General features: G+C 43.6%; 1 protein-coding gene across 6 annotated transcripts; it reads right to left on the bottom strand.

Moving 5' to 3' along the window:
* Window positions 1-82,552: 82,552 nt before the first annotated feature.
* Window positions 82,553-322,451, bottom strand: FSTL4 (follistatin like 4). Of its 6 annotated transcripts, XM_074916216.1 has the most exons (17): window positions 322,355-322,451; window positions 317,230-317,365; window positions 303,767-303,800; window positions 247,711-247,959; window positions 193,863-194,053; window positions 193,708-193,710; window positions 190,145-190,265; window positions 125,433-125,599; window positions 112,410-112,530; window positions 104,690-104,851; window positions 103,518-103,652; window positions 102,036-102,062; window positions 96,777-96,895; window positions 93,165-93,314; window positions 92,472-92,579; window positions 89,125-89,234; window positions 82,553-86,034 (listed from the first exon to the last, which is right to left on the bottom strand). In XM_074916216.1, exons 2-17 carry the CDS (start codon window positions 317,356-317,358, stop codon window positions 85,332-85,334), a joined length of 2,529 nt encoding a protein of 842 aa, XP_074772317.1. In that variant the 5' UTR covers window positions 317,359-317,365; window positions 322,355-322,451; the 3' UTR covers window positions 82,553-85,331. The 6 variants fall into 6 exon arrangements, with proteins under 6 accessions (XP_074772317.1, XP_074772311.1, XP_074772313.1 ...); XM_074916210.1 differs by lacking the exon at window positions 193,708-193,710; XM_074916212.1 differs by lacking the exons at window positions 193,708-193,710; window positions 322,355-322,451 and adding an exon at window positions 322,137-322,263.
* Between the last annotated feature and the right edge of the window lie 141,668 nt (window positions 322,452-464,119).

The following is a 464,119-nucleotide window of genomic DNA, read 5'->3' as shown; positions in this document are numbered from 1 at the left end:
GGGGATGCAGCTGCCCAGATCAGATGAGCCCTGAGCTTCATCTCAGTCACCATCTTCTTCCCCCCTGGTGGGGCTTTTCAGTTTCCTTCTCGGAGATCTTCGATTTTAGGCAGTTTCTGGGAGACTGTTAGGGCTTTAAAATCTATTTTAAACTTCTGAATATGACCGTTCTTAAAATAGGAAAATTAAAAAGCTGCCACAAGAGGACAGCATTGCCTGTGTTTTTACCAGCACCTTGGCATAATCGGCTGCGCAGGGGCTGTGCTGGTGCAGGTTGGTCCCTGCGATGCTCACCCAGCACCCCGGGGTGACAGCGGGGACATTTCTGGGTTTTTTCCCCTCTCTGGCTGCCCCCAGCCCCTCGACGGGGGATCGCCGCTCTCAAAGCCACGAGGTGCGGGAGGACGCGGGGTCTCAGCACGTCACTTCGCATTTAGGACTTTGCAGAGCTGTCCAGTGCGTGTTCCACATTTCCTTCTCACTTGGCTGGATCTTCTGGTTTCATCCATAATATTTATCCCACGCCCTTTTCTCTACTTGACTCTGTCTGTCTCCAGGCCCCTGTGCAAGGCGGGAGGTTGTGAAGCTTTTTCTGTACAGCAGAAACATCAGCAGAGGGGTAGGACGAGCTGTGAAGGCAGCAGGTAGCACTCGGGTTTTGCTGGGAAGCGTAGTGTCGTTACGGCCGTACTGCAGAGAGCAATTTGTTTTGTAAAATCAAATTAAGAAGAAGCAGTTTCATTAGCGAGGATTCCTGCTTCATGAGTTATTTTTATTTCAGGTTTTTGTCGTTTTGTTTTGGTTTTCTTTTTTTTCTTTCCACTTTTAGTGGCTTTAAAAGCCATTTGGCACAGGTCAATTTGTTGCTGTTTATCTGAAATGACTTTAACCAGGTGGAAGCGGGCACCCTCACCCCTGATGCGTTTTCAGCCTTTTCCCAGGTCTGACGCTGTCCTGCTTGCACCTTGGAGGGAGGATTTACAAAACCTGGGCTGTGGGCAGAGCGTGGCCAACCCCTTATTGCAACAGGTTTCAGTCCAAAAACCCCTGTTGGACGTGCTGGGCTCAGCACGAGGGAAGCCAGACCTGGCGTTGGGGGTGGCTGCGAGCGACCACCCGTCCGAACGGAGCGTCAGCCCCCGGCTGCCCCGAGCAGCTCTCGGGATCCGCGGGCTGGGCTCTGCAGCCCTGACCTTCGCCCTGAGCTGCTGGGGAGATCTCCTTCCCCTGCCACGGCCTGGGAACCCAGCACACAACACACAACGTGCTGCACTCTCCCCATCCGCTCCTTCCCACTCCCAAGCCTTTGGATCAGACCTGTGGTTGTCAGTGCGGTGGGTAGCTCCTCGCACTGAGCCAGGAGGGGATGAGAGCAGCCCCAGGGAGAAGGACTTGGGGGTGCTGGTGGGTGGAAAAGTGCCTGTGAGCCAGCGCTGACAGCCCAGAAAGGCCCCGTGTGCTGGGCTGCACCCAGAGCAGGGTGGGCACAGGGCCAGGGGGGGATTCTCCCCCTCTGCTCCGCTCTGTGAGACCCCCCTGCAGGGCTGGGTCCAGCTCTGGGGCACCAACAGCAGAAGGACACGGACCTGCTGGAGCGGGGCCAGAGGAGGCCACGGAGATGCTCGAGCACCCCTGTGAGGACAGGCTGGGAGAGTTGGGGGGTTCAGCTGGAGGAGAGAAGGCTCCGGGGAGACCTTAGAGCAGCCCCCCAGGGCTGAAAGGGGCTGCGGGAAAGGGGGGAGGGACTCGTCATCGGGAGTGTGGGGATAGGATGAGGGGTCATGGTTTTAAAATGACAGAGTGGAGATTCAGATCAGATTTAAGGCAGAAATTCTCCCCTGTGAGGGGGGTGAGGCCCTGGCACAGGCTGCCCAGAGCAGCTGTGGCTGTCCCCTCCCTGGAAGGGTTCAAGGCCAGGTTGGACGGGGCTTTGGGCAACCTGGGCTGGTGGAAGGTGGCCCTGCCCGGGGCAGGGGGTGGCACTGGGTGATCTTTAAGTTTCCTTTCCAACCCAAACTGTCCTGTGATTCTGTGATTAACAGAGCTTCATATTCAGTGTGCTCGAGCTCTCCAGGTCACCTGAAATAGCAGTCAGTGCATCAAATAGCTGCCGACCTAAACTTGAGTTTCAATCACGGAGGGCATTCAACCAATGCATTTTCTAATTTTCCGCTGGAAAGCAAGTATCAACCAGATTTTATTGGGAAGAATTAGTAACTGCTTGCTCAACTGCAGTAATGCCGTGTATTATGGCCTCAAAGAAAAGTCAAGAATTGTCCCTCCAAAGTAAATATGAAGAGAGAGATTAATCCTCTCCTGGAGCACAAAAGGCTGCTGATCTAGCAGATGCTGCCTGCTAGAAAACTCCTTTCTGTTTGCCTCAAGGGAGAAGCGAGGAGCCTGGCTGGAGCGGGGCTGGCAGCCCGAGCTGTGCCCCCACGCGGGGGGGTCGTGGCAGGCAGGGTCACTCAGATGCCTTCAGCTATTCGTCACTTATTAAAAGGGTAAAATGTGCCAGAGAGCCCATCTTTGAGCACCAGGAGTGCTGAAACCTGCCTCTGCACTGCTCCTTCCTCTTGTGGTTTGTCCCAGAATTTGCAGTATTTTTAACTTTCCTGAAGATCCAGGTCCTGGAGGCACGTGATGATATGAACCGATGACATTTTTTGGGGGTGTGTAAAGCAGGTCTTGTTGCTATGAAGAAAACCTTGAAAATGCAAACTATAAAAAGCATTCTTAAAAAAAAAAAAAAAAAAAAAAGTAGGAAGGACCCATATTTATTTAGCCTCCCCCCTGGCTCTCGCTGCTTCTGGGCTGCTGACTCCCAGTTCTGGCTTCCCACAGCCCTGTTGACCTAAAAGCGTGATGGTTTTCCCTGGGCTATTGCCTTAAAACTTCTGTTTTTCTGGGCAAGCCAACACTCCTGGAAACGCAGGAAGTTATTTGTACAAGATGAATGTTAAATGGTCTCCACAAACATTTCCATTCGTTCCTCTGTATTCATCAGAGGAGGAGAGTAATTACCAGTGTGACAATGCTGCAAGTCAATCTTGGCTTGGGAGAGATGAAGACAAATGGTAATAACTGAATTTCAAATGTAGATGTAGTTGCGTTTAACACTTATGAGCAGCAATAAAGATGAAGGTTGTAATTGTATCTGCAATCTCAAACCTCACAACATAATTTTATATACTCAAACATCTGTTTTAGGATCATAGCTGAGAGTGTCAGATAATTGGTTGGGTTTTTTTTTTAGACCTATCAGTTAGGCACCATCAAGTTTATTATAAATTCAAACTCATTTATTAGTAAACATGACTTGTGTTGAACACCACCACGGTGCAGTAGTCCTGGGGATGGTAAGTGTGTTTGCAGGATGCTGATGCACGGCAAAACTCCCGGCTCCCCGCAGCACTGACCCTCCGGAGAAGGTGCTGGTGCTTTACCTGTCCTCTGGGAATTCCGGTTAAGGAGCGGTGGGGAATCCTGCTGCAAGCCTGGGGAAAACTCTTCTGGGATAGCAGAGGTTGGTGGAGACCTTCATGACCTGGAGACCTGGCGGCCGGTCACAAGTGGTGACCTCAGGGCTCGGTGTTGGGACCATTTCTGTCCAACCTCTTTATTGATGATCTCCATAAGGTCATAGAGTGTGTCATCAGTAAATTAAGTGGAATGTCGATCTGCATGAGGACAGGGAGGTTCTACAGAGAGACCTGGATAGGTTGGATCGGTGGCCAACGTCAACAGGACGAGCTTCAACCAGGGCAAGTGCCAGGTCCTGCCCTTGGGCCACAACACCCCCCCGCATGGCTACAGGCTCGGGGAGGGGCGGCTGGAGCTGTCTGGAGGAGAAGGATCTGGGGGTTCTCAGTGACAAGCAGCTGACCAGGAGCCAGCGTGTGCCCGGGGGCCAAGAAAGCCAACGGCCTCCTGGCTTGGATTAGAAATAGTGTGACCAGCAGGAGCAGGGAGGTGACAGACCCCCTGTGCTCTGCACTGGTGAGGCCACACCTGGAGGGTTGTGTCCAGGTTTGGGCACCTCAATCCCAGAGAGATCTTGAGGGGCTGGAGCGAGGGCAGAGGAGGGCAACGAGGCTGGGGAAGGGCTGGAGAATCAATCCTGTGAGGAGGCAGGGCAGGAGCTGGGAGTGTTCAGTGTGAGGAGGAGGAGGCTGAGGGGAGCCCTCATCCCTCTCTGCAGCTCCTGACAGGACATTGCAGAGAGGCTGGGGCTGGGCTCTGCTCCCAGGGGATCAGGGACAGGACAAGAGGGAACGGCTGGAAACTGCCCCAGGGGAGGGTCAGGCTGGGCAGGAGGAGAAAATGTTTCCCAGCAAGAGTGGTCAGAGAGTGGAACAGGCTGCCCAGGGAGGGGGCAGTCCCCATCCCTGGGGGGGTTTCAGGGCCGTTGGGATGAGCTGTGGGGGGATGTGGGGTAGGGGTAGGGAGTTGGGCTGAGGGTTGGGCTCGATGACCCCGAGGGGTTTTTCCAACCTGAAGGACTCTGGGATTCTATGGCCTGCTTGCCCAGGATTATGAGCATGACTTGTCTCCGCCTCGCTGGATCATGCTTTTGGGAACACACAGCACTGATGCAACAGCGTGGTGCCTCCTTGGCTTTCTCTCATTTTATTTTCTGTGCGAGTAGTAAAGCTGATGGAGAGGAAGGTCTCGTGCTGGGCCAAGCCCAGGAGGTGCTGTGCAGGCACCTATCCCAGCCCTGGCACTCCAGGATGCTCCTACAAGCAACGGAGGTTTTTGGGGAGGAGCAGCAGCACCCCGTGATTAGCCCCCCCGGCCCCCTGTGAGTGCTGGGCAGGTTGTTTTGTCTGTGCAATTTCCCAGCCGTTGCACGGTGGGATGCAGAAAGCTCTTCTTGCTTCTGCAGCTTCGTGCCGGGCAGCGGCACCTGGGTAGAATTTCGTGCTCTCTGCAAGGGCTTTTCACCTGCAGCCTGGTCCTTCCCCTCGCCCCGGGGGCTGCGGCATCCGCCCCTGAGCTCGGCTCAGCCGGAGGCACCGCGCCGATGCTGTGACGCCGCATCTCTGGCTGAGCATCCACGGTGCCTCGGAGACACACCTCGGCCTTTGCCATCAGAGGGGAGTAATTAAATTTAATAGAAGTCACCCTCGATGTTATAGCAGTAGTAATTAAATGTAATTGGAGATGTGACTTCTAAACAAGGCCGTATTTTTTTTCCAGCGGTACATTTGACGTCAGGAAGAACAAACAAATAACCAAGGACACGCAGGAGCAGTGTGTGGAGCGAAGTCGTTACTTTACCCCGTCTCCATCACATGGGAAACGTGCCTCTGCCTCAGCTTAATTAAATGATGGTACCGGCCAGTAACAGGTGGGAGAAATCCGCTGGTGTTAGAGTACCTTGTGTATCAAAAAAATAATAGCAGCAGCAGAAGTTAAGAAGGTTCTTGGATTTGGGCTGCCCTTTCTCTGGAGGAGGCTGTTCCTGCGCAGGCCTCCCCGCAGAGGGATGAAGAAGGCGGCACTTTGTCGACTGACTTTGTTGTAAAACCTTTGCTGCTTTGAAGAGCCCTTAGTGACTGAAGCACATATTAAAAATAATTGTCAGCCTGCTATGGAGTTTAAAACTAAAAACCTGGCCTTTAGTGATGGCGTGTTTTGCCAAATCCTTGTCAATTACCTAATTAAAAAGAATAAATATGGTGTAAATAAAGCTCTCCTCCTCAAGCCCAGGGAAAATATGCGCTAAAAAAAATCAGCAACTGCTGCTTCCATTACCTGTGCCCTCTCGTGCCCTGTGGAAATGTCACTCGGGGCCAGAGAGAGCCCCGGCAGCGGGGACGGGCACCCACTCGCTATCCAGTGCCCTCGGCTGTTGGAACTGGTGAATGTCACCATGGAAGGTGAGACCTGGACCCTCACGGGGAATTAAACAGGCAGCACAGCCCTGGCCTTCAAAACCAGGAGCTGCGGAGTGTGTTTTACGTGCAGCATTTATTATTACACGGGAATAAAGGAGCCCAACCTGCGGTCTGGCACGGCGCGGATCCGTGGCGGACAGCACTGCTGGGGCAGATCTGCCACTAACCAGCTGCGGCGGAGGCTGGGAGGACTGAGAAATGCTCTGGTTTAGTTTTTTAATCTGAATTATTTTCCCACAGATGGCTAACCTGGCGGTTTAAGAAGTTCAGCCCTGTGCTCTGTGCGCCGGTGTTTGATACCCGGGGTGTGTGTAGATGGGTAACGCAGAAGGGACGGACTTATGGGCATCGTTAAATGTTTCAGCTACTCTTAAGCAAAAAAAGTGACTGTGGGGGGCAGACCCGTGGTGTGTGTTAACCCAGGTCTAACTGTGGTGCTGCCGCCGACTTTGGGTTTGGGTTGGCTCCGCTTTGTGCGGCAGCCGGGTACCGGGCAGGGGCGGCCCCTCCATCCCCACCGGTGCCTCTGGCAGGCAGGACCATGGGGGGGTGAGTATCGATACCGCACCAGATTTTTGCAGTGGGCAAATGATGTGTGGTCAGCCTGAATTCTTCAGATCGATAATTCGGTGACAGGCAGCTCGAGCGCTTGGAAATAGCATTAAGCCCGACTAGCTGTTCGGCTTATTGCAGAGGATCGAAGAAACACCAGAGCCTGAATTGCTGAGCTCTATCACCGTGTCAGTCCTGGACGTGTGACTATTAAGTGCTGGGGGAGAACGAGGCCAGATGTGTACGTGGCCTCTTTGACACGGGAAGAGGAAATGCCGAACTCTTGGACTTGCCAAGCACTTGGGAATGGGCGCGGGAGCAGGGTCCCTTCACGGTCCTTCCTCAAACAGCGAGGGGAGGGATGCAAAACCATTTCTAACAACATTAGGATAATTCTAATAATCTTTTTTGTCATCAGTTTGCATCTTCCTGAAGAAAAGCAGCTTCTCCTGGATGCTTCGTGGGTAGGTTTTCTCCAGATACATTTTGGGTTAAGCAGCGGTGAGTAAAGTGCAAATATGTCAGAATTTTTCCCGATTTAGCTCTGCTTCGGAAGGGACAGGGAAGAACAGCTGAATTGCACCAGTTTCTGGCGAGACCGTAATGTGCTTAGCTAAGTTGTCAGGGAGAATTAGCGCAGTTTGACATCATGAAGCACTATCCTTAAATCCTGTTTCTGCTTCTCACAAAAATCAAGTGTTTCTGTGACAAAGGAAAATCTGTTTTGACACACTTCAGGGGTTTGGGTTGTATTATCCGGCCTTGATTTTGTTGTCTCAATTTCAGACATTAGTCAGGGAGGATGATAAGACAATAATAAACGGCACAGAGAGAGGAGAAAGCCCTCCTGTTGCCGTGTTTTGGTGGGGATTTTGGAATTAGGAGCAAGAATACTAGACTGAGAGTGCTTTGGTGTCAAACCTGGCCAACCTCTGGGGAGGCACGAGGCTGATTTTTAAGGCTCAGGTGTTGGAGAAATTTCCCAAGGCAACAAGTATCTTGTGTTTCTCCATGGTGTTCGAGTGAGTGCGGGCTCCCAAAGGCAGAGGCAAATCAAGGTAGAGGCCTCTCAGGTCTTCGGGACATGCAGTGCATTTCCAAAAGGTACTTGGCCTTGGCAGCTGCCTGTGTTTGATTTCTGTGGTTTCTGCATCCCCTGTCGTTGCTTTTCTGCATCCTAAGCCATCTGAGAGACTGAGTCATGCCTAAAGATGGGGACTGAGCTTCCTAAAGCTACCTAGATGTATTACTCTATTCTTAAAATTTCTATCTGTAAGCAGGAATTTTTTTATTTTTTTTTAAAGGACGAACAGAGCATAACGCAGGACCCTGGTCGCTGCAGCAGCCCGGCAATGAGGGTTGTGTGCAGCATCATCTGCTGCCTGCGAAGAGCCTTCCTGAGCTGAAGAGACAGAGCTGCAGCGAACTGGTCTCAGGCTAAAATGATATTGCTGTTCACTCCCTGCTGCTGGTTGTCAGTGGTCATACGGGTGAGAGCTGTAAATGTGAGATCTGAAAGTGGTGGAGGACCTCAGCAGCTATTAAGAGTTTCTTTTCTATTCCTAGAGAAATAAGCCCTGGATAGAGAATGAAATCCCTTTACATTGCAATATCTTCTGTGAGCTGCAGGGAATTTGCTTGCCTTATGGACAGGATCCACAGTAAGCTCCTTTTCCACTTAGGCTGATGATATTTGCCATGCATCAGAACAATATTTGATCGCTATCTGGGTTGGGTTTTTTTTTTCATCCCCCAGAAGACACACCTCTTCCTTACATTCATGTTCATGAAATTCAAATGCACAGAGTCGAGCAAAAAGATCCTGTTGCACAAAGTTTGTGTAGAGCTTACAGGGGAGTTGTTTATGATTTTATTCCAGATCATGCATTTAATTCAGCGTAGCTGGTTTATAATGCTGCCTCTTCTAAAAGGTATTTAAAAAAAAAACCCAAAAAACGTCTCGGACATGTGCCAGCGAGCGAATAGTGCAATACCTGCAATGGTTAAATTATCAAGGCAGCTTGGGTTTCCTCTCTTCCCTTTTACATTTCAGTTTTTCTGATTTTGTTCTTTTAAAAGCCACCGGCAGTTCTGAAGCTTCAACTTGTTGTCTTTAGGAAGAAACTGCTTAGGGAGGAATTTTAATATTGTTTTCTCTAATTGCTGGAAAGTGAAGGTTAAGCAAGATAATCAGGCATTGGGTAGAGCTGGCAGATGACAGTCATTACAGATAAAAAGGTCTGGTGTCAGTTATGATACGGTTTAGCATTGTAGCAGTAGTAAAACAGGCACAATGTCATTAGAGTCTTTATAGGACAAACATTTCAGAAGCTGGCTCTATATCCCAGTGATGTCTGTGCAAACACCCCTGCTCACTTTTAAAGCTTGAATAAAATCCGAGAAGATTGCTAAGCTAGTCGTAATGTCTCCAAGGTCAGAGGAAGCTCCTTGTATGATCTTGTCTGTGTAAAAGGAAAAATAAAACACTCCACCAAAAAGCCAAACTAACCCTGATGCCTAAAGAAACAACGTAATAAAATCCTGCATATAAAGGGAATGTTTGGATAGATAAATTGTGAAGGAACTTGCCTTTCTTTACCCATGGCAGACGAACATCTCGACGGAGCTCAGCAGTTGAAATGACTCTATTAAATCCATGTTGACTTTTGTCCTTCAATTCTTTTGTCTTTAAGCTGTATCTGTATGTATAACTATATCATTCAATACATATTTATTAGTTTGGGTTCTTGTGGCCTTTTAATAGATGTCATCTGCCTTTGAACAGCGATTTTCCTTGGTGACGGCTCTCCATCACCGCCGTTAGCAGCCTTTGCTGACTAATCAAGATGTAGCTTTGTCCCGTTCTCGTGGCTGGCGGGTATTTCTGCAGCTCTGTAAGGTTTTGTCATTCATTTGGATGCTTTGCCAGTGTGTTGTGCACCTGCACAATGTCAAATACATATTGCCCACAGCAGCATTTAATAGACTTCCTGATGTCAATATAAAGTCAATAACTCAGGATCTTAATTGCAGGACATGTCTGGATGCTGGCTCACCTACAATATTTTTCTGTGTCAAATAACTCCTGATCTTTGGAACAAAACTAGAATATTGTTTTCTCCGTGACCCTAGGAAACAAAAATAACATTTGTGAAATGCAGTGCTATAGAGTAATGTTCATTTGCCTGGAGAAAGAGCTCCAAAGCGTGTCCTTTTCTCAGTACAATAAACATTTACCAAATTGTTTCAATAAGTCAGTTTTACAGAATAAAAAGGAAAGTATTTGAAGATTCTCATTTGTGAGACCAGAAAGGAAAAGCTGATGTAGAGGCAAAAATACTGATTAAAAGCTGCCCTTGTCCTTATGAGATGAATGCAAAATATCTCAATATGGTGTGCTGAGCTTGGGGAGTGTAACCTTTTCATGGAGTTGATTATTGAGCTACTACTACCCTTAATCAGTCAGCAATTGAATGGAGAGCTGAGGCTCAAATTCTCTCCCCTGATTGTCGGAGCCCTGCACTGGAATTAATCCTGGCAAATTGTCAAACTGGGCCTGAAAATCAGCAGCTTTAAATCCTCCAGAACTGGTTCCTTCACAGAGGGAGCGAGGGGCGGGAGCGGCTCTGCAGGGACCCACGCAGGGGCTGAACGGCCAAATGCTCTTTTGTTGGCTAAAGACTCAGTTGCTGCTGTTGTCAGAAAGGTGACAGAGCATCTGGCTGGATTGATGAAGAGATATATGAGAGAAAGAGAGAGGGAAAAACTTTGGGCTATGTTTAGTATAAGTTTTTTTTGCTGAAAATGCTTGTGTCACAGGTGTTAGTCTTTCCACGTTGGTCAAGCACTGATGGTATTTGCCTTTTTGCTTTACAGCTGGAATCTCAGTGAAGTCAGATCCCCGGGACTCGGTGTGATATCCTGTTGTTGAAGTGATTTTCAAGCACCTGAACACGTGTATGTGTAAGGTGTACGTATGGGTGCAGCGGGGCACGGCAGGGAGAAGGAAGAGCAGAGCCCTGACCTCCAGGATAAACGTTCTGTCCTTTGTGTATGTACTGAATCCCCAAATTATGTGGTTTTAGGAAAGGTAAGACTTTCTGAGACAGCAATAGCCAGACCTAAATCCAGCTGTTGAGGTGGCAAGTGGTTCCGGGCATCTCGACAGGCAGGCAGGAGCCTGGCACAGTCGGTTACTCCAAAAGATGGCACTATTTTTCTATTTCACTAAAGCAAATTCCCTCTCCAAACCAGACTCATTCACTATTGAGCCTCTCTCAAAAACATTATTTTTCCAAGGTTTTACATACAGTAAAGTCCATTACTGTGAAGGCCAAATTGCTGCCAAAAAAGCCTTCAGCTAAAAAATATATATCTATAAACTAATAACACATCATTCTGATGAAAAATAACATGCAGGGAAGGAGTTTTTCTCAATTATTAATGGCCAGTGTTTGTTATACTGTTGTGTTTAGTCCAAGAAGCCTTGATGGAGAGAGGCAGCTTTTCAACATGAATGGCTCTTCAACTGGAATTTTATAAATTTTACAAAGAAAAGCCCTGGAATATTTAAAACTCCTGCTGATATTAAAGAAGGGAAGCTGCACGCTGGGAGAGTGGGATCAGAGGTGGGTGCTGCCGTCGCCAGGGATTAGAAGACAAAGCACAGGGTGTGTTTGGGGGGCTCCCTGGGTGGAAGCATCCCCAGTGTAGCCGTCTGAGCCCATAATATGAAGAAATTCAGGTATTAGCTAAGACAGACACGCTATCTGGCTGGAGGGAGAAGGCTCCCGACACTCTGGTCTCTGTAAGAGGTTTCTTCCTTTCAGCAAAGGGGCAGGTGCCTTCCCCGGAGCTGGGCACCGGCCCCATGGCACCTCACCTCTGGTTAGCCAGCTCCGACCCTGATGAATTTTTTAGGGTTAGGATAGGATTTAAACACTTGATCACAGCGTGTTACAGTTGTCTTTGATGCTGCACTTTGGCTGCCCTTTTCCTTCCCATAGAAAAAGTCAAGACGTGGTGTCTGTCTGGAGTGGGGCCCCCCTTGAGTGTCTGGGGGGGGGTGTGTGAATCCCCAGAAAGGAGATCCCTTTTGGTGGCCATTTAAAAAATGAGATGTAAAATACTCTTTTTGTTTATTTTTTTTTAATCCCCCGGAATGCCATTGACTGGAATATTGCATTTTCTCTCTGCATGTCACTGGCTCTGACCCTGCCCAGAAGCCCCCTCCCACTGCCGGAGGGGTCAGCAGTTGCCCTCCCCACCGGCTGGAGACCTTTGGAGACCAGCAACAAGTTTCTAAAGGCTTCATGTTTCCCCATCCCTGTGCATCCTCTCACCCTTCTCGCTCATGGCTTAGTATTTCAGACCAAGCCTAGGGCTGCGCACAGAAAACTCTGCACTTCAGGTGTTTGTGCGCCGGTGGAGCACTGAGCTAGTCCGGTTGTGCGGGGTTTTTTGGAGAAGCTGTGACACACCGTGGGTTTCCTCCAGACTAGCTGGGCTCACAGGGCTGTGAAATCCCCCTCTGCCCCAGCAGCTGGCTGGGAAAACCCACGGCAATATTTCTGTCCAGTACAATGTCCCTATAACTGCCCGTGGCAACCTGAGAAATGAAAATTTAAAGCTGAAGGGAGCAGAGACACCAGGTTGGGTGATCTAAAGACCCTCCTATTCCCTGGTGAGCTCACTTAGCCTGATTGCTTAATTGGAGGTGATAATGCAGCATTTTTTTGATCTGGCGATGTCTATATTGCAGCTTATGAAATGGGCTGAAAAGCTCAAGAATAGCTGAACAGCAGATGAAAGACCCCAGCGAAGATGACAGGATGAGAACAAAGTTGATTTCATTAAGAAAATGTAGGAATAAAGGAACAGAGCTTTTCAGACCAGCCTCGTTAGAAACCTTGGCAAATTAGTGACATTATGGTTTATTAAATATCATTATACCAGGGACAAAACCCCCTCCTGCTTACAACAATGACAAAAAGTAAAAGCTAAAAGAAACTGTTTTCTCATTCAAATGCTGCCATTGAATGTAACTCTGAGGTCTCTTGGTTTCAGCTTTTAAAAAATGAGGCCATATACCTAAACATAAATCTGGAATTAAACTGTCTGTGTTTAGCACCCAAATTTGAACATTTCAGCCAAAGATCTTGGGTGGTCTAATACCTTTAGAGAAACATGGCCAACGACTCTTTCCGAGAGTCCATTTGTGGGGAAGAGGCTCATACACAGACTTTTCCTTTTTTTTTTTTTTTTTTTTCTGAAAGCTAATTTGCAGTGGTACATGTGCAAGTGAATACATACTGATTTTATTAATGAAAATTAAGCATGTACAAATTTGCCTCGGTGGAGACTGCAGGGTAGGGAAAGGGAAGGTTAATCACACTTAGCATTTCTATAGTTTTTGTGCTCAGGATTCTCCACACATAGCTGCGGCGTGCCAGACCCCTGATTGGGATGCAGCGCTCCTCGCTGCCCGTCTTCTGTCTCTAGACTGTGGCACACATTGCGAGGAGGATAAAAGAGAAATAAAGATCTCTCGGCCAGCTGATTGTAATGCAAACTCAGAGCCATTTGGCACAGGCCCTGGGTTTAGGCACAGACCTGTTGTCAACAATTAGAGAAGGCAGAAGGGCTCTGGGCTGTGGATGTTTCCAAGGATCACAAGGCTGGTCTTGGGCATGGAGAGCCGGGGACAAACCTGGCGTCAGTAAAGGAGATGCTGCTGGGTCTGTTCGCAGGGTCTGGGCTAAGCAGAAACTGGCATCCTCAAGGGTGAAATCTAAATGAGATTGGGAGGGGGGAAAGGCCAGTTTTCTTAGGACAAGTCTGCACTGCACTCTGAGTGCAAAGCGGGTGCCCTGGACTAACGGGGGCCGTGTCCCACTGGTGGGGGTAGCACAGCACCAGCCAGCACCCGTGTGCTGGCCTGACCCACCGGTTCAATGCACAGCCTCACGGCTTCCTAAGCTGAATTTGTATTCCTAACGCAAGTGAGGCATTTCATTATTTTAAGCTGATTTTGACTGACAATGCCCCACTGATGGAGTCGGAAGGCCGTGGAGGGCTTAGGGCTTGTTGCTACACAGACTCCAACCCAAGCCAGTAATGGGAGCATTGTTATAGTTACACACAAGTACATAATTCCTGCCAAAGACTTGGACAGCCTTTTCTGAGAGTTGGCTGAACGTGCAGGGGGATTTTCAGGTCTTGTGCCCCACCGGAGTCACTTTTTGTACTAACTGGTGCATGAGAGGGGGCCTGGGCTGGGCCGTGGCCGGCTGGCAGGCGGGGTGAGATGGCAGGTCAAGGATGATGGAAAGGAAAGCCAATGCCCTGGTCCATCTCGACTTGTTAAAAGCTATCTGTGTGTCTGTGGATGAAGTCAAATGAGTCCCAGGCTTTGGTCAAGAGGTCAACACGCTGTCAGCCCACAGAACCACTGATGAGATCCCTGTGAAGATGATGACCCATGTATGCAGCGTGCATCTTCAAGGGTTTCTATTTTGCAGTGGTAGTGGCCTCTCAGAGCAGCTCCTGTAGAGATGATAAAGCTCGAGGACGCTACTGGACACGTGCCACTTTGTCCCCACGGTGTGCAGCTGAAGGAGCAGCTCTAACGCACGGACCTGCTGAACGCGCGCGAGCAGGCATTGGACTATCTGTGCTGGAACAGGATGGAGATGTCAGCTGTGCTGCTGGCTCTTACAAAGAGGCATTACAAATTAATTCTTACAGAAGCTGACAAAAATAGCCTAGTTCCCATTCATTTCAAATCCCGTGAGGTGCCTATCTTCATTTTTAGGCACCTAAATATTTCTGTAGATCTCCCTCTTGGTGCTTCGTGAGCTTGGGAGTGATCTGGCACATCAAACTTCAGATAAAACAGATGTTTCTGATCTGAGCCGCTTCTAAAATGAGAATCAGAACTTCTCAGGCCTGTGATGAAGTCAGAATTGCTCATGCCAGTGAGAAAGCAATTTCTAGAGATTTGCAGATGTTTATTTGTTTTTAAAGCGAATTTTGAAGGGTTTCTGTTGTAGTTGTTTTTTCATTTATTCTAAAGTGAGAAGTAGGAGAGATTTCTATCAACAGTAACACATAAAGCATATTGGGAATTGTTTAGGTCAAATAATTTTGCCCTTTTGTAAAACGATGCTTTAGGAATATTATCACATACATTGGTTATATTAGCAATCTGTTTATCCAGGTAACTGAGAGGCAACTGTAGCCTGACGGTTTCTCAGGAAGACAAAGACAGAGTGTAGAGTGTTTATACGATCCTGCATATAAATGACTTATTTATTTTGATAAGATTTTTCTGAAATCCAAAAGAGAGATTGGACATACAGCTGTAAAATACTTATCAGCATGAAATAGTGGCCACTTTCTGTGCCTCGTGCTGCGTAGTTGGCAATACCCATCGGATGGGTGGCTTTGGTAGACAGATAACCTGTAGCAGAGTGGTACTGTGGCCAAATCCTGGTACCCCTCGACTTTGGGTCTGGGGTATGAGGATGCTCGAGGGGGAGGTGGGCTCTCGGGTGGCACAACCATGGCCCAGCATCGTTAGGAATAGTAAATTATGCCTTGATTTTCACCAGCACTGGAGAGGGGGGGCTTCTGCTCCACACCCCCCTGTTTTTGGGGCTCCATGCTATGCAGCAGTTAGCAAAAGCAGAGCAGGCAGGGGCTCATCCAACGCCTTTCTGCAAGAGGAGGTTTGGACAGATCTAAGGAATGAGCCTGCTAGCATGCAGAAAGGAAGAAAACGTGCTGGGAGAGAGGGCGGTGGTGGGAGAGCTGTGGTGGCCCTGCCCAGGCACCCAGCAGGCTCCCGGGCAGCCCCGGCATTGGGGTGCAAGGGCAGCCTTGCAGTGCTTGGCCACCTCTTTATTTCTGGGTTTGGTTGGTTTGTTTTTTTTTTTCCCCTTGTCTGGGTCACTGCTGCAGTTGCTGTGCCCTTGAGGGGGGATGTGAGCTCGGTGAAGTCTGCGGGACCGTAAATCCAGGTCGCTCTCGCCTGGGCATCTCCGCTCCGGTGAATGCCACAGCCACGCCGGGAGAGCTCTTCCCTTAATTGCCTGTGAGTACTTTGGGTGTTGCTTGAAGCAATGCATAACGGGTTATTAGGTTGGTCTTACTTAAGAAAAAAAAAAAAAAAAAAGAGAAAGAAGAAAAAAAATAATCTCCCTGGGAATGAAAAATTGCTTAGAATACGCTGTCAAAACAGCAATGCTACAATGCCACTTCTGCAATTACAGGGATCGTGCATGTATGAGTGATGAGATTTTTACATATATGAGGAATGAGAAAAAGGTCTTTTAAAATACACTTTAGTTTTACTTCATAATTATGTGGATCCAGGATGATGCATCATAGAGATATCACCATGCTGAAGGATGAAATCGTTTGAACATTTATTTTTATCCAGAAGCGGTGCCATGAGCAATACTTCAGAATATTCTGAATTGACTAGAATTATATTAGTCATATCTTTATTATAAAGATGGTAATTTATTCAGATGATTTAGAAGTTTTTGATTTTCATCTCTGGAGAGCTGAAGGGTCAAAACATAATTAAGAGTAGCACATGGCCTTGCTGAAAATCCAGGCTGTGTAGGTACTAATAGTGCTAATATGTTTTAGTAATCTGCTGAAAGGTGTTTTATGGAACGGAGGATTTGTACACCTGGAAAAAGTGATGACGAAATAAGTGATGGTATGGAGGAATTAAGGAATGAAACGATGGTAGTAAATAAATACGCATTATTTGAAAAGTTCTCCTGGGAGACTGAGCCACAATTTGGCATCACAGCGGGGACACTGTCGCCTTCAGCAGCCTTGTCCGAAGAAGTTGATCACAGCTTTTGCCTTTACTTATCCATAAAGGGAAGGTGAAATGTCCCACGCGGGGATTTTTAAGAGTTACTGTTTGCAAAGAACTTCGAATTCTTTGCCTGAAAGGTACTGAACAGCATAAACACTACCATTATTCTGCATGCCACTGTGTAAAAGCTGCAAATTGCCTTTTGTCTGGAGTGTAACAGGCTGCAGTTACCATTCACACCCGCTGACTGCTGAGACTGAACCTGAAGACCACTGTCCAGAATAAAAATAATTAATCCCAGAGAAGAGCTATTCCGGGTAAACCTGAATTTCTTGCATTGTATGCGATGGCATGAAGCCTTGATAGTCTTTAAGGTTATTTTCTGTTGTTACTCCAAGGAGCAGGCTTGAAAAATCTCAGCTATTCGACAGCGAGTGTTTGGGCTCTTTCCAGCAGCCGGTACAGTCGGTCCTGGGTCGTGTAATCAGGAGCCGACACACCACGTGCAGAATGGCAACGCCACGTGCATGTTAAATCTCTGGTTTTCTTTTCACGTACCACGTTTTGGTGGTTCAGTGTGTCTGGGGTAAGCACAGCACGTTTGGGCTCTCACTAAAAGACACCGATTTATTTTTTTAATTTTTATCTTGCACAAGTACTACAGGGTGTTAAAACATTTCAGGCTAATGAGAGATGGGTATGCAGAGGAGAATCACGGCACTGCCTTTTCAGTTATTAACAGGGAATCTCATATTTTTGAGAAATAAGCTGTAAGCACTTATGGTGGGTTTGGGAAATTCATCTTGTTGGGCATGCTGAAGGATGCAGAGCATCTCTCTCCAGATACAGCCTCCTCCCCTCTCCTCGTGGTCCCTTCTGGAGGTGCTCTCCTGCAGATGCTGATTTTAGACCAGCTTCCCGAGAGTACAGTCTTTTTTCCCCTCTTACCTACCAACTCCTTAGCTCTTCTCTGCGGACTTCTTTGCTCGTCTGACCACACCAGCTGCCCGGTTGGGGATGGAGGACAACCCACCCCCCCTGACAGCCAGCACAGGGTGATGGTGCCTCTCCCCTGGCCCCAGCAGCGCCTGGCACCGGGCACAGCAGAGCTGGGCAGCCCCATCCTTCACCCCAACCCTCCTGCCCCCATTTTCTCCAGTGGTACCTATGCCAAAACCAGTAGGCACTGATGAAAATCCTCCTGCTGTTTGCCTCCATGAACCTTGGGAGCGGGGCAGTAGGTGCTCACGTTGGCTCTCCTCTTCTGGGCTCCGCCGACACAAACATGTGAAGACAAGGGCATCTCAAAAGCACAAATTGCAAACTGACAGTATTGGATTGCTTGGTAACCATTTGCTTAGGGCAATTACCACTAATTATTTAACAGAATTGGAAAAGCAGAAAAATAATCTATAAAGGGTACTAGGGACACATTACTGTGTGATAATGGGATTTTACAAGATAGACAAAAAATACCCAGCTCTGAATGTGTCTGTGTAGATGTACAAAAAGAAATATGCTTTTTTGCTACTTGTGATATTTCATGAAAAAAAAAAAAACTTAATACTGAACTGCATTGTATAGAGCATAAGACTAGGTTTCGCCTGATATTTATTTATGGGGTAAGCTCTCCTTGATAATTTAGAAAGTACATAAAGTGCATCTAATTTTATTCCCCCAGATACATACACGAGGTTCTGTCTAAGCTAAAATTAGCTGTGTTTTTTTGTCTAGACCATCTGTAGATGTAATTTTATCTTGCAGAATACATGCACACCCAATCATAACGTGTAATGACTTGAGCCTCTCGTCCCCTCCGAGGGGGCAGGAAGGAGAAACGTTCCCATCCCAGAGCTGTGGAACGGATTTTCCCTCCCTCTTGGGCAGGGCCTCTGCCAAATGACCCGGCCTGAAGTCAGGCTTATGGAGGACTGTGACTTTATTTTACTGTCCCTGCGCTTTTCATCTGTAAAAGGAGTGTAATGAAAGCCGTTTAGATCACACGGATTATTAAATTAAAAGTGGGTTTTGGACTGTCAGCTGAAAGAAAGTCCAAGTATTGAGTAGCGTTATTTCTGGGCTCTACTTAATTTCTGTAATTAATTAAGATGGCAGCTTTATTTGGGATGGCATTCGATCATACAAAGCTGGGAGAACAGAAACGGGTTTGCTGGCCAGAATGGAGCTGTGGCACACTGTGTGGCTCTGCCCCGGCCCCCAGGAGCCCCAGGGGAGCGGCTGCTGGCCGGGCTGAGCTGTGATCCCCTTCGTGTCCCTGCTGGGGCTGCGACCGGGGGATTCTTGGGGGGTGCTGGAGCTGGGGGGGTCACAGCCGGACTCCCATTCCCGCTCCCAGAGCTGGGGACCATCTCCCACTGCCCCCTTCCTCTCACCCGTGGATGTTGAGAGAATCACTTTGTGCTTTTTGACAGCTTTTTGCTGCCCAGCTGATGCCACTGCAGTGCCAGGCAAAGCGTTAACCTGGTATTTTGCCATTAGAGCAAGCCGTGGATTACTGATCACAGGCATGTTTTTTTGGAGTGTCATTCTAGCTATGGAGGCACTAAAAAGGTTGATTTTGCTTCTTTTCCTTTCAAAGAATGCCATATTCTAGCTGCTACCAGTTTGCTATTAGCACCAAAACGGTATTTATGCATTTCAATAAACAAACAATTGCTTGGATTTGATTTAGACTTGATTAATTCCTGAGTCTTCTTTCATGTTTTGCGACTTTAATTTCTTTAGTTGCTGGTACTAAAATAGCAATCTCTGGGCTGTAATGTGGCCTTGGAAGTGCTGTGTGAGTTTACTAAAAATCCGGCCTGTTGGATATTTGTACTTGGGAGGGGATCTGAACAAGCAGGAGGATCTAGAAAGGACCATATTTATTATTATTAATTATAGTAATAATAATGAGATGTAATGTTTTCTGCTGAAAGGTGTCTAATTACCTCCACAAGTTTGCTAACAAGCATTAATTACAGCTTTTTATTTTGTTATTTGTTATAATTAGAATTCTCATTCTAACAGTTCTCATTTGTTGGAGTCCATTAGGAGAACAAGAAAAATCTCCCGCTTTAGCCCGGTTGGCAGTGAGTGGAACCAAGCCAGAGGACTGTAATGTGCAAAGGAAACCGATCCTTCAGGGAGCTCTTTGATTTCTGCCAAGGTAGAGAGTCCTGTCGGATGAGGTGTCTGCCGGCAGCGCTCCCCTTTGCAGCAGCCGCTCTGCATGATGCTGGCTGAGCCTTGTTTACTGAGGGCTGCTTTTAATGCAGTTATAGATCGCGACTCCTGTGCCATCAGTGCTGTAAAAACCCCTCTCTAATAATGATAATAACATTACATTTCCTTACCTACAAGTTTGCCATCCAAACGGATCTCCATTGCATTGATTCGACATCTTAATTCTCCCATGCAGTTTATTCTAGGGAATTGCTCACGGATAACAAGATCACCTTTAGTTGCATTTAAGTCACAATATTGCCCCGCTTATCATCTGTGTCTTGTGCTCTGGATGCTGCCGTGGTCTGTGTCCTGGTGCCAGAGCTCAGCTTAAGCTGCAGGGCAGAGCTGGGCTGGAGCAGGACGGTGGCACCGCTGCTGCTGGTGGGGAAAGCAAAGGAAAAAGGAGCAGTGCAATGAGTTGGCCTTAGCAAGTGGTACCTCTTCTGTGACTAGTAGCTAAGTCAGATTGTTGGCTTGACTGAGAAATCCTTGATAGAGGGATTTAACAATGTGGATTTGATTTCTTTTTAAAATCCTGTAATTGGAGATTTAATTCAATCAGTTGATGTTATCAGGTATTTCCTAGGGTAGCGCTGTCAGATGCTATTGCGAGCCAGCATGTTGTCAAAATGCTGCTACTTGCTTCAGAAAGTTATGCAAAACAACCGTGTTACCAAAAATAAGAAAACTGAAATGTTAAAAGACTGGGATTGGACTCAGCTCCCTGAGAATGAGACTCTCACATGCTTTTTATAACCTCCTGCTTCACTATCTTCCTATTGACTCACATCATTATGCAACTGCCATAAATTGCAATAAAATCAATTAAAGTGCTATCAAGTCTCGTAAAAATATGTACCCATTAGTTTGCTGCTGAGACTGTATTTCTGCTCTACTTGCTTATGGCCGAGGCCGAGGAGGAGCACAGAGCGTGAGGGGGGGATGTGGGGTATCATCTTCCCGTAGTGCGAGAGCCCGCGTGGCCAATGTCCTGCTCGCATCCCTTGAGCTGGGCATCCCTCAGCTGGGATGGGGTTTTGTGGAGGAGGCCTGGCAGTCCGGGGCAAGGAGGGCAGCCCTGATTTCCAGCCCTGCTCCAAAATCCACCCATCTAACCACGAAACTGCACCCCGAGGAAAGGACCCGAAACACCCGTTACCAGCCGTAACCGGATAGAAAATGTAGGCTGAGAAGTAAGTCTTCAATATTAGTGTTTCCTGGAGAATGCCTGACTATGCTTAAGGGTTTGTTCTGATCCCTTTCCTCTAGTAGCTTTGCCATGGGGCTCCCTGATTAATTCATTAGGCTCTTAGATTTTGTTTTTTTCTTCCAGCCTGGCTAAAGCAAACTCTACCCACAAGAAAAGAGAGCTCCACAGAGCTGAGTCTGGGTTCTGCATCGTTTCAGGGAGCCGAAAAACTTCACTGCCAGCCTGGGAAAGCTAACACCTTTTCCTGCAAACCGCAAGGTCTACATCGCAACAGTATAAAAATGATGCAGCAAATCACTGCAGCGCTCTGCAGTGCAGAACTGGTGCCATTTTTCTGTGCAAATTAGATTTTCATGGACCTAGCTGGTACCTGATATCAAAGAGATCCCTTGGCTAACTCTTATATTCAGTATTGCTGGGGGAAAAAAAAAAAAAAGAAAAAGAAAAAGAGAGTCTGGTTTTGCCCTAACGTTTTGAAAATATAAAGATCATGGTACATTAGGAGATCCCACCCAAAAAAAAGGGAAAAAAATCAGATGAAGGCAGGTTTATGTAAAATCTGTGTCTGCCCCTAACCTGAGAACTGAGTAATGTCGTTCTCAGAGTGGTACGTCGAAGGAATTTTCCTTGAACAGAGTTTAATGTAAAATGGGTATCTGCATTGTTGGATACTTTGGATTTAACAAGACCTTAATGTGAATGTCCGAGGCCTGACCCGTCTGAAGGGTAGTTTAGGAGAAAGTGCAATTGCACTATAAATAATTCACTTCGGTGCCTTGGCTACCATTCACTGTAGCCCTTTTAATACCCCATAAACTCAAATGTACCATGCTATTTCTCTCCATTTCAAACTGCTCTCCCAGGGACAGCAAATGGAACAGCACCATCAGACCATATGCTGTGGAGACCAGAGAGCGGATGAAATTGCAGCGGTACCGACACGTGCTTGATTTTCCTGGCTGTAAAGTTCACGTGATGAAATACAGCTCGCTCCTTTGTCTCTGTGTAATGGGCATTGAGAAAGTTTTAATGTCACAACTCCTACGTGGGGTGCAATGTCGTCTGGACTGAGCAAGAAGAGTTTTCCCTGGGTGTTTTGGTGAGCGAAGAGCATGTGGGTGCTTGTCCTGACTCAGCAGCTACTGAAATGGGGAGAAAAAGAGCCAGTCCTGCGTGATGGGCAACTGTCCTTGGCCAGATAATTTATGCATGATTATTTCTGAAGTGCTGGTCTCACAGATCTGGCAGAATTTTGTGGGAATGGTAAGTGCTGAGGGATTCAGACAACACATTGCCAGTACCCTCACCTGTCCCTAATAGTCCTGGTGACAAAACTCTGGGGACGTTAATTAAACCCAGCGCAGCAAGCGTCAACAAAAGAGAGGGGAGAGGTCAAGCTCCAAGCCAGTGTTTGCACAAGCATTCTTTGCCCGTCTACATTTGGATTTGGTTAAAAATCAAAGTGGGGTTCACCACAGCTCCTCTCTGCAGACCCCCAGGGTTCTCACTGCAGCCTGGATTCTCCTTTCCCTCCCTCCCTCCCTCCCTCCCTCCCTCCCTCCCTCCCTCCCTCCCTCCACAAGGCTTAGTGGACATATTTTGGGCTTAAGCCAGTATAAGTGAGAGGACTATCATCTGGCTCATGGGCACCTTGAATTTACTGATAAGGAATCCCAAATGAGTTTTTCCCAATTTATGAAAGTTAGAGTACCTCTAGGGCTTTTGCCCCAGCTGGCAGGAGCCCTGGAATCCCCACTCTGCCTTGTACAAGCCTCCATTAAGCAGTGCAAAATTGGTCCATTTATAATTCATTTTAGGGTCTAAATCTCAGGATGATGTTGAAATGACTAGAGTTTCCTGGAAGGCAGCCAGGATTTGTCCTGCCCTTTTCTTGTTCCTCCGGAAGAAATGTATTTTCAGCACAAAAACTCAATTAGGACAGCAAAAGTAAGCTAGAGCCAGGGGGAAGGAACGCTGCTCCTGGGCCACGACCTCTTTTCGAGTGCTTCGGCAGACAAGAGGTTGGGCTTGGGCTCTGGTGTAGAGGAGAAGTCTTGGAGGATGAATTTGTTACCAGGTCCCAACTCCTTTCTAGTCTACCCTGGTATTCCTACTCCAATTGTACAGCGGCTTCCCTTCTTTTAGTGTTTAATTAGTTCTTGTTTTCCCAGTTTCTCAAGTTCTTAATTATTGATAAAATGAGGTGCGAGAACATGGCTCCACACATATTGTCTGCCGACAAATTCCAGGTGAAGCTGAAGAGCAATTTCCCATCTCAAGGAGTTTCCAAATATACCAGTGACTTAATTTCTTGGGTTTGGAATATTTTTAGTTTAAAGTTTCCCACTGCAGGCTTTTTTTCATCAGCTGAATTTCTAACCAGCCTGCAGGCTCTGCCCCCCAAACCCTGAAAATCACATATTACACCCCCGAGCCCCCTCCTCCCTCCACTGCAGCACTTGCATTTAGTGCAATTCTCTCTGGAGTTATTAATTTGCCTTGGTTATTACTGAATAAAACATCTCTTCTCTTCATCACCAGCTCCTTTTCCTTTGTTCTGCCAATAATGGCAATCCAATGTTTGTAATGTAATTGCAACTTCCGTGACCTGCGAAGTGAAAAAGGCGAGACGGCAGCACCGCTGAGTGAAACTAAGAGGATGAATTGGGCACTTAGAAGGGAAAATGCATCTGTTTACAGACAGCCAGGTAATCGGAAAGGATGGTAATGAAAAAGTTGGGATTTTAATAGTCTTGCAGAGGGGGGAGTGTGGAAAAGCAAGTCTCTGTGCTGTGCTCTGGGGCTGGGCTGCAGGTTCAGGCTCGGTTCCACCGAGGAGCTGGTCCCTGGCAGCCCTCTGGCCAGTGGCGTGTCCAAGGCCACCACAGAGGTGACTGTCACCTCTGAGCGGTTGGCTCCATTGGTGCCTACACCAGATTATTTAGCTAATCTTCAGAGACTGATGCTCTTCAAATGAAAGCAGATCGTGGGATGGCTAGGCGTTCTGGACTTCTGAATTCTGCAAAACACTCTGTCCTGCTTCTAAAACAGTATCACTTTTTATCACTTTGGTTGCTTTATTGTAGCTTTCCTTTAAGTTTTGGGGTCAAACAAGCCCCACATGTCCCCTGACCCAGCGTGCTCTCCTCCACTTCTGTGTCAGAAGCTGTGAATGTCACATCCCTTCGTTGCAAAGCGATAAATCACCGCTGCCTTCTGACCGTGGGGATGGTGGAAGGCACAATTAATATCCTGTCATTGCTGGCTGGCAGCGGGTTCTTGGCATGTTGAAGGAAACGAGCTTTGTAATGGCTTAATACCCCCTTGCTCATAAGCTTAACATTAACCACATGCTTAATAAATTTGTTTTCTCGAAGGGGGGCTTGGAGCGAGTGACTGAGAGCTGGACTTTTCTAGGCTCTGTGCCTTCACCGACTCATTCTGTGATGCTGTGGAAAGTCATTTAAATGTCTCCAGTATGTAAGTTTACCCAACTGTAAAATTGGGTATAATAAGGCTTGCTTACTTTACAGCTAAGGTTTAATTCAGTAATGTTTGTTGTGTGGTGACAGACCTCGTCTAGCAGGTATAATGGGAAAGGTGTTATAAATGGGCAGCATGGAGGACTGTCCATTAGCAAAGCCATTGTTATAAGAAAAATCTCGCTGGAATGGAATACAGAAATCAAACAGCAGCTGACAGAATCAGATAATTATCTTTCCTGTAAAACGTAACCTTCCAGGTAATGAGATGAAGGTGTTAGGAAGGGAGTCTGTGTAACAGAAGGACAAAGTGTTGCTAACTGCCTGGGCTAAGCTCTGCAGAGCTGGGGGGGAGCCTTGTGTGCCAAGTACAACAACCCCGTCCCACCGCCTGCCCCTTCCCTCTCTGCGTTTATTCCTGTCCCTGTGGTGGGGAGATCTTGCAGGGCAGAGCAGAAACGGAGCGCTGGGTTGGGAAACCCTGCTGCTGTGTGCTCATCTAGACCACAAAAAATGCCAATAAGAGCAATACACTTATTTTAACTTAGCTGCCCTCAGGCTGCTTTGTTACGCTGAACAGCCCCGTTGAGCAGAGCGTGTATTTTGTTTTAAGTGCACACATTTATCACCTTCGTGGGTGATTTATAATACAAAACACACTCAAAGAATATGGGACATGGTTTGTCCTGCCATAAAGCGTTTTGTTTGTGTTTCGTTTTTGACTGCGGTGCGAGTCGCGGGGGTATTTGCGGGCAATGGTGTTTCACTGAAGGTTCTTGATTTTTATTAAACTCCTCTGTATTACGTTAAAGACTGGAGGACACCCAGGTTGGGCCCCATCTGCATCGGCACGTGGAAAAACTCATTGCCTCAAGGTGCCGAGAGTCCAAGAAGCGGTTGATGAGGGGGTACATTGCTCCGAATATAGGTGAGAGCAAAGACACACCACGTGTGGACAGTGTGCGCTGGGTGAGATTTGGCTGTGCCATTCCCAAACAGAATAACCTTATGGTCTCATTGCTGATTTCCAGCATGAACAAATAAATGCACTGGGAGTGGTCGGGGTAGCTGGTGACCAGCCATCCTTCTTTATCTGCGTCACTAAGGTGGAATAATTTATCTAACTGATGAGGAAGCCAACATAAAAACCTAATTTTGATTGCACCTGGGATGATGTGGAGAAAATGCTGCACAAGACACTGCTCCTGCGGAAGAAACAGTTTTCTCTTTAACCAAAGATGTCCCATCTCTAATTTGGCCAACAATTACTTTGTGCTATGGCGACCCTGCCCTAAGCATTTTATTTGTTTGCCTGGTTTCCCAGACAAAAATGCTTTGGTCCAACTGAATATTTTATATTTGTGAACCATGTGATGTTTGGATGACTTGGGGTGAGTCATAGTAACATCCAGAAACTGTGAGTGTTTAAATCACAAATATCCGCTCAATCGGGCGGTCTGGAGGAGGCGCTCCCAGGGAAAACCATCCTTCTGCTTCTCCTTTCCAAGGAATTCAATGGCTGCTTGCACTTACTGTGTATTATAGTCCTTCTTTTGAGTGTTAGATTTCGTGCTTCTACTACATAGCTCTTGTTTTCAGTGTTAGGAAAACGTGGCCCACTTCTCAAAAGTGAAGGGCTTCCAAGGGTTTCAATTAAATCTGACTTTTTAAAGAGTCTCTTCTGCTAAGGGTCACATCCTACACTTGGCTTCCTCAGCCCTCACCACTGGAGAGTTTTGCTGGGAAAGAACTGCCACTCTGACTGATAGTTTATTTCACCCTTAAAAGTGTCTCCTCCATATATTAATCTTTTCGTTGCATGTTAATACAAGCCACTGACTGCCTGCTGGGCTGGAGGGGGAAGGCTCCCCGTGCCCTGTTTTGTGCAGTGCTGTGATGGGGACGGGGAAGAGTCTCCTGAAAGCGGCTGGTGGGGGACAAGCCCTACAGCTCCTGTGTAAGTGACCTTCAGCCAAACCTCCCTCTGACGCACCCGGCCGGGTAGGAAAAAAGATGGTAAATGGATAAGAAAATGACAGACTAAATAAGCAGACCGAAATAACAAGTTTAAATTCAGCCGGGGCTCAGATTTCAGTCCGTGAGCACAATGCATTTCATTGGATAAAGGGCAAGGTACAGGACGGGTCTCTTTTCTTTTCACAAGCGTGGCACGGTGGATGTGGTCGTTAGTCTGCAGCCCCTCTGAGCATGAGAGCAGGGCTGGGGGAGCAGAGATGCTCCTGTTGGTAAAACAGAGCCAGCCCTCTTAGCTGGACCGTGGCTACAGGGACCAGCTCCTGGCACTCCTGGGGATGCCATGACGTGCCGCCAACGAGGAGCAAGACGGGCAGGGAGCAAGCGGGGATGCCCAGCTGCGCCGGCACCGTGGTGCCCGGCCAGTGCCATTCCCACGAGAGGGATTAAAATCAAAGATAATTCAAACGTTATGAACCTCGGGAATGGGCTGAATCACGTTACCCGTGAAGGGCACAGCCCCGGAGCTCTGGCCAACGCTTCCTTACGCCGTTTCTCCCAACACATTACTTCTGTTTAAGGGGGTGGCTGCTTCCCATGGTTTCTCCCTCTTTATTTATTTTGAGCATTGCTTAATGGTTATCGTACAGTCCTACTGGCCTTCTGCTTTTACTCTTCCTCTCCCAGGCTCCCCGTGCTGCTCACACATTTCCCGGGAGCGCAGCGGAGCCTTCGCCCAGAGCAGCCACCGCCGCCAGCCCGCCGGGTTCCTCCTCCCAGCCTGGTGGGGACCAGCGATGCCCGTGAACAGGTTGTCAGAGGTGAAACCCAAACTTTTATGCACTCTCTGTAAGTGTTAATGAACCTTGTAAAGCAAATGCTCACTGAAGGATATCAAGCCCCAGCTGTTCTCCCCGGGGAAGATAACCTGGCAGAAATTGCATGCTGTTTGCTGAAAGGTTCTTTAGTTTCTGGAGCTGGTGCAGATGTACAGGAGATGGTTGCAAAGGGAGATGCTTGCAAAGAGATCGCTACCCTTGGAGAACGAGGCTCCTTCCAACGTGGTGGTGTTTCCTTTTAGAATTTCCCCCCCCCCCCCTCTTCTTTTACCTTTTAAACCACCGTGCCTGGTGACTGCCCCTAATCCCTCTGTAGTATTTTCAGAAAGGGAACACAGTTTTATCCTGAGCCCCCACCGGAGGGGTGTACTCCCCCCAGTCAGAATTGTGAGTTGGTTTGTGGGTCTTTACTGAGGCAGAATCAAGTCTCCAGGCGTGAATCTCAGATGCAGTTCTGGAGAAACTGAGAATTTTTTTCTCTCCCTTGATTTACTAGTGCTGACATAAACACTGTAGCTGACATTTCTTAAGTCATCACCGAGAGCCCTTGGAGCTGAGCTGAGCTGAAGGGCAAGGATAATATCCACTGCAGCAGAAGATGCATTCACCCACTACGAGGTGCAGATGGCAAGTCCTAGGACAAAGGCAAAACCAAAGAGAGAGGAATGGGATTGAAATTAAAAGGAAAAACCTCTTGTTTTGGGAATTGATCGCTGAAATGCGAAGGCTAAGCAGTTTCTCCGAGTTAGTTATTAATAATCTACAAGTGACATTAAAATTCACATTGCCAGCCTGACTGCTTGCAGCTGTCTTGATGAGTATCTGTTGCATAAGTTAGGACAGACGACTTGATTTGGAATTGTGCTATAGGCAAGAGGTAGGGCTGTGCTCTTACAAGCCGCCCATTATTTTCACCCTTCAAATGAATAATTTTCATGATTCACTGTAATACTTAAGACAATAGGAAGCAGTCCGTTCTCAGCGGAAAAAAAATGTTACAGCTTTATATAACAATTTTTGGCATTACAAGAGATCTACTATCATCGGTTACTTATTCATAGTTATGAATTGCCGTTGTTGTCATTTTTACATTGGATATTGCTATAAAAAGAGAAGATACGACATTTCTTTACGTTTCTGTTTTGTTTTAGTAAATTGCAAGTCGTGATTTAAGTTTCCGCATTCAGGTTTATTTCTGTTTCCCAGTGGGATAATATAATCAACAATACCTACCATCGCTTTCATTTTTAGGAGAGGATGGATGAACCAGATCTCCTGTAGGTCCTGTATGAAGTTAAATGAAATACGTATTTTGATTGTTCTTTTTTTCTTTAGCAGCAAATGAATATTATTTAGTACCAGAACCAAAAATGAGAAATCCCAAAGGTGAGTTACTTACTGTTCATATTCTCAGTCAATAAATTAATGAATGTGCTTTAAGTGAGGTGAATTCTAACCTTTCTCCTGCAGATGAAGTGCTCCTGGACTAGTTAAGAGACTGAAAAGGGCACCTAGCTCCTTCATCTTATGGAATCTTATGTAATAACTGACTGGGGATCACAGAATGGGCTTTAACACATCTTGAATGCATTTGATAGCCCATATGTTTAAAATTTGCTCATGTAGCCATATGTTGAAAACTTCCCCAAATGCTACTTTTTCTTATTTTTGGGCTGTTTCGAAATTCTAAGGAAATGACAGTCTAATGGTGCGACCCCAGCTACTCCAGACTGTGCCAAACATATTGTAGCCAGTTACTCCGTGGTGACCCTGAACACATGGAAAGCGCAGGAGCGAACACGCATAGCAGAGCGAAGCTTGGCAAGTGACTGCAGGGAGGAAAAGGAGGAAAAATATTTGGGCAGTGCTGTGACTATTCTCTTTTAAGTGAATCAAGGCTTCCTGCTTCTTTTCCTGTTATCACCAGTTTCCTCACGTTTTCTCAGCCGCTCCCTTTTCTGGGTATTCAGAGGGGTTAAGCTTAGCCTAGTGAGTCTGGCTTTGCTTGCCCACCTCTCTGGTCAGTGGAGACAGAGGTTCTTGAAGAGGGGGATTCACGCTGGCCATTCAGAGGTTGGCTGAAGAGATTGGGTTATGGGGCTAATGGTGGCCTGAATGACTACCTGCCTTAATTTTCTTGCCTTTCACTCTGCTCAAACCTTTGGTTGTATCAATGGCCTTGCAAGAAAGCAGCGATATCACGGTGTGAGAGTAGCCTGCAAACATCGCTGTGCTTTCTTTCCACTATTTCAAGGATGTGAGAAGTGGCAGTGGTGCAATTTGGTATGAAACAGTGACCCACAAAAGGGGTTTTTTTGGTCATTTTATGGTAACAGCTCCATATCAAGCCACGACTATGTAAAAAAAGCCTTACGTCACTGATACACCAGCTGATGCAGTGTAGCTCCAACTCCCAGTGCCATCAGCTCCGGGCAATGGGAATTGCTCAACGTCTTAAAATAGTTGCTTGGGCAGTTCCTGTCATGCCCAAAGCTGTTGTCACCTCAAGGTCTTCTTGCTGGCATGTTGGCTCCTGCTTCCCCCCGCCGTGTGGTTCATCAGTGGAGAGATGCATTGCTGTTTCTGCAGGCAGCTAACTCCTCATCAATCACCGCTCAGCACCAGCAGAAATAGAGTGGAGTGGGAGCCTCTGCACTTCCCGCTGCTTTCTGGGTGAGTGGAATAGAGAAAATTTTGCCACAACCACAGCAGAACGGCGTGTCAGCTGTGTGCGTGCAGATTAATTCACTTTGTTGATTTTTTTTTTTTTTCAAACTTTTAGGTTTCGATAACGACTTTTAGCAAATCCTCATCCAAATTTGTGCTCAACTCAAAAAGCAGAAAGGGCTTTTTTTTTTTTTTTTTCTTTTTTTCACTATATAGCTACTTTTCTCCTGTGAAATCATGTCCTCGTTACTTTAAAATCATAAATCTTGAGTTTAATGATTAAATGAAGGAAAATGACAAGCTGTCTCTAAAGCAGGCACATACTTTGTATTAGCCTATTCTGAAGTTAGAATGAAGCCTTGTAGGAGGATTCATAGTTTCCATTTTCATCACTGCTAAACCCCTCAGCCCACCTCAGAGCAGGCGGGGGCCTGACTCTGCACCACCAGGAACCTCCCTAGAGCAGCCCTGAGACCAGCTCTGTGGTGTTTTACTTTCCTGCAGAGTAGTGCACACGTTTTTCATTCTCTGTCACTAACATGCTTGGAACAACCTGAAAACTTCACATGCTGAGTTCATTTGCCCCAAGCATTGGAAAGGTTCCTTTCCCCGTCCCTTTGAAGAAGTGAAACCAAGATCTGTTTCCCTTTATCACTAGTTTTTCTTCCTTTTTTTTTTATTTTTTTTTGTTTCTCCAAATTGCCTCACGCTATCAGAGAAATGTGTTTGTGCTATCAGGATAACACAGTGTTGGGTATTAGACTCTGTTTGCAAATGTCCTGAAAAGCCTTTTTACCCAAAATAACATCTTTTAAGAAGTGAACAGTGAAACAGGTTATAACGCAGAACTGTAGCCCATCCAACCAAAGAGGTTCCTTTCTCCTTTCTTGGTAATAATTGTGCAAGAATTTTCATTCTGGAAGAGGAAAATCCTGCCAGAAGGACATTATAATTGATAACCAAACTGTAATCTCTCTGTGCAAAGTGTTGCAGATCATCAGCACACAACCCCCTTCATATTCACACCACTATAATTTAATATTTTCTCCTTTAGGGCTTGCTCATGTCCTTGCATGTATTAAGTCTCTTTCTGTAGAAATGAGTAGATTATGGACCTCTTTTAAGGTTATCACCTTCCTTTTGAACAAGGGAGGTTTGATGTGAAGCTCATGAATTATCAGTGGTCGCTTCCAAAGTGGCTTTTACGGAAGACAGTTGGATAAATAGGCAGTAGGAGCTCCCTCCCACACCTCCATGTATTCGTGATGGGTATCAGGAGAGATGTTTAAAGCTGAATGAATGCTGCAAAATGGAAAGCATGTGTTTTCTTCACCGTGTTTTGCTCAAGAGCACAGTATGCACTCACGCCGGCTGGGAAGAGCCATTTTCCTGATCTCTTTGTGCAAGTATTGAGCAACTTGCACTGGAACCGACAGGCGGCAGTCCAGAAATGCACGAAGGAAATAATTTACTGACCTCAAATATATTAGACTATGGAACACGGCAATATAAAATGTCTAATTCCCTCTACCAGCACTGAGTCCTTAGTCTAAATGCTGAGTGGGAAGGCCATGGTGTAGGATTCAGACGGAGGACTCAAACCTGATAGAGGGATTCGTCGCCTGATATGGCAAAGAGAAACCACCAGTGTTATTGGAGTTAACATTAACAAAAACTTTCTGGAGGGAGATTAAAAGCTCATGATTCTGAATTTAATCCAGCATTTCCCCAGGGTCGGGGCAAGCAAACACGTGTCCTGGCAGAGCCTCCTCGCCGGCTGCTGCAGCCCCGGGGTCACTGCGGGAGGACGAGCTGCCTTTGGGCTGGGATGCAGGAGCTGTGGGAAGGGGTGCTGAACCAGTCTGCTGTTGCTGGAGGTTGGAGAAGACTTTTCTGGGAGAGAAGAGTATCGCACATGTACCTTTTTATGCCTTGCTCTGGAATGTATGACAGTGGCTGCTCTCGGCGCTGGACTTCTGATAAATGACTGGCCTGTTTCGGTGGTGCTCTGCTTTTCCCAGCTGTGCTGGTGACAGCCCAGATCCAAAGCCCACAGAAATGTCATCTCCCTCCCAATCCTTCCCGCAGCCTCGCGGGTCGGGCTGACACACCGGACCCTGCTCGCCTCCTCCCTGGCCGCCTGCACCGCTCAGCGTCAGCGCAGGTGGGACAGGAGGGACTGCCTGCTGCTCCGTGTGAATTCCAGGGGAGTTCCATCCATGTTTGCGTGCAAATGCAAGGTAGGAACTGCAGGTAGGATCCTGAGGTCCATGGGAGATGAACAGAGACAAAGCTCCTTCACTTAAAAATTAAAATTTCGTTATTTCATCTAGCTTTAAAGTATTTAAAGCAGGATAAAAATAAGACAGGACTTCAACACCAGGCATATTCCAAATCACATAACAAGATCTTTATTTCCTGAATGTAGTTAAAGACATAGCACCTAGCAGGCTAATCGCTTTGGTTTAAGTGAGACATCACCTGCAGGTTTAATACAGCCATCAGCAAAGGGTTGAGTGTGCTCTGCTCCGTGTGCCCTCTGCACTGACACGGGCGAGCAAATTCTCTGTTTGTTTTTGCGTCTGTCTGACAAAGGCAGGCTGAAGGTAATTTTTCAGAAGTGATTTAGAGCTACCACAGCCTAGTTAGCATACTGACTTGACACGTCAAGGCCTCCAATGTGTTAAATGTTTTGTGTTTTTTCTGCCAGAAACAGAGTTAATGTCAAAATACATTTTTTGATGCTTAGGCACGTTCCAAACATTCACCAGCAGCTGACTGATACATCTGAACAAACAGAGGAAATTCATTTATAGACCCGTTAGCAGAAATGTTTGGAAAAACATGTTTTATCTGCTATTTCCTATAGCTGCTCTGCACGCTCTCTGCTGCACTGCTCTGTCCTGGCCACCCCCCGCGGCACCCCGGGGCTGCCTGGCCAGACCGTGACTGCCCAATTCTGACAAAATTGAAAAGAAATCAGATTTTAAATTTGAATCATTATTTATAATAGCCTCCAGCAATCCTGGGAGGCTTTGGGGGCTGTTCTGGCGATGGAGCCTTCAGAAAGCCCGGAATCAAATTATCTCCCATTTAACTCCATTAACATTAGTCAAACTATGTGAAGGAGAGTTTTTATTGTTGGTTTAGATTTCTACGCCATTCAGAAGTCTCTAGGAAAAAAAAAATTTTTGTCAGCCCCTGCTGCAGGGGAATGTGTGTCATTTGAAGATCTGTCCCATGCGGAAGCTCTGCCCAGCGATGGAGCCGGTCCCCTGGAGGGTCAGGGCTCAGCACATCCAACAGCCCGAAAACCCTGCCCCTAAAACCAGTGCCGCTCGCCTTCCTGAGAGCTGGCTCTAGGTTTGCAGGTGCCTTTGGAAATCAGGGCCCTGACCATCAGGGCCAAGCAAAGGGGACTTGGGTGGGCTGAGAGCTGCAGGTGAGGCAGGGACCCTCCTTCCTCCTGGCTCTTGGGATGGATGAGCAGCTGCAGGCTGGGCAGCTCAGCACATGTTAATTTGGTTGGGAATTGTTTTAAGGGTGCTCTGCTGACCCAGAGGCACTTTTTTTCTCAGTCTCAGGTCTGAGGGAAAACCCTCTCCCCTCTTGGGAGAGGTTGTGCTGGGCATTATATAACAGAATAAATACATATATTGGTGTGCGGCTCCTGAGCAACACTCTTGGCCCCATGCAGAGTTTGAGTTGAGAACATCCCCTGCGGTCAGTAGCTTTGATTTTCCACTGTGGAGAGGCACCGCAAGGCAGCGGGAGCTCAGTCAGACCCAGAAGATATTTTGGAGCATTTTCCCACCACGGGGGCACCTCGCGTGGGGGAGAGCTCTGCAGGTACCCCCTGCTCATGTGCCATGAGGTTTATTTGGGCTCCTGGGAGATCCCCCATCAGGCACTTCCCTGCTTCATCCCTGGAAAAGCTGGAGTAAAGTCCTTTAATATCTCTGGCTCAGTTTACTCAGCCACAGGACGTCTCTAATAGCACTTCGAGGAGGTTAACATGCAACATCAGGAGTAACTTCTGCACCGCTCTGTGACGAGAGGTGCCATGCAAGTGCCAAGTATTTTTATTATAAAGCACTTAATAATAAAGTGTGCCTCTCAGAGGAAAATCCGCGAGTAACTCTTTGCAGTGGAGAGGGCACTCGGTTTTGTATTGCAATCATTGCTCAGTGAACACCCCGGAGAAATGTTTGAAATGAGTGTGATATCTTCCTGGGAGATCAGTGTACATCCAGAGGGATTTTGCTCAGAAACCTATGAAGCTTCTGTTCCCATAGCTTTTGACGGCTTATAGCCTTCTCTATTTCTGTCATAATCCTTCGTTAGGTTTTGTCAAACTCTTCCAATTGCTATAGCAACTCTAATGAAATCTTGCTCCCTAAATAGCCACGTCAATTTTATCAAGCCAGAATCTGCCCTTTACAGCTAATTTGCTACCTTTTGACTGTACTTTTTTTTTTTTTCTTTTCCTCTGACTAGAGAGTTTGCTGTGAGAAGGAGCCCAAAATTATTAACCCAAATATTTTTTTCTTTTCCCCTTTTCAGCTTAAACCGAAGGGTTTCTTTTAAAATCTTGTGTGTATTCAACTAACGTGTGCAGGAAATATAAACCCACTGGAGATACAAGCCGAAGCCTGCCCCTTGTTCCCTCGGATCCTCTCGCCAGCTGACCCGTGCATTTAGAGCAAGACAATGAAAGTTCATCGTTGTTACAAAACAGCACGTGTAAGATTTCTTTCAAACGCCCTATAAATCCAGGGAGAGGGTGTGGTGTGTATTTTATGATAAAATTTCTGCCGTTTCATTGCTGATCTGATCCGTCTGGAATTCAAGCCCCTGACAAGGCAGCCCGTGTTACATCCACAGTACCCCGAAGCACTCACTCTCCCCTTTCACATGGAAATCCAAACCTGCCTTTTGCAGTGCCTTTGTTGGCATGAGAGCAGGTCTGTAATTGAATAGTAAATGTCTCTTTCGCCACTTCCCTTCTGGAATAATGTCTTCTGTGCAAGCAGGAAATTTTCTTCCAGCTGCTGCCAGTGATTGAGCTCTTTAGGCTGCTTATTTTAAAAATAATTTGTTTAACTTTCTGAGTTGGGAGGAATAAAATGAAAATAGAAGGTGGGGTGACACGCTCTGCCCGGAGTTTTGCTGTGACCAAACAGCGCCATTAGATATTTCTCAACTGGACAGAGATGAAATTATTCTTTTTGGCTGGACAAAGGTTTTTTTTGCTTTATGAATGACTGAAGTCAAACCTATAACTGACAGCGCTCTAATCATAAAAACACCATATTTCACAAGTTTCGAACAGAAAGTAGGAAAATGTAGAATGAGTTCAGCAGCTGAAATAGTCTGCCTGATGTGTATTAAGGTACTTTGAAAGGGTATTGTGAAACCTCCATTATATCTTCCTACATTTTACATGAACTGAGGCCTTCCTCTTGTCTAGCTTGTATATATTTCTCCACAAAAGGAAATGAAAAAGCTTTTTCCTTGCTTTGGAGAAAAATGGTTAAACCCCCCCTCCCCGAGGTAGTGCCTATGTCCCGAAATCAGAGAATTGCCTAATAAGCACAATTCTATGGAGTCTGGGATAAATTAATATTTTCCTTTTTCATTTTGCTTGCAGATTCTCAGCAATTCCAGCACCTGAATTTCATTATTGATGGGATTTTTAAAGATATTCCAGGCGTGAGAAGGAGGTAGATTCCCACATTTTGCTAATACTCAGTGCAAGTTTCATACTTAATGTTTTTCTCTGTCATTTCACGTGCTGTGCCGTACTCCTGCAAGTCTTGCCCTGACACCTTTGTGTCATTGTGTTCATCGTGTTTCCTCTGAGCCCACGCTGGGAGATGACCCTCAGCGCGATGGTTTGGAAAGGACCAGTAACGGCAGAACTTGCAAACGGGATCCAAGCTTCTTGGGATGATGCTGCGTGAGTTAACTGCTAAAAAGGGAGCAGAGCTCTTGCAACCCTCAGTTTGCCCCACCGTTTGCAACGTATTTTGTTTCTTCACCTGCCCAGAGGGTGGCATAACCCAAATGTTTCTGCCACCCTCGGTGGAGTCTCATCCTGTGCTCCCAAAGAGCCATGAGGAGTTTGGGAGGAAGGAGCAACACACGCTTTGTAATTGTAAAGGCCAATGAGAAAGCAGCAGAGATGTTTCTGTGCTGGACTCGATAACAGAACCACTGCTGGGTCTGAGAAGGGAGGGGGTGTGGGGACCCAGCTGGAAATGGGGAGTCTCTTGCATGACTGCAAGGAAAAACCCCAAACTGATAACCTTGATAAAGCTTGTGTGGAGCTGTTTCCAATTTCTGACACTGTCCGATGAGATTTCCATCACCTGCCCACATATCCCGTGTTTAAGCAACACACCCGTTCTTCCTGCAGACCAGGGTTTGTGTCTCTTTGGGGTCACACCATGGAAACACCGTACAAAGTCTCACTTCATTGGAAGCGGCGCATTTGTAGGAAGATGACGCAGGTAAGCTGTACGTGTTTTGTGGAAATCAACAGTTTCAGGATTGCTGGAAACATTCTTATTTCACCTTGCAGTCTGGTAGCATCAAATGAAACGGGAAGGCTGGAGCCAGCCGTGCTGAGATCTCTTTGAGAGACAGTGGCTGCAGAGAGAGAGGTCTGCAAGACAAAGTCGGGAAGACAGTGTCTGAAATCAAAGCACGGTCTGATTAAAGTGGGAATATCATGATGCCGGGGGAATTTAAGTATAGTAGACGACAGAAAGCCAGAAAAGATCTCCAGAAACAATGTACAGATTCAAATGGCGATACTTTAGTGGCTGGAAAAAATGATCTGTGATAAAAGAAGAGAGGCTGATTCCCACCTTAGCCCCATTGCGACAATTATTGGCTTGGTTAAACCAAACTCTGAAATTCTCAGAAAGACACGCTGTCCTGAATTCTTTTTCCTATACTCATGTGCTCAATTAAATGTCTGTTCACTAAATACTTTATAATAATCTCATGTCACCTCAGAGTCTTACAGGAATATGCTGGCACTTAGGAACTTTGCTTCCCTGCGCTACAGAATTTTGATTCCTTTTATAAGTTGCCTGAGCTCATTATACATTTAATAAGCTGCTGCGGCCAGCCGCATCGTCTCAATTCTCTGCAGTTAGCAAATGCTGCTTTGCTTTAGCTTCTGCTAATCATGACAACCATCCTACTCACATTACTTAAATCGCTAATCCCATGAAATAACTTAGTGTCACTCTCTAGAGCAGATAAAAAAACCCCAAACTCTCATCTAAAATGTAATGTCAATCACAGAGAAGAGTTATACATTAAATGTTAGTTACAGGGAAAGAAAAAAACCCCAAACCTCTCAATTTTGTTTATAAAAATCTCTTCAGTTGTGAGTTTTTACAAAATGGTGTCTAATTTAATACATTCACTAAGTTAAATTGCCATTTACCTCTAACTCTTGTGTTACACACAGTAATTAAAGCTTCCTCATCCCTTGCCCACTTCAGCTGGAGAGACACAGCATTTCTTGATCCATGAGCGAGAAAACAATAACTTCTTCCTCCCAGTATTCTGGGAAAGGTACTATAGAGGATAACTTCTTCCTCCCAGTATTCTTTCTGCGAAAGGTACTACAGAGGAGTCGAGACATCTCCAGTATTGAAGATAACTTAAAAATAAATGTTTTGCTAGCTGAAAGAATTCCCTTGATATTCCCTTTGCCAAATCCCATTTGCATTTCTAGTTTTATTTACCTAGAAATTTTTTCACATCTGTTCTGGGAAATCAAGTGTTCATATTCTGGAAATTGTATTTCTGGAAATAATTTCTGAAATGAGGAACATCTCGCCAGGAAAGAGGGTTGTCCCCCGCGCACCCTCTTTCTCCCCGTGACTCCTTCGGGATGTAAAAGCTGTCTGAGGGCAGCGTTTCAAGGAACTTGTGTTTAGCTTCTTTTTTCTTCTTAAATAGCAGCAGCTGAGCACAGATGTTTGGAATGGCAACAATTATGAACCCAATTAACCCAGTTAATGGCACCACAGCCCTTTGTGAAGTGACAGATTATTGCAAGCAGACATGGTACAGCCACTCACCCCTGTCGTGTGCCCTTGTGTCACTGAGAAAATGAGCGGAGGTAGGAGCCACCAAGGGATTAGCTATTATAATGTTGTTAATTAAGCACCGGTAAGAAGTTTGCGAGAAAAATAGAACTAATCTTCTTCATCTATTTTGTCTATGCCATGTTTGGCACTGTGCTATTAGATGGCGTAAAAATAATGTGAGTCCAGCATCTGGGTAGCAACTTTAGGAGATGTGGATGTGAAGCAAGGTGAGAGATTCAGGAGGTGCAATCCTGCCACGGGGTATTCACTGAAAAGAGTGAGTGAGGAAAATTTGATCGAATAATTCCGGAATTTGACTGGGGTCACCCATTCCTGCATCTCTGTGGCAGCGGGCGGCGGGCATCTTCGGCCAGGAAGGCCAGCTGGAGCAGGCAGGAGCTCTAACCTGTCCGTGCTGCGCAACTTGGGGCATGTGAATCTGCAGGATTACAAATACAAGCTGGTACTGCAAAACTCTGAATGGTTTCTCAGCGCCGCAACGACTGCACAAAGCAGGCGAATGCAAAGAGCTGTTTTTTTTAGGTAGATCTTTCTGCCACCCCTTCTATCTCTTCTTAACAACAGCAGCAGTTTATGTTTGCCACTGGTGCATCCCACGTTGCTTTACACAAGTGGTTCATATAGTTTTCCCCAAATTAATCAGCTCAGGACTCCTGCCACTCTATTCACTAGTTCAATTTCTCCCTTGAATTAAACTTTTTTTTTTTTTTTGGTGCTCTATCACAAAACCCATTTTGCGGAGGGCTAAACCAAGCAGCAGAGTGCTGTGGGAAACGGCACAGCCGGGGAGCAAAGCTACTGTTGCCAAAAGAAATGCTGAATCCGTGTTTCAGAGGAGATCTTTAAGAAAAATACAGATAACATCCTGCAGTGTGTTATCCATTCAGATTAAATTGAGTGTAATCCCTACCCCTATCACTACACCACTGCATTTAAAAGGAGGGATTTATTTCCCCTTCTGTTATCCTGCCTTTCTTTTTTCCTCTTGCACTCCGTGCTACTTAGGAGTTCAGAAATAAATAGTTTAGCATGAAACTTCTGCACTCTCCGTCATCTCTGGGAAATTTCTGGACTAATGTTCATTTATTTCAAGGCTCTCTTCCTCCCCTCTGCTATTACGATTCAGGACTTCAGGGATCCATTTCATAGGCAGGCTTTAAAGGTTACTCCCTTTAGTACCTTAATACCTCTTACTCTAAGGTTATTCTGCCATTTTTTTCCCTTAGAAGTCTTCAATTTTTATTTTAAATGACAAATGTCTCTTCCAACCCTTTTGAAGAGAGTTCCTCATTTTGCACTGCTTTTCCAGCTCTTTGTCTTAGCACATCCCCTTTTTGATTGCAACTAACTGCAGCAATTCTTACGAATTATTTAGGCGCGCTGGTAATATACAGCTGACAACGAAGCGGCGGCCATGGACGTGTAGGTGTCTCTGCATCGTCATCTGGCTTCAAGAACAAGTCTAGGCTTGACCCCATGCTTGGTATTTTGAATTAATTTTTGAGAATAACTGGGAAATTGAGCCTTGCCAGCACAATAAAGTTCATTATGTAGATTCCAACCCAGAGTAGGCAGCATCGTTTGGATTTTGAGTTGACAGGCTTCTCCGATTCTCCACCTTTAGGACAGCACGACTCACCTCCTGCTGAGCTGAGATCTCTTTATCACTTATCACCATGAAAAGGGCAGAATGTAATAAATTTCATATTTAAATTCATGATTTGTTGCTTAGTTACATATGTCATGAAGGAAAAGCAATAATGCTACATGATTTATGTAACTAACTGACAGTCCAAATTTTAAGGCTTGAACATTGAATATTCATACCATGTTTATGCAAGCTATTATCTACAGGGGAGAAATGTCAAGAATAAATTCAGCATCTTCTCTTGAACGTTTTTAAGACAAATAAATGAAACTTGACAAATAAATTATTGGGTGGTGTGAATACTTGGCTGAGTTTTACAATTCCATCTGTAAGTATGGTTGTGCACAGGGTAACTCTTCTTTTCGGCATGAAATTTCATCACCGCCATGATGGACAAATTCTGCTCTCTAAGTTCTGCTGTAACTCCCTGTGTATTCGAGTAAAGGTCTGTACAGGCACGGGCTGTGCTTCAGGAAGGGAAAGAATTAACTCTTGGAGTGTAATGTCTTTGGGGAGCAGTGGAAATGCATTTCCCCTTGTCTGCACCCTGTAGAAAACACCCGTAGGACAAAAGGAGAGCTTTTTTTCCAGAAGAGCGTGTACTTGGGAATCTGAAAAAGAAATGCCTTTGCCATGACAAAGGTACAGCAGCGTTTAAAAAGTGCTGCCTACTGAAATAAGGAGATTCGCAGGGTAAAGAATAGATGTATTTCCTCATCACTTTGGATGAAAAGGTACTAAAGTTTTCATTTTCAATTGAATGGGATAGATTCCTCTTTTTAAGAAATAATCTATAAATTTAAAAGATTTATAAATTCCTCTAAAATGCATATTTTCCCCTAATAGGCCAGGCTCTCTGTTCTGGGTAGCAATCAGATAGAAGGTGAGCTGCTCTTTTGTGTTCACTGAGGTACACATATGCCTGTGTACACAGCCCGAGGCTCTGATTCAGCATCTAATGACGTTAATGGGAACATTCCAATAGAGTCTGTATCAGGCCTTGAAACACTAAATATAGTCTATAGAACTTTGGGCGATCTCCCATTTCTTTTTATTAATTTCAAGCTTGTTCTGTCCTGCGTGTTAGGAAGGGATTTACGCTAATCTGACAAGTACTGAGTGATCCGGTTTAAATTGCTGGCTACTGCTGCGATGTCTGGAAGGAAGACAAACCATGTCAGCTTTGCGATGTGATGGAACTAAAAGACTGGAATTTAAGCAAAGTCCCAACACTTTTGTGTTGCTTCTTGTAAGTCTACAAAGAAAACTACCCTGTTGTCTGCGTACGTATGTGGAAAGAGTGCAAAAGCCTTCCTTTCTCAGCTCTGCCTCTCTGAGATGTGCCACTGAAGAGAATTACTTTATTTAGATTATTGCAGGATGCTGCCTCGAGTGTTTTGGGGCATGAGCTGGAGTATGTTTTTCCTGTCAGATTTCATTCAAACTAAGAGTCCTGCATCAAAACACAGAATACGGATGGATAAATCAATGGCATTTAGGGAATTGTACGTGGCCTTGGACAGACAGAGCCTCCAAACCCTGTGGGAGTGGCTCTGTGCACTCATCCGGAGTTCACAGGGAGGCCTGAAGTCAAGCAGCGTAAGGGTTTTTCAGAAGAGTTAAGAGTCATTTGACCATAATAATTGGACCTCATATTGACTTGGTGATGAACAGGACTCTGTCACGGGAATGTAAACAATCCGGGAGTTGATCTGAACAGATGAGCTCCACCATGGCTCAGCAACAAGGAAATATACTTCACCTGTCAAAATATACCTTTGTACAATGTATGAGCTGAGAGCGTTTAGTCCGAGGGAAGAGCAACTTGTTACAGCAGCAGTGATCTGCCCTCTGAGAGCCAAAGGAGCTGGGACTGGTCTGCACTGCTCAGTCAAGCGTGATCCTTGAGCATGATCCATAGCTGGGCTGGAAGGGAACTGGGGGAAGGAGATGGGCTCCTCCAGCTGGCCTGGTGGGAGGGAGGGAAGGGAAGGAGGGCTGCCTCTCACCGGCAGCGGGTAGGGAGGACAAACACCTTTTGGGCATTATAAACCCGTGGTAGAAAGAGATGTTTGACAAAGAAAGTCTGTCCCAAGGGACCCGTTCACTCCTTGTCCATCTGAGGGACATCACTTCAGGCTTCACATCTGTGAGGTTTCATTACGTGCAACAGATTTCAGCGAGCCAGCCTCAAGCTTACAGTGAAGACACGTTTACCCGAAATATCCAATCCATCCCTAAATCAGCTGAAGAAAATGTCATACGGAAGAGTGTTCTGGGCACTGTCTTTCAAATTTGTTGAGCCGCTCCAGAGCACCCTTTTCTGTCCTCTCCCAAAATAATTGCTCATGACACAAAATACTCATTAATTCTTCCTGTTGCATAGCTGTCTGAGTACTCTGGACACAACCGGCTGCTTGGTGCCAATGTGCTGGTTGGGAAAGGATATTACTGTCTTTAGGGAACATTTAAAGTCATGCTGAATATTTCTTTTTCAGCTGGAAGAGGAAGACCAGGCTGCATTCGCTATACTTTTGTGAAATGCTGTTACCTATTTGTTACGGGAAAGTTCAGTCAGTCATGGGAGGTGGAAACTGGCCTTTCCCTGTGGGGCATTCCTTAGGCACCTCAATAAGTGTTTTCATTGTGCGAACACAAAAACTGAGGCCCAGCTCCATAAAGGAAATTTGCCAACACAAGGGGCCAAGAATGCTCCTTCACCTCCTGTGCTGGAGGTAATGTTCAGCTCTGTCTTCTCAACGTTCAATTCCATCTACTTCGAGCTGTCTCAGGGGCACTGTAAACTTATGGGAAAGAACTGATGTGCCTGCCTGTAGAAATGATGTACTCTGGATCCCAAGAAACTTGGGCTGAGTCAGTGTGTTAGCTGCAGCACTTGCTTGTTGAGACAACAGAAATCCCTTTAAAAGCCGAATTTTTGGAGCAGAAGCAAAGTAGAAATACTTCAGGGAGGAAAATCAGAGAAAAGGTCCTTTTATTTCACCAGTGTCCTGCCATACTAAAGGTACACCTGAGGAGGAATTGATATTTAAAGCACATTTTTGCATTGCCAATAAAGACTTTCCACCTAGGGAAGAAGTCTAACCATCTGCCTCCCCGGTGCACAACAGAAAACAGAAGACAAAGCATTTTAGTGTGCAGGTTCTGGAAGGCAGATTTTCAATAGCCATTGATGCATCCCAAATGAGAGGTTCAAATGGGGACTGGTAATGGATTTAGTACATAATTAAAAGGTTTCTTCTGTGACCTGTTGTCATTCCAGTAGAGAATTGTTCACTTTCACATGTTAGATGGCTAAAATGGCTCTTGCTCCACTATTCCAGTAACCATAAACATATTCAACAGAACTCATTTCATTAGACTTTTCTCAATAAGATCTCACCCATCACAAGAGTCTCTGTGATCAAGGTAGTTAAATGTCTCAATTCAGACCATTAATCTCAAGTCCCTTTAAGGTGACTTGGATTCTATACAATAAGTGTCTCCAAAAAGTAACTCTTACTCGATTTTTATATTGTGGATGTAGAAGGGCAAGGTGGACTGACGGCCTGAACACAGAGTTATAATAAATGGTGAGTTTTCAAGGCCAGTTTGTATGTTGGTTTTTCTTGGCCCATGTGTTTTCATTTGGGTGTTTGCACTGTAGGAATGCAGCGTAGCGTTACGTTTTATGGAGAATCTATGGAGGTATTCTACAGCATAACCTACAGACTCCGTCTGTGAGCAACTTCGGCTTGTAGCTTCAGCGTCCTCAGAAGCTGTGAATTATTATCATTTTTATTACGCTTGCAGGGTCGCTACTCTTTGTGCCAGTCGACCTTCTTGTTAAGAAAAAAAAAAAGTTTCCTACGTCTCACCAGCTCTGTTTTCCATCCCTGATGCCGTATTGTTTCATTCTCTTTGGGCTCGTAACGAACGTCCGTTCCTTTGTCTCACTCTTCCCCTTTGCTGCTATCCCTGTTTCAGTTCTTGATTACCAGTGACTAAATTTGTGAAGTATATTTAAATGCTTAAACCTTTTTTAAGCACCTGACTGACTTTTTTTTTTTTTTTTTTTTTTTTCCCTACTGTGATTAGGGTATAGGCCTAAGTGATTAATCTGTCTTCTTGAATAATGACAAAAACGTTGCATCAGCATGAGAGGATCTAACCTTTGAAAAATTCCCCCAGGAGCATCCGTTTCTGCTGGGGATTTCACTGCCAGTCAGAGCAGTTAATAAAAAAGGGAAAGCCAATAACACTGCCAGAAGTTTTTGCCATATAAAAGTCAGAGAATCAGTCAGAGGCTGTCAAATGTAATGTATGACATAATTAATATGAAGAATTTCAGATCAAAATGGGGCTTACTGTCCCAGCGACTGGGTCATGTGGAAGTGGCTGAGGAAACGGGGAGTCTTCAGGTGGAACATCGAGAGGAGAGCGCTTGGGCAGACTTTGCAAAGTCATTAATCTTAGCATTTCAGGAGGACGGGAAAATGGAAGAGAGCAGAGGAGATATTCCAGCCGTAGTGTTGGGCACCCCTGGGCTGTGTTTCAGCCCTTGGTCTCTGAGCTCTTCGAGATGTGGGAAGTCTTTCCTAACTGGTGGGGGCAATGAGGGGTGTGGACGCCTGGACAATGCCGAGGAATGCGGTAGGAACCCACCCAACTGCCCACCAAGCCCTCCTGGCGGGTTGCAGTGACGAGGCACCAGCACTATGCCAGGAAATCTTCTCAGACTTGCCCCAGTGCTTTTTCTCCTCTTTTTAAAATGTCACGCTCTGAAAACATCAGTTCAAACCATGCAAGAATTCACAGTGCTTGGGAAGAAATAATTATGCAGTCATCATGTTTTCATGAAACCATAGACTATTTATTTGTTTAAATATTTGTCTCATTTGTTTCATGTAAATGATCACAACTCTGATTATCTAAACACACTATGTAAATTCAACTTGCATCTAGTGGGACGATGAGCTCGTACAGCTGGTTGGAAACCAGGCAGCTTAGAGAAATATTCATAAGGCATCCTGAGCCCAAAGATGGCTTGGTAACCTACGGAAGCTTTTTAGCAGCTTCTGTTGAGTGCACAATTTGTTTGACAAATCCCATCTTCCTTACTGTCTGTGAATTACCCACAAAAAAAAAAAAAAAAAAAAAAAAAAAAAGTTGCTGGTTTTAAGCATTAGTTAGTTTTAAATAATTCCTCAAAGCTGCATAGAGTTTCTCATGGATATTTCATTACAAGATACTTGGAGTGCAGAAGGGCCGTGCTGGGCTCCTGGTAAACCCTGTTTCCTTCACTGACCATAACCCTTGGGAACAAACTTCTGCTGCATATATTTGGCTTCAGACATTTCTTTGCATGAACGTTCAGCCTGAAATGTTGTTTCTTTGAGTGTATCTGTCAATAAATGGCTTTGCTAGAAAAATGACAGATAATAAATGCTACAAGAGTGCAGGTGGTGCAGACGTTCATCAGGGATGTTGCACACCTGTGTTTTGAAATCAAGAGAGTTTCCCAAGTTTCTCGAGGATACCTGTGGTGATACCTGGTACCCTGGGCACCCCAGGCACGCCGTGGACATGGCACCATCACCCTGGCCCCACCGCAGGATGGCAGCTGGGTGGAGAGTTTCTATACGGAGCCACGAGACCTCACAGGGACTGAGGGTTGTGGAGGACAAGTGCAAAACTTGGTCATATTTTTGCTTATATAAGCTCGGCACCGGGTTTGAGTAATCATTTCAAAGCAAAATTGATTCTCATCCTGCTGTGTTAGTGGTTTGGTTTTATATTTATTTAATCTAATTTCCTTACACCAAGGGCACCTAAAGCCTTACAACAAAAGGCTGGTTCAGGTAACGTTTGCTGCTTCGTTGTGCTTTTGCGAGGAGCAGTATTTCTGCACCACTGCAGAGGAGGGAAGGGCAGTTAACAAAGACACCAACAACATAAATCTCCATTCCTTATTACCTCTAATAGGTTTTTTTTTGGTCAGCAATACTGGTAGGTATTAAGTTGTAGTTGGCCATCAGTTCTTCTGATGGACCGGGTTTTTTTCCTATAATCATCTCACTGCCCCAGCAGCATTAACTGGTGAATGTTGACTTTATTCTCCCTCACTATGTGTAGGCAGGAAGGTCTGTGACAAAATATCTGGCTGGAAAGGCTCTTTGGTACTAAGACATGGTTTCAGCCCATGGACACTGTGCTCCCCCTCTCTTTTCCACTCCTTGCCCAAATCTCCCCGTCCTCAGCAGATCTGCTCTCCCTCTTGTCACCTGGGTGTCTCTGCCCACTCCCTAGGACTGAGCTATGAAATAAGGGAAGATTTCTCTTTCCAAGCAAACTGAGATGAAGCCTTCTCCTCTAGAGCCCAGGAAATAGTCACGTTAATTCTTGCCATTTTATGTAGATAATCTGCAGGCAACACAAGGGTACTGCTATGGGCTGCACGTCTGTCTTGGGTCATCTTCCTTAACCCTCTCATTGCAAGGGATCCTTTGTAAGATAAACAGGAAAACTCCCTTCTCCTGTCGGAAGGTTTCCCAGCTCTCTAATTGATAAAGTTTTTCCCTCATTACCTATCATGAGCTGTTCATCAGCTCCTGCCTGAACGGCAAAGTGATCTTGAAATGTCTCAGCGACTTGCAGGCAGCACGCCCCTGTATCAGGGGAAATCAGGGAGTATTTACTTGCTCTGATACTTTTCCCTCATAATGTAATTGTGGAGCTTTTTCAAAGAGAATTTAAAATACTTGTTGACACGGCAGGGAAGATCTACTCTGCTTCTCCTCTTGGTGGTGTTTGGTGTCTTTAGGGACTGCTGTATTTCTCAAGAGTCTAAACTTTCAAGTAGTGTGACTTTAAAGTTCTTTGTGCTAATAATATTTGTCTTGTAATGCTGTATTAAAAAAGGTAAGGGCGAAACGTCATGCATCTGGGAAAGGTTGTACCTGAAAGATTGGTTTTGCTATGCAGCTGAAACGCTTACTGTTCTTTATGGTGTAAGGACATATATCTAAATTTTGAAGTGGCATACGGCATTAGATTTCCTCAAGATAAAAATTGCACAGTGCGTTTTTTGTGATGTTTTTATTTCAGTAGCATTAGAGCATCAAAATACTACCACCTCCTGATAATCTGATAGAAGATATCCGACTTGCTTTGAGTGAGAAAATATTGAGTGCATAAAAATGTTCTTATTTTCAGTAAATCCTGCCAATGATGGAGACACCAATTTGGTTACTTTAAACTTGCCTTTCACCTTTTGATTACAGAAAGGCTTTGACAAAAGACCTGCAAGGACTGATGCAATATGCTTCAAAGGACCGACTCACAGTATTTTCAATTAAAACCAGAAGGGATCAAGGCAGTGTACTTCAAAGTGTGCTGCAACCTATGGTACCTGTATTATCTTTTCCAACAAAAACATATGATGAGTATGATCCATATTTCAGACATCCTCATTCGGGGGAAAAATGTAAAACCTAATTACTGAGAACGTTTTTAAAAAACCCCACATTTTTGCACCTTGCCCAGTTTAAAAGTGCGGGTTTTTTTGCTTCAGTTTCTGCTGTTTCATGTTGTATTTTACATCACCCGTTGGTCTCAGCTCCATCCAAAGGGTGATCGCTCTCCACATGAGGTGATTCTCACGGTGTGAGTCTGGGCTCTCCAAGATCTCCATCTCAGCCTCTGGCTCCAGGACTGGTTTGGCATCAAAATTATCTGGATGATGTATGGGCATGTTGGGTCTGCTCAGAACTGTATACCAGTGCTGGTAGGGGAGAAATGAAACTGTACCAGGATCTCAGCATCATGCAGAGAACCACCACTACATATTCTCTGCGAAAAAATAAAAGATCATCTGGAGCCCATGGGCTGGGATCGGGTTAAAATAAGTATATTTTGTCAGCTCACAGGCTGCCAAGTGTAGCTAAAGAGCCGTGGAGATCCCTGTCTGAAAGCTGTGCCCCCTCTCACTGCTCTGGGGGGTTTATAACAAAGCTTTTTCCCAGTAATGACTAAGCAGCAACAGCACGTCCAGCTGGCGCGTGAATCCCAAACAGGGAGCACTGTCTTGTCTGATCACATCTTCCTCAGTGATGCCCGGGGTGAGATGTCAGACTGTACGCATCCGCCCTCTGACTGGTAAGAGCTGTGGTTAAAAAGGGGGAGTTCAAAACAGGGGTTGCTTGGACTTTAAGTAAACATCTGAAAATATCACAGTCTACTGTTGTGTACATAGAAGATAATGCTCAGAAAGAACACAGATGTCTTTTTTTTTTTTTTTTTAAATTTATTAATTGCTGTTTTTCGAGGCTTTCCAGAAACCAGGACCAAGCAGCCTGATGTGGCACAATTGAGGATTTTGCAGCTGATTGTGCTCTATCTACCACAAGGAATGGAGAGAAGGTGTTTTCACTCCTAAAGCAAAATATCCCATGGGGGGAAACGTGCCCTCTGAGCAGAGTGCTGCGGTCTGGATCCGTGCTGTTACAGTCACGGCACTACCCGCGGCTGCAACAGGTCATCAGCATCCTCTGTTTGTCAGAAGAGGAGACAAATTGCAGGATTTTTTCAAATCCTTCCAATATATATGTGAGCGTGAATGACACTGCCTTTATCTCACTGGGTGTTAAAAGCGTTACCTTTTTTTGTAGCTTTTTTGTTTTCAGCTGTATCTCTTCATTTGAGCAGGGAAATATTTCCCATACACTGTTATGCAGAGATAAACCCTCTGTTCTCAGTCGTGCGGGGGTCTTGGAGGTGCTGGTGTTGCTGGGAGTTTTCTTTTCCCTTGAAATATGCAATTTCTATTTTTCTCTGACGACGTGCCCATTTTAAAATCTGAATTAACATATGCTGTGCAGGCAATGAGCTGAGGAGAGAATAGACTGGAAGCTCCAGCTTGGAGGCAACGCTTCAAATTCTGGGAAGAGAGAAGAAACAACACCCATACCAGTGGGACCAGTGGGACCCCTGACCCAGTGTGGTTTGGGGAAGGGGAGCGATGCTGGGGCTGGCACGAGTGGGCAGGGGACAGGCGTGAGCAGCCCTCACCGCTGGCAGCCCCAATGCACGGGCTTGGTTATGAGCTGGCCGGGTGGTCACCCCCCCATGACAACATGGCAGGGTTAAAAGCGGGAGCAAAATTAACACCACGTCAAAATATCAGGCAGAAAATTAATCAAGGAAGGAAACTATCTGGATTGATTACACCGAGCATAAATTCCACCTAGCTGACATTACTGAAACCAGATGAGGAGATGGGTATGACTGGAATGTTAAAGTCAATTTTTTATGATTTATTTAGCAAGTTCTGAACGGGCCAAAGGGGAGGGGGAGTGACACTGTCAAAGATGTCAGTCTTTGTTGGGGCTAGTGACAGCTCCGAGCAAGTGACCTTCTGGGACTAGGGGTTAAAGTACGAGCAGATAAAGTACAGCTTTGGGTACTTATTATAGTTGCTGCAGACCCCAGATCGTGCCCTCGGAACAAGAAGAAGCACTCAGCTTCCCAAACTCCTGTAGCACAACCTCACCCCTCCCTGACAATCATATAAATCATGTGATATAAATATCAATTATGCCTGTAAAAGTTAGCTGGGAGTCTGCTAGTTTCAGAACTCTTGAACCCCAAGAAAATGATGTATCGAGATGCCATTTTAACAGCCCTGGGGAATTTGATCACCAATTTTCAGCACTGGCTGAATATACATTCGTGGGGCTTTGCCGTTTCAAATCCGTTTCTCGTGTGTTCCCTGAGCACAAAGCCACGTGTGTGCGTGTGTCTCCAGTGCACACGTGTGCACACACACGGAGGGCATCGGCAGGGCCAGGCTCAAGAAACCGCTGAACCAAATCAATGAAAAGGAGTTTAAACAGTTCCAATTATCATTCGCATTCCTTTGATTTAAAAGCCATTAGTGGATACCAGGGAAGTAACAATTAGGTGTTGAGAGACTGAAGGCCAGGTTAATTTAAAAAGAAACAGGTTGATTTTCCAGCAAAAGACAGCAACAGAACGTCATTTAATTCAATACCGACATTTCATTTCATTAGAGGTATATTTGCTATGGTACATATCTTCGATTATACCTATAAAAGTGACATTGAGGGCATTTTGCTGTTAACGCTGTAAGGGAGGATGAAGTGAAAAATACAACTCAGGAGTATCCGCTTGGAATTGTCTTATAAATCTGAAATTTTAGATTTACAGATTCCAGGAAGGTTAGCGAGGCGTATGGGTGCAAGGGATGCCCGCAATTGCACCTGACGGAGACAAACACTTGGGAAAGGTTTCAAGCTGTGTGTTTTGGTTTTATTTAAATTATCAGAAGGTCAGGTGGGGAGAATACAAACACCTGGGTCTGTGTGTCCTCTGACACACCTAGGTCCGGACACTCTGAGATATTGTGTAAAGAAGAGAAATCTTGGCTCTGCTCTGAACGTTCCTCCGTGCTACGGGCAGTGGTAGCGGGTGTGCAAGTCCTGCTGGAATAGTAGTGAAATAGCTGTAGGAATGGTTTCACGGGGTAGAGAAACGCTTGGCAAAGGATGCGAAATGCTGCTTTCTGTGCTGCTGGAGGAGATCCCTGGTCTCCATGCACGTTGCTTGCTCACCCCCAGCACAGACACTGCTGGGTCTCGGGCAGGGTCTGGGCTTTGGGGCCGGTTGGTGGATGGTGCTGCAGGTCCTGGAGGTACCATCTGGCCACGGTTCGACTGGAGGCACCGCGCAAAGCAGCTAGAAAAGGGGAAGAGGTCAGTTATTTTGACTGCAGAGGGTCTCAGCTTGGGGTTATTTCTGCACAGGCAGAACCAGATCTGAAGGGGAAAAGATGCTGCAGGGCCAATGGCAAAAGGATGGTGCTGAGCCTTATAGTTTCCTACAGGTTTTGAGCTTTGTTTCCTACAGGTTTGGGGCTTTTTTTTTTTGTTTGTTTTTTTTTTTCCCTTCGCAATAACAATATCTTCATCTCCTGAAAGATGTTTCTGTTTCAGTGATTGCAGCAAGCAGGGTGCTGCGGCAGTCACCGCTCTGGCAGCATTACCTGCGGGTTATTGTTTCGCCCTGAATGGGTTTGTGTTGCTCTGCTCGCCTGGCCCCACGGCTTAATTGAATTTCTTGTCATGTCTGTATCTGCTGCCAATAGACAGATGAAGATCACTTATTCCTCGAAGTGGGCTATTGTGTGGGAAAAACTAAACGCAGCAGCCACAGCCTGGGGAAGTGCTATGGGAAAGGAGAAAAAGGAAGAGGCTGAAGATGAGAACAAATCCAGGAGCATAGAGAGTCTTCTGGTAAAGTGTTCCTGGTAATACTGGTTTGCTGGAAATAGTCTGCAAAAGCAGCGTGGCCGGAGCTGGTGAGGAGTGAGGTTCCCAGCTGCTTTGGCCCGTCACCTGGGCTGGGTAAGCCCTTGGTTTCTCAGCATCTTTTCTGACTTTGGCAGCTTCTGTGTCCAAGAAAAATGTCTTAAGAATGCTCTGTCCCTCCCACCGCTGAAAGCTGCTCTGCTCTTTAGTAGAGATTTAGTAGAGATCCCTCTGCATCGCTCTGCAGGGAGGGAGCCTGTGGGGTGAGCAGGACGTGCAGGATCAGGGCTTGAAACTGGCTCTTCCCCTCCCAGGAGAAAGGCTGATGGTATCAGCTACTTCAAGGGTAGTTTCATGCCAGAAAAAAATGAAAGAGTTGTCAAATCAGAACGCAACCAAAGGTGATGAGTTCATAATTTGTTGCGATGTGTATGTATATATATAAAGTTATATATATATATATATAAAGCATATATAGATAACTACAGACATACAGACAAGCTTTGGTGGTGGTGTCACTGCTGTGGTTTTCTGGCCAGTCCCGCTCCCCCAGCTCCCACTGGTCCCTGGGCAGGCTGGGGGGTGTCCGCAGCCCTCGTGTTCAGCTCAGCCCTTCTTGTCACCCTCAGTCCCCTGGGGCCCAGCAATGGGAAATGTTCTTGTTTGCTGAAAATTGCATATTCGTGTGACGTTTAAGTCGTTTGTTCTTATTGTCTTTATTTTCATTAATGAGAATACACATAAGGGCCCATGCACAATTACTTGCCGTGCTGAATCAAATGTGAAATGGTAACTTGGGAAGATAAAAGGCTTTCTAATGCTTTATCAGTTTCTCAAGCTAGCTATTCCTGTTTCTATCTTAAGCTTTAAATATTTGCATTAAGATCCAGATTGCAAGTAACTGGTCTCAGAATAGCATATGAAACAGGAATTTTAAATGGAAATGTGGAATGGAAAATGTGGCATTCTGGAGCTGGGCTTATCTGAGTGTGCAGCAAAGATGTGGCAGTCTGCTAAAGCAGCTCCTACCGCTCAAAAGGACATTCAGCAGGGCAAACCAGGCGCTTTTTTCCCCGACTTGAAAATGCAGGCTGCCTTGCTGCCATCTTTCTTCCATAATGCATTTTAATCAAGTCACAGGATGGATAATTTGCAGTCAGTCCAAGCCAGGAGTCTATAATCTCGTCCAGAATTACTTTATAAATAGAAACAATTTAATATGTTTGTATAAATTTATGTCCACTATGTGGTTTGGATTTAATATGAAATGTGTTTTCCATGCACCTGGATGGGAAGTGCATAGATGAAAGCTGTGGGAATGATTCAATTTGTATTTTCCTCGTTGTGTGGGGTGTGTTCATCACGCTGATTGCTGTTTCGCAGGCAAGCCAATTAACGAAGTGCTTTCTCTCACATTCTCCATAGCAAAATCACATTAGTTAAAACAGCTCGCACACAAGTGGTGTCGTACCATAGACAATGAGGAAATAATTAAAGAACCAGCCATTCTGATTGAAATGTGTCACTGTGAAAGAGGAGCCAAAGCTGTAGCGGTCTCTACCCTCCGTTTCCATCTGCTGGGTGTGTGCAGGAAGGGGTGAGCGCCGGAATTCTTGGTCCCCAGCCCCAAGTATGTCGGGGCTAATGGTGTGACACCCTGTAACCCCAAAGCACTGACACCGCCACGGAGCTCAGGTGAGATGGGAACTGAAGCTGAGTGTGTTTGAGAACTTCATCAGAACAGCAAAGGCGAGGCGTGGGATTGCTTACAGCAAACGTTGTTAGATCTGCCCGTTTGCCCAGGAGCTCCTTACACCGACCGAGAGAGGATGCTCTGAGGGGCAGGACAGGACCATGCTGCTGAGCGCTCTGGCTTGCATTTGCCATCGTAAAGCCTTTCCTTTTGCCTGTGTGATGTGCATGTTTATGAGACAAGCTGCGAAGCTTTGTACACATCCATATTTCCAGTCCCTCCTGAATGCCCTGGGGGCATTTTCCTGCAGCCCTGCCAAGGATGACCAGTTTGCTCCCATATATCAGCACTTCTGATGGATGCAGACATGCAAAACCAGACCTGACATAAAGTGCATCTGCCCAGGAGCTGAGGAGCGCGAGCAGTGGTACCTGCTGTCACACAGCATCCTCCACTGCAGCCTCTTGGAGTAATGGAAATTTATGAGGGCTCTGGAAAGCATAAAACAGAACTGATGAGCTAAAGGTCAAAATTAGGGCTGGGGATAAAGGATAGAAAAATCATGGTAAATAAAAGAACTGCTGACAGCAACGGGAAATGAATAATTTCGTACAGCAGCTATTGCTTAAAGCTCTTGCAAAGGACTCGGGGAATTACTCACTTCATGCTAATTCAAAGTTACCGTCCCAAGCCCTGGCAACCGCTGATAAGAGTAAGATTAGCACGACTCGCTTCTACGTGAATGCGTTCAAAAGAGACACAGAACAGCAAAGAGAAGTAGGACACGGGCTCGGGCGACTGCTGTCCTCTGCCTTGAAGGCAGAACGGTGCCGGGGGTCAGCGGTTTGGTTTTACAGCCTGATGCAGGCTGAGCAGGGATGGGGCACAGCCACTGGCAGCCGCGGGAGAACGTCACTCACGAAATTTTCAGAAAACCAATTTCTAGGCCATAATGACAAACCAACCTGTTTTATTTCCACTAAGTGTTTTGCTTCTTTAAAAGAGCTGCTAATTGCTGCTGTGATTAGTTCGTGCTCTATACTTTTGAGAGCAAACAGTAAATCTAAGGGAATTAGGGGTAAATTTGTTTTGAAGTTAGCCATAAGGCATTTTCTGCAGGTCCCTTGATTAGTTTTTTCATGGTTTAAGTGTCGCCTGGTTGGGAACTTTTGTGCTGGTTTGGGTAGCGCAGTTCTCTGGAGGAAATTACCAATGTGTCATTACAAACAACTCCACGTTATCCCAGAAAATAATTAAGGTTAGGTTTTATTTACCTGATTTGTTTATTAAATTTTGGAAAGTTTTCCACCAAAAAGATTGTAGTTAGGATACACTATTCATTGGGTAGGTAACTGTGGCATATATACACGTGTGTGTGTGTTTATACACACATCTATATACACGTACACACACACATATATGGCAGTTATTGTGAAGGGAGTACATAACAAATACCTTTTTTTTTTTTTTTCTATTATGCATTTTTTAACAACACAACTCAGATTGCTACTTGCATTACAGGACTTCATCCTACACTCTGGTTCACACAATGTATTAGTACCGACTTTAGTAAAATAGGTATTGTGCTTCCAAAGACAGAGGCTGTCAGAACATTTTCAAATTAAACATGCAGGAAGCCCGGTATAAAAGGCAGGGCTCTGTGCAGAGCTGCTCTTTCCCTTTCTTTTTGTGTTTACATACATATTTATATAATACAAGTAAAGAATGAAAAATCCCGTAGTATGTAGGCAAAGCTGCATTTTTCTTTAAAGCAAATATAGTAAGTAGGAAGCTGTATTCAGACTAAAAGTGAGAAGGAACATTTCATCTGAAATACTATAGAAGTCTGAGGAAATTTTTTTGATGTTATGTCACCCTCTCTCTATTTAATCAAGGATATATGAAATGGAGCAGGATTGGGGGCAGAACTTTTGTCTCATGTCTTCTTCTCGGCTCTCACCATCCTTGTTCATTCAGCAACCTATTTTTTACTTCATTTTCCCAGAGCAATCAAAGACAGAACACAGATTAGAGCCTTGAGAGCAACTTTAAATGCAGCTGAAACTTGCACTTGGGTAACTAGACTCAGAGTAAAAGTGTGGTAATTGAGGGGATATTGCTTGAAGTTTAACTAGTCATCTGTGAAAAATACCACTCTACAGATGATAAATCAAGATTATTACCACGGTTTATTTTTAATTTAGTTGTTGGCCTTTCAAGAGGACTTCACTATGTAAAACTGGAAGTTAGGAGGTTGTGCTTGATTGAGAGCGTGGGGTTTTGAACGGTGTTCTATCACACGTGAGTTATTACGGAGAAAAGTTTTTAAAACATATCTGAGGTACACTGTTTTTTCTTCTTCTAACCGAGAATCTATATTCACGGCTAGACCCTTTCACTACTAGACTGATCTACATTTACCTTCATTTGCCGTGACACTTTGCTAAGGGTTCTATAATGATAACGAAACTGCAGATACTTTCAAAGATAGCATTAATTCCTTGTTCAGTTTAAAAAAAAAAAAAAAAAGAAAGCAAATAAACCAGAGGTGCAGCTCTCCATAGCGTGGGGCAGCCCTGGCTTTGGTTCTTCCTTGGGGACATACTGTGGTGCTCTCTCCAGAGCCCCCACAAACTGCCTGCGCCCAGGGTTGATGAGTTTTCTTGTTTAGAAAATTACTATTGCAAGTTCCTAACCTTTGGGTTTTTAACTCACTTCTGTTTATTATGTTCATAACTATCAGACCAACTATATTTGCATTTTGGTCTAGGAATAAAATCTATACATTTATTTTCATTAAGAGCATTGTATTGTTCTTGTCCGAAACAATGCAGCGAAACATCACAATTACTCCAAGTGATCATCGCGAGTGTAGCCAATAATTAGTGACTGATTTGGGGGAAAAAAAAAAAAAAATCCACTAGGGAAGCATGATAATTACCTACATATTTCTTCAGGTCAGACAGCCATGTTACATCAAATGCTAGATTTATTATTCCATTTAAATAATTTTGAAATAATTAAGAATTGTGTTGTGCATCTGACTGAGCAGATCCCAAGTACAAAATCATACATCTAAATTACGAAACAAATGAAGCATTACCAGCAAATCGGAGGAGTGGAATACTTTTCTCACTTCTGAGGCAAAAAGGAGTGAATATATATATTCTCCATCACCATAGTTCAAAATGATGACCATTTTGTTTCCGTTTGTTTTCCTGTGTCTGAAAAAAAAAATAAAAATCTCACTATCTCTGCAGTGTTGGCTAGCTGCACCTCTAGACACACTCAGAGGTAATAACTGTGCCAGATATGGCCTTGACTGACTGCAGCACTGCGGGAGGTTTAGTTTATCCATATCAATATATATAATTTAATATTATTATCAGAGCAAGGCTGGATACCTATCGAGGGAGAGCTGGAGAAGGTGTTTAGTCTCATACAGACAGCACATCCTACCAGAGAGCCCCCAGTCTCTCGTGTGTCCCTTCCACTTAGGAATTCTTAGGAATAAAGTGTTATGGATCTTATTTCTGTATTTCCGAGGGATGAGCAAAAGATGTCTGTGTTGTTAAACTCAACAGAACAACATTTTGGCAAAAAAAAAAAAAAAAAAAATATTTCTAGACAACCCAAACCAGTCTGTTGGCTCACTGCTTTAATTTGACATCAGTATAATGGCAATAATTTGGAATGTGTCCCATATTTTCTTCTGTAATTTCCCATTCCTCCTCAACATACAGTGAATCATCAGAAGATGTTTCAATAAAATATGGGGTGGTTTGTTGTTTTTTTTTGTTTTGTTTTGTTTTATATCCAGTGAGCTGGAAGCACTGAATTTTTTTCTGCATTGCGTTCAGCGGAGCTGGTATCAGTAATGTTTGCAGCAGAGAGCACGTATAGGGCTTAGGATGTTTTATTATTTAATTGCTGTTCAATGATGGTTAAAATAATTGCAATGGAAGAATTAGGGATTTGGAAGTAAAAATATTGCTTCTGGAATGAAAGACGTGTTGAGATGAATGAGGTTACTTAAAACCTGGTAATTTTGCACAGAATTTGGTAATTCCTCTAAGGATCGAAAGTTATTAAAATTACTGCTTGTAACCTGAGTGTGTTGACAAGTATCATCAGTTGTGCTCCAGTGCACATCACGGCTTCTTCCTTGGGTGCACACACAGATTTAACACTGAAGATATTTCCATGGAGCGTGGGGAAAGGAGGTTCCTGCAGCCCCAGGGCCTCGGCTGTCAGGATGCAGAGTAGTGCTGGTTTTTCCTCCTTTCAATGAAAACCTTCATAATGTCATAAGATGCCTTGGTAATGACAGGAGATTCAAATGGTGCTCCAAGAATTGCCATGCTTTCCAGAGGAGGATGCTGAGAGCCAGGCTGACCCTAGGGACAGCAGGGAGGTTTATTGTTATTTACAGGCGTGGAGGTGGTACCATTCCCCCCGATCCTGGCTCCAAACACCCGGCAGAACAGCTCTGACTGACAGACAACAGGCCGATGGGCTGATTTCCCAGCTCTGTCACTGGAGGGATTCTTACCTTCGTGCTTATTCACTGGTCTGAAGGCCAAATCTCTTCCCTCTCCTGTCGCTGGCTGTAACTGGGCTTCCAGCTTGGCACCAAACACCAAAATCCCGTATGGTTAATTTTTTGCAGCCTCTTGTCGCCGTTTTAGGAATCGTGCTGCAAGGACTACATGAAAAAAGAAAACAATGTTCCCTATTCCAGCAAGGTCAGTGGTGCTGCACAGAGTTTATAATCTCTGTAAACGGTATTTGCATTTAGCAGCACCATTAAACAGCCCTTTTTGGGAGGTTTGGAGTGAACAGGGCACTTCAGAAAAGCAAGAAGTCATTCTGTTGCTTGGTGAAGTTCAACTGTATTAGGATGGCCGACTTTTATTTATTTTTTTGCGCTGCTTACCCTTATCAGATGCTCATAAAAGGATCCGTGTACTGCTGGGATATAACGTGATGTGGGTGCAAAGAGCAGCATGTCCTGGATAAATAATGCAAACCTCTGCCACGGGATTCCCGCTCCCCAGGGCAGAGCAAGTTTATTCCCCAAACACCAACAGCAGTTAGTGGTTGAGTCAAGGGAGCAAAGTGCTGAGACGGGGCCGTTTTCCCTGGCATTGCGAATGAGCATCAGCTCTTCTGGAGTCATCGTGCAAGGGGCTGTGAGGATCGGGAATAAAGCATTATAGGATGGAGCTGTAACGTGGCTTTTGAAATCACTTTTATCCATTTGAAGGCTTCAGGGGATCATTTCTAATGGCAAACAGCCCTGTTTAAGGGAGAGCCTGCCCCCAGGCATCACGCAGGCAGTTCCCATGTCTGTAAGGTTCAGTAACCACCACAATGCCCATCAAGTGCCAACCTCAAATACCAGTATCGGGGCAGCATTGAAAAGGAGGTTTGGTTCCAAGTGTTTCGGGCAGTGCTGGATGTCCCCATGGGTCCATCACCCTGAAACATCACACGGTGGGTTGGACACGAGAAGCTGATGGCCCTGATGGGGCAAATGCCCGGCAGTCTCTCTGGGGGGTGTGTAATGCCATCATAAATCCTCCCCAATATGTGATTCAGGAAAGAATAAACATATAAAACGAATGAAGCTGTGTGTGTCAGACAGCGACGGGTGCTGTTTGCTACGCCAAGTAGGGCAGTAGTCAGGGGATAAATCCTCTGCATCAGGCTGTGCTAATGTTACCTGCAATAATATAAAACGTGAGAGAAAAAATGTGTTTTCTTTACATTAGGCTAAAAAGCACCTTCCTGTCTGATCTGTGTTCTCGGTCCAGGCTTTCCCAGAGACCTATTGGCATCCAGTGCCCTGTTCTCCAGAAGCACCTGGGGTGAAAATGCCTCCAGCCAAGTGAAGTCTTCAACATCAAAGCTTTTAATGCTCAGAAGGACAGAAATAATTTTTTGCTTGAATTTTGATTTCTAAAATACTCAAGGGGGGTGGGACAGCAACCAGATGAAACAATTTATTTCAAAAAATCATGTATAACGTATATCTATCCATGGCTTTTAAAACATGGTGATTTTTTTGTTTGTTTGTGGAGCTGGTGTGAGGACAGCATCTCCCTGGGGAAGCTGCAGCGTGATGCTGGAGCAGCAGCCCAGAGGTCTCCGGGGATAACGGCTACCGAGGCTGTCGGGGTCTGAGCCCAGCAGCCCCCAGGTCTCTGCAGGACTCTGCTTGGCCAGATCTGAGCTCTCTGTTCCTGCTTTCCCTGCCTGCACGGCAGCAGCGCATCTTTTCTGCAGGTCATCAGACCTGTGTGCATGCAAAGCGCTGGGCAGGACTTGCTCTGTGGCACACAGACCTCGTTGCTGTTTCAGTTCAGATTTGCCTTTTATTGTTGGGTGAACTGGAAGACCTGCTGGCAGAAAAAAATATTGGTTGAACTTGCAAAATGTCAGCATCTAACAAAATGAGTAATATTTGCTGAGGAGGTGATGGGAGAGGGCTGTTGGCCAGAGCCAGGAGAGAGGTGGGCTGCTTGCGGGGGGGCCCAGCTTTGCTGTTGTACCCACCCTGGGGGTACAAAATCAAACCCACGGTGACAAAATCAAACCTGTTTTTAGAAGACATCAAGAACATGGGCAGGGGGACGCAGTGATGAGATGCAAAGCCAACACAGCATCACCGGTACCAACATCCAGCCATCAGTGACCCCACGCTCCCCGGGTCTGTCTGAAGGAAAGGTGCAGCAGCATCCTGCTCCCAGGTTCAGTATTTTTCAGTTGGTTTTTTTTTTTTTTTTTTTTTTTTTTTTTCCCTGGTTTCTAGCAATTCCACTTTTCTGTCACTCTGCCTCTCCAGAGTTTTTGCTGACAGGACAGAACTGTTCATAGCAAACACATTATTCATTGTGATTGAGTGCCTAGTAATTACTTTATATATTTTTTCAGTTCTCAGATTAAAACCATTTAGTAGTAGGAACAGATGTTAAATTCAGGACTCTTGTTGATTGTTAGTGTGACACACACATGAAATGTTTTAAACGAGAAAGCTGAATTTTAAATATGCCGATCACACTGATGGAATTGAGAATAATTGAGACTGGGAATAACTGAAATGTTTCCGAGAGGAGAAGACAGAGGTAGAGTTGGTTTTTTTTCAGACTCCTGATTGCACACATCATGTTAAATTCTACAGATTAATAATTTACTGTATTTTAGTGTACCAAACATGAGACTTGCGTGGTTACTTCAAAATGGCAGGAGAAAAAAGTTTTAAACATAAGGCAAAAATCTATTTTCAAATCAATACTTCAGATATTATTCACAGGCTTATAGGAGCTTGATTTTTTTTGTTGTTTGCTTATTTATTAATATTATATTTTTCAGGAAATCTGCCATTATTGCCTACAAGGGATTGGTGCTCCCCGTGAAGGCCCGGCAGATCCCTTGCGGTCCCTTTGCCTGTAGAAAGCCCCAGCTCCGTTTCCCAGGCTGGAGAAGGTGACGGTTTCACTCTGCAAGGCCTGCGGGTAAGAAGTGGGCAAATATTTCCAAAGCACATGTCAGAGGATCTAAATCTCTAGGCTGGATGGAAAGGCAGCTTCTTGTTGGTAAAATAAGGAAGAAATTTTTTTTATTTACGTGGACAAATTTGTCTCTGCATGTACTCTGCATAAGAAAATTAAAACCCTGTCAGTGTATTTATGAGAAAACTCACTATTTTAATCACAACGGAATATTTTGCAGTGTTACATTTTCTAGTGTCCCTATTGCTTTGAAACCTCTCTGCTGGACTGGCGGCATCTCTGGGATGCTCCTCGGGAGTGAGAGATGGGTTCTGCTCCCGTGCTTGTCCTCAAGGCACTGGGGGCCTGGCATGAAGTCTGCAATATCAGTTCCACCAGCCGATGAAGTGGATTGTTTTCCAGCTCTGCAAATGTATTGAGAGACTTAATTACTGTCTGTAGAATACATGTCTTGCATGTAGAGGTTGGTTGGGGTTTTTTTGGGTTGTTTTGTTTTTGTTTTTTTTTTTTTCTAATCTGACTTTGCGGAATTTATTACATACAAGGAATGAAAATCTGAGTTTGGAAACGAATACAGTAACAATTGCAATTAACCTCTGCAACCCCCAGGTAACCCCCAGGTGTTGGGTTTAAATCACATTGCTTTTAATTAAGTTTAGTGGCCGAGTACTGCTCGTTCTGAAACATTTTACTGGCGCTTCTTCCACCACAAAACGCTTTAAAGCCTGAATGTTGTGCCAGCTTGACCCCATGTAAACTAATGCCAAAAGGCAACAACGTAGGGAGAGAGGAAATACAGTTTGAAAAAGAAGTTTCTGAGCAGGGACAACTTTTATTTGTTACAAACCATTTTGGTATAGACGTACTTTCCTCTTACGTCTGTTGTAATTTACAGACTTATAACACTTGCTGAACTTCTCAAAATGAGAAAACTCCCACTGAGGCAGTAAATTGTTGTTGCATTGAATGATCCTTGACAACCGATTGTCACAATACGTGCCACATTAAAGCAGCCTGGCACCGATACTGGGGAAAGTCTCCTGACACACGTCGTCTTCTGGGGCTGTCACGCTTTATTATGTTCATGATCCATGGAGGAAAGGTTGCTAATAGCAGACATTGACCCACTGGTGGTAATTGCTGTGAAAACATTATTCAAGCTTATTATGTTAATGACAGAAGGATGAGGCGCTTCCTAAAATGTTACTACGGCATCACCAGAGATGCTTTATTTATTTAACTGATTGATCATTTAAAGGTTTATAAATGCCTTCTCTGGATAATAATGCTGCATAATCATGTACATACAAATTAGACAATCCACAAAGCTAAAGGCAGTATGGGTGTTGCAGATCTGATTTTCTTGTAAAAACTCAAGACATTTATGGGCTTATTTACATAACAAGTCATGGTCTAGTCTCCTTTACCAGCATTAGCCCGACATGCAGTTGGCTTCAGCTGTAAATTTTTACAGCTTGGAGCTAGTGGAATATAAGAGAATGTTTCGCATATTTTAGTGATTTGAAATACTTTTTTTTTTTTTTTTTTTTTTAATTGAAGAAAACAGTGTAATCTTCTTCCAGCAGAACGATCTCTTCCCTAAAAATATGATGCTTGCAATCTTTCCTAGGGCCAAGTTATGACTTTTCTCTTGCCATTTAATGCCTGCAGACTGACTCCTCCGTAGGTACTCTCCTCTTTACCAGAGGCAAATCCACTGCAAACTCTAACTCTGAGCATCCTTGGACCCCTGGAGGAGGGGGAAAGTATAGCTCACACTGCTTTCTCTCTGGTTAAACCAAAGCAGATTAAAAAAAATCTTTACATAAACATGATGTAGGATAGGCATGTCCTCCAGCTGGAAAAGTGCAGCAGAAATAGTCAAATCATTTCTCAGTATAACTGATCTAACCAAGGGATCTTGAGGGTCTCCACCAAATTTGATGACAACCAGACGTGGCTGAGGAGTGGAAGGTGTGAGCCAGCTCCTGGGGGCTGGTGAGGTTCTGTCGGCAGAGCAGGAGAGGTGACTGAGAGCACAACGATGGCCAAAGATACTCTGCTCTTGCTCCTCCGTTAACCCTCCGTATTCCCTCTCGGCTCAGCCTTCAGGCCCTCAGCTCTCCCTGTTCCACAATGGCCTGGCTTGCAGTCAAAGGACGGTTACAGCAATGTCATGTGTATCAACCGAAACTCATTTGCCTACAGGCAGAGAGCTCTAGAAACGGATTAATTTGTTTTTCACACTGAGAAGAGGCCGTTCCCCATTTAACCTGTTGCTACAGAATTTCACATCTTTTGAATCTATTAAGGTGTTTGACCGATGTAGCAAAACGGCGAAAACCAAACAGATCTGAAGAATTTATTTTCTCTTTCCTATCTTTCCTGCCCCATCCAGAGCAGAGGCATGTCTGCTTCCTTTGGGTTTGCAACTTAAGGCAATTTTTGCATTTGAAACCCATCCCAAGCTGCATAGAGGATACATCAAAATGCTGCAGCATTTGACAAGTTTTCAAACAGTGTAGCCAGAACTTAAGTTTATGTCAGTCTGTATTAAATCAGTCCTGCACCTTTTTTAGCAGATATGACTTTGAACTTCTACATGAAACAGAAACACCAATCTTTTACAGATGAAACACATAAATAAACCTTTGCTTAAACATCCTTTAGAAAAATCAATGCTTTATTGCAAAAAGTCCCCAGCCACAGTCCTCTCTCATATATTAGCAAAAAAGACAAAACCAGATGTTTGCAGCTTATTCAATGGCTGGAAGAGAAAGCAGGTTTACTACCTTATTTTCCATCTTATTTTTTACTGGTTAATTCAAATCAGAATGAAAAAAAAAACAAACAAAAAACAAAACAGAAGTTAATGTTTTGACATACCTCAGTTCTCGCCACCTTCCCAGCATCTGTGTTGCTTAATAAAAAAAGCAATCAGATGGACGGATGAGTTTTCATGGCTCTTTTTGTTCTACAGACCGCAGGGGGCAACATCTGCTTCTCCTCATCTTCCCCCCCCGCCCCCTCTTGCACAGGAAATTAAATACAAATTGCTAAATTAAAGTAACCTAAGGAATTAACTTAATTAAAAATCAGAAAGTTCAGGCTTGAGCCTCTTCTCTTCTGTCCTTGTGAAGGCTCTGGTGCTGGAGCTGAGCCGGAGGGAGCGTGATGCCCTTTGTGGCCGTGCTGGTAGCCACCACGCTGGCAGAGCCTGTGGTCGGGTGCTTCTGCGTCTCCAAAGCTATTCCAGTGCTGTCAGTTGCTATTGATTAAACCGTGTTTGATATTGCTATTGGTGGCTGATCGGTGCCAATCAACTTCATTCCCTGGCTTTGAAAAGTCGGTGGTGTGGTTACAGCTTCCCCGACTGGTCGGTTGCGTGAATACTGATGAAGTGCCCTCAGCTTGGGCAAGAGTCATTAAAAGACCATCTGAAGTGTTTGTAATTCAAGTATTTTTGGGGAGAGTTGGCTGTTCTGAACATCTCTGTGTGAGCGTCAGATTCTGATATTCTGAGCACACAAATCATCTTTCCAGATGATAGAAATTCAATAGCTCTCCCCAGAACTACCTGTTAAAACTCAGACAGTAGATTAAATATTTACTTGTTCCTTCTCAGGTACTTCTAGTTCGCCAGGAGAATTTAAAGTGGCACTAAATGCTGAGGAGCAGCTGAGCAGCAGCAGGAGAGTGGCCAGGGCTGTGACAGCGTGCAGGGTGGTGCCCGTGGTCCTCAGCTGAGCCCCATGGGGTCCAGGCACCCGTGCCCCCAAAGCTGCCGGGGCACCCCCTCATGCACCCTTTGCCCTGACACGTTGTAGGCATCACATAAACCCTTTCCTGGGACGGATGCTCCTGACGGCAGAAGTCCAGAAGAGCTGCGAAGAGCTGATTCAGCAACGCCGTGAAGCCTGTATCTAAATTCCCCTTAAAAACCACTGCAACGTGACCAAGTGCTTAGCGTTTAGGAAATCATGTGGTTTTGGGTACCAGCGGCTTTGGGTTTGAGCATGGAGTTATATGTTGGGCTGAAGTGCTTTGAATAAGAGCCTGAATTAGGTCTCCCACAGTTAATTGTTATAGACTTAAGATACGGGCAGTGTGCTGACAGCTGAACTAGTAATTTCTGTATTTAAAAATTAAATTAACCAGCATTCCAGCCTTTCATGCTTCCCCCTCCCTTACTCTTCAGTAATATCTGTGCAACCACTGAATATTTTGTTCTATTTCATTTCATTAGAAACTGATGTAGCCAAAATAATTCTGTTTTTGCTGTTGGTGCCCAGCTAATGTTCCCTTTTAACTCATTATTCATTCCGTTCACTTGGCCTGAAATTGATGCTGGATTGTCATGTAAACCACTTTTCAAATGCACTTCTGAACCGCAAAAATAGAGGAGCGGGTGGTACAACATATTCCAGTAATGTTGGTCCCAACGACAAGATACAGTGGGTGTTATAAGGTCAGGCTTTCAGCGGTGACCCACCCGAGAGCTGGGGTTTTGTGTGACTTGTAAACGTGGATGATAAACACTCCAGCAACAGTTAAAAAAGCCGTTTAGACATAATGATCTTATTTCACTCAACCATATGGACTCGATAGCTCTCATATCCTTTACTCCATGTACAGTGTTTTGGTTTTTTTTTTCTCTTTCTTGAAAGGCTGCTTGCTGTAGCTGCTACAGAGTGTACAGAAAAGCCTGAAATCTGAACTAGGCAGCGCGCTGAGCTTGTATTTGCAAATAAATATGAATTTATTGCGGGAGCAGGGGATAACTGTTTCGGGTTTTGCAGACTTCTCTCTGCTTTGGAAATGACTGGCAGAAGGTCAGTGAGTATGTGGGGAGGTAACATAAGAGAACTTTGGCAGATTTGCTTTGCAGCTCCCACTTCTTATGTATTCTATTTCATAAAAGACAGAAAAAGGAAATTCAGTGCCATTTACTTTGGAAGTTAATTGGAGCAGACATTCAGGTCTTAAGTAAATCAGCTCTATATCATTTGACACACAACATTACTTCAATTAGTATGACTTTCACCATTATCTAGTCAGAGGAAAAGATGTACCATGCTAATCAGAATATTAAAGTGACACTAGCATTTCTATATTATGAATATTTACTTAACAAATGAATGCATGATAAATGAGATTGGTCTAGAAATCTTTCTAGTAGAGAAGACATGGGGTTTTTTTCCCCCCTCAGGAAATTCTTCCTTGTGCCTGATCCAGTTATCACATTTTCAGTGCATCTTAAGCTGATACCTCCTACCCCTCGCAGAGCAGCTTGTGTCACCGCTAGTGAAGGGTTTTCTGCGCACACACGGGAATCGTGTGTAATTTTCTGAACGGGCCATGAGGCTGAAAGCTATTTGGAGGCAGTACATGTGCTTCTACACCAGTTGACTCAACCACAGATAATGGGTCCAAATCTGGAGCATGAAGGCCCATATTCAACTCAATTTTCACAGTCAGAGCACTGTGGTCACAGGGTCCACAGGTTGGTGTGTGGACTAAAGTGGAATAAATTCCAGGTCCAGTGTAAGTACAGACGTGCCTATGCTGAGGGTTGTGGACACACACCTTTTATAACGCTCTCCCAGTAAGGCTCAGGTACTCTTTGGTATGTTCCCTCATGGTTATTTCCGGATCACGAAGGCAAAGCACAGCTCGACATCCATATCTAAGCCTCCGTGGACAGGAACAGAGGTACCTGCCATCCTCTGGAATGGGTGCAGTTGTAGACTTCTCTGCGAGTTTTGTTCGGCTGAGTTTTTCTGGGAAGAGGCACGCTTTCGGCACCAGAAGAAAAATGATATTAAAAATAGCCTCTGCTTCCCATATAAAGCCCGTTGACAAACGCTGACCTCGAGATGTGCGCTTTGAAAACTCACGGTCAAAGTGACCCGTGCACATCGATTCCATCTGCCTGTGTGGGTAACTGCCTGGAGAAGGGCACAGGGCACGCAGGCTCTTCCCATCCACTTGTAGGGAATATACAGGGATTGGCTCCTTGGTGCTGAAACCCCCAGGAATTTTTAATAACTTCTAGTCTAGGATCGAATCATCTTCAGGAAGTAAAAAAAAGAAGAGACTTTTTAGCAGCTCACTGCTGAGTATAGCAGCGAAATACAACCAGGGGCTCTTGTCCGTGACGGTACATCAGGGCTACGACTCCCAGGGTTTCAGCGCTTCATTTTCTGCTCTCTTGGACGTCACAGGGCCTTGTGCTCCTTGTTTAAGGTGTGGTTAACCTCCAATTTTGGTGTACAGCAATTCATACAGTAACCCTGTACTAGCATTTTCGTGGCCATCCATCATATCTCTGTGTCCTCAGGCAGAGCAAGTGACACCTTCCAGCAGTCAAAGAACTTGGATTGTTCCTCATCTAGAGCTCAGCGCAGGCTGGAAGGGTAAATCAGCTGTCTCTGCTGGATTTTTCCAGAACATACAGTATCGTAGGAGGGGACTTTGTTTTGTAGGTGACTAGTGTGGCTCGCATGTTGTTTTATTTTGCTTTGTTTCATGCTGTTCAAGTTCGTTCTTCCCAAAGCCTTTAATCTTCTTGGAGGGAAGCCGTTGACACAAAGTTGAAAGCGTTGACACAAACCATCCATACACTCAGTGACCCTCACTGGGACTTGCCCCAGGCTCTAAAAAGAAGAAAAAGGGGATTATAAGAGCCCGTGATTGCTAGTGAAAGTGCAGCTACAACAGTCTTTCTTCCCAACTAACCTGTCCTGGATCACCCAGCACTTTCACTCACAGCAAGCCCATGGATGATGCAGCCCCGTGCTCATGCCGGGGGCTGGCTCTCTTTCCCACCATGACAGATAAACTGTGCTTATTACCAAAGTCCTGCCCATTAATACTACCTTGTTGACTTGTCCTTAAACAGAGGAAGTCAGCAACTGCAAAATCCAGTAGCAAGCAAGGCTCATTTTCTTGGAGTGTGTAATGACCATTGACAGGGTTTGTATCTGTGACTGACACGGTAGATTAATTTACAATAAAAATACAACTTTCACTTAAATGACATCAGGAGTACCCTCAGTGCTATGCTCATCTGCCTGAAGGGACAATGTGGTTTTCTATTACGGCTAAGATGCACAATAGCACTGCTCGGCTGATTCCCTTTTATTTTTATATTGTGCTGCCAGTTCAATTACAGATATAGACAAGCTGCATCGCTGGCAATAAAGCATCCATCCTCCAAAAAACAGGTTCCTCTACTATTCAAACTGTGAGGTCACCTAGGAAATCACTGGTCACTTCGGAAAATGTGGTATTGTTGTAACTTTGAAAACAGGCAGGTGTTTGGGCTGATAATGTTCCCTTAAATACATTGTTTTGCCCAAGTGACAATATGTTTGTTGATCTTTTATCGCACATTTCAGACCTGGAATAGCATGTCACCTCCATGGCAAGAGTAGGTTTCTTTATCCAGAACATCCCTTTCGGCCGCTTCTATTTGCTTAGTTTGTTGAGTTTATTGGAAAAATTGCAGTTGGCCCATACTCAGCTAAAATATTTAAGATTTTTCAGATTATTTCAGATTATCATATTAATCCAGGTTTTTGTCTACACTGGGCGGGCTGTGGCCTGGGCCACTCACTGCAATCGCATCTCTGACAGCAACGTGTACGCAAGGAAGGCTGCGTGGTGGAAGTTTCTTGATTTTTCAGGGCTTGATATTGTGACCTTAACGATAATCTTTTAGCACAGCTTCCGCCTTCGCCCCCGCCTTTGGGTGTGTGTGGGGTTGAAATTGTTATTTCCTTTGCCACGTGTAGAAATGACCTAACTTCCATGCTCTGTCTTACTCTTTTTATTAACATTATCTTGCCATGGGACAGGGGGTGACTGCAAGGAGAGTTGAGCGCGAGTTGATTCTCCTGCTATCTTATTGTCTGCAGTACATAAATCTTGAAAAGTGTGCTTTGAATGGGAAAGGATACCAACTTAATGATACATTTACTCTAACTACGGCCGGGCGTGCACAGAATCCTAATGTGTGCTGCAGACTCTTCATTCTAACAGATGTTGCACTCTGCTTATAAAGTAAGTTTATTGCATTAGCTGCCCATAAGCAGTTTACTCTCTAGAAGATTCATAAAGTAAATTAAAATTATCTAATTATTTGTTATCTAATTTAATAGAGAGATGGTCTTGATCTTCAGATATTACACATATATTATTATATTACGAGCCAGTATGGCAGAGGTCCCTCTCTGAGCTCTGAACAGCTACTGGACATGAAGAGAAACTTCTACTCACAGACACATCTGGAGATGGGCTGCGACAGCCTCGCCGCGGGGAACTCACTGGGCTATGACGTATTTACAGATGTTTTTCCGTGGCTACCTGTCCCTCTGCCTGCTCCCCCGTCACCTCGCAGAGTCCTGCTGTTCCTGGCAGCTTCTCCGCGGTCGAGAGCCCAGCTCTGCTGTGACGTCTCCGCGTGTCCCTTCTCACAGGGTTCATCTCCTGCCGGGTCCCTGCGGAGATGTCGTGGCACAGGGCAAACAGGAAAGCTCCAAGCAGATCACAGCGGCCAAAACAGTGTTTATTTACTAATCCTGAGTTAATTGTCCCCTCCACACCTAACTGACTGTTTTGCTAACATCTCTGTGCCACCTCCCTCCTGCTCTCTGAGCTCCTGCCTTTTTTGTTAACATCTTTGACCTCGGTCTCGCAGGCTCTTGAGTTGTGGTGGAAGAGGCCGAGTCCCTCATCCAGGGCTGCTCTGCAAAGCCAGGCGTGGCCCGTTGTGCTTCATGTTGAGTACGGGGCGAGGGGGGTCATGGTCTGGGGCAGAAAGTCCCGCTCACTCGAAGGGGATAACGAGTGACCCCCCCCTTCTATCGTAATGCTGATATGTAGAGTTTATCCTGTAATTTTCTGAGTCATTATGACAAATTGCTCATGCTGATGTCACTCATTTCCCCACGGATCTTTTAACTCCCCAGTCAGCATGTGGCAAGCTGCAAATGGTATTTCAAAATGAAAAATCACAGGTGTTTTCTGGATGCCATCCAGAAAAAGGAGCATGGATTTCAGGCAGAAATCGAATCAGACCACATGGACAGATCCCCCTGAACATCTCCGACAGTCAACAGATGGTAGTTGTGACACTAAGAGTCAACCTTCTCACCTGGGAAACTCATGGCCACGAGCAGCAAAAGTGTACATTTAAATTAAGTCTTCTATAAAAAGCTTTTAATAAGGAAGGGCTGAAACAGCAGTGATGCCACGTGACAGACTTCAGTGCTGTAGGAGAAATAGGGGAAAGAACAGCCTTTGCTGCAGACCGTGCCCTGACTGCTGAACGTGGTGAAAATCCACATCCTCTTCGGAGAGCCACTCGATTATAAATATAAATATAGATATGGATGTATAGGTATAAATATATGGACATAGATATAAATATAAATAATATAGATCATTATAACAAATAATATAAATATAAATATAAATATAAATATAAATATAAATATAAATATAAATATAAATATAAATATAAATATAAATATATAAATCTAAATCTAAATCTAAATAATATTAATATAAATAAATAGACATTTTGCTTCTTTGTACTCTGGACAGAGGTGCCACCCTGTTTTCCAGTGCAGAGCGCACGTGTATGTGTACTCTGCTATTATCAGCCCACAGCAATGGCTTTTGCTGGCATCTGGTGAAGGACCATCCCAGAGAAGATCCTGGGACGATGTTAGTGCAGCCCAGACTGGCTGTTTATGGGAGAAATCGGTGATAATGTTAGCTTTTGTTGCCGTTTAGAGTTTTTTATGTTTTTGCGTTATGCAGGAAGCACTGTAATAAAACAGTAACATCACCTTTATGTAGGTAATAGCTGTGTTGTCTTCACTAGTTTGTTCCATTCTGTCCCTGATTTGCTCAGGATGTTGGGGAAGTCCCTGTATCGTTTCCTTATCCCTCTCCCCGCTCGGCAACCACATTAATACGCATCATTTCAAAAGAAGATACCAAACCCTGAGCAGGATTCCTTATGTCTTTGTTTAAGCCTGCTGGATAAATGTCATTTATGTAGCCTTCATTGACACTTTCTCTTTCTAATGATGGAGAAATGAATCACGCAGTTATGAGAGAAGCTTGTTCTTGGGTTGCCTGTAGCTCTGAACGAGTGCATGGATGTTAGACCTCTCCGAATATGCCCAGTGCTGTCATAAATAAAAATTTATTTCTGAAAATGAAAATATGAATGTTTGGGTTGATGCTTGTTGATTACCCAGCCTCCCCTTTGTGAAAATATTTGAATGTACAAAACTATAACTAGCACGTATCATCACCAAAACGTAGCTACTCATAAAAGCAGAAAAAATTCCAAAATGGCAGAAATAAAACATAGGAGGTTGTCATTAGTAAAAAGAAAAAAAAAATATTTGAATAAGGATTCATTTAAGTTGAAGTGCGGGATTTTTCCTTTGCTGTTTCTTTTTCTCTGCAGTGACTACGACTGAACTCCTGAGATACACGTGTTAGTTGTGAAAACAGTCACAAGGTGTCTTGGCTTTAATACTGCCAGAAATACAAATCCTACATCTGTAGGAGAACGCTTTGTGTTTGTCTTGGCAAAAATAAGCTGTAGGGAAGCTGTGGTGCTGGGTTTTAATGTACCGTGTTGTTAATGATAACTACTTAATATTTTACTTGTATATTCTTTTGGGTTCGTTTGAACAGCAGGTCTCCTAAGCGCTGCAGAAAGACGTAAATTGATGAATTAAGGTAGGTCAAAGAGGAGAAATAATTTTAAATGAACACAAACATCTAATTTGTCTGGACTTTTAATGAATTGAAATGCCAAAGTTGCTAGAGACGACAGCGTTGTAAATCCTATTTAACTCTACTAAAATTTCCTTATTTTTTTTCCCCTCTCCTTCTTCGTGCACTCATACATCAAGTCGATGTAGTGAGACTTGCTCTGAGGACAGTGGAGCCAGAAGTGAAGTTTTCCAATCCTGGGGTACCTATGGGGCCACCTTTGGGTAATGCCTGACTGGTCCATACTGGGACTGTACAGACCAGACGTGCCAGGGCACTGGAGGGTGTGGTGTAATCTCTATATACAACCCTTCCATTTGCCATGTTTGCTGGATATATTTATATTTATATTTATATTTATATTTATATTTATATTTATATTTATATATGGCTATTTTTAACTAGTAATCCTGGACTGCCCCTCAAAGGTTATGACTACATATAACCCTGAGCTATGCCTTACAATCACAATCCAGTCTCTGCCTCTGGAGTAAATGTACAAGAAGAATAATTTCTTGATGTTTTTGCCATTACAGGATGTTTTTTTTGCACAGTCTTAATAGTAACAATTTATGAATGTGACATATGTGACTTTTGTGGCCTACCAATACATGACAGAGGCCACTGCCTTGCCCTGCCATTAAATAATTAAAACATGTGATGGCACAGACGAAAAGGGAGTAAATAAAATGGGAAAAAATATTAAATAACTTAAAATTCACCCACTAAAACATTAACAATAGTTTGTGAATATTTATCATGGCGATGATGAGTTTCATGAAGATTTAAACATCATCTTCACTGAACTGATGCTACTTAGCTAAAGGCACCACAGGAAGGTGAAATGGCGTGCCCCATGTAGAGACCATAAAGCATCTTAAAAAAAAAGAAAAAGCATGCGGATTTAATTTACGGTTTAGCAGTTAATTACAAATCGGTGCTGTAGCTGATGAACTTTGGGCTCAGGAGCACTGTCCATGAGCTGATTCACCACCGGGCCAGGAGCATCCGAGTAGGGATTTACCTTCCCCACGGGAATGAAGGGCATAAATCCCCATAGGCTGGTTGAAGCCATTAGTGATCAGAGTATTAATACTGCTAACAGCCATTTTAAGGGTTGCAGATAGAAATATTTCTTCTTTTTCTTTTCTTTTCTTTTTTTTTTTTTTAGTTTGAAAATACCTTTGCTTTCACCAATACCTGAAATATTGGCAAATCCAGTATTCCTGCGACTGCTCCACATTCAGATGACCATTGCTCCTTCCAATTATTTTTATGCCAGTAGCCAGCCAGGGTTCTCATCCTTTTTGTTCTGGACACTGCACAGAGAAGGGCAAGCAGCTTACTGCCATGAAATATTGCCCAGCGAGGCAGAAGGTGGAAGGACATCTGCGCTTCACACACGGAGCAGTTGGAGTGGCAGATGCCAATCCTGTGATGAGCTCCATCACCGCTGATCATTTCCCGCTTCACTTTTTCATCTGCCCGCAGCAGGGATTAACACCTCCCAAGCAGCTCCCCTGCACGTTTTGCAGCAGGGGTATGTCCCCGTTCCTCCTCCCACCCCACCGAAGTCACTCCATGAGGTGGCATCACTCACGCCACCCTTTCCATCTGCCTCATCATGGCATCCAGCCCTGAACCCAAGCAGCAAAGGGACATTCCTCATGTTTAGCAGCGGGGGGGGGGGGGGGGGGGGGGGGGGGCAACTGCAGTGCTTTGTTGCCTGTGGGAACTTCTCTGCTCTAAAAGTCCTGAGAGGTCAAAACCTCCATCCTGTGTTGAGTTCCATCCCGCAAAGCTTTGTTGTCTTTCTTGAACCATGTGACATTTTGAATAAATACAACCTCCAGAGCAAAATAAATAAGGGGGAAAAAAAGGAGGGTTTTCTGCTGTAGAAGCTTGCTGGAAACCATGAAGTATGTTCTGATTTCTTAAAGGATTATAGTAAGGTTGTATGAGATTTCTTACAGTTCTCCTTCCATTCAGCACAGCCCAAGCAGTCAGAGGGTGTCCTGCCCCGTCCCCTGGAACAGTCCCCCCAGGTGAAGGGCTCTGGGACCCCCGGAGGCATGTGCAGAGCTGGAGCCCTGGTTCCACGCTTGGTGCTGGAGCTGCCTCCACATGCCCAGACCCACCGGTGGGTGCTGCTGCCGTGTCACCCCCCTTCTTCACGCTGTTACCCCAGGATCGGATAGGGATGCCACTCACACAGCCCAGCAATTGCGACTGGGGACCAGCAGCGTCAGGCTGTGCTTTTTGCAGCAGACACGAAACCCAAGATGCTGCAGCAGCCTCCAAAAATCCCGGTGGCTGAGTGTCCTTCAGCTCCCAACTCCAGACGCAGCAGACAGATCGCTACAACCATTCGTAAAGTTTGTTTAACAAATATTTTTTTCCCTCTGACAGGAGAAAGGACAGCAAACCCTTGAAGATGTCACGGTCACTTTATTGAAGGTCGGGAAACTGGCAGCCTGTACCCGGGGCTGGGTGACCCGGGGCTTTTTTTTTTGGCTGTGAGTTTTCAGCAATCTCATGGTACGCTCTGGACCATCTCAGTCTTCCCAACGAGGTGTGAAAGTGAGTGTAAATCTCCCCAGCTATCACTCGCCCATCGATCGCCAGGCGCTTGGCAGCGTCTGAACAATATGTGCTACACAACCGACATCCATTAGCTGCCTCTCTCCTCTCTCCTGCGACACCACAAATACATTATTTGCCCCTAGTGAGCGACTCCTTCCAGGCTTGCATTAACACCGTTGCCACCACAGCCCCTAATTTATTAGTCAGGGTGTGCTTTTCAACGATATTTACAGCCCGGCTTAATAGCGTGTCTGCATTTTGTTTGCTGCAGATGATAATTCAGGGATTTGTTTGGCTGACTTAAAGAAACACTTCAACACAACTGCCAGTGGGTTTGATTTTATTGCTGGAAGGATCTAAATAAACGCAAATTTAATGTATTCTGTATCACCCCTCGATGTTTTGTGAAGACTGTATCCGCCTCCATCCTGCTTTGGTGATGTTTTGCAGGGATGTTTGACACGAATCTGATTATAGCTCCCAAAATCTGTGCCTTACCCAGAGTCCATTTCATCTGATACTGTGGCTGTCGGACTCTGTGCCAGGAGGCTTTTTCCTGGTGATCTCACTCATAAAGCATCAGTAGATGTTACTAATCAACACGAGCCTGGTTATAAAAATGTGATTTGCAGCCATCAGCAGACTCTTGGCTTGTTGGAGGGACAGTTTTGCTTTGAAGAGTGCTGTACCCTTAATTTCAATATAGGTAAGTGCCTTTACTAATTGTTCTTTCTCCCCACTGTAATGATAACATGGACCAGTGCATTTTCCTGGGAGAGCGGCTGGATTCACACAGCTCCCGTCACATCCAGGGAAACTACAAGGGACCAGCAAGAGCTGGGAGTCAGCCTGTAGTTGAAATTACACTAATTAAAACCATCACCTTCTCTGCTGCCCTTATTCCTCCCCCACAAGCCGAACCCATCCTGCCTTGATTAAAATGTCCTCTAGTGCATCAGGAAAACTAGTGGGTGAACTGGTAGTGGGTGAAGCGTAGTGCCACTTACATGATGGCTACAACATTTATTTCCCTGCTAACTTCCAAGTGTTGGCACATACCGATGCACAAGCAGGAGCTTTAGGGTGTTCATTAGAGCATCCCCGAGCATCCCAGGCCTCTGAGCCCCGGGGGCCTCCAAGAGGAGAAAACAAGTGAAGCTGCGTTCCTTGACCGTAACACAAATTGACTGCTGCTTGTGCTGATGTTTTCAGCATAATTCATTGCGTCTTGAACATGTTGACTATCTGCATAATTTCTCCTTGAATAATTTTACTGCCATATGGGATTGCTGCGGACCTCGAGCTGCCGGCTCTGCGTATCACCCCTCCGTGCATTGATGAGTCTCACTCGACGACCGGTGAGCAGCGACCCCCCCCCCACCCCTGGGACTAAGCCCACGGTCTCTGCCGAGTCTCCGGTGCAATATTGACTGGTGCAATATTGATGGTTTGCCAACACCCCTCCTGCTGTGAGAAGCACTCCTGAGCCGTGGTGACGCTGCACTCCTCCGGGAGGTCGGGGTTCTGCAGACCTTGGGGCAGGGCATGCTGAGCAGCCCATGCCGCTGAAATGAGTTTTTAGGGTACAAGGGAGGATTTTAGCCTCCAAAGCTGTCAAGTTGGGTGTTGGCATCAGCAATGATTTGAGCTTTTGAAGTAAAACAGCATTCGAGAAAAATGACCAGCTTAGCCTTGCTACACAGAAAAACTTAAGAAATTCTTCATACAGCTCCTGTCCTTTGCCATTTAGCCTTAATGCAAAGGATAAACTCTAGCAGTATATGCTGCAGTTAATATTGTTGACAAGCTAGGATGTCTTTCAGTGCAGACTTCATGTCTTAATTAAATGGAATTTGTTTCAGCAAATAATGCTTGTCAAAAGTGTTTGGGTTTGTTTTTTTTTTTTTTTTTTTTTTGCCTTAGGAACATCACAAAGATGCTATTAGACATTGTGATAATCAGCCATCTGTGTCTCAGTGTTACAATAGCTCCATGTGAAGACAGACTAATTTTTCCCGGGCCAAAATTATAATTATAAATTAAATATGGGGATATGGCAGGCTAATCTTAAATACAAACCCACAGAACTGTAGTACAGTGTGCACGAGAAAATGGGGAGCTCACCTATTCCATGATTCCTTTTAGGAGAAGGTCTGCCACCAGATCAATCTGCAGAGGGGCTGGTGTGGAGTGTTCACTGCTCTCCCTGAAACGCCGAGGGCGAAGGCTCCTGGAGAAGCGTGTGATAAGCTGCACAGCTCATCCAGATTGATGCCTTCGAATCAAAGACCAAGGGCCAAAGGCTGCCCTGGTTTACGCCTTGCACGAGCCTGTAAGCTGCTGTAGGATCTCACAGGGCTTGGGCTGAGTTCCGCAGGGTGAGGGCTCTGGAAAAGGGTTCCCTGAATGGCTCCGGGCTGTGGGACCTTCCTGGAAGAAGCTCATCCCTTCCTGGAAGAAGTTAACCCCTGCCAGTGACAGGAGGCAGATGTCCTCGAGGCGCCTCGAGCCCTTCCTGCACCTTTCCCTGTGGGATTTGTCCAGTCTGGACCTGCAAGCTCCCAGCTGCAAATGCACAGTTATAAACTTGTGCATATAAACACCACATGCATCCCTACAGAAATTACACTCAGCTGCTTTTTCAGAGCATAGAGGAGCCCTGCTCATCACTTCGACTGCATTCCAGCCCAATGAATACACCCACAGTTTAAAAAGCCATCGATTGCACCAATATCCAGCGCAAAAGAGAGGCAGTACCCTGTCTTCAACCACCCTAACACGCAAAGGATAAAACACACACTGTCAGCATGAGCTTTTGTCAAGTTTTATTGTAAAATTTGAAGAAAAAGAGCGTTTACAGTATCTGTGGAGAGCACTTCATGTGATTCTTTTTTGCCCCTCCTATACTGGGTTACTACAAACACACTGTGTGAGCGGTGCTGTATAACACATCAAAGTAAATAACACATCGAAGTGTTTCAAACGTTGCACGCTAATTCTGTGTTGGTACAAATCTCTATTAAAGTTGATGTATTAAAAATACTTTAATATATTTTATAAATAACGGGGGGAAGTCACATGTACAAGCGCTACAAGAGGAGGCTTTTCCAGGCAAAGCTGCTTTTTATTCTTCCGCTGCACATTTTTCTAGTGTATGTGTTCAGTGATGAAAATTATCATTAGTCTGTCCCGGGACAAATGAATCTGACTTTCAGCAAGTCTTAAAGGGTCGGGATGTGCTGTTGACACGCTCTAGCTGCATACACACAGGACAGTGCACCACTGACACCAGGTGTGAATTAGCCCATTGATGCAGAAGGTATTCTAGCAAGGGGAAAAGAAAAAAAAAAAACCCAAAACAAAAAACAGAACACCCCAAACCCACCCACTAAGGGCTTTTTCAGCAGGTCTTGTGGGGTTGCGTTGATTCACCTGCTGAATAAGCTTTTGTCTGCAGGATGAGAGCAGAATCCTGGTTTGGGTGAGAGTTGGGAGCACACGGAGACTTCAGAGACTGATGAAGTTGGGACGGGGTGAATAAGCAGCTGGAAATGTTGTTCAGATGTAAGGGAAGGAAAAAAAAAAAAAAAAAAAAAAGGTGAAAAACCCCTCAGTATAGAAAACAGCCCCATGGATTAGCAGCAGGCCACTTCACACACTCATCTTAAGGTTTTGCCTGTGTTACTTTGCTGGAGCCATGCTCAATCTACTTTTGGGCTGCCCTCCAAGGCTGCAGCTGGTCCCTGAGCCCCCCTCACATGCTTCATCCCGGGCAGGAGGGAAGCTCCGTACCCATGGCGGGGTGGCAATTTCCCTGGTGTTACTTCTAGACTTGTGCTTCATGGTTGAAGGACACACTGAAGTCCAGGATGAGTAAGGAAATCACACAGATAAATCATAGGCTTGTGTGTCTAAAATACAAAGCTGTAGCAAAAGAGGCAAATACTGGTCTATTAAAATGCAAATGAGTGCTAAAATGTTGCTCTCTGCTCTTCACGATTTGGGTATTGACAAAAGCGTTTGAATTTTGTTTTCTTCAGTTGTAGCTTTCAAATTTAATCACAAATCTCCATTAGTTTTCAGTGTCCTCAATGAAGTTTGGGGAAATAGAAATCCTCTTAGTCCGCATTCCCCTCACCTTTTATTGTGAAGGGAATAATAATTCGCTGGGTTATTATTTTTGGCCATATATTTGCCCAAATATTTGTCCACGAAGAAGGGGCAGGATGTTTGGGATGGCTCGTGCTTGGGAAAGCCTCGTGCCCTCAGAAGTGAGACCTTCGTGTCGTTAGCACACCTCAGGGATGCTATTAATTTTCCCGTGCACGCTCAGAGCTACCAGTGCTTAGTCTGTTCTAAACCACGCAGACAGAAAGCGCCCAGCAAAGCGACTCCCTGAAGTGCCTGTTTGAAGGGGGTCGCCACCTCCTCGGTGCCAGGCTCGGGGCTGCGGCACGTGGGGCTGGACGAAGCCAGTGGATGGGTGTGGGGAAGGACCAGCCATGGGCCACCAGCACTGATCCTGCATGTTTAACACAGCAACTGCTGCCCCAAACCTTTATATTTACATCAATCCTCTTTTTTCCCCCTTTCCTCCATTTGATATTCTGACGGAGACAGTTTTTAGCTTAATGCAAGACACTTCGGCCACCTTGGCAGTGGGCTCTGGCACACTTCTCCAGTCTTGGCACAGGTCCGTGTTTCTTTGGTGGTGGTACCAGTTCAGGGCAGTACTTTCTGCTCCAGCATTTTTCCTGCCCTATTGGTTTTAGAAATTGCCAGTACCCACCGTGATTTTTGCCGATGTGGTCCATGTGCGAGGGGAGAAAGAGCAAAGCTGCACCGAGATGTTGTTTACAAACATAACTACATCCCCTTCCCCCATTAAAAAATAAAGGGTATTGAAGATAGGAAAATTTAAAAAAAAAAAAAAATCACATAAAGAGCTTTCAGGCTTGAGAAAATGCCTTGTCTTGAGAGAATAAAATCTGCTTAAGAAATCATAAAGAAGCTGATGTATCTGCAGGAGTGAAATCTTTTCACAGAGAGAAAATACCGAGTGATTTTGGCTATGGGATAAGGATGGCATCCTGCATGCCAACTGTTGGACACAGTCAGCCAGCTTCAAAGCCAAGGCTGAGCTTCATACAGGGCGGAATTTGTGCTGAGCAAGCTTGGGAGTTGGCAATCTGCCGGGAGAGCGGGGCTGGCTGGCGCTTGCTGTCTGGGTCAATACGTGGCATCTTCCTGGAGGAGTTCAGCTGTGCTCGACACAGCGGGGAATTTTATTTGCACTAGGCCTAGATGTGCTGATGATCTGGATGAAGAGAACCACCTGAAGTTTAGCGATCAGGTGGGATGTAGGCCATTTCTAATCAGCTATTTGAAAGGAAGTGATGCTAGCGAGAGGAATTAATAAGCCAGTAGTTAGACTCTATTTGTGGTCCACCAATATTTTTGAAACTATAATTATCTTGGATTCCATGTAAAAGTAAGACTGGAGCCCAGTGCAACACTCTAAATACAGAGAAATATAATAAAGCTGCTCTGAGTTGTCTGCACAACAGGGTGCTCAGGGCTGATGTTGGGAAAATTCTGCATTCTTAATGCTCAGAAAGTGCTTACAGTTGGTACAGTAGGTACTGGCCTGCAGGGTGCAGCTGTGCTAAAACAGATGAGGGTTGAAAGTAGGAAATAATATAGCCGTTTGAAAACAAAATTTTTAAAAAATTGTTAGCAGATGTCGTATTACTCTTTCCTAGCTTGGTTAGACCTGCCTAAAGGAAAGAGAGGTGGGAGTCCAAGATGTCAGCCTGGTGTCCCTGCCTGACCCCGCTCAGATCAGGCTTTGCAAGTCCTTGAAGCAAATCTTCTGCAGAAATGAGGCAGAAACTTCCCTCCACTTTGTGGAAAGCAATTGAGTTTACTGTGGCCTTAAATATATAATAAAAAACCCCCTCCCTCTGCAACACTCCTTGCAGTAAAAAAGAAATCTCCTTTTCAGGTACCGCTGCTGTGACCACCCGTCGTCACCGCGCCCTCGTGCTGCAAGTTCAAAGGGAACTGGAAAGCACTTGGCTTCTGCCTCTTGGCTTGGGCATCCGATGCCGGAGAGCGACGTGGCCCTCAAGCCATGCGTGGCATCACAGCTGCGGGGAGAAACCTTCCATAACGCCGGACTTTTTGAGTTTTACTTCTGGAAATGCCAGCGCTCTGACCTTTGCAAATTGGGACGGGCTTCCTTTTTGATGTAGTGCTTGTCTTGTTTACCAGCGGCAGCTGGCTTTCTGCTCTCCGCTGCGCCTTTATCCGATGGCTTTGGACAAGTGTCAAAGACACTTTGCTTAATTAAACAAGCCTCTAGGCCACAGCAATTTGCATGGTAGAAACACCACAGCAGGGCTCTTCTTTTTTTTTTTTTTTTTTAATATTTTTTCTTCAAGTTAGTACTGAGCACTGTTTAAAAAAAATAATGCCTTTATTTTTTTTTTTTTTTTTAGTCTTGCCTTTTGCCCCGTGACTACAAGCATTTGGAAAATATGACCCACAGCCCCCCACATTTCACAGACTTGAGACATGCAAGAGCCTTGTCCGCTGTTTTGTGCCACTAGTGTGAGTTTTCATCCCTTTTTCAGGAAGTTTCTTTTTTCTTATCGTGAAGGACAAACGCAATTACAAGAAGGAATATAAACCCAAAGGCAAACAGAGCTTTTTTTACTAGCCAGTCGTGTCTGTGAGGACTGTGAGCCACCCGAGCACCCTGTGTCGAGGGTCATTAACGGCAGCGGGTGAAGACACTGGTACATCTCCCCATGGGGCTGGGGGGGGCCGACCTCTAACGCCGTATAAGCTGCTGAACTGAGTTACAGGCACCAAACCAGCCAGTGCAGAGCAGACTGCAGAGAGCAGAACTCACACTGCTCATGCTCAAACCATCCTGCTCTGCCTCTACGGGCTGTAAATCCCACCTTGTCGTACCGGGCAGCCATGGGATTTCAGCATCTAAGGATGGTGGCAAATGCATTAGGCTGGGCTGCCACAGCCAGCTCGCATTGCCTGCAAGGAAAAAATAAATTAAAGAGTTGTAGCTCTGTATTTGCAGCCCCCTTCATCACGCAGCCCCAGCCTGGGCTGCAGCTCAGTCCCACTGCTCAGGCACAAGCCCTGAGTCAGCGCCTTTGCGTTTTGGGGGCATCCTTATTTTTACCAGATGTGAGCTTCATTTTTACCAGAGGTGAGATTCCTGCCTGCCTTTTTTTTTTTTTTTTTTTCTCCTGTTTTTGGGGTCATTCAGAAAATCCTCATTGCCTTGCTGTTTCATTCCTTAGTTTTAAGAGGTCAGTGTTCAAAACGAACCACCTTCTTGTGGAGGCAGGCTACAAAGCAAGGTGACATTTCAGGTGTCTTTCTCTTCCTCTAGCAGATATGAGCTCTCTCTTCCCAGGCTCGCTGTGCTTGGCTGGGAATTTGTCCCGTCCCCAGCACCAAATAGCGTTGCACCATCTCTTATATAAAAAAAACATAAATAAAAATCTCTTGCTCCAGCACCAGGGTAGAGATGCACAAGGCGGGAAGGAGGGGTGAAATCCAGGAAGGAATTCAAAGCCTTTGGGGATCAGCAGCTGGTGGCACCTGTTGTGAAAGCACACGGCTGGCAGGGGAGATGCACGTGAGGAGGGCGGAGGGGAGGTTTGGTGGGCTGCGGGGAGATGAGCTCTTGGGAGCAAGTAGCAGCACTAGAAGAGGTAAATCTAACATTGTTCTCTGCTCTGTTTGACATAACTAACTGTATTTGGGGTTTTGGGTTGGTTTTCTTCTTTTGTTAGACCAAGAGAAAAAGGGTGAAGCGGTGAGTGGGGCAATAAACGCAGGTTTTGGATTGGGGGGTAGAGTGGGAGTTGTTATCCTGCACGGAAAGCAAGTGCTGGCTGCTCGCCTTGTGGGATGCACTTTGTTAGAACAAGTGGGATTTACCCCCGAGTTCTCTAAGGGAGGAATTATCTGACCTTATGAGGTGGCAAGTCACAGGATAGGCAGCAGACAGGGAGTCGCTGGGGCGAGTGGCCCAGTCCCAGGGCTTCAAGGAAGAGCAGCAGTTACACACGTAACCCTGGGGATGTTCACTTAAAATAAAGCCCTGAATGGGGAGGGAAAAAGGGGGTCTTAGGGGAAAAAACCCCCATACAGACATCATGGCATGCCTGTGTCTTTGAGGAATGACCAGGTTATTGCACTCATGTCAATTCTTACATCTCCCCCAGCCTCAGTTCCCACTTCCCTGCTCATTTTGTTGACCTGCTGTTGGGTCACACGGGGAATTAGCCGTTATCTCCTCACAGAATTGAGATCTTGGCCTCTTTATCTGTCTTACCCAGCACCTAGCACACTATCAGGTACTCGAGTAATTAAGACCTAATCATGGTATAAATCGAGTAAATAAGTACTCATCGACAGGTCATCAGGACTCGTGTGTCTCTTGGGCAAAGCCAAATGGTCAACAGAGCCAAACGGCCCAACTCAACCTCAAGGCAGGTGCAGGGTTTTCTGACAGCGCCCCCCCCCCCCCCCCCCCCCCTCCTCGCTACGTCCCTTTTGCAGCGGTGACCGAGCAGTCCTGGCAGTTCCCCATCTTCCACCCATCCTGTGGGCACTGCCCACCTCTGCCCAAGGAGATCTTTTGGGCCTTCTGTTGATTTTTTTTGCAGTGCTTAAAAAAAAAAAAAAAAAAAAAGGTAAAAAAAATAAATCAGAGTAATACATGATAAGGATATGTTACTTATTGTCATAGATTCCAAATTAAGGCACTTGTGAGTCTTCCCCCCAGTTTAAAAGAACAGTGGATGGTTTCTAAATAGTCACTGAACTGCATAGTTGAAAATGTCAAGTAAAAACTCTCATTCAAAAAGTGAAAATACTGAGGGAAATACTAAGACAAAAGAGTATTTCCATTATACTGCTGTTTAACCTCAACGGTGAACAGAAAATGCAGCTGATCTTGGGACTAGAGTCTTATTGTCTTATTTTTTCCATGATTCTAGTGTCAGTATACCCAACTGATATGTGTGCGTTACAGGATAACTAAATGGTCATTATTTCAATTCAAATTCATTTCAATTAATCGCTGTGATGAATTAATTAATTTATTAGCTAGGAAATAACTGTGAATCGGTGGAGAACACGAAGGGAGTGGGAAAGACTGCAAACAAGGAAATGTGGTGTCTTTTTGACAGAGTTGAAAGGCAAAAATGAGTCGAAACACTTTGGAGTATATATAAAAGTTCTGTGTCATAAAAAAAATAAAATCAGAGTAACAAATGTGCAGCACTTTAATGTCAGATTTGACTGTCGTTGGAACTGTTCACAAGTAGTGTGGACAATCTAAGTTGTACTTCATTTTCTAAGTATGATATATAACTATTAGGATAACTTAGAAAACACATCACCAGAACTTGGGCTGAAGAGGGAAGAAAGGGAACATCTTTGGAAGGTCCAAGTGGGATTTTTCAAGTGAACGCTATTCCAATATTTTGCGACAAACAGGAAGAAGTGAGGTCTGTTACACATCTTTCACAGCCTATATATAAACCAGCCTCAAGAATATTTACCTGAACAGATATATACAGTTTGTTTTTTTTTTTTTAAATATTCTTAAAAAAGTAATATTTGCTTGATCTATGACACAATGAACGTCTCTACAGGGAAACTTACCATAGGCATAATAAAATATTCAAGAAGTCATAAAAGAGAACACGAGAGCAGTGTTTGGCCTTGGTAAAACACATTTAGGATGACTGCAATGTATGGATACAGCTTTGTTCAAGAAAGGAGTTGTGCATATTTAAAGGTACTTACAAAGCTGGTCTTCTCCTTTCCTTGACATGGGTATGATTCCTAACCAGATGAGTAGAAAATCATGGACACCATGCATTGCTAAAGGAAGGCTACGCCAATCAGTTTTCTATGTCTGTGTGGCGATGATGGGATCGTCTCTTCTAACCCCTATGGCTCATAAGTGGAAAGAGATGGAGGTCTCAGCCTATGGGTGTTGAAGGGCAATTTCAAGGACTCCATGTTTAATGAATTCATAGGATTCAGCTCCCCTTCTTCGTCTGTCTGAACAGATTTTTACATATTCTCTATAGAACCGAAATGGTTTCAATTACTTCAGGTCTACAGCCATGCTAAAATGCTGCTCTTCTGGTAAAGTTTAACACTTAAAGCAAAGATTACCAGTGTAAGTCTGCATCCTTCTCACTTCAAATCCCTCTGTGTGCATTGTGAAATGGGTGACTTTAAGCATCTGCGTTGGAAAATAATTACTGCGTTCAGCAGCTGCTTTCCTACAGACTCCGGGCAACGAAGTCACTCGCAAAACGCTTTGGGTCTTTCGAAAGGCCGGTGGGTGGCTCCGGTGCGACAGATGTTTACCTACAGAGAGGGATTTCACCCACCTCAAGACCCCATTTTTCAAAGCAGTATGTGAGACACAACTGCTCGGATGCGCCCGTTGGCGGCGGCGGCGCCCACCTGGTCTGCGCTGCTGGGAGAGCCATAGCTGCTCTTGCCCTGATTCCTTCATGGTGATGGATAGAGAAAGTTACAAAAAAACGCAACTAGAAAAGTTTTTATATCTTCCAAATGTGCAAATGGATCTGTATTTTTATGGGAACTCAACTGAAATTTCTCAATGCCAGCTGTTGCATTCTAGGGCAATTCAGCTGGTTTTACATGAATCTCTTTGCTCATAACTAAAAGATAATTGACTATAAACAAGTGTACTATAAATGGGAAGAAAAAAAATCACGAAGAAAAATTGTTTCCCAGGATGTCTGAAAAGAAAGAGGCAAATTAAGGCTGTGACTAGAAAATGAGTGAGTTTTCTATTAAAAATACCCTCTTGTCATTGTAGCTATTATTTTATGAAGAACCAAGTGACTTCAGTGCTACTAAATATTTAATAAGAGAAGCCAACAGTTTCTAGAAGTGTTGCTGCCTCCTATGGGGATAACTGTAACTAATTCTCTGCCCCTGAAGAGCAGATTTTGCATATTGTGCCCAAGCTGACTGCACTCACAAGCTGCTGAAAGCCTAATGCCCCCCTCTCGAAAAATATTTTACAACCTCTGATCCCACCCTCAGCGGGGCTTTTACCCACTCCAATGGCCTGGTTATTTCATGCCAAATTTCTCAAGTACAATCATGCAAATATGCATTAGAAGAGGGGGGGACTCGTAACATTGCCTTCAGTAGTACCGAGAGCAAAATTAAGCGCAGAAGAAAGCGAGCTGACAGTTACTATTTCTGTTATGCCTCCTTCTGAAATCACATTTGTGAATCCTCCCAAAGCCATCCCGCAGAGAAAACTGATCAGTTTTCATTAAATCGCTTTCCGAGGTTTCCGTGGGTTGAAATCTGATCTCTGATGCTTAGTTCCCCTCGTCACCCAAAGGTGAATTTTAACTGCAGTCACTCCTTCTGTAGTCTCTCTGTGTCGGGGTGGGGTAGTCAGCACAGCTAACGGGCAAGGTACACGGGAAGGAAAAGTGATGGCTTGAACGTAACATAAAAGCTCCTCAGTATGGAAACTCAAAGTCTGTTTTGTTCTACAGAATCACTAGGTTTCGTGGCTTATACGGTATCTCAGTGGAGATATTATTCGCTTCCCAGCATTTTTCTCATAACCACAAATCATACCCCCAAATAAAAAATATCCCTTCAAAACCACTTCCTATTAGCAGAGCATACCTTATATTATAAAACTTGCAAGTAGACCAGTGTTGTACCATGAAGCCTATACAGGGGTTTTTTGTTTTTTTCTTTTTTTTTTTTTTTTTTAGTTTCCCAGTGTAAAAATATACAATGCTACTGCTCATTTGTTGCAGTGTAAAGGTCCAACCGGTACTCGCCTGCTGAAGGCTCTACTGCTATTGCCCTTTCATACCTCTCCGACCCAGACCACTGTGTTACCCCTCCTTATACCTGAAACCTCACAGCGTAACGTATTTTGCCTCCCATTTATAACAAACAATGAATCTTTAGCTGGTGTAATGAGATACTGTCCAAATAATCCACTGTCTTTCATAATTCTGTTGTAGCTGCTCCAGGGCCAGTCTTTGGATGTGATAGGGTCCTTTAAATTCTTCAGTACATTCATTTTCCCCGTTGACAGCTCTACAAAAAGCACATCTGTTTGCAAATGTGAAGTAGCATATATATAGTACTGATTGCCTTCGGTGAAAGAGGGTTGAAATGTCAGATCAGATACATGTATGTCTGTTTGTAAGTCATAAATCAACTTGATTTCCCCTCGGACGGTTAGAGCCTGGACTTTGATCCTGCCACTGTCTTCCTCTGCACTGACCAAGTAGCGTCCGTCGGGGGAGACGTGGGGTGTGCCCGACACGTCGCCATTGGGGCCGACGACGGCATCGGTGACACTGTCAATAACGAGCTGCGGGGAGGTGGCCCCCGACCTATTCCTCCTACACTGGACAAAGAAGTAACCGCCCAGGTGGGTGTAAGCCATGGTCTGCGGCACGCAGCTATGGTTTTTGAAGTTGATCGTCTTGATGTGGGTCACAGTTTCCAAGTCAATTTTGTGAACTGCGGATTTCGATTTGTTGAAGATGAAGCCAAACCTGAAATAGAAAACATGACACCGAAGTCATCTCTGGGGAGATGGCGATATGCTTGAGAAAAGACAAAAGTCAGCAGAACTGGGAAACTCTATCCCGTTGGTTTCGGAAAGCGTGTGCAATAATGCTGTCTCTTTTCTGTAAGAAATCTCTCTCGTTTTAGTACTTCTAAAATGTGCTAAAAGGACGTATATATTTCAGTTAAAATTAGCAACCTGATCCTGGGAGCTTGAATATATGCTTGGGTATTTGACTAACATCTTCAAGAGCTGAATCTTTTTATTGGGAAGCCCAATTTACAACAGCAATGGTAGGAAGGCTCGTGTGTTTTGTAGGCTGGTGTTGACCAGTTTTGTATTTAATCTGTTTACGGTCTAGAGAGATATAATTCAATATATACACTTCCTCAACCTCAAAACTATTCAAAATAAAGCATATACCTGCCGGGTTGGAGCCAGAGTGCAACTTGGAGCTGTATGTGTAACCACTGAGTGAAGACCACGTCCAACCTCATCTCTTAAATTGCAGCACCAGAGGGTAGCTGTGATGTGTGTCTGCTCCACGTGGTGCCTGGGGACCACTGCGGGAGCTGGCAAGGCTGAGGTCTAGAGCAGACTTTGCTAAGCACCGTCCTGCCAGCCTGGGGAAGGTGTAAAACATTTCTCGAGGAACACAACCAGCCAGGGTGCACTGATGAAAAGGGGTCTTTGTTTTCCGTCTCAAGAGAGGGCAGACACCAGTGAGCAGAGAACAAATGTTCTGTAAAAGATATATGCTGCAGCACATCTGACCTTTGCTGAAGACAAGAAAAGGTCAAGAATAGCCAAGAAAGGTTTCTGCTTAATTTGAGAGGGAGCCCATAGAAACAGCCTGTTTGTGTTCCCCCGGATTCACAGGTCACTGATACTGACTTACAAAAACTAATTTTACATCGAGTACCTTTCCATCCACTCAATGCAGACAGAAGGAAATGAAGTGAGTGCTTAGTTTTCACTCTCTTCCTCGAAAGATGTAAAATTGCTTTGTGAAACGTGGAGGACAATATGCTTGCGTGTAGATAATACATATTTTGCTTAAAACACTGGGTTTATTTCTTTATTCTTAATCCATCTGTCAATGAGACATTCAGCGATGATTTCACTTCTAAAGAATGAGCCAATGTAGTGTATGATCCCATGAAAATCACTGGGCTAAGCCTTTCATCTTCCCATTATACTCACATCCATTAGAGTCTTCAGAAAATATCTGCAGTGGAGATCCGTAGCGCACTGTGTGTGGGGAAATTGGATATGACACTTGTATTTCTCCTGGATGAATGCATTTTAAGTACACTTTAAAAAAATGCCTTCCCTCACAGCATTTTTTTTTTCCCCAAGATTTCCTTAATACTTGGCCAAATGCCTCAAGAAGTTAAAAAATGGCTTTTATCATAAACTTTAATTTAAAAAAGTGGGTCAGAATGTGTTTTATGTGCACACAGCTGCAGAAGAGGCACAGCGCTTGCATGAAATCTATGATCTGAAATCTCAAAGAAAACCTTGCACTTAGGGAGTTTTTAATAGACAACAATCTACCCTGGGAGCTAATAAAAATGGATACATTCCTAGATATCCATCTGAAATAACAGGCGGCTGAAATACATATGCAGGAACATTTGCATACAAATATTTTTTGGCTCGCGGAAGAGATTGCTTAAATATTCACCTTCCTGGGAAACGCTGGTATTGCCATTTATTGTTTCTGAGTGGAGAATTTAGAACATGATCTCAGTAAGTCTCATTAGACTGTGAGCAATTATTTTTCTATGCTGAGGGTGAGAGAGAACGGACAAAGATCTGGCCCTGAACAAATGAAATAGGAAATTAGGCACAGCATTCTCTGCTTTGCAGACGGAAGACTATAGACGATTATCTAAGTTTAATATTTCTTTTGGAAGATCATCTGTATAAAGCTGATAAATCACACGGGAGCAAAAAGACAATAAAACTGAAAAAAAAGTGCAATTGTTCCACCTTCCTGTCTTTGACCCCAGACCATCATTGCAGGCTTTAACATTCAGCAGAATCATCTACCCCCTGGCACTACTATTAGTCATAATGATATTTTGAAAACAAACTGGAAAAATGAGGTAGGGAAAAATTAAGAATGACAGCTATGAAGTATGTCTCATTATTTTGTGTTTCAGGAAGCAAAAGTTATTTATTTTGGATCAGATTCAACACATAATCATTTAAGTGTGACCCCTCTGTTCTCGGTGTTCACTGCAGGGAATCTAAGATGAATGTATGGAGTTACATTATGATTTTTTGAGTGTTTAACTTAGTTAAACTATACTGGGGACAGAAGATGGTTAAACAGTTGTTATGTTATAACATGGTAAGAATAGTATAAATTGCTGTGCAGTTATCATCAATTTTGATAATGTTAATGGGAGGCTTCCTGTGCCTGCTGGGAAGCAGCCAGTATTACTCCAAGTTATTAGTATGTTAGTTATACAATCTCATTAAGCACTACATTACATTAACATTCAAAGCTGATGGTTCATAGAGGTGGTTTTTTTTAATATGCAGCGCATACTACTTTTCTGCTTAAACCATGCACCTCACACAGAGATCCAATATTTGAACAAGCTGGAAACACGTGGAAGAACCACGCTTTATAAATCAGGCAGAATAAACTTTTACCACTTCAGGAGATAAATCTTTGACACAGGTATCTGCCCAGATCCGTAAAGCAGTTTTTGAGGCAGGGAAGGCAAAGTTCTGGCCATCAAATTCCCAGCACAAGCAAGGCAGGGCAGCGTGTCAAACTTTGCTGCAAGGAGGCACGGCTGACCAAGCTGAGGTCTGAATGCCCGTGCATGGGCTAAGGGAAATCCAGGTTTGCTTCTTGCTGTTTCATTGATTTGCTGAGTAACGACTGGTCATTTGCTCAACCATTTCTCCATTTCACACGTGAAAACTGGGACAAGAGTAGCTAACTTGTTCACGAATTAATTCGTTCACATTTGTAAAGTGCTCTAAGGTTATTAGAAGGATGCCCACTGGAGGAGCAGCATGGTCACTACTGCTGTTCATTAAGATCATTTCTTACCTAACGTGATTAATAATAAGATTTGTAGGCGGTATAAAAAAATCATCCACTCCTTCAAACGGCGTGCGGATAACACGCTGATCCTCCCCTGCGCTCGCCTCTGGTATTACCTACAATAAATACACACAAGGTTGAGTACAGGAAAAGCAGTGAGTAAGGCAGAAGGTAAACACAGATTACACAGACATACACGGTACCGAGTGCCTTTTCCCAGGGACGTAGAAGACTCAAATTGATGAACGACTTCAAAATATTGTTCGGTGTAGCTGTCTTGCAAAAGGTGCGCAAATAAATAGTATTTGAGGCTTGACATTTGCAAGGTAAGTACACAACTTGACTTTCATAAGATGTTTCTATCTCGAGAAAGAGCAGTCACGCAGTTGCCTCCAGTAGTATGACAACACTAAGACCATAATAATTTATCCCGCCCTGTCTAAAATAAACATTTGTTTCATGGTCATATTTATTAATATCACTTAAATGCACAATGATAATTTACCAGCTTGAAGGATCAAACACTAACTCACCGCAGTTCATTATCACTTTGAAGAAGAACTGTTCAACCACCTTTCACACCATATAAAATTCAGGGAGGAGCAGAGAAAGGCCCTTTGGCCGTGCCCCCCCCCCCCCCCCCCCCCCCGTGTTGTCCTCCAGCACAGAGCACACGGAAACTCGCCTCCTCCACCGCTCCGGAAAACGAGAGGTAGAAGTTTTCAATAATTAAAATGCTTAAATACTCAAATTGTTTCCTTGGTTCAAGATGACTTTGGTCCATTCATCAGGAACTTCTGCTGCTCTAATGTGCAGCAGTAGCCGCTTTGAATTTATAGCTACATAATTCATTAAGGAAATGCTAAAACTCTACAAGGTTTAGTTCGGACAGCTGTTCTGGTTGTGCCATTTAGATTTCTTCCAATTAGATTGCTCAAGAAAGATGCCCACTCCTGCACAGTGCTTTCGTGAGGCCAAACGTTTGCTTCCCACAAGCCAATAATGGCTAAACAACAGCATCCCATTAGTTGGCTGCAATGGCTGTTTGATAAATACCTGACTTCCAAAGACAGAGTGGAAATTTAGATCAACCTCTGCAGTAGCATCTTTGTTAAAAAAAAAAAAAAAAGATATTTTACTGCATGTCTGTAACTAATCACGGCAGGTTTTAAGAACAAACTTTGCCAAATCAGTCACTGCCCACCTTTTGAGAAAGAAGGTTGGAAAAAAAAATAAAATGATCTGCTGATGCTAATCTCATTCTCTACGTGTGTAACAGCACTTCATAAAGATAACAAAAAGGACTATCTGAGAGCTGGAGCCTTATAACAAGTTTCCAACTGTGCAGATGGTGTGTTCTTCTTAATAATCACATGCTTGTGCCATCTCTCCTTTAATTACAGAAACCTCTCACAGCTGGGTGGAAGAAATTAAGTCAGAAAGGGTAAAGAGAGCCCATTTTGTCTCCTTATACCCTGTACAGAAAACTGCTTGTCCCCAGGTGAGACAAACTGGTGGCATTGCCTCAGAAACCTTCTTTTGTTTGCCCCCATCCTGTTTCTGGCATCTTTTCCTGAAAAAGCCCATGTTGAGTTGCTGGTTCATTCTTTATTATTGCAAGCCTGCAGGCTGCAGTCTTTCTCTCAGATGGAGCATGTGGCTGGTGGGGACGGCTCGTCCCACCTTCACGGGGCAGCATCTCCAGAAAAGCCTTTGGGCCACCCCACGACTAACGTAGCCTCCAGATTTGTAGGTTTTCAGGTCAGAAAGCACAGCCACCCTTCTCCTCCGCCCGCTGGGGAATGCTTTAATGTAGACTCAGAAGCAAACATTTCTGGTAGAGGCAGTATTCACAGAATCCCAGAATCATCCGGGTTGGAAAAGCCCTTGCAGCTCCTCCAGCCCAGCCATGACCCTCCCCCTGACCCTTCCCAACTCCCCCAGATCCCTCAGCGCTGGCTCAGCCCGACTCTTCAACCCCTCCAGGGATCCCGGGGACTCCCCCCTGCCCTGGGCAGCCCATTCCAACGCCCAACAGCCCCTTCTGCACAGAAATCCTTCCTAATATCCACATGGCACTTATGTTTCCAGAAAGGTTGGGCAGCAGGTGCCAGAAAATAACTACTGGAGAAAGGTCTGTCTGGATGGGTCACATCGCCTCTGGTGTCAAGTCTGTCGTATGACACACAGCAGCAGCAAAACGCCCAATTAGATTCCTGTACTTAGAGTGTCTGTACTGTCAAGAGAACAGTGAATCCTCCAGGGCAATCCAGAAAGGGAAGCTAATTTATTTGTCCAAAGCTACGTGCATTACTGTGCCCCAGAGAGCTCAGCATCACCACAGATCTGATGGTGCTGAGCGCCGAGCACCTCCAGGGACCTCCCTGGCACCCTCCTAGTGGAGTCACTGACACCCTGTAACAGAATTTGCCCCTGAGCTTTTACTTTTGCTGTTTATGCTTTTTTCACGCCCTAGGAATGCATTTTACTATGAAAGGAGCAATTTGACCACATTATGCTCCATCATCATCCAAAAGGAGGCTGAAGGCTTGTGAGAGACAAGTGACAACATGAGTTTAAGGAAAATAAGTAGCTATTTAGTCCACTGGCAGAAAACCTGGACTTCTCTTATGTGGAAAAACAGGAAGAGGTAAATGCTTTTACCAAACGGGAAAACAGGGTGGCTTTGCTCAGTGCATAACGGGGGTGCTAGGGCTAGTAATCCTGAGCGAGCTACAAATCTTGAGGCACAGTACAATTCATTCACCTTTTAATGTTTCTTGTATACGCAATGCCCCCAGATTCTCTGCAGACAGAAAAATTTGCAGGTCATAATAACGTCCGAGAAGGGTGTGCACCTCCGATGAACCACTCCCAATAACCTGAAGAGTAACAGATTTCTGTGCACAAAGTATGCTCTTTGTGGCTTCCTGGCACCCACTGCTTTTAGACCTCAATCAAGTTAAAAAGAAGCTGCACTCACACAGGCTGCAGAAATGTCTGGGAGCATGGTGGGCTCGTACTGCTCCCAGTCAGCTGCCAGCCCTTGCTGCACGACTTTACGGCACTTGGCTCTGTCATCAGCCTTAAAACACAACAGACCTTGGCAGCAAAGCAGTCCTGCTGCCAGCCTACGGCACAGTCATTGCTCAAAAACAAATTAAACAGCAGGAAAAATATGTGAGGATGGACAGAGGAGGGATGAATAAAACACACTCGATATGCAAATGAAAGAGCAGCTTTATATCCAGACCATTAAATGCTGTTAATTACCTGCAACCAACCAGTCACCAGCCTGCTACCGATGGTGCCAAGCCGAGGAAGGGCAAAAGCTCAGGTGGGTAAGGACTTACCTGCAGCGTTGGTGAGGATTTCTGCATGTCACCCCAGCTAAGCACCCAGACTTGGTCGTGGGACTTGTCATAGTGTAATTTGGTTGGTAACGGGTCAACATCCAGGGACTTAAAAAAACACAGAGACAGGCATTTACGCAGTGACCCAAGCGCACGTGTCGAGCGCCGCATTAGCTCCCTGCAGACATGCCCATGTACCACGGTCACACCCACTGGCGCAGCTTCCCACGATTACCTTCAGATCAACTGGGGGAGCAGCAGCAGCACCAGCAGGAGAAAAATCTGGCTGCTCGGTGCCATTTCCCAGCTAGCCATCGCTCCATCTTCTGCTGTTACTTATAGCCAGTAGATCTGGGGCCAATTTCTGCTTGAATTATACCCACACCAGTTCATTCTTCCCAACCTGCTTATAAGCAAGGTCAGTAAGGGTAAGCCAGAAATTCATTCTAGCATTATTTTACCAGGCTAGCTGCAAGCCTGGCTGCAGATGCAGCCCCAAGATGATGATAAACAGCCCGTAAAGGAGTTTTTTCCTGCCACTGAGGCTACAAAAACTGTGACCCCATGGGTGAAAGCAACACAGGCCCAACTTTTTAGTGATGTCAGCAGATCCACCGGGCAAAGATCTACTTTTTTTTGTCCCGTATCAAAGTCTTTTGCCCTCACTGAATGAAGCATTCCCCTTGTAAGTACCTGCACGGCTTTCTGAGTCTGGATATCAATTATCATTACTCTGTTCTGCTTAGGCTGTGTTGCATAAATGTACTTGTCTCTGACATTGACCGCTGAAGCCCAGAGGCAGGACTGAGTGCCTTCATCTTCCACTCTAGGACAGATCTCTTCCTGAGGAAAAAAAAAAAAAAAAGCAGAGGAGAAAAGGTTTAATTTCTGTAAGTTCAGGGCCTGGAGCAGCAAGAAGTTTAGCCTTGAAAACCATAGAAAAAAATTCTATGGGGATTCCATTAGGACGATTTTTTTTCCCCTTTCTTTCCTGGAAAAAATGGAAATAATTATTTTATCAGGTAGCACACTGCAGCCTGGCTCTACCCAGTGACATTAAACAGCTGGACCTCCTGCAAACTCACACTGAATTTAAATAACCACACAGTCTATGGATCCATCGTTTGAAGCACGCCGTGGTTCACCAAGACTTGCAGTGCTGTCAGCATTTATTAGCAACAGAAATATGACCCTGTGCTTTGAAAAACCAGTGATTTACATTAATTGAATCCCAGCTTTAGATTTTTGGTAAAGTCTTCATTTTCAGTTCAGGACAGGGTGCTCTAAGGTGCTTGTGCTCGGGGAAACAGCAACAAAACAAGCAGGGTCCTACAGTCTGTTGCTCCGACAGAGAAACTTCCCCTGTTGAAAAGGAACCAAATTCTGCTGCTTAGGAGCAAATCCTGTTCGCAGCTGCCTGATGCCATATTTTGTCTCTGACCCTCCACTCACTGCAAAACTGGTATTAGCTTTAGCAGCAGCCCACTGGTACCCTAAGTTTGAGGAGTCACTCGTGATCTCACCAACAAGCCTCTGCGTGTCGGCTCCTCTGCATCGCTCCTCCTCCTGTCGAGTCGCTTTGTTTGAAAGAGCGTTTGTGTGGGACCAGGCTGTGGTGTGGAAACGAGGGTCAGGCCATATGAACACAAATATTTATATATATTTCAGTGAGCACAACTGTTGGCTTTAAACTTTGTCAGTACAACAGCTGGGTCACTTTAAATAATGGCACAGCCTCCCTAAGGGGGAAGCGATTAGAGCAGCAGAGCTTGTTCAGGGGAAGAGGAGGTGCAAGAAGGAACGATGCCAACACTGGCTCTGTATCAGAGTGGTGATTACAAAGATTTCACCTCGAAGCAGCACAGATCTGTCAGCAAGGTACCTCGGTGGAGACCACATGTGTCTTGGTTTTGGCTGTGATAGAGCTAATTTTCCTTCTCAGTAGCTAGAATAACGCTGTGTTTTGGATTCCTGTATGAGAAGAATGCTGGTAATACACATTATGTTTTCAGTTGTTGCTAAGAAATCAAGGACTCTTCAACTTCCCATGTCCTGCTAGTGTGCAGGTGCACAAGAATCTGTGAGGGAGCCCAGCCAGAGCATCAGACCCAAATAGGCCAACAGAATATTCCGTGTCACACACCGTCATGCTCGGTATATAGATGGGGGTTGGCCAGGAAGCTCTCTCTCTCCAGGATGGGAGTTTGGGGATTTTCCCTCCTCTGGGATCACTAGCCAGGAAAGTGATGGCTATCTGTTGGCGGATGCTGAGTAACTGCACTGTGCATCACTTGTTTGTGTATTATATTATTAATTTTATTTAATTTTAATTATTAAACTGTTTTTATCTCGACCCAAGAGTCTCCTTACCTTTACCCCTCCAATTCTTTCCCCAGCCCCTGGGGCAGGAGGAAGGTGAGTGTCTGGCTGCTGGCCGGGTTTAAACCACGACAACATCTAAGGCTTAAAGATACAAGACTCAACAGCTTGGCTGCATTTTCCTTTCTGGCCCTCCAGCCAGGCTGGGGATATGTGCTACTGCAAGCTAAAAGATGCTGCAAAAGCCCAGCCTTGGGCTTCCAGTGTCTGTTTGTGCAGCCAAGCACCTGACAGCTTCCAAACTGCCCTCCTCATCCTCAGCTGTGTGCTGGGGCTTGGGCTGTCACAGCACAGCATCCACCCAAACCAACGGGAGCAGGGAAAGGTCACTGGCCTTTCTGCTACAGCGCTCAGCCGCAGCTGCTCTACCTGCTTTTGTGACCTCTCACAGCAAATGAAGAAATCTTTGTTGTAGAAACCCTCCTAAAGTTGCAGGCTGCTGTCACTGTCTATGTGGCAAATACTTGAGATACTAAAAGGAAAAAGGGAGGGAAAAAAAAAAAAGTCAATCTTGCTTCTGTCAAGGCAAAAGGCCCTATGATATCTGTAGGAAACCCTTAGAGGTCTCCCTGAAAGGCAGCCAAGTAATGACGTTAAAAATACCTTTTATGCCCACCACTGTGCTGACATTATTTCCTTAAGTGCCCTCTCCCCTTTGTTCTTTTTCAAGCTGTTTCTCCAGAACCACCTCTTCAATATTTACAGCTCTTTGGAAAAGAAACACAAGATGTCTGTCTTTGAGTAGCAACAGCTCAAGTGTGGCTTAATAATATTAAGTCCATGCTAAGGACCAGGCTTGGCATGAGCATCAGTCTGGATTTCTACTCAGGTATATTAAAATCCAGTGAAAAAAACCCCCCCACAATATCAACCACAAATGCATTGAGATTTTAAAAATACTGAATACACAGACTCACAAGATCTTGCCCCATGGCAGCAGAGCCAGACCCAGCCCGCAGGGCTCATGATAAGTGATTTTCCCCTTTTCTTCCTCTCAAAACTGAAAGCAAGGCTGAGTCCTTTCCTTCACAAGGGAGCCACATCCTCAGCTACCCCTGTAAACTGAGTCTTTAAAAAAACCCAAACCCTAAATAAAGGAGTGACTAGAAAGCATTTCAGGATGTATTTCAGCACCTGTATTTTATAAGATTCGGTAGTTTCACGGGCATCTATATGATGTGTGTTACCACACAAGGGTACACAACACAGGTCGCTGAGAACATTGGCCTCACGGGGCCTCCAGGCACGGGTTCTCCCACCTGCCATGTCGAGCTCCACTGCTTACGAGTCAGTGCCTGACGTTCCCTGACACCTGAATAAATTTTTCCCTGTGATTTCCAAAAGCAAGGGTCAGGTGAGCTCGGTGCTGGCAGAAAAATGCCAGAGAACAAACAAGACCGGTGCAGGTCTCTGGTTCAGGGGAAGAAGATGTGGAGGAGCAGCGTGGCACAACCATCTCTGTGCATTCTTATTTGCCTCCCTGATGTGATTTAACCTGGGACACTATTTCTGAAGAGCAGAAAGCAGCCCACTGCTTTGCTGGCAGAAAATGGGGGCCAGTTAGCACCAGTGAGTGACGTGCATCTCTCCGCTATTGACTTCTGCACTTTCCCTGCAGCCCAGCTACAACTTTTGGGCATGGATATGTAAACAGGTCAAAGAGGACAAGTGAAAGTCTTTGCTTGTGTTTTGACATGATAACTAAATTCTCTGCAGCGTGTCAGGAATCCTCCACGTCAGCCTTTCAACATACGTGGTTCCCTTAGTTTTCAAGAGGAGAAGCTGACAGAGCTCAGGGATGTCACATGAAGCCCACCAAGCCCCACCACCACTGTGTCAAAGGGGTCCTTCAGCAATAACAACCTTCGAGGAGATTAAGAGAAAGCTTCCTAGCTGTCGACTGTACCTGCTGGGTTTAGGACTTACATAACTTGTGAAAATCCTCTCTTCAGGCCGGATGTGCCTCCGGATTTCACATTCATTTGGCTGAAGGACTGTGATCCCATCATCAGAAAAGACATAGAACATATTTCCAACACTCAGGCCTTGAAGGGGGATAAAGCAAAAGGAGTAGGATTTTAATTTTTTTGTACGTATCCATAGCTGTTAGGAATTAAAAAAAAAACAAACCCTCACCCTCCTCCCACAAGAAACAAAATTTGCCTTGCATAAAAGTTGGTCATTTGGATGCAGTTGGTGCATTCACAAAATCAAATTTCATGTCACAACGAGGGCATCAAGGAGCAAAGAGGTACAGACACATTCAAAAATGCATTGCCTTGGTGGCAGCGGTTCTACACAAATAACTACGTGTAGCTCTTGCGCACGTGTACCGAAGTGGGGTTTGATTACAAGAAGCCCTTGTATTGCACTGTTAACTCCTTCAGGTTATGACTTTGTTTTTTCTATGATTTCACCGAAAACAGCTTACTAATAATTTGAGAACTGAGAGAGAAGCCTTAGTTAAAATTAACCTGAAGGTTGTCCTGTCACAGGTAACTTGGCTTCTTGTAACTGTGATGCAAAATGGAACTGCTTAACATCTGTTCCATGAATAAAAATATATCTATCCCTCTATTTTCTTAAAACTATTTGGATGAACTAACCATAGCCACCAAACAAACACATTTTTGAAATCTTGCAAACTGTAATTCACAGATGTGGAGTAGTTCAGCATTGCAATAACACTCATTTATCCAACTGGGGCATTCCAGGAGATTTGGAAAACTGGTTGTCTGTCATTGCTTTGTTGTTAGGAGATCGTATTTTATCATTTCGATCATGCAGAAATGCCTTAAAACCACTGATAATTTAGTTGTTTTTCAGTTACATGCAATTGCAGTATCGAGCATCTTTAAGAGATAAACGTTCAGGATCTTTTCAAACACTCTTAGTTAGAAAGATCCAAGCATCATTTCATCTTTTTCATATCACCACCACCAAGTGTTTGCAATGACCACCGTCACCCCCAGTAACGTTGATACTGTACTTATCTGCCAACGATATGGTGATGTGATAATTTGTAATTTCTAATTAATTGCATTTTACCCGTGGAGAAACAAGGTCTCGGTTCTACAGATCTGAACAACGTTCAGTGTTACAATTCCCTCATCTGGTCCTGTGGTGGCAGCTCTAAACACTCCTCACGTCTACAGAGTTTCTCACATCTCTTAAGTGTTTGCAGGATTGAGGTCTAAATCATCACAGGAAAACTTCACAGTAAAAACACGTATAATTTGGATAAACGCGTTTTTGGAAAATTTTGTAAAATACATAGTCTTTCGTAAGGCTAGAAGGGGTTTTTTTTGGTGCTAAAACCCCCTCTTTTTGTGCCAAATAATGTCTCAGCATGTGGTGTTTGCTGTACTGACAACGTTCAAGCTGGGTGTCTCTAAACCACAGGACAGAAATACCCCAGTTAGGGCATCAGGCGGGTACGGGAGCCGTGATCCTTAAATGTGATGCCACAGTGAGGGATCATGCACGTAGGAAAAAAGCTACCAAACTTCCATCAAGAACTACGTTATCTTTATGGACAAAGGGTTGATTTTTTTCCCCCGAGTATATTGTTAAAACATTTCATTCAGGCACTTTGGACCAAAATCTGCGCTCACGGCACGCACACAACTCCCACCTGCTTCCGTGGGATTTGAGTGAATACCTCGGAGGGCAGAATTTGACCCTGGCTGGAATGAGTGCACATATTTTCATGAGAAAAGGATTTTAATCCTAAGGAGTGGAAACAGGCAGGCAACAAATTATGACCATTGTGAAGATGCTTATCGTTACTTTCATGCACAATAGTAGCGTGATTTTGTCCGATGATTCTATTACAATGAGGGTGTGTTTTAGAACTAAGGCCTTAATTAGTCACAAAAATACTCTGATAGTAATTTTACCCCAGTAGGTTTAGAATTAGTGATTTGGCAAGTCCCACCACTTATTTTACAGTAAAATTAGTGCAACTTTTTCTGCTGACTGGTTAAAATACTTTACAAATTACCAGTAGCATTCAGGTACTCTCTTTTTTAAAAAAAGCTTACCAATTTAAATTGAAATACTTTTTCAGAGAGTAATCTTCACACTGAATTTTAGACAAAGCAGGTTTTTTTACTAGACAAACTAGGTGTTTTATTGTGACTTAAGAAGTAGTTTCCAAGTCTTGACTGGGGTACATCTCTAAACAATCTCATGGCCATTGGTAAAACAGACTCTTGATGATACGGCTGCAACTCCTCGGTCTGGGCAATTACTTCAGTACAGAGGTGGGCAATGGAGAATTTTGCTCAGCTGGTGTTATTTATACTAGTGAGGAGGGTACTAGATTGGGTACTGGGGGTCTAATCAGAAGGGTTTTTCTTTTTTCCCCTTATTAACTGGATTTCAGGCTGGACGACATGACTAGTTCAAAAACTAAAGGCTTTATGAAAGGCAACACACCTCATCTGTCTAACAAAAACCCCACTGAGAATGGAGAGAGTCTTACATAACAGTTCTTATTTGAACCATTCCAGATGAAGTTGAATCTAACATCTTTATTTTTTAAAAACCTCAGGAGGACACCTGATGACAAGTGTTTTCCTCATTTGAGGAATACAGTCTCCATCTGAGTGTACATTTGTATTTCCCTCCTTGGAGATCAAAGGGCAACTTTCTCACCGTAGGATACTCCGATCTGATACCTGAATAATTTTCTTCAATTTAATCTAAATGCTTGGAAATATTTTAGAACTTAAATTTGGTAACAAAAAGGCTTTCAGCTTTTTAAGTGCATACATTCATGTAACTGATGGTTGCCTGCTGGCACGATATGCTCCCTTTATCCAGCTCTAAAGCAAGCAACACTGACTGCAGAAATGAACACTGGCATGAAAACAAATCTCTACTTACTCATTTGGGCTACTCGCAGTCTTCTCTGAACAAAATCAAAAACTAGTTTGTACATTGAGTAAACATTGCACGTGCTTCCAGTTCCATGTTTAACTGGCTGGTCATGCTATGTGCACTCATTTCTTCAGGTTTTATGTGTGCGTGGTCTGGGAAAGGTTTTGAGAACAGACTGATAGACTGTCTTTTAAAATGACCAACTACTTGTGTTAAAACGGACTTGCAGCAAAAGCTTGTTCTACACAATATTCTGTCTTGGCATTTTCCCAATAGCTTTAGTTACTACAGATCTTGCGGGTGTGAGGATGTGATCATTTTAAAGGAGCTCAAGTCTACCAATCCATTTGTTAATATTGCTACTTACACAGAAGCTTTCATTTTAATGGAATTGGAAGAATACTTTAAGATGTAAAACCAAAAAATACCATTCCTCTCTTCCAGCTTTCTCTGTGCCAAGATTTCACATGCTAAAGAATGTTCGATGGATTCTTTGTCTAGAATGAATGCACCGATCAAATACTATAGAACAACACAGGCAGGGGAATAAACCTGCTCTAAAGATACTGAATTGTTTAGGAACATCAATAGTAAATCTGCTTTTACTGCCCCTGTTTTCCCTGTACATTGCTCATACTTTTATTGAAAATGTGCAAGGCTGATAAGCAGTAAGTCCATATTGTTTAGCAGCGTTACAAGAAGACTTTCTGCAACCAACTTTTGAGTTGTTCTTTAAATATTACTATACTTCTACATCTGGTAGGGTTATCCAACCACTTTCTTTAAAAGGGAGCATAAGGGATGCAGTATATAAACAGCCGTGTAGCATCACGCAGATGACGCTGGACTGCTTAGATGCACTAGAGATTTCACTTCCAAGCAGAAGGGAAATAGCAATTCTTAGTGCTCGTAAGGCCATTTACAGGAACATTGGCAGCAAAGAGACACTCCTAGGGTGGAATATTTGGGAAGAAGAGCTGGAGAGCTCTCGTAGGCAGCTGTGCCACCTCTCCTGACCTCCCACCAGCTGAACTTGCTGCCTGGACATGTTTGCAGGCAGCAGTGGGTGTTTGCATACCAGTCACTAAGGGCTGGCGCCTTCCTCCTGCCCCTAAAATCCTTCAGGCCAAGCCAAGGCAATCCAGAAAGCTCCCAGTACCTGGAGGCACTAGTTATGGGAAGGTCTCTGAGCCCTCCAAAGGCAGCCTGAGCGTGCAGCCCCTCCTGGAGGAACAACGGGGGGGGTGGGGGGGGTGTTTGCAGTGTGCAGAGGATGCGTCCGGGAGCATCTTCCAAGTGCACAGAGACCTTCCCCACAAGGCTGGAAGGACACCAAGGTCCCAGCTTCCTCGTATGCAACTGGCAGACGTAAGAACTGGCTTACGCCTGGATTTTAATCCAAGAACCTTCCTCCGGGGAGCAAATACCCTGCTCACAGCCCCCAGGAGCCCGGAGGCTCCCCATCCCCGTGCCGGGGCACCACACCTCGAGGCAGAAGCTGCCTGACAGCTCCCTGGGCCTTCCCACAATCCCTCTTACTGTGTGGTTTGGAAATTATGACAGCACAAATGCACACAAAATCAAATAAATTTTCATTTCAAGTGCCTCCATAATATCTTTGAATCAGCTGTTTAGGCTGTTTTTTTTTTTTTTTTTCTAATTTGGCTTCCAGGATACACAGATGTTGACCTTGTGCAGGGCACGCTATAAATCTGATCAAACTAGAGATCTTAACTGCCAATTAAAACAAGGAGAAATGGGGCCAACCTTTACCCTGCATCGATTTGAAGGATAGAGGGAAGCAAAACCTGTTGTGTTTTGGTTTTTTTTTTGCCTAACCGTCAAGAACACAATTTTTGTTGCCTGTCTAGTAAACATCAATACATGCTACTGAGGAGGAAGAGCTCGAATTGCTTGCTTAAAAATGCAGTGTATTGAATTTATGTCTTACTTGTTCAATTATGGTAATTTGGAGCAGTTCTGACACTTGTGCAATTGTTAATGCGGCTTGAGAATCTCAAGCTACTCACACTGGTGGCAGTTTATATAAAATTCACATTTTTATGTATTTTATGGTCATCTATTATTTCATAGTGGGAAAACGTAAGAAGTTATAGGTATGATTTATATTATGAGAGTGATATTTGAATAGTTTAGCTTCTAAATGTCTGGTCTGTACTTAATCTGGTAACTGTGAAAGTTGATAGAGTTAGTGGCAAGTCAGTGGAGAATGGCCCATCATGGAATTATTAAAGCAGACAAGCACATTATCACTACAACAAAAGAACTTTACTGCAGTACCTTCCTCTCGCCACAGTATGTTTGCAACTGCAGCATCAGAAAATTGGGAAAGCCAGAAAATAATCAGGAAAAGAAAAAAAAAACAACAAAACAATGTCAAAATTTTCATTGTAGCAAGTCACTGAAATAATACTCATGTTTACATGAACTTTGTGAAAACTTTGCAACATTCATTCAAATAAAATATCAGGAAAGAGAAGATAGTTCTAAATACATGTGCTCCTTCTAGAGACAATTTAGAAACGTTGACATGGGAAAAATCCTCCCTGAAATGAAGCCAGCTTTAGCCTGTGCAAAGATCAAAATCTTATGAAAGAGAAGATGTTACCTTCAAACGTAATTGGAGGTACGGTACAGGCTGTGATTTTCTGTACAGGTTCAATAAGGAAACATGACATCTCTCAGAAGCCTGAGACTGGCACTTACAGCAGCTACACGCTTTGCTGCATTTCTTCTTGGATTTCAGGCAACTACGTTCTCTTTTAGGATTCAAATAGTCTTTGAAAGTACATCTGCATTTGAATTTCTGTTTAAGATACATCCAATTATTTCTCAACATAATGTAATTTCCCTTGCTCAAGTGTTCAAGGGAAAACGACCGATATTAACAAGAGTACATAAATCTGTTTAATAAGGAATAGAATATATTTTCCAAAGAATCGCCATGAGAGCACATATTTATGGCTAACTTCGTTTTCAATTCTTGTTCTATATTAACAGCCAGAAAAGTAGCAAAAAATCCCATTTGAACCTAGCCTTTTAGTATCACCATAAACCCAGGCAATCTCCCAAGTAGCTAAGACAGCAGAATTACGAAGGATCAGGCCTCTGGGAGCTTTTCCACTGGGGCAACTAATCACCTCCTTCATTAATTGTGTTTCGGGGACAGCGCGGTCAAGATAACACTGCTGCACTCCTACGGGAGACATGCAGCTGAGAGAGGCTGGGAGAATATTTGCCTTTGAAGTGGAAGATAATTTCACACCGAGGGAAACCTGGTTTAGCTAGCGATGTAAATACAGGTAAAATAAATAATTCAGTCCGAACATTTTTCAAGCATCTAAATATCTGAGAACTTTGACTTTTAACTGGCTTTAAAATAAAAAGTCTTGTACAGAAATCAATGAAATTCATTTTCTGAAACTGCATCTATTTGGACAAACTATTAGGTTTTGGATTCTTCGAGTCCTCAAACTATTGCCAATTTGTTGCTTTAGTAAAGCTGTAACCTGCACCACACTCAGTACGCTTCTGGCACATGAAAGGCACCATCGTTTTGGATAAAGAGATTTTACCTTCCCCACGTGATTCCTTCCCCAAACAGCATACAATCCTCCGACCAGAGCGCAGACAAAACTGTCATGACCTTACGAGTAAGAGTCCAACATACCGCATGCAATGGACTCAACTATTAAAACTGCATGTAGACCATTACATTTAAATGCTCTTCAAAGAAACAAACACATGGAAATTTAAGCTTACGGGTCTTTCTTGCCGAATCTTCTATGAAAAGTGAAGATATGTCCTCATCCACTCCCACCTCATTTTTAGCAATGCACGTATAGGCACCAGTGTCTTCGTATCGAACGCTACTGATATGAAGTTCACTTCCATTTGCTGTAGGAAAGACACCCATGAACAGTGTTTCTCACTCTTGCTAATTGCTTTTACTGCCCTTAATTGCCTTCCATCGCCGCAGCCACCCGGCGATGGCTCAGCAGGGTGGCTTCGCCGCGTGAGGCCTCCCCGTACATAACTAGAGGTACTTGGGGGTTTCTCATGAGAATTGATGTTTTGCTTCTTTCCATTAGCACATACAGACTCCGCGCCAGAAATGAACAAAGAACAATCCCAAGTGCAAACATTAAATTACATTTCACTTCTTCTTATCAAAAAAACCCCCAAACAAAACCTTTCGCATTTGGTGGAGAAAAATTAACTTTGATTCTGCAAACTGTTTTTCATTCGATCACCAGAAACTTGGGTTTGGGAGGGGTCTCTCTACTGTTCCTCCTAACATTTTGTTTTCTGGAGCGGGACCGCTGCCTAAAACCTTTGGAAGATTTTGGGATATTGCACCCAACCCTGCAGGGACCTCTGTGCTGCCAACAGCGGTTAAGGGCTGCAAATCCACCACAGCCAGACTCGGGGGGGTGGGTGTCGTGGAAAGGTTTTTAATATTGTCACACAGAAAATTACAAATAAATAATTTTGCCTCTCATTGTGCCTTTTGCACCCTCATTTGAAGAAAGATCAACAGGAGCCAAGAGCCCAATTCCCTCTGCAGAGGTGGGTGTGAGAAGAGAACAACAGCCTGATTCTCAGCTGACTTGCACCCAGTGTACTGCTCATTCCTGAACAAATAATTTAATGTGTTTCTCTTCTGATTTGCACAGCCGTACACAAGAGGCGAGGCAGTGGAGAACCAGGCACGCTGTCTTAACAGAACACTGTTATCACTTATATCAATCAATACTGTATTTCCCGAGAAATTCACAGGAGGAAAAGATAAAAAAGAAAGACAAGGGGTTTTGTAACATGATTTCCAACAACTGTGGCTTAGCAAAAGGACAAGAAGTTCTAGTTGAAAGTGCAAAATAATCCTCCTTAATCCCCGTCTACAATACTATAATTAATCAAAATTCTGTTCTTACCTAGGAGCGTTAGTTGTTTGGATAGTTTTGGCATGATATCAATGCCGTTCTTTAGCCAGGTAATTCGGGGATTAGGGATGCCTTCGGCGTGACATTTGAGGCTCGCCGACACGCCCGGCTCCTGCGCCTGCGTTTCAGGGTAGACGCGAATCACCGGTGGCACTGCGGGGAACAAGGAATTGGCCACTTTTCAGTCCCCTGGCAGCTGCCAGCTCCGCGGTGGCGGCCCCGCGGGAGAGGTCTGAGCCCAGAACGGAGGAGAGAAGCAGTGTCCTGGCCTCCCGCAATCGTTTTGCTACAGCTCAACTTTGGGGACAGAAAATAGAAAATAATAATAGAGAATAAACTAGTAAACCAATGCCAGGGAGCAACCTCGAGATCTGGTTTTGGATTTAGACCATTCTTGCTTGTTCGTGCTTTCTTGCATTAAGTGACTGATTGAACTTAAGTAAAGTTGGATTTATACCTTAGGTGGGTACTCACTTATTTAAAATTAAACTCCAAACCTTCACCAAATCTAGTAAGGAAGGAATTAGAGTTCTTCCCTATTAGAAGTAGCACATTATTCAACACTTTAATTAAATACCCATCGGGAAACAGCCTGGTCATTTGCTGCCTGTTATTCTGAACAAATAAAGCATTAATAAATTACTTTCCCTTTTTTTTTTTTTTTTTTTTTTTTTTTTTTTCTGAGAGGTTTTCAAAACGTGACTTACCTTGTTTAAGGAAGGCCCCTCTGAACTATCTAATATACTCAATTGGCAGAACTACTAATTATATTACAATTTCAGACAAGTTCATTGATTTTCAATCATGTTGCCTTCATTGCTCAAACCAAAAAGGCTTAATATCACCCATTAACTGTTTCTTAACAATTTACTCACATACTTTAAAGAGAATTTGAAATATCAGTGGAGCGCTCCTTCCTTTCACCTCAAGGGACATAATAAAAGGAAACGTGAGGATGTGCCATTATCATGGCTGATGGTACCTGAAGCGTGGCCATGGACTGCTGTGTTTCATAATCAAGCAGTCAATTTTTCTACCAGATTAGGAGATTTTGGGACTCATGATGTAATTTCTGAAAGGTGTCCAGTTTTGTAAAACCACGGTCAGCGTCAAACGTGGATGTGGTATGTCACAACCCAACTTCTTCCTCAAGGAAAATGAGCTGGTGCTAGTGGAGGATTGAGGAAAATTTATGAGGTTTTAAAATTTTTTTTTTTTAAGAGAGCCTGAATGAGTTAATAACAAACTTCTAGGGGAAATCACTGGCTTAAGGTACCTAAATCAATGCCGTGTTTTTATATAGTCCATCATTAGGCTCCAGGACTGGCAAAATTAAATTGTCTTAACAGTTGCTTTAGAATAAAATGAAATCTATGTTTGCAGCTTGCTAGGTGTCTATATATCCATATGGGGATAGTTTCAATAATTACATTCACTAGCATACACTTCCCATCTTTCTATTTTTTTATGGGCCTTACCAGAGAGAGATATATTTTACTTCCGTCTTACCTACCAGCTGCCAAGTATTAACCAGAGCTGAGTCATCAGCTTGGAAGGAAATCAGCCCCGACAGAAAGCCCTCAAGTCTACTTGTTTTTTATAGCTTTAAAAGCGAGAGATTGTTTTGAGTGTAATCTGAGAGGAAATGCCTAGGGGCAACTGGAGAGACAAAAAAATGGGGATTTTGAGCAAAGGAATGGCTTTAAACTTCACCTCTGCACTGGCTGTGTGGGCTTTCTCCTGTCTTCTATTTCCTTGGGAAGAAAAGAAAACGTGTTGCAAGTCGCAGGGCAGTGAGTAAAACACCATCCAAGAGCTTTTTAATCAGGAGGTTGCCAAAAAGACAAGGTTTGTCTTATTAAACTGACTTTTCAAATCCTAAATAAAAACGTTTATCAGGTTTTTTTATCTTCTCTTCCCCCCGTTACTGTCAGGGTTGCAGGTTGCAGCTTCTCCTGACTTGAGGAGGTGTTAGACCAAGAGGAAGGTGAGCAGGGGAAGTGATCTGCTGTTGGAAATGGCTGGCAGCTGTCAGAGCCATCCCCGTGTTTTATTTAAGAGACAGTGCCCAAGCAATTCAGGGGAATAAGACTGAAAGTCAGGAGCTTCTCATTCCATCTGTACCTCAGAAAATGAATTTAAATTTCTCTGACTCAGTGTCTCTAGGCGTGATAGGATAAAGACAGTAATTTTGGTCCACTTTGACAGAATTTTATGAAGGTCCTGCACTCAATGCTTGTCTCACTTATGATTTGCTTGCTACTAGCAACATTTTTAGATCAAAATGATTTAGGAACTGAGGTCCACTGGAAGCCTACGTGATTTATTCAGACTCACAGACGAGAGGTGGTTTGTCTCCTACAAATGCATCGGAAAAGACTTAACAACATCCAAGGAGGTAAGATGCCCAAATCCTGGTGAAGCCAACTGACCGTACTTAGTGTCCCCAGGTACTTTCCTCATTCTCCAGATGGTAGAACCTGCCTCTCCCAGTGCACGAGCAATGCTGGCCCTCTCTGCCCCGGGCTCTGCCTGTGCCAGGCTCGTGCAGACAGACCTGTGTGCCCACACTTGCAGCTAGTTACGTGGAAACCAGCTCTGGAGCAAAGCCTGCGAGGTCCTGTGCCCCGTGCCGAGCTCTGCTCCTCCAGGATACTGCCTGCTGGGCTCCAGGTGAGACAGAGACCCCCAGCCAGGCTCGAGCCCTTCCCGGGCACATCCCAAGTTGCCAAAGGCACCAGAGCAGTTTTACTCCAAGCCCAGTGTTTTCTCACCCACCAGCTCTTAAAGGAGATAGAACCCATCCCAGGCATCACCTTTTTAATGCTCTCAAAGCATATTTTCTTATAATGGTTTGCTTTAGGCTTTCCCCTTCATGCGGGCACTCGTGTCAGCACTCCCAACAACTGCCACAAGGACCATGCTCCCCAGAAACTGGGCACTCCTTCCCAAAGCAGAGGTTACTTGCATCTCTCAGATTTTTTGCCTCAAACCACGTTAGTCTGCATGTGAGTAATCCACATATTTTACCTGCAGAGCTGAAAACACAACAGATTTATACTGCAGAAGGTAGCTCAGGGGTCCCAGACGCCGAATCAGTGTTCTGCATGAAAATTAGCTCAACTTGAAATTATAGCAAGGTGTCTTTACAAGAGTGATTAATAAGGAAACGGCTTGTTTTCACCTACAAAAATATGTGTTGCACCTCCATTCCTGCTCTCTTATCATTTTCCTGCTCTTTCCATTTTTGAACTTTTTATTTCTTCTCCCTTGTCTTACATAATTCATTGCACAGGTAAATTATTGCATGCAACTGCCTTGTGATAACAGCAAACTGCAGAATGCATTTTTATTGTCCTTGCTACAAATTAATACATTCCAAGTAAGCACATTTTACTTTAAACTTGCAAAGACTTCAGCTCCAGACTTTGGAATATATGGATTATCCTTTGCTATTTCCCTTGGTGAATATATATCATTGCTAACCATTACTGTGTCTGCAGCCAAGGGCAATATAAAAATGCTATTATCTTAAGCAAAGTAGGAAAAAAGAGGCATTCAAACAAGTACGAGATTGGGTAGATTGCCTACTGCTGCATACTGAGTAGGACCTTACTTGTGAGCAGACCAATTCATTACAGTAAAACAGCTCAGGTGATAAAGCACATGATGAGCACAGATGGCAGTATCAAGCCCCAAAGACATACACTGCTACTACAGGACCTATATACTCCAGGGCTTAATAATAATTAAGAGATTAATCATTTACTTGACATGTTTTAATCTTCCCATTTATGGTTTGAAAGGAGTTTGCAGCATTATATGTTTTCTTTCGAAAAGCCGCATTAACAAAAAGTCCGTGTTTAAAACATCTCTCTGTTACTGGAAAATTTGTCCTATTGGACCCTTATAATTGGGCTGAGGATTGAATGGCTTTTTAAAACTGTTTTCAAGGAATACAATATTCTGATTTATGCTGATGTTTTCCAGAGTGCAAGGACCAAGGAAAATGATGCCCTACACTCAGCAGTCTCTTGATTTGCAAACTATCAATTTTCATAGTTGATTACAATTTTATGAGATTCTTTATCCTCAGCAACTCTTTTCCCTCTTGAAAGTGATAGATTGCTTTTCCTCCCTACAGTTAGTGTATGCTGTACACATTTCCCGAGCAATATCCATACGTAGCAGAGAACATAATTTTCCTACTGTTCTTGGCTTCTCCTGATCAAAGATACCAGCACGCAAGATGAATTTTTCATTCTTAAAACTTTGTGCTGCCTTTCAGCGCGCTGTATAAATAAACTGACTTAAAACTTTACCGCTGCTGTGAATCCGAGGATCGATGAGCTCAACCCAAACCCACCAAATGTCACACGTAGGCTGCATTTCACACCTGTGTTTCACGCTTCTTGCCCGGAAGATGCGAGCCAGCGGGCTGGGGGCATTCATCTGGTTGGCTTCATATTTTCTGCCTAACAGGATTTTCACCTCTGCAGCTCAAAATGAGCATCTGGCTCTGCCCGTGTTATTTGTGAGATCCTGACCCGGCTGCCACAGAGGGAAGCACGGGACGGCGTTTGGTGGCCCAGCACGCGTGTGGCGGGGTTGGGTGGCCCAGGCACAGCAGGATTGGTGAGGATGCTGCTGGCCAGCCCTGGCCAAGAGCTTGCCCGTCCTCCAGCGGGCTCTGACTGCAATAAATTGAACTCACCTTCCTTGGGCAAGAAAAGAAACACCCGTGACAACATACTGGAATGAAAGCAAGGCGTTCTGCAGGTAAACTTTTGATGAATTTGATTAGTCTTTGAGACATTCAACGCTGAATCCCAGAAACTTTTAATTTTTGTCAAAATTGGGCTCTAAGCTTTCTATTTAAGCTTTTATTTCTTAATTTCCTGTATCACCTCATCAATGAGCTGCTACAAGCCACTCTTACATTCTAAAAAGAGACAAAGGAGAAAGTAAGATAAAGAGAATATTTTGGATAAAAGCATATGAAGAGGGTGCACACAACTAGGAGCAGAATCTTTTAAGGAGAAAAAGGCAATCAAAGGGAAATATTTTGTAAGCTGGACTGATGGGACTCAGTGGGAACAGTAAGCTAGAGCCCAGGTGGTAGAAAAACGATCAAAGGACACTGGAAGAGAGACTGCAGCTCCGAAAAACACGGAATTAACTGAAATGCAGTCTAAAAGTTGGCAGCTTCCTGTACAGACAGTGAGCTAGGGAAGGCTTGAGGATAAATGCTTTTACTTCCAGCTGGTTCTTCTTTCTTTACCCTTTCCCAATAGAGAAACTTGGAGTTTTCTCTATTAAAAAGAAAAAAAAAAATCCGACAGTTTTCATAGAATAAAAAACCCTGTATTTTTGATGTTAAACGTGTATCAGTCCCTCCCGGGAGGAGACGGGCGAGCAGATACACCTGAGTTCTGGCTGACTTGGTTCTGTCACATTCTCTTACTGTTTTAGTCCAATACAGAGAAGCAACAAAAAACCTCCTGTGTTGAAGATGGAGTTTTTAGTTTGATACAGACAGACAGAGACAATCCCCAGTGCTGAACAGAGCCCATCAACTACACTTAGATTCTCAGCATCTTCACTCAATTCAGCTCGGCTCAGTTTCTTCTCCCTACTCCTGTCAAGAGAAATTCCTCAATTTGTCTTTTAAGTTACTAAAAACCAAGAAGGATTTCCTGAGCAGGGCTCTGCCTGGGAACCCCACCATGCATCTGAAAGTAAGCAACACTGTCCTGTCATCGGTGCTGTTGCCCCAACATCAGTTGCTGAAGGAAGCCACGACGCAGGCAGAACAGGAGGTAATTCAGTGATGTGGGCAGCCAGCCAGCCACGTCAAGAACTGCAAAAACCCGGCTTTGCGAAAGCCTAATGGCTCATGTGGAAATATCAGATGCTGCAAGACAAAGATTTCTAGACCCTGCAGTGTCTTCTAGCAAGCCTGGGTTGAAACCAGAATGCACAGCATTTTTTTTCAGTATTTAGTGACGATATAGCAACATTAAAAAGCCAGTGGTTTTTCTTGTATAACAGTGTTCTTCCAGTAGTAAGAAAAACCACATGCAGCTGTGGTGTGAAACTTCCATTTAAAAAGAAAATGGGATCTTTCAACCACAAGTTAAATCTAAGTGGCAAGCATGAGTACAAAATGAATCGACCCCTCCCCACGCTCCATCTAGCTTTCCTCTCATTCTGGTTTTAGTTTCAAAGCCTTTGGGCCTTATATTCTCAGTGATGATAAAGTCTACATTGTTGTCTGCCAACTAAACTCCATTCAGGCCTCATAATATATCACATAATATACACGGGATTAAGTTGTTAGCTCGCTTTTCTTTCAACTGCCATTCATCAAACAAATAGCACTTTGAGGAAGGAAACCTATTTTCCCAGCTGCAGCATGCACAATCTAGTTATCCACATTGCTGAGCCTTTACAGTTTACTATCTCAAAAGATGACAAATTATTATGTAGAAACATTAAGTCAGTTCTCATTCAAATCAACTGGATGCTTCGTGCTCTCCTCCAGGTATTCGCTGTGGGTGGGGAGCACTTACACACGTCCAGAAGACCTGAGTTGCAGTCAAACCTAAACCCCACATCCACCATGGCACCTCTTAAAGTGCATAAATATCCCTTTTTTTATTGTTTCTCTCTGTGTCTGCCTCTCTCTATTAACCTGTGTGTAGCTATCTGCTCTCACCAGCTGAAAGCTCTCCTTTGTAGAGGTCTGCACACACCTAGAGAAAGAACTAAATATTAATTTTCCTTATACTCTACCCCTGTAATAAAGTTACCGAATTTTTCTGTAAAACAAAATACTTGCATACCAGAGTATGTCTGAATTTACCCATAGTGAGCAACGGGTTGCCCTGTCTCCTATTCTGCAGATAACGTTGCTCATATTAGCACATGTAAACACAGGTTTTAAAGCTGGACACTGATTTTGCTGCTGGGAGGTGGATACTCCATGGGCTACTCCCCCGATGAAATGCCAGTTGAAGCTAATGTTAATTTTAAACTAAATCCGACTGACTGAGTTTGAGGTCAGAAAAAAGATAGCAAATACCCGAATATAAGTTCCACCAGGTGTAAATGTGGTCCAGGGGACGGAGGTGAACGAGAATTCTGGAATATGGCCCGTGTGATTCTCTCACCTGTAAAATGGTTTGCCCTCATTTTGCAACCCAGTGGGCCATATCTTTAGCCAATGTAAATAGCCCTCAGCGAACCAAGCTGCCTACAACCTGGTAATAATCTGATAGATAGCTGGGAGTTTGATAGCTCGTTTTGGAAACACTGTGCTGTCTTTATTTAAACATCCTGGGCTATTTCGTGCAACAGAAATGATTTTCTGGAGGAAGGATTTATTGAAGCAACCCTTCTGTTGTCAAAAGTAGTCATTAGTCTAAGAGATGCTTTGAAACATTGCTCTTAACTCTATGGAAATGTTATTGACAGCTTGTTTAGCAGTCAGGATACCTGCCGAAGCCCAGGTAATTATACCCATCCTCCCTTGGTACCTCTCTTTTGATTGCCTGTGCGATAGCAGGAGCGAGCAAACCCCGAGCCACGTTCACGCTCCTACACAGACAATTGGGCGCGTGGCTCTTCACGTCCCTGCGCGAAGGAGATTAATGGGCAACTTTGCTTACGGGAATGTTTTCATGGATTGTCATAGATGCCATTTACTAACCATTCACCTGAAGGATGTGGGTCTGATACAGCTCTTCGTAGCCGTAGGCATGACAGGTGTAATTGCCCATGTGAATAGTTGTTACCTTGGTGATGTAGAGGGAATCATCTTCTCCAAAATCCTGCATGGAACAAAAGACAGGAAAGGTGCCTTATTACTTAGTAAAAATATTTTAACCACTGCATGAAGGGAGACTACCTGTTCAGTGGTTTTGATAGCACCGCAGCTTGGGAACACAGCTTGAATTTTGAACAGTAAGTTTTAAAGTTCATAAATCAATATGCAGGGAGAAAATGAGTGGCAATTTAAGAGTAAGGCAAAGTAACTCATCTGAGAACATGAACTTTTGTGCTGGTTGCTAACAAGGTGCTCTTTGCACATAAAAAAGATGGCAATCTCCAGCTGTTTAATTTATGGGGAATTTAATATCTACCCGTTAACCTCAGATGCATAAAATGCTAACTTCTGGGTGGGTTAAGGTTTCCTTTATCTATGCTGGTACTTAGAAAATGCACTGTAACCTTGAGACTTGATGAGAAAGAACTGAAACTGTTAGTCACTTATCTCAGACAATATCCTAGGCAGAAGACAAGGAAGAAGACAAAACACATTTTCTCCAACAAACTTGTTTTGATCTGCAACTGCTTAACAAGTATCATTCTTTATCCCCTTCATCTTCCTAGATCTGCTCTTGCATTACTTCAATTTCTGATTATAGATGGGGAGAATATGAGTTAGTAGAGAGGTTTTGGCACTTGAACATGTTGTACAAGTGCCCTGCTTAGGAATTTATTTCAAATTATAGTTAGAACCACAGCGCTGATGGGTATACAAAGCAGCTTCTCTCGTTACTCCATTAAAGTTCAGACTTTGCAGCTCCGGAATGTTTGTACTTCTACGCAAACCCAGAAGGATACATTTAAAACCAGTTCATGAGCTTAAAGGAGGATTTTTCTTTAATTAGCTCCCTGCATGAAGCACGCTAAACTAAACTCTTTGCAGAACCTCACCGCAAAAGCCCGACAAAATTCAACTCAGAATCAGGATGGCACAAACCCAGCACAACAGGGTGAGTGCTGAGGAGTGGTTTTGCTTGTGAAATACCCAAAGACTTTTCTTCCAAATTTCCAACACGTAGGTGGAAAGCCAGCCTGCAGGCAAGGGGTGCATGGGGAAAGCCCCTACACAGCGTCCTGCCTGCTGCCACCCCGTGCAGCGCAGCCACCAGCATAAAACGGCATAAAAAAGAGGAATGCAAATTCGCTCCTCTGGTTGGGGGGGCCAAGAGCTTGGGCCCCCGTGTCTTTGTGATGAAGGGAATCCGTGCACAGAGGTGCTGACCACGCCGGTGGTAGGTCCAACGCCCCCAGGAAGCATCCTCAGCCACGCTGTGCCTGCCAGGGCCCCTGCCAGGGGCTCAGAAATGATGCGCAAGCGTTGTTTCATTCTCGGATGGGCCACTTGCTAAACCAAAACCATTTGGGGCTCCTTGTATCTCACACTTCTTGCCTCTTCAGGGTGAATCTGCTTCGCAGTTTGAAGCTTTCCCTTCCAGCCACGACACTCGGAGCATTTTTCGAAGAAAGCTGCGATTCTGAGGCAGACTTGCAATGCCAGCTGGCACCCTTAAAGCAGAGTACAAAGCAGCCCATCTCTTGCAGTATAGCACTGATCTGGCACTACTTGTGCTGGCTCTCCAATCTTCTCCAATAACTTCTGTCTGGCACCAGAGAAAGGTCTTCATGCTTCTCCTCTCAGTGGCAAGCCAGCACTGGCCAGGGGAAGGGAAGTTTGGGAACTTGCCTAGTTTTCTGTATTTCAAAACCACAGAGTTTACAGGCAGGACAACAACTCTTCCCAAAGCACAGACCTCGACCTGAGCGGGCACAGATATAACCACCCTGGTTCTGTTCTCTGCCACCCTGAGGCACGTGCTGCCCCAACGCGCAAATGTACGAACAATTACAAAGGATAAATCCATAGATGATCCTGAAATTCATTATTTGTAATGAAAAGCATCTCAGATATTACTGTGGGCGTCAGGCAGATTTGGCATCTACACTGTGGGATAAGCTGGTTAAGCTACCCAGTTACATTATTACAAATATCTACTCAAAAATTCCCACTTCAGGCGTTTGCCTGTTTTCTGGTCAGCTAGATCTTTCCTGCCAGAGAGCGAAGATGCATGAGTAACTGCAAATAGAAAAGATATCAACCCTGTTGAAATGATATTTGCATGACATAGAGAAAATGCTTGCAGTGGAGGGGACTTAATAACAGCTTTTAAAGTTAATCCCAAAGCAACTCAAATTGAGTTTCGATCAATAAAAGCGGGACGGCTACTTTTGTGGAATGATTTATAAGGCGTTGTGGAAAAAACAGGACAGTAAAATCTTCTGTTTTAAGTATGTTGCTTCTTTTAAGATATCTCAGAAAAAAAAATATATTATGAACGCTTGGTTTGTGCTCTGTAATTGTCTTTTTATGGACGAACTGTTTTTTCCAATGCATACAAATGTATTAATATAAGTAAAGACTCTTGCAAAAACAAACTGATGCAAGATTACAGTATTATTCTCTTCCTCTCCAAATGCATTTCTCTTGTAAAGAGAAGCTTATATCGGTAAAAGCATGGTTTATGACTTTTAAAAACTTATTTTGTGGCTTCTAGCACTTAAAGAATGTTATCAAAAGATGATTTAGATTAACATCACATCATCTATGTCAGGCATAGAGGGAAATTATCTGTCTCATATTAAAACTTGCACACACACCGAGTAAATTCACGTAAGACTACAATGTCGTTAAGAATGATCAGTATTAGACGTGGGAAGGAAAAGGTGATTATGGAATTTCGGTTCAGTACTGAACTTTTTGCTGCTAAAAAGAGAATGCTGAATTCTCCAACAAATTAATGACTTTTTCTGTGTGTTTACTGCAGCTCATGGTTTCTCCTTGTGTTTCCCTCTGGATATAATTAGTACATTAGGATTTCACAGTTACATTTTATATATATGCATTCATTCTTTTGCCCAAGCAGTTTTTTGTGTGTATTTTATAAGGGTGTATTTGCAAGTGCTGTAAAAACCCAAGCCCTAGAGCATTAGGAAATGATGAGTCTTTGATTCCTTAATGGCCTCCAACTTTACACCTCACCCCAGGCAGGCGTCCTGCAGCCCAGCGGGAAGCTGGCCCAGGCGGGCAGTGGGCAGCCCTGGTATTTGGGCTAATTCCTACCCCCCTGCACTGAACTGGGAGCTCACAGGAGCTGCTCTGGTCCATCTCCTGCCACCGTGGTACCCGGGGTGTAAGTTAACCCTGACGGAATGCTCTGCTGCTGGTTTGGTTCACTGGGGAGCCGTCCTTGGCAGGGTCTAACACCGTAGTGCAGTGCACTATTTTATCAAGCTGAGAAGGAACTGCAAGTCAAGAAAGACTTTTTGCCTCTCAAAAACGTGTAACGGGCAAGTGGGAGCGCTTTGAACAAAGGTTCTCAGAAACTGCTTAGCACAAAACATTTGTAGAGGCTCACGTTCTGAGCTCCATCCCTCCGTCCAAACACATGCCCGTAAGCTTGCTGGGAGAACTGGCAGGGGAGAGGATGAGGTGGGCAGAGGGAATAGGAAGAAGTCACGCTGGAAAAAAGGCAGAGGAAATATTTCACGCGCTTTGCCTCTTTTTCAGATGGCTTTTGCTTGCAAAGCCAGGTTTCCAAGCCACCACAAGCCTGAAAGCAGCCAGAGGGAACCATAAAGATCTATAAAACTGATGCAACGTAATTCTTCTCTCCCTAAAACCATCCCACCCGTAAAGCAGAGGATCACAGGGCTTCCAGGAGTCTCAGCACCCCCCTACAGCACCCCTGTAAGGCCCAACGGTGAACTGAAAAGACATTTTTATGTATCATTCCCCCAAAAGGGCTAGGCAACCATGAGAAATGCAAAATAGTAACTTCTGAGACATGATTTTCTTCATTTACCACTGAAGGTGAATTTTCTGGTCAAGAGGAAGAAACAGAGTGATGAAAATAGAGGAAAAACCAATCTAACCCCACAAGCTGATGAGTCTTGCATCAAAGCAGCCAGATAAGGATAGGATGTTCATCACCTCTATTTTATGAATTTCAATATAAAATAATGTTACGTGTTCTGGTAAAAAAAATAATTCAGCAAGCTCTGCTTATAATTTCTCATAACTGATAAGACTGACTAGTGGCAGATGATAAACTGACTTCTCCATCGGTTTGTCTCATGTTTTCTCTCCCTTTTTCAAACAAAAAGTTCTCTGTCCTTCATGAGCTTCTTTTAAGTCGTGCGGTTACCCTTCAAATAAAGGACTGATTAAGTGACCTCAGAATATGTTTTACCTTTTCAAGATTAAAAAAATGCACCACCCTGCATTTTAAATTGATAACAGCTCAGTAATCTAAAAAAATAATAATAATAAAAAAGCTGCTACTGCACACAGTCAATTTCAAAGAATAACAAAGCAGATTCTGGAAAATGGATTTTTTTTTTTTTTTTGTATTGTATTTCCTTTCCATCACTACTGATTACCCAAGGCATCGGTCTCTCCAAACAGAAGATTTTTCATATTTATTTATCCCATTCCTCCCTTCTAATGCATTCCCTGGTCATGCAATCTGCCGCGGCTCGGAGACACCACGCTTAGAAATGTGTAAAACATTGCATATTGCTTGTAAATCTCGTTCACATTCTGTCTCAAGTGAAATCCAATATGTGATTGTAATGCCACAAATCTCCGGCTCTGACACCCCGGGACGCAGCCGGCGGAGGGGGAGCCCACGTTAACCTGGGGCTGCCAAGCCGGTGGCGATGCCAGGGGGCGCAGGGCACCACCCACCCGCCTTTTTTTGCCCGTTTCAGATGCTTTTTCATGAAGCTTTCTAACACATCTTGGGGTTGTTCCAACACAAAACGGGAACACGCTTAAAGCCCTTGAAATTTTTGGCAAAGTTTCTTGTTTTCCAGGAAGTTTCAAGAGGAATTAGCATAGAGTAGATTCAGGCTTATTATTTTTTAGGATAACTTCCAGTTACTTGAGGGAAGAAATACTTCCCTTGTAGCTATAAATAGGAAGAAGAAAGAGAAAACCAAGTCCCAGTGACACAAAAGCAGACAGATCTCCCCAGCTATCGGCAACGCGGGCACGCATCGCACCGCAGCACGGACTATGGGCAGCAGCCACTGCCCAGCCCATGTCATTTTAAACTTAAATAGTGATTTTAAATCCCCCCCCCCGTCGGGTATTGAATGTTCCTAATATACACTGGGGGCGAGTCCCAAAGACAGTCAATACCCCCTCACCATGCTGACTTAAAAGAGTCCACAGCTGAGATAACGACAGAGGGAATGGAGCTCCCTGAGTAGTTTCTTCTCTTAGGAGAATCCCAGCAGTTGTTGGGATTTCTTCCTAAATAATAACAACAACAACAATAACAACAACTACAACTACTACTACAATAATAATATTATTATTATTTGCACCACTTTTAGACCTTTCACCACCACCACCACCGACAACAACAACAACAATACTACTACCACTACTACTACTACTACTACTACTACTAATTTGCTTCACTTTTAGACCTTTCCCTTTCAGGTCATTCTGCCAAGCCCAGGGAAGTTGGGAGCCTTCCCCATGTGGTTTCAGTGCCTACCAACAAAACCAGTCCCAGCACTGGGGCTAAGCTGGTGTCACTGATTTTCCACTAGATGAAGAAAACCACCATCGTAAGTTCACAGTAACCAGCACGGCAATGCAAATGTACTAACTAGTTCGTGTTCAAAAAGCTTGCCCGATCCTCAGAGTCCTAGAAATCTCTCTCTGATAATGTTTACAGGATTTTAAAACAAAATGTACCCAAGCGTTTAATGAGATTATTATTACGCAAAATCTACAACAATGGCTATCACTTTGAAAATGATTTCTCCTCACTAATCAAATGTCCCTGATCTTTTTTACAATAGATTCATGAGTGATTCATATAAAAATAATAAAAACTAAATTAGTCATGGGCTCTTAAATCACTTTCTTTGGTGCTTTTAATAATTCATTTCCAGAGACAAGCCGAGAACTTATGCTTCATTAATATTATTTGTTCTCGGTTTTACACATGCTATCACTTTAGTAATTTACATGGAGAAAAATTCAGCCTTAAGCAAATGCCAGAAAACTATTGCAAACACAGCCTGATGGCGTATTAATTTATCTTTTCTCTGCTCAAAGAATTTAGCACAACATAAGACTTTGCTGGTGAGCCAAAAAAGTTTTCAGCTTGAACATATGGAAATGAACTTTTTAGATAGTTGTGCAATTATAATATAGATAAAAATGGGTGACTTTTATATCCTGAGAAACTCAGAGACAATACAATGAGGAAAATCAATGGTAGGTCTTCCTGCCGGAGCTGTTGGAAGGAAGGACTTAGCACACCAGGGATTTAGTGAAATGTTTCTATTAATTGGATCTACTGGACATTTCAGAGAAATGCAAAGACCATGACTGAACAGGTAAGTACCAATCTTGGGAGGAAATTGTATTCATAAACTTCAACTTCCTCCCTACAGTACAGAGGCAGATAACTGGGGTTCATGGATTTTGCTCCGTAATTCAATTATCACTCGCAACAGTCGGAGCAGGTAGGGGAAAGCACAGCCGATTTTGGAGTCATAATTAATCCCATTCTCAATTTTTTTCTAATGCATTTTTTAAAGCGTGCCAGTCTAGTTACTTTAATACTTCACAGCAGATGGGCTCACTCTTTTCTTCTCGCTCATTTTTAGAAGATTCATGCTGCATTCAGAGTTCTGCTTTTCTGCTACAACACCCAGACCGAGTACATGCAATTCATCTGCAGGAGTTGCAGCTAACATCTCGGGTTTCTCAAAGATTTCACAAGGTATGTGCCCTATATGCCTCTAAAAAATGCGATCAAAACAAAACCACCCCAGAGTAACACCCTCCTCCACAAAAACGGGCTGCTTAGGAAGGCGAAGCCTTACAATCCACCGGCTATTTAGGAGCAGGTGAACAACTCTACTGTCTCCATGAAGATATTTCTGCATTATCAATAATCACCTACAAACTTTGGTCTGTGACCCAGGAACGAGTTATTCCAGTGAAGGCACAAGTGGATATGAGTTCTGTGATCTTCGTTATAGCAAAGCAAAGACTGTATCTTCTGACAATACTGCAAGTATTAATTTTCCACTTAACCTCTGCTTTAGAGCCTGCAAAGCCCTAAGATACTATAACCGCTGTGCAATTTCTCAAACTTTGATTAGAAAGAGAAACAACTTGGCTCTAAACATGCAACTTCCTGTAATTTACTCCCATCACTGTATTACTGCAGCATCTTGGATGACACAGGGTTTGATCATTTTAATGGCCCAATTTCTATTAGCAGGGTATTAAGTGGGGTTATTCACACATGATCTTTTTATTATTTAACGGTGAAACTACATTAAAAACATCAACAGGGATATATTGCCTTCATACGGGCTGTTTTAATGAGAAACCTAGTCCCAGTGACTTGCGCTTTAAGGGTTGGCCATTTGCTTTGGGTTTCAAGTATTATACATGGAAAACGGACATGTACATGAATATAGAGGAAATGTGTTATCAGGCACAGATCTTGTAAGAGCCATGAGACAGACATGGAGGTGAATCTTCCCGGGTGCAGGGGAAGATGTGCAATATGGGCAATCGATTTAGGAAGGGGGCTGTGCCCCCCCAGATTCACCTCTGCCACTTCCACGCGCTCCCTGCACCGTGGACCCGGCAGAGGTTTGGTGGGCAGAGATGGAGGCAGGCTTGGATTCAGCCGGAGTAAGGCGCACAGATTTGTATGGGGAGGAGGAAAACCTGTTTGGAGAAGAGAATCACTCCTTTTCCTCCAAGCGGGACTCACACCTCTGAGCTCAGCCCAAGTATCTCAGGTGCCTCCAGGGTCCTGGGTGGTGACAGGAACCTCGGCAGCGAACCCCAGACTTTCCTCACGTGGCCTTAGCAAAGGCAAGAGAGGCCGAGGGTGAGAGCAGAGGTCTCTCCAGTCGAGTTTCCTTCTCCTGACGGGAGGCAGCAGCAGCGGAGCCGTGGGAACTGGACGAGCACTAGCAGGACACGCTGCCACGCTCCCGTCAGCTGTCGCTCGGTCATTTCCGAACGGAGGGACGTGGTCCTTGTGCCAAACAGCCTCTCCCCAGACGTGTCTCACCACAGCTCCAGCCCCTCTGCCCTTCAGCCCGCGTGACACCCCGAGGCCGTAAGACAGCGTACGACGTCGGACAGGAACATTCAAGACTCCTTCGGGAATTTGGCACGTGGACTTCGTACTGGCCACTCCTCTTTGTGCAAGATCAGCCGGTTGATCCGTACCAGTGACAACGGTGAGCAAACGATACGCTGCATTTCCTTAACTCCCGGGAGCATGCTCTTTAAGGGCAATTATTGATTTTTCATCAAACAAGAAGAAAGACAAGTCATAAAGTAGCTGCAAAGCACTCTCACTGGCCTGCATTTAATTCCCTGGTGTGCTTCCCACCCTGTCGGACTCGACTCTGGGGTCTTGCACTTGTCCCTGGATGGGATTTTTTTGGAGAGCAAGGACATGTCACCCTACCTGGCATCAGCAGAAATGAGGAAACCCGTATTTCAACGATCTGTTACAAAAAAGCTTCTTTTTGAACTAATGACCTAATGCAGATTTGAGTGAAAGGGTACAGATTAATATGAAATCGATAATGAAAAACACTCATGAATTTATGTTCTAGCTACCTGCATGACAACTGGTAATTCACTGAATTCTTACCTACCTGTATTCCGTAACGTTTGGTTCTTACAGTAATAGTCTCTTCATTCTCGTTTGTAATACGCTTTCACCATGCCTCTGAAGGAATAACTTTTGTTTGTAGATTTTGTTTATAAATTTACGTATGTTTCTCTGGAGATAATGTCAAATCATGTGAAACAATATCCTATAAATACTGTATAAATACATTTGACTCCATGAGGAGTTTATTATATTTTCAAATTGACGAATGCTTTCATAATCAAGTATTTGGGAAAACAAACTGCTTGTTCCTAGGGGGCGAAAGTATATTATTTTGAGAGATGACACATTTTAACCACTTCACTATTTGTAGTCAGAAATCAATTTATAGTTATCACAATCTTATCAGTTTCAGCTACATTATAGTTGTTTTCTGCATGAAAAAAAGTTGATGTGACTTTTTTTAAAGTAGAGCTGCAAAGTGACTTCTAATGGATAAATAATATGGATGGGTAGTTTATGGATAAATAATATTTTTATGCTAAAAGCAATCTTAAATGTTTACAAGAAAAATTGTTTAATTACACATACCATTAAGATAGCTCTTTTGCAACAGCTATGTGACAACTCATTAAGAGAGTTCTTCACAAACAGGACAAGACTATTATTACTATGTTGCTTATGAAAGCTTCTGATTAAAGAGAGCTATGAAAAATTATTAATATTTTGTTGCCAATCAAGACACCACATAAAAATGATTCAAGTGATGCACTCAGACAACCAGGCTTTACAGTAATCTTCAACCTTTCAGTTCTGTACAAATTTAGGATTATCTAGTTTTTTTTGTTGACCATCTTTGTCACTTCTAGCATTAATGTGGAACACAGTCAACCTTCTCACATCCCATTTGTCACGAATCTGGAGAGAATAAAGCCATGAAGGACTTTTCAGTGGTGCCTCTCCTGCGCTGCTCTCACACCTAGCTGGAAGGATTGTGTTTTTACAACAGTTGGGCTTCTATTTTCATCTGATTTCTTGAATTAGCATTTAGAAGAGAAAGAGTTTAATTGAAATATAATACGAGGATTTTTCCAAGTGCGTGAATATCCTGTAGGTTTGTATGTGATTACCATTGTGCCAGGAGCAGGGAGGATTTTCTTGAAGTTAAAAAGGTACAATTAATCTCCTGTTGCACTTCCAATTAGCCAAATTGCTAACCTTATTGTGAAAAGCAGAAATGCAATCGAGTTTCTGCTTGAGGCGTACTAAAAGAAAACCGAAGTAATTTAATTAACTGACTTCAAGTATATTAAGAAGCACAGTGCCTTTACTTTCTGGCTGTCAATGTCTATAAATAGTGAGTTTCTGCACCCACGGAAGGCTGGAGCTGCCACCCACCCCGACCCATGCTGTTGAGCACGCATGGCTGCACGGATTTTCACATTGCAAACCTCAAAACAAATGTTGATGCCAGTTCCATGCTACAAGCAAGTATCAACCCCAAACACAAGTGTGTTCACACTGCAGATGAATGTGGCTTATGTTCCACAAGTACAGGACTTTTTAAACTTGTGATTAATCTAAATAAAAAGTCTGGATTTACCAGCTGAAGGACCATCTCCTCGTCCCTGCTATGAACAAGTGTTTTGGATGTGCAGGTAGCCAGAGAGGGGACACAGCTCAGGTCAGGAGTCCTACAGACTGCTCATAGTGAAGGAGGGAAAATAAAAGATGGTAATCCCAAATTATGTCACCTCAAGTGATCAGACCAGTATACAGATGGCACTGATATATACCAAACATAAAAAACTTTACAGTTTAATTAAAGATGAAAAAGGTGTGGAGGTGTTTATTAGATTAAAAAAAAAAGTTGATGCACGCCAGTAGCAGGTGTTATATGACAAGGTGATAGAGGTCATAAACTGACAGGTGAAACATTAAAATTGAGGCGGAAATCCTGGTTTTCCTCCTTGTAAGAATCTCAGAGTGCTCCTTTGATATAGTTTCTCACTGATATACTAGTTTCAAACAGATCAAAAAGTGATTATTTTCATCCTGCTCTATCACATGGTATTGACTGAGGAGGTGTTGAAGCATTCAGCAACCCGTCAGCTTATGTGCAAGGATGTAACTCCTCTTAACATCTAATATCTAATGAGAAAGAGAATTGATCATAAGAAAAGCAGAAATTCACTTGGCCCAGAGTTAAATTAGGAAGGAACTGGCATTTCAACCTGAAAATGCACTCCTTAAAATTCTATTTAAAATAGTAGATGTTGCAAATGAAGCCTCAGAACCACAATGCTATCTATCCTTCAAGGACGTGTTTCTACTCCAACTCCTGGACTGTCATTTCATGTCCATTCACACATGAACTTTAATCATTTAAGATTAATGTGATCATAAGCTAAAGGTAAGACAAATACCCAGAATTTTGATTATTTTTGGCAAAAAAATTTTGAGACTGCTCTTGAGCCTCTACAGTGCGTGGAAATAAGATTTCAGAACATCTGAACCGTGCTTCTAACCCCAGCTCAATCCTGAGGCCACCAAAACTGAGCCTAAAACCACATCTCAGATCTACCTGGTGAATAAAACTGCCAAAAGAAAAGGCTCCTTCTAAGCTCTGGTCACACAAAGTTGTTGAATTTGCTCACTACGGATTAGACTGAGCACACTGGCAGTGTGTGTCATCTTTCCTAAGCTTAATCTGTGTCAAGGAACAGATCTGATCTGAAGACTATTTGCAGGAGGTGGTACAGGCAGGAAGCTGCCAGGTCAACCCCCTGCAGGGCTCTGCCCCGCTCCCCCCACAGCAGGCAACGCCCGACTTTGCGCAGTACGGCACGGTGGGTTTCCCTGTATTTTTAGGGCCAGCGACCCAAAAGTTGTTATTCTAACCCTGGTGCTGACAGATGTCTGTAAAAAATCTGGTCAGGCACGCTGGCTTCGGGCTGGCTGTGCGATGCTGCGTGCCCTCGTCACGGTTCTGGCATCGTCCTGGGCCAATCCTGCAGCGGGATGTTTGCTGGTTTCGGGTTGCATTTCGATGTCATGCTCCAAACGGTGACAAGAAATGTGTTTTAAAAGGGTAATACTCGCTTTGATGAAAAGAAAAGAATGTTTAGGTGGTTGTAATTACTGAGTTGTGCACGCAGTAATCACCTACACACAGTGCAGATGATTTTCTGACTAAGGTAGAGTCAACAAATAATGTACTGGGTTGCAGTGCGTATTTCTGTCCTGTCTGCTGAAATTTTCGTGTATTAATGCAGAAGAGTAAAACAAAGATTTTTCACGTTTCAGCCATCCTGGATACACAACAATTTAGGGAGCTACAGTACTGAATGTAACAACTCCGAACTGAGTGGTTATCAAATTAACAAGAGCTGAACAAAAATATAAATCAACTCTTGCTGTAGTGTAATTAAAATAAAACCTGATTTAGTGTGTACTTTAATGCAAAGAGAAATGAAATACAGACCATATTTTTTGTACACTACCTTCCACTCTCTCCGTAATTAAATGTTATTAAATAAATGAGTAAGTTTATGCCATTATTCAGGCATTGTCTTTACTATAAACTAGGACTCACACATCAGACCAGCACTGCGAATTAAAAGAGATCCATCTTCCTTCCTGGGAGGGTATTGCCACACCCTGCTGAATAATCCCGTATTTCAAACCGCTCATCGGAAATAGTAGCTGAGGAATGAGAGACAAGAATGGCCTGAAAGGCAACAGGAGGAACAGCGATAAAAACGGATTATTTGATTTAGATAGAGAAGAGGTTTCACTGCCAACCATCAAGGTATTGTTTCATGCTCTCGATGAACCTGTTCCTTTGTACTAGGAAAGGGATCCCTGAGGAGCTGATGGTCTCTAGAGTTGCTCTCCCCTGGGCTTCCAGGGCTGATGTTCATGGACCACAGGTTGCACCAAACTGAACGAGCAACAAGAACCGGTGCTATTTACGTGCTGGGTTATTACAGCACTGAGCTTTAATTTCATCATAACATATTCCAAGTAACCCCGCTCTCAGTTGCATATATGTTACTTTGCTTTTATTCCTGAGACATATTCACATAAAAACAAAATATCACGCCACCTTCCAGTTTTCCATAATAATAACAAGCTAAAACTTGTTCCCTTAAAACGATCATCTGTTAAATGAAGTCATATTCAATGCCCTAAAAAGAAAACAACAAGAATAATTCAGGACTTACGTTGATGTCCTCCAAGTCGAGGAAGTTGAGGATGATGCCGTTGCGCTTCCAGATGATGGGAGGGCGCAGCGCCCCGCGGATGCCGCACGTCAGAACCGTGCTCAGGCCAACCGTGATGGTGGTGACACTGATCTTCTGGTCCTCCGGCAGGCTCAGCTGAACCACCTCTGCAAAAGCAACGAGACAGGAGTAAACCCAAATACTACAAAGGGAAGCGGTTCCCCTTCTCCCCCCTCTGCCTTCCTTCTTCCTCAGTCCAGGAATAACTTTGAAGGATTCTGGTAAGGAGATGGATTATCTATGCTATAAAAAAACCCCTAAACAATAAAGCCAAGCAAGAGACATAGGAGTTGAATCTGCCACAATGGAACTTGCTGCATCATTTTCCTGAGGCACCCAGCGGTAGCTGCAGCGTTAGGGCACTAAGATGGGTCCTCTGGCAAGTCTGGCTGCGATCGCCAAGTCTACAAAGCACTCAGCAACTGGGGGACAAGCAAAGGCTCTCCTGCTTCAGGCTGCCTGGGTTTGTTTCTCTAGAAGAGTCTGGCCAAGGTCCTTTGGAATGACAGAAGAATGAGTCAGGTTGCCTCCTTGAAAAAGCAGAATTAAGGCAAGCCTGTTGTCACTGAAATATAAATAAACCCAGTTTTAAATTGCTCAAATCACGAAAACTCCTTTACCGAATGCAGCCACATATGGCATCTGAGATACAGATGTTCTGCTAACCAAGGAGTGAGAAGCTTTCTCATATTTTATTTAAATTAAAAAACCCCTCAGTTATTCTGACTTACATGTACCACCAAAAGAAACACCTGAGGCAGAAGGCCTTACTGAAAACCACACCGACATCTCTCTGAAACCACACCACGTCCCACCCTTTCCTTCTGGCTAGTGCTCACAAGACGTGTCTGCTTATTTTGTCACGTGTGGCCACACAGACAGGCAAGACATTCGATACCAGAATTACCGTGGGCTCAGACTGTCATTATTAAGCATTCCAGCAGCAGTGAGACAGCAACAGGGCAATCAGGCCACATTGTCAAAGCTGTTGTGTTCACAATTTTATCATTCACATGATGTTTTTTGCTTGCTCTCAACTCACAGACTCTGCAAGAAGAAAGCTTTGAAACTATATTGCATATAAATGCTGAAAAGTGGTTTTTTCAAGGTAATGAATGGCCCATTGAGATGAACACTTTGGTGTTAAATTGCTGCAGCAAAATCAGAAACTTGGATTGGGGAATGAAACACCCTCCTCTTGCCCCAAGGTCCCTCCTTCCTCATGTCCACTGGTAAAACAGGGATCAGAGACCCACAGTGCCTCAACCCAAGGCCACGCGCTTTGGGAAAAACCACATCGAGCAATGCTGACACTACAAAATGGTGCATGGGGTCAGGCTACTCCCTCCCATCAGCTGGCAAAATTACTCTCCATCCTGCTTCTCCTCCTCATCTCTGTCGTTACAACCCGCACAAGATCTGCGTATCACTTACAGTAGATCTCCGTTGGTAAGATCTAAATGCTTTGAGCACTTTCTTCCAGCCCTCTAAAGAAAGCGCTAACTTTCAGTGAAACCCAAAGCTCATTTTTATCGTGTCAGTTCACAGCTTAAGATGTGATTTTTGCCTTAAAAGTTAACAGCTTTGGTGGGAAAATCTCGCACTCGTTTATGGGGCTTGCACTATGGAAATGCATGGAATAAAAATAAACCCCCCCAGTATCTACTTTTGCGAGCATCATTTTCCACCTCTTCACATACCCTCTAATTGAAAAATTGCCTTAACATCTCTTGAGTAGTAAATCTGTTAAATCTGCTAATATATTCAGTAGCCTTGGGAAGCCTGGAAGGACTCATTTCAGTGCACCAGTCTAGCAACTGACTGGGAAGACTCTGCAAGACCTGCTTGTGCAGCAGCGCCCAACCAGCTCTGCATCCCTTCTCTTCCTTCTCCTTCCACCTAAGCGGGAAGTTAACTGAACGTGCCACAAATTGTATTCACCACAGTAGGTCTGAGGCTGACTTAGGGCTGCAAAGCTCAATACAGCGTTGCCTGTCGTGTCTGTCGTCCTCCCACTTAGTATTCCCAGCGCTATTTCAGAAAGAGTACAAGCTGTTTTAAAGAAATGATAGCTGTAGTTTTGATATATGGTTGGTCAAAACCAGGAATGTTTGACCAGTCAAGACCATCAAGCAGCTGCTGCACCCGAAGCCTTAAAATCTGAATGGGGAGATGGAGGAAGATTGAGAAGGGAAGGAGAACGTTCCCCACCCAAGGTCACGGAGCAGGTTAGCGGCAAAGCCAGGAAATGCTGATTCAGCATTAAATCACATCGCCCTCGGGCACCTGCTGGAGGAGATCAGAGATGTGGCAACTCAGGGCCACTGACACCGGCCCAGAGGCAGGGTGATGGCCCATCCACACCACCCTCGTCCCGCTGCCTGAAGCATGGAGACAGCACATAGGGGCCAATGACGTAGTTATTTTCTGCATAAAAGAGAGCTCTTTTTTATGAATAAAATATTTGGAGTGCACTTGACAGGATAAAGAACTGATAATTACAATAATTTGTAGCATGGAGTAGGGCTAATGAGGACATTTTTTCTTGAGGAGAAATGAAATAGAGGGTCATTCATTTACCAGAGAATTGTTTTTTCATCTTACTGCTGTTTTCCTTAATTCCCTCTGCTGTTTCTCACTCTGCCTTGAGTTCCTTGGCTCATGCTGGGCTCCCATCAGCTCCCTCTCCAGCAATATTTTTTGAGTGTTTTGTTGCGGTAGAATTTAAGGCTCCCTGCCCATCTTCCAAATGACAGCTGAAGAGGTGTTGGGTTTACATTTTTAGAAGCACACTAATGAAAAATACATTAAGTTTTAATTAAGAAGACACCTTGCATAGCTGCCATTCTTGGATGAACCACAACAGGCCAAGAGATGACTTTTTATGTTAAAGCATGTAATTAGTACTGACCGCTTGAACAATACAAACACAACTCCTTTTTTGAGTATTTCTATGGAGTATGGTTGAGGGCATCTTATTACCAGTACATTTGAGGGCATCTTATTAACATCTAAAAGCATTTCTACTAATACAGGATTATTTTGTGTGGCTTTACTCATTGCTTTATTGTTGAGAATATGAAAGGTTTTCTTACATAACCAAGTGTATTGGGGAGGAAACAGACTCCCTAAGAGGATGTGAGGGCTGGGCTTTTTCAAAATCTTTTAAAAACCTCAGAATCTTCTACTTGAAGTTATAGCGCTCAGACACACTGATGCTAGCTGGATTATGTGTACAAATTATTCAAGTCACCATAATGATTTTGTGTAGAGCCTCTAGATTAAGTATTGAACACCTCTCATTTTATTTTTAAAAACCTTTAGGAGATAAAAGGATTTTTACCACGCATATAAAACTGAACAGAACAAATGGGTAATAGTCAGTGTGCTCACTTGCAGAACACAGGCTGGAATGGAATTTGGTCCTAAAATCAAGCAATTTTATGTTCATTTGGAGATCCTGCTGGATGATGCATGCAAAACAGCTTTCTATATTCAACAGATTCAACCAGTATCAGTCCTAGCTGATCATATTTATCAAGTCATGTCAAACCTGGTACTCTTCTCTGGGATTTCAGTTGAAGCAACTCCTCAGTCTGTTCCAGCTGGAAATAAAAAAGGGTTTCTGCCAACTCCTCTGCCATCAGAGGGGGATGCTCTCATCACAGAATGGGATGCTATCATTTTTGACTCAACATTTAATAGTTCAACACAGGGGTAAAGGCTTTGTACTAATCCACTTTAAGAGGGAATGGGTGTAGCTGTGTCTCAGTGTATCAGGGGCTGGGAGTGATCTTCCATCAGGTACTGCACCCAGTGGCTACTGCACCCAGTGGCTACTGCACCCAGTGGCTACTGCACCCAGTGCAGCACAAGATCAAGGTCAGGAAAAGGCAGCCAGGACACCGCAGACTCTCCTTGGGTGACGGCAGCAGCTCAGTGACTGAAAACTGCCTGGCTTCAGAAATCAGGGCAGAGCCACCTTCAAACCCACGTGCCCCCTTCAGGAGGGTGGGCATCACGCCCTGCGCGCCAAGAGGTTACTCAGGGAAGGACGGCTCTGTCCTCTCCCTCTCACCTTGTCTCTCTGCTGTCACATTCAGTCCGAGCGAGGCTGCGAAGGACGTCGGTGACCCAGGTGTAGCCGTTCTGTTGTCCTTATGTTAGATTTCTTGCAATACCAGGTCCCACAGTGACACAGTCGAGAACGTGAAGTTTTACTAATTCCTTTTCTTGTTAAAAATGTCAAGATACTGTTGAATATTTTCCTCGGCCCCTCCTCTGCTCCAATTTTATTTCTTAAGGTGCGAAGCTGGAGTGGCACCGCACCTTTGCAAGCTGTGCATACTAATGCGAGCAGGTATTACTTGTTGTGCTGTTTTATCATGGAAATCTTTTTCTCTGCTGTCATTTGCAGCCCGCCAAAGGCAATCATAATTTCACAATGAAGACATGTATAATTGAGGTCATTATAGGGAGCAACCTGGAATGAGCATCTATGGAGAAAAACTCATTGATTTACCACTGCGCGGAGACAATTTACATAGTAAATGCCTGTTGCCTGCCTGCCTCTGCTCATGCTACGCCACATCCAGAAACAGATTTCACACTTTAAAAAGTGCTTAATATCATTAATTAGATCTTTTCCCTTAAATCTGAAGAAAATATACTTTTTAATACATTGTTGCCACCTTTAATCATTGTCACATTTGTTCATGGATATCTTGCCGTGCTAAAACAGAATATGGAGCAACTGAGACTGCTGCTCAGATTCTGCTTAGGGGACAAGGCAGTACAATACTTTTTTCACCCTGTAACTTGCTCTCGGTGTGGGGGGACAACGAACCAAAGTGTAGCCTTGTCTGAAGCAAAGGGAGGATGACTTTCAAAGAAGGTCTCAAGCGCAGATTCTTGCCCCCAAATTAAAGCTCCTGAGCAAAGAGGCCTTTTTGTTTAGCATGGGTGCCCTAAATACATCCTGTTTCTCCAGCAAATGGTTCAAGTCAGGGTCGATTTAATGGGATGAAAACTTTAGCCTCCACTCAGTTGTCCCAAGCCCAAGTCTTTGCATTAGTAAAATCTGTTTATTGCCTTGTGGCCCAATATTGCAGCACAAAGGTCAATGGCAATTTTACACTTGTTTCAATCGATAAAGGAGCCTTCTCTAGCTGAATACACACTCAGGTGAGGAGCTAAGTCAATCAAGGAGATCAAACCAACGAATGGATCAGAAGGAAAAAAGAGGATATACATTTTATAATTGTTTTTCCCCCAATAATTCTGATAAGATGCAGTCTGCTTTGCATAGAGAGGGGAAACAATTTTAGACCCTCTTAAATCTGAGCTGACTGCAGCTAATTAATTTGAAAATGACCGTGTTATATGTGAAATGTATTTATAAACACGCAAGCGAACATGAAATTTGGCCGGCCAAAGAGTGACTCCGGTGATACTGTTAGGGAGACCCTGGGATGAGATGTGGTCACCTAATTAGTCACTGCATAGAGAGATTAAATGAAATGAAGGGCAGTTCACAGTGGGTCTAAATCTGTTAAGCACTGTATAATAATGCTTAGTAAAGAATTGTGTTAGCATTAGGGTATTTGCAAAATACCCAGTGATTTAGTTTCTACCCTTCTCTGTAGACCAAATGAATTAATAAAAAACATAGTACACAAATCACCCTGGGCCTGCATGCCCTTTGCAAACCTGTCACACCAGCTGGTTTTAGGACTGTTTCCAGAAGAAATGTTGCCATGCCGTCACATTTTGCTGGTTATTAAGGTTCAACAAGCCAGTCTTACCTAGAAGTATTTGCTGTCTTCTCACTTGTCCAGTCGGGTGAAACAACCATCCATCACCCAGCCCCAAAAGAAAACTCCATTTTCTGAACAACAACTTAAAATGACAGGAAAGCCAACCATGTTACTAAAGATGTTTATGTTATTAATTAACAACATTAGAGCTGTTAATGAACATGATTAAAGTTGTTCACAATTAATTAACCCAGAGAATTCCTCCAGCTCCCGCATCAGTTCAGAGCAGGTGATTGGGATGAGGCCTCTGGCTTTATAACCTGTGAAAAACACCATCAGGAGCTGCCTCTGGCCACCTCTGGTGTGACCCACCACTGGCCTCTGTGGGACAATTTAGGAGTTTGATTTGCCTCAAAAAGAGGCACCACAATGCGGCGCTTCTCTAAGGCTTGTAAACTTAATTAATGTGAATTATAAAAGGATTGCTAAAGCTAAGTAGAAATGTTCGTATCTCGGCTTTATTTTCTAACTGCAATAATTCAAGTTCTTAATGTAATTTATAAATCCTCAGGACCTTGAGCATGCTACTTCAGGAACTATTTTATTGTGAATTCTCTACTAAATTAGTAATGCTGTTTTCTAAGTCATAAAAAGGCATAATCATATTTCTAGCAGTATGAAAGAATTTAGTACCTGAAGCCCTCTTCTGTCATTTCTCTTGAAGGCCACAGGCTATGACTCCCCGAGGTAGGTCCCAACCTCGCACTGAAAGCTAAAACCTGTCTTGTCATGGAATTCAGAATAAATGTGTGCAAATCACCAGCGATACCTAGCTCTGGTGTGGCGCTAGAGGACAAGACCCTGTCTCTCATTCCTGTCAGGTTGAACAACTCTACACGGTCTGTGTGACCGTGACTTTTTGATTAAATGTAAGAGAAAAGCAGCTATTAAACCAATTAAATGGTACAAATGCCTTTTACTTCTCTCCAGCAAATGTGTCCACAATATACTATCACTGACATAGCGTAGAATGGTTTGGGTTGGAAGAGACCTTCAAAGACCATCTAGTCCAGACCCCTGCCATGGGCAGGAACATCCTTCACTAGGTCAGGTTGCTCGAAGTATTTGGTTAGATAATGAGATTATGCTGAATAAAACAAAGCTTAACTTGAAGGAGGAAAAAAATAGTCTTACATCAGTCTGGTCCAGCTTCTAACTAAGAGGGATTAGGACTTCACATGCAGACCAAGCTGCCCATGTCTCTGTGAAAAACCTGAAACCTTTGGAGAAGCGAAGAAATGCCCCCGGGGGAGGACGAGCATCCTTTCCAGCTGTTGGGTTTGAGAGCAGCCGAGGATGTCTCTTGCCTGGCTCTGCGAGGATGGATTCAGACCTCCTGAACTCAGAGATCTGGAGGCCGGTACCACCTCGGAGTCGGCCTCTCAGTCCCTGCGTGGGGCCCTGCGTCACCCCGCCTGGTGTGGCCATGTCAGGGGATGGGCTGGTTTGCCCCCGAGGAAGGCCAATTTCTCACCCTGAATACAGAGAAATTTCAAGTAACTCCAACAGAGCCGCCTGCACTGGAAATGTCTACATCTGAAGAGGCAAACTCTGTTCAAACAGCTGCTTAGATTTTTGTCTAAATTACAAACAATTTCCTTCAAAACATCATACACATCCAAAACCCAGAAGCCCAGCTTTCCCGTATGAATTTGTATCAAGCACAATCACATAGCTAATAAATTTGCTAAAAATCATTTATATTGACTTTTAACCAAACACGGCTTCTTTATGCACTGTATTCTAAAGATCAATTTCTTTTTTTCTTTTTAAAGAAAACAAGCAACACACTTTCCATCCTAAAATCCCATCACTGCCCTCCTGTTACTAATCAGACGGAGAACATTTGCTTTGTGCAGGAAGGGATAATTCATTCATTCTTGAAAGTACATGAATAAATATAAGTTGTTCAGTGCTTAATTATCTAATCTCCTGAGGGTGATAAGTGATGGATTCATTATGTAAATAGGCATAAGTAGTCTATTTTAGAGAACAGTTTACATAAATGCATTTGTTTTTATTTTAAATTCCTATTTCCCACAGATTGAGAGCAATGTTGATATGATTAATTTTTGATAAAATATTCCCATGTTGTGTCAACAGTGTCCTGCCTAGACTGTAACAGCCACGCATTTTCTTAGTCAATTTATTAATGTGAAAAGTAAAATTGCTAATGGTCTAACAGGCTCTCCTAATTACTTCTGGTAGTCGTGCCAGTTAAACATGGGACTCAAAAGATTTGTCTCCATTTCTTAAGAAGAGTCAAACACATATTACAGTATACTATATATATATCTACTACAGTACATCTCTACTCTCTGAGTAACTACAGGAGTATTAAAATCTCTCACTGAACCCATGGAAAAAAAAAGAATATTATAGTTTTTTGGGACAGATGGGAGGTGTTTCAGCTGCTCTCTCCATCCTATTGGAATTGAAAGAAATAATTAGTTGTTCCACTGCCACAAAAGCAACAGCTGTCTTTGTAAAAGGCTTATTTCAACATTTCTAGGAGTTTAAAAGCTTTTCCCATCCTTCAGAAATTCATTCGCTTTGAAATGGAGAACTCTTTAGCACGGGCAGGTTCTTCCAAAGCAATGACACTTTTAAGAACAGCCACTATCTCTGTTTAAAATATCAGCGTTTCAGAGGACCAAAACCCATATGAAACCGCTAAACTTTTTTCTGTAACTTCTGCAAGTTACAGCAGCTGAACTGATTTATACCTGATTTAAGGCAGAAAAAGATAGCTTCTGGTGGAGGATGTGGCATGCCAAGTTTCTCCCTGGAGTGAATTTTTATGGCTGCTCTATAAACCCCTAGGGTTTATCATGGAAATACTGTCAGACCATTACGTCCAGCATGACTTGTGGGAACTGCTGTAATGTGTACGTAAATTACTTCGAGAATAGAGACAAGTCAGGCCATGGGGTATTTGGGGTTCAAGAAGCATTCACATCTCGTTTAAAACCACTGAGACATCAAAAGTGGCTGCATGGAACCACTCCGATCTCTCACTCTCCGTTCATTTTACTTCGAGATCTTGGCCAGCATCATGCAAAGAATGCAACACGCTGAAAAATGGACGAACCAGGAAACAAGAAGCCTAGAAAAAAGCCCCATGCTGCTTCTAAACCTTAGATTAAGGTTTTTTTTAAAAAAAATTCCAAGCGCTTAAAATCAGGTCTATTTATTTCTTTCATATTCCTACATTTACTGCGTTCATAAACAACCAAATCAGTGAGAGCATACCTCTGGAGTTGTAAATAAGCATTAGTAATATTTTTCACAGAGCGTTCATTGCTCTTTGTATGGATGACTGCAAATTTAGCTCTGGTAATTATATGGATTTTGCATCTTTTCCGACTGTAGCTCCGCTCAGGATATTTCATAAACGCAAGGACTCTGCTTTCCTGTGCTCACACCATCCCAAGCCAGAATCCCAGCTACTTCATCCCCCACCTTCACCTTCCACTCCAGTCATTGCCCATTTGGGTTTTGTCTCATTAAAGTCAGAGTTCAGCCTCTCTCCAAGGCTTTTGGTGATTTCCCTTACAAACAGATTCGCGGGTCCCTGGCCAGCAGTATAAAATCACAACAGGTTTCATTTGTAAATTAGAGTTATATAAGCAGGGGAAAACCAACACAATAAAAAGCAAGTAGCTCTAAGGCATACCCAGATATTTATGCCATGCACCTCTGGCTGGACGTGGGACTTGCAAAATGTCGTTCAAAAATCCTGCCTCCCGGGCTGCAAAGCAGGATTATGGACATAAAGACTCCAGCTATGCCTGGGTTCAGCTGAACGTGCGTCCGGAGGATGAATTTCGCTTCATCCCAATGGTGCTGCCGGTCCTGCCTCGGAGGGTGAGGCTTCGGACAGATTTAATGTGTGCTGCAGTGATATACCGACCTGGAGCTGGCACGAACGGTGCAAATTCGGCTGGGGGGACCGAGCAAGGTTACAGCAAGGTTGCTCTGCAGCAACATTTCTGCAGATAACATCTTGCATTTTAAAAATACATTAGTTGATAAAAACTTCTGCATCAGCACTCTCATCCATGTCCTTCCCATATTCAAAACTACCGAACTAAAGTTTAGGAGAAAGTCAGAAATGCGCAGATAAACAGCGGCGATTTGCAAAGAAACATTTCTTTCTGGAGAGGAGGGTGAAGGAAAACCAGAGAGCAAAGAGCAGTACCTAAAGAAAATCCCCTGGTTCGTGCTAGCAGCGCAGCCATTGTTGTGGGCAGGTTTTCTCCCGGTTCAACCTTTTCAAGCCGAATCCCCTGCAGTTAAGAGCCTTTTAACAACCCCACCGAAAGGGCCGGGTAATTCATCAGCGCTCCTGCGCGATGCCTGGTAGGCAGCTGGGACTTTTAAACAGAATTTTCCGTCAGCATTTCAAAGCCGACGGAGCTCGACGTTTTGCCATGGGTTTAGTCTTCACGGGGTATTGCGGGAGGGACAGCAAAAGGTTTGGAAGGGATCAGCAGGGAAGAGGTAAGTACAGGCTTCTCCAGTGGAGTGGAAACCTCTCCAGAGAGCTTCAGAGATTGAGACGAGTAGTGGTGATGGCAGGAGGAGCAGATTTAAGTCCTTGCCCAGAAAGACAGTGACGTCCGCTCTGCCTCAGTTTCCCCCGTGGGAAAGACCTCTGAGGCCATTCTAGGAATAATATGTTTGAAAAGACTTCTCACAGCTATGGTAACAGAGGCCACACAAATACCCACAAGCGTGTCATGTCTGTGGCTTTCTCATTAAAACCCCTCAGAGGTTCACAGATAAAATCCACATATAAAACTGAAATTTAATTACACAAAAATACTTTGAAGCAGAGATTTGCAGCTACTGCTGTGAGAAACTTAAATTCCGGTAATACAAGAATGATAAATGCTGCATCCTTGAAAGTAACAGGAAAAACAAATCATCCAGACTATCATATTAAAAAGCATATTGAAAAGCAAGATACGCTGGCAAAATCAAAAGTGGCTGGTCATACTTTGTGTACCCACCGACATTAGCTTCTTGAAACTTTTAAATCTGCAGAGCAAAATGATTTATAGAAGCTGTTCTTTATCATTCAGGCTTATAAGTCTTATGTCACATAAAACCCCCTGGCATTAGAAGAACATTCAGGTCGTGAAGGGAAGCAACGGCAGGAAAGGAGAGCGGAGACAGCCTGCATCACTTGGGTCGCACGCGCGCCCGCCTTAATGCCGTCAGCCTACGCTATTTTTGCACAGAACAGACAGGGCTTCTTTAGAGAGCAGCTATTCAGCATTTTGTTTTTCTTATCTTATATCCTCAACCTCATTTTCAACTACTCAAATGTGGCTCTGAAGGCAGAAATGATTCGTTTCTCCCTGGATTTTTTCTGTAACACCCTTCACCGTTAAATCCGCTTCAGAAACGCTCGTGAGCACCTTTGACACGTTTGCTTTAAGTGAGTTGTGCGGCCTCAGAGAGGGATTATTTGGTACAAAGCACTTTTTAGCCTTCTTGCCTCATTTCTGCTCAGCTCCAGCCTGCTCCCAGCTCCGACCTGGCCGAGACCTCTCAGCCACGCCGTGGTCCCAGCCCCCCGTTGCCACAGCACGGCTCTTCCCGTCCCCTCCAGAGCTGACATCTGCCCTCTCCACACCTCCCGGGTCCGGCAAAAGCTCACGGGGCCAAAACGTGGCAGTGTCCTGCTCCTGGCTCCGCAGGGACGGCCTCCACCACTTCTCACCAAAGGAATTTCTTTGCCAAAACCCGAGAAGTGTTTCCCTCAGTCTGTGCAAACCGTGCCTCAGTTTGCACCTTAAAGCTCGGCCCCGCCGGGGCTGCTTCCACCCTACATCCTGCAGCTACACGTTTTTTTGTCATCCATTCCAACCGACAGTATTTAAAATGATGGGCACATTTCCATTCCTTCTCCCTATGAAAACAGTCTTTCCCCCCCACCCCCTAGTTTTTAATTGTTCCCTTCTCAATTTCCACCAACTGTAACTCATTATCTCTTTGTACACGATATTAAACGGCTCTGTGCTACCCACCCCCTCCTCCTTGTACAGGTGATTACAGCCCACATCACAGAGATTCCTCTTGTACTAACAGAATACAATCTTACATATCGCCACTTTGGTAACAGCTGTTAAATATTGTCTTTTTAGGCTGATTGTGGTAGGTACGAAGCCTTGTTTACTTTTAATGATCACAAATTAAAATCAGCTCAATAAACCGAACATTTGAGGAATGCACATGGCACTACATATAATGAATTATTGCTGGTTAAGTCTATAACTTAAATACAACACCAATCTTTAAGCATATATTTAATTTATAACAGACCAGAAATTGAGTGGGCCAAATGAAAGCTCGTTTAATGTTAAATTATTTGCCAGCACAGCCACCATATGCCAAGTGCCACAAAGAACAATATTCATCACATCAAGAGTCTGGGGATAGTTTCTTTTTAAGATCTTTAGCATAGTGCTCATCACAAATATTATCAACCAGATGCTCTGTTTTTTCCGAGAAACAATTCTCTCTTAATGTGATGAAACCCAGAAATTCTCTCAGGCTGCAAGTCCACGTGCACGTCACGACAACCCGATCACAGGAAGGGTGAAAGCAGTGTCCCTCCTCACAGCCGGTTCCTCCCTCAACACAAACCTTCCTCGCCTGCTCCAGCCACACCTTCCTCCCCCTCTGTTTTATGCGGCTACGCAGAGACACAGAAACAACATACAAGATACATTCCTTTGCCCATCAAAGGTCAGATACAAATCAGTGCATCATAAAAGGCCACTATCTCGCGCAGAACACCGGCACTGACGGCTCAATTGCTTCTGCTAATATCTTACCTAAATAACATCTCTGTGATAGGAAAACCACAGAAAACAGCATCGACATGTAGCAACTGCTCACGACAGCAATGTCAAAGTTAAAACATTCCCAATGTAAAACCCGCAGTAAACATAAGTATTAATAAGGTTGGCTTGTACACGCCCGTATATATTATCCATTGTGTAAATCATGGCTTTGATAAAGAAGTGGTTTCCACAAACGTAACATGACATTCATTCGCTAAGATACAACGCATACCTGCAGGGCATTCAGTGAAAAGCCTTCCGCAGTACTTCAACTGATGTATAGTCCTTTGTGGCTTATATCCATTCAAAGTCATCTCAAATCCTACATTTTTAATTAGTTCAACTCTATTATTACTAATTTGGGTAAACAATTAATGGTATTTTACGAAGCTATTATTTAGTTAGTCCCAGCGCTGTTGCAGCACCAGGCATGATGTCTGACAAGGTTTGGTTTGGGTTTTATGTACGGCTGGTGAGGCAGAGCACACCAAAAGGGCCCAACCGCAATCAGGGATTCACGGGGCAAAGTTTTGCTCAAACATATACTAAAAAAAAGTAATTCAAGCCCTAGAGAGATTCGATAGAAATGTGCAATAGTGCCCCAAATGGAACAGAAAACCAAGGCACGGTTAGATAAAACGGCTTGCATCGAGAAGAGCAAACCTCGTCTCTCCCTGCTTCTGAGCAGTACTGCCAAAACGTGAAAAAATGTCATAAAGTATTGCGGGAAGAATTGTTTATATCTTATCCCTGAATTCTGCTTTCAGAGGTTTTCACTACGGTGAGCGCAACTCAGCTGCAGGTGTTTGGGATTTCTCTGTCTCTGGCAAGACCTCAGGTGCGTGAGTGAGTGGTTATGGCAGTGGTTAATCCTAGGTGGAAGGGATTTAATAAGCATTAGCTAAATTACACTATTTGAACCAGGTGACATGAATACTCTTTCATTTCTCTTGCAGTTATGCTTTGTCTTTTGCCAAACCTCTAATATCTCTGTTTTCTACTATTTTCTCCCTTCCCTTTACTAAAGCAACGTTGAGCAAGACAGCAGCATGCCAAAGCGTGGAGTTGAGAAGATTGCCTCTGATCCTATAAAAAGGGCATCCCACAAATGAAAATGCCTCCAGCTAGTGCCAAAAGCCGAGAGAAACCGCTCTTTCAGTCCAGGTCAGATCAAGGAGGACTGTAATTTTGCACCCCCGTTTCGTTAAGAGCAGTGCACGGCGGTGCTCGGCGCTGCCATGAGCAAAGCAAACCTCACCTCCAGCCACGGGCAAGATGAACTTTTCAGGCAAAAATCCTTCAGACCTCCTGCAAAACGGTGCTCGGTTGGCCCATCGCACGGGCTCGCCGCGCAGAGAGGGCTGTGGCCAGCGCTCAATAACCCTCACCAAACAGGTTGGAGCAGAAGTGGAGGATCAGGGTGCTGTTACTACTTAAGTGCTCCCTGAAACAAGTCCTGCTCCTCTGTGCTTTGGCTGTGCCCCTGCAGCAAGTCGCTGGAAACGAAGAGCAGCGGTGGTGTCTCACGGCGTGCACCAAGGACTCGCACAGGCACCTCCGTTCTTTGCCCCAAGTTGAAGCTCTCCCTGTAATTTTAAATCCACCCTCTGAAGACGTGGCTATCTCATTATACTTCACGCACTGAAAATCATTAACTCTCTGTATAAATCAAGAGCAATGCTTATATAGGAAACGTCAAGGATGAAGTACTGAAGTCAGGGACATACTGTGAAAAAAGGCTTTTAATGATTCAGAGTAATATATTTCAGATGTTTGAGCAAACAAAGCATTCATAAACCACTGCAGAACTGCTCCTTTCAGGCTGAATGAAGCCTTTATTCCCAAGTTACAGATAATAGTGATTGAAGGAAGGAGAAAAGCCAAGGACACTAAACCAGGTAAAGCAGTGCTCCCCGATATTTTCAAGAAAGGAGGCAGAGAATTATTTCACGTTGATCTTCTGTAATACTGCCTACTGCAGTGTGAAAACTCGCTTAAGCTATTTTTTCCTAGCTTCTTCACTGAGCAGTACCTGAGGGTATGAACTGCTCGTCAAAATTTGTGCTACGTGTTTAAGGAAAAAAACCTGCCAATCTCCTGAAAGGGTTACAGAGGTTGGAAGGTAGAAGTCAGGAGATTTCTCCTTCCAAGCCTCCCGTTAATATGTGGCACAAGGGGTCTGCACACCAGCCACGTACGTCCTTGAAGACCACTCTGAGGAGAAGCTTGTCTGTCACACCTGCCAGAGCACTGGAGGAAAAACCTGCATGGGACGGTCTCTTGTGAACACCGTCTGGGGAAGATTTTACATCCACAGTGGCCTCACCCCAGGCCTACGTGGGCCGTATCACTGAAGCTTAGAGCTTGCTGCAACTTGCAGTGGGAGACACAAACCTGCACTCGCTCTTGAGCCACGAAATGCAGCAATTGTCCAAGAACTCAAAAGGGTATTTCATGATAGAAGAGGATGTGAGTAGTTTATGTCTGATGACTAATAGAGAGTGGGAGAAGCTGGCATTTGTCCAGGATGTCAAGGTTAACAACAACCCCACTATTACAAAAAAGTGTTACGGGTGAATCTTAAATGACTACAGATGGTCAGGTGTTGATTTTGCATGTCCTTTGAAAGACAGTGCCGTCAGCAAAACAGTGCCTTCTAACCAAATTCTGAAGTGCAATACTCTGTCAGCAGGAAGAGTGTTGCCTCTTTAACTGACTCATCAAAATACTGTTCTTTTAGTTTCCTCTAGTGACTTTCCATTCAAGTACTGCTCTGTGGCTGGTTCTCCAGGACAAGAATATCTCTGCGCATTCCATAGTTGGGTTTTTTTCTCTCCCCAGTAATATTCCTTTATGGAAAGAACGTAAAAATCCTTGCTTTACAGATGGTGAGCTGAAGCAGAGACAGACGTTATTTAGCTGCAGTTACACGGCGTTATCTGAACCAGAACCAGACACATGCCTTATTTCCCAAGGTTACTCTTCCAGCCTCTCTGAGATTACTTTATAATCCCATTATGGGTGGAATAGCTACAAACACACAGCTGCCTTCCTGGAGCGCTCGTCTTAAAATGTGAGCAGCCTGGTTTGAGGTTTCAGTGGTTGAATGCCCTGTTCTGACCTTGGCTTCTGCAAGGGTTTGCACAAGGGCAGAGCGGGGACAGTTACCTTCGAACCTGAAAAACAGTCTGAGAGGAGACTGGGGGCTGGATTAGAACACACGACCGCTGAATGAACAGCCTAACACCCCAAAAAACGTCATCAAAAGACTTTCTGCACCTTCATGCTGTTACATTAAGCTGTAAGTCATCTGAGCTGGTATTGCTGGAGTCGTTTGATCCTTGCTTGGCTTTTGCACGTGGAGACCTGCACCACCTCCTCCTCCCAAGAGCAAAATAGGGTCCACTAGCCCATGGCAATGGTGCCTGTGGGACCAGGACTAGAAGTCACCTCCTCGGCTACGCTGACGCCTTCCTTGCCTCTTTTCTACTTCAGTTAGAAGCTTTTCTACATCCCCCCTTTCTGATGGAGAAGATGGCCCCGTGTCCTAGGCAGGGTGCCCCCCCCCGACCCCGGTCAGGGCTGGGGTCCCAGCAGCGCTGCTGGAGGGTGCTCTGCTCCTCCCAGGCTCCCTCCCAGCCTCATCAACCCAACGCCACTGTCACATTTATCATCGGGCGATGCTCCCAAACAGAAAATACAATAGACTAACTCATTTATTTCCACTTGTTATTGATGACCTTTCATGACTTTCATAACTCCGCCTCGCTCCAGCACTCAAAGAGTTATGAGGTCATCTGTAACTAAGGGAAATAAATGAAGTCTCACATCAGCCTATGTATATCCCGATTTATCACCTTTTTATTACCAACTTTTACTGTTTTACACCCTAGTATCTTATTTTACACTGGCATCACATTCAGATGAAGGGATGTACAGAATCAGGGTAAAATGGCTCAGTTCAGGTGGGTTTCACTGGCAGAAGAGCTACGCTGACCCACAGATAAAAGTACCATTTTTTTCCAAGCCATCAGACCACGTCTGAGCCTCTACAATCAAATTATGTCAGCGCTCAGGATCTTGTGTTTGTACTGAATGAGGTACAAAGTCTTCTTCTGACTAATTAACGTTAAGATCATCTGTGCAACAAGGTTTGCCATAGAAATGACAAGACATATCATACAAATCACTGGTTCAAAGGTTTAGAGAAGATGTTTGAGGGCTGGCTGCTAGAGGATATGATGGCTGTACAGTGTTGCATACAACAGATTGAATAACGATCCTTTAAAAAGCTTCAGCTGCAGCATTTCTGAGCAAGTACACTGCTTCCTAACAGCATCACTTTTGTCTTTGACCTGTCAGTAAAATGCCAGAAGAATTAAATCAGACAGTAAAGTAATCCTCAAGGTAATACTTAAATTCTTTGGCTGTATTTATCGCAAGAGCTCCTCTGCTCCAGATGCTTTAATGACTGGTTTTGCAGGACACGGCAGCTGCTGCGTACACCTTCACAGCCACGCTGCTTCCCACTGAGGTGCTGCAGCTCCCTTGGGGTTCTCAGCTTCACAAATCACAAAATGAGTCGTGGCCAGTGATGTCCTGGGGACAACCCTCCACGGGGGAGGAGAAATTTGGGAGCTACATACTCTATGCTGGAGTTGGGGCAAGTGTGGTCCCTTCTTTGTGCAACAGAAAACCACAAAAATCAAGAGGCTTCCCACAGTCGAGAAGCAGAGTAAACCACGAAGAAGGCTAGAGCTGTCTTCCAGAAGTTTTGCATCACACAAGAAACTGCACCTGCAGAAATCAGCTGCCAATCAGCACAGACAAACATGAAATAATCAGCCCACGAGCAGAGAACCCACCGCGGGAGCAGTTGCTAACCGCTGCAGCCACGTGCAACACTCAACAGGATGTGAGCATTAATTTATTAATTTATTTTTGCACAGAAACCTTTGAGACCACCATTTAGTGCACAGTAAGAACATCAGAGCAGAGCTATTATACCATGAGAAAACAAAGCAAGCATCGTGACTTCTCTTCTTGCTTGCTATACCTAGGTGGCCCGGGCAAGGAGCAAAGTGTCACTGCCCCGTGAAACAGAGACTGCAGCCCCAGAACTCAACCAGAAAGGTTGAGGGTAGGTCATAAATAATGTCTTCGCTACTTTAAGAGGAAAATATTGGGATTACCCACTGAAGCTTTCAAAATGTGAAAGGACTGGAGACCTGATAATACTGATATATTGCTACACTTGCAAGGAGTAAGAGACTGCTATAATAAGGAAATATGGGCAGACTGGAGAACTCAGAGCAGCTACATAAAATAAAACAAACAGATCTTCAAAAATATATTTTTTCAGGCAAATAACTGGTCAAGAATATGGACGGAGTTCTGGCTTGTTTTCAAAGTGACGGCTAGAAAATAAATTGAAAGGACAAGAAAATTGTCTCCGAATCAGGACCAACTTCCATAGCTCGTGGGACCATTTCTACTGACTTTGTAGAAAAGTAATTTGCTCGAAAAATACAAATGTAAACGTCCTTCCCGAGACCCAAATGAAGGTTCCCTCCACCTGGATGGCAGTTCATGCTGAAGGACTTGTTCCCCACAGCTCAGGAGAGAGGGGGGAAGAGCGGGTGGGGGACTTGTGCCAATCTTAAACCACAGCTGGGAGCTGATCCTGGAAAAAGCAGCAGAGCCACAGTCTCCTTCCTGAAAGGATGCTCAAAGCCACATAAATCTGTCCTGAAGAAGGAAAACCATGTGCTTAAATACTCACTGCTCTGAGGACCAGAAATAAGGAATATGACACTGCTCTTCACATGAGTTTCCCACTGCAGATCACACTTGTTTTATCTGTAATGGGGGAAACCTCTGCTTAAGTATCATTTTCATAACTCTTCCTTATTTTGTGAACCAACAACTTCTCATGTAACATTTCCCTGCGAGTCCTGGTAAGAAGGGTCTACTGGAGCTGAGCATCAGAGAACATAGCCTGCAGAAGACTTTACTGGCAGTAGGGTAGAAGTCTTTTACAATCTTTTACAGGTGAATGGGGAAAACTCAATAATGTTCACTATCGTTATTGAGTATAGTTATTAGCTTTGAACGTTTTCTAAAATAAGCCTGTCATTAAGACAAACGTCTTGTTAATGGTAGGAATTTCCCAGCTGAAGCATTAAAAAACCTGCAGTTCCTGCATCATTAGCTGCCTTGGAAAGCTCCTCTGCTCACCCCCGCTGCCCGTCCCAACGGCCAGTGCCACCTTCCGCTCCTCTCATCTGCGCCACTTCCACCCCGGAGCCTTTCCCATCGTCATTCCCCCTCTCTGCAAAGCCCCTCATGGCTCTGTCACGTGTTGGTCCGTCCTGTCTCTGCTGCAGACAAAGAGGACATCTGCACTGGCCTGGAGTGGAGGAGAACGTTACAAAACTAGAAGAGAAGCCACTGTGTCAAGACCTACAGCGTGTTCAGCTGCCTGACCCGGGGGATGAAAATGATATGACTCCCACAACTGTAGCTTTATGCAAGGAAAAGCCAACCAGAAAAAAAAGGGGCAAACCAATGTTCTCCTGAAGATATGGCCCAATATCTGCCAGATTTTGTCCAAGTCTACTCCCAGCCTCTGGGGTAGCTGACCCTTAGCGCCCCCGCCCCCCCGCCCCCCGCAGCACCCCGCTTCTCAGCTCCCTCCTCTTTTCCAACCTGCTCAGAACAATACCTTCATACCCCTTTATTCCCACATCACAGCTCCCTCTGCCTTCATCTGTTATTATTTATAACGCACCGAAACAACACTACCCAAACCAACAGAGTAGATGACTGCGGAGAGATGTGCTCTACAAGTCAGGACTCTGACGCTGGAGATCCCCTCCACAATTAACACACAGAAAGTCTGAGGGACCTGCCTCTGATGAGTGAACGTAATGAAAGCCCAAAGTGACTGAGGGATTAATTTAAGCCCCTCAGTTAGATGACCTGGCTTAGGTGGGATGAAGAATGGATGCCTCGGGCCATACTTGTGCGTTTTCCATCATAAAATGCAACAAAAGAAAATAAATATTTTATAAACCTGAAGGAACCTGACATTTTTTTCTCTCCCTGCAAGGGTGAGGCCAGCATTGTGCTCCCTGTTTCAGCACAACAGAAGTTAATAATTCCAGTATTAGCATATGCTATCCATAGGATCCAGCTTCACACCAAGTGGTTACCAGCACGTACTGTGGGAAGGGTCCATGTTAAGGACAGACTACAACGATTTATTTAAATATTTAACATTTTATGTTCGTAAGTCCTGATTCCTGTCTTTCAAAGCCTGATTCTTAACCTTGACCTGATAATCAAAATTTTAATTGTGACAGAGAGATTGCTGAGACTCTGTTCTGATAACAGCATCTGGGGGCAGCAAAAATCACCTTGCACTTGAAATGACCTTGGCAAAGTGACTTCCATTGAAATAACTGAGCTTCCCAGGTTCTTCTCAAAATAACAGAAATACATCTTCTGTAATGTAATTTAAGAACTAGCTACCAGGCTGAGGGCAGTTTTGATTTTATTGATATTAGTTTAGTGAACACTGTATATTGTAAAACTGATAGAGTGGGAAAATGACTTCACTAGATATCAAATTTGATGGAGCTGGTAGCTGACTGCAAACGTAAGTATGGGAACTATCACCTAAGGAGGTACTCAGTATTTCACTGTGGATTTTTTAATGTTTCATATTCAGAATAACCTAAAACAGTGGCCCTGAAAACAATAAAATATGCTTGTGTAATACTGCCATTTATGTGCAGTTACACTTCATTATCCCTGTAATCTAACATGGTGGCTCAAAAAGGAGAACATGAACATTTTCTGAGTGATTTAGCAGGATGCTTTAATGATGTATTGAAAATGAACATTGACCCTATGTAATAGGTGCTAAACTGACACTCTTAAAGCACTCCATCCGTTTCACTCAGACTGACTACCCTCCTTAAATCATCAGTGTGTCATTTTTATGATGCAGATCCATCTATTGAGACTATGGGACTGTGAAATGTCATAAAAAAGGCAATAAGAAAAAAAATAAAATTAAGTTGCAGGTGGCAAGTATTAGCATTTCAAAAATGTTCTGTTGCATTACGCTATTATTCCATTTCTGTCAAGGGGCAACAAGATTCAGTTCTCACCTTAAAGAGCCTGTGCTGTTGAATGCATTAACTCAGGGCACGAGGAACACTTATGCCAGCTGAAGGGCATTTTACAATAAAGGTAAAATATATTTAGGACTAAATTTGATAGGACACAAGGGTCAGCCTCCCCCTCAGATGACAAAGCCATGATTGCTTCTTTTCTTCCCTGTTGTGTTCCTTAGCTCCCAGGCTTTTCACAAATTAAAGCATTAAAGCTTTTTGCCCACTGGAGAAGCTGAAATGAAAGGCAGGGTGGTGAGGGAGTTAACTGTACCCCTAAAAGGTCAGGTGCTCTAGCTGGCAGGGCTTGCCCCAGTGTTTATGCAGTGCAGTCTGAGGACATTTGGTTATGGAAATCAGCACAAAAGTGGTTCCCTTCAGTTTATTTCTAACTCTCGAGCTTTAAACTGAAGTGAGATTAAACTGAGTTAATCCCCTGAAATCACCACCAGGCAGAGAAACATCCCGTGCAGGATGTCAAGGATTTTTAGTACTGTTTAAGGGCACATGTGAGGCTCTGAGTGGAGCGATAATTAAAAAGTGTAATTATTCATAATGATATCCTAGAGAGGAGCAGGCTGGCGCTGCACTGCTCGGATGCCACCAGCCATCCCCCTTTGTGGCGACGGAAGGATTCATTCTGGTTCTCACTGAAACTTGCTACCACCAGCCGATTTTTGTTCTCGGAGACTCAAAAATGTAGGGCAAGAATTCAGTAAATTTGACTATTTCCATCCAGCAGTACCTAGAAAATTCCTTGTACTGTAACATGTGAGCACCTCAAGAACATCTCAAGCATCTATACCCTGGAGAAAGGGGATCTCAGCAGCAAGCCTGACCTGCTTGGCCTTGCAGAAGCACAGAAATTCCCACACACTACCCCAAAGCATGATTCAACTCCAACACCCTTGTCCTAGTAAGTGCCACGACCCAAACATTTTTCAAAGATTCCCTAACAGATTTTCTCAACTCCTAGAGAAAATAAAGACTAAACCTTTTGAACACTTTGCGGGTGGTGTAGAAATAATCTTTATCATTCCAGTTTTGTCGTTTTAAACCTCAGCATCTCGGCACAACCAAAGGTTGCAAGCATTGTATTTCTCCAAATCAAGATGATTGTCTTCCATGTTCATGGAATTTGCACCACACTAATGAGCCATAAATGATTATATTTGATGCCTGCTGCTCTGCCAGGTGGGAATTTACTATCAGTGTAATTCTGGGTGGAAAATTAAAAAAAAAAAAAAAAATGGAAAGGGGAGAAGGAAACATCACTGTTTAGTGACTGTTATAAAATTTGGTGATGCAAAGCTTCCCAGAATGATTGTAGGAATTATGGGATAAAAGTCGGTCAGGATTCATCCCCGCTAGATTCTCTCTACTGACAGCCTTGCCCTGCACGCACAAAGCCACATTGCCAATAACTCATCATTTTCTCACATTTTAATTTTTTATATGTATGGCAATTCAGAAAAAAAATTCCCGACTCCAAGTACAGTCCAACTGCCATGTTTAAATACAATACAGCAAAACATCCAGTATTAAAGCTTCACACTGTAGTGGTAATAATAAGATTTTTTTTTCCGTATCACAGATTAAACACTGGACATTTCTCTAATCTTGTTACCAAAAGCTGCTGAGCAATTCTCACCGCGGTTTCCAGAAAGCAAATAAAAAAGACAAATTCATTTTCAGCAGGTTCCTGGCATGGAGCACTTCAGTTCAAACGGATTTGGTTTGGCAAAGGTGTAAGAACTGGAAATAAAATCTCTTCCCGGGAAGCATCGAGCGGAGGCTGCTTGGGGCCGGGCAGCCTCATGGCACCCTGCTGCATGGGGCACCCAGAGCCCTGCAGTGGGTGGGCAGGAGTGGAAAGCTCCATCTTTTTCCTAAACTCACCTCTTTTCTTGTCTTGTTTGCCCTTTCTTGGCTCCTTCTGAACCCATGTTGTTGTTTTAAAGTCTTGGCCCTATAACCCACCTCCTGTGAAGTCCTCTCCTCCCGCCTCCCCCCTGCATCCCTTCCCCTCCCCAGGGCCAGCCCTCTCTCAGTCCCACCGAGCCCATCTCCGAGGTGGCAGAGGGACCACGCGACCCAGGGGCTTGGGATTGTTACCGCTGTGTTCAAGCCAACTTACTCTAATTCTTCCTAACGGTAAATCTGGTACGTGATGATTTTCAAGTTCTGGAATCGGCAGCCTCTGCAATAGCCCTTCCGATGTCCACAGCACATGACTGTGTGAAATCCTGTATATACAGCTGCACACCCAGTTATACACCCCTAAAGCACACTTCATATACACGCATCCCCCCAACCCCACTGAATTCCAAAAATGAAAATGCACGAGAAAGACTTTTCCTTTGACAAGCCCGATATTTCTGCGGTAAGTGAATTGGGAGTGATTCACCCCTACGGTAAGGAATTTGCAAAACATATTCTAACTGTTTACTATATCAAACAGTTTAAATTATGACTGCATTTTATCTTTCCGTTCACAGAAGGCTGGCTTCTTCTTTATAGGCATTCATCTAATGGGATTCTGTCTGTGCTATTTTCCCCTGTGACTGGTAGCGGGAGTCTTCAGTCAGCAGTTTCATTCCTGGAATAGGTTTTATTTCAGTGGGTTCTGGAGTACGTGTTACTCAGTAATAAATAAGCGTTAACCAAGCCGGGGCGATTAAAGATCAATTAAGGCATAATAAATTTTAGAGTAGATTGTGGCAACAGAAGGTTGTTGTGCTTCTCAGCCTGAGGACTGAGCCTCATGGCACTGGAAAAGCTGAACGATGGACAGTTTTCCTGGTTTTCCTGGATTACTCGATGAAGAACGGTCTGTTCGGATACAGAGTGGAGAGAAAAAAGAAAGACGGAAGGTGGAAGTTGGAAAGAGGTTGGGATCTACCACGCTGTGCTGTATTGTCCTTGAGCTTCCTAAGGGATGCACTTAACAAAGTTGTGCCCTTTATCCCTTCTGAAACCAAGTAAGAAAGTCCATTTCAGGACTTACATAAATATAAAATATTATACATGTGTCTTTATTATAAAAAAATATAAAATATTATACATTCAGAAATATATTTATATAATAATTTTTATATTAAAATTTGTATATTTTATACACATTTGACTTCACCAGCTGTTGCATTTCTGCTACCAAGACGCAAGCTGACAAGGTAACAAACACAAGGCAGGTTCTATGGGCTAGTGTGATATTTTTCCTACCTGCAGCTTTCACAGCAAATGCTTTACCTGCCAGGAATTGACATGATGGGTGGTGGAACTGTATGAGCTATACAGAAGCATAGGACGACGAATCTAAGTGATTCATCAAATCTCCAGGGCAAACAAAAGTCATTTACATCCCACTGGATGCAACCTGCTCCCTAACTACACATCTCATCCTCTCTTTGTGGTGTTTCACCCAGGGAGTCACCAATCCTAAAGGCATATAAACAACTTTAACCGATTCATCAACACCAACAGAAACCCTCTTGCTCGCTCCAGAGGATTTTGGCTCTGATGCTGAGTACCCAATCCTCTCCCAGTGGAAATGGGGAAGGAACTAGAGTGTTTCCGCACGATCATTACCTACGTGTTCTGCTAGACATATGCAAAATATATTATAGCTTATGCTTGCACTTAAGGTAGCCCCCAGTACTGCTGGTTTTGGGAAGAAACATTTAAAACTGACAACAAATACCCTTCAAGCACACATCAGAGAGGAACTTTATGACACCGCAGAGCCGAACACCACGAAATTACCTTCCCGTTTTTGAGAATCAACGAGACATATATACGTTATGTGACTTTTACCCAGCATCAGATCTTAGCATTTCAGTTAGTTTAGGTTTTAAATATAGTTTAATCATCCTAATATTCTTATTATTGTAATATATTACGGGGCTATTAGATTGCAATTCAATTTAAAAATGTCATTTGTAGATAATTTATTCCATGCTCATTATTAATGGAATACTGTAGCCTTGTTGGCATTTTCATATAGCAGTGGAACTCCCTGTACTACTTCAGAAAATACGAATTCTATTTCATCCCTTAGCAGCCACTGGAAGAGCTGGGTATATCTTGCTTTGCATTTTCTCCACCCTCTGCTGGGGTTACATTTAAACAGGGTTTTTGTGTGTTACTGTGAAGCCACTTTTGCCTATCAGCATCACTGCGTTGGGTCACACCCCCAGGACCAGCACCAGGGTGGAAGCAGAGTGGTTTGGGCCCCCCCCTCAGTCAACCTGCATCCATAATGACCCCAGGGAACAGCAGTATGTTTAGGCAATAATAGGAATATTAGGATGATTAAAAGTTATTTCAATATTAAATGCTTAAAAGCGGTGCTGGATAAAAGGCCTTCAGCAAGTTATTCCAAGATTTTCAAAGGTCTTCTGGGTATCCATGGGCTGAGGGACAAAGTCTAAATTGAAGATAGCTGCCTGCTAGAAAAAGTCTGCTGATAGTGGCCCAGCAACGATAAGCTACACGGGCAAATCTGCCTCGTCCACATGCCATTTATAGGGGCATAAAATGAGCTTTGCTGCTACAGCTTATATCAGCCCTCAACGAAATACCTATCCCGGCAAAACACTGATGTGCTGAGTCCACGGCAGCGGGGCCGGGGTTATTCCAGCTTTAAAAATATTAGAAATATTTTAAAATACTAGAAAACCTTCCAGCCTGGATGGTGTGAACGACCTTCCCCTCCTGAGCAGGCCGGGGCTGGGCAGCGCTGGGGTTCTGCTGGGCAGAGCTGTGAGGTAACGGTCAGCGAGCGGCCGTGTCGTGGGGAGCGGCGGGGCCGGGCTGGGCAGAGCCCTGGCAGCGGCACAGAGGAACCCGCCGCACTCGCCAGCACCCGCCTGCAGTGGTGGGTCCGCACTCGGTGCCTGTTTCACCGCTTGTCCCAGTGGAGGAGACGCAGCAAAGCAGCCGGGGAGGTGATGGCTGCTGCTTCCCAGGCTCTGCTCCCTTCCTCCCACTGCGGCAGCCGGCTCAATGGGGCAGCTCGGTGGGGCTGGCCGTGCCCCTCATACGGCTGTGCCTATATCCCAGAATCATCCGGGTTGGAAAAGCCCTTGCAGCTCCTCCAAGCCCAAGCATGAGCCTCCCCCTGACCGTTCCCAACTCCCCCAGATCCCTCAGCGCTGGCTCAGCCCGACTCTTCAACCCCTCCAGGGATCCCGGGGACTCCCCCCCTGCCCTGGGCAGCCCATTCCAACGCCCAACAGCCCCTTCTGCACAGAAATCCTTCCTCAGAGCCAGCCTGACCCTGCCCTGGGCAGCTTGAGGCCATTCCCTCGGGGCCTGGCGCTGGGGCCTTGGCTCCAGAGACTCATCCCCCCTCTCTGCCCCCTCCTGGCAGGGAGTTGCAGAGGGCCAGGAGGTCTCCCCTCAGCCTCCTCTTCTCCAGACTGAACCCCCCCAGTTCCCCCAGCCGCTCCCCAGCAGACCTGTGCTCCAGACCCTGCCCCAGCTCTGTTGCCCTTCTCTGGCCACGCTCGAGTCATTCAATGGCCTTTTTGGGGTGAGGGGCCCAAAACTGAACCCACTCATGGAGGTCACACGCAGCCACAGAACCCATCTCCCAGCAGGACCTACCAGCCCAGGCCAGGCTTGTGCTGCTGCAGCTCCCTGCCAGCCTGGAGCCAGCTCTGGGCAAGCCCAAGTGCCCCTTGGCATGGCAGGTGGCTCTCAAAGGGGAGATTAAAGTTTTTTTTGCAAGGTCTGAAGTTCTTGGCAGCACACAGGGGGCTCTCTGTCCTCATCACATGTCGGGACAATGCCAAGCAGCAGCTCAGTGTGAGAGGGGCCCCACGTCCTCCTCATCCCATGCCCCTCCCAGGGCGAGACACCCGTCAGAGCAATCCCCTGCCTCTCCTAAACCAGCGATTGGTATTGAAATGAAGTGCAAGCTTGGCTCACTTCCCACCCCACTGATGGTTTCAGCACAGCTGACATTCAATTTGTTAAAGCACGGTCTTGGGTATTTTTTTTTGCTTGTGGTTATGCAGACTGAAATAAATCAACAAACAAATCAAATTCTCTTCCATAAATCTCTGGAAACAGTTAAAATTGTACTGGCTCCTGTGCCTCCTTCCCATCCGAGCATCACTGAAGCCTGCTCTGCTCCCTCCCACTCCTGCGCTCTCCCTCCGGATGCAGACGGACACAGGAGTGCCATTCCAGGAGCTTGGGTTTTGATCCCAGGTAAATGCTCAACTGGCTGCTGAACACGGCAGGATTTAAGGTATGCATTTTAATGTCTTTCCAGACTGAAGCCAAAAGCTTTTTCCCCTCTGTGGTCTCCAGAATAACATCTATTTTAAACAGCTGTTCAAACACCTGCTTTGACCTCACGCAAGCCCCTCCAGCAGCATTGCTGCTTTTTTCTAAAAAGAAAGCACGCTTCCCTCTACGCAGGGACATCACTGCTGCCACGGCTTTGCCCAACGGAACAAAGGATCCCGTGGTGAACCAGCCACCACCATGGAAAGCCTCTCTCTGCGTGCATGAAGCCACGGAAGGAGGGGGAATGTCTGCAAGGAGACCACCTGCCCGGCGGGACACCGTGAGACGCTGCGTTACGCCACAGGCCCCGCTCGCAGCGAGGCACGTGCACTCCTCAGTCTTCTCACTCGCTGCAATGAGAATCAGAAATAGTTCCTGTGCCTCAATAACTGTACATAAATTACGGGTAGAAAGAAGCAAACTGCCATTTCTAATTCTACTTAGCAAGTCTGTGGCATGACACCCTGTCACTGATGCTGGCTGGACCGCCACGGATGTGTGGATGCTGGACAGAGGGGGAGAGAATGTCTTTTGTCCCAGGAGGATTTTGAGAACGGCAAGTTGTAATCACCCCAAATTTCCACTTAAGCACCAGCAACACAGGCTGCCTCCTTGTTCTCAGGACAACCCCCTTGTGCAACGACCATCCTGTGCAACTTGCCAGCATCAAACCCCCGGGGAGGAGCAGAAAGCCCACGCAGGCACCACGTCTCAGAATCCCAGAATCGTCTCAGTTGGAAAAGCCCTTGCAGCTCCTCCAGCCCAACCATGACCCTCCCCCTGACCCTTCCCAACTCCCCCAGATCCCTCAGCGCTGGCTCAGCCCGACTCTTCAACCCCTCCAGGGATCCCGGGGACTCCCCCCTGCCCTGGGCAGCCCATTCCAGCGCCCAACAGCCCCTTCTGCACAGAAATCCTTCCTCAGAGCCAGTCTAAATTCCCACATCGGCTATGGAAGGTGAGGGTGTTTGCACAGCTTGAGCAACAAGATTCACGCACTTACCGTTTTTAACTGATGAAGCACACTTCACGGTAATTTGCATCAGAAATTTAAAAAACGCATTTTAATGAGTTTCTGTTAGCTGGCATCTTGCAGGTGTCAGGAGAGAGCCCCATGGATTGAGCAGAAAAGTGTTATTTCTGCTGGTAGGGTTTAGAGGTGAGGTTAACCAACCCCCCCCGACTGCTGTGGTGGCTGAGGGCTGATAGATTTCTCTGCTCTTTCCTAATTAGAGGCAGATAATCACTATGACAATGATAAATGTTATTGCACACAGTAAATTTAATATTACAAATATAGTGTGGTTTTTACGGCTGTGTCAAAGCCCTCTGAAGCAAATTCAACACTCAGATTATGAGGGAAAGGTTTTAAAGATTTTTCTTGTAAAAACCTACACAAAACCCAGACAAGGTTACTTCAAGGCTCAGAGATCTAATTAGTAGACTGCTGCTTAAGCAGAGCATGCCTCTAACTTTCTGGTTATGGTTCTTGCATAGTGTTTAAATTCCAGCAATATATGTAAAGCAGCAATTCAGCATTAACGCCCTGCTGGATATTACAGCTTTATTTTTATTGAGTTTGTGTGAGTAGAGAGAAACTGCAAATCCAGGAATGAATATTGCACGTTACTTGGTAGGTAAATTACAGATTTTGGACATTTTTATTTTTTTTTTTTCCTAATTGCACATCCTTGAATAAAATGGTTTTATAACAAAAAAGGGATCCAAGATCCCACAGCATTTGAGAGTGATGCTGATGATGCCAGTACACCGCACTGGTGTGTCGCATCCCACAGGAAGGATCTGGATGTTTCCTACAGACAGACTCAACTCACATCAGAGAAAGATAAACCTCCTCCAGCAACTTGGACACAAGAAAAAAGCCCAAGAAAGGCTTGCACAGCCCAGGAAAGACGGGGCGAAATACACGCCGGGACAAAATGGAGCAAACCTCCAAATTAACAGCAGGAAAATATCAGCCAGGTGCCGCGGAGGATGGGAAAGGTAAGTGCAGACAACGGTCAAGCAAGGAAAACATCTTAAAATCCTCTCCAGCATGTGGAAAACAGGACAAAGCATGGTGTTACTTTTACAGCAGCGTATCAAGAATTTATATGGCAGGGATCAGTAATATTTTGTTAACTATGCAGCATTAGAACTCCACGATTATTGAAGTTAAGGTTTGCCTTTAAATTTGGGCAAGGTGATGCTTGCAGGAGCACAACACCTCTCACTGCTTGGTGTTCCCAGGTCAGACACTCACACTTAACAGTCCTAAATATCCGCTTTTCTATGAAAATCATTGAATCATACCCGAGCACTGATTAAAGGACCAATTTACCTCTGTCTGTACAACATAGTGCCATGTATTAGACCGCTGGGAACAGAGAGGAATGTTTGCTCAGATGCTAAATTTGCAGATGCTAAATGCAATTTTGATTTCCCAGACCCTGAGCAGCTCATTGCCTCTGTCCAGGACTTCTACCTAGGTTAGCAGCAGATTCCTGAAAACGTCTAATGAAGGATCAATAGAAAAACCACACCAAATCTTAGTGCTAATTTCCTTTCTCACTGTAGTTACATTATTAGCGTCATACTCCGTGGAAAGGACCATACACTCTACTTGAACGGAGAAGTAATAAGGTAATGAAATTAAATTAACAGCTCTGTGTGTGGCTCTAATAGATTAGAATAGTCTAACTTAAAATTATGATAATTTAATCTAGACATCAACCAAGCAAGCATTTTTTAGGTATCACTTCATCTTAAATTACTGCAAGGTAACATGCCTAGATGTTACTTAGGTGCCACACAGAACATGACATTTGGATAAAAACCTACTGTAGCAACCATATGCCCTAGAAGACGGTGCAACCGAGCGAATAAATCAATGGATTGATTCTGCACTGGGCCAACAGGATGCCAGGTGTATCCTTTTCTCTGGTTTTGTACTTTTAATGGCGGTATATCACCATGCCCTCTGACTGAACTTCCCCTTTTCCAACAGCAGTGGACACGATCTTCCTAGCACATTCATTTAAAAGTCCCATTCGCTTATTTTCTTCGGAAAAATAAAAGTTTCCTGGCCAGTGAGGCACTCCATGGGAAATCTGCAGCACAGCGTGAACTGAGCAATGCAATCAGCCGCAGCAAAAGCAACCTCGACTCGCCAAGGAACACACACCATTATTAGAATTATGGGTTGCATTTGAAGATCTAACAAGTTTCCCAGTTAAGTTATGCACATATAAAACATACCTAAAAAGTACTGTTGCACTTTTGGAACGGAAGATAGCAGTGCGAACAAATCTACACATCTTTTACTCGGGAATACATCTGGAGAGTAATTACGTGGCAGGAAAGCTGATGTAATTAAAAATAATGCAATATAAATTGTTGTGGAAATTTAATATTCTATGCATGCCTTATTTCTTATTCCACTGAAGTGTTTTGTTTTTTTTTTTTTTTAAAATCCAGAACCAGGTGGCAGGAGGTTTGCAAATAAGCCAAAATACCCAGCACTGGTATTTCATTAAATAGCATGATACAGAAATACTACTTTGGGACTATTAATAGTGTTGAAACAATTGTATTAATGTTGGTTCCATTAACATTTTCTAAAACGCATTAACAATTTCAAGGTTGTCTGTGGGTTTATCCTACTTTTTTTTTTTTTTTGTTAAATCCAGCTCTGCCACGAGGTAGACAATACATGTGTGACTCCCCAACACCAGTGCTGGCAAAGTCACTGCCCAGCACAGAATGATGCTGCAGAGTGCGTTTGGGACTGAGTTTTCTGTGTTTATTTCGGATTAAATTTTCCTTATGCTGCAAAAGCAGCAGGATGGCGCAGCACCATCCTCAGACTATACCATCTATACGGGTATAAAGATGACGGATACTGTTCCAACTCACTTCTCAAATTTTGCTAACTTACATCAATATGATTCTTCTAACCCAGTGTAACTACATCCTTCACTTCAAATACGCCCATATACAGAAAGCAGCAAAACCTTCTAGCAAAGCAAGCGAGGTGCAAATTCTACCAGTTCTGCCTGTAAATTCAGAACCACATTCTTCATTTTCTTTGAGGTCAGAAGAATAAGCCAGAAACCCTTTGTGCACCTTCCCCTCCACTGACCTGTCGGAGGGGCAGGATTGTTCCCTCCTGGGGAATCGCTGCCCTGGAGCACCCACGTGGGGAGGGGAGAGGAGAAGAGGAGGAGAAGAGGGGAGGGGATGGCTTGGTTTCACCACCCACACCACATTTTTGATCCAGGCAGCTTCTCCCGTTCTTCACAAGAGCAGCCTCGCAGTGGTGGCTCCTTCATTCCTCAGTGCAGCAGCAAAGAAACATTGGAAAGGTCATCTTGTCTGTCTCTGCAATAAACCTGCTCCGTCCTTCAGATGTGCGTGTCCCTCCCAGCCGGACCCCCCACGTCCTTCCCTCAGGCTGAGGCACACACCTACACCTCAGCATCCACCTACGTGCTGGCATCAACCTCCGAGGCCAAATTTCAAAGCCAGTTACCAGCGTGTCTGTATCTAAATTACAGAAGGAACGGGAGCTTGCAGAGCCATGCTGAAATGAATACTATGCAACCATCCCCAGTTCCAAAGATACTTATGGTTGCTTTGCTTTCTATTGCGTAATTCTCCTGTGATTAATGCCACACGTTAGAGAAAAAATTGGATACCATCAGTGAAGTTACCCTGATGTGGAATGGCACTCGATGGCAGCTGCTGGGCTGAGCTGTGTCTGCTCAGCCCCGGGGAGCCCCAGGGCTGACTTTGCTCCCCAGAGAAGGGAGTCCCTAGGCGGATTTTTCTTTCTGTTTTAAAAATAAGTTCCATGGATGTGGTCAGCTTCTGGTGAAATGAGGGCACTGAAATCTGCTGTGGTCTCCGTCAAAAATAAAGGTTTTTAGAATCAGTATTTTCAAAATTATTGTAGCAATCGTTCAGACTTTTCCCCCCGTTTTTCATAATGCAGGTTTCTCTGGCTTTCTTTTGTTGTTTTCTGTTCTTTTTTTTTTTTTTTTAAACTTAAGTATAAAATAGTTTAACATTGGTCTTATTACGTTTGTGTAGCAGCATATAATATAGTGAATTAAATGACTTGTGAATGAGATTCCAGCTTGAAGTACAACTACTGCATTTCAAGAATTTCTTTCCTATTTCATTACATTTCCTAAAACGTCATTATTTTGGTGATATTTCCAGTGTCTCTCATTTTACCTAACGAAAACTCAGAAAAGCTTTCCCAATCAGCAGATCCTGGGTTAACAACAAACACATCTCTTCTTCTATTACATTACCATTCAAGACTTCATGTTCGTACCTTAAATACCTCTGGCACTTGGAAGTGATATTAGTGTAATTCTAGGGGAAGGTTTCTGGTGGAAAGGCAGGTTTTCCAGTGATTTTCTCCTGGTGGTGTTCCCAGGGACACTCACCTCGTGCACGGGGGGAAAGCACAACCTGACAGCACAGTCTGTGAGCTACAGGCATGGTTTTCATCCTGAAGATGCATCACGGCACGATGACATAAAGAGCAAGAGGAAAAATAAAGCGTCATGGTCTGATTTGAGAAGGTTGGATTACTACAAGCCAGATTTTACCCAACGATCGACGGGAGGGGGTTAGAAGAGACTTTATGAACTTTAACAGAGGCACCTCAACCCCCTGGAGAAATGAGCCACCAGCAACTCCATGAAGTTGAGCAAAGAGAAATGCCAAAGATGGACAAAAGATGTTCATTCTGGCAGGATGAGAAGGTCTGACTTCCTCAAGCCATGGACTGTGCTATCTTCTGATATATTCAAGCAGATACAGTTTGGGTATGGAGTCATGGCAGCTGCTGCCCAGCTCTGAGACCTTGCGCTCCCATTCCCACAGGCAGCTCTGCCCACGTACGATCCGCCGTTTCATCAACAGAGAACGATGCTTTGGTCCAAGCTTCTAGCAAGCAGATCTGGTCAAAAAATAAATATATATAAAAAAAGCATGCATATCTGAATGTCTCTGCATGCGTTTCAGATACGCATTAAATTTCCCATCAGTGACTCCATCCATCTTTCACTTGCCATGGAGCCGTGTGGATTGTTTACAGATAAACGAGAATGAAATGTAAACTCCTTTCAGATGAGTAAGATATACAGGCCGTGTCACTGGGGCCCCGCAACACGCATTTATATAAAACAATAGCCTATGTATGCATGGAGGAGCAGCTACTTCTATTTTGTGGTGACACTCATCCCTGTCTGATATAGAAGTATCATTACAGCAGGCCCCAGCTGGAATTGTTCATAAAGTGCAGGATTTTATTTCAAGTGTTCCAGTCTAATTTCAGAGATGTACACAAGAGTATATGAATTTCTGCAGAGATACAATGTTAGTCTGATGATAGTGTATTTTATTAAAAAGAGGCTCTAAACCAGCAATTTCATTATTTCAATTTCTGCAGGAATAGTAACAAATTTTATCCACATGGCTTGAATCAGACGATTGATCCGGAGCTTTTTTGCCGACTGAAGAATCGGGGAAGAAAATAAAAATGTGCATCCTCACCTCATCTGCTTTTAGACATTGCACCTTGCACACTCAGCACCTACCACCAGCAGGGCAGAGAGGGACATGGGCAGCCACGGACGCCCCTGGGTTTGGGGAGACAGGGCTGGGAAGCTCTACGGTAGGGCAGGTGGGGTCACCGAGACCCCCGTCAGAAAACAGGACACTGGGTGGGAGTACAAAGAGGAGGAGATGCCAGGATGGCCGGAGGGCATGTCACAGCTGGGCTAAAGAGGATTTTCATATAAATTTATATATTCATATAAATTTTGAAGTCACATAAAGTCCATCAGAGATGAAGACAAGACCTCTCCTATCTTCTCACAATATTTGGTTAATTTTATTGCACATTAACTATCCTGCATGGTGATTGCCACGGAAACAACCAACTGGCAGATGAACTCTTCTTCCTCGGATGGGGAAAGTTGGAGACGTCGTAAAATTTTTCCTCCTACGTTGTTCTGGTAAATTGATTCAGTTCATCAAAAAAGGTACAAGTGGCACAAAAAGTGGAACTTTCACGGCACATCTTCTCTGGTCAGGGAGAAAAATAAATAAAATCTAACAACGATGCACTGCTTTATGGGACCACCCAATTTCCCTAAGCCCTCTCTTCCAGCCAAAGCTTTAGCCAGTGCTGACTCTCCATTCAGGTTACAGGATTTTTAGGCTTTTCCGTAAAGGTCAATGAGCACAACTTAAATAATCAGCAGTCGAGTTCTTCTCAGGACTTCAGAAGACAGACAGGCAGGGAGCTAAATAACCGAACTGCCATCTTTCTACTCATACTGTTGCAAATTGAGAGCTTTCCAAAGACAGCCCCATTATTAATGCTATAAATCTGTTACACATTTTATTCAAACATGCAGACATGGATCCACGACCCTTGTGACAGGTAATTTACTTTAAGGGACTTACAGGAGAAACCTTGTAAATCAGTTTGCCATTTTTTAAAAGGTAAAACTCTCAGCTTGAGATGAAATAACTTGAATTATCTTTCTTTCTACGTATCTTAGATTGGGGAATAACCATGGGTTTAAGAAGTGTGTTAAGATTTTACCTGAAACACTGGGATACAGCTGCTTTCTATGCTTTGTCAAAAAGATACCCAAAATAATTTATCATCCGAAATGTTTGCACCAAGCATTTGTTCTCATTGATTCTTTTCATGCGCAAATGAAAAATAAAGATGTGAATGCATTTTTTTGACGTGCGCATTTTTTTTTCTGATCATTGAACAAAGAACTCTAATTCCTCTTTTCAGTCTGCAGCATAAACCCCCAAACATTCAGATTTCATGTTCAACGTTGGCAGGTTCTTTGTCACAGGCTGGGACCAACTGCATTACCTCTGCCAGTCCCTGGGTCTGCACTCCCAGGACCTATATTTGATTTGCAAATTCAATCAGTGAATGACATTCGCACACCCACACGTCGGGTCTATCTCCAGGTGTAACACAGCAGAAGATCGGTGTATTAAGGCCCTAAACAGGATTTTATGAACTTGCCACAATTCATCAACAGCTGAAAAACAGGCGGGATTTTGTGGCTTTACTCAGTGAAGAACTGTAAACCGAGACAGTCTTATCTTTCTTTTGCTCTAGATAGGGCTATTTTTTCTCATTTTGTCATTTATTCTTCATTTTTTTAACATCACTTGGATTTTTAAAGATTTGGACAAACACCTTCTATGAATTTCAGGGATGCCCAAGCAGATCCACAGCTCCCACTGCGGGGGCTGAGAAGCCACTGAAAACCCGCTCTCACGCTTCTGAACTCCCACCATGTATTAATGTCCTTTTTGCACCTATAAATTCACTTGACAATGTCACCCATATCACCTGGTAATTCTCCTCTAACACTCCCTGGAACAAAGAGCGTGGACTAGAAAGACATTTTGTTTTTTTAAAATATATATACCATTAATTCAATAATTACATTACAGTAAGGAGCAGCTTGGCAGGCAGAGCCGGGCATGTCCTAAAAAAATTAAAATGGACATAAACCAGTGATTTTGAGAAGGAGACACAGAGAAAAAAGAGATCTCAAACCCAAACCCAGACATCTTGGAAAGTAAGGGTAGGGGACAAAGTAGGTTAGAACAAGACAACAGGTATTTTTCTACTGAGCACAAATCCACCCCGAATGCAATAACTCTCAGTAACCCTCCGTAATCCTTTTTCTTCAACTGAATTGCATGGCATGAGCAGCGGCACCATGTCTAATTTAAGTAGAAAAGGAACGATGTAAGCTAATTGGTGAAAAGCCTGGTTTTAATGTCGCAGGTTTAACATATGTATTACAGCCTAAACTGTAGGAGTCTATAAACTGCCTCGAGCTTTGTTGAGCTCCGTATGCTCCATCAGTAATTATTTCAGTCCTAAAACACTTACTGTGCCAAACTTCCACCAGCCAACCAACAGAAAGCACAGGTTAGCACAAACCAGCTTCTTCCCTCTCTGCTTTGCAGAGGGCTCTGTCCGTGAGGGCGGGCGTTATCCCCGGCGCACGGCGGCTGGCAGGGGCTGAGGCTTTGCCATTCCCCTCCCGACCTAGAGGAGCGTTTTGAGAGTTCACAGCAGCAAAACGCCGAGCTGCGGCGCACGACAGATGCCGTTCACAAAGAGGTTCACTGAACCCGAGTCTGGAAAAGGTGAGAGCAGGCTCCAAACCTCTGGTCTGCATTAGTGTGCAGGAGCGAGAGGAGAGGTGAGCTAAATTACGCCAAGGAATCTCATAACGTATCAGACTTTTTCTTTCATCTGACTTACATGAAAACCATACTGTAGCTCGCGCTGCAGAAGAAACCAAAGTGCTCACTACCTAGAAATGCATCGTTTTCTTCTTCACCCCACTCTGCCTCGAGCCTCCACCCACCAAACAGCTTGCAGGGAGTGAAGACTCCCCCAGTTATCACCAGCCACCGCCTAAAGTCAGGACAGCGCATCGTAGATCAGGCCATTAAGGGATCATCCCTTTTTCCCCGCTAAATAAAATAGAAAGGGTAGGTACGCATTGGGATCTTAGCCAGAGAAATGGATGGCATCTCCCAGTCAGCAAGAACAACTTTCATTTCATTAATTAATTTTGCGTGTTTGAATGCAAACTGCAGAAGTGAAACCTCTCCTAACGCGGCGCATGCCAGCTAACGGCTCTGCTCTCTGCAGCGTCATTTCACATTCATGAAATAAATGAAATATGTAATTGGAAAACTTGAAATTAATTTTAAGCCCATTAGCAACAGCATAATATTTACCCCAAATGGCAATGTTTCTCATGAGATAAGAAAAATACACAGAGTCCTACGTCAGCTGTACTGTCCTAGAATGAATGAGTAGTGAGAGAGTAGCTGTGGGTTTCATCGCAGGCTCTCACCATCAGGGCTTGGATGAGAAGGAGAGAACAGTTTGCCACCCACACCTGGCAAAGATGTTTTACCAAACAGGCCAACAATTTTTTCCTATAGGTTTTACAGCACTTAATTTAAGGAATGACAATGCCACTGGACTGTCAGAGAGAGCTTCGGGGCAGCTCTTGCTTCTACATCACCATGTGTTTTTAACGGAGGACATTTGCAAAATAAACATATCCACATTTGTGTAGAAGGTTTAAACAGAACGTCTTGGAAAAACATGGAAGATTGCTATATTAACATTATGAGTTTTTAAAAACTTCAAATATATATATACACATGCACATATGGGGCTTAGATAATTATTTTGCTGCAGCTGGCTGTATAGCATCCTAAGTGTTACTTCAAGCATCCAGGCACCCAGCTCTTACCACTTCCACTGCTGAGCACTCAACACAATGCAATCAATCTGTCTGCTGATTCAACAGAAATGAGGCTTAAACTGATTTTTTTCACCACAGGAACTATTTTTGGTGTCCAAAGCAGGAGATGGAAAAAAACAAAGTTAGGAGATGAAAAAAGAAATCTCAGAAGAATTTAGATCTTAGTACTTAGCTCAGAGGAGGAGTCTCTGGTCTCCTGCCCTGGCAGGTTTTGGGTATTTTCATATCTCTGGGGCTATCGGCTTTCCTGCAGCTGATGGGTGACAAGGGCTGCCGCGGGGCTGCAGCACGTCCCTCGTGCTTCGCACAATCAGAAAGGTCAAACTGCATAAAACTCCGCTACCGAGCCAGCCTTGCCAATACAGAAGCTAATTCCGCAGTCCTCAATTGATTATTTCTCTGTAGTCACAGAAATGTTACAATTCATTAATAGACCCGATGAGAGCGATCACGCCCCCACCCCGTGACCGCTGCAGCCCAGGGGTTCTGCACCCCTGGACGGCCCAGGTGGCACAGGGAGGTCGCTGGTTATCCCACTGGTGCCAGGAGAGTTTCTGTGCCAAAATGCCACTCAGAATCAGAGATTTATAAGCAGCCAGAAAACCCATATGTTTCTGAGAGCGTGCTGGGTTATTCTCCTCTGGGCTAGGACCAGCTTTCCGCGGGAACGCCTGCTGCCAGGCGCGGGACTGGGGAGAACACACCACACACCAACAGACCAAACACCACCCTCCACAAAACCCCAAGGGCAGCGTTAGTCTCCAAATACTCTGTTCAAAACCTGCCACTACCGCTTAACCTTATCTCTTCAGTATTATATTCTCTCTATCCCCTGCCCAGCACTGTGTTAGATACTACTGCGTAACGCACAAAACCCAACGCTGACATTAATGCAAAGGTATGTAATAGAATCTGACTCCCTGTCTGTACGATTGTTCACCAGCTACAGGCTGTTTACACGTACAAAATCTCATGATGCTTCTCCCGAAAATAGAGGAACTCTGCACACTACCTTTTCTAAGATGTCAGAAAACATCTTTCCTAAAACCTCAATCCCATGCTGAGTCTCCTACTGAAAGCCACAGGCTGAAGTTCTCCAAAAGCACTGCATAAATATCCTCATTTTCCAACAAAGAAGTCTTCTGCAAACGTCCTGTGAAGTCTTCTGTGAATGTCCTAGCTCCCTTTGCAGGGACCTGCAACACCCGCGGAGGTACTGCCGAGTCCTTTAATTGATGATGCACAGAGCATCCAGCTCTGCTCCTTCCCGTCAGCCTCGTAAATCCCTTTGCAATTTGTGAAGAGTATGTTTCTGCTGGGACTTCCACTAACCACTTTTCCTTATTCTTACAAGATTTCCCACGCTATGCAAGCTACTGCCACGGCATTTATCTTCCACAATCATTAAAGAGTAAAAAAGGATTGTGTCATGTTGAATGAGCTTGGATTTGAAACTTTATCTGGTTTTCGGGCCTGATATATGAATCCTTCTAAGATTTGCTTCCCGTAGCTTCACAGTTATATTCTTTCATGTAAAATATTTGCAGAAGAACCTCACACACTGCTTACTAAATATTACCTTCCACTGAATCAAGGCTTTACAGTAAGCCTAGGTGTGTGTTGTACAGTGTACGGGATCACCCAACTCTGAAAGAGTTCCCACTGATGTCATCCACAGAATGATTTAACAATCCCACTGCAAACCAGGTAAATAATTTTAAAATATTCACAGTTAAGTACTGTGGTGTTTTCTTTGATGGTCTGAAGGCTGGGCCATCTGGGAAGAGAGTGAGCATCTTTGCACTTACTGGGAGCACTGGCATCATCTAACTGGTGCTGAGAATAAAGCAGTGCACACTTAGAGTATCTGCTACTTGATCTTTCCCTGAGTACACCCCTGCACAGCCCAGCTCACACGATGAAAGGGACGGTCTCCAAAACGTGTGGAAAGGATGAGTCGGATGCAGCGATGCCAAGTAAATGTGAATGATGCTGCAGAAACATCAGAAATAACCCCACGGTACCCGCCAACGGACGTGGAGCTGAAGGAATCCCCCAGCTCTGTCTAACGGAAGAGGTGGGCAAGTCTTCACGGGGTATTAACTCCTGTAAAAATTAGATCTCTCTCTTCTGAAAAGATCATTGATCTTTTAGATTGAGAGGAAGTTTGGTTGTTTGGGATGCACACGGAAATGAGGAGACATGAAATGTATTTTGGGTTGAGAGGTAATATCAGGAGAGAAAAAGGGAAAGGTTAACGCAAGCCATATTCATAAACAGAAAGGGTTCTTTTAATTAAAAATATTTTTTTTTTCTTTTAAATGAAGTCTCATTTATGGCTGATGGGCAGTCAATGCCATACACTCACATTAATAAATTTTCTACCATAACGTTAAAAGGAAAGGAGGAATACCCACCCTCTAGGACTGCATCTGAATTTCTAAAATTTTAGACGAAATCAGTTATATGTTTACAGCAATCAGCTCTTTCCTGGAGGGACAGAAGTGTTCTGGTAAACTACAGCTGACACACATAATGAACAATTCCATTTCTTGAAGATTCAATAAACGATAATCTGAAGGGTAAAGTTCCCCATTGCTGACAGCTGCCAGGTGAGAAAGGGGATTTGTTTTTTGTTAAAAGACAGAGAAAGAACTAATATGTTTTTATTCACTGGGATCCAAGCAAATATATGCTGACAAGTTTAACATTTTGGGGTTTTTTTTTTGTTAATCTTCGAGTACTATCTTGGTTAATTTTTTTTCTGTGAGGCTATAAAATGACTCTGCTGCTGACAGCACTGAGTTGCTGTGCACAACAGGATCTCATGGCTTTGACTGCGGGCATATGACTTGGACCTGTCATATTTAATATTGTCTTAAAATGAAACTATAGCCATTTCCACACATAATCCCATTCCAGGCCTATGCAAAGGACTAGTTTTATAAAATCAGGCAACACATGCAAACGTTAGAGTTTGTATAAATCTTCCTCTCCATCGCCACGATGGAGCAATCCTCCCTCTCCCTCCCTGCAACCCCGAGCAAATCCCCAAACTGCCGAGCAAATCCCTGCAGAGGCAGCGACCTGCCAGCTCTGCTGCTGCCAATCCACAGCAAAGAAATAAAATACCATGATGATGGGTAACTTTGAACTATATTAGGCTGCTATTAATGCTAAGTCCGTGACAGATCTATTAAATCCATAAATGCCTTGCCATGCTGTAAGTAAGAGCAGACCATGTCCAACTACCTTGTGCGCTAATTTGTACTCCTATATAACAGATTTGGTTTGTGCAAGTGTTAAGCCTGCAACCAGAATGATTTAAAATTACGTTAGAAAATACACTATGTTCTTCCCATTTCAGAACTACTAAAAATCATGTTTATGTAGTTATTCATCTCCAAGAAAGAAGGCAGTTATTTTGACAGTTCTCCAGCAAAGGCTGTTTTTGCACCGATTTAAAAATAAATAAAAAATAAATAAAAAATCAACCAACCACAATGAAAACAAAGCACCACTTTGAAACTCATAACACATAATGCTTGGAAACTGGCACTTCACCCTTTTACTCAAAATATTGCTGGACACTGTGAAGTTATTAGGTACAGTAATAATTTCTACTTTGCCTCCAGTCTATATTTTTCCTCTGGGTCACTCATGAAACATTTTTAATCCAACAAAATAGAAACCTAATTCAGAAAGTATTGATTCCAGATATCTTTTTATCTTTCTGACTTCAAGCTCTCTCAGCTGGGCTGGTTGCCTGCACAGCTCCAGTGTACGGGCATGACCAAAACATCGCCATTACCTTTTGATTTTTACCACTCCAAAAAAAAATTAACTTGGCTGCGATGTCACCTCTTAAACAAATATGTAAGTGATGTTTCACAGAGACAGAAATATTTGGAAGTAAGTAAACTTTAAAGGTAGGAGTCACCAAGAATTCCTAAGTCGGTTTTAACTGTGAATGAAAGGCAAAATACTGTCTTCTGGATGAATGGAAAAGTTGGCTAGTTCTCAATCAACTGTAAATATTAAAATTCTCATATATCTCTTCACAGGCCAGGTATAAATTATGGCTACTTGGCCAAACTCCAGCTTAGTTAATTACAATCTCACATAAAATAATATCCTGTCTAATTTAATTGGAGTATGACATAATAGGGCATTTATATTAATCAGAAATTTCCTGAATAATAATTCATTTAAGGAGCAATTTTATTACAGACTTCTATCTATTAGTGGAAGTTTTCACTAAAAATGTAAGCTGTAACCACCACCTTATTATATTTTTGCAGTGATCTGTCTTAGGGTTTGATATGATTCACATCACTGCAGTATCTGAGTATCTTCTATGGGAAATCAATAGCAATATCAAAGCCCATAACTGGATAATGAAGTTTCTAAAATGACAATAGAGCTGAAATCCCCTTCTCTTACACCTTTCTTCTCCTACGCTGTCATTTTAATTTCAGGGTTCCGCTTGTATGGGGTTTTTGATGTTGTTTTTGTTGTTTTGGTTTGTTTTTGTTTTTTTTTTAAACCACGCAAACACTTGTTAAAGAACTTGCAGAATCTGACACCAGATCTGACGCCTGGAACAACTTGGGATTTTCTTTTGTCACGGAGCTTTTTACAAGTGGATCAAATCCTTAAACAGCAACCAAATCACTGCTGAAGCCACCGAGCCCGAGAACAGAGGGTGATGGAGAAAGAGTTTAATGGAAGGAGAACAAATACCGACAACGCAATACTGGAAATTATAGTGACAAAACCAGTTGTGGAAGAGGCTACCTGGCACCAGGATAGCTGCTGGCTGGGTTCCCATCTATTTGTGAAGGGGAGCACAGCAGCCCCGAGTTTTATTTTAGACATACACAGGCTGTACATCAGAAAAGCTCCACTAACTCCAGTAGTGTTACCAGCTCCGCTGATGTTACACGTCATTTTGCATTCGACCGCCTCAAAAAAGTATCGCTTCCACCACTGGACTGGAGACCACAGCGATGGAGACCAGCCTCTCCTCAGGAGCACCCCAGCCTACTCCGCCGCTGGGCTCCATATCCTACATCTAACACACAAAACTGGGGCTCCAAGCTAAAATTTTGATGTGCATGAGGTTACTAAAAATTAATATATCTGGTTAAGAGGCACCCAGCACTCTTGGGCAGTTTGGTTCCCTGCCGTGCTGGGCACTGCACGTGGCATTAGGCCGGAACTGAGCCACAAAGTGGGTAATAAAACCCCAGGATTTGGGTAGCTCATATAAATAAACACAACCCAGAAGAAGTTGCTGCCCCAGCCAGTAACGTAAGTGCCATGGAAAGTTTACAGCTGGGATGAAAGCTCAGTGACGGCAGGTAGCAGCACAGAGCGTGCTGGGAGGGGCACGTCTCCCACCCCAGACACACATCCTCCCCTTTTATTTAATGTTGGGAAAATAAATTTTATTGTAGCAAGAAGCTTAGATAATTTCTTCACTGAGGTTAGACGCGTCTTTGACTACACTGACTGCTACCTCTAGCAATAATGCTTAATCTCCCCGGGCAGGGTTTGATGGCACAGTAATAAAAATGTCTGTGCCCTGTTTATACCTCAGCTTCTTCTTCTGCAACAGCAGTGATGAACAACACGTTTGATTTCTCCCAGTATGGAAACACCCTTGCCTGTCATCGCTGTTTGCTCTTGATTTCTTTCCTTCTGTCTATCACTGAGAAAACAGATTCAAAGTTTTCTGCGTATGGTTGGCATCTTCCAGAGGGTTTGCACATCAGCTACCAGCACTTCGGGGTCACTGAGATATCTCTGCAATCAACATTTTTTTGCGTTTTTGCCCACCTAAGGGCATTCAGACCAGGGCTCTCCAGCAAAGAACATCATTTCTCCACCTTGATTACACAGCTCAAATGCCCATCTCATTTACATCAAGTGAGACAAGGGGACTCTGGCCCACAGGGAGCACAGAGCCCTAATTTCATTTCATTTAGCCTGCAGTCACAAGACTTCTTTTTCTGTTGAATTATTACTGGATAGCATTAAGATGTATGGCCTGCCAAATATGTTTAAATGACTTTCTGGTCCCCATCATCACCAGGAGCAAGCTAACAAGATCTGTCCAATCTATCTAAATAGAGATGGGAGGGAGCTGGGAGGAGACGGTAGTATTTAATGAAGCAGTAAAGAACCGAGGCTTTCAAAGAGATGATAGACTCTAAATAAGAAAATATAAAACGGTAACGATGGCATGATTGACTAATTATACTTTCACTGTATGCCTGTTCAAAACAGTGGTACGTATTTATTCTCTCTGGTTTCTAGGCAGACACAAACAATCCCTAAGCGACGCAGTCCTCTGACTGAAGCAACAGCAAAAATCTAATAAAAATATAAAAATCCACAAACAAAGCTGCACAGGCCCACGGGCCACTTGTTACCTGCCATCGGAGCAGGATGGTTCGTCGAGGACGTGTGATGGAGGATGTGGCAAAAGAAATCCCACCACAGCCTCAGGACACGTCATGGCTGCAACACACCCAGACAGGTTTGCACCATCCCCTTAGCTTGGATGCTCAAGCACAACCAGTAAGTATTTTATTTTTAGTCAAATATATACCTTACATAAAGAGAAAGAGCCACAAAACCTAGATGGGAAAGCTGCTATGGTTTTTGATGGGATAATGGGCAAAGGGAAACAAAAGAGAGAGGAAACACTAATTCCTTAAAGTCTGCTGTTGTTGGAATTCGTAGAAGAAATGTAATTAAGAAGAAATAGGGAAAACATTATTTTATTTCAATGTTAGACAGTGCTTCAGTTTACACACCCACTGTGTGCATTCTTTACCAAAACGGGGGCAGAGACCCAATCCTTAGGAAAGGTAAGCATGTGTAAAATGATTATCTGGAAATGGAAAACCACAGAGAGGTGGTTTACCTGAAATCACTCAAAATGACTGGCTTTAGGGGGGAAAATAGCTTGACTTCAAGCTGCCAGAATATCTTGCACTGTTACTCAGGTGACACATTAACAACAACAACAACAAAAAAAAAAGAACTGTATTACAATAATTTCAACTAGTTATGGCAGCCAGACTAAATCTATCTGAAAGGTTCAGGGAACCAGATTTCCAACTTCCAGCCTTGTCTCTCTTTTCTGCATGAGATAATGTAGAAATTGTGGACGTATTGTTACACAGCACACACAGCGAGCAAGTTGAGATGACTCAAAAATTTCTCTTGACTTCCAAGAACACTGGATAGCATCTGATAGCAACGTACAGCTTATCTCAATACAACGATACCCAAAAGTCAACTATTTTTCTCAAGTCCAAGCATTCCACATGCCATATGCACGTACCAAGGCACAGCTCCCGCCCCCAGAATCTTATGGTGTGAAAGATCTTGCCATGTTACGACATGCCCCGATTTAACATAACTCTTGTTTGTTTTGATTTTCCCACTGCTATCTTTGAGCAGAGACAAATACGCGAAACAGCTGAAAAAACCCAAAATAGTTTGAATTGTGTTTTTATGCAAATGAAGTCAAGATAAACTCGGTGTCCTCTCTTAATGTATTTGTGCTTGCCCACAGATGCAATAAAAAGCAGCCTACTGAAAGCTTTTCATCCCTCCAAGAAAAGAATAGTCTAAAAGAAAAATGAGTACTCTAAACAATTCTAAGCAGTCAATTTGTTAAGCAACCATGCAAGTTACTTCTGCTTGGAGCAACAGAGCAATACCAACAGGAGCTGCAAACTGCCATGTGAGATACATCAGGATTAATTATTTTATATTACAATGTCTGGAAGTAAGGAGAGCAAAAGAATGAAATGGAATTTTATCTATTTTCAGCCAGGAAGGAAACTGTTTAGGCTACTGCCTTCTTTAAGTGAACAGACAGCTTAGAGGTAGATCAGTCAAGCTGCTTCCTATCTTCTGGTCTTTTTGAATCGGGTTACTCTTCGAATCTCAGTGCTCAGTGATGAGCAAAGCAGAGATGAAGGGTTTGAAACAAAGCTGCGGTGAGATGTGTTTAAATTGGGTTGGGCGAATTCCTTGATTTTTTAAAAAAATCTTTCATGAAATAAGAACAGATGAGCAGTAGATGCTCTGTGGTTAACTAGCACGGCCCACCAGGGAAAGTAAAACCAACAGCGAAGTCCTTCAGCTCTTTCCGTTAATACAGGTTCATTCAGTACGAAGGCAACTTACTCAGCAATGAACATCCGAGCATCTGCTTACGCTTACGAAGGAGCATCTCCATCAGCACTGGGACTGAAGCAGCTTTGTTTTACCCAGCACCAGCTCCAGGTGTGTTGACTTTGGTATCTGATGACGTGAGCTCCCAAGGATGCTCTCTGCCTGCAGGACCTTCTCCTCAGTGCATTCCTCCCTGTGACCCTAAGCAGTGAGCTTACGCTCCAGTTTTCCCCTCAGTTGGGACAAAAAGATATTTTTGTTTCCTTTTCAGTTGTTTTTTAATAAGATTTTGCATATTTAAAGCTTCTGCCTCTCATCAAATGTGACTGAAACCAGCAGATAGGCCCAACAATTTGGGGGGAAGTGTTAAGGGGAGATGAAGCAGATACCTGCCAAATGCATGAAAATAATTAATACTGAAAGGAAATGTTGCCATCGGATCCCATACTGCACCTTTCCAGACAGCCCAGCAGGTTTGAGACGCGGGCTCCTCCCTGCCCTCCTGCAGGAGATCTTGCTCAGGGAAAAAAAAATAATCTTTTCATATGTTCTTATTTGCTGTTTCTAGCCAAGGTAATATGATGGAAAAAGCCCCATTGTTTGTACTGCTCTGACAAGGCTACTGATGTAAAAAGGAACACTGCTGCTTTTTACAAAATGCCCTACAAGGGAACTGTCAGATGGTTCACTTCTATAAATTCAGGTTCACTGATTTAAGGACATAGCCTCGAAGCACAGACGCGACCACATTCCCTTTCTTACTGTTTTCTACAAGAGATGTTATTTTTTCTGGGAGATAGTCAGGCTGGACAGTCCCATATTCTGCAGGGCAGAGTTACTTAATTCTGCCTCGGAGATTTTTTCTCAAGAATCCTTTCTTCATCTTCTCCTGCCACCGTTAGAGTAGATTTAGCTGCAGAAGAGGCTAATTCAGCAGTTCCCAGATAGCCACAAATATCACCCTGCAGCAGCGGAGGGGAAGGGGGCACCAGTTAACTCTTTAGTCGCTGCCAGAAGCACCCAGAGCAGTCTCACCCCCATGGCTCGCTGGTGCAGCAAAGCTCCGGTCCAACACAGGCCTGGTCAGCTGTGGAAACCAGGATCTGCCTCTCTGCCTTCCTCCACGCAGCCTTTCCCTCACCACCCCCCCATCCCAGTCCTGTGCAGCCCCCCTGCCCATCCCTGCAGGTGGTGTTTGGAGGCAGCAGCCCCCATGTCCCCCTCAACTCTCCTTATCAGAGAGATGTGCCCCAACTCTTGGGGTCCACCACCCAGGACCAAACACTCCTTACCTTTGCTCAGGAAGACGGTAATAACCTTCGGCAGTGCCCCCCCGCCCAGCATCAGAGCTGCTACGTACCCAAAACACAATGAATGGCTTATTCTTTTCTATAAAAAGTAAAAAAAAAATCTCCTCTTGGAAAAACTTTTTTTCACGGTCCAGGGCGCTCTAATTTTTATGAGCACAATTAGGTTATGTTCACATATTGCAATGAAATGATGGCATTTAAATCACAGGAAAACCTGGCACCTCCATCCTAAGGTTTTTTTCTCTGTTCTAAGGGTTTTTTTCTCTGCCCTATGGTTTCCTTCTCTTTCTGGCAAAAGGGGGGCTTTGAGAGAAACCACCTCCAGCAAAGGCACCGCTTTTAAAAATCCAGAGCATGATCCTTTACCCGCTTTGTAAATCACTCCTCAACATTATAGTCATCTCGGCTTTAAAGTTACTCCAGTCCTTGTGTGTGATACACAAGGGTGGCTGTCTCAGACTGTGCTTGTTACACTTCAGAGAAAGATAAATAGTGGCTGGTGGCAGCGATTCCCCTGGACCCCGGCTCACACAACAAGCGCATCGGGTGGTGATGAGCAAGGTCACATTCTGGGGAAAAGTCACTCTGAAGCACGTTGAAAATGAAGTAAAGGTAAAGTTTTCTTCAAAAGTTTCCACTTGAACTAGAAGGCAGTTGGGCTTTTTTTCTAAGAGGAGGGGGGGGAAAAAAAAAAAAAAAAGCGCCGTTCAGCATGAAAACGCTTTGCAGCAGCGAGCAGCAGTGTCACTGATGGGATGTGTGTTTGCAAGGGCCATGAGCGAGGATGCCCCGACAGAAAAGGGGCTCCCTGAGTGAGGGAAAGCCCTGCTGTGCTCAGCACCTGACTGGGGTTTCAACCCCAAGCCCCAAGTTAAGGTTGACATGTGGGTGATTCCCACAGCCCTTCCCAAAGGGGGGTGAGTTTCCCTTCAGGCTTCCCCCCAGGGTGCTCTGGCCTGGCAGACAGAGCCATTGGGTAAAGGAGCCCCAGGGGTCCCGCAGTGAGTGACCCAAGGTCAGGTGTCCCACTCGGGGATAACAGCTGGGACCCCTGGCAGGAGGGGCAGTGTCTGTGTGTGAGGTGGGTGCCCTGTGCAGAGTTCCCTCTTGGGGAAGGACCTCCCGCCTCCCTGGGACTGGGCTCCAGTCGGGTCTGGCTTTTGTAAACGCGGGCTGTGCAGAGATTCAGTTTGTGGCTTCCTTGGTCTGATGTGTTTGGCTTGTTGACCTGGTTGTCTCCCGTCCCTTCTACGGGAAACTGCATGTCACCATTTATCCCACCCATTGCTGGTCGTGCGGTGTCGTTGTTGGGGTCAGTGGGATCGATGTCGATTATGTATAATCTGACTGACTTGTTTGTACCCCCAGCGCTCAACCCTTCTGTATCAAATACAGTTTGGTTCTTGGTTCATCTTTATGCTGGCTGTGTCCTTTATGCTAGGCCTAATAATTGGCAAAACAGCACCGAGCTGTCGGGATCTCCAGGCACTGGCCCCGCTGCGGCTCACACCAGAGAGACAGCCGGCCCTTTGGTGCTGGCTGCAGGAAAAGGGTCTTAAAAGACATAAAGTATATAGAAAAGTGCACCTCTGGAGGGTGGAGAAAGCAAAATCCTGCACACTATTAAAAAAACCCCCACAACAAACAGTTTTCTGAAAGTTGATGGCTTTAGTGACACGGCACCCGGAGCCTTCCCCTCAGGCAGGGCCTGCACTGCCATCCCACGGCCCGAAGACAAGCAGGGGGGGAGCCCAAATCCTGCTTAACAGAGACTTTGATTACTCCTAATTTTAGGCAAGAGTTAGACTCGTGTGAAATGCAAACCTTGTGTAGCTACGACAGAGAGATCATCAGTCCCTTTGTGTACGTAGTAAAAAAAAAAAAAATCTGAAAAACTGTTCACGAAAAGAAGACCACCAATTTGGGTACTGCAAGATTCCCAGTTCTAAACTGGAGGCAATTTTAGAAATTAATAATAGAAAGAAACTGCAAGAAAGTTACCCATGTAGGTCCTGCTATTTCCAGCTGTTCTTCAAACTCAATTTTGATGTGTTTGCTCTACAAACTCAGACTCTAACCAATTTCTTCAGGTGATGGGCAAAATCCAAGGAAATTTCCTGTCATTTTGATTTAACTAAAACCCTGTGATCTGATGAGATTGTGATGTTGACATTGTAACATTGTTCAAGCTTACAAAATCGTGAATACTTTTCCTAATACATGGATCATTCTCTCCTTCGCCTTGTAGAGGACACATCCTCTGCCAGGAAACACCACTCCCACAGCTACAGCTCACGCAAATTAATTCACTCTGATGAGAAAGAGCCTTGTTACTTGGCCTGGGCATTCCCACACGGCGACCACCAAGTCTCCAGCACTGGACACCCTCCCAGTGTGAGGAGCAGTTATAAAAATAATTACACCATGTGAAATCTGGGTGTAGTTCTTGATTTACTGCCCACCAAATGGAGAGAAAAAGAAAATTCATGAGGCATTATCATGGCAGGGAGATGATGTCCATCCACTGGAGCACAGAGACCTCCCATCAGCACCCCTTTTTAGAAACCAGCAGAGTTTTCAACACCTCACTGTTCACCACTGTTCACCACTCTGAGAGTCACGCTGTTATCTCCACATCTCCACCTTAAGGAACTAATGCTGATGTGGACGTGTCAAAGTTTGTAGCACAGGAATGAGTAAACTTTCAACCTTTTCCCTGTGTAGTACCAATGCATTTCTTTCTGATCTGGAGAGGGCAGGGACATTGGAAACTGCCCAGGACCAGAGGAGAAGGACATGGCAGGTCCTAAAACACATATGGTTAAGAAGGGTTTAAATGGTGAAAAAATGGTTTCTTTCTTACTCTGGTTAGAAAGAGATCTGTGAGATACGAGACATAATTTACTCTTGAATTTTCCACATTTTCAGTGCCTGTGAATTGAGAGATGCTATAGCCCCTGACAGCTGAGACCCATCTGCTGTTGACACAGAATAATTTCTAAGCATCAGAAAAAGTCTTCGAAACATACCTTGGACACTGTTACTCAATTTTTTCAAGAGCTATGCCAGGAGGAGGCTTAGAAATCCCTTAATTTGCCAAAATGTGAATTGTTTGTGTTCCTCTTGTGCCTTCATTTGAACACCCTTCATTTCTACCAGAGTAGAAGGAGGCAGGTATGAAAAAATCTGAGCTAACTGAGAAGAACAAGCCAGCCAAGCAACACGTGGGGATGGAGAGGCAGGTCCAGCTGCGGTACGCAATCAAACGGCACACGGGCTCCTTGTCATTGCACTTTACTAGCCTGCTGAAGGCAAGGAGGGATTAAAAAAATAATAAATTAGCAGTTTCTGTTACTCCTGTGTTGTTTTCCCTCCAGGGCTGTCACTGGTTGGTTTATTTATTTATTTATTTATAAGGCTGGCTGTCGTGATGAGAGATGTCTTGGTGATTTTATGGAATGGGCAGAAGAAATGGATCAAAAGGAGGTCTCTCAGCAACCTGAGACCACAAATATTTACAGATAGGTGTGTTGTGACACATGAGAAATTCCCCTTAAAGTAAACGAGCTTTTTAAAAATGATTAAAGTTACAGGCGTACGTGAGGGGAATTAGATAGCGAGAGGTCATACCAGCTAAAGCCTGGAATAGGCAAAGACCATCAGGGTACGCAGAAGTTGCGTTTCATACACAAACTTGCTACTAGAGATGACAGATTTACAAGAGATAACACACTTCAGTCAGGCACTGCTGGGTTAAGGTGGAGCCCGAGCGCTGGGCACGTCAGCAGGGTGCAGCAGCGCAGCCCCCAGGGAACTCCGGGCTCACCCAGCCAACTGATTAAATACAACTTCAGCACAGCAAATCATCTTGCTTAATTTGACTGATTATTATTAGTTAATTGTAAGAGAAACAGGTACCGCTTCGACGATCTTGATTCAGCTATTACACCCGTGCCCTTGCTTTGGCTACTTGTAGAGCCCAGCACCAGCCACCTCCCCCGCACTGAAACAAATCTGTTATTTCAAGCAACTTAAAATGGTTTTCATCTGCCAACTTTTGAAGTCGGAATTTGAAATTAGCTGGGCCTCTCCAACCAGCTCCTATGGGGCACCATCCACAAAAACTAATAACAACAACAATAACGATAATAACTATAGGAAACCAAACATCCCCACAAGTAGTATACCTGCTGCATCGGATATTTCAACCTCTTCTATGAGCAACTTTTATCTAATCCTCAGAGTAAATTACCCAGTGCACCGACAAGAGACATATAATGAAATTGCTTTGCCACTGGCCCTGGTGGTTTCTTCAAAGTTTCTTTTATTATAGGAAATTAGTGGATCAATTAACCCTTATTGAAACACTTGTTGTTTCATGGGCACAAGAACACTTGCAAAGCCCGATGGAAGATCTGCAACTGAGAGAGTGACTGCATGGGAGGATTAAGGCAACGGCTCAGTACGATGTGGTACCAAGTCCCCCACCTTTCCTTTTCCCTTCCCTCTTGCTTTCTCCTTAAAGGAAATTACACCTGCCAAGTCTTCCCTTGCCTGATGTTTAACAAAAGGAAAGCTGATCAATGATCGCTCAGAGCCGCTGGTCTTCTCCCAGGAGTTGGAAGAATGAAGCTAACCTGACACTCTTTTTTTTATTTTTATTTTTAAAGCTCTTGGACACATGATGCCTATTGCAGGGAAAATCTTTTATTCCCCAACGTCCTCTGTTAAAGAGCTTTTACAGAAAAGGAATCCAACAGTTCATTACTTCTATCTGCTCAACACACTTCTGACATAACCGTATTAGGGCCTCATTGCAGGGCTGAAAAGTGAAATCTGAAAGGCGGCTTTTTGCCATCGCTTTATTTATTTGCTGAAGCCCTGTTTATACGCTAGAATACAAACCATGTTATTTGCAGCTCATATAATTTGTTTAATGCATTACGTTAAAGAGGCCACCTGTGCTAATGCATCACACGCGTAAGTGGGTTGTTCTCACTGTAAGAAAGGAGAAAACTATTTTCTGAGCCAAATCCCTCCCATGAATGCACTTGCTTTCACCAAATTCAAGTCAGTGAGGGTGCAGGGTAAGGGAAATGTGAAAGAGGAGAGCAGGAGGAGACACCAGCAGTGCTCACCCGGATGGCAGCAGCCAAGTTTGTTCTTTTATGTCTGAAGCATCCCCCTCTCCTTCACGGGAGCCCAACAACGCCGGAGGGATGAGCAGCTCTCCGGAGGAGCCAGGGCATTGGCAGCCCCTCCAGCGCTCACAGGTTTGTATTTCTGCCATGTCAGTGTGTTTTGTTATTGCCACAAAACTCTCTGACAAAGAAAATACATTTCCAATCTCTTTGGAAGCTAACTGCCTCGGTGGGTGTCCACGTAGCACTGCGAGATGAATGCGTGCTATGTCCGTTATAAATTGCCTTCATCTTCCGTTCAGCTTTAGTCCTTGGATGTCAATGTATTAATTACAATCCGCAGTGCCTGTTCATCACATTACACTGAAGTATTCAATAAATACCAATTAACATATTGGAGTCTTTCCACGAGTGTAGCTTGCCTGACTCGGAGTCAATGGGTTCATAAAAATACATCTTAAAACAAAATAAGGAGGATAATAGCAATTCTGTAACAAATTGAGACTCATGTGCATCTCCTATTTTAGCAGATGATTGCTTAGTAAATTGAATTAAAAGCAAAACAACTCTATTAGCCCTGCCAGGAGACTTATTACACCTCACAGCACACTGCAAACCTGTCTACCTAGGAGACACATGTGTATTTTTTGTGGTTTATATTGCACTGACTATATACTAATGGTGAAAAAAACCCCAATAATAATTACTGTTAAAGTCAGTAGAGATGTGCTCTCCAAAGCAGTCAGAACACATATTCATTTTGTACCTTCCTAAGCCCGTAAATTACCCTATGGGCTTGTCTCAGCAGCTGGAGAGGATTTTGGTGGCCACCACAGTGCTACATGAATTAAAGATGGGCAGTGCAGACTTTTATGCCATTCACTGCAGGAAAATCTGGCACGGGGCTCTTTGTTGCTACAATAAACTGAAGTCCCCTGAAGAGACGAGACTGAAGGCAACAGCCTCTGATATCAATAATGACCAAATGCAACCAGATGTTAACCACTACTTCTGAAACGACTTTGCCTCCAGGTCCTACAGGAATATGAACCCTGTCTAGTGCTGCTGGCGCATCAGCTACTGAAGTCAGGACTGCCGTGCTCTTGGCTGAGTTTTTAGGGCAGAAAAAGGAGGTTTGGTTCCATCTGGCTTGGTCTGTTGATGAACCTGGGTTGTGCTGCTGCAGGAGGCCGTGCAGGAGGGGGAGGTTCGTGCCTCCCACCCCAGGAGACAACCACAGCCTTCACTGCAGGACTAGTGTATTAAAGAAAAACACAACACAGGTAATTAGCAACAGAACAAGAAGGAACGGCTTGAAACTGCAACAGAGGAGGTTCAGACTGGACATTAGGAAAAAAATTTTCAGAGAAAGAGTGGCCAGAGAGTGGAACAGGCTGCCCAGGGCAGGGGAGGAGTCCCCATCCCTGGGGGTGTTTACGGGCTGTTGGGATGAGCTGTTGGGGGTTGTGGTGTAGGGGAGAACTTTGTAGAGTCGGGCTGAGGGTTGGACTTGACGATCCCGAGGGTTTTTTCCAATCTGAACGATTCTGTAATAAAGAAATGAGATTCCCGTCCTGCCAATCAGCCCTGCTGGATGGTTCATTTTTAACTTCTTTGCTGTAAATAGCAGGAAATTTTAACTTTACATGTGGATTTTACCCACAGATGAGAAGTGAACCTCCAGAGGAGCCCTCTCTCAGGCACATAAACCACCAGGTTTTGGGAAGATGCTGCGTAGCGGGTGACACAGCACATCGTTCTCTGCTTTCACCATCCAAGCATTACCAAATGCTTTTCCTCCAGCTCCCAGTTTTATTAAGGGCATTCAAGAGGGTTGTGCTAATGGAGGTACGTCAGATACCCACAACAATATTAAGCCTGGCCCAGCAGTAGTTGTGCTGCATTTCCTCTCCTCAGGTTGCTAAGGGCTCTGTACACAGCTCCTCAATTTTCATGGCAGAGATAATTTTCCCCCCACCCCCAGCAACGGGATCCTTAGATCAATAGCCTGTCAGAGGTGAGCAGAATATAAAAGGGAGACATTTGCACAGCATAGTTTTTATGACTCTAACTGTAAGAGCTATCAAATAATAGCTGTGAGACTCTATATTGAAAATATGCATATAACGCCTCTTCTGTAAAAATAAACAGTGCAGTGGCACTTGCTGAACTTGGTTGAGAGGGTGTCATGACTGGCAATGGCCCTTGGGTTTTCACAGACCAGGGTCAAGTTAGTCTGGCTTTTTTTTTTTAATTTTTTTTTTTTTAATTTTTCTTCCATGTGTGAACAGCAGGACAGAAATCCAGGCTGCAGGTACGGGTTCAGCAAAGGGGGTGTGATGGACAACTCCACTTCGTGCTAGCACCTTAACACTGGGGAAAAGCTGAATCTTCTCTACAATTAAAACCAAGCATGAATGACATGGAGAATGAGGTCACAGAGCCAGACAGGAGAACAAAAACACAGGAAAAGTTGATCTGGGCAGCATCGTTCAGGAAAAACTTCAAAATCAGTCTCCACCTGAAAGCCATTTCAGCAGCAGCTCCGTCAGAATGGAGCCCTGCAGTGAAGCTAGGTGAAATCAGGCTGTGGCAAACCCCGTGAAACACGGATCATGTCAAAATACAGCCTGAAAGTGTATTTCCAATGTTATCTTTCAAAGTTCTTGACTCGTTCATTTAATTTCATATTTAAAAGGTGTGTATAACTTACGAAATCACAGGGCGCGGATATTTTCATTCTCTCTTTTCAGCCTGCTCTTTTTTTGGTGCTTTACTTTGAAATGACTGTAATTCCCAGCCTGGTTTCTGTCCCTCTCTGCACTCCATCACCACTCCAGGCGTTTTTAGGGCTGTGATGCACCGTGCTGCAAACCGATGCCAGGTTTCAGCTGGCCACAGAGCAGGACACCGCTCCAAGCGTTTCAGCATCCAGAGAGGTACCCATGACCTTTTCTAACATTATTCAGGTTATTATTCACATTATTCAGGTTTGCATGATGAACAGAATGACAAATCAAAAGAAAAAAACTGCATATACTTCACTTTTTTTTTTTTTTTTTTTTTGTAAATCATGGTCACACATTACATCTCTAAGCAGTAAGTTTCTAATAATACAGCTGGGATCTCAGGGCTTGGACTGTGGTGAAAGTTATAGGGTCTAAGTGTGGCTTAAAGCATGAGTTCAGTGGGACCTGTACTTACTGGTTTGCAGAAAGAGAAACAAAAATTCTGCAGATATATTTTATATACTGCAGAGGGAAAAATCTGACAGCAGAAGCGGTGCTTTGGAGGCACGGCAGGCCTGGGCTCTGAGTTATTTATTTCTATTGATAGCTCTTGATGTTCTTTCTGAAGTTTTGATCATCAAGAAACTTGAGAATGAGCTTTTTATGATGGTGGTAAAGACAGACATTGGCAACAGCTGAGTTTCACCTCAAATCCTGATGCCACTGAAGCATCTCGGAAGCTTTTTACTTTTCTCTATAGGCTAGCACCTTTTTTTTTATTCTTTTTGGAAGTATTAAAGCAGAACCAACCTTTGAGTTCAGCTTATTCAATTTCCTACTGCTATTTTTTTTTCAGTTTCTATCTGGACATCCTGGATTTGTCAAGGAGATTTTCTCCTGTGAAGAACATGAAATAAAAACATCTCAGCTGCAGCTCTACATAAATCGTATCATTGCACTGGGTATATGTACTGTACTTGGTAATTTTCTGATGGCTGCTCTGGCATTTTGATTAAAAAATTAGCACTGCAGCTCTGTAGTGCTATACCAAGAAAGTACGTGCTAAATGATCTCGGAACTGGCGGATGGACAGATCTCTAAAAAGCCTTTCTCACAGGGGACCACTCAAATGGGGCCATTTCTAGTCATCCAAAGCCCAAATCTGTTCCACATCTCCATCGAGAGCTGGACCGAACACAGAAACCCCAGCTGACACTCCAGACACCAGAGAGGGATGGAGTGGAAGGCGGGATGTGCTGAGCTTTTTTTTGGGTTGGCTAGTAACCTGCACCCATGCACAAGAAAGTATTTGAGCACAACTACATAAACAGTTATATATATATATTGACCACATGTCCAGGAACAAGGAATGCAGGAAAAACTATAAAAGGAAAAGCAGATGAGGTAACTAATCCCACCTCCACCTTCAGCAGAGAAAAGGGTCATGAAGTGACAAAACACACAGCAGTGGCCCAAGACCAGTGTGATCCCTGCCTGGATGGTGAGGGAGGGTAACACAGGAGGGGAAGGGTAATACAGGAGATTTTACCCTCTGCACCAATACTGGTGGTACTGAACCTAAAAGTCACCCCACGAGCTACGCAAGACAAATGCAACATGAGTCAGGAGCGGTAGCTGCAGTGGACACATTTGAGACAGACGATAGATTAATTTTTTCTGATATAATAAGGAATATTTTTGACCTTAAAAGTTACGAATCTGCTCAACTGGTTGAAGAAAAGATGAAGAGCACGTCAATGGAGAAGCAATTCAAAGCATCCATGAGATGCCTGAAAGGGCAAAGAGAACATTCACAGCAGCTTTCCTTAGATGAAGGCAGATTTCAAAAAGAAAAACACAGCTCTAGCAATTACCCACCGGGAAAAACGGGTAGAGAAAACAAGAAACAGGAGGAAAACAGCAGCTAAGATGTTCCAGTCTACATGTAGTAAAACGAGACCTAGGAAAGCCTGACCAGGATTCTGCCATATCACGCCTCTGACTTCATGTAAAATCTTAAGCATTTTAACTATGATTTTCCCCATTTTTAGTGAAAAGACATTTTTCCTTCATGACTACGCTGCATGCGCTTCATAAATTCCTCAGAAAGATGAACTTGGACTGAAAAATAAAAGGAAATGCAATGCAAAAAGTCTGGGTAAGATTTTCAGAAATGGCCTCTAGTTTTGCCAGACCAGAATGAAGCCATAGGAAAGCCTGCCACGCTTCATTCTCAGGCTCACTGAAAACGCAAATTATACTTTTTTAGATCCCTATCTCCGTGATCTGAAGGTACACATGTACGTCTTGGACTGTCAGCCATTTTATGATCTCAACAATATTTGTATTTGCTGTTCACTGACATAATTTTGTGTCTGCAAGCAACTGAAAATACTATTATTTGTGTATGTGAAATTGCTTCACTGAACATTGCCGGTACGGATCAAATAATTTTTTTGAGAAATGGTATTTGCCTGGTTTTATGCGCCAGTGAGTCACTCATAAGTACTTATAAATATTTAAATATTCTACTCCTGCAAGAGTGTGTGTAGACATTCGCTATGGTTTCTACTACATCACCTCTGAAGCACTACTCCACATTGCAAATTCTTGCATTTAAAAACAAGATTAACAAATCAATGCACGCTGAAAAGCATTCTAAAATCACCAATACGTAGTATTCTAGTGAGTTTTCTTTGCAATTTGTAGACAATAGATTTCCAATAACAACTTGTAATTAGTTCATTTTCTCTTATTCAGTTGTTACATACCCAGCCCATTGACATTTTGCAGATGGTATCTTTTGAAATGAGAGACATTTGAAAATAAGAGAGTTTGGCAAATTCACACTTGAGAGCACTGGTTCTGGCACGCAACTAGCACGTCAGAAACAGCAAAGCCCGTGTCAGATACTCTCCCTGCCTTTTCATGAAAAAAATCTGGACAGCAATTCTTGACCAAAAAGCATAAAATCACCATCATTTGAACCACGTCTACATTTGCCATTATTTCTGCCAAAATTTCGTTTCAGGAGACTCCTTTAATTCCAATCACCATGCCAAAACATATAAACTAAGCAGAGTACAAAAGTGAACAGCAAACCTGGTTAGATGAATTACTGTCTGATCTCGACGTGGAAACGTTTCCCTTTATGGCCTAAGGCAAAATCATGTCCCTCTTTCCACTGGTAAGCATGCATCCAAATGCAACATTTTTTTTTTCTGGATTTGAGCATTCTTAGTTTTTTCTCTGAACTGTATTTTAGCTTTCGAAGCAATTTTGCTTAGATTAAATTTGTCTTTCTTGCTATGAATTAATTCCTTTTCTTTTCCTCTGACAAAATACTTTTTACTTTGTTCAAAATGCAGCAAAACAATTGAGAATACACACCAAAACCTACTCTGACAGCTATTTTGTGGAACTGCAAACAATGCAGGGCACTTTGCTGGAGCCTAGCCATGTATTTTAGACTTGAAGTTTAGAACTGAAGATTTTCACAATAAGAAGAGCTTTAAAAGAGAGAGAAAAAGAAATCAACTTTTTTTTTTTTTTTTTTTTTTTTTTTTTCAGAACGTGTTTCTTCAATAGCAATGGAGGAAAAATAAAAGAAAATGAAAGCAAGAAAATTTTCCACATTAAAAAATCACCTGCCCACTAAAATGGAGTAAGGATGAGCTCACTTAGGTATCCCCAGCTGAGGCATCCAAAAATTACATTTTCAGGTGCACCAGGATCATTACCAGTGCTCAAGCCAGGCATCTTACACTCCATTTACAAGCGAGGCAAGGAGTTTGGTGCCTCAAGATCATCGAAAAAGGCAAAACATATTGGGCAGGGAGATCCCTGGAGCTGATCAAAGGCCCCTCAGGCCTCGAGTGTGTGCTGGGAGCTCAGCCCTGCTCTGCAGCACGGACATCAGCCCACGCAGGGCTTCCCCCAAGCACTGGGTTCTGGCTAAGCTGACCTGGCTACCTACAACACACCACTGGTGGCTCGGTCCTAAACAAGCCTGAAAACCCCACAGCAGGATCACGGCTTGGCTGTGGAAACACCGGTTACTAAATGCTGTTGCAGTGACTTGGATGCTTGTTGGTTTTTCCTGTCATCCCTGCTCAGGCAGTCTGCACCCACCGCAGAAATCAAGTTAAACGGTTTTAAATTTCTGCTTTTTTTGCTTAATTTTTCACATTTAGTTTTGTTTTCGCTATAAGGTTGCACTATTAAATTAATCATTCCAGAAAATGCCCAGTAAGTTGCCTTTATCCTCAGGAACACAGCTGCACATCATTCCTCAAGGCAAGCAGGGAAGGGTTGTTTTGGCCAACAGAAGGCCAACTCATTTCTTTTCCGAGTACTTCACATCACCTCTAACACTGCCTCAAACCGAAAGCAGAGGCCAGCACTCCCCTGCTTGCTAAGACGTGTTTGAAGTTTAGATATCACATAGCTCACAGGAGAAGCTCACAAATCAATGTTGGTAAGCTAATGAATTATTTCCAAGTTGGTACCAGTATCTGCAGCAACATGAAAGAAAAAAAATCCCATATCAGGGAGATTATAGCTGAAGAGGCTCAAATGGTGCACAAATTGTCAATATTTTAGGACTATGATCCTGTAGATAACAGTTGCTACAACACTGCTTAAGAGAACACCTCTAGCAAAACATTTTATCTCGCAATATAGTTGTCCAATATAATTAACTGGGCTTGACCAATCTAGCTGGAAGGTAGCAGTAACAAACACCCAACCCTATGTGCCACGCCACCGAGGAGAACGGCTTTGTAAAGATGTGGGTAAACACTTCACTTGAACATGGAATTTACAGATGGTTTCTGCTGGAAGAGCTGGCTCACTAGGTGTACGTGGAGTACGTATATTATGGATGCATTTTTCTAAACACACATATTCATTTTCCTCACACAGAATTTATTGATCACCTTTCTTAAGATGAGATGTCTATCAAGAATAGATACGCTTCTGAAGGATTCCTTCCTCACTCACCAACTCCCTCTCCCACTTGACCCAACAGCCCCTTTACAGGTTTTGTTCCCTCCTCCTCAAGGCAGAGCTTAGCTTCTCCCCAGCAAGCATCAATCTCCACGCTTTTGGGACAGTTACAAAGCTCTGCCCTAAAGTAGTTCCTAGCAAATCAGAAATATGCACAACTCACAAATAAATCCGTTTCATACTCTAGTGAGCCTCCGGAGGGTGCCTGAGGAAGTCGGGGGTGGATGGCTCACTGCTCTACACCACACGGTTGCGTTGCCTGGTGAGGAATAGGGCTCCCGGAGGTTTCAGGATCACTGCAGTAAACCCCGAGCCAGTCCAACGCCGTTCACTGCTGTTCCTCTGGGTTGGTGGTGATTTATCCAACGCCCTTGCCCAGTCCTTGTTCCTTTTTTCACCCAATTCGTTCAAATTCACCCTTCTCTCTGGTTCCCCAGTCCCCAGCTGCAGTGCTGGGAAAGCCCCAGGTCACGAGCCCACGCCGTGGGCTGGTATCATCCGCACTCCCCAGCTGTTATCCCATGTTTCCCTGACCTCCCGCTGCAAGCATATATATCCCTTTCTCATATTTCTCCATCGTGCTTTTTTGATAAATATTAAAGACAGGTAAAAAAAGGAAATCTGAATGAAAACAGAATCGGGGAAGAAAGCAAACTTCCTTTTTAAAAGTATACCAGCATTACAAAAGGAAGTTTAAGAAGAGAGCACATTGACCCTGCAGCCTCTTCTGCATTCATTCCTGCATGAAATACGTTCTTTCTAAACAATATTTGTGTTCTTTAGATAATAACATATCCATAGATGATAACGTATCTCTCATCTCACAGAAACAGCAATTTTCTCTCTACATGTAACATATATGCACAAATACTTGGGAAATAACAACTGGACTGAAAAATAACAATTCAGTATTTTTCTTTCAAAATGCCTTTGTAGTGGGTTTTTTTGGTTGGGTTTTTTTTTTTTTTTTTGGTCCAGCTATGACTTCAAGGATCTCAAAATGTCACTGCAGAGCCACTAGAAACCGTGTGACACGGCAGCCTTCAAGAGCCACGCTGGGGAGCGCAGGGCACGCACGGTGACCTCAGTGAGCCACGATGGCATCGCGATGGGAAAATTATCTTGGGGTATGATTTCTAACCTGACCTAGTGAAATACTCCTGGTCTTTTATGTAACCTCAGTCAAAAAGCTTTCTAAACCCAGCGTGACTGACTGGGAAGACCTGCTGTGGGGTAGCAAAGATGCTTGCAAAAGGCCTTTTCTGTGCTTTCAAAAATGTAATGAAATGCAAAGGCAGGTTGTGAGAAGGGGATCTTGGTTAGGAGAACGCTGACATTGGCAGTGAGCTCAACTTTAAAGGGGTTCTATTGTAGGGTTTATAACTTATTAGCTAAACAGTGTTGACAAGATAAAGCCATTTTGATGGAATGCATGTTTTCCCTCTCTTCGACATATCTGTATTACAAATTGACCTGTCCACACTGATGATAATATAGATCTTGAAGATTATGCTGATTCTTTTTTCTTTTTTTTTCTTTTTTTTTTTTTCAGCTAGGCTTTCACATCTGCCAACCTGCTACCTTCCCATTAGGGAAGACAACAGGAATGCCAAAAGTGACATGCTTAATTCTAATGACCTCCAGTCAGATACGGTTCCAGAAGTTATATCCAAAAATCACTCGTCTGAGCATATTTCAAGTATGACTCAGCTGGGTGCTGCGCTTGCCAATTCACCAGACTATCTCCATGCTGATTAATGAGATGCATGCTCTGCTTTAGCTCTTATGACAACTAAGCCTTTCATTTATTACGCATTTATCAAATCTCTGTGACAATATAAAGAAAATACAACAGCCAAATATACTTGCTAGAACACTAGTTTTGGAATGTGAAAATCTTGAGATCGCCATATTAAAAATCATTTTTTTAAATTATGGTCTTGAGCCTGCTTATCTAATAAAATTTATGAGAAATTAGAAGACACCTACAAGTTGTTCTTGCCAGAGCTGCCAGGAGAGCATTTCATCCATCTCATATGCTACTTATGTACGATTAAAGCGATTCAAAAAGTAATACTTTAATCCTGTGTTAATAGATATTTCTAGTCATCCTCCTACACGCAAGCAAACTTCTAAAAGTTGTATTCTTGGGCTTCAGGAACAAAAGAACCTTCAGAAAATCAGAAGAAAGATGACAGTTAGTAGAAGGGCCACTGTATCTGCCCATAATCCAAAACCGTGCATTAAGATGTGTATGCAAATGATTAGCATGATTAGAAATTATTATTAAAATAGCACTTAGTAGATGTCGTGCTCGTAAAGGTGAAATCACATTTCAGGAAAGGTAAGCAATTGAATTTTTCTCATCCATGCACTTTTTGTTCATTTACAGCTGATCAACATGGATAAGGATCAAAAATGCCCTTTGAATCCCCGTGGGTCTTGGAGAGAGACGATGGGTCAAGAGAAAGCAAGAGACACACACAGAGTAAGAGAAAAGAGGCCATTTTGTGGCTCTGTAAGTTGCAGAAAGGGCATAAGACTCTTTAAAATGAAATGCAACTTCTAAAGCAGCACAAGAATGACAAATTGGAAAGCTCTTCACATTATCAAGGTCATCTTCAAACCTTTCCAACACTGCGACACTCTATCAGAGCACGGTGCACCGAAACAGATGTAACAGAGTTTTTGAGAGGATAAATTAGATTGAGACTTTCCGATGCCACCGAATTCTGGTAATTATGTTCCTCAGCTTGCTGAGCAGCCATCTCCACAGCCTGCTGCCAGCATGCAAAAATGAGTGGCTTGGGTGAATTTCAAGCAACAAAAGGATCACCTTAATGGGCCAAAAATATAAAAAATGTGCAGGATGTTGTACCTGTAAACTACAACTGCAAGCCAAATAATGGCTCATAACACAGCAGAAATTTCATAAACACTTAAGGACGACAAACCAGAGTGTGTTGTGCTTAAGACAAGTGTTTGAAGTATTTTTGAGTTTTTCTCCTACATTGTGTAATAAAGGGAAAAGATGTACTTTCAACAAGCACTAAAATTTTGCTTACAGAGACCCCAAAATTTCCAAAGTTTCCAGTTTTAATTTTTAAATTAAAAGCTCGTGAGCTAACCGCTCTTGAAAGAAGTGGAGATTCTGGGAAAATTGAAAATGGAGAAGTCAGTCCGACTTTGAGCTTTAGACGGAGAACAACCCTCTTCATATACAAACCCCTTTTGATAGACGCTCATTGTTATGCCTTGGGTTTTGTTACAATATTTTTGCACTTTATCAATTACTATCTCTATTAATTGGCTAGTATTTCGTACTTGTCTTATTTTCATTGCCCACTTAAAATTCACCGAATCAAAAACTCATACAAACGACTCTTGGAATTTAGCTTCAAGTTGCTGTGACTTTGAGAACCCATTGATCCAAATATGCTCCCAAATAACTGCGTGTCAAGCCTTTATAGCTGGGTTAATTCACTTTATGGCCTTCTTAATGTATGAGGTTTTATGTTTTACTGTATATCTGCTGGTTTGAGTGTGCTGTGTTGAATTTAACGCGTATGCGGTTCAAACAGGTCCAAGGTGGCAACTGGGGCTAATTTTAAAGCACTTTAAATATTATTATCTGAAGTTGTTTACTTTAATGAAAAGCTGGGAATCAAGAAAACAGAAACCACTCTCTTTAGAAAAGAGGATATTTGGCAAAAATAGAGGTTTTGCAATAACACTGTAGCGTGCAGAAGAGCATCAGTGAGGTATGTGCTGGTGCGGGGCACATGGTGATTCTTGAGCTCACCAAGCTTTTCCCACCAAGCAGGCACTAGAGCAGGATGCCCTGGTTTGAAATCAAGGACTACTGAAATTATTTTGTCTATCAAATGTCACGTGCAAAGATTTGAGAATCAATCCAGCTTAAGAGGTAACCAGCTTGTTACCAGCCTCTTGCTGGCACTCAACAGATCAATGGATGAATCCCGCTGTCGTTTGAAGAGTATTAACCACATACAAGTACACTGTAGCTCACTATCCTGATTATTGAATAATCCCCCATATTTTCTGTCTTTCCTTTTTAATATCCCTAAGGGACAGGCATCAACAAAACTTTCTGTCATCCAGGTGAAGAAGACAATGTGAGCCTTGTCCAGGGAAGGACTTCAGTGAATGCTTATCTTAAAGCATGAGCATAAAGTTATGAAGACAAGTGGGATAAAACAAGGACTTTTTTTGTTTTTCTCGCACTGTTTAAGTAGCTCAGTGATCTAGGGATCTTTGCAAACGGTGCTGAGATACGTATGAAGATTGCACATCCATAATCCACTCACTAACATGAGAACAAAAAGCAGAAAACATCCTTCCCAGGCAGAATATTCAGTAAAACACCTTCCCCACAGCAAACTAACTCACATTACCACAGGTTGCAGCTCTTTTTCCTCTGGATTACTCAGAAACCACAAACTTGGGTCTACAGACCCAGCCCATTCACTGGGATCTCTCCATTGCCATCAGAAAGAAGCACCACAAAATACCCAAGAAAACAATAAACCCCCCACACTTTTACCAACCTCCTAGTTCATGCTCATCCTTTGGAGTGCAGTAACCTTCAGAAGCAAGTTTTCCATGCTGTTTTCATGGCATTAAATACAAAAAGGGATTATATTTGCTGACCATGTCTGGGAAGGCAACATTGCCATCACAGATAATCCCATGCTTTCAACACCCAGGACAGACAAAAGCATCGGGACTCACGGAAGGCTGTATAGAGCTCCTGCAGGGTTAAGCGGCCGTCGTTGTTGTAATCATCAAACCGGAGAAGGTCTTCTAGTGTACAATCCAATAAATCATCTTCCAGGTCCTCCTTCTTCATTAGCTGTAGCAAAGAGAACAGGTAATCTTACATATAATGTAAAACTACAGACTGCTGTCCTGGCTCACCCAGCAGGTTTTCCATTAAATGACCACTGGTGATATATATATATATATATATATATATATATATATATAAAAATATATCGTATCTATCGTTATGTATTTGCTTTCTATCAAGATGCAACCGGTATTTGCATTCCTGCAGCACCTCATGGGCCATGGATTGGTGAGGTTAAGGAGCCTCGTCCTTCAGCAGCAGCACAGAAACGCATTTTCATGTTGCAAAAGTATCAAAAAATAAATATTCAACAAAGAAAAAGGAAAGTATTTTTTTTTTCCTCCTTCCTCTGTAGTTAAGGATGAAATTATACTCCTTGCTTTTAGGACTAAAGTGGGCAAAAGTAGATGGTGTATTCAACACTAATGTGTTTTTCCAGCCCCTGACGGTTTGTTTCTTACATATTCTAAACATTTCACACATTTTGTGTTAAAACCAAAGAGCTTTAGAAGTTGCACATCCAAGTTAGCAAATAGCCAAAATCAGATCTAAGCATAATGAAAACGTTGGATTCTCTGAATTTATTGTAGAACGTGAAGAAAACTGCTGAAATGTTGCATCTTCCAGGCAGGAAGGCTTCTTGCTGTAGTCCAGGGACTCTTTTATTTACTACCCAAGTCTTGGCCCATTATATTGAAGCAATTTGAAGTAATAATGCTAAAAAAATGACCCTTCACCTAACAAGTAAAAATGTTCAATAAAAGTGAGATCAACCATAACGTCCAAGATCAATCTTCTAAAGACGGAAATTTCCCTTTGTCTGTCTTTGTATTGAAAATTGATTAACTTTTCATAGGACTGATAAGTTTTTACTAGTCCTTTTGATTTAACATCAGGGGGGAAAAAAAAAAAAGTCAACACAGAACACTTCAGCTGCAACAAATTCAGTAGATTTATGAATCTGACTTTAAAATACATTAAAGTTTTAAATGGAAATAAGATTCCAATTACTACTGTTGTTAATAACTCTGCACACCTACAGCTGCAAAACTACGGGGGCATTTCACACTGCCAGGTGTGGAGGGAAACTATTCGACAGGGTCTGTCGGTAGCCAGGAGGCAAAGCAGCTTTAAATAGAGGGGGATGGACCATCTGCTGCCACTTTTTTTTCCTCAAAGCAATGCAATTCTGTCGTGGAGAACAAACAGTTGGGCAAAGATCTCGTGGTGCTGCCTGCTGCCCCGACGCAGGACTGTCCTCTCTGGAGGGACTCTGCTTCCAGTTTCTCCTTTGGGGTGAATCCCTCTGCGATGAGTCTCCTAGAGATCACCCTTCAGGTCTTAAAAATGACTTTTTTTCTGCAGCAGTGCACATTACCTGCCTTCAGTTTTTCCTTGCAGACAAGATTATAGTGCTCGAGAGACTATTTTTCTTTTAAATAAAACAAAGAAAATGCACAGCAGCAGCTCATCCAGCAGCCAGAGAGAACAAGCTCCCACTGCACCACGTTCATTTTGGCTGCCTCTACCCATGGGCAATGAAATTCTTATCTTTAGGGGAATTTTAAAGTTGCAGACAGCTTCAAATTAGAGCCAATGCAAATCAATCCCAAAGCTACCTAACAAGGCGAGAAAAGTTCTGTTAAGACTAAAACACAGAAAATTTAAAATTGCTCATTACCTAAAAAAAAAAAAAAATCCCTTGAAAACTGGGTGAATAAACCGGTCATGTAAGAGCACAAAAAAATCATCTTCCTGTCAGTGATAACGAGAAAAATCATGAATTGACAGACCACACATCAAGTGTGAGTGCTGTGAGAGCCCCGGAGCTGCCCTGCAGATGCATCCCCAGCCCGGTCGGGACTCCAGCCACACTCCCACCAAGGGGCCCAAGCTCAGTGCCACTCAGCTCAGGGTTAAAAGTATTCATGGCCAATTCTGCATGAACTGGCATCATCTCGTCCTTCGAGAGGTGATCGCGCTGCCAACTGCACAGTGCTGGTGGCAAGCCTCTGTGGAGAATGTTTGGGTGCGAGGGCTCCTGGCTGAGGGCTGAACTTACGCTGGTCCATCACGCTGAAGCGGGCTCCGGATGTGCAGGCACGTTTATTCGACTTTGATAGCAGCGAGAATTAAAATAACAGTAGCCAGGGTCTACGCTTGCTCTTGTGAGACAGACCTGGGCTGCAAATAAAGCCCGTAGTAACTCTGTAGCAGACCTTAAGGCACTGAATTTTGCTCCTTTAAAATGCAGGTCATTGTTTCTTCCTCTGGGTAATGGCTTGCAGGCTGCCAAGCCTTTATTTCCATGCGAGTTGAGTTTTAATATCCTGACGGAATAAGTTTCATGTAAAAAGGGGAAAAAAATTGGAGAGTAGAACAGACACTTAGATGTCACTATGCAAAAGCTGGCTTTGAATTCAGAAAAAAGTGTTTTCTTATACCTACCATGTCTTTATAAAAAAATCATTGCATTTAGATGAAGTGTTGTATATATTCATAGCTCTGAGATCTAAGGGAATTTACACTGACACTTTGCATTGTGCAGAAAGGATCGTGCATCGTGTCAACAGCCCGAGGATTAAAATTCAGTGCAAACTGTCCTACACAGGAGCCAGCTCTGGGAGGAAGGAGTTTGTGTCCATCCTCCTGCTTGCTCACAGCTCGCATTTACGTGCTGGAACTGCAGCGGCTTCTGTTCGATGGAAGCGGGAGCACAGAGGAGACACCTGCAGAGCAAAGGGTGAAGGGCCAGCTGCGGAAACCCAAACAGGTCCCAGGCAAGGATTGGCTTCCAAAAGGCTCTCAAAAGGCGTTTGCTTCTAATTCTTCTCATGGATGACACAACAAAATGGAAAAGACAGGATCTTCCCGCATCTGGCACAATGCGTTCTCTCACATTTACAGGACTGTTTTCTCGGGTCTGCACGTGCAAAGAGCAAGTTCAGGACACAGAGAAATCGTCTCGAGTGCCTGGGCTGCATATTCAGTTCACTTTAGCAGTGAAATGAATTCCAACGGTACAGCTTGCCCATAATTAGAAGTAACAATTTCTTTCAAGCTCTCACCTTCTCTATCGGTATTAATTTCTGCTAATCAACATTTCAGCATCTGCCTAGGGATTTTGGGAAAATAAACCTGTCAAAAAATATTCCAACTTGGCTGTCACGTTATTACATGCTAATGCACGGTCCAGAAGGCAACAAGGAAGAATTAAGAGATTTCTGCCTAACTTAGATGCACCTAAAAAAATCCAAATTAATTCTTCCCAAGCCGGCTAGCTGGAAATATTTCAGAAGATGATGGTTAGCAGTGAGGATTAATATCTATTTTCAGGAGCATGGATGGGGCTGGAAATCTGCCATTCTCTTTTTATTTGAAGAGGAGCTTCAAAGGTTTGAGCCACCACCATTTTGTCTCCCCAGAGATGCAGAGAGAGACTCACATGCTGCAGTAGATTTTCCTCCTCTACCTGCTGCCAGCCGGACAGTTACAAACGACTGTTCTCACAAGAGTGCTGCTGCGTTACATTCAATTCGCACTTTGAATGAAAAATGCAATCCACTTCATAATTCCATTTTCATTGAACAATAAACCCACCTGAGCCAGTTCAGAGCTGCTGAGAAGCCCATCACTGTTTACATCCAAGTGCTTAAACATATCTTCAACTAAGAAGCGCTTCTGGGACACTCTGTCCTCGGCCAGGCTGCTTGGTGGGCTCTGCCGACGAGCCTGCAGGTCCAGGAGGATGCTTTTGAGCCGGCTGTATTCTGCCATCGTACAGGTGTCACCTAAAAGATAAAACCACATTACTGGACTACGTACTTTTGTCTTGATTTTTTTTTTTTTTTTTAAAGGACTGAGCTCCTAGAGGGAAAAATAACGCACAGTCGAGGACAGGCTGTCTGCATATACAGCACCACTCAGCTCTGCACTTGAGGAGCTCCTGTAGTCATTACCTTTTTCTAATAGCTGGCAGTTTTTCTAAATCCTGCTGTCAAGGATGCTCCTCCAGCACGTTACCGTCCAGATTACAGGGCTTCAGTTACAGACTTCCACACTCAGCTCTGTAATCCTCACCCATATTTAGTTGGCTCTACATTTTTCTAAAGATAAGTTCATCTGCCTTGTGATTATAAAGTAAAAAACAAACCTGGGGAACCTGATGTTTAGAAAGTGCCACAAATGTAAATACATAAATAAATAAATGGCATCCCTGAAGGTTTGCTAAACATGGGGCTGATCTTAAGGGATCCTTAAAGGCCACCCAAGGTGGTAAGTTGGCCAGGGGGAGGGCAGAGAGGAGCCCCGTGGCTGGGCTGGCGCCGGTGCCTGTGCACATCACCCCGGCTGCAGGCTGGCATAAATCTTCTCCTCAGCCCCCGACCAGGAAAAAGGTCGTTACCACGGAAAAACCTTCAAGCCACTCTCTCTAAAGCGACACCAGCTCGGCTGGAGGAATCAGGTTGAACCTCCACGACCCGGAACGCTCCCGCTGTGCTGGCAGCAGCAGCTCTTCCACGGTTCTTCTCTGAGGAACGTCTTGCTCTGATTTAAGGGCATCCTTCTAGAGGAGAAACATACCCACGTGCCCAGAGTACGTTACGGCCCTTTTCTGCTCAACCGCTGCCTGGCGGAGCTCGGCAGAATGAGGAATGGCAACTCCTCTGTGCAAATCTGTTTGCTTTAGTGCAGAGCAGAGCGGCTGGTGCCTCGCAGGGGCCCTGGCCGACTCTGCCGTGGGACGGACCCGGGAGCACCCTCACCCTCCAGCTGCCCCACACCGTGTGGGCATCAACCATCACCCACCAGCCATACCAACACATTCATCCCGTCAGCTGCCCTTTTCTCTGCAAGGTATTTTCACTATAACACAGATGCCCTTATTCTCTATAACGGTGGTTTTACCACAACTTTTTTGTTTTAAGTGCCATCGCTGATCCCGGTGGATTAAATCTAAGGGAACCCGGTCTTGCCTCAGTTTAAGAGACAACACCCTCACAGATCAGCTCTCCAAAGACTCCAAACATTATTCCTCTGAAAAATAACAGAAGGCTCTGGCATACTGACAACTAATGTTCCTGTCCTTTTCTTGCTGAGCTGCACCATTTTTGGTCCTCTGGTCCCACTCCAACTGAAACCCAATTAAAATTCCAGGTGGGAGGCATTTCTCTGATAGCAAACCCATCTACTACCAAGATTTTTTTTTTTTTTTTTTTCACCCTTCATATTTTGTGCTCACAACTTCAAAAGCACCATGACTTGAGAAGGTGAGAGAGGACACAGAGGCTGGGCATGTGTTCACCAGTCAGGTCAGTGCCCTACTGCTACCCGAGCAGTAACTGCAAGACAAAGCTTATTCTCCACCCTGAACTCAGACCCTTCTAGTTTTGAGAGTTTCTCACTGCTCAGGGATATTAAGCAGCTGCTAAATTTTTCCTTCTCTCTAAACAACCTCCAAAGAGCTCTTGGACCCACATGGGATCTCTCATTTTATGAAAAAACAAGGCTATTCAGCTACTATTAGTCTTGTTTATTATTTCTGATTTTTTTTTTTTTCCCTCCAGCCATGTCATTTGATGGCTATTGTGAAGGCAGCACGAAGAAATTTCTTTCTTCCAATCACGTGCTTATTTAAAAGAAAAATTGATTGCCACATCCAGTGTAATCAAACAATTTTGCAATCCTGCTGTAAACACCGTTTTAGCTACTGCAATAACAATTTTTGGGGAGCTGGAGTTTTCCTTTCTCTTCAGTCAAATCCTAATCCTAGAGATGGATCTAAGACTAATGAAGACGAGGGAGATCTATTTAATTTGCCTCCACCTCTGTTTCCGCTCTGTGGATTCCATCCCTGAGCATGGCTACAGGCAAACCCCAGGTGACCCCCGGGTGGGCTGACCCCACTCCCACCGTCCTCCCCACGACGGGGACACCCCGCGCCCGGCTCTGCGCCAGCCACCAGACCCGGTCACCCCGACCGCTCCCTTCAGCCCTTTTTATTTGTCGCTTTTTCCTCCTACCAACTTTTACCAGTAGCGTATGTCAACACAACTCTTCCTTTACACCCTCCAGACCTTTTATTTTCGGCAGTTCTGTCTTTTTTTCCGGCTTCTCTCTAACTTTTGCCCGGGGCAGTGCTTTCCCAACCTTCCTCCCTTGCTGGCCTTCTGACTCCCCTCCACCTTAACCCTCTTCCTGACCGCAAAAGGCAGAACTGGACAAGGACCTAAGTGCTTCTGAAGCCTCCTCATCTCTTCTAACAGCCCTTCTCAATTTGTTAAACTTCTACCGACAACTTCTCTGGCTGACAGCTATCCCTGGCACCAGTCTGAACCCATGCACCTGCTTGGAGGATTAACTGGGTGTGATGGTTCCTCGAACATTGGAGCCTCAGCCAAAACCCAGCACAACTGCACGTTTAAACAGGATTTCCAGTATGAGTCCTGCGTTAACGCAATGGCAGAATCTAAGCAGTATGTGGAGGCAGCGGATGTTTGAATCCAAACGTTGCACCTTTATTCCTGCACACATGGGACCCGTGTGCCCACCGGTGACGCACCCAGGCCCTCGCTGCGTGCCGTGAGCCAGGGGATGGTGATCTCCTTTCACTGCACTACAACCCTCGGCTTTAACATGCTCTGAAAACAAAGCCACCGCAAAACTGCTTTTCTTAAAAAAAAAAGCACACGCTCATCCGGGCTGCAGGACGGCCCAAGGTAAGGGTGCTCATTTTCAGACTTTCTGAGGGTCACAGCCGTGCTGCAGCCTCCGGGCCTGAAGACTGAAATAAAGGAAACCACAGGACAGAGCTGGTGACAGCCTCTGGCAGAAATTCCCGAATCCTGCTATAAAATCACTCACAAGACTTTTTCCCCCACCACACTATGGCTGTGTCCAGGGTCAGGGACCATCTACCCAGCAGAGCCCCCTCCTGCATGGCAGGATAACGCCGTTCCACCACGTACACAGCAAAGAAAAGCAGCAACAAGACAATTATGTCTCCTATTTAAAAAGTAAGTCCAGCTTCACATGTTGTTAACACACGCCACGGTCAGAAGGTGAGAAGGTGCTCTCGACCCCTGTCAAAACTGCTCTAAAACCTCGTTACCTTCACTTCCCTCCGGAGAAAACTACACTCTCCAGCTCTGCTGGAAGCAGATCCCTCCCCAGCATTTCTCTGCAGTGTGAACGTGACAGACTCGGCGGGTCTCGCACCTCTGAACGCCTTCCCCTGACACCCCAGACACGGGAGGGTTGCAGTGATGCACAAGCAGTCGCTCCCGAGCACGGCACTGCAGAGCCGCTCCGCAGCACGCGACGCACAAAGCCAGGAGTCAAAGCAATAAAGTTCTGTCCCAGGGGGGTGAGATTAATAATTTGAGCTGCTTTGGCTGAACTAAAAGATTGATAGGAAAATGCACTAAAACTGTAATATATGTATGCATATATGTATAACTTTTATATTTAATCTCTTTGTAGCGGAAAAAGAGAGGGAAAAACGCTCCAGGTCAAAGGAAATCCTGTTTGACCCGAAACTCTGACTTTCTAGTAAGTTGGCCAGAGTGTCAGTTCCAAAATCATCCATGTTTGGGATGCCTGAGCTGATATTTTGCTGCTTAAGCTGGACCTATTGCTATTTCAAACACAACTTCAAGGCACTGCAGGGACCAGACACAGATGCTGGAAGCACCCTGTGAAAGACACTGCCTGCTCCTCCAGCAGGGAAGGGAGGAGACGTGTTCAGGCAACTGGAATATTTTGGCCAATGCCAAGGACAGCTAGGCTCGCCTGTAGCAAAGATCCTTCCCCTCATTTATCAGGCATTATTTTTTCTTCTTTCAACCTATCTTCCCTACAGAGACTCCTAACAGTCCTTCCTCAGACCTGGCTGTATAGGTCTTGCAAAGGACAGCTCTGTATTTTCTCTCATTCCCACCCACCTCTCTCCTGCTGTCAGTGACACTTGTAATCTTCTTACCTTGTGCCTGGGATCTACCGGCTTTATCTACTAAATACCGTCTCTTTAGGTTTCTGGCAGCACTGCCACCCCTTGCATGTTCGCTTCTCCTCCAGCTATTACAACCAGAGCTGTTAAACACAAAAAAATCACAGAAAAGCCATCTGTATGCTCTCTCTCTTATCCCCATTCTTGTCTCCGCTTTGCTAAGTGCCCCCAGCAGTTTCCTCTGCAACATAAGCTCGTCATTAGCAGTTTATCTCATCTCAGCCTGCTCGCATTGGTAGGTCTCATTAATGGATATCTCTCAGCTTGGGTTCCTTGTTAGACCTTCTAGGGGACTTGGATTCTGTTCACAATTGCGACCAGCTCAGACAAGTGTTGTATTTCCAGAGGTGGTTTGCTTGGGGATGGGTCTCCCAGCCTGCACGCTGGGAGGTGACCCCCACCCTCTTCTGACATGGGTTTTGAAGGACTTCTTCCCTGTTTCTGAACACCAGAAATGCCACCACGTGTTTTAAGTTTCCATGTTGTACCGCTGCCAGCTGATCTCCTGTCCAAGCTGCCTACCCATGTGCTCAGGGCACCATCCCCACCACACAGCTAGGGGAACCAAGGCACAGCGAGCCCAAGACACACGTTTGGGATGAGCTAAAACAGCTATTCTGTCTTCCATGCTCTAAACTAAATCTCTACTTGATCATCTTTCTTCACTGCTTTATATGAAGGCTGGTTAGAAAGGTGACACACGTTCTGTTCCTATCTTTAACCACGATCCCAGTGTGATTTATTCTGCTGACTCCAAGAGAAGAGGAGAACTAAGAGCAGACTGGAGGCATCAGACATCCAAACTAAAATGCTGATCATCTAAGACAGAGTGTTGTTTTTTTTTTTTTTTTCACATGAACTTTAGTAACATAATACCCCTATCTTTGGATTCCAGCTTAGGAATTAAAAAAAAAAAAAATTAAATTAAAAGATCACCTTCACCATTTTAAAAGACTCTGTATCACTTCTACTGATGGCCACTCTCCTTTCTGAACGCAAACCTAATTTGATAGCAACGAGTTGTACAACAAACACAAGCCTTCCCCAGGGAGAGCCATCATGGTTTTTGTCCCGTGGTGGGATGCGCTGGGCAGAGATGACTTTGCTCCCACCCCACTGCTGGAGGTCAGCCCGTATCCCTCCTGTGAGCTCTACACCTGACTCTGTAGCCCTCAGAGGAAAATCTGGGTGACTTTCAAACAAACCTCACCGAAGGTGCAGCTCCCTCCTGTGCTCTTTGGATGAGGCTTCAATAGACTTGCCACGCTCAACAGACAGGGATTTCTGGCTTTTTTTTTTTTTTTTTTTTTTAGAAATGGACCATTAAATGCATCCTCCAGCAGCAGCCTGCAGTGGCTCTCCAGCCCCAAGCCCTACCCCTGCAGCAGCCACGGTTCTGTGATGGAGGATGGAGCTGAAAGCGAGGAACGGTGTCGCAACACCCCCAGCCAGGGAAGCCGGTGATTCCCCTTTCCACGCTGCAGGAGATCTCTACAGAAACAAGCCCTTTTATCCCTTTACAGCACTTTCAAAACCAGTAAAGCCTGGCACTGTTTGAATTAAAAGAAAAAAAAAAAAAACAAAAACCAAAACCAAACCAAAACAGACAAGCAAAGAAAAACAATAAGATAGAAGAAAAAGAAAAGAAACATCCAGCATATTAAGGCCTGATTGCTAAAGTGATCTTCAAGGTCTCTTGCAACCTAGATGATTCTGTGATTCTGTGGAAGTGTGGCCAATAACTGTCACATTTACATGCTCTGCTCACTTCAAGCAATGCTGTTTCTTGCTCTGTTTTGCAGCGGCTACGTAATTCATCCCATTTAGCACTTCTGCATGCTTTGGCAGATAAAATATTGATCAGCCTGCCAAGAAACACAAAGTGCCATTCTGTTTTCATGTCAGAATTCAGTAATGAACTACATTTATCAAGAGCATCCTCTCTGTGAAAGGTCAGTGGTGAATGTGGCTAAATTGTGATGACAGATCATTAATCCAGTTCCCTCAATAATTGCCCTTTTTAAGAATTTTACTCCTGTTTTTTTTCGTGAATTGTAGCAGGTTTTTACAGTGAGATCCCTGAGCAATCTTCAGCCCACTTCTGAGTCAAAGCAGATAACGGAGAAACAGCAAGTCTGGGGATTAAGTGTCCTTCAAAGGAATGCAGTTAACATAAAATAAAAATAAAGTGAAGAAGTGCAGAGGCTTGCTTTGATGGGTAAACTACTCTCCCTGTAAAATATTATTGAGCAAGGTGCCTTACAATGCAATGATTACTAGAAATGTCAGTAGTTGAACTATCAAAAATGATCTGAAGACACCCATAGAGCACCAATCTCTAAGTCCTTGGTGCAGAGCTGACCTGGCAGTAGGTGTGAACCTAAACGTGTACAGAGTTTTTAGAGGATTCCAGCCCCACCGGTTACTGAGCTATTTTTTCAGCACAACTGCAGGGGCTGCACAAATGCCAGGTGGCACCTGCGGCTCATCAGAAAATCCGTGACAAAAGCTGTGCAGCCATTAGCATCCAGGCTAAGAACAAGAGTACGTGATTGTCCGCCCAAGGGGGTATACGCAGAGATTCAAACTTGTTGTGACCCTCCGAAAATTCTGGAGGAGATTCCCTTGGGTGGCATCTCCACATGCCTGGGTGCAGCCACCCACAGCAGCCCACGTGCTCTGGGCTCCAGCCCTTAAAAATCTGCAGTCAGAGAATCTCACAGAATGGGTTGGGTTGGAAGAGAGCTTAGAGATCATCTAGTTCCAACCTCCGTGTTTTTTACGTGTTTGAATAAAAGAAGTCTCCCCAAGACAGGCTCCCCTCAGTCACAGAACTGTAGAATGGTTTGGGTTGGGACCTTAAAGGTTTAGTTCCAACCCTCATGTGTTTTACATGTTTGGATTAAAATAAAGTCCCCTCAAGGACAGGTTCCCCTCAGCCCACCACTGACAGGCTTCCCTCAGTCACAGAGTGGTTTGGGTTGGAAAAGACCTTAAAAATTTAGTTCCAACCCCCATGTTTTTCACAGATTTGCAAAAACAAACAAACAAAGTCGTGCTGCTGATCCCAACAACCCCAACCCAGGATTAGACTTGGCAGGCTACTGCTGCAGGCGAGGTAGGACACCACAACCGGGCGTCCCGTGTGGAGTTGCCTCCCCAGATGCCCCACCATCGCCTGCCAGAAACCCGCCCGCAACGGCAGGACCACGCTCCTGCTCCCTGCCACCACCAGGGAGTATAAAAATAACCCAGCACAAATAAACCACCACCAAAGGTGAACTCCAGTGGCACTCACCGTCAGGTCAGCCCTTCGCCACCACCAATAAAAAGCTGTTTGGAGCAGGCTGAAAAGCGTCATTTCTAAGGCAGGAGGCACCGGGGGTGTCGTTTTATTTGACAGTTCCTCTTAGACCGTGCTGCCTATTTTTGGATGGCAGTTTTCTAGCTCCAGGAAGAAATTCAGTGCAGGAGATAGGAGCACTAAGCTTTGTTCTTGCATCTGCTTCCACAGGGTAAAAGAGAAGTGGCTACTGAAAAGAACATTTCTAGACAAAATTAAAAGGATTTGAGAAAGGTTTAGTTTTCAAACAGCCCAACCTTTCATACGCTTTACTCAGGCTTTATCTGGTATTGTTAGAAGCATCAGAAAAGGACTAAACTAAAATGTTAAGGGATACAAATTTATTTATGAGCGTGGCTCCTTAATTCTTGTGCCGTGTATGGCTAAATTGCCTATCAGCAACAGCCCATTTTCATGCATACAAAATCAAAGGGTTGGCATGCTTAAACTGCAAAAACGTGGTCCCAAACCATCAGACCGCTGAATCAGAGTGAGATGCTTATGTGAACTCTTTACATCAATAATCCGTGGCCTCGTGGCCTGTTTGACTTGACAGAGCAGGTTTACAGTGGGACAGGAAAATTGAAGATGACTTCAGTTCTTCAGGGGTCTCATTGCAAATCCCCATTCCTCCATGCAAATTTTCTATCTGTCTCTTTCTATCTATCTTCCTCTTCGTTTAATTGCTGGGTTTTGCACATGCATGAAGAGATTGGATGGACTTCTTTCCTACTTTTCCTGTGTGGTTGGAAAGCAGAGGAAAAAACCTGCTTTTTCCAACAAGTTGCATGAACAGACACCTCTGAGCAAGCGCAACAGCTTGCTGCGGTAAGAGAGAGGAGAATACTGAGAAAGCTTTGTGAAATTCCGAGATTTCTTGTGATTTAGAGACATCTGTGAGTTATGAACCTTCCCCTCCTCTGATTTTTATAGGCTGTGAGTCCTAGGTGTGAGCAAACCGATTTAGGATGAAGAAAAATTAACCCAAATCTTAACCTCTAAGAAGTCTTAATATCAACCATTTGACTTTGGATCGCTCGGAGAAAGCTTCCTATAAAATACCAGGCAGGGCTTTTCAGCAATTACACTGCAGGTAACTGCGCTTGCAACGTTTCTATAATGTCTGATAATAACACCAGGAGCATCCTGCTGTCTCCAAACACGGCCACAGACCACGCTCCTTGCCGTCACCGTGCGCAGAGGAAGCCACACGCCGCAGACGTGACATTTAGGCAACGCTGGCTAATCGCACAGTGCTCCCATCACGGTGCTACCTGCCCGCCTACTTTACACACTGCTAAGCCCCTCAAAGGCTGAGTACCTATTTTATTCCTGATTTGAATTTACAAGTTAAGTGAAACTCTGGTAAAGTTCCCGCTAAGAGGAGCAGATGTTTAACATCATGCAAATTCACGAGCATTAGCAATCCTTCAGCTGCTACTGCCGAAAAAAATTCAATTAACAATAAAAGCCCAAACTAACTTGCTTATCTTAGGGATATGTTTCAGTTAATAAGATGTACATTTATCAGATATCCATATATAATTTAGCAGCAACTGGGAGCTCACTGAATATATCACAGAAGTGGAATGGAATACATACTACAAAGTAGATATTATTAAACAATAGACATTTACAACCTGGAAGACCTAAAACTCGCCTCAGCGTGTATTTATTTCAATATTTCATTTTATTACCAAAAAAAAAAAAGTGCACCCATCTATTACTCTACGAGCCTTTAAAATATATTAAAAACTTTCAGCATCAGAATATAAATTCCTCATTCCATAAACAACTTTATTCCTACCTCACACAATTACCTTCTGAACTACCTAAACGAATCACACACACCTTGGCCTCAAACGCACAGAACAAGAGACAGATGGATTTGCTGCCTTTCTCAGGAAGTCCAAGAATTACAGCTTGATTTTACCAAGTCCGAAAGCAAGTTCTAGGTTTTCATCCTTCCCCGAGGGAGCAGGCAGTGCTTTGGGCAGGAGATGTTAGGAGCAGCCCCGGGGGAGGGAGGCAGGAGGAAGCTCGCAGGTGGGAAAGCGTGTGATAAATGTAATTTATCAAGTGCCTATCGCCGCCTAGGCGGTTTGCCACAGATTTATAGATTTTTAAAGCCAGGAGGGATCATGTGCACACTCTGACCTCCTCCATTACACAAGCACTGAATTCAGTGAGATTTCACCTGCAGCAGTCCCATAATTTGTTTGCTCTATAGCACACCTCCTAGGAAGGCTTCCAGCCCTGATTTAAGCACATAAGAGCAATTTTTCAAATGATTACTTAGTCTCAGTGGGCAAACATATTTTATTTTTAATTTGTTTAGCTTCAATTTCCATCTACTGAATTTTGTTACGCGTTTATCTGGTACATCAAGCTGTAAGTCTTACACGCCATACGTCACCTTCTCAGGTTTGCACTGCTGTTGGGCTCAGCTCACGTCTTACCTGTCCTCCCTGATGAGCTGTGGGATACAGTGGCTCTCACTAAGGCAGCTCACGTTCTAAATGACTGTTTCTTTCCTCTTCTCTGGGAATTTTATCAGCCCATAGTGGGCCATAAAACGACCATGAAAACATCTGCAAGAACCTTCGGCTCCTTGTCAGCAGTGGGTGGCTCTACCACAATTCAGCACCGACCCCCCCAGCTGGCTCAGACCCTTCAGGGTACTTCTGCCATCACAGAGAGCTTGAGCTCATTCCCAAACCAGGGAATTCCAGAAGATTATGGTGGACAACTGCTGTCATCCCACCAGGACATCTCTCCCGAAGATGCACTCAGTGTTCCCAAACACGATCTACCATAAAGAAGATGTAACTAACAGCAATGCCTGGGCTGGGAAAGTTTTCTATGTGATACCATAAACAAACAAGGCTATTCCTACTGATTTTATTATTCGCTGCCTACTGAGAATTAGCTGTTATTTTCATGTTAAAAAATTAAAAATGTTTGTCAAACCAGAGAGAAGAAAACGCCGTGAACATCAAAGAAGATGAAGAAGGAATACCACGCAGTCAAGGCAAACAACTCATAAGTAACCCCTACACTGCTCATTCAACCTATTCAGTGAGCACAAATATAGTAATAGAAGTCAGGAGTGAATTATGCATGATTCACAAACAGAAAACTGGCTACGTCTAATGATTAATTTATTCACAACACAGCCCACTCTGCTATAAATCTGTCATTCCACACAGAGACATGATCTTACGCACACGCACACACCCCCCAACTCTATCTGCTTGTTCTGTACTCTCTCCAAATTATACTTTGTCTTTAGATTGTATTGTTTTCCTTTGTACAAACTATTAAGCTAAATTAGTGTTGCTGCATCCCAAGTTGCAGATGGGGGGGCGGGGAGCGGGAGTGGAAAGCATACTGTACACAGCTGTTTTCAGCAGTGCCAACAAAATGAGCTTAAGAACGTCTAATTACTTAAGATCCCAAGTAAAAACAAATTCACAGCGTAATGAATTGGTTCAATTATTGAGAAACGCTGTATTGAAATAGCCTGGGAAGATAGTGAGGCTGTTGTGAAGGTTAAGAAAAAGAAAATAATAAGTCAGGAGAGGCGTCTGGGCGGATGGTGGGTGGGTGCTGGGGATCCCACCCCCGGGAGGGACCCACACACCCGAGGAGGGAGCTGCACGCCGGGGCTGAGGGGCTGGAGTTGGCGGGCGATGGAGCAGTCGGTACTTGGGAGGATAATTAAGCGGGTAGGTCGTACACGCCTTTGAAGAGCACGGGCTTGGAGGATCAAATTGTGCGTGGCTGCCAGCTGCCTCGGGGACGGGAAACGCAGAGAGGTGACAGCAGGACTCAGACAGAAAATTCCCCAAGATACGGAGGGTGGAGGCATTGGTGGCGCTTCAGAGGGAGCGCAGCAAGGTGCTTTCCTCGGCTCACACACGTCCAGATGCAAGTGGAGTCCAAACCACTCCTTTTCCTGCTCTCCTCCTGCTCGCTCCCCAGGAAGGGGCTGGAGAGGAGACAAACGGCCAAGCAACGCAAAACAAAGCAGCTTAGCGAAGTCGCCATGGGCTACTGAGGTACCCGTCTGCCTCCTCAACGTGAGGGATTTCTCAGAGAGGGGCTGTCGTCTGGACGGTGTCCTCGGGAGAGACACCACTGCTCTCCCTCCCACGGGAGCTTGGCTTTGCCGTGCTCAGCCTAGCCCGCAAGGGATATTTCACATTATTACACTTTCCAACATGAAAAACAAACCAAAGAAACAACAACAACAAAAAAGTAAAAAGCCTATCTATGAAAAGCCATGCTCCTGGAGAGTAAAGGCTGAGCAGAGCTCCTGAAAACAGGGGTGTTCTGCTTAAATCCAGACTTTGATTTCCGTTTCACGGTTTCCACAAACCAAAGGTAATTCAAGGCAATCCTCCTGTCTAGGACTGACACCTCCATTCGTGTGATCCGTGCTGTCCGGGGTCGAATCATCCATCCCAAAGGCCCGATGCTCCCACGTTTTGTTCCTTTGAGCCACACACAACCACCTCCATATTCAGTCTGTACAGAGTTGTACAGCTCACCCCCCTGCTTTTAGAAAGAATTAACTCAATTATATTTATTCTACATATTTCCTCCTGCTTTTGCTGTAAGGACGGCTGGGTGAGAGAGGTTTCTTTCCACGAGGTGAGCCCTTCGGACCGCCGGTGATGGCAGGAAGGCTCCGATTGATGCGGTTTTGCTGTGATGGGCAAAGGAAGTATTTTGGGGGGAGCTGCAGGATTGCGGGGGGATTTCAGTGGGGTTGGGGAACAGTCTGCACTAATCCAGACCTCTCCCTGTCCTGTGTCTGCCCAGTCCATTTAGTGGCTCTGAGATGAAGCTCTCACTGTGCATTCAGAGAGCTCCTGGCACGGGGTCAGAGCCTCCAAGCGCTGCCAAAACACAAATAATGAGAATAAATAGGCTCAACAGATCTGCTGGGACCCTCCTACCTACAAACACGGTAGCATCAAATGTGGCTGGCAGCGAAGGATTGCAGCTTCAAGTACGGAAACAGCAAAGGCAGGAGATGGACGAGAAGTTTAGAGCTCTCATCCTTGGTTTGATGCACGTGATTTGGAGGTAAAGGAAAAAACCAAAACAAACACATCAACAGGTAAACAAGAGGAAGATTTCCTTTGAAGCCTGTAGTATCTTCTGCAATGCATTTGCTGTAAATGTCAGTTTACACCTGGTGCTGTGCTTTAGTTTTAATTTTTGCACCCGAGATTGCTATTTTTAGATGAAGTGGATTGACCTGGCAGACCCTTAATGTATGGGGAGTGCTCCTTTATTATCGCTGAAGCCAAATCTCCATGAGCAATCTGCAGGACAATAAATAAATAAATAAATAAATAAATAAATAAATAAATAAATAAATAAATCTTTCTGGCCCCTCGAAGCACCTGAAGACATCTATGACACATCCACTCGTCATCATGAACTGGAAGAGTTCATTTTCACACAGAGATAATTAGCTTGGCTCACTCTTCAGCAGCTACATGAGGAAGAGTCTCGGTCCACTGGTCTGAGGGACCACAAAGCCTTGGCTACCCTTCCACTGTAGCCAACTCCCAATCCTCATGTCTATATGGAAAAATGTCATCACGACTTTAACCCAGACATCCTGTAATTTATATTAACCAAACCAAACAGGCTTTTGTTAGATAAACGGTACATTTGCTCCTTATGCCTGCTTCAGTTGATGATGCTACGCAATCTGCTGTTTGACATTTTACAATCCTCTACCTTATTCCTATTAGAAACAGCAAAATTGTCTGGATTCCTCCGGGAAGTAACCAATGCTCACTTTTTTATGGCTGACTGGCACATTTATCAAATACTTCTAGATAGCAAATGTATTATTCGGAAGCTTTAATAAACGTTAAAGCCCTCTGGCACTAATGTAAATTTTACTGATCCTGTTGTGCTCTGAAACACCTTTCCAAACAATTCACTGGCTTCTACTGTCAGGAGGAAAGCTGCACCACCACTCTGTACTAGGGACCTCATGAATCTGACTCCCTGGTAAAGCTACTCTGCTTCTTAATCTCTGGTTTTTTATCCACATCATGAATCACACATGGGAAAAGTGACCAGCAATGTGAACAAAAAAGGCTGCTGCGTGCCATCCTTGGTGACAGATGGAGTCAAGAACATTACTTTTTTTTTTTTTTTCTTGGGTATTTGTATAACCAGGTTTTCCCTGCTGCCTTCTTGGAGACACTCTTGCTTCTATCACAAGACTGATGAATCTGCCCTGGGAGGGCTTCATCCTCCTTCACAGTAACTTTTTAAGCCATTCTGAGCCTGCCATTGCCCACAGTTACCTCAGTAACATCCCCACTCAGGCGGTGTGGGACGTCTGCGGCTGCCCCTACAGACAGGGAGAGCAGAGGGTATGCGCACGCGCTGGCACTGAGTTCTCGTGACATTTTCAATCCAACTGCAAGAAGAAAACACCATAATTCTCCCCAGACTGTGTGTCCTTCCACATCCTCATAATCAAAGACATTCAGAGAAACACGCCGCAAAACGACTGCTGATTTTAGGCACTTTGCCACCTTGCACTTGAACTGTGAAGTCTCTGAGATGCTCTTGCTAAGCACTAAAGGACAATACAATTACAGTAAGCAGGAGTATTTATTATTGTTAAGGATGTGTGTAATGGTCTAATAACAATGTGCTGTGACTGTTGTTCCGATGTCATTAGGAGACCTCTCAGGCATCTCATTAGCAGATCGTAATGAACACCCTAAAGGGCATTACTGTAATTATAAAATGTTAACTTCTAAAGAGGAAAACGTTCACAAGGAGGGAGAAAGTACTTCTAATGTAAAAAAAAAAAAAAAAAAGAGTAGGAAACTTCACAAAGAAAACTCTTAAATTGGTCCAGCAACAACAGATTAAAGGGAAATATTTACAATATGCACATATATGTGTGAGAATCCACTTAATCCTCCACCATTTGATGAAATCGAAACTACTCCAGTGTAGTAGTTTTAAGGGTTTCCAAGACTTCAGCTGTATTTTTATAATTTTTTTTATAGTCATCCTGCACAATATATGCCACCCTAGAAATCAACAGAGCCTCCCATGCCAGACAGTCAAAATTTGCCACTTGACAACAGAACATCCTGACCCTTTCTGGTGACGAACGGTGCAGACGAGGACTCTGCCCTACTGCACCAACCCGGCCAATCCATCACAACATTCAACCCAGCTACACCTTCGAGTACACCCTGACCCGCCCGTAGCGAGGCAGATGCAGCATTAGAGCTCTCAGGGCTCCAACACAGAGAGAAAAACACAAAATACATCTGCTCCAACCTCCCATTTACAACGCAAACCCATGCCGCTCCTCCTGCCATCTCCCATCAGAGCCTAGACAACAGAAACAATTTGATTTGTATTTCTACTTTAAATCCACGTGTGAGGGGCAAATACAGCAGATCAGGAAATGGAATGAATAAATAAAAGCTCACCAATGCAACAGGCTGAATTTTGGGGGTGAATTCCTCTCCTATTTCTTTGTGGGGTATTTTTTCTTTTCTCTTAAGCCCTATAATGATAGATGATGAATGGGACAGTCATCTAAGCACTGAAGTGCTTTGCTGCTGACAACACAAATAACCTTTCTGTGGTTCAGGGTACCAATTCTGGAGTAGATCTGCTGGAAGCCCGTCAAGATAACAATATCCCCACACCGAACCATCAGCAGTGGGATTTTTCATTATATATGTCACTAAAGTACAGAGGGAAGCTTCTTACTGCAGAAATAAGGGGATGAAACCATGTTTTTCCTGAAGATTTTCAGCACAGAGTGACAGATATTCCAGGGTAAAGCACGAGTGACAAATCACTATGTTTTGATCTGTGAGAGCACTACACGGAGCCTCTGTCGAGAGGGAATTAGCACAATTTAGAGGCTGGGATGTGGGGAGCGATGGCCCCGGGGGAGCTGCCCACCCAGGCACAGCACTGTCGGTGCCAGCACTTCTGTGCCCATCCTGCTAAAGCTTCGGCTTGTGCTCTGCCCCAACAGGCTCCTAGTGAAAGGGGCTCCCCAAATTTCCAGCTCTCATTTGGGTGAGGATTGCCTCTCTCACGGCAAAGCCCCACACCGCCCGTTTCTGCCTCGGCCCCAGCTGAAACCCCCAAATTACAGCCACACCACAGGGGACGGCGGCAGCACCGAGTATTGCCCTCGGTGCCCTGCTGTGTCCCGACAGCCACCCCCGGCACCAGAGAGTGTTTTGGGGTCCGAGAGGAAAGAGGGAAGCAAAGCAAAGCACATCCCTAGACACTTCCAAAAGAAAGAGTTTAAGCCATTTACGGGATATCATTCAAAACCATATTTACCACCTTAACACCCTCCTGCCCAACACTACAACAGAGCTCCCCAGCTGGGGTGGTGAATTTGTTTCATATAGCAGGAAATTTTTACATTTCATTCTCTGCTCCATATTCATAACGCTCCGTATTTATTTCAAGTGCATTAAACACAATACAAGTGACAGGTTCAAGCGATGTATCCCTGGGCTCCCAGGGCTCTGCCGCCTGATGAACTGACACAACTCCACGGCCTTATGCTCACAGCAACCATAAAGTGTCCCAAGGGCTTGGGATAATTTAGGATTTACAGCCAGCCTTCGTTCCCACAGAGATCATCGAAATTCCACCTCGCTGTGTCCAAACAGCGCAGGACACAAATGAAACTCCGACCAGTGAAGAGGATAAAACTCTGAGGTTTATTACAGCTGGGAGATTAAAATTCAATATTGCAGCAGAGCAGGATGTTAAAATGCTGCACGGATTTAGCTCCTCTTTGCTTAGAGAGGAGGGTTGGTAATGGGAAGTCTGGTTTAACATATTTCTATTGACATAAACTCTATTTGTCAAAGGCTCTGAAGGAAGAAGTGAAGCTCGTGCTTTGCACTGGGTACCCAAAGTGATTTTGTTTCTTTGTCAGGACAGGGATGGAGCTGAACCTCCAGAGCAAGGCACGAGTCGTTCGCCACGCTGCACCACACGTGTTGGCCGCCGTGGAGTGGTTGTGTTGGCGCTCAGGTCTGGACACCGAGTGCCCTGAAGAAGTGATGTAATGTAAGGAAGCCCTTCCAACATGGTTCTGTAAGATAATAAGACCTGTCGGTAACATGCCTGTTTCCCCAGTGAAAACCTTTTCTAATCATCTCGGGATCTTGCTAAAGCCCCCTGCAGGCGTACAAAGACTCTACGCTAACGAGAGAGTCAAATCAGTTTAGGCATGGCCTTGCACAAACGTTTTCCTCCTCATCTTCAACACCACATAAAATACAACAGCTAGAGAAACCGAGTGAAGTTCCTGCTCTGGAAGGTAAGCCAAGGAATTTAATGCTATTTATTAGAAGCAGGGTCAGGCCCTCAGTCATGTCAGGTCTCTCTCACACGCCGTGTGGTTTTGTGATGTACAAACTCAGATGTATCACTACAGGTTTCTGTTAAACCATGGGAAACGTGACAAAACGTAAAAAGGCGATTCAGTGTTCAAGCTTTAATTAAAAATTTTGCCAAACCATGTGGCAGGCAATGAAAACAACTTGTGCACCACAGGCTCCCATCATCCCCCAACAGCCCCTGCCCCTCTCCCCAATATCTCAAAACCACAGCCTGGCCAATTAAAACAGCACCAAAATTCTGCCAGGTCTTTGCTTTTTAAGTAAATTAAAGCGAACACATTAATGCTACAGGGTGATTGCATTTTCCCCCCACAACTGCCTTTTCTACAGAGGATTGCTCCCACTCCGCTCACCCCAGTTTTAATGGTGGTGCAGTATCAGTGAGTTTGCGGGACTCAGCCTTCATTTGCAGCACAGAAGACTGGAATCAAGATCTGTGCTTATTTATTTCAATAACTTTTCCCTGCAGTCAATAAAGGAATAAATAACCGCATTTTCTGTGTTTAAATTCCCACCCATGTAAGAAAAAAGTTTGGTCATTTCTTCTGCCTAGGCTGGAGTGACCTCTCTAAGAAAAACAGCAGAAGATTCAGACCATCACTTGATAGCTTTGTCTGCATCCACATCAACAGAATAAAAATAAATTAACCGTTCCTTCTGTTGGCTGATATACTCTGATAAGCAGTGGCCACTCACATTAATGAGACTAAGCTCCCAGCTCAAGCTTATTCAAGCAAGTAACCTCTTGAGTTTTGGTCTTTTTTCTCTTTTTTTTTTTTTTTTTTTTTTCCCCCCTTAACGTAATAGCAGCCAAACATCTGAAAACTTTTAAAGCTAATATTCTAAAATTTTATGCTTCACATAAGGATTTGTAATATCACAAAATGTTTTGAGTTGCAGTCAGTCAAGCAGAAATTATATCTACGGCTGTCAGATAAATTTATTTTGAGCTGTGAAAAAATTATATTGCTATCTAATGTAAGGTAGCATCCCATCATCCCAAAGATACCAGCCAAGAGCCCGCTGGCCTAATTCATATCTCAGAGATACTGCAGGTGACCCATACACAAAACGTGATGGCAGTATTCATGAGTAGATTGGTAGCAACAACGAAACTCTGTCGCACTTTTAAAAAAAAGAAATGTAGAAAGATTAAACATCTGGATCCCTGTTAAGGGGTGCAGAAGGTCAGCAGCCTCTGCAGTCCGAGACGTCTGTATTACAGACACAGAGAGAAACTTCAGAAACGCACGTTCACACAGTTGTTTCTTTGAAAATCACCATTTCTTACCTCCTGTACCCGCATGGAAAACACAACATATGCCAAGGCCCTGAGCAAACCAGCAAACATCAGCAGAGCAACGCTTTTTATGAAGCTCATAAAATATTGATCACCGTTTCCTACACCACACGAAGAACCCAGACTGCTCTCTGGCTAACTGTGCCACGCCCTAGGTCACTTTTTACCCCTATTTTTTTTTAAATCTTACTTAGTGCCTTTGGCTTCCAGTTCATTCAATCCCTTCCAACAGACTCTTTTGTCCTCCCCTCCCTACACTCAGGCTGTAGGAAGCCACTACAGGAAACTTTGAGCATTTGAAGGTCCATGAGAAGCCAACCCCAGAGGTTTACAAGCCACACACTTGCCCAGGAAAGCCTCAACCTAACGGACAGCCTTCCTCTGCAACGTCTTATCAGGATCTTTTGTCTTGTGAGCTTTGTGGCATATTATGGCAGAACTGCTTTCTTAGAGATATTCAAATGTCAAAACAGCTCCTTTGCTTCTATTCATTAAGTCTTACAAAAAAAAATTAAGTTTTCATGTCAGGTAGAAGATCTCCACCGTCTTTCAGGTTAAAATACATTTTAAGAAAGCGAAGTCTGAGCCTTAAAAAAAAAATTACTAGAAGCCAGAGAAACGCCGTAATCAATTTATTTTCCCAGTTTTTAATTTATTAACTCCTCAAAAGACATTTAGAAAAGCTTTATCTGAGGAAGGGGTATGCTCCAAGAGCATGCTTTTTCCATGGGTATGTATTTATGAAGTGAGGGAGGGGAAGAAAGAAAAATGTTAATACACATTTGGCTAATGCTATATTCCCTGGTACTTCACTTCCCACATGCTCACTTAGCTGTTACGCTGCGAGGGAGGGATGCAATGAAGACCAGAGAAGAACGTGAGATAAAAAACAAATAGCACAGTTCAAGACGGTGATAATGGCACATTTAAAACACCACCTGGCAGAAGTATCTGCAGATGGGACTCCTTCAAGTCATAAAAGGAAAGGCTGCAGCTACGGTATTTCCTTTGAGGAGTGAAATGCTGAAAAAGTACAATTGCAGAAGCCTTGGAGATAAGAAGGTTGACAGATTACGGCCATTTCCAAGGAAGGATGCCACCAGCAATATCCTCCATCATTCCACCATGATGGCACTGCTGTAAGACAGTGTCAAACCTTGTAGAGATTGCACCGGTAAATAAAAAATGGGAACAGTCCACAACATCAAGGCAAACTTCCTAACGCTACTATCCTTTTCATGTTTTTGCTAACAATATCAGCAGCTGTTATTAATGAAACTAATCTCTTGGCTTCAAAGTCAACAGTTATTGCTTATCTGCACCTCAGCTTTTCCAATACACTATCTGTGAGCCTGAAAATATCTCAAATTCATATCAAAGGCTTTTGGGAGGAAAAAGGGAGGAGGCCTTGAGGCCACCTCTTAGTAGTTCTTTTCACAAGCTGCTGCTAAAAAATCTTCCTAATTTTACGATCACAGCCATGAATATCATTACTCAAAAAAGCCCCACTGCCTGGATCTGTCAGAAAGGAAAGTCACCGTTCCCCCGGGGATGGACATCACCAGCACGTCCTCCTCGGCACACGCAATCCTCTGAACTCTCCTCAAATTACGTGGACTGGAAAACACCATGAGAAGTGCCTTTATGAGACTGCAGTACGAGGTTTTGATGACTAATAACCTTATGAAAATGAAATAATCAGCTGCATCTGTTGGATGGAACCTGGAAAATACACTGATCTATAGGGGTAGGATTTTTTTCACTCCTGACAAGTTTAAATATGGAGCTTAATTAAGAGGCACTCAAACACATACTGTGATTCAGGCTATGAAGACATTAAATTAGATAATTCCTCCTGTCCTCTAAGGCCAGATGTGGTTTTGGGGAGCATCACGACCTACAAACTCAGGAATTCTTTAATCTAAACTCTCCCGAACTTGGTGGCAGCACATTGCCCCAAATCCAGCTGGCACAGCAGAGCACGTCTATCACGTTAATACCTTTATATCCATTTACACAGGTGATTGCACACACAAGAATGTGGTGCAGCAACACGGACCAGGCTCTCGGTGGGTCTGAGACATGAGGACACAGAGGAGCTGCTTGCTGGCTAATTCAGTGCTGGTTAAACTGTATTAGCTGGCTGCTGCAGCCCCGTGAGGCTTCAGACATACATCTTCTTTTGGAGGAAACATCGCCTGCATGTGAAAGTTTAAGCTCTCAGAAAAACACATGCTAAACTAAAAAAATAAAAAACCTAGGAATGGAACCGTATTGCGAGTTTACCAAATTTCTCTTCCCTTAATGCTTGTATGTCAGGCTGTGAAGGAAATACTAGTATTTTCGAAAGGCGTCTAAGGAGTCAAAGCCAACAGCTTTCAAAACATCCCCGGCACCTGTTTTAGACTTACTTGGTTAATTATCTTCTCTTCCTTTGCAATCTATTCATGGTGTTCTTCAGCAGGGATCCATCTCTTCTCAGCTCATCTGAGCGCGTAGGTGTGCTCCTGTGACGGAGAGCTGGTCCCGCCATCACCCTCCCAGCGTTCAAGCCCTCGTAACCGGTGGGCTTCCGATACCTGGCAGTGAGTGTATCTTGGCAGAAGAACTGTTTACGTTTGACACTCATTATTTTAATGCAGAGCCGAAAGAAGTTTCCTTTCATTAAAATACGTAATTAGGGGTTCTTTTTAAACATTGGGAAAAAAAAAATCCTATCTTGTTTTCGACGAGGAGTTTTTTTGCTTCTTTGACTTGAATCAAAAAGCATCTCTTTTGGCAATCTCCCACCACACTCATACATCAGCTGTTAGAAACATCTTGAAAGGCACAAAATGAAATGAATCACATCTGGAGCCAATTTGGACATGTATTTGTTTTCTAAACAGTATTAAATACAAATCAGTATCTTGAAATGATAATGTAAGCACATTAAACCGGAGAGAAATAATGAGAAATGGCCTTATTCATGCCATGCTTACTTATATTACTATATATTCTTACCAAAATAACTGTGACCATAACTCATAAATAACTTAGTGGAGCTAACAGATCACAAAATCAGACCTAAATTAAAACTAAATATAAAGGCAAGTACTTCAGTGACTAGCTACCCAGCCTGCCAGACATCAATGCCTGTAAAAGGTACAATACTTGAACGTCCACCCAAGTCATGGCTACTTGGAGCAGACAGGAAACATACTGTACTTCTGTAAAATCTATAGGTTATTGATTCCTCTTTAAGTGCAATTATTCAGACACAGCAAACACTCTAGTCTGTAAAATCTACCTAAAGCATGCAGTTGGTAGAGCTCTGCTTGCTACGGCAGGCTGTGCTCTATTTGCACAGCCCTCAAGCTTCACACGTAAAATCGCTGTTTGTTTGATACCGAGGGCAGCACAAAGGCGATGGCTCAGAGGTGATGCCTCCCAGCATTACCATTCCCATCTCAAGCAGGAACGTACACTGCTCCATAACAACCCAGCTCCCCTCCATCACCCTCCTCAACACTTCATGACAGGCTCATGAGCTGAGGAGGAGGAGGAGGATGTGTTCAGTGCTGTGGCACGGCACTGGGACCCCACACCATGTTCGTGCCTGAGTACACAGCCACTGCTTTCCCCAGCTTCAGCCTCGGGGTACCTTCAAATCACCAGGATCTTCTCAGAGAGCTGCTTTTGGTTTGAGATGATCCAGTAGACGTGATTTTTTTGGGTGGCAAAACCGCCACTCATCAGTAGAGCCAATCCTGGTGGTTCAGGAGAAAAGTGTGATCCTCTCAAATGCCCTTTCAAGGTGATGGAGATGTGGGAAGCATAAAACAAGTCAAAGCACTCCCAGTAAAAAAAACCTCTTTGTGGTGATGGTTCCTCATGAGCTTCTGAGCCAACCTGGGTGCCAACCACCTTAGAGACAAACCTTCTCTCTCACAGTCCTCTGACCACACTGGGCTGACTGAGAAGTAAAGGGAGATGACTCGAATTCATAGTCTGGTCTGCAGAAAACAGGATAGATAAACCAACAGTACCCTCAAGGAGACTAAAATCACAGGTAGGATAACTTTTGGAAAAGACGGATGAGACTATAGGAAGAAACCCAACAGAAGTAGCTAACACTGCCAGTGGCACTCTCTGAGTTGGCTGGACACCTCCCTGAGTGCTTTTTCCCATTTCTCACAAATAAAACATTAAATTAACAAGAAAAATATTCAGTTCAATTAAGTGTCTGTACACATAAATCCAGGTAGTTAAGACTCCTATGGATTCAGATGATCTGTGTGGATCAAGACAGACATTTCCCAGCACAGTAACTGGAATAAAATTTATAAGGAACATGCTCCAGCCTTTCAGGGTAACAAACTTCCATCAATCTTCCTATACAGAACTTTTCCTCCCAATTATCCCCAGGAGTGTTAGGTTTTCCCTGGTGCAACCAGCCACAATCAAAAGCTAAAGCATCCCCGTGACCCAGCCCAGCATCTGCCTGCCTCTGTTGGTGGCATGTTCCCACTAGAGCAGAGGGTTTTACAGATGCCAGAAGTGGTAGAAAGGTTTTACTGAAACAAAGCAAGATCAGGAGGGTCTGGTCCACATAAAAAAAAAAAAAAAATCTTCAGGAAATTCTGCTGTTCTTCCACCATTATTTCAAAATCACGAGTATCCCTTTTAGCTGGACAACGAATAAGGAGCTATATAGTAATTTACAGCTGCCCTTTCTGACCTCTGAAACAAATCAGCCATTAGAGGAAATCGGATGCTGTCTTCCAGGGCGCTCGCTGGCTGGGGGAGCACGGAAAGTGAGAGCCTGTTAGAGGGTAAATACAGAGGACCCAGAACCCGGCAAGCTTTGAAACGACCCCGCCTGGCTGCGAGGGGGCTGCCGGCACAGGCAGCGACCACAGGGCAGGCAGGAGGAGTGCGGGGAGGGACCAACGCAGCCGGTGTCACCGACATCCCTGCACCCAGGGCAGCCTGGCAGAAACACGCTCCGGGCAGTTCTGGGATGACCTGACATCTCTTTCTTTCCCGGCCAGAAAAAGCGTTAGAAATATGGAATCTAATTTTTTTTTTTTCTATTTTCTAAATAAATAACTAAAATGTGATGAAAGGAATGTTTCTCCAGGGCCCACACACTTCAAACATGAATCAAGCAGATGATATCTCCCTTACGGGCAGATGACCTCCTCGTCAAAAAAAACCCCAAAGATGATATCTTCATTTCCAGAAGAAACAGAGCAACATCCTCCCTGTCAGGAAGAACCAGGAATTAAAACCGTGCTGAAGGGAAGGAAATATCTGCTATTTCTAATACCTATTCATTCTATGAAGTAGCTTAAAAATCCACCTTCATCCCTCTCTCCCTCCATGTTTTGGGAGAAGTCTCTTCACATCCTGGTTCTTGCTCTTCTTTGGCCATTTTCTCATGATCGCAATGGTGTTGATAGCACCAAAAAACATCACGAAGGCATTTTTTTTAAATCCAGCCTGGCTGCTGGTGAGCACTGCAGAAAAGCAGCCGAGTTCTCCGGCCCTGCAGAAGTAATGGGGGTGTGTAATGGGGGTGTGTAATGGGGGTGTCTATGGCCGGGGAGCAGAGACCAGCTCTGGGACCCGGAGTGGGTCTTTGACTCCTGGCAGTGCTTGTTGTGATAGGTAATAAATGCTGATAAACATAATCCACTGCAAAACAACCAAATGACAGGGGAAAATGCATGGCTGGAAGAGAGGCCATATGCAATTACCCACATTAATAACTACTGACAATCTTTCCCAGGGCATTTCAGCAGTGAAACTAAGTTTTCTATGCTTCAGAAACAGCCACAAACTCTTCTTTTGGCAACATAATTAATTGGAGAATGAATAATACTATTAAACAGTAAAAGCTACGAGTCTACCTTCCTGGTTGAAAATGATGTCTCATTCAAGCACCCCGATACGTGTTCCTGGGGCGACAGGAGCCCAAGGTGGCAGCACGTCAGTGTTGTGTGGCCGAGCAGCTCTTGCTACCTACAGTAAATTTTACGTGTACAAACGTGGAAGCGTGTTCAACACACAGCCAGGTAACACAGCGGGAGACAAAAGACACGTGTAAAAAGAGATCAAACACAGCTTTCCATTTGATTTCCGATGGTAAGAACATCACAGCACTTCCACAGCCTCCCTTAAATGCCCCCCCACGTTGCCCCAAGGTCCCTCCTGGGCCAAGGGCTTCCCCTCTGCAGCGCTCGGAGACGTGCCCTTGTCACAGGCTGACGAAGTTCTGTGCTCCCAGGGAGGACTGAGGTCTTGAGAGTATAAAAAATTACATAGCACCTGGACAAAAGAAGGTGCAAAAATGAGCAATAAAATGCAGAAGGGAAACCTGAAAGACATTCTTTAAAATCTTAATTAATAGGAAAAATCTTAAGGACTGAGCGACACCATAAATCCAAGCTGTACAGATCTCTGATTAAGGTTTGCTGCATCGTATCCTGCAGAAGAATGGAAATGGTTATAGTCTGTGAATACGCTCAGAAGATGATAACGCGGTTTTGCTTTCAAAGATAAAGCAGAAAATAATTCAATTTAACAATCAAATGGGAGGTGGGGATCCACGCTGGGGGTGCCGCGGGGGATGGAGGCGCCTGGCTTGGGCACCGATCTCTTGGAAAGGAGAGAAAATAGAATAATAAAAAAAGGACCCAGTCCTTTTATGCCTTAAAAAATGAGAAGAAAACATCCATATTTCCTCAGCTATTGCTGCTGACATGTCAAATCTCCTCCACAAGATGTGCCCATCAGATCCAGACTAAAATTATAGAGAGCTGAGAGGGAATAAGCAGCAAAACATCCATAGGTCAGGGGCAGGAGCACCTGGATTTGGCCTCCATCCATGCTTCAAACATCTCCTGCCCCAACATCCATCACTCCTTGCTGTCTGCCGGGCTGGAAAACCAAACCTAACCCAACCAATTAGCTGCGTAGCAGCAGCTACAGCAGAAACTGGATCTGGGGCCAGCATGTCCCAAACGCTGTACTTCCTTGGTGACTTTCAAGAACAGCAGAGCACCCCCCGTCCCTCTCCTTCCCAGCCCTGGCATGGAACTGGGGTGGCTCCTCCTGTGCAATTGCACGGACAAGAAGTTGATGGCAGAGAACTGGGACTTACTGAGCTAATTTTCAAGTATTTTCATACATAATGGCTCCCTCTTGTGTTGATTCTCCAGTGTCTCTCACCAAGCTCAGCTTCAGCCTTGGCCTCCTGTGGACAACCACAACAGGTTCCCAAACTTCATGAAACCCGTTACCTGGGCTTCTGCCCCTCTGCTATTAAATTTAGTTGAAATTAGTCATAAAGTTCAAAACACATTAGAGAGAACAGGCAACTAGCAAAGTACACGCTACATTGGTGTCTAGTTATTGCAAACCAGCTTTAAGTTGTCCACGATGATAGGAAGACACTGAGGACTACTCCACATCTGGCCATGGAGAAACTGCACCCCAAGGACACACCTCTCTGAGTCCCACCTAAGGGCACAGAGCAGGGCAGGAGTTATTAAGGGATTATTGCTTCCAAGCTGTGGCCTGTGCTGGTATCTCCCCTGGCAAACCAGCAAGATGAAAAGCCCGCATGGATATGCTTAATGGTTTCCATATCAGCGTGAGCATTACCCCGTATCTGCAAGGAGCCCGCTATTGCTTTGTTTTTCACTTAATCCAGAGATATCATCAACAGCTTCATCTATTTGTGGCACCAGAAAACAAGGGAGGGTCGGCCAGGGCTCACACTGAGCCTCTTCCATGGATTATCTATTCATAGGATTGGAAAAAGAAAGTCACACGGACGGAAAAAAAAAAAAAGAGCACTTCTCTGCTTTTGATTAGAAAGATGATATTTTCAAAATGGCTACAAAACCGAATAGCAAGAGCAGACCTTACTTGATCAAAGAAATAAAAGAAATGCTACCGTGACCATTAGTTCTGTGTTCCCGATCTCATTTTATTCACAAGAGCCCACGGTTTCTCCAGGGATTACACAGGCAGGCTTCAGGCTTGCACGACTCAGATAATCTGGAGAGATATTTCTTCAAAATAAATCCGAGCCAAGTTTGTTTTTTTTTTTTTCCAGAGCTTCACATTCAGGGAAAGCAGCTGCAGGTTGGCACCACGCAAAGCACCCGAAAAGCTGCCGTGTCCCCCACACCCGAAACCCGCTGTCGGCAAAGGTCACGACGCTGCAGGCAAAGCCAAGTTAAAACTGTGTTACTTGAAAGATGCATCATATGCCTCTATTTTTACCCAACTTTAGCACTTGCAGTCAATGAATTGAAGCACCCAAATCTTTTCAATAAAGCTAGCTGCGCACAAAACGCGCGGTATTTCCTCGAGCGGTGTTTTCGCTTTTTCTGAATGCTAATTGTTGTTTGTTTAAAAATGGAAGAAAGTTCTAAGGCGGAGCACAGCTAGAAACAAGGAGTCACTCAGAGCATCCTCTGAATCTTCAATTACGTGTTTTAATTAACCCACGTATAGTAACTCTATTCAAGGTTGGTTTTTTTAAATAAAATTATAGCTTTTTATGATCAAGGTTGCTATTTAAAAAATATTATCAGACTTCTGACATATGCATGAATTTCACTGAATGAAAACATGGTCAAATTTAAAAAAAAAAACAACCAACAAACCTGTACTTAAATTCTCAAGCTACCACAAAACATTTTACAAGGTCAAGGTAACTTCAAGTGCTCTACAAAGAAAAACCCTTTTGAAACTTTGTTTTGCAAACAAAGGCAACATACTGAAACCAACCCTATTCACACTATAGGTAAAACCAGGCAAAGTTCCACAATCAAGACAACGTTCTTTTTTCCTCTTAAAAGCTATTCAAAAGCAGCCCTGGGTTACCTTACTGCTCAGATTCACAGAACAAACCACGCCGATCCAACCTTCCCCATGTTAAAAAGTATCAGAAAAGGTATTAACAGTTTGGATGGTGATTAAATAAAAATAAAAATGAGATGAACGATGCCTACAAAAGCCCATCTATGTCTGCTGCCAGCACATCCGTGGATCTATAGGTGCCTCGACGCAGAACGGACCCAGCCAGCGGAGGTCAGACACCTCCCGACCTGATAATTGATGATCGATACGCTGCAACGCTCCACGTCAGCTTTCTAATTCTTTCACTTTTGGGTTATTATACTCCCAAGACAAATGACAAAACTCTGAAGTAAACCAGCCTGCACGCACCGCCCGCAAATATAAATGCATTTAACTTAAGACGTAGTCAGTATTGATCCTGCAAACGACTCCCCCTCTGACATTAACGGGAGCAATCTGCGCCCGTCTCGCAGGGACCAGAGCATCACCACTGCCCTTTTTATTTGGATAGGCCTTTATTCAATTAGACCTAAGAGCCAGGGAACAACCTTTTTTTTTTTTTTTTATTTCGTAATATGCTGAAAACAGAGTATTTGCTCTGACACAGGTTTTGAACGTCTCCCCAAGCAAAACAGCGGGTAGGGATTATGTGCTAATTGCAGTCGCTCTCCTAGACGCGCCGCAAGACAAATCTTTGTTACTAAAGGGTTTATTTTTGTTGGCAGTCTTGAGAGGGCTCATTATAAGTGATCACCAGGTGTCACCAATTCTTCATAAAATACTACAGAAAGAACACTTTTCCCAGGAAAAAACAACCCACAACTGTCAAAGTGTAACAAGAGCCATAAATACACCCTTTCAGAGTATATTTAGCCGCAGTATACACTCCCTTTTTCTATTATATATCTAAAACAAGACCTATTGAAACAGGAACGAGGCATTCTAATAACGTCAGCACTAATGACAAGTTCTCATTACCAGATACCGTACTTCACCCCAGCCTCCAAGATGATGAGCAGATCTACAGCAGAACACACAGCTGGTTTTCAGCTCCAGCCCCATCCATGGAAACAACACGACATTGCAACGCAGCAAAGCAGGACAGCTGGGACCGGGCGACACACCTTCATCTCTCTTTAAAGTAAACATGTAAGAGTAGGGTCAAAAAAATGTCAGAAAATAAGTTTTTCACACGGAGCTGTGTGTTTTACCCGGGGAATTCCGCCCCCCCTGACGAAGGAATGCAAATTAAAAGCTGACTGCCCTGCAAGCACTCGTACCTGCGCTCAGCTCCGCAGCCCTGGTGACATCCCTGCGTCCCTTGGACGAGGGGGGGTCAAGCTGAAGGCTGGGAGGTGTTTTCTGTTGCTAACTCTTCCCTGGAAATCCAAGCCAGGAGGCTTCCCAAGGTAAATGCTACCCTTCGGCTGCCACATCGCCTTGCCCATTTGCAGATCTCAAATCAAATTTGGTCACTTTGTTTTCATTATCAGCATGGAGAAGCGTCTGAGTGACTGCCATCCAAAAGATATCAGGACACGTGTCACTCATCCCTCCCGTGCGGTGACACCGTGGGTATGCAGCCTGCTGCTCGGAGCAGTTCATCTATTTTTACCTCTGGGTTGCTTCGAATGAAAAATATTCTGTGCACAAACTGTGCATTGTTACTTGCAGATCTGTCAGTTATATTTATTTCACAGGCAGTTTAAGACATGACGCGAACTGAGTCGCTGGTAAGGTTTTACTACAAGCTATCAAAGCCTTAAGCAGACACCATCTATAACTATTCACTTTCATCCTCACACCCACGGACTCGCGCTCCCAGTGCCAACGGTGAGCACAGCAACGGCTTTGAGATCCCCTCAACTGCCTGCCGAGTTGTTAGTGGGCACCGAGAGAAACCCAACCTCCTCAAGAGACACATCCAACTCACAATGTTCCACGGGCAAACCCAGAAGGGAGCCTCTGCTTCTGCTACACCGTGCGACTGCACAGGGGAAGCCCAGACCCAAAAACCTCTCTCTTGGGCTTACATGTGCTTGGCCATCGGAAGGGCAAGAGATACGCCAGCTCGAGCTGAGAGAGTATTAGTGTCCACAGGAATTTGGGAATAGCTGGTAGGACCCACTGGTGTATTTGAAAGCCAACAGCTCCCCAGACTACCCATCTCCTTCCACTAAGCTCCCTCGGGGATGACTTACTTCTACCAAATAATTCCATTTTAACAGAGCCTGATTTGGGATAAGCCTACATAATCAATTGGCAAAGCTTCGTTGTTATCTGGAGGCTTACAGAGACAGGAGGAATTATTACCACTCTGTCTGAGCTCACCGTGCATATGCTATTGATTTCTGGAGAAAAAAAAATGATGCATCAGCTGCTTTTTTCTTTTTTTTTTTTTTTTTTTTTCAGACCGTAGGCAACTCGGGGTGCAAAACACGGGGGTTCCTTCGTGAGCACCCGACCTGCCCTGCATGAAGCATCAGCTTGTTTTGCTAGAGCTTCACTGCAAACCTCAGCGGCTCTAGTCCTACTCCAAACACAGGGAAAACGCTTGGCAAATATGGTTTAGCTTAGGCCACAACCCCAGGACAATATTTTACGGTAGCAACAAGTCCTCAGAAGAATGAGGAAAAACTGCTTTCAGCTGTGGGATACGAGCAATTAAAACAGAATCCATTAAAATGACAAGGCGTTAGATAGAGTGCACGACCCCATAAAGTTACTTTGTATTAAGAATACATTTGGCTATTTCTACGTGTGAATCCCTTCTGAAGATAAAGATTTATCTATTTAATATTAAGAGTTTTCTGCAGTGTTTAAAAGCAGCTACTTAAAAATGTAAATTTGACAGCAAGATACGAGCACACGTTTTACACAAACACGCACATTTGCATTTCATTCTCTAAGTGATATTTACGTTCACTTTTTCATGTATTTATGGCAGTGCAATTGTTGAAAGCCTCAACAATTAAGGCTTAATGCAGCCATAATAAAATGCAAAAGCAAAAAACTGAATCCCAACTTCAGCAAAAGTTGTATGAGGCCCCAATGAAAAACCTACATCGTTACTGTACATAAAAATATATTTATTCATATTGCCTCACTCCTTTCTTACTCTACGGTGTCTTTAAAACACAAGCTCAAAACCAGCACCTGAGATTCCTACAAGGGTTACATACATAAAATTTTGGGTGCAATCAGTTGTTTGTGCAATAGATGATGGGTGGTGAAAGAAAAATACTCCTCCTGAGGAAGTATTAAAGCATCATCTTCTATAACACTCTACTCTTGCCCTGTGTGGCAACGGCTACAGCAAACACCCTTGGGCTCGTCCAGCCCAGATGCTTCCCTTCAGTAGACAGGATCTCCCCTAACACTGAGATTAAAAAGACAAACGTGGCGGGAAGCAACACGTTTTGAAGCCCTGAGCCTAAGGAAAACCACTGTGCACCAACGCCCGACTCACCCTTCCTGCAGCTCCCGATGGGCCAGCGCACACGCCAGCTGTCTTCCTCCCCGAACATGCACCTTTGGTGAGGTGGAGTCAGAGCTGGATCTCTGAGCTCGAGAGCCAGCGCCGGCGATGGCCCAGCACCCTGCAGCCCCGCGCGGCTGCTCCCAGCAGCGGTCACACATCTTCTGGGACGTGCTGAGCACCGACAAATGTTGCAGCGGCGAGCCTGGCAAGGAGCTTTGCTTCCAGCTGAGAAGTTTTCAACTCTTCCTCACATCACAGACTGGATCTCTTGTTGCTCAAGAGTCAGCACAGCTCTATTGTTAAGCTTCCCCAGAAAAAAATGCAGCACGTTGAGTTAAAGTAAAAAAAAAAAAAAAAAAAAAAAGGAGGAAACTTTTTCTTAAACTTTCACAAAGCATCCTGCTGGCTGCATGCTGTCCTCTCTAACCAGAAGTTATGTCAGACAGGCTCTGCTTCTCCACTCAATCCTCGGTGCAGTTTCTCGGGGCTTTTTGATGCAAACTCACCCAAATTCACGGCGACTTCACAAGCACCTTCCCGTTCGCAGAGCTACGCACAGAAACAGATACAGCGAGGTACTCACGATGCCCTTCTCCATCTCCACATGCCCTGACCACAAGAAAAATGAGTTCCCTCTTGCACTAATAAGAAAGAACTCAAGGGCATGCTAATTACACCAGGGTGGCACTATTTCTTTTCGGATGACAGCTTCACCAGCAAAAGCCTTGGACAAAGTGAAAATGATGCTCCACGTGGGCTCCTCTTCTTTCTCTACTCCAAACATCCTGGATGTGTCTTCCAGTAGATTAAATGATTTCTATAAATTGTTTCTGAAAATCATCACGATGCACAAGTAATCCCTGAAGGACCCAAAGGGACCTGAGACACTTGTGCACGTCTGGGGGGGCTCTGCCCAAACCACGTGCGGGTTTGAATCAGCTGGAAGTCTTCCCCCCCTCAATAAGTAGTTGCGTATCACATGGTGCACTACGTGGCATTACTTCGCACACATTCTCTACATCATCATGATTTCCTACCTGGAAATCTTTGACAGAGTGGATCCAAGTTTGTACTTTTTAAGGCTGTCCCCAACAGACGGCAGAAATTTGGGAAAACTGCCAGAATTTTCTTTTCAAAAGCTGGCTACTAAAGCTTCAGAAGATAGCTATTAGCATCTTCGTTTGCAACTATCGCATATGGAAATTACACAAAAGATACATAAATGTGGTTATTCAAGCGTGCAAGCTTTCTAACTCAAGGAGGGAAAAGTGCTTGCTTTTTACAACAATAAACAGGACACATTTTTTGAGCAGAAAAATTTCCAGGCTTGGTTTGCAATCCTCACCTGCAGCTTTTAAAAAGTTTTTGCATTAGCATAACAGGAGACTGTGCCTCCTTCTCCTCCCGCTCCCCAAAGCCAAGGAAAGTTCCATTTCTGCCCCAAGAGCAGCAATAATGCCAAAGGCACCTCCAAGTCCCTGCTGGGCTGGGGACACCCCAGCTCCTCCACTGAAACGCAAGATGCTGAGAAATATCCAGTGGCAAAAGAAGTGAAAAAACGTGGAGATGGGGAGAAAAGGCCGAGGAGGTAGCAGGGAGGGCACAGGTTTTCCATCGCGAGCAGCACGCACAGCATCCCACCTGCCCGCCAAGCTGCTGAGTATTTGCCACCTGTCTGCTTATATAAAGCTGCTTCTAGTTTATAACCAACAGCTTGAAAACTAGTATATAATATCAAACTCTAAATCAGCGCTTCACGCTGGCATACCATATGCCATCATGTACTTAGGTAGTCACCAAAAGCGTTAACAGCGATTATTTAAAAATTATTACAGTTTATTCATGCAGAGAATCCCTTTTTGCATCGACTCAAATCCTCCGAGCCGAGAATTTTTTTTTATAAACTACATTTTTTCACAAATTTTGAGTCTTATTTTACACTCTTTAATTATTTTAATTTTATTTTCTTTTAAAACGACAGACTTGATTACCAAGGTATCAATTTACAGTGGTGTTTTGAGGGAAAATTACTTCATGGAACTGAAATTAAAAGGTATGAGTTATTCTCCTTCATAAACTTTTTCATTTTTTATGGCTTAAAAGGGATTTAATACTTTATTGAAATTCTGAACATCAGTACCTCACCTGAATACAGTCTCCCAGCAGTAAATTCTAAATGTTCCCTGTTTAGTTAAGGATTAAAGCCTTTGTCTAACAGTGATGGCTAACTACACCGTGCCTACAACCACCACGTATCACTTATTATTGATCAATGCTGGGCTACTTTAATAATTTCTATGCTAATACAGAGAATTCAAAGACCTTGGCATTTTTGTTACAAAAAGTATAGCAGAAGATCATCTAGGAGGATGGACAAAACAGTTCCAAGAAAAAACAGCAATGCAGTCTCCAGCAGTGCATGGAAACAGAGGAGATGTGTGGAGGTGACCGAGGACACTCCAAGGGCGATGGGAAGCATCTTCCAGGTTGCCTCAGGATATGCAGACACGCATAGCAAGAAATAAAAGAGATGATGTTCTTGGGACACACTGACAGAGAAAACATGACCTTCTCAAGAGTGAATTTTGTCACGACTGATTGTGCAAGAATCGCAAAACACAGGGCTGAGCGGAGCTGGCAGAGGGCTGTAGCGAGGGGCAGGATTCCCCAGGGTAAAGCACTGCTGGGACAGGGATGGACCTGCAGGCAGGACAGGAGCACTAGCCACAGGGCAACCATATGGGCTGGGAAATAGCCCAGCCAACACCTCCTCACCCAGCTCATCCTTGTGCTCTTGTAGGACAACAGCAATGCAGGGGACAGGATGTGAAAAGTTAGGTTTAGAGGGAAGCTGAAGCTTTTTTGTTATTATTGCAGATTTCATCACACACTGCTGAACTTCGCGATATATAAAACCATAAAATGCACTGAACAGAGTTCGGCTGAAGGACTCCAAGTATCTAAATTAATTTTTCATACTCAGAAGATATCCAGACAAGCTTTATAATCCCAGCCTTCCCTGTCTGAGAGCTCTCTGTAGACTTTTTTCCTCGCCTGCATGGTAATATTAACAACTAGACCTGAGCTTAAGTGCTTTGCACTGTGGGATCCCCTAGGCGCAACCAAAATTCTCCAAGATCGTGGCTGGTCAGGGATGACACTTTCACAGAATCATCCAGGTTGGAAAAGCCCTTGCAGCTCCTCCAGCCCAACCATGACCCTCGCCCTGACCCTTCCCAACAACCCCAGATCCCTCAGCGCTGGCTCAGCCCGACTCTTCAACCCCTCCAGGGATCCCGGGGACTCCCCCCTGCCCTGGGCAGCCCATTCCAACGCCCAACAGCCCCTTCTGCACAGAAATCCTTCCTCAGAGCCAGCCTGACCCTGCCCTGGGCAGCTTGAGGCCATTCCCTCAGGGCCTGGCGCTGGCTCCTTGGCTCCAGAGACATCCCAGGCTTGCCCCAAGTTGGACATCCCTGCCCAGCATCACCTGCCAGAGGATGGGACATGACCCGTTTTGAGGAGGCTGCAGGACAGGGGCAGGGTGACACAGGGTTTAGTGGCGGTTTGGTAGAAGGCCTTAGGCTCACAGATCACCTCTGCAATGTCCCTCAACCCAGCCCTCAAAACTGCACAATTCACCAGCCCCCAATTCACACAGACTGCTTTCTCCTGGATCAGCCACTCAAACTCCTGCAGGCAGCTTGAGGCCTTTTTAAAAGTGAGAACAACTGAAAGGTTATCTGTGAAGGGTGATTTTCTAAGAGCACAAGGTGCAGATCTTCAAACGCTACTCAAGCTGCTCCTCCTGCCCCCAGCCCCTGACTGGTTTTCCACCCAAGCACAGCATCTTCTCAGCATTTCCTTGGTTCAGCAGAAGCAAGGAGACTCTGCCCTCTCTCCTGGTGCTGGTGACTGTTCGGAGCATTTGCCCACCACACCTGAGAATAGCATCCACAGAAAACCAGTCATGGTACAAAAGTCCCTGGGTGCCCTCAGGCCTTTCATCAGAGCACAATGTGGATACAAATCTGCACAGAAGAGCCTTTTTTAAGCTTGTTGGTAGGCAGTGTGCAAAGGCTCGCACCGCTCAGCTCTGGAAAACTCTTTTTTCACGTTGATGCATCCAGCAAATAGATTTACAAAGCAAAAAAAATTGTAGTGCATAAACCCACACAAAGAGCTGAAAATAAAAATAAGGGAGAATCCATTCCTGTGGATTTTCTCTAGTGGCACAGGCAGACCTGGGAGGCTGCAATCAGCACTGACACAAACTCCTCCTTGGAAGAGAAAAGCATAACAAAGTAATTAGATTAATCAAGTAGGGAACTATTTAGCAGCTAATTAAAATATCCAATTAATCATAACTTCTGCGGGACAACCAGATGCTCAGGCCCAGTCAGAGGGTTTATGAAAGGCAGGCCCTGCTTGACAAACCTGATCTCCTTCTAGGACAGGGCGACCTGCTTTCTGGCTGAGGGAAAGGCTCTGGATGTTGTCTTACCTTGACTTTAGCAAGGCCTTTGACACCGTTTCCCACAGCATTCTCCTGGCAAAACTGGCTGCTCGAGGCTTGGATGGGCACACGCTTTGCGGGGTAAAAAAGTGGCTGGATGGCCGGGCCCAAGGAGCTGTGGGGAACGGAGTTAAATCTGGTTGGCGGCCCGTCACCCGGTCACGAGTGGTGTCCCCCAGAGGTGGGTGCTGGGGTCACTCCTGTTTAACATCTTTATTGATGATCTGGACGAGGGGATCGAGTGCCCCCTCAGTCAGTTTGCAGATGACACCCAGCCGGGTGGGAGTGTTGATCTGCTCGAGGGTGGGGAGGCTGCAGAGAGACCTGGGCAGGCTGGAGCCATGGGCTGAGCCCAACTGGGGGAGTTTCACTGAGGGCAAATGCCGGGGCCTGCCCTTGGGCCACAACAACCCCCAGCAGCGCTACAGGCTTGGGGAGGAGTGGCTGGAGAGCTGCCGGTCAGAGAGGGACTGGGGGGGCTGAGAATGAGCCAGAGTGTGCCCAGGGGGCCAAGGAGGGCAACGGCATCCTGGCTTGTGTCAGCACTGGTGTGGCCAGCAGGGACAGGGACGGGATCTGAGCCCTGGGCTCGGCACTGGGGAGGCTGCCCCTCGATTCCTGGGTTCGGTTTTGGGCCCCTCACCCCAAAAAGGCCATTGAATGACTCGAGCGTGGCCAGAGAAGGGCAACGGAGCTGGGGCAGGGTCTGGAGCACAGGTCTGCTGGGGAGCGGCTGGGGGAACTGGGGGGGTTCAGTCTGGAGAAGAGGAGGCTGAGGGGAGACCTCCTGGCCCTCTGCAACTCCCTGCCAGGAGGGGGCAGAGAGGGGGGATGAGTCTCTGGAGCCAAGGCCCCAGCGCCAGGCCCCGAGGGAATGGCCTCAAGCTGCCCAGGGCAGGGTCAGGCTGGCTCTGAGGAAGGATTTCTGTGCAGAAGGGGCTGTTGGGCGTTGGAATGGGCTGCCCAGGGCAGGGGGGAGTCCCCGGGATCCCTGGAGGGGTTGAAGAGTCGGGCTGAGCCAGCGCTGAGGGATCTGGTGTTGGGAACTCTCAATGTTGGGTTGATGGTTGGACCAGACAATCTTCAAGGTCTTTTCCAACCTAGACGACTCTGTGATTCTTCAAAACAGTCTGCTAAAAATGGGCCAATAATGCCCAGGCAAAAATAAACAGCTTATTTTGTTTTTGTTTTGTGCCTTCCCGATGCCTGATGCCACCTGCGTGCCAGGCTGCCCGTCTCACAGCCAGATCCATGCCGGATCCCTGCACTGGATCCCAGATTCTTTGGATCAAAACCTAAAACGCAATGGATCAAAACAACTGAGAAGATCCATTATCGCACAAACAATATACAGAAAAGTATCAATCAGCGTAAAAAAAAAGGGCATGTCAATTCTCCTCCCCGTTTTACGCTAACAAAATCTATTTTTCCATTTATCTGCACCTTTTGCTGTATCGATCAGCAGCACCGAGGGAAGACTGTGGCAAAGTGACTTTTTATAGAGTCAGTGTGAGGAGGGAGCTGCGGCACGAGTGTCACTGGCTCAACAAAAACGTGTTCCCGTCATCCGTCATCCTTACAGCTCCTCGCTGCTGTTAAAATTTGGGGAGAATTCATGATACTACAGCACAGAGGGAAAAAAGCTTTCAGTTTCTACCTGTTACGGGTGCTAAATTCCTACAAGCAGCCTTTACGGACAATAAGCAATTTTCATCGCTGAGCTCATGCTTTCCTCATCAAAGATAACTGTAAACTGCCCGCGGAAATACAATGGCAATAAACCAACAGCCAGTGTTTTATGCTTTTTGTTATGAAACATTCATTTATTTTTTTTTCCTACTGTAACAACAACCAAGCCAAATGCAATAATGAAAGAAAAATTAAGACCAAGATCTTCCAAAGTGCTCAGGAGTTTCCTCACTCCACATTATTTACCATTGATCTCAGAGCAGAAGATGTATATCAATGCTAAGTGGTTATTCTTTTTTTAAACCCTTAAGAAAAAGATTAATTCAGGTGCTAACATGTACCTTTGAAACACACGGAACTTCATGCAGTGTATAAATGCGGGACTTATAGAAACTAATTCATAGATAAATCTCCTGTTTATACTCAGTATTTGATATATCTCAACAGGGATAAACCTCACTTGGCTCTGCTTTAGAAAACACCTACTCGCTCAAAACCTTGTTCAGTCCAAGACTGTAAGTTAGAACATTATTTTTACAACAGTTTAAAGTATTTTCTTTAACACGCTAAGCTAAGGTTTCTTTTCCACCTTCCTTAGAACAAGAATTTTTAGAAGGTTTTCCAACTATCATTCAAAAGCCACAGCAGCCTACAAAGATTATCCCTTCCACTGCCAAAAGACAGGAGTTACAGCCGTCTACAGAGTTTGAATATAATTTTCAACGCCCCTAACTCTTGCTGCATTTCAACTAAATATTGATATTCCTTTTTAAAAACCCCACAAATACTCACAATCCTATTCACATCTTTTAACTTAGGGGTCGCAGATATATTTTGCCATCAGGTACGCTTCTAAACTTAGATGAAGCCACTGTGGGTTTTTTATACTGAGGGATACAGCTGAGGAAGAACCTGAGTGACCCAGCGCTGCCTCTAACGATGCTTTTCTCTACTCTGTGCCAATTTTTCTATCCAGACTTACATTTGCAGTTTCTCATTCCTGCCTGGCAGCTATGGCTCCATTCTGAGCTCTGCACCCTGACCGACAGGCCCCTCTACGCAGCCACACATTTGAAATACGGCTAAAAAATATATCCAAGTCAGGTTCTCTGCGGATCACATGAACGGGCTGAGCTTGGTTAAGAAAATGTCCTCAAGTAGCATGACAGTCTAGTGCCTGGCACCAAAACTATCTAAATGTTTACTGGGTGACCAAAAGGAGGAGAAAATTAGAATAATAAATAAATGAGGAAAACCACAGAAGGGTTTTTGTTTTTGTTTTTTAAAAAAAAGATTACAAGAAATACGATATATTCCATAGGAAACACACAAAAATTTTGTGTTCCCAGATCCAAACCCTTCATGAAGCATTTTGCAGATGTGACTTTAGGCTGTTTTCTGATCCAATGAACATTATAGAGATGACAGGAACGAAATGTCAGTAAATAGATTAAAGTTATCTAGAGATGCAGTAATTCTACCTGATTGCTTCAAAATGTCAGAGTTCTCCAGCTCCTTACTGGGGACGATGGCTTTTTCCGGCGCCTTTCCGAGGAGCAAAGAAACAAGATTTGGAGATTCAAGGCTGCTCCTTTCTTAAGCTGAGTTAGGTTCCAACTGGCAAGTGTTCTTTTGGGATAACTGTTAGTATTTTATGTATTTTCATGTCAGGAAGAATAAGTTATATTACTACTTTCCTAAAGTTTAGGTTATCAGAGTTTCAGTTGTGTAGACAAGACAGTACAGATGAGAAGCTATTACAAAGTAAATTCTCTCTCACAGCCATAACAATATCAAACAGGATAACCAAGCATTTCTTAAACACTTCTCCAATTCTTCATCTTTTCTGAAGCAAAAACAAAAGGTGAGTGCAAGGAACTGTTAAGTAGATAAATGCGGCCTCTTCTGCTCCAGAGCACATGCTCTGCAACCAGATTGAAAAGAAAAATATAAAGAGCCAAACTGTCAGTTCATATAACATGATGAAAAACACCTTAGCCCAATGCAGAAAATAGTAATTAAAAAAAATAAAATCAAGAACAATAAAAGACGACAACAAAGAAACCCTTTGAATAATTTCTATCCATTAGTAAACTGCGATCACTTTAAGATAAAGTGGCAAAATCTGGCTTTAAAAAAAATGCCAAAAAATCCCATCAGGCCGGAGAAGGGATGCACTTGGGGGGCAGCTGATGGGGAGGAGCAGGGCTCCGACAGCTGCCCCGAGCTCGCCGCGGCTGGAGCAGCCCCGTGTGCTGCCCATGCCCACGCTGCTTCTGATGAAGGAAAACAAAGCCTTTCAGTTTTAAAAGAGCCAAAGGAATTAGCTATAACCGATGAGCCCAAAACTGCAGCCTGCAACCTGTTCACGTTTCTAAAGAGAACCCAAAAGTAAGTGCACTCCGATTTTCACCAACTCATTATGTAAAATAAAACCCAGCTGAAAGCCAGTGTGGGGCCACAAAATGCCTTCATTATCTTTCAGTTCTGTTCCAGTAAAAATGAAGCCAAAATCTCACGGGTTCAGAGGGGCTGAGGTTTTTGTCTTAATAGCCTTTTACTTCCTTGACACTGTACAGCTTCAGCAAGATTTTCTGCCAGTTTATTTGGACCTAACAAGCTATTTTACCATTAAAACAAAACACAACGTGTCCAGGAGTATTAAGCATTTTCCACAAGGCCCTGTTTTACAGTGACTCCAAGACAAGTCCGAGACAGATGTTCTCCAGATGTGCTGAGCATCTCAAGTACATGTTGGAAATGCTATCTGAGTTGTACCGGCTGCGTTTAGATAGGTTGACCCCTGAGTTTCTGCTTCTGGGAGACTATTCTTAGGAATAATTTTCTCCAGAAAACGACCACGTAGCTCAAATGCCTCCAGGAGGGTGAAGAATAAAGCCTGATGGTGACCACTGCATGGAACAAGCAGGGAAGCAACGGGGAGCTGTGGCTGGAGAGGTGCCGCGCTGCGAGCGTGACTTCTCCGCTGCACACCCGCGCCCCAGGTCCCGGCCACATGAGCAAATTGCATGAAAACCATCCAGCATCAGAAACCTGCCGACGATCAAGGGCTTCAGCAGCCTGACGTTTTGTTAACACAGATTGTTCCGTGCTCAGGACGGAAAGGACAAAGGCAGGAGGGGGATGCCAGCCCAGGGGAGCAGGAGCAGCCACGCGGCGCCGGCACGAACCTGCCCCTCAAACTGCTTTTGTCAGAGTGCATGAACTGAACAAAGCCACTTGGCTCCAGTTCAGAGCCTGGATTTCATGCTCTAAATAGTAAATATTCCTTACTGCAATCCTCTTTCCCCCAAGCAGGCATCCCAAGTGCCAACACACCGAGCTCACGGGAAGGAAGAGCTCCCTCACCGCGCACCGCTGTGATGCTTCTGTAGAGCTTAAACCACGGATGGTGATGATCCTCCACATTGAGTGAACAGAAAACTCTGCCCCCCATGCAGGAGCACCCCAAAGCCGCTGCCCAGAAGGACCTGAGGGTGCAACGCCCGCTCACAGCCCCTCAGTGCCACAGCCCTCTGCACAGCTCACAGCGAGTTCCCAGCACCTGCAGTCCTTCAGCTGAGTGGGTACTCGCAGCACTTCTTTTTTTTTTTTTTCCTCATGACATTCTAGAATTCAAGTATAAATACTCGAACACCGGCCATATGAAAATAGCACTGTGGCAATTTTCTTTTAGCCTGTTTTTCAGCTCAAGCCAGAGGAAGGCAGCAGAACTCAGCGACCGGTTACCCTTCAAAAACCTTCACGTTACATGGGACAATGCAAACAAAAATATTTCTAAGCACTTCCCTCCGAAGAGCACAGCTCTGATCCAAAAAAAAAAGCCAAATATCAGAGGTTCTTGCAAGCCCATATGAGATTTTGCTATAGCTACCAGTTTACCTGCAAGACACCCAGATGCTACGGTGAGGGGTAACTACCCACAGCTGGTCCAGCTTCTGTCAGTCTTTGATTGAGTTTATTCATGGACAGGTTCTGAGAACCACACAGCCAAACAAGATTTGCTTTAATTGGCTATGCTGGTCCTCCCAGAGGAGCTGTGAGATGGGGTTTCCACAGCAAGTAACTGCAAATACAAAGTTAAATCCAGTTTTCTACAAATATTCAGGAACATTTGCTTCCTGGCAACATTCCTGTTAGTAAACCAATTTGCTAAAATATTCATGAATAGCAAACTAAAGGGCCATGGGTACAGCCAAAGTGCTTACATACAAAAATACAACTAAATATTCACTGCAAATGTTTTCACTGTATTTGTCTTGCTCTAGATTTAATGGAAAAAACCACCCTATGATAATGCCTGATATTCAGCATCGTGGTTTCCACTGGGAAAGCACCAGTGAGGGGATCAATCGGTGTTGGAGAAGGGCCCCCAGCACCAACTTGCACCCGCAGGGTCCTTTCACGTGCCCTAACGCTGCAGAGAGGAACCACAGCAGCGCCAGGCACCAAAACCTCCAAACCCCAGCCCAAAAAAAAGCCTCCCTGGCGAGCTGCTGTGCCAGAAGAGGTGATGGTGGTGCTGGGGCAAAGCTTTGCCCGAGTGCAAACAGCAAAGCAAAAAGCCCCGTGTATATTTTTGGATGCACTCAAATTCTTTCCCTTGAGCTTTTTGACATCTTGATCACAACCCTCTGAGCAGGATAAATAAGTAAAACGCCACTAAAATTTCAGATACTACTCTGAAATAATTTAAAAACTAAAATTCCTTGCATTATTCCTGAACAACAGCTGCATTTGCTAAACCCTCAAATCACTTGCCACTGTGGCAGGCAAAAACCAAGCAAGGAGGGAAGAGGAAAACTCTGACAGAGCCTGACAGGAGATTGCAGTCATTGCGGGCAGAGACAAACCCCGCGCATCTTACACAGCAAACCTCTTACGGGTGAACCTTCATTTAGCCCATCGGGCTGTTTTCAGTGAAAACAACCATCACTCAAAAGGAAAACAAGTGTCTGCCTTTGGACTTGTCACGCCAATAGGCTTTTTGCTATGAAGGTTACATTTAAATGTAACTGGAAGCAAGTTTCTCACTCCGCATTGTGCAGTTCTTTCCCCCGCTGACTTTTTAACTGAAAGAGCAGAAGAGGAATGAGCTGTGGTTTCCTCCATCACACACGTTCATTACCATGGGGATTGTTTTGTTCAGCAAGATCATTAGGAGACAAGAAGGCTGCGATTGCATTTGCAAAGCTGCAATATTTCCTCTCCCTCCCAGAGCCCCAAATCTGACCCCGGTGCAGCTCTTTATGCGAGAGCCGAAGTCGGAGGGGTTCTGCAGGCTGCTGTCCTGCGGGCCGAGCACAGCCCAACTCCCCCCTTCCCGGCGTTCCGGGCCACCATCACACCTCCCCTGACCACCACCTGCTGCACCCGGCTTGGGCACAGGGATCTGGCCTTCAGTAGCCCCAGCCAGCCTGTTCCCCTCCTTCACCCCTGCAAAACCTACAGGAAAAACAGCACACGCCAGGGGATTTTATAGGGACAGGGAGTCTAGAATGGGGATGACTTAACAAAGCTCTGACAGTCATTTCTATGACCTTGAGAAAGTCACTGCCTCTCTTCTAGACTGCAATTCCTCCTCTAGAATAGGTGGATTATTATTTTCCTGGCATGCAAGGGTGTTGTGAGGTCTAATCCATTAATCTTTGTAAAGCACTCTAGGACACCTTGATGGAAAATGCAAAATATTATCAGTAAAAGCCTCCCATTTAAATCTCACCTGGAAACCTTCCTCTCACTCCTTAATTTGTGATTGATCCCCACTCAATTAGAGGTAATGGGATTTACATGTACACTCCAGCAGTGGAGCAGACCCCACAGGAAGGTGCCAGCAACCAGGTCGGTGCTAATTCACGTGAAGTAACCAGGCGATCGGTACCTGCAAGTCAATGAGCCACGGGTGGATGCTGCACCCCTGGACCACAGAGTGACCACCCAGATCGGCGTTGGGCGAAGGGATGGGGCACCCATCTTGGGTTGCACTTCTAATTAACTATGCACTTTTATGCTTGAAATTCCTCTCCGTGAGTCCGCTTTTTACCAAAAAAAAAAAAAAAAAAAAAAGTTTCTACTCAAAGAGCCTTCAAGTCACCAGCAGATAAACCAAATCTGCAGATCATCCATTAGCTCGCGATGTCAAGCTTTAACGTTTGTGGGAATAAGTTTCATTTCACGTGGGCGAGGGAAGGCAGATCGTGCACCTCCAACGAGAATACAGCTCCAATACAATATGCAAAAACAAGCGGGGAATTACAAAGGGCTTTATCAGTACCTCGTGCTGCGAAACTCTGGCAGAGGGCTTATTTTAAACGGTATTCCTCCAACTTCACAGCACCTCCGGTAGGATTCAACCCTCTCGAGCATACGAGTAAAAAGTGCCTGTTAAATCCTCGAGCAGAGAGGCAGGAAGGGAGCGGAGCCTGCTGGAAGCTGCACTGGCTTTTTTTTCCTCGCAGCCACTTAATTGACTCCGCAGCATCCAGGCTGTTGGTATTCCCCAGCACCCAGAATTTCAATTTGTTCCGTGGATTTTTATAGACCACCCAGAAAAATTAGCATTTGTGCTGAATAGCTTTTAATCAGCTATTCTCAAGTGTCAGTCCTTTTCACCTTTAAAGCACTTCTAAATCTCCTTGCTCGAGTCTCCCCTAGCCCTAATATTTATTCTATACATTGGTTTTCCTCCATTCAGCTTCCAGCATCCTTTACCACAATCTAATCATCTTAATCTTTAACACTCATCTCTACCTTTTAACCTTTACAGTTTTTCTTTTAAAGCAATCTCTTGATCTCTCTCAAGGTTTGTTGTTTGGTTCTTTTTTTTTTTTTTTTTTTTAATTAAGGTTTCCCCTGGCTTCTGTCTCAGCACAGAGCTGGAGGTGTCCAATGGAGAGTCAACTGCACCAAACTGCATGTTTCCTCTTAAAAGGTGACTTGTGAGGCCCTTAAATAAATCAGTAACTTTTCTCTGAATACAATTTATGTAATTTTAGATAAATGATGCAACTTCACAAGCGTCATGAGTGTTGAAGAGCTCAGCTCCTGATTCCATTAGCCAACATATCTAATTCTGAAAGAACCCAAAGTTTTAGGGAATATTCCCAGCATTTTTTATTAGCGGAAAAGAAAATATGCAAGGTTTTAATTTTTAGTCTAACAATGGCTCACAGGAAATATGTTAAAAATACCTGGCATTTTTTTTCAGCAGCAATTTCAGGCCAAACCAGGACTTGGTCTCCTGCAGAACTGCAGGGGCTGCGGGGAAAGACAACCAGCCCTGGGGAGAAACCCTGACCTAGGAGAGAATCACAATACAGGATATTCTTTAGGTGCAACTGAATTAAGCACGTTGTGCACCTGAACTGATCCGTGTGCAATTTCCACACGTACCTCCACGCTCTGAGGTCTGGGCTTGGCAACTGCTCCCAACGAAGCCAACTCCAGGCTCCCTCCTCCTCCTGCTCTCACATAAACCTCCCACTAAGGGAAGCATTTTACAGCTTCACTTCCTTGTGACCCCCAAGAGTAAGATGTACTCTCCAAGGGTGACCATTTTGCCAATATATAAATTCCCTCTCTCTTGAACCAGCATCCTGAGGTCCACCTGATGCTCCTATAGGCAAAAGCACTTAAAGAGCGTTCCAATAATGTTCAATTACTGCGGTTTAGCACTGAACTTTGAAGGTTTTTCAATACAGAAAACACCTGAAATTAAACAGCAATAGGAATTCTTGATCTCTACTAGTGAAGAAAGTTTAAGAAACTATTCATTCTCTATTTTTATGCAAGTATTTGTTATAGTTCACTTCAAGTTCCTTGGGTGACACATGGCACATGCTATCCTTCCCTTCCACTGGGGAAGGGATGTAGACACTTCAATAGAATCATTTAGGTTGGAAAAGACCTTTAAGATCACCGAGGCCAACCGTAAGATTTGATTCCATTCACTTTTGATACAAGCTCTAGAAATCTAATTGAATCAAGCTTTAATCTAAATATCCCTTCGTTAGGGGATTGAGCAAGAGCCCATATGCAAAGCTGAGCTCAGCCACAGAGCGTCCAGAACCAGGTTCAATCCTTCCCATTAGTCAGGTATGCTCAGATTATCAATTTCACCAGTAGCTCCAGTCAGAGCCAACAGGAGGCAGCAGGCAGCAGCGGGTGCTTTGCCAGCAGCTTGGTTATCTCGGCATTTTGCTACACAAACACCGTCCACGTGTGTGTCCCAAGTGACACCCAGCTGAAGGACGGTCCTCCCCATGAGCATCCCTCAGGAAACTGCATTCTGAAATTTATAGCTTGACACAATTGTATTTTCATAACATTTGACCTGTAAGAAATCCTCCAGATTACTGCCAAAGTGACAGAATACTCGAAAAAGAAATGACAAAGGGAAAAAAAGAAAAAAAAAAATGTCGTTCTTGTAGTAGTGTTGGCGCAACCATGATGGTCTAAGAACTAAAAAGTGCACAGGGTTCACAGGGAAAGGCAGTATCTTTTATTAGACTAACAACATTTGGGGGGGAAAAAAAAAAAAAAGCAGATAAACCTTTGAGCATCCAACCTCTTTTCAGGACTAGGAGGGAAGAACAGCAATGCAGAGGCTCAGTAAATGTGTCACTTTTCAATCTTGCCCCACTTTGCTGGAATTTCTTCAGTTTATTCACCATCTAGAGCAGTTTGGAAAATTGCTGATAGAATGGTGAGAGCTAATATTAAATTCAACAAAACACAAAAGGAAATTTTCTTTAAGGTTTCCTTCACAGGGGTCTGCAGTATTTAAGTATGGTTTAAGCTCTCAAATTCACATACAATAAATATTAACCCGATTTGCAGAGAAGAAATACGAGGTGGGTGCAGTGAGTCCAGACTGCCATCAAATCATAACAAGCATGTGCCAGATGCAAACAGCACACAAAAACAGGGAAAATTGGAAGATAAACATCCCCTGACATAGCGTTGTAGGCAGCAGTACCAAAGTTTGCGTAGGAACTCCAACCTGAACGCAAGGCACATCCCTGCGTCTCCTCCCACATCCTTTGACTCTCTGTCCTCTTCCTCTGCTTTCATTCCCCATCACAACTGCTAAGAATACACATCAAAAGCAGCTTCATTATCACCTCTCAGCTTTCCTGAAATCGCTGCAGTGAAGGTTTACCCTGAAGGAGAACCAGCTGCATCTCCTTTCTCTACTCTCAACAATATCAAGCTGCAATTCTGGATGCTCTAAACTGAGACTGTCTCATGCTACCATCGCCTTCCTCCACGCCATGGTGTTTTAGGCTGAGCTTTTCTGTTTTCTGTGTGTAAACAGTTCCTTAAACCTCTTTCTTAACCACCCATCATGCCCTCCTTTATGTTCAGGCAGAGGAAGGATTCCCAAACAGCGCCCAACGCTGGCGTGGTCCTCCCCAGCCAGGCGGAGAGGCTGCACGTCTCCTTAACTGTAGTTAACTGCAGTTCTATCAGCACACCCTAAATTATAAGGGGGAAAGAAATTACAAAGAGGAATTCTGGCTTTATTTATTTATTTTTTTAAAAAAAGATGTTAATACTGCTGCTGAAATACCCTCTAATTCCTTTGTTCACTAGTTGATACATAATCTGAAGCTGTTGGGTTTTATGGGAGATATTACGGCCATACACATCAAGACTGGCAACTGGAGATTAATAGATTGGGCCTTAAATAAGGTGAAACAGATAACTATCACCGAGTAAAACTGTTCAACAGGGGCTCCAGTCATGACCGTTGTAAAAACCAAACTTTACACAATTTCATATTAAAAACAAAAGACCACATCACAGTTACTCCTGCGCTCCCCAAATGGCCATTGCCTCAAATTGGAGCAATAAAAACACCAGGAATGCCGGATAGGGATCACTTTAGATAACACCACGTTTTCCACTAGCCTCATCCACGGTACGTTTTCCCCCATTTCAGCTTTACTGACCGTATCTGAAATCTGTCACCGGTCGATGCAGAGTCGCAGCATCAGGGAAAGAGAGATTCGGTTTTGGCGAAGCAGGAGCAGATAACGGCACCGCTGCGAGGAATTACTGTAACATAATTCACCTTTTGACTGTCTACGTGAAATTTAGGGTCCCTCACAGCGCTCCAGACCCACTTCCCTTTGAACCTGTAGGATTCCCGTTATGGCTGTGAGGTCCTCAGCAAAGGCTTCCTATTACTAATATGTACTAGGTCTCAAACAGTCTTTTTTTTTTTTTTTTTTTTTAATTCTTTCATACATTTCTTCTCTGGGGTCTTTTTGTGGGACTTCTTTAGGACCTTTGCTAATTTTGATTCTTTTCCTTATGCTTAAACTTTCCACACTCTCTTGTTATCGGCGTTTAATTTCCTACAAAACCCCATCTATATCAAGGAGAGTTTCACAACTGACTTAAAGGGCCAAGATTTCCCTTTCATGAGTCTCAGTAATGTGAGCAAAGGTCTTTTAAAATGGAAAACACTCTTAAGGACCTTAGACATACTCCTACAAAATTCCTATTACCAAAACTAGGAGCAGACTGTCTCGTGTTCACACCCTCACATAAATCAATGGAATTTCCATAATTTACCCCAAAGATTGATGCAGTCTGTTTATACGGAGTTAGGCTGTCAATCACATTTAAGAGGATTCAGCCTGAAAAGCCAGGTAAAATTGATCCCTCCCCAAAAGACTCAGTGGAGGGAGCTAAAAAAGCAACATGGGAATAGTAAGGAATCCCTCTGGTATTCAGAGTCCTGAATTATTCAGTATAGTGAGAACTGTATCAGCTCACCTCAGAGCAAACACATACTTCCATTATATATAGCCCTTATATCTCTTTATAACATTTGAAACACCAAATATATTTACATTGGTCACAGAAATGATCATTATAGGCCAGACCTACACATGGAAGAGCCCAGCCTCCTCCCCAGAGGGATTAATTGCAACATCTCCCACCAGCTCTGGACCCATCTCGCTGCCACCGAAGCAGTCTGTCAGCAGTGCTGCAAAGTTAAATCGACAAATATTAATTGCCAGCTGGGAAATCTGCCATTAGTTCACAGTCAGATTTTTTCCAGCTGGAAAGATAGCGAGTGTTAAATGGAGCAGATTTCTTTGCAGTCTGCAAACCATCCGACGGAGCGGGTTTGCCTGTTTTGCAAGCACTAAATGAGCAAAAACATTCAACACCTTCTCAGAGATGTTTGGAAATGCTATTCTCTAGAACAAATTACTTCTGGAAGTAACAAAGCACCGAACTAACACACGGACAACAAATAAAGTACAGAGGAAATAAACCACCACCACCACCTGAGGCTGAATTCATATCTGCTCGAGATTACTGCAGTGATACATCGCACAAGTTATTAGCCTGCTTAGGTTGCTGGGGTTTTTTTTTTCCCCAAGTTTGTAATTTATTTACATTCAAGCATAGAAAATTTTCTGTCAACGTGCAGGAGATTATCATTTTCCATAATTAGAAAGAAACTTTCTGAAAACTGGAGGAAAAGATAGATGAGAAGCTGAAAATGAAAGATGCCATTTAAGACCATGAAAACGTAAGATTATGGGATGATGCCGGGTTGGAGGAGGCAGGGTCAGACCAGGTTGCTCAGGGCTGTTCCCAGTCAGGTTTGGAAGCCCCCAGAGATGGAGGAGGCACCTGAGCAGCCTCTCCTACCACTCCACCATCCTCATGGGAAATCATCTCCTTACATCCAGGCTGAACCTCTCATTTCAGTTTTTCCCCTTGTTTTTCCTTCTTCCCCGGTGCAGAGCCAGGCTCCATCCTCCCTGCTCTATGTGCATAAATGCCATGAGAAAACAAGTTATCCTTGCTCTTCTGATGTGCATACACACTTGCACATATATGTGTACATGAACATACACCCCAGCACATAGGCATGTACACTTTGGAAGACAATATATAAGTTTGTGTCATGAAATGTTGTTCTCAGCAACAGCAAAAGGCTCAAACCCAGCAGGGTGACCATGTGTGTAATGGAGAGGAGAAAGGCAGGTGGGCTTTCCACAGGGATTTCCTTCCAAATTCTGTACAAAAATATGATTTATTATGAGGCAAGAATTGACCTTGTATTTGCTTAAAAGAAAAAAAAAATAAATTAAGCAATGGGATTAAATTATTAAAAAAATTACTACTGACATTTTGGGAAGAGACTGGAGGAGGGAGGAGAACGGGACTGGAATACCAGACACGAACATGCTTTTATAGCACCCCATCTCTCCACAATAAAATTCTGTCAGATCTCATAAAATTAGAGCTTGAGTACGAGTTGGACTGAATAGGGAAAAAAAAAAAAAAAAAAGTAGTAATCGGCACAGGTACAGTGCATTTACATAATGGAACGCTCAAGAATTTCATCAGCTGAGTTGGACTGAATTCATGCCAGAGCACAGACTAAATCTGACCAGCTGCAGTACAAAGCTGCTATACAGCCTGGCAAGAAAAGCTAGGCTTTTTATGTAAAAAAATAAAAATCAACAAACAATACACCTGGATAAAGGAAGATGTCAGAACCGGAGAAAACAGGGAATGAGCTTGGGCAAGCAATGTGGCTGCCTGCCTCTAGCAGGGGCTTGGCTGATGCAGGGGAGCTTTAGGATTGCTGATCGCACAGAAAAGAGCAGGGAGGGAAAGAAGAAAGGGAAGAAATTGCTCTTGAATCCTGAAAATGGAAAAGCATAGCTCTAAGCAGTAAGAATTTCTCTAAAGTATGTACACTGCTGGAGAAGTGCACTGCTCCAAAGTTTCTGGAGAAAGGAGGAGGTAAGGGAAGAAAAACTGTATTAAGTGGTGTATGGGCAGCCTTTGCTGGCCAAAAATAATGAGAGAAAATGGAGTGAAGAGACCGAGTGAGTGTAAGAAGTCAAAAGAAAAGAAAAATGAATAGAAGTGGAAAAAAAGGGAGCTACTGCTATGGGAAAGCAAAGCGTCGTCCAAATCACTGCGCTAAAATAATATAGCTGCTTTATCCAAGGTATTTATTCAAATAAGAACATATCCAGGCCAACTGCTCATTTTGGACATCTGTGAGACAATTGTCATTATGAGCACAGATATCTTTCCAGTTTTCATGGGTAGTGGGAGTGCTTTTGGGAAAGACAAACTTCTTTCTTCTCCTATTTGGCAAAGAGCAAGAAGCTTTTTGTTCTCATCTATTTTGTTAACCCAGTCAAAATCACTGACACGAATCAAATGACTATGGAAACTCACAAAACAGTGAAAATATATAAAACAAAACAAAAAAAAAAAAGCCCAATCACATAGTAGAGAAGTCTTAAATGGAACATCTTCCTATGGGAAAACCAAAGTATGTTTCATACCAGTGAAGACAACTGGATCAAGAGGAATTTGAACAGTTATGAGTAGGAGTGACATTTCTCCCGAGACCTCTGGATGTAGGACTTCTGTTTTACAGTATTTCCCTTTGGGTTCCAAACTCCTATCATTCACTTTGTCAACTGAGAAAAAGGGATGGCATTTGGGTTTTTGTGCATGGCAGCACTGGGGATCTGTGCTGCACCAGAGGGTGCAGGATGGAGCCTGGGGAGATCTCTCCTGCTGGGACTTCTCACTGCTTCACCCACATTTCCACAAGCTCCCACCTTGGACATCGTGTCCATTCACCAGCCCAAGCCTTGGGCGTGGTGGCCAGCTCAGCCCAGCGTCTGCACACCAAGGACTGACGCCCTCTTCCACAAACACAACACTGATGCAATCGACCCACGTTTGCCAACACCAGAGAGCTGACGTCTCCCTGTGGCCCCCCCTCAGCCAGCAGGTCTGGGGCATTTTCCAGACTGCTCTCAAAGAGGTATGTATTAATTTCAAACAATGTCACGGGGGAAATCTGGATGTCTGAAGGCACACAAGTTTGTTTTAACTTCCTGGACTCTCCAGGTTTCAAGGAGCTGTTTCATTCTAGGCTGGGCAAAGGAGAAATCAGTCATTTGCCCAGAGCCAAATTCTCTTTTGTTCTTCCTAATACTAATACAGAATGAAATGCTAGTGAGGTAACACAAATCAAGCAATGCTTCTAGCCATACACGAATATTTCCTCTACACCAGTATTTACAAGGCACTTCACATGTGATAAATATGTTAGAAGACCAAAAAATCCTTTCCCAAAACACACAAGTGAAAACAAGACCTTTGCTGTTTGTTATCAGTTTCCTGTGGACAGACCTGGCTCAGTCCGAGTGGAATCAAAGTATTGGATCTCTGTCATACTTTAAGGCCATCCAGTTTGTCCCTGATAACTGGGTAAACTGGCAGAGCACACAGATGCAATCTGTGGTGTCCCTCAGCATTACGCAGGGACTTAAGGCTTAATTGAACAAGTCAACTGGGACAAAAAACCAGCCCACTCATCAGCCTAACTGTACTCAAATAATTAAATATCTACTCGATAGAAAACAGAAAGCACGTGCCTACTGACAGATCTACACCCAATATCCAGCTGAAACAATAACACATTTTGACCCTTTAAAGAGTAAGACACTACGACTGGAGAAAAATCTTCTGTTACATTTATCATGTTGCTTTTATAAACCTGTAGCTTAATTAAAAGAAAACACTATCATTCTTGATTTAGAAATAGGACGCTAAAGCACTAAAGCAATAAAAAGCTACACAGAAAATTACTCAGGACCTGCACAGGCAGAAACAGGAGCTGAAGCCAAATATTCCTACGGAGTCGCACTCTGTGGGATTACTTCCCCCTTAAGGTAACTTTTTTCCTTCATTTTATCTCTGCAGACAGCAGTGTGAAGTACTTTTTTTATTTATTCATGTGGGAAGAGAAGTGAGTTTGTTTCCTTCTTCCCTTTCATAAAGCTGTTACTCTGATGAAAAGCAGATTTAAGCAGTGCTCCATGGCAAGAGTTTAAGGGTTACTTTAAACTGGGACACAAAACTACTCTTTCTGACATAATTTCATGGTGTGTTCAGGGAAGTATTCAAGCGTGACATTGTATCATTAGGTATAATCCAGCCATTGCAGAGCACAGATTACTGCAATGAGAACCCATTTTCTTTAACACTATATGCGATAAGGAATGAATAAAAACCCTGGCCAGAAGCACCGTTGTAAAAAGGTGGGCTATGTACAAGAATGAAAAAAAGCAAAGACGTTTTTGGGTGGAGTCAGGGGAAGAAAAACCCCTGCATCAAGTGGGGTTGGGGGGGGGGGCTGCTGCACACCTCTGAAATTAAGATTTCCCATTTCTTTGGGAGGTTTCTCATCCTGCAGTCCCATCTGCATCTTACACAGGGATGGAGGCAGTTTTACACCCAGATACTCAAGAGGCAGAAACACCAGCACTAGGAGCAAGGCACAAATGTCCTTTTTAGATGCTCCTTTTTAAAGTGAGAAGCAAAAGTCCCTCTTCACCTTGAGGTGCTCATGTGCTGTCCCTCCAAATATGCCTTCAGGTGACCCCTTCCCATGCTTAATTCCACACAAGGTCTATCGATCCTCGACCTAATTACCTGCTTTGGTAAATTTAGAGTGTGCCTGCGACAAACTAGCCCAGCTCAACTGGTGTTCACTGAGACAATCCTCTGACCAGCTCCTCTGTCCCATCCACAGCCAGGCCCCCAATTTAAATCAGGCTTTACAATGCTGTGCTAAGCAGTGCCTAGATAATTCTGGAAATTTTGGGCTAGTCTCAGTCTCCGGGCCTCCTCTGAGGCACGGGAACAGTAATGCTTTTCTACCTCCAAAGGGTATCACGAGGATATATTAATAAGACTCTTTGAATGGGCTCCTGATTCTTAAATAGATGCTTGTAGCATCATGTTAGTAAGCAGGAACCTGTGATGGATACCTCTGTATACAGACAAGCTCCTCAGGGGCTCAAGTGCCCAGTGAGCTGAAGATAAAGGAATTATTTTCATATTTGATCACGTAAATGTCACTGGATATATTTGCAACAACCTGCTCAAATCTTGCTGTAGGTATATGAAGTCGTATTTGACAATGAGTTTTCAGGATATATTCTAGCGAGGCCTTTATAAGACCTCTCATTAGAAGTAAAATAATTTATGACTTCTTCCACTCCCCGGCATTTTATCACACACCCCTGCTACTGCAGCCTCACTTGATTTGTGACAGGATGGTACATGGCATACAAAATATTAACAGAAAATACACAGGACTCCGTCCCTTTGGTGATTTGGTATGATGATGATAATGAAATCTGCTACTGAACCAGTAAAACAGCTGAAGATGTATGCACCCTACTGGTAACCAGAACTGTCTTTAAAATTATTTAAAACTCTCCTCTGGTGTTACACTTCCCGCTCCTCTTATTTCATCTAAACAGCTCCTTTCATTTGCCCATGTCATTTGCCTAAGTAGGTTTTTGTTTCTCATTTCTGCAACAACCTTTTTGTAATACCATATACTTTTTCTTAACGTCTCTGTCTTGTTCAAAGCCTTACCAAATGAATTGGATTGTAAAAAGTTATTACACTGGCGGTTGAAAGTACTGAGCATCACAACCACAGTGCACACAATGCATACAGTGATGTTAATTATTTACCAGTTTCCAGTTTGATTACATTTTCAGTGGTGATGTCACTCGGGGGCTTGATAGCTGCATAAAACATTGTGTTATGTTCTAGAGTGTCCTAGAATAAATCATCCCTGAAAAATTTATCTCTTAGAAATAAAACATACCATTCGGCCATTTAAGCAGGATTACGGGAAAATGAATGACCAAAGTTCTACAAAAGTATTTATTTTTAATGACGCCCTACCTTTGAAGAAACAGTCCTTGCTGTGGATAATGTAGATTTTCTTCCTCTGCAGACAGGAGGCTTGATGCAGCTGACAATGATTTTCATAAAATTTGCCATCAGATCCACACACGGGCATGTAGCTGGACTTGCAGTTTTCTACACATTTGCACTCGGGCTGATTGGTGTCCTTGTTGACAACACACTTGCTCCCCCGGCCACAATACTTCTTCTCACAGGACGCGTGCAGCCCATCCTGCCCGTAAAGCACTGGGAAGAGCAGAAAACGGCAGCGTGAGCAACGTTTGCCTAACAGGCCATCCTCGTCTGTTGTAGCAGCACAACCACTACAGGTAGAGCGGGAGCTACGAGGTTTCGGGGGTGAAAAGGGCACCCCTGGGAACAGCAGCAGTTTGAGGAGGGTCTCCACATCCGTGCTCCCAACCCTCCAGCTCTCGCTTATCACAACATTAAGCGTGTGCTGAAAATGCTTTACTGAAAGGATGGACTTGTGCCTGCTTGTTCTTTTAACCCTTTGAGAAACTAGACTCAGGGAATAATATCCAGTGAGAGTTATTTCAGTGCCCAAACTTTGGCCATGAGTTACATTCAGAGAGTAATTCTGAAAACCTACACTCCTCCAGCCACAAAACCCACAAGGAGATTCATTTTGGGGCAGCAAAGTGCCCTAAGTGCCAGCATGGAGCTTCTGTACCCGTGTCTGTATTCAGAGCCTAAATCCCACCCCGGGAGCCAGAAGCAGAACATCCCCAAGGCTAAAATTCACACCAGCTTCCATGAAAGCTCAGACAGACAATTGCTGAGAGCTTTGAAAAAAATAACCCGCAAGAAAGACTATCACTGAAGTATTATGGAAAGATGCTTCTCGCTATAAAAGTGACTGTCAGTATCTATTCCTACACTCTCAATAATGACTTATAATGAAAAATAGCTTTCTGCTACTTTTACAAATTCATTGGATATAATGTTCTGAACTTTACTGTACTATCTGCTGTTTGATACTATTAAAAGGCTAAGGAAGTTGCCCTTGTGCTATAACATTTTCTGCTTCTCAAGTTTCCCTGTTTAAAGGCTTACAGCAGAACGTTGTTATAATTCATACAGGACAGGGGAGTTCCAAACAAGCCGCTACTCCGAGCAATAATTAGCGTTATACTCAATAAAGAGAGTTGCAGGAGATTATTCTATGCTAATTGGAGAACACAAAGTTGAGAATTACAAAGGGATGCTGCAAAAGGCATAATTAAAGCAGGAATAAACATTTCGTAGTGCACAACCTGCTGCCAGCCTTGCACGAGCAGCAGCTGCCGGCTGCACCCACACTAGTGACGCGGTCTGGACCTGCAAGAGAGTTTTGAAGCAAATCTCTGTTGGCTACATTTACCACGTGTAGGTTTGGCTCTTGGCAAGGTTTTGGTGTGCACAAGCTTTCAGAGAAAGCTCAAGTGGAAGCACTCCAGATGTGCTCCAGCATCCAACGAGACAAATCCTGCAGCAACTGTAGCACCACAACATCCTCCAAGACACACCCAGGGCTCTTCCCTTCAAAGAGTTTTCACGTAGCAGAACAGTTCAGCCTAGGAGAGCAGACTGGATCCCATCCAAAGACTCCCCCCATCACATGTAACGGAGATGTGAGGAGCATCACCACTACCTACTTCAATCTATCAATCCTTTTTGATCATGCTAAAGTCCTTGCTAACATCAACCCAGCCCGGGCCTGCCCAGCATTTTATGCCAATATGAAATGCCCCAGTGCTGAAGCTACATTTCATCTACTAGTGATCAAGGGGTTAAAGCGTGTGCACAGAGACAAGCAAAAATCTCAACAAAACCACCGTTTTTCTTGGTCCTCGTTAAGCCTTTGTTTTTATCACTGTAAATCTGAAAGGGAAAAAGATCTGTTATTGGAGGATTAACTATTTGACTCAATAACTCATTAAAATTCCTCCAAGTTGGCAAGCTAAGAAATATTGACTTTTCCTGACTTGTAATAAACTAGAAGGTCAAAGCATCTCTGAGCAGTGCAAAAAGTACAGTCCCTGGAAGGAATATCTGAATATTCTTTATTTACTTTACTAATTGTTCCAGAATTTCTGCAAAACGTCCTCAGGAACGCACATTTTGTGACCTCCGGGAGATCTCACTGCCAAGGCCATCTGCATTTACAGTGTCTGCTGCAGATCAGAGCAGCACGAAGGATGAGGGCTTGAGGAAACCCTGGTCAAGCATCCTCCTCCTCCTCCTCTCAGCGGCAGGACCTGCACCTGAACAGGCACTTGGCTTGTCCATTGCCATGTGCCTCAAAAGACATGTTTTGGAGAGTGCTGTTGATGCTAAAGATATTTAAAAATCAGAATTCAAGAGATAATGTTGTCTATTGAAACGTTAATTCAGACACATCTACAGTAAAGCCCTTCCTGTGCTGGTCTGATCACTAAAAATTGATCTCTGGGAGCTAGCACCAGCCGAGCACTGCACCCTGCATCTCGCTGAAGGTTATTTCTGCCTCCTCGTTCATGGTGGGCTGCTCTGATTTAATGCATCAGGTCACATCTGGGCAGAGCACAGCTGCACCCTGCCCCAACACCTACCGCAGGCACCCGCAGCAGCAAAACCCCTCCTGGAGCCTTCAGTGGGTTTGGTATTTTGGTTTTTAATAGAAACTTAGCATTACTGAAGACAAACATTATTCCTATTGCAATGGAGATTTTAAGATTTTTAATGCTACATTAAAGATTTGGTTAAACACCAGCTTATTTAAAAAAAAAAAAAAAAAAAAAGATAAAATACTTCAGCTGTTTTACATCCACCCTGGTTACTATGGAGAAATTGCAGAAAGCCTGTCTACGTTTATGCTTCACTCGTTTTGTTCACAGTTTGGTTTATTCTGCATTCCCAGATGGAGAGCTCCTGTTTAAACACACCTGAGTGGGGTAAGGGGGTAGGAAGGACACCCCACAAACAGCCAGAAAGGAAAGATTTGTGTATTTGGGAATCCTGGTGTGCTTCTACTAGTCCAAATCCTCCGAAATCTGTGTGTTGGCAAGCAGAGTGTTAACATGGGATGTCTGCCAGAATCTGATAATGTTGGTAGCAGCACTTTAATTCAATTACTATTTGCATAATCCTTTGAAGAAATAAAGCTCCCCACAAGCACACTCAGCCATGGCGACAGACCCTCCGCTCAGGAAGGACAGGAACACGACACAGAATGGAGCCAGTGGAATCAGAGAGGAAAAATATTTGATGATAAAAGCACTATTGTCTTTATCCAGGTAATTAATTAAATCCAGAGCAGCACCTTGGAAAGGGACTTTCCTCAACTGCATCGAGGTTCCTGCTCCAGTTGATCCCATGAGCAGGCACCTGAGCTGGGAAGGACTCCTCTGGTGAACTCAGTGGCTTGAAAAGCACCTGCCATTGCTATTTTTTTTGTCACATTATTAAAAGTGACTGAAGTCCCCACTCTTACAAGGATTATTTAAAACGGAAATAAGAAAGGTAATCAAGTGAAACCACCAACTAACTGCTCACAGTATTTACGAGTCCCACTGTACTGCATGGAAAAAGGTATAATTTATTTAATTTATTAGTTGCGAAGAAAGTCATTTACTTCAGTTAAAAACTGATCATCTTGCAAAACAAGCCACTTTTCAACACTAGTTAAGTTTAGCCAGTCTGAGCTGTTACGCTGTATTAAAGCCAGAAGGATGGAGAGAGGAAACTCACTCGCATACACCCGTGAAATCATTTGACTTCTCAAATGGGTTTCTGGCTGCCCCTGCAAAGTTTGGAATTCAAGTGGAAAACCAACAAAAGCTTGGTGCAGGCAGGCAGTAAAAGAACTGAGTTCAGGAATTTGATAAGGCTGGTTAACAGGCTGCCCTCAGCTGAAAGCAAGACTTTAATAAGAAAATGAAGATGTTGTTGCCACATTGGAGAACGCGTGTCCTCTGGCTGCTCATTAATTCCTAAAGACAGAGACCTCCTCTACCTTTTACACGCCACTAAATACGTTACAGATCAGACTAGGGCTCACAGGCTTTCTTTTTTTAGTCCCAAATACAACTCTATTCCTTCCTTCAACAAAACTCACGCAGAATTCAGGGGAAGGTTGGGCTCACCACAAGCCCTGGCTTCAATTAAGACCAGACAAACCCATCACACAGAGCTGTTTTGGTTTTGCTGTATCGTATTCACTACCCATAAAAAAGTTGCTTACACACTGCAGAATTGTAAATACTGCATTTACATGTAAAAAGACACTTTGTCTTCAAGCAACCATGAGCTCCTGCAGGCAGTTGGACATCTAGTTATACTGCTGAAGGAAAAAGTTTAGACGTTATGTCAGGACTGGAGCCAAAACTGGAAACTTTTAATTATGGGGCACTGGAGAGTGGTATGACTGCAACTGGAAGCTTCTACGCCAAGTCCTTCAAAGGCAATGCTGGACATTGAAAGTGTTGTAACGAAATGAGAATAGAATCAAACCCTCTGTAACATAACAAAAATATTCAGTCTCTAAACTTAGTCTGTAATTTCCATTAGGGAAACTGGTGAGGTAGCAGGGGATGAGCTAGTCCTCCAGCATCTTGACATCAGTTTTCCTGCATTAAATAATTTTCTATGGTCTCAAATATCATGCCTGTAATCACTATTAATTGCTGAAAAATGTGTGTGGCCAGTACACGCAGATATACATACACACACAGGTTATGCTCGTTTACACGGGACTAGACACTTCCCATACGCCACAATTTCATTTTTGCTGATGATACGAAGTCAGATGCTGCAGCACGGTGCCTTAAACCTTCCTTCCCCGGCACATCTTTAAAATACATCTTGAATAACTCATGGTTGGAAGTAACAAAAGTTCAAAGGCGTGACTACTGCACCCGGCTTCTGTTCAGTTTGCAAATGCGGGTGCTACACGTGTTGTTACTGCCGCAATAAAGTAAGGAAAGGAAACATAAAGCAGGGATTTCGTAATAATCAGCTCTATGAGTTTCCCAGCTTTTCATTGCATGCCTGTTATGAAAGTGGCGCGGCAGAAAAGCCATGGTAAATCACCTGGAATAGGGGCATGGCAACAGTGCATTCATTACCTCCATTACTAGCCTTTGGTGCTATAATTTATTTATTTTTATAAAGCAAAACCAGTGACTTATCCTGGAGAATAACACAGAAATGAGATGTGCTTCAAGCATACGTTTTGCACCACAGGCAAACTGTTTTCTTTCAAGGTCCAGGAAATAACTGTGTGTGTGTATGTGTGTGCACATCTTTGAGCAAGGTGGAGAGGGGCACATCAGCCTCAAAAGGGAAAGACAGAAAATGGGACATCTCCACTAATTTAGATGCTCTACACAAAACAAAAGACAGGGTGATGCGGAAAGCCTCCTCAGAACAAAAACTAGCAGAGTTTTCCAGATGGCCACACCATTTCAGGAGGATTCTTGCAGAGTTGTTTGTTTTTTTGTTTGTTTGTTTGTTTGTTTTTTTTTTTTAAAAAAAAAGCAAAAAACAAATGGAAAATAAAATCTACTCTGGAAAGGGGTATCATGACAAATAGTTACACCGATGACACGAACACCAAAGGAACTGCTTAATCTGTGCCTGCAGTTTAATAGCAAATACAAACCAATTGGAATTGCTCAACCAAAGTTCAGTAACAACGTGCAGTTATTCTGCAAATAACACCAAGGAAGCACTCAAGAATCATAAGAAAATTTTCTATATACATTTTTACATCTGAAAATGGGGATTAATGTTACTCGCTGTACCTGTCAGGACTATGAAAAATCCATTAGAGATGATACCATGAAAAGGCAGTTGAAAATTTGAAGTAACTATGCTATCCTAGCGTAATTAGCCTAATTTTTGTCCCATTTCAATTCCATTTAACTATTATAAGATCAAAAGCTTCATTAAACACTATTTTTGGAGGGTATCGCGGTTTGTGAGGGTACTAACATGAGAAAAGAGAGAACAGACGTGTACAAATCAAAAGATCCCGGCTACGTAAAGCATATACGGAGATTACCGAGAAAGAAATACCAGCCAGTATATGAGACCATATATATTTAGAACCCTGCCATGAAACTCTACCATGCACAATTTGCTTGATTGTTCTCTTCTTGGAATAGCTACTAAAGAGACGATTCATAAAACTGCTCTTTACTAAATGTTTATCTAAAGTTACCCATGATAGGTACTGCATATTGAAGACAATTTTACTGCATTACTCTGTGCACCAAGTATAGATACAAACCCAAATCTTGCTGGCACCACGCTTTGCCTGGCATTTGGAAGCTGTAGCAGGTCCCCCCAGACAGCCAGTCAAGAGACATCACGCATCAGCAGACAATCTTCTACATTAATCAGAAGGATTTAGTTTCACGTTTCCTTGGGCACCCGTCTTTACGGTGTTGAGCCACCCAGTGAAGCTGGGTAGTGCTGTGCATGTGCACACACACACACGTCTATTTTACTTGGTTGTGTATATAATTATCTCAGTATTGCACAGCCTGAAGAATGCAGAAACTTTCCAGTATCAGATCTGGAGGGAACAGATCACATTAATACTTTGCTTTCTTTGGTAAAACTCTGTATCAGAAGAATACGCTCTTCTGAAGTAAGGCAATGAAATTCCCATAGGTCACTGCTCAAAATCAGTCTTGTTGCCTTTAATCTTGCTCAGCAATCTTCTGCCTGCTCCATTCCTTCACTCTCAGGACCAGCCTTACTCCTTTTCCTTGTTTTCAGTGGTCTTTCATCCTTTGACCAGCACAGCAAGCCCTAGCACTCTACGGACTACTATAAAAGACATGAGAAATCAATAGTGCAGTGTCATGCATCCTTCTGCTATTCCTTCAATGAAGTTCTTGTGCAGAAACTACGAGGGGGTTAGAATCCAATAATAAAATAACTACCGATGACTTGCCTGTTTTCCCAGCTTTTTCTCCAATTACATTACCAGTGGAGCTGCTGGAGGCAAGCAGAACGGTCTAGATCTTCCCAGTTGTCTGCATTATTGACCTTTAAATCTGTCCACGCCTGTTGCCTTTCATTTGCTCCCCCTTTTCCCCCGGACACGCCATCCGAGGCTTCTCCACCGTCCGGAGCCACAACTGGCCATGAACCCAGCGCCCTCCACACAGCCCTGCCCTCCACCCTCCTCGGCACAAGGCACCAGTCTCTCGCTTCCACGTATTTTTCAACAGCTGATGCCAAAACTTTAACAATTTTACCCTCGCTTTGACCATTTCTACTTGGAGGAAGGGGAAATCCACACGTCAAGTGTTTTGGGCCGTGCTGCAGCAGCAGGAGGATGCACGTGGCTGTCGCTTCTCACGCCTATGGAAAAGCACGGGACATCCTGCACTATTAGCAATGGGTCAAGAACAGAAGATGCCAAGTTTCCATCTGACAGGTATTCTATAGTCCCACAGAAATATCTCTTTTTACTATTTTTTTTTGACTCCTTACTTTGCAGCAAGACCATTTATCAGAAAATAATTGCATTTGTTTATTGTATGCCTTTTTCCCTTTACACATGCACAAACCAAATGTTATTTCAGATTGGACGGAAAGATGTTTTCAGTTTCCTATTTATTTTCTCATTCAGTTCATCAGTTTATAAGGCCCATTGAGGGGAAAAAAAAACCACCAGAAACAGAAAGGCAGCTCATCATTGTGTTTGTCTCAAAAAAAGAACGTTATTCTGATTATTTATTTTTGGTTGGAAGAGGAATAGATAACGAGCTTTTATAATTAATATCCATTCAGCTTCCTTATTACATTATTCTTGAATAATGTAAAAAATATTCTTCTTCCACTCCAAGTAAAAAAAAAAAAACATCTGACTTGTACCAAATTGTACAGGTGCCACTGCACAAGGTTTCAACGTGATTGATTATAGAGACCTCGGTGAGCATCACCACAGCAATGCCTGTGTCAGCACTTCCATTAGCGTTTCCTCTTAAAAGGTGCACATCACACATTTGAACCTTACAAATGAAGTCGCGTTCTTGAAAAACATTTCTGAAGCTATGTTAAAGTGCAGCCCAAAAATGCAAAAGAGGTAGAAACACCAGACTTTCACCTGGTTTCCTCTCACTGCTAGAAAAGGACGGAAGCTGGCACTGGGTACTACCTAAATATACAGTAATTAAATACCAGACCTTCCAGTAACTTCCACAATCCCCCTGGATATCAGCATTACTCGGAAACACTCTGTGACTTGGAGGAACGGGCTTCACCCTGCTCCACCATCAGAATCATTTAATTGTGCAAACAGTAAGAGACAAACCCTCACAACACGAAACCACGACAAAGCCACCTCTCTGAGCCCTTCCACCCATCACACCCCCAGCAGCAGCCACAAATAAAATTCTCAAACCAGCTACTTTTTTTTTTTTTACCAAAGGAAAGCTCTCATCCTCAAAAAGGAAGCGAGTACAAGCCTGCAAATCCACCTCTAGGGATAGCCCAGTTTGGTCTGTTAAGATAATAAATCTATGTGGTCTTTTACTGTTCCTTCTCTTGCCCCTTTCTCCCAGCTAAATTAATTTTCAAGGATAAAAGTTTCCAGAGGGAATCTATCAATAGTTGCATATATGTATAACTCTCGACGCTTCTGTCATTTACTACCATGCATAAATGAAGACAGACAGCTGTGTGAAACTTAGGGACTGGATTCATTTTGTGAGTCTGTTCCTGAGCACTGATGTTGTTCTGTAAAAGTCGCCATTTGTTGGAAATAAATGGAGAGAAAAATAAATTTAAAAAATAGTATTAAAGCTATTTAGTTGTAATGGGGTTTGCGTTAGTGCAGGTGTTTTGTATTTGGGCGGTTTTTACGTCTGGGTGAAGTGTAATGCAGGTCTGACTCATGGCTACTTTACTTGATTGAAGAGGCAGCGCCGGCAGCAGGATCGGTGTCGTTCCTGCACCACATCTCAATCAGCATAAACTTCCTGCTGGAAACTGTTGAGGTTGCACAGTGTCTTCTCACATTTTTATTTTTTTTCTTTTCCCTAAGACATTTCATTTCTGTTTTCCTGACTAGATGCCTTAGAGCCTCATAGATTCTAAGTGTAGGAGCGTTACCATACAACCGAAGCGTGAGGCAAGAGCCAAACGGGTCCGTTACGGACAGAATTACAATCACACAACTACCGAACGAGGATGTATTACATCTGTGTTGGGACACAGAAAAGACATTTTTATACATCAGTTTTGAGCCATTCTCCAGAAAGGGAAATAACTGGCAGAGGGACCTTCTCCCTGACTCCAGGCAGCCAAGTTGTTTGCCCGTCTGCCTGCATCTCCTCTTGCCACTCTTAACGAATCACTTAATTTCAGGCTATCTGAAAACTGCAGCATGCAAACGGTCTAAGGAGACAAAAGCCACGGCAGGAGCCCACGGCAATGCCCTCACATCACCTCCAACTCCTCCTCCATTGGTGGCTCAGCCTTGCAAAGACAAATAATGGATGGAGAAGGCAAAACTCTGGGGAACACCAGTTTGCAGAGGGATTGGCCAGTACAGCGCAACAGAAGGATTTCCGAGCTGTTGTCTGAAACCCTCCTGTGGTCTCCAAGAGCACCACAGGTGACCTGCAGATCACCCACAGGACTCAGCAGCACATTCTACGTATTTTATGAGTTTGACCGGGGTGTATGCTCCAGTGGTTGGCGGGATGAGCAATTTCCCTCTAGGTAAAAGGAGAAAAGTGATTTTGGCATATGGCATCCATGGTGATCCCTGTACTCAGGAAAGACTTTTCTTCTGAAGAGGCTTCAGAGGGATCCCAGAGATGGTTGGTGGGACAGTGAGGGGAAAGCAATGAGCATTTTCCAGTTACCAGCTGTGCTGGCACAAGAGAGAGGGCTGGGACAGTTACATATACTCCAGCCGCAAACCCCACCAGGTAACGCAGCTGGGACTTGGGCATTTTCCAGTTCAAGCTTCTCAGAAGCTGCTGGAACAATTTTATGAAAGCATTTTAAAAATAAATCTGTATGCGTTTATAGACATATATAATTTTTTTTTTTTTTTTTTTTAAAGAGAACCACTGCAGAGGACCCAACCATTTCTGACCATAACATGAACCAAACCCCTCTCTGAACACAAGTGATGCCTCACCAGATGGAGCAAAGCAAACCTGCCCTCACCAGATCTGGCTCACACACAGCTGAAATTCTTTTTTTCAGCAGCTCTAAAACAAAAAAGAAACTTGGAACTCCAAAAAGCAAAGACCCAGCCCATAGCTCCTCCAAGCTAGCGGTGAGATCTTTCCTCCTAACTCTCCATGCTGGGAGCCCTCCTGCAAAAAAAAACTGCACCGGAGAAAATAAAATTCGCTGCGTAAACAGGAATGACAGTCACTGCCTGCACCAAGAGGGATGCCCAGGAGATCTGTGCAAGGCAGGCACGGAGGATACATCCCTGTCAGCATGTCCAGGGCTGCATCCACCCTGGGATGGATGGCAAGAAGCAGGGGGGCGGGTGTACAGGCAAAGAGCCAGAGCTTCATGGAGCCAGCAGCCACCACAACTTATGCCAAATACTTCATTACTTGAAAACCCGCTCAGCTTTTTGAGCCCAAAGGGAAGCTTTCCAAATTAGCTAGTTGCTAGAAAGAGAGACAAATTGGAAAGAAAAAAAAAAAGATGACTGCCTTTAAAATTAGTAAGAACAAGATGTGTCTTTAAAATATTAATTTTATATGTACTATGCAATGCTTCTCAGATAAGGTTCATTAGAACTATCTGGAACAAAGTACGCTTGACTTAAAATGATAGAAAATCAAAACAAAACCAACATCTGCCAGCGAGACAGTCAAAGACAAATGTACACGTTTCATTGAGACTGCAAATAACTCTTAAATGAACACGGCACTGCCTAGCGATGGTGATCTGCTCAGCAGCTCAAAGGCTGAACCAAGTCGTGGCAGCAGTGGGCTGAGGATGTTCTCAAGTGAACACTTGGAGTAAAAAATGTGTTCAAATGTGTGCGCTGCCAGGCAGGGGGAGGCAGTTTTAACTGTGATGTCATCAAAACATATCAAAAAAAATAAGACACCCCCCCCCAAATTCCCTGACTATAGATGTGCCCCAGCAACTCTCTGTGCTCTAGGACAGGAGACCGCAGGGCCTTCAAGCTCTAATTCAGTGCTGGTCAGTGTGGGTGAGCAGTAAATGCTCCACGAGCTTGAAGCCAACCTGGAACGTGGCCACAACCCAACGCCAACCCGTAACCATTTGCATTCCTCTTTCCCAGACTCTTACCTTTAATAAAGTTCTTTGCCACGACCAAGAAATAAGAAGAAACGCTATTTTCTAAGCAATCGCATGCATTTTTTCTGCGCCTCGTGTTAATTTTGCTATTCTCCACCGGTTTAATTTTCTATTTGTTGTGTAACTCCAGGACACCTCTCTACTCCAGCGCTTCGGTATTTTGTGGACACTCTGTTTTGTTTCACTGCCTGCTCCATCTGGGGTCAATGTTAACACACATTGACTTCCATCTCATATAGGACAACACTTAACATTTTGGTCTCTGCCAGCAAATGCCCCCCAGACCAAAGAGCCTGTAGTTAATACTGAGCCTTTCAAGCCTCCGTCCTTAGGGTACACCTATTTCTCATCCCCTTCCTGAGGACTTTACTTTCTCAAAGGAATCACCCTGACTGTGACTGAAGACTTATCTCTTTAAGACAGTTTGACTAATGATCCCACTCTTAAATACCAGATTCCAGATCTCTTCCTATTCTTGAGGTAAATACCCCCAGTACACATCCACCCTCCTTTGCCAGTCCTGCCACATCACCCCGACATGCACCAGCCAGAAGTACATGCATCAACATCTTAAGCTCCTAAATTAAACAGAAGACATCTTTTTTTATCCCCACTTACCCTCCAGCAGTTACTTCTCTCCATGCTTCTTACACAAAGGAGGGTGAAAGAATTAATGCCATTTCTACTGCATTACAAAACTTTTACTCCCTCCATATTTGCTCTGTGCAGAAGGAAGCATTTTAACATGCATTTACCTGATGGAAGAGTTATAGGCTATTGAAAGGATAACGCAGTAAAATGAAAAACCTACTAAAAAGCTATTTTGAAAGTGAAAAACCTTTAAGCTTCGCATACCGTTAAAACTGGCTCAGAGGGTATCAGCGCAGAAATGGAGCATTAGCAATGGAACACTAACATTACCTGCCTTTTTTTTATTCTGAGGAGTGGGAATATCACTAATTTCTTAGGCTGAGACTCACAATGTAGAAAGAAAAATCCAGAGAGATGAAAACAGATAAAAATCAGTAACAAATTAAGGGTTTCTGCAGCAGGTGAATTTTTGTTTCAAACATTTTTAACTTGATCTGAATTTTCTTAATTTGCAGATTTGGGAAATCGCCCAGCGGGGCAGAGCCCTGCACAGGGCAGAGCCCTGCAGCCACCCACAACGAGCTTGATCCCCTCGCATGGTCCACATGTGCTGGTCCACAGCCACGCAGAGAGCCCATCGAGGACGTACCCGGCTGCTAAACAAAGACAGCAGCCTGCACCTGGGGTGCGGGAGCACTCGCTCATTCACGCCAGGAAGGCGTGTGGAGACCTGAATCTCAAAAGGTGGATATAAGAGTATATGTATTCACTGCCTTCCCTTTGGAAGTGCTCTGTACAAGGCATAAAACCAAGCAACAACTGATAAAAATCAACAAAATATTGCTTCCCTTCAAACACAAAGGCACCAAATGAAAACAAGAGGGTCACATTTAATAGCAGAAGAGGAAAAGCTCGGGATAAAAAGCAGGAACAAGCCGCAATCATCAGTCATCAACATCAGAGTATGCTGGGCAAAAGCAGCATTACAGGGCTTTTTATTCTTTTAAGAAAGGGAATGGAATAAAATGCATTTCGGTGCAGGGCACATTTCAGCTGTTAAGCTGATCCACATGGATACGGCACAACTATAGAAACAGAGGAGTATGAGGTGTGCACAGACACCCACGAGGCCAAGGCAGTGGTCACATCCAGACATGGGTTAGATGAGTGCCATGAAAGCCCCAGAAAACCAGTACCACCAGTTTAAAACCAAGACACTACTTGAAAGGGGCTCAGCATGGAGCAGGCAGGTGCAGTATTTCAAACTGGAAACTGAAATGAGGCTTTTCCACCAGTTTATAGTTCAAACCCACTCCCTGGTGCCCTAGAAAAACTAAGTAGACCTATTCATTCAAAAATTGAGGGACAACACAAGAAACTCCCTGGTCTGTCTTCCCAGCCTCTGCCATTAGAACCGGCTCCTCTGGATTAGCACACGCTGCTCTCGGGCAGTTTTGGGGGAAAGATGAGATGATGAATCAGATCAAAAGAAACACAAGAGGGGTGACATTTTCTCCAGTTGCTTTGGACCACTGACCAGAAAGGGAAAAAAGCAGCGAGTCACTACACTGGGCTCTACAGGAGTAAAGGGAGGTAAGCAGGACCATCCCATGCTAAGGAGACGGACCTTTTCCCTGAGCATCAGGGCTCAAATGATGAATTTATCAGCAGAGAAGGAACTCATGCTGCCCCTTGACAAGGCACCCAGGTTCTCCCACCCTGCAGGGTCTGTGCAGGACCCACCACCATCTCCCCACAAGCCTGGCATACACCTACATCTGCTGGAGCGTTTTGTGGTTTGACATTTCAATACCTGAGCCAAGGGCTTGCAAAGAAAACGCGTGAGGGGCGAGAGAAGGGTGGCTGGAACGGCCTGGGGACTGTATTGAAAGTTCACTTTCAAAAACATTCGTTTTAGAGACAAAAATTGTGTTCATTAACCCCCAGCTTGGCTCCTCACATCACAGCGTGGCTCGGAAAGGGCCCCAGCCACAGTCAGAGGATGCAGCCTTCCTCACACCCTCGTCTTCCCCGAGCATGGCTCCGTCAGCTCAACTACAGCACAGAACGACTTCAACCCCTTTGTAACAGGAGAACATACCCAGCAGACAAAATCCAGCTGATATTTTGTGCTCACGGTAAATGGGATTACTGGCAGCAGTGAGAAGTGAAGTCCTCTGCTGAACAACACACTGGGGATGGCAGCTGCTTTCCAGCCTTGGACTGCAAATACCATCTTGCCAAATCTTTCTGTACTAATGGGGCCTATTTTCTCTATAGGAAAGGAAAAGGCAGGAGAGAATTCAATTTTTATGCTTCTGAGTCTCCTGTTGATGAACATGTGTTCAACTGCTCCCAGTCCCATTAACACCCAGCATGGGGAGATTCAAACAACCTCATAGCTGCTACAAGCTGGGGTTGTCCAACAGACAGAGGAAACGTTTGTGGGGTTTTTTGTTGTTTGTTTTTTTGTTGTTTTTTTTTTTAAAAAAAAAAAAAAAAAGGTTTTATTTGAAAGTTTTCTGCACTAAATAATGTAGCACAGCTTTTGACTTAATAACCTGTACTTCTCAACGGAAATACTTGTCTCTAGCTAAAGTACAAACCAGAGTTGCCAACTATTCCCGTTCATAATCCTCCCCAACGCCAACGGGAGTTGCATTTGCAGAGCAGGTCTCCGCAGGGATCCCGGAGGGTGATTTACTGACTCCAACACAACTTGCAGGCACTAAACAGCTGCCTCCAGGTTACTCAGGTGGAAGAACATGCACAGTGCCCATTTCAGGGGAAAAAAGGTCTGAAACTGTCAATGAAAAGAAATCCCTCGGGTCTCACCGTGAAATGGAGTGAATGACCAGCTGGCAAGTAGAGAGAGAAGAAAAAGGGAAAATGAGAAAAAAGCAAATTGCTCTCAGTGTGCGATGGCAGAAGCGATCCTGAACTGAAACCATGTTTCCCAAAAGTTCACATTTAAAGTCGTGCCTCAACAGCACCCACTTAAGTGGATAAAACACATGAAAAATTAAAAGTTACACGATCTCTTCCCGTATAAATGCCTCTCTATTAGAAACAGTGCTCAGATTCCCAGGAACTGAGTTCAGAGACGAGGAGAAAGACCATTTTTCTTGGAAAGAGCAACCACCTAGGACAGAGGCTCGGCATCCCCAAGCTGGCACAGGGGGGCTTTGTGGGCTCACCCCCACCACAGGGCCACCCCTGCCAGAGCTACCGGGCTGCAAAAGCTGGTGGAGACTTTCCCCCTCTGGATTCGTTATGCACGTTTGTGCTGGCAATTTAAATTGATTTTATACTGAAATACTGCTGTGGGATTAGATACCGTCGCGTGAGGTGCAGATGTATTTAACACAATTAGTAGCAAACACATAGTTATTAAACAGAGGGGTGGGAGAATGAAAGGCTCATAATTCAATACTCTTGCTTAAAGCCAGTATTGCATTTTGAAAGGAAAAGCCAGGATCTCTTTTCTTCCCTTCTTGCGCATCTTTCCCAGCACAACTGCTTCATGCACTCCAACTAAATAAATGCCTGAATGTCTTTGAAGACATAAATTGGGATACAGCAACACTGAGCTTTGTACTGCACAGTCCAAAGGGAGTCCACGGCAGGGACAAGGCAGAATGCATTAAATCTCAATTAGATCATAGTACACAACAAAGCACAGAACATTATCATCATATTTGCTCACCCAAGGATTAAGTGGTTTCCTTTGGAGAGGTCTGCGCTTGCAAAGCGTCTTGGGGACCGGGTGGCTCTTTGCGGTGAAGAACAGGCACTGTTTTGTATTCTTTTAAAGAATTGTACCCATTAAATGCACCTCCTAACACAGTATTTTACATGTATGCACATTAGTGACAGACTGCAGGCTGCGAAGAGACACAGCGCCATGTTTTGGAAGTGTTTCCTGAGTATTTTTAGCTAATATATCATACTGGTGACTGTCTGAATACGCCTGAACGTCAAAAACAGCAGTGTAGAAAGAAAAATAAGAAAACAGAATAATAAAAAAAATATAAAAAGAAGATAAAGCTTTGACGGCACACTTTAAAAAACCATGACTCTAATAAGGTAACGCTCTAGCCGCTTTTAAAGCAATGATTTAGGCAGTATTATGAAGTCATTATTTGCAAATGTGTTTGTTGTACAATGCTCGGTATTAATAAGCCCTCATAATTATGCGTGCAAACAGTTTACCCTTGGTATTATAAATAAAACCAGCCGAAGTGCACCCGACAGCCCGGCGTGAAGCGATGCGCAGGCAGGACTGGGCCGGGCAGGCAGCGGCGCCCAGCCTGGGTCCCCCCAACACAACCTGCCACGGCAGCACCTCCTCCTGCAGCGGGACCGCCTGGAGGATTTGCCTGGCCACACAGAAGGATTTTTCATCCCACTCCCATCTCCTCTGAGCCAAACTAGGGTTCACTTCCACACAACTTCACAGCCCTGACAGACTTTTTCTATCAAACGCTGTGTTGTTTCCCTTAGCACTACTGCCATGACACCTGGCTGTGTACTCCCATCTTCCACCCAGTCATTTCCACAGCTCTAACCTCTGCTGTCTACACTCCAAGCACAACTTTGGTCTAAAATCTTCCAGCACTGGGCATTTTAAGTGCTATCAGCGAGGACCGACTTCACCCACTGCAAACGGTTTGCACTTTACTCCTAAAGACCAGTTAATGAAGTGCAAAACTTCAGGGCTGTTTGATTAAAGAGCTAATGCTTGTAAAATCAATATTCTAGGGAGTGAAGCTTTCTTCATATTTAAGCATTGGGGAAAAAAAAAAAAAGAATTAAATTTTATGTAGAATCCAAATGCAACAACAGGAGTGCAGACATGCTGTTTATCGGCGCATGTAGCAGTTTTATATAATTTACAAACACCTGCTGTTAGTACACCTTAACACACACGTTATTCAATAAACGCTGCAGAAATTATCTTAAAAGTGGCAGCGCCTTGACTCGCTTCTGCAAAAGCGCTGTGATACCCGCGCAGTGCACTAACGCCTTTTAAAAGGTTTCCCTTCCCGAGGAGGAGTACGAGTAGCCAAAACCACAGCAACACCAGCACCTTCAGCAGGGTCCCCAGCAGCTCTGGAGCCCACTACTTTAATTTGCACTAATCAAACCCGTTCCCTATCCTCACAAGAGCATTCAGTCACTAAGTGTATGGCTCCATGAATGAGCTCCACCGCCCCACGCATGGGCTTGAAAACTTCAAAGCAAGCCAATCGTATTTTCATTAAAGACATGAGCTATTCTTCCTCCCCACAACGAAGCCTGGAAGACAGTCTCTAATCTCCACAACTGAGGGCTCTCTTGAAAGGGGGCATCACGCTGGCTTGCAAAAACCCATCTGGGACACAGAGCTCACAGCTACAAACCTTCCAGCCCCGGCGGGTTTTTTTTTTTCCTGCACAAACTTGGCATCAAAGCTCCCACCCCGCCCCAAAATAGCTCTGAGTTTCAGATGTTATAACTCCCTTAATGGTTAGGATACAAGCTATATGGTCACAGCCCAAATTATATTATGCATCCCCTGACTGCACACACTGAGATTATGACTGCTCAGTGCACTCAGCACACACACGGCCACAGGGGAACACTAAAAGCAAATTCTGGTCCTGTCTATCATCCATAATTCAAGAGGAATCAGGGTTAAAAAAAGTGCATGAGCAATTGACATAATTTATATGCTGCAAGTGGGAGAGTTGGCAGTCTCTCGCATCATAAAGTTTAAATAACGGTAGTTTAACACCAGATGTACCCGCAGCTGTCCTGAGTGTAACGCCATTAGCTCCATTACGGCACGGAGCAAACCCTTCCTTAGCTCCGCGCCCCCAGCCTTGCCCCACCAGCAGCCCACTGAATCTCACCCGGAACCACCAGTCAAAGCATAAGAAAGACCATGAAGAAAAGAAAGAGAAAACAAAACAAAACAAAAAAACACGAACCAAAAACAAACCGAAAAAACCCCACCCTACCCCTTGAAAAGTTTTGTGATGCAACTGTCTGTGAAAGATGCTGCCTTTAAAATGAAAGGAGGAAAGAAAGGGAAAAAAGTATCAGCATCTCTTCTGAAAATAGAGGCAATAGCGCAAAGTTTTGGAGATGATGTTGTGAGTTTTGATCGATACGGTGACATTTACCATTGGAGGATACACTTTCTTCCTGTTGTAAACTAACAAAAAATATTCTTCTTTCCGCTGGCTTTACACAAGGGATTATCAAATTAATTCAGTGTGTGTGCACGCTGAGGAGTATTAATTGATCGTTCAATCCAAACCAGCTTTCAGTCAATATTTCTTACTGAAGGAAGAGAAAGCTGGAAAGTGACCGTTTCCTCCCACCATCCTCAGGTTCATCCGCAGCTTATTAGTTCCAGTGGAAAACCTAAACTTCCCAGAAATAAAGTATCCCATGAACCCAAGAGCAGGGTCAGGCACTGGAACAGTGTTGACCACGTCCCACCTGTAAATTTGTTTATTCAACCAATTCATTCTCTGTCTCATCAGACCCACAGGGTGACTCTAAAAAGCTGAATATCACTGATACCATCCACAAACGCAACTAAATTTGGTCAATGCCCAACCTAGAAAGCCCAAGCCAAGCCTACAGCCTATCCACAGCTCCTGCCTTCAGCCAAACTCTTTTCAACAGAAGAATTTTGCGGAAACCACAAAAAAAACCCCTCAGAGAGATCCCTAAAGAGAGGGAATTAATGAAAATCACCATCATCCTCTCAGTTTCACAGTATCCTGCACATATAACGATGCCATCACACCATTATCAGTATAAATACCACTTTTCTGCAGTTAATGCTGTAATACCAGATTTGCAGGGTTTTTTGTTTTGGGTTTGGTTTTTTTTTCTTCGTTCATGTTGTGCTCAGCTGGATAGTATAGCTGAACTGTGTTAAAAAAGAACAGTCTGCATCAGCAGAGAGCCTGAACCTTTGGTCAGAAACCCCCTTTTCTACAACCCACGTGCAGATTCAGCACCTCTATTATACAAAGACGGTGAGAGACTGCCTGATTTATTCTTAAAACACAAAATTTGGTGAGCACACAAAAACAAGACAGGGTTTGGAGGGTTTTTTTCCCCCCTCCTCTCCGATTCAACTAACAAGTGTCAGCAGCAAAGTAGATCAGGGATGTGGTAACACCCACAGAGTTGCTCCCTCTTCTTGGAGAAGAATATGGAAGTTAAGCAGAAAAGTGAAGCCTCAGAAATCAGTCACCTAAAAAAAAAAAACAAACAAAAAAAAAACCACCAAAAATACCCTCTCCCCCGCCATTACTGCTCCAGAGGTCAGAAGCACCACCACTTTTTAACTTCACTGCTTCCAGGGAGATGAGTCTCCACACCCAGGTGTGCTCAGCAGAGCCCCATATTATCTGAGGGAACAAGTACCCCAGTTATGGGGCTTTTTTCTCCTTTGTTTTTTTCTTTTCTCTAGGTCACGACCTAGCATTCTTATCCGAGCTTGCTGAGCACATTGTCTAGACAAACTGCTGGCTCTCTCCCCCAGTTGCACCCAGGAGCACACTTGCATGTGGAAAATAAAAGGTGCAAGTTTGAAATACGGCAGCGAGCATCCCTTTTAACGCAGCCACATGAACTGCCAGCGGAAAGCGCTTCACATGGGATTTACAACACGCATTTTTCTACTACATGAGGTGGGGAGAGAAATCTGCAAAGGCGGCAGAACATAATTTAGGTTTATTTATGATTTATCTTCTTTCTTCCAGTAGCTGGAGAAGAATTTAAATTAGTCACTTCCAGCACTTCTCTGAACACCTGAACCTCCACGCACCCATGAAGTTCAGTGAAAGCTCTGGACTGTGTTATCCCCTGACTAACAAAACACAATATATGGCATCCCTGCTGTCACCTTACACTGATGCAGTGTTAAAATTAGTGCTACATCTGGAATCAGCAAACATACCGAGCAAATTAATAAGATGAGCAACTTGATATCTGAGTTAAGATAGCCTACAGCTGAGTAACAAAAACACAGTGGGCAAAAAACCACCAAAATGCCATATTCCAACCCAAACAACCAAATGCAGGACTCTGCAGCCTCCCTTCTGTGCTGAAGAACATCTCCATATGAAGGCTTTAAAATATTCCTCACCTTGTTCTCTGCTGAAGGGTCCCTTCAGATTTTTCTCAGGTCATCTCACAGCCACATGGACAAGCAGAGCAATGGATGCCTCGCCACTAACAAGAAACCTAAGCAAAACCAGTCATCAGGGAAGTTTTCTACCGGGGCAGGGTAAGCAGTAGGGTCAGCTCAGGGCTGATACTGCCTCAGCAAATCCCGTAAGCTCTTAGAGGGTTACAGGTGGGAAAGAGTTATCCAAAACCACATCCAGGAGAGAACAAAGCATCCCTACCGCAGAAGAACTCCTTAGTGACTTGGGGGGAAAGATGTCCCGTGCTGCGAGTCATTACTCCTTGAAGTACTTTGATCACACCTGGACGTGCCCCCGCGAAGCAGGAGCCAGGCCCGGCCTCACACAGGCGCTGAGGGCAGCCGAGCACAGCCCAGGGCACACAGCTGCTCCTCCTGCAGCTGGAAGCATCCATCACCCAACGTGAACCTGCCCGAGGCTTATTTTGTTTTCCTATTCAAGGAGGAGCAAGAATGATGCCTTCCAGCACACACAACCCATTTCTGTTCTTCTCTGCCCAGCATTCAGTCTGTCCTCCGGGGCACAGCACCAGGGCACCCTCGGCCCTCCCCAGCCTCACTCTTGGGGAGCACCAGCCCTCGGGGGGGGACTAGGGCCCCACTCAGACCACGCACCCAACAAGGTCCTTCAGAAACACTCTGGAGACGGCAGCCAGCACACAAAGGATGTCACTGCTTGGCGAGCATTGGCCAACTCACCAGACTCCTCTCCAAGCCTGGGAAGCTCAGCAAAGCCACCTCACAGTGTTCATGTCTTGGCTGGCCAACCTCCTCCCTCCCAAGAGCCCACCAGGTTGTTTCCCACCACCGAGGACACTATCCCAGCCGCGGGTCGTGCCAGACATCAGAACACATGAATTGTCTGCCCTGTACTACTACAAGGCGCCAGAGCTTGCTCACCTGGGACACCCACCTTGGCTGGAATTTTGCCTCCTGCTTGTTATTCCCAAGCCTCTTCCATACTGACCCCATGGGACTGCGCAGAGGAGCAGCAACTGGAGGGAGCCTGGATTTATCAGGGCTGAAGTTGCTGCCCACCCTGCTCCGATCCGCACCACCAGGTGCAAGCCATGAGCAAGACTCAACCCTGCTTCTCTGGCTCCTGCCCACACCGGAGCCCCACCATGCTCACACAACTGATCTATGGCCCTATGAGTAAACATGTAGCCAGGCTACATGGCAGAAATAGATTTTTTGCTTCAAATGAAACACAAAAAAAATGAAACTTTGGAAGTGTCAAATTCACGGTTTTTAAATCCGAAATATTTTAGGGACAAAGCTACTCGCGAGAACTTTCCTACTAACGTGGGTCTCCTGCAGAACCACTCAGTGAAGGTTTTCCTTTCCTGATCCTTGTATTACTTTTGTAAAACATCTGAGGATCACAGACCTCCAGGGCTGCTTCTCCCATGTGTTTAAAATGCCCCAGCACAGCCCCCCCCACCCTGCGGCACCAAGCCTCAGTGCTTGGGCTACCAGCAGCAGGGTAGGGGCACCATGGCACCAGCGGCCCCATCAACAGGTTGCAAATTCTCCATCATGTTCAGCACAAGTCTGAGCTTTCACCCTGCAGATTGAGCTGAGGAGTTGGACCGTTCACTCATTCAACATGATAATGATACGCTTTTTGAAAACGCACGCAAGATTAAAATAGCAGGTTTGTTTCGGAGCTAGGTAGGAGGTGCTGTACAGAAAACTGCACGTCTTCACTGACTTCTGACACTGAAACATTTTTATATTCATCTTTGAGACACAGAGACTGCGTTAATTGCTCAGCTCGTGGCAACTCCACAGGTAACACCCATGTTGACTTTTCTCCCTCCTACTAATTTAAATTTTCAATCCCAAACCAGCAAACCCAGGGCCCCTTCCACTGGTGTGCAAGACACAATGTCTTAAAAAGCACTAAAAAGTCCATTCCCAGTATACTTCAGAAATACATTTTAGACTGTATGAAGCATTGCAAACACATAGTTTACATTATGTTGTGATTTTCTGGTATCCCGTGTAAGACACAGATAAACCTTCCGATCACCTGAGAAACCATATGGATCAGCAGTTCCCTGAAGTACACTTCCCTACGGCATAGAGGGGCCTGGAAACCTCCCAGACAGAAACGTAGCACAAAAGACTTCATAAAAAAACCTTACAAAATTCAAGAAGGAAGTGAAGTGCTTTCTTATACCTAAGGCATCATGGATGAACTACTCCTAGTTTTAATTAAAAGTAGTGCCAGACAAACTTGCAAATACAATGTGAGTATTTGGAGGCAGCAGCCCTTTTTTTGGCTTTTGCTTTGTAAACACCAATTTGCAAAATCTCATTGAGCATTTGTGAAATTGCTCCTTGGTAAAATTTGATCCCCGTTTACAACTTGCATTGCAAGAACATAACAGTGCTGGGGGAAAAAAAATAAATCTAACTTAGTTCAGCCATTAGTGTAGCAAAATGTTCTCGTTTTGGTTGGGAAAAATAATGGGTTTGTCTGCTTGGTGTTATTTTGATGGCAACATTCCAGATTTCCACCCACAGAAAATTGTTTGCCTCCCCAAAACGCTGGAACTATTGTGGATATGAAGAGGGCTGTTGGTGCAGACCAACGACGAGCAGCTGCTGCCTCATCCCGCAGCACCACCAGCTCCATCCTCAGCCAAACGTAGGATTTTCAAAACCAGTTTGCTACATAAGTGAAATAGCAAAGTAAAGGAAAATTGGGTCATCGTTAAACCACCGAGATCCCACTGACGTTTCAGTGATGGGTGTTGCCTTGGCCCTCCAGCATCACCGACACATTTCAGCTTGGGAACATCACTGGAGGGAAGAAAGTAGCAAGGCTCACATGGGAAGAATTTCACAGCGTGACAAGAAGTGCAGAAGAATCACCCAGTCTTATTCAGATGAAATGTTACACCCAATAGCTGTAATTCTGATTATCTGTATAAGACTGCATTTAATACCTCTCCTCATCTTTAGCTGCATTTTACCCCACGTACATATTGCTGAACTTAATGAACATGGAGTCAAAGTGTGAATGCGGATGGCAGATGCTGCATTTAACACCTATCACAATCAAAGAGAACTAATAAAAAAAAAAAAAAAAAATCCCCCCCTTTTTTTTTTTCCTGGAAGTATCATCAGGGTCCCATCCAGAACACCTTGACAGAAGTGGGAGCTTCACCATTAATATCAGCGGGAACAAGAACTCCTCCTTGTATTTATTCCCTACAGCCTGCCAAGCTATATTTAAATCCCTTTCCTCAATAGGAAGGAACTTAACCAACCTGGAAAACAACAAATCAATGCTACTTGCATTGTTTTTCATGTCTGACTACACATTAATGCTGTGTCAGACACCATCAGTGTCAAAAGAGGCATCTGCCTTTGCCAGAACTGTAGCGTTTTCTGAATGAAAAAGGAAAAGAGATAAGGGAGATGAGAAAAATTATTAATTACCCAGGATGGTTTTTTGTGCTGAACCTCCCCTGTGATTTGAGCAGGGCTCCTGCCCCTGGAAACAAAAACTGGGAAATTTTTCCACGTTGAGAATAGAGGTTTCCTTACAGCCCAACTGGTGGCTGGAGAACTGGTTTCCTAACCAGTTAAAATGATCCTGAAGGCTCAGGATCATTCTGCACCAGATCAGGAAGTTTCTAAGTAAGAATATTGAGCTACTCACCATTGTGCTGTCAGATAAAAGTCTCATAAATGCAGCAGCCACCTTCCCACTCTCTTCAAAAAACTGATAGCCTGTGGTATCTATTTGCCACTCTTCAATCAGCTATTGGTAAGGAGTGAGAATTGTTTGCCACATCTTCATGTTCAGGTTAACCCATTTCAGAAGAATACAACTGCACTTACAAGCCAACTTCAAAAAGGTATGGTAAATATAAACACACAGTTTAATAAAAACATACAGGTTTTATGCCTATCTCTTCCTTACATATTTAGCTGCATTTTAAACCGCTGTTAGTCCCAGATGCTATAGAGTTAAATGTGTGCTGGTCACCCTAGGAATCCTGCAAGCCAAAGGGACGAGGCAAAGTGTCAAGGCGAAGTGTCAGTCATGTATTCAGAGACAGCAACCACAGAAGGCAGGTGAGTGGAAAGATTTAATTCACTGCTGCTGAATACAAAATGGATATCGAAACGGAGAAAATGTATACAGCTATATGCAAAGAGAGGTGAGTATGGAAAGGCTCCAAAACCGGTGCATTTGGTTAGCAAACGTCATCCCACTGAATTTTGAAAAGTCTGCAAAATTATTTTATGTCTCCTCCAATAAAAATCTGGAAGGACTATGGTAGAATATCAGGAGTAAAATTAATCCTTTTTTTTCCAAGAGAAAATTTAAATATATTTTACTACTACAAGTTTGTACAGCTAAGAATTTCTAGCAAACATCAGAAAGGCTATTCACAAAGAGCACTTAACATTACGTAAGACAATAAAAAGACAATGAAGATTTGCAGACTAAGGCCATCTGTCATTCTTAAATTAAAATTTAAACCCACAGTAATGTGTTCTCTGTTTGCTGTCCTAAACCACTAACCAGGGCATACTGCACTGGGCTCTGGAGAGAGAAACAGCTGTATCTTTAACTACTCCAGATATCCATTTGCTCAAGGACAGGGGAGCTCATGGCTCTTTCCTGTACATTATAGACCTTAGAGATGCTGATATTTAATAACGCTTAAAGACCAACAAAGAACGTAAAAAAAAAAAAAATCCTTAAATGAGGATTAAACACCTTTAAGAAACCAAAATAAACAAAGCGTCCTGAAGATTTTCAGAGGAGCAGCCCCGTATTTCCAGCGCATCAGCTTGGCTGTGCACGAAGGGGAATCCCTCAGGGTCTAAGGAAGAGCCTCATCCCAACGAGCCAGCGTCGAGGCGACACTCACGGGTCCCGCTCCCGCTGAATCCCTGCAGGACCTGGACACCGTAGCCCCGGGTTCACTCGTGCCACGGCAGGGACACGTGTGTTACCTGGCCTGGAAGCGCCCCGCCAGGCTCCGGGACCCACGACCGTGGCATTTACACAGCCCACGCCCTGCCAAAGCCCAGCTCAGAGGGGTTAAGCTTTAATCAATTCCTTCTTCAAAGCTTTGCAGTCCAGACGTGTTCCAACAGTTTACAGACTATCAGAACTCTGCATCTGAGCTGGATTATCAGAGGGCTGAGACCAGCCATTTCAGTAATTAATTTATTTTGGGGTGGCATTGTTTACTTCTCCATATTTGAGCAATGCTGGTTTTCCCCATCAGATACGATTTTGTAGCTGGACAAAAAATGGCTCGACTGCATTACAGCATCTTTAATCCTTGTTCACATGCAACACCAAACTCCTTCGAAATATTTGAAGTTGTAACCAATTGATTTTGCTTCTGGCAAGTCTCACCTGCATGTAGCTTTGCCAAGTGTGTAGACCTGCACTCTGAAACAACTACTTATTATCTACCTGATCTGTTTGTGGAAGAATGAAAAAACATCCATTAATACAGATCTCAAGTCTAGAAGACAAAGAATGGTCAGTATGGAGTAAAGAAATCAGAGTAAAGAGTAAGACACTTTCTCCGACGCAGAATCCCAAAATGCTTTTGCTCCGCAATATGGCAGCAGCAAGAAGGACAGATGACAGAAGGGCCAGGGATGCAAAATACTGATATACCCATCCACTTTGGCTTGTTTGTGGCTTGTTTCTTGTTTATTCATGGATTTCATATTATCTCTGGAAAATCATACAGAAATTTATCACCATACTCCTTCAAAACGCCACAGAAATATTAACTACCCTTATTTAGCTTAATCGCTGTGCAGCAGGGGTAAATGGATGTTATCCTTGATGCAGAGAAGCTTACACAAGCAGCCAAAGTGAATAAATCCTTCCAAACCCGTCACGTTTTCCTGTCACATCATCAAAACTGCTGTATGGGACTGTGCCAGAAAAAGGTGGAGGAGCAAGACGCAGACAACGGCAAGGAGCGCTGATTTTTTTGAGACAACAGACTTATCTGCCAGCTCTGTTCATCAACATCTTATCAAAACACAGTGATTTAATAGCAAGTGGATTCTTGGCACAGTGATGAGGTTTAAAATCGTGATCCAAAGCATTACAGGTGGGCTTCTCCTCAACCCAAACGATTCTAGTGTCCAGACTTAGAACCCCAGAATCATTCAGGTTGGAAAAGCCCCTTGAGATCATCGAGTCCAACCATGAGCACAACTTACAAAGTTCTCCCCTACCCCACATCCCCCAACGTCTCATCCAAAGGACCCTTGCTAAATGACTTCATATGTTCCTTCCATGTTGAAACAAGAGAAAAACTTTACCGATCATAAATAAACTGAAACCCTGTGCTCACCAGCAGGAAGAGCAGATCACCATAGCTCATTTTCTGTTAATTCTGTGAGACTCGGCTGTCTCGAAAGATGCACTTTCCTGCTTTCCAATTCCACTCTGCCCAGTGACAGCGGATGGGAGATGTCACATAACTGACATTGCTGGGTCCTGGCACTGCAAAGCAAGGTGGTTAAATTAAACCTTCTGCAAGAGGCGTGCACAGCTTCCCCGCTGATTTCTGGAGGGGATTGTGGAGGCAGAGCATTCCCCCTGTCCAGAGCTCCGTGCACAGCCAGACCTCTTGCAGCACAGGTGCCATCGATCGGATTTGTGTCAGCAACCTTGGTGCAAAACGAGCACGTCTGTCCACAGAGGGCGAGACCACATCGCTGGGTGTGGGAACTTTCAGAACAAATAGCAAAAAATAAACAAACATACTGATCATTCTTTTTAATAAGATCTTTAGAAGAAAAATGAGGGTTCAATTTTTTTTTTTTTTGCTTAGTAAGAGTTGCATGACGACAAGAGACAGCAGTATTCATATTTATGATGCCTTAAACAGACCCTAAAGGTTTCCTGATTCCAATTTAACTCAACTTCTAATAACCTATTAGCATGAAAATGACAGTCAAGTCACTGTAAGCTTAGATGCCTTTTCAAGATACAATTTCCTTTCACACTGCACAGATATTCTCCACAAGTCAAGCTATGAAAAAATCCAGGCCACCCCTTGAAGTGCTCCAGAACTTATCAGAACATCTGAATGCTTTTCAAAATACGTCTTGGCACTTGTCTCTGAACGCATTTAATACTTTTCTCCTTCAATTAGACACGTCGATGCATATATTGCAGGATAAAAACAATAAATCCTTGGATGGGTTGTCCTTTTCAGAGCTGTACTCTCCTTGCTCCGTTCCTGTGTCCTATCTCGTCACTTTAAACTTGCATCTCTATCAGTAGGAGTTTTTTCTCTAGTTGAGTGAGAGCAGTAGTTAATTCTGGGTGGGTACCCCTTCCACCCCAGGCCAGCTCCTGGGGGCTCCTGGTCACACCGTGCCTTGGGTCAGACCTCCAGCACGGCTGGGTGCCACGGATCCTCCCATCACAGCTCCATCTGCTCAGCCCAGCTCATCCCGTGCTGCTGCCCCTCCCGAGGCAGGAGGACACGTGTGCCAGGAGCTGCCCACCAGGCCAGCAAGTCCACTTATTAATTCTCACTATTTTGATGCAGCTGTTAGAGCTCAAAAAGAAGTCAGTCAGAGCTCTATTGCAAGGTTCACGGCAGCAATAATTTATTTTTTTACATAAATAGTCCTCAAATGCTGATGGTATGAATGTGCCTCACTTCTGGTAGACTTTGGCTCTACTTCAGTAGTTGAACCGTTAACTTACAGAAAGGAAGCGATAGGAACTTTTTTTCCACAGCAATCAATCGGCACTCTTATGTTTTACCATCCTTTTTCCCCCCCGAAGAGAGGCAGCAGATATATTCCTGAAGGGGTCATTTAAGCCACACAAGGCAGAGATAGGCTTTGCCTCCGGGAATTTTGGCAAACTCCAACCCCTTACCAGCCACTCACAGGCTGCCCCAGCCCCAGCTCCGTGCCAGCACTGTCAGATTCTTGCATCAAAAATCCGCCTTTCCCTTTTACTTTTCATGGCAAATCAAAACATAGGCTTAGCCCCCAACTCATCACCTATCTCGGATACCCCTAGGACATCCCACGCAAACTTTTCTTCTCATCAGGTGAATCCACGCAGCGGGTCTGTGTTACTCTTCAGCAGAATACCCCCACCACTGCATTTCCCACCCCGCACACCCAAACATCCTCCTGCACAGACTGCAGTTTGCTCTATCAATATCTTGAATCTGTGCTTGAAACTCTTGACTTTATTAATGCGTAAGAAAGCATCCGTGTGACAGCTTCTCTACTTATTTGAGAGCTGGTGCTGTCTCTGATAGAGGGGAAGAAAAAAAAACCACAACTGTACCCATTGCCAAAGAGCATAAATGATACATTTTCAAGCATGACGCCATCCCCTTTCAGCTCTTAGAATGCATTGCAAATTTAATTGCGATTTCTTCTGTGGTTTTCTATTTTGAGACTGTACTTAGATCCTCTAGGCCTACGAGGAGAGATGCTACATATTTACCTACCATGAACACTGGAATTTGCGTACTAAAGTTGCTTCATTAGTTTACTTTACACTGTCCAAATGATCAAAGCAGATCTTAATTTTTCACGAAGAGGAAAATTGCACCTTTTTCCATGGTAGAACAACTGGGTTAATCATCAACATTAATGTTGTGTTTGTTTCTCAAGAAGCCACCGAGACTTTCTATCACAAGTTAACAACTAGGAATCAAGGCACAGTTGCTCAGAGAGCTGGGAAAGCTGCCCTGGGTCCTTCCTTTAAGCACGTACACGCACCACACCAGCAGTTTGCACCTGGTATTCCAATTTTGCATTTCATGCTGATCAACAACCTACCTCCAACATCTCCTTTTTGCGTGGAGTGGAAGTCTTAGAGCATTGCAAATCTGAGAGTTTTTATTGTTAAGAGACTTTCATCCATTTTTCCACATTCAGCTTGACTTTTGTATGTTTTAGGGAAAAGGAACTATGTCTTCCTGTACAGCTAAAAACATACAGCGTATTTCAAACACTTCTGAAGGATTTAACGAAGCCTAGATGTTTTCCTAAGAGTTTCCTTAGTTCAGTAGACTATGGGTCATCACATTGATGTCCAGATTAAAAAAAGACACTACAGGAATCATCAGGTGAGGTTTCACAGACTGGATTTAAGCAAAGAACACGACTCTGAACAAACCTACCACTACAAATATGTACTGAATTTGAAATCTGCCCTTGGTGAGGTGACATCCATGGCTGCTCTCTAGCAAGTTAAATGGAAGATGTGGGTAGGGAAGGGGAGGATGTTTTGGCTCCATGAAATCCACTGTTTCAAGCTGGAACCAGAGAGAACTGCTGTAGAGTTTTAATCTGGATCTGAAGCAACTCCTGCAGTGGGAGGGGAGTCTGAGACAACGTGCTCATACCACCCAATTCTTTGTGAACCTACATCAAGAAATAATGCAACCACCCCATTTCCCCAGATAGCCTTCTTCACACTTGAACAGAAGTGACAAATTACATCGAAAAAGAGAACTTTAATGAACAGAAGTGAACTTCTAATGCAGGGAGAATTGGTAAAATGTCAAGTGCACGGGCTCTGCTCCCAACTCATTTAAATACTCACGGAGAGAGAAACAAGCAGTTACGCTTTCCAGCTTCCCCAGGGGTGTGGTCTGCACACCCCCCTCAGCCCAGGTCTGGGGGAATGGCAAGAAGGGAGAGCAGAAATAGAAATCAATTGCTGGGCACAAGACCTGAGCTACGGAGCGTGTAAAGCCGCGTGGGGCAATTCAACGCGCCCACACAGGTACAGCGCAAGGCTGCCATCTTCCTGGCAGGGATGCCCACCTGGCAGTGTCCCACACATTTTATGTCCAAAAAAATTAGAAAGAATAGAAAGGATGAGTCTGGTTCCCACAGAATAAGTAGAAATAATGGGAAAAGCATGATAAAACCATGAGACTGCAGCAACGCCGCACTGTGTTATTCAAAGCTCCGTTAACACCGTTACAGATGGGGACCTGCAGTGAGGGATTTTCATGTACTTCTATCACAAAGCACACTTCAAGAGACGGGGCTCTTAACGGCCTCTGGTTTCATCCGTCTGTGCAGTGTACTTGGTGTTCTAACCTCAACTCCTCTCCACCTCATTTTATGGAGAAAGTCCTCCAAAAGCACAAAGTCAGTACTTACCAACTTGGTAAGCTCGTGGTTCTGACAGCTCTCCTTACAAATGCTAACTCCTACTACCTATTTCGCATGCAATAAGAAATTTTGATTTTTTTTTTTTTTTTTTTTTTGAGGAACACAGCTCTGTAGACTGCACATGGGCTTTCCATGAATTAGGCGCTGGTCTGGTTTGAAAAGCATCAAAGAAACTTAAAGATGCTGCTTTTGTTCACATTGTGAAAGGCAGATGTACTCAAGAGTTGGATTCATTAGTGTACACTGAGCAGCTGCCCCATGGTGATACTACAAGCAACAGGACAACAACGGCTTATCTAATGGGAAGCTGGAATCTGAGTAAGACCGGCCAGATCACCCTCAAAAAATAAAAAAGGATACAAAAAGGGAGGATCTAAATACAGGCAACAGAGCAGTTTTACGTGGTGGGGAGAAGAAATAAACTCTCCTGCAGCAAAGCAGAAGACTCCGGGCTGAGTTTTATCAGCTGTTCAAAATAATACTTCTAGCAGGACCCACATCCGAGACAAGTTTTCCTCCCTGTGACACGGGGGAAATCCTCCCCCATTTCTGGATCCAGCAATTTTAAAATAAAACAGGAGAATGGAACAGAACCGTATCAGCAAACATTGGATCGATTAAAATGTATTTTGATGTTTTTACTGAAAATACCAAAAAGAGAAAAGAAGCAATCCAAAGAAAAAGATTTGCCACTACCAAGACCAGAACAGTCTGACACGTGTGACAATACACTCATCAATCCTTCCAACGCAAACTGTATTTTCATTATAAAGAGCTGTGGGTATTAGCCCGTTTTCGTCTTATGAACGACATTATTTACTTGCAAAGTTTTCACTGAAAAAGAAGCAGCACAACAGTCCCAACAGAGGCCAATATTATGGCACTTGGATGTCCCTGAATCAATTTGATAGCATTCACAGAGGTACTGAAACATTTATCAAAGGGACATGGTTACAGATGCATTTTAGAGTCTTAACTATGTGGTCTGCCAACACATCAATTTTCTGTTTTCGTTGACAATGTTGTGATGTTTACAACACTCCTTCAGTCAGTTTAATTAAATGTCGCCCTTCGTATTTACTCCGATCACACCTTATTTAGAGATCAGTAAATAAATAGCTGAATTCTGTTATTTACAACAATGTTCAGTTTGACTATAACCTCATCGCAGGATGTGGTTTACAGCCTTCTGTCTTACAAATGATCGACTATAACTGACACAATATTACAGAGCAAGTAAAATTAATATCCCCTTTTACTTCTGATCCTTTTTATTAACCATCATGTTTTAAAGTTATAATCAAGCCACTGTACAAATGCAAAACTTAAACTGACTTTAATCACCTGGTTCGTGCTTATGGGGAAAAAAAAAAAAAAACCTCACACTAATCTTTATCAAGAGAAGTATAACGCGCTGTGCAGTGTCACTGAGGGCACTGTCTTGCCAGGTGCATTTTCAAGCCTCCTTTTCCTTTCCTGCCGCACACAGAGACTGTGGTGACTGGCAGATGTACTCATTTTGTGTTGCTACTGGTTTCTAGAGTCATTATTTAAATTTTCAGCAACATCCTCACTCCTTCCATGAGACAGTCAGATGCACAAAGGACTTTTAAGTCATTGATTTCAAATGCTCTTGATGGAAATGCTTAAAAGGGAAGAGAGGCATAACAGGAGTTTCTCTGTTTTAAATTGTGTTAAATCATCGAATCACTTCACATACTGCATGGGCTCCTAAATTTCTAACTTTGAAATTATTTGAAAGGGTTTCTAGAGGAGTGAATGGGCTGCATGTGGAGCTGCAGAGATGGGCTTTGTGCAATCAGGCTTTAGCAGCCGAGCTAGCCCATTAAAAAAAAAAAAAAAAATCTTAAACCCTTCTTTCTCTGGAACGTGGACACCTCCAAGTAAAAGTGAGATTTGGTGTTTGGAATCGATATTACAGTTAAGTTCTTCCAAAAGAAACTCCCAGCTTCTCCAAGGCTGACCAACATTAGGGATGCTTTAGCAGATGGCAAAATAGCATTAATTACTAGTGGTTAAACATTTGAGGAACGACAATGTGTCAGCCAGTTCAACTGCAAGTTGTCATTTTATTAATTAAGTTTACCCTTGTAAAATAATTTTTACAAGTCTATGAAAAGAGTCTACTTTTCTCATGTCTTGTTTGTGAAAAGATCATTAAGACACCAAGATCACAGGTTGGCTGAGAACCTGTAAAGCCAGCGAGCCTTACAGTATCTTCCCAATGTGGGCAAAAAAAATTCTTGAGGGGTCACCTGCTCATGTTGCTCAAATTATGTGTGAGTTTCTCTTAATCCCTATTTTCACTCGTGGTGCTGTACTGTTTCTACCACAAAAAGGACAATAAATCCTAACGAAAATCCCCACTAGCACAGTCTTTTCAGAGCGTAAGATGGGACTCCTAAAAGACAGAGCTAAAACTGTTCTCCACGATGTTTGCACCGGTAGAAATGTTCTTCCATCTTCTTACAAGGTCCTTTCGCTCCCAGCACTCTGCAGAGGGGGAGGACACAGGTTTCCATCACCCACTGTATGAAACCTCGAGCCTCCCCAGTTGCCAAGCAAGCTACATTGCTGGCCCTGGCAAGCAGCTCCGACCCATCCTCCCTCTCTAGCCAGAACAAGGGGTCAGTTCCCATTTAACTTGTATCTTTTGAGACTCTCTGGAGTATCTTTATTCCCAAGGAAGTCTGCTCTGCCTACTCCACCACCACTATCTCCTGTCTTACCTTCTGGAAACAGAAGAAACCTGTAATACCCTCAAAGTATCCTATAAAAGCCTTATGCACCGATCTAATTTAAACACCCTTGGATGGCCAGAAGTGGATCATTTTTGGCAAAAAATGGTAAATGTACCATGATCCTCCCTCAGTAGGAACTTGAGCATTTTTCATTACAAGTTATTTCCACCACTTTCACGCTCACCTGGTCCCACTCCCAGAAAGCTGCTACTGGTCGACACATCCACTCAATCTCACACTATTTCCCTCGTCCTCTCCTCCCCTGCTTCTCCTTTCTAGTTAAGTTCCTGAAAGTAAAGAGCGACAACCAGGCAGCTAAATAGAGAGTAAGACATCTGAAGTCCCTGCTAGTTCCATCGTTGCTGGATGCAGTGAAATCACAGAGCAAGAGGAGAAGCCAGGCAGCATCTCTGGCAGAAACCATCGTTCAGATGGGAAATCCAACAGCACTTTTACAACTTTACTGACCCTAAAAGTCTAACAAAGATCAAGATCACCTTTAAAAACAATTCATGTTATTTATAAGAAAGAGGTGCCCTACAATTCAATTCTACATCACTAACACAGAACGGGACAAATCCCCCAAGTGCTACAGTAACAACAGGCTCAGGGTACCAAAGACGTTCCAACAACTCATCACTGATCAACTTAACTCGGAGTTGAACAAGAGACCAAAATCCTTCAGTCTGTATCTATCGATATCACACAAGAACTGCATTAAGAAGAATTAAGGCATGAAAAGGATGGATTAATTCTGGACTCTTAATGTCCTTTGAGTTTTGTAAAGATCAAAATGCTGGGAGAGCGAAGCTCAAAGTAATAAATTTTCATCGTTCTCCCATCACCTTCATTAAAGTTCCCTCACCAAGAGCCCCGACAGCGCCTTATCAAAAGGATGCACTCCAACAGCATCACCACCTTCAGCTGCATGGCCTAAATCCCACCTGCAACACAAACAAGCCTCCTCTCCTATGTGCTGCTTTCCTTCCCAAGCCTTTCCTTCCTTTTCCATGCCACTCTGCCTTCTGTTAAGAGCACGGCTTCACTCACCAGGTTTCTTGTTGCTACGGTGCCAACAGTCAGAAAGCAAAAACCTGCCCCATAAACCCAACGCTGGCATACCTCAGGCTGTGCACGGCAGATATACTCACGTTTCTTAAGCAACATGCTTGTAAGTAAGCTCCACATAAACTACACCTTTCCCTGGGTTTTATGCTTTTTTTTTAGGTATATTTGCCTTGCTTCTCCTCCAAGAACTGGACTTTAAACATCTGTGACAACATCCCTGGGCCACCACAACCAACTCTTCCCACAGCGCTGTCAAAACTGGGAACCTTCTCTATAAAAGTAAGTATCAGAGGGAGAGGGAATTAAGGTTATTGATGAAATTAAGTCTTTACTAACTTAAAATTTAGACACTTCGGTTTTGCCTTTATTGGGTTTTATTCTAATAGACAATTTTAAGACCAGTTGTTGTCACAACAGCAAACAGCCCTATACTTTGAAAATCCAAACTGGGATGAGCTATTCTTATCAGGTAAAAACACACTTTCACAGTGACTTTTGATTGTATCATTTATTTTAAAATACTACTGAGGAAACACTTCCTCCATGAAGCAAAATTTTCAATCACCAAGGCCAGAGAGACCTCCTTTTACACCTTGCCCCTGCAAACAAGTGGTGAGAGCTGCTGCCTGGACAGCGTGACCTGCTGTCAGGGGTTTGGAAGGGAATTTAGACAATCTTTCGATGAAAGTATCAGTATATGTTTACCTCCGCTCTTCATGCTGAAAATATCATTTATGCAAATCACTTTATCAGGTGATTTTCTGAGTCAGTATGGTTATTCCCAAATTGATTGCACAAGCAAGTACTTTGCCGCATCAGTAAACTCCCGCACACATTGTCAAACCATTTTTCGAACTGATCATGGGAAAAGCCTTTCCTTATTCTCCTTTCCATCTGAAGGGGACTATCCCAACATATCACTGGAGAAGGTAATGCAAAAGCCCCCAAAAGGGTGCAGAATGAATTAGAGACACGCATAATTATACTAACATTTGCAGGAGTACGCAACAGCAAACAGCAGCAACTAATCCCACAAAATCCTCTGAGAGAATAAGAAGATTTTTCACTCTCTGAAACGTGATAATGAAAAAACAATTCCCAGATGCTCCACCAGATGAAATCATGTTGTTTGAAAGTTTATAATTATATACGTTAAATGCATCGGTCCACTTTCAAGATTAGTGATAATGATCTTACATTTTTAATAGAGCCCTTCATCCCCAGGGATTCGATGTGAGCTTACACAGGCACTCCAGGATTGCTACCTCTGCCTTGAGACGTGGCAGCTGTTTAATATCACCACATATGCTGTAAACAACGCACCGCAGTACGGAATAAAGGGTATTTGTCAGAGGAAAGAGAAGGTTACAGAAAAGCCTCCCTGAACCTTTCACTTCTCTATAAAAGAGCTGAAGGATAGAAAAAAGGATGACCTGCACCTCTAGAAGGCAGAAGAACCACAGGGACCTACAGCACCCTATTATTTGTTGAGAAGAATACGCTTCATTTGAGGCAAAGACATGAAACTGCAGCTGGCCAGCCCCAACGTCAGGACCACGAAGCCAAACAGAGTCCCCAGGCATCACTGGGTGGGCAGCAGAGCTCTGACCATCACGACAGCTCAGCCCCAGGAGAGGGCTGGACTCAGCACATGTTTAAATTAACTGAACGCAAACCCAGTGCCGTGGCCACAATGACCACCTGACAAGAGCCCTCAACTTCTGACCGTGTTGGCCACCTTCACTTCTAAAAGAGAAGGACTGTGATGAGAGGAGTTACTGTAGACCAACTGGCATTAAAGTCTTCAAGATGATTGTACGAATATCTGATCACGGAGTGACCAGGGAAACGATCAAAGGCCCTGTCCATAAAATGCCAGCAGATAAATGTTTATGTTATCCCATAGCAACAGGAAAGGTGGAAAGACCACACAGCTGTGGGCTCTACAACAGGACAGTGCAAACCATATGCTACCCATGAGCTACAAATTCCAAATATTTACCCAAAATCCTCTTACTGATGCTCTCCCCTCCATCCACTGCTCAGGTCAGAGCTGCACCGTGGCAAATCCCCAGGCTCTCGACAGCCTGTGCCCCTAAATATGGGCTCATTTCCTCACACTTTGGGCACAGCTTCGCAAGGCCACGACAGGCCAGCTCACGAAATCCAGAGTCATGCTGATGTCTGACATATGAAATGCAAGCTATGCCACTGTGGTATGAATGGAAAAGAAGGATCAGCCCCGGGCTCTCAAGAAACACTCTTCAAACTGACCTTGAACTATAATTTACAAACAAGACTTTCATTTTCTGCTCTCAAGTGTAGCCCTTGAGCTTTTCTCGCAGGTAACTGGAGATGGTGGAAGAGAAGCTATTTAACCTCTTGGTCTTTTAAATCACGAACAGTCAGCAGAAAGTAATGACACAGAGAAAAGCTAGCAAGTCATTATTGGAGATATGGTATGAAATAAAGTACAAGCGAAAGAGGAAACCTTCCGATTGATTTTAATAGGTTTTGAATTAAGCTCTTCAAATTGAAGAGCAGACCTGAGGAGCTACACTGACTAGCAGACGGAATTTCACCACTACAGATGTTATTACCAATTCACAACAAAAAAACTCTGTAGTAAAGGGCACCACTGAATGCTGTGATTGAGGTACAAAAGTGGGAGGAGGTATTGCTGTTTCTTAGTTCTGCATCCTTAACTTTATTCTTTTCTATAAAGATAAGCTCAAGCTACAGAAATTGCTGAGGGGCTTTGACCTTCCTTAGACACCTGCAAGTCTTCACACACTTTCCAAAGAACTACTCCCAGAAAAATATACTTTAACTTGCTGTTAATGCTCTGGTCTGAAGGCTTAGCATGACATACAGCCACTCTTTCCTCATCACACAGTTTGAGGCCAAACTAATCAATAACAGGTTGTTAATGCCAATGAATTCAAACCAGCAGTTTGTTTTTCAAATGAAAAGTTACTGAAACAGAACTAAATATTGCCTAAATCAAATTAGCTGCAGTAGCAATAAATAATTAAAGCAATAAACTAGTTCATAAATAGAGAACATAATTTAATTAATTTTACCACCACATGTAGAAATATCAATACTGCAGTGAGAGATGGAGTGTACGGGAAAGCGGGGAGCTAAGGTGCTTTTACATCCACAGCCACACACAACCAGCACAATAGCAAAATGATTGTATATATATAAAAATCAAATCCAAGCAGTAATAGAGTACTTCGAAAGAATAAGTAGCTGTTGAGAGCCAGATAACTGCCTCAAGCAGGGAGACACTGCGTACGTGAAATACATTTTGCAAAGCTAAGGGAGAGATAGGAAGGACAGGGCAGGATGAGTTATTTGAGGTAAAATCTGCACGAGCTCTAGATAAAGAGCTGGGCTCATGATCTATTCCTGCCCATGCAGCCACATGCCCTCTCCTGTGTTCCCCGTGACCACAGACAAATCTGTAAGGGCTTCTGTTTTCTCCCACCTCCTACAGGTAAGCAACCAGGAGGAAAACCCTGTACAGTCTGTACTAAAAATATTGTGAGCAGGTGAGTTTCTTGCTGTGTCTTCCTGGCTCAAGCGTTGCTGCACTTGCACTGGATGCAGACACACGTGCCAGCTCCCCAGCCCTGGCACACCCGCAGCATCTGGGGTCCCCCAGTTTAACTAAATGGAAGAGCACAGACAGTTGTGAAGTGAGATCCAGACTGAAAAAAAAGCTATCCTATTCATAAGAAACAAGCAAGTGTGCGTACCCGTATTATTCTTTCATGGCTCTGAATCACATGTACACACATCTGCTTTTCCTTCAGACTAAGCCTAAACCTTTAGGGATGAGTAAGATCAGTTGAAATAATGAAATACAAAACTGAAGAGATTCTGCAGATGTCAGCTGCAGAGTTACTGCCCCAGCACTACGGTATTAACAAAGCCTCCCTCTATTTAAAAACGTTGCTACAAAATACCAGGGTAACACTTAGTTACTTTGGGCCCTTGAAATGGTTTTTATTTGTTTTTAAGGAAGATAGGTGCAGACCTTGCAATCTCATCTCTCACTCAATGTAAAGCACTGCCTTCCCCGGAGAGAGCTCTAAGAACCTGTTTCACAGAGCTGTGTGTCACAGCGAGGTACAGAGGAAAGTCATTTGAGGCTGGTCCGTACCACAGAAAACATTTACCAAAAATAATTCAGCACAGCTAAACAGAAAAGTCATCCCGACTTGGACAGTGGAGTTCTCTGAAGATACTCCACCTCCAGCATATTTGGTGCTGTTCATTAAATACAGGGAGGGTTGTTGGGAGGGCACCCAATGGTGTCTAACAGACAGGAGAGTGCTGGTCCTGGAGGTACCAGCTGAGATGCTGAATTTTGCCATTTTTTTCGTTTTCTTTGCCCTTCCTCCAGCAGAGGTTCTGTAACACAAACACCACGGAGGTTGTCTCTCAAACCTGGCTCAAGCAATAACACAAACCAGGCACTTAATAATTATTCATTGCACACAACCACATCCTTCTGTATGTTCTGCATCATCTCTCCAGCCGTCAACAAAACAGGAGACCAAGCAGCTAAAGGCCAAATTTGCAAACACAGCCAGGCACGCAAATCCCACCGCTGCCGCCGGTGGGGCGAGACGCGGCAGCGAGCAGCCCGGGCTGGGGGGAGCAGAGAGCCCTGTGAGGAGGTCTGGCCCACAGCGACGCTGCAGGGTGATGGGAAGGAGGCCACGTCTTCCAGGGGACACTGGGGCAGGAGGACAGGCTTCCCATGCAGAAGAGGGGCTGGTAATACCCTGCGGAGCAGAGCACACAGCGTTGAAGGGACGCCAACATCTGCCATGGCATGCCGATGCTAAAATGCCCTGGGCTTCCCTTTAGATTTGCTCTGACGAGCGCACCTAAGGATGACAAGCTTTTTTCTTTTGCAATAGCCGGAGTTCTTCAACAGGAAAACCACCTGCTCCGAATATGCACATAGGAAAAAGAGTGGAAAGCACGGACAAGCACCAGCAGCTGCCCAGTAAATAACTTCTGCAGAGAGCAGATCCATCTCCCCGGCTCCCAGCCTCCTGCCTCACCTCCATGAAGGACTAATTCAGCCAAGATTTAGATCAGTAAACCAGACTAGACCTGGGGCTTTTTTCTTTCAAAGCATTTGGTTCTCTTTTGTTCCACTCAATCCTCCCTCTCACCCTTTCTAATTGCCACAGGACAGAAATTGTAGCTGCCTGACCCTCCCGCCAGGTTTCCCTTCCCAGCCGCAGACAGGCTCCCCGGCAGCCTTTTCATTCCGCCGCTGCTCCTCTTTCGCAAGTGATCCCATTCAACTTCCCTTTAGCCAATAAATTTACTTCCACAGAAGAAAGCCTTAAAGCTCTTAAGAGACTTGAAGAATTGCTTGCTCTGCCCGACCCCGTGTGATGCAGTATTGTGGTGCAAACAGAGCTGGAACCGGCGCTTCGGAGGGCTCAGGCTCTGCGGGAGATGAAGTGCAGCTGAGGACAGACTCCACAGCAAAATCTCTGCTCCAGCCTGGGTCAGACCCAACAACACCTTCCAGCATCATTGATGGGTCCAACACAAGGCCAGAAACAAACAGCCTCATTTTTTCCATTTAATTAGATTCCCCAAGACCTAATGTCTCCGTATAATTTTACATTTCATATCTGACAGTACCAGGCACAATTGGGTCTATAAATGGAGGAGCTGCCAAGGAGAGGAACTCTGTTGGGTGAAGGACCAGAGGAGCACAGCAAACTACTGCCCTTACCCAGTCCCCCAAGCCCAGAGCTCCCAGCGGGGCAGAGAACCTCTCTAGAATAAAGCCCCGCTCCTACCACATGCATTTCCTTCTGCACTTCCATCAGTGAGGGACAACAGTCTTCACGAGAGCCTGCCCAGCCCTTCCTGTTCCAGTAACTTCATTAAAAACCACATGTCCTGAAGATATCACAAGGGATGCTGCTGAGGAACATTCAAACCCCACCCCAGGAAAGCTGTGACCCAACCATCGTGGCGGGTCCCCGACCCATCAATAATTTTAGCAGGTTGCTGCCGCTGCCTCGATCTGTCACTGACCCAACGCGGTGTCACCTGGGTAGAAAGCTGCTGCCTGCCACAGCAAAGTATATTGCTGGCACACCCAGAGTTTCTTTCACGGCTTTATTTTAAAGATACCAAAATACTTCTACCACCCCACGCAACGTTTCTAAGTTTACTTAGTGTTATCTCCGTTTCACACAAGAGAAAGAAAAAGGTTACTTGCTGTGGTTAAGATAATACAGTAGCTTTTAGGGTAAAAACTCAATAGTCAATACAAATCAATATAAATCGCTGAAATCCACCTGAGAACATACATATAGTCAGCATAAAGGGACAAAAAAATCCTGTTAATTCCTGTTATTTTCAAAACTGTGTGAATAGGACTTAAATCCTTTCTGATCTGAGACATTCAGCTATAGGTATTAGGCTGATGATAGTTAAGATACATCTTTGGGCTTCCAAACCCATTAAGACCAAACGATAGGGTTTACTTATTGGTTACAGCCTGACCTGCCAAAGTAAAGCAACTTATCAATGAAATAACTAACACAAATCCAGTAAATCCATACATTCAGCAGAAGTAGTGCTGATACAGGACAAAGCGTGGGAGCACCAGCATCATGGAGGAGCCAGCATCTCCGTTTTCAAAGCAGCGCCTGGTTTTTTTCCACTTACAACTTGTATTAGATCAATTGATATTACTTTCCTTTTAAACTTGCCTCACTGAAATCATGACAAAGGCACAAAATAGCAACCAAATGAGGTTTGCACACAGAGAAAGTAAAGCATACCAAATCACTCAGACTAATATAGCTCCAGGAATCAATAAGAGTATTTTTAACCACTCTCATAAATTTCTTCTTTGCTTCTGCTACTGGAAGTACCAGAATAGATGGAGCCTCTCAGGCACCAACAGAGTCTAATTCATGGTATTTTGGTTTGCTTCCTCAAAAGCTTTAGAAAGACATGGTGTGCCAGGGACAGGGTCACAGCTCGCAGCCTCCAATGCATCAGCCACTTCGCAGTGCTCCTAATCTTAAAAACAAACTACAAAGGACAGCAAGAAATGGTAGCAGAGGCTCCTTTCTGTGCATTTTCCTCCTCCAGGAGATAACATGCTACAGATTAGTCCCACCTAGGGAGAAGAGCTTTCTTCTCACCATGTAATAAACCCCTTCTTTTTTTAGACAAGTAATTACACAATTACACAAATAATTGTGGGACTGCGACTCTCACCAACCAGCCCGTCTCCCTGAGGCTCACATCTTTCTTGCAAACTGAGTGACCCCAATTCCAGGAGAAAATACTAAAAGTTACATCCAGTTTTGGAGGATATTCTGCTACTTAAGTGTCTTGCTTTTTTCCTTAATATATGCACACGATTTTACTTACCTGGAGTTCAGAGTCAACACGGTTGGGTCAGCAATGACGACAGACTGCCACCGGTGAGCAGCAGCAACCTAAACCCTGAGACCCAAAGGATTCGCTACCACTCTAAGGAAGAAGGCACCTCATGACTATCAGATTACATGAGATTGACATTTATGATAGCATTATGAAGCTTAATATGATGATAATTAGTTTTAAGTTGATTTTATCTTGGAAATCGTACCAGCTTTGGTGACGTTCGCGCTCCTGTGAACCATGTTTTCATGTGGTTTTTCCTATCTGAGGATGAAGAAGAAAATCTTTGGGGGAAAAAAAATACTCAAGAGCATGACTGTTGAAGTGATTATTACTTTTAACTTCTTCTATCAGTATTAATTCCTGGTAAATCCTGAAGGTCTCAGCACAAGAAACAAGCAGAGGACTGCAGCTAAAACACTCGCAGCTCGGCCTCACCCACCACATCTGCAGGCAAAGAGCTGGAATCAGGGAATGCAGCATCACCCCCAACAAACCTGTTCTGGTCTGAGGATCTGCTCTGTGAATTTTCATTTCTAACAGCCTAAAGATAAAAATCTAACTCTGGGTGAATTAATACCCCGACAGCTAATGCAGAGATCGTGGTACACGCTGGCATCCACGCATGGAGCAGCCCATTTCATGCAGCTGCAAGAAACCAGCAGCACTTATTTCTCCTTACAGCACAAGTCACCCCCAGCCCTGGCCCCACACTCTATGAACTTACTGCTTGACCCTGGAGAACACTCACAGCAGCGTGGCCCCGTCCATGCCACCAGCAAAAAGAAAATTCCAAAATACCAAGGCTAAATCCTAGAACACACACCAGTTTCAGACTCCAGTGATGTCCCACCATTAGTGTACCCCCAAAGCCTCTGCTGTCAGATCACAGTCTTATCTGAAGTCCTGCAGTCGACCAGCATCACATTGAACACTCCACCAAAGTTATCTTTTTCATCCAAAAAGGAAAGATTAGGAAAAAAAAAAAAGGGAGATAAGGATGGGAGACCTGAAAGCCATTTTTATCACAACAGCTAGCAAACACACATAATTAGATTTTGATAGCAAGAAAAAGGACTGTGTTTACAGTAACTTTAAAATCAGCAGTTTCTGTTCAAGAATAAAGGGAGTGAATCCAGTATCGGATGATTGCCATTAACATTCTAGACCTGATGAACAGCTCTTATGTTCAACAGCTTGTCAGATTTCCTTCTATCTCAGTTGGCCTAATAAAAGATATTACACTTCTCTCTACCAACCCTGACTTTCATATTCTAGTGCCTGATAAATAACTGGCACAGAAAAAACAGAATTTTAGCTGAATTTTTTTTTAAAAAAAGAAAGTTTGTGTGTTCTCTCCAAGGACTAAATCTTGTTAAACGAAACCCAACCCTTTGCTTTAGAGAACTTTCCCAGTAGCTCATAGGTATATACCTGGAAACCTCAGATCTTCTTTCTGCCATACAGCATGCCTGAAGGCACACAGACGTGGCACCAGAAATCTTTCCAGTAATTAAAAAGAAATACTAGCATAGGTGGCATTTGTGGAAAACAGCACTTTTATTTTCACAGCAGCAGGTGTAGCATCAAATGGTGAGGAATTATTTCACGATGGATCTAGAAAATGCTTAGCTTCATCTCTCTTCGTGAAGCAGCAAAATCTGAAATCATCCCTTATCACCAGAAACTAGAAAACAAAACTTTGTTGTATTTAAGACAGCACAAGTCCCAGTTTTAATAACTGTTAGCTCTGTTAGTTCACCTTAGTGTTGTTTATATGAGCTTTAGCTATAAATAAAGGCACACAGCACCTCTTTACATCTTGCAGATGGGATTTTGCAAGGGTGAGCTAAAAAACATCTAGTTTGGGGTTGGGTTTTTTTGCTTGTTTGCTTGTTTTCTCAATTGCAAACTCAACAGAGCAGTTCTAACTACGTTTAACTACTTAGTGACCAAAAGTCCTTGGAGCCACCAAGGACATAGAGTCCCTTCCCCTCACCCCAGCAGTGATCGGCCAACACGGGTCACTGGGGTTTCAGCAGAGGTCTCAGGGACCCATCACCTCCTCCCTCCTCAGAGCCCTTCCTGACAGAGCAGATTCGCAGATGAAAAAAAAAATAACTTGTCTCCGAAGCTGCAGAGGAGAATTTTAAGCTAGCAAAGGGAGTGTTTGTTTGTGCTAAAAAAAGAGATTTAATGTCTAAATTAAATAAGTGCACTGTGCTTAGCTCCCACTGGCAGAATGGCTGGATATTAATGGCTCTCCCGCTGGAGCTGCCTCTCTCCCCAGAGCACCGTGAACTTGAGCCGCTCACTGATGAGTGCATCGGCAAAGGGGACACGCGCCCAGAACCCCGCTCCCCCCTCCGCTCCCAGGCAGCTATTGGAAAGGACCAAGATTGGAAAGGACCAAGATTGCTGCTCTGACAGAAATCCTCTTCTTCCATGGGAATGCGCCAAAAGAGCGAACAACGGGTTTGGCTTAAGGAAAGTCTGAAAATTACTGCTGCAAAACCACAAAAGCAAAATAGAAACTCCATCATGCTGAGCCAGTATTAGTTTCTCCATGCAAAGGGAAAAAAAAAAAAGTTGGGTACTCTTAATTATTTCCATCATGTTCCTGTTGTTAAATGAATACACTGAAATGTGTTTCAGTTATGTCCTTCCCACTATTAATTGCTGTGATATCTGAAACTGAAAATAATCCTTCAGATGTTCCCAAATAGAGAAAAAACACGCCAAAAGCCCCTGTCTGTGCCAGGCATTCAGCAAAGCCAGCAGCGCTGTTCTCACGACGAGACCGGTCTCTCACCCTCCAGTGAACAAACATCATCTTGTGAAATAATCACATTAGAGCTTCTGCCTGCCAGAAAGGCAGAGGGGTGAAAGAAAAGACAGAGAGCTGTAATTATTATTTCTGTTTTAAAATACTGGAGGGTGCTCAGTTAAAGATGTCTGAAAGATGATGGGGTCATCTAATCAGAGGGAATACAGCTCAGCTCTGATAAACAAGCCCTGATGAACACTCTTCCTTTGAAGGCAGAATTGCAATGCCTGAGATGCAGATCAGCAAGGATTTGTTCTGGTGATGTTATTTATATTGGGTGAACATTAAAAGGTGGTAAAGAGTCATTTTCAGCATTGCCTCACATCCAAACAGAAATCTTTTTGAAGTTCCCTCAAAGCCTGATTACGTCACCAACATCTCCACACTTCCCAGAGACGCGTCGGGACGTTCCAGTGATAATTACAAATTCTGTGACTTACCAAAAATGCTCACTTAGCAATGCCTCTAATCCAGCTGACCTGTTTTCAATCTATTTAGAGGTGTTGTCCAAATGTGAACCTCCAAATGCGGGAAGCAGTTGTTATACTTCCAAAAGGGAAAGAGAGGACTTTCTGCTATCTCTTGCTCCTTTACTGCTACCTCCATGTGAGATCTCCCTCTAATTACGTTGCCTCATGGTACTGAGGTGCAGTCAGGGCTTCCAGAATAATTTAATGTACTTGTAAGGGCTTTAACTTACTCCCCACGCTGTGTCTTACAGTAAGGGGTTGCTCCTTGCTGGTTTTGAGACCAACAGACCACTGTAAGCTGTGACAGCCCTATCCCAGTACACATTCTGCAGCCCAGGCTGGCCAGTTCACCATCACAATGGCAAAAACCACCTTGTTTTTATAAGAGTGGCAGGAGACTCTTCTTCAGCTCTTCTGTGACTGTGTGGTCTCTCCAGCTCCCAGCAGGAGGAGCCCAACCGGCTGGTCCAGCCACCCTGAGCAGCGTGTAGCAGAGCAGAAAGGTCACAAGCTCTCCTGACAGACCCACGCATGGGCTCACCCATCAATTTAGCTCAGTTATTAGCTGCTGCTGAGGTTCACTGTTTAAAGTGTTATTATATAGTTCGGAGAATACAGTTCTTGAGTCACATAGTTATTTCACTGCTGAACAGTGCTGAGACCCAGATCCTGATTCCAGCACGCTGGGCAAGTCCCATCAGCATCTCAGGGTGCAGAAACAGTCAGCAGTAAATCTACTCTAATTGCAACAACCCTCTGTTTTCCCAAACTGTTGTTTCTCCATACAAATGTCTCTGGCAATGGATCATCCCTCATTGACACGGGTGCCAACAGAGTTGGATGTGTTGACAGCAGCTGAGAAGCTGCATAGGGCTGCTTCCAATTTCTGGCTTCACTGACTATATTCCCAGGGAATAAAGGTTTGCCACAATGTTGATTCTGCTAAAAATTGTTGATGAAGTTCTGTATTGAATGGGCAATAGGAGTTCAAACCTAAATATGACTATTATATAATTTAAGGAAAACTAATAATTTTGGAAAAATTAATATGGGTAAAGAAAGAATACTATGGAAAACAAAACAGGAAACTTAGAAAGGATAATAACAGTCTAACAGATAACAGAAAAAGTTATTCTTTATAACACTCAAATATGAAAATTAAAGAAAAAATTCCTATTATAGGCAATTCACATCATAGAATTTCAATGGGAGAAGCAAAACAAAGAGAAGGGGCATCACATGCTATTGTCACCTGGCTTCGTGGTTGCAATGAGAAACTAAATTGAAATCTTGTAAGAAGTGACATTTTGAAAAACTTCCAATTCTGCAGATGGAAAACACGGCACTTTTTTCTTGTATTTTTTATTTTCCAAGCAAGAGCATAACTTTTTGCTATTATCTGCTGGCTGCACAAGGTGGATTTCAGCTGTGGCCTTTCCACCAACTATTGCACACAAGCCACAGAACAGACACTGATAACCTGAACAGAGATGGACCCATGTGCTGAACAACTTCAAGAGCCAGAATCCAGTTTACACCTTTGGAAAGAAGAGTCTTTGAAGTCTATAGGTCCAGAATAGTTTTTCACACATACTAATTCCATCTAGTAATATGTTTTACCAGAATGAGTTTCATAATATGTGCCAAATAGTTTTACTCCAGAAAAAGCAGCTGGGCTGAGATTCAGCCCTACTGATCATCACATCTTTGGGGCCACTTTAGCAGATGGAATTTAGAAGTTCAGCAGAAAGACAGCACATTTTAACCTCACCAAAACTGAGAGTAAAAAGAGTGACAAAAAGACATACCACTTGTGAGGGAGAGGCAGGGATGGAAAGGACAATGGGACAAGACCACTCTCATGCTACTTCATAAACACACCAAGTGCCCATCTTCTGTTATACGCAAAACAAGAAACTTCTTTAATATTCTTTAGAAGATCTCATCAAACACAAGCAAGCAAGCAGCATGGCATGGATAAATAACTACTGCCTCATGACAAACAAGGAAATATTTATGGAAGGCTATTAAACTTGGATTACTTATCTCAGACACTGGAGCAGTTGCAGAGTCGCCAATCAGCTCTGCTGACTAAATACATATTTATAAACACTTTAGCTGTTTTATTTACCCGATGGACCAAAATGGCTTATTCATTCTGTTCTGGTTTTATTTTGGTCTATCAAGTACAGTAAATGTGCAGTTAGGAGCATAATAAAAACTCCTTTAGAAAAGTAATTACATTACCTTACACACAGTAGATTTTTCTTTCCCAAACAAGAACAACCGGACCATTTCACAGACTCCTAAGTTCTTATTAAAAGAATATACTGACACACACTAATTACCGAGCTGAAATCTTGCTTGGAAACGTAAAGTCCAGAGGAAACGTTTACAAAGCAAGCAGAGCCCCCGGGAAAACCACTAATTTAAGTAGAGTATTTGCCATGGCACCAACCACTTGAATGGTTCATTCTCCACATCCTGCAGGGTTTGGTGAGAATCAGATGTGGTGGAAGGAGATAACGGACCCACAGGTAAGTACTGCACTGCCCACAGATACTTGCCTGAGCTGCTCCCCTGGGAAAATAACGGCACCTCCGGGAGAAGACACCGGAGCACCGTTAGAACCTTTCCTACCAAAAACCACAAGGCTTGGGCTGGGCTAGTCCAGGCTGGCAGCTCAACACACTGCATCTGCCACAGGCAGAGGCCACAGCCACCTGGCTACGAGTGCCTGAACCAAGAGAGCACCAAAAGGGTCATTTCTTATTTATCTTGTATTTGGGGAGCGAGTTGCAGCTCTGAAAATATTAACCTAATTGCACTGATTTATGGCTAAAGCTCAGTTCGGGAAGAAACGGCACATTGAAACGTATTAAGTCTGTAATTGAAAATATTCCATGCTCTTACACATGAAGTAGACTAACAGCACATTTCAAAAAATCATGACTCAAAAGGATGATGGAGCCCAGAAGTGATCCCAGACTTTGGATTTTCACACTCAAAGTCCGAGCTACTTATTTTGCTAATGTCTGAGACATGCTGGACGAACTGACTCGAAGACTATTTGCATATTACATTATACTGCCATTACCACAAACATCTGCTGCCAGTTCTTTATTCAGCCCTTACAAAGAAGTTTATTCTACAGCTGGTCTGAAAACTCAGGGTTTCCAATGCATTTGCACCTTTCAGTATTATGCACAAGGAGCATATGCCCTCTCCATGTGCCAGAGGCTCTTCCACATCATGCAATGCTCTGCGTAGCAGCAGTATTTCAGCAGAATTATGTAGTTGGACAAAAAAAAAAAAAGTAGTATTTTATACAAACAGCAATGCACCACCCAGAACAACGACCAACATGACTTCAAATCTCACTCTGAGTTTCAACCTGGCTGCTTCTAAGGATGCTTAAGTCAACAAAAGTCTGTTTGTCTGGAAAAATCTCTCCTCCTCCTATTTTTCAAGACAGGTTGTCTCAAAAGACCAGTGCACAGCAGCCCTGCTTTACTGCTCTGGGTCGGCTGGAGAGAAGTGCTTTGGGAGGGTGAAAATGCAGCCAAGACAAGGTTTGTAGGACGAAGTGGTATCTTCCCAAAGACTGCCCAGTTTAGCTGGAAAAAAAGCAGAGAAGCTTGTAGAGTCAAGGGATGCTAGGAAAGGGAAAAATGTTAAAAGTAGTTATTTCTCAGCACAAGACAGGTAACTTACAGGCTGTTGAGCTGAGAGACTGGAAGTGAAAAAGAGAGGGAGAAACTGCCCTGTGGAAAAAACTTTATCTTACTGTCTTCACCAGAATTTGGTATTCGAGCTGGAGAGGAGGTCACCCCTCTGAGGCAGCCCCGCTGGGACTGATCTCCCTGGACATGCCACGGGGGACACGGGCACGGAGCAGACACAAGCGCCCCAAGTCATAGCTCTTGGCGTGGACCAAACTCTCCTTCCTTATTTATCAGGAAATATGCTCATCTACCTTCCAAAGTTTCCAAACAACACGAACTGATGAGCAGGAGGAACTTACCTTCTAGGCTGAACACAACAAGCTTGCTGCTGCCTGCCTCAGTATGGCTGTATCTTTTTTTCACATGCTTTTTTCTTAAAATTCTTGCATAGCCTGAAGCTAAAAGTCTGCTGAGTAAACTCTGCGTTGCTGTTAACTGTTCCAAGAAGCTGGGTCGATGGAAGTTGGCTTCGCAGTGTGTATTTTTGGTCACAAGCTTTAAATCAGCAATTCACGTGTGATGTAATTGGTTGTGAAAAACCCTAAACATCAAGTGATTCAAGTTTTCCTTGACACAAAGTCATTCAAGGAGCCTTCTGGACCACGCCAGTAGATAAGGCCACTCTGTTGCTGCAGGTCAGTCAGGTCAGTGCAAGGTTTTGTGCCCCATTTATCTGCTGTAAATGAGCATCACGAAGGGACAACTCCAGCATCTTCCACTATCCCACAGAGGAGCTAACTGCAGCTTGAGGTTTCTACATGTCTGGTTTTAGGATCTGATGCTGCTGTGCAACATCTGCCCATGAATACTAAATGCAAGGAACACAGGCAATGGCAGCACCCTGCTTTTTTTTTTTTTTCCTTTTTCAGTAGCTTCCCTTTTTGCGTTAAGAGATCATAAATTTGACCGAGCTCCAGCTGTTCCCCACATGCTCAAATTAGGAACTGGGACTTCTTGGATGGTGGGCATGGCCAGGCAGGGCTGTGGTGGGCAGCAGTGCGGCAGCCAGCACAAGCAGCTTCTTCAGCTGCCAAACCAGCACAGTTCATTCTGCTTTCAGATGGAGAGAGATGCCATCAAGCACACCCAGCCTCAGCACTCTGCACCGGGGATGCCCACTTACACAGTATGGAATACATATATGTACTATTTGGCATCTCCCTGTAAATCCTCACAAAGTCTCCTAGTTTTCTGGCTTATCTCCATCCTCTCTCTCTCCTCACCCAGGGAACTGAAGTCTGGCCACTTCCTAAACTTGCCTACAAGCTCCTTCTTCTGACTTGCTGTTTGTTAACAGATGCCTGGTTTCCTGCTGCTCGAGAAGTTTTTTGCTTCAACTCCATCGGGTCCATCAATCTGCTGCTCTAGCAAAACCACATACTATTATATTTACTTACTGAAAATTCATGCCCATTCTGCCATGAACAAAATTCATTTCTCCTCCTGCCCCAAAATACTTAACCACAGAAACTGATGTATCAATTTACAAGAGCCTTAAGTCTGCAAAACCATTCTGCTTCCAGCAGTGAGAGAGCTGGGCACGTAATGGGTTTCCTATGTCTGCTGGCAAAGCTGGGCTAAACCATGGCTGCATTCACATTTTCAGAACTAATCCATCTGAATGAACAAACAGTCATTTGGAAGCCAAACATGACGACTAGGACCAGCACTGTTTGGTTTAGAAAATAACTCAAACTCTCTGGCTGAGCTGCAATTCACTGCTCAGTGTTTGCAGCGACTTGTCCTTTTCCAGAGTCCCCCACACGTGCAATACCAACAGTTGTAGTAAGCCTGCCTAGGAGTATCCCTATTACTGTTTAATTTACTACTGTGCCCAAGACTGGCTGATGAGTTGATTATTTGGGGTTCTTCCCCCTCTAAATGGTTTTACTCCCCCTGTTAACTCCTGTCACTTAGAATCACAAAATATGTGAAGTTTTAATTAAAACACCATTGCTGATAGATTTGCAGGAGCGAACAATTTTTTCCCCTTCTCCCCCTCCCCGATTTGAGTTTAGCCTGACTGAAATAAAATCCAAGCTAAAAAATGCCTTGGGCAGCTCCTCCAAAATCTTTTTGCCTTCATTATTTCTACCTAATTCCCTGCCAACACTGCAAAACTAGGCATCCCCACTGCATCATGTATTTGAAGAATAATGTTCAAGTGGGATGAGGTACAAAAAATGCTGAGGAACTGCAGTTTCTCAAGCTTAGAAAAAAAACAGGAGATGAATATCAGATTAATATTCTGACCCAGTCAAATATCCTTCCCCGGGTAACAGCTTGCCGTTCACTGATAACACATGCCCTGAAAAGCCAGAGATAATAAAAATTTCTATGAAAACAAAGCAGCTGAGATGGACAGAGACATGAACCTTTCTTGGAAGTAAAGACCGAGTAATTGTTGGAATCTGTATAATAAACATGGAACATATTCCTACCTGTGATCCTACTACAAACCAGGTATTTTTGATGTAAAACTAAAACCTGTCCCCTGAACTTCTGAGGCTTATCCCGAAGATACAGCCGATGTGTTTCTGAACTACACACAGCATCCACACACGGCTATGTGTCATCACCGTATCACACAATCTGGATGTCGCCGGGATAGCCACACAATCCTGGGGGTAAAGCTGCTTCCAAAGAGCAACACAGACACATCTACTGATTTTTGGTGCATTTCTACCAGGTCATAAGGAACAAACCCAAATTTCTTGGACTCTGGCAATAGGAAAAGAACGGGATGGGAAATTAATAGGCAATTTACTACAAAACTAATTATAGCTGATCACTTCATTGTGTTCATGAAGGGTTTGAGGAGAAAAATTTGCCATTCCTGCCAAGTTTGAGAGCCTTTCATCTTCCATGGATAGGTAAAAATTTGAATGTGCAAAAAGAAAGGATGAAGTGAATAGAATTTCTAAAGGGCATTAGTGTTTTATAACCATGAGTCAGTTTTTCATCTAGGACATAAGAATTGATGTCAAGTGGCAAGTAATGAAATATTTCTTAAGCTGTTGGCTGGATCTTCCACCACGAATTGATGCAGCCCCAGAGATTTTTCAAGAAAACTATGGGAACTTGGGAAAGCTCATTCTAAAATGGAAAGCTCTATTCTACTGCTCCTCACTGTGATTAGGATGCGTGCTGTAACAACGAGGATTGTGTATCCTTAACAAATATATTTAAATACAAACAGGACATCCACAACACAGAGCTTGTGAGTACTTCAAGAGAAGTTTCAGCCTTTTAATTCAAAACAGATAGTTAAAGTTCCTGTCTTTATGGTACCGTGATGTCATCTGTCTGAATAAATGTGGAGTCGCATCTCATTTAATAAGATTATATGGTCAAACAGAGTGGAAGCAATCTGTTTGAACATTTCTTGGCTGAACGGTTTCAAAAGCATCTTTTGACACTAATTTGTTGAATGGATGATTGTGAGCAACATAAAAACAAATTAAAAGTTTTAAGTGCTTGGGCTGGATCCTCAGCTAGTAGAAAGCAAAGGTGGCCCATTAAACTCAGCATGGCTTTGCTCATTTGTTATCTACTGAAGATCTGGCTCTTTATGCTTAATGTGACTACACACACGCTTGGGCACTGAGTTACACTCAGCAGACAATTTATTCTCGTACTGAGCATCCTTCAGCCCCACACTGCCAACAGGAGTGGGAGCATTTGTCAGCTCCAGAAGCTGCAGAATTAGTTCCTGTGTTCTTGCAAGTAAAATAGTTGGAGAAACCACTGGAGGCCCTGTTCTGCTAGACATGGGAATGTGATGGACGTGAATGTATGTGGCTTTCACACACATAAGTTGTGTGGTCTGTTTTACATCAACAGATAAGTATCACACGTTCATCCACACTCAGCACACACTGAAAACTCACCAATCTAAAATTAAGCCAAGCCAAACGCTTACAGATGCTCTTTTCAGAGCTCGGTCCAGTGCTTCTTCCAGTTCACCATGAACCCTTTAGGCTTTCAACTTTCTGCCACATGCTCTTCTCCATCCTTTTCACTAAACGCCTGTTGGTTCCACCTGATCTGCACAAACTGCTGCTTTTCCGGGCTCCCTACTGCTGTTTCGCTCTTCCCCATCTGCTCCTGCACTATTTCACTGTCCTGGGCAGCTGATATAAATGTGTAGGTTATTAACATTTTTGCTCAGTTCCCTTTCCGATGCACTAAGGGCAGGCAGTGTATAGGAACCAGCATCAATGCTAACACCTGAAACCATATATAAACATCTGGACTAAAGAATGGAAGAGTATTTAGACAGAAATGGGAAAAGAAAGACCGAATAACTGAGTCTGCCAGCTCTAACTTGCCCCTTGTAAAAAAGAGCAATATAAAGAGACGGTATTCAAATCCTGTGCTTGTTTACCACATGCTGCATTTTATTGAGTTCGTATTTTTGTTTATTTGGGTTGGGTTTTGTTTTTAAAGCTAGCAACACAAAAATCTGGCACCTCAGACCATGTTCTGTTTTCTATTACATGAGCATAATGCAGATGGAAACTGCAGTGGGTCGCAGGCATGACCCACTGAGAGCAAAATTTCAACTTAATTAGCTGAAACTGAATTTAGGAAACTATTCTTGTAGCTTCTAATCAACTACCAGGATGAGGTTCTTTGGGTTAAAGGATCATCTTTTAGTCAAAAGGGTAACATTTGAACACCAGCTAAGCATCCCAGTAACAAAAGGGATGTGCAGCCATTTCCATTTAAATTCAGAAGGAAATCAGTCTTCATACATCACAGTGGAAGATAGCTGCCAGCTGCAGTCAGGAAAGCATCTCCCCTCCGTACCACAGCAATTAAAAGATCATGTAATTATCGTTGATCTAGCGCTCACAGAAGTCAAAGGAAAGCCATTCATTGACTGTAATGGGCTCTGGAGCAGCTTCAGAATTTCTCCAGCATATGTAGTCCTGACAATTTGGAAACCAACAAAAAACCAAACCTTGGAAACCAAGAGACCCCTAACTACACTCATCCACAACTCAAAAAAGGAAAAAAGCATTCCGACCTCTTTCTTTCATCTAATATAAACACAATCCAGCAAAACTGACCAAGTGTCTATTAAAGACTATTTGTTGAAGAAAATAAGCATGGTGAGTTAGTATTTACCTCTGGACCATCTGACAACAATCAAGGCTTTGTTTCCTTTGAAAGAAACATGCCTGCTTTCAATCTGAAGGACTCAACCCTTTTGTCCACAAAAAAAGAAAAATTCTGAAAAGCGTAAGCCAGGATTGCCCCTCCTTTCACCAAAAGCTCTTTTTTTAATTATCCTGGTTCGTCCAAGAGCGATGATAGAAGCAGGCACAGAGCAAGTTTGCTCCAGCTCTCACCTTTGTGGTGGTTTCTATTAGATATTTTTAAGTTTCAAAGTTTTTCAGCTTTTCAACAGAAAGCCAAATCTTCCACCAAGGGAAGGGAAAAAACACAATCCCTCATCCTCAAACATTTTCCGATCATCTAATTTCCTCAGGTAAAAAACATTAATCACAAAAAAATACCATTTTAGGGAAAAAAAGCCCAAGTCTTTAAAATCAGATCATACTATATCACAAAATTTTTAATAAATTCTCTCATGTGCATAACAAACATTTCAACCCTCCTGTTATTTTTTTTTTCCTAGCACTGAGTGGTATCTGCTCTGTACACATTTTAATACTGAAGAGGTTTCTGAAGGAGGCTTTTATTGAATTATTTTATAGGCACTATTGAGGACTAACTCCAGAGAGGAAGGCACTTAATCATTGCTGAAAATCCCCAGGTAGCTCCACAAATCCACAAGCTTTGTGACCAAGATATATTTACCATGTTTGTTAGCATTTTCTTGACTTTTGAGGAGTCTGCAGTTCTTCAGACATACGTGTTGATTCACAGACTGCACTGCAGGGCATAAGCCAAATTTATCTGTAGACCTTAATTCCCCAAGTACCATCCCCTTCTCTCCACTTCATCCATGGATCTAAGAAGCCTTCTGACAGAAAAGTTCATTATATTGAATCCGTTTCTGAAAAAAGGTATGGTTTCACCCCTCCAAATGGAAGTCAAGCCTTACCCATCCTGTGAAGGGAATGAGAAATCAGTCTAGCTGAGCCTGGAAACTTGGTGTCTGGAGGCACTGATCTCAAAATCCAGCTATTGCTCTGAAGTAACATTTTCCAAGCACCCACGCAATCTAAAAAGTCAGTTCTGTTTTCAAAAATTGCTCTATTTAAGTTCTTATAAGTATTGCTTACTTTCACTGAGCAGTAAACTATGGAGGCCCAAATCACATCTGAAACAGGATTAGAGGTACTTCCACAAAACTTTATTCATTAAGTCCATTTTCCCAAGACTGGACTGAGTCTCCAAGTCTACATCGAACTGCACTGTGAACTCTATAGCTAGAGCACGACTGAAACGTCTCCACATTCAGGATGGAAGACGCAAACGTGCATCTCAAAGCAACCTTGAAGCATCCATCCAAGAGCCCTCCTCAGTCTGAGATCCAGCAAAGTCCAATACAACTGGATTTCCTCATGAAGAGTGGCAGAAGTTTGACCAAACACACACATATGTTGGAAACCTGAGCTAAATAAATTTCACCTTTGGCAGCAGCCATATATTTAATTTATCCAAGTCTCTGCTGCCTCAGCCTCACAACAAAAAAAAACAACCACAAAAAAACCCCAAAAGGAGATTATTTGCCCAGATGGAAAGTTACCCTTGGACCTGACCTTTTTCATTTATGCGGTAAGCCAGTGGTAGTTACAACCTCATCCCAATATACAGGATGCCTGAAGCAATTAAAGCTGCTGGAATAAAACAGGGGAATGCATTAATGTGTTGAACAGGAGAGTGCCACCCGCTTCACATTCTACCGAGACAGATGAGGCAAGCAACTGCCTGATCCGGAAAACATCTGCTAAACAAAATCAAAATTAATGATAACCAGAATGAGCTCTTTGATGGCCGATTCTCACCCAGCTGCTGGGAACCATCAAAGAGCCACTCACGGCAGCAGCCAATTACTTACTAACGCAAAAGAGTTTACAGGAGCAGGATCTGAGCTCAGGGCACCCGCATTTAATGCTGCTGCACCTCTGGGTGGATTTGCAGTGTGCTGATGCATGGTAAACTTGTCTGGACCTTTTTCTGCCTGAAATGCTCCAAGGTCAGGCTTTAGATCCTCTGCCAGCACCCAACAAACCTCGACTTGCATCCACAATACCATCATGCAGTTCTGTGCTGAAAGAACAACTCTTCATTGCAAAAAAAAAAAAAAATATCGACAATTTGTGACACTAAGAACTGTCAGGTGAGTGTTAAGCAGCAGTCTGAAATCCTGCAGCAGTACACCTTTCAGGCACGTAAACTCATGTTTCTTTTAAAAAGTTACTGCAAGAATACTCAACACCAACACACACATTGAAAGAAAACTGTATTTTTTTTCCTACCTTTTCTTCTTGTAACTTCAAACCTTCTGGAGTCCTATAAGGAAAAAGAAAATTTTTTTGTGTTTTTTTTTCTTTTTAATACGAGAATTGTTCAAAGGCAGCATGAACAGAAACCCCTAAAAACATCAGTCATTATCCCAGAGAAGCATCTGTGATACTCTACACAGTTACTGAGGAGTAATTATAAACATATATTTCAGTTTGTCCACAGATATTTAATGGATCAATGTATCACCTAAAATGATTCATCACTCTGTGGTAAGTTACATAGTAGAGCACAATATCTTTCTTTAAAATTAATGTTTTTTTCCTCTATTGATGTTAAAAGGGAACAGCCAGGAGGGTTATTATTACTACACCAAGGATTTAGGGTTGAGGAGGGAAGAGCCATTACAGATATTTTTAGCAGAGACTTGTTCAAATACCTGAACAATTTCAAGGCAGCCAGACTACCCATGCTCAGACCTGAGGGTTCATTTCAATCTTTGCACACCTACATCATTTGTCCTATTTCTTGCAAAGCATCACTACTACCTCTAAGAAACTTCATTTAAAAGGATATTACATAAAGCCTCAAAGGGTATTGCATTTCCAGACAACACTACTTATACTAATGGTGACACTCCAGAGGAATAAATATTTAATCCCAAGCAGTAACACTATTTATGGGTTAATTACAAATACTTAGAATTCCCATCATTTGAGTTACTTCTTGCAACCAGTATTAAAAATAGTAGAATCACGGAGGACTCTAAAAGACCATCTTGCCTGGAGATCTGTTGACCTGGACAGTTCCTACTGATGGATGATGCAGGATTAACCCCACCAAGTGCAAATTTAAACCTATCAGGCCCCAGCCATGGTACCCCCCACAGCACAGATGCAGGGAAGAGGAACAAGTTCTTCAGACCCCTGCAAGAAGCTCATAATGCAGGTTTTTATTCTTGGGGATATGCCTTGTTTAACCTCCTTTCTTAGTGCTCACCGTTCTCAGATGTTTATCAGAGAATGAAATAACAAAAAGGTTTGTTTCTCTCCTCCTTTTGATAGGAAAATAACACACGGCCTCCCCCAGACATCTGAGCCTTCCAGCCCACCTGATGCTTAGTATAGTTTTATTTGTACTTCTTCACTTTTTAAAAAAAATAAAGTACCTCCCTGCAGATCACGTTTAGACAAAAGGATGTGAAGTATAGCACATGCATCTAATGAAATACATCCACGGTCCCCTTCTGTGGTACGGAGCGCTCTGCCACAGGGTAATTGAAAATACAGAAAGCTGCCACTGGAGCCCACGATAAAAAAAAAAAAAAAAAGAGCTTTTCAAAGTGAAAGAAGATAGAAATAAACACAAGGAGAAAAAAAAAAAAAACAGCTTATGAAAGTGCCAGCTCTGCTAACTCCTCAAGGCTTTACCTCCCTCACCTGAGCACCTCAGGGGGCACCAGGTAATTCAGAATGGGGTGTTTTATTCAAGTGTTGTAGCTATTTGTCTACTGCCTACAAAAATCATCCTGTCTCCTGTTCTTCTCCCAGGCTCTTCCTACCGGCCCAGGGGGCCAAACCACATCACATTGCCCAGCCCAGCTCCGCCCCAACGTGGTGACAGTTTATATTTTGTCCATTGTCACCAACTGTGTCAGCAACAGATGCTGCTTCTCTTTCCTCCAAGCAACAGGAAAGCTGTCTCTCAAAAACAAAGCTCTCACCAAAACCAAGAAGGATCAGAGCAGCACAAATGGTCTCTGTGGCACCCTCTATGTCAGCTGAGGGTGATAAACAAAAAAAAGGGTATTTGCTTATAAAAATACTAAGTCATTATTCCCTGTAGGATACTACCTCAGTGATCCTGAGAAATAATGTAAAATGGCTTTCAGGATTAGTACAGACTTCAAAGCATTTATCCTCTTTAGGCAGCAAAGCTCTGAGCTGTGCAGACAGTTATACTCCAGGGACCTCTCAGAGCTTTTCAAAATATTAGTTTGAGAGGTGGGGCACAGGATAAAAATTCAGATACAGCCTGCTATCATTAAGCCCGTGTACATGTAATATATGCAAAAGGGAAGAGTACTTTTAAAGTTCCCCTGGAGCCCCTCACTTTAACAAGCTGTTTGAATTCTCTGCAGTTCAAAAGCTTAGAAACACTAAAACTAATTACAACTATTACATTGATCAAAAGAAAAAAAAGACAATCATAGCCTGTAAAAAATTCAAGTGTCAGCTCGCTTGTATTAAATACCCTTTTGGTATTTCCATGAAAGGAACTGCACAGATATCATGAAAAACAAAGAATGGTCTTCAAAGTTTCCCTTCTTTTACTCTGTTCCCCTTATAATTATAAGCTCTAATGAATATAAACTACCCCAAAAAAACAGATGCAGGATTCTGAGGAAAAGCTTGTTAGAAATGCAACGGGAGAACGTGAGGTCAGGCTGCAAGTCATCACTCCTCATCCCCTGGGGGAGTACCAGCACTTGGTGTGTCCCCTTCCGTGGAGAAAAGACCAACGGCATTGAGAACGCTCCACATCCCAACAGAGTACACTGAAAAATGGGAAATGGGAACAATACCTGGCAACCACGGCAGGGCTTAAAGAGCAGCCACAAAAAGGCATCAGCTCCAGGTAGAGACACCCCCCCCGTTTCTATCCCTCTAGTAAAGTGAAACTACAGCCAGGACGCATTTTTCTTAGTTTGCCTCACGCAAATCATTTCTCTCTTCTGTAGCACAGAAAAAAAAAAGAAACAATGCTAATTCTTCTCCTCGAGGGCATGTTGAACATAAGACCTTCCTATTAGTGATCTAATATACGACTACGAGACATTACCAACAAGCCTGGCCACAGGCACGGCACCGTGCCACATGCTAGGACTTGGGCAATCTCTGACAAGAGGCAGTAGTCACCATTTCTCTGAAGACACTGTTCTTAAGTAAAAAAAAAAAATCACAGCGATTTTAATAGTGTTACTAGTAGAGAACCAAACTATTTTGATAAAAATGACACTAAAGTTCTCAGATGCATTGCCTAAGGAATACTCTTCTGCAGAAGCCATAAAGCAGATGGTTATAAATGAGACTTATTTCATGGGCACCATTTAATGACTGCAAATTCCTTTAACTAAAAATCTAATTTTATCAGAGCATAAATCACATGCTTTGAAGGGAAAAATTTGTTTCAGATTTCTCATTCCTTCTATAAAGCTTCTTCATGAATCCCATTTTAAATAGCTTTTCATTAATGCAATACAACAGTTTTATTTGTCAAGGTTCGCTTTTAGCACCTATTTTCCTGCTCTGTAATGGTAGTTAATTGAATGTAGAATAAAAGGTCCTTCTGTTCTGTATCTGAAGTCCCCAATTATTGTTATGCAGAAATCAGTGTAGTATGTTTGCTCCCGTATTCCTTTTCACCAGACACGTAGCTGCTGGAAAAAACTCCACCTCCAAAAGACCAACCAACCCAGGGTCAGCGCATGAGAGCAGATGCAGTGTCATCAAGTACAATTACTAATCCTACCTGGATTAGGAGGGACAAAAATAAAAATAAAAATCAGAAACACAGTTCACTATCTGCTGTCACACAGCTTCACTCCCCTGAATCTGCCACGTGCTGCACATCAAACACCTGCGTGAACCTGATGCAACTTAACAACTGTTTTGCACAAAGCCCTTTTCTGCTCTCACAAAAAGGGAACGCCAGTCTTTCAGAAGACAGCACCGAGATGTCCTGCCAAGACATAATAGCCGGTTTGTGTTATAGGCTCCTGCTTAATCCTGAATCATGGGCCCATGGATGAGCAGAGCACTTCTGAAATGAAGAATCTTGATTTCATTCAGAGCAAACATGGGGTGGAGGGAGGGAATTTCATTGCGCAGAGTTAAAATACAACTACACCCAGGGAATACACGATATAGTGCAGTGCTTGGTAGCCAACGTGCTGCAAACAGATTTACTGATGGTCATTAGCGAGGGATCCAAGCACCAACACCACTTCCCCGTTGTTTGGTATCACTGTAAATAAAACCTTTAAACACCTCCACATAAAAATATTTCTACGTTTGTCCTATATACCCACAAAGCACATACAGTGCACTACACAAAGGAACACTCTTCCTCTAAACCGCTGTGGCAGGGAGAGCAGGGTACCTGAGCCCCTGCTCTTCTGCTGCTAAAGCACAAGGTCCCTCATCTCCCACCTCCGCTGGGAAGAGGGGAATCACACAGCACCTTCCTAGCTCAAGCTCCCAATTCCACCAAAACACGTCACAGTCGAAGGTTTTCTTTCTCAAATGTTGTATTTTACTTCTGTCTCCACTGAATTCACGGGATTTTTGCACGCTTGGACTATGGATTTGGCCCCAGCTCTCCTGTGGTGGGCAACCCCATGTGTGTCTTGGTACAGGGGTGATGCCTTTAAGCATCTTCAAGTGAAGCCCAGGAAATGTAGAACCATCACTACACTAAGAATACCATTTTCTTTTTCCTTTTTAGAGCTGCATTCAGGTAAACAGCGGGGTGAGGAAGGAGCATGTGCATGCTCCTCTTCACTTTATAACTACAGGCAAGACCGACACACTGAAGAACTAATTTCTGATTAGAAAAAAGTGATCTATGAAGCCCAAGAAATTGCTGTACCGAACTGTGAGGGCTGTTTGTCATGTAGAAACCTAATTCCCCACACTTCAAGGGCAATCCCTATTAATAACATCCACATATTCTCTCCAGCCAAGGAAGGAGCAGGCAGAGCAGAAGTCATGTGGATGCTTAACTACACGAAATTGTTATTGCAGCACGAGCAAGGGGAGGTCGTTCAGAAACAAAGCTCATCCAGGGCTGCCTGCAGGAAGCACAGTACGAAGCAGAGCTTCCCCAAAGCTTTAAAACACCCGTGGGACTGGAGACAAGACATGGACACACAAATGAACTGCTCCTGACGTTCTCCCCAACTCTAGAAAAATGACACAGTCCGGCCTTTAAGTGGTAATGTTAACCACCTACAGCAGGTCAAAAAAAGTGTCATTAGGTATCTAAAAATTTATAACTGCCTGGTGCAGGTATAAAGTCACATCGCTAGAAGCTGCTGTGCATGATTAAAAGCAATCTATTAACCTGGATCCTACAACAGTGGACTAGACATTAAGGTGTACCTATAGTACACACCCTAAACAGTCTTAAATAAAAATACGCCAACCCACTCCTAGAGTAGCCTACAGTTTGGCAACAATCACAACCACACGTGCTTTGTCATACACGTGGTTCCCCAGTTCTGGGCTGGGCATACTTGTGCCACACGGTCCTGGGCACAGGCACATCTCACAGCCCGTGGGGCTGGGGATGGAGCACGGGACAGGGCTCCCTGCCCTAAAGTACTGCTCTGAAACGCCTATCTAGCGCGGTTACAAACTGCAATAGCTACACAGTACTTTACACACGGTTTGTAAGCGACATGCAATGCACACAGACAACCTACCAACTGGGAGGGGGGAAAAAAAAAAGCCTGTTTCCTGATTTTTCTGCAACAGTTGTTCTTCCTTTTGTCCCTGCACATCCACATGCGGCCACATGCAATTTCCTGCATTCTAATCTGAAGAGAAAAGTGAGCCCACTCTGCAAGGTTAGTAATTAAACAGTCACAATTAGGCTTGAAATGAGAAAAGACAAGTTCCTGTCTGCTATTTCTTTCTAGTTTTCCTTTGACTAAAACCAGAGGGTGAGTGCTTATACTCCAGGCATGCAGAGGTACATCACAAACTGGAACCACCCAGCAACAGCAATAAGGTGCAAATCTTTGCAGTACAGTGTCTCTGTAGTTCTCTCTTTCCCAACTTCCTTTATTTGCAAACCAGTATCTAGAGATGGGTATAAGGTGGTTGCCATCCTCTTTCTGTTAGCAGCCTCTGATCCCACAAGCACCTGTATCACCAATTTTGTTACCAGACAGGTACCAACTGCCCTCAGAGCGATTCATAGGATAACCTTGCAGTGTTTTCAGTCTCCTGGCCTTTAATACTGATGTAGATTTAACCATAAAGAGTCTCTTATTATGACCATAAGCAAAGGTCTTTGCCAAAAAACAATTAATGCAGCAGATGGAAGAGATGCAGAAGAACAGGGAACACATTTCCCATCCGCAAGTTGTCTGTATTGCTGGACTGTAGCAATCCTCTTACCAGGTAACTTTGTGGAAGAGACTGCAGTGCTTGTGCAAGAGGATAAATCAAATTCAACACATGCAGCTGGGCTCACGCTGGGTCTATCACTAAATCAGATGTTACCTCTGCACACACCAAATCTCCAGGGACCTGCTCTCAGGATCAGCCAAACTGCTGTACAATTTCTAAATATGCAGCCCTGACTCATTTAGCAAATTAATAAAGAAGAGCCTGTTCCTATTAATAGATTATCATCCCAGCTGGTTTTTTTTCTTCCCCTTCAGAGCATGCTCTTCCTTATCTCAAGTGAGGGGTCAAGAAAATTACACTGACATCCAGTACAGGGCTAGGTGAGGTACTCTGCATACAGATTATAGCATTTACAGTGGTTATGACTAATACACAGCTTAGTTTGACAACCAGGATTTTCTGTTTACAACCATGAACACAGAGTATTTTCAGAAAAGATGCTAATGAGGCAGAGAACATCCACTTTATTTTTTTTTTTTGAGCAGGCACAAGAAAAAAAAAAAATAAATCACGCGCAACTGTTTAGAGAAAGCTTGCTATCAGTACAGACATTGGCAATTTAGATTTGTCCTGTCTGGTATAAACACTGAGAGAAGCTCTGATGTCTCACATCACACAGTATCATCTGCTCACCCATACGGTAGCTAATTGAGATAATTGCTGCATCTCTGATTTTACTTGCTACTATTTCTGGACTTCAGATGAGAAACCCAGGTATAGCTCCATAAATTTCCTCACTGTCATAGGGAAGCTCACGGGATGCCTGTTTTAGAAACCCCAAATTTGCAGATCTAATCTAAAAACCTTCCTAATCTAAAAAAACCTGAGAATTCCCCTTCTTGATGTTAGAAAGTACTTTAAGTAGAATTGTCTTCCTTTAAAAACTACTGCTACTGCTTTTTTTTTTTTAATAGAGAATATGCTAGGTCTGGAAAAAAATTAGTCAATATTTAGTCATTTAAGGGCAAGTAGCTTCTGAACAGAATATCAGCAAGTGTAACTACCACATCATAGCCAAATTAAAATTGCCTTACATTTCTTTTTTATTTGCAAGATGTTTTACTCTGGCCTTATTCTCTGCTTCAGGAATATACCAGCATTTCCCCATCTAGGTATGATTTTTCACAGTTGCTCACCTGTGACATGAGAAAAACTTCCCGAAATTCAATTCCTGCGGTCAGTTTGTGCCACAGCTCAGCCCAGAGCTGGGCCCCCCAAGGCCACGGTCCCTCTGCTCCCTGGGGGACAGCATCCGAGCACTAGCTACCTCCAGCAGCACCAAAATTCAAGGTCATTAGTATCCAAGACACCCCTAAAGCTGCAGGGGGGGCACCCCAGCAGCAGGTGGGGGTCCCAGCTGCTGTTAGCTGGAAGGTGAGAGCCCCTGGCCAGCTGGGCAGTGCAGGACCACCAAAAGGTATCACACACTGCGGCTTACCAGGAGTTTAAAACATAAATAAATAAAGGAAGCCGGATTTTGGTTCTCTGAAGAACTGCACACAAGAGGGTTTCATCTCTAAATTGTGCTATAGGTGCATCCTGACAAATCCCTGACACTCAATGTTGAACCATAACCATCTAGGTAAACAAAAATTCTTCAGATTTTATGCTGCTATTCAAGTATACAGTTCCCACCTTGTTCCAAATAACCCAACATTCAAATTTTCTAGTACTTCAAGCATAATAGCATCCCGTTAAGAAACAGCATTTATAAACCCTCTGGGCACTGTCCCCTAAGAAATATCACCATTAAACCCTCTAGGTACACAGGAGGGGGTAGGTGGGGTTCGGGGATGCAGAGGAAGGACACCAACATGTATATCCAAATACTATGAAAACATTCCACAGCACCTTGAACTGCAGATAACCAGCACTCACAGCAAAAGCTGCTCATCTTCACAGGGATAATACACTAGTTAAGATTTAAAATGGTCTACAAACAGCAGTTACAGCTTGTTAGAGATACCACATAAATGCAGGTAACAAGGAGCGAATTATCAGTATATAGCAAAGTGATACAAAAATAAATTTAAGTCTTGTCTCCCTTTACTTTCATTAATGTTTAAAACAGGAGCAGGCTGCAGCCAGTATAGATTTTAATTCAAATCTGATTCTTTCCTTCCTTTCCCCAAACTGACTTACAAGCAGGAAGAGTACACACATGGCAGAGAATACATTACTAATAATAATTCTTAAAATAAATACCAGGATATTAGATCTTCAACTGCATATAAAATTGATACACTGTGCCTGTCTCCTTCCAAGCTCATGCTCTGAAATTACGCCTCTATTTGAATTATAAGCAAAAGCTTTTATCAAAAGCCTTTGCAATTTTGTACCTTGCTTCCCAAAGCACTCCTTTCATAGTCTGTCAGATTAGGAAATATGACTTTGCTGGGGAAAGGAGCACAAAATCATCCCCATGGCTCCCCTGCTGCTTGGAATAACCAACTGTGGTCTTCAGCTGCAGCAGTAAGTGAAACAACATTTAAGAATCTGAAGATAATTAGGAATTTTAGCAATATTTGATACACCTGGACAAGCACAGTTGAAGCTGTGAGTGGACACGAGAGGGATGCTTCATCCTGTGCAGGATGGCACTGAAGGGCTGCTATGACCCAGCTGTTTGCAGTCGTGGTGAAGTTTAAGGTGACATTTATTACTTGGAGATTTTTAAGCAGCTCAAGTGTCATGCAAGTAATAACTAATGAAGAAGCCAAACGATGGATATCCTATGCAGCCGTTACCTTACAAATGCCAGTAGGAAAGTTGTGGTACCTTAAAGAAATGAGCATGTTTGCTACATTCATTAGCATTAAAATGTTGATATCTACACATGATACTTTAAGGTGGGTGATATAATTCAAGGCATAAGCCAGATAATATAACAAACAGGATGCATAAAAGTGATCAAGGAACTGAAATAGCATTGGCACAGCTGGTCTAGTTTACCCTCGCACTGTGCTGTCACAGTCCAAATTAGATCTACCACTGCACACCAGCAGTGTCTTGCTCCTCACAGGGAACAGACAGTTAAGGTGCATCAGTGAGGTATGAACACCTTGCAGCACAGAAAGGGGAAAAGCAAACGAGCTTGGATCTGCAAGAGCCACTGGTACTCCTGTGAGCACTCTGAGCATCTGGATCTGTCAGAGCCACTGGTACTCCTGTGAGCACTCTGAGCATCCGGATCTGTCAGAGCCACTGGTACTCCTGTGAGCACTCTGAGCATCCCTTGTTAGCTCTCGCTGGAGGAGCCTCCCTGGGGACGCAGCTCTCCTCCTGCCCGCAGGAGTGTGGGGTGCTGTGCACATTTCCCTGGTGTCTCATGAGACTTTTTAAATAGGAAGATGGAGGGCAAAAAAAACAGAGTGCAGCATGAAAGCCAAATGAGAACAAGTATTTCTACAAAACCGCAGAGCAGTTCTGGTTCCACAGCCTGGAGAAGATCACAGGACGCCTGCCAGTCTGTACTGTAACCACTCAGGAGCTAACAGTGACATCCAACTATTTCCTTTAACTATTCAGCACAAAACTATACATGTAGCTCAACACAGGATTATTCTCCACTTTCACACTATCCAGCTAGGACAACATTGCTCAGGCTACCTGCCAGCAGTGCCCCCGAAAAACATAATACAGAATTTAATCTGCGATTCAGCACTGTGCCAGCTTGTGTTTGAGGAGTTCCCTGCAGCAGATTGGAGAGACCCACTCCTGGAAGAGCTGCTGAAGACCTGCAGCACTGCTCCACTGCACCGCAGGTTGAGAAAAGATGAGAAACTTGCCCCAAAAACCATGGCAAAAGCAGCTTGGCTTTGGCACATACAGAAAAGCAGCCTCTCACGCAGAAGGCAGGGAACAGGAGAAGAAAAACTAGCTGTCCAATTCCAATATTTATTAAGATGCTTTTGTAAAATACCCCAGTAGGTTGAAAAATCAACCTGAGCTACTAGTGTGGGTGACCTTGTAGGAACTGAGTGGAGTAGTACCGCTGGCTTCCCATCAGAACCTCCGGGCCAAGATCTCCCTCAAATCTGAACTCCAGAGTTATTTCATATCCAGGTTGTTTATGTCTCTTCTGCTCTGCTCATACTGGAAACTCCCTTCACAGCTGCTGGCAACGACTCAGCTACATTTTTAAGAATTCCTTTCAAGCAAGGAAAGGTGACCCCAGATCACACAACCTGGTGCTTCATGAGCAACTCCAAGCCCTTCTAAACCAGCACAGGGCTGCCCATGAAGTGTGGTCATCTCTAAACCATTCAATTTTAGCATGGAATCAGCCTTGCTGAAGGCAGAGGCAAAACCTGCCCAAAAATATCACCCCAGAGTGGTGAGCTCTATATATTTTAGTATTTTGGCATATATTCCACTCAGTCGGATTTAGTCCCACAATGGTTCAACCCTGGGAAGCTGCACCTCCACAGAAGTCCATGTGCAGCACCCTCAGAAGTTGCAAGAGCTTTCCAGCAGCCTCTGGAACCAGCCTGAGAAGTTTCACAACGTAAAGGTGACAGCAGCATTCTCCAAAAATCAATACAGACCAAGCTAATTGCAGCTTTTCAGTTAAATACTAACATTGTCCTTTTTTTAATTAGGTTTTCTATTTTAGTTCATTCTACACTCATGGTATTTCAGACTGCATGAATGTGTTTATTAACTAATCAGGACTAAGAATATTTCAGAAAAAAAATCCCCTTCTCAGGAGCACCCCATAAATGTGTGAGGTGGAAGGCTGAGCATCAGGAAAACATACACCACTGCTGTGGTAAGAGTTAATTTCTCATGCAGAAGGGCTCTATATTGCAGTCTGTGGCCTCAAGACTTATTTTTCCTTTATAAATGCAAAGCACAACTGCAATAATTCTACCACAGACCATGAAGAAATCGATTTAGCAATCTGAACATAAATTAAGCAATGTTTTTAATTCAGTAAACTTGTTCCTATGTAGATCAGAACAAGTATTAGTGAAGGTCAGTGACCCATACCCAAGTATTTGCTTTGATGAAATTCATAGGAATTTTATATCAGAGCACACTTCAAATTATTTGACCTGCAAATTAACCCTTTACTTTTTTTTTTTTAAGCATTTCTGGGGAATTGCTAGGAGCTTTTCTATTTGTGACTCAGTGTTTTAAACACATGTTAATGGAATTATATACTAATCAAATCACGAACTTGGTAACAAACATTTCTTGTGAATAAGGAGCTCAAACTGAACAGAGCCCAAAATGACTAGAAGGGGATTTCACATTATTTTTATTATTCAAAAGGTATTATGGCAAAACTATTTCCTGAAAGATAAATAAACAGCTTTTGAGACAAAACAGCAGTTATCTCAGTTTCACTGACCTAGCTGGAAGCTATGTTTGGGGCTTCCAGATTCATCTTGTTTGGTGCCACACTATATAAACACTCTCTTGTGGAACAAGCTTTCTACACAGTCACTTTTAAAAAAAAAATCTGCATTATAACTTAAACCCCTTGAAGCTATTTTTACTTCATTCTTCATACATTAAAAGTTTTAATATTCAGACCTGTTAAATTCTGTGCAAATCTGAACAAATACATTTCTAGTTTAGATCCTTCCACCTCAAGCAAGATCGAGTACTTGGTACAATAACTTCATGGTTTTTAGAGGAAGAGCAAATGAATTAGTCTTTCAAGTAGTATAATAGTTCTACAATTTACGTTAAATAATTTGAGTAATGAATTTAATTCCTCAGAATAACTTTTTTTAAAAAAAAATCAACACTAATATTCATTAGTGAAGACTGAGAACTTTAAATGCAAAAGCATGCAAAATATTTAATTTTTTTTAAATAAAAAAGCAAAAGTTGTCTGAGACAATACAGGAACATGTTTCACAGAATGTCAGTGTACTACCTGAGTCTACCCAGCAACAAAATAACGGCAGAGGTGTGGAGGAGAACTGTTTTGCTTCACTTTTACAGAACAGAGGATGGATACCTCAAGGAAAGAGAGAACTCTGAACTGCAGAATCTCAAATTCCACTGAAATGATTTTCGAGTCCTGCTAAGCAGCAAAAAGCATCTATTCCAATTTGCTTAAACTGCTTTATTGAAATAACACATATAACCGTGGTTATTTGTAAATGGGATTGACTGGGAGAAATGGGATTCTCCAACTAGAACAAAATCCTGAGGCTTAAACGGATCCAAGTGCAGCATGAATCCATCAAAGGCTCCTCATTACCCTGGCACTGACTAACGTCTCTGCCAGTACGTAAGCGTTCTAGGCAGTGGCATTTTAAAAAATACCAAAGTCTCCTCTCCCTTGCCTCCCCCACCATCTCCCACTTTCAGGCATTTGAGCAATCATTTAGCAAACCTACGATAATCAGTCACTAATTAAATAACTAAAACTGTTTCAGCATTCATCATTTTCTCTTCATGGAAGTCACACTTCTAGATTTTTATGGCCTTATTTGCATGCCTCAGACGTGAAAATCTGAGCCTACCCACACGTGTGCAGCTGCAGTCCAGAAAGCCACCGTCCCTGCAGGGACAGCCCGCACGGGGCTCCGGCCGCCACCGGGACCTGCTTGGTCCCCATCGGCGCAAGGAAAGCCAACATGTCACCTTCAGCACTGCAGACAGGCTCAGTCGCTCCTCCACTCACCCAGTCCCAGGGTTGAACACGGAAAGGTGTGTTACCGTCCTCCACTAGCACACGAGTCCCACCTCCCCATCACGTCACGCACGGGGGTCCCCTCCAGCTGGATGGGCACCAGCCCTCGCTACGGCCCCCCTGCTCCCTTCCCGATTACTCTGTGCTTCGCAGGGGTTTGACATCAGAAAGTCAGGAGGGAAACGTTCTGAGCTGGAACTCTGCTGGTTCTTTCAGAACCACCTATAGCATTTTCCTTTTTTTAAGCAGCAAAAGGACTTTTTTCAGATTTCACCTGAGCGTCCAGTGACCCAAATGAAGAGCTAGGACAAAAATTTGCTTATTAAATTTAGTCTCAGTGGTCCCAGCAGCCCCCAGGACAGAGCATACCATAAAGTCTCTGGGGCAAAGGCAGTATCTTCACCATGGCCAGATGCACAACTGCACTCCCAAAACGACGTCAGTACACTCAAAAAGGGGAAGAGCTTCTGCTTCACTGTTTCTTCATTAACCTCCTCAGCAGATGTTTAATACGAATATACATGGATAAGCCCTCACTTTCCCATTTCACAATGTGAGAGACTGAACACAGCACAACAACAGAAACACAAGAGTTGTAGCTGCAGCAGCAGCTGGGGTACAGTACCTCTTGATGCAACCTCCCCGCATCCGAATACAGCCTTCTGCTCCTGTCCGTGTCCATCCATCCCCTCGTGACCAACGGGAAAACCCCAAGCAATACAAGAGATAACCAAAAGCTTCTTGATTTCATCATTTCACGTCTGTTGAAAAGAAGAGAACGGGCATAAAACAATCATCCCAACAAGGCCCAGCTCAGATTCAGTAACACGGCAGAAGCTTCAGCTGACGGTGCCCATCCCCTCTCGGTCAGCACACGCAGCAAAACACCCAATTCCCTGATGTTTTGCACCCATCAGTGTGTTGGCAATGATTTCCCACACGGTAGCAGCTTTGTGAAATATTTACCCCAAAACTATCCTCCACAGGACATGCTGCTCCCACACAGCACCTGCAGAACTGGAGCCCTGGCATTTCTAAATCTAGCTACTGCGGCCAAAAGCAAACCACATCAAAACACAGTATTATGGCACTGCAGAAGCCAAAGGGTGACTTCATCCCACCTCCAGAAGCCCCAGCAGCACAGCGTCCCTCATAGTCACAGACTCACACTGGTACACTCAGCAGATCTTCAGGAAAGCCTCAGACACCCGCATTCACTTCTTTGATCACTGGCAGCTTCCAGCAATGTGACAGAAAAGATCATTATTTCCCTTGTATTCAGAGGATGATGCTGCCTTGAGCGGATAGAGCCACCACCACCCCCTCAGGTGACGACGAGGTTTGCAGGGCCAGCCCCCTGACACCCAAACCACAGAGCACTCATTCTTCCCCGTGATGAGGGCTCCTGCCCTGATGGCCACCAAACCCACTAAAACTTGCAAGACCCGAAGCAAATTCTGCACTGAAGAGGGCTAATGTCTTTCTGCAGCCACAATGCAAGCGAGCCTCGCCTGGGGCTGTGGTTTCTCCACGCATTTCCCTCTGTCCCAGAGACTTTCCCAGTCCCTCCCAGGCTCATCCTACTCAACAGCAGCACCACTACCTCCCTGGCAGTGTCCCACCACCTGCAAGCAAGGATGTCCACCACAACTGCTTCCACTTTGAGCAGCGGTTCTTGTCTTGTACAGGGCTTCTTTTTAAAAAAATTTGGAAATAAAAACAATGCAGTGAGACTCAAAGTGTTGCAGGTGGAACCACCAGGTGTTTCATACACGCCTAGCCCCATGTTGGTGTCCTTGAAACTCAGCCAGGAGAGCTCTGTGCTGCATCTGAACAATTTTGGGTAACAGGACACCAGATTGTGTCATTACTTTTCCCAAAAAGTACCAAAGGAGGCTTCAGGCCTGGCACCATTCCCATGGGAGCGAGGGAAGTTTTGACCTTTCACAGCAGCTGCAGAAGATGCTAACACGGACCCTTAACGAAGCATGACGACCACTTAATGAAGCACTGGCATTTCTATAGCATGCAAGTGACAGGCTGCTGCTTGGCTGGAGCAATATACATTAATGAGGCGAGTTACCTGCTAATGGCAAAATTAAGCCTAGCTGAATTAAGTCACCATGACATACCTTGTCTTGACAGGCTGCGTTTTACAGCGCTTTCATGCCGTGTGTTTGCTGCAGGGTATACCCGAGCCTTGGCGCATCGCTATTAATTTTGGAGCTGTGACCATTTACACCAAGAGCGAGTTGGTCTCAGCTATTTCCTCTGCCCAAAGACACACCGTGAGCAGAGCGAGCGCGGCCGACAGCCGCCACACACCACGCACCCGTGGAGTTCAGGCATTGCTTTTTCTCGGCGCTAATGTAAACACCCTGAATTGAGAGCACTCAGGATGAAATCAAAATTTATTAGGCTTTCTAAATTCCAATTAGAAACCTCAGCTGTAATGTTACTGGGGCTACAAATAAATGTTTAATAAACCAAAGTCACTATATCAATAAGCGACAAGTACATTGTTACATTATGAATTGCTCTTGCACAGCAATACCGTTTCTCCGTTTTTAATAGAGGTATTTTGTATGCTCAGTTGATACCATCACAGCAAATACAACTATTTCACTTTGCAGTTCTAGAGACCTCTGACTCATATGCTGCTTGAAATTACAATCCTAAGAGCAAAACGGGGGACTAGCTAGTTTAACGTGTATTTAGTAAATAACTAACTGCTACAAAACACGATGGTGTTTGAATTAGGATGCCTGTAACACTGACGAAACTGAAAGGGCAGCCTCTACCTGCTAGAAACTCCGGTTGTTTTATAAATGGAATTCGTAGAACATCTTCCTCCAGTCAGTTTAGAAATTACTTATTTTTATTGCATACTGACTGACAGTACACTAATTGCTCTCACTCATAGCAAGAGGAAGACACACTAATATACATTATATATCTGAAGAGCCTCAAACAAGCAGCAAATACGCACCATAAATATCAAGTGAGGGTTAACTCTGAAATCACAGAGCATTTTCTTGTCACTTGGCATCCTAAAGCATCGCTCAGCATCACCTTACCCTGAGCTAAGGGGAAGGCTCCTTGCAGAACGTGGTCTGCAGCCGCATTGTGCAACACAGCTACTGGATTGTGGTCTGAAGTTCCCTGAAGTCAAGAGAAAAATTCAAATTGATTGAATAGATCTGGACCACCCCTGTAACCTCAGACAAGTTTTACTACCAGTTGCTTTTCCTCACTCAAATGAGTAACAGATTTGCAGGATGCGAGCCTGTATGGACATCGCTGCCCAGATAAATCAAAGCCTGCCTATGGAAAGGTCTGCAGAAAACAAGCAGTTGTACCCGAAAGAAAAAGTGAAAAACATTTGTGTCTGAACACTAGAAGCCTCTCAAGAGCTGGGGGTGAAGGGGGGAGTCTGTCTCGCACCTGCTCTTAGAAATGCACGTGAACAGAGACAGATTTTAACCTACTACGTAATGCAGAAATTAGTAATTGTAATGCAGATGCCGGAGTTAAACCAGACTGTTTCAGAGTAAACCAAGCTGAGCATCACATCTATCTGTGACACGTTTCCTTTGGTTTCAGGGCAACACCTTCCAAAGCAATTTTGACTCTTTTTGTTAAAGAGGATGCTGTGCCAAGCCTCAAAGTTTACCTAAAGGTTGTGTTTTCTTCCCCTGAGCCAGAGCAGGATTCCAGCTTTCCCTGCTCTACCCCGAGACACCAGCACAAGCCCAGCAGTCCCACGCTACGCACCGTTACCCGAGGAAGCTCAAACACCACAGGCCGGCAGGACGAGCACCAAGGCAGAACACCCATCCCCAGCTCGGGGAGGAGGGTGTCTGTGCCAACACCAACACCCAGGGAGAGCCTCAACTCGCAAGAAAATTGGGGCGACGCCACCTCTGAATGATGAGGCACAACAGCAAGCAGATGCAAGCCAGAGATACAGGCACTGGGTTTAGGGGACAGGTGTTAGAGCTGCTCGAGCAAAAAAAGGTCACCTTGAAAAAGGAACGGGACTAATCACACTGGCTATTTCAGCGGAGAACACCACAAATTGGTTAAAGCACTTCTGTGACGTGCAATATGAGCTGTCAAACAGCTAGATTGCTGCAGAGATCCCACAACTTTTTCCTCCACAGCACAGAAGCTTTAAGAATTCAATTACAGTGACTGTAATAAGATTAAAGAATTTGCCAAAAGCAGTTACTGGTTTTGTTTTCAGGGCTACTTAAATTGCAGCTTTTTTTTTTTTTTTACTGTTGAGAAATTAATAGTTCACTATAACTTTTAATAATTTCCAACAAGCTTCACCTTAGAAAGAATGAGGTTGAAAACTTAATTACCTGAAGTTATGATGTTGCTACAGAAAAAGGAAAGCATTCAGGCCAAACCCTTACCTCTATATAAATTGTCTCTATTAACACCAGATAAGAATCTGGTCCTCAGTTCCTCTGCCATCAACGGTTCCAATTGCTTCAGCCTTATCTAAACAGCATTTCTATGGCCTGCAAAATAATTTTGACGTCTATAATTCCTTGCTGAGCACCACAAGCGCTACAAAAATTAACCTACAAAATTACGGAAGAAATCCGTTCCGAGACAACCCTTCGTAATGAAGCCAAAGAACAATTTCAGCCAGTTATCTGCAGCATCTTCGATAAATACTTAAAGTTTCGATGCATTGGGAACTCACTGGAAGCAGCCCTGATGTTTAAGTGCAAACCAGACGTTTCGTTTGAGCAGGAGCGTACTTAAGAATATTTCATCTGATCGTCAAATTCTCCAAGAACGCTCGCAGAGGAAATTTGGGGAACATCAATCCAGCAGGGATGAAGGACTCCTAAACCTCCCAGGGTTTTAACCTCTGTTTTCAAGGCTGCCTCCGTGACATTTTGGTACACCTCAAGCACAGCTCTGCTGCGAGGTCACGCTCAGACACGTCCCGTACCCCCCCTTCCACCACCCCCCAGCCCAGCACCGCCGCGGAGATGTTTATTTCCACCACGCAGAAGCGTTTTTATACAAGTTTGGGAAGGCAGCGCGGGATCTCTTATTGATAATAAATAAAAAATAATTTTTAAACAATCCTCACTCTCTGCTGCCGGCTACAAACTCAAAGCTGCTGCCCGCGGGCGGGGGGGACCGGAGGCTGAAGGTCGCCCGGGGTGGGTGGGGGGGGTCCGGGGCAGGGTGCGGGGCGCTCCGCGGGGACGGCCGCCGGCGCCACCCAGGGGCCGCGGAGGGAAGCGCCGACCCCACTCGCGACCGCGGCGGGACGCGCCGCCCGGCCCCGCGCTCCACCGGCGGCGGCAGCTCCGCACCTTCCGCGCCGGGTGCGTGGGGGGGACACACGCACACCCCCCCCGCGGCCCTCCGCGCTGCTTTCCGCGCCCCCCCCCCCCCCCTTCTCCCCACGGGCGCAATTCCCACCTCGTGCTCCGCACCACGCTGCGGGGCGCGGAGGGCGCGACACCCCCACACGCCGCCTCTCCCCGCGCCGGCTCCCACCTGTTACCGCGCCCAGCCCGCGGGCGCGCAGCTCGGCGGTGGCTGCCCAGCGCCGCGCGCGCACGGCCCCCTCCCCGTTAGCGCGGAAGCGGCGCGGCTCCTCTCCCGCTCAGCCCGGGCGGGGACGGCAGCGCTCCGCCGCGCGCGCAGAGGCGCGGAGCAGCGCGGAACCCCGCGGGGGGGGCGGCCGCTGCGGGGCGCTCCCCGGCCGCACTCACCTGCGGGGCGGAGGGAGCGCGGGGCGGGGGGTGCGGGACGGGCGCGGTGCAGGCGGCGGCGGAGTCCGCGGCGCGTGCCGGGCCGGCCCTATTTCTGCTCTCTGGGCCGGAGCCGCCGTGACGTCACCGCCGCATTTGCATATTCCACCCAATCGCCGGCACCTGCGAGGGGACGGCGGGAACGCCCCCGCGGGGCACGCGGCGGCGGTGGCGGGAAGGGCGGGCGGCGCGCGCGGCGCTCGGAGGGGACGCGGGCACCCTCGGAGCGTCCCGGGGGGGGGGGGGGGGGGGCAGCGAGAAACACGCCGGGATGGGGGGGTCTCCGCGGGGTGGGCAGCGCCGCGGGGTGCTGCTGGTGACCCCCCCACCCTACATCTCCCTCAGGGCAGCCCCAGTACCCGGGAGAGCCGCTGAGGGGAACGAGGGGCCCCGGGCCGGGCTGGGCCTGGAGGCCGCAAATCGCCGTGACACCGGGGTGGGGGGGGGCGCAACGGGGCATTGTTTTTTTCCCCCCGGTGGGACCCCACCGCGAGCCTGCACCGCACCACAGCGCAGCACGCTGCTTCTGGTTCCAGTATCTGTGGTTATAGAGCAAGGCGAACATCGGAAATTCAGCCCTTCTCTTCACCCATCCCATCTGGTTTCCAAAAAAAAAAAAAAAAAAAAAAAAAATCAGTATAATCATTTCTCTTTTATTTTTTTTAAAAGCGGTTGGATGTTTACAGGAGAAGGCACAGCGGGACTGCAGAAGCGAAGAGGGGTTGGGGCGTTTGGTTTGAAAGGCTTCGAGGAGGTTTAGGAGCGGGCTGGACGCGTGGCAAAGGCGTCGTAACGCCCACAGTTAGCGATGAGTGGTCTGAAAAACCTGGTGGAACGTGCCAGTTTTTGTGTTTCTTCCTATAAAGAGTGTTACAGCTGGGTTGTGCTGGATTAAATTGCATTTCTCGTTGGCTTCGCCGTGAAAAGGACAGGACCCCCTAGTTCAGATGGCTGAAAAGCACAGGCTACTCTCAGAAACAGGGTCTAGTCCAGAGAAAATCTTATTATAAAATCAGTCCACAAAATTAGGGACGAGGATGCAGAAGAGGCTGTTTATGAGAATAAGCTTTTTTTAAAAAAAATTTGTTATCTTTTCCTTTTCTTTGCGCGAAATACCAAGTGATCAGACAGGCTGGTTTTCTGGATTTTTTCACACCTTGTGGCCTCTTAAATGCAGCACCTCTGAAATATTTTCGGTGTTTACAAAAAAAAAAAAAAAAAAAAAAGGAGCTTATTCTATCCAAACCACGCACAAAGGCTTGTAGGGACTCTTGGGGTTTTTTTTTGCTTTCCTTCTTTAGGAAGCAAATAATCCGAAATGGCTGATTTAAGGTTTGGATTAAAAGAGAAATCACGAACGTGGTAAAACGGGGAGAACTCACTGTGAATTCTGCATGGGTGATATAAAGGAAGGCTTTGTAGAGTGCCCTAAAAGAAGAATTGAGTGCATATTTCAGCTGGCCTGTAGCTTTAAGAGGTCTTGAGGTTTTAAAGAAATAAAGCCGAAATCTAATCAGAGACAAATATGTTATCTTCAGCGAGATATTTTTCTCTTTCCTGAGGGAAAAAAAAAAAAAAAAAACGGAAATAATATCAGTGGAGACAAGGAGACAACTCTTCCCCATTTCCTGAAGGGAAGGAAGAGGAGTCTTGCCACTTACCAACATCGTTTATTCTACAAAAATATGTCTGTGCTGTCAATTTGAAGCATTTAGTAATCTCTCCGTATCTCTTAAAGACGGACATAAACATGAGACGCATTAGGCATCTGAAGTATCCGCACAGCCCTGTTTATTTATATCCACACACGCTGGAGGATACAGGCAATCGCGTCTCTTCCCCACCGACAGCTTGCCTGGGTGACTCTTGCCACCCCCCGTTTGTAGCAGTAGGCGCATTTTGCTCATTTTACATCATCTGATGCGGTTTTAAATGCACAAGCTGGAGCTGCTGCGTTCCCGCGTGACCTGGGGGAGCACGGGGCCGAAGTCCGCTGCCACCCCCACCCCGGCGAGGGGCTCCCCCGCCTCCCGCCAACGCCAGTCCCTGCTGTCCTCACGCCTGTGCCTGAACCCGAGCATCTCGCTCTCGACATCAAGCAGGCCCGTGTTTGCCCCGCGCGGCGGGTGTCGGGCACTTCCAGCTCACTTAAAATCCTCCGGCAATTATCGGGCGCCGCGGGTGACCATGTTCCTAACCCAGGCATCTCGGGATGTCCCATTTCTCTTTCCCGCTGGTGGCACATTGAGGCACCAACAGTCGTTTTGAGCGCCTTCTCCTGCACGCTTGGGTCCTGTGAAATTCTCTGATATTTTGGTTCAAAAATCTCTTGATGGTTTCCAACCGTTTGAAAACACTATGGATAAAGAGCGGCTGGCAGGCACCCCTCCTCGCACCCCCGACCTCCAGCCAGCTCCATCCCCCTTCTTTTCAAACACTTTCAATCTCTTCTGAGACCTTTTAAAAGCCCCCTGGAAGCCTGGCTGCATCCCAAGAGGTGTTTGTGAAATGCTGTTGTGGGAGCTTTGCTGGGGGGTGTCTGCTGTCCCCCCGAGCTGGTTCACCCGCCCGCGAAGGCTGGGCAAAGCAAACAGCTAACTTATGGAACCAGAGAAATAAACTGCTGCTTGCTCCAGAGTGGCTGGCAACGAAAAACTGATAAATTCCTCATCTTCAGGGGTGGATGAGTTTGAAGCAAAAGAATTGTTGCTTTCCTTTGAACTGGGAATTGGAGAAGCCCAGAAAACTGCGATTGGAGTTAGAAGGAAAATAAAAATGATTTTTAAAGACAGACTCGAGGAGGGGAAGATTCTTATACAGAGAAAGGGGAAAAACAAGTTTGCAATTATTTTTTTTTTTTTTCATGAAAACACAGGATAACCCATCCAGTGAAAAGAGAATTAAGCGTCGTCCCCTCAGTTAAAAAATAAATGTTAAGATCAGAAAACTACAGAAGTTTAGAGGAGTTGAAGCTGCAAGCGACAATGTGTTTAATATGACGCGGGTAAATAGGAGGACTGTGAAGAAGGAGAGACCTGGGCCAGTCCCGGTCTCGCGTACTTCGGTGAGAGGAGCTGGAGATGTGCAACCTGTCGTCGGCTTTGACTGATGCGACTTCAGGAATTTGATGAGAAATTTTAAACAACAGATTGGCGAGGCAGAGCTCCGTGTCACTGAAGATACGATAGCATTCAAGGGTGACCACGGCAGTTAGTTTAAGGGAGTTTTGAAGAACAGATGGTCTTCTCTTATTGGGCTTTTTTTAAAAAAAATTACAAAAAAAAAAAAAATCACAACAGAGCAATGCACATAGCCAAGACTCCCTGATTTCTACCAGCAAAGGAATTAAATGGTAACCATCTGAGCCATCTGAAGTACTTCCAAAATCTAGTAAGTGATGTTCAGAAGAGAAAGATAAGGTTTCCTCTTTAAAAATTCAAACTTTGGATGACAGCAAATCACCCACCTTCCCCCTTTGTCCAGCCGTGCTAGCTAAATGCAGTAATTAAACATGAGTTTTCAAAAGAACATTGTATTCACTGGAAACGAGAAGCTGAGGAGGTAATAGGACAACAAAATTCATGCTCATCACTTCTAGTTATTTGAACCAAGAGCCTAAATCAGATCTGATTAAAATAGGAACTCATAACCAGATTCAACCAAAACTAGAGATATTGAACAAATACAGATGTGACAAGAGTCATGATTCAATTATTAGGAGTCCATCTGTTAATTGCTCATTAAGATGGCAGTGTGTATCTTTTCCTACACACATTTAGCAAAGCCTTTTCACTTTGACAGTGCATAAAATTATCCACGCCAACTGTATATCTCTTACTTTTTATGTCAACTTCGGAGTTGCCAGTTTTTCATTATCCTCTTGGTCACAAATTAATAAGGAGGAACAAATTTAATAGCAGCCTCAAACCTTTAGAGATTATGTCAGCCTTGTGTATCTGTGCCAGTTAAATTACCATTTATTTCTGCTTAAATTTAATGTGGTCATCTTCATACAAACACACACATATTTAAAGCCAGCTCTCTGCGTACAGCATGAGCGCACCGAGGGGCTGCTCTGAAAAGCTGACATGGAGCTCAGACTTGAACTTGTCTAACGCATCCCTCTGTCTAAGATGCAGCAAATGGAGATGACCAAGGCCAGGAGCTGCAAACATGCCAGAGGTTTTCGTGGGTGCTGTTCTCCCGTGTCGTTACCAGCTGCGACGTCCATGGACGAGCCTCCGCAGCAGTGGCATGTGCTTTGGGTGGTCAAAATGGTAGATCTAGGTAGGTGCTGCCCTTGGTGACCTGTCCTCCATTTCCATCGTGTTTTAGTAAACAGTTGCTCCGCTCGGGAAGTGCCCGCAGACTCTGGATGCTGGATCGCAGTGCTTCGTCCCTGCCTTCATAGCCGTAAGCCCAAAATAATAAAAAAAATAAATAATAGATGTTTTATACCAAAGGAAATACTAAACGTAGAAACAGTGGTTTGATTCATTTCACAGCTGTAGTCTTTTTTGATTTGTTCGTAATTTTCTACGCTACTGCTTCCAATTTGATAGTGTCTGGGCCTCGGATGACAATGAGAATGGGATAACAGATGATGAGCTCAAAATACCGAACACAATCATACTCACCCTACGTGTACCCACAATCAATATGTCACTTTGAGGAAGGAACCATCAGCCACTGGGCGAAGTTTAGAATATAAAATGTCACAGGAACTCAAGGCACATTTCTTATTTCTTAGGAGTTGTCAGAGCAGCTGACTTGTTGCTGTGTAGGGGACATGCAGAGGGTTCAAATAAGTAGCCCTGGATACCTCAATTAAAACTGATACTGCAACTTCCAGCGGCTCCCTCCATCTCCATTGCCCCGGGAAACCAAACGTGCAAGGCTACCTGTAGGGCTATTGGCAGGACCGGCCACAACGGGTCCCATGGCCATTGACTGAACTTGTGGCTTTGGGGATGGCACCTATTTTCCTCAATTTACCCACCTCTGAATATTTTGTTGGTCTCTTCTCCCAGATGCACAGGAGAGAGCATCAAAGACAGTGGACAGTGAAGACAAGAAAGCACTTTGATCTGTGAGCACAGATAACAGTAAGGTGTTTAGATTTTTTTTTTTTCCCAAGCTCCTTGACTATTCGTAGGTACAGTTGAGAGATGGGAGGGTCTTGGTGCACATTCTGGAGCATATGGTGATCTTTCTTTCAAGCTTGTTTTCAAGAGGAAGTTTAAAGTGAGGAGCTTTAGCAGAGCTGTTACGACTGTACAGCAGACGAGCAGGCAGCCGCTCAGAGGTACGGGATTCCTAATCCTCATCGACAAAACTCTCCATGTTAAAGAGAGAAAGGCAGATGAATGAAATAGGTGAAGATGAAAGAATATGCACCAAAGCAGAAGAAAAACCAGCAAGAAATGTGAGGCTGCCTCATCTGAAACATTCAAAAAAGTTTTCTAAAGCGTCGTCGTGTTTTATATCATTGCTTAATAGGTTTTACTTTATGCCTGTGCATATCTACGCCGTGTATCGAGTTCAAGAAATACATATGAGCAAGGGTGAATTGGCTACAGATTCCTTAAATTGCCTCTGCAGACAGATGGCCAGCAAGCAGACTGGGAGGGAGAGTACAAGCAAGGAAGATGTCGTTCTTCAAGAAAAATTAAGAAATGTAAATGGCACCATCAGTGCTAAGCAAGACAAACCCCTGCAGAGCATGAGCCGGGCTCAGTTCAAACAGCAATTAAATGATTTAGAACAAGTCTCTGATCATTTACAATTTTTAAAGGTGAAAGGTGTGATTTTGGTAATACCTTAAAATTAAAAGGCCAGCCACTCCATCTTTAAAATGATGGTTTCTCTCCTGGAAGACTTATCTCATTGTCAGTCCATTAGCAGCCAGCCAGAACCCATCCATACAAAAATAATTGGCTATTGATATACGGTAATGCTGAAAAGTTATTCTTTTTTTTGTTCATTGCTATGGAAAGATGTCCTCTCTAGCCTATACTTTCAATCATTATAAATGCTACTGTGAAAAACTAAAAACACTTTTCTGAGATAGATTAAGATCTACTTCACAAATAAATATATTTTATCACTAAGAGAAGAGGCAAATGTCACTGGTACTGAGTGTTTTATGCACAGCAGAGACCACTTAAGCTGGAATTTTCCCCTCATGGTAAATTAATGTCACTGGCTATGCACAGTCCCCTCCGCACCAGCAGGGTTTATACCTGCTGGACACATGTGAAGAATTGTCTCTGAACCGCAACAGCAGTCCCTCCTCTTCCCTTGACCCTAGTGAGCTAGAAGAGGGTAAACAGGATGTTTTAGCTGAAAAAAAAAAAAAAAAAAAAGTTGGTTTACCTGGGAAAAGGATGGTTTACCAGAGCGGGCCAGTGACCACAGGGACCAAGGTCCCATCTTCTGCTTTGCTCAGAAAAGGGTCACACCCTGCACGCTGCTGCAGTGCCCGGGTCCCGGAGGAACCTGGGAACAGCCTGGGAACAGCAAAACCCGCCACCACCACCAGCCGTCGGGCCCCGTAAAATGTTATTTGTGCACAGGCTGGGAAGTTTGCACTCAGGCTGTTAAAGCTGCGATGAGCCAGTGGCAGATGCTGCACTTGCCAGCTAAGCACCCCTCAAGAATAGCTAATAAAACCAGAGGACATTAGGCTGCGCAATGCTGTATTTTAAAGATAAAGAGTCTCTGGTTGGAATCGTGCTAAGATTTTTACTTTCTCGCGGACAGGTCTTTGGCTACGCTTTAACGCGATCTCGAGCTGAACTGAAACAACGGGTTATAAAACCCTGGCCAGGATGATACACAGGGAGATGTAAACGGCAGCGCGGAGAAAGCGGGGAAATAATCGAGCTTGACAGAGAATTTTGGGGACCATAGTCTGAGCCTGTAGTCGAAATTTCTCATGCTTAAGGCTCAAACACACACCAATGAGGAAGCAAGGTGTTGAATGGCTTCAACAAATCTGTCTTGGGATCCTGTGTAGACATTAATTTTTGATTGTTTTGCCTTATTTATGGCCATTCGCTTGATAAAATGTTTAAAGGAGTAAAAATTTAATTTTACATTTGTTTCATCTGCTTACGGAATTATTTTTCCTTACATATTTTTCTTGTTTGGCTAAATTTCTACTGTAAGTCTTCCAACACAAACAGTTTTGGTGCTTTTGTGTTGCTGTTAGAAGCCTATCACTCTTAGTAGTCACTATTCCGAGTCTCTGTTATCCCTTTAGCAACAGTCTCTCACACAGTAAAAGGAAACACATTTTTTCTCTTGTCTCTTATTGTCCAGAATTACTCTTGGATATTACAGTCGTCAATGTTTAGTATTAAATCATTTCCCCGCCAATTCATTGTAATCAAATCTTCCACAAAGTCAATAGCAATAACATTTTTATAAGGCATTGTCTCTCTCAACCTATTAAGTGCTTTCAGATCTTTGAATTTTCCATTCTGAAAATAATAGATAGTGACCTGGAAGAAAACATAAAATGTGTGAAAGTCACACGAGCAACCATGTAATTGCTCACACCCACCAAACCTTTGGCTCAGAGTTTTGATCAGTTCAGACAGGCTGCTCAATCATAGGAGTGACTTTTGCTTTCTGTAGAAAAAAAAATGCCAAATTAAATAAATGAGCTACCAGACCCACTGAAACCAATAACAATATTTCTATCGCATTTAATGGGACCAGATGTTGGCTTTACAGAGTTATATGTGGTGTTACACTGGGTACATCTGTGCCGCAATGCAAATACGCCGCTACAACTCACAGGGAGGTGCTTAAGCTCGTTGAAAGGAAGCACTGACAGCCGCAGCGCTGCAGAAGAGAGCAGAGGGCTGCGAACCCCACTCCAGCCCCCGAGGGTTTATTTGCCCCGTGGAGCTGTGCGTAGCAGCGTGCTGTCACAGCCTCAGCGCCCCCCGCACCCGCGGTGCCGGCTCCGCGGTGGTGTGGGGACGCCTGTGAGGAGTCCCACGTACCTCCTGGAGGTACCACCCAAAGCCATAGTGACACACCGAGGTGAAGAACACTTCCTTCAGCATCCTTGCAACTGAAAGCAGCTTTTGCCTGCCTCTTAATCAGATCCTCAGGATAAACTCTGGTTTCTTCTTCTTCTGTCTTTAGGAGGGGCAGAGTCACACTGCTGGGGGACACTCTGGATTAGAAGGAAGCAAAACGGACCACAGACAAAGCCAAAACATGACAGGCCACCTTAATTGTAAGTGTAGAGCTTGCGCGGAACTAACAGAAGTTTTGTGTGAAAGGAAATGGCACAATTAAGGCTTCCTATCATAGCTGTTTACAAACACAGATGGAGAAAATATTACAATGAATTAAAAATACCCTTATTTCTCTACAGTTATGCTGTGCTAATGACACTTGCTACGCTGTAACTCCATAAATGAAAGAAGAAAGGCTTATCTAAACGAGTTTGTTCAGCCTTAAGACGAAAAACCTTAGGAGGGGAACCTCACTGCTCTTGTGGCTACAGAGAGGGAGGGCAGCGAGATGGACTCAGATGCTCCGCATGGGCACACAGTGATCAAGCACGGCCAAGGGTGCAACAGGAGATGTTCTAGTTAGATAGAAGGGAGGGGAAAATCACCCTGTGGCAGTTAAACACTGGAATAGGGGCCCAGAGAGGTTGTGGGATCTTTCTGTCAAGATATTTAAAATTTGACCGGAGGAGGCTCTGAGCAACCTGCTCTAGCAGGCCCTGCCTTGGGCGGGAGGTTGGGCTCCGTGACCTCCAGAGGTCCTGGCCACCTAAGTTAGTCCACAGTTCCGTGGTTTTATAAATAGAGTTTGACGTCAGCCTCTAGAAAAAGGAGCGTCACGTAGAGAATATAAACAGCTAATCCCGTGATCACTTTCAGGCAATGGGGCTAGTATATGTGTATTTTAATGCTATTGAAAGTAACAAGTACCCAGCTGACTTCTAACTAAAAGAGCGAAGCCAGGGCTCAGACTCCAAATCAATAGTGAGAACGGATACAAAAAGTCTTATTTTCTGTCTAAAAGCAGAAATTCTGTTAAAAATTCATATAGGACATTATGATAACCCGTTGCTGCTCTGCTCTTAAATAAGATTAACACATGTAAAAAAACTTTTCTTTCATTTTCACCCATATGAAAACTCCCGATGAGGCCGGAACGGGGACCTTTCACCTACGCTGGTGTCTGCTCTATTGTGGTCGTGCACGTCCTGGGTGATGCTGCTCCACGCGGCCGCCGCTGCTTCAGCAGAGACTTCCCACGTACACACCCGGCATCTTTAGGAGTTTTCTCTCTTGAACATGCAGCTCTTTTCAGCCTGAGGTTACTTGACTTGGCTTCAAATATTATTAATGCTGCTGTTGAATTCTTGAATCCATCTTTTCCCCAACGTAATGGCACACTCTCAGCATATACATCCCTATTTTGTGGATTTTAACGATACCAGAGGATCTCTCAAAGTCACAAGGCAGTTGCCCGTTGGGTGACTTAGTTCTTTGACTCACACCACCGATCCTGCAGCCAGTGAACTATCTACATCTGGCAGTTTCCAAATAATGAATTAAACTATCTAAAAGTCAAGGTGTACCAGGCACAACACAGGCTGGGAAGTAGCTGTGCTTCCTCAGTTTAATTTGAGCCTTGGGGGAGTGCAATCACCTCAGTGTCACTGAGACATCAGCATCACAACCCTCAGTTAACTTGTTGTTTCCATACCAAGGAGCAAAAGCAACGCTGAATTTGAATTTGTCTCACCCGACGGCACTGCGAAGCGATGGCAACGATCCAAAAGTGACCATACACCGAGGAGTGGGTTTCTCCCGAGGGTGGCTTGCACATCCTTACACACTCAAAAGATGAAGCATGGGAGTAATCTGCAAGTACTTATCGCTTGCAAGTATGGGTGACAGAGCTACATCTGGGTAAAGCACGGCCATGAGTTTCATTGATTCTGATGGGTAATTTATTTCTGACTCTGCAAGGCAAACCCATAGAGACCAGCAGTCAATACCGGTAGAAGTGGATTAGCACAATAACACACATCTTTTGGGTCAGTGGGCAGGCAGAATAGTTATTATTATTCCTATTAGCTCAGATTCGGTTGAAAAAGAAAGGAAAAAGTTAGTGTCAACTGCAGGCTGTATATATCTTTGCTTCTCTTTTTTTTTTTTTAACAGGGTTACAAAATCTCCCACTGCTCTGATTTTTTCTTTCTTTCTTTCTTCCTTTTTTAATATTGATGCATTTTAAACAGGAAGAAAGAGAGAATGGGGACATCTCTAATCCCTATTCTCATCTCACCTTCTTCATATATTGTGTAATTCCCTAATGTCTGGGAACCTGTTCAAAACTCCTCATTGTCAGCATGTTCAGATCTCAAGGGACAAGACCCACAGCTAATATTCAAGACAATGTATTCCTGTCTATGAATAATATGAAGACCTGAATCCTTTTTTTCTTCTTATTTTTTGCCTCCCACATGGCCTTAATGAAGATTTTGCAATCCTGTCTCCCCGTGGGCACGTGGGTACCATCTAATATCTGCATTTAAATATCCTGTCCCTGCCTCAACCCCCAAACTGAAATCTGAAATAGCTTGTTCCAGGCTTCCTGAGCAACATACAAACAAGGCTCTGCAAAGAAGTAGAGCTTTAAACCTAAAAAGAGGCACAGCATAAATAGGAAATATGGCCAAGCTTAGACATCTTCACCCTTCTAGGGATGCTGCTGATAAACCTGAAGCAACTTGAAATAAAAGACTTCTACAACCAGGACAAAACCTATTTTTACAGCAGCATTCCCATGGGAAGTGGATAAAATATCCCATTTGCCTTCTGACCCACTCTCCTTGCCCCCAAATTTCTTTTATCCTCACACCAGAGATTATTTGCTCCTTACTGGATATACGGGAGCTTTGCGGGGAGCTGTGTTAGCTCCATGTGGAGAGCTGCTCTTCTGGCAGGGGAGGAAGAGTTTTAGATTAGCTCCCCCATTTTGCTCTCATTCACTTAAAGAAGCGACAAGATTATTCTGTCATTCCTACATTTTGGCCATTCCTGCATCACCGAGAAAGCAAACAAACAGCCTGACAGGGACAGCTTGCATGGATGAGGCTCTGTTTGGGGCAGCTGGTTTTACTGGTGCTGCTATGGGGGCAGTTCCTCCAAACTCTTGCTCCGAGCCTGGACATGAGCGTTGCTCCTCACGTAAATAGAAACCTTCAAGTCATTGTGCCTTTTCTAATGAAAATAATAACAATGACATACACTTCAAACACGTATTGACAGATCATTTGGATTTCTAACCAGCATTTTGGCTTTGTTAGTTAACAGACTTGAGTCCAAAGTTCTTATTCAGATAAAACTCCTGATTTTTGTTGGAGTGAAAATGAGTAACTAGAGAAAGATTTGACCCCTAGTTGGACTGGTCTAACTGGAGTTTTTCTGTGATTCAATTTTAATCAGTGAACGAATTAGGCTGTAATAGAGCTGGTGTTGCGAAAGGGAAAGCGGGCAAGAATTACAAAGTTGTGCACAAATAAATTAACCCTTTTCTCCTGTTATTTGGAAGGTTACAAATATTTAGAACGATTATCAAAAAGCTCAAACTGACCAGCTGGTGAACATTACTCTCCCACTGGAAAAGTTACAGTCATCCCGGTTAAAATGATGCTGTGTGACCTCGGAGACCAATCGCTGATACTGGTAGACAACTGGGAAGTAATTGAAATGGGAAGACTATGAAAAACTTAACTGCTGGCTGAAAATTATTTATCCAAGCAACTTGGTGAATACTTATAAATAAGAAATACAATAGCACTGACTGGAGTTGGCTCCAAAATTATCCACAATTAATAAATTGACCCATCCTACATACTGTATTATTTTCCCCTGACATTTTCACAAGCCACAAATCTGATAATACAATTAAATGACAAGTTCAATCACTTCTTTATTTCATGTATATGTATATTATAATATTTTATAGCTGTATTACAGAAAAGACTGTTTACTCACGTTGTATCTTCCCAAGCATAATTCAGAGCTTTGCTTGCCCAAGAAATTACTTGTCTGCATTTTGATTAAAAAAGCAAAACCTCATTGTTCCCGTGGCAAATGAATTCAGTCTTTAAATGAAACTCATTGTCACATCCTTTTCTATGCAGCAAAGGCATTCAGCTCCTGGAATGGTTTTAACCTCTAACACAGCACTTTTGTGTCTGTATCTGATCCAGCCATGATTCATTTTTCTTCCAAAGCTTCGTCAGTGTTTGGGCTCTGTACTTAGTTCTCAATGAACTGGCTGTAACGCAGTAGTTACAGCTCCCTGGAAAATGACACACGGTAACTCTGTCAGGATTTTTATTAGCTTGGATAGGTCTTTTATTTTAGCAAGGTCTTTTATTACCTTGGATAGCTTTGAACTAGTTCTGAAGTGGATGAGTGAAGACCCGGAGATCCAATTTTATATTGAGAGCCATTAATTTTTTTTAACCGCGACCCCTTGATTATTGATAGGCTTTTGTTCTTTACTGTCACTGCACAACACATTGTTTGAAGTGAATCAGAGTGCACAAACTTTCACAATTACTTACCACAGTTTGGATGGGTCATGGCAACCAGCCAGCAGAAGTCCTCTGACTTTCAGGATGCACGAAGCATCTGCTCTAGATCAGAAGCTAACCCGATCCTTTTCGTCCCAGAATATTAGTTCAGAAAACATCATAAGAACGTTATGGAGAGAGGAAGAATCTGTAAGTCTCAGATGGTGCTTAGTCTTTTGTTCATTAATCCACACGTATACACAAACCCAGCTAATTTGGAGTAATTTAGCATTCCACCTCAATAACTACATAAATCAAAACGGACTCCATCAAAATAAATGAGCATGGATGAGGTAGCAAGACCAAGATCAAGCAGTAAAAGTGCAGATACTTGGGGAAAAAAAGAAAACAAAAAAAAATAAAAAAGGAGGCAAATAAATAGAATTTCATTGAAAATGTCTAAGTCTCAAAAATGGTGTAAATCCTTGCCAAAATCGCATGGAATTCACCCTAATCCCACTTCCCTTGAGCCTAGTAACCGTTCTCTTCATTTGCATGCTTCGAGTTACAATTTTATGGCTTCAACATTTGTTAAATTTGAACTGATCTCATAATCTGGATCCCTTGTCCAGAGGAAAATAATAAAATGTGCATTTGAGGAAATTTTGGAAGACGACCAAGAAATTAATTTACTCTCTTTTCCTAATGGAGACTTCTTTATATTATCAAAACTTTTACATAATCTAAAGCTTTAAAGTTAAAACACGCTGCAAAAATCTTGGTTGTTTTTTTTATTCTTTTTTAAAAAAGTGCTGGGAACACAAAATTTCTTTAATGAGTTCAGTTGGTCAAAGATGCTTCCTTTTTAAATTCGAACTTAAAAAACATTTAAAGCTTGAGTCAATTCAGACTTTCAGGTAACTGAAGTCAACCTATTGCTATTGCTTGATAAAGTTTAATCTTTTTGTATGAATCACTCTTATTTATGAATCAAGTAAAACTTGTATCAGTCAAAGATTGCTTTTATATATAGGCTTTTTTGCCTGTTTTCTTGCATTGGGCTGCGGCATGTAACATTGTTCTGTTGCTCCTTGGATTATTTATGCCGTTGTGACATCTAGAGATGCACGTCACAGAATAAACACTCCCAGTATCGCTAATATAAAAATCAGTTGCAACAGCTCCCAGATGTTGTCAAGCAGTTGGATAAATGGAAATCCATGTCACCACAAGGATCTGTTTGGCAAGGATCCAGCTGTAGACTTGGCAACAACCAAAAAAAAAAAAAAAAAATCACGTTTTTCCTTTAGTGTTACAGACCCGTTCCTGTTTCTCGGTCCCCGCAGCCGTGTTGCAGCCAGGGCTGAGCCGCGGGGATGAGAAGGAGCTGCGCGGTGATGAGAAGTGTCCAGATGATGCTACACATTTTCCTTTCCCAGGAGGAAGTGTCACTGGTGCTCAGAATGATTTGGTCCTCTCTGCACGGTACCTACAACCACAACGCATCCCCATGGGTTTGCGTTTAAATCGCAAGTTTGAGAAGTTTCCATTTTCCTTAGGGACCCTGTTGTCAAGATCTCACAGACAGATTACACTGTCCTGATAAAAAATTAATACTGTAGGGATCAGCTAAAGTTAAATCTAAGAGGAACAGTACATTACCCTGGGATTAGACTCATATTTCAAACAGACTGTTCACCGAATAAGATCTCACCCTGTGAGTAAAGATAGCGGAGTCGGGGCCAAAGGCACCAGGCACACGATGGGCTGGAGCAGGGACCAGGAGCATCCCAGGAGCTGCCGTCGCTTTAGCGACAGTGTAAGGGTTTGCAGGTGCCATGTGGGATGGGGCTGGGATGCTCCAGGAATAGCTCCTCCTCTGCTCCACCTGAAGGGAGAGAGGGTAGAATGCTTTGGAACTGTTACTGTTTTCAGCAAAATATCCCTTAGAAAAAATCTGGAAGCAAATTATAAAATATTGAAAAAAGAATCTGTAGACTGGAAAGTTTCCATAGATTTTTTTGAAACAGCATGTTACGTGTGAGAGTTGCAATGGGAAGGGAAAAAAAAAAAAAAAAAAAAAAAAAGACAGCATCCTTGTGCAATCCTTGACGAATCCATGGTCATTCCCCTGGGTTGGGAGGAGAAGGTCTCAGAGCGTCACCAATACGGCTCATGAAGCCCCCTCACTGCTATTTCTACCCCTGTTCTTGATATTTTCCCTGCAGTAGAGCCTGGAGGGGCTCAGCCAGCACCCTCAAACACAGCACAAGGGCAGGAAGGGTAAAAGACAGCAGCCAGCTGGTGCTGAGCCCCGAGAACGCCCGGCTCCGCTCCTGCCCCTTCTCCCTCCCATGGCTCTCAGCTCTGCATGGGAATCCCGTGCCTTGTTTGGCCCCGTTACTGGGTCAGCGTTTGTCATGTTATCAACATGGTGATAATCTGCCACCTGATAAGAAGTCAGAAATTTCTGGAAAATTTCACAATGCAAATCATCGCTTGCATTCATTTCTTTTTACACAGCCAGCCAGCCAGCCACAAAGCCCTTAATTTAAACCTTAAGAAACTACCTTTACAAACTGTAGCTAGCACCTGATGGATTAAGAATTTCTGTACACATTTCTCCTTTTTGTTTTTGATTTAAAAAAACCCCAACAAAACAAACAAACAAAAAATATTCTATAGATGTTGGTGTTAATTTACTTTTTCCAATCTCTCATATATTTGCCATCTAGAAACACCTAAACGCCAGCAGGTTTTGCCCTCAGGTTAGAAAATGTTTGCAATTTGTTTCTCAGAATTGCTAATAAGTTTCCCTGCCAAAAAAAAAAAAAAAAAAAAAACAACCAAAAAACAGTGACTCAGCCAAGCCTTTGAAGATCAAAAAGAAATATAATTAATTTGTTAAAGTGGAAACCCACCACAAATACCCGTTAACAAAATTGTATTTGACCTTCTGCATTTTTCCGCTCAGAAGACAAACTTTTGACTTCATGCCAGAAGGATCCTCCCCACTGAGAGAAGTGAAAACTCCAGACCATGCAGTTTATGGGACTGTTTTATGGCACTATATAAGATAATGCATACATACCTACGATTGCCCCTGCTACTTACTTACTCACCAAATCTCATTTAACAGCAAAGGTACTAACGACCACCGTAAATACCTAAGGCAGAGGATCGTCTTGCTCAATGTGCCAGGCACACGGCTCTTCAGGGTTGGGAATATCAGGAGGATGAAGGTACTACCCATCCACAGTGCGAAGATACCCATCATCTGCCTCCAGCACCAGAAAAAATACCCAGTAAAACCAAATCTGACCAAATTCTGCTAAAAATGCAAAGCAAAGAAATGGCTGATGCTGGCTGGTTCTAAGCAGTCACAACCTAATTAAGTTTAGTTTAACCATAAGATTTCTCACGGTTCATCTGCTCCTAAGAAGCAGTTAGGGCTGGTTTAAACAAATTACAGCTCCTGCTCCTATGACAAACATCTTGAAAGTATTTCCCTTCTACCCCAGTGTGCCCTCTGCCACGAAGCGTGATAAGGTGCCCTCGAATGGTTGTCACTGATTAAATACTGATAAATTACGTGAATTCAAATTTTTAGTGGCTATAATACTGTTTAACATGGGATGTAATCCCTTACAAAGCTTATAATAACACCAAAAAAAGATACAGCGATCTGAAATTTTGCAAGTAACGGAGACAACTGAAATATAGGTGGGTATATCGGCAAGACTTCTTTAGAGTGAAAATAAGTTGAAACAGCTTGTGTTAATGATAGAAGATAGATGTAATATCTTCTATATGACCACTGCATGAATTCTATTTCATCAGCAGTTTTGTAAAACCAGAAGCTTAAAATGGTTTATGTTTGGGTTTAGGGAATTAAGTGTGCAAATACGCTCAATTAATTCCTATGTCACTGTGAGAACTTTAAAGTCAGACTCACAGTTTTTTTCTGTAGCTTGATAACGGTGATATTAGCAAACAAACACTCTGAAGCTGGTTTAACATTGCTCAATTAATTATTTTTGTTGGTGGGCTTGTCATGGGCCAGAGAGAACAGAAAGCAAGGCAGAGTAAATCAAAAGTGAAATGCAATACTGTAGAAAGACCTGTACACACACAACACGTGTTTCAAAGACCGTCAGTCCACACAAGTTGAGCACCGAGATTTATGAGACCTGAAGCAAAGGGCGGAGTGATGGAGCAGGTTTTTCTTTCCCAGAATTCCAGCTGCTAATTTCATTTTCACTGTGACCTTAATGAGCAAAAAGTCCCTCTGAACAATACAGGCAATTCAGAGGCAGGAATCAGAACTTGCATGCACCCATCAGTAAAAATAAGAATAAAAAAACCCCAACAATTTAATTAAAGAGTACCAGTTATTTGTTTAGGTTTTGTATTTCCCCAAAACTTCAGTATTAGGTGAGAGCAGTTTTGGGGACCCAGTTCCTCAACCCTACCAGTAGCAAGTGGCATCATAATCCTAAATAATCCCTCATAATCCAGCCCAGCGAGAGGCTGCTGTTTGTGGCCGCTCGAACCTGAGAATAATTCCTTAGTCAGCACCCTGGGTTCACATCAAAATCCACAATTCCTCCCCAAGCAGGTGACTCCACTCTTCCTACCAAAATTTCCTTCATTTTTGTTCATGACTCACAACAGAATGAAAACAACAGGCTGATGGGAGTTGCTAGCTTGAAAAATTCATCCAATAATCTACAATGTCACCAACGTGAGCTGGAACTAAACATGTCTGGGAAGACAAATTCCTTAACTGTTAGGTGCTGAAGGACAGGGTAGGTAACATTAACTTAGCTAATTGTTTACTTGCTTAGCTAATCTAACGTAATCTGCATTGATGAGATTTTGATTTCATGCTAGATGAGTATACTGCTTCTGTGCGCCTTTCCGTTAATTTGTGGACCGTACCAAAAAGTCTTTTATAACACGTTTAACACCCCAGAGCTATGAGGGAACAGCAGAGAGAGAGAAGGCGGCCAACTCTACTGGTATTAAAAGGGTCATTAAATTCCGCATTAGGTAGAGGTCTTGTTTTGGGTTGCATTCAACTCGCTTGATTAAAAATGAAGTGTAAGCAAAAGGCATTCAAGAGAAATATTCCGATGCAAAGTACAGCGTTGATCCTTGTGTGTGTAACTACAGAGAGTTTAGGGATGTTTACTGTCTCAGGCTTCTTCCACAAGTCTTTAAAATTCACAAGGCCTCAGTTCACAGGCTCCGTACTCCAGTGGTTTAAGGGTGAATATGTTATAACAAGCATAACAAGACTGCCATTTGCTTGAAAATCCTAAACATTTCCATGAGAAGAACAGAGGTAGTTTTAAGCCTAATGAAATGTTATAAATATATAATTTTTGGATCATTTTTTAAGTTTTACTGCCATGGGGCCAGAAACTTTCCCCAGAGTGTATTTAAAGCATATCTTGCCTTGAACAAGAGAAGGAGGGGAGAGCAGAATTTGGCCTGAAGAAATTAAATCTCAACTTTGATGGAGGCCGTTTCCTGAAATACAGGATTTATTGCATTTAATGCTATGGAGTTTGGGCATATAAACAATACTTTCTGCAGCACAGGAGTATAGAAATGCTGTTCTAGCTAAAAAAGAAAAAGCTTGGATGGCTTCATGGGTCTTTAATAGGTAACAAAGTTCACAGCCTTCACCTTGAAGTCTCCAGTTGAAATTTAGATTGATTGTGACTAAAAGTAATTTCTGTCTGACAGCTCATGTGAAGAGAGTTACTTCATTTCATAACAAATGTGTGGCCAACAGCCTAAAAATTATTATCACAATTTAACAAGACCACTGGCAGTCCCAGAGGCACCGCGGACTGGTGGAAGTCAATCCTGCCTGTCTGGGTCTGAGAGAAGCTGAGGTGGGGTAGGGAAAAAAAAATCAGAAGCAAATCTATGAGCGTTACGACTCTCCTGTGGAAGAGCTCACAAATTTAATTGATTCAGCCTCTCAGTAGAAGCAAAATTTACCTACTTCCTCAGACAAGGAAGCCAGCTGGCTAATGGATGATTTTTGTTCCGTAGAGCTGAGTTTTCCGGTTTGTGGAAAAGGAAAATGAGCATTTTAGGTCACGACCACTTGGGAAGGAGATGATTTTCTTCAGATAATAATACGCCTTTTTCTGTCCTAGGAGGGAGACACGTGTCATAGGGCAATTCTGGCAAACGCTGAAAGCGATGTTCAGTTGTGTGCCTCAGTTAAATCCCAAAATTAGGTGGGATGAGCCAAGCCACATTGACTCAGCTTGCTCTTCTGCATCTGCTGCATGACAAAGGCTTTCAAATACAGCTCCTATTACCTAATTCAATATACATTTTTCTATTTCAAATAAAACTGAAGAAGCAATGAAGCAAAGAAATAAGCCTATATTAATCCAAATTTTAAATTATTTTTGCTCATATCTGAGAAAAGTTCACTGCCTTTCCTGGAGTAATTGACGTGTTTGTAGAAAAGGAATTTAAAGAACTCGGAAAGCATGTTCATGCAATGTGGGTTTCAACTCTTCCTAAATAAATGTGCCAGGCAAAATGTTTGCAAACATATCCATTCAGGAGCCGGAAATGAAGTGATTTCTCTGACCAACTGCGGCTAGAAGTATTCGTATCATTAAGCAATAATAATCAGCTATTAAACTTAAATAATAATTAAGAAGTAGTCATTGGCTATTAGCGACAATCCTAGGAAGAGAAAGTGAGGGTGAATTAAGGCTACTAGCAAAAGGACACTTTCGGCTTTATTGTTTTAGTTAAATCTCACGTTGGCACTGCTTCGTGCATCTGTACTATATGTATAGAATATGGGAGTAAATCCAGTGAAGTCACACTTGAAAACCCTTATTTTACTGCTTGGGTTATTGTGGATCGTATACTACAAAGAACCCAACGAAATAACCATCCACGAGCCAAAGGCAAACCTGGATAGATCAAAATGAATTATCACCATGACGTGAGATTTTATATACACATATTTATCTCTACATATACACATGCATATACGACAAGGTTCTATGGACTGATTTTTACAAAAACCTGAAGAGATAGTTCTGTGTTAAGGCGAAACTGCATATAATTGAGGATTGAATTATTTATTATGACCCGGGGCAGCTTTAAATTATGAACTTTTCACATTTGATTTTTGTGGCAGAGGATATCAACCTTTTTCTCTCTGTGCAAGTCCCATCTCTTCCTCATCAGATAAGTTTTTCCAGTTGGTGCATGGGACAAATTCTGTCCTTTGGTGAGCCAAACGGCATTGATTTCAGTCAGCAGGTGACGTATGTGTACATTCAAGGTCTCTGTTTTGTTCTGTATGGCACACCCGCTCTCACTGATTTATGCTCTATATTTTCAAAAGTGCAATAACAACATTGCATCATTTAAATCAGAAACATGTAAATTATCCAAAAAGCTGAGGTATGCAATTCCTGCAGGAGAGCAGAACACCACCTTTGTTAGGTCAAGAAATGCGATTATTTCCATGGCTACCAGCAATTCTTAATTGCAATAATAGGCTCTTAGTCGGGGAGAAGTTATTTGTTTTGCAAAGTAGAGTGAATATGTACTTTGTGACAAAGCCATTAACTACAGAGAAAAGTTTTCAAAGTGCGGTTGAAACATGGAACAAAACATAGACAAGCTGCTTAGCATCTCCAAGAACGTACATACAATGATCTCAGTCATCCACGTTTTCTGCCGTGAAAGCAACACAAACATCTAGTTAAAAATCTATTAATTCCCTTAAATTTCCCCGTTACCAGCTCCACATCAGTAGAATTATTAGATTTCCAATTCCCCTTCTTGCGATTCCTACTGATTTTTACTAGTTAATGCAAAATTTCCAGATTATCAACACCATGTTAGATAAAAACAAGCCACCTTTGCTGGTGAGACTCTCACTCTTTGGTCTCTACAGCAAAGCTCTTCCATTGAGGATGTGTCAAAACAATGAATGCCTACAACTGTGACACTAGAAAGAACGATAGCTGGTCTTCATAATAAATAATGCAAAGCATGAGCTCATTTGGCCTACTCTAGGTAACAATTTGTTTTTAATCTTCTCCCCCCCCCAAGGCTAAAAGTATTCTAACTTTAGGTAACATGCTGCCTTTTTTTTTAATGTTTTCTGCTATTGAAGGTACTTTCAGGTATTTACGTTTGTTACCTGAGCAAAGCATTGTGACAGACTCTTGGTTTTGCTGATTCCATTCTTTTTGTTGCTCGTAATGAACTAAACTTCTAGAATTACAGTCAGTCTGCAGCTATTAAGGTGAGAAATACTCAGAAACGGCTCAACTTGAAGAGGACTGCACCAGCATCAATGTCAGGTGTAAGTTTGTCTGAGATTCCTCCATGGGACTGGAGGAATCAGTCCCAAGCTGAAATCTTGGTCAAGTCAGATAACAACTCACAAATACTGCAACAAAGCACACACCTTCTGCAACTCTAAATACTGGGAACGTTTCGTGGAAGGGCCAGTCAGTTATGGCAGAGCTTCGCGGTGTGATTTAAAGCGGCGCTAGAAAGCCATAATTTCTCCCTGTAGGGACAGCAGCTATCTGAGGACCCGTGGCTGTGGTGTTCAGCCTTGGAAGCTGAGAGAAGTTGGGTTGTTTTTCTGCTGGCTAGGCTATGTGTGTAGAAATGCTGACTGTGCCGCTGATTTATTCTTGTCACGAAAATAGAGTTTTGAAGACTAAGAAGATATTAAGTTGTACAGGGAATCATAACGTTTGAAGACTGCGTTCCATCATTCTTAAAAAAAATCCATAGGTTGATGTGAGATTATTGAAAAACACAGTTATACTTCTAACCCCAGCTCAAGGCTGTCTTGTCTTAGGCTTGTCTTAGACTGTGAGCTCATTGGAGCATAGAGCAGCTACTAGTCTCAGTTTATGTAGTTCCTGGTCTAACACAGCCCAGTTTTTGATAGTCACCCAAGTTTTACCATAATGAAAATAATGAGTAACTCTATCAGCAGTGGGAGTTTTGACTGTGAGGGCAGAGTTTACGGTGAATGTTTTTGAGCTATTTACTTGTTGGGTGGGTCAGCTACGGGTGACATCAGTGACCAACTCGATGTAACTATAAGTTTAAACTTTACAGTTTCTCTACAGTAAATTTCACACCACCAAGTGGCTTTCAAGACAGGTTTAAAAAAAAAAAAAAAAAAAAGTAATTTTCATCATTGTGGAACAAAAGCACTAAAGCACCTTGTGATTGTAATATCGAGAAAAGATGCCATTGAGGGACACATCCGTCTCCCAGGTCCAGAAAGGAAACACAACGTGCTCTGACTTACCTACTGCTCACTTCAGGCATTCAATCTAAACAGTCATTTTAGACTTTTACAGAAGACAATACAAAATACCATGCAATCATGGACAACAGTTTTTGATGACAAAGAGCAAATAGAAAGGGAATCCTTTCGGTTTAACAATGTAGATAAAAGGACATTTTTGTATTTCCAAATGATACCCAAGGCTCAGGTGTTGCAGATGATACAAAAAAAAAAAAAAAATAATGCGATATTACTTCTCTCCAATGCGCTTTTACTTCTGGAGTTAGTTCACCTGTATTGATTCACTGCTGGTGCTTATTCTCTATCAGCTTCACACACCCTTTTTTGTATGAGGTCAGAGCACAATATAAAAATAATACTAAACCTAGGAGGGAAAAAAAGTAAGGGTGTTTATGAGACTAGAGTAGAAATTGCCTCCTTGCTCCATTTAGTCCTTTAAGAACAAGAAAGCAGAATTCTTTCATCCCCTGTTTCCATTGTCTGTCATATTTGATGACTTCTTTTCCAAAGCAAATAAACACACCTGTTACATTGAAACTCTAATCAAATATTCTGCTTATTGGCTGGGGAAGAGGAGAAAATATAGGAAAGGACAGAAACACCTGGTCCTCCAATGCAATAGGCAACTATAGTTTCCAACATTTTTATTTATATACAATTTCCAAGGCTTCAGTGAAAATTCTCTTGAAGCATAAATTCTGATACCTAAACCTCAGAAAGTTTATACCAATGAAGGTGGCTCCTCCAGGCAACACACACTGCCTCATATCAAGTTGTGCACAGAATGAAGGACCCCAGTGCTGTGAGTTAGAGCTGATACAAAGCCCACTGGCATCAAAGGGGCTCTTTCCATTTTCTTCCACAAGCCTTTGACCCGCCTTTAGCAGTTGAGTGACCTGGGAGGCAGCAGATGCAGACTGATATTCCTTATTCAAATGCTATAGGGGACATAGAACACATGAATAAAACTGCTGTATTAATTCTGAGGCTACACCAGAATTTGAAAAGCGCTTGTTTGTAATCCTAAAAGTAGCTCCTTAGGGAGTTTCCTATGTACCTGCTTATAACACTGAGTTCACCATTAATAAGTTATTAGGATTGTTCTTTTAAAAATATTTATTTACTTTATGAAGTCGATTGGAATGAAAAGTATCCAATACCTCTTAAGCTGAACCCCAGAACTAGATCTAGTCAGTCACAGAGAACAGAATAGGGAGAGAGATCACTAAATGAAGGCAAATCAAAAAAGGAAAGGTTTGGTGTATTTTTTAGTAGTACATTCATTTCTGAGGTTGTACATTGATAAAGGTCACCGGTGACTATGACTCTTTATTGACTGATCAAAGGCCATTAAAGCCAAGAGAAGAAGTCCCCAAGGAGCCTCATCCAATCTCGGTTGCCAGATGTATGTCAGCTATTTAATTTTGCAGACTTCCTCAGTGTAAGAAACTGCTGAGGCTGTGGTGGGTGTGAATAGCAGCCCGCAAGACCCGTCATCGTTCCTCCAGCCCAGACTCCTGGATGTAGGAGAAGGCATCTTTCAGGAGTGTGAAGCAAGAGAAGACAAGTATCAGAAAATAGATCAGGTTGCTGGAAAGACTAAGATGCCTTAGGGGCACATGAGTAGGTAAAGAATGAGACAAATATGCACTCAGAGTGAAAATAAATATTTCCTTTTTAGCTAACGGAATGTAAACATGTCATCAGAGCACAAGGGGACTGCAGCCGTCTGATTTTACAGTGGCCTTTCATAGCACAAACGCTACCCTCCTGCTTGTAAAAAGCAGTGCTCTCCTGCTCCTTTGATCTCCAGTGGGAAACAGCAAAACCAGATCCAAAATCTGCCTCGAGCCGGACACACTATAACCCAGATACTAACTGGGAATTCTGGCCAAATATCTGCATGTAGATGATAGACACAAAGAATTGCAGTGTTGTTCCTTGAGCTTTTCCTGTCCTCTAAATGCCAACATTTTTTAGGTTCTTTTCCCTTTTTTATTCTTCACAAAACCACTTTCAGTCCAGCATAATTTTCCAGGCAAATTGCACACTTGTCAGATCACCTGATTAAAAGCCCTGTATTCATTACTATAAAAACCAACATGCTCGCTGAATCATTAAAAAGCAGATTGGTCAGTAATAATAATCAGTTTTCTGCTAATAAATACAGCTCAGCTTGCCTAATTCTGTGTCCTACTCAAATACCAACGATGAAGAATTTAACTTTTAAAAAGTATATTACTGAATGTAATACTAGTGCATTGGTCTTAGTAAGGAGCATTACTACTGTCTTTAAAGGGCAGTCAGTTCATGTATTAATTATGTCACTCGAAGAGTGCATTGATTTCTTGAAAATCTCTTCATGCATAAAAGCAATTTGAATATTGTATATGGTTAAACCCTCTCAATCAACTTGAATACAAAGAAAGACTGAAGCCCTCTTGAATTGAAGAGCTGGCATCAGAAATGGAAGCAGAGTTAAATGAGTTCAACGCTTTATTCATCACCCTATGCCTGTGCGATAAACATGGGGACATGCGGCAATCCTGACCACCTCTTTGCTGGCCAGGAGGAAAGAGTGGGTCGTGGAACAAGGCTGCAGAGGGATGTTGTGTGGCAGCAGGATGTATTTTGAGAGAAAATGGTGGAGAGAGATTTGTAGGGAGAGGTCAGATGGGACCATGGTGTTCCTGAGCTACAGTAGCCACCGATGGCTGATGCTCAGCAGTGCAGGATTGGGCTCTGCAACTTGCTCACACCAGCGTTCATAAGGAAACCGCTTCCTGTTCTCATGTCAGGGACCTGAACACTGAAATGACCACAGCAGTGAAGTTCAGGACTCCGGGGAATTATATGTACCAGAGCAATACAGCAACCAAAGAGACTCCCCTCACAGCCAGGAGACGGCTGCTGCCTCAGGACCACCACGGCTCTGCCCCACCAGCTCCTTCCGTGCTGGCAGAGCGTGGTAGCGAGGCCCTCGTTCATGTCTTTGGTGCAGAAAAATCTCCTCATGTGGAGGAAGCACCCAGAGAGGCCTTCAGCTGCTCACTCGTGTCCCTTCCAGGGGCCTCCTGCTTCCCAAAGGCCCCCCCCAGGTACACCTCCCTGTGCGGGTCTGCCCACCTCTGGTTTCGGTCCTTTAGAAGATGCTCAGTCCTCAGAGGTGGATCTCACGACCCCACGAGAGCCCTTTGGTGGTGCTGTGTGACGAGCTACCCCCAGCATCGCCACGGAGCCAGGACCTCAGGGCTGAGCCCTGCTCTTTAACCTCTGCCTAAGCTGTGTTTGCTTCCGAGACATGCTGTTATCCCAGCGCTGCAGGCTGAGACTAAACACATGACAATAAGCAGCACAAGGAGCTTATCTCACGGCTGACACTAGGCATTAGTAAGTAGGGGCAAAGACCTATCAGTATGAACCAAGTAAACCAGTATTTGTGGCTAGGTTGGGTCTGCTGCTGGTGCACCTTCTACCCTCTTAATTTTACTGTCTTAAAAACATGAGACTGCTGCGATTCATAATTTCAACATTTTGTAATTAACCATTTTGAAAATCTGGTTGGTTTTTGGTTGTGGGTTTTTTTTTTTTAAGTCTTAAAATAGCAAAATCCAAAACAGATACTGAATTCATTAGTCACAGAATTTAATCAGGGAGCAGAAAGATTGACAGAAATTCTCCCGTCATTAACCAACACAGCACAACACTTTGTAGTTCTGATGCTGAGTATTTTTAACAGACCTTCACAAACATGCTGTATCAGTGGATTTGTTTCCAATTACATTAATAATATTGAGTAATTAATATCTGCAGCGTGTAACAAATCTCATGTTAAATTTCCATACATATTTAGAACGTTGTCAGCTTTTGGTTGCATCCTAAATAAAATCTAGGTCTGATCTTTTGATTGAATAAGAACTATTGGACATTAATTCTTTCTACTGCTTTCAACCTCTGTGTTTTCTCAGAAGATAATTTTATCCTCCAGGCACAATCCTCCTGCCCTTATGCAAGGAAAGCTCTGAGTCCCATAAAGATCTGCAAGGAAAGAGCTGTATCATCCTCTCCTGCCTTTCTGATAAACTTCTATTTCTACAACAGTGTTTACAAAGAAATCCATCTATAATAATTTCTGATGGCTCTCAACAAGGGTCAAGAGAATTTCATGTTCTGGTAATAAAGCCCTTCACACTGCCAGAGGTTCAACTGAAAGTACCTGGAGTTCAGGAGTGCTACCAACAATTAATCTGTAGAACAAGTGTGCTTGGTGAAAATCCTTTTAAAAGTTAAAAGGTCAGGAAATCTGTCATTTTACAAGGATGATCTAAGTAGCATACAGAGAATTTCTCATAAACGTGAGCTAACATCTACTGAACGAAGCAACAGGAGTACAATTATTGAAATGCTACCAACTTCTTACAATTGCTCATTATTGCCATAACGCAGATTATTTCTTCCAAAGAAAAGCTCTCATTTGGATTTGAAAGATTTAAAATCTTTCGATCCCTTCACACTATCATGAGTCCTTAACTCACAGGCTAAAGAAATTAAAGGGACAAGGAAGAAACCAGAGTAAATGGGCACAGAGGGAAGAGTATACTAAAGCATGGATGGAGTGTGATAGCTCTGAGAGATACAGTTTGAAACAGCAATATGGAATTGCATATGGGCTTGTAAACCAAGGAAAAACACAGAAAAGAAAAAGCAAAACCTAACCTCTTATTACTAAAACACGTTGTTGAAAGCAAACCCTTTGATGAGAAATTTAACATTCAAAACACTGATTTGTTTGTCCCAGCCTAATTCATTAGATCTGAGCAAGTGCCAGAGTTAAGAATATAAATTTCAAGAGTGTTCTTGGTCGGTGATAGGTGCTGCCTAATGGCAGGAAGTCATTTCCCTGCTCAGAAGCAGCTCCTGGTTTCCGTATGATTTAAAATGCCACCAGAAATAAAGGAATTATCAAGGCTTGGCCTTGATGTATGAGCCTATTTAAATCCCTGGGGTGAGACGCTGAGGACTACTCTTCCAAAACAGCCTGAACGGGATCATTAAGCAGTGCAATAATAGCTTGGAATTGGTTCCTGCAGTCTAAGGATGAAGCTGTAGTGGGTGTGCTGGAAAGAGCTGCTCAATTACAGACAGCTGAATGGGAAGGCTAAATAGGACACGGGATACAGCAAACATTTCAAGCTGCTGAAAGGCTGCAGGTGGAACCGAGCAGGCACCAAACATCCCTCCTTACAGATTCAGGTCAGGATATCTCATCTATGTTGAAGGAATCTGGCTTCCCAAAGACATCCTTTGGGGAGAAGTCGTCCTTCTGATCGTCCAAACTGGCATGTCCAAAGCTAGGGATCGTGGTCCATGGCTGTTCTGTACCTCTGAAAATGAAATCACCTGAACCTTTGGAAGTTCAGGAAACGTGGTGGGGGTCTTTTTTGTTTGTTCTTACCTACGTGGAAATATAAAGGAGGAGAGTCTCATTCAACAGAGCTGGAAAGATGAACACTATACCATAAAACTCCTTTTTTCCCCTGAAAAAGCTGCTGCTTGCTGGGTGCTCGTGTTTTCAGAAGCTGAGCAGGAAAAGGCAGAATGGTGACATTGCTCTTCCAAATCCACCGAACACCAGTGCTGAGCTACTCCAGAGGACTTGAGGACTGACATAAATTATTTAACCAAAGGAGAGAAAAAACATTCCAGGACTATCTGGTTTCTAACTGTTTTGATGCAACATTTTGCCATTTATTTAGTCCATTTCTTGAGATTTCTGGTAAAATTGCCAGCATAAACCACAGTAAACTCAGCCCTATCCTAAATCATCAGAACTCTGATGATTTTCTTTCAACAGCATCTCCCTGGATTTAGTCCTATAAAGCTGACACTAATTGCTCATTTGTCATTAAAAAGTTTCACTGTGCAGATACTTATATCCAGGGCCTCATCTTACAAACACACACTTGGACTTTTTCTTTTATCATATGCACCGTGGTAACATGACTGCCCAGGTAAGAAGAGGTGAGCAACTAGATAAGGTTTTACAGAGCCTAGACTCGAACTTAAGCAAGCATGTTTAATATTATGAGAGAAATATCCAAAAGAAGGCGTAGCAGAACCACAGCTGGCCAACCTGAATGCAATACTTGTTAGTCAAATGGCTGCTCTCTCTGTGCCTGGTCTCAGAGGTGTCCCCTGATTTGCTCTGCTCTCTCAGCGGGTAGCTAAAACCTTTTCATAAAAGCCTGATAAATAACCAGTAGTAAATATTGTGCTTCTGCTTTGCATTCTTGGCTTGTTCGGGCTCCCACTGGTAAAGCTCACGGACAATTGTCCAAGGCCTTGTGAAAAATTGTCCACCCAGCTCCACTAAAGACTGGAGAACTCGGGACAGTCTTCAACCATCTCCTCCATCTTGTCTCCTAACACACGAGCCCCACTTTTTAAGAGATAGCTCTTCTGATAGGTCTCGAACAATTACTGCATAATAAACTATTTTATCGGTTTTGCTTACATACTGTATTCCTGAAAACAAAACAATAAATGGCTGTAAAACCAATAAAATGAACTAGGCTAGTGTTTTATTACAAACAAGCCAATACCGTACACTGCAGCATATTTTTCAGCTCAATGCACCAGGATTCTTATTGTCCAGGTGAATGTTCCTGGCTGTAAATCGCAGCACCAGAGCTCTTTTCCAGCGCACTCTAAAACTTCTTTAGGTTGATGTGCCTTAAAACACTCCTAGTCCTTGGATAAATTTATGGGGAGGATAAAGCTTGGCGGTTTTATGCCAGGGTGTTTTTAACTTTGCTAGCCACCCTGGAAGCACTTTGAGATGCTGCACGGGGAGCGCAGACCGTGCGGTTCAGCTGTGGGAAGTCCCTTGGCCCTCTGGGCAGACCTTGCAGACCCAGCCCTGGGCAGACCTTGCAGACCCAGCCCTGGGCAGTACGCTGGAGCAGGCAGGAATCCATCCAGCTGAGGGACTGGTTACGGACTTTGAGTCATGGTTCCCAAAGCACCAACTCTGCTTATCTTTCTGGCAGTTATCATACTTACCACAGCTATGAATAAGACTACTATCAAATAAAAAAAGCCTTCAGTAAGACTCTTCAGTACAGTCCCTCTAAATTTTCGTATTTATTTTCTTCACTCATCCTCACTGTCCCAGAAACAAACCTCTTTGGCAAGGAGCTCTCAGAGCAGCTGTCCTGCCTATCTAGATGGAGCGCTTCTAACGTGGAACTATATCATACCGTAGGGCCACAGTCCTCTACACCAGCCAATCTGTCAAAAGCAACTTCTTCCCAAGGAGGGAGGGTCACTAAGGCTGGTGGTTGAGGGCCTGAGACTCAGCTGTGTGAGAGCCCATGGTGCAAACCAAAGTCTGAGCATACAACTGAAACCATGATTTCTTAAGATGCCTTTTTTTGTGTGTGTGAACTCAATGTCTGCATCTGTGAAATGGGTAGAATGATAATATGCACACATAAAAAAAAAAAAATAGTACATCCATTAATTGCAGCAATTGGCTTTTCTGACTGCTGAACAAAACAAGTGGTTGATTTCTGATGATTTTACACAGTATTAATGCAGATGTTATTTTTTGCAGAAGCACCCTCCAGTTCTCTGCAGTACACATGAAGTGGCAGTAGATTACTGGAACACATTTCCTTAGTGACTGTCAGGATAATTTCATGCCCAGAAGAAAGCAGTTTCCCTAATACACCTTCAGTCTTGTCAGCAGCACTTTGAGCCAGCAAGGCTTGCCCGTCAGTCTCTGACAAGCACAGGAGGGCAAAGAAGTTGTTTAAAACATTGCTTTCCAGAACGCCGTGTCACGCTTTATCATGTTATGATAAAGACCAGCTCCTTTTCCTTGGCTGTTTGCTCCAACAGCTGATCATCCCCAAATAAAGCATACTACGTATTTTGTTCTGACAACTGTCACTCAGAATAACCAGTGACTAAAACCAACGTTGAGCACCAAAGCTAAAAGTGCTTCAAGGTTGGAAATGACCTTGTAGAGCAGATATTAATATGATTTAAGACAATTATAACAGATTATATAATATAATAATAATATATTAATTATAATCTGTGTAGGAGGCATATTTCTTTCTCTTGCACCCTGCCACAAGGTGCTTCCCTATGTACAAGTGCTGCTTTGCTTAGCACAGGGCCAACCCAACCTGAGAAATCCTTGGGGTTCAGTTCCTGCTCCCCCAGCACGTTACGAATACACAGGTGGACTCTCGAAAATGGGTCACACGTTTACAGGGAGAAAGTTCCATTAAGAGAAAATACTTTTGGTATTAAATTTAGGCAATAATTTGCATGATCTTTTTTGACTCTCACCTTTCATTTCTGCTTCCTGTTGAAAAAGGCTTAAGATCAAATACAACTTGATCTTATTATACGGAAATCCATCATAGGCTTGCAAGTGATCTCAGAGGAATGCAATTAGGAAGACATAAATATGGTAATGAAGCTGTTACATCACATCTTCCTAGCTTGATACTGTATGAACTTACTTTACTCATCTATTTATATGCTCTGATGCATAAGTCGATGTAGGAAGATGGATTTATTCCTTGCCTTGGCCGATGTAGCAGGAATAGCTCCCCTGCCTTTTCTGCATGTTGCCATAGGTAACCTCTGCAAATGCCACTCTGGCCACCGTGTCCTGCAGGCCAGCAAGGTTTCTGAGGGAAAGCCATTCCAGAGCTAAAGATCCTCCCCAGTGACTACCACTGCCTTAATCTGGAGAGTCATTCTGACCCCCCTTTGTCAAAAACTGCTGTTTCGGTGTGAGACGGTGTCGTGGTCTCTACAGCTTGACATCAGGATCTCAGCTTTGATCAAGTGGCCAGCAGAGAACTGGCTCAAGTCTTGGGACACTCGTGACATTTGCTGTCACTGGAAAAGCCCTCCCTGACGGATGCCTGTGACACTGATGGAAACGCAGCCCTGCAGTGGGAAGATCCTCCCTGCATGGCTCTTTACAGAACTTCAAGTAAAGTGCACGCAGTTCTGCAAAGGAGGAGAGAAATCCTCAAGGGCAAAAATGTCACTGAAGTCAACTTAAATCACATGAGTGATAACTCCACTGGGAGAACAGCAGACATCAGTCATCAGTGTGCTTGCTTAATATCCCCTGTTTTGGAATATTTCTGCTGTCAGTCATTTTGCTCATCTGCTGGGCAGCCAGGAGGATGAACAGAATTGCTCTTAGCAGACTAAAGCTACGGACCATTGGAAACAGTCTCTAACAAGAACACTTAACAAGCACCTGAGACTGATGATTCATCGTTTTCCCCACTTTTTATAGAAACCTGGTTAAAGGTGCCAGATTAACAGCCCTGACAACTAAAATCCCTCTCCTCTGAGGGGATGCAGAAGGCAGATCCGCACAGCAGCCTCTCAGCTCGCCACTCTCCTCGCACTGATGAGAGAGATGCTCAGTGGCCAGCCTTCTTGGATGAGGGACTTTTCTTCCCCATTGCTTATAGCTACTGGAAAAGCTTTTTTTTTTTTTGGTGCAACAAATCGTGCTGAACTTTTATTACGTACTTTTATGAAATACGTAGCAGAGCACGCTATAAGGGGAGATAGTACCATGAATACCTTTTTCAAGTATGGGAAACTGAGGCTGAGAGCAACAATGACTTGTTCAAGGTTAAAAAAAAAGTTGCAGAGCCAGAAATAAACCCCAAATCTCCTGAGGTCCAACCTCTGTTGACAAGGCTGACTGTTTAGATTAGTGCTTGATAGAAGACTGAAAGCTTTTCCCCTGTCAACTGCACTGCAGCTGGTTTTTTTTTTCTTCAGTCTCCTGAGATGTTGCCCCTAACATCATCTTGGCTCATTGCTCTTTGCACAGCAAGTTCTGCTTGGAGTCATTCCAGTGTTACCTGCTTCAAATCTACATTAAGTACCATATTCTTGTCTTTTAAATAGGCAGCTGTCCATAACTGAGCCTTCAGCACGGCCAGCATATATGGCATCCTGCAGTGACTCCAGTGCCAAACCGACCCACAGGCATCAGCTTTGGTCTCCCACATCCCTGGGTTTCCTTCCACTTAACCTCGTACATGTGGGGAGAAACCTCAGTAAAATCCCGTCATCATCTGCTTGATCTTCCTTTAAAATTTGCTCTGAATCTCTCCTATGATGGTTGGAAAGTCTAGTCCTGATGTCAGGTTGATGAGTGATAAACTCTGCTGTAGACCTACTAAGAGCCAACGACAACAGCCTCCCCTCATCTTTCTCTACCTTCACTTCCACCTAAAATGAAAAAAAAATAAAACCAGACCCAACCCATGCTACTTCAACACTGACCAAACCAAGAAATTGCTCAACAGATTTGCGACTGAAACAGCTGTGAAGTTTAGACCAGTTTCTCTAAGTCTTGGAAATAACTGCAGCAACAGGTTTTGATAAAACACAAGAACACAAAACTGACATTTGATCTCGGTTTGTAGTTGAGCACACAACACACCGTGGCCCAAAGGACGCTGCCTGTGCTCATTCTGGAGCATCCCTCCAAGAGCCTCAGAGTCCTGCATTTAGAAGCTCAATGGCTTCAGACTGCCAGGTCGTAACACCCTGATAAGTATCTGTTACAGAAGGAGGAAAAAACCCAACACACTCCTGAATTAATATTGATTTCATGTCAATCCCTTTATATTCCCACTTACACAGACTGCAGGTCGCTGATGGAGAGGATCCTCAGAAAGCAAAATTAAAATGAACTGTCATCCAGCAACAGCGAAAAAAAAAAAAGTTTTCCTAATAAGCAGTAATGATTTAGAAGACTGCAGCATCTCTAGTTACTCTGTAGTGTGGTAGAAATACAACTCTGTTTCTCTTTCTTCCAGCAGCTCATAAATCTAGCAGAGGCTACACTTAACTTGAAGATCAAACAATCAGCAGATACTGGTAAACACTGAAGCATCTTCAAAGTTCATGATAAAAAACCCAACCTGGTCTAAGAGTGTTTGTTTGTTGTTTTTTTTTTTTCCTAGCAAGATCTGATGTTTGAAGTATAATGATAGATCTCCAGATTAGGCAGCTCTCAATCTTTTTAGCCTTATTTTTCTTATTTTCTTATATCCTGCTATTAGTTGACAATTGCTCTCAGATTACAGCTTCTTTTCTCACACACACACACACACCTGCATAAACCACATCAAAGTCGGGTGTAACCCAGGAGACCATCAAACCCAGCACACCAGAAGAGCATTCAGCAGTGCCTTTGGATATCCAGAGTACCTGGATCCATCGGGTGGAGTTGCTCCACAATCTACACTGAACAAACTCATTTCACAGCAGATGTAGCACTCTGAGGTCTTTTTCCTTTATAGATGCAATTTTCATTATATTTGTGTTCTTTGTCCTCTCTTTGGGTCCTCTGTTCCTCTCATCCTGCATTCCTCTTCTATTTTTCATTTTTCCCTACCCTTTTATTTTCTCTGAGCTCTATCCCTGATTTACCTTCACGCAGCAGAGTGAGGCTGCCTGTCTTGCTGCAGCTCAGACGTGATCCCTCTGCCGTGGTTATAAATCAGATCAAAGTAGAGTTTTACAGATCATTTTGGCTTCCTTATTTCCAAATCCTCCAAAGATATTTAATTGCATTTAACTTTCTGTTTCTTTTCTTTACACCCAAATTCATTATTTTCTCCCTCACCACTTTCAGCATTCATGTTATACCTCAGTTTCCTGACGGGCAACCTCAAGCGAGCTCACACCTATCCGAAATCAAAACAGGGACTCACCTGTCGAGTCCCTTTGAGTAGTTGAGCTCCGTTGCTGTTTTCTGAGCGCCAGTCTACACCATTAGAAACGTGACCGTACTTCATAGAGAACGCAGAGCAGAACACGAGTAAATGTTCAGCTAAATGAGGCACGGCATTTGAAAGTGATTAACACGTCCAACTTTGATAAAATGATTGATGTCACATTTCAGAGCACAAGTGTTTGAGGAACCATCCGGTGTATACAGAGGATAAAAGCACCTAAGGCCTCCCAGTCAGTCTTTTCAAGTGATAAGTCACTTGATTTTCCAAATCTGGACCCAGAAATCAAATCCCAATTTCAATGCAGCTGAAAGCCCAGACCACTGCATAACACAGGGATGTCTTAATACTGGTTTAGAGCAGGAGGAAAGAGATGAGCTGGCCATTGTGTCTGCAACCTTCTCCTTTGCCCTCATTAATGTTTTATTAATATTTCATATTACTTGAAAGCAGATTTTCCTTTGTGTCTGGCATTAAATGCTGATCAATATTAATGTTTGATTCATCTCTGAGAAAGGGACAGCGAGATAACAGAGTGAGATTGGAGATATGATTTAAATGAACTTCAATAAGGCTGTTAGAACAGCAAGGCTAGTGAAATAATCAATTGGACAAGGAACCGGCTAATAAATGAGGCCTAGGCTGTGACAGCAGCTGGTTAAAGTTCAGTTAGGACTGTGGAAGGAGGAACTGTGAGTTTGTGTGATTTTTTTCATGATCTGAAAAGACGTCGGACAGCGAGGCAGGAAAACGTGCTGCTGACAAACAGGGATACGGCAGCAAGAAGGGGTCAGGAGATGCTTTCCTGCTGCTGCCGCAGCAGAGAAGAGGCCGGTGGAAGAGGGATGACGAAGGGATATTACAAGGCAAGGAAACAGCTTGACTCTGTGTGGTCTGGAGAGGTGCAGGTTGTGATCAGAGATCTAGAAAGAGAATTCTGCATTGTGAGGCTGGAGGGGGCTTGGGCAGAAAGAGAAACTCCAGTTAGAGTGACAGAGCTGTCAGAGGAAGCAAGAGTAGAGCTGGAGGAGGTAAAAGTGAGGCTGCTGGGCAGGGGGGACAGACAAGGCATGCCTTGAGCCACAGGCACGGGTTGCGTTGTGCCAGTGGCATAGCTGTAGTAACATCGCAGGGCACTGGGATCAAAGTCTGCTCGTGCAAAAGTGAACCTCCAGCCAGGATTGCTGGGTGAGGTGATGCGCAAGCAGACCAAGAGGTGGGACTGAATCAACAGGGATAGTTTGGAAAAGCAAAGGAGATTTGTGACATGACGTTAAGGAGATGATAGCTCAAGGGAGGAGGGACGCCACTGCACAGCACCAAAAAAACCCCCAGTCTGACAAATACATGAAAGACAGGTCACAGGGGTGCCATTTCTGTAATTGCTTGATAATAGAACCTGCGTTTCAACACAGCAGAAGAACCAAGGAGGAGCAAGAGCCTTCTGCCAGCCCCTGTACTGAAAACAGGACCTGGCTGAGGAGAGGAGACATCCAGAGAACTTGTGCTCCAAAGTTATTCTCAATTTGCTCCTCATTTTCCAATAGTAATAACCAAAGGAAGAGTGGCTCATACAACTGATATTTCTGTTAAGTACCTACAGACGTCTCTAACTGTTGCCAAAACCAGGGGTTACAGAACCCCTCGTGCTTGAACAGATCAACACATTCTGTGCAGCAAAGGGAAATGGGAGGTAAGAAACACTCCGCGATGCATTATTGGTCAGATACTATATGCCTGCTTGGTTGCCTGCAGCATTTTGCAGACTTGGTCTGGGCAATTCACTGGGTCAGTCTGATGCCTTAATGCCTTTTCTGCTCTATCCATGCTCAGTCCCCAGGAGCCAGTTCCCAGATGCCCATTAAAGACAACGGGCACAGTAATATTAAAATCTAAGTTGGTGGCTCTGCCTTACTGACAACAGATTGGCAATATCTGACAAATGATTAGAGCTAAAGTGTCTTGCAAAATGCAAATATGACTATGCAGAAAAGGGAAATTACCATAAAATCTTTAGGACTGCAGGAAACTTCAAAGATAATTTGTGCATTCAACTAAAACTTCAGTCTCCCTGTTAGAGGTGTCACGCTGCTCCATTAGTTATACTTCTAATTAGAACAGCATGGACGGGGGCACACCACAGATAATAGCTCAGATAACAAAATTACACAGGTTAGAGAGCTGGTGTCTCGTTGATCCAGGACAACTTTGATTTAGGCTCTTCCTTTACTACGCAAATCTTTCCTGTACCAGGAGAAGATTTATCTACTTCGTATCCGTCTATTTTTTGGGTACTAAACAGTTAGAGCCGGGGTGGTTATGATCGTTTCTGCTCTGTGACTACAACTGCAGCTGCACTGTTCTCACTTTCAGGTACTAAAGTTCAAGTGTAAAGCACTGTATTCTCCGTGTAGACATTAGCAAAGGGTACACATGCATTAGCAGAGCTTAAATCCTAAAATCAGTGGAAATGGGTTACGGTATTTTAGCTGCTTTCTTCACAAGGCTCTTTAATGTAGTGAACCACTTCACTTTCAAGGTAAGATTCGTGAGTCATTTCAGAATAATTTAAAGCCGAGGCAAATACAACCTTTCCTTTGCAGATGAAGAAAACTCTCTTGTCACAAAGAAGCGTGCTTTTCTTTCTTAGGAAAGGGTTAAAGAAAATATGTGAAGAAAGAGACTCTTAGGAGTTCAGCTATAGTTTTTTGTATGCTGCATACCAGCAATTGGACAGAAGTGTGGCTGCAACATTTAGCGAGTGCTCGTAAAAGCTGTCCCTCACCCACCACATTTCAGAGCACTTCAGTAAATGTTGATCTATCCAAAGAATGAATTTTCTTAAGTAAATGCTTCAGCCAGTTTGCGCTTCAAAAACATGGATATTCAGGATTACTTCCTAAGGTTATGAAAATTACTGCTCAGTTGACTGGAACTGCTCTAGTTCATACAAGCTGAGATCAAGCCCCAAATCTCCAGACTAGTAAAATGGAGTCCCTCATGCTCATCATACTGGATCGTCCTTGACAAAGAATGGCTTTATTAATGACTACGCAGGAATGCCTTTTAAGTAAGATCCTCGCTGTTCTTTAAAACCCAGACTCTCTTAAGATGAAGCTGTTGGAACAATTTTCTGAATCATTAGTTTAGGCAACTATCAATGGCCAATAATACTCTTCCCATTCTCCTTCAGGAAAAGCATCGGCCATCAAAGTACAGAGCAATTCCAATTGCTTCCCTGCCAGGGGAGGTACCACCCCCGGGACAATCTCAGTCCTGGGGCAAACCCAGCTCCTGGGGCAAGTAAAACCAGTTTTGGTAGGGTGATTTTCACTATCTAGACCAGCGAATTCATGTCCCTCTGTGTCCTCCTTATGCTGCCCCAGAGCGTAGGAAGTCCGAGCATCTCTGAAGAGAAAAAGGAACACCCCCTCCCAAAAGTTCGCCCTCTGCTAAGTAGACTCAAAACTGACCACTAATAGTTGCAAAGGCTCCGAATTTGCATTTGCAATTCCTTATTTAGCTCAGCAATTTCAGCTCATCACATCGTCCCTTCTGCTCATTATGTCTACTGTGTGCAAGGGAAAAAGAATCACACAAATTTGCTGCCTTATAATGATCTGAGAGCTGCTAACCTGAGAAGCTGCAGTTGTGGAGAGCCTTGTTGGAGCTCTATACTCAAGCTAGGAAGTAGTAAAATATTATACAAGTTGTTTGCTTGCAGTTCATGTCAAAGCAAGAGGGCCTGGGCTAACCCTTGGAGAGAAGAAAAGGGAGAATAAATAGATCATCAGCCCCTGCAGAAAATGTCCTGCCAGTGATCATGGATTTATGAATTCGTACGGAGGCACATCTCCACACAGAGCTAGTCATTTTAAAGATAAATATTGCAGATGGGTGAATAATTCACTCATACAAATGTTCACTGAAAACAAATTAACTGGCTTGTGTGTACAGGTGATGTGAAATAGTAATAGTTATTTCACAGAATGTTTGAGAAGGCAGTTTCTAAAATTCATCCAACATATCTCGATAAGTACCTAAACTACCAAAATCTCCAACAAAAAAAACCAGCTTCAGAGCCTTGTCCAATGTTAACTTCCAGGTACCAAAGGGGATGTTAATTAGATCATCACTGTGCACGTACAGAAGGCTGCAGCTCTGGCAGCTGGCAGTGATCTTTCTAGAAGTAAACACACAGCTGTATGTCACACAGAAATGTCAACACCAACACCTCTTTAAAGTCAGATTTGAATAGGAGGGATTTTAAAATACAGAGAGGAGGGGTGTTTTTGGCTCGCCCGGGAATGACTCACACTGTGCCCCCACCACCAAGAGGAAGATGTTATGCTGACTCCGTAGGCGTTTTATCACCAGCCAGATTAAGTCTATAAAAAGGGGATTATTGGGCAGTCCGTTTGCAGCACAACACAGACATAAAACTATAATAAGTTACAGAGATAATGAGGCAGGAGGACATAAAAACTCCTGCATACAAAGAGAGCCCGTGTTTTCAGAACCAACAATTCACTTTGAAGCACACCTTCCCTGGGAGCACCGAGGAGCGGCTCTTCATAACCACTCGTGCCGTCTCCTCTACTTCATTTAGAAGTATTCCCAGGTTGGAAGTCAAAATTATGATTATCCTCTAAGATGTCTGGGTGTTTTTCATCTAAAATCCTATTGCCTTCCCTACTGCAGTTCCAGCCTCTGCTCCGGACAGGGGGACCAAACACAGTTCCCTGAACACAACCTCAACATAGGTTTGAGCCTGTTGATTTTACTAATGACCTAAGGGACACAGACCTCCATAACTGTACAAATAATAGTTTGTTCCTCTTAACTCAGCTTGGAAAAGCAGCAAAACACAGCAAGGAAGGAGAGCCTTGCATGATGAGTGCTTGTTCCTGAAGTTTGATCCTACTAAAAATAACCCTTCAGGAAAATGTTGTTTAAAATATTCTGCATAATGCAGCACATATTTGATCAAAAGAAAATGGGTCGTGATAAACTAGCACGAGGTCTCAGTAAAAAAATCTCAATGAATTTTTTTTTTTTTTGGGGGGGGGGGCGGATCCCAACCCCTCCACAATGGGGTCGCATCTGTCTGCTCCCAACCAACACACACAGCCATCAGCTGGGCTACACGGGAAAAGTCTCATTTCATTTTTTCCAGCTCCCCTTGCTCTTTCTTTCCTCTTTCTCTTTGAATTTGTCTTTGCCCTGATCCAGGGAGGAAAGCCCTTCATCAAACTTAGCCTTTGCTAGAGGAATATTTCCGAGACAGACCTGTGTAAATATACAGTATCTCAATTACCCTCCAATAGCTGTAACATTTTCGGTTTGAAATGTTGTCCTCCCATGGCCTCCACCGTCCTATTCATCACGGTGACCCTTCAAAGGCCCGTGACACACTAATAACAGGAAAGGCATTTCAGGAGCACAGCGGAGCTGCCTGTGATATACACCAAATGCTGAACGGAAATATTTTATTTTCACGCCAGCCAATATACGAGATGCAGCTACAGGGATTTAAATATGATACTCAAGCTCATTAGTAAAGCAAGCATAGATAACAAGGATTTACTGAACATTACTGTCTGACTTGGCCAGCTTTTCCAAAGGGACCATTAAGATGCTAAGGGAGTTTTTTGTCTGTATTTTTGGGGGAATTAAGTCTGCATTCAGGAGTTCCCGCAAGTTCAGCAAAAAACCTCAGATAGTTGAGTTTTGCTTGTCCAAAACTCAGATGAGTAGCACTTTTGTGTAAAGGAACCTTTAAAAAATTGGCCTCTAAGTACTTTGCCCCTCATCCTGAAGCCATCCTGGCCCAGCAGCAGCCAGAGGTGACCAGCAAACCGCTGTCAGGGCGGATCCAGCACCGCCGGCTGCCAGCAAAGAGCACGGTGCTCCTGGCAAACGCAGGGCGATGGCACGACCCACCCCAAAACCAGCTGGTCCCAAAAACCCCGCAGCCAGCAAGCAGTTCCACACGCTTTCCTTACAGACATCCACAAACCCCCGTGTTTCAGCCAGCACACGCTGTCCTTGCTGGCCACCACCACGTTACTTCGCCACCGTTGCCTATCAGTTCACAGCCTGGGTTATTTTTACACAAATATAATCCCTGAAGGCAGCATCACCTGAATTTTGACAACTAACCAATGAGATATGAGGAGATTAGCTTGGGGTACTTTATTTTTTTTTTCAGCACATAAACACAGATGTCTACCACCACAAGTCCAAATTCACCGAGCTCTGCAAGGTCCTTTTGAACTGTATTTTTATACTGACCCTTCTCCTTCCCTCACATTAGTGTAATATCCAAATGACAGAGCACATAAAAGCCACTTGTGATACTTTGCTAATGGATCTGCAGCAGATGGAATCTCCAATTTTTTATTTTTTTTTTTTTTCCTCAAGCCCTGGACAAGCAATAAGGGGTTTTTATGTGCTTGAACTGCAGTGTGCTCCTCATTGCCTTTAATCTGCCTTTGCGGGTCAGTTCAGGACAGGTTGATCTTAGAGAAATGTTTACTTCAGCTTAATTCATTAATGTTTATGAAGTGCTGTCAAAATACAAAGTGGTGTGTGTTTAGAGAGGGTGACTTTAATATTATTGTGACTTCAACTAATACATAAATAATAATGGGACAAAGCGTTGTCCAGTAACTGTCATTGTGGCTCTACTGCATCTACTTAGAGCTATTTTTTTGCCTTTGATTATATTGCAAAACTTTGTTTGCCTGTGTACAAGGGTAAAAAAGATCCACCCTGGTTCTGTACATCTTCTTCAGTCTGCCTAACATTAACAGGTTCTCAAGGTTTTTGAGGTCAACATCAAGTCCTTTTGGAAGTCAGAGTTTAATTCATGGTATAGACAGCAAGGTTTGCATGGAGAATTACAATCTTTTATTAAACCAGTGAATGCAGTTGGAGAACAAAAAAAGCTTCTGGGCACAGAAGCTCTTCTTTAGGTTAGAAACTTCGCATTGTGAAGAGCTGCACAGCACAGCCACAGCTGCATCACTAGTGCATTTATACTGGGCAAACCTTTAGCAGAAACCATTTTATTTCTGAAAAGCAGCCATTTTCTCTTAGAATTGCATTTAAAAAAGAGCAGATTTCTTTATCATTCTGTTAGGTCAGTGAGGGCACATCTTCACAGTGCCGTGGAAGATGGTACAGAGGTGTTGGCAACAGCATTTACCCAAGGTGGCAAGGACAGCTCGACACTGTGCAAATAGCAGCCTGGGTCAGGAATTACGTGCCTGTATTGGTGCACTGGTATCATCAGCCCAGCTTTATATGTGGTTCTTCTGCTCCCAGTTTTAAAATGATCTCGTCCTTTTGGAAGGACAGACACGGCCTAAATTTGATAGCTGGTAAGCATGACCCAGTGTCAGCAAGCTTTGCTCTGGGGCAGTGACACAGCCTGGCCCTGGGACAGAGCGCAGAGGCTGCACAGGGGCTGTCCAGCCCGACTCTGTGCTGTGGTCCTAATCTAGAGAATAAAAAAATGTTGCCCTCAAATAACACATCCTCACTTTGGGGTTTCTTCTGACACTACAAACCTTTGAAGATGCACTATTTGTCCATCAGTTAAAGGGATCGTTAGAAATTTGCGCTCGCATTTCAAACTAAATAGATCTTCTATTGCAATCACTTGGGGGTGGGGGGGGGGAAATCAGTTTTCTGCCTAACCAAGACTTCACATCAATCAGGTTAATAGGAGCGTTAGCACATTTCCTAATTATAACTACAAACATTTGTAGGCTTCCTAGTGATGAAAGCTCACCCCATCCCATCATGTTAAATCACCCCCGGGCTGTCTGATGAGTGAAGCACAAACCCAGCGGGACGGCAGCAGCCCTTCAGCCTGCCCCACACAACGTGTCTAACGTGTGTCCTGGTCCTCAGGATGCGAACACACAGCTACAGACATATATCCATAACATATATGTACAGATGCAATGTGCATAGGTAGAGGCGGTGCCCCCAGGCAGATTCGCAGGGATGTCACTCCCATATAAAGTTCTTTCCTTGTTCCATTTAATAACCTGACACCAGTTCCAGAGCAGCCCCTTGTCAGGCTTTTCCAGCCTCAGGCTACAGCGATAAGCTTACAGCAAGAGCAGGGGAAAGAGGTCAGGCTAGAAAAGAAGAGCACTTGCTAGCTTCGAGGCCAGCAAGGAAATACTATAGAGCCCTAAGACTCTAGTCTATAAATAAAAAAACTGATACCAAAGTCACTTGAAAAAATTATATGATTAATTCCAAGTCATGCAGTTCCAACCAAACACTCAAACGTATAAAAAAATATAACACAGTCATAAGCCAACATTCACGTAAAAGCACGGGCAAATATACCCCAGCACACTCCCAATGAGCACATATGAAGGTCTTTAGCGGGAAGAAATACAATTCTTTCACTCCCAAGATTTATTTCAGAACTTGTTGAACCTAACAGAAAAGTGGCATCGCTGCTGTTACATTTATTGCTGCGCTGCCCCACGTGCTGGATGCGTCCCTGGGATAGACTCAGTTGTCAGTTCTTTTCAGTGCTTAGCAATAATTTTCTGACACAAAGTGCGTAATTGCCACATGTGCCTTTAAGGTATATATTCTCATGTCTTTCTGTAGGATTCACCTACTTCTCTCTCATTAATACAAACCGAGTTAAATGATTAAAATTAATGTATCAGTTCCAAACTGCCCCATATCCATTAATCTCGTAATAGTCAGAAGTATCTTGAAGCATACCTATAGTGCAGACCTTGAGTTGGGTTTTTTAAAGTGCTATTAATAGTATATACTTATCAAAAAGTAACTAGCTGGCACATATGCTTGCGCCTTCTTAAAGTTTAATAACTTCAATAACTTTGCTTCAATTTACCTTTCAAAGCGATGGAGGAACCTCTCTCCTTTGAGCCCTCGCCTGAGGCTTTGTGCTGGGGAGGACTTGGCCGAGCCGGCGAACGCCATCAACAACATCAAAAGACACACAAACAGCTTAACAGAGCACTCTCTGTTTGAATAAAGTCCCCGAACAGACTCACTCGGCTCTTTTTCCTCAAAGCCACTGCAATTTCTCTACGCCTCGCCGTAGCGACTGTGGCTCACACGGGATGGCCCCGGTGTTAGTCCTGCTGCTGGTGCAGGCGGTGCTGCAGGACCTCTGGGTGGAAGGAGAGGCACCCCTTGCCTTTGCTGGCCTTGCAGTGAGCCAGCTGGGCAAGCAAGCTGCTCTGCTGGCTACCAAAAACAAGCGGGCAGGGTTGGTAATTTAAGCACAGGGGCTCCTTGTGTTCAGGAGTTGGAGGTCCTGGGTGATGCATTCACTAGCACTGAGGGGCAACTGGGCAACTAAGACACGGCCGTGGCACCGCACGAGCTTCTGCCCTCTAAACACAGCTTTCAGGGAGGTGGAATTTAAGGGACTGCTTAGACCTGACCTAACTGTGCTTCCACAGGACTCAATTAATTTTCATTACTGAGAGCAGCGACACCAACGCCAAGTCCTTTGAATCAGCCCACTCAGTGTTTAGAGAAGGCAGAGCAGGCTTAACTCGACTATTTATACAGGTAATAGAAATTTCTCTGCCAAACCTGACTCCTGAACGTCTAATAAATATTACAGTCGGACTCTAATCACTTGCAGCCTGCCTCTGTCCTCCGGCAGACGTCAGGAGGCTCAGCCAAGTTTCTTACATTCACAAAGGATCACAGACAGTTGTGGGAAGGATGGAATCTCACACGCCTTCTTTTTTTTCAATTTTTTCTTTTTTTTTTTAAACTGAGATGTAATCACCTGAGACAAAATTTGTTCACAGAATCTGCACATATATTCTTGAAAGAAATAATAAAAAACAAAGGACAAGTCCTTGAGCTACTTCCAGAAAGGAGGGGAAAAACAGGCAGTATCCAAAACAGACCATCCAAAAGGCTCCATCAAGCCACGCCATTTTCATCAGCTTCTCCCCAAACCAAAAGAGTTTGTTTCCTACATTTACCCACAGAGATACTTGCACTGAAAGTAGGACCTTTAATTCCTGAGATTCAATACTGCTTGCTCCTCAATTAAAATCCATCTGACGTGCCTCAGAAATTGCTCATGACGAATTATGATTTCAGGAGCAGATGGAGCACAGAGTGGGAAATAAGCAAGGAGATCAGATAAACTCTTAAGAAACAAGGATTCTGTTTTCATGCAAATTCCCTTTAATAAGAAAGGTTGAGAAGAGATCTGAACAGAAAACACTGTACATGAAGAGCTGCTCAAAAAGCAATTGCTTCTAAATATAATACTTCTGAACCTTTTCCAGGAACGATAAACATTTCCTTAAATATTCTCTTTTCTCCCCCCCCTCCCTGCCCTTGCAGTATTTCCCACTGACTTTAATCAAGTGCTGTGTAAAAATCTGAGTTTGGGAAGCATTTGAACCACAAATAGAAGTTACCGGGAGGAAAAAAAAAAAAAAGTTTCATTGCTGGCAGGTGCTTCTAAGAGCTTTTACAAAGTTTAATTTGGTAGTTTTTCAAGCTGACTCACATTCATGTGTAATACACGTATCTCTGATGCTGTTCTTGGTGTTTTACACGTACGAATGTGCATGTACGAGAGGGGGTGCATACCCACAAAATGGCATTTTGCATCTCAGATGAGAAAAGCTTCTGAATTTGTGAAAGGAAATTGCATGAATATTATCTTTAAACAACTGAGCCCTTCCCATTTTTCTGTTTTCTCAGACATACCAAAATAATAAACCGAGACATTAGTCGGGAGGGTGCTGAAAATCATCATATACCTTTTGGTCCTTTGGAAGCTAAGAACTAAATTACTGTAATTGGCAGTTTATTAACAGCAAAATTATGCTAAACAGCTTCATGTTGCTGTCAGGAATTACATTTGGTAAGCTATAAAGATGGGGCCCTTGGTGTAACATTTGCATTTTCTCATTTAGAAAGAACAATGATAATAGATGAGTGAAGCATGTACAAATTATATACCAAAGAACAATTGCGTGGCTGTAAAAAGGCTATCTTGATCCCAGAGTGATTAAGCCTGTTATTCATTAAGTTACAGTATAGACTAAGGGGAAAGGAGAAGTAGGGAACACATTAAATTTATTTAGAGGCATATATAAAATGAACTCCAAACCACTTGAATTTCAAGCAGAACTAGATTATAATAGGTTCTGATTATATTGCTTTTAGTATGCAGTGCTACTATCAGGGTTTTTCCTGTCTTGGACTGGGTCCGAAGATCTGATGGTGACAATTTCTGTTTTTACCCCCATCTTTATGTCAGCTGCCACCTCCCCAAACCATTTTCCTTTTCACGCACCATTTCTGCCTGGAAAACAGTGAGCTCAGTGCATCCCAGCTCAGCCATGAGCAAAGCAGGCTACCTACAGAAATCTGCATCACTTAGTCCAGAAACCTTTTTTTTTTTTTTGATGCTTTTCTCTATCACCAATTTGCACTACCTGTCCTGATGTCTTAGCAGTTGACATTCTGCAAAGAAGGATGACTTTAAATATCACCAATACCTACAAGCGAGGGAGGATAATAGCAAAGCAGGAGAAAATTGGGTCATTTTAATGCCCTGATGAAAACCAACAGGGACAGCACACTAAGTGACACGGGCTGCCTCTATGAAACCAGGACACAGCGTCCCGCTCTCCATGTGTACGTGGCTGTCTTCTCTACCAGGAGTCTCTGAAGCACAGAGAATTCGAATAAGTTATTCAGTAACTCCAAAAATTTGAGTGGTGTGAGGAGAAATTTGTTGGCTTAAATGAAATGTCATGAGGATTTGAGGAGTCCCTTGTAAAATGGCAGTTTCAGAACTTAATCATTCTGTACCACAGCCTGCAGGCAAAACCCGCACACAACTGCCCTTCTGAAATCATTGCTATTTATTCACAAAGATAATCTATGAGAAATTTGCTTAAGGACATGGGGCTTGTAAGGGTGGAGACTACTCCCCATGGCCATCACAGGGTTGTAGTCTCTGATATTTGTCTAACCTAGTTTTGAAATCTTTTAAAACATACTGCGTGGAGAGGGTGATGTCTAGTTTTAAAGACCATTCCCAACTTTCCCCATCTTTAACATCAGAAAAACTTTTCCCTAATATCTAACCTGGTTCTCCTTCAGTATAAGCCTGTTGCCTCTTGGCATGAGGGGAAACCGATTACACCCATCATTTCTGTCGCAGCCTTTTATATCCTTGAAGACACTCTTTATTTTTATCCTGGCTTTCTGTCCCTTGGTTTGAGCAATGCCAGTTGAGACCTGCTCAGCAGTTCAGTGGAAGTGGCCACTGCTGTCTGTGGGAACAAGAACAGCTTTTAAATGCTGCTTCTCAGAAAAAATTTATTGTGGCCTGTATGGGGTTTGCACAGCCAGGTCAGCACCTCAGGGAAGGGACCCACGTTGGAGCAGTTGGGGAAGGGCTGCAGCCCATGAGAAGGACTCACGTTGGGGAATTCCGTGGAGGACTGTCTCACATGGAAGGGACTCCACCCTGGAGCAGAGGAAGCGTGTGAGGAGTCCTGCTCCCGAGGAGGAAGGAGCAGCAGAAACAATGGGTGATGAAACGACCACAAGCCCTGTCCCCTGCTCCCCGGCACCGCTGCAGGGGAAGAAGTAGAGAAAATTAGGAGTGAAGTTGAGCCTGGGAAGAAGGGAGGGGAGAAGATGTTTATAAGATTTGGTTTTATTCCTCATTATCCTACTCTGATTTGCTTGGTAATAAATTAAATTAATTTTCCCCAAGTCGAGTCTGCTTTGCCCGTGACAGCAGTTAGTGAGTGACCTCTCCCTGTGCTTATCTCAACCCATGAGCCTTTCATTACATTTTCTCTCCCCCGCGCAGCTGAGGAGGGGAGCGATGGAGCAGCGTTGGTGGGCACCAGGCCTCCAGCCAGGATCAACCCCCCATGTGGCTACTTGGCGCGTTGGTACAACAGCAGCGGCCGCATCACTGAACTGTAGATAGCTGTTGTAAGCTGGAGGAAGGGCTGTTAGAGACACCTTGCAAAGAATTTCAACCCTCTGCCTTGGTTTCGGTGTGATGCAGAAGCCAGCTGTGCTCTGAGGCCGCTCAGCAGAGCTGCTGCCCTCAGCCCAGTGAATTATTTACAATGAACGAGGCATCCCACGAGCTTGGCCTCGTTCTTCCCTTGGGGAATATCCTCCAGCAGGCTCCCGTGTCCTCAAAAATAAGTGACTTTTCAATTAGCTTCTACGACTAAGTGACTGGGACTGCCTCAGCCCCTTTGCTGCTGATCAGGCCGCGTGGTTGGTCCAACTTCAGCACAACACGTGCACTATGGGCCACGTCTCCTTCCACCACACAAATCAGTGTGCGTTACCTTTGCGTGCAACAACTCGCACATAACGAGGTAGAGCTCATTTCCCCTGCATAATCACTTTAGAATCCAATACCAACATCTTAATTAGGCCTGACCTCTGGAGTATTGGACTTAACATCATTCGCCAGCTCCAAAATATGGTTACATCCACCCTGCAAATAAGTATCCTCCCAGCAGCTGTGGTCTCTGTATGACAAATTTCAGTGTTGTTGTTCTCTTATAACGCAGCCAGGGCAGAAATTCCTGGGATGCTACAGCAGCCCCACAGCCCCGACTGCAGCTCCCTGCCCACCCTACAAGCAGCTGCACTCTCACTGCATCCCTGTATCAGGAGCAAAGCTGTGGTTTCGCTCACTTAAGATAACCTACTTAGTTAAACTAGGCTGACTGTAGCAACCCTGGACTCGCCACCTAATTATATTCCCAGCAGATTACTTGGGAAAGATTTCCCGGGGAAGATTTCCCAGCCCGTGCTGGGCTCCCTGCAGTCACTACTAGCCAAGCTGAGCAACCTCACAGCTCACTGGGATCCGTCTGCAAGGCCTTCAGTCGCACCTTTATCTCTAGGAAAGACACCAAAAGCAGCAGCCGGGGAGCCGCTGAGATCATAGGCTGAGTGTGGACCATATAAAACATCACCACATTCATAGACATGAAACACTTCATCAGGGAGCGACAGATGGGGTTTGCGAGCAGGGCTGTATCGCCGAGCGGCAGGCAGAGGCTGTTCCCTGAAGCACAGCGCAATTTTACTCCAAGGAAAGCATCCCATACATTATGCAAAGAATTTACTGTTGGTTTTTTGAAATACTGCGTGATAGGAAGAATGAAACATGTGTCAGATGTCAGCCACGACACTTAGAGCGCTACTGGAAGAAATGCAGATAGTGCAGCAAGGAAAGTGATATAAAAGAAGAGTAGACCAGCATCTATATTTTCCAGTTAAAAAAAAAAAAGCTTTTAAATGCACTTTGTTTCATTTGAAGACCTGAATCCAACTCATAACTGTATAGTGTAGTACCCTCATTTTTGAAGCTAAGACACATTAAAAAAAAAAAACAACCAAATGCAAGCTCAGCATCCCAAAAGCTCCTAGATTGCTTTGGTAAAATTAGCATTCAGCCCAGGGAGCGGATGCAAGCCTGCCTTGCCAGCAAGCTGCAGTATGGCTCCTGCTCCCCCTGTGCTCTGGGGAGGCCGAGGAAGAAACTTGCCTTCACCTTGTTGCTGGAGTTAATTTGTTTTCCCCTCTCTGGCAGGTCACAGCAGTCGGGAATTGGGTCCCAGCCCTCGTGTTGCTCATTCACTCCCCGGCTGAGGGAGAGGGACTGCCTCCTTCTGCTATTTCATCTCACCCTGAAACTTGTCCTCTTCCCCTGAATTCCTCCCTATTACTGCGCTTGTAATAAACTAACCTCACTAACCTTCTCTGAAACGGCAGCGGTAATTTAGCGGCCACTGAATTATGGCCAGACTCTCGCGCCGGTTGAGGCTGTGGGAGTCCTGCCATTAGTTTCAACACATATTTAGTTGCCATTTCACTCCCATGGAAATGCCTCCATTTCCTTAATACACTGAATTACCTGGGAACGTAGGGGCTGCGATTCATTTTTTATCTGATGTCCTCTCTCTTGACCCCATAATGTAACTCTTTGTAGAAAAGGCTATACTGTACGAGAGGAGTTCAATAACCACCTTTAACAGGGAAGAGCATTCCCACACTTGGAAAGGGAGAGTGCACAAACGAAATAGAGCCAAATAGCCACAAAGATCTTTTCATAAGCTGGAAAGTAACCTCAATTTCAAGTGTTGCAGTCAAAGGGATGAAAACCTCCCCCATTTATTAGGCCAAAAATGAAAAGGAAATGGTGTGTTCGTTATGCTACTGAAAAGACTGTTTGAAAGTCTTTCCATTTGCCTAAGTCTCTGATTTTCCCTTATTAACATTTGAGCTATTGCAAGTCTCCACGTTAAAGCCCGAGCTGCACAGGGAACACAAATACATTCATGTGCTTAAACATAGAAGTACAATTTTAGTCACTACGGCATCATTTTAACTCTGCATTAGAAAATCTGTGACAAATCACATTTTAATTAACTTCCTATTAAAAATTGATGTTACAGAAATGCTGGAAGTGGCCTGTGAAGCCTGTTAGCCTGCAGCATAGAACACCTGAAACTGGTGCAACGCTTGTCTTCTCCAAGGAAGACCTGACCTTGCCCCCAGCATGATACTGGATTGATGCCAACAGCCTACGAGGACTGCGCCCAGCCCCATTCTGCCCCAGTTTACACCAGTCCCATCCTGAGCTCTACCAGCCAAAGAAAGAGTAGCCCCCATTGCTTTTCCAGTTTTGCCCCTGCCCTGCCAACGGCTTTCACAGCTGACGCTGGTTTACAGCTTACCCCAACAGGCACAGCCTACAGCACTGAGAGGCAAAACTTCTGTTGATTTATGAAAGAGGAGGATTAGGACCTGTGGGTTTTCATTTTAGTTTGAATGTTTGCAGACATCTCTTGTTATAGTTACACTATTTGTGCATGTATTAGCCCTGAGTCTGGCTGTGTAATTAATTTCTGTCAATAATAGTAGCCTATTCAAATCCACGCTGCATTGGTCTGAATGTTTCATAGATATATAAACATCCTCTGCCATCCAAGAGGAAAAAAAGTTTGCTTACTCAGGAAAAAAAATCTTCAAATATATCCAGCCACACACCTCCACCCATTCCCAGCTTGAATTAACACAGACTTGTAAAACCAAAGGAGAAACAATAAAACCAGATGAAAATGCTTATCCAGTATTTCAATCCATCTCACTAAAGCTGAGCAGTGCATTGCCTTTGCATGGGGAACATTAAAAGCTCTGCAGAGGCTTTGCCAGCAGATTGCAGTGGCTTGCCACCAGCTCAGACCCAGCTAGCCACAACGTCTAGGGTTTGATTTGTAACACTGATCATCCAAGGTTATGGAAATGTGAGATTTTAAAAACACTCTGAAACTATAAAGAATTTAACCACGTCCTTAATTTTACACAGTGTCAGTGCAGGAGATTTAAAAAGCAATAAACAAACTTGTTATTGCAGTAGAATCGAAGAGGAATCATAAACTCACTAAAGTTACGGAGCTAAAATACAGTGCGGAGAATGGACAATGGCAACATTTATTCAATAAAACTCATTTATATGTAAAAGATTGAATAAAAATATATACTATTATGTAGGCACAACAAATTATGTAAAAGGAAAAAAAAAAATGGTCTGTGGGCAAGATGGTTTGTATTATGCATGCCAAGACCATAGCTGGTTGGGCAAAGGTGTTAACCACATCTGCAGTCGAGCTCTAAACTGCCAGAGAGGTGATGGGAATTGTGGCACCAGCCATACAGAGGATGACATCTTAATAGTTTTCTGTAATAAGCCAACTGCTAGAGCTACTGCTAGGTACTATTTGTCTCTTTCTCTTGAGAGATAAACCCAGTCTTCTATCTGCTTATGAAATCTAAATATCCAAAGGCATTTTCTTTGAGAATGATGGCATATTAATCCTGATGGCTGGGTCAAATTTCAGCCTGGGTAATTGCTTTCTGCTAAGACATAGTTAAAATCCTAGTTTTAATTTAAAGATGCTCCTCTACAGTCTTGCCTGTGCTGTACATTTTCAAAACATCTCCGCTGCGGGAATCAGTGTTTTAACATGTTGCTTGCATCCTGCTAAGCTTTACCTTAGCTACTAAAATTACAAAGACTTTATCTAATAGGAAAGGTCACCTTTACTTCCTCTGCCACAGATATGGCTCTAGTATTTGTGATACCTAAAAGCCGTTTGTGGATATTGTACTGATGCAGACCAACAGGTAGAAATACGCTCTAGATTTTTCTATTCAAATGTATCCCCAGTGTTAACACTGGGACTTGGCTCAGGGTAACATCACTGCAACGAATGTTTGGGGAGCATCCAGACAGGTTTGCAATTGTGTTAACTACCTACCTTGTGGCAATCAATCAATTAACTCAAGGTGAAAAACTAGTGAAGACAAGTCCACAGATAAGAGTAAACAATCTGGGCTGAACTTGCAGAGGAGAAAGCGAAATTCCATTTCCAGGGCTGTCAGAGGGGTTTAAACGATCACTCAGGAGAAGAGTTTTCTTTTTTTCCCCCCTTTGTTTTTCTTTATTTTCTCCAGGATGAGGGTTTCCATAGATCTTCTCATTGATCTGAAGTGGCCAGGGGCAGAAAAAGCCAATTTTGGATGCATTATCCTGTCTCCTTTCCACTATAGCTTAACAGAAAGAGAAATGCCACCCACACCCCAGAATGAATCCATGCCAGAGACTTGCTCGGAAAGCAGGATTCAAGCCATGCACTTCAAATCTGAAAGTCAAATGCTTCCAAAACCAGTGGGGGGAGAGATCGTGACCTGGTACCTGCCCATGCTCTCCTACAGGCATCTAGGCTGTAGGTGATGCCCGTGTGTAAATGGGGGAACAGCTCATCCATGCCTAAATGGAATTGGGATCAGGGTGGTTTTTATCCCTGCCTCTATTTTTTTAAATCTGCAAAGGCATTTCTTTCCTCTCGCCATCCAGACTTCTATTCCTTTCGTTGATAGAGAACTTAAAAATAAAAATCTACATTACATAAGGCACCCTGGAAGGCTGGGACACACGGCCCCGCAGGCGAGCCAGCAGCTATGCACATATAGGGGATCTTGCATAAAAATGTTTAGTTCTTTGCTTGTAAAGTCTCCGGCAGCAGCCGCTGAGGGAGCTGCACTTGTCCAATTACATTTAGAAAATGCCTCAAAACCAGAACATATATTTTTTTAACAGAGAAACCTCTTTCTCCCTCCAGCCCTCCCTCCCTCCAATGAGCTAAAGAGCCCTTCTCCAGGGCCACGGAACTGAATTTGCCTTTATGAGATGAGTTCAAAGATTTTGTGGCCAAGGAGCGCTTGCCCGCTCCCTTCCAGCTGCCACCGTATCCCGGGGCAGAGACAGTGTTTTTGTGGGAGAGGATCCCAAACCCACACTGATGCTTGGTGTACCCATGCCCACTGGAGAGAGGGGTTCAGAACTGCTTCCTTCTGTGCCCCAAATTCAGTGGGAGCTGGAATAAGACGTGCCATTTATAAATCTCTCCCTGCCTGTACTCTACTCAGAGGTTATCTGGTTTTCCTTTCTCTGGCTCTGCATACAAGTAACACAAAGTACACCAGCGTAGCCATACAGTGTCATTTTTGTAATTAAAGCCCCTGACACAGACTTTCCTATTTAACCTGCTGTATTGGAACTGCTCTCTGTTCTTCCTTTAATGTAGCTGCTGTTCTTTCAAAGATCTTGGTTGTGTCTCAAAAGCCAGCTGGAGGTGGACTCTTCAAATAGAGTCAAAGAAAAATCGACATGGGGAAAGTTAACTAAACTTTAACTCAAAGAAAAGTTTCCTCTTCGGTTTGGAACAAATATTGAGACCTGCTTTATTACAAAGCAACTCTGCCATATTGCCAAGGGCTTATTTCTGGCTTAACACATACACAGTTAATCTCTTGGCCAAAAAGTTGAAACCCAGGAAAAAGAGAAAAACGATCATCATAAATGTCATATTAAATCAGAAGATCATAAGTTGCAAAGTAGAAGATCAGATTTTTTTTCCCCCCGTATCTTTATTTAATCACAGCAACGGCATTCATGCTGTAGACTGCAACACAATGGGGCCATCCATGTTCAAACAGGAACGGCTATAAAAATATCAGACCAACTAGATCAAGAGACACTTCAGTGGGAAAGTAAATTCAGATGAAATGAAATCTATAGTACGCTTTGCCCGCTGAGTGTTCACACGTACAAAAAAATTGATGTTCAGGCTCAACCATACATAAATGCTATTGCACAAATGATCCTGGCAATTTCTTACTGAATTATGATAAAAATGTATTCTTTTGCTGATATGTTTGCAGACCGGTGTAATAGTTCGGCAGAGTTAAGTGCTCAAGGCAGGAATTTCTCGAGAATTTTTGCAGCATGGGAGACCATGGGCTGCTGGTGTACAGAAGGGTTTTTAGGCAATATCCAAGAGGGTCTGTCCTCAGAGGGCAGCTCTCTGCTGGAAAAGAATTCAAGTGTCTCCTGGAGTCGTATTTAATAGCATAAATCTCTATGTTCTTGCTGAGCCTTGAGATAGAAGATACCAGAAACAGGACTGCCCAAAAATCATTTCTGCAAACAGAAGAAGCATCTGATAGCTAAAAGATCAGAAAAAAACTTGATCTTTGGTCTTGCTGACACATCTTTGGGCTGCATGTATTCGTGTAGCTTTAAACAAATAGTAGGCACTATGGATTGGGTTTTGTAGTTCTATATGCTTTCAAACTCTTGGGCACTAATTCTGGAAACAAGAGACTGCCTTATGAGATTATCTGCAGCTCAATAGTCAGGGGACAAGGGAAATAAAAGGATTCACATTACGAATTTTATAATGACTTACTGCTCACTTATCTGAAAAATAGTTGGAGTCATAATTAGCCAGCCTTTTCAGTGCTTTAAGGTGCAGAGATTTCTATCTGCTGCACACCTTAAAATTTGCATTTTAATGGGCTAAAGATGTATATCAGTAATAACACCAACGGATACGCTCTTATCACTGGTAATAATACAATATATAGCTTAGGAGACTAACCTATCCACAGTACAGCAGATTTGATCAATAAAAAGCAAACAGTGACCAAAGCAAGTCAAATCTAAATGTCATTGTACTGACATGCCTCTAAATAACAAAACCCAGGCTGCAGGTTGAGGTCAAAACATATTAATGCCACGAACACACAGACGGCTCAGCTAGTTGTGGTAAATATGGGGTTCTTTTTCACTTCTGCAATTGTACAAGGGGAAGTTCAATACAAAACGTAGCTACCTATGGGTGGAGAGCAGATCACACGTGAGCAAATCCTACCACAGTCTAAGTATCATATTATGGATTTTTTTGGTTTAAGAAACAAGAGGTTTGACTGCAAATGAACAGGAACCGGAATAATATGCTGGTTTATTTTTAATTCTAGACTTATAATAGAACTAGCAACTGCTGGGGAAGTTTTTTTCCCCTCGGCTTATAGGAGAAAACCTAACCTCTCCCATCCAAAACACAGTATTGCTGCTCCCTCAGTATAATTTGTACAACCACAGCCGCAAGGGGAGACGGGGGAAGAAAAGACAAATCTGACAAAAGAAACCCCTGATGGACAACCCAGCATTATTTCCACACCTCCCATCATGTGGCTTTCCTGGGAGAACTTTGAATATCATCCATCTGTTGGCCTATAGAGCACATAACACCATCAGCACTGCCATTTGCCGTGGATTAACAATCAGTATTTCCATACTTATATTCAGCTATTTCTGCTACACATTTAATCTGGACAGCTAGAAATCCTGGCAAATACTCAAGCTGAGAACAGATCAACAACTCCAATGTGCTGGAGAACTCCAAGAAAACATTTCATATATTCCTCTTTTTATCTAACAGAGACAAGAAAGAAAAGGCAAAACAAAAAAACACCACAAGGAAAAACAAACAAACAAACAAAATCCCCACAACAACAGCAACAGAAAAACAAAAGGAAAAAAACCCAAACAAAACAGTAAGACAAAGATAGTTTAATAGTCTTTCCAAAAGGAAAACATGACAAACGTCAACTGTAAGGAGGCATCATCATTGCTTCTGGCTGTAGGGAGCACCCAGATCCAAGTTTCCAATCAATGGAAGTAGAATCGATTCTTCAGACATGAACGAACTTCAGTAGACAGGGAAACTAATTGCTACTCACAACATTATAAGCAGTTAATTTCCTTAAAATGTAGGCAGACATCAGTGTTTCAGAAATACAATAATTTCTAGAGCTTTATATGCGCCATCCTGATGCCAATTTACCCCAGACCTGTTGAAGCAGCTTCTTCCAGTTGGGCACTGACATGAGGAAGAGGGTGAGGAAAGGTGGCCACAGAAGAAAGCTGTAAAATGCTACATTAGCAGGTGATGGAGACCTTCTGACACACAAAGGGCTTCATCTCCAGATGATATATTCCCCTGACAAAAAGAATTAGAGAAAGTGACATAATTTTCCTCTTTAAACATCAAAAGAAATATTTAGCTTGGGAAGATTGGATTAAACATGGATTAAGTTCACTGCTGAAACTGTCACTCCACAGCTGGAGGGAACTGGGAGGCTGAGCAGCCTCCTTCTGACGTGTTTTCTAACACACTTCTCAGAAATAACTTCCCATTTTAGCTCTGCTTAATTGTGCATCAGAATGGTAGGACTGGGAAGGGAGACCAAAGCTGCTTTCTGTCTTCTTAAACCTGGGAAAAAAAATCACGGTGTCAACAGCTGACACAAACTTGAATAATGGCAAAACTGCAGATAAGGAGTTAACTTAAAGGAAGATGGAAGAGTAAACGCAGAGCTACTCACATAAAACTTCAAGTATTCCTAGCGAGTGACGTCTCCGGAGAAACTCCAAGCATCATCTCTTAATTTTAGTGAGGGTGTGTGGTAAATGTTTGTAAATCAAGGGCACAGAATTCAACAGCAGAAGGATTGGATAAAATTGCTAAAGCCTTTCGAATGCTCTGGTCTTCCAGCAAGTGGCAGTGGCATTTGAAACATCCAGCACTTTGAGGGTGTTCGCAATGGCAGCAAGTTGCCTTAGAGACAAATAAAATTGGCCTCAAAGAAAACGACAGAAACGCAGGCCTGACTTGGGGCTTTGATTAAGACTGGCTGGAAAACAAAGATTCATCTCATAAAATTATTTCAAGGTCTCGGAAAAGGTTTTTAATTTGCAGTATAATGAAAACAAGACACTTCAAGAGAAGCAGGAGAAGGAGGAATAGAGACAGAGAAGGGGGAAATATCCAACTGTCACCCAGTGATTACAGCGCTCGGTGCAATACAGGAGGACCTGGTTCTAGTGCTGCAATCCATAAAGCACCAAACCCCCCGTCAGTGCAATAAATAGTTGCTCTTACAATAATCACAGAAGTGGGACAAAGTCTGAAGGACTCATATCAAATGGGCAATTTCTCTATCAGAAGATTACTTTAATCACATTAATCAAAAGACCTACCACTTCTCCTCATCAACAATTAGTATCTCCTCAGAATATTGCCAAAAGGGAGCTTGGATGCCTCTTATTGACAACTCCAAGACCATATGTTACTTGATGCTAGTTGTATTTGCAAGAAAATCTGTCTTAACAACTTCCTTGATTTAAACCCCATTGACATTCTGCAGTAACCTTCCATCTTTTATACTTAGGATGGTCCTTCAAATCTGGAATTAACTCCTGTTGGCAGCAGGGCTGAGGGAAGAGAATAACTCTTGGAAATGAAGTGCGGGTTCGGGGCTGTGCTGGCCAGGTATCCTCCATCACTTTGAACTCCTTTAACTGCAACATTTGCTAATTGCTCTTTTCTCAGTGTTGGGTTAGTACATCAAATCACAGCCAAAAAGAAAAGTGCCGTTAACAAGTACTGCAAGGCAAAACCATGCCTTTAAAGTAACTGCGGGATCAGTCTCAATACTCAGATTTTTGAGTACAATGGGCCATGGGTGTGGGGAAATTCAGATTTCTCTGGAGAAACGAGACACTCCAGAAGACACTTGTTCTGTTGGGTTTTTTTCTTTCAAGCTAGAATTCTTAGTTTTAATAAAGATACACTGACTTTCTCTTCAGAAATTAATCTGCCTTTTCTTTTATATTGCAGGGTTTTCATAGGTTTGAAAACACCCTTAAGATGGTCAGGTCCAAGCATATGATTAGAAGCAACGCAAGTAATCGATATGGAAAAAAATCCATGTCAAATATTACCATCTATATGCACTGTCTGACAGGCAAACCTACATATTTGCTGGCTATTAATAATTACTTTGGGTCTGGTTTATCTTTTTTTTTTTTGGCTTGAAACATTGCCCATTTGGGGGCTGAAATCTCTTTGATATGTTTTCATAACATAAAACTGTGGAACAAATTCTTTAAGGTTTCTCTGATCTTTCGTCTCGGAAAGAAAAGCCAAACAAAAATTCCCTATTTATAGCTTTTTTTTTAATAGTGGTTAAATGCATATTTAATTATTTAGATGGAGTATACTCCTATTTAGATGGAATAAATAAACAAACTCAAATGTAGATGGAATAAACTCATATATCCTAACTTTTGCCAGCCTGTATTTGTCCTTCCCAATAAGACCCATCAGCCATAAGTTTCCCAGAGCCATTCAGCCTCCCAGGTGCAGGTGGGTGGTGGGTCAGGGATGCTACCCACAGAAGGGGGGGGGACCTGGGTGCCACACTGACCTGCTCAGCCCATGCACGTCCATCATCAGCTGATCACAGTATCCTGTTACTGTTAATGAAATTCTTTTAACTCTGTCAGAGAACCTGGTTATAAGCCTTGAGTATCCTGTGGCCTCATTTCACAGTAATCTCCAGAAATAAAAGGTGTTTCTCCCCCATGTTTACCTGGGGGTAAGCATAAAAAGAGACTATAAAGTGTTTCATGATCTACCAGAAGCGGGGAGGCTGCACTGAAATTTAGGAAGGACATTTTCAAAGGCACAAATCTCAGTTAGGAGCGTAGCTGCAATCTGTACCTTTGAATACATCCCTTGGTGCTCGAAGTTGGGCTCCAAAAGGAAATTCAGCTCCTACCCAACTGATCTGGTCTCCTGAGGACCTGCCAGCTCCCACCACTGCTTCTACCACCAGCCTGATTTACAGTCAGAGAAACCCCCTCCATCTACTGCTCTTGCCTGAAGAGGTTATATTTTAAAATGTCGATTTATGAACTTGTAAAGCCTGCAGTATGTTTCAGGATATAGAAAAATCCAAGTAAAAAGTGTCTGTCCTGCTCCTTTCCTGAACTGCCTCTCACCTCTATTTTCATATTTCCTCCCTTATAACTTCCTGGGATTTCTCAGGAATTATATGATTAGATTTTCTCATTTCATAGTTCTGTCTTTCCTGGCCAGAATGGGGCAGCAGCCCAGGTCAGACACCTGCCCCCAGCTACCCACAGATGGGATGCCAGATCGGGGCCATCTGGAGCATCTCAAATTCAAAAATTACGTGGCAGGTTGTAAAAAAAATTACTTGCTAGAAGTCAAGAGTACAATCCACAGTAAGGAGGAAAAAAAAAAAATTCGAATACACAATTATGTCTTTGTACAGGAAAAGCAAAAACAACAACAGAAAGCAGGTATTTCACCTAAACTGAGCAGCTTAAACGGAAAATTTAATTCCTCAGATAAGACAAACACAACTGGTTGCTCCATGCTGGTGTTAAAACATTATCATAGAAACGGGTAAAATTAGGGGATAGGAGGGTCTGAAATGGCACAAAAGAAACAGGACGAGTACCAGACCCTCCACTTGCCTTAAGCCTGCATCTTCTCATCGTCTGCCCCAGTGAAAAGCTCTGTTTGTGAGGCTGATCATGAATTTTAAAGCCGGTCCCTCATCTGCGACTAGGTTTTTGTTGCTTCAACTTTTTTCAGTTGAAGATATACATTCAAAACCTAAACCAAGTTTTTTTGTTGTTGTTTGGGAAAACTATGGACCACTTGGATTTAATTGCATCATTCTTAAGCAAAGCTTTGACTTGTATATATCTTACTGAAGGAATTAAGTGTTTTCATCATCCAGCCATAGTTAATAGTTAAGACTGCCAGTACTACTCATTAAATACACAGATGTTTTAAAGTTTGATTAGGAAACTGTAACAAACAGCCCAAATTTCATTAGCATATGGAAAATAAGGTAGTAGAGTTGAACATGCAAGAGCAGTTATTTAAGTGCTAAGACTAACTCTGAGAAATAAGATCCTAATAAAAAAAAATCTCAAATATTAAACAATACAGAGCCACCCAGGGAAGTGGGTTTCCCTCCCCTGGTATCAGTTTTCTCCCCAATAGAAATGGGAATCCAGCTGCCCCCTCCCCTCCACACTGCCACTGGAGTGGGGCTCACCCGGGTGTGGAGCATCAGGCAACCCAGGCACAGAAAGTGGCCTGTACGCCTTCGACACTATTAAAGTCTTTACACACACCCGCCGAACAAGAGGTGCTTTCCTCAAAAAGATAACAGACATTACACAGTCCAGTGTGTTTTTTCTCTGCTGTGGAGATCCACAGGGATGCGATTGTTGAGATCTCAGCAGGTGCCCAGCACATCGACACCCCTTCAGGTATTAAATGAAGAGTTTCTTACTTCTAGCTCCCAACCTGCAGACGTACCAAAGCCCACTGTATGCAAACCTGTCTCAGCACTGGGGAAGAGCCTAGACCTGAACTCCCACCTGGGACAAGTGTTAACGCCCAGGAGAAAATATTGCCTCTCCCCACCAGTACTGAGAGCACCAGAAGTGAAAATATTCTGCGCCAGCTCCCTCCATCCCCTTTCCAAAAAAAAAAAAAAAAAAAAAAAAAATCACAAGACTGCATCAAAAATCGTAAGACTGACTTGAAATATTCAGTTCTGGGTTATTTATCTCGGTGATTCAGAGACTGCAATAAATATTTAGAGGGTTTAGAGTTCTTCCCAAATAGCCCCAACCCTCTGCACAAACAGCTGGACAGTTTGTATCACCAGCATCTGAGACACTCACAGTTACTGGATTTTGCTCTCAATACCACCCCTGACAAATGGAAACATTCATCCTATTTTAACTAAAAAGGGAACAGACTGGCCAGACATGAGGTGTATGGCTGGGCATGAAATTTAATCTACAAATCCTAATCCCAGATCTCTTCTGTTAAATCATCCTTTCATAGGCTGCAGTCACTACATTTGGGTCTGTAGGATTTAATCCACACCGAGGCCTTCCCATGGATTTCAGTGTTCCCTGGATACTCCCAAATACCTTCAAAATTTGAAAAATAATTTATTTTGAGACTCACGTGTGAAAAGTTTTAACTTAAACACACCTCCAAAACCCTGCGTAGAAGACTGAGGGATGCATTTTAATACTTATTAGAGCTGTGGTTCTCTGCTCATCTTTGAGACCTCGATTACAACCATCCTTCCTGTTTTTATCAGATCTGCCCTTGGCCACAAGAACATCCTGTACAATTCATGAAGATCCTTTGATCACTTGTTCCATCAGGCAACACCTGTGAACCCCCAGGTCAATTTACTGAGTTACTACCAAAATGCCACAAAACTCATAGAGACGGTCCCAACATGAGTATTTAATAATTCCTTTACTTAACATTTCAGTAGGAAAGTCAAAAATTAGAGAAAGAGGCACAGCCCTCAGAAGCTTTCCTTGCTGGGAAAATGCCTGAAGTCTTGTCTTCGGACTTTCCTAAAATGATGCAACAGAATTAGGTATAAAGGCTCATTTAACATTTAACTCAAGCTGCTTTTCTTTTAAAAACCTGCAGCTGTTTTTCAGTATTTGTTAGGAAAATAAAGATAAATTAGTTGAAGTTAGAGCTCCGTAAGTTTTCTATTGGCAGAAAAAGAAGCAATGACACCCCATGCGCTGGGTGAAATGCATCACTGCCCACTGAAGATAACCATAGTCCGTGCAGGGTTCTGGTCCTCACACGCTTATATTCCCATCGGCAGTGGGGGGAATATCCAGGCAGGTTACATAGGATCAGGGTGAGTGGGTGTCTCTTCTTTCTCTAATATTTCTGTTACTGCGTGAGGGAAAGAGAGAAAAAGGAAAGAAGTATCAAGTGCAAGGAGATGATGAAAATCCCATCTGGCTTTCAAGTGTCCATTTACACGTGTCTCTAAAACAGACATCCTTCACTATCCCTAGTCCACTCAGACGACAACTTGGAAATACAGAGCCAGATGGAAAGAAAGAGGAGATAAACAAATGTGTGTCTGTAGGTGTGATGGTGCTTCAGAGATGAGCACTTCTTTAAACGTGCTGTGCCTGAAGCAACAGTTTAAATGGTGTTAAGCAGCTGAAGGACAAGTCTCGTGCCTCCCAGTCGACACCATGAGTACGTGAGGGGGTAACTCAATAGATGCATCTTCCAGCACAGAAACCCCACCAGCCAGGCCAGCAGTCCTGGCCAAAGATGGTGGAAAATAAGCGGGAAATTGTGCTACATCCACAGTCTGCTTGGCTTTTCACTCCAAAGTATTCTGGCCTTACTACGTCCTACTGCCACGAAGCAACTCCCTCCTCCACCAATTTTATGAGGGTCTTTAAATACACATAATAATGTAATTGCATGGGAAGATTTGCATATTAAAATATTACATTTACTGACGTGTCTTCAGGTCTGTGATTAACGGCTTCATTTTACCTGCCCTAAAAAGAACAGAAATTCAATATAAAGAGCTGTGCGATCCAAGTTCACATTCTGTGGGGATTTTTGTGGGCTCAAATCCAAAATAAGCTAATGAGCAAATGAACTGGAGAAAATGCTAAAAACACACTCTGTGCTACTTTGGTTGAACCAGGAGAAATCCAGTGACCTGGGAATTAAATTGACGCAACCCGGTGCTTCTTCACGACATACATTTTGTTCAAAGTTAACTGCTTAAGTGCTCAAGGGACTTTGCAACCCCAGACTTCAGTGGAAGTAACGTTTCGGCTTTTAAATCATATTAAAAACATAAATTATACATTATAAATATAACATTTCTAACACTTAATTTAGAACAAGTCCCAAACGGAGTGGAGATGACATTGCTCGGGCCAAGTGGAGGAGACTCCTGGGGTCTGTTCTGAATTGCCTCGCTGACTTACAGATTGACTTTGGAGCAAGTTGCCCAGGCTACCCTCCTTAAACACCGACATCAAACATTAACCTGATTAAGGTACACAAGTGTCATACACACCAGCTCCAAAACTTCAGAAAAACCCTTTGATTAGTACGATGTCAGTCCGAACACCGATCAGTTAGCTGTGGTAGCCAGCTCCTCCACAGGTGTAGTAAGTCTTACTAACGGCAATAAAGCATTTTTATAATAAACAAGTCTGCAATATTTATTCCCTACTCAAAATGTTTACAACTGAGAGTCTCCATCCTTATTCTGTTACCTCTTCTGGGAAACCATTTATTATCTCATCAGTTCTCATCCAGTTCCAAGACCCTCTTGGCACCCACGTAGCAGGAGGTCAGGGGGACACGTGCTGTGTTTCTGCAGTTAGAGGGTTGCAATAAGAGGTCTCTAACACACAAGAGGGAGCCCTTCTGCACCGGGTCAGCTCTCCAAAGCCTCGACCTACCTCACCCCAACCAAAGAGAACAAGACTAAAAAGCCCAACTCCTGTACGCAGCAGGAGCAGGGTTAAGCCGGCTCCCTACTCAGTGCTACCAGGTCTTTACCAGGAGCTTCATGAGCCTGGCGAAAGCTTTCATCAGACACAGACACACAAGATAGAGCCGTGAAGGAGGCCTCGGCACAGCCGCTCCTGCCACCACCATGGCAAGGCAGAGATGAATTAGCACAACATCATCTGCTCCACCCACAACACAGAAATGAAGCGGGCTGCTTTCCCACTGCAACCCCAGCCCTCGCTTTTCTGCCTGAACACCTGGTTTGGTTTTTGTTTTTTTTTTTCTTTCACAGTTACATAGCATTTGGCAGCTCTCAAGGCTTGTTTGATTCACACAGCTTCTCACTACATAAAAACTCCCAGGACTTACCTTAACTCTTCCACCTCCAGAAATTACTCCCTCTGCTCCGCTCCCCAAGCATCCCAGCACAGCTTAAGTCACAGCCAACCTTCTTTTCCCCCACTTAACAATTCCACAAAGGGTTTTAGTTCTAGTACAAGCCCCTGAGATCACTTGTACCCTCGTACCTTTGCAACTCCCCTTTTATCAAGACGACTCATCTCTTCCCACTGCTCATCTCCCTAATGAGCTCCCCAGCAGCAGCTGTCCTCAGCTCCTCCACCCATGAGCTGCCCATCAGGCCACAGCAACAGCAGTCTAAAGGACCCAGTCATCAATTAGAAAGAAATCTGAAAAGCCTAAATCCAACCAAGCATGTAAAAATAGGAAAAATTATTAGAACTTTTCTAGAAGTTTCGAGTAACCCTTGTGATGGGAAGGACTTCAGGGGATTCCATGTATTCTGGGTCCAACAAGCCTCCCCAGGTCTCGTACAGTAAATATGTTTACAGAACTTACAAAGGTCAGAGGAACTGGTTGATGCTCTATTGATTTATTTAGCCAAAAATAAAATAATGAAAGATGAACCCCAAAATACCTACCAGAACCATTAATTCTAGCTGAAACTATGTGTTTTGCAGCTTTTGGAAGTTATCTTGCACCAATCGTCAGTCTTACTGGTTAAGAAACCCTTCAAGCAAGAGTATCTTTTAAAATAAACCCCCAAAGCATGTGTTTGCACTGGATTTGTTTGCAGATGGTACTGTGAAAACTTGGAAGAGTACTCAAAATTTAAATAAGGAGACTGGAAGAGTCTTTCAGAATCATTGTTTTATTAACACGTTAATAAATCATTTAAAACTAACAGCATAATGTCTGTGTTACTCTATCAGGGAAATAGGACCTGTAGTGTACGTCAGTATTTGAATTATTCAAGTATCTGAAAAGCATCTCATGACTTTGATACATTCCGCAAAAAACGCAGAAGATTTTTATCTGAAGATAAGAGTCAGAGATGAAAACAAATTGCTGGTAGATTCCGCCGGTAAACATCCCAGATAAATATGTTAGATGGCATCTTCCCATTTAACCTTGCCTATCTCCTCACCTAACAGAGAAAATTATTTACTAACAGAGGAAATCCCAGAGGTCTGTTGGATGCAAACTATAAAAAATAAATTTGAAAAATAAAACTAAGCATTCCTGAAATTATTCACACCTCTGGCCTTCAGGAAGTACCAGTACAGAGTCTATGACCCAGCTGGAAACCCTTCAACCTCATTTTGCCTAGTGAACTTCACCGCTGCAACAGGGAAAAGAAAACAAAAAACTGCGTGTTTTACCGCCCTTAAATCCTCATCAATTTGTTTCCTTTAATTACTTTCTCTTAGCACTCCAATGGGTCAAGGACAGCAGCATGCTGCAGCATCTGGGATTCATGCTGTGTTTTCTGAAGAGAAAGAGTAAATGGAAGTAGGTGTTGACATTGCATAAGAAACAGCAGACCTAATGGGTTATTACACAGGAACAAATGAAAGGTAAACTTTGCTGTGTGAGAGCCTTCTGTCAGCAGTAAGGTACGGAAAAGGGAAATGCTCTGGTTTAATTTAAAAAAAAATACTGTCTTGATACAATTTATAAAATCAAATAATAGCCCAAATTGACTGAGGGTGTAACTTGATATAATTTCAGCAGTCATGCAGATTTGCGGCAGAGGTGAATTTTCTCAAGCACTTCGGCTGTTAATGAAAAACTGCCCGCGGAATTCTCCCGTGAGCCTTGTGAGCTGGAGTGTCGAGCGGCCTCGGGGAGCACCCTGGTGTCTCTGCCATAGAGCCACCCCAGATGTTTGAGAAGTGGCACAACATCTGCTCCAAAATGCAGTGACCCACCAGGAGCAGTTGAGCATTCAGCTTCACGGGCTCTACAAATCCTCATCGAGAGGTGATGATGATGCAGTTCAGCCCTGGAGGATGACAGCGTCCTCTGGCCAGCACAGAGGAGAGGTGGCAGTGGTCGTGGTACAGCAGCGGCAACCTTTACTTTTCCACCCTTTGGAAAATTTTATATATATTGGAATATTGCCATCCTTAGGCAAATAAAGCCACAAACTAGTGTGCATTGATAACGCCTGTTATTAAGGCTGATTTTGGAAGGAGTTTGTTTTATTTTAATGCTAAAGGCCTTGATGAAACACCCCATCAATCCCATCCATGGGCTCTGAGCTTTACAATTTATTACCCACGGAGAAGAGGCCATTAAACGACCGGATGGGTAACCTATTAAAACCAAAACGACAAACGCACATTTCAGCCTTCTCCTCCTCCCAATCCCCTGGGGTTTTTTTTGGTGAGGTCCCCTTTATTCTTTTCCTGAAGGACCTTCCCCTCACCAAAACCCACAGAGTAACTCTGAAGAAAAACTACCCCTGTCACTGTCCCCTGCACAGGGCCCTTCTCTAATACAGCTCAGAGGACTTTCTGTCATTGACATATAGGAAGTCATTTTGTCTTCTGCTCTGGAAAAATGCCACTGGGATAACAGTTAGGAGGGGGGATTTGGTTTTTATTGTCTTTGTAACTGCTTTTGAGGAGGGGGGGGCTGTGCCTCACACCTCCCCGCTGCGAAGAGGCACAGGGTAAGATGAACATCTGGGTAAGAGGAGAGAATAAACACCAGTAAATCCAACCCAAGCTTATTTTGATACCCAAGAAGGTTTATGTATACTTCTCTGGATGTGCAAATCATTTCTCCCATCTTCCTTCCTCCTTCCATTTGGAACAGAGAAGAAATGATAACAGCACCCACATTTTTCTTGTGCTGTTTCACGTCTAGAAGCACACATAACTGGGTGAGGGGGGCTAGTGATGGACCTTGTCACATCTGCAGTCTAATCACATGAGAAAACACATTGTGATGACCCTGGAAGCCCTTCAAGTGATGCCCCAGCCCCTGCCCAAATCCAGCACCAAAACAGGACCCTGAGCCCTTCCCTTTTCAGTCCGAGGAGAGTAGCCCCGTTCTCTTCAAGCCCTGCTTCATTTCCCGACCACACCTACAGTCATTAGCAAACTTAAAGAACAGTAGCACTGATTTTGCAATTGCAAGCATACTTAACATTTTATCCTTGCTCTTTCTCATCCTGTCCCTTCCAATAGTCATTAAATTTATTAAGTGGTTTCTACAAGTGACTCCTCTCACTTCTAAAAACGACTAGATCATCAGCACAGAATATATATCTAGGTTCAGTCCCTCTTTTCTTATCTTTTCTGACAAACCACTCTCCTTCACAGTTTTATCTATATAATTGATGAACCACACATCACATAATTTACAGCCCTCTCTAGCAACCTTCTAAACTGCACACCAGTCATTCCAGGATCGCACTCTCTCAACTCTGTCACTCTGGCCAGCTCCTATAAACTCATTTATGGTTTTGGTTTTTTTCCCCTTTGGTCTATACAAAACCGCAGTGGAACAACCAAGAACAGAGGCTTAACTAAGATTTCAGACAAAATATGCCAAATGGCTAAAAAGAAAAGAAGAAAAAAAAGTTAAAAAGCGTCAGTTAACGGAAGTATCTGCATTCATTGTTTGTGCACACAAAGGCACAGCTCAGCCCTTCGCCTTTGTGCGGGTGAAGGGAATTCAGGACTAGCAGATACACTAACGGATAGGGCAGGGAGGCAAGGGATGCTGCTCCTGCGTTCTCTTCCCTTTCTCTTAGTGCATGGAAGACTTTGCATCTATTGCTCTCTTATTAAGAAAGCAGAAGCCGTGTCTCAGAAAGGAAGCCCTTCCGTTGCATTTCCTAATAGCAGGGTGCGACAGACAAATGAACAATATCAGTTCTTCCACAAAGGGGAGAATACGGCAGCAGATAGAAAGTAGCTCCTGCATAACAGAAGCCAACATTATGGGGACGGCAAGCATGAAAGAGTGCCTTTATGTGGCCTGAGAGAGATTAGAAGATCCCTGCAAACTGAACGAAAATAGTGTGTGTGAGAGAGAGAGGGAGAGAGAGGGGGAGCCTCTCCCAAAAATTACAAGGAAAAAAAAAAAAAAAAAAAGGGTGCACATACACGCAGAGAGAGAAAAACCTCACAGTGACACAGAGTGTCCTACACGGTGGAAATGCTGGATCTGGCCCCTAATTCAGCTTTATGAATTCATTCTAATCTAGACTTTCTTCCCGAGCTTCTGATGTTCAGATGAGCGAAGCTCACTTTCGCCCAGAAAAAATGGCAATCTCTGCCTCTGTGGAGTAACACTGAGCACATACATCAAGCTTTCCTTTTCCTTCCCATTTCATTTAGATCATTTTATTAGGAATGTTTTTCTGCCATGGTAGGCAGGATCCTGGGAAGAGGAGATAAATTCTTTTAATTATTGTGTATCCTGGAGCTCAGCAGCGAGCTGGGGTGGGGCAGCACTACAACCTGCAGACATGAAGGCATCTGCCTGGAAATGCAGCAGAGGTGCCCCCTGCCACTGCCTTCAGCTCCGAGAGACAAAGGCTCTGGGGAAAAAAATCCTGATCTAGGGGAGGCCACCGCTCCACTCCTCAAAGATGAGAAAGCAGATTGCTTTATACTTATTTTCCAAGGCTCTGCTGTGTCCTTCAACTTTACCTCAGAGGATCTGCAATACCCATTGTTCCCTTCAGGCTACCCCCAACATCCTGAGGTATCACTGAAAAAAAAGGTAACAAGCTGAGAATTAAGTTTTGCCCTCCTTTTTTTAACAGGTATTGCTTAGGAATCATACCCTGCAGTCAAAGGTGCATGAAGAAACCTCAAAATAACAGCGTCACCTGATTTATTTCCGCCTTAAACTGGAAAATATATTGTTCTTAGTTATTTTTAGAAGTGACGTATCCAATATGCATGAATGGGCACATGTCTTTACCATTGAGTGATTCCAAGTGGAGGGTTTGGCTCAGATACTGCCACTCTCCTCGCTAGACCCCGAAAACAAGCTTTGAAACAAGGGGAGAAGTTCCACAGAAGGAGATAGAGAAAGCTCCGGAGAAAAATCTGCTGTCAGTAGGAGAGTGTCATGCACTACAAATGGTCAGAAAGGGTAACGATCAGAGAGACAAATTAATTTTCATGATCTTCCTTCTCCTCCAGCAGAAAAGTCCTAATTGAGGAGCATTTTCCCTGACCACAACATGAAACCTCTGGTGAATGAGCTCATTATCTGAGTGCCACACTGGGACAAGATTTGCTGCATATTACTTTTTAATAGGCAAGTGGTGACTATTTGCAAATAAGTAGTTATCTGAAAGTGTGAGAATAAAGCTGGCTGGCCACATTTTTATACTTTTAACTGAAAAGGAAAAAAACTGTGTGTGTTTCTTGCTTCTCTGCAGCATCCAGAATCCCAAACTGTGTGTCTCTTCCCTGTTCACCTCTTGCTCTACACCATCGCTTTAACGTGGGTCTTCTTAGTGCCCCTGACCTGCCACAATTAACCACCACCAGCTTTGTCCCTGCCTTCAAGCAGGGAGGGGGGGGGGGGGGGAATAGTTCTGGCTTCTACTCAAGCCTCTTGCGATTACCAGCCCACCAAATTCCATCATGTCTGGTCCAGCATAGATTGAAGGAAAATCCCTCATGGTCATCTCCAGATATTAGCTGGACATTTAGGAGATGAAGATTCTTCTCATGTTTAATCTGATGGTACACACAGAGCAAGTGCATAAGCACTTGCCTGACAGTTTAAAAGCAGGAATTTTGTTTCCTTGCCATTTTTTAATATATCTGCCTAACTACTTCATCATCCAATTTCCAAATTGCCCTTTCAAGCCTTGCAGCAAAATGTGCATAATTGTGATGGATTTTTTTTTCTTTCCCTTCCGTTTGTCAACAAATGCATAATCAAGTCTAGTAGACTAAAAAACAAAACAAAACACCAGAAACAGGCTAACAAGTCTTCCAGCTATTTATCTAATTTGTATTGACATGAAAACTCATGAATTCAATTTAAAAGAATAAGTAAGAGTCAGAAGCAAGGCATTTATGTTTATGTGTCCTTCTTGTTGAACATCAAAACAAGACCCCTGCGGTGCTGGCCACATGAAAAAGCCATTAAAGGATTTGGTACTGAAGTGGCAACTTTCAGCTCAGTCGTGAGAAATGCGTTCAAGTTCCTTTGAACAAAATAAAGCAGAAGAGACCAAAACGATATGATAAGAGTGGCTTTGCTGACATTTAAATGTTTGTGTCACTGGATGCTTGGGACACTGATATTTATCTCAGGAGCTTAAATATTATCCTGCACTCTTTAGCTGATCTTTGAAGTACTCAGTTTAATAGTATGCTAACTTCAGCCATGCATGTTGTAACTGCACAGACCAAGAGATGCTTCATTCACATGAACACATGCGAAATGGGTGAGTGCGTGGTTATTAAATCTGCTCTGGCTTGATTTTTTACCACTTAGAGCTACAAATGAAGCCTAGAGGAGCTGGAGATGCTTGGCAGCACTGAAGATTACGCCAGTATTTAAGCTGTGCTACTTCTGTCTGTGATGCTGAGAGCTGCCTGGCTTTTCCGTGCCCCAGTTTACCCATCTGTAAAGTCTGCATGAGAAAACAGAAGTGTTTGGAAGTTAATTGATACTGATAGAGCCCTGAGAAACTTGACTAAAAAGGGCTTCAAGAATGTGTAATAGGATCATTAAGTGAAATGCCAGCAGAGTTATTAAAAGCAGGGTCAAATTTTTCAGGCTCTAAGGATAAGTGGAGGAAGGAGGGCAGAGAGGGGAAGACCCCAGAAGAGGACAAAGTGGAGAAGAGGCGATGGAACAACCTGTCAGACATCAGGAACAAAGAGAGAACAAGGGTCTGAATTATAGAAGCCAATTAGCAGCTTAATAAAGAGACAAATCTTTAAAAATGAAATTATTAGACTACATTATGAAGGAACTTGAGATACACTGGTCACCTAGGAAGAAAACAAATTGTAAGGGAGCAACGGCGAGGAAGGTTGCCACAGACCTGGAGACGGGCTTAGAGAGCACAGGGGCAGCCACGGGGCAGAGCCAGGGGATCCCTGCCAGCAGAATGAGGTTCACGTTTCATTTATTTTCTCTTGAGAACTTTTGCCCCCTGAACAAATCAAGAGCATGTCCAAGACTGTCCATTGGCTTTAGGCTGATGTATATCCCGGCAGCCTAGCAGCCAGTAGTTCAAGATCCTTTCCACCTCCATTGCTTTGTAGCATCTGGAAACAGATCTCGAGAGCTCTCCGCAGGGCTGTTTAGAGCAGCCTCTGGGAGTTTCCTTTATGTATGGCATTGAATTGTGGTGTTAGAGATGCTGGTTTGATTCCCTCTGCTTTCTCAATACAAATAAAAAAGAGAAATAAGAAATGATACTAAATCTTTATCACGCCTATTTCAGTGTTCAAAGGACAAAACTAGCGGTATAGGAGATCATCAGCTTCTTCAAAATGAGAAAAAGAATACAAAATAATCCTAAACCGAGCTTTGGTGTTAATCTATGGGAGAGAAGAGATGGAAGAGAAAAACAAGAACAGACTCCACTGTGCCACTGTCAAATGAAAAGCAGAAAACAAAGATGATATCTTGTCCTGCTCGGCAGGATATTTCTTGAAAGTCTTGTTCTTTCTTTTCATAAACAGTGAGGGTACACGCACGTATACACACATACCCACCTGCAAGTGCCCGGGTGAATGAGGACACAGTTGCACACCTACGAGTAGGGGCTGTCACAGTGACAGCTCTGAATCAGGCACTCGGACACGGAGCCCAGCACCAGCCCACTGCCCACGAACCACCTCCACCCACCCGAAGGAAGCCCCAGCAGTCCCTCAGCAGCCGTAGGGCTGCTCCCTCCCTTCTTTCCCTCCCCTCATCCAAATCTCCGTGAGATTTTCCTGGCCACACATTTAATCCCACCAGTTTGATAATTGCCCTTACAAGAGATACCACAGCAAAACTGCAACTGCTAAATAGGATAAATAACATATTTGTAAAGCAAGAAATCAATAGATCTTTGCTTTCCTTCAGTAAACTTCTTGATGCCCAGTAATTTTTAATGGCCTTTTTGTCGATATCTGTATAGAGAACATATTACCTAAAATAACATTAAGGGCATTTGTCACTAAGTTTTCTCCAGTGGGGGCTTGACTGTCCTTACCCAGTTCCCCAAAAACCTCACCAGGCAGGAAGCATCACATACTGGTACTAATGTCTCCTACACTAACATCAGCAAAACTGCGGTTAAATATCACGTTCGGTCTCTGGGTTCGCACTTCAAGAAGGCCATGGGAGTAGAGTATTGGGGAAGAGACTACACGAAGGACCTAGAGACTACAAGAAGGACCCAGACCGTACCCAGGGGCTGAAAAATAAAACACACGTTATTTCTGTGTAAAGCTCATTGAGCTGAGCTCCCTGAGTTGGCTTAAGGGCAACAGACGGCAGTAGCACACACCCCCCCACACACGGGGATGTTTGGTATTAGGGAACATTTAACATTAAGGAAAAGGTATAATGACAATTTAGCGTTGGAAGTTGGTCAAACAACCTCAAAAGAAAACGTACAGCTTCCTAGCACTGATTAAAGTTTGCAACCCAAGGCAGATGTTTCACTTTTTTGCCACTTACGAGTTTTTAAGCCATGCTTCTGAGCTGCAAAGAAGATTTTTCTTCTCCTCTCACTGCATGACTTGACTTTGTGCTGTTTCTTTTTTGCTCAGCACTAGCAAGCCAAGCTGAGGAGGGAGTTCTGCACCCGACAGACAGGTCTTTTGACATCATTCTGACAGTAGAGAGAATACAGGGCTTTTTGTCCTTGGGAAGTTGGTGAGAGTTGAAGCTACTTGTTCATTTTTTCAAGAACTAAAATAATTGGGTCACTAAAGTATTGAAACGGGTTATTCGTGGAAGTACACCAAGGTTGTACAGGCTTAGGTTTCACGTGGATGATCTAATGGCTCCCCCAGAAAACAATTAGAAGCAATTTCTGTCTTACTTCTATGCAGAAATTGATCTGTTCCCATGCTGCAGCCAACCAAGCCAAGCTTGAGTGGCAGGTAAGTAAAAAATGATTTACGATGGGAAAACATGACACTAATTCTGAGCAAAACCTTGTCTATCATGATTCGAAGATCATACAGCTATATCTGAGCAGGGTACTGATAGCTTTCTTGAGGAGTTCAGCTCGCTGTACTCATGCCTCTGCTGATGCTGCATTAAGATGTTGACATCATCATATTTGTAATGATAATACAAATCTCCCCCCCTCTGTGAATATCAAAGAGCCATATGGTCAATTAGCTATGCACAATGCTTGCCCAGCATTATTAGAACTTGCGACACAGAAATATAGTTTTTAAATTCTCGCTTACATTCAGATTAAAAGTTGTTAACATTTAAAAAAAAAAAAAAATCAAATCTGTGGTGAACTTAGAGCTTTTCTTGAGAAATCCTGGGGGAGAAGTAGCATTCAGAGACACAGAAAGAGAAAATTCACTTCAAATTTGGGAGAGAGAATGAACCCCATGAAGTAGGAAGTTTATGTTCGTAAGAGTGTACAAGAATATAAATAATTTATTCCAAAATGTACATGTTGTAGATTACTTGGCATACAAATGTCTTTGTTTAGGACTCATGACTTCTATTAGTATTAATTACCTTTGCTGGCAACTTTAAATGTATAGTGGCCTTAAAGCAAGGGCAATACCTATTAAGTTTAATTACTTTCTCCTTCAGCCTAAGCAATAAAGAAGTATGGTGGAGATCTGGTTATTAACTGAGCGTGGCATCCAAATGAAGACACAGTACACAATAATTGTATTTGTTGGGGCACAACCTGGTGTTTCTCATTGGTCTCTCCTATTCCAGAGCTGAGACAGGCCGTAGGCAGACAGTAAAGATTTTCTTCTCTTGACCTACTTTGGACAAAATCTCATCCTCAGTCACATTTAAGCCCTCATTGCTTTCAGCAGAAAGCCCTTGCGTCAAAGGACAAACAAACAGCTCCCCTCCCTGCTTGCAGATCAACTGTCTCAAGCCTGGACTTCAAATATTCTAAGGATGTATCTTCTGTATTTTTTGGTTGGGTGGGTGTTTTTAAACAAAAGAGTTGGGTGTTTTTAAACACAAGAAGTATCTGCCTAGATACCAGCATGTTTCTTGGTTTTCAGAAGAAAAATGAGGGTTTTGCTTGCTTTGAACAATTTCTACCAGCATTTTTATGAAGCTACTGAAATTCACTCTAAGAATGTGCTTTAGCAGGAGGAAGAGCGATGTTTATGTGGTTTTGTGTCTATATCTGTAGAATTGAAACTTGTTTTAAGTTTACCGTTAACTTTGGAATTCCTCGGGAGCTAAGTCACTTTACTAATACGAGATCAAAATATGACAGGAAAAAAGAGCTGATTTTAAAAATGAACAAAATAATGAGTGACAAGGACCAAAGATTGCCGGAAAGCACGTTGCCTTCCACAGGACCAGGATACCCTGCACAGTCCTGTCACACCCCCAGGTCTCTTATTTAAACTATTCTGCACAGATTTTTATGTTTACTATTTCCAAAATGGCTTTCTCTACCATGCCAAGCAGTTTTCTGATGCATTTCTTCTTTTCTCACTTTTCATCCCAGAATAAATATATCTGTGGATATTTTAGAACAGGATCCCATAGACTTTCTGCATTCAAACCACCCCGCGTTTCTGCCTAAGAGTGATCCCAGGTCATCCCTGACATAGTTCCTGTGAGTGATGTACCAAAACTTTACTTCCCAAGTATTCAAAAAAGGATGAAAAAGGAATTTCAAATATTGCAGTTCTCACACTAGGGATCTTTGTTTTTTAAAAAAATCAAGCACATAACACAGCATATAAAAATGCATCTGCTGCTATTTGTCTAATCTTCCCACGCAGGTTCAACAATTTGCATGAAATTAGTAGACCGGCGTATGCTAATAAGCATCAAAATAACGAACTGCCCGTTTGCATTCACAGGTACCCAGAACAGCAATCAAGGAACTATTAGTACAAATTTAAAATAGGAAGGAAATTCCAAGTTGTTTTTTATGAGGGGCTTTTGACAATTTGAAACATCAGGCACGTGCTGAATTCACAAAATGAGGTAAGATCCTGCCCTCCTTTTTATAGTCAGCGAATAGATAAATGTGGGTCCTACTTACAAGTGTTTATTTACATCAATAAAAAAAATCACACAAAAAGAATCTATACCATTGACCCTGGAGAGAAAGACTATAACGACTTGCCTAAATCTCAGATTAATGGGAAAAGAAAAAGAAACGGTGCTGCAGCGTGGCCACCCAGAGGAGAGACTCCACAACTGCCACTCGCTGCCAGGGAGCAGAGGCAGGAGGAGAAAAATCAAAGTTTTTAGCAGCCCCCTGGGCAGCGTGAATGTTATTTGGAGAAAGTTTATCCACAGAATAGGAGTAAAGCTCATCCTTGCATGGAATCCAGGAGTGACGCAAACGTTAATTCAAGCAAAACGCCTTAGAGACAAAAGGGCAGAAACATTTCCTTGTGCTATTTGATGTGGGAGAAAAATACTGCGCTGACAGTATTTCTCCCTATACTCAAGAAACCTTCCCCTTATTTGTGTATCTTCTTTTTATGGTTTAATCAAATAAGAATCGATGCAAAAAGCTGTAAATTTCCTCCTTTATCCTGCCCAGAAAATTATTGTCTGTTCTGGCTTAGTTCAGCAGGATAAAGTCCATTTTGTCTGGAAAGATGCTGCGGCAGTGGGTATCCTGTTGGGACTGGTGTCCTCCCCCTCTGGGCTGAGAAGACAGCCCACTGCCTCTCCTCCACAGCAACACGGAGATCAAAGTGATCTCTGTGAGCTGCAAGTAAACAGGCAAAGAAAATAAACCGAGTAAAACAAACAAACAGACAGAAAACCTAAAGAAAAAAAATAATAATGCACAGAAGATGGTATTAGAAAAAGAGACTAAAAAGTTGGTATCAATGGGGAAAAAGCTACCAGTGAAGAAAATGCTGGGAAACACGCCATGAATGATGCTCTGGGGGATGAAGCACCCCCCTGTGAGGACAGGCTGAGAGAGTTGGGGGGGTTCAGCCCCAGAAAAGGCTCCGAGGAGACCTTAGAGCAGCCTCCCAGGACTGAAAGGGGGGTACAGGGAAGGGGGGAGGGACTCCTGATCAGGGGGTGTAGGGATAGGACGATGGGTGATGGTTTTAAACTGGAAAAGGGCAGATTTGGATTAGATGTAAGGCAGAAATTCTCCCCCGTGAGGGGGGTGAGGCCCTGGCACAGGCTGCCCAGAGCAGCTGTGGCTGCCCCCTCCCTGGAAGGGTTCAAGGCCGGGTTGGACGGGGCTTTGGGCAACCTGGGCTGGTGGAAGGTGGCCCTGCCCGGGGCAGGGGGTGGCACTGGGTGATCTTTAAGGTCCCTTCCCACCCAAACCAGTCTGTGATTTCATGATTGTGGATAAAAAACCTAGCAAAATAGGGAGTTTTCAAGAGTGTCTTCACTGACCAAAACCAAGGACTAACGATGCGGATAATGGCGCGCACACAGCAACAGCCTCAGCCCTGACACGGAGGATTCTCCAGGAAGGCAGAGCCTGCAGCAGAAATCGTCTGGGGCTGGCAAAATAGTGCTTAAAGGCAGGATGTAAGAAAACAAGCACAAGTGAACCCGGAAAGGCAAGAAAGTAACAAGCAACTGGAAAAAGGCTTTAATTGCCAAACTGCCAAATTACTGTGATCTGACAGATTGTACCAATCGGTGCAGCATAGACTTACTGTCAGCATCAGACAAAACTTAGTAAGAGGATAATTTTATCGCAGATGAAATCAGAGACACACAAGCAGCTAAAAGGAAAACAAGAAGGTTAAGGAGCAGAATTGTGCACCCATCATCATTAACTTTATTGACTTTGAAAAAGCCTGTGATAGCCTCAACAAAAATGCTTCCAGAAGATAAAGGCTAAATGTGGGTTATCTCGGGAGATAGTGAGAAGAATGGCAAAGCTTTATGGAGAACCTGACTGGTGTAAGAGGCTCACAATAGCAACTGGAGTCAAGCAAAGCTTTTCCAGCACCCGTGCGTTTGTTCATTAGAAAATGACTGGAAGGAGCAAACCAACAACCCAAAATTTTGCAGAGAGCAAAGCAGACTTCTCATTTTCTGCATACAAGAAGCAGGTGGACACCAAACCTTGGGCGATGCAGGGGAGGGCTGAAAAGAGGTGGAAAAATATTTTCCATGAAAAGAGTACAGGATAGGTACAGCTGTAAGAAGACAAACAAAGCCGGCATAACCGTTATTCAAAAGTCAGTGGAGAACGCTGAAAGGTTTAACTCCCTTTCTAGTGTAGTAGCAGAAGAAATAAAAAAGAATAGAAGGAGCAGGTGGAGATATGAACCGGTTAGGTAGACAGTGGAGTAACAGACTGCATGTTGTTAACCATGCGCTGTTGGGCCCTTCTTTTTCATGCCATACCCATAAACTGGGGATATTTTTGCAGGGTAAAAAAGATTAATAACGTTAGAAAACCAGAGTGAAGCACACATCAGAAACAACTGGGACCAAGACTCACAGTTTTTGTTCTCACTCATGAGAGAAGAGTGCCTTTAGATTTAGGCATGATAGTTGCTGAAATAATCACTGGGGGAAGAAATGAAATCATGCAGGAAGCCATTAGTGAAACCACTGGTAATCAGTGAAGGATGAGGACAGGCCTGTGCTTGTTATTCTCCTCTCTACTTCGTGTGTGTGTGTGTGTGTGTTGCGTTCCCCTTCCTTGGAAAAAGCAGATGCCTTAGTTGTTTTCCTAGCTTTCACGTTTCTAATTCACATGCAACATATAATTTGTTTTTCTTCAGTTTTCCTCATACCATCATCTTCCCAGGCCTCTTTCCCAGCAGTGAGTAACAAACAATGTTAACAAACCTCCTGCTATTTGTAAATCGCTACCTGAGAGTATCGCAAATTACCATGATAATTTACTATTCCCAATTAAAATTAAGGTACATTGAGACTGAGAAAGAAATTAAATGCAGCAGTAGCCCATCAGGGTACCAAAACCCATCCTGGAAAGTAGATTTATATGTGGAAGTAAATAGCTCATGTAATAATGTTTTCACACTGCTCTGCAGATGCTTTTGGGGAGGACTGGCCTAAATGTGACATTATAAAACATCATATCATTCTGTAAAATTTATTTATGCACTTAAATAAAGTGTACGGCAAAAATCATTTATACGACATTAAAAGTTCTTTTGAAGAAATCAATATTTTTAAAGTTTAATTTAAAAAATATGTATTTCTGAGACGTGCATCGCAGCCCTCCATCGCTAAGCACAACAGGAGGTTGTAAAACCTCATATTAATTTTCCAGTTCATAGACCTAAAAAGCATGATGTGAGCTGCTGTTCGGGAAAGGTGAGCCTCTCCCAGTTTACCTTGGCTTGTCATCACCAACAACGTCATTAATTTAAGCAACACAGGGGCTAATTTAGTTATAGCAAGCTTTGTTCATCCAGTGCCTCACATCCAGTGCTCCACAGCCTCTCACCCCCGTTTCAGCCGCGTGGAGGAGGTGGCAGAGGAGCGAGCCCGCTGCTGCTGGTGTGCAGGAGGTGAGGGCAGTGATGCAGAGCAGCAGAAACAGGCAGCGACAGTGATGCAAGCGCGTGTCACAAGCGAGGTCGAGGCACGTTTGTGAGAGAAGTTGGTGCTAATCTGCTGGCTAAGCTGTACCTTTTCGGACTTTGGTCTCTATTTTCCTCTGCTGGTACCCCTCATTGATACAAATTCCCTTAAAATAAAAAAAATCCTTCCTTTTCTCCCTCACTCTGTTCTTATGCATGTCGCAACCATTAGAAAACGTGGTGGATTCTTACCTTATCCCTTCACCAAGTACTGTGGGACTTATGAGAAGAAGGGAATGTGCCAGCAGAGACTGTCCTTTTGCTGGGTCATAATGGCTGCACCCCAGGCCTTAACATTCATCTCTCGAAATAAAAAAATTTTAAAAAAACCCAACAAAGCTGCCTTAAATTTCATGCTATCCATCTGTTCTTTCTCAGAGGTGATGAACATGGGGCAAAGGCAATCCATGATACAAAACCTGAACTCAAAGTGGCTTAAACACCAACGCCTGCGCTGAACACCGACACAAGCATTCAGCTTTGCTAGGAGAGTAATGGTGGAGTGTTGCTCACACTGGTTTACTTTTCCAAAGCAACTTTTAAAAAAGCTTTTTTTTTTTTTTTTCAAAGACTGGACTATATTACGTGTGACTACATGAGCTCTGCTGGGTGACTGTCACGGACTGGCGTTTTCTGCCCCTTCTGCATCACCCCACAACTCTCCCCAGGTGGTGGGGGTTGCAGATGCCTTCCCTGACCAAGTACCAGGCTTTTTTAAAACCCAGCCATTTCTGCTCCTTCTTTTGTTGTAGGTATTGCAAGCGAAATAATCTACGGTTCTTCTAGGATATTTACTTATCCTTCAGGCACGAAAGTGTTTCAAAAGCAATAGCAGCATCCATGTTATTGAATTGCTGCTTGTTTTCATAAATTAAAGCCATACAATGTGATACAATGCCCAATTACAATAGTTAGTCATTCCATTATAATCATGTGTTGCTGGCTTAGCTCTTGACAAAAAAAAATGTATTTTTTTTTAATACATTTTTGTGACTCTGCTTGTAATTCTAAGTAGACGTGACTCCACATATTGATTAAAAACTCTGCAACTTTTGGGATGCTTGTTTCTATTTACTGCAATAATGATGGTGTGGCTCTTTGGGATGGAAGGAAACTGCCAAGGTATAATAAAAATAAAAAAATAATCAAGAACTAAATTTAGCCAAGGAATGGACTGCTTTGGGATGCAACAGGAGAGCTCCTACATTCTTGTGCCGTAGGCTAAGCACTTCCCTGGCACGATGTTCTGGTGTGGGTTCAGGTATGGTGGCTGATTTTATTGCAAGGGCTGAGCCAACTCCTGCTACTTGCTCTCCACCCTTCCCGCCCCATGGCTTTCTGCTCCCACAAAATGAGTGTGTAGCAGCTCCCGGGAGAGCACAGTTCACAAATTGGCACATGAAAATTAACGGCTCTCTTTATTATGTGGGTGGGGATGGGAGGGAGAGCTGTGTTGGTTGTCAGTGTATCAGTGTAATTCACTCCAGCACTTGAGTGTTTTTGAAACTGATGCTAAAGGCAGACCTTTACAAGCATTTATGTGCCAGATTTGCACTGACTTCACACCTCTAAAACAATGACCCTTGAGAATTATGGAGGCTATATCCAAGTGACTCGTCAGGGCACAGGCTCAAGAGCCTGGCTTGCTTTTGAAAATTTTAGTCCATAGGTCAGTAATAAAGAGCCATTCCAAGCGATGACTCTTTGATGACCATTAAGAGAAGTTTATGAGCTCTGTCCAGCTCCCTGTGGTCATGTCCCCAACAGAGAAGGATTGTCAATGCACCTTGAGCTCTACTTAAGACCCAGCACCCACCCTCTCACCCAAACCATGATGCTCTGTGGGGTCAGCACTGCTCTTTGCTTCCTAAAGCATGACCTGTGATCGATAAAACATGGATGTTGGTTTCGGTAGCAATAAAAACACTTAGCTATGACATAGCAAATGAATTTTTTTTTTCCCAAATTTTAAAACATCCAGGAAATATAAGCCTCTCACAAATAATGAACTTTACAGGAGGCCAATGAAAAGTTGTAGTATTAAAAAAAATAATAGAAATGTAAACCTTAACATCTTCTAATAAATTTTAAGTGATTGAATCTTTGTAGTCAACCACTTTTCTTAAACCTGATGACATCCCTTAGTCATGATCTCTACAAGATCAAAGTAAGCAGTTTTCTAGTTTCCCCTTTCTTAAAACAAACCTGAATATTATTTTGTCATTAGAACAAGTAACAGCCACTTTCAGAAAAATGCCCACATTTCTGAGATAGTTTGACCAATTACAGTGACATGTGTGTCCAGTTATGTCAACAAATACTGTCTTGACATTAATGGAAGTGACCAACATTAGCGAACCTGACAAGTCACGGAACAGAAGATGCACAGTCAGAAGAAATTCATTTTGAACAGATGTACCTGGGAAGATAAGAGAAACAGTGGCGAGATCAGCTACACCCTGCCCAAGCCCTGACAGTCCCACAGCATCAACACCTGGGTTTTCCTATAATTTACAATGGAGCTTTTTAAATCTTCTCGCTTCCACGGGTGACAAACCATGGCAACTGTCCTTCCAGGGAAACACTCTGCTTGCTGCTATCTGTGCCAACAGGAGGAAAAGCCTGTGGATGGCTCAGTACAGTTCATCGTGTTTGTCGATGTATTAAAACTCTGCCCAATTTTTTAACTGCGGACGTGGAGCTGTGCCTACAAAACAACAGGCACCTTGCGATTGTGCACGTTAGTGGCCGGTCAAGTGGCTCACAACATGCTTGCGTAAGGAATGAAGGCTCTGAGAACACGGTAGACACATGCAGGGTGTATCAGAGCAACACAGACTCTCCGTGTGCTCAGCATTTCAATGTGCCCTTCATTAGAGCCTTGCAGAGTACCTTCATAGAATGCTTAAAACTCACAACTTGTTCTTTTTGAAACTCACACAGGCTGAGAAGATGAAGCGATCCCTTGGCAACATCTGCTTGTTAGAAATTAGCCCGGCCTTCTGCTTCACTGGACCAAATTCCCAAACATTGCTTCTATTAAAAAAATGGAGCTTTTGGATAAGGCAGACCAAGAATAGCTGGGGTAACCACCAGCTGATTCACGAACAAGAGCCATTGTACTTCAACGCACGTCACCAAACGTCCTGCAGGCAACATTTGGGGCTCTACACTCATGAGAAATCATATTTGTGACAAGAATATTAAAACTGACCACATATTTAGGGGATGCTACAGTGTCAAAAGCCGTGGAGAGGCTGGACTCATGTACAGATTGCCTCAGGTATTTATTGCACTATATATATAGGAGAATTGGGACAAATATTTGCACCAAATACCATGTTTCCATGCTAGGAGAGAGTTTTGAAAATAGAAATGAGAGTTCAATAACAGCACCTGATTCCTTTTGAGTGTGAAATGAGAAGTTAATTGCCTTTATGCCTTCAAAATATCAAACTGATAGTTTTGTTCTGCGTGTTGTAAATAGTGATTGCCAGGCAACAGGACAGGGTTTTTAAACAAACCCAAATGAAGAAGCTCAGATCCCAAGAACTTTCACTGGATCTCATGCTCCAGACAAATTTGGGCAGCTTTGCAAAACCTTATTTCATAATACATACAACAACCTGGAAAAAAAAAAAAAAAAGGCTAGTAGCACAAACAGTGTTCATTTTTCTGCCCTACATTTATTAATATTTTGGAGGCTGAGTGGGAGATCTAAACAAAGGACACATAATAACAGACATTGCACAAATAAGAGTTCAAACAAAATAGGTTTTAGTCACTGTAGAAGGTTATGGTCTTCAGAAAATGCTGAACACTTTCCTCTGTAGGGGAAAAAAAGACCCTCAAAGATGTCACAAGTTGGACAGCTGAGGTAATTATTCACCTGGGAAATTTTAGGCTATTATCTCCAATCATACCTTCAAGGATTGGCTGCTGATAATTCACAGTCATGGAAATGAAATGCTCTGCTACGAGACACGAGTGAGGGAGATGAATTACAGACTTCCCTGATAATGGAAAAATGAGCGGCATGTTGATCCTATACACTAAAATTACAAACTTGGTCAGCCTTGCTGCAATGTAGAACACGTAGCAGGGCATAATAAATTACAGTACAGCTAAATTATGCTGTCACTTCCCTATAGAAAGTGGGACTGTTGAACTGAATATTGCCCTTGTGCTCAGAAGACCTGACTTCGGCTCCTGACACTGGGTAGCTTGAACAAATTGCTTCTGTGATTTTGTTTGCCCGTCAGGAAGAGTGGTCAAAGGAAAAATGATGACCAGTGTATATCCTACCCCTGCATGTGTCCAGCATCACAATCTCTTGTGACACGTCCTTGCTGTGCTGTAAAATCCAATATATACCACTGCTAACGGAGTCACCAGGCTGAGACAGCTCCTCCATGCATGCACAGGTCCTGTTTTGACAAGCAGAGACCACATTCCCTATACATTTAAAAATACGCCCATCCAGCCATCGCTGGCCAGTTCCCTATCATCAGCCAAGACTTGCTCTGCACCCTTTGGTTCCTCATAAAACATGAAGGTTTGGTCAAAGGAATACTTGCTCATTAAAGACCCTCACGTGAAGAAGATGCTGTTGGAGCAGTGCTGCCTAAGCAGGGATTTACAAGTGTGCTTCTGTGCACATCTGTATCCTCAATAATAAATACAGAAAATACATATTTCCACGTGGGTTTCCCGATGAAATTCCGTCAGCAGTGGTAGTCACAGCAGATCTCATATCTTTTGAATTTTGTTCTACGTTATACGAAACGTCCCCTTTGTGAACTGTGTAAATTCTCATGACCTGAGCTCAGAGGCAACAGCCAGAGCGAGGAAAAACCAGACATGGTGTAGGATGGGAGAAGACAGTCGATGCTGGCAGCCACCCATGGGCAGAGGAGACAGTCGTGAGCAGAAACAAGCCTGGGCAGCAATCAGGGATTGCATGGGGCAGGGGTGAGCCTGCCCGTTCATGATAAAGATACAGAAACTGGAATATTAAACCAAAACAAAGTGATCTCATAAAGTATCAGATACCATACAGTGGTCTGAGAGCTGCAGTCGAAAAAAAGAACAAACCTCAGGAAGAACAGACAGGAAGGAAATCTAAATAAAACTGGTTAAACCATTATCTAATGGCAAGCAATTAGGAAGCTCTTTGAAGTCCTCAGAGGTCTCTGAAGTTCAGAGGAGTTCTAACATCCGGAGCTTGGATTTGGGACCTTTGCTGGAAAAACTGAAATCACCAGCCTCTTCCTCTCTTAAGAAATTAGCTCCTACAAAAATCCGATTGAAAGAAATAAAGCAAAATAGATCTCCTGACAGTCAGGTACCTTATGTAGTATATACACAGTACAGCAAAAACAGGTCACATTTAAATTCACACAGCAGGACAATTGATTTTTTTAAAATTTTTTTTTTTTTTTTAAGATTTACTTTTTCATTGATTTTTCAGATATGACCAGATACCATTTTGGTCACTTCATCAATAATATGAAAAGAGAAAAGAGAAAGGAATACAGGAAGGAAGGGCAATTGATTTACTTTATTTCAAAGACTTCAATCTCTGCTGCACAGTGGACTAAAACCTCCCCTGGGACAAATCCAGGCATTGAAATTACAAGAGCTATTCCTATATATATTTGGCCTGATCATGGTCCTTTACATTCAAAAACACAAACAAAGCCATGGAAATCATACCAGTGCTAATTCCAAAAGTACCCCACTCAACAATTGCTAATCAGTTCATTGATTCACTCTCATGCTCCATGACAAATTCAGCCTGACAGGCCACGATGGGAGAAAGCCTTTTAGTTAACCAGCTTTGACAACAGGATGGAAAGCCTCGTAGCGGTGTTGGCCAACCGTTGAGTCATTGCCACCTTAAAGCATTCCCTCTGGGAAATTTCAATTACCCCCTTTCCTCAACGATTTTCTTTGCAGAGTAGTCTTTAAGAATTTAGAAACAACTATAAAGAGGGAAAAGTCTAAGAGACAGAGAGCGTTCTAGAAACAAAGGGACAGAGGCAGAGTCCTGCCCCAAATCCTTTCTAACAAGCTGCTTTTGAGAGATCCTCCTTGACGTCAGCTGTAACATTACAGTCTCGGAGTTGGAAGGCGCACAAGGAAAGCAGCCCCCATCTCACATGGAGGCCATATTTTACTTATTATAACCATTTTGACTCCTCAGAAGGAGACAGATACCAACATGAGTGCTGAAGCTGAGAAGTTTCCTGAAGATCTCAAATTCACTGGAAGTTTTGCTCAAGTCCAGTTTCGTGTGGAAATGAAACACCCAAAAGCCTCAGTCTGTTTAACGAGCTCCCCAAAGCCACCTGACAGTTTGTAGAGGCCGCTCGTCTGAGGTACCTGGGTCAAAAAGACTCAGGCTGGCTGGGTCTCTGATACCCTCATGGGTGTTTGTCATAAAACTCGTGATGTGTTCACTCAGCAACGTGGTCGCATCAGTGAAAGCCCAACAGAAATGACAAAAACAGCTGCAGAGACGTCGTCCCCTCACCAAAGCTGCAACTGGCTCTACTCATTCTTCTATCACTGTACCAGATTTTGGTCCCTGGGTTGTAAAAATCTAATGAAGACCCTGGCGGTGGTAAACCAAGAGCTACCAAACTCTTGCAGGTGTAGGGGATCTTTTGCCTGTCCTCCCCTTGCAATTCAAGCTGCTCCCTCTCTCGTGCTTGAGGAGATCAAGGGAGGTTAAGTTACACCTTCTGGGATACAACTCTGTTTTCTCCTCCAGATACTCCAGACTATCTCTCTGCTCTGGTATTTTACCTCGGGCCTTTTTCTGCGTGATTTTCTTAAGGTGGCTGAAAAGCAATCTTGACGTCATGGTTGAGTTGCTGCCTCCCTCAGAGCTCGTAAAACAGATAATTCATTTTCCCTCCAGATATGTGACCTACTCCACGGATACTGGATGACCAGTTGGGAAAATGAGATTTGACAAGTGCCAGGAGTGGCTCATGTCATACTCCCCAACTCCAGCCTTCCTCAGCTGCAACTCCACCACCAGTGCTTGAAAGAACAACTGCAGTTTCCCTGGAATTCTGTCACAGATAAGTTTGTAAAGATGTGTTGCAGTCTGCTTGGTCCCGGACTACTTAGGCAGCTGCTAAAGTTAGGTCAGGGTCCAGCCTGGCTGCATTAGGAAAAATTGGGATTTCATGGCCTGTTCTGATATCTACAGGGATTTCTGGAGTAGGGTTAGATTTGGGGTTAGGGCAGGGTCTCAGGAGCTAGGTGGGCTCTCTGATTGGACATGTGCTAGGCTAGAGCTAGGCTAACTAGGTTACCAGTTAACCCTACAGTCACATGTCTGTCCCCTGAGCTTCTAAACAAAGACATACTCACCACCTGGAGGAAGAAAAAAGTAATTAAAAACCCCATGAATGTACAATCTGGTCATACGTAGCCAGATCACACATCACCAGATTGTCAGGGCTTCGAGAAACGCGTGTCGAGGTGTTCAGAGGACATGGCAAGGCAGAGACAGTGACGAAGGAAGGGCAGGCTGCTGAAAATCTGATGGTGATGACGGTCCCTTCTGGGGAGCAGGAAGCTGGGGCCTGGACCAGCTTCAATCTTCCCCATTGCTGTCAGGAGGGAGACATGAGCAGAAAGGCAGTCCTGCTAGAAAAGGAGCAAAGAGTATCCGGACTCAATCTACAGCTTTAATTAGCTGATGTCTACTTATGAATATGCTTAGGGTTCATACATACATAATTAATGTTAAATTATACAGATATTTGAAAGACCATATGCAGAAAGCTGGGATAAAGACTCATAATACACATAATTGCTACGTAAGAATGACTAAATGCACACAGCATTTGTGCTGTTCATAATTAATTAAATCACCACTAAAACTAGCTGGAGGCTTTTATTCTGCTTAATGGTACATTTATAAGCATTTTTCTACTTACAGCATTGCCCTGTATAAGACTGGATGGTAAACATCCAAAGAGTAAAGAAGAAATACGTGACATCCAATATATACATTAGGAAGAACTGGCTCCTCTGAGGCATCTCAACTCATTTTCTAGTCACGTGGATTGTCTGAAACAAATTACCCACAAAAGGAACATGTTTTCCAACTCAGGTAGGATAAATATCAAACAAGCAATCTGAAAACACAAGAGGACTCACTGGTTGAAGCAAAGAGTTAAGTCTACCCAAGGGTAAAGGTAAAAAACCTCCAGGAAATATTTTTGGATTATAAGGGTTCAGGATAACAGGCGCACACACACACACACAAAAAGACGACTATTTTTTCCTTATTTTCAGACATTTTCATACAATTCTCAAAAAAGAATCACTGAAAGCCTTGATCTCTTTTGCTGCTTCACATTATTACCATTTATGATTATCCAGCAGCTTGCACGGGCTTCAGGACACTTTACAGACCTACAAACCCAAGGGTTAAATCATCACCAGAGCTGATGCAGAACCTGTCCCTTCACCCCACCCACCAGACAGCGGAGTGCATCACCGGAGCCGAGACACCTGCCCACAAATCACCAGGACAAAAAGCCTAATTCTGCAAAACCTGATTATAACCTTTAGGTAGCGATTCACCAGCCTCCTTCCACCTGTTCAAGAGCTGCGTTTAGCGGTGATGTATGGCAAAAAAAAACCCCACCACTTTGCAGAATTCCAAACAGACGACACCGGATTCTTTTCTCATCTCTGTCTTGTAGGACCTTCTGTGCCGGTGAGACGGTGGGATTGTGTTTGTACAGCTGGCACCTTGCTGCACCTGCTTTATCGATGCAGAAACATTTCCAGCCTTTTCAACTCCCTGATGGGCACCTTAAATGTACTAATTTTGTTTCTAGAGTGAAATACAGACTCTGGAGTTAGTGCATGGTGGCATTTCAAAGCAGCAAACAGACGTTTGGGCTTGTAGAAACCACGGTGAGCCATCAGCACAAGGCAAAACACCCAGAAACTACAGACCATTTAGTTTAGTGCCAACCTGGGGAAAATGGGAAAGCAAACAAATATACTCGTCCCAAACTCTGCCTGCATAAATTCCTTTAACATCAGAGATGAAAAGGTCAATGCCCAACGGCCGTTGGCTTAATGGGTTGCTGTAATGTAATTGATACTGTCAGCCCCAGACACGCAAAAAATCACAGGTCAGATCCCCAAAACATGAAAAAGGATTTAGTATCACAAGATTAGGCTTTAATATAATTGAAGGCTTAATTTTAGCCCTCCAGCTTTTAATCTTTTGAAAATAACATTTTCAAGCTCTTTTCCCCAGTACCATGAAGATCAGACTTTTACTTTCCTTTAAAAATGGAGATGTATTTCCATCATTCCAGCTATAATTACAGACAAATTATAGCCATCCTATAAGAGTATGGTTAACTACTAGTATAATTATTATCATCTAGCATTAAACTAGGATAAACTGATAAAAGCCACATAGTACTGTTGTCAGAAGAAATTTAAAAAAACAAAAAAAAACCCCTAAAAAAACAAAGAAAAAAACCACACCACCCTGTCAGGAGACTAATGATAAAATCCCTAGAGCTGGCAATGCTGTCACATAGCACAAACAACAAAATGCATTCAAATGAAAGTTTGTGCAGACTGTCACAGAATATATAATATGCAGAAAACATATTTTTTATAAGGGCACAGGGCTGCTTTCTTGCTGACACGAATGCACCAAGAACAGGTGCAGATGGGCAGGAGCGTTAATTTTTCATCGTTCTCCCCATAGATTTTGGAGGGCTGAGGGTCCAAGGAAATAGAATAAGTACAGTGGCCACCTGTAAAGACAGATTGTCCTTCATTCCTATTTTGTTGCAGTATTAACAATGTCGTTGAAATTAATGGGATTTTACTACATGTACCTAGGAAAGGGGAAAAAAAAAAAAAAAAAACAACACGATAACAGAAATAAACAAAAGTGTTTCCCGCATTGAGAGAACAGAGCTCTCAGGCTTGTTGTGTCTAAAATGTCACAGCCCTGCAGTTAAATGCAGCACGCTGGCGAGAAGCTTCTTCCAAAGGTGACGTTTCCAGTCCCCTGCAGCTCACACGGTGGTACCCAACACACCTCACCGGGACGTGAGAACCAGCCTGCTCGGAGGCAGGTCTGCAGCCACGTTCTGGAGTCACCGAGTGCCACTTGAGGTGCTCAGAGCCCTCGGCCACACTTCGTCTCTCAACAGGGTTGTCCAAATTGTTGACCCGCTCTGGATACCAGTGAGAACATGCCCCTAATGAGCCCGGCTGGCTGCTGGATCTCTGCCTTCCAAAGCCTGCTCGTTTGTGATCCATTTCTGCATTAAGCTATACTGAAATTACACACTACTTTTTTTTTTTTTTTAAATAATGTTATCTACTGCTGTGATGATGATCAAGAAGCAACATTAAAACTGCTCTACGTTGACAAAAAGCCTCATAGTGGAGTTACAAAAGTGGCAATTTTTAGTGACTAATAGAAACTTCCAGGGACATAAGGATTCAACTTCTCAGACACACAGAGACATAGAGGCAGCCTGAACCACCCAGAGGGATGATGGCTGCTGATCCCAGGGAATAGAGATGAGAGAATTTGGGCATCTCAGAGAAATCTGGTCTGTGAGGAGAAGCATGACTCCTCCACACAATGCTCCAGGGTTTCTCCCTTCCCTAAAATAGCCCAGAAATTAATGACCTGGTTAATGCCTACATTATCTAATTTAATTTCTTTCAAAGATACTTTGCTTTATCCCGCTTTTTTTCTCAAGCAGCACTTCCTTGCTGTGCTATCTAAAGAAGTTCCTCCAAATTTCAGCCCAGGTGCCAGAGCACAAACATGGACTCGATCACCACGTTCATCTGAAGCAGCAAAGGGGTTTTTTCATAAAAATGGCCACGATTCAAACCTGTTACAGCTCACAAATTAAATACATGCACTTTCCTCTTGAGATTTCTCGATGGGTATTTTCCATGACAGAGCTGATCATTAAATATAATCCGCAATTTCATCTTTCATCAGTATAAAAATTAAGCAAGTCTGTAATACCCCAGAATCACTGTGATGAGTCCTCCAAGTCCCTCCTGCATGGCCTCAGCTCAGTTACTGGGGCCTTAGACCTCTTGGCTTGGGAGATTGACCTGCTGCCCCATTCCAGCAGGGATAAGGGCACGAAAGTGCTGCTAATTCTCCAAGATTTTAATTTTAAGACTATTCCTGTCCCGCAGCTGTGATGTGACACCTAACCAAGAAGTTTTCAGAAAGTCCATAAATGGACTCCGAAGGAAAGTGGCCCGAGAGAAGGGTTTGGCTGCATAAGCTTGAAGAAGGCCAACAGACAAATAATGTGGTGTAAAGAAAGAATAGGCAAATTAGGAAGACAAAAAAAAAAATAAATATAGGTGAAGAGATGCCTGTTTTAAACAGGAGGGAAACTGAAGGGTTTTTTTGCAATACCTGAGGAAGAACTTCAGTGACAGTGATGGTTTCAAATACGCTGCTCCAACTTACGGTACTTCAGTGTGTCACCCCCCGAGCATCTCTCACAAGCCAAATCAGACATTAAAGGTTTTCCCATCTAAAAATTCTAGGCACCTCTTCAGGAAAAAAATGTTTTGAATGTCAAGAGAAAGAACTATAAAATCTCCAGTTGAAAATACCACCATTTCCCATTTCATATCACTCATTAAAAAACACCTGCATCAAGAATTAGGGGTGACCATTATTTTCATGCTGAACACAATTTTGAAGTTTCAGGTGACCATTCCATGGGATGTAATAAATCTTCTGTGGCTGTGAGCAGTTGATATGGTTTATTTTAATGGCCACAGTTAAAGGTTTCATGGGATCAGGCCACAACCAAATCTCTTTATAATAATTCTTTAGGCTACTGCATAATTTATAGGCCTTATGCACTTTTCATGATCTAATTTACCTTCCTCTTAAAATATTTTGTAAAACCAGTGTTCCATTTATAATGATATATATCCCATTATAAAACATACTCACTACTTTGTTACCAGAATAGCATTTTATGTGTGTAAACCAAGGAGCATTAGCATATGCCAGAATTGCTCTCCCAACTCAGTGATATACAGAACATAATGGAATTATGAGCAATTTGGTTCACACTGTCAAAAATATAAATGCAGTGAGAGTTTAATAGTAGGCCTGCAAATAATGTTTCATAAGAAAAGCATATTTTTGCAAATGAGATTGCCCAAAAAGAGTGAAATGTAGAAGTGAGGTGAAAGAGGGCAGAGGAAGCAGGATGTGGAGTCAGGTACAGGGATTGTGAGTTTTATGTTCATCGTACCCAGAAGGGAGAGGGGAAAAGGCAAACTCTATGGATTCACCATCAACATTGCCTCAGGTTGTGAGGGAATGAAAAGGCCAAAAAGGTTGTGGGAAAACGTTGCAATTTTTTTGAAGGAAGATTCACAAAGAGCAATCATACTAACAAAACCAATCGTTTTGACACTGTTTAAGGAAAATGTCAGGAAGTGTTTCTCTCTAAAGCTGGCAGCGAGTGATCTCTATAGACTCCTTCAAGTTCTTTCTACCCATTTCAATAGTATTTAACCATATCCAACTTAAACAGGATTTTCGTGACCTTGACACTAAATCAGTTTGTCTAAACCATACTCTACTCTAAAGGCAGATAATGATAGTTCAAGAGACTATGCTATCCAGCATGTACTGTCTACCCCATACCTGGCCTTCCCTAAAGGAAACCTTTCACTCACTCAACCGTGTAATACACTTTCCCGGCAGGAAATGTTGTGAAACGTAATTTTCTCATGTTACTGCAATATGTAAAATACTACACTGCCTGCCATGTCATAATTCATCCAAACAACGGGGGTTTGATCAGCATTTCCTTTCGCAAGGTTGTGTATGTATGTACTTACGTATGGTGGTTGTCTTGCCGGAAATATTTGTGATGCAGTAGTTTTCGTTTTATCAGGGTATATCGAAACCTTGTTCGTTTCCCCAAAATACCCACACAAATCAGGCATGGCAGAGCTAGGCTATATTTACACCCAGAAATCCAAACTCAGAGCTAAAATATCTGTGGGAAGTGAATAACAGCAACATCTTACAAAGTTCTTATTTCTATTTATTTATTTCCTCCTTTACTTATGCTTTACAACATCAAGATTACCTAGCAAAACCACAGCTGCATATTCAAAGATTTCCACAAGCTTCACAAATATCAATGACTAACTATGATAATGTTGTCACTTAATATTTAATGTAGCACCAAAGAACCTGTGCACTTATTCCCATTTTATATATCATGAAACTGAAATAAAGGATATTTTACCAGGTTTCCAATAACTTTTCTATAATTGAATGTTTGGGCCAGAGTCAAGAATAGAATCCAAATTGCTTCATTTCCAGCGTTAGGTTTCAAAAACAACCACATGTTTTATCTCAGAGCAGTTCTCCGGGCAATTGTGAACATCTCTGTCTCAGGAATATTGGGTCCCTTTACCTATTTCAAAGGTAGCAAACGGAAGATTTTAGTTTTAAGGAAGCTGGATGGGAACATATTTATTTCCTCCCGAAAGGAACGTGCACATGTTCTTACAGTGAGAAGATTCAGCCTAGCTATTCCCTTCCCTCTTAGGATGTCTGAAAAGCCGCCCTCACTTCAATTTACAGTAGCTTGTGCCAATTCAATAAGCCCATTCAAACTCATGACAGTGACTATTATCTGTATGCCAGCTGCTTTGATATAACCAAAAGGCTGTACAACAGTAATCCAAGGATACATGCTCCAGCTCGGTTAGATTTTAGCTGCCCAAGCCCACTGACTAGAAGCCACATTTCTGTATCTCCCAAAGTCAGAGAGAGAAACACAAATCCCACCTGCAGCTGCACCACTAGGTAATGATCAAGTGCTGTAAGAGGCACAGTATTTGCCAGGCTCTTTACTGCTTCTTATGGAAAAAAAAAAAATTAAGTAAAAAAAAAAAAATCCTTTACAGCTGCATTTAAAATGCATCTCGATTTCTGGAGGGTTGCTGAACACAAGACTGCATATTGCATTTGGCAGTGATAAAATCAGACTGTCATTGCTACTGGAGACTGAGCACAGCTCATATATATCTTAGCTTTTAAGCCCATTCTATTGAAGCTGTAGCACAAATAAAGATGAATAGTATCTCCTTCTAAGCCAGCACAAAACCACCCCTCAATCTAGCAGAAACTGCACAATACTTATCACCTTCTCACAGGATCCTCTTTAAGCTTACAAATACTTTTTTTTATTATTATTTCCAGATTTCATTCAAGATTTTTGTTAAATCCTTTTTACCAAATGTGCTGGTTTAACCTCTCCCTATCTGTTTAAGATCTGTTTCAGTTCCTAACAGGAAGCTACCTGAAACAGGCAGATCTGGTGTCAATATACGGGCTCGAAAGCAGCTGTCAAATTTTATATATAGCCAAGAGCTTTGCTTTGCTGTGTAGTAGCGAAAAGATCTAAGCCACTGGAAATTACTAAGGGCTTAAGTCCGCCATCCTACTAAACATCTAAAAAAAAAAAAAAAAAATCAGTTTGCTATGTAATTTATTTTTTTTTCATTTCAATCTCCTTAAATAAATAATTCTCACTGTGACAACCCGTATCAGTATTGTAACTGTGTGAAGGGATGACTGATCTACCTCTTCAGTCACACTGCTTGATTCTGGTCCTCACCACAGCCGAACTGCTGATGCTTCTTTTACATGCAAGGTCTGGAGGAGGGAAAAGAAGTCATATATCCATTACTGTGAGGTTTTGCTGATTCTGTGCGCTGTTAGATTTTTTTTTTTTTTTTCCCCATTTCTTTGGCTTTTCACCAATGCTGTTAAGCAGAATAAAGGCTAAAGGCCCAGACAAGAAGATCAGGAGATTTGAATACTACTGATGTGACATTCCCCCTTAGGCCAACATCCGTGAACTATTTAAGTTCTACTTATGCCCTATTTTGAAGGTTTAAAGAGCACATAAGCTTTGCAAGGGCATTCTGAACAAGGCACTCCACAAGATTTTTCCAACATAGGATGAGTGGGAGAAAATCATAGTGGAACAATCTGAATGACTGCCTTCACCTAGCCTGACCTCTTAGGTCACACTGCCACTTGGTGCAAGGGTAAGAGAGACCTAAACCTTCAGAAAAGTTTCAGATGTCTGAATTCCCCTCAAAATCACATACACACAGGCTGTCGACTGGGCTCTCCCACGTAGCAGAACCCTTCAAGAGATGACGAAGGCCTGAACAAAGTGCAGACTGAAACAGCACAGATGTCCATCTCTGGTGGGGTTAGGAAAGCTGCCGAGACCTGCACCCACAGGTCTGCATCCCCTTCAGTCCCCCTGAAATCAGAAGAGCTTTGATCCTGTACAGATATTGCTGACCTACTCAGATCTGCTGCCGGTGGTGCCCTGTCCTCCAGCTGTCAGCAGAGCCCTAAACTCTTTGGAAATGTTGTATTTACCCGTAACAGCACAAAATGTTTATCCAAATCTGAATGATAGTCGTAAGTAACTGTGCAGAGTCTTACTAACGGCAAAATCTTGGCGTACTTGTTTTTCACGACAGCTCAATGCCAACAGGAGAGCACCCATTACGCTTCTCTGCTACATTCGTGCTACAGAAAGGAAGCTGCAGGCACAAAACGGGCAAATCAACAAGCAATTACTTATTTGCATGGAAATTTATTAGATTTGTAAATGTAAACTTTGCCTGGTGGGCTTTGGAGAAGGGGTGGTATAATTCTAAATCAATAGTGAGATTAGATTATGTTTTAAGGGTCGGTTTTTTGTTTTCAAATATCTTTTGTTACATTTTCTGCATGTACATCTTAGAGTTTCTACTGATATTTCCAGCTTCTGTGCATTGTTATTTATATTTATAGGTTGGTTGAGGGAGACATTTTCAATGGGAACTGAAAATATTAGAGCAGAAAATTTAATCTCTTCAGAAACCAAACGAAATAGAGGGGGAAAAAAAAAAAAAAGAAAAAAAAAGTAATGTGTGAGAATGGTTTTCTTGCCTGCAGAATATTTAACTGTCATGGAGGTACAGGGGGTGACCAGATCATTTAGCACGGGAACAGACCGTCTCCATCATCCCTGGGTCTAGGAAATGCTGGTCAACTGAGCTTGCTTTCTTGCAAGTTAATTTCCAGTTTGAGACGGGCTCGAGCTGAGTATGCTTCTGTTCAGAGTCTAACCAAGCACTACTAACCATGGCTCAGCCAGGTATTTCTCGGAATAAGAGAAAACAGGTCTGGCCACAGCATGAGAGGGATGAGTTAGAAAAACATTTGGATGTAGAGACCACTCAGAGGCAACACTAAGGCCTAGATCTTGCCACTTCCAAATATGTTTGGTTTATATATTGGCACAACCCCCAGCGGGCAGAGACATCCAATAGCTAATAACATTATTCTAATGTCGATATTTCAGCTGGTATTTCTCACAGAGATTTTGGGTTTGCTTGGCTACTAGTATTCATTTCTACTTGCACCCACAGCCACAACTGTTCTAGTTTAAGGAGGACACAGCCTCAGCACAAACTGAAGTGGAAATCCGTGTAAGACACGATTTCTACCTCCTTTTTCCTAAGGGTAAAGGGGAAGCGGAGAGGGAAGGAGGGTGAAAGAGAAGGAGCAGCTAGCAGGGCAGTTACGGATGGTGGTGGTGGATGAATGCAGTCTGTATATCCCAAAGGTCCGTCTCAGAGAACAAAAACTACCAATTACGAGGAAAACAGCAAAACCGGTTTGTGTGGAAAATCCCATTTGGTGGTGTGATCCTTCCCATTATTTCCTTGTTGAGCGACTCCATCACGCATCTGCATCCTCTCTCTGCTTTATTGCTGAAAGTTTTATTGCAAATTTTTCACAGTTATCTATACCTACTAAAAAAAGGAAAAAAAAAAAAAAAAAAAAAGCCAAACCACAAGAATTCCATCTGTCTCTTGTTGTTGATAACTCTGAATGGGCTTGATAGGGAGAAAGCAGTGAATGCGTGGCAGACCCAGCAGCACTGCGTGTGTGCAGCCCATGCTGCCAGATGTTTGTTCTGTCCAGGTAAGAATTAGCTTCTCTCATTTCATTTCTGCTTGCATACCAGGAGCTGGATGCATTAAAGGCGAAAGTACTTTTATTACCTGCTCATCTCCCACTCCCATGCGCATTTGCTTCTCACGCAGAAGAAGATTGCCTCTTTCAAGCTGTTCTTTCCCACTTTTGTTCTCTGCTGAGCTGCTGCTTGTCAACACATTTATCCGTTTGCTGCTTTCAGCCACAGAAGTTATAAAAAACAGGTTAAAAAAGGAGCAGGAGGAGGAGAAGCTTCACTTTTGGCACTGTATCTGTGTAGCTGAAGAGAGAAACATTATCAACTGCCAAGTTATCTGATTCTTCAAACAAAGGGATAAATAAAACAAGAACGTTTGCATGGATCAGTGCTGGGGTGCGGTGAAACCGAGATGCAGATCCAGCCCTGCACTGGCTCCAGCTGGGGATGCCTGCACACCCCTCTATAAAAGCAGGGGCTGTTCTGCAGGGCAGAGGTCTCCATAAGTTCAAGGTCTAGGTCGGGATTTAGGAAACCACCAAGATCTTGCACGGCTCAGAGAGAACAGCTTCCAGCCTCAGGAAGACTCTCCTTTATGCTCACTACAGCTTAAACCTCTCCTATCTCTGCGGCACGAGACACCACCAAGACTATGGAAAAACACTGGGATTAGGTTCAAATCCTAAATAGCTTTTATTGGTAGGCAGTTCTGAAGCATCGCCCTTTGCCTTGAGGTTGTCCAACAAAGTGGGTTTTTTTGCGTTATCAAAAACTGTTGGACGTGTTGCTAAGAAACTTCATCAAAAAACAAAGATTCATGTTTCCTATTCGCTAATTAACACTAACAATAATGCCTTGTCATGATTCAATTCTCCCATAACCTGAAATCTACGCCCGCAGCTCTCCTCTCATCATCTCCCCATTTTTGCTCCCTTTCCACACTCAACTCAGTGTTTTTGGTTCTTTTTCCCGTTGCTGCGTGGTACTGACAGGCGCTGTAGACACACTTGAATTTGTTACATTTTAGACAACCTTGTTAAATCAAAACAAATCATCTCCTACATTCAGAGACCCACTTCTGAAATAAACAGTATTTTTCTGGTATGAATACTGGTAGCCACAGCACTCTTGATGCCGTTATTTGCATCAGAAGAAACGCAGAGGGGCGGCCGCCCTCGCAGCACTGATGAGCTGCTCTCTCCAGGGCACCATGAAGATGAGATGAAGATGACCTGTTTTGTAAGTGGTCAAAACAACAACAACAAAAAACCCAAACAAAAAAACCCCACCTGAATAATTTTTCCAAGCTTGCATTAGGGATTCTGTGAGTTCATATTTTCTCTTTGGCTTGGTTGTTCTCATTCAATTCCAGCTGATTAATTAAGACTTCATGGGCAAAAGGAAGAGTCAGAGCAAGCTTGTTTAAATAGATAAGAGAAACTAATACAAAGGCTGGAATATTGATCACCGGGGTTTTAATTAGTTTGATATTGATGGAAATAACGCTATCAGAATTGGTGAGAAAGCATTCTTTTCTAGAAGGCTGTTCCGGACTCCTTCCAGGATGGGAACCATACAGAAGGAGATGGTATAAAGCAAAGGGTACTCCAGCCACTGCCATAATGAAACGATGACTTTAGCAGGAGATGGACTGAGCTCTAACTGATGCAACACATGCAGAGTGCAGCCCATAATTTCAATATTGTCTTGCCAGGCTACCAAACAGACACTGAGCAGACACCGGCATCATCTTCTTTAATGCAGTATTTATCAAGAAGTTATATTTTTTCAAAGCGGAGTATTTCTTGATGTCTTGTGTCTGGCTGAACTTCAACAGGCAGATGCTGTATATATTTCAAGGAGAATGTCAGCATTATGAAATAGTGCAGAATGTTAACTCTTTTTAATTAATCTTCAGTTGTTTGCAGTACGCACCGTTCATCATTTCTAACTGTCACTTCTGAAACTCTTACAACGAGGAGAGCTTCTTTCTCAGGACTACGTACGTTCACTTTCTACTCTGCTTACTTAGAGTAACTCTGAGCACGTAGGTCAAAAATCACCCTGAGCAGCAAGCCAGCAAAATGCCTACGCACCACTTACTTCCTCCAAATACAGCGTTTTGAGACGTAAATGATGAATAGGGCTTGTAGTGACACTCAGTACAGGGGTGAAATTCACCCATGATGATGAATTGGCTACCAGGAGCTCCTGGAGAATTTTCTGTGATGGTTATCATCAGCTGTGCTTCCCTTTCTTGTACTTGCTGCATCCCAGTATGGGTCCTGGCACAGTTAAGGGATGAGGTCAAGCAGATTTGAATACCCTCCAGACCTTGATTTCTTTGTTCCTTATTTAAGTAAAAGGTATGGTTACCAAAATAGCAGGTATAAAACTTCTTGTAACCCCCATTGTTGCCAAACAAACTAGGCAGAACACGGAACAAATTAGATTATGAATTTTCTCTCTTTCAGTTGTTTTAAATACACCCAACTTCACAGTGCAAGCTTCAGGGAAGGTCAGGGAGTCCCGGGCAAGTCAATAACAACATTCAGGTGTGGGGCTACTGCGCTAAAGGCACGATCCTGTGCTTGATGCAGACACAGATATGTCATTAACTCTACCAGGAGTTTTGGTTTCATAGGTGGCATGTGAGATTTGACCAAGAGCTAGGTAGAAAACATGGTGAATTAAGTTTTGGATTTTCACAAAAGTCCTTTCCAACCTATATTCATCACCTGCATTAATTAACAAATTGTTAATGTGCCAACGTCTATCCTTCCAAGCATGTACTCAAACTGCTAGTAATTCACTTACATTTCTGTGGTTTTAACTTGACAGATTCCCAAGGGTTTCCTTCCACCTATTGTCAATCTGCTGAAAGCAAGCTCTTCTCCTCGGTATTTATGAAACAATACATGGCAGACAAGGAAAACCAAAAGGGACCAGTGAGAAGTTAAATCAGAATGGGTGAAGGGTGTAGGAGCTGTCAGCAGCAAAGTAAAACAATAATTGAATCTTAAAAGCTCAGTGCTACAGTAATAACTGATAATAAAATGTTCTTTTAGTTGTCTCAGTAGTCTAAATTTTAGCTAATCTAGTTTGATTTTAATAGCCTTAAAAATAGAAACTGATAATAGAGTTCAGAATACGCAACATATTAAACAGTAACATTTATCCATTTGCAAAGATCTGAAGAGGATGATACAGAGTGACATTTAGTCCGTAATTTTCAACCAAAGATCACAGAGTACAAATTGATTATGCTGGGAACCTCTCAACCCATCACTGAAATGTAATTGGGTTTTCTCTACTCGTGCACCCCTCATTTTACCCTCAAGCTGAGGACACCAATGAGCCTCTTAACAACATTCACTGATGACAGAACTTTAGGGAGGATGAGGACAACTGTGCCTTAGGAGCACCCGGACAACATCTCAGGGGGGCTGCAACACCCATCACCTATCCCCAAAGCACCACTCAGTCCAGCAGACAGGGCCCTGCTTCTACAAGTGGGTTGCTGCCTGGTGTGACATGGATGGGCTGGTCAAATCTAACTGAACTGCTTGGGTACGCATAAAAAAATTTTGCAGGATCGATGCCCATGTGCCAAGATATGAATGCATTGCTGAATGTTGCTTAGCAACTCTACATTTGCAGTGTGGACATGCCGACACTACTAATGGTCACCGTATCACCTGGCTCCATCACATCGGGCTGGTTTGCAGGAGAATTCATTTTCATCTCTGACTGGTTTTACCTATATCCGTAAAAAGTCATGAAGCCACACATGTTTATGTGTTGGATTTCACACAGTCAAGAAACTTTACAATTCCTTGACTCCATTGTGAGAAAAAGGAAGATGCAAAACACCGTCTCTAAAAGGGTAGTGCAAGTCTGAGGCAATGCTCGGAAGACAACACCGTGCACTGTCGCGTATTTACTGTCTTTCAGGAATTTCATGGCAAGTCCTTATGAAAAACCTGAAACCTGAGCAGTTTGCAATGTCAGCCTGGAATGCACAGAATCACAGACTGGTTTGGGTTGGAAGGGACCTTAAAGATCACCCAGTTCCAAGCCCCCAGCCATGGGCAGGGCCACCTTCCACTAGCCCAGGTTGCCCAAAGCCCCGTCCAACCAGGCCTTGAACCCTTCCAGGGAGGGGGCAGCCACAGCTTCTCTGGGCAGCCTGTGCCAGGGCCTCACCCCCCTCACAGGGAAGAATTTCTTCCTTACATCTAATCTAAATCTGCCCTCTGTCAGTTTAAAGCCATTATCCTTTGTTGTATCGCTACACGCCCTTATAAAAAGTCCATCTCAGGCTTTCCTGTACCCCCTTTCAGTCCTGGGAGGCTGCTCTAAAGTCTCCCCAGAGCCTTCTCTTCTCCAGCTGAGCACCCCCAACTCTCCCAGCCTGTCCTCACAGGGGGGCTCCAGCCCCCAGAGCATCTCCGTGGCCTCCTCTGGCCCCACTCCAGCAGGTCCGTGTCCTTCTGCTGTTGGTGCTCCCAGAGCTGGACCCAGCCCTGCAGGGGGGTCTCGCAGAGCAGAGGGGGAGAATCCCCCCCTGGCCCTGCTGCCCACCCTGCTCTGGGTGCAGCCCAGCACACCTTTGGCTTTCTGGGCTGTGGGCTCATGTTGCTGGCTCACAGTCAGTTTTCCATCCACAAGTACCCCCAAGTCCTTCTCCCTGGGGCTGCTCTCCAGCCACTCCTCGCCCAGCCTGGATTTGTGCTTGGGTTGTCCTGACCCATGGGCAGGACCTTGCCCTTGGCCTTGTTGAACTTCATCAGGTTGGCACGGTCCCGCCTGTCCAGGTCCCTCTGGATGGCTCATCCCTCCCCTCCAGCATGTAGGACACACCACACAGCTTAGTGTCATTGGTAAACTTGTTGAGTTTGTCCATGTCGCCCACAAAGACATTAAATTAAAAACAACAGCTCAGTTAATCTTGGCATTCAGTTCATTCCCAGTGAGACAGATGCTGCAGGTGAACTCCCACCCTCACTGGCATCAACAGGGCACTAATGGGGTTACACAGGCGTAATCCTGACCAAAATCTGCCCTTGCAATTGCACCATTAGGAATTTGTCTGTCATGTCTATCCACTCAGTTGGAATTTACCAATATCTGTTGCAGGAACAGGTAAGAAAATGCTATTTATATGATGCGCGCTGTCTAAACTTGCATTGTAAAGCTCATTACATTGATCAAAATGAACAAAAAAATAAGTGCTGCAAGTTGCCTTTGGTAAAGATTTTAGGCACCACACAATCACAGCACCTTTTCCAGCTCCGCTGGCATCTGTCATACCCACAGACCGTCTGAAATCTCCTCCTCAAAGGCATTTTTTCCCTGACTGAGACAAGCCGGGACTGCGCATCACAGCCGGTCTTTGCCAGACAATATCCACCAGGAGGGAACTTCCTTCACATTCCACTCAAAGTCGGATGTCTACCACTGAAGCAAAAACCCGGTATTAAAGGCTAAAACAACACACATACCGATCAGGAAAGCGTGTCCCCCTCGAGAGACAAATGTGTCTGCTTGAATTAAGGTTCACTTCATAGCCAGGTCCTGTTTCATTTTATTACAAAGGCTTGAAACCAGGCACAGAATAAAATATTTCAGTGAGCACACTTTCTGTCCTCAAAGCACTAAGATGCTTCTAGTATTTTATAGAGTATAATTTCGTGCATCAAATAAAAAGTAGCAGCAATGAATTCTAGGGGTTATTTAAGTATTGGGGGGTTGGGGAGGAGGGTTATATTTTGTTTTAATGACTTGAGCTAGATAGCAAAAAGTGAATAAGCTGCACCCCGTGCAACTTTTTGGAAGAGGCTACTGGTTTCTAGATGTGATTTGGGGCATAGTCCCTCCTCTCCTAATATCATCCTGTGAGAACAAATGCGGGGTAAGAAAGAAGAAACAAAGTTAAAATAAAATTTTTAAAAAGGAGCCTGGGGCTTTGTTGATTTTCTCTTCACTCATTAACCACTGCAGCTAAACAGGAACAAAATCCAAACCCACAGTCCCTCACTTCCACCCTAACAGGATTAAGTATCATTTACAAAGGACACTTTGAATATCAATCATACATGAAAAACAAGTCCCAATTGCTGATCCAATTAAAATACCAATGACAAAACAAATTAATTACAATATCAATTAAAAATTATGAAACACGTTACTATTAGATTACCAATTCCAAGCAGACCACCCTTTAAAGCATGTGTCTCAGAGCAATAACTTGAAATTGCAGGTAAAAGAGGTAGAAAATAAACAGGTAGAAATACACATTACTAAAACAACAAAATAAAAATATTTTAACTTTATTGACAGAAAATACTTTGGTTGCATGGAAATATTGTTTCAATTATAGCTGCAATTTGCAGTATTTGATTGAATTTTGAGATGTCAGTCTTCCACAGAACAGAAACACTAAATTTCAGAGAGGTCAAATAACGAAGAACACACCGTACATACACAACCCTGTGTTAAGACTGACACTTGTTTTTTACTAGAAAGCTTGCTGTTCTGCTGCTCTTGTTTTTCTTATTTCTTTTTAGTGAAGATTTATATTCATAGCATCCTGCATCTCTGCAGCTCTGAAAATACACATAACGCTGGACCAACAAACAATTCTTCATAGCCAAGCCCCTGGATCCAAAAGGTCACTTTTCCAGACACAAGCTGAAACCTTTTGTATCAGTCGAACGTATTTAGTTCGTGTCCTCAGTTCCTTACAGGAGACATGAATAGAAATGTTCAATGAGCCAGATCATGACATTAGTGTACATGACCCTTGCTTGCACTCCTCCACCATTTTGGCAGACACAGGAATAATTCTCCTCCTGTTCCAGGCTCCTGGGCAGCTCAGAGACACACGAAGTAGGATAGGGGCACGTTTCCCTGCTCGTGACCCACCCAAGGAACTTCTGCTCCATCGCCTCTCTGTTTCCATAAGTTCATGAATACCAGGAAGCTCATTCCTGGAGCCTGATCACAATATACACCCACAGGCAGAGATTGCCAAGGCCCCCTTAATCCTCTGCTGCTAGTCCTAGCAATCAGTTGTGGTCTTAACAGTTCATTCTGTGCTTGCCAAGAGTACCTTTGACCTCCTTGTCCCTGTTACACCTCTCTTCCCAGCCCTTCTGAATCCCCAACCATGAAACTGTCCACCAGACACCCCGCCTTGAGCATCCAGCCCAGCCCCAGACAGTCAGTGGTAAGAGGTTTCTCAAATGCAATAAATCAGTAATGTTCTAAGGATGAGAAAACGAAATTAATTTGATTTTTTTGTATTCACGTACAGGCAAACACGCAACTCCAGGTAGATGCAATCAGAGCTCAGGTGAACAGAAGCGTTGGCAAACATGGGAGGAGTCCGGGGTGATGAGGAAAACTCTGCACCCCCCTGATCTTTCCTCCCCACCGAACGTGACGAGCACCGCGTCAGGTCTCAGCTTACAGCAGGTCAGCTTAGATGAGCTTAGACAGGGAAAAATCCCTGACAGGGTCATTTAACAATCTAGTAGTTTTACAGGAAGAAAACAGCAAAACTAAGCGTATCCTGGAACACGACAAGCCCTTTCTCTTCATTCAAATTGCCATGGCAGTGGAACCACAGCAAGAGTACGGAATGCTCACGCCTGCTTACACACACGGGTTTAACATAATGTTCACTATCTCAGAGAGGGACATGTTCTCCCTGGACTGTCCATGGTTAAATAACCAAGTTTTTGTTTTGTTTCGTTATGCTACAGAAAAATAAATAAAAGAAAAAAGTAAAATAAAAAAAGATCTAAATTCACTGTGCATAGCAGGGAGTGACAGGCGTATAAAGCATATGAAAGTGACATAGTAGTCTTTCATAAGTTGAAAATTATATTGATCTCTATTGACAGGTTTTGTTCATTATGCACTTGGGAATATTCTCTGCTGTTCCCGATGCAGAGCTAAATCCATGAATTTAAGTAGACTCTATTATACGGACAGAAAAATCACATCCCTAACCTCAGATCCCCAGAGGTACAATTATTAACCTCCGTAACAACTTTTAAAGAGCAGTTCAGTGGATAGAAAATAGCAGCTTCTGGCCTGTAATGCAGAGCTGAACAGAAAATTATATCCTTGTGTCAGAATCAGATGGATTGGGCAGAGCCCCCACCCCAGCGAACGGATCAGCTTCTGCACAGAGTTCGGTGAGGGCTTAAAAGAAATTTCTGTGATGCCCTATTGACTTGCCACGGGCCCCACTGATTCAGACCTTTTTAGATATCATAAGCCATTTCCATTAGGCTAATAAAGCTCTTCCTAGCACACGTGCAAGGTCTGCATTTATCCAAATGCGCTCGAGATGGGAGATTTTTAACGTGAAATGATTGCTCTGTATTAGATTTGCATCTTCTGATTTCTCTCCCATGGAGATTAAACCTTAATGCTTTCTTCTCGTTTGGAAATAAAACTTACCCAGGGTGGGAGTTAGACTGCAGCACTTCTGCCCGTACAGCCGTGTAGAAGGAGGACAGGAGACCTAAACTCCTCTTCCTCAAGCCTGGGGGCCAAAGGCTTAGAGGAAAAGCAGCCCGTATTGCCCCAAGTTAGAGTGGTCCAGACTAAGAATTGGTTTAATAAAGGGAACCATGAATTTTTTAAAAGCTTTTTATGTGAAATGATTCAAGGAGTTGTTCCCCTGGCTGCACCAGTGCAGGGAGCAGCAGGAGGGATTTCTCCTCCACAGAGGGAAAGGTTCCTTCTTTACAATTTTTAGCTTTTGCTGATTTCATAGTTCTGGAGGCTGAGATGTACCTAAGTGCTTCTTTGCTAAGAACATGCTGGGGGGGTTGGGAGGGAAGGAATGGAATTTTTTTTTTGCTCCTGAACTGATTAAAATTCCTAATTAAGACATTAATTGTTTGAATTTTCCCTGATCGCTTTGGCTAGGGACTGCTGGAAGGTGACTTGCTGGGAGCTGACCCTGTGCAGAGGAACCAGGGGCTGGCGGGAGGGATGGAGCACGGCTCGTCCCAGCCGCCCGCCGAGGCCAGGGGAACCCCTCACCCCAGCTCTACCACACGTCTGCAGCGGGCTGCTGCATGGCAGCCACGGCTCCCAAAGGGACGTGCCCTACCACCACCGAACACATCCCCTACAGCGAATCACCACCAGCCCAAGGACACGAATCTAGCTGAACTGAAGTGACACAAATTCCCAGTTTGGTCTCCTCAGCCCAGCCCTTTACACGCAGCATCCTCCATTTCACCATTAATTTCCACACACCTCCCTCTTTTTTTTTTCTTTTAATCATTCTCCACCCTCCTTCCTTCTCTCTCTTCCCTCAGTGCCAATTCCAGGACAGGCTTGGCTGGCCCACAGCAGGGGCTGCACCCATTAAACCAATTAAGTCTCTCCCGACTTCCCCGCTCAGAGTGTCTCTGTGCCCTGTTGTTGCATTAACTTCTCTCCACTTATTATTAAAATTTGTTTTTATATATTATCCCCTATCTCTCTGGTTTTATCATCATGCACTGAGCCATACTGAAACCTGCAGGGTTAAACTGAGCCGATAAACAAATAGTCAAAACATACCAGCGCCATCCTCATCATTCTCAAACCACTACATGTCTTCTCCACTCATCAGAGAGAGAAGGGGGTTGGAGTCTTGTTTTAGTTGCTAAGCCATCAAAAAAAAAAAAAAAAAAAAATTCAAATATCATTTTAACACATTTTTAGATGATTACTCATCTCTTTAAACATAAACCTAGCCCAAAGATAAATATGCTAACATACACATTAAAATTGCACGGTGCAATTTTCTCATTATGAGCAGCAAACATAATTCTTACAATGATTGGAGACTAACTATTAAAGCAAATTATTTATTTAATTTTAAATAGCAGGGCTGTAAGTAAAAGAAGACCCCACTCACTAAATAACCTGGGAGCATAATTACTTCAAACGCATCCCGTGGGACCTATTTCATCCCCATTTCATGACCTCAGAGGAGATAATGTAAAGAAAATGGACCGTGTGTTTTCCCACAGAAATACAGCCCTTCAATTCCTTTCCACTTTCCTTCACCGAATTCTACTGAGAAAAGCACTCAAATTGTTCAAGCTACTGAATAATAATCCAACAAAAATACCATCTTCTCCTGCCTTATTTCTTCCTGGAGCTGATGGATAAAGTCATTTGAATCCTTAAGGATGAATCTCGGTGGGGAGGTAGTGAACACATTAAGGTAGTGGGAGTAGCTTGGCCAAAACAGCTATCGGTGTGTGGAGCAGTTCAGGGTTAGTAATCAGTGTCCCCACGCACACAGTGTAAAATACAACAATAATGACGGTGTATACGAGGTGTGAGTGTGCATTTCTACCTGTGCACAGAGAGGAAAACCAGACATCAAGGATCAGGTCAGCAACCAAACAAGCAAAGGGGAAACCTGCACATTGCACATCAGAAAGAACAAAACTTTTGAAAGCAGGTGAGAAAATCTGGGCAGAGAACCTTTTCTTTATGGAAGTGTCACTAATTCCCTTCTTCCCTGAGATCAGTGAGTTTGACCTTGGAGGAAAAAAATCTGTACTATGGCTTCAATATTTGAGAGTAGCATCTGTGTGTGCAAATGCCAAAATGTAGAGAATCGCGCAGTCTTACGTCAGCAGTGGCTTTGGCTTTCTCACTGAAAATCCTTTTTTTCCCCAAAGCTAAGGAGGTAAGAAATTAGTGCCACATCCTCACTGGACTGCAGATAGACTGAAGTTTGTGTTATTGCTCCAGCTCCCTGCTTCAGAGTACCCCAGTGCTGGATGCAAAAGCTCCTGTTGGTCTTCCACCTAGAAATAACTTTCTTTTGGGAGCACGTGAACTCGAATAATCCCCACCTTGATGGACCTGGGAGGAATGCAAGAGCCACTCAGCATTTACAGAGGCCGAATAAAGGGCACTAAGTCAAGGCTCACAGGCACCCAACACCTCACCAACACACCCACACCAGCGTGAACATCCACAGCCGCGCCAGTTACCCCGAGAAACTACGGATTTCTGTTACACCTGCCAGCAAACTTCCAAAGGAAACTTCTGCTCCGAGGATTTAGTTGCACTCGGTGCCGCTGTGCTCTGCAGCGCTGGCTGGCTTTGACAATTAGCAAATCTCCAGGTTTGATCCTGCAAGGCTCGGGGATATTTTTAGCTGCCGTCAGAGGGGAGAACGTGCGAAGCAGCTCACCACCTGGCAAGCGACACAGCACCGGCAGCTGTACTTGTACAGGAGAAGAGACAAAGGGAATCAAGCAGATTTTAAAACTCGGATTCTGATAAGCAGGCACCCACATTCGCATTAGCACTGCAACGTTTCACCTCGCAGCGCCGGGGGTTGTTGGGGACAGGGCTAAAAGTGCAGAACTGTAGGAGCACAGCAGTTGTGCAACTTGATGTCACACAGCAGTCTGGATCCCCTTCATCAACTCGGTTGTTTCCCGTTTATCGGATTAATTAAAGACTGAAATCTGATTTTATTTTCAATCTCATGTTTTCATTTTCAAGAACTACCAGATTTCCCTTATGTTCAGAATATAAAATATGATTCTTTACTCATGCAGCCCTTCAAAAACAAGTAACGAATATCCAGGAATCTGTTCTTACTCTTAAATTTAAAAGACTAGAAAAGCATTAAGTATATGGGCACATCAAAAGCTCAGGTAAAGGAGGAAGATTAGAAGACAGATGAGTTTACATTCCCTAATCTGGTGAGTATCTGAGAGATTTTTAATACAAGGACACACAAAGGGGAGTTACATGCTAAATATCTCGTTGAAAAGAAATCCTGCACTTGTAAATAGAAAAGCTAGCTAGAAGGAAACGGAACATTATTGCACATTTTTTAAAATATCAAGAGGCATTTCCAGTGTGGGAAACCTAAACCTTTGGTCTGTGTCTTGGTAGTCAGAACAGATTAACTGTAAACGGGTATGGTTGTCATCATCTCATCACAAAAACAATTCAGGTTCAGCAGCAACGCTGGGAGAGGGGGAGCGAGGTGAAAGTCTTACAGCTGGAAGCCCAGATGTTAAGGGACCTCCGTGTGAGATGCTCGGTGTAAAACCAGAGAGAAAAGTTAAACTACACTGCACCAAACTGAGCACTTCAGGATGACTTTGCAAATATCAACGGTGAAACTACAGAAAGCAGCTCTGACACCCCAAGAGTGGCAGGAGAAAATACAGATGTGCAGGTAAAACTTATGTTTTCCTTTTAAATTATCAAGGTCCAATTTCAGTTCTGCTGTAGCCTTCCACTCTGTTTTTAGATAAGGCATTGGTTCACTCTGTGCCTCAGTTCTTCCCCTGTAAAATGAAGTCATTAATATTTTTTTCTCCCAGTTGGTGCCCGTATTACCTGGATGTCAGGGCAAGCTTATGCCATACTATCTGCCTATACAGTAGAAAGTCTGCTTTCTGAGCAACAGATACATGAAATAAGGCTCTGGCTAAAGAGGTATAACTTCAAATACTAAAACTAAAATTATTTTGTTCCACAGACAGTGACCGGCTGTCAGCGATATCCCCACTGGGGCCAGCTGAAACTGCCCCAGTTTGCGTCTGGAAAACCTCCATCGGAACACGCAGCCTGACAAATGTGATGGTTTATATGTTTAAGTAGATGGACTCTCAGTTCCTGAAGATGTAGCCAAGGAAAACAATGTGGAAATCAAACCTTTAAACTTCTCTACCTTGGAGCATGATGTTTTCCAAAGGGGCTTCAACTCAGCTCCTTCATGTGCATGTACAAAACTGTTCACTGGCACATACTGATGGGATTTGGGTGTAATATATGCTATTTGCAGGACAGAGTTTACGCTGGAATATTCCAGTTTGAAAAAGAAGTAACATACACTGGAAAGAAGTCAAGGAATAGGTTGGATTGTTGTGGTTTTTTGTTGGTTTTTTTTTTTTTTCAATGCATTAGTGCCTGCGGCAGTTTTTGTTTCAATACAAAAAAAAAAAAAAAAAAAATTCAAAATAGCACAGCTCACTGATGCAGAAGTGTATAGGTAAATGTCAGTGCAAATACAACACAAATCTCTCCTAATATCATTTGATGCGGGAAAAAAAATACTGATTTTTCTGGCTTTTAACTTCATACAGGTCTGTGATTTTGTCCTGATGTTTGACTCAGGAAATTAAGAGAGAAGGTAGTTGCATTAGGAGAGGGTTAATAGACTCACCATAGATACGCAGAGAGATGCTGCCAAACCCGTAATAGATGCAGATCATTTAACATTTGATAGGATCACTTAAGACCAAAGACAATACATGCGAAACACAGCTCAGTGTTTGCCGAGTAAACAAAATAATGATAGATTGGGCATGTCAGCATAACCCAGGTGGAAATGTGGTTTAAGAGATGCGATGACAGCTCTCTGTCCAGAGGAGCATCTGTTTCCTTTAGAGGTTTGGTTTTGTCATGGGCAGTTTTACAAATGCACAGAGCAGGTAAAGGCAAACGGCCACGGAAAGGGGAAAGAAGCAGGTGGAGGGGGAGGTTCAGGACAAGGTCACGGAGGTGCCCTGGTTGGGAACGTACTGAAGGGTCTTCCAGGTGACACCAGACAGACCACGCTTAAACACCAAGGGGCTCCTGCCTTCCCAGAAACAGCTTCTTTCCAAAATCACAAATCCGATCAAAATCACCCACAAAACGAGAAGGAAGATCGCAGTCATCATCAGATCCTTCAGGAAACATCACTAGAGTAACGAGCCGCAGCAAAGCATTGGGTATTCAGTGAGCTGAAGTGCCACCCCGCTCTTCAACTCTGTCCCTGGGTACAACAAACAACAAAAAATGCTCTTTGGGGAAGCTGTGGCTTGACTTACATTTCGAGCAAGACTCTTTCTTATTGTGTTAAAAGGAAGATTGTCCCAGTCCCCAGGCACTCCCAGCAAGCCAGGTCTGCGGTGCAAAGCCAGCAGAGGACTTTAGTAACATCTCTCGCTCTGGAGGTTGGGAAACTCTCTCAGTATTTGCCTTCTTTTTCATTGGTTTTGGTTTTTTAATTTTTTTCCATTGTTTTGAGGGGTTTTTTTTACACCTTTTCACTTGTAGAAGAGCGTCCTCACCTCACAGATGGCCATGGCTAATAGAGTTTGTCTCCGTCTAAATTACTCCAGCAATTAATTTCACACCTAAGCAGCTTGGCTAAGAACAAGTTGTTCCCAGCCCCACTGAGACTCACCCCTGGGTTTACGTCCTTCACTGAGCCACGTACAGATGTCCCAGGGGTCACAGCCGTCATAAATTTGACTGAAGCTAGGAGACCACAGCTCAAGAGGCAGCAGTGCACATGCCTCCCTTGTTCTAGGCAGCCCACACTGGGGTAAAGCCAGTTAGATTCTCCTTTCTAAATGATGGGGAGTGAAAAAGCACCTTCTATGAGCACGACTTAGCACAATTTCTCTCTTCCAAACCTTTCAAACCAGAACGAGCCTCTCAAGGAAGATCCTCTGAGTTAACTAAAGGACAACATGAGAATGGGTAAATTAAACACCATTACAATTCTAGATGGACAGTCATTTTTTTTTCAGAATTAAGCCTGTCTAATTAAGTTTAACTCACTTCCAAGCAAAATATTTTTTTCAGGAAGCTATGACCAATATAAAAGAGAAGTCTCCATCAAAGAGCAAGTAAAATTATTTGGTAAAAGAAGAAAAGAAAGAAGTGACACAACCAGCTTTTAACGGCACTGTTATTGAATCCGACCTGAAAGTTTGACAAACTTTAGAAAAATATATCATAAGAAATATTTAAATTGTATTCTCTGTTAAGAATCAGACTCTCGGTTCAGTATTTCAGATGTTTTATCAGATCTACGTGATTGTTGCTTTACATAAACATTTCCAAGTAAGAATTTACTGAGCAGTTCTTCTGTCTGCCCCTCAGACAGCTGAGGCTTCCCTTCCAGGTGGCAGGAGAGGGAGAAGGGAAACCATTCTCACCACCTTTCAGGTGTACGAATAGCTCAAATTCCCATTTATTATCTGCTCTAAACTGAATACTCTGAGAGGAAAATCTGAATTTGCCATGGAAAAATCCTCCTGTGCTCTTGCAGCAGTTTCCCTCAGGGTGAAATTCTGTCCACATCGAAGCAACGGCAAAGCTGCCTTACCTTCAGCACAGCCAGAATTTCAGCCTTTATATTCAAACCTGGAGCTCTAAACTACACAGAATGACCTGGGCTTATGAAACTTGAATTATTGTTATTTATTTTTAATGCTTATAACTTCAGTCATTTCTTCAATATATGTTGATTCAAAACCTGAAATTTCTAACTAATGGCCTACTTACCCCCATGTTTATTTATGTAAACATAAATCCTCTGTTTTTCCATTCAAAGACTGCACTTATTTTTTCCAGTAACAGTTTCTCCTATATCTTTTTGTGAAAGTAACAATCCAGTAAAGAGAAAACAAAAATATTATTCTGAAAATAACTTCCATCTCTCAATAGAAAATTTAAATCGATTTGAAGCTTCACCTGGAGTAAAGTCAGAAATCTCATTTCGTGACATATGGCAAAGCACTTCCAACACAGCTGGGAGCACCCGTTCTCACATGACAAATCTGCATAACAGGCTTTGAAAGAGAGCAAACACATGTCTAAATCAGGGAAATCACAGCTCCTGATCTCAGAGAAGGAGCACAGCTCCATAAACTCCATAACCCCTACAGATGTCCTCTGCTCTCAGGGGGAAAAATGGGCCCGTTGGAGACACCCACGGGCTCCAGGGACAACTTCTGACTCAAGTCCAAGAGCAGAGCAAGTCCCGTGCAAGAAAAGCAGCCCAATCTGTATGAAACAGGGCTCAGAGTGGCCAGGCTCATGCGAAGGGCTGTGTGGCCAGCAGGAAACCTCTTTTTTTAGTAGTTAATCAGATATATCCATTAATTCTCTGCACATTTGGTAACAAACAACAACCACCATACCTTTAGCATTCACACCATGCACCGTTCCTCACCTAAAGATTTCACAGCAAGACACGAGCATCACTTAGACTTTCTAATGTAAAGTCATGTTATTTTCAATTTATAGACAAGCCGAGGCTCAGAAGCACACACCAAGGCTTGCCAAGGCATTGCTGTTTTCCCAGGCATTATGCACCCCACGATTTAATTGCAATGCTCAGGTTTCCTCTCCTCCAGCCACAGGTTGCAGCTCTGCCCTGTGTCGTGTTGCCAAAAGGAGACATCCCAGTCCAGCCGGGGGGGACTATGGCCACGGGGCTGGGGGTCAGTGCAGCCCCCAACGGAGATGTCTGGTCACTGGGTCAGACCACGCAGTCTATATGGCACTTAACCTGTGACTACTTTTTTTTTTTTTTTTTTTTTTTTTTTAAGGGCATAATCATTTTTTTCTGGGGAAAAGATCACAAGACTTTCCCTGCCATGAGAGCTGCAGGAGCAAGGCAAGGTGCATGGTTAAGATTTCCTTTCGTTCTTATAAACTGAACCCACATAAAGTCAAATCTAATAACCTTGCAATGAAAACCTCGTCTTTGCCATTTTACCTCAAGTAGGAATCCTGAAGATAAAAAAGCATTTTCTAATTTCTCTGTAAATAAAAAATGTGGTAAATAGAAACACTGACTTTAGGATTTTATCTTTTCTTTTTTTATTTTTAATCTATCCTATATATAAACTGCTGTGAATATATAAACGTAGAACAAGAACAAATCTTTCAAACGTAACACTGAAATCATAAACATTTCCATGCTCTGAGTCTGTTCTCGTAAATTTAGTGAAGTCCTAATTTTCCTTTCAAAGTAGAGTGACTTCTGCTAAAGCAACAGCCAGGGCCAAACCCAGCTCCACGGATAATCATCCACCTGAGCTAGATAATTCCCATAATCACATCAGCTTAAACACAGGGAAAGTCCTATCAGAAATACTTGTCTCAAGTCCCAACCTTATTTATAAATAGTGAAAACGTCCCCCCCAAAAAAACCCAAAAGGCAAGAGGAATTTGCCTAAAGCAGCCAAAGTAAAAACCAAGTGAGGACCTCGGGGTTTGAACTGCTGGCAGGTGCTTTAATTTGAAGACAGTGTAAAACATGTCGGGGAGCCAGGATTGCACCCACAGGAGAATATTAAAAAGTTTCCCTTTTATTATTATGCCTGTCTGTATTGTGGTTTAAAATCCACACAGGGATTGCCAGAGCTTGTTAGCTGGCTTTAATAGTTGCATTAATAAATCCTATAAACTAATTGTGTAGTGACTAAGTTAATTACATTCAAATGAGATAGTGTATTTCTCTACAAATATGATAAAGAATTTATAAAGAGATATGCTCCTGTCTGGGAGCCCAAAAATAATATCCAGCCAGCAACCCACATCCAGTTGTAATATGTGATTAAATTGATGGCTGTGGGGATAAGCAAACTGCAGCAAAGGCAAGAGATCACAAGAAAATATTAAACTGAATTATTTACACAACAAAATAATGAATGAAAGCAGGGCACAGATCTTTCCACATGACCAGCAGTTTAACTTCCAGCCAAAGGTGGGAGTCTGATCCTAAACATCTGTATTTTTTTTTTTTTAACGGGCAAGGGCAAGTATATGACCCTGTGTAATAAGAACCATTTTTTCCATTAGTCTTATAAGCAGACCATGAACTTTAGCTCCCATCAAACGGAGGTGATGGTTTGTGTGATGAGCAAAGAAAGCCACTTCGGAGCTGAAGATAACTTATGGGACCCACCCTGCCCTGCAGGCACCTTCTGGCCCCAGAATCACCCTCCCGGGCTTCCTTCTCTGCTAGAAAATGTTGTTTCTGCCTTGCAGCAAGTCCCAAACACTCCTCCTCTCTCAGATGAAAGTTTTGGGTTACTTTGGACCAGCAGTCAGTGTTAAAAGACCTCAGCTAACAAGTCAGCAGCAAGCAAAGGCACAAAGTGGTTCCAGGGCGCAAGGGTGTTTTACCTCCCCTTTATTGAATCCAATCCTCTTGCCCTAAATTTAACGGAGAAACTAGTCCTGGCAGAGCTGTTATCACCAAAGTCTTGCTCCAGCCCCTACGTAAACACAATATAAAAATTTACCAATGCTTTGGTAAGACGAGGTGAGACTCAGGTTTTTTTGTTGGGGGCGGAGGGGTGGTGAAACAACAGCCCCTGGCTCAGCTCAACATCGTGAGGAAGGGGAGAAGCAACCTCAGAGCTGCCAACCCGAGGGTGAAGCTGCCAACCTTTGCTGCAGATGGGGTGAGCCTCTCAACCAGACACTCAGCATGATTGGAACACTAGAGCTAAAAAATACAGGCGTAACAAAAACTGGGGTATTGGAAAGAGAAACCTGAACTCGAGCTTTAAATCCATAATTCAGATCATAAATAAGTTGATTTCAAGACTGCTGCGTATCCAATTAATAGGAGCTAGCTGGGGTCTAGCGTTGAAAAAAATCAGGTATTCTATTTAAGAGGAGACCTGATTTAGGAGGTCTGATTTTGGCTGTTATTTTTGAAAAAATATTGGCTGAGAAGACTTCTATGTCATGCTCTACTTGTGCAGGAGGACTCATAAAATAAATGCCAAAATTCAAGGTTTTAAACTCTGCACTCCAATACTGATGTAAGCATACCGATGGACAGGAGAGACAGGTGGAGTAACAACTGAGGTGGCTGCAATTTTATGGACTATGGGCCACCCTACCCTGGGTGCTGACACTGACAACAGCAGTTGTGACACTTGTGCAGCGTTATCTCCTCTGCAATTCGCCCCTCACCAAAAAAAGCGTTGTCTAAGATAATTGCTTATTCTCCATCCCCTTTTTGGATATGCAGAAAAAGAATTTTCAATTAAAAAATAACTATTTAAAAAAAAAAAAAATCACGCAGCTACTTGGGATATAAGCAAAGGCAGCTTCCAAGCACACATCTGGTAAATTGAGTTTGAGTTCAGACATCTGAATGCATAAAAACCCCCAAAAATGCACAAAATGAAAACGCTGACAAACCTCTTACCCCAGCAGTATAAATGGGGTTGCTATAATGATAGAAAACTATTGATCGTCAAATACTGTCTTGTCCAATTGATCAGGTCCTGCAAATCTCAGATAACACTCCTGTCATTAGAAGCCAGCATTGTGCTCTCGGTGCCTGTGAGTGATTGCCAGGCTATCGGAGCTTTGATCGTCTGATAGTACAAGTGTTGGGGAACTTTGCTATTGATTTGTAGATAAAAATGTTCCGGTACTTGAGACCTGTCAGTGAAATTCTTTAGATGGAAAATAGCATTGTATTTTAATGGTAGGTCATTTGCTAATTAAGTTACTTTACAAAGAACTTCTTTTTTTTTTTTTTTTTTTGGGGGGGGGGGGGGAAGAGCTGTTACATGTACCCAACTAGGAAGGTGGCAAAACCTACTGAAGGACCAGGTTAACGTGTTCTACCTGAGCTAACAGCTCCTCGAACAGACCCACATATTTCTAAGTTGGAGGTTAAATTTACTCTTAGCTGATCAGCATATGGAAATCACTATGAAATTTGGACTAACGAAGCAGATGCTTCTCAAGAAGAGACCTACAGCAGTGAGGTCAGATCACTAGAGCTTCCATGAAGAAGCTGTGGGGTGCTGTGCATTGCTTTGCACCTTCCAAACCCTTCCTATGCCTGACCCCTTGTGGGACTTCACTGTTTACACACCAGCCATTTCGCCAAAAATTGCGACTGAACCTACATTCCAAAGCCCATAAATCCAATTATTTTCTTATTCAGTTTCTGTTGGCTTTGCTTAAAAAGCAACTCTCCTCTGAAGGCCACTGACAGTGTTAGTCTAATTATACTGCTTATTCATCTCTAGCACTTCAGGATAATGAAATTAGACCTTATTAGTTGGTAACATTTTCATTTAGTTTTTCATAAGGTGATTGGCACGTTGAAATGACAGCGCTACCTGGGGTGCATTCAATCCAGCTGCAGCTCTACGTGGAAGGAACACACAAGGTCAGCTGCCGGGTGTGGAGTCTCCCCACAGAAGCCTCCATTCAGAATTGCAAAGCCGAGGGTCCATTCTGGCTGCAGCCTTTTCCATTACATCCCAGTTGTAACATAAACAGAGATTGTTTTCATCATTTTATGATAAACTTTGGATAATAGCTGTGCATTATATCCTCCTTTAGAAAAAGCTCCTTTTTTTCTTTTTTAATTTAACCCATTTGTGGATTATTCCACTGCTGTTAAGATTTGTAGAATTCACATTCATGGTCTAAAAGCTCCAATTCCCAAACTTACCACATTAACAGACCTGTATACCCAAGGACACCTAATCTAAGGCTTTAAACCAAACTGGAGATAATGTTTTTCATTCGGTAGCAGCCAAACTAAAAGACGTGACAAACAAGTTTCTAAAACATGAAAACATATTTCAGCATCATTATTCTACCGGAGAATCTGAGGTTTTAAAAGAAAAGCTGGCATGTGTAGATGACCTCTGTCACGTTGCCAAAAACGTCTTTTTTGGGAAAATATACTTTTATGTTACAACATGGATTTCTTTATGTGAAAAATGCACTTTATATATGATGAGATACAAGACCAGAGCATAGAGAGAAGGTCAAAGCGATGGATTCCTGGTGACCCAAGGAAGGGCTCTCTCCAGGAAAGGACGTGTTCAGGGGTACTCTATGGCCCTGGGTTTGGATGTGTGTGTCCCCCCAGTGCAGATCAAATGACCTAGTTTTAAACAGTGCATGCCAAAGCAGATGTCCTTTGCCTGAACTGAAAGAAAAGACCTGAAGAGCTGTGATGAAGGTTGGCTTCATTAATGGCTGAGAGCATCTCTCTCTATCCTGCCTTGAGCTATTTTCTTCATACAGAAGAACCATCTCCTGTCATCCCACTTCAGCAAGAAAAAATTTGGGTCAAGCAGAGCAGCTCTTGTTAGTCCATTTAAATTACAAGAATAAAGACAGCAAAATTGTGCTTTCCTGTAGACACATTGCTTTTAGCTTTACCAGCTTATGGCAGCTCTTGAGCGCAGGTTTGTTTAGAGAAAACACAATATGGCCAGGGTGTGGGAAAATTCAGTAGCATATATTAGTTCCTTGATTTGTTGATTGTAACCCATGAAAACTTCTGATATTTCTAAATAAATAAGCCACACTAAGTAAAGCAAAAATATTTCTCAATGACATTGTACTCATGGTAAAGATGAGGTCTGGCACCACATTTATACAGCTTCTCTCAAAAAAAAAAAAAAAAAAAAGAAGACTGAATGTTTCAAAAAAAGCTCTTTGTTTCCAAATAATTTTATACTTCAGGCCTGACTTTTTATGTTTTTAACCTGATGCTGTTTGCTTTTTACATTAATGCTGTTAAAAACCTTGGGCAGAAGTTCACGTTGTAATGACCAGATGATCTCAGTCAGCTTTGTCTGAGGTTTTGTTCAGGATTTGGGTCGATTACAACCAGCCAGTTCCTGATTACAGAAGGGCAATGTCTCTACCTTTCATGGTCTTTAATATCACCTTGGGGCAGGGCTCATCCTGCACAGCTGACACCGCTTGCCCCCCAAAACGAGCAAAATCACTAAATGGAGGAACAGCCCCCCAGGATGAGATCCTGCTCTTTAGCAATCCCCATTCTCTTCCTCATCCTCTGCTCTTTTCCGGTCTTGCAACATTTAATCTTTTATCAAAGCTTGATAATATTTGTCTCTGTTTTGATCTTTGATGTGAATTACTTCAGTTTCACTTATTCCCCTCCTCCGGAGCGAGGTTTTGCCATAAACAGGTGACTTTTGGACTCATGATTTGTAAAAGTGTTTTCAGGATCCCAGAGGATGTTTTGGATGATAAAACAAAAGCGATGCTTCAAAAAGGAAAGTCCCCAAATATAAGAGGCCTCACCATTCATTATTTCAAAGTCTTGAACCTTTTAAAGCAAAAGGAGCATTTAATTCAAAGACCCTATGGGGCTTTTTATTTTCTTAGTATTGCTAAAGTAGTCTGCTACCTTTAGCAATAAAAAAAAAAAAAAATCCTGAATATAAAGGCATTTAAAAACCCCTTTCTGTTAGCAAAATCCACAAAAATAGCCTTAACCGTGGGTTCCTGCTTTTACAGTAAAAAAAAAGAGACATTTCTCTGCAGGCACCCCCACCCTTTCACTTACATGACCTTTACAAAAGTTTAAAACAAATTACAAGGAATTGAGAGCTTAAGGTTACTTCTTTGCTTCTCTGAAGTTAGGAATATTGACTAAAACTAAAGGGTATGTTCTTCTATCCTTTCAGAGCAGACAGAAAAAAATGTATTTAGCTGTTGTGCTTCTGACAAACATTTGTGCCAAATTTGGTTCTAGAGTACGTGTGGAAGGAATGTTACACAGTGCACAGAAACCTAAAGAAAAGGTGTCAAAATTTGCTTAATTTAGGCATTTAGCACATTCTCTTAGACTTTGGTAGAGAAGGGCTTAAGTCTAAAAGATGGATTAAATAGACATTGCTGGGTGACCAAAGCCACATCTTCACTGGTCAGAAAGGCGACTTCTTAATTCGCGTTGGCTGCAGGATCTACCGTCTAGCAAGAGGTAAGAAATCCTTGTGAGAGACGCACACCGGCAGGCTGAGGTATGCTCTGCCTTCAGATTGCGTTCCCCTCAAAGAGCCACAGCCATATCCACTCACCGAACCCTAATGCAAAACCCTGCAATTTTCCTGAGGAAAGGCAAGACTCGTGTCCTGGGACCGCTGCAAGAAGATAGCAGATCGTGAAAACATTTCTGGCAAAATTGTCTGCAGTTACAGCGTATATAGAGATACGTATATATACATACGGGAAAATATATACAAAGAAACAGAAAAGCTTTGCTATTTGTTTCCAGTTAGTTGGTATTCAAGCATGTTCCCCGTAAGAAGCCCTTTTTCCATAAATCCCTTCAGAGTTTAACCTGGTATGCTCTGTGATATTCCAGCTGTCAAACCAGATCTCCGTCAAATTTTTCTTCTTTACTCTTGACCTGAGTTTCTCTGAGAGCACTGTTTTAAATTAGATCCCATGAGAAACACGACAGTAAATTCTTAGTTTCGTGATGATTATAGAAGTTGCCACTGTTTTCCCATCATGATAGTGATGTTTGAGGCATTGAAGGAGAGGAATAATTTGTTAGTTCTCTTGTTGTCTGCTTTCCGCTCACGAACGGAAGCACAGGTGGAAATTTATTGACGCCTTTGACAAATGGTGTGCTGCTTTCTTTTGCAAGAATTAATTTATCCTATTACACTAAGACATCATCACCCATTCGGAATCTGACTCTGTGCTCCGTTGCACCGATTTTGTGCCACAGGGATATCGCTTCCCCGTGTCACAGAAGAAAGAAGCGATGCTCAGGAGTTCTTTCATAAATGATATCCTGCTATATAATAATTCTGAGGACATGTCATTAGCTTGTAGCATGTAGGAAGAAAATGAGGGAGGAGGAAGCTTTTGTTCCATAATGCTGTATTTCAGTCATTTAGTCTTACTGGTTTTGTGCAGCTAGGAATGAAAGATGTAACTTCAAGCTTGCTATTGCTCAGGATATATACGCACTAAGGAAATGAGAGCAGAAAACCCACATATCTGCATTAGTGGGAGCAGAACCTGGGATCTACCTATTTAAGGCTCCTAAATATGCAGCCAAGTACTTAGAGAGGCCCAGGACTAACTCCAGATTTTTGTTTGTCCCTTTTTCCCAGACAGAGCATTTTTGAATGGAAATCTCTCCCTCCCCTCTTCCCCCATCCATTATTCTCTACTGTAGGATTTTCCATGCAAATAATTATATGTCCTTAAACATCTTCTTTTTACCATTCATCTCCACTCTACGTGTGGTCTACGATAGGTAAGTTTTGTGCTAGCATATAGATACATTTTTATGTGTTTTATGAAGTCTGACACAAACAGGAGGAAAACATTTGGATTCAGCAGCAGGAATCCAGCCCCAATGCAGGACGGTGGGGACCAACCTTTGTTGAAGTAATTTTGCCCATTTCTTCGTTACCCAAGACACATCCTCTCTGCGTACCCATGACTTGAGGTCATTTCACACAGTCTGTAGACCCCTCACTCTTACTGAGACACTTAACTCCTGGCTAGATAACCGTTCCAGCCAAGCATATTATTTTGCAGCAATAAAAACCCCACTGAAGATCCAGTTATCCCTGCAGAAGACTGTTTACAGAACTGATATGAGTAATAACAGCGCCCAAAGCACTCTTTGGTTGACATGAACTGTGGCTACAGCAGGAGCTTGTCATGACTGAACGAAAGGATGTGTCTTTTTAGTCTAAAAATACCCAGCACACAGATTCCAGCAAGAGCAAACACTTGAGTTTTACCACAAATAAACTTGCCGTTAGTCAAGGCACAGCAATTAATGCATTCAGCCTTCAGGGTGGTTTTCTGTGTTGGCATCATTCATACATATAATTTTATATTAAACATTCATTTGCAAGATGCAAAATGTACCCTTTTTTTAGCAGCAAAGATAACCTCTTGTTTATTCCACCTATTTTGGCAAAGCTCTCCAGCACGCCCAAAAAATCCTACAGACAGTGCTTAGGATTTCCACGTAATACAGGATTTTGTAACTGCAGAGGAATCTCTTAAAAGACTCTGGATGCTAAAGCAAGATTCAGAACAAGGCAGCCAGCAGGCATCATAATATTTTGTCAGTAATAAAGCATACAATACCGCTTTTGATACAAAACTCTTCCCGGTGGTTTTCTCCACTAGTGTTTTGGGCATTAGGGATTGCCTTTTGCGAAAAGATCATGCTAGAAATAGCCAAATAAAATATATTCCTTATTTTTGAGGAGAAAAAGTGGGCTTGATCCTGTAAGCTGACCAATCCCACTAGTATAATAAACGTACCACCATATAGAAGGCTTCGCATTAAACCCATGGAAGATACTCTCTGCAGCCAAGGAATGAGTCTGAGCAAGGTGAAGGTACACTTCCTGCAATCATCTGAAAACCATTTAAATTCTGAAAGGGTCAGTGGTACTTTACATTAGCTTTCCCCTTCGCTTTTTGAGATCACAGTTTCGACGCAGTGTTGACCATTGACTAAAACCAATTTGAACAACATGAGGGTGGGAGTGCTCCGTACAAGTGAATGTAATAGCTTTGCCTCATCGTTATGCAAAGACATTTATAGCCAAAGACAATGGCACTAATAGATTCGTTCATTCATTCAGAAACAACCCCAGACCTTTCAAGCATGCAATTAAAATCCCTGTCACTTTATATGGAGCAAAGAACTAGTATTTTACTGTCTAGTCACCAAGGTGTAACACATCTTATTTGACTGATTATGGCACTGAAATCCACAAAACAATCAGGATTCATGAATATTTTTGTGGGTATTGAACGGATATCTGAATTGAATTACTTTGCAAACAGTGACAAAGTCATCCAAATAATAAGTGAAGGTACTTATTACTTGATTAAGTGTAAGAGGGGAAAAAAAAAGAAAGTCAGAAACATGAGACTGGAAGGACTCTCCTGGGTCACTTTGTCCCCCGCGAGGCAGGTAACCGCATCACTTGGGTCAAACATCATCTTAAACGACTTTTCCCTTTTACCCTGCCAGCTCCTGCAAGGGCTTCAGAGAACCATGCTGTTCCCAGCTCCCATTAATTTGTGGCTCATCTATATTCATTTGCTGTCACCACAGTATCATCTTTTAGGTTAAGAAGTTCTTCCCTTACTCTTGCTCCCTATCTATGCAGAGCAACCCTCAAAGCTTTCATTTTGCTGGGCTAAATAAACTACAGGTTTGGCTCTTTTAGTTTCATCCTGTATCATACTTTCTCCCACGTTATCATCTCCACACTTTGCTCTACATTTTTTTTTTAATTTTTTTTTTTCAGCTTGAATCCATCTATTTTGACTATGAGGGATCAGTGCTGTATTCAATACCCTTACTGATCATTTCCACAAAGACATTAATGCCTCCCTATAAACGGAGGAAATACTTCAGCTGTTTAATCTTACAGCACATTCGGGTTTTATACAGCCATACTGGTTTAGTGGTTCATAATCACCCTGTGATCAAACACCACGCCAGAATCTCTCTCCTCATTAGACGTTTCTAGCCGATGAGTTTCTGCCTTACAGCACCAATCCTCACTGGAGGTCTCTAAGCCCATAATCAGTCTCACTTTTCCTTCCCTTTTGAGTTTCCTCCTTATCCACAGAACAGGTAAGCACATCTGTAAGCCTTATGCACAGTCGTTTTTCCCACAGGGGACAGATGCCAGGGGCAGGAAGGTTTTGTACCTCTGGCACAGAGATGCTCTAAGCCCCTCTCATGAGCTACTTGCTCCAACAGATTACCTTCCCAGGCTTGCCTTTCTGAAGAAAAATATTAGCTAGAGATTTCATCTTTCTTATTATTCCTTTTAATTTAAATGGAGTTATTCATGTCGCTTGGTTAAAGGTTATTTTCTCCAATAAATCTACAAAGGCAGGTGTAGAAGAACACTTCTTCCTGTGGGTTCAAGGACTTTTGGGTAAGAAATCCATGAGCTGTTACATCAAGGAATAATTAGGCTTCACAATCTATTACCTCTAGATGTTCCTCTAACATTATCCACAAAGTTGTCTCCCCATCATGACACCCTTCCTAATAATTAGCATTATTGACAGCCATATTCCCATTTCCAAGATTTTTTTAAAGAAATGCCTGTGAAGACTGTTTTTTTTCACCGTGCCAATAACAACGAGCAGTTATCAATACAAACTATGCAAATGAATAATATTTACCATCTGGAGGGCCAAACTTCTAATAACATTTAAGGTGCTTACTGACAGAAATACACATTTTTGAAAAACCCACATGCATATAAAACTGTTTAGATGCATGAGCCTCATTAAAATTCATCGGAGTTAAAGCCTAACCAACTCGCTTGTGTCCTTTTGGAATAGTCGTAAGACACCAATCTAGAAAGCCAACCAAAACAAAAAATCCTTGAAAATCCATTCCAAAATACAGTTCTGTACTGTCACAACCCGGACTGGAAGCTCAGAGAGTCCCAAAGGTTCTGTGATTCCCTGTGGGTTAAATTAATGTGAAACGACAGCAAATGACTAGTTAAAATGTTTTACTTGTGGTAGAAAATAATTTAAACTTGGAAAAAGATAATAAGCAATGTAATGTCTTATAAATCTATAAGAAAGAAGAGAAAAGAAAGGAAAGAAAAAGAAAGGAGAGAAAGAGAGTCAAAGCCATCCGGATCATCAGCGTTGTCTCGGGTCTGGTAATCTTGGGTGGTGGGTGCACACAGCAAACTTTCTGTCGCCTTTTAAGTTCATTTACCAGCTGATCAGCATACTGGATGGGGAGGGGCAGGTATTCCATAAACTCATTTCCATGAGAGAAGAGGGAAAACAGTGGAGCACGGGATCCGATTGAGTGGGTCCTACTCACCCCTCCCACCACCTTTGGTTTTTCCTCCGTTTCCAGAGGTTTTTTGCTGACCTCATGCTTCTTATCAATGATCATTTCTTATCAGTTCTTCTTACCACTTCGGTGGCGAATGAGTGAAATCATTAGCAAGGCCACCACGGTGTCTGACTTGCACAACAGAGCCACAGAGTATGGGGTTTAAACAATAAAGCCAGTGATCAGCGGTACTTGTGCTTGAGGGGAAACATTTGGTTTCACTCAGCCCAGTTTCCCCCCTTTGAGGCTGAGCTAAGGAGTTTGTCAATGCAACTGCAAGGGAGAGGGGGGTGCATCCTTCCATACGCTCCTGCTTCCTTGGGTGATGCTCCTTAGACTAATCCAAAGGCCACAGCTTGTCCTTGAGGCTTTCTGTGTCGATGAATGTTTGAAGCATTCCTTCCTCCAGTTCCTTACGAGTACATGAAAAGTTGGAGGGGGCAGGAGAGGGGGGGAAGGTGACAGGAGAGATTTTAAAGGCTTTTCAGTGTGAGTTTCATTGATCCAGCACCAAATTATCATAGATTTACTTATTAATTATAGCCTTGTCTTCTGTCCTCCCAAAAGAGAGTTCCGTCATCCTCGGGAAGGACTCGCAGAACTGTTGCTTGTGACGAGGTACCCACTACGGGGCTTTTATTTCACTAAATCCTCAACTCTAGTCATCCAAAGGCCACACAAATCAACCAAATCCCCATGTACCCCCCCATAAATTCCCGCTACTTCTTCCTTGCATGCCTCCTTTATGGGGCAGCGTGGCGGAACTGGAGCCATCGTGGAGAGCACTGCATGGAGGAACCTCCAGGGTCTACCACCATCAGTCACTGCTGGGCCCCCCTTCCAGCAGCTCAGCCCTCTGCTCTGCTCATAATCCAGTGCCAAGCGTAAAGCAGACACTCAGAGCCGCTGCATCAAACCCAACCCTGGTGAGTATAGTGTGACAAAATAAATTTGGCCGCAGGACAGATCAAATTAATGTCCAGAGTATTGGAGAGTAGTCAGAAAGCCAGAAGATAAATAGCCAGATGCACACCCACGGGCACACAAAGACATCTCACATTCTGGACTTTGGAACATATGTGATACTTATTGGATTAAATACAAGAAACACAGCACCGCTGTCAGTTTTTCTTAAATACTGCAAGTGAATTTACTGGGTTCAATTCAGGCAAATGCTTTTAAACACAGACACTACTCAGGCAGCAGAAAGGGAACAGAGGAACAAACCGTGCCTTGATCTCTTCTTGGAGTAGTATAGCAAAGCAACAATTTAGCCTGAAAAATATATATTTTTGTCAACAGGAAAACACAAACTAGAAGGATCCAGGTTAGCAGGTGGGGAATTTTTTTCAAGGTAGAGAGGGAAGATTCAAGGGGAGATAGTTTTGGCAGCAAAATTGAGGAAAGGCAGATTTTGCGCTTATCTTCATATGACTGTGATGGTTAGCGTGGGTGTGAATCATTGGATATGCAAGTTGAACATACACAACACCACCATTCTCCCCCTATTTCCAGCACAGTTAGTGGATGCAAAGACAAAGAGTCTCTTGCTCTCTGTCTTCTGCACAGCTGTCTCCTACCAACTGCTCGGGAAGCTGGAGACACAAGCCTTAAGTTGGGGGCAGGAAGAAAGTCTGGGCTGGTCATGACAGCTTTAGTGGAGTTTTGCTTTTGCTGAGGAAATGTCTTTGTGTGAAGAAAGAAAACAAAGGGAATTTCAGGAAAAGATATGCCTCTGCATATTGAACAGACGCACGTTAAATAAACCCAGTTCAAATATTGTTTTTAATTAACTCCCTTTTTTTTCTTAGCAGAAAAACAAACAACAACAGTACACGATACAAAGGAGCAAGAGGCTAACTTGGGCAGCAGGCAACAGAACTTGCTTGAGATGCTGACATGTTTGTAAAATATAATGTTTCTGGAAAGCCTTTACAAAGCACAGGGGCCACTGGCTGCTCCAGCCACCAGCCTGGCCGTGCCACCAAACACTTCGCAAGTTTAACGAGAAGGGATGGCATTTTGGGGTTCTCCATACAAAGAAGCCTGTCCAATGTATCTTTTATGACATATTTTAGAGCTACGTATGAGTCTCAGAAAACACGAGTCAATCTTGGGCCCCAGCCCAAGGTCTCCAAGACCTCAGCCCAACATCTCACACACCACTGCCTGAATTGGGGCGCCACATCCTCTGACATACGGGCATCAATACGGAAGACCCTACCTTCCATCCACCAGATACCAAGCAGTGCTGCCAGCAAAACACCGGACTGCCATCTCATTCAGGACAAAAAAGTCCTTCCACACTCAGAACTACTGACTTTTTCTTCCATGATGCAGGAAGGAAGCTCAGCACAGCTCGTCTAACAAAAGATGTATAGAAGAATGGAAAAGGGCAACAACATGTTAACAACCATACCTGCTCCCTGACACGAGCAGCAAACCTTCCCTGTTCCTGCAGCATTTATGAGTGCACTTAAACATATGGATCAGGGACTTTTGGTCGCAGCTGAAGAGCCTGTTAGGATCACTGCATCATTTATGAGTGCAACTGAGAATATTAGCTTATTAGCACAGAGCCCTTCTCATCAAACGAGGCAGAGGCTGCACTGTCTGTCAAAGCCCATCAGCCTGTACATATCTGTAGGGAAAAAAAAAAAAAAAAAAAAGTCTCTGGGTAAATAGATCTAAAAGGTTTCCATGTGGTGTGGGCTTGTAACCTTTCAGCTCCAGGAAACAAAGAGGCAGAGAGAAAGAGAGAGAATACCCAAGTAATAGCCCTTCATCCGTAATGTCCCCAAAGTCTCACAGAACATCTGCAAGGCAACTTACCTATTATCAAATTGTCATTTGCACCAAATAAGGCCAATTTAAAAGCCAAACCATAAATACTACTTCTTGTTTACCTAAGTAACCCCAGACTGGAACACCTGAAGTGATTTTAGCTGTGGAAGAAGGAAGATGAAGCCTTTTGTGGAGTAAAATCTCAGTCCATTGGCAGCTGTATGACTGAAAACTCATACTCTCAACACTGCAACGTAGATCTATCTGGTTTCTGTGAAGACATGCTGATATATTCATGGCTGGATTTACTTATAAATGAAAGCTATCAGGGGTAGGGACATTACTTTATGGTTTGTTTTGCACTGACCATAAAGGCTTCCTAATAGATGTCTGGAGCTGCTGGGTATTACTGCAATATAAATAATAATAAATAATAATATATCATTTTAAATGTAAACAGAGGCATTCCGCATGGAAGTACCTTTTCAAGTGCGTTTGAGATGCAGCACTATTATAGTTCACACTTGAGTAGCCTACCCTTGAGGTAACAGAGACATAGATATGAGCTGTGACATTTAAATTAGCAAGAAACATGAAACATAAATAAAAAAAAAAAAAGTCATCGTTCATCGTTGATTGTTTCTGGAAGCTGATCACCCAGCAGCACTTTATATTCTGGGTAAACTTATGTGACTTAGTGCAGAAACACTGCAATAATTAACATGTTAACACCTGTTCTCCAAGTTGCTTTCCTTAGATCATTTCCTATTCAGCTGAATTGTCATCACAGAGAAAAATTGCCAAAAAAAAAAAAAAAAGAAAGGGGATAAATTGCTCTCCGTGTGCGGCAAAAGCACGTCCATTCACACAAATCCAGGCAACACTGACAATTTTGTCACTCGTGCTTGGAAACTCAGATTTTTACCTTGCAAAGACAAGGCCAAACAGGGCTGAAGGGAAACTCATTATTCAGGGGTTTGATGGAGAGAGGTTGTGACTGCTGAACAATTAAGAGACATTTCACTTTTAAAGTTTCATTGGATTTGCTCCGGTATTTTCTCTTGTGTCGAGCGCTGCTGTAGGGTTCCTGGCTCCGTTCCCAGACACTTACACAGTCACTAGGTTGCATCTCAAGGCATCACCTCACCGGGGGGGGGGCCCAGCCCGCAGGTAGCCGGGGCCATTCCCACACCGCCACCACCCCGCTGCCCCTCGCAGATCACACTGCTCGGCGGCTCTGGGACCTTGGTGGCCTTGTCTAGCGAAGGGGAGAGGTAAAGAGAGAAAAAAAGAAACAAGGTCCCCAGCCCCTCATTTGTTGATGCCATTATTTTTCTCTATAGAGAGAAAAGAACAAGCATCATCTTCACCTGACCCCAGCGACAGTCCCCACCTTCCTGGGCAAACCCCAACCAACCTCTTCTGGTTTGCTGTTTGTTGTTTGGTTTTAGTTTTTTTCTTAATTATCCAGCCTGATTTGTTCTTATTTCAATTCAAGACTATTCTTTCTAGTCCTATCCACATGAAGACTTTCCCATTGGAAGGCGCCTCCCAACTGAAATATTTTACTCTATTCTAAGACCATATTGTTCAGTTTTTGTTCATAACAGGCTTTTTTTGTGCACAAAACCTGCCTTCTTGGCCCTCCCCTCATCCACTCCACTCTGTACAGAGCGGGCTCTATTTGTAGGGTATATTCTAACGTTGGAGCACATTTTCCAGCCAGTTTTGTACTTAAACTGTAAATGTTTGCTTATGGTAATGTTATGTGAAGCTGGCTGGCTACCCACAAGGTTTGTTGCTGCTATAAATGAAAACTGAATAGGTTTGACATGACTTCTTGTTAATTATTTTTCTTCTTGTTATCTTCTATATGCTTGCAAATAACACTGTTCAATTGCTGCACTGCAGGCAGCAAGAGTCAACACACTGGGTTAAATAAAATTTAACAGTAGCAGGGATAATTGAACAACATAGATATATTATACATAAATATATAAAAACTGTGGCACATGCATTCACGTACACTCATACACATGTAGCACTTGCATAAGCTTAAGTCTAATAGAGGTGCCTCATGCTGTCTTGTCAGATATTGGTGGCATTGAATTTAATTTAATATACAGATCATGTCAGCCTAGGCCAGCTGGAAATGTCGTCTTTGGAATTGTGTGGTCCAGCTTTAGTCAGCTCAGCATACTTAACCTGCTAAAAGTCCTGTAACTCAGGTAGGAAATTCAACCTAGGGAGCAAAGAACAGACTCCTCTTGATCTCCTCTTCAATTCAAAACACAGATCTGAAGTGAAATGCTCAGCTGAGGTCTCTATTAGTGGCAAAACAACGTTGTGAAGTTTGTTATTAAGACCGGGAGAAAGTCACAGAAACCTTTCTGGGAAGCTGGCGGACGTGACAGTCCAGCCGTAGCCCCAGAAGCTGCCGCAGTGGCTTGGAGGCAAACCCCATCCCAGGTCCCAAGGGCCAGCTGTCAGGACAGATGGCCGGACAGGGAATAAACCAGACAGGCTTGTCCCATTCTCTCTACAGCAACATGAATTTGTTTACCATGGATCCAAGGACTGGCTCTGGAGACAAGTCATGGCTGATTAAACGTGAAATAGGTGAAAGAGGTGAACTAGGACACATTAAGACACATTCCCTCTCCAGGTCAGCATCTCTTTCTCAGTCCCAAGCTGCTCGGGAAGCCTTGAGGGGCTCATCGTGGATGGTGACATTCATGATCTACCCTTAACTCCAGGCTAAGCCTACATCTCCCACTGCCATAAAAACGATAAACGCAAGGAAGTTGCAACTTTCTTTTTTTCCACTGCATTAATCAGGAACATTTTTCTTGCTCGTATCAGTTTGCAAGTTTTCTTTCAACTGCTCTCCCTATGCATCATTTTAAAACTCCTGGTTAGAGATACACACAACTTATCATTGTCAGCTGCGCACACTTATAGCAGCTCCGACGTTTCCACAGATTTTAAAAAATTTGAGTCAGGACAAAATTTGGCAGGTCCACTAATAAGTAATATTGTTTTTCTTTGAAAAAGCCCAATTCTAATCAACCCACAGCAATGTAGTGGTTTTTGCATCCATTTGTCCTTGGCAAAAGCTGTCTTTTTCTAGAAGCAAATTTCATCAGCTTCACTGAATGAAGCTGCTTTTCAATATTCAGCCCTTCCTTTCTGACCCACTTGCATTTTAGCCTTACAGTCTTAATGGTGAGCAAAAAAAATTTATATTAATTAATGGGAAACAAGAGTAAGGGCTTTGCTGGTGGTTAACTGTTTAGCAAAGGTCATCTTCTGACCCAAAAGAGTCTCTGCTCACCTCTGATGTGTTCCACTTAAACCCGGCCCAGAGGTGATGGTATCTACTTCTTGCATGACAGGGTTTTGTTCCTGTTGTCTGTGGGATCTGAAGCTGACACAAGAAATTTGTATCAGAAGATCATCAGATAAAAGAAGTCATGTGAGACTTGCTAAAAAAAGCAGGGGGAAGGAAGGATGGGTCAGCAGGACACAGTGCTTCATAAGAGCCTGGGCTTATCTTTATAGTGAATGTTATCTGTAAGATTGATAAATGTGTGACAGGCTGGAAGGGGGAGAGAGGACAAAGTCATTGTACTGAAAAACTAGGCCTGGCAACAATAAAAAACCCTATAAAATAGTTAAAAACCTAATAGCTCACTAGAGCTTTTTGCCAGAGCAAGTCCTCTATGTCTTATAGCTCTCTAAAGGCTTTAGAAAATGAAAGGAGTTTTAATGCACCCCTACATTTCTTTTCTTTCTAGTTTTACAAGGGGTGATGTGGCAATCTAATTATATTGTGTTGTGAACTGGTATTATGTCCTGCAAGCAAAGGTAAGAAGCTTTTATTATCGTTCCATTATGCAATTGTTGCTACTTTTTACACTTGTTTCAGCTTTGGTGCAATAACTCTGTATTGTAGCCTACATTTTTTTTTTTCTTTTAACCATTCATTGCTTCACAGCAATAAAATACGCTGTGCAAACAAAAGCACGTTAGCCAGACAGTGCATGAGCAACGCCATTCCTTCACGTATTGCTTCCTCAAATAGCATGCAAACCCCAAAGGAACCTATAGCAAGGTGATGGGGATGTTTTAGGGACATTTTCTCCCTGCCTTAATGCTAAGAAAAACAAAGGTTATGTAACTGATAACATTAGTCCCCACCTGAACTAAGCGTACCAACGGCCCGAGGAGCTGCCCAAGCAAATACTGACAGACGAAGCAAACCACCACTCAAATCCTACTCTTTTTATGTAAAACCCTCACCCTTTGTCCTTTTCAATTATGTATGGTCATGTTCTTACAATAGCTTCTGCTGCCACTATGATTTAAAGATAAGGTTTATTTTAAAAGATCATTTGTTTCCAGTGCCAACACAGCTAGTCTAACCAGATAAATAAGTGCACAGTTTCTGAGACAGCCCCCCCCGGATTTCTTTCCTCCTTCCCCAGAGCCTGCCACCTGAATCTCTTGCTAATCATCTCAAGGCTATTCAGAAGGTAGTCCTTGCATAATTTTTAGCTTAGCATAAAAAACTGCCTAATTGTTATTCATTTGGCTTGGTAGCTATTATACACTGAAGTGACCTCTGCTTCTCCGTTAATTATAAATAGTATTGTCTATTAGATAAATTGAAGTGAATTAGGTCAATTTTAAGATTTTATCAATAATTTAAACAGCCATTTCAAACAAATAAAATAGGGAAAAAAGAACAAAAAGAAACCCCAAAACCCAGAAAAAGAACCAACCTTATGCAGGAAAGGCCAACTTCCAAGTGTAAAACACCAACAATTTGTTGATTTAGGAGTGAGGGCAGAATTTTCATAATAATGCTAAATGCAGAACAGGTTTTATTTTTCCATGAGCTCAGGCCTGTACATTTGCTGTGGAGCAGAAAGAATGTTGAGGTGTGGTCCCTGCCCAGCGCGGCAGCCCATTAGCCGCAGCTGTCGGAGACATCTGCCCAACCCAATTACCATCAAAGCCAAGCGACAACAGCCCTTCCCTCCACTCAACTGCCACCAAGGAGTTGGGCTTCTGCTAGGCCACGCTTAGAACAGAGCTCAGAAGTGGCTTTATTCTTAAGCAAGGTCATGCTTGGGTAAAACATATATACAAGGTTGATGGTATCATCAAGCCTTGAGAAAACAGCATCTCTTTCTTTCTGGTAGGAAACATCGGTCGGAATTTCTTGCTGGTGCAAGGTAGGCAACAGCGCTTGAGAAGATAAGCTCTAGTCATAAAAAATACATACAGTATAAGGTCAGGTTTCATTTTGTTCTGTGATTCATTTTAAGCCTCTGGAGAGGCCATCCAATGTGAAGACTTCACAGAGAAAATTGCAGGAGACTACAGCAAAGGGAAGGAGCTGAGCACTGATTTATCTGTGTGATTCTATTACGGGCAAAAAGAAAGCTCTGTTATTTACAAATAACTTGTAAAGGTGAGCAGCAACAGAGAAGATTTGCTGTAATAGCTAGTACCTCTCGCCTTATGAAGCTCTAGTGAAAGCCCCTCCAATTTGTTGTCCAACATTAGATGTGCAATGAAATTATGGGCGGGAGCATCACCAGCTTCAGCACGGAGAGGTCTCTCCCCCAGTCCCTTTGACTCATCCAGGTTTTAGCTCAGTCTTTATTTTTGTTTGGTTTGAATTGTTAACACACCTTAACGGAAGCATAAGCCAGCAACGCACGGACCCACCAACCTGCCTTGGACGAGGGTACGCCCCAGATGTCACGCAAACATGTCCCAAGTCAGTCCCACCTAGCAGAAATACTATTGATTCACTGCAGCCAACATCACTGACTTTAAGGTCAAAAGATATTGAAAGCATTAGTAGTTATCGCTGCCGAGTGTCCTGTCTTTCCTCTCTGATAACCTCTGACTCTGGTCAATGCTGGCAGAAGTGTGCTATATTCCCAAATCCCCCATAGTGTCGTTCTTCAACAATTCTTCAGGGTTTCCTGAGAGTCTGGAATATTTACTCACAGCTATAGCACTTTCCTTATCTCACTGAGCAAACAGTTGGACATAAAATGCCAAGAAAAGCTGTGAAAGACAGAAGAGACACAACAGAAATATGTAATGACTGGTGTTAATACCACTGATTGTGTTCAAAGCCATTTGTAAGCAGGAGAGCGCTATTTCTGGCCAGAAAATAACAGATTTGCAGAACCTTGCACAAGCATTACATTTCTTTTTACATATGCTTAGTATAGCTTTCATTCACAAAAATACCTTTTCCCTCCTAATATTTGTCATCCCCGAAGAAAATGAAATTAATTTAAAACGCAGTAAAGCAGAGCTGTTATAGATACCTGTTTACTATTGGGGGCAAAGTTTCACCTAATACAGTACTGCACATAAAGCAAACCTTGACTTCCAAAGCGTAAAGGAGCCTTTTTTCTGCTCTATCACAAGGGCAGAGCAATGGTGGATGGAGCCTTAGTAATTGTAGACTGTTACCGTTTAAAGGCAAACTAAAACCAGCAATTACAAAACTTAATATAAGTGTGAAACGGCAAAGAACCAAGAAATATTCAAAATATTAGAAATATAACAAAAAAAAAAAATCGATAGTGAGAAAAGGTCTAAGTTTTGCTCAATCATAATGAGGCTTGGAAAACAAGGAGGACACCTCATGTGTCCCCAAGGAGTTGTCACAAGCCCCAGCACTGCAAACAACTGAGTCTATCAGAAGATAAAGATCTTCCAAATGTGTTTGTTCTCCACATTTAATATTAATCAAAGAGCATTATATATTTCAGACATCACTTGATTGTCTTAGCTGTAAGGGAAGAAACACTGGCTTGATAGAAGCAATGCAAAACAACGTACTTAAATGTGTAAACCAATAATAAAGTAAAAAAGATGAATCAGTTGATTAAACAAAGGGTCTTTTGAAGCTGGGACTCGGTTTGCATCAGCGCAGGAAGAGTTCGGCTGTTGAAAAAACCCACAAACATTGAAATAGAGGCTCTGATCCCATGTGGTAATCCTTGCATTTCTATTCACTATTTATTTTGGTCCCAGAGTTTGTAGCAGCTCCCTAAAGCACCGACCACCTCCAGAGCTGCCAGCCCACGGGCTGGGCTCGGGAGCTCCACACCCTGTTCCCAACTTTGTCCCCAAGTCACCTGGAGATTCACCCCCCAGAAGCGACCTCAGATGTAATTCGTGTTCGTGGAGCATTTAGAGAGCTGGAGGGAAAAAGAGCTTCATGCAAGGGCAATGCATTCATAAGAACGTTATTAAGGAAAAAAAAAACAAAAAAAAAAACAAAAACCAGATCAATAGGTCAGAGAACTTCAGCCTGTGCACACACAACCTCACCTCGACTCTCTGGGCGCCCGACCCGCACACAGGGAGCCCTGAGTCCCCGCGGCTGGCTGGGGGTGGGAGCCCACCCCTGCCCCGCACACGGCCGCCAGCGTTCGCTCTTTACGTGGAGGGGGTTTGGAATTACCAAACCTGCTCCGGGCTCGGTCCCCATCAGGCTGCAGCAGCTGTTGCTCAGTCATGGTGGCACGTTCAGACATCCCCAAAATGAAAGGGGTGGTGGCCCCACAGCTCCAGCACCACAACCTGACACCCAGGCTTCACTGCTAGGTGACGTTCAATTTAAAAATATTTTTTTAAGCGTTACTGTTTTCAGCTATTTTCTGTTGTTTCGCAGTATGACAAGGAAAATGGAACGCATCTAGTGCTGCAGACACTTCCCCATCGCAATCGTTGGGGGTAAATTGTGTTCCTTGGATCACTAGACTAGATGACTAATCTCAGCTGTACATATAGCCTTGGATGTTGGGATTAGAAAACATTCAGTAATGCGAAATCTAAAAGCTGCTAATTTTATCCCTATAAATGCATTATAGGATGGAGGTTCAGCTGAAGGAGGAACACTCCATTTGTTTCCAACATTTTATTAATATTTTTGCATGTTTTGTTTATCGGAGCTTCAAAACTTCATTTGAGATTTTTCCAAGTCCAGAATTTTCAGCGTCTTACATGGTAACGCGAGGTATTAGACAGCATCAACACATGGGAAAACACTTGGCTTGCCAAACTAAACACTACTTGTATGATTTTTGTAAATGGTTTTCCTAGATAAGACCTTGTGGTGGTTATTTTGAGATTATACACCAAGTGAGCAGACAAAGCGTACTGTATTAAACTAACTCCACTCAATTTGCCTAAGTGTCCTGAAGCACTCCGGGGACTGTTATCATGGGGGGTTTTGCTTTCTTTTTTTTTTTTTTGTTGTTGTTGTTGTTATTATTGTATTTTGGTTTTTCCCCCAAATCTGCTCATCTGATGGCCCCACATGTCCCGTTACTGCTGTAAAGACAGAGCATCCAATTCCTACCTCACCCAGAGGATAAGAGGCTGTTCCAGAAAGCCGTGCTGCCGCCACTGCCCTCCACCTGGCACTGGTTTATAGCGGGGTTTATGCTCACGTATATACCATCCACGCTGAGGGGAACCTCTCGGACAAGGACAGTGTAATTCAGTTTGAGAAACGTCTTCCTCCTGCTTAAGAGTTAGTATAAATTCAAATTCCTCGAGGGAACCAGGCCTGATATTTTTCTTTTTTTTTTTTTTTTTTTTCAGAATCTATAAGCTTTATTGTTAGATTTATCCCTTTACTATTATTGATTATATAAGGGCTGAAGATGGGGCTGAGTTAGAATCTAAACTTTTTTTTCTTTTTTTTTTTAAGTGCATTTTACATGTCAGGGCTATTGATTTTCAAAATAAAAGGGGTGCTGAAACCTGAATTTTTCAAATAAATTTTGGACTCAAGAATGTTGTGCTCATTCACCTGGATAACACCTGAACCATAATTCTTTTTTATTCAACCCCACTGACTTTCTGTTTAGGATTCCAGTTTATCTCCTGGCTCCTGCTTGGTTAAACACCATCTAGTGCCACAGCCAAGAATCACATCTTATATTAACAAAAAAAATATCCCCAAACAACACACACACAACCAAAAACCCCAGCCTTTCTTCTATCAGCAGTACCTGAGAAATCTGAAAAATCCTTAAATTTAACCCTCACAGTGTCACTCAGGTTGAGAACTGAAGCAGAAGATACTGCAGGAATTGGGGGGGGGGAAAAAAATAATTAAAAGTAATCACAGAATAGAAGGAAACTGAATTAATTTCTCTGCAAACTGGGCTATGTCTTCAGCCAAAACCATCCTCCAAGCTCCTGCTTTTAATCCCCTTCAGCCAGCAAGGCCAGGTGGGAGTATCTGTAATTACAGAATAATATTCTCATCCATATAAGCAGTATGCGATAGGGAGGAACGTGATTGGCAGCCTGACCTGCACCAACATTACCCTCATTTTCAGAGACATTTTTGTAAACTAAATCAGCATCCCTCACTTCTGGCCTTATGTTGTTTTTTTTTTCCTTTATTTTTTTTTCAAAGCTGTCTCATCTGATAAAGTTGCAGGATGTTGCTTTGGGATAGATTATAGCATGAGAAACACAGGAGATTCAGAAAGAAGGAAGTTTTCTTCCTCTCGTTACAGAGGGGAAGAAGATGCGGCATGTTTAAAACCAGGCTCGTTCTCCAACAATTACAACCTTTTAATATTCCTCCAGCTTAACTCTAGAGAGAAATCATCATTATCGACATTCAATAGCTGGCGCTATAAAAGAACAGGGACATTTTTCTTGCTTAGGACGAGCCCTCGAGGGGCGCGACGCGCTCCCTGGCACGCAGCCGTGCAGCGTTGGGGTTTTACACCCCACCTGACACGCGTGTGCGGAGATGCTGCACTTTTCACATTTTGGGAAGGGGCAGGAGCTACGAGACAGCCGCGGCACTGCTTCCTCTGTACGGTGATTGAATGAATCCCATCACCCTTCTGACTGATCTCTTCATCACCGCGCTAAGAATAGCCAAGTCACAGACTTTGTACTTTGCTCATCACCTGAACGATTCCATTTTTCTCCTGCTAGGAGTATTTTATTTAGTCATTTCATCCCTGGACAGTAACAGAAAGCTCCCGTACGCCAGCACTGCACCCACTGGGTTACACCGTGGGACTAAGCATCTTCCAACACATGACGACTATGACGGGATGTTAATCGCTACGGTTCTACTGATTATTTCACTTTAATTTACATCAGATGAAAATGCGGCCATCACATTTATTAAATGAAAGTATTTGGGAAGCCTCCTCCGTAAAGTGCACTGGAGCACATGGAGCTTCGTCTGAGGGCAGCCAGATGCTGCAGCAGTTATGGCATTCATTAAATCATTGAATATTAATGGAAAATTAACACAAACTTCACATGAGAAGTAAATTTTCACCTTTAGACTCTTTTAATGAATTTCATTGTATATATTTTCAAGCTAGCAGTAATCTGACCGACATTATTTTTCAAATATTTCTTCCACTCCATTTCTAGCTATTTTTTCCCTTCCCAACAGCTAAGAGCCCATTGATTCCACCTTTAATTACTGTTCACAGCCACATCTGTTCCTGATATTCAAACAGAAAAAAAAAAAAAAAAAAAAAATCAGTGAAACATTACAAAGTGATTTTTCATTTACTTTTAAAATCATTACACAAACGCCTTTTCCTGCATATCAGTTTTAAATAGTCCTACAACCCGGAGGAGGAAAACAAACAAAAACTGCTTCTGTTTTTGGAAAGTAAAGAATCAAATTCAGTCAAAATTCCTGCTTCCCTCTTCTGCTCCTCCTGACTCCCATCAATCCCTTTAAAAGAATTGTACTGGGTTTCTAACCCGGAGTTGTGTTGCTGGATCAAAGCACAGACAAGAGAGTGCCGGTGGAGAGAGGGGACATTTTAATATCTGGCATGCACGCATGTATGCCTCTGTGTTCCTGTTTTCCTTGGAACAAATGCCGTTATAATTTCTTCAAGGAATCAATAACGTCCATTGCCAGAGCACTGCACTGTTTGAGATGCAGATTGCATAAGGACACTGAAAATTTATTGCATTGTAAACGTAGGCAGAAGGTGGTAGGTAAGCTGTAATTAAAGTTTTGCTGATAATAAAAAATGGGGGGAAATAAGCAGACTCCATAGTCAGTAAATGATAGTACTGCTGCACAATCACACCGTTTTGCAGAGAAAACTGCAGCACTAGGCTCTTTTTCTGCACCATTAGCCTAAGAAGTGTGGTTTACATTTCAAACACACCCCCCAAAATGCTGGCATCGTGTGTGCCCTTCGTCAACACTTAACATCTCCAGGAGCCTTTCAAAACGTCAACTTTTAAATCTTATTCTAATTCTTTGAAAATCATGTCTGACTTTTATTATTCTAAGTATGTGCTTTTACATGGGAAGCTAAAATTAAGGAAGACCTTTACCATTACACAACTGATACGGGGTTTTTTTTATTCTTCCTTGTAGCAGACCTGGCAGGCCACAGGCTGGTGGGTGGCGAGATGTTTAATGAGAAGTCAGCAAACCTTCCTGCAAGGGTTTATCTCACGGACAGGCTGTGGAGGGGAACCCACATCCTTCCTCCCCATGTGTGTCTCTGGAGTGAGGAACTGTCCCTCCGCCTGCTTCAGCAAAGTTTTACGTTGTGGCTGACTGTGTAAAAAGATGTAAGGCACAAAACAAAACCTGCCACCTGTTTTCTTTTTCTTTCCCTTCCTTTCACAACATCCTTGATTTTCAGATTTCTGTCCTTGTCCCAGGGTTGGGATTGCTCACTACTAATTATCCAATAAAAATAGAGTGGAAGTATTAAATCTATCCCTAGTTAACCCGATGCCTTTAATAATAAAAGAGATTTTGCACAAGGGATAAATACTCTATCTCATTTTCCCACTCTTAAAAGTCTCCTGTCACTCCACACTTATTAATACTGCTACTAATATACTGTTCCCAGTTAGCCACTAAAATAGTTTGGTTATTCCTATTAATTCACCAATAAAATGTGGCCTCACAATGCAATAAAAAAGGCTTTGTTGCTTATGGGGTTTATTGGCAGCATCTATTTGCCCAATCTGTCAAGAGGTTTTTCCCCAGTTTTCTAATACTATCGCCAAAAACACGCCGAGAAGGAAATATGGCAAGGAAGCAGTATGTGATCCCATGCCAGATGTCACCGGCTTCTCCCCAGCTATCTGGCAGCGACCGATAACACAGCCAAGTGTCCATCCCTCCAGGTTAAGGGTGAGTGGATGCTGCAGGAAACTCTTCCCAGACACAAAACCAGCTACTTTCTGGTTAAAATTCAGAACACCTCACTTTCTGAGAAAGACAAGCAGCCTCCCAACAGCAGGGTTAACCTCTGCTCTTGAAAGGTGTGAAACCCCGACACTAGGGACAGAGGCTGCTGTTCATGTCACAAAGTCACAAACACATCATTTAGCTCCTAAATTAGCAATCTAGTGCTAATTTATGAACTCCCCAGTCTATTCTATGGAAGCAAGAACTGGAGAAGACCCTTCCCTTACAAATACCATCCTAGGCAATCACCCACGGCCTTGTGATGGGTGTTGGATTCAGAAAAGCCCACTGAAAGCCTCCTTGGACAAAGATGCAAAACACTTCCCCAGAGCCTATAACACACCTAAAACATTACTAAAGAGATCAGTCAAGATGCCCCAGAAGAGAAAAATGAAGATGCTCGAGGTTTCTTCGACAGTAAAGAGCTTGTTAGGCAAAATACTCAGGTGGTTCAAAGGAGTGGACCATGATCCGTGATAGCAGGGAACACGATGAGTTCAGCCCAGTAACCTCAAAGAACTTAATGGTTATTTAACCTGAGCTTCTCACCAGGCTTTGCTGTCCATGAACCCTGCCCAGCACCCTGCCCGCAGGTACAGGCAGGTAGACATGCCTGCTCAGTCACTCGCAGCAGGTTGGGCAGCATCACCTCCTCTGATGCTCTTTCCTTCCAATTTGATCTTCCTCCTTGTCAGACAGAGAGATTTGATGGGACCCATCAAAACAGACAAAGAACCAGCAGTATGCAGAGATGCCAGAAATCCCAACACAGCGTGCTGCCCACTGTGGGGAAGGATTGGGTTCAAACACTGCAACAGGAATAATTTAAAAAAAGAGGAGAGCTAAGCCCATTACAGAATTGGGCCAGGATTTTTAAACTGGATAATGTTATGAGTTTGGATTCGGAATCCTAATTAATACGCAGCCAGTGTGACTGTGCAACACTGTCCTCTATTGGAAACAGCTCACCAGATCACACGGAACACTGCGAGACATCCTCCGCCTTAGCTTGTAGGAAAACAGCCCCGTCATTTGTTAGGGCTTAACAAATGTGATTTGGCTGATGGTGTCTGTACGGGCTTCCTCAGCATTCTGCATCACCCACAAGTTGTCCTAAAATATCATTGTGATTTGACTTTGCTTTGTGTTTATTCGGTGCTGGTAGCAGTAAAAAGGCTTTGCACAAGAGAGCCATTGAATTAATACGAGCAGATTTATTGAGCAGGCTTTATAATCTTTCTTGCACACCAAGCTCAAAATCTCTGACGCATATATTAGGAGAAAGGATCCTGACAGAAACGCTGCGAGGTGCTCCATAAATATCCCAGTGCCTCTGTAGATGGGAAACCCAGTGACCTCCTGGAAGGAGTACAATTCATAACTCCACCTACTTGCAGGGACAGGACCCAGGGTAAGGCATCAATTTTTTTTTAAAGCGACCATCTCTGGAGATTTCTAGGAATAAAAAGCTGATTCACAGAGGTTAAAGAAAGATGACGACCGGTGACTTGCTGGGAGGAGGAGAACAGCACGGTGCAGTGGCTGGCGGCCACTTACGTCTTGCACCATCTTACCTCTCACTGGGCAACAAGTGGGTGGTTGCTGCAGCAGGGAGGAGCAAAGCTCCGTATTAAATCAGACAAGATTCAGCAGCACAAATGCTGCCTGTTGGCTGCCAGACTTCCCTCCCTCCTCCTCCTCCTCCTCCTCCAGGAAAAACATTTCCCGATTTTACTGCGTGGTTTGCCATCCTTCCTCCCATGTTTTAGAAAACCGTATTTTTCTATTTTCAATCTAATTTCTTGTCTTCGCGGTCATCTTTCTATGACCTTGGAGGAGAGGGAATACTTTCCCCGCACCCAGGCTGTTTTACCTTTCTAAGAGATGCAGTTCGGGGAAGCTAGCAGAAGTCACACATCCATCTAACGAGATAAGCCACAGCTCCTTTCCCAAACAGCAATTGGCCCAGTGACACCACACTGGGGTGTGAGGTGGAAGAAAATAATATGACCTCTTTCAGGATCTGATCTTAAGGAAAGGGACGTCTCCCAGATGATGTGTGACCTGGGTTCAGGTGCGTTCTGAAGGGCACACGCTGCACGTCACCAGGGCTCTGTCATCTCTGCCCACTCCATGCCAGCGCTGGTGACACTGTCCTCAGCAAGACTGGCTGCAGCAGGGAGAGTTCACACCTGCTATTGTGAGGGGCCTTGCAGTCATTAGTCTCCGAAATTGCTTTCCATGGTGTACAAGAGACATAACAAATGGCTAATTTAATAAAATTGTGTCGGTTCATTCAGCCAGAGAAGCAAGGATAATAGCAGCTGATTCTGGAAAGAATTGGAAGTCATTCAGATGTTGTGGGTTTGAAATTCTCATAATGGGAGTGGTGGTGCCCAGGTTTCATCTGGTCCCTCCTTACCCCTCCTCCTCCTCCTGCACCACCAACGTGCTGTGGCAGAGGGAGAGGAAAAACACGGTGGTGTGGCCCTGGGACAGCGGGGAGGCAGTGCAGCTAAACAGCAGAATGCAACAGGGATATTAAACTCTTCCCACGTTCCTATTATCAGGAATTCCCCTGTCCTAATACCATTAAATTAAGAGCATCCACATCTTCGAATCCATCCCAGCAACCACCAGTTCAGGCACCCAGTGTCCAACCACCGCTTCTTCCTCTGCTCTCCCTGCTATGGAAGATACTGCCCTAAAGTTAAATGGGACAAACTCTCCAATCCAGCCCCAGCTCTTCCTTCCACCAATTAAAGATTTGATGTCATTTTTAATGAACACAAGAACGGGTCCTGATTCAGTGTAGAGGATACAGAGACTCCTACAGCAGAGACCTGAAATGGCTCCAGCTGCAGGAGTGACTCCGGTTAGAGAAAAGGCAGATCTGGCAGGAGACCCTGCGTGGGTCTGCCGTGCTCAGACAAGAGCACAAATACACAAACACGTCAAATCAAGCACAGCATTACACAAAACGCGACGAGCCGCAGAGCAGATTTAATTTTTTCACTGGACATTATGGATATATAATCATCATCATCACCACCGCAATGGCAATCAAGGTTGAATCATCAGTTTCCACATTACCTTAAAGGTGAAATGAAATGTTAAAAGAAAAGCCATTGAAAAGACCCCTTCCACCTCCCTTTACCCAAGAATAAATCCAAATAACTCAGAGAAGCCCGCTACCAAAAGAGCAATTAATTTGATCACAGTCTCACAGATGCAAGTTCTTTAATAGATTTTTAAACAGTCCTTACCCAATGACCTTAAAACAAGTTGTAGTTATCATGTGTAAATTCATTATTTCCTAAAATGTTTTAATTTTATAATTAACTTGAACGCATTACTTGCATTCAATCTAGATTCGGAATGAAACTGAGCGGTACTGAAGGAAATCACGTGGATGGAGACACAACGGTTTTCTCACTTTATCATTTGGGCTGTACGAGACAAGAGGGTTTTCCCCAGGTGCCTGCAGATGCCAAAAGCTTCCCACTGCCTCTGCAACGCCAGAGCACGGCCCAACCTGGCTTAACAACACTTCCCTCCATCGCAACATGGTCCCAGCTGTGCTAAAGGCGCAACCACCGGGCACAACATCTGCACGAGTTCCCACCTCCTGGAGCCAGCAGAGAAAACGTGTTCCAGGAAAAACAAGTTTATGATGCCTGCTTGTCTGTGGCACGTTTCTGTATGGATTTTCTAGTGTTTGTTAGGTCTCCCTCTTCCAGACAAATATTTCTTCTGACAAATGTTCCTGAGAATTTTAAGCCCTCCAAATTCCTGTCGGGATGCACTTGAAAAAGGCTCAAAAATTGCTAGGGAAGGGGAAGCACACAGGCAGAGAAGAGTCTAAATGTACTTTTCTTGGTTCTCCCTTTCCTGGGGACTTTTTGTAGGTCTACCAAAGGCCATCAGGATTCCCAGGAGAGCAGCCTTAAGTCCCATCTCAGCAGCCCAGGGCGCCGTTTCCATTCACAACCTTCTCCCACACCCAGTCATGTTCCTAGGGTGGTTGTTCAAGTTAGGATCAAGCGTATGGGATGTCATGAAAACCTGCCGCTCCTCCCTGCACAGATTCCTCCCTGCTGCCCTTGGTCAGGTCCCCGCATCACACTGGGGCTCCCTGATCCTCCCTGAAACCCTCTCCACCACATCAGGGACCTCACTAGATCTCTGGGGAGAAGTTGAGCTGAAGTCCCTCCTTCCTGAATGCTCAATGTTTTTTAAAGGAATGTAACACCCAAACCAAGAGTAAAGCAGCCAGACAGGCACCACCCATCGCTCTCAACACCAGCAAAAGCCAAGCTGAAGCTGTGGGAAGCACCCACTGACCCCAGCAACTCCTTTTCATCACCTGATGGGCTTTGCAAGAAGGGGCTCTCATGCATCCAGTAACACACACTCAGGATCACAGTTTTCAAATAATGAAGAAAAAAAAAAAAAACCAAAACAAAACAACATAGCAAATCTGCTATGTCTGAACACTTGCAACTTCTTAGTAAAACAGCCTCAAGTCTTCCCAGCTCCCTGCCAAGCCCTCAGCAGCTGAACACCTGCACGCTCCATCTGTCCCTACCTTTGCAGATCACCTCTTACTTCAATCACTTGCCACCAACCTGTCCCTCACTGCTTCCTCCAGAATAT

This window comes from Athene noctua, chromosome 12 (assembly GCF_965140245.1).
Source record: "Athene noctua chromosome 12, bAthNoc1.hap1.1, whole genome shotgun sequence".
NCBI lineage: Eukaryota > Metazoa > Chordata > Aves > Strigiformes > Strigidae > Athene > Athene noctua.
Note: the sequence above shows the minus strand (reverse complement) of the source record. Positions and strands in the feature narration are given on the sequence as shown.

Bases quoted from the DNA above. Each gene is read 5' to 3' on its own strand.
- FSTL4 (XM_074916216.1), bottom strand. From the start codon at position 317,358: ATGATGAAATCAAGAAGCTTTTGGTTATCTCTTGTATTGCTTGGGGTT. The intron at 194,054-247,710 runs GTAGGGCGTCAT...TTTATCTTTTAG, and splicing joins CAAGGACTGTTTCTTCAAAG to GTGACACCTGTACGATGGCA. The intron at 102,063-103,517 runs GTAAGCTTAAAT...CTGATGCTGCAG, and splicing joins AGATTCGGCAAGAAAGACCC to TTGCAAACATACTGTGGCGA.